Source organism: Tursiops truncatus, chromosome 18 (genome assembly GCF_011762595.2).
Source record: "Tursiops truncatus isolate mTurTru1 chromosome 18, mTurTru1.mat.Y, whole genome shotgun sequence".
Classification (NCBI taxonomy): Eukaryota; Metazoa; Chordata; class Mammalia; order Artiodactyla; family Delphinidae; genus Tursiops; species Tursiops truncatus.
Window position 1 is genome coordinate 75445777 of NC_047051.1, and position 549162 is coordinate 75994938.

General features: G+C 48.9%; 6 protein-coding genes and 3 long non-coding RNA genes across 27 annotated transcripts; 6 read left to right on the forward strand and 3 right to left on the reverse strand.

Annotated features, from left to right (window-relative positions):
- Positions 1-28589: 28589 nt before the first annotated feature.
- COL4A1 (collagen type IV alpha 1 chain) lies at positions 28590-175434 on the reverse strand. 2 transcript variants are annotated; one of them, XM_033843345.2, is made up of 52 exons: positions 175217-175434; positions 116866-116925; positions 85651-85740; positions 85502-85546; positions 84417-84461; positions 84247-84309; positions 83717-83770; positions 83540-83566; positions 82096-82179; positions 81947-82009; positions 80464-80499; positions 79876-79917; positions 78566-78652; positions 78025-78051; positions 77833-77883; positions 76684-76728; positions 76546-76599; positions 74341-74382; positions 72743-72827; positions 72364-72399; positions 70097-70261; positions 67040-67135; positions 64998-65081; positions 64386-64456; positions 60544-60735; positions 59812-59980; positions 57418-57510; positions 57223-57327; positions 55396-55493; positions 53229-53379; positions 52908-53021; positions 52078-52245; positions 51870-51959; positions 50891-51043; positions 50639-50737; positions 50438-50527; positions 48998-49137; positions 48433-48559; positions 48258-48338; positions 47700-47798; positions 46531-46581; positions 45191-45376; positions 44449-44582; positions 43322-43394; positions 42484-42555; positions 41311-41439; positions 40223-40321; positions 39127-39339; positions 38047-38224; positions 34090-34204; positions 31802-31974; positions 28590-29989 (listed from the first exon to the last, which is right to left on the reverse strand). In XM_033843345.2, the coding sequence occupies exons 1-52, from the start codon at positions 175295-175297 to the stop codon at positions 29908-29910; spliced, it is 5007 nt and encodes a 1668-aa protein (XP_033699236.1). In that variant the 5' UTR covers positions 175298-175434; the 3' UTR covers positions 28590-29907. The 2 variants fall into 2 exon arrangements, with proteins under 2 accessions (XP_033699236.1, XP_033699237.1); XM_033843346.2 differs by lacking the exons at positions 39127-39339; positions 40223-40321.
- Positions 175435-175632: 198 nt separating this feature from the next.
- COL4A2 (collagen type IV alpha 2 chain) lies at positions 175633-352224 on the forward strand. Of its 2 annotated transcripts, none has more exons than XM_033843344.2 (48): positions 175633-175804; positions 176116-176203; positions 176310-176364; positions 230330-230410; positions 289873-290007; positions 290096-290140; positions 293271-293387; positions 295229-295300; positions 295654-295689; positions 295798-295860; positions 297696-297731; positions 300184-300225; positions 302404-302499; positions 304199-304234; positions 304811-304861; positions 305992-306036; positions 308167-308220; positions 309128-309194; positions 313185-313295; positions 313774-313923; positions 317494-317586; positions 318762-318925; positions 321810-321882; positions 321969-322075; positions 323128-323329; positions 323732-323791; positions 325390-325446; positions 327146-327253; positions 328113-328334; positions 330130-330291; positions 332211-332381; positions 333113-333256; positions 334496-334618; positions 334845-335026; positions 336367-336430; positions 336624-336698; positions 338912-339019; positions 339694-339801; positions 340513-340584; positions 342115-342240; positions 344172-344288; positions 344815-344976; positions 345091-345189; positions 345433-345579; positions 345726-345842; positions 347094-347285; positions 348297-348583; positions 351087-352224. In XM_033843344.2, exons 2-48 carry the CDS (start codon positions 176160-176162, stop codon positions 351342-351344), a joined length of 5136 nt encoding a protein of 1711 aa, XP_033699235.1. In that variant the 5' UTR covers positions 175633-175804; positions 176116-176159; the 3' UTR covers positions 351345-352224. The 2 variants fall into 2 exon arrangements, with proteins under 2 accessions (XP_033699235.1, XP_073651507.1); XM_073795406.1 differs by lacking the exon at positions 175633-175804 and adding an exon at positions 175876-175896.
- On the forward strand, positions 269652-280917 carry LOC141277079 (uncharacterized). Its single transcript, XR_012327780.1, has 3 exons — positions 269652-276401; positions 276540-277368; positions 278240-280917. It is a non-coding gene; the product is annotated as an uncharacterized lncRNA (long non-coding RNA).
- A 7152-nt stretch (positions 352225-359376) lies between the features above and the next one.
- Positions 359377-386190, reverse strand: RAB20 (RAB20, member RAS oncogene family). Of its 2 annotated transcripts, none has more exons than XM_019921181.3 (2): positions 385763-386190; positions 359377-360383 (listed from the first exon to the last, which is right to left on the reverse strand). In XM_019921181.3, exons 1-2 carry the CDS (start codon positions 385932-385934, stop codon positions 359848-359850), a joined length of 708 nt encoding a protein of 235 aa, XP_019776740.1. In that variant the 5' UTR covers positions 385935-386190; the 3' UTR covers positions 359377-359847. The 2 variants fall into 2 exon arrangements, with proteins under 2 accessions (XP_019776740.1, XP_033699238.1); XM_033843347.2 differs by lacking the exon at positions 385763-386190 and adding an exon at positions 383747-385682.
- Positions 386191-386427: 237 nt separating this feature from the next.
- LOC141277081 (uncharacterized) lies at positions 386428-412319 on the forward strand. 2 transcript variants are annotated; one of them, XR_012327783.1, is made up of 3 exons: positions 386428-391298; positions 396726-396803; positions 398387-412319. It is a non-coding gene; the product is annotated as an uncharacterized lncRNA (long non-coding RNA). The 2 variants fall into 2 exon arrangements; XR_012327782.1 differs by having other exon boundaries at positions 396726-412319.
- A 2034-nt stretch (positions 412320-414353) lies between these two features.
- NAXD (NAD(P)HX dehydratase) lies at positions 414354-434029 on the forward strand. 7 transcript variants are annotated; one of them, XR_004523048.2, is made up of 11 exons: positions 414469-414602; positions 417850-418000; positions 419887-419932; positions 420828-420916; positions 423933-424041; positions 429443-429493; positions 429572-429676; positions 430476-430596; positions 431585-431705; positions 432209-432350; positions 432431-432559. XR_004523048.2 is itself a non-coding variant. In XM_073795407.1 (11 exons), exons 1-10 carry the CDS (start codon positions 414503-414505, stop codon positions 432630-432632), a joined length of 1095 nt encoding a protein of 364 aa, XP_073651508.1. In that variant the 5' UTR covers positions 414469-414502; the 3' UTR covers positions 432633-432669; positions 433891-434029. The 7 variants fall into 7 exon arrangements, 6 of the variants coding, with proteins under 6 accessions (XP_033699420.1, XP_033699423.1, XP_073651508.1 ...); XM_073795407.1 differs by lacking the exon at positions 432209-432350 and adding an exon at positions 433891-434029 and having other exon boundaries at positions 432431-432669; XM_033843532.2 differs by lacking the exon at positions 432209-432350 and having other exon boundaries at positions 414383-414475; positions 432431-433860.
- A 1261-nt stretch (positions 434030-435290) lies between these two features.
- Positions 435291-471500, reverse strand: CARS2 (cysteinyl-tRNA synthetase 2, mitochondrial). Of its 4 annotated transcripts, XM_033843526.2 has the most exons (16): positions 470842-470976; positions 470426-470476; positions 470249-470298; positions 466711-466828; positions 458147-458218; positions 457945-458050; positions 454303-454386; positions 452040-452169; positions 448004-448137; positions 445635-445702; positions 440897-440963; positions 439991-440129; positions 438458-438581; positions 437857-437955; positions 435509-435712; positions 435291-435438 (listed from the first exon to the last, which is right to left on the reverse strand). In XM_033843526.2, exons 3-16 carry the CDS (start codon positions 470278-470280, stop codon positions 435370-435372), a joined length of 1446 nt encoding a protein of 481 aa, XP_033699417.1. In that variant the 5' UTR covers positions 470281-470298; positions 470426-470476; positions 470842-470976; the 3' UTR covers positions 435291-435369. The 4 variants fall into 4 exon arrangements, with proteins under 4 accessions (XP_033699417.1, XP_033699416.1, XP_033699415.1 ...); XM_033843525.1 differs by lacking the exons at positions 470249-470298; positions 470842-470976 and adding an exon at positions 471406-471500; XM_033843524.2 differs by lacking the exon at positions 470249-470298 and having other exon boundaries at positions 470816-471051.
- Positions 435712-445357, forward strand: LOC141277080 (uncharacterized). The gene is made up of 3 exons (XR_012327781.1): positions 435712-437674; positions 437783-437989; positions 438451-445357. It is a non-coding gene; the product is annotated as an uncharacterized lncRNA (long non-coding RNA).
- Positions 471501-475525: 4025 nt separating the features above from the next.
- ING1 (inhibitor of growth family member 1) lies at positions 475526-481094 on the forward strand. Of its 6 annotated transcripts, none has more exons than XM_033843536.2 (4): positions 475858-475998; positions 477932-478073; positions 478488-478677; positions 480150-481094. In XM_033843536.2, the coding sequence occupies exons 3-4, from the start codon at positions 478668-478670 to the stop codon at positions 480848-480850; spliced, it is 711 nt and encodes a 236-aa protein (XP_033699427.1). In that variant the 5' UTR covers positions 475858-475998; positions 477932-478073; positions 478488-478667; the 3' UTR covers positions 480851-481094. The 6 variants fall into 6 exon arrangements, with proteins under 6 accessions (XP_019776490.1, XP_033699427.1, XP_073651509.1 ...); XM_073795408.1 differs by having other exon boundaries at positions 475892-475998; positions 477802-478073; XM_073795409.1 differs by lacking the exon at positions 475858-475998 and adding an exon at positions 477525-477624 and having other exon boundaries at positions 477802-478073.
- The last annotated feature ends 68068 nt before the right edge of the window (positions 481095-549162 follow it).

A 549162-nucleotide genomic window follows, 5' to 3' on the forward strand; every position in this document is an offset into this window, starting at 1 on the left:
TGTCCGCGTGGGGCAGGAGACTTACCCCCAGCGCCTGACGTCGGGAGGGAGCCGGGATCACGTGGCCTCAGCTTTGCCCGATGATGAGGCTCCATGGTGAGGGGACGGGGTGTCCCCAAGAGGCCTCGCTGACTCTGAGGACAGTCTTTGCATTTTGGGGTGCAGAGAGGCTAGGCGGGATTCCTGACCACACTCTTGGAGGGTAAGGTGCTGGGTGCCCTGAGACAAGGGGCTGCAGTGGGATCTGGGCCCTGGGTCAGCTCCCAGAGACAGGCAGCTGACCTCTACGGGGGAAGCAGAGTGACCCCACTTACACCCCTTCAAGCCCTCCTGATGGGATGTCAGACCTCGGAGGGTCTCTGATAAACTGGAGCTGAGTTGGACCCCAAATCAGACTCCATGCCTGGGCAGCAGGAGGGCAGCTGAGGGACGGGGGCAGCAGGAAGTCAGCTGAGGGACTGGGGCTGCTCCAAAGGGGTCTTCCAGCCAGCTCAGGAACGTCCTCGGGACCCCAGGGTGCAAGCTGCTGGGCAGCCCCCCAGATAGGATTTCTTTCATTTGTATCATTTATTGCATTATTATTGAACAAAAGCATTGTTCGATAACAGGCTGAATAATAATCTTCAGTGATGCATGGGAATCCCCTGGTAGTCCAGTGGTTAAGACTCCACGCTTTCTCTGCCGAGGGCATGGGTTCAATCCCTGGTCAGAGAACTAAGATCCCTCAAGCCACGAGGCTCGACCAAAAAAATAAAAATCAACCTATAAAAAATATAACAGTAATCTTCAGTAATGCGTAATCTCTAGGCCTCACAATCTGGCCAGCTTAAGTGTTATTGGTTAAAATGTATCCCCCAAAAAGCAGTGCTCAGAGCCCAAACCTGGTTCCGGTGACTGTGACCTTATATGGAAATAGGGTCTTTGCAGAGGTCATCAACCTCAGTGGAAGTCATACTGGATTAGAAAGGACTCTGATCCAGTGACTGGCGGCCTTATTAGGAGAGGGACGCGTGGACACAGACACTGAGACAAGGCCGAGTGATGACAGCAGCAGAGGCTGGAGCGACGCCACTGCTGGCTGAGGAACGCCGAGGTTGCCCGCGCCCGCAGCAGCTGAGAGAGGCGGGGAAGTCCTTCCCGGCACCTCCCGCGGTGCACGGGCCTGCAGACACCTCGATTTCAGGCTTCTCCCCTCCAGAACCGCAGGACAGTGAATGTCTCTGGTTTTAAGCTGCCGTGTTTCAGCGGCCCCAGGAAGCTGAGACAGTGCTATCAGCCTCGTTTTCCGAACAACGACAGTGAGGCCCAGAACGTTCGGTCACTCTGCACAGAGGTGGCCCTGCCAGTCTGGCCCCGAGGCCTTTGTCCCATGGCAGGGCCCTGACTCTCCCATCCACCCAAGAATGGCCCAGATCCACCAGCGTTTCCTATGCGTCTGTGCCCCCAGGCTGGCTCCCAGCCTGCGCCGAGGGGTCACTCTACCACAGGACCTCAGCCTTCCCAGAGGCAGCTGGCGGTGTCGGGGCCGGGCAGCTCCTGTGTCACTGGGCCCTGCGCACCCGCTGCGGGCGCTGCAGGGTCAAGGGTGTGCCACACGCCCTGAGTTGTCGGCATGTCTGGCACCGCAGTGACTCTCTGTGGATGCCGGTGAGTCACCAAGGAGGGTGCCCCGCTTCCCGTGAGTGTCAGGGTCACGGCCGGGGGCAGGGCAGTGGGTCTCAGTGACAGGGTCCCCTAATCCAGGGCTGGCGCGGGGCGCGGGGCAGGCACCCCGGTCAGCACCCCACGTGGCTCTGACAGGCTGGTGCCCTGCAGCCCGGGCAGGTCGGTCACGAGACGTGAAACCACAGTTGGCACTGACCCGGGGCCCGGGCAGCCCAGAGCTGCCACCCACTGACCTTCAGAGAGAGCGCGGGCCCCCTCAGGGACGGGCCGGACCTGGGGTGTGTGTGCGTGTGTGTGTGTGCGCACGTGAGAGAGCGTGTGTGCCTGCACGTGTGTGTGCCTCAGTCCACTGGGGCGTCTGGGGGCTCACAAGCCACAGGCCATCGCTCACAGCTTGGAGTCTGCAGGGGCGGGGAGCTCTCGGGAGTCGCTTTGGTAAGAACGTGAGTCCCAACACGGGGCAGGCGCTGGACCCTCACGGCCCGTCTCATTTTAATCTCCCCCCAAAGGCCCCGCCTCCAAATGCCGTCACGCGGGGTGAGGATTCCAACACGGGAATTTGTGGGCACACAAGCTTCCTTATCCCAATGGTGAGCATGTTTGTGTGTGCATGTGCACGTGTGTGTAGGTGTTTGTGTATGTGGGGGTGTGAGAGTGTGCACGTACACGTGTGTGTGTTGTGCGTATGTGACTGCGTATGTGTGAGGGTGTGTGGGTACATGTGTACAGGTGTGAGCGTTGTATGGTGTGTACTTGTGTGCATGTATGTGTGCGTGTGTACTTGTGTGCGTGTGTGTACGTGTGTACTTGTGTGTGTGCGTGCGTGTACATGTGTGCATGTGTGTATGTGTGCATGTGTGCGTGTGTGCATGTGTGTGTATGTGTGTACTTGTGTGTGTGCATGTGTGTGAGCGTGCGGCGGGGCGGGCCGTGGACGGCAGGGGGACAGGGCAGAAGGCCTGAGCTCCCAGGAGGGCAGTGACCTGCCCGCTGCTCTGCAGAGCCATCCTCCTGGGAAAGGGCCTGTGTTTGGCGGGGACGGTGCCCTGCTTGACTCGGAGTGTGCTGCCACCTAGTGCCTGTCTGGCAGAAGGACAGCCTCCTGAGAGCATCTCCCTCTGACCTGGTGGACGGCCAGCTGGCTCTGGTCCTGAGTGTTTGGTCTCTGGGCTCCGACAAGGAAGGACACATCGCAGCAGGCATGGGTCGGTGGGAGCTGAGAGCCCAAGCCCACCCTCGGAAGCCCCCTCTGTGACATTCATCCCCAAACCAGGGTCCTCAGCCCCCTGCTGTGAGCGGGGCCCTGATGGGTCCAGGCATCAGAGGGCGAGGACCGAGCCCATCCTGCTTTGCCGTGGGCGTCCCCACTGACCCTCCCGGGGATCAGTTCCCCTCCAGCAACGTCACTCGTCATCAAGATTCCAGCAAATTCTCTGAATGTCAGTGAAACGTCACTGTGCTGCTTTGTCTGGAGCTGCTGTGTGACATTCTCACTCTCCACAACTGCGCGTGGAAATTACTGGAGCCTTTTATGGGAACAAGGAAACGGACTAAGCGCCTTCCCCACAGGGGATCCCCTCGGGGTCCCAGGGCTCTGCCTGCAGACAAGTTCCCCAAGCTCTGGGGTCACTCATCCACTTTCTACTTTGCTCCAATTCCAAGCAAATTGCATTGTATCATTTTCAAATCTAATTAATTCCGAAAGCACACTTCTCCATGCCTCCTCAGGCAGTGCTTACAACGTCATTTCATGCCTTATTACTATTATTCTTTGTTTAAGAACAGTCTGTCGAGGTTTATTTTCTAGTACGCCACGGGACAGCATTTAGGACATCATTGACAGTATGCAGACTTACACCGTGATCCGAACACGTAGCAGGACTATAGCTGAGTGATTCAGATTCCCAGAGGGGGCTCCGTGGCCGCCATGAAAGCATCCTTGTTCCTCAGCTCAGTCCTGTGCTCAGGGCCAACCCCCCGCCCTTCCTTCTTTGGTGGAGACAACCGGTGGACCCCAGCCCTGTCCCGCATGACGGATGAAGCCTGTCAGACACATGAGGAAGGCTGCAAGGCCAGCCACCAGCCTGCACTTTCCAAGCACAACAAGCCCCAGTCCAGGGCCCCTGCCAGGCCTTGCTTCCCTAATTGCTACCTTTTCCACACACTGAGTGTCCCCAGCCCCGAGCTCTTAGCTCTGACGCTGGGGTCGGGGCGTCTGATGTCACTAAACTAAATAAGACAAAAACCACAGGGAAGCGAAAAGTCACCAGGTGTTTGGACTCTTCAAACAGATGGGAAAATACTGTGAGAAAGGGACCCTTGTCAATACGAGGTCTTCTTAGGATGACAGTGATGAAACAGAAAGCTTTGGAAAAGAGCAAATAAAATAAGTCAAACCCGCCTTATGTCCTTTTCAAAGTTACAGTCTAAGACTGCAGGGTCTGGGATGTCATGTTAACAGATGGAAGGGTCAGACCTGCCACAAGGACCAGAAGAGTGCAAGGTCCAGGCGGACGTCTCTCTGTCTACGGCCCCTCCCCTCCTGCCATCCCAAATCCTCCCAGACATGCCTTTGCTAGTCAAAATTGAACATGTTGCTTTCCATCTTAAAAAACTATGGTATCTCCCTAATTTCTGAATCTATAGGCCTTCGCAGGCTGTATTAGTTATCACCTGCTGTGTAACAAATCACAAAACTTAGTGCTTCAAACCACAAGCACTTGTTATCTCATGGTTTCCATGGGCCCAGGAATTCAATAAGATTTTAGCCAGGTGTGGTTTAGAAAGTAGGTGTGTTTTTATTCAGGTTTGGTGAGACCAACAGATCGGGAGGCAACCACCAATGAAAAGATAGTTTGTTACAGTCTCAGATCCCAAGAGGAGGGGTACCCCACACGCTGCCAGCAGTGCCACTCCACACGGGGCCATGCAGGGAAGCAGCAGGAGGCCCTCACCAGACACCGAATCTGCTGGCACCTTGATCTTGGACTTCCAGCCTCCAGAATTGTGAGACATAACATTTCTGTTGTCTATAAGCTGCCCAGTCTATATTACATTATAGTAGCCGAAATGGACTAAGACATTTGCTGTCTCTAGGAATCAGCCGGCCCTGGGAAGGGCAGCGTCTCCAGTATCAGCAAGACCCCAGATGTCAAAACATCAGGAAATACAGAACATAAACGGTAAGATTAATAGGGGTGTTTCTGGCTCACGGCTCAAGGGAGCTGGAGGGCCCTTTTTAATATCATTCCCACGGCTGTTGGCTGGAGGCCTCAGTTCCCGTCACGTGGGTGTCTCCACAGGGTTGTCTGAGCGTCTTCACAACATACGTCTGGCTTCCCCCAGAATGAGTGTCCCAGAGAAAGAGCAGAGAGGAACCATAGGGTCTTTTCATGACCTTGTCTCCCAAATCACACACCATCACTCCCGCCTGCTCCTGTATGTCAGAAACAAATCTCAGAGTCTAGCTCACACTCAAGGGGAGGGTAATTAAACTCCACCTCCTTAAGGGAAGTGCTTCAAAGAACCCGTGGATGTATTTTAAACCCGCCACACAGGCTATTTCTGTTCTGTCCCCCTTCCCGACCTTCGACCCCATCCCTTGCTTTTCCACCGAGGGCTCACATCAGAGGCACCTGGGGAGTTTTTCCAAATCCACGTGCCCAGGATGCTCCAGTGCGAACATCCAGAGGAGGGGTCCCGCCAGCCTCCTGGGGAAAGTGCCCACGTGACTCAGATGCACCCCTGACCGTGAAAACTGTCCTGCAGCCTCACGACGTGTCCGCCACTGCCCCACGTGCTGGGCACCCTGACACTTCCGTGCACTCCAGGGGCAGCTTTCTCGGCCAGCAGGCCCTTTGTCCTCGTCTCTCTGGGGAATACTGTCCTCGTCCTCACCCAGCTGCAGGGCCACGGGCTACCGGAACCCTTCTCAGAGCCCTCGTCTGGCACAAGGAATTGCTCCCTTATCAATTTTCCCAGATCTCTCTGGACACACCTCCAGTGCGGTCCAGAGCACCGGATGGTAGCATCAGAGTGTGTGTGCTTTTCTTTCCAGCCAGATGGGGGGCTCCTACAGGGACACACATGTATAATCCTGTCCCCAGCATCTGTCCCCTGGGGGTGGCGGAATTATGTTGGGGAAATGAATAATGAAAAGAATAAAGAACGGTCAGTCTCTGAAAGCCCCTCTGAGAGGTGTTTGGGGAGCGGCAGCTTCCCTTCCTCGTTGGTAGTTGAGTCCTCCAGACACTCAACTTCCTGCAATTACGAGCTTCTGTAAAGATCTGATATAAACTCTCTCAGCGATGGTTTGTTCTGATCCAGGGTGTTTGTTCCCTTGTCCTCAGATGTGCTCGTCTCAATTCTCCTGGCGACTTGCACCCTTTTTGTCTTCCAGCTCGGTCACCCCCTACTGACCCCACCAGGCTTACCTTCCCTTGGACATTCTCTGGTCCAGGCCCATGTCCTGAGTCTCTGAAGCCCCACCAGCCGTGGGATGATTTGTCCTTCCTTAGGGAGTGTCTCCTATTGCTATCTGGTTGCTTTATTTGCTTGTCTGATTTCCCACCTGTCCCATAAACCCTTGAGAGCAGGGCTGGGTCTTCTACCCATTTTGTCCTCCACGCATGCATGTCAGCTTATATTCAGTCTTCAGCAATTGCGTGTGGATTGACGGATGTTTCTAGCAGCTCCACCTCTTAGATAACATCTTCTTCCTGCTGTGTAAAGGGGTGATTCCAACTGCATAGAGTTCCTGCCATTTCTCAATAAAAACGTAGATACAGGTTGTCCTAGGTGTGGCATCCAGGTTGTAGGAAGTGACGGGCTCACTGTGTTCTGAACTGGCTGGACCGCATCCTGAGTCACACGTTTGGTTCTAGGTACCATCAGGGAAGGTTAAAGGACCCGAGATAGTTCAGGTAGTGGCTCCCATTTCTCTTTTAAAAAGGAGAACATGTTTTTATGTCCATTATTCCTTCAAGTGCATCCCACCATGGGGCAGGCAGGGCAGGACTATTTCTTCTTTAGCAAATAAAGAGACAGAGTAAGGGGCTTGCTCAGGTCATAACTGGACGCTCCCCTTTGCTTCACTCACAGCGGCCTCTATTTGACCTGAAGAAAAGCGATCAGAAGGAAGACATTTGCGCTGTCCACAGAGACTTGAACAGACTTGTGGAAGGGGGGTGGGGGAGGGATGGGTTGGGAGTTTGGGATCAGCAGATGCAAATTATTAGATGTAAGATGGATAAACAACAAAGACCTACTGTAGAGCACAGGGAACTCTATTCAACATCCTGTGATAAACCATAAGGGAAAAGAATATAAAAAAAGAATATATATGTATAACTGAGTCACTTTGCTGTACAGCAGAAATTAACGCAACATTGTAAATCAACTATACTTCAATTTTTAAAAAAAGATACTTGAAGGATGTCCAAGTAAACAGTGAGGAACGGTGTGTCCTGTGTTCCGTAGGGCATAACCAGTATCAGAAAGGTACATGGCCAAGGCTGACCAACAGAAGGAAAACAGTCTAAAACCTTGATTTGACTAACGATGAACTAGGCTGCTTCATACCCAAGGGAGTTGACTGATATTTTTAGCATTTAAGTAGATGTTACCTTCAGATCACCCATTAGAAGTCCTACAAATGCAATCGAAAAGCAACTGGGTCTCATCCAAATCTTCAATTTTGTGCAAACGGCAGAATGTTTGGAATTCAAGAAGCTTTCCTTCTTTACAGAATCCCATGGACAACTGAAACAGTTCCTTCCTTTATATGACGGTTAATTTGTATTAGCATAAAACATGCCTACATACATTTGCTGGTGTATACTGTACGTTGCATGAACACACACGTTTGTGACAATAAAGTTGACTGTTTTTCCTTTCATGTTTGTTTTCTATTCTGTTTTTTTATTTTGCGGTGTGTAATTGGAAAAGAGGGGGCAAGCACAAAAGATCTAAGAAAAACTAGGGCCATTTTTAATGAAAATTTTTTATCTGTTTCATTTTGTCTTTATGTATTTTTCTGACATCATCTGATGCTTTGTCAGCTGAAAACATGCTCTTTTGTGGACCACAGCTCAGAGCTCTTAAGGCAGGTAGGGTCTCATGTCTCACCCATCACCTAAAACCTGTAGTTTTACGGTTTGATCAACAAAGATTCCTTTCTAACTTATAAAGTGGTGATTCTCAAAATATGTCCACAGCCCACCTATAGGCAAAGAATGCCTTCCTGAGAAGCTGAGAACTAATCCTTTCTTTAGTCATTATGGGCAAATGATGCATATGTGTGTAGATACTCTCTTGCATTAAGACTGAGGAGAAATCACCAGTAATCTAATGAGAGGAAATGAAGAGTTACTTCAATGGAAATTCACTAATTAAAGTTCCCACATTTCTAGAGTGTCCTGAAGATGCTGCTTCAGCATTTAACTAAAATTTCTGGTGTCATGTCATGTTTGACTTGCTTTAGAGTTTAGGCAAATGATAAGGATTCCACCATTTTTCAAAAATGAGGCCCTAATATGAGTGGTTCAATTGTCGCTATTTTTGCTTTTAAATGATCGCATTTCACTTAATTATAAATTTATTTGTGGGGACTTTTTTAACTCTACAGTGGTTAGTGATTTGAAGTTGCATTAAAAATATTTTTAGCATATAATTTTCCAATCTGGATAGGATGAATTTAGTTCTTACAGGCTGTATCCACTGGCCTCACTGTGACAATAGTTGAATATTTCATCGCTCGCCCCACAGAAACAAAGACAAACACAACAACACTTTGTTATTATCAGTGAAATCCTTTTCTTCTGGAAAATGGAGATGTACGAATAGGCGAACTGTGTTGAACGTTTTGAGAACAGCTCTCTAGGCTACACCCAACTCTCCCAACCCGCCCCAGCCTGCCCCCAGGTTTACACTGAAACTTAGTGAAGACTCTCATATGTCCCTGTTCTCCGTGATTCTGTAGAAATGAGGGCAAAGTCATAGAACAGTGGAGGATGGTTTTACCATCCATTTCACATCACACACCGGTGCGTAAGCCTTGCCCGCTGCCGGGTCACCTACCTGCGATGCCCAGCAGTGCTGAAGGATGCTGTACGGAGACGTTGGCACATTGTGACACTGTGTTCCCTTGCTTTCCCAAAAGCAGCGAGCCAGGTCCATGGGCTCTGTGGTGGACAGGATGACAACGTCCACATCCTAGTCCCAGGAACCCATCAATGTGTTCCCTTCCCTACCAAAGGGCTATTAAGATTGAAAAATGCAATTAAGATGACTAATCAGTTGAACTTAAAATAGGGAGATTATTATAGGGTTACCTGGAGGGGCTCAATGTAATCATAAGGGTTTTTAAAAGTGGAGGAAGGAGACAAGAGGAGAGAGTAGGAAGGAGCTGTGACCACAGAGACAGAACCAGAGTGATGAGATGCAAAAAACAAAAACAGACGAACCCAATGGGCATTGCTGAGAAGTTGGAGGATGGGGTTACAAGCCAGGGAGCGTGGCGGCCTCTAGAGGCTGGAAAGAGCAAGGACACGTATTCCCCACCGGCGCCTCCAGGGAGGAACCAGCCCTGCCTGGACCCGGACCTCAGCCCGGGGAGACCCAGGTCTGACTTCTGACCTGCGGGGCTGTAAGATACTAACCTTTTGTTGCTCTCAGCCACTAAGTCTGTGGTGATTTGTTCCAGCAGCCGTGGGAAGCTAATACAGGCCCTGGCCGTGGGAAATATTGTTTTCTGAGATCCTTGGTAGACAAAGGGCTTGCAAAACAGGGACGAAAACACACGGAAAGATGCAGCAAATTTTATCAAGATTACCTTGATTTTTTAAATAAGGAAAGCTTGTGTGCACTGAATTAATCCCTTTGTACTCTACTCCCCTATTTCATCCCTGGCTAAGAAAACTCACCTCTGCGTGTGTGTGTGTGTGTGCACGTGTGTGTTCACTCATTCCCTCAACGAGCACACATGTATGTAGAGCAGTCTATGAACACGGAACTGGAGTCAAGGAATTTTTTTAAAACAAAAGATAAGACTGACGCCCTCCTCAAATAATTCATAGTTTAAAGAAGGAGGAAAAGTGATGTACATGAGAAGTACCACAGTGCGAAGGCAACTGGGGAGTATCACAGCATGACATGCCTGGGGAGTGTCTCAGTGTGATGTGGCTGTGAGTTTAATTTAATTTGAATTTACGTTAAAAATTCTACACACCAAGGTTAAATTAAAAAATTTTAAACCATAAGAAAAATCAAAGACAAAGCTAAACTAATAAAAATATTTGCAGTTTTTATCCCAGAACTTCTCAAAAATCACCTGAATAAAACAAAAACTAAGCACCCCATAGATAGTTACACAAATGACAAGAACCACTGTTTCAAGAAAAAAAAAAATCAAGGCATCCTTTAATGTATTAAAAGGTGCTCAACCTCACTCGTAACCTCATAATGAGAGAAACGAAAACAGGCACTCTTCACCCGTAGACATTTCTAGAAAGCTTAATCATACATTCGGTTGGCGGCTGAGACATCGTCGTGAGCATCGCTGGCGGGAACTTCAGTCTGGACCCTCGTGAAGGGACGATTCACACCATCGGGCGGAATTTCGAACACTGACGCTCTGTGACCCAGAAATCAATTTCTAGGAAGCTACTTTGCGGATACACTTGCCAGGGTTATTTATGGCAGGATTTTCGGTAACAGTAAAGTGTTAGAAAAACAACCCAAAAGTCCATAAATAGGGGACTAGCTAACATGAGTATGATGCATCGTATAACGATGTGTGCAGCTGTAAGGAAGAACGGATGATGCGTCCGTATAACGATGTGTGCAGCTGTAAGGAAGAACGGAGAGGTCTCCGTGGACCGGTGATTCGGGACCGCCAAGGGAACAAACTAATAGTAAAAGAAGCCACGCTCAGAAGTGCACATACTATGAACACTCTTGTTTTAAAAAAGAAAGAAAACTATACACATGGTTTTTGTTTTCTTTCCTATGCATTCACAAACGCTGGAAGCCTATAAGCAGTAATGATAGACTTTTCCTGGGGTGATGGCGAGACAGCAGGAGCAGGATGTGGGAAGATGGGTCAGGAGAGAGGCTCCTCAGTGATTCTCTTTTTATATACTTTTAAATCATGTGAATATGTTACTTATTCAAAAATTTACTGAATAGTTTTTTTTTTTTTTTTTTTTTTTTTCAGTATGCGGGCCTCTCACTGCTGTGGCCTCTCCCGCTGCGGAGCACAGGCTCCGGACGCGCAGGCGCAGCGGCCATGGCTCACGGGCCCAGCCGCTCCGCGGCATGTGGGATCTTCCCAGACCGGGGCACAAACCCGTGTCCCCTGCATCGGCAGGCGGACTCTCAACCACTGCGCCACCAGGGAAGCCCCTAAATAGTTTTTTTAATACAGGTGGAACAAGTTTCTCTAGCTCTCATCCGAGCCCGGCGACCTCTGTACAGATGGGGTACTCTGTGGCTCTGCTGTTTGCCTGGTGATCATGTTAGTAAGAGCAGTGTCCACGGAGCACGTGTTGTGTACCAGGCAGGGGGCCCAGAAGTCTGTGTTATGCCACTTCCTCCATGCTTATTAGATTAGATTAGATTAGATTAGATTAGATTAGATTAGAATGCCCATTTCACAGGGGAACCTACTGAGGCCTGGACAGGCTGAGAGATGGCCCCAAGCTCACAGCGAGTTAACACAGAGCAGGGGTTCAGACCCAGCTCCCCGTCACTCCAAGGCCTCATCCACAGGCTGCCGTGGTGCCCCACCTCCCCCCCGATCCCTGGCTCAGTGACCCTCTATCAAGGGGGTTTACTGTGCTTTGAGGACGAGTGATCCCCAGAGAAGGTGGCATTGAGGAGACACGGGGCGGTGAGGCGTCTGGGAGATCCACACTCAGTCAGCTCCTCTGGAACATTCTAGGTGACGTTTGAGGTTGTTTTTGTGAAAATCAGCAGAAATCCATCTCAGAAAGGCTCTTTCTCCCCGGCATGTTGCCGCCAGACTGGGCTCCTTGGAAACTGCTCTGCGTCCCCAAGCATTTGTGGATCACAGAGGACAACAGTCTTCCAGGCAGGGCGGGCGTGTTCAATAACCCACATGGGAGTGTCCCACGGCTGCCGGAGCAAAGTTGCACCAACGGGGGCTTCAAACCACAGAACTTGATTCCACCCTGGTTCTGGCGTCCAGGAGTCTGAAATCGAGGTGTCAGTGGGGCAGTGAGCCCTCCGAGGCTCTAGGTGGGAGCCTTCCTCCCTCTTCCAGCCTCTAGTGGTTGTGGTGCTCCTTATAGACGCATCTCGCCACCCTCCGCCTCATGGTCCTGTGGCGTTCTCCCCGCGTGACTCTGTCCTCACGTGGTGCTGCTTCTTCCAAGGACACCAGTCATATTAGGTTAGTACCCACCCTACTCTATTATGACCTCAGCTTATCTCATTACGCCTGCGATGACCCTATTCCAGATAAGGTCACAGTCACAGGTAACCAGATTTAGGATGTGAACATATCTTTATGGGGAGACACTATTCAAGCCATAATAATAGAACATAATCAGGGAGCGGGAAGTTCTGTCCAGCTGCTTTAGACAAGAGTCCGTGAAACTGAATCATTAAGTTACTGCTTCACTATCTGTAATGCTGATTTTCAAGAACATATAGATTGGGTGGGGTATTGGACAAGAAGCCTTCCAACATGCAACTGGCGGGCAAGGATTCAAATTTTCCCCACAAAAGTTGAAAAGAAACTGAACTACAGTTGTGCATCCAACGGCCAGTATACAGTAGAGACTCAGGGGAACCAGTAAGTCACGAGGGAGAGAGGCTCGGGCGCCCAGCTAGGGGCGGGAAGGCCACCAGGGCATGTGTCCCCCCCAGGCCACTGAGACTCCCGGGAGACCACATTTCCTAAGGAAACTGAAAGGCAAGGGTGGCCTTGACGGTCACAAGGACTCTGCAGGGAGTCTGGCCTTGGACACACACCCTGGCATAACCCACAGTCACACGGTTGGGTCTTAGAGAAAAAAATGCTTCAGTAGAAACTGCAAGAGCTCTGCCAGGAAAGGGTCTGTAAATGCAGGGGACAAACAGCCCAGCGTTGGAGGCCTTCTAAGGAGGCTTTGACTCCTGGAGGCCTCAGGACCTCGGGCTGGTGCCTGCTGGGAGACCTTTCATGGATACAGCCTATGCTGTTGCTATTTAGAATCTCTGACAAAGGGCAGCTGTTTTAAGGTCGACAGTGCCTCTTCAGCTTCACCAGATCCCTCCTCGACCAGAAGTTGCTGGTGGGACCCATGAATGCCCAGCTGAGACAGGGGACCCCCCTCTCACGCACAGCGGTCCGCCCGTCTGCCCTCTCTCCTCTCAGCAGACGTCGTACGGGGGGGCTCGTGCAGGAGCGGGCAGCCAGGAGGGACACGGAAACAAAGGAAGGGGGAGAATGCTCTCCCAGTGTCCCCAGTGGAAGCTGGTAGCTCTTCTCCTGTGGGTAGGACATTTATCAATGACGTGGTTTACTTCTGGTGTCATCAGGGTGATGCCTCACCCAGCCCGTCACGAGCCTTTCCTGACTCTGTCAGAGAGGGCGCTTTGCTTTGTGAGTTCCAAGAAAGGGACTTGCCAAAACTGTCTTGAAACACAACTCCTCTGTAAGTTTTCTTTGTGTGGTGTCTACGTATCAAACCCCCACGCGTGTTCTCCGGCCTCAGAATCAGGCTTAAAAGGATAGAAACCCATGTCCTCTGGGCAGCATCTCTTTGCTTAGAACGGTGGCCACAGCATGGTGGCCTTCCAAGGTGGTGACACCCACGACAGAGCATCAGGGAGACCCATCTGGGCCTGCCAGGACCTGCGATGGACAAAAATGTCCCAGGAAATTCAGAATTTGTCGCCTGGTTCCCGTGTGCAGGAGTTGGTGAGGTCGGTGGTCACCGGAACCTGGGAAAACCATCCTGCCTCACAGTTTTCCACGGAGCAGACGTCGCCTCCCACAATTCAGGAAAACGCCTTTTGTTGCAATGGACGAGGGTGATTGTGTGCAGACTGCGTGTCTGACAAAGACCTCACGTCTGAGCTGTGTGGGTCCCGGGCCACCCCCATTTGTGGAAGCGTCTCTGAGTACAGATGAATCACTGGGTGCCCAGGAGCAGGGCTGTCCACTTGCTTGGTCCAGGGGCCAAGCTGATCTGCTGAAACCTTTCACAATAGCTGGGCCAATTGCCCAAATGATGCTGTCAATGAGCTCTTAAGACCCCACTTCAAAGAGGGAGCTCTGAGGGGGATAATTGAAAGGGAGAGCCATGTGGGAACGGGGAGGGCTGCTGAGCTGCTGCCCAGATGAATATTAATAGAGCACCTACCACCCAGACGACAGTACGTGACGCTCGCACTGGCTCCTTCTGAAAGGAACAATGAGGCATGAGTGTGTGTGTGTGTGTGTGTGTGTGTGTGTGGTTATTTTCAGCAGCCTCGGAGAAGAAAATGATGAGCCGGGAGCTGAAGCCCCGGCTCCTCGCCTTCTCTGGGGAGCACTCGGACTTGAGGGCCAGTTTCTGCAGCCAGACCCCCTGTTCTAAGGGCCCCACCCCTGAGAACTGAATTCCCACCTTGCTGTCCTGACTCACCCACCCTTTACAGAACAGGCTCACCCAGAACTCCGCTCTGTGCACAGAAAACCCTGTATCAGTCAGTTTGTGCTGTGTAACAAAAGGATTCTAAAAATCTCAGAGGCTTCTACGACCTCTTTTTTCTTGCTCACGGCCCACAGGGGCCTGAGAGGTTCTACTCCATTGTGGATCAGCTGGGCCGAGTTCAGTCTGATCCACATGGTCAGCATCCCTGATGGGCGGCCCCCTGAGTCACCTCTCCTCCTGGCAAAGTCAGGAGAGCAGGAGGGGTGAGCAGAAGCATGAGGTGCCCCTTGAGTCCTTGCTGCAGAGCAGGACGAATACCACCACCAAGGAGGCCCACCCACTGAAGTGGGAGGGTCCTGCATGGTCCCCAGGGACGCGTTTAGTCCAGGGAGGGAGTGAGGACTTGGGGGTAGGATGGAATCAGCCTCATGACAGAGGGAATAAAGGGGAGGGTGCCCTGGATAACCGTGAGAGCTTGACCTCCTGCAGATGCCTTCCTCACTAAGGCAACGCAAGCCCGCCAGCTGAGCTTCCCTAGAACCTGGATTCTGCCCTTCAAACCACTTACAGAGCCACTGCTTTGGCCCTGAAACGCCTGTGTTGGTCCTATTACCTGAGTTCCTCACACCCTGAGATACAGGGCTGATGAACTCACTCACATGCAAGGTTCCTTGTGTGCACACGGGTGTGTCCCGGCTCCCTTGAGGGCGTACTTGACACCTGACGCTGCCCTGAGCAGTGCAGAGCCCATGCCGAAGTCCTCCTTACACCCGGACACCCGACCCCGACACCCTGGACTCCCAGACACAAAAAGACATCTCTTCTCCTTTGGAGATGCAAACAGGGACGTCGGAATTCAGCAGGAAGCCACAGCCACACCAGAAAATCTCGATTCTGTGTCCTTCTCAGTCATTTTGACAAGTAAGCACAGAAACCACCAAGAAAGTGGATAATGAGGTGCATTTTCTTTTTTCTTTTTTTCCCTTTCCTCACAAAAGCATCTACCTACTTGTTTGAACCAATAAGCCATAAGGACAGACAGCAATGGTCACATCTGACTTCATGAAAGTGATTAAGCCTTTAAAACTCTGCATAGAAAACCATCCAAGCCTTTCAGAATTGCCATCTCCCAGTGTCCACATTCCTGGAGGCCGCCAGCCCCTTGGTTTGAGGCCCCCTTGGGATTTTCTAGTGCCGTCAACAAGCGTCATGGCGGAGGGGCGGCAGGCCAGGCTGGTGGAAGGGCACATTCTCTGTTTAATTAGAACAAGTCAGGACCGTCTCACGGAGGGAACAAGGCTCAGGTTCCCTAAAGCCCCCTCCACATCAGCCTCCTTCTCCCCGAGCGTTCAGTTGCCATCAGCAGAGCCAGACGAGAATGGAAACCTCACAGAGACTCTGTCTTGTTTTGCTGGGACATTTCAGCATATTCTCATGGATCTTTCAAAGGAACACAATTATCTGATCCTTCTTAGGGGCAATTAAACTGTGGAAGGAAGGGCACCTCCTGCCTCAGCCCCCGGAGCCTGTCCTTCTGAATCACATGTTAATCACGTGTTATGGTTAAACCATAAACACACTCCAGGGAACCTTCCCAGGAGCAGCTGTGCCCCGTGCAGTGTGGAAGGGATGACATAGGCCCCCAGCTTCCCCAGCACCCCCTGTCCCTCTGGAGGGGTCTTCTCAATGTATTCCTAGTTGCAAATACAGGAGAAGGTGGGCCACCCCACTCAGGGTTATTTCCCAGTCCTGGAAATGGAAGGGAGCAGAGATGCTGAAACAGTAGCCAAGGACTTGTGGGTACCCTGAAGTGGCCACCAATCCTGGTGAGGGTTGACCCTCCCAAATATGGAGGGTGATCTCACTTTGAATGGCTCCTGGGGTCACAGGGGTCTTTCTTGGGTAGACAACCGGCTTCCTAAAAAAAGAAGGAGGATTGTTTGCACAGAGGAAAGTCATAGTCTTAATACTGTACTCTGTCTGTCTCCCTGGGAAGTCCAAGGAATCGGGCCAAGTCTTCACCTGAGCCAGAAAATGTCAGACCTAACACCAAGAGGTGGACGGTCGGCCCTCAGCACGCGGTTTGCTGGGCGCTCTCCGGACCATCTCTTTGCCTCTCTGTAAAGGTGACACAGAGGCCACCATCGACCTGGTTCAGTTGTTGTAAAGCTTAAATGAGATGGTGTAGACAAAACACATTACGTACCTGTCACGTAGTAGGAACTTGGTGATGCTAGCCATGGAGTATATTGTGAATCTGAGAGCTTCCCTTCCCAACACAAAGGCTGAGTTATCCACAATCATCACTCAAGACAGAGCAGAAAGAAATCTAGGCTACTTGTTGAGACTAACCAAGTCTGCTCACAAGGAAAATCACAACTTGCCCTCAGTCAACAACTCCGTAAATATTATTTCCACAGAGGGTTAAAGTTTGGGTTTGAGGAGTGAGTGGTAGCTTTGCTCATTCAGGTGGCTTTTAAAAGACAGGATGGGGAAGCAGGCTTCATTCAGCCAGATGCTTCTCGAGGACAAACATACCAAGAAGGGTCGAGGAGCCTCCCCTGACGTCCATTCTTCAGAGAACAGACAACCAGATAGCTCTCCTGGTAGCATTTTCCAGGCGAGAGTCCCAAGCTTTCCTGGACCTCATTCTCACCCTCCTCAAGGAATCAGGATGGAATTACCTCTTCTTTTCTGGACACTGGCCATCCCCAGCGCCAGCTATAGATAGAAGCAGCCTGTCTGAGGGAAGGGCCCTCTCCTTAAAAACTAAACCACCCCAAATCATAGACCTCTTTTCTAAAACAATAAAAAAATAGAGGCAAGGTCTCGATGGAATTATCCCCCCCACCGCCCACTGAAAAAATAGGATGGTTAACTTCAACGAACAAGAATAACTCTGGTCTCAAGCGGTCACAACATAGAACTTTTATATTTTTTATTTTCCAACGTTCAGTCTGGCCTCTGTGGGTGTGTTGCCTGCAATGCAACCCCGGGGTTAAATCAAAACTCTTGACCTTTCACGTAAAGGCAATTGTCATGCTGTCAAATTGTAAATAATAAATGGAACCATTATTTGGAGGGTTTCCAGTTCTGATGAGCAGCAAGATTGTCTCGGAAAATCTATAGCAGAGACCAGTACAACTGTAACTTAAACTTGTGTGGTGTTCAATACAAAGTCGTCTCCAAAACTAGTGTGGTTTTCCAGCAATAGCCTGCCTCCGATACAGGACTGCCCGCAAGTGAATGCACGTATCAGATCTGTCTCCTGTCCAGTGTATGTTTTAAAAATACACTTGCCAACATTTGAGAGCAGCATAAAGTCCTTCCCAACGGTAAAAACAAAATCATCCATGTGGTTGGGCCAAAGCTTTGACATTTTAAAAATCATTACAGCGAAAAATAAACTCAACCTATAACATGAGCTACTGTTAGAAATCTTGTGCGGAAGACGCGTCAAATAGAGAATGCTAAAGACCACTTGCTAAAATGAAATCGTCTTCCTTGGGCATCAGTATGGCTTGGATTGTATCCCCCCAAAATTATATGTTGAAGCCCTAACCCCCGGTACCTCAGAAGGCACCCTTATTTGGAAACGGGGCTGTCGCAGATGTAATTAGTTGACATGAGGTCACCCTGCAGTAGGGTGGCCCTAATCCAAGGGCTGGAACCTTTACAAGAACAGAAGAACATCCTGGGACAACAGAGGCAGGGATCTGAGTGAGGCACCTACAGGCGAAGGGCGGGCAGCCAGTCCCACAAGTGCGATGAGAGATCAAGAAGGATTCGTCCAGAACAGCCCCAGATGGAGCACAGCCCTACGGACGCCAACACCTCGATTTCAGACCTCTGGCCTCCAGAACGGTGAGAATGTAAATTCCTGCTGTTTTAAGGTGCCCAATTGCTGTGCTGTGTCCCAGAAGCCCCAGGAAACCAACACAGGCATATACATGGCATCAATATCATGGAAGGCTTGGGTCTCCAGGCTCTAGACGTGAACCGGCTCTTAAGTATACTTTTCTGGTGGCGCCCTGGGCGCTCTTGGGCTGGGGTGGTTGCAGGGGGGAGGTGCGTCTGCTTCTGCTGCCCCTTCAGCACTTCCTTCTACAACATCCTCCACCCTCTGAGCATCCTGGCTGCCTTCCCTCTGGACTTTGACAGAGCAGGCTGGAGCGGTTGACATTTCCGGCTCTGCAGATCTGCCCATCTTCTGAGCAGTCTGAGTCCCAGCAGGATCTGTATTTCCCTTGGCTGGCCCTGAACTACCCAGGGAGTGTGGTCTCTGCCATTCTCTTTTCCATGTCCCCAAACGGTCACCGTGATGCAGACTGTCCTCCTTCTGCCCTCCTCCCCCTCCCACCAACACACACGTGGGGCAACACGGCTGCATCCTACAGGTGTGCTTCTGCACCCCAGGAGCACCTCCATGAGAGTGAACAGCTCTGTCCCCCATCACCCCCTCCACTCCCCTTGGTGCTACTTCAAAAGGTGTATTGCATTTGCCTGTTTCTACTTGCACGTCATGTGTTCAGGCTGGACACGTTCATACGTGAGATACACTTCTACTCTACCATTTTCTCAACCAAACAGGACCAGGCTGAAGTCAACTTTGGCCCATCCATCTTAACCAAATCCCAGCCACGAAACAGGTGGTAAGTATATAAGCAAAAACAACTTGTTAAAGGATATTCCAAAAGTATAAAGTGTGCACACATGCGCGCGCGCACACACACACACACACACACACTCCGCTGAAGATGATTTAAAACTGGGGGTACAGAGAGACACTTAAAAATTCTTAGTACAAGGTGAACTTAGTGGAAAATCTGTAATAAATTCTATACTTAATTTCCTATAGAAACTCAGTATCAAATCTGTGCCCCCTTCCTTGTGCACCTGTACAGAATTGGAGGTGACTCAGCTCCAGCTGCTGTAACAAAGGACCACAGTCTCAGCAGCTTAAATGACAGACATTGATTTCTCAGGTTTGGAGGCTGGAAGTGCGAGGCCAGGGGCCGGCACAGTTGGGTTCTGGTGAGGGCTCTCCTCCCAGCCTGCAGACGGCCACCTTCTCCCTGTGCTCACAGGCCTCTCCCTGGGCTCAGCTGGCACACAGAGAGTGCTCTCTCTTCCTCCTATAAGGCACCAATCCCGTCGGATCAGGCCCCACCTTGACCTCATTTAATCCTAATACCTTCTTACAGGCCCATGTCCAGCACAATCACACTGGGGTAGGGGCTTTGGCCTAGGAATTTGAGCAAGGACACAGCTCAGCCCTCAGCAGGGGATGTCCAGTGTTTTGTGGCCTTTTAAAATTACCCAATTTTTGCTGTTTCTGATGCCCTCCAGCCTTTATTTCAGTCTTTGGTGGTCCCGGGAGATGCAGGCAGACTGATGACCTAAAGGAAGGTTTACCAAGGGACTGTTTGCCGGGGAGGGGGCAGGGTTTGGGGGACCAGTAGCATTTAGTGCAATAGATGGGGGTCACCGGCCTGAGCACTGGGAACACAGGGAAGGGGGCGGTGCCCACAGTCCTAGAGCAGCCCTAGGGTACGAGAAGGCTGTGGCAGCAGCGGCAACCTTTAGAGAGAAATGCAGCCCCCAGTGCTCCCTGTTGGGGCTGAGGAGATGCTGGCCCTCCTTCTCCCCCTGCCCTCCCATCTCCTGCCTGGCCTGCGCTGGCCCACCAACAGAAGGCAGGGCCCGGAGGGTGTGTGTCTGCCGCCTGGGGAACAGAGCAGGTGGGAGGCTGGAGGTGGGTCCACAGGGGCAAACAACGGAGTCCTGCAGGGAACACATTTCCAAAACTCCCCTTATCGTCTGTGGAACGAGGCGATGGCTCAGTAAGCTGAGGGCACTCCAGAAGCACAGTGGGGATTTTTCACTTACTTCTGGAATTTTGAGCATCTCAGGAAAAGTCCACAGTTCATCACCCTGCCTATTACTCAGTAACCGCAGGACTCCAGGAAACCACAAAAGAAGGTTAACCATGCATCTGCTGGAAGGAAGACATACAAGCAAGCTGCTCATCATCGATTCTCCAGATGCCAGCTCATGGGTCAGGTGGGGACCGGGGCCTGGAAGCAGCAAGGGAAGGAGCGGCCCCTTGGGCCTCGGCGGACAGCGAGCTCAGGAACCTGTCCCTCTCACAGGAGGCAGGCTGTCACCACACAAACAGGAGCAGAGGGAGTGGGGAGGAGGGACCCCCACTTACACCCCCATCCTGCCAATCCCTCAGGCCCCGCAGTGCGTCCTCTGTCCGCTGCGGTGGGGACCCCTTGAGCATCCTGACCCCTCACATCACCCACTCGGGCAGCCCGGAGCACAGGGAGTCTGCATCATCGAGACCCAGAGAGAGAACCCACACAGTGCAGGAGAGAAGGCCTGGGGGCTGAGACCCCTTGTGTGGGGCTCCTTCCAGCCTCATTGCGAAGCTCATACACAAGATCGCCATTTAAGCAAATACTGGTGTGAGGGACGCACACACCCCCTCACCCACAATGAAAAATACACCCATTTCACATTTACGGGATCCTCGACCAGGAGCCTTGAGAGATGAGAAGGCTACTTTCTCAGTGTTCCATGAGATGGCTTTGCTTCTCTTCTGGGTACTTCCAAAAGGTTCAACAACTTATCAGTGACGTAGAGGAATGACTGAGGAGAAAACAAGCCAAGGAAAAGAATTCTAAATATTGGGGGAAACTCTTGGGAATTACAATTTCACTCTTATGTCTAGAAATTTAAACAAGTATTTAAAGTGTCAGTAATAGTGTAAAGGATTAGGATTATATGGTCTTATTTCCCTGTTAGGATTACACGGTCAATCTTAAACAATGTATTACGTAAGGATATTACAGCAGTTAAGGAACAGGGCCACAAATTGTTTCACACCCTCTGCTCTGTGACTTTGCACTCCCTCCCAGGAGGAGGTGGAGTCCGTTGCCCAGACCATGAATCTGGGCTCGGCCCTGTGAATTCCTTTGGCCAAGGTAACACCAGGGTCTAAGTCTGTCTGGGCTGCTATCACAAAATACCAGAGACTGGCTTAAAAACAACGGACATTTATTTCTCTCAGTTCTGGAGGTGGAGGTCCAAGATCCAGGCGCTGACAGGTTTGGTGTCTGGTGAGGCCCTGCCTGGTCCACAGCGGCAGCCTTCTCACTGTGTCCTCCCAGGACGGAAGGGGTGAGGGAGCTGCTGCAGACTCTTCTATAAGGGCACTGATCCCATTTGTGGGGGCTCCACCCTCGTGTCCTAATCACCTTCCTAAGGCCCGCCTCCTGATATCATCACACTGGGGTTGAGGTTTCAGCACATGGATTTTGGGGAGACACAAACATTTCCCCATAACAATCAGAAAATGGGGCATCAGCAGAGGCTTGGGTACTGGGATTCTCTCTCTGGATGCTCTTGGGAGCTCTGATTCAACCACGTGAACGAGTCAAGGCCAGCCTTCAGGAAGGTGAGTAACACATACCTCCGTCCCCAGTCAGCACCACCAGCCAGAGGCCGGCTGCAGACGCCTGACTGAGCCCTTCACAGAGCCACCTGAGGAGCCTGGCCCAAACTGCCCACCACAGACTTGTCAGCCAACAAACTGGTCCAAGTCATGTTTGGGATGGCTTGTTACTCAGCCAACGCTAGCTGACACAGCAGCCATTCTCCTGTTTCCTTGGTGATGGAGCACAACCCAGAACCTGAGTAGGAGAACGAAACGCCAAGACTAGACTTCCGTTCTTGATTTTCCCTGGGAGGTGCGAGGTGTGGGAACGTTCTGGGAAATGTCAGAAGTTGTCATGGTGATTTGGGAGATCTGTCAGGATGGGCCTCACTGTGAAGATGAGTTCAAATAGGATTGAAAAATGGATTATTTGAAATTGCCTAGTTATCGGTTTGTTAGTAGCGATAAGATTCTTTCCCCATATAATTGTATTCAATTAAATAGAACTGTCCCATTTGGAAAGGACGAAAGTGGGATGAGAGGAGCTATCATTGAAATAAAGTAAAAGAGAACAAGATAAAGCCTGAGGTAAGGGTTCCGTCTTTGGCTTTGGCAACTTCTATGCTGCTGCATGAATGCCTTAGGAAGTGTGAACAGGCCAGCAGGTGGAGGGGGTCTTTGTGTTTTAAGAGAGACTTTCTTTAGTATAATTCAATCGAAGACAATTGGGAAAATGGAAAGGCCACGAAGGCTTATTGTTATTGTCCCATAAATCTTAAGTTATAAAGCTGGACTCTCAAGGGGTTTCAAATGGACAGTGGCTGTGTTGATTACGTTTGAATTATATCACCCCCAGCTCCCGGATACAGCCTGATTAAGGCATGACTTACTCTGCAGAACTTACTAGAGCACTAATAGCTGCTGGCCTATTTAGGAAATTATTCTGTCTTGACGAGGGCTGGCTGTCCTGGGACACCGTGTCATATGAGCCATCGGGGACCATGCGGCGCTGAGAGGATGCACTCACAGCCTTCTATTTATAGCCGGCTTGCTTGCAGACGCCAAGTGGTGAGAAGCGGATCGCCAAGCATGCTGGGAGGTTTGGGGGTCGTGTTGCTTCTTCTTTAAGCCGGCAGGTGGATGGGAGGTGAGCTCCACGTGCAGCCCCGGAGGGCATGGAGGAGGGACCAGGGGCTGTCACGCAGGTGCTCGAGCATCTAATGCAGGTCACGTGCTGTTCTAAGCACTTCACACAGGTCAGCCAACGTACCCACAACCCCAGGAAGTTCTCCAGAGGAGGAAACAGAGGGCAGAGTGAGTAAGTAGTTTTCCAAGGTCATTCAGAATTCAAACCCAGGCAGTCTCATTTCCAAGCCTGTACATTACTGCTGACCACAAACAAAAATGAACACAATGAAATATAAATCCGATATTTCAAAGTGAACTCAGTTGCAAATGTACATGAGACGTTTTCAGTTTCCCCCCATTGGTCCAAAGCGTGCTCAGGTGAGGTCACTTGTCCTACCCCTGATCGGTGACCTAGGCAGACGTGGACCTTCCGGGGTCCCTCAGTAACAAGGGGGGGTCCCATCCTTCGTGGAGAAAAGCTGTCCTGCAGCCCCTCGGCAGCCCACCTGCCCCGGGCCCACTGCCAGGCCGCCAAGCTTTCTTCCAACCATCCCGAGATGGGGCTCCATGGATCTGAGAACCCACGAACGCAGGTGGGAAAAAAGCACACGTTTATTTTCACCAGCCTCTGCTGAAGTGCAGCATTTCTTTCTGTTACAACTAAATCCACAAACCAGGGTCGTATAGTATGATCAGTATCTGCGATCTAGTCACCAATAGAAAAAACAGATATTATCCTCTTATATTACAACCATTTCAGATATTATGAAACATCATTCATGTTCATCAGTACTTTAAGATGTAATTACACCTGCCTCTACATCATCTATTTAATGTAATAATAAAGAAGTATGTGCATTACTATATCAATTTTCTTTTACTATTTTGATAACTGCATTCATTATAATCAGTTTCTTTATGCCAAGTATTATTTTACTGTATGCATTTCTAAATGAACATTCTTTTGCTGAGAAGTGTTCCAGCGGCCTCACTGGGCCCCCCAAAGGGTCCAGAGCACGCAAAACAGACAGACCAGCAAACCCGAACTGGCCAGGGGGCACTTGAACAGCAGCTGGGTCTTCCTTCTCCCCCTGAGCTTAGGGTCCTGGTCCCCCAGGGAGGGCACGGCAGCCTTCTGCTGAGTTGTGGCAGCATAGGCTGTGCCCGGCATCTGCTCTGAGCCTCCTGGGGCCCGTGGATGAGTTTCCGTAGCTCCCTCCGTCAGGCCCTCCGCCTTCCCTGGAGAGCCAGCTCTGGCCTGTCCTCTTCTACTCCGGCTGTTTCTTTCTCCCCACGGGTGTCTCACAGCTCCTCAGGGCTGGCGCCCCGTCCCAGAGGTGGCCCCCTTTGGAAAGGGTCAGAAGAGCTGCAGCCAGGTCCCTTCCCCAGGCCCCTCAGCAAAGCTCACAGCTCCAGGCACAGAAACCTGTGGGCGCAGGTGGTGTCCTGCTGCCGCACGTCACGCTCTGCTCCTCCCCTGGCTCCGAGGGCCCCGGTCCCAGGGTACTGGGATCGGGAGATGCCTGCTCGTCTCTGAGAGGGGTCCACCCCGTCGGAAAGCTCCCCGGTTTCCTGGCTCCAGGGCAGGGTCTTGGCAGGCACCTTCTCCTCTCCCAGGGGAGGGGAAAGCATGCCATCCAGGCTGATGGCCCACCCTCCCCCATCATTCTCCTTTTCCTTCTCCCTGGACGGGGTGCAGGTCCGGGGAGGGCGGGGGGAGAGCGGTAGTTGAGGGATCCAGGCTGTTTCAGCTGGATGGGATCTGCCCCCGGGGGTCGGCAGCTGTCTTCAGCATCTGTGACCCTGGCCGCCTCTCTTTTCTTCAGTTTGGGCCTCCAGTTCCTAGTGAGGGCAGGGGAAGACTCCCACCCACTGAGCTTCCCGCAAAGGCTCAGGAAGGATCTGGGTAGGCGCCCTCTGCCAGACTTCTCCTGGAAGCGATGCTTCTCTTCCTCACATCCCCAACTTCATTAAGGATTCCAGGAACCCTTGCCCGTTGCAGCGGGAGCCAGGCCCCATCATCCCTGTGCTGGCCAGGAGCAGAGAGACGGCCCTCGACCATGGAGGGGCGAAAGACACAGGCAACGTGGACAGGATTTCTTTAAGGACCAAGGACGGCTTCTTAAGAGGAAACCACCCAACAACAGTGCAATCAACATCCAGTCGTAATTCTTTGAACATGTGCGTTCTCGGTATATTTTTACCGTAACAATTCGTATTCACAGACGCTGGTGAAAGAGATCATTTTGTATATTTAGAATTATTCTCCATTCACTTTTCTCCGCACTCAAATTTTTAAAAAAGCATGAGCCTGGCCATGGATTCTAATTAGTACCTGGTGATTTGTTCCAGGGTAACCTCGTGAAACACTGAGTGAAAAGGGAGGGGGCTCCTGGAAATTTTAGCCCAGCACCCCGTGAGGTGGGGCACTGCAGTGAGAGGCAGGGTGCCCTCTGCCGTTTGTCCTGGGAATTTCTGCTCAGTTGCAAGAGGTCTGGCTGATAAATATACACTGTCACCCTGAATCGGCTAGCAAAGCCAGTTTCCAAAAATTCTGCAGAATTCTCTCATTTGTATCAGAGAAATAAATATCCCCAGGGCAGAGTGTGCAAAGCTTGTCCAAGCAGCGATTCAAGTAAATTGCGGTGGGAAATGGTTCTGCCCAAAGGAAGCGGGGGCCATCCACAGGGAAAGGATGATAAACTACGGAGCTGAGTTTCAGAAGTCACCTGCTCCGCTTAAAGCTGCAAGTCTAAAACAGGCACTTCCTGATCGTGGCCGAATGACTCAGTTTCACCATGACTCAGCCCAGCTCCCGGTTGCCCAGGGGGTGGAGAGGGAACAGCAGATGCTGTGCAGTCGGGATGCAGAGCCCCCAGAACGGGCACAGCTATTTCTGGAGGGTAAATGGGGACGGGGGAGCTCATGCAGGCACTTTGCTCAGGAAGTACAAGTGGGGCGTTAATGAGAGGAAACACTCCCCACTCAGAGGCTGGGGATGGTTCAGAGCCTCCAGAACCAACCTCTCTAGGCACCGCCACGCGAGGGGAGAGGCGCCCTCCTGCAGGTGTTGCAGGGGAGACGCAGGCTGCCAGCAAACCCAGGGCAGCCCTGCGTTGGGGTGACCCGTCCCCCTGCGCACAGGAGCTGGTCCCCTGCAGGGAAGCAGGTCTCTCCAGCGTTCACCAGCTGCTAAAGCAAACTTATCTCCAGACTGTGCTAGGAAATTGTTTCCCTGTCCCAGGGCTGCATTTTCAACGTGGGGAACAAACGTTAAGCTTTAAACAAATCAGTTACAAACAAACGTGAGATGCCCTGAGTACCAGGGAAACGGTGACCTTGAGATGGGTGGCCCAGAGGCTGCGGGTCGGTGTGGGGAGCTCGAGTGGCTGCCCCTCTCCATCCCACCTCACCAGGGCCGGCGTAGAGGCGTAAAGGCAGCCCAGCGGAAAAGGTCCTGGGGTCAGCATCACTCCGCGACCTGCTCTGGGAAGGGCCGGCTGGGAGGAGGGCGACCTGGTGGGTAATGCCGAGGCTGTAAATGGAACTAAGGCTGTTTCTGTATCATTTCAAAGCGGGGAGAAGCCTTCGCTAGTGGCAGGAGGAGAAAGCTCTTTCAAGCAGCATCGTGAACAGTGGGGCATAGACAGGAAAATTCATTTTCAGAAAAAATAGGCTGGTGAAGTATTTCTCTCCATGTCTTAAAGGGAACAGTCTCACGTCTCTGGTGCGATCAGGGTGTGGTTTGGAAGTGGGAGAAGAGCAGACTTGAAATCCTGAAGATCACTGCAAACTCGGTCTCCTTCAGAGCCCTAATTATTACGTATTTCCTGTGTATACATCTTACCTTGTAAGGAGACATGGGTTTCACTACGTCTCCTCCAGAGGGGTCAGAAGAGTGCCTGGAGAAGCAAGGGCATGCCGAGTAAATGCTTGATTATGACCTTCTCAGTGTGCGTCACTTCCTTCTATCAAACCCACAGGGAGACTGAGGGGAATCAGACAAATATAACTCAGATGATGCAAAGGGTAGGGAGCCTCTTATGACACGACTCGTAAGCATCTTAAATCTGGAAAGTTGAAGAGGATGAGAGCTCTGGAGTATGATTTTAACAAAATCCCATGTACTCAAAAGTGACCCTGGGGGACACCTTTTAATACTGCAGAGCAATCATCTCAGATCTAATCAAACTAAATGCTTTTTTTTTTTTTTTTGCATTATACAAATTAAGTTTAGGGTAACTTCTCATGCAAGTCAAAAGGAGGCCGAACACAGATGTATCCTCAGAATGACTGAGAGGAAGGTGTGACAGGAAGATGAGAGATGGGAAAGGACCCCCCTGCACCCTTCTGAGGAGGGTCTGCGTGCTGACGCCGCCCGCGGCCCGGATGGACGAGTGATTCCCGGGCCCGCAGCTCCTTGTGCACGTTTCTCACTTAATCTCTCTCTTAATCGTCTTCAAGGCAACTCTCATGACCCCCACTTGTAACCCAACCATCAACCCCACCCCTGCCTATCGTAAAACTATAGTTTTCAAATCTATAACCTCATTTGATTCAAGTGACACGTTTCTTCCGCAATAATTTTTTTAACAGAAAATTTCTTAAGGGCTTGATATTCATTTTCATTTATCCTGTACCTCACCTGGTATCTGGAAAATGGGAAGCACACAGTATATGAATGACGAAGAGGTGGATGGGTGGATGAATGGATGGGTGGATGGATGGAAGGATAGATGGATGGAAAGATGAATGGATGGATGGATAGATGGATGGATGGATGGATGGATGGATGGATGGGTGGATAGATGGAAGGATGGAAGGATGGATGGATGGATGGATGGATGGATGGAAAGATGAATGGATGGGTGGATGGATAGATGGAAAGATAGTTGGATGGATGAATGGATGGGTGGATGGAAGGATGGGTGGATGAATGGATGGCTGGATAGATGGATGGAAGGATGGATGGATGGATGGATGGATGGATGGATGGAAAGATGAATGGATGGAAGGATGGATGGATGAATGGATGGGTGGATGGATAGATGGAAGGATGGATGGATGGATGGATGAATGGATGGGTGGATGGATGGATGGAAGGATGGATGAAAGGATAGATGGATGGAAAGATGAATGGATGGAAGGATGGATGGATGGATGGGTGGATGGATGGATGGAAGGATGGATAGATGGAAGGATGGATGGATGGATGGATGGATGGATGAATGGATGGGTGGATGGATGGATGGAAGGATGGATGAAAGGATAGATGGATGGAAAGATGAATGGATGGAAGGATGGATGGATGGATGGGTGGATGGATGGATGGAAGGATGGATAGATGGATGGGTGGATAGATGGATGGAAGGACGGATAGATGGATGGATGGATGGATGGAAGGATGGATGGAAGGATGGATGGATGGATGGAAAGATGGATGGATGGATGGATGGACGGATGGATGGATGAGGCCTGCCTGGATGGACAGATGGGAGGGAAGGGGGGGAGGAATGAAGGAGAAGACCATATATTTTTTCTTTGTAGTAAATTTCTGTAAATTACACCCAGTCTGAGACTCTCATCTGGAAGAACTACAAAATAAATATGATCTAAATTTGCAAAGCTTACAAATTTATTAGTGGCTTGTGCAGTAACTTTTCCTTTGATGTTTCTGTGGCAAAACTAGCAACAAATTAATAAAAGCTTAATTTTTATACAAATAGTTTTATTACAAATATGAATTTTTAAGAAATACACATTTAAAGAAATTACACAAAAGGCCTTAGTAGTCTTAAAAACGTTTTGGAGACTTTTAGTAAAATGTCGTTTCAGGCATAGTGGTCCAATTCTGCTCTCCTGCAATGCATCCGCTCCCCTGCTGAAGTCTGAACACAACTCACGAAAAACCAAGGAAGCCGCCTGAATGTGCTTACAGGTAAAAATACTGATATTCTGATTCGACAGAGTTATTTCTCACACCAGGCTGCAGAATGAGGAATAGTCAGAAAATGAAGGCCTTTTAAGTTTGTTGCTTTTGAAGTCAAGTCATTCAGTTTGTGATTAGTGTTTAAAACCCTGAAGATATTTCATACAGAATAAAAACAAGAAGCTCAAAGTACATGTTTTCCTGTAATAGACACCACATCCGTGAAGCCGGGTTTGGTATTGGCAACACACAATTTTTGGTTTGGAGGTGAACAATGAAAACTGGTGTTTCACATTCAATACCCTAGTGTTTAAAAATCTCTGTTAAAGGACAACACAGGCTTTTAAAGGAAGAAACTATGTAAGCTTTATTTTAACAGTGGAAATGAAACTACAACTTGACCTGCCTAATTGCTGACATCTATATAAATTACTAAAATATATATATATTTCATTTCTGCCTACTTTGGGGACCATCTTTATTCCACAGGAAATCCGGGACTTTTGCAGAAGCAGCTGCAGAGTACCAAACAGAGCAGAAAGACCGAAATTTCTCTTTGGTGGGGCAGTCGGAGGACAGGGCTACTAGGCCCCCGTCCTTCCCTTTGGAGGTTCCAACCACCGGCTTAACACGACTATTATTTGTACAGACTGAGGGACCTGAATTCTGAAACAGTGAGACAGTGATATCAACAGACGTTTCACCTGGGGTGTGAAATGGATCTGTTATAATACAAAAATGCAAACGGGCTTCGCCCAGGTTGGAAGGTCCCACAGCCCTCCTAGCACCCTTTGGTTTTTCTGATGGGTCTCACTTCACACATCAGTGCACTGGACTGTAGAACAGACATATTTTTTATTTCATCAGGAGTGCCACTTGGGATTCACTACGGGCAGCTTATCGTGGTCTTGGATTCTCCTTCAGCAAGTAGAGGCCAACGAAGCAGGGTGTGTTAGTTATGCAGATTCCTATCAGGCACCTTACAGTTTTCACACTGGACAGTGAGGTACACAGGATATATTTCTAGAGTTCGTTGCTGTTAGAAGGAGGGAAGAGGGCGGAGTAGCACCATGTTGTGAAGTAGCTGAGGGCCGGCTTCGTTATGTTCTCCGCATGCACACTTGACAGCGACTGACATGCGTGCGCAGCTCTCCAGCCTTCAAGGTGGACGGCGTGGGCTTCCTGAAAGGCAGCACAGAAGTCAGTGTCACCGCGTGGCTCAGGCCAGCTCCTCGGCCCTCCCTCCCATCAGAGATCCCCGAGGAACCAGCCTTCACCCTGCCTCTGAGCGGGTACTGCGCTGGGGGCGTCCCATGGCCTCGGTAACGCCTGCGAGTTATCAACTGCAACCACCCTCGGGCCAAGGGTAAAGGCGAGTGAGGGCACAGCCAGAGTCACCCACGTCTGTCTGACCCCAAAGTCTCAGCCACTCCCCACCACAGACCCTGCCTCTTCAAACTATAGGTTAACCTTTTGTTTTCTCTTCTCAACTCGGTTATAAACACCCCCAGACTAGGAAGATGTTCTTCTCTGAGACACTTCACACACATCCTAAGTGCTCATTAAATCATTGCTGAATGACAGAATGAGCAACAGATCTGGAATAATCAACCAGACCTCAAAATACATTCGTAACTTTTGAAAGTTGTTCACGCAGGTGGTCGGATTAGAGGCCAAAGACAGGGGAAGACATTTAGTGTTCCAAATGCTTCCTTTATCCTAGGAATTCTGTTCTTTGACTGTTGGAGAAGTGAAGTCTGAACTAAAATGAGTACTAATCAAATCTCATTCAAATTAAAGTAGCCATGTAATAAGAGTACCTTGTCCTAAAATTGAGGTGGCTTACGTTAGCAACTTCGGTGAAAATCCTAGTGCCCCCAAGTTATTTAAATCAATGGGCTCTTACCTAGTTTTGTTTAAGAAGGCATTTCAGTTAATTGTACCAGGATGCTGGTTCAGAAAAAAACCCAAAAAACAGAAAGCCCATTGTTACCTGTTAACCCTATAATGGGCAGCCCCGGGGGCTGGCGCTCATTTCGGTAGCTAATGGTCAAATTCTACCTGGAGAGTTGACGTCAAGTTCCCAGTTGCCTAGAAAGTCTCGTGTGAGCTACTAGAAAGGCACCCGGTAGTTTTTTGAGGCTAGAAATTTACGAGTCGTGAGCGTGTTGCTTCACCTTTATGATCTAAATTGGAAAGAGACAGGGTCATAGCAGAGGTCCACAGAATTCTCTCTGAAAAGGCTTATCTCCAGGGCCGAGAAGCACTTATTTGGGGGACTGAACAGTAAGTAATTGTTCAGCCCCATCGGCGCCCGGCGTCCGCTCCAGCAGGGCTGCAGCTGGTACTAAGGACCGGACAGAGGCCTCATTATGTGTTCCCGTCCAGTACAGACTGGGCCCCGCTCCAAACTAACTTCAAGGTCAACGGCCACTTGGGACCATTGTTTTAAAGGTGAAATTTTGGTAATGGAAACGAAAGAAGAGGTTCTCCGTATCCATTTCCGTGGCATTTGTGCCGAAATTAATTTTCATGCGCAGGCCTGAGAAACGGTCACTGATAGCTCGCAGTATGTACATCCAATTCGGCATCATAAACCCCATGAAAACCAAGGCTATTCACTGTCTCTCTCCCTGCTGGTTAAAGGTGCAATGCTTTAAAATGCTCTGTTTGCAGATGTTAGTTGCCTTAATGACGTTGCCGTGGATTCATCTTGAAACACTGAAAACTGAACCTTTTTCTTTCAGGCTCTTCAGCAATGGACGAAGGAAGCCTGTCACCTAAGCTCTGCTTTGAACATGGTCTTCATTATCCGCCCACGTAGAACAGAACCAAATATCTGTTCCTATCCTATCCTATCCGTGGAAGGAGCCTTCCTAAGGATTGCTGTAGAACCGTCTTTGGGACTTGGCACCGGAGCACATGTATGGACCATGGATGACTGAAAATAAAAGCCACCGGGGGGGGGGGGAGGGGGCGGGGGGGGCACTTTACTTGAACATCTGGCCTCTTTCTATCGTGGCAAGCCAAAAGCTGTAAGCGTTTGCATAGTAATTGCAAGTCCCGCGGCCGTGGCACTCGATGAAGGGGGCGCTTCTGAACTCTTCCAGACAGGACCCAGGGGAGGCCAGGGCTTGGCCAGAACCTTCCGCTCCGGCGCTGGTGTGCTGCGGGGAAACAGGAGCTGTGAGCCAGAGGTGCCCGCCCACCCCGACGGGCTTCCCGGGCCCCAGGGAGAGCCGGGATGCTCCCTCCCGGAAAGCCGCCCTCTCTGTCTCCCGAGGCCACCGGGGAACACACTGGCAGCCACACCGCCCCATGGCCTCACGCCGGGCACACCCAGTGCCAGGAGTCAGCCGACCGCTCCTCCCGGGGGGGGGCGGGAGGTGACTGGTCCAGCTTCACCAGCATTTCAACAAATGCTGTCCTCACTGTTTTCTTCTTGGAACACTGAAACCTCTTCTAACTTGGGGCGTGAGATGACAGCCAAAATGTGTGGAGGATGCTGGGACCAACTGATGTGACATCAGACTTTCTAAACGAAATTATCCGGGTCATCAAAATCCTTTGTTTGCTATATTAGGTAGCAAAATTCTTTATTATTTGCTACATTAGGGAGCAAAATCCTTTATTATTTGCTACATTAGGTAGCAAAATCCTTTATTTGCTACATCCTTTATCCATTTTCTTTTCTTTAAGAAGAGAAAACTTAAACAAGAGAAAGAGGGAAAAGAAAGCTACTGTGCTAACTGTTTGTTCAGTTAGGTTGAAGTACACCTGTCCTCAGAAACCAAGACGTAAAATGAATGACGTACAAATGGAAGATGTGGCAAGACCTCTACAGGACGGCTATTACGGACCTAAGAGAAGTGAACTCTGGAATTTCAGAGCCATAAGGGACCTCTGAGGACAAAGCGAACGCCCTTGGTTCCCAGATGAGGACCCCAGGATCCCAGAACATTCCAGATCACACTTCCCAGGCAAAGCTGAGATGGGAACAGGCCTCTGGAGGCTGCCAGGTCTGAGCCCCTCAGCTTTACCACAAAGCCCCCAGGCTCAGCAGTGATGGGATGCCTGTTCTCCAGAACCTCGTCATTTTGATTTGCTCTTGGTTTTGAGAAATTAGGGGCAATCGTTGTTCAGATCTTTGTATGACACCAGGACAAGGGACGGGGAAGTGACAGGGTGCTTTCCTCCATTCTTTACTCCTTGGATCAAGGGCCTCTTCTGTCAAACTGAGACTTCATCTGGTATTTCTTATGATAATGGAGTCGAAAGTCCAATCTGTCTTTGAGTCAAAGCTGTATGCTTACATCATTGCGAGCATCTTGATTTCTCTACACCATAGTTCTAACCTTTCTGGCTTTCTTGATAAAGGAGTCGCCAGGCAGTATTTAGAATGATCGAAACGACTTGCTAAATTGTGTTGTTGCAATTTTCTGGGCCTGTTGAGTCTAAATGCGGGATCTTCAACCCAGGAAATCCCAGCATCCGACTGGTGAGAATCCAATACACAAGCATGTGAAGAACTGCTTTTCTGGAAACTTCTACACTTGGAATAACTTACAGCAGAAGAAAACAGTTAAGAGGCCACTTTCCCTGTCAATCAAATAACAAGGCTACTGTTGATTTGGGGGTCACAGGTACGTAGACCTGGCCGCACCTGGGCGTGTGAAGAGGGGGCTGGGCGTACAGCGGTGACGTGGGACATGTTTGTGGGGGTCGGTTACCGGGACTGATTCAGGTGTAGCCCGGTCGTCCAAGCTCAGAGCGTCTATGTTTTCAATCAGTACTTTAAACTGAGGCGATACAATAAGAAACTACAATGGGATCTCAAAAGGGTGCTGTGTTTCCCGTTCTAATTGGCTTTTGGGAGAAAGGGAGCCTGGGGGGTCTGGCATCCGGGGCAGCTGTGCGGTAGGAGAGCAGACTCACGCGGGAGGGGTGTGGACCCTCGGGCCCCTGGCACCGGCCAGTGCCCCCGCTCTCTTCCCGACTCTAGCTTCTGCTTTGGGGCTTGCAAGCGTTTTGGTAAACGTGTGCCCACCACGGGCGCGCCCTCCCCTTCCCCCCGGGAGGCGCTGACTCGGAATCTCATCGGGTCACCCAGCTACCTAGGCCCAGAACAGCCACTTCGTGGAAGAGGAGGGCTCTGAGCCTCCCAGGGGAGCAGGCCAGGCTCCTGGGGACGCTCTGCAGGGGGCCCCAGGAGCGAGGGAAAAGAGGTGGGGTGATTGCGGGCAGCTCTTTGGGGGAAATACGGAGTTTCCCCAAACACTCACCATCACAAAGGAGTAGCCAATCCAGAGCGAGGACCAGCCGCTGGGGCACTGCGGGATCTGGATCGTCTGGCTGTGCACAGCCATGACCATGGCCGGGGCCTCACACACAGCACACCTGGAAGGCACGGAGCGGAGACGCTCAGCACAGCCGAGCGGGGCCTCCACCGGCTCGCCCCGCTTCCCCGTGATCTGCGCTCCGTCTCGCCACTCCATCTTTCTGACCCAGTGATGTGTTTTACCAAACAGATCAGGTGTCCCCTGCTTGGACTCTGAGGCTTAGGGTCTTCTCACTGGTTTGATAAGCCTGCCTCAGTGTTAAAACATTAAGTTCAAAACCAGACCCAACCCTTGTCATTTAGCCATCTACTCTGTAGCAGGAAGGAAACTGGAAGGCCAGGTTGTAATAGGGACCATCTCCTGAGGCGCTGGGGCTGCAGGAGACTTTTGTGTTCTCCTTTGTGTATTTCAGAGTCTTCCAGTGTTTCAGCAATGAGTGTGGATTTCAGCAAACACGATGAATGCTCCAGAAAAAGAAGATGGTGCCATCCAAGGGCTACCGCTTGCGGAACACGGTGACTTGTTTTAAGCCCTGAATCATCTTCCATGTGAGAAGAACATTTAGTGGATTACAGTAACTAAGACAGATAACAAACCCAGGGCTGGCTGTCCATGTGAGCCTCTTCCGGAGACTCTCTCCAGACCTGGAACCAACAGACCAGTGAGAGGGCTCTGCCCCAGGCCGGACTGGACGTTCTCCAAGCCAGGCTGGCTCGTGCGCAGCCGCCGGGACTGCACCCAAGGATAAATGACAGCAACACACAATGTTCTGACTCAGACCTGCTCTACTAAGCGACCCTTTGATGGTGGGATAACGTTTTGTTGAAAAAAAAAAATTTCAACATCAACAGTAAAATAATTATATTCAAGTCACAAACTGAACAGAGTGCTAACAGTTTTGATAAATGACTATAAATGGTGTTAATAATTACACCTAGTTACGCTGGAACATTTGCATGAAAATGGATTAGGAGTGTGAAGGGGGCCGAAATGAGTCATTCGGTTTCCCGTGTGCGCGTGCGTGTGTGTGTGTGTGTGTGTGTGTGTGTGTGCGCGCTATTTTCTATTTTATTCACACAAATGCAGATGAATTAAGGGGCTCAGCTAAACAACAGTGACTGAAATTGGCCTTCTACATCTGCCGCCGTCTGCCTGCCAGACACAGGAGCAGACATACAGCACAGAGGAGAGTGCTTCATGTCAGGCTCTCTCTGGGCTGGCGGATTCCAGCCGCTGCAGAGACGTGGTCTGGACCCCGTCCGATGGGTGCCAGGGGACAGAAAATCACAGATCTAACGAGCCAGGAGGTCCCTTAAAATCCATACACTCTCATTCCCCATATTACCTATGAGAGTATGAGACCACAGTTAGTTGTGTCAAAGGGCAGAATGAGAACACAGTTCCTACTCTCATACCAGTGGTCTTCAATCTAGAACAATTAAACAGTCCGTAGTTTTTGATGATTCATGTCTGCAGAGAGTCGGAAAGTGCTTAGAAAATTTTGTCAGGATGACAGCAGAAAAGTTGGTACTTTTTCTGCTTAAGAGGAAGGATTTTGTTATTAACTCTTTCTAAAATTAAGCTTTAGGACATCCCCAAAAGGGAGACCTCAGAAGGAACCTGTGAGTCCTGAGAAGTCGTCAGAAACCACTAAGTTAAAGTAACCGTGGGACCTGGGCGCTCAGAGACCCAGAGGAATGGGCAGCATTATTACAAAAGGGGATGTGAGGTGTGTGTGCTTTCGGAGCAGTGACTTAAAGGATGTGACTTCTGAGGTCACATCAGACACCGTGCATCTGTGGGTTAACAGGGAGACGTGAAAACCCCGAAATGGGCAGCGCTGGGGCGTTTAAACAACTCATGGTAACGGGTCCACAGAGAAAAGCAAGTCTCAGACTTGAGGCTTCTCCTGGACCTGTTTCTGGAATGTCCTAAACACATCCCAGAGCCCTGTGTCCCAACCAAATCAAGGTCAATGTCAATTTTATCAAGATGGTAAATAGGAGACAAAAACGAATAATCATTTTCTACCTGTTGTCCAAGGAAAGCTAAACAGAAACACAAAGGTGATTAGTGGTTAGTTCCTGTTCTTGTGCACCCAGCATGGTTCTGAGTGAGAAAAGGCAGCACAGCTCAGCCCCCAGGGACCCCGACACATGGGAAGGACATCTGCGTTTTGAGAGGTGCCTCTCTGGAAGTTACCAATGACTCTTCCCATTTTAAGACCCATGAGATAAGTTTTCTTACAGCTCAAAAGAAAAATCTTAGAAAGCTGTCAGGAGATATTTTGAGGTAAAGCCATCAAAAACCTGATTTTTCGGGCTTCCCTGGTGGTGCAGTGGTTGAGAGTCCGCCTGCTGATGCAGGGGACACGGGTTCGTGCCCCGGTCTGGGAAGATCCCACATGCCGCGGAGCGGCTGGTCTCATGAGCCATGGCCACTGAGCCTGCGCGTCCGGAGCCTGTGCTCCGCAATGGGAGAGGCCGCAGCGGTGAGAGGCCCGCGTACTGCAAAAAATAAACCCCTGATTTTTCCAACAGGCATCTCCCAGCCTTTCTGGTCCAGGTCTATGCGGTACATTCTTTTAACAAGATTGTTCTGTGAGGACCAGCCTTCCACACTCTGGAGCTACGGACCCCATAAGTGACCAGTCCACCCCGAAGTAGGTGGTGACCATCCAGTGACGGGTGGTCACCACACGGGGTGCTGGGCTGCCCCAAGCACCCACCCTGTCCCGCCTCCCCTCTGACCCCAGACACCTCTGAGCCCAACATCACTAGTCTTTCTTCCTATTCAAAAGCTGCTATTTCTCTAAAGGAAACAGAAAAGCTTCCATTCCTCCTCACTCTCACTTTCCTAAGGAAAACTTGTCCTGCCTTGTCATTCTTTTCACCCTTTGCTATCTTCGCGTGTAAAAGTGAAATTAGAGACTAGCTTCTCAGTCAAACAAGTTCACACCTTTGCCACTGTTCTATTGCTTCTGAGTACAGTTAAGGAAGCAACTTTCAATTAGAAGGGAAGAGGCAAAAGTAGGAAAATCGTGTACTTTTCGGTCACAATCATTTCCATTTCCCATTTTATTTCCTACCAGGAAGACTCTTGGGGACCTGAAAACATACCCCAGACATTAATTAGTGTGGAAAGCACTTAATTTGGGAAGTCGCTCAAACACATGCAATCTCAGTGGGTACCATATCACCTCAAGAGTGCAAAGACTGGCGGGGTGGAAGAGAATGAGAAGAATCTTAGGATGTACACGTTAGTGTGCACGATACTTCAGTACCATCTTTCATATCTAAAGCACAGACATACAGTATGTCCGTGGTGTCATCATTTCCTGGGGACCGCGTTACGCCCCCAGTTAAGTGCCACTGAACTGTACACTTAAAAATGGTTAAGACGGTACATTTTACGCTACGTGTTATGTTACTTTATGTTACTGTTTTACTACAATTAAAAAATAAAAACTTTTTAAAAATTTCTTGGAGGTGATTCCAAAAAATATATCTTAAAAGACTCCTTAGGGAGATAATTATTTAAGAAAGAAAAAAGCTGCAAAGCTGTTCTAAAGTTTGCCGGGGACTCCAGCGACACGGCTGGTTCATGGCAGGGAAGGCAGCCACCCGCTGAGTCACACGAGATAACACGCCTTGTTCCAAAGCCGGGCCTTATCTCACCAAGGGTTTGCACTAAAACTTTTTAAGAAGATAAGCGACTTTTACGCCCAATTATTTGTATGGCTGGTTTCTGTTACAAAACTCAGGTATCACGATTAGTAAACGGGATGGCAATAGATCAAATGTTTGGGGGCAAATGGAAAAACACAGAAATAACCTCTGCCCTGGCTGTGAGCTGCTTTTCTCCGTCAGTTGTATGTGTGCTCCGACGGGCTGCACTCACCTGCTGATGAAGGGCCTGATGCCCTCCCCGGTGATGGGCGCCATGGACATGGGCATAGGCTCCGGGGTGGACAGCCAGTACGAGTAATCATTCCGGGAGGCGAAGTTGCAGACGTTGTTGATGTTACAGAAGAGGAAGGGCATCGTGCTGAACTTGCGCAGACAGCTGCCCGCCGTGCCTGGGGACGCAGGGAGAAGACATTGCTCATCACTCCCAGCCTGCCTCGACACAGAATGCAAGTGAGCTAGCTAATAAAGACATCTATCCCACCCATCCGCTAAGGTGGAAATAAAACTGTTTGCCAGTTACAGAAAGAAGGAAATAAATGTACCAAACAGACTAGTATGATTGGAAATGAACATTCAATTCAATGGGAAGTGATCCGGGCCAAAGGGAAACCATCGAGAATTAGCAGGATGAACAGAAACAAAGCCGTTCATCGGTAGAGAGAGACCTTTTCCTGCAACTGAATTCTAGAAGGAACTTAACGTGCAGCTCCTTGTACCACCGCTAGTAACTCACTGGACCGCGTCTTTCATGAAATGCAGAGCTGTCTTTATATATGTTTGCAACCTCAGGGAAAGTGAGAGGTGTATAACATTAAAACATGATTTGGTGGAGCAGATCCGGAGAGGATTAAGAGAACGATGACAAACACACAACCCTCTACTGATCTAAACTAATAGAAGGACAGAGGAACTTTGGACAGGATAACGTGGACATTTTTTAAAACAGCAACAGTAAAGCTGCTCTATTTTATGACTATAAATGCAAACTGTTAAGTGTGTACTCCAGATACCTTGATCCTACTTGATAATTGGAAGAAGACGTCAAAAGTTTTATTAATTTAAAATTTTCAAAGAGTCACAGCCTTTATGTCCGCCTGGCTTCCCATTAGTAATATGGTGGCTGTCGGTAAGGATGGCCCACTTGGTAAGGATGGAGGGAAACAGGACTCGTTTCCTTGACTAGGTCTCGGTGACACTCCGAAACGCAGGACCAGAGCGGGAACGCAGCCCAGCACCACCCAGCGCTGGACACGCGACGTGGAATGAACACACCCATCTGCAGATGCCTCACCCAAGTCCTGGCCGTGCGCCCGCTCATTGCCTTGTACGTAGAGCAGAGAGTACCCATGGTAGAGGATTTTGGTCCCAGGAGGACACTGGGGGTCATCTATTGTCTGACTGTGCCTGGTCACGAGGAAGCCGTGATCAACAGACGGGGTGCCCGGGGGACCCATGGATCCCGGCAACCCATCAGGGCCGGGTGGACCCGGGAAGCCTCTTGGACCTGAAAGACAGCAGAGAAATACGCTTCCTCAGTTACAAACAGGCGAGACTCAGTACAACCAGCACCTCCCTCGTGCCACCTCAGCTTCTCCCCTCTGCATCCCACCTGGAGATGTTTTATACGCATGGTGCTCGGTGCAAAGCAGAAGCTCATAAACTCAGTCCAATGAATAAATATGTGAAAATATAACTCTATGAATAAAGGAAGTAAATGACGACTCCACGCATGTATTCATGCAGCATTTGGGAGCTCCTCTGAGGGAGGATTATTATAGGATGATTAAAACAACCATCTTTGAAGGTAGCTTCCCAGCCTTAGTGGCCCAAAGCCAGCATATGGAATCAAGGGTGGAAGGAAGCTCCCGTGCAGGGTGTCCTCCTGTCCCCTGGGCGACCACGCTGCCTGCAGGATGTTCACAGGCCTCCTGCTGGCTGGGCGCTCTGTCTACTTAGTTGCACCCTCAGCCTTTGGCATCCCAGCCACGATGGGACCTCTGAGGTCCCGCTTCTTGGGAAGCAGATCAACTTTAGTCCGCGCCAGTCAGTGGCCTTCTGGCACCATCATCTGCTCCCCTTGCCCTTTGCTGAAATGGAGTGTCTGAGCTGCAGACTCTTAGAAAACCAGATAGGGCCGTCCCTACTGGCCTTCTTTCAATAACGTCTGGGAGGCACTGAGCTCTGATCAACATGTCTCCCTACACAGAAAAGAATGATGGCAACCTTTAGCTCCTCTGTAAGATCCTGTTTCTCCTAAGAAACAAACTTCTATGCAAATCTTTCAAGAAACACTTCCTTTTGCAGGTTTCCACGTGCCTGGGCCTAAGGCTTCTAACCCGAAGATGCAGATCGAGGGTAGTGAGGTTGGGACAGCACAGCAAACCTACCAGGAGGTCCAAAGGGTCCTGCCTCTCCTTTCTGGCCAGGGGCCCCATCAAACCCGGGAATACCTGGTGGCCCAGGTAAGCCCACAGATCCTGTCACACCTAAAGAGAGGAGAAAGAGTTCATGATCCGGTTGTGGAGAGCAATAAACAGGCCGTATCTGCTTCTTCCCTTTTGAAATGTCTTCTTCGGCCCCCTGAGAGGGACGCACAGGGCCTCGGACTACAGGTGGGAAAGCCTTCCCAGAAAGCCAGAAGGTTAACACACACTCTGCAGACTGACACCCACACGGGGTGCCTCATCTCGGAATTCGGGGTTCTCCCCGGCTTCTTCCTGTTGTTCTTGTTATCGTTTGGCACACAGTTTGGGGAAAGGCAGTCACATGGGGGTAGGGAGAGATCTGATGCATTTGCATTTTCTCAGGTGTTTCCCCCCTCTCGGCCACGTTCTGGTGTCTCAGATAATGTTTAGGCACTGGGTTTACTGACGTGGGTAGTTTTTTTGTTTTCATGTTTGTGGTTTATTCCTAGGTGGTTAAAACAAATTTTCATCGATGCTACCTTTCTACTCTAAACGTTCTCATTCTTTATCTTCCATCTCCACTCCTCAGCAATAGCTTTGGAAGTAAGGAGTGTTTAGCCCCAATAATCAGAAAGGTTCTAGCTTAAGGTGTCCGGGAACCACAGGGATTTGCACAGATCTTGGCCACTTGGCTAGAGCTTTTGGGCCGCTGTGGAGAACACCCATCCCTACAATTCTGGATTGCTGCTTCCTGCAGTCCCCTATCTCCTGGCCGGGAGAGATGCTTTTCCCATTCCTTTGCCCATGTTTTTCTAAGTGAACATAGACGTATTGAGTTGTGTGCTGCCCTAGCTTTTCTTGGATTTCTTTTTCTGACCTTGTTAGGCCTCTTCAGAAACTTCACGTGGTTTTGACATACACTGAAGGAAGGTAAGAAAGTCATCTTCAAATACGTGTTTACACAGTCACTGCCCAGAGGCTGTTGTGAGACATGCGGGTGAAGAGGAAACGCCGCCCGGGTCAGCTCCCTCCCGCCTCCACAGCCCTCTGCACAGCGCGGTTATTCCTACCTTGTTGTCCTTTGGGGCCTGGAGGTCCCTGAAGCCCTTTCAGACCTGCGGGGCCCTCAGGACCAGGGAGACCTGGCTCCCCTTTGATGATGTCGTATGGACCCGGGGGGCCCGGGGGACCAGGAAGACCTGTGGGAATCAGGGCAGCCACTGGTCAATTTCACAGTCCACATTCAGGGCAGAAACAGCTTCTGACATGAAACCCAATCAAACGCAGTGCTTCTCAAAAGGAGAATCACGATCAAAAACACGAGGGACCAGATCCTCACGACGAGACACACGGGCATCTGCGCGTCTCTATTATCTAACCTAGAATCCTGAATCCTCGGGACTGGAACAGACCTCGGGGTCACCGGTGTCAAATGTCCACTCAGATCTGGAGGCGCTGATGGACCCCTGACCCAAGGGGAAGCTCTTCCCCCTCAAGGAACCACCCCTCACGTGGGGAGCTCCACCAGGTGAAATTGGGACTTTTTTCTCGTACGTATCCGAGATCTGCCTTACTGCACGCCAGAACCACCGGTCTTAATCTTTCAGTGCCGAGTAAACGTAAACCTCCTCCTGCCTGACGGGCCCTGAAGTCCACAGAGCAGCCACGTGAAGCTGGGGGCCTCGGGTCTCCCGCAGCCGCCCTCTCCTCCGTTTCCTCGCTCCTCCCACGTTTCCCCATTTATTTTCTCCCCGAACAATCCACTTCTCAGTGCATTCTGGTTGCTCACTCCCTCTCTTGAAACACGGTCTTGAAAACTAAACGCAGCGCTCGAAATAAGCTCTGACCCGCAGAGACCAGGATGGGATGCAGACTCCCTCAGACCACCTCCTTCTGAGACCAGCTGTGTCTCTGGAGCCGCTCGGCACGGCTGGCTCCCCGTGGAGAAGCCAAGGCAGCCCCTTTCTTAGAAAGAACTCCATGCTGTCCGGCCGCAGTTTGTGCAGCCTGCAAGACGGACGTCGTTCCTGATTTTTACGGCTGCTTTCCGCCTGCCCTCAGAGCCTGTGAGCTTCTGTCTCTCACCCCTTCCCACTGGGTTTCTCTCAGGCACAGACTTAACAAACTTGACTTTCAGGACAAGTCATTGGTAAAAATGTCAACTAGATTAGCCAAATGTAGGAACCCTGCCAAGTGGCCAAAGAACTTTCAACTGCTGTTTTCTAATGACCAAATTCTCTTACCTTTAGTTCCAGGGAAACCTTGGTCTCCTTGGTCACCTTTAACTCCCTGAAGGCCAGGGAGGCCTTTCTGCCCTGGAGGAAAGTAAAACACTGTCTTTGCACAGAATTCCAACCAAAACCGTGTGTGTGTGAATACACACAGCATAGACATATATGCACATACAGGTACACATATGCTTATGTGTACATATACACACCTACATACATATACACGTATAATACACGCATACACACACACAGTGAACACATTTCCAATTTATGCACGTGGAAGAAAAGAACATTACTTGTAGTCAGCTGTGTCAAACTTTTGATGAAACTCTTCTTTCTAAAACCCAGAGGTCACATTTTTCCAAACATGCCGCAAACCATAAAATGGTCACAACCAGTGGAAGGGCACGTGATTCTATTTTGGTCACGATCTGGTTCACACGTGTCCCCAACTAGACCACAAGATGCCTGCAAGCTGAGAACTTGTTGTATTCACCTTTCATTCATATGTACCTGATGCTGCAGTAAAAAAAAATCAAAGTGCCTGGAAGCTGGTAGGCACCCAATAAATATTTGCTTCAAACATTAAAAAATTAATGAATGGCCCAAGTCCATGACTTCTCACTGAGATGCAAATGATCTACTGATTCTTAGTATGAAAATCAGAATGTCTTTATGCTGCTATGCGTGGGATTCTACACATGGGGCAGCCCCCTAGAAACGGCATTTTAATTTGAAGAGAACAGGATCTTGTACTGCAATGCTAGGTCTATCAACAGGAAAGCACCAGGGGCCGCAGCTCTGGTGGCAGGTAAATGTGTCTTCAAGCGGCATCTCCCTTATGTCTTACCTTGAAACCCTGGAACTCCTGGAGGTCCCATATCACCCTTAGCACCTGTAGCTCCTGGAGAGCCACCGATCCCCTAGACACACAAAGAGAACGTCAGTCGGGAACGGCTCGGGAGACGTAGGTCCCTCAAGCAACGGGTAGTCAGGAAGTTGGGAACAGCCCCTCCATGTTCTGAAGTAGCTCTGTGAACAAATGTTGCCTGTGGTTGCTAAAAGATGTAAAAAGAATGACAAAACCTGTGTGTGTGCCTAAATTAGGGAGCTGGAAATTGCAGCAACTTGCTTCAGTCACTCTGTCCCTTCTGCTTGTCCACCTGTGTGGTAAATTCCAGGAGCAGGTGTAAATCTTACAGCCCACTGCCCCCACCCCATAGCACGATGCCATGAACAGAGTCGAAACTCCCTAAACATTTGTCATGGCAACATCTCAATCTATTAACACCAAAGAATCTTTCTGGATGACTTTACTCCCAACACTCAACCAGAGTGATTTTTCTTTAAAATTAGCTTTGCATCTTTCCTTAAAAGTGCTTTTAAATATGGAAAAAAAAAACCATAAAAAACACTAAAGAAGGATTATTTTCCTTTATAATACAGTGATATTTTTGTATTTAAAAAATAGTATCTTAATTTCTAGATATTTCAACATAGTTGTTCCTTTCTCAGTATATAAAAAGTTGTAATGTTTCTTTGCTTTACCCTATTTTAAAAGGCGCCGTAAGCAAAATTACACGCACTAACATATATCTACATATGTGTACATATAATGCACATACTATACATAGAGATAGACAGACACTGAATGGCACTAGGAATAGGGATATATTTCTATGTTACTGAGGCTTTCTTTTTGCATCATTTGTATATAGATTTTTAAAGCCAGGCATTGAACTATAATCTCCAGTAGTATAACGTTTCACTTTTGATGGTTTGTGTAAAACTAGATTGTAAAAAGTTTTGTAATAGTTGCCTACCATGACGCCAGTAAAGATGGCTGATTACTTGCCAGAGAGAAGGGGCTGATTCAGGGAGGATCTGGGAGTGTAACACACATGAATACACACATACACACACAAGTATTATCTTATGATCCTTTTCAAAAACAAGACCTGCCAAGGGACAACTCACCGGCATGCCCTGGAATCCTGGGTCTCCCTTGGGCCCTGGAGCCCCAGGAGTGCCCGGCCAGCCTGGGTTTCCCTTGTCACCTTTCAGCCCATCAAGCCCAGGGAGCCCTGGAGGCCCCATGGGTCCCGGAAGCCCTAATGGGAGACACAGAAGTCCCACGTTTGAGGTCAGAGGGTGGTTTTATGTGTAAGTGTCACTGGGCTGTGGTCATCACCACTGCCACCCAACTGTCCCCAACTGTATACAACAACATCATATCATGCAGCATGGGCCCTGAAGACATCCAGGCAGGTCCTAGAAGGAAGAGTCTCCTCGACAGGCAGTAAACGTCGATATAAACACCACAGTCTCAGAGTCAAGTGCCCTGTGGTCTCTGTGCTCGGGGGTGGCCGCGCTGTAGGGCAGCCACCTGTTCATGGGGGAACAGGTGTGACAGAAGGTCGTGCTGGTTTTAAACAACCAGCCACACATGGCATTTGTGCTCCAGTCCTTTTCAGTAATGGCCTTCTCCCTCTCCCTAATTGCTTGTTCCTTGAAAGAAAGAGCACGAGAAAAGCACTGACCCAATGGAAGCCTAGGTAAAAGGGGCCCAATATCTTAAGCAGTTTCAATGGTAATAAATGTTGCAAACTTCTAAATAAAAAGCTCATTTGAGAATTCAATTATTCCAATTTCTTTGATACTTGTGTATGTTTGTGCCTCTGTTTCAGTCCCAGCTCTGAACCTAGTGATACACCCTTACCTGGCAGGCCAGGTTGGCCCTGTGGGCCCCGGTCTCCTTTGCGCCCCTCCACCGCGTGGCCCGGAGTGCCTGGCAATCCCGGCTGTCCCTGTGGCCCCGGAGGACCCATGAATCCTTGTTCTCCTTTGGATCCAGGAATTCCTGGGCTCCCAGCTAAGCCTGGGAAACCCACGTCGCCCTTTGAACCTAAACAGTAAAGACAGGTTGAGATCACAGTGAAATGCAGGGAAGAAGAGAAATCCAGTGCACCAAAGAGGAGGGAGGGGCTTCCAGAAGGATCCAGGAGGAAACCAGAGCTGGTGCCCTTCTCTCTCCTTTTTATTAAATAACGTGCCAGACACCTGCCACGGCCCACCTGAGGAAGAGAAAGCTTAGGCTACAAAGAAACTGCAACCATTCTTTACACTTTTTAAAGGTGGTGTTCTCTGGCAAAGGCATTTGAATATATGTGTAGATAAGCCTGCAAGGTATGGCATTGCTGAAATTAAGGGCTTGTTCTACCAACAGGTGAATGAATAAACCAACTGTGTTACAGCTACACCATGGAACACGACTCAGCAAGAAAAAGGAATAAACTATTGACACAACGAACAGCACAGGTGACTCAAATTCATTACGCTGCGCGAATGAAGTCAGGCGAAAACATACATGCTGTAGGATTCCGCGAATGTAAAATTCTAGAAAGTACAAGCTCATCTACAGTGCCAGAAAGCAGACCAATGGTTGCTTGGGGGGCAGGTCGGGGTGGGGACAGGAAGGAGCAGAGGGGGGGTGACAAGGCAGCCCAGGAAACTTTTGGGGTGACGATGCATTCACTGTCTTGAACGAGCTGCTATTTTCATGGGTGTGTCCATATATCAAGATTTGGCAAACTGTACACTTTAAATACATGCAGTTTATTAGATGTCAGTGATACCTCAATAAAGCTGTTTTAAACAAACTTTTTTAAGTGAGAGCTTGTAGAAAAAAACCCTGCATGTTGTTTTAAACATATTACCCCAAACTTGCCAACGAAATGACAAAATTCTAGGATTGCTTCAAGGTTATTAAGAAAAAGTAAGGGGAGGAAACAGGGTCACTACCTAGAAGGATGGTTGGGCCCACCCTGGGATTTCCCCCCACTTCCCCCCCACCCCACTTCACGAGGCTATGAATCCGAAACACACACGCCACACAGTGGTTTGCCACGAGCCGGTAGAAAGTGGCAATTCGACTGTCCCAGACCCATCATCTACCACCCACGTCCACGTGCTTCCTTGTATCTGCTCGCCCTGCTCGGCCAGTGCCACGTGTATCAGCAGTTAGTTGAAAAGGAAGAACACGTTTAGCAACTGTGTTACCTTTCTCTCCTTTGGCCCCTGGAAACCCTGGGAATCCTCTTCCGGGTAGACCTGCAAGATAAAGGTAAGAAGTCCCGTTTATCTCTCCTAAAACAGCCGAGCTGCAGGAACAGCACAAAGCGATATCCACTCTTTGCACCGATACCATATACTATTTGCGAAACACAGAGAAACGAGTCCGTTGCACTTTGCAAGTAAAATTCTATTACTACAGTTGTTCTAAGATACCCTTGACTGGATATATATACATAATTTAGTACATTTTCCCAAGTACCTTTGAGCCCAGAACCATTATAGCATTTAGGAGAAACGATCTGTACAGATGGGTACTTATTTCCCTTTACTGTCTGGAGACTCACCAATTGGCTTTTCTCAGATGACTATCCAACTAACAGCTATTCGCAAAGGCAGTGCACAGAGCCAGTGATATTTGGGGCAGCAGACACCAGGGAGTCCACAAATGTGAGTAAAGCACGTAAGGGAAGATTCAAAGGGGGGAAGTAGGTGTGGAGGCATTTCTTACGAACTATTTTTATAGGAAAATGAATGTACATAATATAAACATAAGGCTCATAGAATGAAAGAAATGAACTTTAGGAAGAGACCAACACTAACAGCCATGGATCCCCCTCCGTGCTCCTCTCCAGCACTATTTCCCTCCCTCCATCCCCCTGACTGAGGGCAACCTGTTTCAAACTGTCTGTGTGTCACCCTCTTGCTATATACGAATATTATTACGTGTGTGATTGTCATCATCGGAGCCCACAGCTCACACTTTTGCCCAAGTTGCTGTGCCCCCATCAGTAACAGGAGCAGATTCTGGGGACTGAGAATATTCCCAGGACCGTTCCTCTAAAGGGGGAAAGGCCAGGCAGAGAAGGCAGTGGTTTGGGCTTTCTACGGTGTCTCCTTCACTCACCACTGAGAGCTCAGGCCATTTTAAGGGTAGGTGCCCATAAGTATTTGTGGAATAAATGAACATCCTCTTTCCCCTTTTCTCATCCAATCCTGCCCCACTTGCCCACATTGTTGCTTAAATAGCTGTAAGGATGTAACTTACGTCCAGCTTACAGCCAGCTCCGGTCACTTAGCATGGAATGTAAGTCTCTGGGAGATGTTTACTCCAGAGCAGAGTCTCATTCTGAAAGGGAAATGAGAGCCCAACATACCTGGTTCACCCTTCTCTCCTGCCGACCCTGGGAATCCGTCACTGCCGGGCTCCCCTTTCTGGCCGGCCGGGCCCGTGAGACCAGGCGTCCCAGGAAGACCTCAAAGAGAAAGGTCAGATCGGTCAGGCATGGAACCTATCACGGCACCGTGATCTGCATGTAAAATGCACCACTCCTGACATTTTTCCAGGGAGCTGTACCTCCCACCCCCTAGCATGCCCAGCCTCCCCGAGGTTACTCCTGACACCCCTTCAGAAGGGACCCTCATGCGGCAACACCACCACTGCACTGTGACCCCCTAAAGCTGGTGAGAGTGGAGAGAAAGGACATCCATCTACCGTGCCGAACAGGAAAAGTTTCTAGACCCCATTGGAACCAGCTGTAAAAGCAGTTCTAGGTCTAACTGGTGGGAAGACCCTAGAAGTCCCCGTAGACTCAGTTTGTTCATCTGGAAGTGGAGGTGTGAGCCCAGCTGGTCATTCAGAGGTCCCCCAGCCTTGAGGCCCCTTGGCTTCTTCTCCACAGGCCCCCATCTGTGTCCTAAAAAGTGGTCTCTACCTGCTTCTCCTTTGATGCCAGGGATGCCATCCAATCCCGGGAGGCCTTTGTCACCTTTTTCTCCAGGCAACCCGGGGCTTCCTAAAGAAAAACCAAAACACCAGAATTCCCATGACTTTGAGTTTCTCTCTGCCATCCTTGAACCCCGAGATCAGGAGGAGGCCGGCTCACTTACCTGGATAGCCAGCACTCCCTGGTGAGCCTTTGGGGCCCGGAGGCCCGGGCATCCCTGGGATCCCACTGCTTCCTTTCTCTCCCTTCTCTCCAGGGCTTCCTGGAAAACCTGCTACCCCTTGGTCTCCCTGTGGGTGAAAATTGGGCCCATTAATGTCATGTGTGTCCTTGGACATGCGTCTGGAGGTGCTCTCTGTATACATGGGACTGCAATGACTATCGCGTGGCAGAATTCCACTTCCAGCTTTCTAAGGGGAGAATCAAAGCCCTCTGAAAATGGAGGAAAAACTAGAAACCCAGAGCAAAGAGCAGTTGCCTGTTCTGCTTCTCGTGTTCCTTCTCCATTTCTCCCCATGATAACTCGCTACCCAAGCTCTCAGCACGTCCCGGATCCTCCTTGGGGACACAGGCCATGGATAGAAGGGGGAGGCAGGGAGACGTAAAAATCAACTGGAGAAACCGTTCTGTGTTATGATTCATCGACTGTGTGGAGATGCTCAGTAAACGTTCCTCCAAAGCCTTTCTGCGGGGATGGGTGGGAGGGGCTTCCGCGGGGATGCTGTTACCTTTTCCCCGGGCCGTCCTGGAATCCCAATGCCAGGTAGACCCGCCTGCCCTTTCTCTCCTTTTGCTCCCTTTTCTCCAGGTGAGCCAGGGATGCCCTGCAGGCCAGGGAGGCCAGGCACACCTTTTTCTCCAGGTGTTCCTAGAAACACACACAATTGAAACAGAATGTGTGCTTAGCAGGTGCTAACGTTAAAAACAGGAAAGCGTCTCAACTACCGGCCAAGAATGAGACGGAAGAACAGGTATCCCCTCATTTCTCAAGTTGTAGTGATCCAGGCAGGCGCCAGCCCCCCAGACCACATTAGAACCACACAGGAAACGTTCCTCCTGTCTTTTAAAGACAATCACGTTACAAAGGGAGAAAAAAATACATTAACCGCTTAGCATGCTTCCTTTCCCAACAGCATTAAACACGGCTTCTGTGTCTTTCGTTCCGTAGTCAAACCTCATTATCTGAATGAATCAGAGGGGGCGAGAGGCAGGCCATGGAGAGTAAAAGTGTACCTGCTTCCAGGACGGATGTGGGCAGTCAAACTAATTTATTAATAGGTACCAGGGGAAGCTGGCTTATGCCCGCCCCTGTAACTGACCCTCTGCGGCTGCTGGCTTGGTTGTTAGGGGCAGCTGTGAGTCGGCTGGTGATGCTATTGTAAGGAGAACTTGGATATTAAATTGCAGCCAAGGCCTGGGAGATTACTGCAACAAAGGGAACCCTGGTTGTTTTATTGCAACCAGCATCTGCCTAGCGGACTGAATGACAGGCCCAAGAGATTCGTTGCAAAAAGAATTTAAGCAGCCTTACTGCAGCCGCTGGGTGTTTATAGCTCGAGCAAAGTGACAACACGCCTCGCAAAGCCTTGGGAGGAGTGAGGGAGACGGGCTGGCTGCCCTGACCTCCTGCTCCAGGCAAGTTCTAAGAAGCAGTAGCACCTGGACCATCGGGGCCTGAGCCTTCCATCTGCTGCCTCTGCTCTGGTCGCTGTCACCACCGCAAACGCTGATGGCAAAGCCTGGGAGGCCAGCTCGGGACCAGGGCAGAGGAGCCCAGGGGATTCTTCTGAGCTAATGTCAAAGGGCTTTACAGGCACGAGCTGCTTGCGCTGACACAACTGAATGGAGAATTAATCACCTCCTCGACGGATCCACGTAGACGGATCACTTGGAGGTAACTGAAAGGTCATAGTGCACAGCCCGTGTTTTATTTTATTAAACTGTGACGGGTTTTGTTTGTTTGCTAGTTTAAGCAATGGCTGGAAGGTCAACCAAATGCCACCATCCCTAGGCAAGAGACCACACAGGATTGAAGATGTGAGTCTGTGTCAAAGACACGTCTCCCTGGATTACGTCCTCCGTGAAGCGGGTCTCACCCGCAGACTCGTCCCACAAGCACCACATGTACAAGCACTGGGAAGGAAACTCCTTTCCTAAACCCCACATACCTGGCAGGCCCATTCCACCAACCGATCCTTTGGGTCCAGGAAGTCCCGGAGCACCTGGGGTCCCACTTATGCCCGGATCACCTTTAGGTCCTAGAATCATAAAGAGAAAAACCCAACAGGTCAACGCCCATGAAAACTGCCAGGTAACCTCTCCCCACACGAGCCCCTGCTGAGCTGGCGACCTTGAACTCCCTTCCATACCTGGCTGCCCAGGGTGTCCTGCCTGACCGTCCTTTCCGGGCACTCCTGGGGTTCCAGGATCTCCCCGGGATCCTTTATCACCAGTTGGGCCGATTTGTCCTGCACGACACACACACAAAAATAGTGACGACCACGTCTGCTTAAAATAAGACAAACTAGAAACACAGGTTGGTCTGACATCACGTGTGAAGAACTGAATAACTCGTTAGACACCCTCTCCCCCCTCCGAAGGTAAACTGTCCTCCGCGTTACCTTTTTCTCCTTGGTCTCCCTTCTGGCCCTTCATGCTGCCCATGTCCACTTTATCCATGGAGCCCGGCTTGCCAGGAAGACCCACATCTCCTTTATCACCCTTGAAGCCAGGGTCTCCCCTGGGTCCCGAGCTGCCCGGGAAGCCGTGGTCCCCTGTAGAAAGAAGAGGAGGCACCGAGTGACACCTGGCCAAGGGCCCCCAAGGCAGTGACAAGTGTGCTGTTCTTTCTGGTCAGTAGAAGCAACTGATAAACAACCTATAAAGAACTAATAGTCTGTCCAGTGGCGTTAAATGTGGCGTTAAATGGCGAGGGTCTGAGTTACCCAGAAGAATGTGACAGCAAGGAAATGAACAAAAAAGGCATTTTCTAGAATTCATTATTTGCGAGTAATTCCAGCATAGGAGACTTCACTTATTAGTTTAAATAATCTATATTTTCTCTCCTTCTCAAATACCTTCACGACATCTGCTCAGTGGCCCCTCAATTCTATACGAAAGAACAGAATTTTCCTGTTCAACTAAACAAATGACCATTTTTATGTCTCACATTTAAAGTCAATTTCTTTTTTAAAAACAGTATTTGAACCAATTTCAAATATTAAGATAAGAAATAAAAAGTAAGACTTGTAAACTTCCCCTGTTTGCTAATTTGATTCCAAAGACTCAGTTGCTGTGACTGAATCTTCGAATGACTAAAAATACCACCATTTCTCAAAACAAAACAAAAAAACCGAAAACTCTACCATGCCAACAAGGAAACCCAGAAACCTGTCTTCTCTCTGACTTTTCGGCAGGGCACAGCCCTTCATCCCCAGGACCCCTGAGCGCCTCCTGGAAGAGGGGGTCTTCCGGACCCTAGCTTGATCTTCTTTCCCAGGCCTCTTGAAATGAACAATGATCTATGACTCTTGGAGAATTTCCCACAAGGCATCGGGACACAGACACGTGATGGGCTTTTCCGGGGTCACGGCTGCCTACCTTTTTCACCCGGCAATCCTGGCACACCCGCTGGTCCTGGCGAGCCGGGCTGCCCGGGGGTCCCCATGACGCCCATCTCTCCCTTGGGACCTGTGGCCGGATGGAAGGACCGTGAACGCTGATGGCAGATGCCGAGCGAGGGTCATGAACAAGACCAGGTGAGGCGTCTCCCCAGCATCCACTTGGGTGGAGTTCACAGGTCATTTACCTGGGAACCCGGGCTGTCCAGGTGTGCCCTGCTGTCCAGGGATACCAGGCAGCCCCGACTGTCCCGTCAGGCCGGGGAGCCCCTGAGGCCCTTTGTCTCCTTTGGGGCCCGGCATGTCCAGGCCTGGGAATCCGGGGAAGCCCTTCTCTCCTTTCACTCCAGGAGGGCCTGAGGTGGGGAAGAGAAAGGGGGCGTCAGCAGGATCGACAGGGTGTCCTGCAGCATCCTGTACCCTGTTTAACTGTTACTTTCTGCAGAAGGTGTGTAGCCGTGCCCACGTCGGGGGTAGAGGGAAATGGCTTCCACCTTCTCAGATAGTGGTGTTTGGGGCCATCGGTGGGCAAACAACATCCCAAGACAAAGCCCCGCCTACCTGCCGTGAGCCGTCGGCAATTCCCACCCGGGCCCCTCCGCAGTATTCAGACCTAAGCCCAGCTTCTCTACGGTGTCTCTCCCTGGCTGTCCTGCCCTGGTCCACCCTCTCTGTCTCACTTCTAGAATGATTATTAAAGGCAAAGGTAGCTTCCAGACACGAACTCATTTTGTTTAAGTTACCTACAACTTACTAAACATCTTATGGAAAGGTAAGATAGAGATACCGAGATACCGATCCTTCTAAATTAAACGGAAAAGGTAAAGAATATACAATATAAAGGGGAGGTGTCTTTGGCACATAAACCAAGCTCGGAGGGAGGAGAAGAAAGGCGCCTGTGACCTTACGTGTAAGCAAACAACCAAACCTACAGCCACAGAATAGAACTGCCTTTTCCCCCTTTTAGTCACAGATTATGAGTTAGGGGAGGGAACATTCTGGAAGAACGTAGTATCACCTGATGACCCTGGGAGTCCCTGTCCTCCAGGGGGTCCCATAGCTCCAGGAGGGCCTATTCCGGGGGCTCCAGAAGCTCCTTTGGGACCTTGCAATCCAGGAGGTCCCGGGTCACCTGGATGGGGAAGAAATCGTGAAGGCATCACACGGGGACACAGCGGTGTCAGCGCCTACCACCCACTCACGCCGCTCGCCAGGAACCCGTCTAGAATTTTCATCATTCATTCAGCAAACGTTTACTGGGCCCTGATAGGTGCTCTGCGGACACACCATAAACAGACCCCGTCCCTACCACAAGCTGGATTTGCCCGTACGAAGTTACCTCTGATTCCCTGAAGGCCTGCAGGGCCAATGGCGCCGTGCTCCCCAGGAACGCCTGGTCCCCCGACGTTTCCCTTCTCTCCAGGGGTGCCGGGGATGCCAGGGAGTCCCGGCAGACCTTTGAGTCCCGGCAGACCAACTCCAGGCTCGCCCTGGAAACCATGAAGCACAGAGAAGCCAGTGACCCTCAGAGCCCGCGATTTTTTCAGGCCAAGGGCGTACGTGTTAACCGATGCTGCCGGTGCATTTATAAGAACGGTATTTGTCCCACCTTCCAGTTGGCAAAGCTTCTTCCCACCTATTGTTGCCTTTCAATCTCACTACAAGCCGAAAGGGAGGTAATTTTTATTATTTTCTTTCCACAGAGGAGGAAAGCCAAGGCTCCCCGGTTTGGACGGCTTGTCCACAGTCAGAGAAGCAGGAGCTCCTTCCGCTGGGTCTCGGCCCCTCGACTCTGCCGCCCTGAGTCTACACAGAGGGAACAACACCCAGCGTGCTGTGTGGCCAGCGAATGGGTATTAAGAGGTGGAAAGTTCCAGGACTGGAACAGAACTCCGTTTACTTCGTTTTTTTGATGAAATGAAAGCTCTCATGTCAAATTAAACGTTTAAAACCTTTTCATGAATCAAAGGGCTTTGACCCACACAGATGATTAAAAATAAAGGCAGTAGTTTGAGGGCCTGAAGGAGCACACCCCAGTTTAAGCACCGACGGGCCGTGTGAAGCAGAACGTGCGCATCATGTCACAGCGCCCCCCCCCCCCCCCCGGCATCCCTGAAGGCAACAACTTCCAGATGACGACCAGGTGGAGGTAAGCGGGCAGAAGTGGCGTATCCACACGGCCCTGCGGTGAAATTTGCAAACTGGAGGGAACTCAGTCCAAGGGATTTTGAAAAAGCTCAGTATTTTAAATCGTAAACCAAATCCTTAATTCCAGTTCCATTCGGCATCTACTAGCTCGTGAGCCGGTGTTTGAGGCGATCTACATACTGCGGTCACTGACTCACTTTCACACCCAGTGCGGGTCATCAGGGGAAGGCGGGGGTGTGTCACATAAAGAAGGCGTCCTTGGGCTTCCCTGGTGGCGCAGCGGTTGAGGGTCCGCCTGCCGATGTGGGGGACACGGGTTCGTGCCCCGGTCCGGGAAGATCCCACATGCCGCGGAGCGGCTGGGCCCGTGAGCCATGGCCACTGAGCCTGCGCGTCCGGAGCCTGTGCTCTGCAACGGGAGAGGCCACGACAGCGAGAGGCCCGCGTACCACAAAAAAAAAAAAAAAAAAAAAAAGAAGGCGTCCGAAGGCCACATGCTCCACGTCAGCCACACTGGGCAGGGACACCACCTCGGGTCAGGCGTTCCTCAGAAGGAACCTTCCCCGGCATCACCGAGGCACAGCTGCCAGCGCGCACCCCCGCCCACCCCCAAGGCGAGGGCAAGGGCTCTGTGCCGGCAAAGGCGCATCTCCTGGCCGTGGCCTTTTCCCAGGCAGGACAGACGCCTTCTGGCAATTTCAGTTCCTTTCCTTATGATCAGAACGGGAGAGGATCTAAGCAACAGTCACCTGTACTTGCTGAGTATCAGCAAGCAGCAGAGGGGTGTTCGAGGGCAAAGAGAAACCCGATGTCACACTCGTCCCGGGGTCCCCGACCAGGGCCCTTTGCCCCACGGTGACACTGGGTAACGTCCGGAGGTGTTTCTGGCGGTCACACTGGGCATGCACGTCGGGGTGCTCCTTTTGCATCTGTGGGTCGGGGCCACAGAGGCTGCGAAAGGCCCCACGGTACTCAGGGCAGCCCCACCACGAGGAATCATTGGACCCGAATGTCAGTATCACTGAGGCTGCAGCCCGCCCTGCTGGGGGCTGTTAGGTCACTCAGGACAGTGGCTTCCAAACAGCTTTGTCCTTCCACTCGTGATATGACACACACTGTACCTGAGATCCAGGACACACACAGAGCCCACTCACAAAGCAGGAACGAGTGATTCTCCCCAAAATAGGCGCGACCGCGTGCTACCCCGTGTACTTCGGTACTTTCCATCTGATGCTATTTCGTTCAAACACAAAACACGCTGACCCAACATACCATATGAGATTAACAGGCCACAATGTATGGGTCCAGTTCAGCACAAGGATGGGGAAACAGCAATCCAGAGAAGGCCCAGTACCCACCTTTTGGCCAGGCGGACCTGGGTTGCCAGGTAAGCCATTAAAACCTTGGCGACCGGGATTTCCAGGAGGTCCAGTGTCTCCAGGTAAACCGTCAACACCTGTTTGGAAGAGTCAAAAAAAATCATTCATGTAAAAATACCGTTCCCTACTTTCTCCACTTCTTTTACACCTGCTCAGATGAACCTGAACAGATGTGAGGGCGCCAACAAGGAAGAGGAGACCATCCTGGTCCAGGGAGCTCGCAGCGCCGGCCGCCCCTTCCTCTTTCTCCCTCACACCCGCCCCCTCCCTTCCTTTTCTTCTAAGCGCCTAGAACTTTTCTCTCCTATCCGCTCTTCACAAATGAACCAAACCCAACCCAACCCAACCAGCGTTTGCAGACTGGGAATGGCGATTTAAACTCTGCCAACTCCGAGTGTCGCCTGGTTAGAAATCCAGTCCGGATATCCCCACGCAGACCCGCATCTTAACAAGACCCTTCGTGATTCCTGGACACGTTCGAGTTTGAGAAGCACCACGTTAGACCACCTGTTCTCCAACTGCACCACACTGGAGGCACGTGGGGACATTTAGAGACTGGGTCCCGCCTCTGATGGGCTTTCTGACAGCTGCCCACGTGGCTATAAGCGGCAGCAAAGTGTGAGAGCCGTTGGGCTAGGCTCTCTCTCTGTGTGATGGAAGGTTGGGGACACGCAGTGATCTGCAAGCTTGCAGAAACACAAACCTGAATCGCCCGTGGTGTAGGGCTGCTGTTTCGAGGGGCCTGACAGACAGTGCACGTAACTCCAGGCAGCTTCGTGCGATGTGGGCAAAGGGTCTCTGGTTAAGGAGGCCTTCCTCAGCTAAATTCTACCTGCCGTGATGGCAGTGGCCTGGTTCTCCCATGGAACACGCGGGAGGCCTGAGCACTGCCCCTGTGATGCTGGAGGGTCACTGAGGGGCCTTCTGCCCCATGAGCCTGGCAGAAGTGGCCATGAGCGCGGCGGGCATCACGCGGCTCCCGGAGAAACAGGCCGCTGCCTCCAGTCCCCGAGCTCGAAGGCCTGCAGCCTTGAGAGTGGGCGCGATGCAGAGCCCTAGACAAGAAGCCCGGAGGCTAGACAAGTCTTTAAACTAAGTTTTGGTGAAACGGCGGTCAAACTGGGGTCGGGATGCCGGCCCAGAGGGAAAAGACGTGCCCCTCACTGCTCACAGCCCTTCTGGGCTCTGGACCAAAGTCCCTAATGGCCAGTCTGCATATCAGTCTCCCTGAAGGACTAAGAAAGCAGCCAAAAGGGTGAAGCTGTCCTCTTTACTTCCTTACAATTTTCAGAAAGAAGTACTGGTTCTGGAACATCCACGCGTGTGAGGGCCTCTTCCCCAAGAGCAAGGCCCCCCCTCATATTCACCACACCATCCCCCTGCCCTTCCCCCGCCTTCCAGACCAGCCTGGCCCAGGTCCCGGCGGGCTGTGTGCTCCCTTCACGGATGAGAGAGAGACCCCCCTGAGGGTAGGTTTAGGCAAACGTGGCATCTGCCAGCTCCCTGGGCAGCTTGGGGTCCTTAAGGTCCCAACCCCTTCCCCCCAAACCACTCAGCCGGGAGCACACGTCACCCATCACCTCGGTGACCGGAATCACCGGGCTGCACACCGCGCAGCTCTTTCGCTAACTCACACATGGTGTGTTTACGTTCACCGCCTCTTTTCTCCTAGAATTCACGTAGGATGAGCGGAGAGACCACAGCCCTTGCTGCTAACCAGCCGGGGACGGGCGCCACCACTGGGGCCCACGCGGGCAGTGGCCAGAGCAGCGGCCCCCCCAAAGCTGCCTCGTCCTGCGGGTTTACCTTTGGGGCCGGGAGGTCCTGGAAAGCCAATCCCGGGCTGGCCGACTGAACCCTTCTCTCCAGAGAGACCCGGCCTTCCCGGGGTTCCAGGAAAACCTCGGTCACCTGCGGTGAGAAAGACCAATGGTCAGCGTGAGAAAAACGTGAGCACATTTCCCCCACCCCAAGCCTCCAGGTGAACGAGACGCTGAGTACCTTGGGGCCCTTGGAACCCGGGAGACCCCGGAAGTCCTGTTGCTCCAGGGGGACCGGGTAAGGGCATGACCTTTCCTTCTTCACCCTTGGGACCTGGGGAAAAGAGCAAAGGACACAGCGTGAGGGCTGCCGCGTCCCGTCCTCGTCTGCTCGCCTCCATCTCCTCCTTCTCCTCTTCTAGAATCTCTCACAGAGAGCGCCTCTTCTCCCAAAACGTCCAAAATGACCTAGACGTTTGTTTGACACAAGAATCCTTTAAGCGTCCGAAACAAGGGTCACGAAAAGCTAAAAACTCTACAGCAACAAACAGCGAGATGACCCTGGTATCAATGAATCTGCCTCAAAAAGTCAAAGTCTTTTCACCGTTCTCAGTGGCTCCGACAGGACTGGTTCTAAGCTGCTGTGATGCCCACATCTGGTGGGAAGTTATCTTCACGACGTGCCCCGTGGGTGATATCGTTACCCTAACAGTGAGCTGCACGGTTCTGCGGTATCTCCAGCCCAGGTAAGCCACCTTTTCTATCTCCAAACTGGGAGGTGCAGGCGCAGCCCCGGGTGCCCGTGCCTACGAGATCCACTGGGTGTCAGGATTGAGCCGTTACGAAAGGACCTAAGGGCTCATCTCCACTGAACCTTCACGTACCTTAAAGAACTCAGGATCTGAAGGGCCTCCCAGGGACAGCCAACACTTGCTTTCGCTACAGACTGTGGGAAGCACCAGGGCCTGACCCCAACACATCTTTGCTATCAGCTCCAGCCCTGGGAACAAGGCTTTTATGACCATCAGACTAAACACAGCTCTGGCAGATCAAAGAAGTCGGGTTTCTAATCCCAAAGCTGCCGGGGTCTGGATGGCCAAGGAACCCTCCAGAATGTGGACAGCTGACCGACAGCACTGTCAGCATTGCCTCTTTCGGGAACCCTCTTCCCATGCCGTCAAGACGTATCTGTATGTGTCCCACTGGCTTTTCTGATGGTAGCTTCTGGCCGAGAAAAAGAAGCCTGATTCCTTTGTACACGCTGCAAGTGTTCAGATTCCGGAAGCACGAAGAACACTTGAGATGGTGATTTGGGAACGAGGAGTGTGGGGTTAGTGATCAGAGGCCCCTTTCCGAGACCTGGGGTGTTTCTAAGTCAAACCCAGCATGTTCCTGCCCCGAAAGGAGTCGTAAGAGAGACGTTCCCGGGTTCCTTGCTAATCAAAGAACACTCATCAGTGGAGTCCTCGCTTAGTGAGTAACCAACGGTCACCCGACAATACCAAGAACCCATCCAGTGAGGCACTGTACTTGGGCCTCCGTCAGGGGCTGCTGATGTGTTCTGTATTACGAACCTGACAAACCCTACACTGGGTCCTCATAAGGAAACAACAGTTCCCAGTGGGGACAGGAACTGGCGGAACTTGGGCTGGATACATGGCTCGGGACAGAATCGGCCAACGTGTGAGAACAAGAAGGCCAGACTGTCATCGCTGCTGAGTCTCTCCTGTTGGAAACCTCGATCTTCCAGCTCCTTAGTTACTATGCTTCTCCAGGCTTACCGGCCACACACCTTTAACCACCCCAAGTCACCTTGCATTCATTTCTACAACTCTTACTTAAGCCATCTTAGTCACAGCACACGTCCTTCTGTCCTCTGTGCCCAGGCCGTTCCTGGCCTCTTCTCCTCCAGGTTTCCTAGGCAATGATGTCAACGTTCCATTTCTTCCCGGAATCATCTTCAACTAATAAGTCACTGACGGTCTACTGTGCGCGGGGCCCGGGGACCCCCCCTTTCACTTCCGTCCCTGAAGATAAGCCCGTCGTGAGGACGCAGTGGAGCGCATCCGTGGGAAACCCTCACACAGCCCCCTCCCACGTTCTCCACCAAAGCCCGGGCGGTGGGCTCCAGGAGGGCGGGCGGCCTCTGAGTTGCTTCCTCTCTGGTCGCTTAGCTCAGCGCGTGGCACACAGAACCACGTGATAAAACAGTCAACAAACGGCTGGAACTACCCCGAAATTCAACAGCCAAGTCCAAGCAGCTGTGGATCAGTCAGTGTGTGCACATCAGCGGAAGGGTGAAGGTAAGTATGTGGCTTGGGATACACAGAAGCCAAAAGGGACCGCGCATCGGGGAGAAACAGAAAACAGGCTCAGGCTGGTGTCACTTCCACACGGAAGGCTGACCTTCTCTGCTGCACATGGCGTACTTATTTATAAGGAAATCACCTAGACCTTCAAGTTCCTGTCATCTAGATCCTACACGCCACTGGCCCATCTCATAAAGGAAGGAACGAGATACAGAAACGCTAAGGAAAGGTTGCTCAGGTCACATCCCCCCCTCCTGGCAGGACTGAAACCAGACCCACGTCCCCATGTCGCTGAGCCCAGGGCACTGGAGATCCTCAGGCCTCACCTGGCAGGCCTGGGGACCCGGGGTTTCCCGGAAAGCCCATCTGTCCTTTGTCACCAATGGGGCCAATAGGGCCAAACCCTGGAGGCCCAGGAGGGCCGACGTCACCACGGCTGCCGGGGAATCCAACTCCTCCCGGGGGGCCACGTTCTCCTTTTAATCCTACTGAACCCTGAAGCGAAAAGAGAAAAAGACAAGTTATCAGCAGACATACCAGCACTCCAATCCGCGTCGCATTTTTCCACCACCCGTGGTAAAAAGTGCCGGAGTTTAACTAGCTGTGCTACTTATTAACTTCAACCCGTCTGCAGAGGTCACCTTGTAGTTAATAAATGAAACCGGCATTCTCTCCTCTAGGCTGAGCAAGCGCCCTCCCCACCCACACATAAGGAGACACTCCAAAGAGGAAGGCACTTCTATCTGGAATCTTCTTGGAAAGGGTGACTTGAACGCCGCTAACTTTAAAATTCACCTCCCGGCCGACATATGGAGGTCTTTTCAGTTCCCCCAGCTGCATCAGAAGACACTGACCCCTTATCACCTAATCGTGCAAGTCAGGGTTATCACACCTAGGCTTACAGACTACAGCTTTCCAGTGAACGTGAGACAAGTTCGTTTACAAGGACCCCCTCCCCGAGTGAAAACAGGTCGACGGGAGACCAATTCCTCCTTCTTCCATTCTTTGCATATCCATCATCTGTCAAGCGCACGTTCAAAGTCTGGGAATCAACATACCGGGGAGCCTTTGGGGCCGGGCAGACCCGGATGGCCGTCTCTTCCGGGAGAGCCTGCTCTCCCTGGCATGCCGGGTTGGCCTGGGAAGCCTGGGTCTCCTTTGTCACCCTTGAGTCGAATATCGAAGTAAATCTCGCCAGGCTCGCCCTTGGCTCCTGGCTGGCCCATCAGCCCTGGCACACCTTGCGGTCCCTGCGAGAACAAAGCCTTGTGAGGCCGCCACCGAAGACGCCCAACCATAGAGCAAACCAGCAGCAGGGAAATCAGGACGCCACCTTGAAAAGCGGGGACGGGTTTAGAGCTCCCTGTTCCCTGTGTAGGAGCAAAAAAAGCCAGCAGCTCTGTGACAGAGCCCTGAGCCGACCTCACTGCTGTGCTGCCCTTAAAAAGCCTCTAGTAATGGAGACAGGGACAGGGCGGGGGAGTGACGGAGGAGCTCTGGGCTCAGCCCGGAGATCAGTCCTTAGGTAACTTTCTCGTCTCTTACAACTGCTGACATTCCCAAGAACAGGTCGGCTACGGTTGGAAGGGGCTGGATGTGCGATTCCCTGGGCCCAGGAACCAGAGATGGAGGCTGAGAACAGCCACGTTCCCTAAGTCTGGTCAGTGCTGAAATCACACAGCTTGCCTTTCACGCTCACAGCCCTGATTCCGGAAGAGATGAGGAGGCCCAGAGCACCCGCAAAGAGGAAAGTCGGGGAAGGGAGCCTCAGGCCAGCTCTGTAACTGGGATGTTGAGCCGTCAGCAGAATAGAATTAACTTTCCCGAGAGACACACGGGAACACGTCTCTGTTCCTGGAAAGGGGAATCTTCAAGGAATGCCCATCCCCTAGATGGTTCCCCCTCCAGGTCCCCTTGAGAGTGGGATTCACCAGAAAGAGGCCCAAGGCTTTAAACAACTGTCTCAGTTACCTGTTCTCTGAGAGAGGGATCTCTTCAACCTCCCCGCTCACCTGGCAGAATTTAAACCCTTGTGGAATTCATGTTGTTTGAATTCCTTTTTGTAAACTCCCTTTGAAACGGTTCTTGGATGTAGGTGAACCACAGTGCGTGCACGCACGTGCACGCGCACACACACACACACACACCTCTGTGTGTACCTATAATATGTACGCCTCAAAGTACTGGACACAGCTGGTCGGAGCTGGCCCTGAGCTGGAAGTGCCCCTTGTGACAGAGGACCCTTCACTCAGATCTACTCGGGGAAGGAAGGGGGAAGATACCCAATCTATCGTATTTACTCTAGTCCCACTATCTCCACCAGCCACCCGCCAGGAAGTCTAGCAGAGGACATGGGAAATTCATTATCTGGTTGAAAGCTGCTGTGGTATTTTGTAGCTTTTTCTCTCTAGTTAACATTAGCTCCCGTGCCTCCCTAAGGCCCAGCGAATCTTGGAAGCCCTTCCACACAGGCCCAGGTGGGCTTCTCCCGTGTTTCCTCGGTGTACTGTATGGTCCTCGTTGCTCTCTTAGGGACGTTTCCTTGCCTTCTGTCTCTCCACTAGCCTTTCAGGGCTGTGAGGGCAGGACCAAGGCTTCCTGTCTTTGTGCGCTTAATGTCTACAAGAGGGATGTACCGGAGGACGTGTATGTCGAACCAGCAATGTTCACCAGTAAAAAGTAAATGCCAAGGTAAGAAATGACAACCAGTGCACATTCTTCTCAAACCAGAAGCACCCCTTATGTTATTTCATGTGGATTCTTCACCGCTTAGAAGTATAGTATCTTCTGATACTATGAGCACAGGGTGAGAAAAACACAAGTTTTTATTTTCATACTGATGACCGTGTCAGTCATCGTTTTACTTAAGGGAGAAATCTAGGATTTCTTTGAAAATTGACCTTTACAACCCTAGGACATCTCATGTGGATTCTTTGCTGAGCCTAAGTGATCCAAGGGTCTTTTGAAGCACATGCCCTAGGATAAATGTCAGGGAATCAGACTCTGCCTTGGAAGTTTGCCCTTGGCTACATAAATTGGAGAAGATCTGACAACTCGTGCAGACTGCTTCTAGAGAGTGGTGCCCCTACGGGCAAAGTGGGGAGAAGTTCGTTTCAATTAACACAGGTCACTCCCAGGGACCCCAGACCTGCCCGGGGGCTGGGCTTCGTCATCTCAGCCTGGAACCCGCCTCTTGTGGTCTGTCCTCCTTTCCCCACATCGAACCCTCAGCTTTCAGAGGACGTGTCCCAGAAACGCTACCTAAACCAAAGGCAGCATCAGAGCTTTCTTCATTGGAATCTACTTTCCAGTTTGCTCCGCTGCTTTGTGGAGCCTCCTTTAGCGTCCAGCCAAAGTCGAAATAAGGGTACCACATTTCTGAGCTAGTTAAACCACGGAGCTATGATATAGCATCTAATAAAAGGAAAATTATGATCCTCTCTTAGGTTATTTACCCACAGAACAATTTTTAGACGTGTTCTCCCTCTACACCAAGAAGATGCTCCCTGGATGGACAAGGCACGGGAACTCGCATTTTTTGTTGTACATTTTCTTTGTTTTTTTCTTTATCATGACTTCTCCTCAACCATCCTCCTTCCTCTTTTCTCATTCATATTGGATTTGGGGCTGGGGAGGGGCGGGTGTCTGGACTGGGTTCCAGGCAGAGTTGAGGCAGGAAGTATTCCAGGAAGGCTGAGTAGATAAAGACCGTGCCCAGACTATGTCTGTTGCCTTCAAAGTTGTTCCCACTTTGATCCCCACCACAGTCAGAGTTCCCAGCTTTGTGAACTTCCAACTTATTTAGAAATATGTTAAACAATTGCGACTTCTAACTTAGCTCCCCAGGCACCGGGGAAGTTCTGGAAAGCAGAAGCCCATGACTTAACTTCAAAAGGAGAAAACTATTGCTGGATTCCAGCTGTTTCATTCCTATTTCAACTCACTTTTGCCCTGACCTGCTTTTACAGAACCTTCCAGAAATATCTTCTTAAATTACAAATGTTAAAGACCTACAAACAAAAAGAATAATGCTACAGATTTGACTTTCCATTTACGACAAAAGAAAAGGAAAAAAGGAATGAAAGAAATTGTAGAAACCGGTTAATGCTTAACAGAACTGAGAAGCACAAAGAAAATAGGAGAACAAAGCCCAAAGGCTTAAAAGCTTTAGAAATAGAGCTGATTACATGCACAAAAAGATAACGTCCTTCAATATTTAAGATTATTACTATAATCTGCTATTCAATGGCTTCTTTTAAAACAACATAGAAAGGTTAAGAAAATGGTGTTCTGTCTAACAGAAAGGTTTCATGGCCTTGTGATCGAGATATTTCATTTATAGATTTGAAAAAGTGTCTTTGCCCTAGATGTTGGTGATAGTTTTCAAATTCTGCACCTGTAAGAAGAAGAAGAAGAAAGGAATAGTTCAAGTTCGTAGAGGAAAGTCGGCCAGTTCTGCTTCGCTGCCACAGACACCATCAGCGCTGACCTTATTCACTGACAAGCTTTAGATTATCTGGTGTGAGAACGGATGACTGTGTAAAAAGACAACTCAACAGTGTGGCTGCGAGAGGTGACCCTTGGTGGTACCAGAGACCCTGCAGGAAAGTGACCACCAGCACTCTGTCGTGCCTGGAAACAGGCAAGTGGCGACTGGATTCTGACCAGGTGGGAAGAAAGGCAAGTTGGGGTGCAGGTTCTGGATACAATGGTCCTACTCATCCTCAGGTCAATCAGTCAGGAGAGACACGGGGAGTGATTCTAACTGCTCGACAAAGTCATCCTTTACCAGCTCCCAAATAAAGCAGGAGTCCACGTGCAAATGCAAAGATACATGCCTTTGCTGGTTTGCTCGGTGGCAACTTCGAATATGTCTAGGAACTCAGACAGGTTTACTTACAGGCAATCCTTCAAGACCATCCCTGCCGGGTAAACCTCTGTCGCCCTTGGCCCCTGGCTGTCCTGGGAAACCTTTCGCAAGAGACAGAGGAAAGATTCAGCACATTGTTGATGAGACACTTTCTAAGAGCTCAAAACATTTTTACCTTTTCAAGATTCAAAAGTCCAAAGATCTTTATACTAAGTGGATGACGTTTGAAGCAGCTCGAGACAGTAATAACAAAAATGCCCAGGATGGGCTCAGAAGGGGGACGAGTGAGCCCCAAATGCACACAAGTAACACTGACGCAGAATGGCTACAAACCCCTGCCCGCACGCCCAGGGGCCACTTGAACCAAGCAGGTAGCCCCCTCTGAGATAAGGAAATTTGCAGAGCTGTGTGAAACACATGCTGCTATCCTTTGACGAGGAAATCTTTCCGACACTGAATTTTTAAGTCATCTTGATAATTTTCAACAAAATGGACAAATCCTAGAAGTGTGGCTTCACGCTCTCATCTCGTGTTTTAGTTGACGGAGAAAATCAGGTCAGGGAGTAAGATATGCTTCTCTGTGAAGGTTCCAAGCCATCGAAGCAAATTCTGACCTGGTCCCTTTCACAATTGGGGCCTTACCTATTTCTCCGGGGGGTCCCTGTGGCCCTGGGGGCCCACGGAGTCCTGTTGAGTCACAGATGAGACAACTGTCTCCTTTTTGACCTAAAAAAGGAGACACGGGGTATTATATAGAACAGGGGAGCAGAATTATATAGAACAGTGACAGCACAGGAGAGGGAAGAGGAGGCCACCCTTTACCTAACACCCGCTCCAGACGCGTCCATCTGCCAGTGGCCGCGTGTCCCTGACACGGGGCCCACCCTCCGCCCTCAGCATTCATCACAGGTAACCACGGGTGCCCTTCTAAGGAATCCCATCCTTCCGCCCTGCCAAGGCACAGGCCCTGCCTCACTAAAAAGTGATCCAGAACTCCATCTGCCCATCAGCCTGAGATGACTCGATTCTATCATTTTGTCTCTAATTCTAAAACTTCCCATCATCTTTCTCTTTGCTTTTGTATTTTTTAGCCAACTGCACATGTAACTCCTGGACTTTAAACCTAAGTTCCAGGCTGACAAATGACAGATGGGAGTAAGAAGGTACAAAGTCCAGGGCAAAGACCTGACCTGACATGGAGGACCCAAGAGGAGAGGGACCCCGGCACATGAAAATGGGAGGAAATGCCTTTCTTTGGAAACTCTAACCTCTTACATCTTGATTTTCAAACTAAGCAAAAAGGCCTTCGAGTGTCTTAGATGTGCGTGTGTCCTGAACCTTGAATGTCAGGCTTCTAGGCACAGGTAAGGCAAACAGAGAGCAGAGCACACGTGCAGGAGCTGTCACTCAGGGGTCACGGAGGCTGGGTTGTGTGCCCCTCGTCCCCTCACCCTGACCGGCACCCCAGCCCCAGGCACACCCCACACCAGGCCCCAGTGTCGGGAACAAGGGCAGAACAGGAGCGCGTCAGTGGGAGGGATGCACTGTTAGTTGCCTAGTAACCCAGCCAAGCTGCAGGTGCTATGGGATCCGTGGCTGTCTGCTCCTGAGGCTGGAAGTGGATGGCGGGGAGACCTCACACTGCAGTCTGGGCAGGGGGACGGCTCCACTGCAGGAGCGTGACGGCACAGGAGGAAAGAGGCTCCTCTTAGGAGCCGGGGGATGGACGAACACACCTCTCAGTACAAAGAACCTTCTGGCCACCGGCTCCATCACAAAATGGAACGGCCCACCTCAGAAAGTGCTAAGCAACTGGTAACTAGGGAGATTCACGAAAAACAAGTGACACGCCAACCGGTGGCACGATCCTCCCCGCCTGAATTCTAAGATCACTTCCATCTAAGGTTCTGCAACTTCCATGGCTGTCAAAATTCTAAGACATCTTCCACGCATTTGAGCTTCAGACTTTGGAAGAGCAAAAATTCTTTGCGATCCAAAGCCAGAAATGGGACCCACAGGGATCAGTTTTGGGGGGCCTCCCTCTCTTTGTTCTACTCCCTGGGTATTAAGAGACATATACTGAATAACTATGGGAACATCCTTTGTTTACTCCACTCTAAGACGGGACTGTTTGTGCAGTGATACTCCATCGTTCCCAAGATAGTGAAGGATTAGGATGCGTCCCGCGTTGGCATGACAGACGACACTTGAAACGTTTAAGATAAAACTCAGAGCCAAGGGTGGAGGTGGCGGATTCGTCAGCGCAGATCTGCTCACACTGATTACGGAAACTGGGATTGAGGGGTGGTGAGCGTTCTGTACACACTTGGGATCCGGCTTCAAGGAAAGACGTGCATTCTTGGAGAATGCAATCTCTGACTTTGAACCAAACGATCGCAGGAAGGTATCAGTCTGAGAATTTAACCTGCTGACCCCACAGAGGGTAAAGAACAGGGTCTCTGACTTGAGGGCCCGTCTCCCCGTTGTCTCCCAGCTGACAACTGTCTCTTCAACGCCCAACAATCTCAGCAGAGCTGTAGGGAGACACATCTGAGGCATGGATTTTGAGGACAGCTTCAAATAATGGGAGAAGATACCCACGTCCACTCAAAGCCAGGAAGTATGTAGAAATGTATCCCACGCCCAAGCACAATCAGCATTTTTTAAAAAATTAAATCTCTTACCTTTTTCTCCAACTTCGCCTGTCAATCCCGGCTGCCCCGCACTTCCGGGAGGACCCTGGTCACCTGGCGGCCCGGGCTGGCATTCCACAATTCCATCTGCAATGGACGTTTAACGATTAGAGGGTCACTCCCACCCAACTGAAGCTAGAGGTGTTTTCACCCTCTCTTGATTCAATCTATTACAAAACCAAACTTTATTCAGGTTATTTGGCGAGTATTAGAAATCCAGCCGTGGCCGGCTTTGAAACAATCCTAGTACGTTAACTTGTAAAACGTGACCAGCGCACACAGCGTCCGTCCATGCCCCGTCACGAGCCGTCGATGCTAAAGTTTCTATTTTCCAGTTCTAATGCTTACTTCAGCTCATCAGCCCTGTCCTGAAACAGATTTCATGTTACCTTGCGAGGTACACACCATCGCCCTTACGTCACAGATGAAGAAACTGAGGCTCAAAGACTTAAATGATTTGTCCACAGAGGTAGGAACCTCTGTGAAGTCAACACAGAGACTTCAGCAACATTATGCCTTTTTTTCCTCCTGAGCAAACTTACAGCGAAGTACTCTTTATTTTAGAGACACAGACCGCCCGTGGGAAAACACCTCTAACTGTTTGTTCCTATTCAATTCTGAGCATCATTGATGTGCAGAAGCACGAAAATGAACTGCAGTGACGCAAACACCATCCGTTGTGGGTTCTAGTAAGAAAAAGGTATTGTTTTCGAATATACACAGTGATAAGAGTTTATATTTCCTCCTCCAATATGTTTGAAGGAAAATGGCAGAGTGCGTGCTTGAACGTGGCACCGGTCACAACCGTAGCCCGGACATTCACGGCGGCAGCTCCTGCAGCCCCCAGCTCACACATCAGCTCCACAGGGATGGACAGAGGGTGAGAAGAATCTGCAGCCTTTTGGGCTTTTCACAAGGGATGCTGGGGCAATGGTGGGTGTGCTCTCCCCAAACACAAAGGCCTAAAAAAGAGCCCAAACTTCTCCGTCTCGTCACTTTGTTTAGAGCTCAGAGGAAAAAGTTTCAAGTGTGTAAGAAATGAAGTCCAGGGGTTTTTTGTTTGCTTGTTGATGATGTTTTCCTGGGAGCTTCTCTGAATAAAGCACAGGTGAGGAGGAACCCTGGGGTGGCCGTATCTCTGCCCTGGGTCCTCTGGCTCCGGCCAGCTCCTTGGTGACCCCATCGGTCTTGAACAGAGTGGAGTCGTTTTTATGCTTCAGAAAGCTTCTCTAAATTCCGTGCCTGGGAAGAACTCATTCCCAGACCTGCAAGCTGAGGTGGCTGGACTCCCCGATTCTGGAAACAGGTGCGTGAACACTGACAGGTGTAAAATTATTACTTTTCCAGAACACACCTCCTGCCAGCCTCCTCTCCATCAGAATCCCTACACACCCCTGGTAGGAAGGCAAGTTACCATCCTCATCAAAATGAATTTTAAATAATTTTAAGTCTAAAGCAAGAATACAGGGACGTGTCTGAGGAGTTATGAAAGGCAAGTTCAGGTTCGACGTTTACACGGTCTGCTCAGGGAGGCTCGGCCGTCGAGGGTGGGGAGAGCTGCAGCCACACGGGACCAGAGCCCAGGAGCGGATAGGGCTGTAGGCGGCTCCACGCTCCCTGGGTAATGAGCAGTCGAAGGGTCCCAAGGTGGCGACTCGTTAAGATGCAGCCTCTTTAACGTGCACTGTAAACGTGTGTAAAAATCTCATCGATAAATGATCACTCAGCACGCTGTGAGTGTGAATCACCTAATTGGCACAGACTGGAAAGGGCAACCCGGAAACCTGGAGGGTACCTATCACAACGTATTCAGCCGACACATCCTACACAATTCACAGCAGGGAGAAGTTCAAGTCTTTCCATGAGATTTGTTCGCATTTCAGAACTGGCAAACTGCGAATATGAAAAAAAGGTTCTAGATCTCCCCAGGGTTGGCTCTCTCGCCAGGGTCTTTGCCGATCACTCTTATTAAAGCTAGAACCCATGCACGGCCCAGACCTCTGTCTTCCCTTCCCGGCTTCCTTTCCTCCTGGATTTGTCACCTCCTGCTACCACATAATCTACTGATACTTATTTACTCGATTTCTGTCTCAGAATGCACGCCCCAGGAGGACAGAGTTGTTTTGTGGGCTTTGTCACAGGTCTTAGGGCAGCACCTGGCGTATCGTAGGCACGCCAATGTTTGTTGAATGAGTAAGTGACCAAGGAATGAACAACAGGTCCGAGGAAATTCACGCTGATCTGTTCCCAGTGAAGATTCACACGTGGAATCGCTTGTTCCATCCAGTCCGTATCTGGCTCCCTACGTAGCTTCATCCGTGAGAAGTCCTTTCATGGAGATGGGTCTGCATTCCAGCAAATAAGCCACCCGGCACCTACAGCATGGAGACCCCCTTCCCATAACCCACACAGGACCCGTGCCTCAGACTCTCAGCTGAGCACACGCTGGAGGTCTGAACCTACGCCCACTGGAACGATTAGTTTAAATCCCCTCAAAGTTTCTTGTATTTTGCATTGCGATTACCTTGGAGTCACAGAGCCTCCTTCACGGAATCAAGAGGTTCCTGTTCTGTGCTCAGCTTTGATAGTGGGCAGACGAGAAAAATCCAGGTAAACTACCATTCAGATTTGAAATCACTTACAGACAAAGCAGCCCCTTCTGTGTGTGTGTGTGTGTGTGTGTGTGTGTGTGTGCGTGTGCGTGTGCGTGTGTGTGTGTGTGTGTGTGTGTGTGTCTTAGTACCAGCTTGTGTCTCTAGATGAACAGAATGCGTTCCTTTCCCAGTAAGAACCCTACAACTCAACTGGTTTGCTTTCTAACTTTAGATGCTGGTTAGGTTGGCCCCTATTCCTCTAAACCAGTTTCATTAGTTCACTCTTCCTTTCTGCAGTGACGAACTTTGCAAAGACAACTAAGTGAGATACGAACAATGCATAAGTTGCTGGACACCCAGCCTCTGGCACTACACCTTCCCCAGCCCAGCTTAGCCCTGCCCCCCATCTGTCCTGGACAGGACACCATGCGAAATGGACCCAGAGGGTACTCACTTGTGTGGCCTGGCTGCCCAGGGGGGCCGGGGGGCCCAGGGGGGCCCGGTAGCCCATCCCTTCCACCTGGTCCGGGCAAGGACACGCCTGGCAAGCCCTGGTCGCCTTTCTCTCCTCTTTCACCGGGGAAGCCGGGGGGACCACTCAGCCCTGGTACTGGGAAGCCTGAAACCAGAACAGAACTCATGGACACAGCACAACACCAAGTGTCACGCCGACAGCACACACTGGTTACGGTCAACTCTGTTCACGGGAAAATGACCATGGCTGAAAGGGGAACTGCTCTGGACAAGTGAGAAACTGCATTTGCTTCTCACCACGCAAATGCTGTTGGGCAAAGGCTCCCTACAAAGTAACTGCAAGGAAAAGGGGCTCATTGTGTCGACATTAACATCTGTGGATCTCCTTCAGTGCAAATGGTGTCCCCAGTAGGTTAGAGAGAGTACTTTCCATTTCTGCTTAGAGAATAAAGAAAGGCGTAAGAAATGTCCTTAAACGAAGCAGACGTGGACAGGAGGCAAAGTGGGTGGGAAGTGTGTTGGAATCAGCTGAACAGCAGAGTCAGGACAAGGGAGACAGCCCTGGGGAAGAGCGCAAAGTCAAGGGGGAGACCAGAGCTGCGCACCGGAAGTCGAGTTCAGCCGCTGTGAGTTTGGAGGGGACAAGATCAGAGGACCCTGTGACAGCCGAGAAGGGTTCTGACCTAGTGCTTGAGACACACCGGTCCAGTAGGCTGCAGGTGAAGTGACTCTGTGCTCCGGAGAGCAGAGAGCTGGCCTCTGGTCCCAGCATCCGGCCGACAGGTGCAGGGGCGTGAAAACACACGGATGAGGTGACACGGGAAGAGTCAGGGCAGAAGGAGCCCCGAGGAAGGACGGACAGACCCCCCAGACCCCAAAGGTGGACTTGAGTCCCAGGTGAGAGGCTGTTAAGTCGCTGAACCCGCAAGCACCGCACATAAAAGAACTGGAGGCCATCCGCGTGGGCTCCAGCCCCATCCCTACCCCAGAACTGGTGTGGGAGAAGCAAAGGAGGGAGGAAGGATGACCCTCAGAGAGGCAGGGAGGCGGGACCTGAGGCCGAGGGCCTCCGCAGTCAGCAGGGGGTGGGAGCTGGACTGGGGGCACACAAGGCCAGAGCAACTTCAAAGACAGTTTCTAAAAACAGCTTAAGACACTAACGGGGTCAGATAGGAGGTTTTAGAAAGTAGAACTGCAAATGCTGCTGGGAGACGTGAGGTAACATGTTCACGAGAACAGCTGGAAGGTCCGGCAAGCTTTACAACCAAGGAGAGGAAAGTGATGGAAAAGAGGGAAAAGGCAGGATTTTAAGGGCAGATGCCAAAATTTGAGCAGAAAGGAGGCACGCGGGGCAGCGAAGGCAGCCTTGAGCCACCGCTGCTGCGAATCTTAGACAGTGGGGCTGCGTCATCCGGGCGTTGTCTGTTCCAGCAAAAACAAAGGAAGGGGCTCTGGGGGGACTGAAAACTGAAGAACTGTCAGGAAGGGAAAAGAGAAACTGACAAAAAAGAATAAGAAATAAAAATTAAAAATAAAACCAGACAAAACCAAAACCTTCAGTAAGACCTGTGAACACTTCGTGTGGTGTCGATTCCAGGGCACCCGAGGGTTTCAAGCCGAGCGCTTGTTACCTCTGCTCTAGGACCTGGGATTACACGCCTGCGGTGCACACAGACAGGCATCTGTACATACAGAGAAGTGCAACTCCCAGCCTCCGATTACACAATCCGTTAGAAATGCAAAACTAGCACAAAACAGCTGCAGACTTAGTAGAAGGCCAGTGACGCAGGAGTCCTCCGAGAAGCAAGCTTAGAGGTGATTAGATTAGTCAGAAGAGGTTTCAGCCTTGAGTCTGGTCTCAAGCCGAGAAACAAAGGCAGTTCCAGACAGGGCAAGGGAGAGCAACGATGCTGGGGTGCGGGTGGAGGTCTTCCGAAAGGCCGACGGTGCCCCTGGGAGCAGCCGGAAGGAGGGTTAGATCAGAGGCAGGGAGACAGGGTAACTTGATGAGAGATGTAAGAAGTCCCACCTGTGAAATACATGTTTATAACTACATGTTAACCTGTCATTTACAAAATAAACACTGTCCTAGGAGCACAGGTTGTTTTCAGATCTAGAAAAATGTGTAACAAAATTGCTAGCTACTCTATGCAAGTATCTAACTAATGCAGGGGATAAACATGTTCAGAATAGAAACTGTGTAAAAGGTGTACAAATACTCTAAAAATATAATTTAAGAATGCTCACCTGGAGAGCCTGGCGGGCCTTGTATTCCTGGGAAACCTAAAAGGAGGAAGAGAGAGTGGGACAAAGTGAGCCTGTTTCACTTGTGGTTTATGTTGTGAACTTCTGTGCTCGTGGGTACCCACAGTCCCGGGACAGGGAGCTCTGAACTTGGGGAGATGCCGCGCCCCTGACACTGCAGAGATGCAGGGAGATGGCTCCTGGAAAGCCAGTGGGATTGCAAAAGATGAACTTGAATAGCACTCGGTCACCACATGGTCCTGCACGGCGCTCAGGTGTTATCAAAACGTGCATGAGTGCAGGACAAAAATGGACAAAAGAAAGGACGAGAGAAAAGAAGGGAGGAGGGAGAAGGAGGGAAAGAAAGAGGGAAGGATCTTACCTTTGGGGCCTGGCTCCCCTTTCAACCCTGGAGCCCCTGGGTACCCCCGCTCTCCTTTCTCTCCCAAGGGCCTTACGCCCAACACCTGAATTACAGAAGAAAAGATCATTGCAGGGCGTGGCAGGGGACTGTGCTGTGTATTACAGCACAGATGAGGAAACAAACACATTTTTTATTATTTCAAGATGTGTGAAAGTAAAGAAAGAATAGTGGTGGGAGAGGAAGGGGAGAGGAGAGGGAGGGGAAGAGAGTGGGGAAGGGGAGGGTACTGAAAACATAAAGTGGACATTCGGTATTGCCCTCCTTGCAGAGAACTTCGCCAGGCAGCTCTGCTTCCTTTTGTAATCATCTGCGTGGCAGGAGCTTTACCAACGAAGCCAAGTTAGAAACATATTAATTCTGAGGTTTGGGGTATGGAATTTCTCAAAGTCCATGCAAGCTGTAAGAAGAGCAGTCTTCTTTAAAGAGTATTGTCTGAAAAACTGCCTTAAATTTCCTCAGGCGATAGGTAACAGGAACACTCACATTTTTTTTTATTGGAAGAGGTTTTATGCTTCACTTTTTTAAATGGTCAAAAGTGGGGACTTCTTTAAGGTCCTCGTGATATGGGGCAAGAAGCAGGCACCGGGGCCCTCACTAAAAAGGGATGAACCAGTTCACCCCAATTCTGAGTTGCTGAAATTCGAAGACAAGGACCATGCCGAATATTGCCTATTACCCTTAAGATGCAATTCCTCTGCAGCAATTAAATGATGGGGATTATTAAGGTCTGCTGATGAGGTTAAGGTAAAAAAAGATTATTCAAAGGCAGCTGCTGGATTAGAAATATGGGAAATGGAATCATCTATCGTATGATGTGTTAAATGCATAAGGAGGTCCCGTAATACTTTGATCTGGTAATCCTACTTCTGGAAATGCAGGCTAAAGAAGGATTACTCAAATCCCTCACCTAACACACACAGACACACACAGGCACGTACAAACATTCACTACCACGTTGTACCCATGCAAGAGGGCAGCAAACAAGAGAACGGTCATATTTCACTGTTTCCAAAAAGAATTGGGGCAAAATGGTTACAACAATTATCGCACAACGCTCTGAAAATGACCATTTGAAGATAACTTGAAAACGTGAAGAATGTTCATTTTTAAAAAGAAAAAATGTTACGTACATTGGATTGCAAGTATATAAAAATATGTATACGGACAAGGAGTCAAAAGTTATTTGCAAAAAATAAAACTTGTTTTGCTAAGACAGTCAGATCATGGATGACCTGTTTCTCTGAGTAGCATTTTCCTTAACAGACAATTATTTTTTTACGTTTCAAAATGTGTTGCTAATATTCTCATCCATGGGCAACTCTTTTAATTTCAGTGGTCAAAGATATGCAGAAATTGTCCAAATACAATAACAAGTAAATACCAAATGCCACACGATACAAAATATAAACGATCGGTTCAAATGCTGTGTACCCCCTACATCAAAACGTAATTCTAGGAACACTGTGGAGCATGTGGCCTAGGTGACAGGCCAGCCCGTCTCTCTCTTGCCCTCTTTTCAAACGATCTCACAGACAGCAAATGTCACTGTTACTCACAATTCCAGGTGGGCCAGGAGGGCCGGCTTCACCTTTGTCTCCCTATAAAAGAAAAATAACTTTACTTGTATTTTTTAATTATACAGGTTGCCTTGCCAGCAGCAGGGTTGAACTCTTTTTTTCCTAGAAAAATAGATCGTGCCCACTGTACACTAACAAGATTGTCCTCTCCTTAGAATCTCTCACTGTGATTAGTCTAAAGTGCTCTGCAACTATTACAACCGAAATCCATACATCTCCCCTTGCTTTGCATAAGTGTGACATCCGAAAATTGAGATTTCTACAAAACATAAACGGAAGGCTAATTATCCACATTACAAAAGAGCTCGTGCTTCTCAGAGAACCTCAACAGAATCACTTGCAAGTTGAATTCGTATACGGTGGTCTTTCTTCTTTTCTTTTTCTTTTATTTTTGGCCACACTTTGCGGCATACAGGGTCTTAGTTCCCCAGGCAGGGATCAAACCCATGCCCCCTGCAGTGGAAGCGCGGAGTCTTAACCACTGGACTGCCCGGGAAATCCCGTACCGTGGTTTTTCAATACAATAAAAAAATAAATGAAATAAAATGACATGAAAGCTTAGGGTGGCTAAAAGTATTTTCTTAAAGAAATCATTTTATTTGAGGATTTTGGTGTAAGACTGTCTAACTCTGCATTGGAAGTCATGATAAAAGGATACTTAGGGTTTTTTCTTTCCCCTTAAAATCCAGCATGACTGGAAAACATTGGATGGATAAATTCTCATCACTTTGAGGCTTAACTTAACCCTATTAGATGAAAAACTCAAAGAAATCAATCCTCTTGTATCTAATGTTCTTATATAAGTATCATAACAACACTTTTAAACACTTTTTTTTTTTTTTTTTTTTTGCGGTACGTGGGCCTCTCACTGTTGTGGCCTCTCCCGTTGCGGAGCACAGGCTCCGGACGCGCAGGCCCAGCGGCCATGGCTCACGGGCCCAGCCGCTCCGCGGCATGTGGGATCCTCCCGGACCGGGGCACGAACCCGTGTCCCCTGCATCGGCAGGCAGACTCCCAACCACTGCGCCACCTGGGAAGCCCCCATAACGACACTTTTAAATGTCCTGATACATGCACATTATGTCACAAATGCACATTTTTCCCCTTTTTTTCCTTTTTTTTTTCCTTTTAAGCTAAGGCTTTAAAGTCAGGTGTTAAACCAGAATTAGATGTTTTGATTTTTCTAATTTGAATAAAAGAAGAGATTTTAGAAATATCTATGGGAGCTTAAAAAAATCTTAGCTAATATATTCTAAACATAGTTACCTTTTCCAATCTACAAGAATTGACTTTCTCATAAAGTTACAGTCTTAGAAAAGGATTTCTCCCTTGGTCACTGGCGTTGATAAACCAACCCTGAGGTCCTCTCCCTACTGTTAAAGATGAATGTTTCAAATCCATTTCTCATTTTAGTAGAGATCTACATTACCTAGTCTCATGATTAAAAGAGAAAAATAAACCAACAATGAGTTTTCTCTGAGTATCCGATTGGCAAATATTTATTAAAGTTTCATAACAAATAGTTATCAAATGAAAGAGTCCCAGGGTGATGGAAGTGCAATTCTGGGGGCAATTTTATTGCGTATGACAAAACCTTCCCCAAATTAACCCCAAAATTATACTTTGTAGGAATTTATGATGGGAGATGATCAGATAAGTGGATAAAGATACTTATAATGAGAAAAATGTGTTACTGATCTACATAACATGCAGTAAAAGGTATGGATATCATAAGTGTTGATGTATAACCACATGTATGGACGTTGAAATATATCCCCATTATGTCATTGAGGGGAAAAGCAAGATATATCATGCAATACCACTTTTTAAAAATCTCATGTATGTGTGTGTACATGGGACAATTATTAACTCTGACCATTTCTGAGTGGGTAATAGAAAAATTACACAGGCTTTCTTTTCTCCTCTATATGTTTCTGCATTTTTTTGCTTCATAATCAGGCAAAATTTATCTACTACAAAAAACACACAAAAACTTAAATGCGTGAAACGTTTTATATTTTTTTCTTTGAAAATTTATGCACAAAACAGAACCACTAGGTTGTGTTTTTCCTCACATGGAGCATACGTAAGCTGTATTCTTTGAGTGCCTGGTCCTTTTTTCTAGAAAAAACCTCTAGGTTGAACAAAATGAAGGCAAAAATTCAAAGTAGGGTCACCACTTACCTTTAAACCCTCTCGGCCTGGGAGTCCTGGGTACCCCGAATCCCCCGGAAACCCCTAAAATGGAACAGAAAGCAACAGCGATCATCAGTAAGTGAGGGTAACAACTTTGCTTTTACAAAACCACAGAGAAATACTTACTAGACTCCCTTTTTCTCCTTTTTCACCATCTTTTCCTGGTTTTCCCTGTACAATAAAGATTTAAATGTTAGTAGTGCATAGATAATAATAATAAGCGTGCTCTAACACCAAGGGTCTGAATCAAATACAAGTTACTATGCGGTATGACTCCTCTGGGTGAGTTGGCCATGCTGCAGTAGCAAATCATGGAAGATACATTGAATAACTATGAACTAAAAGAGTTACAACAATAGAAGAAGACTTTTCAATATTTAAAAAATTGGAGGTTGATTAGCTCCAACTCTTCTAAGACATCATTACATCTGGCAGCCGAGTCTACACCAGAGAAGTTTTCTTGTCGGCAAGTGAGTATTTGGCAGACGGTACAGCACTGATTCACTTTAACAGAAGTTTCCATGCATCGTTTCAGGGTAGAAACTGAACTGCCTCAGCTACTGGAGGTGGGTGGGTCTCCTGTCACTGCACTCAGGGCTCTAGAGGCACCTGAGCATCTGGGCTCTGGACAGAGCTCCCAGCGAGCTTGGGAGGCGGCCAGGAAGGGTGCCTGGTGCTCTGAGCAGGCAGACAGCTGGCTTTCAGTGAGGGGCCGGCAGGGGGCACTGTCTGGTGGGGGGGCGGAGGAATCATCTGATTCCTCCCTCAGCCATCCTGGGGGGCCTTTCTAACGGTGACCACCTCCTTATTCCTGCTCCCAGGGCTTCAGAAAGGCTCTTCAGCAGAGGAAAGACCCCTACAATCTCTTTCAGTCTATGCTCCTATGAACCTGTGATTCTAGGAATGCAGGAGAAATGATTTCACATCAGGAATAAGAGGACTTTGTTTTTTAAACATGTCTATTGGAGTATAATTGCTTTACAATGGTGCATTAGCTTCTGCTGTGTAACAAAGTGAATCAGCTATATGTATACATATATCCCCATATCCCCTTCCTCTTGCGTCTCCCTCCCACCCTCCCTATCCCACCCCTCTAGGTGGTCACAAAGCACCGAGCTGATCTCCCTGTGCTATGCGGCTGCTTCCCACTAGCTACCTATTTTACATTTGGTAGTGTATATATGTCCATGCCACTCTCTCACTTCGTCCCAGCTTACCCTTCCCCCTCCCCGTGTCCTCAAGTCCATTCTCTACAGGACTTTTGAAAGCACTTACTCGGGGTCCTGGTTTTCCGGGTTCACCTTTCTCTCCAATCCCTGGCATCCCCTAAAAGACAAAAAGAGCAAGAGTTAGAGTCATTCGTATATTTAAATAAACTATTAAATTAAGTAAGCATTCCACTGAAGGTGGAACACATTACAGTCTTTTCCACAAAATGATAATGATAAACAAGATTTCAGTCCTTACCTGAAATCCAGGTTCACCTTTTTGGCCCTAAAATAAGTTTCAAAAGAGAGAAAGATTAGCACTGTCTAGTGGCTATATCAGTTTTTATATGCTACGTGGAACAGGTAAAAGGGAAAAAAACACCTTTTCCTGATATAGTAACCAAGAAATTCACATTGGCCTGCAGCATCCACTTCCTGCCATCAACTGGATTATGGATGTAAGAAGGGCAGAGTTAATACGTCTGACCCACAGCAACTGCAGCCTCCTTCCACCCTCAGCTCTCTCCCTCCTGTGTCCCAGCCGTCCCCTCCCAACCTTGGTGCATTTAAGAAACCCTCACACAGAGGATCAGCCTCAAACTAGTCTCGCTCCAACCCAGGTCCAGCTGCCTCTGCCCTCAGGAAGCTCACTTTTTATGGGATGGGTGGTCTATAAAAACCCATTTTCAGGTCAGGGTGAATATAACCAGAGAAACTGAATTTTGACCCAGTCTCTCTTTATGCCTTGGAATCTGTCCACAGTTAGGAAGCCGGCATTCACTGGACAAAGTCTGTCCCACCTTCTCTCCTTTTGCAGCATACTCTCCTTTCTCTCGAACTTGAGCTTGTCCTGGGACTCCTGGGGGCCCACTGACCCCTTGATCACCCTGTTGATGCAAACATTTGGGATTAATTAGGCATAAAGGTAATTATACAGGGAAGAGAAATGCAGAGGAGGGAAAAGCCCAGAAGAGAACATCTGGTTTGAAAATGTGATTGTACTCTGTTCCAGCCTGTCCTTGCCTCAGCAGAAAATTAAGTTTCAGAAGGAAGATGGTCCACTAAGGATATAAAGCCAGGAGGAGGCTTTCCCGTTCAGGGGTCACCCCAAAACAACGGAACTTGAACATCTGTAGGACAGATGGACGTGTGCATATATGTACAGACCACGCCTGGAGACAGACAGCACATGTATACACGCCGGGACACATATGCTGGTCTGTCACATTTGATGGCATGGAGGAAAGGCACACCAGCCGCCTAGTAACGCCTGGGAAGAAAGGAGGTCTCTTTCCGTAAACCAAAAAGAAGCATCGGGGGTCTCTTCCTCAGAATCCTAACTGCTGGATACAACAGGAAATACAGGAACCCCAGCCATCACACGACGAAGGAGGTCCAAAAACTTCAACTGCATCAACTGCAGAATCACTTTACTGTGAGGTTTATGAAAAGACTGGGTGGAAATCTGGGGTGGGAAGAGGAAGCCAGCGCTCACCCACTCTGCCCGGACCTCCACTACACTTGGCAGTCGTCTACACCGGCTTGAGCGCCTGGGCCCTGGGCCAGGTGCAGCCGCAATTCCAAGGATGGCCACTTGGTGTCCGTTCCGTGGGTCGGGTCCAGGGAAAGGGGTGGAGAGATCCCCAGAGCATCAGGGACCCACTGCCGGCCTCTCATCCTTTCTCAGCAGGAGGGGGCTGCCTGCTCTGGCCTGTGCATTCCTGCCTCCAAGGTCCTTTCCCCCCATCTCTGGTACGATGGCTTTCGTCTTCACAGGGCTTGATATAATGGTTATGCTATGAACAGACAGGTCCTAAATTTGACCTTTTTATAATGAAGTCCAGGCCTGAGCACATTTTGATTGAATGTATGAACAGAGAAGTGGGATAAATGGCCTCACTGCACCGGCATCTGTGGGTCAGATCCCACGTAGAGTCACCTTAGGGAATTCTAGCCTTGCCTTCAGGGAAAACACTAACAAACTCAAGAACATTCCGAGAAGGGTATCCATGGTTATGAGCGTGCAAGAGGAGGTCCAGAGGCAGAAACCTGATCATGCTTAGAACTGGGATTTTAACCAAGAAAACTCCCCAAAGCAAACAGCGCTCACCTTGTCACCTTTTGGCCCTTGAAAACTCAAGCCCATTTGCCCCTGTTGATTAAGAAGTAGAATCCGTTATTAGCATGGTTTACTTTGTTCAAAATCATGTAACAAACATGACGTGAAATGCAACAAGATGGTACATTTAAGGCGATAACTTCGTCTCCCAATGACATAATCCTTTCAAGAAAGTTGTGGTCATGTTGTATTCAATGTCTATAAAAAGGTTTTTTTTAAGTATTATTGAAAAAGAATCCTATAAAAACCTTTTTTAAAAAGTTTAAGATTTTCAGACTCTGGCTTTAAAAAACTAAGGAGAAGATCAATGATTCCATAACTAATGGATGGATGGAAGGAAGGATCAATAGATCAACAGACTGACAGATCAACAGATCAGTAGATTAAGTGATAGGTTAGATAGATTGATGGATAGGTGAATAGACAGATGATAAATATATAGACAGATAAAGAAATTATAATTTCCCAAAACTTTTTTTTTTCCAAAACTTTTTAAAGAGATGTAAAAAATGAGTTACAGAAATTTCACGGTAGTCTTATACCAATGTCAAAGAAAGACAAATGAAAAATAATCTTTACCTTTTCACCTGGAGGGCCAGGAGGGCCTGGGGGACCCTGTAGGAAAGAGCATTTTAATTAAATATAGTTCACAACCCTGGTAAGTTTTAAATGCTTTTCTGTACTGACGTTATCTTCAGATATCATGGTTAAGGTGATAATTTATTTGTTAAATATTTAAATATTTTTCCTGTGCTATAGAACTGTTAAACTTTGAAAGTAACCAGAAATTAGTTCAGGACAATTATTAACAGGAATGGAAACCCTTCAGAATCTTAGGGGTTGGCCTGTGGAATGCACTGATCTGAGCATCTGCTGGGCTATCAGACGGTGGATGAAACCAGCTAAACCCTTGACAAGCCTTAGCGTTTCTAGTGTGGAAACGTTAGTCCACTTTGAAAACTGCTGCCGCTCTTTAAAAGTTGAATGAATTCTTTAAGCGGGTAGATGGTATGAAGTCCCCCAAATTCCTGTGTTTGCAACAAAATTTCAGAATGCATTCTATAATCGTTAAAAAGGAGAAACTAGTCATTCTTTCCTCATGAAAACGAGGCCGTTACAAGAATATAAAAGAGGTTACATCTTGCAGGAATGGATAGAAGAATTGCTGGATTTGAACCCTAAAAAAAGAGTAAATTTAAAAAGAAAGCCTGAAAATCTCTCAAGGGCTCTCAGGCAGGCTAGAGTGGGGATGGCAAACCCAGGCACATCATTCATTCCTAGTAAACGCGGCGCTCGACAAGTAAGTGCTGTTAATATTAAGTCTCTTGTGCCCCCAAAAATGTGCGAGTAGAAGGGGCTGATGCCACCCTCGTCCTCAGGGTTATCAGCTGCGAGGGACGGCTGATGTCAGAGCAGAGCTTCCTGGGAGGTTCTCTCTGATGCTCAGTTTCTAGTCTCTGTCCCAGAGACACTGCAGCTTCTTCACAGCCTGGTCTGGGGCCACAGCCCCCAACACAGCAGGCCCTCTGCTGTGACTGCATTACCACAAGGGAAGGTCCAGGGCAGGGCCTGCCTCGCCCATCTCTGAATCCCCTCCTCACAGGATGCGCTCACATCCACGCAGCCCCACGAAAAATCAACATGTTGTCCCTGTGGGATGTCTCGGCATGAGGTACCATTAGCATCCTTTTCCCACAGCTCTGGGGGTGTGTGGACCATAAGTGCCAATCAAACACCCCTTCAGATAGAAGCTCAAATAGACAACTAATAAGCACCTACTGTAGAGCACAGGGAACTCTACTCAATACTCTGTAATGGCCTATATGGGAAAAGAATCTAAAAAAAAGAGTGGCTATACTTGTATGTATAACTGATTCACTTTGCTGTACACCTGAAACTAACACAACACTGTAAATCAACCCTACTCCAATAAAAAATTTTTCAAAAAGATAGAAGCTCATTCTCATATCCAAATTAAGAGCGATCACCACTGTGTAAAGGTTTCACCCCTCACCACAGCTGTTCTCTGAATGCCTCCGAGGGGTATTCCCCCCAAACTTACTGGTGGTCCAGTGAATCCCGGGGGGCCAACAGGACCTTGCAGCCCTGGCAGTCCCGGCGAACCCTATAATTCATTGAGAAAGAAAAGAATTAAAATGCAAACCGGGAGCAGACTCGGCAGGTGCTCATAATTATTTAGCAAATGCTTACAGGTGTTCCTGGGGGTCCAGGAAATCCTCTTTCACCTTTCAACAGGGTCCCTGGTATATGGCCAAGTATTTCACCTGGATCCCCCTAAGGGATGAAAAATAAGATAAAGTCACAAATACTGATATTTATGTAAAGAGAATGTAAACCTACGGCGTAAGAGGCACGCACTGCTAGTGTGGAACCAGCCCAAGTGTGGGGTTTAGCCTCCGTCTAAGCTTGGAATAAACAGACCGGCCGTCTCCTGGGTTCACATGTCTTAACGATCAGCATTAGGGGGCTGCAACCAGGGCAGAATGTGGAGACCGCTGAACGGAAGGATGTGCGATGCTTCCACGGGACGGGCCCCCAGGCACGAGGAGTTCTAGACAGGGGCCCGGTCTCTGGTCCAAAGGCTATGTGACCACAGGCTGTCCTCACAGCAGAAGGATTATCTTTCAAGAAAAGACCCAGCACGATCATGTTCGGAAAAGCAGTGAGAATATGTTTTAGGTGTCAACGTGCCCGGGCCACAGTACCCAGATACTTGGTTACACACCAGTCTGAGGTTGACGTGAAAGTACTTTTAAATAAGATGGACATTTAAATCAGTAGCTTTGAAGTAAAGCAGATGACCTTCCACGGTGGGGGGCCCACCCCATGGGTTGAAGGCCTTAAGAGAAAAAAGACGGACTCCCGTGAGGAAGGCGGACTCTGCCTACAGACAGCCCTTGAACCCGACCATCGCTCTTCCCTGGGTCTCCAGCCTGCATCCTTGCCCCACGGATTGTGGACTTGCCAGCTCCCACAATCACGTAACTCCTTAAAATAAGGAATTTATTTTATCTCAATATATTTTAATTATATTATATATTGAAATATATCATTAAATTAGTATATAATATAACTAAATGTTATAATATATATTATGTATTATATATTATATCATATAAATCAACATATAATGCAATTGATATACAATAATATATTATATTATGTATTATATAATATGTAAAATATATTATATATTTTAATTATATCTCCCTCTCTCGCTCACTCTATCTATCCTTATATGTGCCTGTTGTATACGTACGGTACACACATAATACACAAGCATCTCCACGCACGTCCTACTGGTTCTGTTTCTCTGCAGAGTCCTGTCGACAGCCCCACCCATGGCTCTGGACGAGGAGTATCAGGGACTCACATCCCATCACTAATATTTCCCATCACACCCTGCTTCCCATCACTGCTTATTTCCTATGAAGAAACTGTGCCTAGTGTTGAAACTTTAGGTTCTAAAATTTAAGTCTGTGTATAGGACCTAAGTACTCTTTTAATGTAGCAGAGTTTAGACAAATAGGTTACTAGGCAATCAATCAACCAAAGTGATTTAAAGTAAAGTTACTTTTATGGCATCTGTTTTAAACAGAGCCTGGGATGAATCCAGTAAAATAAAATAACGTACCTTCATTCCCGGCAACCCTGGTGGCCCCTAGGAAAGAAAAAGTTGGTATCAGTTTTGTTATTCTCAAAACAACATTAGCATTATGATATGAGGGCAAAAAAAGGAAAAGAAAGGCAATGGAATGAGAAGAGAGAAATTAGCACCGAAGAAATTCTTACATAACAGCCCAATACTCACGGGATTTCCAGCGAATCCAGGCAAACCCGGAGGCCCCAGAGGCCCTCTCTCACCCTGGGGGGACAGCAGACAGTCACTCTCAAAGGCCGTGCCCCCATCCGTTCCCCCATCCTACTCTTCAGGCATGCTTCATTTGTTGGTGAAAATCATTTTCTAAAAATTGTTACAAGCTCTATTGCTCAGTGCTGCTTCATGATAGAAGAAATATAATATTTGAGAATTTAATAGAGACAAGAATTAATAATAGCATTTTCTTATTTGCTTTAGTAATAGATTATAGGTGAGAAATTTAGCGTTTAAGGCAATTTTAGAATAAAAGTCTACTAAATAGAAAGGCACAATGATGTCTTTCCTGAACATTAAACGTGGGAAAACTGTGTTTCCTCACCAAATAAAGAAAGGTGTAAGACGAGTAACTTTCCAACTGTGGCAATTAAAACTGTGTTCACGGGACAACTTTGCCTGACTTCTCCAGGTGCCAAGTTAGATGAACACACACCAAGCAGGGAGGCTCCCGGTTCTAAATTTACCTTCGTCCCGTTGCATCCTGGGATACCTGGGGGACCCGGAGGACCATCTTGGCCAGGAATACCCTGCAATTAACAAGGTGAACAAGTAGCCAAATCAGAAAAATCACTGATGTTGCCATAACTCACATCAAACATCTGATAAAGGAAGGAGGTGCCTTTTATATACATACAGGAAGTCCTGGGTTTCCAGGGTAACCAGATGCTCCTGGGGGCCCCTGTAAGGATGGAGATGAAAATGTTTTCATTGAGTGTGGGAGAACATCATTTCCCTCCACTTGCATCCACCTGGCTGAGGATGTCGGACCCTAACTATTGACATTTGGAACATCGGCCCTAAGCAGACAGGGAGGCATCTTAGGGTCTAGCCCAGGTAGCCAGATGGCCTGGCGTTTCAGTAGCAACTCTTCATCATCAAAAGCTGACGATTAAATACTTCTAAACTCAAGGCTGCACATCCACAAAATAACTCTGCCCTCATTTCATCCTTTGTAATTTCTAGGTGGTAGATAGATAGATAGATAGATACATTTACATTAAAATCTCAAACAGTTGGGAAGTAGAGTGTATGGCATAAATCAGTTCATTGAGGGAAGAAAATCCAAGTTATTTCTGGCTGAAATCCAGGTATTCTCCATCCCAGACAGTTACAGTGTTATCCCCTATCTTCTGCCCTAAAGACCCAGGAAGGCGGGTTACCGGGCACACTTCCCTTTCCACTAAGTAACAGAATTAAAATGTTTACATTTTACAGTGTCTTCCTATTTTTCTGCTTTCAAAGGTCTCCCTGCTTGCACGTCCCAGGAACGGGAGTAGCAAAGAAAGCAGACCGTGAAGACGGAAGAAGGAATGCAGCTCTGAACACGTTACCACTTTTCACATTAAATGAAGACATCTTTCTTCAAAGACCTGTAGGCGTGTCATCCCCCCTCCCCCAATTAAATACGCCTACAGGAATCCTTGAGGAAGGAGAGAGGAGAGAAAACACGTGTACAGAGGACAAGAAGTGAGCAGCTCCAGGGGCAGGACTGGAGGTCGAGGACGCGGGTTCCACCCATCCTGGGCCCTCATGCCCAGGACACACGCTGTCTGGGCTCCAAGCACAGAGGCAGAGGGAGGGGGGCACAGAGGAAGGAGGGGATAGGATGCCCCTGGGGACTGTCTGGGGGTGGGGAGGGTAAAGGGCCCTCCCTGCGGAAGCACCCCTGTATCAGATCCCGCCCACAGTCATTACCAACTTCATGACAATCGTACTCACTCTTGTCCCTTTAGTTCCTGGCAGTCCTGGTTCTCCGGTGTCACCCTGGAACAGACAGACATGCCACAATGACCACTCGTCGCAAAAGCAGCACAGATCATCTTAAGTCCACTCCCCCAAGCCCCTGCGCCCACGACAGCCAAGCTCACCTTCTGTCCTGGTGGTCCCTGCGGCCCCTCAGGTCCTTGCATTCCCGGGAACCCGATGACACCTTGTAACCCTGGGAGACCTCTTTCTCCCTGCAGAGGACGAAAGAGCAAGTCAGACCAAGGGCAGGTGGAAGGAGAAATCAGCCTCACTCAGCATCACCCAGCAACCAGCCTACGATGCGCATCTGAAAAGAGACGCTGCCACCTACGTCCCATCTCGGAGACTTCTCTCTGCTCTTTTTCAGCTCTTTTGCGGGCAGGGATGTTTCACGTGTGATCCCTGGTCCAATGCTTTCTATATACTGTATTCTAAAGGCTAAGTAGTTTGTTGGGGAAATAAAATCACAGATAGTTGGGGATTTTTTTTCACTGAATGGCTTATAACCTCATTTGATGAGTGGAATCTTCTTGTTCTTGGCAGACACAGCGCTGAGATTCTGTGAGCAGACATCAGTCAAGGCTCCCCTTTAGGAGGTGTGTAGGCAGAGCTCACGGTGGCAGTTTCAGGGCAAGATGCTGAGACTTTTCTGTGCAATGAACAGTCTGACGATGGGTTTGCATAAGCATCTCTTAAAAAACTGGTTTTTTTTTTTTTTGCAAAGGTAGACTCGAGGTTTAATTACGGTCTCTGCCCTCGAGGAGCAAAAAGAAACAAAACGTATTCTTAACATAATGAATATTATTTAGGGTCCACACACGTGGCTTGGATTCTGGCTTTGAGGTGGCCCTTGAAGGATGAAAGGAAAATGAATGTGTGAAGAGACAGGCAAAGACAATTCAGGCTGGATGTCAGAGAATGGAGATCTAGGCCATGTGAGCACAAGACACTAAGAAGAAGAAATACAACGGGGACAAGAACGTGGAGAGGTGAGGCGTTACCGTTTGATACTGGAAATAGTTTCCTCTGCAAGCATCGGTGACCCAGTGGCCTGATTAAGGACATTGAGGAAGACGGCCACACTTTTTGCCAGTATGAAATAGCCTAAAATCAGGACAGGAATTCAAGAAAATCTATTCCCTTCACAGTATGTGGACTTCGGTGCAAACTCACAAGGTAAATTGGGTAGATTAAGCATCTTTAGTCAATTTTCAAAAACAGAAGACATGTTGGAGATTACAGACAGGATTCCTTACTTTCCCTACAGTTATGTTAGTTCAAAGTAAAAAATAAACTGACAAGCTATACCTTACATCACATAAACACTTACCACCCAAAATAGCACATTACCAAAAGTGACTTAAAGTTGTTCAACATTGCATAAATGAAAGGACGCAGAACCCAAACTTCCAAAGTCATCCTTCTTTCCAAACCACTCAGCCAGTCCCAGAACTTGCTGGTGAACTGTGCGTCTGTTGCATTTTCTGAAATGCAGAAACGTGGTTCTGAACTTCGGTCTCCAATCACTGGACCTCCACGGATCGTGGGAGTCATTGGAAGTGTAAAAGGCAGGAAGCCAGAAACAGCGTGTGAATAAATGGGAAAGAGATTATTTCAAACTCTAGAGGAGACCAACAGATACTAAATGGAGTAAAGAAAGTTAAGCCCTGCAGTTTGGCCCAGCCCTCTGGACCAGCTGCATCGAGGGATCAACCAGGAAGAACAGATGCTAATATTCCCCAGAGCCCAGCATAGGACTTGACACAGAACACTGGCTCATCCTCCCTGAGGCCCGGGAAAGAAAAACATTCTCAGACCAAGGCTTGTTCAAATGTAAAGCTACTTAAATACATTCATTCTTAACCTAAAATAACAGCAGATACAAACGTACAAAATCCTGGCGCTGGAGACGGATTGTACGCTGACATCATATCAACCTCCTCCCTTGATTCAGATGTGGGAAAATTCTACCCAAAATAGAATTGAAACGCTGGCTAAAAACTGTGAACACTGAACTGAGTATCCTCAAATAACCTGGCATGAGATGCGAAGGAAATACGAAAGGCACATCGGCAGAAAAGCTTCCTAACGCGTTTGGCGTCGTATTTTAGTATTCAGTTAATATCGGCAGTATCACTAGGAGACCCAGTGCAGATAAGATTTTATAATTCTCAGTGTCATCGTTGACCGCATGGAGACCCAGAGCCAGATGAGCCGATTTCTACAAGTTTCTCATTGAGTCAGCGCTGAAGCCACAAATAGAAATGAGGTCAACCTCTACCTCCGTCTGTGTTTCTTCTAGGTCACTAGAGCAAGCTGGTTCCCAGCAAATATTAAATAGTTCGCCCACATCGACTTAGCCCCTTTTATGTCCATTTCACAGATAGGGAAATTGGGATTCTGATGTTTCACGGACGCGTCACATGTCACTGACCCCTGCGTGCTCCTGGGAACAGGATTCAGCAATCTGAATTCCCAGTCCCGGCTTTCACCACCGGCCCACATCCTTTCCCCAGTGTCACCGGAACACTTAAGGAAGCTCCATATCCCAAGAGATTTGAAATTAAGTAGCTGAAGAGGAAGCGACGCCCCCGTGAACACGGCTCTTGCCATCTCGCACATTTTTTTTTTTTTTAAGTTTCCTAATCTTTTGTTCGGACAAAAGTACACATGAATAATCTAATATCCCATACCCCGTCCAAGGCTATTCTGGGCACCAGAGCAGAGCAAACAGACAGGATAAGCATTCAATCAGCTATACAATTAGCTGGCAAACAGCACACACTGCACATGGGCCCAATTCTTCCTCCGAGCTTTCAGCAAATCTCCACGAGGGTTACGGAAAAAGCAAACAGCTGGGCACATCGTGCAAAGGCTTTTCATGCCGGTCCTTTCTAAGCCAGACTCCGCAGCTGTGGCCACTCGTGCGCTGGGGTTCAAGGCTGAATGTGCATAGTTAAAATCCCCTAGAAACAGGTCCCCTTATTCATCTCTTTCCCGTGATGTGCTGGAGGCAAGGTCCAAGACGATATGGCAGCCCAAGTGAGATCCACAACCACGGTTACCACAGCAGCAAGAACTTAAAGTGGAAGATGAGAAAAAGAAGCTTGTATAATACTACCCAAAATGCTTTGAGGCAACTGCATCTAATGGTTTTATTCTTGAACGTCAGTGCAGTGTACTGTACTAATTTTTAAAAAGTTTATATACCAACCATGGAAGTGACAATCACTATATCCTCAAATGATGAAATTCAGAATTTGAGGAGAAAAAAACACAACGCTATAGACGAACGAACACAGCCATGGAGAATAATCTTGGCATCAAAATCAGCCATTCTAAATTAGGCATGAAATAGAGTTTCGTGCATGAAGCAACTTACAAATTTTGCAACATCAATTATCCAGAGAAGGGCATAGCTTTTAAAAAAAAATTCATAAAATGTGGGAATAAAAGAGTTTTTTTTATAATACCCAATTATTTCCCTTCCTCTTAAAATACCTGTAGAAACAAGTTCATGATGGAAATCCAATGCTAGAATATAGTCCCCTTCACATCTTAGTCAAAAATCCAAATACCAATAAAGCCCTCAGGATGGTGAGGTCGAAATAGTGAGAAGGTTCTAAGGATAATATAGGATAACATCATTAACAACAACAAAAACTGAAATTAACACAAAATAGATCTAGAGTAAGCAGTCTTCAAAGATCTTACTGTCAGAGGCCTGTTATGCTTGTTTCAATAGCCAATATGGGATCACTATCTTTCAGTCAAATATTAAATTATTTTTTCAAATAATTTAAAAATAATTATTATTTTATTATTAATAATAATTATTTTTATATTATTTTAAAATAATATGATCGAGATAGCCTCATCCACCAGAGGGCAGACAGAAGAAGCTACAAGAACTACAATCCTGCAGCCTGTGGAACAAAAACCACATTCACGGAAAGATAGAGAAGATGAAAAGGCGGAGGGCTATGTACCAGATGAAGGAACAAGATAAAACCCCAGAAAAACAGCTAAATGAAGTGGAGATAGGCAACCTTCCCGAAAAAGAATTCAGAATAATGATAGTGAAGATGATCCAGGACCTCAGAAAAAGGATGGAGGCAAAGATCAAGAAGATGCAAGAAATGTTTAACAAAGACCTAGAAGAATTATAGAACAAACACCTAGAAGAATTAATCGACAAACAAACAGAGATGAATAATACAATAACTGAAATGAAAAATATACTAGAAGGACTCAATAACAGAATAACAGGCAGAAGAACAGATAAGTGACCTGGAAGACAGAATGGTGGAATTCACTGCCACAGAACAGATAAAAAAAAAAAAAAAGAATGAAAAGAAATGAAGAGAGCCTAAGAGACCTCTGGGACAACATTAAACACAACAACATTTGCATTATAAGGGTCCCAAAAGGAGAAGAGAGAGAGAAAGGACCCGAGAAAATATTTGAAGAGCTTATAGTTGAAAACTTCCCTAACATGGGAAAGGAAATGGCCACCCAAGTCCAGGAAGTGCAGAGACTCCCAGGAGGATAAACCCAAGGAGAAACATGCCAAGACACATAGTAATCAAACTGACAAAAATTAAAGACAAAGAAAAATTATTGAAAGCAGCAAGGGAAAAAACACAAATAACGTACAAGGGAATTCCCATAAGGTTAACAGCTGACTTCTCAGCAGAAACTCTACAAGCCAGAAGGGAGTGGCACGATATATTTAAAGTGACGAAAGGGAAGAACCTAAAACCAACATTATTCTACCCGGCAATTCAGATTCAACGGAGAAATCAAAAGCTTTACAGAGAAGCAAAATGTAAGGGAATTCTTAAAAGCACCACCAAACCAGCTCTACAATAAATGCTAAAGGAACTTCTCTAAGTGGGAAACACAAGAGAAGAAAAGGACCTACAAAAACAAACCCATAACAATTAAGAAAATGGTAATAGGAACATACATATCGATAATTACCTTAAACATGAATGGATTTAAATGCTCCAACCAAAAGACACAGGCTCGCTGCATGGATACAAAAACAAGGCCCATATATGTGCTGTCTACAAGAGACCCACTTCAGACCCAGGGACACGTACAGACTGAAAGTGAGGGGATGGAAAAAGATATTCCATGCAAATGGAAATCAAAAGAAAGCTGGAGTAGCAATACTCATATCAGATAAAATAGACTTTAAAATAAAGAATGTTACAAGAGACAAGGAAGGACACTACATAATGATCAAGGGATCAATCCAAGAAGAAGATATAACAATTATAAATATATATGCACCCAACATAGGAACACCTCAATACATAAGGCAAATGCTAACAGCTATAAAAGAGGAAATCGACAGTAACACAGTAATAGTGGGGGACTTAGACACCTCACTTACACCAGTGGACAGATCATACAAACAGAAAATTAATAAGGAAACACAAGCTTTAAATGACACAATGGACCAGACAGATTTAATTGATATTTATAGAACATTCCATCCAAAAACAGCAGATTACACTTTCTTCTCAAGTGCACATGGAACATTCTCCAGGATAGATCACATCTTGGGTCACAAATCAAGACTCAGTAAATTTAAGAAAATTGAAATCATATCAAGCATCTTTTCTGACCACAACGCTATGAGATTAGAAATCAATCACAAGGAATAAAAAATAAAAAACACAAACACATGCAGGCTAAACAATACGTTACTAAATAACCAAGAGATCACTGAAGAAATCAAAGAGGAAATCAAAAAATACCTAGAGACAAATTACAACAAAAACACGATGATCCAAAACCCATGGGATGCAGCAAAAGCAGTTCTAAGAGGGAAGCTTATAGCAATACAATCCTACCTCAAGAAACAAGAAAAATCTCAAATAAACAATCTAACCTTACACCTAAAGGAACCAGAGAAAGAAGAACAAGCAAAATCCAAAGTTAGTAGAAGGAAAGAAATCATAAACATCAGAGCACAAATATATGAAATAGAAACAAAGAAAACAATAGCAAAGATCAATAAAACTAAAAGCTGGTTCTTTGAGAAGATAAACAAAATTTATAAACCATTTGCCAGACTCATCAAGAAAATGAGGGAGAGGACTCAAATCAATAAAATTAGAAATGAAAAAGGAGAAGTTTACAACGGACACCGCAGAAATACAAAGCATCCTAAGAGACTACTACAAGCAATTCTATGCCAGTAAAATGGACAACCCGGAAGAAATGGACAAATTCTTAGAAAGGTATAACTGTCCAAGACTGAACCAAGAAGAAATAGAAAATATGAATCACAAGTAATGAAACTGAAACTGTGATTAAAAATCTTTCAACAAACAAAAGTCCAGGACCAGAAGGCTTCACAAGTGAATTCTAGCAAACATTTAGAGAAGAACTAACACTCATCCTTCTCAAACTCTTCCAAAAAATTGCAGAGGAAGGAACACTCCAAACCTCATTCTATGAGGCCACCATCATCCTGATACCAAAACCAGACAAAGATACTACCAAAAAAGAAAATTACAGACCAATACCACTGATGAATATAGATGCAAAAACCCCCACAAAATGCCAGCAAACAGAATCCAACAACACATTAAAAGGATAATACACCATGAACAAGTGGGATTTATGCCAGGAAGGCAAGGATTCTTCAATATATGCAAATCAATCAATGTGATACAGCATATTAACAAACTGAAGAAGAAAACCATATGATCATCTCATCATACATTGAGATGAATCATCTCAATACAAGCAGAAAAAGCTTTTAAAAAATTCAACACTCATTTATGATAAAAACTCTCCAGAAAGTGGGTACAGAGGGAACCTACCTCAACATAATAAAGGCCATATATGACAAACCCACAGCAAACATCATTCTCAATGGTGAAAAGCTAAAAACAATTCCTCTAAGATCAGGAACAAGACAAGGATGTCCACTCTCGCCACTATTATTCAACATAGTTTTGGAAGTCCTAGCCACGGCAATCAGAGAAGAAAAAGAAATAAAAGGAATATAAATTGGAAAAGAAGAAGGAAAACTGTCACTGTTTGCAGATGGCATGACACTACACACAGAGAATCCTAAAGATGCCACCAGAAAACTACTAGAGCTAATCAATGAATTTGGTAAAGTTGCAGGATACAAAATTAATGCACAGAAATCTCTTGCATTCCTATACACTAACAACAAAAGATCAGAAAGAGAAATTAAGGAAACAACCCCATTCACCATTGCAACAAAAAGAATAAAATACCTAGGAATAAACCTACCTAAGGAGGTAAAATTCCTGTACTAAGAAAACTATATGACACTGATGAAAGAAATCAAAGATGACACAAACAGATGGAGAGATATACCATGTTCCTGGATTGGAAGAATCAATACTGTGAAGATGACTATACTACCCAAGGCAATCTATAGATTCAATGCAATCCCTATCAAATTACCAGTGGCATTTTTTACAGAACTAGAACAAAAAAATCTTAAAATTTGTATGGAGACACAAAAGACCCCGAACAGCCAAAGCAGTCTTGAGGGAAAAAAACAGAGCTGGAGGAATCAGACTCCCTGACTTCAGACTATACTACAAAGCTACAGTAATCAAGACAATAATGGTACTGGCACAAAAACAGAAATATAGATCAATGGAACAGGAAAGAAAGCCCAGAGATAAACCTACACACCTATGGTCAACTAATCTATGACAAAGGAGGCAAGGATATACAATGGAGAAAAGACAGTCTCTTCAATAAGTGGTGCTGGGAAAACTGGACAGCTACATGTGAAAGAATGAAATTAGAGCACTCCCTAACACCATACACAAAACTAAACTCAAAATGGGTTAGAGACCTAAATGTAAGGCTGGAGATTATAAAACCCCTAGAGAAAAACATAGGAAGAACACTCTTTGACATAAATCACAGCAAGATCTTTTTTGATCCACCTCCTAGAGTAATGGAAATAAAAACAAAAATAAACAAATGGGACCTAATGAAACTTAAAAGCTTTTGCAAAGCAAAGGAAACTACAAACAAGACAAAAAGACAACCCTCAAATATATAAACAGCTCATGCAGCTCAATATTTAAAAAAAAAAAACCCAATTCAAAAATGGGCAGAGGACCTAAATAGACATTTCTCCAAAGAAGACATACAGATGGCCAAGAAGCACATGAAAAGCTGCTCAACATCACTAATTATTAGAGAAATGCAAATCAAAACTACAATGAGGTGTCACCTCACACCAGTCAGAATGGGCATCATCAGAAAATCTACAAACAACAAATGCTGGAGAGGGTGTGGAGAGAAGGGAACCCTTTTGCACTGTTGGTGGGAATGTAAATTGATACAGGCACTATGGAGAACAGTATGGAGGTTCCTTAAAAAACTAAAAATAGAACTACCATACGACCCAGCAATCCCACTACTGGGCATATACCCTGAGAAAACCATAATTTAAAAAGAGTCAGGCACCCCAATGTTCACTGCAGCACTATTTACAATAGCCAGGACATGGAAGCAACCTAAATGCCCATTGACAGACGAATGGATAGAGAAAATGTGGTACATGTATTCAATGGAATATTACTCAGCCATAAAAAAGAATGAAACTGGGTCATTTGTAGAGACGTGGATGGATCTAGAGACTGTCAATACAGTGTGAAGTTAGTCAGAAAGAGGAAAACAGATATCGTATGTTAACGCATGTATGTGGAAGCTAGAAAAATGGTACACATGAACCGGTTTGCAGGGCAGAAATAGAGACACAGATGTAGAGAACAAACATATGGACACCAAGGGGGGAAAGTGTTGGGGGGCAGGTAGTGGTGGATGAATTGGGAGATTGGGATTGACATGTATACACTAATATGTATAAAATAGATAACTAATAAGAACCTGCTGTATAAAAAATAAATAAAATTCAAAAAATTAATAATAATATGATCATTGGGACTTCCCTGGTGGTCCAGTGGTAAAGAATCCACCTTCCAATAAAGGGGACGTGGGTTCGATCCCTGGTCGGGGAACTAAGATCCCACATGCCGCGGGGCAACTAAGCCTGTGCGCCACAACTACTGAGCTCACGCACCTCAACTTCAAAGCTGCGTGCCACAAACTACAGCCCATGCACCCTGGAACCTGCGCACCACACTAGATAGAACCCTGCGCACCACAACTAGAGAGAAGCCCGTGCGCTGCAACAAAGATCCCGTGTGCTGCAACTAAGACCCGAGCAGCCAAAAAAATAAAAATAAAAAATATATGATCATGGATCTTCACAGCGTACTGACGCCCAAGGAAAGATGCTGCCCGAGACCTGGGCCCCCTCTCGACGGGGGACCATCTTGTTGGGCAGAGACATCTACATGTGCTTGTTCTTCCATCAGAAAGCAGAATGCACCCAACAAGGGACGTTGGTTGCAGAGATTCTGCAGTTGGGTGTCCATCTCTCCGGAGTAAGTACTTTAAAGGCAGGGATATTTTTTATTCATTCGGTGTTTGGCACGAACTCTGAACTCAGTAAAAGTTGGTAACTGGATGATGAAATAACCAGTAGCATCACATGAACTTAGGATGAGGTAGGATTCTATCTACGTAGCCTAAAAGCTTTAAAACGGAATAAAATACGGTTGCTGGGCAGGAGGGGATCCCAGGCCTCCCCTTCCCAATCCAAAGCCCTGTGGGCACCACGGAGACTGGCTAACATACCACAACTGGCCAGAGAAGCCACAGGGAGAGACAGTGTGGGCAGGACGTGATACTGAATCAGCTCTCCCTTTCCGTCATCGGGTGCCTTGAGATTTCCATTTCCAAGCAAAACTGCAAATAATTGATGGGACGAAAGTATTCACATTTGGAGCCAGAGCTCACCAAACATCCAGTGATGGGGAAACTATTTCAGATGACGGGTCACAGTCAATGGGTGACTTCAGGACTGAGCCAGAAATTCCACAAGTCCAATTCCTTGAGCCCAGCAACCATCAGACATCTGCAGGACCATTTCCTGAATACCAGTACTGCTGGGAAAGTGGTGGGAAGGCTCCGATCAGTGTCACAGGGTCATGGAAAAGCTCTGGGATGAGGCCCCATTGGGCTTCATCCACACCATGCAGCTTGACATTATGGCAGAAATATTGCCACCGTGCAAAGGAGAGGAGAGGCGGAGGACATACACAACCAGAGCCCTGAAAAAGCCTGGTTTTCCTAAGAAGAAGATGCGAACACTGACTCTCCTCTGCCCCACGAGACATATACCTGGAACGTTAAAAGAACGTATGTGTCAGTTGAAAGTAGGCTACATTTGGGGGAGGGATGGAGCGGGAGTGTGGGGTTAGCGGATGCAAACTCTTACATATAGAATGGATGAGCAACAAGGTCCTACTGTAGAGCACAGGGAACTCTATTCAAGATCCTGAGATAAACCATAATGGAAAAGAATATGAAAAAGAGTGTATACATATGGATAACTGAATCACTGTGCTGTACACGTGAAAGTAACACAACACTGAAAATCAACTATACTTCAGTAAAAAAATTAACTACATTTCTTTAAATATACTACTGAAGATCGCTTCACATAATCGCTCTATCATGACTACTGTTTCATGCATTTAACATTTCAACATTAAACTACGAAAGAGTAAACTGATCATGCCCCCAAAGCATGGCTTCTTCCCCAAAGTCTCATTTTCTCTCTCAAGATTTGGTGATATCTCTTCACTTGATATGGTCAGTATGAGGAATCTTTACATCGTGGTCTCCATTGGAAACGTGGGTGTATGCCAAGAGCTTTAGCAATTACACGTGAGGGTGGGGAGAGATGGGCAATTAAGAGGTTTTTGTCTTAGAAATGAGCTCATTCCCCATCTTTACACATTCAAAGGATGAGAAGAATCAGAAAAGCAGAAAAGTGTTAAAAAGGATAAAAAGGCTCCTTAATCCCTGACCTTCGTGTACTGTAAGATCCAGTCTCTTCTCCAGGAGCCTCCTGGACCCACTCTGCCTACACCACGGAGCTGGTTTGGGCAAGCGGACCCTACGCAGCCTCTCAACACTCCCCCCTTTGACCATCGTCAGGCTGTAGGGACTTGCTCCCAAGATTCGGAAGCTGCAGATAATCAGGTTTGGTCTGGGAAAGGGAGCTTGCTGGTTGTACAGGACGTAAATGGGAAAGCCTTTCTCTCTCTGCCCACATCTGGACTGCAGCTTTTACACCGGACTTTCCGCCTCAGGCAGTCCCTGTGGATAAGTCCATCTAATGGATAAGGTCCACCAAGGCCCGGCTGCTGGGTCATCAGCTTCACACTGCCCACTGATACAGCACTTAATGCAGAAACCTCTCCGAGAGGCCGTGTTCAAGGGTAGATTTCTGTTGGATAAATCCTGATATGGAAACATCATTTGAGCCCACGAGGAATTCTGGCACAATTCTAAGAATTTCAACATTGCCATGAAGGTTGGTTTTTAGAGCGAAGCTCAAATCATATGTAATATAAAACTAGCAGGCTGCCAGTTACGGAGGAGATACACAATACATATTTCTGATAAGTCAACATTTGCAAGAAATAAAACTGATACTTTCCGAGCTACAAAAATCCACTTTGCACATCACCTGGTGAGAAAAAAAATGAATCATAAAGAGTTTTTCACAAGACGCTTTCTAAAGAACCATTCTTCAACCCAAGAATAATTCGAAGGAGTCCTAAGTTCATTCTTACTATCAACAGTTTAAAACTCTTCCCCGAACGCCAGCTAAGAGCACACAAACGGTCCAGCTTCACTGATCCAGTAAAAAAAACTTACTAAAACAACAGGCAAACTTGAGTGCTGACAAATTGTTGGTGGCAAAAAAAACCTTAAAATTTTCCAAAGATTCTTAGGACTTATAAATAAATTCCAGACCTTTCTCCTTCATTAGAGCCAAGAATCACTTATGCAGGACACACTTTAAAGCTGTAAGCAGTGGCAAATGTTTTCTTCAATCATTTGTCTCTTGGGCTCTTTGTGAAAAATCAGTCTAAAATGCTTTCGTTGTCTTATTCCAAAGCAGTAATCTGTTTAAAATATTTTAAGTATAAATATTTAAAGTTATTCCCCCGAAGTAGTCAGCTTCCCAAATTAGCAAGAAGCAAAATATTTTGATAATGTTTTTCCAAAGTCTGGTGGGTGTATTCAGTCCAATTTTGTGTATACATTTCCTGATATAGTTAATCTTTAATCGATAGCTTTGTTCCACGTTAACAAGGGGAGCTTGCTCTCCGGAAAACGTGTGTGTTTCTGGGCCTCACTCTCTATTAATACATTCAGATCTCAATGTGAAGGTTCAAACGTCCTGATGGGTTTTCCTGGGGACCCCCGTCCAATAACCCTCCCCCGACATCCGTTATCCTCTGGGCTTCAGCCTAGGTCTTGGCTCCCAACCACCTCACGGGCCCAAACAGTGCCTCAAACGTGTGGGCATCAGTTACCCAACCCACTTCCAGATGGTCGCTGCTCCCTGAAATATCTGTACCCACACGCCACCCCCAAGGTCCCCTAGCACCCCAGCACGTCCATGGAATCTCAGCTAAACATCCCTTCCTAGGGGAAGGACTCCGAAACACAAAGTGATTCAAAGAGAACTTCTCCACTTAATTGATCCCATTAAATTAAGAGGCAATAAAGGAGGCATGAGCTTTTCAAACGGCCATGTCCGGAAAGCCCCCAAGGGCTCTGATTTTCCCGCCACTAGAGGGCGCAATGGGACCACGCCTTTTTTTTTTTTTTTTTTTCCCCCTCCAAAGCAAAATTCCTCCAGGGGACCCTGAAAGCGTTCAGACTTTTTTCTTATTCATTATCTTAATATATTAATATTAAATATTCAATGCCATTGAAGATATTAGTGCAGGCACAGCTAAGAGAAATCAGTTTTTTAAGGCTTACAATGCAGAACTCTAAGGGAAAGAATTTTAATGGGAATTAAAAATGTAATTTAAATTAAATATAAAACTAGTAACCTGAGCGCTGAGGCTATTAAGTGACAGGTAAATGCTGTGACCCTAGAAATAATGTGAATTGTGGATGCTTTTCAGATTGCTTTTTTCACCCATTTTTTTAAACTTAGAGTATTTGAATCTAACAATAATACAGGGGAAAAAGTAACTTCAGTTTTCTAAATGACTGGAAATAGTAAATGTTGAAAAAATTAAATCCTATAAAACGTGCATAAAATAGGTACAAATATGGTAGTAAGAAGGTCTCTAAAAACCAATTTCTAAATATCCAACTGCCAGTAAAATTTATATGAAGGATCTGCTTTGGTCCTTCTACTACAAGTTTATAGGAAACATATACTTAAGGTAATTTAATCCATTCTCCTGATTTCTGCCATTTACGAAGGAAAAAAGTCCATCCAGATTTTAACAGCTTCCCCGAAAGATGATAATAACGTTTTGACATAGGGAGCTCTTGAAAATCAAAATCATGAATGTTTTTGCCTAAACCTATTCCCTTACATAGTATAGTATAGACTTGGAAATTGTCTTTTAAAGCAGAAAAGCAGTACAGACATAAAAGGGGCCTGACTGCAGCTTGGAACCTCACTTGTGGTGGCCCTGGAAGGTTGGGTATGTTGCGCACTGCAGGAAGGAGGCTGGGCACTGGCCCAGCAGGGGGGCCTTATCTAAAGTGCCCAGAGCAGCACAAAACCACTCAGAGGCCTAGGAGCTGCTGAGAACCTTCCTGCAAAATTGCACCTTTACTCACCAGCACAAGTGCCTTTTCTGTGTTTTAAAGTTCCATGAGATTTATCAAAAACTTACCTCCTAACTTAAAGATTGTGGGGAAGGAGTGAGATTGCAGGAACATAAATAATTGAAAATGAAATAGCAACAGGAGGTTAGCTGCTTTTTGAGTCTAGACAAGAAAAAATACATTTTTCTCAAAAAGACACTTTGCTTTATGACCCTGAGGTTTAAAGAGACATATTCTATGTTATCAGCAAATTTTAGAAATACCTGTTAGTGCACAATGCCTAAATAGTCCTTGGAGGGTTTTGTTACCACAGCTAAGGATGTTATTAACTTGAACTTGAAAATGAATGTGGGTGTGTGACAGGGTCCTGGAAGTGCGTGCGTCCTGAACAAAATTAGGGCACATAAAAGTCAGGAAATGCCACAATCTAGGTCATGGCTTTTTTTTTTTTTTAAGTCTGTGCTAACAGTAAATATGAAAAAATGCAGAACTATCCTGACAATAATGATTATAATTACTAATATAAAAAGCATTCAAGATATTCTTTAGGTTTAACCTTGAGAGAAACTGCGAATCAGGAATTAAGGAAAACAATGTTTTCTTTAAAAATGTGTTAAATGCAAGTATCTATTGAAATTGGGTTTTACGGGTACCCTCCCTGCCAGGGGGCATTCCCTGGGCCCTCACACCTAGCACAAGCAGCACACAGTAGTTGCTCACTAAATACCTTCATGAGGAATAAGGAAACACAAAATGTTAAAGATTCCAAAGAAATAATATAAACCTACCAAGAGGGTGCAGGTCTAGGAATTCCATTTTCAAACTTGACTACAAAAATAGGCATCTCTGCTCTGGGTTAGTGACCGGAGCTTTTGGGAATCCTACTTTCCACGTTCTCACCGTAGACTGATAATGTCATGTGATGGGGAAAGAACTTTGACATAGGAACCGAAAGATGCCCATACTGGCTCCAGCACCAATCGCTTGGACTCTCTGAAAATCCGTTCTGCCCTATGTAAGACGGGACCCCCCCCCCACCTGCCCCTCTTCCCTATCGGATCTTTTAAGAGTCAGATTTGATGACGTTTTCAGAGCTACTCTGCACTGCACGAAACACCTGCCTACAAACTAAACCCTCCCGACTGTCGTCTATGTAAACACATCTCTTTTGCATTTATCGTTGTTTCTATGTCTATCAGGCCAACTTCATTTCCTAAAACGCCACAGAATATTTTAAAAGGGAATGAAAATGCCGTGTCGTCTCTTTTTTTTGTTCCTATCGGTCATGACCTGTGAATTATCTCATTCTTGTTTTTGTGGCTAAATTTAACATAGGAAAATAAGAATTTCTTGAGTATTTAAAAAATATGACATTTTTAAGAAATTCCTCCTTTATCTTATGCACCAGGTTTTTTATTTTTTTCCTTAATGGGTACGTTGGATATTAATTCTGTTCCAGCCCAGGACATTGTATTTACTCTCCCATGTCAGCCTGAGTCTTTTTGAGGCCAGCACATCACCAGTCGAGACAAAAGAGCTCCGGCACCCTTCTCTTCTTTTTACTCCGTGAAGATCTGAGAATACACATGTGTGTTAATGACCCCAAATGACTTCCTTTCCCTCCAACCAAGTTCCTTGACTGTATCACATGGCTAATAACATTTCCCCCAACATGCTGCAATAATGTCAAGACTTCATTAATCAAGCTCAGAACCTGAAAGATCCAAATAGTTCCAAGGAGGTTAAGACATGACAAATCGATTCTGTCCACACACTACAATACAACACGGGCCAACCCTGACGTTTCACAAAACACACTGTTAGCCTAACCTCATTCATTAGAAGGAGCCATGGTTGGATCAATCCTGATTAATAACCAAATTTGAACCTAATTTCAGTAAACACCATTAATTCTTTTAAAACATTAAGGAAAGAAAAGAAATTAAGCAAGGAAAGAAATTAAGCAAGATGTCGAAGGGGATTTTTTTGGTCAAGATTGATTTTAAAACTGAATCGATTAGAAAAGCATGTAATTGCACAGTCAGTGCAAAATAAGGGTGCATAATTAACACAATAAATAGCTCCTTCTTAAATACTTAAAAAGAAGCTTCCCCTCACCTGTTGTTTGGCAACCTGTTTTCAAAAGATAATGTGGACATATATTTTTACCGAGGGGTATGGCCAAATTATTAAAAAATTTAAATTAGTAGTATCTTATTTAATGCCATTTTACTATATTTATTATTCAGAGGTATTAAATGTTTGACTTATAAGATAGTTTCTTGCTTTTTTATTTTAAATTACATAATGCCGATAGGTTAAAACATTATGCTCTTTGGCTAGGAGCTCAGTTGCAGAAACAGGCATATCACACTACAGTTTGTAAATCAGGCGGTATTAATGTTCTCATAAAAAACAGATGACAGATTGTAGAGTTTTAAAATGTGTGACGTTTTCCCATGTATTCTGTATTTAAATTTAAAAAATCAATTTGAAGACAGAAGACCCAATGGGTAAGTGTGTCAGAGAGACCAGACAGACTGGGGGCGGAGAAGGGGGGATGCTTGAAGGTCAGGCCACACCCGTGGGCGATGCCCCCTCTCGCTCCCCACTCTGGGGGTCTGCGGCATCGAACAGAACAACAGGGCCAATTTCTCTTTGGCCAAAGGAGGCTGATCAGTCAAGTACCCTGAAGCGGCCTTCCCTGTCTCCTGCCCCAGATATAAAATTGCCAATTTTGTAAAATTCCTGAGCTCTCACGGGAATTCCAAGCCAATGGGAGCCCACGAGGCATCCCTGAAAGAATAAATAGGTTTCCAAACCCAGTGTTTCTCCACGGGGAGAATCAGCACCTTTTGTGAAGAAATCGATGAAAAGCCATCATCTAACAGTAGCTTGATGCTCCGTGTAAACACTGCCATTGATTACTCGGGTCCAGGATTTCAGAATAACAAATATGGTAGCGACCCGGAGCTGGCCCTACATCAGGGTTTATGAAGAGACACACAGAGTCCTGCTCTGTGGATGGAGCTGGAACTCGCCCTGCCCCTCCTGGTTCCCTAAATCTACTCCAGAAGGACAGTCATGCCTGGTGACCTCGGGCTCTGGAAGCCCCCTTCTAGGGTTACCCACCGGGTAAGGGGTCTGGGATTCCAGGAAGGCAGGATGGGGCACAACTATGGAAACAGACACCACTGCCTGCAGAGCTGCACAATCACAGCTGAACATGATCGCTTCTGAGTAGAGGACAAGAGATTTGCTTCTTTTAAAAATAAAATTATTTTATTGATGACTAGTTAGTTGATTTATGATGTTGTGTTAATTTCTACCATACAGCAAAGTGATTCGGTTATACACCTATATATACATTCTTTTTCATATTCTTTTCCATTATGGTTTAGGTTCCTCAAAAAACTAAAAATAGAGTTACCCTAGGATCCTGCAATCCCACTCCTGGGCATATAACCGGAGAAAACTCTAATTAGAAAAGATACATGCACCCCAGTGTTCACTGCACCACTATTTACAAGATCCAAGACACAGAAGTAATTTGCTTCTGAAATAAGATCACTTACTCTCTTCTAGAATGTCTCCTTAATTATGTGATTGCACACGAGAAACACCTCAAGAGAGGTGCCTGTGTCGGGAGCAGAATAGTTGACAGGATGGAAAACGACGCGTGCGTGTTCCAATCTGTCACGGAGGGAAGCAAATTCCTTTTTTAAAAAACAGAATTTTAAACTCTACTCACTGAGCAGATTACTTTGTTTGAAGCACCACTGGATGCATAAAATAGCTCTTACGTTCACACCACGGACACCCCTGTTTCTCTCCGTGTTACACCTCAAGTCCTTCCGTGAGGGGTGGGCCTTGGAGGGAACATTGCCCCAGAGGATGAACAGCCTCCAGGTTGGGGAACTTTCATTTTAAATTAAAGATGGACACTTTGGGCTAAGAATATAACGTCATATAAGTAAGTCAGAAAGGACAGGAATGGTTATTCCCACTAATACTGTCATAATTAAAATCTGCTTCTCCCTCCCTTTTAGCTCTCGGCACTTGCCCAGTAATAAGACCCAGAAGATGACCCCTGACCAACTGTCGCTGGGCTGGGGGTGACCATCAGAGCAGTTCTTTCAGAAAGTCAGGATGACTTCAGAAAAGTTATTTCATACCAGCACTGACCTCCCGGCCCCTGGGAAATTTTCACACATGAGATACAGAGAGCTGAATAGATTAGCAAGTGGAAAACACAAAAGAGTGAGGAAAGCAGAAGCCAATCCCCACCATGAACACTTCCCTGCAGGTATCGTGTGATTTTTCAAAACGGAAAACAGGGAGAAAAACCAGCTGGCCAAGGGGACTGAAGAAACGTTAACTTTCACAGCAGCCTCGAATAATGAATGAGGAGTTAAATGCTGCTGAATCACATTCCCCTCTTCTCTGCACACATCACTGAGAAAGTGTCCGACGCTGAGGAAATGTCTGCTTGTGAAGTAAGAGCCCGTTATGGCCTGACCTCCCATGCCTCAGATTAAGGGAGCGTTCCAACACTGACTGCCTACCAGTGGCGTCCTGACACTGACTGCGTACCAGAGGCGTCCTGACACAGACTGCATATCAAGGTTCCTTTTGGTAAAATTACATTTTACTCTAGAAAGGCCAGTAGCAGCAAAGCTCTAAAGAACCTTCTGGCATCTACAGAGAAGGCCTGAAATCCGAGCTAGCAGACATCCTGATTTGGAAGGTTTTAGAGCTCAGAGCCCATGTCCTCCCTATTGGAGGTTTTCAACTTTAAATCAAAATGCCTAGACTTTTTTTCAGGCGGAGAAACACACCTCAGTCACAAGGGCACAGATAAACACAGCTGCCCCGCACCACGTCCTCAGAGGGCGAGTACCTGTGAGGCGTGTCCTGCACCCTGAAAAGCAGCTCAAGATAAACCCCCATCCCCCCTAAAGGCTGGGCTCCCTGGGCCCCCCTCTGAGGCCCACAGTACCTGGGTGTCCCCCGAGACCACTGCTTCCGTGAAGAGCACAGCTGCTTCTCACCTTCACGTGGCCGTGGCCCACACCCTGCGGCTCTAACGTCACCCTCCTGACGTGGTCCCCCTGGTGTCCCCGCCCGCTTCCCACAGCACCACATCCCGGAGGAGTCCCAAGCGGCAACCTTCAACACTGCCGATGCAGAAAGAGGAAAAGACCCAGGCTGGAAGCCGGGGCAGGGAGGGTTCCAACGGGACAATAGGGGAGGGTGGGGGTGGGGGTGGGGGGGTGTCTAGGTAAAAAGTGTATGTGCACGTGTGTGCATATGCCTGTGTGTGAGTGCATGCCTGTGTGTGCGTGCATGCCCGTGTGTACATGCCTGTGTGTGCATGCCTGTGCGTGCATGCCTGTGTGCGCGTGCCTGTGTGTGCATATGCCTGTGTGTGTGCATCCTGTGTGCGTGCATATGCCTGTGTGTGCATATGCCCATGTGCATACGCCTGTGTGTGCGCATATGCCTGCGTGTGCATGCCTGTGTGCGTGCATGCCCGTGTGTGTGCATGCCTGTGCACGTGTGTGTGCATGCCCATGTGTGTTTGCACACGCATGCAGGGGGGAGGCTGGGGAGATACAGGAAGGAATGCAGGCCCCAGAGAACGCATCACCAGAGGCATGCCAGGGGGCACTGCATAAAGAAACAGGTGCACCTGTGCAGGTGAGCAGAGAAGGCAAACCCGATCACCATGGGGAAGGAGTAGGAAAGCCTGGTGGGAGGACCATGAAGGGCAGAACTGTTAAAAAGAAAGGAAGGAGGAGAGTGTGTCATGGCCCGCACAGTGAAGTGCGTGAACCCCACTGGGGAGCCAAGTCTAAGGGCACTGGAGTGTCTTCAGAGCCCTGGGGGCGGAAGAGATCTGCACCCCGAGATCTCAGCTTCAGCTCCCATCCTCAGGGCCCTGGACCCACAAGGGCCTGAAGGACCGAGTCCTCAGCAGAGACCAGCAATCTAATGTCCATAAAAAAGAGAATCGCTCTGCTTCAATAACCCCCAAACGGACTTCCGAATGTTATTGCTAGCTTTTCTGGAAGTTTCCCCGGCCGTAGATCACTCCTGCCCTGGCAGTCAGGGTGTTCAATTAGCTGTCAAGTCAGGGTCTCTTGCACGAACCGTGAGTCCCACATCCAGAGCGGGTGAGGAGCTCAGGAAGCCAGGACGCCCCCCGGGGGCCTCCTGCGGTGGGAGGTCATGGCCCTCTGGGTGCGCCCAGGGCTCAGCCTGTGTGGTCCCGAAGCGGAGGAGCCTGCGCTACCCTTTACCAAGTGCCACGGTATTTGGATTCAGACACCAAACCTCGGGGGCTCTGACTCCTTGTCGGGAGGGCCAGGACCCAATGCTCACCACCCGCATTAGTCGCGGCGGAAGGATTTGTGCAACACGCCTGTGAAACGCCGTGGGCCAGGAGCAAAGGTGGGACGTCCTGATGTAGAAGAGAAGACATCATTCCGCGGCCTCCTGCATCCGGAGACAGACGGCCTGGGAACAAGAGGCACCCGGGCACCCCCACCCTCGCCTCGGAAATACCCAGCAGCGAGGAGAGACCCCGCTTAAGAAAAGAGTAACCCCCGAGGGCTTCCGGAGAGACACCCATTCCGCCCTTTCATGATTTGGGGTCTCATATGAGGAAGTGAGACGATGCATGGGGGGAGGGGGACAGCTGTCCATGGTAGTTTCCCAAAGTGCCCAATTTTCCACCCCAAATCAGGGCACACGTGATGAACAACAGGGAATCAAAACTGGAGCCTAATTCACATGTCCTGAGCCTGGTACCTGAACTTCAGGTGTCTGCTCCTGGAAAGTTCAGTTTCCCTTCCCCTGACCCATGACCCCAGCTCAGCTCTGGACCCCGCGGGGCTCAATCTCACGGCACTGCTTTCTCTCTGCCCTTGGAGCTCACAGCAGAGTGTTCAGCTTGGGGGTTATTGGTGCTGTTACTTGTGTAATGCCTCCCTCTGCCTGGGACTGTCACATCCCCGAGGACAGGTGCCAACCATCCCCTAAAACTATCGGCTCGCGGCCACGACCAGGCAGAACCTCAACAAGACCCTCGAGATTGGAGAAGGGGGCACATGGATACAAGCAGCTGGATAGCCTGATAGCCTGGATACCCTGGATAGCAGCCTGATAGCAGCTGGATACCCTGGATAGCCTGAGCTCCTTTACCAATCTAGGGGAAACCATTGCACAACCAAGCATTTATCCAGACACTACAGAGTTCCCACCAACCAACTTAGAGCCAGGGATTCCTCACCTGCAATCAGTGAACCAACATATGGACGTCACCTGCCGCAATGAGACGCCCGCCCATCAAAAAATTCTTTGGACAAATCCTCAGGATCTAACAAGACACGTAGGAGAGCTTGCCATCTCTCATTCATGACCAAAAGCATCTTCCAGCTCTTTGCTGGTTGGTCTATAAGCTCGAGGGTCAGCCCAACCCCATACGGATGAAGGTGACCAGAGAGGGACCTTAAACCAGGAAGGATGTCCAGACAGCATTTCAGGGAGGAGTTGAGAATCATTAGCCCCCCAGGGTGGATTTCCAAGTGAAGAGATCTAGAGCCAGTTGGATCTGGGGCCAGAGATGCTGCTATAAAACCTCATGGCTATGGAGGTAGGCTAAGCCACACGTGGATACGGTGTGCAGGGGAACCTTTAACTTCTCCAAGGGGCTTGCCGAAGGGAAAATAAGACCCAGGGGCGCCCGTTCCCCACAGCCCCCTGGTTCCCTCGTTCCCTCGAAGTCTTCCTCTGTTTAATTACGCACGGTGCCGAGCCACCTTGCAAGGATGAGGGTTCTGCTGATGCCGTTTCTGGGGTTGCCGCTCTCCACACCCACACTACGGAACCATCTCGCGTCATTACGTGCCGTCTGGAAACACAGTTTGAAGGCTCGTGATCTTCTACCCACAAACAGGAGGAAAATCCAACTGCACGGCTCTCCTTTGTCAGGGTCGACGTTGAGTCTTTGATCTTGAATTAACACATGCAGCCTCATTTCGCTCCTCCTAAAAGAAAGCTACATTCCTGCCAGCCAATGTTCGATCAGGATCCTTTACAACAAAAATAATTGTTCCATTAAGAGTCAAGATGAGGACTGCCATGGGCCGGCATCTCCGATGACAGCGTCCACTCACACGAGGGGTTCTGTGCTTTCAAAGTCACAGGACACGACATTCCACTCAAGACGTTTAATTTCCTAGCGCTCCTTCTAAACGTGGAAATGAAATCAACGCCCTCTTTTTGGAGTTGAACTGGATGAGGTGCGTTCCAAATACAGGTACAGATCCAAACACGTAGACTTTTTTATGATTATAGCCTACCACAAGTTTAACAGGGTCTCAGAAGCACATGGCGAAGGGACAGATTTTTATGTCATGGAGAGAAATAGGAAGATGAGGTGGACCCCGGGGGAGGCCTGGCTCACGGTTCCCCCCATGGTACCCGAGAGGGCATATTCCAGTGACGTCCAAAGCACAGGGAGATGTCTGTGGTGGGCCTGATGTGAAGGATAAAATAAACCCACTTGGCGTGGAGCCCCTTTTAATGGCTTCCCTATGGTATACTGTTGATACTTCACTCTTGGATTCAAGCATATTTTAAAAAAAAAAACAAAAAACCTTGGTTTTCAAAGAACTACTAAAAAGACAAAAGTAGGTGGATGTGGGAACCCACACTGATTCTCACGATGATTCTGCCAGATGATGATTCATGTCCAATATGTGGAAATAGGAAATAGGAGACATCTGGAAAAAATCTTGGCATTGCAAGACACCAGAAAAAGCATGGAGAAGGAAAAGACTGTGCATTAACCCATATACCCAGCGCACGGGAAGAGGAATATATCATCAGGGTCCGCAGTGGACGCAAGACCCCAAAACGATTCAAGTAGACACTTAGGGTATTGGAATCCATTACATGGCAGAAATAAAATGACACTTCTCAGAGGTTCCCCTTTAAAATTACCTCAGAAAAGGAGAGTTAGCTGGGGGAGGAGAGGAGTTTGGACAATGCTTGTAATTATATGGATGTCAGGAAAAGCAGTTAACAACAAAAAGAGGTATTTGAAACATAAGGACAGGGAATAAAGGGAGAGTTGGTTCCCCTAATGATTCTGGAAATGGATGATAAAATCACAACGTTGACTAGAAATTGGACGATATTTCCAGACAGACCTCCCAAGTGAGTACCTCTCATTTTTCCTCCACCAAAAGCTACAAACAAGCTTCCTAACAATGGTGCTATCATTCTAAAAACATCCTGACATCTCTCTAATATTAGGTGCTGGGAGAACTTCTGTCTCGGTGGAACCAGTCCTCCTTTGTGAACTGAGAAGTTCTCAGCCGGGTAGCTCACCCCTATGTCTTTACACCTAAAATCTGTCCCCAACTGGACCATCAAGCAAACTCCATCGCCATATTTATCCCAACTTTAAAACTCACGCCAAAATGACATGTAACATAAATGACACTTTAAATGACCCAAGGGCTTTTTAGGTACCATACCTTTCACGTGACCCTTTTAGCAACACTGGGAAACTGTAGGTCAAACATCATTTCCCCTTTTCGTAGGAGAATGTGGTCAAATGACTTGGTGGGACACACTCAGCTTAGATGGTGGGACGCACGCTAGAAGCTGGGCTCTTATTCAACAGAACATCCTTTCCTAAAGGCTGTTCCTCACTTGAGAACTAAAAGGGGTCTGTGATCAGAGGAGTTTGGAAAGCCACATGGGAAAAGCCACCCTTGAAGGTTCTGAAGCTTCTATTAAAGGTTCTGAGGTGTCCCAGGGCGGGACTTTAACCACAGCTCATGTCCCCCAGACGTATCTGTCCTTGACACGCTGCTCCATATTCCATTCCAGAGGACACATCCAAGAACGTCCTCAAGGTGGTCTGAGGACCGCGCTTGGGGAAAGAATGAACTGGCCGCCCTCGCCCTTTGGGAGATGCTCAGAACAGAACACATAAAAATAAAGAACTCCAATCAGTCTCAAAAATAATACAAGTAGTTCCAAATACACTAAGCAAATCTTAATTTTATTAAATAAACCTCCTAATACGTGACATACAGTAGTAGCACTTTTTTCTGCGTTTTGACTTTATGTATTTCATATCCTAGAAGGAAGAAAATGGAATTTCTTTTTAAATCTACTAGATTTTGAAGTCCTCGCTAATACGAACGTGGTGTGGAGCCTCCCACAGAGTTAGTGCTTAATAAATAAATTATGGTTATTATTCATTCATTATTGTTAGTCCAAATCAGCTAATTTATCCAAAGTTTCAAAGAGTTTACACAAAAATATTCATTTTCATTTACTTAAGAAAAAAGTGAAATACCTAGGAAGAAACATGACACCTTCAATATTTAGAACAATGGTTAAATTTAATTTATGGGGAGGAAATTTTCAATGTTCTAATGAAAAATAATAAAGATAATCTCATTCCTCAGTAAGCCTTGAGGTCTCAAATCGATGCTACACAGATACTAAGAATAATAAGAAATGAAAAGAGAATAACCAGTTGATATATAAAGTATAATATACAAAAGCACCCTCTTTCTTCAATTTCCATGTGTAAATTAAAAGAAAAATCAATGAAATAAATATATGTATAAATTGAAGACTGTTGAATTCTCAAAAAATGGCAATAAAATATAGTCCCTGTCTCAAAAAGGAACTTTACTTGAGATTCAATGACAGCTAAGAAAGTCTCCTCTATTTACAATCTCGGAGGAAGTAAGATCCTTTATATTAAAAGTCATGTTAGCTCCGAAGGCATTTCTGGCGAGCACTGCGATATAGGCAAAAACAGCCACAGAACAGTAAGATAGGTGAGCAAATGCCTGAACTCCTCATCAAGGAGGGACTGCAGTGTCTCTGGCCAAGAGCAGCTAACAGAAAACAATGTAAACCGGCACACAATCAGGAAGACTGGAAAAGTCAACCTCTCCTCCTGTATTTACACACGATTAGACATACAGAACTCTCTGCACATACTTTTTTCTTATTTAGCATGTCCTTGAGGAAAAGATACTAAGGTTACTTGTTTTCTGTCTCTAAAAGTAACAACCGAGACAGGCCCGCCGATTGATCCATCCCTCGGCTACTCCAAGTGGGGAGGAAAGAGAAGACGCATCTTCCCAGGTGTGGACAAGGCTGACGACCAAGGTGGCGACCCTCGTCTTTGTGTCCAAAACGAGTGAGAAACAGGGCCAGATTCGCCTCCTGGGAAATCAAGGCGCCATGCCCAGCTTGTAACAAAGATGACTCCCTTGTAAGCAGAGTGACGAATTTCCTAGAGGGCAGAGAATACGCCAGGATTTCCTGAAGGAAGGGGCCGGGGAGGTCCTATCCTCACCACGTAGGTACAGTGGCATCTCTTGACATAGGCCTAAGAGGCTCACTTCACTACGCCCTCCCCTCAAGGTTTTACTCTAAACTTTGTATGGAATAAACACCCCCTGAAGGTGGTGCAATGCTGGCTGTTTGGGCTGGGGTCCCCCTAATCTGCCTCAGGTGGGGTGAGGCTCAGACTTGGGCAGATGACCTCTGACCTGCTCCACGTCACAGGCAAGGTAGCTCCCTGTGCTTATTTGTTTAACCTCATGGCGCTCCTCCAGGACAGGACCTGGGAGGTCTGCCCACAGCCCCAAAGGAGCAGGTTCATTTCTTTGGGGTCCTCAGCAATCCGTACCAGCACCACCCATTTAGAGAAAGGCTTCGGAAGGTCTGCTTTCCTTGGCGAGGTGGCCAGTGGAACAGCATACAGACCTTAGATTCAGTTTTAGAGCAACGGGAGTTGGGTCAAGACTCCAGAATATTCTGAACGACGAGTTCCTCTTGCTGGGCCCTCCCAGATCAGGATCTTCTTATCTTGAAGAATGGAAACTGATTCGTGCTCTGATTAGCACTTGGACCCTGTCACCTGCCTCTTTTTTTTTTTTTTTTTTTTTTTTTGCGGTACGTGGGCCTCTCACTGTTGTGGCCTCTCCCGTTGCGGAGCACAGGCTCCGGACGCGCAGGCTCAGCGGCCATGGCTCACGGGCCCAGCCGTTCCGCGGCATGTGGGATCTTCCCGGACCGGGGCACGAACCCGTGTCCCCTGCATCGGCAGGCGGACTCCCAACCACTGCACCACCAGGGAAGCCCCCGCCTGCCTCTTATTTCCTATAAGACAGTAGGCTAGTTCAGGGGCTCTCAATCCAGACTGCTCCCCCCGTTTCCCCAAACCCCAGGAGATATTTGGCCTTAACCTGGAGACATTTCAGTTGTCACAACTGGGGGAGGGAGGGAGCTACTGACATGTGGTGGGTGGAGGCCAGGGATACTGCTAAACATCCTACAGTGCACAGGGCACTCCCCACAGCAAAACATCATCCCACCCACAACGTCAATAGTGCCAAAGCTGAGAAGCCCTGGGCTAGTTGGTTTCTTCAACTGTAAAATGGGTAGAATAATAGTAAGCATAAAAAGATTCAGCACTGGGCTTCCCTGGTGGCGCAGTTGTTGAGAGTCCGCCTGTCGATGCAGGGGACGCGGGTTCGTGTCCCGGTCCGGGAGGATCCCACATGCCGCGGAGCGGCTGGGCCCGTGAGCCATGGCCGCTGAGCCTGCACATCCGGAGCCTGTGCTGCGCAACGGGAGAGGCCACAACATGAGAGGCCCACGTACCACAAAAAAAAAAAAAAAAAAGATTCAGCACTGTGCCTGGCCCAAGGGACACAGTCAGTACACATCAGCCCCTTTCTCTTTCTCACTCTGACCCTCCAAAGCCGGGATGTTTCTGCTCTGGCCGAGATCTGCCGTGTCTAAGCAGAGGTTATAATTCAACGTCAGATGCAGACAGACGGGTTTACATGGAGGGCTGACATGGGATGTCTGTCGACTGTGTCAAATATACACAGGAGGTAAAGGGCTGGGGAAGCCACAGACCATCCACCCTAACAAGAGAGAAGCACGCACCAGCGCAGGGCCTGAAGCAACACAAGCTTCTCCCCAGATTTCCAGGGCCGGAAATGGAATCACTTCAGGTTGGACAGACACCTCCAACTCTCCTACATCAGAGGGGCTGCGTGTTAGACAAGAAGACAGAAATTCCATTTTCAAAGCTCTCTGCTTTGAACGCAGCCTGGGCGTGCACTATCTGATGAGCCAGTGTGTAGAGAGGGGCTGTGATTCACAGTCTAATTAGTAAATAAAAGGAGAATGTGTTTCTTCCCCACGTTGTTGGCAAGGAGCTGGGTATCAGCAGGTTAAAGTGTTCTGAGAAGCTATGAGGCACCTACGCTGTTCCCATCATTCCTTAGAAATACTACAATTCTGCTTCATTAAGATTCTCTGGGCTCCCAAGACTGTGGTTTGGGAAAGTCCCTTTCAAGAGTCACTCTGTTAGGAACCATCAACCCCTTGCCATGGTAGCATTTATCAACAGGCCACAGGGGCTATTTTCTCTGATCAGTGTAGTTAATTTCAGCATCTATCTTTTTGCAGCTGTGTGACAGATGACCCTATTCTATATCCAAGTGAGTCCGAAGAATTAGTGAACACATGACCTAATTCACCCAGGAGACTGTCCCTTTATTTATGGTCCTAGGCCACTGGGATCACTCCCTTCTCAGGACAACTGTAGCACTTGTTTTCTCTGCTGTTTCTCCTGCAATTTGATCATTTACTCTTAACTTGTTATTTATTTCATGTGTATATCTCTTACCTCTCTTACTTCAAGGAAACTTGAAGCGTCCTTCTCTGGACACTGCAAGGGTCACAGAATAGAATGGAAGCTTTACATAAACGTGGGCTCCTGTGGTTAAAATATGTAAAAGACTTCTTGTGCAAACTCAATTTTTGCCAAGTATAAATGGTTAATTTCCTGGCCTATGGCAGTAACTCCTGGGAATAGGTTGCCTTTCCCACTGCCTCAAATAATTGAGAAAATCAGGTTACTGAGCAAAATAAGAGCTTAACTTTTGGCCCTTTCTGAGGAGGCATGAATTCAAAACCCTAATCAGTTTAAGGAGACACCATTCCCACACTGCTGAGGCCTCTGGAAAGACACGACGTCACTGTGTACAAGCCCAAATTAATTACCTAGAGAAAACATCTGAAGATCTGCGTGGCCAGCCAGGGAAGTGGGAAAATAAACAAGTCAGCAAAGACTGAAATCCAGTGAAAGGCTCAGTGAGTTTAACTGTTGAACTCAGAATAAGAGCCCTAGCACTATACTGATAACTACGAGATTGTAAAACAACCAATGATCTAATGCATTCATATTTGCTTATGATATCTGGAGAATATAAGACATCCTGTCAATTAATCATATCTCCGTGGAACGCAGGACTTCGCCAAAAGGGATTTGGCAATTTAAACTGGAGATATTCCGATTTCCATTGGTGGATTCTAAATAGCCAATATGTTGAAGGGATCCTCGAGGGGGCATTTCTCAGAAACCACGCTTTCCAAAGTTCTCAGGCAGTTGACACTCTGTCTCAGTTAGGTAATTTGAACTCTCCCTGAGTTATATGGCTTCTATCATCCTATTTTCAAAAGCACGTCAGAACTCATTTAACTGGTACACATTGGAGCACAGCAACGTAACTCCTATGAGCATCGAAAACAGGCATGAGTAGCTCACAAAGCAGGCCTGTGATCTGAACCACTCGATGTAAATTCTGTGACGCTCAAGCCTTTATTCATTTATGACATTTACACCCGATTAGCACGTGCAGGACCCACTTTGAGCACAGTGGTGGCAGACGAAGGAGACCAATTTCTCTTGCTGACGTGCCAACCGAGAATACGTTTCTTTGTTATCTGACCTTGGGATGAGAGAAAGGGAACCAGACCTGAAGTCCCAGCTCAGTCATGCTCTGGGTGTTTCCCATCGTTAAACTGATTATTTTAACATCACGTCCGAGACAATAAGTGGAAGTTTAAAATTTCCTCTTTCAGTGGGAGGAAGGCCCTCTTCCCGGCTCATGCTATGTGAACCACAGGACCTGAAATATTTACGCTCAAGGCAAGAAAAGACAGAGCTCCGATTTCTGTTTAAAGGTTGTAATACTAAATCATTTAGCTAGTCCCCTAAATTTTGAAAGGCCATCTGAATTCATTCAATAATTACAGCCTTGGGTTTCCCTGGTGGCACAGTGGTTGAGAGTCCGCCTGCCGACACAGGGGATGCAGGTTCGTGCCCCGGTCCGGGAAGATGCCACATGCCGCGGAGCGGCTGGGCTCGTGAGCCACTGCCGCTGAGCCTGCGCGTCCGGAGCCTGTGCTCCGCAACGGGAGAGGCCACAGCAGTGAGAGGCCCGCGTACCGCAAAAAAAAAAAAATTACAGCCTTTTAAAACACAAATTCAGAATGGTTTAACCCAAAGCTTGCCAGTATTTTATTTTAAATAGTCTTTAAAACCCAAAGTGGGCAATGGAGCAGACAGTTGAGGGAGCAAGGTCAGGCCAGGAAGGACCACAGAGGTCCTGTGACCTTCCCACCTTGACCTTCCCGTGCCAAAGTGGAAGGCAGGGCCTACGGTGTATGTTCCTGTGTCCCCGATAAGCACAGACCTAGCCTCTGCTGACACCCTGGCCACAGCAAGGGCTTCCTCAATGCTCGGATTTGAAAAGAAACACTTAAAGACCCTTTCCTTGTTGGGGTGGGTGTCAGATGCCCCCTGTGAGTGAGATGTGACCTGCCCTCTCCAACAATGCTTCGCCAGCTCTGAACTGACATGGGCCAGGTCCCTGTCAAGTCGAGACGTCAGCCAAAAATATTTGGAAAGCTACACCTGGATAAATCTACCTTGTTACATACAATGGGTAGATTTTTGGTTAAAATTCAAATGAATCAGGCTAGAAAACATAAGACCAGAACAGGAAGTCTGAAAAGCACCGGGGCCTGGGGAAGTACCACCAGGTCTGCAGCTGGTGGAGGGGAGAGGAGATCAAGAAAGCGGGTGGGATGGACACATTCTCTTTACGAGCGAGAAACACCGACTCTGCCTGACCCCTGATGCTTTAAGTTACAAGAAAAGCAGAGTAGTGTTGATACAGGTCTCCATTTCCTATCTGTTGAAAGTTCCACTTTTTGTAGTTTGAAGGATTTCTTTGTTAGTTCAGCGTGCTTATAATTCAAGTTAGACACACATACAGAAAAAGAATCTGTGGTATGAACAGACTTGCCTCTCCTCTCAAGGATGCAGCCTGGAACTAGCTAGAAAAACCTCCCAAGTAAGAGAAGGAACAGCACCTGAAGATGAATTATAGTTGATAAAGTTGATGATGAAAGATATAAAAATGTTTCCACATACTTCGTTTATTCAAAAACCTATCCAGGAACTACTAGTGCCACCAACTGTCAACATATTTTTTAAAAGAATAATGTTGGTTCTTCAGCAAATAGCTGAAAAGAAATGAAACAATTTTCCGTAAAGTAGAATTTGCTGAATTTCAAAAGTGTGACTCTGTGGCCCCACATGCCCTGTGCACAACAGAAGGGAGAGAAGAATTTGCACCCTGGCCCTGCTGAATGACACCTCCAGTCCCAGAAAGCAGGCAGAGGTCCACGGGGGCCCCTCCCTCCGTTCCAGGTGGCCCCAGCTGCTGTGGGTCCCACTGACCGGCCAACTGGCCATGCTGTCTCACGGCCCCACCCAGTTTCCATGGTGACCCCCAGACAGTTACAGGATGCGGCACTGTCCCCGGGTAAGGACCCTCTCTCAAAACAACTGCCTGGGGGCTTCCCTGGTGGCACAGTGGTTGAGAGTCCACCTGCCGATGCAGGGGACACGGGTTCGTGCCCCGGTCCGGGAGGATCCCACATGCCGCGGAGCGGCTGGGCCCGTGAGCCATGGCCGCTGAGCCTGCGCGTCCGGAGCCTGTGCTCCGCAACGGGAGAGGCCACAACAGTCAGAGGCCCGCCTACCAAAAGGAAAAGAAAAAAAAAAAAAAAAAAAAAAAAAAACTGCCTGCCTTCAAGAGAAAATAATCTTTATCCAGGTCTGTGATTCTTCAAGGAAGAGAGAGGCAGAGTACTTGCTTAGAAAAACATATTATAATTTTGCATTTGGGAAACGATAAATAGTTACTGTTTCTGTAAATAAATCGAGACAAGTATGTTATGAACTTACAATTGTTTAAAAATTCTAATTTGAAGAGAAGGCTCTAGAGTTCAATATAAATGTTCTCTTTTTTCAGAAAAAGGCTGAGTTTAGTTCTCATGCACTAATGCCAAAGGATGCTATTGACTCAACAGATTTTCTGCCAATATACTTGTTCCTTCTACAGTCAAAAAAGGAAATAAACCAAATCACTGTCTTGACGTTAATTGCCACCAATAATTACAATCTTCGGGGAAGAGCAGTTAAGATTCCTCAGAAATACTGTTGAGTTTGGTTTTGCTTCATTTGTATTGCTCTGGGGAAATTACTGAAACGGTCATCAGGCTTTAACACGACTTGCTGATTATTCGGTCGTTTTAATGCCATTTCTAATGACTTCCACAGCGATGGTGATTCAGGAGAAACTACTGTCATCGGAGCTCGGGCTACTCACCTTCTGTCCCTTTACGCCATGGCAGTCGCACTTCCCACAGCCAGAGCCAGCACACACACCCTGGAAATAAGAGAAAACATCTTTCAGTAGAAGAACACCTGCAAATTGCGGTCCGGAGCTGAACTGAAATGATTTTGGCATCTTCACCTATTTATGGGTTAGCCCCACGATTTCGTATGAGCACGACTCTCGGGAATTGTTCTAACAGGCTCTCCGTACTTGTTCAACGGTCCATCTCTTTTGCCCTAACAGACAAAACAGCAATCCAGGAGTGGGACACATCAAAGCATCGCTCAGTCCAAAGAGTGAAGGCTGTCACACGTTTAGAAATGGACTCTCCATTCCCCATAAAACAACAGGAACCCACTCCCATCTTCAAGGCTACGAAAGTATCGCACTTCTGATTCAGGAGTTTCAGACCTGAGACCACGGGAGATTGGAGTGGCAGGGGAGGAGTCCATGCTTCGTCCCTCACATCCCCAGAGACACAGATACAAGCAAAAAAAAAAAAAAAAAAAGTGTAGAAAGGACAAAAAAGAAGCAGCCCAAGCCTTAGAGAACTGATTTTTAATTCAATTAAAGCTGGAATGTTCAATCAAAGAACATTCCACAACAAGATCCTCCTTGTAGCCCATTTCTAACATTTAAATTAATGTTAAAACACAAGATAAAGAATCCAAGTATGTAATACGAGCTGGAGAAGAAGGAAACAGCATGTTCAGATGCCCACCGGGTGCGACAAACGATCAGCCACAATCTTATTTAACGAGATACGTGTTACCATCCCCAATTTACAGACGCGAAGACTGAGTTAGGAGGTTTTAAATAACGCGCCAGGACCAGGTTGAGACGAACTCAACTTCAACTCCCATCATGGAAAACTCCCAGTGCATTAAAAGACAAACGTATGATGGTGCTCAATACATTTGCAATTTCCTTAGAAGAATCCAAATTCTAAACCAAAAGAGACATAGATATTGTGGATAGAATGGAAGAGGGCGTGATAGGAATATTGATAATCTAGCTAATGAGGTTTATTAGTGGCTCGATACTAAGTGTGAGATAAAATGTATATCTAAGTCCTGCTTCCAGCAATACAGTTTCTGGAAAATAAAACCATACCATTAACAATACCGTGATCGTGTGAAGTCTGTTTTTTTAACAACGTACTCAAGTCTTAGTTCCCCTGCCTTGGAAATCTTCTGCATGAAACAGCTACATCTGGAGATATTTATTTCATAAAATAAATCCGAACAAGTGGCTCCAAGACAGTAAGCTGTTCTTAATTTTACATTCTGGAAACGGAGACAACTGACAACAGTCCAAACCGACCCCAGAGGTTACAGATCTGTTTCTTTCCCTGACTCATCTTTCAGGCAATTCTCAGCAGGCACGCTCATAAGCTCCTAACATTGCAGGTCAATCCATGTGCACAGTTTTGCTTCAGAATCTGGGTTTGGGTGACCACTCAGAGTTGTCTAAAGAGATGAGGCTAAAATCTCAAACCTGTGCTCCAGAAATTCATCCCAAATGCACAAATATAAAAGGACCAAGGGACTCCGGGGACGAGCCTTCCTCAACAATCCCCAGGAGAGGGCTATCTGCTCCCGACCCGGTGCGCATGAAATGCGGGTTATATGGCTCTGTTGTGACCCTTATCACATGTTTCTCAGAGTCCTTTGCATGTATGTGTCCCCGGACCCCGGAGGCCCAGAGCCTCTCACCCAGCCTGATACAGTCTGTATTTCACCTGTGACCACATCGGTTGTAAAACCCACCACAGGAAATAAAGAACATCACTGACTGAACCATGACACACCCCCTCAACTGTTCGATCTACCCCAATTCCTAGTTGTTAAAACATGAATAAAGGAGCACTGGAGACAACCCAGTGACACTGGTAGGTCAACTTACAACGTATAACTACATCACGGCACTGTGGGAAAATACTCCAAAAAGGAACTCGGCAATGAGTGTGGGACTGTTCCAGATCCCCAGACCAGCCAGGGAAAAGGGGAGGTTCTGGAATGCCTGGGCCCTCGGAGCCGCCCGAGGCTGCTAGGTTAGCCCCCAGGCCAGGGGAGCCCAACAGGTGCGGCAGCCTCGAGTCACCTGGGCTCCGGGTGGCCTCTTCCTTGCAACTGTCCCATCTCCACAACTTTCCTGCTTCTGAGCCGGGTCCAGAAACCCACCTCTGCTCTTTCAACTCTGCTGGTTATCCAGAAGGATACCAGAAGGAAAAGTCAATCAGGCCAAGACCCACTGACTTAGGAAATGTCCACCCATCACCCAGGCTTAGCTGGGGGAACCCAACAACAGCCCAGGGTGGTAACGGACTTTTCTAACTACAGTTCAACAACGGCGTCTTCAAAACTTCAGATTAGGTGGGAATCCAATGACTGAAGCTGAAAATGGCTGTTGGTGATTCTGAGGTTTCCTCTTCTGAAATGCTGCTAAAATCTCAGAAGTTCATCTTTATGCAGTTTGAGGGAGGTTATAAAAATGAATTTCCTGGAACTGTTCCCTGAAGCTATTGGTAAATGCCTTAATTCAGGGGTCCCCAACCGCCGAGCCGACGACCGGTACCTGGTGCCCGGCCTGTTAGGAACCGGGCCGCACAGCAGGCGGTGAGCAAAGCTTCATCTGCCGCCCCCCATCGCTCCCATGACCACCTGAGCCATCCCCCCTCCCCTCCCCCAAACCCAACTGTGGAAAAACTGTCTTCCACAAAACCGGTTCCTAGTGCCAAAAAGGGTGGGGACCGCTGCCTAAATTGCAGGGGACCCCAGAAAAGAGGTCACAGGGCCCCAACGATGGATGCTGAGGTCAAATTGTTTCTTGAGCTTTTGCTACAGAAACACACCCAGTGTGTGTGGGTAACAATCCAGCAGTTTTTCCCTGGACAACACTTCAGCTCATGACAACTACTGGGGGGAAATCGGAGACGAGAAAAAGGACTACAGTCTTATTATAGGCCCCATTAAAGGACCCTCCCCCCGCCCCTACCAGCTTACTTCAAGCAAAAAAATAAATTCTTAGTCCCAGACAAGACACTCATACCTCCTTATCTGCTTTATTCACATAGGCAATTTTATGACCCTTCTGGCCCTAGAAGACAATTCCAAAGAATTGATCATTCTAAGAAGATCTAAATGATGGTCAAGTTTTCAGAACAAAAGGCATTTTTAGACCATGATTTTTGTCTCACGTTCTGGGTGGCCTAGCATTTCATGTAAATGGCTCTGTTTAAAAAAAACCTAATTTTTAGAATAACAAACAAACATCATGAGAGGCACATTTACTTTGCTAAATGCAATCTACTTTGAAATATCACTCTTCTGGCCCTTTACAACTGCTGTCACAGGATGCCCCAGGAGGGATATCACCCTGGCATGTAGAGTCATTTTAGCTGTGACTCAGGGGTGCGCGGATAAAAAGGACAACAATGACGTCCCGAGTGTCCTTTTCAATCTGGTGTAATGTCTGATTTTGAAATAGCTCATTAAATAAAAGCCTTCAGTCATGCAAGTCTCAACGCTCCGTTATGAATTACTATTTGAAAGGGCGAATAAACTGTGTGAGTTACTCAGAGTCACGATTTTGCAGGTGACCTAACAGGCTAAAGGCCATGCCACAAATTTCATGATTTCCTGAGGAATTACATTCCACGTCCAGACCTCTCAGCAAAATCCAAAGAGAGAAGGCAGCCCCCCGGCCCCAGTGGCTCCCTCCTGGCTGCAAACCTGAGGGGGCGGACAAGTCTGAAGTCTGGAAGATATTGGGTTCCAGTCAGCTAGCTCCCATCCCATCTGTTTCTAGAACAGGAAGAACTTGTACATTCTGTGAAGTACTGACACTCCACTCTCCCCTCCCCGGAGTGCAAGGTCAAGTAAACCAGCTCAAAGTCCCCAGAGGCAGGCCTGTGCTTCTTCCCGGGAGACGCTCACTTAACCTACAGTCACGACTGACGAAGGTGGTCATGAAGACAGTCTCCACTTGGAAATGGGGGATGTGGCGAAAGACCCCAAAGGTCAAAGAGTTGTAGGTCTTTTGGTCCATCTTATAGTAGGTCTTTTGGTCCATCTTATAGAAGTAGACCATCCCTGGTCCACCGTGACGCGGGTCACTCAGACCAGTGAGGGTAAAAGAACCCTAGAAATTTCTCAGGGGGAAGAGCATCACCATGTGTACCCCTAAAACCATAGAAAAGCTTAATGAAAACCAAATCACACTTGACAGCCAATAATTTACCACGAGAGCATAACAAATTCCCTTCAAACGGAAGCAGACCTGAATTAATAGTATTTGAAACAGAAAAGAATACATCAGTTCTCAATGAAGTCTGTAGGACACACACAACTTCAATAGCAGAGGTCAACTTTAAATGCCCACAAATAGTACAACTGGAAAGGAATGCAAAATGTACAACAAAGTCATCCCTAAATCGAAAACCTTTTATATTCTGTACGAGTATTTTTATACTTTTCACGATAGGATAAAACAATGAATGTTATTCACATTTTCTTTCATGCCCCAATTAAAAATTTCCAGAGAGTCAAACCATCAGAATTAATGCTATAAAGTATGCTAAGTTCCAAAAATTCCCCAAGATTTATGATACACAGTACTAGTGCCAAAGAAGGAAGGGGAGGGACGAGGGTCAATGCCTTTCGTTTGAAATAAAGTCTATTTCCGGTCTTTCTCTGATCCACAGACTGACAGAAAGCTCTTCCCGACATTACAGTGAGTTCTAGGTGGGGAGGCTCGCTAATTCCATTTAGAGAGAGACTTTTTTAGTTAACCAAGGAAGCCAACTGCCACATTACTCTGTGTGTGTGTGTGTATGTGTGTGTATGTGTGTGTGTGCGTGTGTGTGTGTGTGTGTGTGAGAGAGAGAGAGAGAGAGAGAGAGAGTAAGAATGCCCACTCATGCTAATTTGTTAACTGTGACATACCTTCCGCAGGAAAGCATATTTGAAATGAGTTAAACAGAGTGAAGTCCTCAATTGTCTGAATTTTTTCCTGCTTCTGAAGGGAGATAGACCTTTACCATCCCCACTGTAACAATTTTTATGTGTTTCACATCCCGCCAAATAGGGACAAGTGGAGTTCGGCCAAGTCTAAACAGCTTATCTTTCAAATTCCTTTTCACATTCTCTGCGCTGTGCAAAATGTCAAAATAGTTTTGTGGTGATAGGACGATCCCCATTTTCTTCCTGGTCGTAGCCCTTCTTCGGGGAATCTTGTGAATAATTATCTACCCCACTAAAGAAATATGTAGAGACACAGGAATGTATTTTAGGACTACTAGGGCAGAAATTGGAAGCATGCAGAAACCAAAAGTGGAGCTTCCAGACTCCCCAGGGTCGGGGGTCAAGTGGGACAACCCTTCTGGAACACGGTGAGGCAGCGTCTCCTGAGCTGAGCGTCACACACTGTCTGGTCCCACTCTTGGCACCTGTCCCACAGGTATGCGGGCAGATGTCCATCAAAAGTCATGTCATACACTGTCATTACCAGAACCGCTCCCCAACGTTTGCCCTTATCACATCCCACTGAAGTGTGGTCTTTTCATTTCTATTATTTTTAATTCTGTATCATTACTCCCAAGATGGTAGTATGGCGAATAAAAGATGACCTCCTCCCCCCCAAAAAAGACTCAATGAGCTCACACTCTTTTTGGAAACTAAAACATCATAAAGAAATAGAGAGTATATATGGGAGATTTTAATATGTATGTCCTAATTCCCATCCTGTTTGTGATTTTTGACTAGGGTGTGCTGTTTTTGGTAATTCTTGTTTTAAAATGGCTGTCTATGCCTCCATGGACCCCCGCCCAGAGAGGACTGCCCTGAAAGAGAACCTTAAAACTTCTCCAACAGGAGGGGAGGGACGGATGGGAGCTTGGGATGAGCAGATGCAAACTATTCTGAATAGGATGGATAAACAACAAGGTCCTACTGTATAGCACAGGGAACTCTATTCAAAATCTAGTAATAACTTATAATGGAAAAGAATATGTATGTATACGTAGAACTGAAGCACTCTGCTATACAGCAGAAATTAACACAACATTGTAAACCAACTATTCTTCAATAAAATAACTTTTTTTTTAATTACGAAAAAAAAGAAACTTCAACAGGAGAGCACACACTGTATGACCCCATCCCATTAAGATCAAGAACAAATGAAACTATCAACGGTGAGAGTCAGGAGAGTGTTGGCCTCCGGTGGGGTTGCCTAAGAGGTTTCTGGGTGCTGGGACATTCTCTGCTTGATCAGGGTGAATGGTAACACGTGGAAAAATTCATTGAGCTGTGAATTTACAATGTTTGCACTTTGCTGTGCTTTAATAAGATTTTCCTTGAAGGCATGCTCAAGAATGTTTATTGCAACACTCTACGAAGTAGCCCGAACTAGAAACAGCAGAATAAAAACACAGTGGTCTGGATTCACGGAATGAGACCCCTACCCACGGAGGAAGGTCAGCTATGACACAGATGGGTCTCATAGACTTAGTACCGAGCAACCTGGAACCAGGCACAGAAGGACAAGCCAGGAGATTCCGATTATATAAAGTTCAAAACTAAATAAGATGCAGTTGCAGAGTGGTTACCCTAGGGGGCTACTGGTGACTAGAAGAGCACTCAAGGGGCTTCTAGGTTTCCTGAAATGTCCTGGCTCGTGACCTGGCTTCTGATCCACGCACATAAGGGACACTGTGTCTTTATGATTTCACACATTTCTTCAATAAAATCTACCTCTCCCCCAGAAAGTGTGCCTAGGATTTAACAATTAATAACAAGATAAGATAACGAACAAGAACCTACCGGATGGCATGGGGAACTCTACTCAGTGCTCTGTAATGACCTACATGGGAAAAGAATCTAAAAAAGAACGGATACATGTTTATGTATAACTGACTCACTTTGCTGTACACCTGAAACTAACACAACACTGTAAATCAACTATACTCCAATTAAAAAAAAACAAACAAAAATCAGGGCTTCCCTGGTGGCGCAGTGGTTGAGAGTGCGCCTGCCGATGCAGGGGACACGGGTTCGTGCCCCGGTCTGGGAAGATCCCACATGCCGCGGAGCGGCTGGGCCCGTGAGCCATGGCCGCTGAGCCTGCGCGTCCGGAGCCTGTGCTCCGCAACAGGAGAGGCCACAACGGTGAGAGGCCCGTGTACCGCAAACAAAACAAAAACAGAAACCAAAAAACCCCAAAACACTATGATGCAGAATTACATATAATACACATAAAAAATTAAATGAAATATTAACAAGTGTGAACGAATTCCACTAAAGACAAGAAAACCCCATTATTATAGCTACTATTATGTAATGTTTTCTAAAGTTTCTAATCAACAAAACTGTTCATGAAAACAAAAAAAAATTAATAACAAGATAGAGAGTAAATTATAGCTAAACGTTGCAGTATAATAATAATTTCTTAAAAGCCTACATTGGTACAGCATTTTTGAACTTCCAAAAATATGCTTGGAATTGTGGATTGAAGGGTGACTGATCTCCAAGGAGCTCACAGTCCACGTGCTTTCACCTGCATTTGCTTGATCGTTATTCTATCATCGTTTTTTGGTTTTTTTTTTTGATAAAGGTAAGATAGATGTGATTCCAAAGATGTGAAAATAATTTCTCATCCTTCATCCAATAGAAAAGAAGTTAGTTAAGTAAAACAACATTTCTGTTCCAGTCAATCATGGAAAACGTGGAAGCAGAATGTCCCCACTACTTTTTAGACTCACAAAACATTTCTGCTCAAATGTGAAAACAACTACCAGTGTTGATATATTCTTGGCAAAAAAAAAAAAAAAAATGAGCATGAAACATTTGAGAAACAAACTGATCTTGGAATACGCAGCATCTCTCGTAGTCTGACTAAGAAATGACTTTGCAGAGTCTGGTGGGCTCCCAGCAAACAACACAAGGATATGGGGATGTCTGCGTGACCATTGCCATGGGACGGCAGTTCTGTCCTCCTGTTTCCTGCATCGTACAATTCTGGTGACTCATTTTCATTTCTTTTCTTCCATTTCTCCCACTTGGCGGGGGTGAATGTGGAATGTCCTTGCCTGGGAGTGGGATAAACTAGAGGGGGTGATGGTGCAGCCCAGCACTTCTCCTCCAGGTCATTGGTGGTCCTGCTGCAAACAGATGTGACTATAATTAGCTGCCACATGACAGCGGCTCAGATGACTGTGTGTGAAACAAGTTGGTGGGCTGAGGACGTCCACTGGGACCCACGGGTGGAAACGCTGCCTGGAGACGGGAACTGGGCGGGGGCCCTGGGGGCTGCTGACTCACTGGTCTGAAGGACAAATGCGGAGGAGTCCATTGCGGCAAGTTTTTAGCCCAGGGGTCATCCGAATGAGCCAGAATGTTCTCCCAGAGCCACTGGCTGCCCTGTCCAAGGCAGGCGTGTGGTCCCAGAGGCTCCCGGCCCTTCATGAGACGCACATTTCCTACCTTCAGAGGGGAAACCTCCCAGCAGGAAGTTGCTGACTCTTAGCTACTCTCTCCAGGTTCCCTGAACGCTTTTCCCACCTGCCCATCCTCCCATCCAACTCCCCGCGTTCCACCTGGACTCGCCTCGTCCGTCCGAGACTCTTCCTCGAAAGCCACAAACTTGTACTTTCCAGCCACCCTTTGAAGAACAGCACATCTTACCCAGTCTGGCATGAAAAAAAAAAAGTTGGACTATTTCCTCCAACTGGAAACACATCAACTCCTCCATCGTGTTGAAGTACATGGAGCTCTCCCTGCTATCTTTGGTTTTCATCTTTCCTCACTCCCCACCCCAGTCTGGCTCTTTCACTCCGAATCCAGCCTCTCAGCCTGTCCTGGTCCAGCCACTGCCACTCAGTCACCCACCTTCGCTGAATTCCGCTTCCAGGTCTGGCCCACAGTGGGGGTGGGAGCCTCAGCAGGAAGGAAGCAGCCCAGGTGGCCTGTGCCCTTCATTCATTCACACGGAGTCTCAGCATTCCCTGGTACTCATCTTCCACCTGATCCATTATACGATCTTAGCATCTACTGCACACCTGGAATAGGGCAGGTATCCCCCTGCCCCACGATACTAAGAAGGCAGAGTTGGGTATCTTAGCGAGAGGGATGAGAAAGTGAGAAACTCCAGCATGAGGCGCCTCACCAGACAGTGAGAAGAGTCCCACAGACACACAGGGGAGAAGCCCTATGCCCCACCCGAGGGGCTCCGGGATCCCAGGGTGGGTCCCGCTGGAGTGAGAGGGGAGGGCGCTGGCCTGGCCAGAGAGGGCGGACGTGGGGAGGGGGCTTTGCTACAGGGCGCTGGGCGGGGCGGGGGGCACAGAGGGACATGCCAGTAGGCAGGACAGAGCCAAAGGGCATCTTAGAAAGGGAAGTGGCAGGGGAGCTGTGCCCTCCTAGGAAGAGGGAGGGCCGGCGGCGGCTACTGGCAGGTAGGCACGGGTACGGCAAAGGGAAGACGCCAGCTCCTGAAGCAGACGGGGAGTCGGATTTTGAGGCTTCATCACGGCACGTGCAACCTGCCGAGTTTACCACTCAATTTAAAAGCACGTTGTTAAGCAGAAGTACGGGGTGCTTTCTGCACATCCATCAGTCTCACTAAACGCACGTGGAGCAGGAAACACGCAACACAGCGCGTCGGTCAGAACTGCTTTCAAGGGTTGGAGAAGGAAGAGAGAGGAGAACAGGAAGGAGGGGGTGAGAGGAAGGGGCAGGAAGGGAGGAAAGGCAGGGGGCAGAGTGTGAAGGGAGAGACCAGGCACTCCAGCCCACCAGGTGCCCGAGGCCTCGTCCCACTTGGATTTGGGTGGGACTCTGATATCAGAGTCGCCCCCTTTGACCACCTGCACTGGGGTCTCCCGCTCTCACCCCTCATGTGAATCCCACATTCACACTGTTTCCTCTAACATCCCCCTTGCGCTCTTAGCAACATCATGTCGACACAGTATCTTAGAACTATTGTTGCCAAGATGCCGCACATCTACAGGAAAGTAGATCTGAGTAAGAGGTTAGACATGGCTCCCTGGCCTTGAGGAACAGCTAAGGTCCCACTCCAGGACCTTTTCTGCATTATAGCTTCAGAAAAATTCCTCATCAGGTCTAAAATTTTAATCCAAAGAACACAGTGAGCTTCTGATGCTTTTCCTTCTGGGACCCAGGAAATACACTGCAGATATACTACATACACTACATTAAGTAAGAAACTCCAAGCAGCCTAGTCTAGCAGGGCAGCAGCTCCATTTACTGGACAGCTATCGGCTGGGGGGTTTATGCAGAGTGGTTTTCCCTTCCATAGGACTATCTTTAACAAGATGCCTTGAGGATCCGCTTGCTCTAGGAAAGCACCGGGGAACTAGCACAGAGGCACGAAGATGGCTTTACACTGGGTATGAAAAAGTGGAGTCAATCTTCTGTTTAATCCCACGGTGTTCCAGCTCCAGACGCTTTAAGGACCCTATAGTCTGTTCACACACTTAACATGGAAACATGAAAAGCCTAAGTGACTAGGGAAAGATGACAAGTATGACTGACATACAACTCAAAAACAGAGTTTAACTAAACCAGGGGTAATGGGATTGCCAACTTTTTATTTTCCTGAAACCATTAAATATTATAAATCACTGCTGATCTCTCCCCAGATCAGAGACATCACCAACCCCCTCCAGTCTGGGTCTGGAAGGGGATCCAAGTTGTATGACACACCCTCCACCGCCATGCTCTCTCTGTTTCCATCTTAACAGGCTACACTCCTCTTCTAAAAAGCGAGCAGGAGGGCTTCCCTGGTGGCGCAGTGGTTGAGAGTCCACCTGCCGATGCAGGGGACGTGGGTTCGTGCCCCGGTCTGGAAAGATCCCACATGCCGCGGAGTGGCTGGGCCCATGAGCCATGGCCGCTGAGCCTGCGCGTCCGGAGCCTGTGCTCCGCAAAGGGAGAGGCCACGACAGTGAGAGGCCCGCGTACCCCCGCAAAAAAAGAGCGAGCAGGAAATGCTGCTTTTCTGTGGAACTGCAGAATGTGGGATGGCCCAGTTGAACAGGCTGTAACCTCACCCACCCCGTAAGGATTCAATGAGCACTTCCTCGGTGTGGGTACCGTCCCCGTACTTGGCAGGAGGAGAGGGGGAGGTGCCCTTGTGGAGCTGGCCATCTACCAGAAGAGCCCTGTGCCCTGCGGCAAGCACCCTAATGCAGGGAGGTGACCAAGCAAACCCCATGAGCCAGCTCTCCAGGGAGGAAAAGTCTGTGGATGCCCAGAGGAGCCCAAGACTGGAGACTCAAGTGAGGGTGTTGGAGAAAATCTCGCTGGAGAGGCTGGGAGAACGCAGGCCATGTGGACCTTGAAGGAAAGTCCAATGCCTTCTCTCCAATAGGCCATTGGGAGCACTGAAAACTTCTGAATGAGGGAGAATTCCTTTCTCTGCATTTTAGTAACATTCTTTTACGGCGTGAAGGAGATTGGAGTGAGGAGCGACTCGGGGGTCAGGAGACCTACCAGGGAGTCTGACAGGAGGGGGGGGGGGCGCTGAACCCAGGCAGCAGCCGGACGGGAAGGAGAGGAGGGACCCAAGGAATAGAGAAGGCAGACCAGTGAGGCCTCAGTGTTAAGTGCAGGAGACGGAGGGGTTTCCAATGGGCACGTGGACAAACCGTGCTGCCTGCCATTTCAGTAAGCAAAGGATGCTGAGGCCACAAAGCCAGCAGCCACTGTAGCCTCCGCACGCCAACCCCACACCAGTGCACCCTGAGGGGATGCAGGATGGAGAAAGACAGGATACTGGCCCCAGAGAGCTCAGGGGCGTATCAAAGGAGTGATTTCAGTAAGCCCAGACTCTTGCATCTTCCCATACACAGAAAAGCACTGAAATCATTAACAGGAGAGGTCTGTAATCTCTTGTAACATGTCTGTCTGCAGTTTTTACGATCAGCTGTAATCTCCTCATGTTCAACTGCATGGCTTTTTCCTTTTTTTTTTTCAGCAAAAACTCCTCTGTATCCAGGCTCCTCCCTGACCTCTTGGGAACAGTCCCTCGGGGCTCTGAGAGGCTGTCTCCCAGGCTATAGTCCTCGGTAAGGTCCCTGAACAAAACATAATTCTCCACTTTTATGCCGTGCATTTTTTTCAGTGGACAGATGTGATCGGAAGGACAGTGATTCCATCAGTAATAATGGGAAATGGGAGGAAGGAAGGAGAAGGGAAGGGAGAGAAGAAAAGAATGTCACACGTTTGATTTTACGATAGGAAAAGACAACAGAGTTTCATTTTCTTGGTTGGTAATTCTACAGATCTCATGGAAAGATCTTTAGTCTATTTGTCAAACTGCACATCTCATAATCTTCTTTAGTTAGCAAACCTTATTTAACTCATGATTATATTCATTGATGCAAGAGATAATGTAAATCCTTATGCAAGACATAGCACAGATCCAGCAGGAAGCCCGCAACTTCATTTCAGCCAATCATCCCAACCTCCGCACCACGGAACGTCCAAGCAGAGCTGCTGGCATGAAAGTAAGCTAGCCTGACGTGCGCGTACCGTTCTAGGTGACGTGAGAGATGGGAAACGAGGCCTGTTTTCCTTCCTTCATTCTAGTCCAGATGAGGAAAATGCATGTAAAACTAAATGACTTGGGAAGATAATTGTTACCGCGGCTCTGGAAACACAAAGTGCCTGAGAAGGAAAAATGCATTTGGATGGGATGCTACACGGACGGAAAAGGATGAGCGAGGAAGAAGCGCAGGGATGGGGGAGAGGAGGCCACCTTGCTGGGGACCCGCTGGACACCGCCTGTGCTTTCTGGTGGTGTGGCAGGTCAACAGCAGCCTGAACCTGGGTGAGATGCCCAAGCCTGGGATGCCCAACATGGGAAAGATGGGAAAGTGCAAAGGGAGGTGAGGAGCACTGAAGAAGCTATGGAGGCTTGGACCCCAGGAGCACAGGCTGGGGCAGTGGACCACACAGACCCTGGCCACACGGTGGAAGGTTTGCAGGCCACTCTAAGGCAACTAGACATCGCACTCCACGACAGGGAAGCCATACAGTATTTCCAGGAATGAGGACAGAAAAATGGATATTCTTTCTTGTAGGACAGAGACTAGCCACACTGTGCCTCAAACGAATGTACACAGTATCAGTTACTTCACGCCACTTCCATTTCACAGAGACTATAAAACACCCTGTTGTGAAATCAATCGCAGCTGTTCCGCTTTCTTGTCAGATACGGGACATGATGAGAAAAAGTGTGCATGTGTAGACTAATCCCCGGCAACCAGGATGAAGGCAAAATGTAATTTTCATAACCGCACTCAGCCTCAAGTACCAGACGCATCGTAAAGCCACTTTTCAGAAATACACGCCAGGATCCAGACTCTTTATACACGACAGATTCTAAAATGCTGCAGCGCAGCTCTGCAAACAGAGGACGCACACGTGGAAACATCACCCCCAAAGGATAACATGACCTGATGTGTTAGCTTTAAAATCAGGTCTGAAAACTCGCACAAAATGTGAACAGAAATTCCACAGAATAAACTCTGTGGAATAAAGAACACCTGACAAGTGTGGCGAGCCCTCTCGCCTCTGACAAAAGGTCAGAGATCCACGCAGAAGACCCTTTGCAACAGACTCCCAGGTCACGTGCACATCGGAGCAGGGGCTCAACTACAAACTTCAAGTTCGTTGGGCTTTTATGGAAGATAACGGACATGGTGGACCAAAAACACTGCTTTTCAAGAACGAAGTGGCACTTTGAAAGGACCCACCTAAAAACACAAGTGCAACACTTATGGTTAAAAGAAGGAAAATGGGGTAAACCACAGAAGGAAGTGGTGGTTTTCTCAATGACACACTCTGGTATTTACACTGTGGCCACGGAGATGCCAAGAGACATCTCTGAGGCTGCCTTGAGGCTCTGGGGCCAGCTGCCCGTGGTTAGTGTCTGCAGAGGTACCGTTCCCAAACCACTCGTCCCCACGCCACCCCTGAGCAGTCCTACGCCGAACACTTCAGAGACCAATCCTTAAGTTTATCAGCTCCCACTGAAACCAAATGTCAAACTGTTGACAAACAGCTGTCGAACTGTGTGAGGATCCAGAAAACCTTATGTTTTCCAAGAGTGTTTAAGAAAAATATTTAGTAGCCTTAAGCCATGCGTCATTTATTATGAATATAAATATGAAATAAATAAAATACGAAAACTATCACTCACTCCATTTCCTTGTGGCTTCAATTTGAATGATACACAAACAGTCCTAGTTTCTTCATGTTTTCGCTGGGACTTCAGTAAATATTTATTCCCCCATTTGCTATCATGGAGAGTTTTAGGAGATCTGCGAGCATCAAAATATGGTTTCTAATGGCAAAGCACTTGTATAAGCGTGTTAACATCCAGAAATATCTAGAAAACGTTTTGCTACCAGTTACAGTGAAGTTTAAATCAAACAAGGAGAATTGGACAGTGAACACGATTCAGAACAAATATTTTCTGGTGAGGTTTATCGCGTTGGAAACCAAAACCACACCTGTGCTTTTAATAACTATATTTTCACTATATATTTCATGTTGATGAAATTATAGAACAGCCCATTATTATTCCCGCACTTGAGGAAACCTGGCATTATTCAAAAGGAAAAGCTAAGGAGAACAGAAAGAGACGACATAGTGCGCATAGGATACAGGGAAGATGTCCTGAATGCAGTGAGCTGGGCCAGCTCTGGAAAGAAACTACACTAAATATGAATGAGCCAAAAGCCAATAAAACTATTGAAAAGGAGAACCTGGCCAAACAATACATGAAACATGGAATCCTTAAGGGATTAATATCACGATGATGGAATCAGCCAACTCAGGACAACTTGCAATTCAGTCATTTTTACCCTATACACAGTATAACTGACAGTTTAGGACATCAGTGTGGGTTTTTCTGTGTTAAGATGCGTGATTTGGGCTTCCCTGGTGGCACAGTGGTTGAGAGTCCGCCTGCCGATGCAGGGGACACGGGTTCGTGCCCCGGTCCGGGAGGATCCCACATGCCGCGGAGCGGCTGGGCCCGTGAGCCATGGCCACTGAGCCTGCGCGTCCGGAGCCTGTGCTCCGCAACGGGAGAGGCCACAACACTGAGAGGCTCGCGTACCACAAAAAAAAAAAAATGTGTGATTTGACAGGGTAGCCAAATGACCTCCACCTCCAGTTCATTTTATGACTTGCAGATACAATGCCAGGCAATAACTCAATTCTTTTTCTTTACTTATTCCTTGTTGCCAGATTCCAGCACTAACCCCTGTGTCTGTCCAGTCACTGCTCTCTTGAATTAGCAAAGGGACTTTGAGTTGTAAATTAATCTCATGTTAAGAATCAATAACATCCCAATTAAGATATGAATCACAAGGTCTCCAAGCTAATCACACAGTTTTCAGTGTGTTGTTTCTAATATAAACTTTGTGGTTGCTGATCTTATTTTCACACACACACACACACACACACACACACACAGAGCCATTATATGTCTCTGTGTCTGTGTGCATAGACATGAAAATATTCCTTTCTGATGATTAAATTATTTAAAATTCTTATTCACTTTTTAAAAAATTAAGTCACAATGTACTTCTACAGAACCCTCAACTTGGAAATACACTTCTTCTGAAATCAGGCAAACCCCGTTGTTCTGGCCATTAAAAGAAACTGAGATATTGTTTGGATTAGGCTACTCAGAGAATAAATATAAAGGTTTTCACCTACTTAATTATGAATGATTGACGGCCTATGATGTGTTAGGTCCTGTGACACAGCAACTAAAAGGATGAAGGAGGTCTTAGCTCACAGAAAAGCCTTTACAGCTGGGCAGTAACAGAGGCACATCCCTTGCCATATATGGGAACATAAACTAAAGGGGTGTGATTAGAATGTACTAGATGTAGTACATCTAAAGCTAAAACAATTCAATCCATAAACATCTGGATGAAATGTACTTTGAAGAGGAGAGTACTGCAACTTAAAAATTCCTTTTGCCATCTTGCATCACATATCTTGAAACAGACCGAAAACAATGGGCTACGTTTTTCAAAGGTGAATTTTATTCAGTCTGCATAACTACTCGTCCACACCATGAATTCGCCACTGAGCACGTGAAACACGAGACTGGATATTTTAATATGAGTGCATGTGGCTGAACACTTTTTCACTAGTATCCCAAAATACCCAAACTCCACAGATCAATTTCGACAGTGATATATACTTTGAATCTTTATACCTCAGTCTGTTTATTCCAGCCACGTGCCTTTCCTCTATTAAAAATACAGTCTGGAATTACCAGTTGATGTGAATGATAAATTAATACATAAGTTAATAAATACTACTAGCTTTCCAGTCAGAGATGTCAATTTTAGATCAACCAGAGCTTTTGATTATCTTACCATACAAAGAAAACTAGTACACTGTGGTTACCAAGCTACATATTTTTTAAATTCTTAAATCATTAAATATCTTGGAGAAAGTAAAGATTACGTTATGTTTAATATGGTTTGAGTGGTAGATGCATTTAATTGCATTTCATAGCATTAAAAATGGAAAGGGACTTCCCTGGTGGCACAGTGGTTAAGAATCCGCCTGCCGATGCAGGGGACACAGGTTCAAGCCCTGGTCCGGGAAGATCCCACATGCCGCGGAGCAACTAAGCCCGTGCACCACCACTACTGAGCCTGCGCTCTAGAGCCCACGAGACACAACTACTGAGCCTGCATGCCACAACTACTAAAGCCCGTGCGCCTAGAGCCCCTGCTCTGCAACAAGAGAAGGCACTGCAATGAGAAGCTCGCGCACCGCAACTAGAGAAAGCCCGCACACAGCAACAAAGACCCAACGCAGCCATAAATAAATAAATAATGGAAAATACACGTAAGATATACGCAGCCTTGATCTATCAACTAAAATATTGGTTCACGGTCACTGGCAACCCTGAGCCCCCAGAGCCCGGAGCAATAATACATCGAAATGCTCCACCTAACATCTGGCGCTGGGCCTCCATCCAGCCCTGGCGGTTCCCTCAGCCCCTGGGGTGAGCCATCACAGACCCGGAGTCTGTTCTGAGGGGTACAGACCTCACCCCACTTTCAGAACCACACACAATTGGATTTTTTCCGTCCTGTTAATTTGTGTATTTGTATACTCTCCAGATCTTGTTTTCCTTTGGACAAACCATTATTTCCTTTTCCTCGTCCCCCCTCTGCCCAGCCTTCATTATTTCGTATCGGTTTCAGCTTACTGACCCTAACTAGGTGCTTCCATCAGTGACTGTCCCAGTCACTCCTTAGGCTGACACGACCTGTCTCCTTTAGGCTTCGTGCAAATCTAAACAAACTACTTGAAAGTATTTCACCAACAATACTGCTTTTTAAAAAAGGCTTGTCTACAAAATCTAGGCGGGGTAAAGCACTGGATGGGAAATCTCATTTTAGCTCGAGCAGCTGAAGATCAAAACTGTCCATCTTGGGCTTCCCTGGGGGCGCAGTGGTTGGGAGTCCGCCTGCCGATGCAGGGGATGCGGGTTTGTGCCCCGGCCCAGGAGGATCCCACATGCCGCGGAGCGGCTGGGCCCGTGAGCCATGGCCGCTGAGCCTGCGCGTCCGGAGCCTGTGCTCCGCAACGGGAGAGGCCACAGCAGTGAGAGGCCCGCGTACCGCAAAAAAAAACAAAACACAAAAAGTGTCCACCTTTCCTCTCTGTTAGCCTCTGTGGACTAGACAGGAAACTGGCACCATGCGAACTTTTGCCCTTTGAAAATCAGACCCTGTCTTTACTGCAACAGTTCACTATGCAGTCAAGCAGAGGAAAAACTCATGGCCCAGTCACGTGTGAACCGTTTTCATATTTTAGGGTTCATTAAAAAAGTGAAAGCAAAAGTTGACTGTGAAGAATGTGTACAGAACGTGATAAAATAGTACACTTTTAAATCAAAACAAGTCAGCCGTTCTGCTAATTTAACGGCCACAGAAACCAGAGGCCAATTACTGCCAATGTACAAGCCCCTCACAGGTAGGGACACAGACCCAAGTGTCACGTTCCCAGGTGGGTCCTTTTTCTCTGTGTGTGATGCGCAGCTGCGTCCAGTCACTCTGAATGCTGCTGCCCGTGTCAGCGGGTCACCAGGCCACCCAATCTTAAATCTCGGTCCTACACGCTGAAGCCAGGAGTCTCTCTCTCCTCCGTGCCTGCATCCCACGTTACTAGGGGTTACCTCTCCATAGAGGATGGGCCATAACTCACCAAACTCCTATACCCTTAGTCTTCATGTTTAATACAAACCAAGCTTCAGCACAGAGAATACAAGACATTCCCAGATGAGCGCAGACTGCGTGCGTCTCACACTGACACAGAGTATTAAGTTTTTCCTGTTTAATGCTTACAGAGTTCCAGTTTTAAATGATGATGCTGGTTGCAGAACTCTGTGCATGTACTTAAGGCCATTGAATTGGACACTCCCTAGCGGTCAAAATGGTAAATTTTATGTTAGGTCTATTTTAACCACCATAAGAAAAACTGTGGGGGAAAAAAAAGTTTTTTCACAAATTCCAGTCTCTCTACTGAAGGCCTCAGTGTTCTACCAGCCATGCTTCCTGCTGAGAACCAGGCCCATCACAGGAGATGAACTGCACCCCACGAATCTCCCTGGTTCCCTGAGCCCCCTTCACGTAACCCACAGAGGCCATGGCCTCGACTAGACACTGACAGTCAAGTTCTTGGCTGTTGGGGTCTAATTTCGGATTTTCTGAAAAAATGTTTGGTGTTTACCCTCTTTCCACCCACCAGATCTGGGGACCTGCTTGCTTCCTTTCTTATCATTTGGCTACATTCTCTGAAGCACTACCCTTTCTTATGTTCAGGGAAAGAAAGCCCCAGGACTTCTTTGACTGTCCAGCAGCCCAAGAACTCCTTAGCCTTGAAATCAAGTGTCTCCTCAAATTCCTCAAAATTTACTTAAGCCTCAACTTGCTGAAGCCGAGCGGGAAGACACAAAGTGTAGGTAGATCGCTCCTCTTAGACACTCCTAGAAAGCACTGATGCTCTGCTCTGCCGAAGGGCCCAGCATCACACGGGCAGGGCATGGGGCCTGAGATCCACACCACGGCCCAATCCCAGGGCCCCCATTCTTCCTACAACAAGCCGCCGCCGTCCCGATGGATGACATCAAGAAGGCAGACTTCAAAACAGGCTTGCTTGCCTCCCAAGTAGGTAACTAGGCTACCCCACGGGCAAGTCAATTTATTTATAGTGAATCACAGAAGTCACTTTCAGAAGCTCCCTGTGTGCGCAGAACGTAAGTACAGGATTCTAAGATCTAACCCATCTCCACTCCTCAGTCTGAATTCTAGTCTTTATTTGGACAAAATTACGCAGAGATCAACAACCTCTGAGATGCTTTTCAGTCCACAGTCATGCTACTGTACAAAGAAGAGGAAATTCCACATACTTGACCCAAGGGTCCGAGTTCATACAATGGGGAGGAAAGCATAAACAATACGTTTTCAGGGGAAACACGTGTCTCCTGATTCAGCTGCACTAATTAACATCACCTACCTGGAATTTCCAGGTGAAGGGTCTCTGTTTCCAGCTGCCTTTCTAAATATTCCACTCAATCCTAATGACTTCTCCCCGATGAGTCTGTCTCCCGCATGATGCCTTTCTGTCAAGGACTGGGTTCTAAAATCAGTGTCTCATTTCAAGGGTTGCCAAGAGTCCACAACAGTCCTGCCCAACCCTGGTGCAGACCCCACAAACCCCACCCCCAGACCCCGAGCCTCAGGGAGCTCCCACCACAGAGTGGGCCAGAGGTTTACACTCAAAATTGTGAATCTGAACTTGAACCAAATGACTCAAACTTCTCCCCAGCAGGTAGCTCTCTCTGGCTGAACCCTGTGTGCTCTGCAAACCTGCCTGGAAAGCGTTCATGCAGGAGAGAGCACTTGAGGCCATGCAGCCAAAGACCACGCCACGCATCCTTCTCTGCTCCAAGCCAGCGAGCGAACCACCTGGGCAAAGGAAGTGGAAGGTCTCCAGGGAATCTGGGATGACCTTTGACCTCCCGGAATGATACCATACGTGATCCAGCACTTCAAGGTCTGGACTTGAAGTTCAGAGGGCAGAACAGACAGCTCTGTGTGATGAGTATGTGCAGTGAAAGCCGCCCAACCACTTTCTGCGTCAAGTGCAAAGCACGTCATCAGGAGAAGCTGGGGCAACTCACCACCTCGCAACCCACTTTGAAACCTACATTAAAATAAGCAGCATTGCAGTGCTTCATCATCAAAATGGAACCGATGTTATCTCCGAAAGGAATGAAAAAGTAAATATTGCCCCCTGTGTGGGATCATGAAAGCTTTACCAATGGCATATTTAATGAAAATGTAAAGTTAATAGTTGAAACGGTCTATTATTTTGCAGATCATTTCTTATAAATACTTATTAAGGTTATTTTATAAACTGTAAAGAAATGTAAGCATGGGCTATCTGTGTCATGACCACTTAAAAATAAATTCCTAACAATGGATCTAGGAAAACCCAACATTAAGCGGTTAAGTGTTTACTAGTCTCAAAAAAAAAAAAAAGTAAGGCAGAGTTTTTTCAGTGCCAGCACATCTGTAGAAGCCACACCAAAAGACAAAGCTCAGAACATCTCATCCCCAGTGTTGCTGGCAGCAAGGTTGGTGCAGCAGCTGTGCACTCGCTAAGTAGAGGACTTCCCCCACAGAAAGCTCTCGAATGTGGCCTCCGCCCTCTCCCAGTCAGGAATTCAGCCTGAGCTCAGAGCTGGCACTCAACCTGCACTTCTCACAAGTCTGAGGTCACAGATCCACAGACTCTGGTCCTTCTTCAGGGGAGGAACTGACATAAACTAGAATTTGAAGGAGTCGCAAACCATAGCTCTGAGTTCTCAGTGCTCAGTAACATGCCTGAGGTTCCCGGAGGATCACTCCTTCCATCCCCTGGAAGAACTGAGTCAAATCCCCAGGCTGCGAGGCCTCTGCCTAGAACGGAGGACACAGGGGGGCTAACCCCCCACTACCCTGCAGCCCACCTCCAAGTCCACGTGCCTCCAGGTCAGAGGTGGGGTCATGGGGCGAGCAAGAGGGAGGGGGGAGGAGAAAGTAGAAGGTTAAAGCATTTCAGTGGATGCACAGTCACGCCTCACTTTTCTAAACAGATCGAGGAATGGCAACGCTACTCCCATAAATTAATTCTTTCAATCCAAATTATTCATTTTTTATAAAGGAAACTGTCTTTACACACTACTTTTGTCCACTGATTCAAATGTGTAATTCTCTCCCTCTCTCTTTGCCTGCCTCTCTCCTCCCTCCCTCCCCCCCCTTTCTCTCCCCCCTCCCCACCCCCATGACTCAGGCATTGACAGGGGTCAAGGTCCTCCAGAGCTACAGCTAAGGGGCTGCTGAATCCTGGACCAGAAGAGCCTGGGGGCAGGTGTGGGGTTGTGGGTAAGGTCTCTTGAGTTCTGGGATATCCCTTCTGCACTTTTCCCGTTGTCCCTCCTCTGCCTTCATAGACTTTTCTTCTTCCCCTCCTAGTCAGTGGCTAAACGACCAGCGTGTGCAAGACGCTGGCCCCGCCAAGCACAGCTAGCACTCCAGAAGCAAGGAGGCAACGGGCTTCGTGCCCAAGTCCACCGACATTGACGTTGAGGGCTCAGGGAGCTTGGCGTCTCCTTCTGGGTTCTCAGCTCCATTCCAGATGCTTCAAGTTCACACTGAAGTCACCTGGGAGCGAGTGAGGTGTGACCTGATTTCCGTTCAGCGAGGTGAAAGTTAGGAAGGTAGAAAATCCCAGGAAGATGAGAGGGAGGAGCCAACGGTGATAAAGCGGGGTTTACTTTCCACGTGGGGATTTCATCCTTCTCCTGCCCAGGCAACTGGAGGCTACCAGCAGAGCCACAAAAGGCTGGAGGAGTCCTAAATAGCTAAGAGGGTCAAAGTTGCCCCAGACAGAAGGCCTGGTGAGCTAAGCCAGTGCCAGATGGTGAGACGGTGACATCCTTCACCAAAGTTGTGCAGTTACGGTCCCCGCTGTCAACTCAGATTCTGAGCTCAGAAGTGAGGCACGTCTGTGGCTTCACCAAAGATCACGGTGACCAACACGTGAGCAGCACACGCCCAGGTAAGAAAGAGTGAGGTTGGGAGCCAGCGGAACCGATTTTGAAAACATGGGCACAGCTCAACCACCGATCCTGACGAAGGTGACCACAGGCGACACGGCCCCATCGCCAGCTTTCAGGAAACGCGAATCAGGGAGAGACCGCGTGCAGCCTCTCCCTTCCTGCACATCCTATAAGGAAATAAGGTGAACCGAAAGGCTTATTTTCTGAATTCCTGTGTGCATTTCTGCAGCACTTTATCCTGCCAGCAATCTTGGGTTCTGAGAGCTAAACCAGTTATTTTATTTTTTTAATTTAATGTAATTTTTATTTTGTACTGGAGTAGAGTTGATTAACAATGTTGTGTTAGTTTCAGGTGTACTGCAACGTGATTCAGTTATACACATACATATATCCATTCTTTTTCAGATTCTTTTCCCATATAGGTTATTACAGAGTGGTGAGCAGAGTTCCCTGTGCTGTACAGTAGGTCCCTGTTGGTTATCTATTTTATATATAGATGTATGTGTGTCTGTTAACGAACCGGTTCATTTTAAATCAATTTCAGCCAGAGCCACTCTTTATCCCCAGGGAGATTTGGGCTGAACACCAGGGTCAGAAGATGTCACAGGGATTCCTGAGGGTCAACCCAGAAACTGACATGCCTGTCGGGACTGCGCTGGGGGTGCAAGAAGTGTGCCCACCCATCGGCCGGCCTTGGCGCTGAGATAGTCCCGGACCTCCACCTCCGAGGGGTGAGGGAGGCACGCCGAGGGTAATGTTCCTGGCAGTGCACCCAGCAAGCACGGGACTGAGCCGGCAGCCAAGCAGGGACTGCTGCATACCCTAAAGAATGAAGTCATGCACCGGCCTGCAGCGGGGAAATCCTACACAGCAAAAGATCGCCACCCAGATAAAGGGCTGAAAGCTATTTCCCGGTTCAGCTCTTTTGCAGCGGGGTCTGGGGATAGCCTGACAGGCTGCGGCATCCACACCGCATCAAGCTCCAGGCAGTGCTCAAGGACTTAGGTGTTGAGTCGACTTTCTCTGCGCTGCACGGTGGACACATCAGGGCCAGCTTCCTGCGCACACCCGTCCCTGTCACCTTGAATCCCGTTGCATGAAAAGCAAGACAAAGCCATCAACCTCAGGACCCCCCCAAGCCAGCCTGGGGGTCGTGCTAATGGGACCGTGGTCCCTGAGTGGGATGTGGATCAGAAACCATTTAACCGACACTGAATGCATGTGTCACCCTGAACGGGACACTGGCCGTGGGAAATAGCGACAAAGGACAGTATTGGTCAATCGACAAAATTTGAAGATGGACAGGATATTGGTTACAGAATTGTAACACTGTTAAATTTCCTGAATTTAATAAATAGACTACATTTAAGTGGAAGAATATCCTTTTTCTTGGATATAAGCCTGATGTGATCAGGGGCTAAGGGGGTGACTTCTACAACTTGCACTCAAAGGGCTCAGCAAAAAGTAACAGTCATAACAATTTGGAGAAAGACAGAGAAAACACGCACGTGGTAAGACGGAAACAATGGATGAATCTAGTTGCAAAGTATTCAGGAGTTAATTTAGACAATCCTTGCAATTTTCTCTGTTTAAATTTTTTAATTAAAAAGTCTTTTTTAAGTAGGATAAAGACATATTAGAAAATTGGAAAGGAAACCCAAATTTTGAAAAGGGTGCAAGGCAGCAGGGCTGCATTCCACCGGGGAACAGCGCACCAAATGGGAAGCACGCCGCTGTGAGCAGCTCGGGATTAGCCACAAAGAAAACCTCGCAGCGAGGGCAGTGGCTGCTGACGAGGGCACAAATGACACAATGTGTCCACGGGAGAAAGGATTTCCGGTCACCCAGCGGGCGAGGCGGCTTCCCTACCATCCACTGCGGTGCCGAGGACCTCGTCTATCTGATGTCCAGTGAGCCCTCCCGGCGGGGAGGGGTGGACGTGCATGCGGGGGATGAGGGGAAAGGATGACTCGTGTCCCAGCTCACAGGTTTAGGTTTGCAGAGAGACGGGGGATGGAGCCACGCCACTTCAGCATCTCAAGGGGGGACAGAGGGAGGACTTTGGAAAGAGGGTCACTCAGGTCGTTAGGGATTCCCAGCGTAAAAGGATCATCCTTACTACAAGCTCTGGCAACACCTGCAGCATAAAGATGGATGTGTTTTTTCTTTCTTAAATGCTTCCTGAATTACACGGCTGTAATCTGACTGCTCCCGTGCTGTCTTGTGCATCTTCCGTTAGGAAAACAGAAGCACTTCAGGAATTCTTCCAAAGCATCTCTGCGCCTGCAGCCAGCTTTCTCTGGAGTGGTCCTTATAGGTCCCTAGGCTCTCTCCCTGGCATCAGCAGAAGAAGCCAGCTCCTTGCTCTCCAGGTTTGCAGTGACACACGTTTAAGCAGCACTTAGACAAAGAAAACCGATCTACAGCTAAAGCATGAAAGCAATGGAGCTCAATTAGCAAGGAGTAGATAATGTTTATCATAAAGTTTGCAGTATTTCACATTTTCAGATTTCAATGGTTCCCCAAGTCATAGCACTGGAATTGGTTCAAAATAAGACAGATAACAGTCATTGGATGAAAACATAAATCGCCCTATAAAACACTTAGGGCAGTATGTATTAGGTCAGGATCTTAAGCTGCTTAAAGATCTTCCATAGAAAAAAGTATCCATTATCGCTGGGTTAGGCTTGACACATGCTCAGCACCTGGGCCACAGATGCCAAAAACAAAACAACGAAACACCTAAATGCCCTGAAAAGTGCCTGTCACGAAGTTCAGACATCTGATGCCAGGAGAAAAGTTCAAAAGACTGCTTCCAAATGCTGACCATATAAGTCACAGTAGCTGGCCCTGGTGACCATACAGAGACACCTGCACGGCAGGGCAGAGGGCAGGTGCTGACTGTGACCTCATCCCAGGTATAGGCACCGCCACCCTACACAGGACAGAGCGGGTGAATTACAAATGGCTCTCCAGTGCCTGTGATGACCTTGAAGCCTGAAGGTCCAGGCTTAAGAGCTTGAACTTGACACAGCATGCAGAAGATGACAGGGACGGTTCGGGCAGGGAGGGGGGCAGAGTGGGATGAGCAGGGGAAGAATTGACGTGACAAGATCTCCTCAGGAAGGAGGCGGGCATCCTCGCCAAGTCAAGTGAGCACTTAACGAAGACGTGTTGAATTAAAGAATGATTGACGTTGGACCTCCCCTAAAGAGTTCAGTGCGGTGTGGCCAGGGAAAAATGATTTTGAGTCTCACAGACTCAGTTAAATATAGGCTGTGCATAACTGGCCAAGTTACTTAACCCCTCTGAACTCCAGCACTCTTGGAGTGAAAATGGGAAGAATCCCTACCTCTTAAGAGAATTGTGACAAATAAGATGACTTACTGAAAACACACCTGGCATGTGGGAGGCTCAACAAATCTTCCTTTTGCTTGTCCTCCAGTGGAGCGTGGGTTAAAGTCAAAGAGGAGGGAACTTGTTTGAAGCAGTGGGAAATGGAAAGTTATCTCAAGGGAGAGGAAAGCAGAATTGGCGCCTCTGACAGCCCAGCAGTGTGTGGTCACTTAGCACAGAAGCCACACCTTCGCACACCCAGTGACCCACCTCAGGGAGCACAGCAGCTGTGAGGCTGGCTCAGAAGACCTGAGTCACTCAGAAAAGGTTCAGTGATATGCAGAGTGTGCTCGATTAAGAAAGGATTGTGTGTAAGTTATTTCAGTAAAGGCACTGGTGGCTAACATTTTTTTAATTATTGTAGCACTTTAAGAAAAGCTTCAGAAAATTAGCTCATATCCAGAAAAAGAACTCGTTCCCGGATGTCAGAAAAATAGGACTTTTCTGTCCTCCAGCGCTGAAATCATAAGCAAAAAAAAAAAAAAAAAAATCCTTATTTATGAGACAATTTAGTAATATGGGAAACTAGAATAACCAGACTAAAAACCTTAACAAGATCAGCAGAGCCTATATATTTTTCCTGTAGTATAGGGGGGAAACTGTCATAAAAGGACTTTGAATAATGCTGATAGGTTGGGCCTATAGTTGCCAGGTATTAAGTCAATACAGAATCTAGAAAATGAAGTGCATTTGGAGTTATGAAAATAGCAGTTAGTTCCCTTATTTTACATTTAGTTTATGAATTTATGATGACCAGTGTCAGAAACAATTCAGAAATCATACAGGTAAAGGTAGCTTCTGGAACACACTAGACATTCAGCTGTGCCTATCCACAAGGACTGGCCACAACTCCCAGGCACATGCCATCGTATCACGACATCTGATGGGACATACAGACCAAGGGCAGCCCCAAGCCCTGCAGGGTGAGCGCCAGCTAGCTGCAGGTCCCAGCACGTCCCAATCAGCTTTACTGGATGACACCAACTCCAGGGGCCTTTGGGGGAGTTTCTGAATTAGATCATAAAGATCATATTTCAGGGTCCAAAACAGAAAGAAAAGAACCACCTTAAATTCCTAGGCTGGGTGGAAGGGTCCTAGCATCTCACATACACAGTAAAATACCTAAAATTTCAGTGGGAAACTGGCATTGTAAAGCCAGAAATGCGTAAGTGCTCCAACAGCCGGAAAGCTGTGACCTGATTCTGGGAGACGCCAGAATGAAACCCGACCTGCTAAAGGACAACAGTGTTCCTCTTCCCGCCTCCCACACAGCTGCTTGTTGGTTTGGGGTTAAAATACTTGACCCGAATGGGCCAGATGTGGCTGCAATTCACCTGGCTTGTGGGAGCGATTGTGAAGCTGCTATAAAGGTGGATGAGATCAGCTTAGGAGCTGAAAATGGTCCCTCTTCTCTACAGAGATAGCAGAGATGGAGAACCAACAGAAAGACACACCTGCCGGAAACAGGTCTGTGGTCATCCCGCACTACTCACTAAGAGTACATTAAGTTTTTCCCCCTTAAAATCATTTTTAACTAATAGCAATGCAATTCTCCTCTCAAAATGTCTTAGATTATGAGGAAGAATAACATGAAAAAATCCGGAATAATTAAGAAGATAACATCAGAACTGGCAAAACAATGGCAGAAGCATCAACTTTGCCACAAATCCCCTGAGGCTATGATGCAAATAAGTTAGAAAGTGAGAGCTGTATTATCTCACCCAGCGTCCACTACAGCCACGGAATGGTCACTTAACGGCCCCACTTGACACAGGAAGAAACTGAGGCTCCAGGCAGGTAAGAGGTGAAACATCCACGCCCAGTTGTTTCCACATGGCCTCCCGGGGAGACACATATATGACACGGCAGGTGACACTGGCAGAAACTGTGCCCTTATTGGAGATGTCCATTTCTGGAACAGTGGCCACTGACTGCAGCACTGGGAAGTCTAGAAGCGATGACAGCACAGTAGCAATGGGCACACCGAGCTCCACATCTTGGCTTCTAAACACCGCTCCTCAAGGAAAGGAGCCAGAGCTCTTAGGAGGAAAGCTGACTCAGGGCTGGGGGGAGGGGAGAACGAGAGCCTGGAACACATGTCCTGCATTAAACACAAGACGAACGTGGAATGCTAACTGCCTTTTCTGAAAAGGCTTCTTTCTCACAGTACATTTTGGACTTCAAGTTTTGAAACAAATACACTCTCCGAACTCAGAGCAATCTCTGGACACGCCAAGCACGTGTGGGTGCTCAGATCCGCCACGGGTGTGGTATCTGACCTCAAACATCATCTCTCTGTGCTGACAACGCATAAAGGGAAACTTAAAGCAAAGTGAAACCTCTCTTTACTTTTCTCCTTCCTTCAAGAAAAATGTGTGTGTGTTGACAAAATTTCAGATAAGCATAGTTAAGATTTTCAAAATCTTAAGCATGAAGGTAGTAAACGGCTGCCTGAACTAGACCCAGAGAACAAGCATTTTAAGATCCTAACTTTCAGGTCTTTGGGGTGTTATAGGTTCAGTTCATCACTCATTTATGATCTCAACAGATGTCCGCTTAACCCCTACTCCCGCTGCCATTGTTGTTTAAGTACTAGAATGGAGGATTGAGGTTGACGAGGTCCCAGCTACCAGGGGATGTATATTTAGAAGGACCTAGAAGTCTACTGTGGGTTTGCCTTGACAATCAGCGAAATGACACGATGTGTCCCAAAACACCTTGTTAACTGCTGAGTACGTTCTGCAGCTCCATCCACAGCACTTCGAAGATAACAAGCTTTCTCACCAACTTGAAATCCCTGCTAGGTGCTCAATAAATAGCTATTGAATAATTAATAGAATCAGCAAGCAAAAGTTGTTTTAAACCCACCTCTGCTCCCTTGCCTCGAGGCCTCAGTTTAAAGACCAGCCCACAAGAACTCTGAAATCTTCAAAAGATCATTTCTTTAAGGCGAGGCATATAAACCAAACTTCTGTTCGATTATAAACTCAGACCCCAGAGTTAACGGCTTCATTGGAAAAATGGTTTTAAATTGTCACATGCAACTGAGTTACACAGAAAACGCTAAAGACATACAATGTTTCTTCTCCTTTTTTTTTTTTTTCTAAAATAACAGACACCAGGGATTGAAAGTTGAGTGTGAGGTCTGTCAAACCGCACCTTCTGGGCTCGAAGTTGGGAATGAGCAAAATCAAACTGACCCCAGCGTCCATCAGTACCGCATAGATGTGGATCCGCTTTTTAAAGAGTCGAGTGAGGCTGAAACGTATCAGGCTACAGAAACTCATCGGCCATTTCAGAGAGACAAAATCTGGACATTCAATTATAGTTTAATGCACTAAATGATCCCATTTCCCTTAACTTTTCAATAAGCTTAAAAATTATTATATTGGAAGGCAGAAAGACCAATAAGCGTTGAGCCAGGCCACATTAAAAATTAATTTTTATTGAAAAATTCACTGTTACAACTGTTTTAATTATGCATTTGCTTATTTGTTCAGTGAATACTGAACAAAATATTGCACTAAGTGCTAGGGATAAACAGGAAAATACTAAGCCCTGTCATCAGTGAACATAAAACGGAATGGGGAGAATAAGAAAAGTGGTAATAAAAAATTACAGGGCTTCCCTGGTAGCGCAGTGGTTGAGAGTCCGCCTGCCGATGCAGGGGACACGGGTTCGTGCCCCGGTCCGGGAGGATCCCACACGCCGCAGAGCGGCTGGGCCCGTGAGCCATGGCCGCTGGGCCTGCGCGTCCGGAGCCTGTGCTCCGCAATGGGAGAGGCCACAACAGTGAGAGGCCCGTGTACCACACACACACAAAAAAAATTACATTATCATCAGCTAATTGCTACAGTGAAGCATGAACATGTGGGAAAGGTTTATACTTTTCTTCTCTCATGCATGCAGCTCAAATTTCAATTGAAGCAGGACTGCAAACCATGGCAACAGATGGAAGCATGGGGGGATCTTTCCTTCCAAATGTTTCCCGAACCTCAACAGCAGGGATGAAATGCCCATTGTGTTCCAGAAACCCTTGCTAGCAGCCGTAATTGCCACGCATCCTCTGAGAAAGATGACCAAATATTTCAGAGTCAAGCTGACTGTGAACACCCAGCTTTTCTGAGAAAGCTTTCAGCCACTTCCTAGGCCATGAACACCAGGTAGAATCCTGCCATTCCCACTTCTTATTCCAGAACTTCCCGCTGGTCCCTGAGAAAAGTGGTCTAGGTCAGACCCAGCCAGCATGGGCCCCCATCACTTTGAAACTTTCATTTTGCCAAGGATTTGCGATGGGACCTTCTTGTCTATTGATGTTGATAGGAAAAGACACAGACTGGGGTCTGCTGCCTTTCTCTCAATAACGTAGAAAGAGCCAGAACAGATGCGGGCTTATCTCTGTGCTCCAGACATGAATCGACCCAATTATGATCTAAAATTACATTAAAAACACTGTGATGGGTAAATTCTATGTATCAGTTTGAAGGGGTACCCAGACAGCTGGTGAAAGATTATTGCTGGGTAAGTCTGTGAGGGAGTCTCTGGAAGAGATTAGCATTTGAATCCGTAAACTGAGGAAAGCAGACCACCTCCCCGTGCAGGTGGGCATCACCCAATCAGTTGAGGGTCTGAACTGAACAAAAAGGCAGAGGAAGGGCAAACTGGCCCTGTCTGCCTGAGCAAAGAGGTCTGTCTTCTCCCGCCCGATGACATCCTCTGGCGCTCCCGGTCCTTGGGCTTCTGGACTCAGACTAGAACCTACAGCCCCGCCGGATGTCAGGCCTTCCAGCTCCATCTGAATTACACACAGCCTTCCTGTGCTCCAGCCTGCAGATGGCAAATCATGGGACTTCTTGGCCTTGGCAACTGTGTGAGCCAGTTCCTAGAGTATCCATCTATCTGTATTTATCTAATATACATCTCTCTGTGTATCCTTTTAGTTCTGTTCTATGGAGAACCCTGACTAATACAAATACTGGGAAAATAGGAAATACTGAATCCTTCAGAGCAGAAATATACATACCTATGTAAGATTTAGATGTACATGTATAGATGTGTGTGTGTGTGTGTGTGTGTGTGTGTGTGTAGATGGGGAACAAGAACAAAAATGATTCCAAGATAATTTTTAGTCGTTGTTTTAATTCCGAAACATCTTCAAGTAGATGTGGACCCTTCTTCTCTCGGGATGAACTGCATTTTCTAGTTTACCCTTCAAACGTTTCCCTCTACACCAGAGCTACATAAAAGCACACGGCATGTGTTTGACTCTAAATTGTGAAACAGTTGAAGAGAGTTTAGTAAAACAGCTGCATGGTTGTTTTTTGTTGACCCAAGAATTCTGTCGTTTTCTTCCAGAGCCCTAATTCAGTAAATTACCACAGATGCTGGCCAGCCTCCTCTCGGCCCCCTGGGGAGCACATCCTGGCCTTCGAGAGGGGTCCTCCTTGTACTGCCAAGGGCCCCCTCTCTGCTGAGGCACTGACACACCCCGAGCACGTTTATCCAGGTTGTTTGGGAGGTTTTGAAATGTTCGCATGATGTTTAACGCAAGATAACCCCAAAGAGCACAGATAGTAACTAATTAATACAGTAATGTATATGTTCTATTATATTATAATATGTATTGTGTTAATAATTGATTCTCAGCTTTAATTAGTATTCACCATACTACATGTGTCATATGTGTAATCCATACCACCTACTGTGGAAAGATACCCAGGGCTTTCATTTGGGATCAGAGATGGCAGACTAGTGGCCCACGGGCCGGACAAACCAGTACATGTCTTGTTTGGCCTGCACCATATTCTAGAATGTTTCGAATGGATATTTTCACATTGAGACTGTAGGATTCCACCTCCTCTCTAGACTCTTAAAAGCAGGACCATATTGGGCTCCTTTTGCTGGGGTGTGGTGGGCTCCATCCCAATGCCGGCTGTTTACTTAATGACCTCCAGGCTAGGGTATCAATTAACAGGGTTCTAATTGAGCTTAAATGAGAGAAATTTTCATTCCAATAAATCCGAACATGTGTTTATGGGAAGGTTCTCCTGGAGCCACATTCCAAGGCAATAAGGCATCTTTAAGGAACTGCCGTGCTAGCCTCCCCATATGATCGATGCCAACACATTTCACTTTTGGCTAATTAGCCATTTCTCTGAAACATCACATAACGAACGTATCATTTAAGAGCTAGCCACTGACATACACCATTCTTTCTTCTACATTACTTTTTATTTTCTCCAATCTGTCTTTGCCTGAAATTTCTGATATGATGACTCATCTTTCCTGAACAGCTTTTTATCAGGAACTTCCAGGTCATTTGTATAATAATCCCTCCTGCGAAGTTACCATGGTAACTTGGGGACCAGGGTACCGGAACCACACGCACAAACGTCTTTTTTCCTCAATTGTGCAGGGTACCACGCCCCACATGCCAGAGTCTGTGCTCTGTTCTCAAACAACTGGAGCCTTTTAGCTCCTTTTTGCTCTGGGTGATTCACGCCATCCTTGCACATTTGGCCCTTTGATAGGCTTTGTCCTGTCCTCCTTCATCACTTCCTTGACCTAAGTCTTCCATGTGGAACTTTAACTAAGTTCCCCCTAACTTCAACCTAGCAATTTCATTTTCTTAAGATTTCTCAGTATCCATTTGGTTTCATTTCCCCTTAATTCCCACATCGTCTTTTAAAATTGTTAGCACTCACTCTCTCTGCATGACAATCTTCTTTTTCAAACTTTAAACACTATTACTATTTCTCTTTATCAGTATGGTAACTCATCCTAGCATGAGTGCCTTTGATGGCAATTTTTTTTTTAATTCCTCCATGCTTACCCTGCCTTCGTTTTCCTTTTACAACTATCAAGTGGAATTCTAGTTTTCTTATTTCCATCCCCCTCCACAGAGTACATACGTTAACTAATTCAAATACTATTTTTCTCCCAATAATTTAGAAGATCTTAAGAATACGTTTCAAGAGCCACTTACTGTCACGGTAGCTAGATATAAATGATGGTGCAATGAAGAACAGGCATTAAACTTTATGAAAAGGTAAAGGGCCTACATGTCAGGGCTTTTAGATTCTCCCCACCTTCTTTCAGATCCTGTTTTCCACTTAGCTTTTTCCAGACTTTATTCACAGAATTTTTAGGAGCCCATCTGAGATCTGCCTTCCCTTTACTTTCTTATTCCCTCTCCCTTCCTGTCCTTATCAATTTGATTTTATTTTTATAATCTGGAATCTGAACAGATCTGCACATGTGTCCACAATTTGAAAGCCTTATGCTTCATATAAGATGCTGGACTCACTAGAAGGGCTTTATGAAATTGCTCTGCAGATGTTTCCTCTCCCATCCGTTCACCCACTTGTTTTGCATTTTATCCACCCAATGTGTACCCACAAAGTACTGTGTATGGACTTCAAAGTCTTTTTTTTTTTTTTTTTTTTTGTGGTACGCGGGCCTCTCACTGTCGTGGCCTCTCCCGTTGCGGAGCACAGGCTCCGGACGCGCAGGCTCAGTGGTCATGGCTCACGGGCCCAGCCGCTCCGCGGCATGTGGGATCTTCCCGGACCCGGGCACGAACCTGCGTCCCCTGCATCGGCAGGCGGACTCTCAACCACTGCGCCACCAGGGAAGCCCCCGAAGTCTTCTTAAAAAGGTTTTCCTCCTAAAGGATATCCATTTTCTGCACATAGTAAATGTTCAACAAGTTGGTATCATAACTGATTTCTTCGTGGTCATTTCCTCTCTTATTTCCTATGTATTCTTTGGATTTTAAGTGGGAGGAAGGTTGTCAGGGCATCAGATAGGGTTGCAGCTGACGGAAATTCTTTTTCCAACCACCACCCTTGACACTATCCCTTTCTCAATCTGCAGGTCCATTTGGGAATGTTGGCTACACGTTTGCTGTGTGTTATATGTTCCAGAAGCTCTGAGGCATCCTGCTTTTTTTTTTTTCTTTTTTCAACCCCAAATTATGTCTTGTCCTATAAAAGGGTTTCCTTTAATCCAGGACTGCTCGGAAAACCAGATCCCTCCCCCCCAAACCCCACCACGCATGACTACCATCCAATAGCCTTCAGCTCTTCTTTTCTAAGCAACAGGATTTGAACCCACGTGTTCCTCTATGACTTTTTGTAATTACATTCTCACAAGTACCTTGTTATCTGGCTTCAATAATGATACGATTCCAATAAAATTTGTTTTTAAGAATAAAACCATAAATTATTTTATAAAATTGCTGTAGACAATGTTTATGTCCATGCTCCTCCAAATTCATATGTTGGCATCCTAACCCCCCATGCAATGGTACTGGGGAGGGGGGCACTTGGGAGGTGATTAGGTCATGAGGGTGGAGCCCCCATGAATGGGACTACTGCCCTTATGAAAGGGACCCCAGAGAGCTCCCTCACCCCTTCTGCCATGTGAGGACACAGCCAGAAGACGGCTGTCTATGGACCAGAAAGCCAGCCTTCAACAGACATGGAATCTGCAGGTACTTGGATTGTGGACTTGCCAGCTTCTGGGACTACGAGAAATAAATTCTGTTTATAAGTCACATGGTCTGTTGTCTCTTGATACAGCTGCCCAAACTAATACAAAGATCAAGCAGCCGACCCTTTTTGTACCAAGAAAAGAAAATTTTCTTTCGCCAAAGATACAAGTTACACTTTCTACCTCTCAGATGGTTACTTGGGTTTCCAAATTCCATTTCTCTTTATTTTCCTCTTGTGCAGAAGTTATTTCATTCTCCTCCCTTTCCACTTGCTTCCTTTTCCTTTTACTCCCATCCAACCTAGTCCTTTAAAAATCTCCTTTCTGCTAGCATATTATCTGTACTCGTTACTCTTGTGTCTGATTTCTTCTTCCTTTTGCAACATTTTGTTGCGTTTTTTTTTAAGATTTTTTTTTTGATGTGGACCATTTTTTAAAGTCTTTATTGAATTTGTTACAATATTGCTTCTGTTTTATGTTTTGGTTTTTTGGCTGCAAGGAATGTTGGATCTTAGCTCCCCAACCAGGGATCGAACCCACACCTCTGCATTGGAAAGCGAAGTCTTAACCCCTGGACCGCCAGGGAAGTCCCCTTTTCTGCACCATTTTGGACCAACTAGCACACTGGTTTCTGCCAGCGGCATGATCAACATGTGGCTTTTCCTCCTTCCATACTTTTTCCGAGTCACGTGCAGTGAACCACGCACGTTACCTGCGATGCTCCAGTCCTCTATACAGAGTATTTCAAATGGGGCAACAGGTACTGTCAATCTTCCTACTGCTTTCATGTTTTGAAATGTTTCACTTCATTTGCATTTCTTGCCATTTTCCTAACCAACACTTTCTCAGATACAAGGAAACACCCTTTCCTTACGAAACTATGTCTCCCTGTATATTTGATATATTTTTCCTTTTTCAATCATCTTTCACCACAGAAGGTGAGGCTTTCCTGAGTTCACTCCCACACTGTACACTCCACCTCTAGGCTTCAACCCCACACTTCTCACCCTTCGCCGGGATGCCTTCTGCTCCGCCCCCCAAAATGGGCTCATTCACTGAACTCCTACCATCCTCACGTTGAGATGTTTTGACATCATTGAAACAACTCACGTTTCCAGATAGATCATCAGTTCCTTGAGTGTGCAAACCATGTAACTCAGTTCCTCATCTCTTGAATTTATGCAGGACACATTCAACTGATTCTCTTGGGGGCTCCAAGGGCCACATACACACCTACAGGTCACAGAAGGAAACCAAAACACGCCAATCTCTTACTACATGGGCCTCGTCTTGCAGGTACTTCCTAGCGCCCGGCACCAGCCACCTTAGAGTGTTCAGCGTGATTCCTTCGGGGAGTGTCCCCCCAAGACTTCATACATGTAATTTTGCTATTGTCGTTCAACTTTCTAGCCAGTGCCATTTCAGACTACTCTTTCGTTCTCAGCCACTAACTCTCTTTGCATTATTGTTCAACCAATCTCCCGTTTGCATATCTCGCCTGGGCTGTCACCGAGAAGGCTATACCACCCTTGCCGGCTGGGCCCACTGTCTTTGCCCGAGTCCTGCCCCCAGCTGCCAGGTTCCCCCAAAGAACTTCCATCATGCTCCTGCTGTGGCGTCTGCCAATTCTAGTTTCTGCATGTTACATAATTGTCTTTGGATCTCCCTTTCTGCTATCCCTTCCCTGTCTTTCTCTTCTGTATTATTTTCTCTTCCTATTGGCAATTTTCCCTTGTAATTTGGAGCTCATTTTTATTTATGAATCCATTACTAAATGATCAACTTTCCCGGGTATAAATAACTCTGTTTTTTAAAGCTCGATTTTAAAAGAACTGAACATGTGAATATGTTCAACAAACAAACAGCCGGCAAACTTGCTACACGTTCATTCCATGCCTTGCTGTGCGACAGAGCCAAACTTTCAGACACAACAAAAATGCACACTTGGTGCCCCTTACCCAGCAATGGTCAACCACAAATTTCACGTAAAGGTCAAAAGTGAAATGCCTTTAGGAGTTCCCTCAAAATCTTAAAATAAAAGTCACATTCCAAACTTCATAATTCTCATGAATGCGTCACAAAGTCACCATTATGCTATTGAAAAGGAAGACAATTACATGCTTGTGTTACGAGGGAAAATATTCTAAAAATGAATTATACAGTAAAGCCAAGAATCTTCAATTTCTTGCTCACAAATAATGAGTTTGCTTTGGCTTATTATGTCCCATGGCATGGTCTTGACATATCACACCTCTGTAGACAGAGACCCATCCCACCTCTACATCTGCAGAACTAAATTTGGGGTGTTGACTTTAAAAAAAAAGTTACCTCTCAAAATGCACTTTCCAGGGCTTCTCTGGTGGCGCAGTGGTTGAGAGCCCGCCTGCCGATGCAGGGGACGCGGGTTCGTGCCCTGGTCCGGGAAGATCCCACATGCCGCGGAGTGGCTGGGCCCGTGAGCCATGGCCACTGAGCCTGCGCGTCTGGAGCCTGTGCTCCGCAATGCGAGAGGCCACAACAGTGAGAGGCCCGCGTACCACAAAAAAAAAAACACTTTCCAGTTAGCCTAATGCGCCTGTCTCATCCCTGTCCTATCCTGAGAACTTGGAATCATGTCGATAATACTTAAACATAAACCTATAGGTGAATTCCCTTCCTTTTTAAGATATAGTTTTCTTCATATTCTTTTCTTTAATAGATATACTCTATAAAATATGGCCGAAATGTCCAGCTGAAGGTTTTTGCTCTCTTCTATTCTCTCTCTGCCCAATATAATTATCTATTTAGATCGCTATATTAAACATTGTTTGCTTTAGGAATGACCCAGTTCTTTTGGATCAGTAAAAAAGAAGGGCTTTCTCTCCCTCCCTAGCTAAGCGTCCCATTTTTTTTAACCACTTGGATGTAAAAGCCACTCTCCAGCATTGAACTTTTCCAGTAAACAGAATATCCTTCAGCCAGGGACCTCGCCAATGCCTCTGACAGCATCAAGTGGTCTGTGTGGCCACCAAACATGTAAGATACTCTCCCTGGAGTCCTTCTCCTGGGATAACAGCTGTGAAAGGCAATATTGTCATGTGATGACAAGGCTCTAGGAAGGGTTACCCTGTCTCCTACAGCTGGAATTACTATCTTTCCAAACAAGACGTGAGAAACAGGAACGTGGCGCATTTTTCAACTTTCCAAAAAGTACTCTGTGCTCCTTGAAGCTCCGTTTACGACACTGTTTCAAAATGTTCTATTAACATTAGTTAATCCTTTAGCCCCTTGAGAACGACCAAAGGAAACAGCAGATCAGCAGTAGACTGAAAACAAGCAGATTACTCAGAAATGCGATGAAGCAGAAGCGGCAGCGCTTATCTGCTGTGATACTGAGAGTGAGGTTTCAAAAAAAAAGTAGGAGGCCTCTATTTCCAACGCGTGGGTTCATACGGAAACTCAATTTCATCAAAGATCTGTACGTTAGTAAAGAAGACTAGGAAATCAAGATTTGGGTAAACCCAAATCACGGTGTTCTCAGCAGAGAGTGAAGTGCAACATACAAACCTCTACTGTCTGGAACATTTAGTTACCTTCAGCCAAAAAACTTCTGTAAAATAAGGGACTCTTCTTATTGTCTTGTGTCACGGCAGTTTACCAATCCACCAGTTGTGTCATTTCCCATCATGCGCTGGTAAAAATCCCTCCATTCCCTCCATCTGTCTCACAGGCTACAAATGAGTCCCGCCGATGCTTCTTTCCTCTTTGAGTATTACCGCTCTCCAACTCACGCCGCGCATCCTAAGCTGTGCACCCGAGCCTCCTAAACGCCATCTTCCCCCCATCCCAGTCCAAGTCCACATGCCCTGTGCTCTTTTCCAATGCAGATCCACTAGATAAGCAAGTAGGTTTCATCTCAAATGTCAATTCCTGCCAGTCAAAGGCAGCTGCTGGGGGCTTTGAATTGGGAAGAATTCCGAGGCCTTGCCCAAGATCACCTAGGAGGACTGTGCTTCTCCTAGCAGTGCAGACCGCCCCAGGGTGCGCACCTGACCTCACGGGTCACGCGTGGTGCACCTGCCAAAGTAGGACCCCTGGGTAGGCAGACGCAGGTGCGTCTGTGCTGGCTTCTGGGCGCCATGAGCAGCTCTCACGAGCTTCCTGCTGAAAACTCCCTCTGGGGACGTGAGCACCCACGTGAAGTTCCCTGGTGTGTGATTTCTGCAGTTCCGTCCTGTACTCTCTTTTGAAGACAAGAGCATTCTCCACCTCCAGCCTCCCTACCCCTCTCCACATTTCAAACACCAAAGGTCATCCTGATCAGTTCCAGGTGCCCTCCAGGGTCCTGAGGCGTCACTCACCTCCAGGCAAAAAGACATGAACTGACTTAAAGTCTTAAATAGCACCGTGTGCATGTGTTTGCCTTGTGAGTGTGTCCTGGCACACCTGCTGCTGCTAACAGTACATCTACAGATACTACTGCTGCTGCTACTACCACGGCTGCTAATACTACTAATGCTACCTCTAATAATAATAGCATATCTGCTGCTACTGCTGCTGCTACCGCTACATCTGCTGAGACTACTACCACTATTAGGACTACCAATACACCTGCTAATCCTCTCGCTGCTACAGCTGCTACTAAAAGAGCAGTTGATTGAAGCTACCATTCGTTGGCCGCCTCCTCTATCCAGGTGTGGTGCTAGGTGCTCTGTGTGTGAACGGGACCCCAGCCTCTAACTGCACAGACGGCAAAGGTGCCAACACTGATCCCCAGCGTGTGTGAGAGTGAGTCTGGAGAGGCCATGGGAGGAGGGAAGGGCCCGGATACAGGAATGACTGAACGAGAGATGCTCAGGGGGCAGGAAGGTTAACAAAGCAAGGGTGGAGGTGACTCCGAGGCAGTGTCTGCACTCGCAGGGTAAGGGGACCTAATGCTGCAGGAGAGACTGGGGCAGATCACCGTCTACTTTATTCACAGGAGGCGTTTACAACTGACAGGTGCGGGGAGGGGCCATAAGGCAGACTAGGGGATCTCGGAGGGTAAAGAAGAAATGATGGCACCTGAAGTGCTGGAACCAGCCATCGGGCCCAGACAGCAAGGGGCCTGCCCTGGGGGTGACGGTGGTGAGACACAGGGAGTTTGGGGCGAAGCGGCAGGGAACGGGAGCGACATCAAGGGGTCATCCCAGGACATCCATCCTGAGTGAGGCTGGAGGCGGAAACAGTCCCCAGAGAAACAGGGTGTCACAGTAACACAGACAAGGGGTCGTAGCCAGCTGCCTGGGATACACGGCAGATGTCCAGGACAGGCTCATCCCAGTACCCTGAGGGCCAGGTCGGCAGCCTGGTGACCCCCACTAGGGCCCTGAAGCTGGCTGACACTCTGCTCCCAGACCCCGAACATTAAGTGGCCACAGCCTCAGCTCTCGGGACCTGCGGCCCCTCTGTGTTGCAGGGGACAGACACACAGGCACAGAAAACTAGGTACCGAGTTGGGACAGCTGGAGTCTGGCCTGGCCTGGGGCCAGCCCAACAGTAATCTCTCAAATGTTCCCTCTTTCCAGGTGCCCACGGTGGACCCTGAGTGCACCCCATCGTGACCGAGTCCCACAGGCTTTGTTTCTGGGAAGAACCCCACTTTATATTTTACATTAGTTCAAAGCTCTCCTTCGAAACAAGTCTGGAAACAACTCAAAACTCCAGAAAATTCAGGAGTGGCATTTGGAAAACTCCAGGCTGAGGGTGGGGAAAGGCGTGCTGAAGGGCTGTTGATCTTCCATCTTCCCTCACCCCAAAGGCCACCCACCTAGGAAGAGGCGAACAGGCTGTCTGCCCCTCCACCCCACACCGGATGTAAACGTGTGCTTTCAAGGCCGAGGAAGGGGCAATGGTGCAGAGGTGTCCTTTTCGACAACAGTAACGGAATTCCTCCAGGCTCGGGGACGTCTCAGCCGCAAGCCAGACAACACGGGGGCCCCTCCCAGAGGCAAGGCCGGCACGTTGGAGATCTAGTCCAAACCGAGGTGCAGCTGCAGATCTGCATAACCTCCAGCCCTGTGTCTACACAGGAGTCAGTCCTATTAACACCTTACCTGCCTGGAGGTCCCCGCGTCCTCTCCAAACGAGAAAGCACCCTGGAGCGGAGGCTCTCTTGTTCCCATGGAACACAGAACAAATGGAGTTTACATCTGGGTTCGTACTGCACTCGTGGAACTTTTCTCCGGAGGCCAGGTGGCTGGCCACCGTGACCTGCCACTTGGGTGGAAACCTGACGCTGCCACTGTGTCCAGAATGAAGTCAGGATGTCCTTGGGGGCTGGCACGAAGGTGCCCTCGCACGGAGCGCCTGGCTCGAGTTCAAGGACGCGACCTTGGAAATCAAACGCACCCCCTATGGGGCGGCGGGGTGTGGGGGGCGCTTACGAGCTGCTCACAGGGAGGAAGTGCAGAAAAGCTCCACGCAGCTGCGCCCAGAGAAAAGCTTCCTTTCGGGCACTGCACCTGCGATCCAGGAGTGCCAACTATTTCCAGACTCAGAAGAGCTGCTAAGGACTCAAGGAAGCCCGCTTGTAGCCCTGGACCGCTACACCTGCACCCCACGTTTGACGATGCTGGTGACATAGGAAGTTGTGCCTAACAGACAGACCTGTTAGCCCTTAGGAAAGAATGCCCGGTTTAAGAGATTTGCAGATTTTTATCTCTTGCAACCAAAATCTGTTTAAAGATGACCTAACCACAAGGTACAGAGTGTGACAGACAGAACCGTTCCCACTTCACTGTGTCAATTTTTATTGTGGAGTGTGTGTGTTTTCTTTGCACAAAAATAAAACATCGCAAAAACGTGAGCTCATTTGATGTATTTGAAGGAAAATAACGATGGATCTAAATGCAGAATTGCATGGAGAATACACACAGCCACCCATCAGGGGCTCAATACTAACATCACAGCTCCTTCTAGGTGGATAATTTAAGAAGCAAAGCAGCAGGAGATGCACAGAACGTCACAGGCTGCCTGCCCCTCACGGGGTGGACTCACCATAGACCACCTCTTCCTTCCGAATCTTCCAACAACTGGTTCTGCCAATTTTATCCTCCGCGATGCAGTGCGTGTGGATATTCCTCCCCACACGTGCACAGGCGGGCACATCACAAGCTCACACACAGGGACTGACCAACTGTGTCCAGGCTCCCCAGAGGGAACCCGATCCGTGCAGCTAAAGTTTTAACATGAAAATGTCACTGCACTGTTTAACTTTTATGTCCAAGACATAATTACTTTTCTGCTTTAACCTCTTAATCAGAACATCTAATGACCCACGAGATGTTTATATTATACTGGAGTTTTCCTTAAAAGGCAACACAGCCCATAACATTCTTCACAGGCTCCCCAGGCCGCCTGGTTCCTTCTGCTCCCTGGACTCCGGCTTTACCCTCAAACTGCACACCCTGACCCCCCGCGTGGTCACTTCCTGAAAGCGCCTGCGGCTGCTGCCCTGCGTGTGGTTCCCTCTCTCTGGCGTCCTCTCCCGGAATCACCTCCATCCCACTCAAGCCCCATCCACACCTCAGAACCCTAGCACCCTGATGGGTGGCACCCAGTCCCCCCTGCACCCCACATTTCTTTTAATTTAATTAATTAATTAATTTATTTATTTTTGGCTGTGTTGGGTCTTCGTTTCTGTGCGAGGGCTTTCTCTAGTTGCGGCGAGCGGGGGCCGCTCTTCATCGCGGTGCGCGGGCCTCTCACTGTCGCGGCCTCTCTTGTTGCGGAGCACAGGCTCCAGACGTGCAGGCTCAGTAGTGTGGCACACGGGCCCAGTTGCTCCGCGGCATGTGGGATCTTCCCAGATCAGGGCTCGAACCCGTGTCCCCTGCATTAGCAGGCAGATTCTCAACCACTGCGCCACCGGGGAAGCCCCACCCCCTTTTTTTTACATCACCTTCCCGTGACCTTGGACACTTTTCTGATCTCTATCAGGGCTGGTCAGTGGACAACGGAAGGGGTCACCGTGCAGTGGCGGGAACTCATGGTAATCAGGCTTCCCCAGGTTCAGGTCTCTGGGCTCTTGGACAAGCACCGAAGTGGGTGAATCAGTCCACCTGGAGCTCGTACACAGAGAAGCAAATGGCTCCAAGGACAATGGCCACCCCCGCCTGTCCAAGAATCTTGGTGGCATCCCCCTCCTGATATCAAATAGCAAATACTGTATGGTATCACTTACATGTGGAGTCTAACACGGAACGCGAATGAACCTATCTGTGAAACAGAAACAGACTCACAGACATAGAAAACAAACCTACGATTACCAAAGGGGAAAGGGGGAGGGAGGGATAAATGAAGAGTCTGGGATTAGCGGGTACAAACTACTACATATATAACAGGTAAACGACAAGGACCTACTGTAGAGCACAGGGAACTATATGCAATATCCTGTAATAAACCCTAATGGAAAAGAACATGGAAAAGAATATATGTACGTATATGTCTATATATATAACTGAATCACTGTGCAGTGCACCAGAAACTAACACAACGTTGTAAATCAACTATACTCCAAATAAAAAATATTATGTCTCTGAACCCTGCCTTCATGCTTTTTCTCCTAGGAAAAGCCTCACTGATGCTTATTAGGTCCAGCAGTTAAAATCTGCTTGTCTCTTCGACTATCTCCACATTTTACATCCAATTCTTCCCAATTTTTGATTTTATCTCTTAAATCCTTCAGCGTCTCTCAGCACTGAAGAATTTGCTTTGTTCCTCAAGATTAGGTGGAAAGCTTTAACCGTATAATCTCCTCAGAACCCGGCTGCCCACACAACTTATCTTCCAGATCAGGACGCTGCCGGGACTGAATGATTACGATGAGGTAATCATTAATGATTACGCTGAGGTCACAGGCACGGCTCGGTGGCCCCCTGCACACCCGATTCTCTGCCCCACGTGGCTGATGGGAAAAGCTACACCTCGTGGGTCTCCGTATCCCGCATGCCCCAAGCAGGTGCCGGGAGTTAGGAGGACTTTCAGTTAAGTGTGCAGTACTTCCTGGGTCACTAGGTCCTCCGCACACCTCACGAGCATGCATGCCGCCGTGTTTGCTCCGAAAGGTCTCTCGCTCTTGTCTCCACTTCCAGAGCTCTGAACTGGGCTCTTGCAGTTACCCCAGCCTCTGCAGATGAACAAATTCTAGATTCATCTCCAAATTTCAACGGCTCCAGCATGGCCGTGGCAATCAACTAGCCAATCAGCCGACACTGGCTGGGCACCTGATCCACGTGATGCTGCTGCCACTGTCCTGGATGCTGAGAAGCACAGAGAAACTGAAATGCAGCTGAGAAGGTGGGATCTGCACACACGCGAAGGCAGCTAGTGGGTCCAGGAAATGAGAGATAAATGCCAAGCATCCCATCTAGACAGTAAGATGAATGTTCACTAAAGTGGTCCTCCTGCATCAACCTTCCCATCACCCTTAGAAGTGTCTGCATCCTGCCTGCTGCTAAGAGCCACATCTTTGGAGACATTGCCGAACTCAGTGCTATTCTTATCCACTGCCAGGTTCAAGGCCTTTTTCTTTGATCGATCTTTTTCAACAGGTCTTACTATAAAAATCCACTAGCAAATCCCTCTAGAGCAATAGTCTGTGGGATATATCTCTGTGATAGTCTGAAATACGCTTCAGGCATTCCCTCCTTAAAAATGCCCTGTGCACAGACATAGAAAACAAACCTACGGCTACCGAAGGGCAAAGGGATAAATTAGGAGCTTGGGGTTAACAGATAAACACTACTTGACATAAAATAAACAACAAGGTTCTACTGTATAACACAGGTAACTATATTCAATATCTTGTAATAACCTATAACGGAAGAGAATCTGAAAAAGAATACATAGATAGATAGAGAGATGATAGATAGATAGCTGCATCACTTTGCCCTACATCAGAAACTAACACAACATTGTAAATTAGCTGTACCTCAATTTTTAAAATGCACTGCGCAGGCTCATTTAATATGCACGTGATTTCAAGAGTCATCCCCCTCCTTCACCCAGTACAGAGGCCATTCTGTGGCCTGGAGTAGACGACAGTTTCCTTTTTTTTAACTTGTACGCTGAATTTATGTTTTTAAGTTTGATTATATTTTTTCCACCTTTCTTGAGATATAGTTGGCAGACAGCATTGTAGAAATTTAAAGTATACAGTGTGCTGACTTGATACTAGGATATATCACAAAATGATTAGTGGACTATAGTTTCTTGAATCTAGTCTAATCTGGGGATGGGCGTTGCAAACCCCTCCATGCAGTTTTCTCACGCAGGGCCTGACACGGCGGGTACCACCTGCGTGGCCCCAGGTATGGGAGACAGGTACTCAGAGGTGTTTCTGGCAGGTAGGCGGGCAGGACCAGCGGGCCATCAGAGACAGTCTCCCCACGGAGAGGGTCAGGAGAAACACAACTGTGCATCGATGTGCCCGGCATGTGAGATAACCACTGGGTAACCTCACTTAGTAGCTAAAGATGACACACCTCCTACTCACGGGTAGACTCTGCGATTGTGGGAGAAGAAGTTATTGAATTATTGCTATAAAAAAATCTCAGTTCTTCCCACCTCGACCCCTTCCCCAGAGCTTCTCCTCCTCCAAGTATCTGTGGTCACTCTCCTTCCACTGCTGATAAATGCTGGACTCCACTGAGGTTATCTCCATCATAGGACACACCAGGGCCAACAAGATGGGTGCAGAGCCCAAGTCCTGCCTTTTCTGTCACACTCGCCACCCAGGCCCACAGCGGGGGCTGGCCCACTTGTGAAAGCTAGCCAAGGCCCAAACTCTAAAGAAATAAGACCAAAAGAGTATAAAACTGTGCATGTAAAGAAACATCTGCATGCAGGGGACACGGGTTCGAGCCCTGGTCCAGGAAGATCCCACATGCCGCAGAGCAACTAAGCCCACGCGCCACAACTACTGAGCCTGCGCTCTAGAGCCCGTGAGCCACAACTACTGAGCCCACGTGCCGCAACTACTGAAGCCCACGCGCCTAGAGCCTGTGATCCGCAACAAGAGAAGCCACTGCAATGAGAAGCCGACACACCGCAACGAAGAGTAGCCCCCGCTTGCCGCAACTAGGGAAAGCCCGCGCGCAGCAACGAAGACCCAACACAGTCAAAAATAAATAAATAAAAGAAAAAATAGATTAAAAAAAAAAAGGAAACATCCGCTTTGTACATCCTCGGGCTGCAAGCTGATGGCTCTCATGTGTCATGGCTCTGACTCTGGGCAAAATGGATAAAACAACATACAAGGTCGTGGCTGGCGCATCTACCTGCTGAGCTGTTGATAATGAGAACATCAACCTAATAGTTTTGCTTTGCCACGAACAGCTTTCAAGTTAATAATACTGCGTTCTCTCAAATTACACAGCTGCGTACCATCCAGGACTAGAACAAGCTGCTTTAAAGTCTGGAGTTGTTTCTAGTAGTTACTGCTGTCCACCATCTGTCATCCTGACTTGAGGTCATCAGTGATTCTGCTCCAATATGGCAGATACGGCTCCGATCTGGCCGGCCGTATGTTAACACGATGCTTGGTCCTACGGGAAACCTCGGCGGACCTTACCTCCTCTTTGCTGGCTGACACTTTATTTATGAAGAGCACGGCCAATTAAAGAATTAAGCGTAGTCTGGATCATTTCTATCATTATTTCCTACCAAAAAGGCTCGGTAACATCAGACGTTTCATCAGAGATTTTTACACATCTTTCCCCCACATTAATAGCTTTTCACGGTTGCAAGATAATATGGGACATGTCCTGCCAATCGCCTAGGACAGCTGGCCAACACATTTTACCCAGAACTTTGACCTACGTTTTCTTTTTAAAGCCACTCAATATTTTCCCAGAAACAGTCTCCATGTTTCTGATTCATTTGTCCCTAACTCACAAATTAGATAGGTTTTGCCCAGGAAACCTGGAAAACCTCGGTCCCTGCAACAAGACTGGAATTATGCCCAACAGCATGACTGAGAGAAGAGGGCTCAAGGGCTAACTGTGACCAGAAGTCCTCCAGATTCGAGCAGGCGCTGAGCCAAAGGACACCCACTCTGCCTTTGTCGGTGCTATTACACAGTCTGTCCCACCGGGGTGGCCATACACAGTGGGGTGGCGTGACTACCGTCCCCTTAGGGCCTGGAGGTCCTCGGGGTGAGGCCCTGCTCAAAGCACCCCCCTTTCTGACTGCTTGCCTCAAGCCTCTTCAGCCAGGGTCTTGCTGACTTGGCCACACAGCAATGCAACTGTAAGGCAAAGGACAATGGTCTTGCATCATCACCGTTGTGACACATGCCATTCTCATCAAAATGCCTGGAAGTCAAGAACACTGTAGAAACACACTTGCTTTTTGAAGTCTCCATCGTTACATCTGGTATTTCCACATCTGATGCCTTTGTCTACCCTAAATCCAAGTTGTTTTCCCATGGCCAGCCTTGCATAATTCCCAGGGCAGAGAGGAGAACCCAGCTAATTCATTTCCCACCCGAGAGAGATTTCAAAATTCCTAATTTCTAAATAAATGGAACAACCCTGAATGTCTGCTAGCCTCATGAATTTACTATAGAGACACAAAGTAAGTAATAGTTCCTACAAGAAGATTCAGTTCTCTTCCTTAGATTTATAACTCTTTTAACCAAGTTGAATTTCTGAGGCTGAGCCATTCCTAAAACTGCCAAGAGGAACATCTTTTAAAATAATTTCCAGTTCAGCATGATCTAAGGCCAAAATTATGTGTATTAATTCCATACACAACCTTTGAGGGCAGCAATACTTGTCTGTTTTGTTCCACAACCTGGGTGTGCAATAAATATTAATTACATGAGTGAATGTGCCAGTGAAGGGATGAATACCTGTAATTACACTGATATACACACTCTAGGTATGTTATGCATATAGCTAATATATGTGTATATTTATATATAGATACATGGATGTATACTTGCATGTGACTGTTAACTGAAGGTACTTAATATACAAAAGCCCTACATCCTATAAATGATCATTTGTAAAAATGTACAAATAAGACTCATTTCTTTAAGACATGTAAAAAGACTGCAAAAAGACTCTTTTAATCAAGATGTAAGGGCGATACCATTCTTAGGCTTCCCGATGGATAAACAGCCTCAATCTGCCACATGTTGGGATTTTCCTCTTGCCCTGTCCCACTCTATGGCTTTCTGGCCTCCACCTAAGGTGAATTCGAAATGGATCTCACAGCCAATGTTTATATGGCTGGCAGCCCCATCTCTGGTGCCCCTTAGACATTTTCTATCACGGAAAACGTCAGTCCAAGGCAAACAGAGACGCAGCCCCTCCAGCAGAGAATCAAACTCAATGCCACGTGTGCTTTCCAGCCCTGGACGGAGCCTCCCCTGGAATCTGTCCTCACATCTGCGCTCATACCCAAACCGCTCTCTGACATCCAGGACCGGCAGACTCAGGAGGGACTGATTAGAAGTGATAAATCGATCACTAAAAGGTGAGCTTGTGGCCTTGAGTCAGACCCATTAAGTGGGTGCCTTGGTGGAAAATTACCGGAATCAATGATCAGACTGCAAGAAACCACATGCATCTGAAAAGTTGAGGAAAGAGAGCCCTGGGAACCCTCCATTTCCTGTGCTAAGGAAGAGATGCTTTTCCCATTTTACCAAGGTCAGGGAGAAAGGTCTCCAGGGTGATTGCAGTCATATGAAATTATGCTCTTTCCACATTAGTCACTAAGAGGAAGAAATCGATGGACGACAGTACTCTTCCAAGTGGCTATAAATTACCAACGGTCAGAATATCTCACAAGGACTGAAACAGTGGTAACACTGCCACTTCCTACACGAAATCGCTACCTGAAGTTTTCAAAATGATAGATGATGTGGATTTAAGTGGAAGAGACATTTCTTCTGCCTTTAATAAATACATAATGTATACTTTAAAAGAAAAAAAAAGTTTTAAAAGCCTGAATTCCAGAATCAAGAAGTACAATTTTTATTATTTTCTGGTATTTAGGAAAACAAATTTTAATTATTACTAAGATGTCCAATAGCTATTTGTTCAGAGTTACTTTAACAAACTGATAAGAAGCATCTGTTGTTAGCATAATGTTTACATGCACAAATGTTTGTTAAAGATAAGGTGTGAATGAGGGATGAATCGAGAAGATTGCTGCTCACCCCATGTGGTAAAGAGTGCGTCACCCCCAGCCTATCAGCGACTGGGGCTGATTCTGGACCAGGTCTGCGTACTTATCTGAAATACACGGTCCCAGGGGCTGCACTACCCATATTGCAGTATTTTTTCCCATCACTAACCCATCTTCCTGCTTTGGCAAGTTCATCTTAATTTTACAGGCCATTTCCTGACCAAAAATCACGAGTCATCTTAAACCGCTAACCCCAAGTGGTCTATAATCTCCAGGAAATGGATGTGGCCATAAGAAGACACAAAATAGGAATCCTTCATTCAGGGGCCCAGGAGGCCAAGGCTCAGAGGAGGTGGGCGAGGGTGGGCACTGCAAGAAGGTGAAGGCACACCCTGGGGGTCCTGTTCACAAACCTGAGTGGGTTCTGGCTCGACCAGCCTCTACACAGACACCGAGCCCGCCCTCAGCAGAGGCCACGGTGAGGATGGAGAGGCTTAAAGATGGAAAAACTCTGACATACAGTGGATCATCCTGAGGACACCCATGTCCCATGGCTTGATGGGGACGGGAGGACCACAGAGGACAAGCTCCAGCTGTCCCCATTTCGATCGGCCACGCCCTCTCCTCCAGCATCCTGGCGCCCCACATGCCTGCATCAGGACCTTCCCACTCCTAACCCCCCAGATAGCACCCCAGGGCTGGAAGTGCTGCAGTAACAACAGCCAACAAGAAAAAGCGAACATCAGACTCAGGAGAGCCATTTTAAATACAAAGGCTCGGCTTCTGCTTGAGTGCAGACCGCTCTCCCAGAGCAGCGTGTCTGGACCTCACATCTATCAAGCGGCTGCCCCTGTGAGTGAAGAGAATGCACGAGATCTGTGGTCCCCGGACCTCCACCACCAGCATCGCCTGTTGGAAATGCGATTCTCAGGTGCACCCGCACCCCTCATCAGAGAGGCCGGGAGGGGGGCCGGGCGTCTGTGTCCCACCCAGCGTTCCAGGGGATTCTGCTGTGAGCTCCAGTTCCAGACCCACTGCTCTGGTGGCCTTCTGTGTTTCTCCAGCCTCAAGATGCCCTGATGATATAATTACTTTGCTATTTATTCCTCAGAATTTGCTCATTTAACGAGCATGCAGCCAGCACGGTATAAACGCTTTACGAACATTAGCCCGTTTAATCCTCATGCCTGTCCTGGAATCGAGGCACTACTGCTGTCCCCATTTTACAGATGACAAAAGGTGGACAGAGAGAGAAGTAAGTTGCACACGTCCACACAGCTGTAAGAGGCGGAGCTGGGACTCAAAGCAGCGCCCATGTGCTCCCATGAAGTGTCTGCCACCCCATGCGGGCAGAGCGTGTTGCTGCGCTATGTTCCTCTCTGGATCCCCATGCGGGCAGAGCGTGTCGCTGGGCTATGTTCCTGTCTGGATGTACTTGAAACACTGCAATTGTCTTTCCAGGAGTTTAATGCAAACTTCGTAGAGAAACAGGCATTTCTTTTGCCTGGTTCATTTTAGAGTTCTTGGAGTTAGGCTGAATTCTCCCACAGTATACAATGGCTTCTATTTGAGACACATAGTTAGATCAAGTATTTTCCAAATGGACACTGCCAAAAAAATGGACCAAACTATAATTATGCAGCCTTTTTCCCTAATAAAACTTTGCACATTATAGGCAATAATGATAATAATATCACCTTAACTCAAGCTTTAATGCAAGAACAGTCTGGACCTGGCGAATAAGTCTCATGCAACTCTGTAATAACTCCGTGACGGGCTTCCCTGGTGGTGCAGTGGTTGGGAATCCGCCTGCCAATGCGGCGGACATGGGTTCGAGCCCTGGTCTGGGAAGATCCCACATGCCATGGAGCGGCTAGGCCCGTGCGCCACAACTACTGAGCCTGCGTGCCGCAACTACTGAAGCCCACGCGCCTAGAGCCCATGCTCCGTGATAAGAGAAGCCACCGCGATGAGAAGCACATGCAGCACAACGAAGATTAGCCCAGCTCGCCGCAACTAGAGAAGGCCCGCGCGCAGCAGCGAGGACCAAACACAGCCAAATAAATAAATAAATAAATAAATAAATAAATAAATAAATAACTCCGTGACATTAAAGTTTTATTCTTTAAAAAATGCCAAAACGCAACTCGAAAATCAAAGCTAATGAGGAAAAGGAGTTGCTTGTATTTAAAAATGACATTTTCAAGCTGATGCTCTTGGACGATATGGAAATTATGGAAATTAAAACTCTCATGCTCAAGAGAAAGTCATTACTCACATAAAAGGATAACTGGATTTTAGAATAAATTTTGATTGCTTTTTCTTATTACAAAAATAATATGCTTACTCTTTTAAAATAAAGTATTGTTAGAGATGTAGCAGTCAAATCTGCCACTGATTAAAATATGCATAAATGTTATTTCTTTAACAGAAATGAAGGAAAAACACCACAATAGTTATCATTGGGCCCATCTGTAACATTCTGAAACAGGAAACCAATGCTGACTTAGCACCCTCAAAGATGCCCCATATGCTAACGGGGGGGCTGTTAGGAGTGTCTATCTCTCTGAAGTGAAGACACAGGCTGCCATGCACCTCGATCCTCTGAGCCTTCTTCAGCTCTAGGTGTGTGAGTGGCAGCTGGGAAAAGCTTGTGCAAACAGCGTTGGAAACACTGAGTTCCAACTATAAAACCCTGAGTTTTGTTCTTCATAAAGGAATATGCTGATTTTCTAAAGGAATATGCTGATTTTCTAAAGCAAAACTCAATAAAATTTTTTAACAATTTCAATTAAATGTCAAATACAGGAATATTGTCTCCACATATTCCGTTGAGTTGGACAAGGTTTATTGAATCAGCTCAACTCTGTGTGAGTGACTCTACCATGGGTCTCCAACTGTCAGAAAATTTGGTGAAATGGCAACAGGGCAGCTGACATCACATTGGCCTCTCCCAGGTCACAGCCAGCATCTCTTGATGTTATCTGAATTAGAAAGAAATGCACACAGCACACAAAGACCTGTATCCAGTAATAAACAACAGTTAATTCCAAAACTCCTAACAAAGTCTTGATGAGCAGGAAAAGATGAGGACGCTGGGTCATTCTCCTCTACCAGCGAGAGAACCAACACATATGCATGTAACATATTGCCTTAATATCTGATTCAGACGCTTGGCATTTGTCTTCTACTTGACCACAAATCAAGCAAGCTTTAAAACTCCGATGACTTTAAATGTTCTTCTAGTGTGCAGACTACAAACCAAACCCAGCAAAGCAGGAATATTACTAAGCCACGGAATAAACTATTTACACAAAGAGCTCAGCCTTGTGTATATTTCCAAGTCGTGTTTAGTCTATGGCGGAATATCTGCTCCAAATTCCAAATTAAGAGGAAACACCTTCGTTTGGCATTACTTTCCTTTGTGTTGCCTAAAACTGCTACGGGGTCAGCAATGCAACATAGTTTCCGGGAGCAGGTACTCAGCTCCCGCCAGGCCTCCCCAGGGTCCAGAGAGAAAGCCAGGCAGGATCACTGAACCCACTACAAGTAATTCACGACTTCCCTCCATGCATCAGGTACTCCCCCAGACAGTGGGGGCATTTTTCAAAGAAGCTCTGTCCTCCAGCATCTCAAAATCATCAAGGGTGTTGAACCAACATACACGAGACAATGAGATCTCAGCCACGTAGCAGTGATAACAGCTATCGTCTTCTCAGGGTTTACTTGCTTCACACGTACAACCTCTCTGAACATCTTAAAGGTGTCTGCAGATGCTGTGTCGTCCTCATTTGATGGATCAGGGACCCGAGGCTCAAAGAGATGACACTGCTCCACGGAACACAGAGGTAAGTCCTTCGTGACAACTACCCACCCTGCACGCTGGGGAGTATGAAGACGAAGACCAGATAAGTCCATGAACCCACGTGGCGAAGGGTATGTAAAGCCAGGCCAAATTAAAACAACAGGAAGGTACCACTACACATCCATCAGAGTGGCCGAAATCCAAAGCACTGACAACACCAAATGCTGACACGGACGTGGAGCAACAGGAACTCTCATTCACGCTGACGGGAATGCAGAATGGCTCAGCCACTTTGGAAGAGAGTTTGCTGGTTTCTTACAAAGCCAAACATACTCTTACCGTATGATCCAGCAGTTGTGCACTTTGGTATCTACCCAAAGGAGTTGAAAACTTAGGTCCACACAAAAAGCTGCACACAGATGTTTATAGAAGCTTTATTCAAAATCAGCCAAAGCTTGGAAGCAACCAAGGTGTGTTTCAGTAGATGAGTGGATAGACTGTGGTCCACGCAGACCACGGAGTATTATGCAGTGCTAAAAAGAAATGGGCTATCAAGCCATGCAAAGACACGGAAGAAATTTAAATGCATGAATAAGTGAAAGAAGCCAATGGATACGGGGAGGGGGAAGGTCAGCTGTGACAAAGCGAGAGAGAGGCATGGACACATATACACTCCCAAACGTAAGGTAGATGGCTAGTGGGAAGCAGCCGCGTAGCACAGGGAGATCAGCTCGGTGCTCTGTGACCACCTAGAGGGGTGGGATAGGGAGGGGGGAGGGAGGGAGACGCAAGAGGGAAGAGATATGGGAACATATGTATATGTATAGCTGATTCACTTTGTTGTAAAGCAGAAACTAACACACCATTGTAAAGCAATTATACTCCAATAAAGATGTTAAAAAAAAAAAAGAAGCCAATGGGAAAAATCTACATAATGTATGATTCCAGCTACAAGAAAAGGCAAAACTATGGAGACAGTAATGCCAGGGTCTGGGGAGAGATGGGGATGAAGAGGCAGGACCACAGAGGACTTTGGGGGCAGTGAAAATACTCTGTGTGATACTATAATGATGGCTACACGCCATCACACATTTATCCAGACCCAATGATATACAACCCTCAGAGTGAACCCTAAGGTAAACTACAGACAGTGGGTCAGTGTAGGTTCATCAGTTGTGACACACGCACCAACTGGTGGGGGATGCTGATAGTGGGCAAGGCCGTTCTTGTGGGGACACAGGGGGTAGATGGAAAATCTCTGTACCTTCCTCTCAATTTCGCCTTGACCCTGAAACTGCCCTAAACAATAAAGTCTTTATTAAAAATGAACAAATGAAGACCACCCAGCCAAAGAGCTGGAGACTTTTGGTCAGACAGGAGGTAGCCACTGTCAGATGCTGAGCAGAGGAATCACGTGGTCACAGCGGGATCGCTGAAGACAGACTCAGCACAACGTGAGGAATGGGCTGGGGAGAAGACAGGCTGAAACGGGGGCAGGAGCGGGAGGGATTTGTGGCGATCCTGGCACAGGGCAAGTAGACCTGGAATGGTGTCGCAGCCATGGGAAGAGACGGCCAAGGGGGCTCCGAGGCACAGGTAGAAGGAGGAAGGGTGGAATGAGTGCCTGGGTGACGTGAAGGTTAAAAAGGAGGGGAGGGTGAGGCCTCCACATGAAGCCACGGTCTCTGGGTTGAGCGTCAGGTAATATTGGGGCATCAACGACAAAAACGGGCCACTTGGGAAGAAGGGGAGTCGGTTGGTGAAAGGTGGCAAGCTCGGTTCTGGACATATTTGCTAAGTCTGCAATCAAAGCAGGACAGCGGAGGCAAGATGTTCCATGCGAACGTGAGGAGACCAGACTGGGGTTCAAGGGAAAGGTTTGGAGTCCCCTTCACGAAATGCTGACAAATCATGGGGGTGGGGAGGGTGGAGAAAAAGAGAAGCCTGCTGGAGCCCAGCCCCAGGGCCCACCCACCCTGAGGGCTCTGGAAGAGGAAGAACAGAGAAGCAGGGAAACAGAAAGGACCCCAAGAAAGACTGATGTCACAGGACTAAGACCAGGAAAACAATGGAGGGAAATACAGGACGGAACCGGTCCCCGTGTGCCGGACTATAAAATGCTAACCCCAGAGTCATTCTTCAGGCGGTAAACTCCTCAAAAGAAACTGACGATTGAACCATTTTCTGGTTCACATCTTTTCATTGTGCGCACAAGAATGGGAGGAATATGTCTTTTGTATTGTTCCACAGATGACATTTCTTAGTGGTTGTTTAATAACAGAAGAACAATGCTCTGATGATATTATTTTAGGCATTCTATTGTTGCTTTTGCTTATTTGAGCTCAAGAACTCAAAATACCCAGTCCGCCTGAGAGACATTTTAACGAGGCTCATGCTTGTCCAGTTTCTGGAACCGCTGCTAGAACAAACATCGTATGCCTCATCAAGACAGGTGCTGTAAATTATTCACTGATTGACGCCCCCTCCACCTCTAAAAGGATTTGTTTCAGCGGGTCACCTGTGGGTTCAGTTTGTCTGCAAAATCTCTACCAATTCTAAACTAGATAACCGAACTTGTTCAGTGATGGCCATCCTCCCCAGTTCCCAGAAATCTGAAGACAGTCCTGTTAATGGATAATGCAGGGTTTTGTGAATTCCCCCATGCCCTTGCCCCCGTGAGGGGAAGTGTTCTCGGTCAGCTCCGAAAGGCACTCCCGCCTACAATCAGTCATCCGTGCTGTAACTCTGCAGACATCCCAATCCACCTGCCACCTCCGGAGGGGGCCTTTGGTTGAGCTGGCATCTTATCGCCGCTCTCCTAGACCTCCTTGGGTCTCCACCCCTCCCAGGGGAAAGTTCAGATATCACGGCTGTTAGTCATACAAGCAATGGCATCTTGCTACCTCGAAGGAGGGAACCTTAAGGTCTTCTTTACATGCAAAGACAGCCTGGTGTGTGAAAGGGCAAAGGAAGAGTTATCCAACCTTCTGAGTATGATGCACATGACAATTCATATGAAAACAAGACGCCAGGTCTATGGTTCCCATTCCTTCCTCAGAGTCAGAGGTGGGATATCCTCCTGGAAGCTTCCTCTGCGCTCCCCAAAGCTAGGTTAGCTGCTCCTATGGCCCTAGGTTTACCCTGACTGTAGTGTTTACCAGCCTGAATTGTATCTGCCTGTTTCCTTCTCAGTACTTCTCAGGAGCCCACAGCCTTCCTGGGGGAGGAGGGTGGGCCCCACTCACTGATGCACGGCCTGGCGGGGGGTGTGGCCTGAAGATGTGCTCAAGGCCCACGTGTGGGATGAAAGCAGGAAGGATGGATGAGGGTAGGGGAGCAGATCTGCCAGGGAAACTGAGGCAGGGGGTTACCAAGTCCTCTGAAATCACATGCTTAATCAGAGCAGACACAACATTTAGGATCCTCCGGTCTCTAAACTACAGTTGTTCTGTGTCTGTGTGTGTGTGTGTGTGTGTGTGTGTGTGTGTGTGTGTGTGACTACACCATTAACACACACACTAATAATTCTCTAAGTGTGCACTCGCACACTACAGGCTAGGCACACTGTTTCTCCCGGGTGGTATCAGAGGTGCTCTCCCCTTCATCCCCACCCAGCTCCACGCACAAAGAACACAATGATTGAGGTTGTATCTTCACCAAGCTCACTCCTGAACACTGAGCTCATGTCGCTGCCACTGGTACGAAGTCAAAAATCAGCCTTCTCTCTGAAATTACATTCCCAGCAGAATGTGGTCCACATTCAGATCAGAATTAAGTATCCGTTTGAGTTCCAGGTCATTCAGTCTCAGAATGGTGACTAATGGTCTGGAGATGCCAACACCCTACTCGGGCATCACCACACTTTGGCGAAAGTTCACATTTCTGATCCTGAAAAATAATTTGTGAAGGAGCATCAAACAGACCAGCTGGAGGGGGGAGTTTGGAGGCTGCAGAAGGAAGAATTCATTCAGCTCATGACTGCGTGAGTCGGAACCGAGGACCCTCGATCATAACACTATGGGCACGTTTTTGTCTTGGGTCTGCACCCTATTCCTCCGTCCTTGCCAAAGAAAGCAAAGTTGGGGAAGGGAGTGGGGGGTAGGAAAAAAAATCACTGGCTTAGAAAATCCACCCACCGGTAAGTGAACAGTATGGCCATAGCAGATATGATCAAATATAAAATCAAACAGCCTTTCCTGTGAATAATAATAATAGTAAGTACAATCTCTACCTGGCACCTAGTAGGTGACCTTTGGGTGTACCAGTGCAGGTAACACAGATTCAGATACTCCACAAAAGCACGTAATCCGAGAATCATTTTTATTGGCTTCTGAATTAGGGTTTGACTGGCAGCATCTTATCATTCAAAATGCATTTTTAAATGATATTCTGCTTGGATCAATATGGAAATTATTTCAACTTTTTTGTATCCCTAACAGCTGATTTTGGAAGGAGGTAAGCAAAAAAAAAAAAAAAAAAATGTTACTGATGGTGTGAGACAAATTTTTAAATTAGCCAGATATTATTTTAAATGGATTTTCTTATACAGCCATAAGTCATGTTCATATTAATACATTTTCTCTCTCTGAATAAACCAGGGAAAGTATGGCAAAATGATAATACCCATTAAGTCAACTGGTGATCAGAGGGTGTCCACGTGCCAGGTCTCTTAAAACATGACATGAGATTTGAAGGATACAGCAGAGCCAGGACAGGGACGTACAAGGAAAGTAAAATAAGCCCAAACTCAACAGTAATGAGTTTGATTTCCCACTCACTGAGGGGCTCATTCTTCAAAGCCCTGGCTATTTGAAAAGCCAGCTCTCATAATTGGCTTTGCTTTGCTAATATCATCGATCAGAAAATCCAAGTCCAAACAGAGCTTCGTATTTCCAAACAGAGACCCTTCTCTCATTTCCTTGCCGTCTCTCCTTGGAAATGTTAAATCTCTGGGTCAATAGTTCTAGACCCAAATAAAGTGCTCTAGAGCTGCCTCTTTTGGAAGTATTTTGTCATCGTGACCACAGGGTGTTTAAATAACCGACTAGGGTGCCTGGCTAGACTCTGGGCTGGGAGGAACAATCTGAAGCTAGCTGCTTGTGTCATCATCAGGCCTTTCCATACCTAGTGACCCAGCTGCCAGCAAAGAGCCTGACTCTCTATGGCAAGACATGTGTGCATATCACCAGCTTATTCTGGCAAGGAATAGTTAACAATTTATATACAATGAACTGAAGTCAGGGAGCATCATTCTTCCTGAAGAGAAGAAAAGAACAAAAAACAAACAAACTAACTAAGCAAAATCAGGATGTGAAACAAGAGTAAGTGGGAAATGCCGAAAGTAGTAACATCATTTTTAAATATTTGGGGAGGGGGGATGCAAAATGTGTGAGAAGGCACACCTTCCCAGGGTTTTGTCTACAAGGCTGTGACACTGGGAAACCGCTGAGGTTTCTACTCCGTCTGAGGGGAAGGAAAAAAGCAAAGAGCACCAGTACATCAGGGACCGTCGAGAGCTGGACGCCTTTACTTGTGCAAACCGAACTCCCAGATCCTTTCCGGGCAAGCGCACAGCCGGAGGAAATGAAAACTAGGAAAACAATCTGTGCACAGAACAATGAGATGGAGTTTCATTTTGGTTTCACACTCAAATATAATGTGGTTATAATTTTTTTACTATATTAGTCAAAGTCATCGCGTCGAGTATGGAAACGTTTGAAAGCTGCAGGACAGAAAAGCTCCTCTGCTGTCCCTTAGCGTGCTGCAGCGACAGCAAAGTCGTGGGAAAGCAAAGATACAGCTGTTTCCAGGCAAACGGCCCAGGACTGTTCAGCATCAACCACCAGAGTCCCCAAAGCTCCAGAGAAACACGCCCAAAGCGACTCCCGGGCACATGTGTGGGGCTCCGAACAGCACGGGGCGCGCGTGTCCGGCCCTCCGGCCCCCGGCCCACTCGGGCGCCCGGGGCAGGTGAAGGCGCCCGACGGCCAGGCGCCCCCGAGGTGCGAGTTCAAATCCCCCTGACTCCCGGGCCACCCTCACCCCGCGCGGGGCGCACCAAGTTCTGCTCGCCCGCCCCCGGCCCCGAGGAGTCCCCTGACTCGCCCCTACCCAGCCCACAACAAAGGAGGCTCCCTAATGGATGCGCGATCGCACCCCAGGGGGTCACCGGCGGGGACCGGCCGCGAGGGTGCGCCCGGTTGTGCCGTGCGCGACCCCCGGGCCCGGAGGGCGGCTCCGGCTGGGGACAAAGGGGCCGCGCGGGGCGACGGGGCGCAGGGCGGGACGCCGGGAGCCGAGCCGGCCGGGACTCACCTTCGCGGCGGCCCGGCTGCTCTCCTCGTGGAGCAGGAGGGCGGCGGGCAGCAGGAGCCAGACGCCGAGCCGGGGCCCCATGGTGGCGCGCCCGGGGCGGCGTGGACCGGCGGCGGACGGCGGAGGCCGGCGCCCGGGCTCTTGGGGGCGGCGGCGGGCGGCTCACTCTCGCAGGGCCGGGACTCGAGCGCGGCGCACCGTCCCGGGCGCGGCAGCTCGCGGCGGAGACCTGAGCGCGACCAGGCGAGCTCCCCAATTTGTTGGCGCTGCCCCTCCCCTCAGCGGCGCGGGGCGGGCGGCGCCTCAAAGGGGGAGGACCCTTCGGCGCGGGTAAGAGGCGGCAGGAGCGCGCGGCCGGGGGATTGGGGCCGCCGCGCGCCGGGACGCAGGGCTCCGCGCTCTGTACCCACCGCCGCCGCTGCCCGCCCCGCGCCCCGCGCTCGCCGACCCGGCGGAGCTCCGAGGGCGGACGCGCGGGCCCGAGGTCGGCCCGGGGAGGCCGAGAGGGCGGCTGCGCTGCTCGTGCCGCAGGCGGCGCTTCTGGAGGGCGGAGACGCGCGGGCGGCAGCCACTGAAGCCGGGCCTGAGGTAAGAGCGGCCCTGGGACGCCGAGCCCCGGGCAGAGGGCAGAGACTCGCGCGCCCCGTGCAGCTCGGGCTGCGCGCCCGGCTCTCGGAGTGGTAAGGGGGAGAGGATGGAGCGGCGGCTGCTGAGCGGCCCCATCCGGGCCTAGGTGGGCAGCCGGCTGCCCTCTCCCCTGCCTCGTCGCGGGGCGGCTCCCGGTCACCCCCGGCAAGAGGCGGGGACGCGCCCCGCTTTCCCTTGTCCCGCAGACGGAGGCGGGCGGCGACGAGGCTCCCTCCCCAGCCGGGCTAAGCCCTCTTTGTCTCGTCTTCCAGGCTAGGAGGGACGGATCGGAGCCCCGAGGGGCCGAACTGGGAGCATGGACCGAGACCAGCGCGCGGCGTCGCGCCCTGCCCTGCGGCGGTAAGCGACTTGCTGCCTATCCCCTGGGTCCCGCGCGCGTGTGCTTTTTGGAATTTCCAAGCCGGGGCCGCACACTCATGGCGCTCTTCCCCCCTCTCCCATCCAGGTGGCTACTGCTGGGAGCTGTGACAGTGGGGCTCCTGGCCCAGGGCGTCCTGGCGGTAAGTCCTGGCTCCCGTTCCGGGCCGATTCGCGTGCCGGAGAGAGCGGTGGGGACACCGAGTGGCCTTGCCAGAAGGCCACTCGCGCGTGCGCACCTGAGCGTGTGTCCGTGTGTGTGTGCCTGGGTGTCCCCTGCGCCCCCTACCCAGCCCAGGCTCTGAGAAAGCACGCCTTCCCCGCCCCTCACCCCCGAGAACTCCGGTTTGCCGTTCCTTGGGTCCCCCTTCAATCCTGTGCGTTACTGGCGTCGGCTCTTCCTTGGGAACCAATAATTTAAAACATGGCTCGCGGCATCCTTTCCCCTCGTTTGAGCAAAACCCGTCGTTAGAAGCAAAGCTCAACCTTAGAATCGAGGCGGTCAGACACGTGGCCCTGGGGCGCCAGGCTTCGGGGGAGAATAGCTTGCGTGGCATCAGAAGCTGGTGTCGGAGGTCCTGCCCTTGGCAGAGTTTTCCGTTCTTCTGAATGAGAGGCTCTGGGGGAATGGGCGGGGCGAGGAGGACCGGGCGACTTTGTACTCTTGGTGTCGCTGAGAGGGAACAATGGCAGAAAACACCGTTTTCTTGCAAGACGCGCTGTGGCCCCGGAAAAGCCAGGATGGGGCTTCTAAGTCTCCCACGGCGACCCTGTTTACCAGGTCCCCCTCCACCCCAGCCCCGCCATTCAAGGTCAGCATTGCCAGGCATTCCCCGCCTGCTGACTGCATTATGGGATTTTGTACTTGGCAGCAGGAGCCGCTCTGGTTGAACTTCGTGTGGCGTGGCTGAGCTGCCACAGCTTTGTTGGGTCCCTTGAGTTGAGGACCCAGATGTTTAAACTGCAGCTGAAGATCCAGGGGACTTACCAGGTGTCCTGGACCCCACCCTCCCTTCCTCTGACTGATGGAATATGGTGGCACCTGATGTCCCAGGTGGCTCAGTCAAGAGGACCCCCCCCCCCATCCGCACTCTGGGCAGAGTGTACACAGGCACAGCGGGGAGCTGTGTTCACGGTTTGCTTTGAATTCTGTTATTTTCACATTGTTCCATCCTCACATAAAACAAATGAGGATTTTCAAGGCTGTGAGTGAGGAAGTGCTATCCTAGCTTGGGAAAGAACCTCTAGCCTCACTTTTCTGCTGCAATTCAGGGCCCAGATTGGGAGTCAGAAGAGGAGTCCATGGACTTTGACCGGAACATTCCAGGCCAAAGTTTTCTTAAAGCTCGGGTCTGTCTCCCTTTCCTTTCCACATGTCCTGGTTTAAGAAGATCAGAGCCTAGAAATTTAAACCAGCCCATTGGCCTTTATGGGTCCTTATGCACACAAGACATACAGGACTTGGCCCAGAGCTGGGAGCCAGGGCAATGCATGCGCGCGCGCACACGCACGCACACATGTGCGTGCGCGCACACAGACGCGCGCGCACGCTCAGAGAAGGAGGAGGAGGTCCCTGCAAAGGAAAGTGCCCAACCCTGTTGAGATTGTGCATTCGTTGTGCTCACTCTCCCACACCCCTTCGTCCCCTAGAACCACTTTTGAGTGTGTGTGTGTGTGTGTGTGTGGTATGTGGGCCTCTCACTGTTGCGGCCTCTCCCGTTGCGGAGCACAGGCTCCGAACGCGCAGGCTCAGCGGCCATGGCTCACGGGCCCAGCCGCTCCGCGGCATGTGGGATCCTCCCGGACCGGAGCACGAACCCGTGTCCCCTGCATCGGCAGGCGGACTCTCAACCACCGCGCCACCAGGGAAGCCCCTAGAACCACTTTTATAACATCAGTGTTTTCCTTCTGGCATTGATCCTAAAAGTGGTGGTGTTCATGTCAGAAGACCTGGGTACTAAAGGCAGCTCTGCCCCGGTCTCATAAATCCTGAGCGTGCGTTTCCATACACTGAACAGAAAAGAATATCCCCCAGCCTGTTACATGTAATATACCCCTGTGCCTTCCTCCAAAGCCTCTTAGATGCCGCATACTCATCTGAGTCTCTGCTTCCTGATCCTCGGGTGGGACCCAGAGCATTTATTGCCTAGCAGTGCTTCTCAGAGGACAGTCCTTGGACCCCTACACTCACCTGGAAAGCAGACCTCTGATCCACATCTCAAATCTTCTGATTAGACTTTCGGGGGTGGAGCCTGGGAGTCTGCATTCCCACTTGATGCTAAAGTTTGGGAACCACTGAGTTAAGAGTATTAGGTTGGAAGGCATTGGAGTCACTTGCCAGTTTATGGCATTTCTAAATCTGCACATACAAACATACTTGAGTCATTTTACTAGAGACACATCGATACGTGTTATTCAACAGTAGTGGAATTTATGATGTTCGACGATGGATGTTCCACTTGCTAACTTCTTATTGACCACTGGCTTTAAGAGCTGTTACTCAAGAAATAATGCCTTAACCTTTAACTATATTTACTAAAACATCTTTCCCATCGTGGCAAGTCCAGCTCCTGCCCTATTTGTCTGCCACACTCAAGAATCCTGTGTCTTTGCCCGTTTGTGCCAAAGAGTCTTCCCAGGGGTAGGTCAATTCGGTGAAGAGGGCTGCTCGTTGTAGCTTGAAGAGTTTTGTAGCAGAAGCAACGGAAAATGGGTAGCAGAGATGGTAAATAATTATTTAATGAATACTTGCTATGTGCCAATTTTTGCGTCTTAATCCATCTACGCTTCATAGGAAAACACAGCTACCTGAGTAGGTAACATTTATTACCCCCATTTTACAGACAAGAAAACAGGCACAAAGAGTTTAAACACCTTGCCCAAGGTGTCTCTCTTTGTAAGCAGCAGATCTGAACCCAGGCAACTCCCCACTGCTTGGTTTCCCAGGGTCAGAACTGGTATGGTAAGTCAACTACTGATTTTCAGTAGTTGAGTCTCCTAACTGTGCTTTCCTTGCTCTGGACAGAGAAGGGCAGAACAAAGCCCACCCACTGGTTTCTGGGAAGAGGAGTCCCCCTCCACCTCCTCTACTGCTTTGCTCTATAGAGCAGGAGCCCGGAGCAAGGGAGACCCAGCACGATCTGGTGGCCAGAGGGAGAGAGGACGGCAGCAGTCCCCTGGCAGCCTAGGTCGGGACCCAGCGTGGGTACACGCACCCTGGATGTGTGGCACCCTGTCGTCAGGCTGCTGCCTGGCCTGAGGGCACGTGAGACAGCTCGTCCTAAACGGCCACCATCCCAGGCTTTGAAGGCAGGTTGCCCCGACCGCACTATTGCTTCTTATCTCAAGACGTGGGGCAGCAGCCTTGAAGATCTAAGAGGGCAGCCCTGTGCGATTCTGGGGGGAAGAGAATTCCAGAAAACAGAGACCTTCCTGGAGATCAGACGTGCTATAGGCTGGGCTGACCTCCTGACCTCAGCCGGGGAGAACTTAGATTCTCCAGGTTATGAAGAGGCAGCCAGGAGAGCTGGACACACAGGCCCCGTATGCTCCGGGAGATGGTGGGCTCCAGACTGCCTTCCCACCAGCTCAGATTTCCAGGGCTCCAGGCTCTGGAAGATTCTCTTGCCATTCCTGCATGCTGCCACACCTTTCCCTGCCCCCAAGGAAAGAAAAGAGAAAGAAGGAATAGGCTCTTTTTTTTTTTTTGAATTTTATTTAATTTATTTTTTTATACAGCAGGTTCTTATTAGTCATTTATTTCATACACATCAGTGCATACATGTCAATCCCAGTCTCCCAGTTCATCACACCACCACCACCACCACCCCCGCCACTTTCCCCCCTTGGTGTCCATACGTCTGTTCTTTACATCTGTGTCTCTATTTCTGCCCTGCAAACTGGTTCATCTGCACCATTTTACTAGGTTCCATATATATGCGTTAATATATGATATTTGTTTTTCTCTTTCTGACTTACTTCACTGTGTATGACAGTCTCTAGATCATCCATGTCTCTACAGATGACCCAATTTCGTTCCTTTTTATGGTTAAGTGATATTCCATTGTATACACGTACCACATCTTCTTTATCCCTTCGTCTGTCGATGGACATTTAGGTTGCTTCCATGTCCTGGCTATTGTAAATAGTGCTGCAGTGAACATTGGGATGCATGTGTCTTTTTGAATTATGGTTTTCTCTGGGTATATGCCCAGTAATGGGATTGCTGAGTCGTATGGCAGTTCTATTTTTAGTTTTTTAAGGAAACTCCATACTGTTCTCCATAGTGGCTGTACCAATTTACATTCCCACCAACAGTGCAAAAGCGTTCCCATTTCTCCACACCCTCTCCAGCATTTGTTGTTTGTAGATTTTCTGATGATGCCCATTCTCACTGGTGTGAGGTGATACCTCATTGTAGTTTTGATTTGCATTTCTCTAATAATTAGTGATGTTGAGCAGCTTTTCATATGCTTCTTGGCCATCTGTATGTCTTCTTTGGAGGAATGTCTGTTTAGGTCTTCTGCCCGTTTTTGGATTGGGTTGTTGTTTTTTTTTAATATTGAGCTGCATGAACTGTTTATATATTTTGGAGATTAATCCTTTGTCCGTTGATTTGTTTGCAAATATTTTCTCCCATTCTGAGGGTTGTCTTTTCGTCTTGTTTGTAGTTTCCTTTGCTTTGCAAAAGCTTTTAAGTTTCATTAGGTCCCATTTGTTTATTTTTGTTTTTATTTCCATTACTCTAGGAGGTGGATAAAAAAAGATCTTGCTGTGATTCATGTCAAAGAGTGTTCTTCCTATGTTTTTCTCTAAGAGTTTCATAGTGGCCGGTCTTACATTTAGGTCTCTAATCCATTGTGAGTTTATTTTTGTGTATGGTGTTAGGGAGTGCTCTAATTTCATTCTTTCACATGTAGCTATCCAGTTTCCCCAATGCAAAAGAGACTGTCTTTTCTCCATTTTATATCCTTGCCTCCTTTGTCATAGATTAGTTGACCATAGGTGCATGGATTTATCTCTGGGCTTTCCATCCTGTTCCATTGATCTATATTTCTGTTTTTGTGCCAGTACCATATTGTCTTGATTACTGTAGCTTTGTAGTATAGTCTGAAGTCAGGGAGTCTGATTCCTCCAGCTCCGTTTTTTTCCCTTAAGACTGCTTTGGCTATTCGGGGTCTTTTGTGTCTCCATACAAATTTTAAGATTTTTTTGTTCTAGTTCTGTAAAAAATGCCACTGGTAATTTGATAGGGATTACATTCAGTCTGTAGATTGCTTTGGGTAGTATAGTCATCTTCACAATATTGATTCTTCCAATCCAAGAACATGATATATCTCTCCTTCTGTTTGTGTCATCTTTGATTCCTTTCATCAGTGTCTTATAGTTTTCTGAGTACAGGTCTTTAACCTCCTTAGGTAAGTTTATTCCTAGGTATTTTATTCTTTTTGTTGCTATGGTAAATGGGAGTGTTTCTTTAATTTCTCTTTCAGATTTTTCATCATTAGTGTATAGGAATGCAAGAGATTTCTGTGCATTAATTTTGTATCCTGCAACTTTACCAAATTCATTAATTACCTCTGGTAGTTTTCTGGTGGCATCTTTAAGATTCTCTGTGTATAGTATCATGTCATCTGCAAATAGTGACAGTTTTAGTTCTTCTTTTCCAATTTGTATTCCTTTTATTTCATTTTTTTCTCTGATTGCTGAGGCTAAGACTTCCAAAACTATGTTGAATAATAGTGGTGAGAGTGGACATCCTTGTCTTGTTCCTGATCTTAGAGGAAATGCTTTCAGTTTTTCACCATTGAGAATGATGTTTGCTGTGGGTTTGTCGTATATGGCCTTTATTATGTTGAGGTAGGTTCCCTCTATGCACACTTTCTAGAGAGTGTTTATCATAAATGGGTGTTGAATTTTGTCAAAAGCTTTTTCTGCATCTATTGAGATGATGATATGGTTTTTCTCCTTCAGTTTGTTAATATGGTGTATCACATTGATTGATTTGCATATATTGAAGAATCCTTGCATCCCTGGGATAAATCCCACTTGATCATGGTGTATGATCCTTTTAATGTGTTGTTGGATTCTGTTTGCTAGTATTTTGTTGAGGATTTTTGCATCTATATTCATCAGTGATATTGGTCTGTAATTTCCTTTTTTTGTAGTATCTTTGTCTGGTTTTGGTTTCAGAGTGATGGTGGCCTCACAGAATGAGGTTGGGAGTGTTCCTTCCTCTGCAATTTATTGGAAGAGTTTGAGAAGGATGGGTGTTAACTCTTCTCTAAATGTTTGATAGAATTCACCTGTGAAGCCATCTGGTCCTGGACTCTTGTTTGCTGGAAGATTTTTAATCACAGTTTCAATTTCATTACTTGTGATTGGTCTGTTCATATTTTCTATTTCTTCCTGGTTCAGTCTTGGAAGGTTATACCTTTCTAAGAATTTGTCCATTTCTTCCAGGTTGTCCATTTTATTGGCATAGAGTTGCTTGTAGTAGTCTCTTAGGATGCTTTGTATTTCTGCAGTGTCCATTGTAACTTCTCCTTTTTCATTTCTAATATTATTGATATGAGTCCTCTCCCTCTCAAAAAGAAGGAATACGTCCTTAAGGTTTTCTCTTCTCCTTCCAATCAGCTTAATGCTAAGTTACGGAAAATGTATGGTGCTCACATGCTTTCCATGCTCAAGTCAAGACTCCTAGAGATCAGGTCTTTTGCAGAATTCCCTGGGGCTCTAGTTCCGTTGTTCACAATCTGGGCCCCCAAGAAGCAGGGACGTTTCACAACGTTCCTCCTCTGTTAATGGAAAAACAAGGAAATCTCCAGCTCTCTGGAGGCCCTTAAAGTAAGCCTCCCTGCATGGCTTATACGGCTTGGCCACAGTCAATAACACCAGGGATTTGTCATAGCGTCACAGAACAGATGCAGGTATAAGGGGGGCATAGGGACCACAGCTCTCCCACTGCCCGTGGGTATATTTAGAACCAGAGAGAGAGGGGGGAAAAAGTGCAATTCAAGTAAAAAGTTCTAGAACAGAAAACAAAGATTTTGATAAAATAATAAAAATCAAAGGATTGTCTGTCTTCCTTTGGTGACAGACCAATGGGTGACTCGCTTCAATTAAGTAAGAGAGAAAATGCGAGAGAAAAACAAAAGTGCAATGGAGATAAACCTGATCGATGACGATGGCGTAAGGAAGATGTCAGTGCTTAGAAGGTGGTGGTTTTGGAATGTCTTGTACTTTTAATCTGGAAAGGAGTTGTCAGATTAGGAACCTCTGATTAGAGGACTTGAGAGGAAAATGTGAGGTCAGCCTCCCGCTGTAGCTGGTGGTGTCCTCACCGGCGTGGAAGGTGGTAGGTAAGGTTGGGAACCCCGGCCCTGGCTGATTCGGCTTGTAAGCTGGGCGTTCTGCGGGGAGCTGGTGGCCCCCAGGACCGGGGACCGCACAGCAGTGGTGGAGGCAACCAAATGCCACCCCAGCGTGGCTCCTAACTGGCTGGGTGACCCCAGAGCAAGTCACTTAACATTTTGAGGGAGGGTTGGCGTCCGTCCGTGCTGGGATGCTCCGGGCATTCAGTCACCCCGGTGAGTTGGAGAGTCAGAGCTGAGGACGGGGCCCGCCCCCTCAACCTGCCCCAGGCCCGTCCCTGGGCTAGGCCCTCACCACTCCCAGCTGTAAAGCTGGAAGCGGGATGCTGTTCCAGGCTGGCATTTGGGCTGCTCCAGAGAGAGCACTTAAAAATAAGTATAGGGCTTCCCTGGTGGCGCAGTGGCTGAGAGTCCGCCTGCCGATGCAAGGGACACGGGTTCGTGCCGCGGCCGGGAGGATCCCACGCGCCGCGGAGCGGCTGGGCCCGTGAGCCATGGCCGCTGAGCCTGCGCGTCCGGAGCCTGTGCGTCCGGAGCCTGTGCTCCGTGGCGGGAGGGGCCACAGCGGTGAGAGGCCCGCGTACCGCAAAAAAAAAAAAAAAAAAAGTATGCTGCTTGAGGCTTCTTATCTTTGGGGGTGGGGAGCTTCTGTAACCCAGTGAATGATACCTGATCAGCTGGGGCAAGAGGCCAGGCAGGTTATCTGGTGGTCACCTCCTGCCACCACCCTGCTGGCTGCTTCCACCGCCAAGGAGACTCTCCTGGGACAGGCCTGAATGACTCACTAACCTTGATTTCATCGCCCCCCTGGGGCTGTGTGATTTTTTTTTTTTTTAACCATGAAAGAAGATTAGAAGGTGTCTAATCTTAGGGAGACTGCGTGGGTTTCTCCAGCCCCCTCCATGCGGTCAGGGAGTGACTTTCAAGGGACATGCGAGCAGCTCCTCCCCACCCACTAGATTCCGAGCCCGCGGGCGCCTGGACCTGGTCTCTGTGTCGGGGTCTCCCATCTCCTGCCGCTCCTGTTGTGCACTGGGTGTTCTGTTCCGACGGGATTCTGCCACCCTGAACGAGGCTGCCTTCTGAAGCAACAAGTTCTTTTGTAAAGAAAGTGCTCCTCTAAGTGCCGTGCGGTATCCTGAATCGGATCCTGGAAGGGAGAGAGAATATTGGTGGAAAAACTGGTGCAATTCTGATAGAGTCTGTGGTTTAGTGCATGTGCTCATGTTCATTTCTAGTTTTGACAGAATGGGCTGAGGTTGTGTAAGATGTTGACATCACATCATCCTGTCTGCCTGAAGGGTTGTATGGGGACTCTCCGAATTCTCTTTGCAGCTTTTCAGCAAATATAACTCATTTCAGAATAAAAACCTGCCCTTAGAAGCCATGCATCTGTCCCATCTGGCATGCTTGGTCCGGACAGGTGCAGAGCGAGCAGAGAAGCAACAGGCTACACACTGGGGATCCGGAAAAGGGAGACAGTGCCCCCATGCTTTGCGCTGATAGAAAAAAGCAAACAAAAGGCACTTCTGTGTCCTTGGAAGTCTAGCAGAAGTGGTCCCTGCTTGGGGAAAGGGCTTTTGTTCCCCTAACTTGGGTGGGGTTCTTTATGGGGAGAGGGGAGGGAAGGCGCCCCAATGGAGATTCCACCGCTGGGCGTCTCCGAGGGCCTCCAGGGCTGAGCTACAATGGCCTCCCTCTTCTTGACCGACTGACCAGGGCAGGAACACGGTTGCACAGTTGTTTCCTGAGCTCGAGATGGCACAGCAGGTTCGCAGGACGGTGTCATTTCCAGGAGGCTTTTACATGCTCACACCTCTGGCCAGTGTCCCATCCATAGGGGCTGGCTGTGCGGGAAAGGAAAGCCCACCCCCAGCTTCTTGCACGCCTAGGACCCCCAGGGGACAGCAAGGATGAGAAAGTGGCACGTCCAGGGTCCCCGAGCCCCCCTCCACACGCACTCCCTGCATTGCTGCAGGCCGCTGCAGAATTTGGAGTGAGCACTCTCCAAGTGGCCATAACTTCTACTGGCTGGGGACAAGGACCAGGAACAAGGATGGCCAACGGCCAGCGGCTGTCACCTGGCGCTCTTGCCTGTGTCACCACCCTGCAGGAACAGAGCAGCCATTGCCAGCTCTCTCTCCTCGAAGTAGCCTGAAGCCCCGTGACCTAAAGGACACCCTGCCCCTGGCCTGTCAGAGGCCTCCCGTAGCCAGTGTCAGAATCCCGCGCCCAGCTGGAGCCCCTGTCCCTCGGAAATGAGCCATTGCAGAGTCTAATTAAAGTGCCCTCCCAACATTACCATTAGAGAGCCGGGATTTTAAGTCATCATCCTTAAGCCTTATAGACATTAAGCGTTTGTCTTTTCTCACGTAATTTTATCCCCACTGGAATCTCTGCCACCACAGACCAAGGCTTAGGGCACATGACGTCTTTCCTCCTGTCTCATTCACGGCTACATCGTAGGATCCAGGGCCTGAAACACAGCAGGCACCCAGTAAAGCATCTGTGCCGTAAATGAGTGAAGGTGTATAGCAGCTGAAAGTGCTGAAACAAACCTTCTGGATGAGAAGGACAGTCACGGAACAGCTAGGAAAGATTAGATTAAAATGTAGTTTTTCCCGGTGTGGTTGTTTTTCCCCAATTAAATGCTACCCCCCGCTGGCTACAGCTGTCTGTACCTGGTGATAAAGGAAGTGCTGATTTGTCTGTGAAAGATTTGCCTTTTTTCCGAGGGATTGTTTCAGGCCCTAAAATTCCTATTTTGCTGTTTTTGCCCCCTTCAGTGATCTCCCATGTGGGAATTACAGAAGAATTACAGACTGATTTTCTGGTACCTGGTGGGAATTACGTAACAGTGTGTTTTTCTGCGTGTTGAGCACTTTTGGGTGTGTGTCTGACTCTGTGGAGTGGTGTGGGCCCCATGAGAGCAGAGGAAAGGGCTTCTGCTTGTGGACACGGTCAAAGACACGGGCTCCCTGGGATGCCTCCCAGGCTGTGGTTTGTCCATTAGAAAAAAGAGAGGCTATTATCAACAGCTGGGCAATAATTTCAAACTAATGTCAGGAAGGAGTGACACAGGGAATGGGGAGCCCTCTCGCCTCCTCTGCCCTCACCCCTGCCCCTGGCTCCAGGTTGGAGAAAAGGAGGGATCCCCTGGGAGGGTCCTTGTGGGCTCCCCTGGGATCAACATAAGAAAGAGGAACCCCTAAGGAAGTTTCTAGCATTTCAGAACCCCAGGAACAGCTAAAATCTCCCACAGGGGAAACACAGCAGTTCGGTGCCAGGAACTGACCCTAGCCACTGACACACATTAGCCGCTAAACACCCACAGTTCTGTGATTATCCCACTTTACAGATGTGCAGACTGAGGCACACAGGTTAGGGCACTTGTTAAGGTCAATAAGGAATAAAATTGGGAGTGAAGCCCAGGACTGGCTGATTCTATAACCTCGGCTCTTAACCATGGTGCTAGGCCAACAAATCCCTAGCCATAGAGTATGTGTGCATACTCAAAATACGCAAAATGTTGGCTATGTAAAATATACGTATGTATATTATATGTAAATATATGCATATATTATTTATCTACATGGAATATAGAAGGATGATAGACGGTAGATGATTGACAGAGAAAGATATAGATGATAGATAAATTGATAGATGATAGATGGATAGATAGATGGTAGATGGATGGGGAGATAGATAGACATGGAGATGAGAGAGAGAAATAGAGAACATAGAACACACAAGCGCACACACACGCGCCCTTTGGAGGACCCTAGCTCCTTTCTCCCTAAGCTGCCCAGGCAGGAGGAGGAGGACGGTCTCGAGGACGCATCAGGCAGACCTGTTCATTCTGGAGTCCCTCTGCAGAGAGGCTGACCTACAAGTGTGGATGACCAGCAGCTCCCAAACTCTGAGAAACAAAGACTAGAATGGCTGCATGAGGAAAGACCCCTGGAGGATGACCAAGGGGGACACACAAGCTGGCCGGGGGGTCCGATCAGCAGGGCAGAGTCCCCAAACCCTTCTCCTTCTCCGGGTCCTCTTCGAACTCCCAGGTGAATGTTCCACAGGCACGTGGGGGGCAGAGGCGTGCAAACACAGCATTGTCTCGGCGCAGATAGACAGGCTGTTGGAAAATAGTCCTGACCTGGAGAAAGAGTTACTTAACCCCCCTGGGGAGTAAGAGCCCTTCCTAAAATTACTTCAGCTGTGCAGGGGACCCCCGTGGACAGCAGTGTTACGATGACGGGCCCCACTTTTCCTGGACCAGCGCCAGCGTCCCTACCTCGGGGTCTGCTTTCCCTGCTTTGTTTTTTTTTTCTGTTCTGATGTTTTCCACTGGAGTTCCCACATGCCAGCAGGTAGACAGGCGTGGCCTGTTAAAAAGCGTTGGCGCATCTGGGATGGAGTCCAGTGACCAGGAAAAGCCACTTTTCCTTCTCTGTCTCCTTTTCTTCATGTGTCAAACAGGAATGTTAGTATCTGTGTCACAAGTTCACAAGTTCACTGATGTGAAATCCGTTTGCCGAACAACATGTCTCGATTCTGCTAGGACCAGTGTTCACTCACAAGTCATGTACGTCAATCCTCTCGTGGGCTCGGGGCTGTGTCCCAGAGGAGGACAGGCCAGGGGCAGCAAGTGGAATGTTCTGAGCACGTGCACGTGTGTGTGTATGCGTGTGTTTGTGTGTTCGGGGTAGGAGTATCCAACTGTCTGATGGAATTTTGAAGTTCAACGTGCTGTCCGTGGGGAGCGGGCAGCCCACAGAGGCCCTACTTTAGAGAGAAGAGCCATTGCGGGCTCTTTGCCGTGACACACATGCCGTGCGTGTGGCCCTGGGGACAGAGGAGAGGAGGGTCCCTGCTCAGACAGGCCCTCGGGCGGAGGCGGACGTGGCGTGGGCACAGCAGGCCAGCGGGACGGAGGGATGTGGGAGGGGACCATGGGGAAGAAGGTTCTGGTCCTAACACTTCTGGGTGCCACGGGCACTGGACCCTGCCTGGTAGGGAGGAGCTGTAATGCCAGGAGCCTGAGCTGGGGACACGCTCGCTGACGCTCCCGTGTCCACTTGGTGAGATGGGCGCAGGGGAGTCTTCCCAAAGCCTTTGGACAGTTGTTTGTATTTTCTTAAGTTTGAAAAACGCCCGCCAAGGGAAGAATGTTAATTTTAATTAACTTTAATTAACTTTATTAGGTCCAGGTGTAACTAAATTATTTCCAGAACAAATGGAAAGACTTACAAACAAAGAACATTTTGTTCGAAGGATTCCGAGACCCAAGTATCATTTAACAAAGCAAGAAAACTCTAGAGGCTTTTGTTTGGCGGTGTGGCACAGAAAACACACCACAGATCCTTAGGAGAGGGTGTCTTTCTCGAAGGAGCGGAGAGAACCCCCAGCCTTTGCCTAACAGGGCCTCAGCAGTGCTCACTCGCTGCTGTGGTTCCACAGCCAGGATGAACAGGACACACACCCACCCGTTTCCTCCTGAGCGCCCAGGTGAGCGAGGCCAGTGGGTGACCTCAAACAAGAAGAGTGCGGCTGGAAATTCCAGGGGGAAAATCACCCCCTTCCCTTTCTTCCTTACTTGGTCACGGTCCGAATTGTAACAACCTTCCAAGTTGCAATGAAGGACCAAATACGGGCCTGAGAGACTCTCCTTTCCTATCTGAAAAGCACCTTCCTCTCCTACAGCTCCCACCAGGTCTGGCAGCTTCCCTCCCTGCCCCGCCCCTCCCCTCGAAGACAATCTTAGCTCAGACAGGATTTCCTTCGTCTTAGTCATCAGCTTTCATGGCCCAGCCTCCCCCTTCCCGTTGCAAAACAAGGAATATTAGCAGCGAACAGTCTGAAATGATTTGTAAACCTTACCAGTGCGTGTAGACATCAGGTTTTGTGTCTGCTTATCAATTTCAAGATGACAGAGGCTGGAAAAATCAATACGTTTCTTGTTGTGAAGTCGCATGGTGCGGCAGTGATGTTTCAGCTGTCTGCCTTGGCTTTTGTGAAAGTGCAGAAGAGCAGACACGTTCATTTTCATTGCAGTCCTAAAAAGCTGCAAAGTTAAAAACAAAATGACAATTTGGGCAGAGATCATTCCTGTTTTAAAAGAAGGCTCGTCAAAGGAGGGGTCAGTTCAGCAACCTTTCTGGCTGGTAACGGGTCCGTTTCCCAGCATCACAGAAGAATAGGCCTTCGAGGCGTGGTGTGAGGCATTCCTTCAAAGCCTTGACAGATTTCCTGGGGTTTCGGAGGAGAATGCCGTCTTCATATTCTCCCAAGTGATTCTCTGAGGAACCAGAGCAACTCAATTACAGGAAGAGTATGTACGGTTGCCAGGTCTGCTCTTGATTAAAAAGGAAACCCAGCCAGGTCGCTCAGCTGTGGCTGCCTGTGCAGGGAGGAAAGTGTACCCCGACCAGGGAAGGGACCCCTCCATCCAGTTATAAGTGGACACACACACACACACACACCCGTCTCCCCTCCCTCTCTCCCCTCCCAGCAGGAGTACTTGTATCAGCACATCACTCTCCTTTTCCCCTAAGGGACCCCTCCATCCAGTTATAAGTGGATACACACACACACACACACACACACACACACACACACACACCCGTCTCCCCTCCCTCTCTCCCCTCCCAGCAGGAGTACTTGTATCAGCACATCACTCTCCTTTTCCCCTTGAACTGTTCTTGCCAGGAGATAGAAGACAAAAGCCAGCCTCTCCCAATTCAAGTCAGTGGAGTCCCATCAAAGGAGCTGGGGAGAAAAGAGATACAGATATCTCTTTACAGGTTCTATTATCTCTTTTTCACTCCCATTCCAAAATTTCTTCACTGACACCCTGTGCCCTTCTAGATGTAAAACTCTGCTCAAAAGTGGATCTGACAGCAGTTACTTACATGCAGAATGTGCCCCTAGTTTCCTATGAAACCAGTGGACCTCGCCCGTCAGGAGGTGAGAATGACCCGGGGAGCTTTGTGAAATTGTGAGTGAGCTGCCGCTGGGTTGGGGGTGGGGTGGGGGGCAGGCATCTGGGTTAAGCAGTGTCTGTCAACCTGGCTGCCATGGCCGTCGCCTGGGGGACGCTCCCGAATGCTGGTGGGGGGCCCAGCCCCGGGGACACCCTCAGGTGACTTAAGGGAATTTCAAACAGTGCTAGCACCTAAAACTAATACTTTAAGCAGTTACTAAACATACAGTGACTTGAGGTTCGATGTTTACATTCAGCAAATTTAATTCCATTCTTATTTACTGAAAATATTGCTGGCTGACAAAACTGAATCTAAAAGTCACTGATTATGGCCATACACAAAGATAACCACATGCTTGAGAACCACAATATGCCAGACACTGAAAACCAAACCAAACAAAATATGTACTAAATAAAATTCCGAGAACTTTGAAAATGTGGACACTTCACAGCAGTGTTTAGAAGTGTTTCGTTAATATTTTAAGACAAATGTATCAAAACCTTGGCATGTTATAATTTCAAGTTGCCAATTTTGCCTTAAATTTTGTCAGAAAGTTACAGCTACCTATATTGCCAATGCTGGGTCAGCTTAATTTGACTCACGTTTAATAGGACTTAACATTAAAAGCTCACACTACCCTGAAATATTTTGTTTCACATTCGGTGACCTTCAGTATTCAAGTGCCGGTGTTTTCGTACTGTCTTTTGGTCAAGTTTCTTTAAACTTTCAAATAATCCCTTTTAGGCTTACAAAAATAAATATTTGTCAAAATGTTCAATAAATATTACACAAACTAGCAGCAAAAAGTATCTAAAATCTGTCATGTGCAAATAGTTTTCTTCTCAACTATCATTCCATGGTCCCCAATAAAATTTTAGAATCTAGTTCCTAACACGCTACGTTCAGCAATTTCCAAGAGACAAAATAAGATTGGAAGTTTAAGGACACACACACACAGGACATATATCTAAAATTCTCTGAATGTACAATAAAATAAGTATTTTGTAAAAATTTATGGGCAAAATGTACAAGAGTCTAAATCTATACTAATTGAAATAGCACCATAACAAATGACCTCAATACCGTCAAGTGCACCTACTTAATAAAGTTTTAGAACAAGGCACAGTACACTTGAAAATCTCTTGCACTTTAAGAAATTTTTGCCGCCTTATGCCATTGTAAATATTAGTCTATAAAGATCACTATATTCCAACCACAAAATGAGCACAGAGTTCCAAGTGGCAGAGGCATTTTTAGTTGGTGAACAATCATCTTTGGTCAGATTTAGCAGAAAGCGACTATAAATACAATGGAAACCTATGCAACTAAAATACATTAAAACTGCACTATATAGAAATAACACCTTGTGCAGTTCAGTACATATTGCCAACCTGTGTGATCTCAAGAATTTCAGAGTTTGTAGCTACTCTGATTTACAAATTCTACAAGTGTAAAAGCCATTTTAACATTTCGGCGCAGCTTAAACAGAAAAAAGAGAATCTGCATTAAAATAAAAGCCTGCTGCACAACCCCTCCTGCTCATATCCTCTTGACCACAAAACATCAACACTAGCATGCATTAAACACCAAAATCCAAGCGGGTCCTTAAAAGGACGGGTCACTGGCATGGTCAGCCATTCTACCACTTCAATTTTATTTACGGCAGGTGTTCAAAACATCTAGTTAGATGAAATTTCCCCTAAACACTTCTGTTATCAAAACTTTTAAACTTTTCCTATAATAATATGCCCACATCTGCCTAGCTTAGAATTAGTAACCTAAACATTAAAAGAGGAATTGCTGTATTTACTTGCCTTAACTTCGAAGAGCGCTTTGAAAAATGTATGGGTGTGTTCCTACATGCCACCTCATCATGACCGGAACGCCTTATTTAAAGACTACAAGTGCCCATCCAGGATAGAGTGAGCAACTCAGAACTTCAACTTAGTACAGGCTGCCACATTAGAAACTAATTCTACCGTAAGGTGTTCTCCTACCCTCTCTGCAAGTACCAAAAAGTCCTAACGCAGGAGACAGCCCAAGATTTTTTCGTTTATAATATTTACAGATGAATTGATGATTCCTGTTAAGTTGTATCACACCTGTGTGCCAAGGTTTGATTTTAGCCCAAGTTCGGTGAATTTATTTTGTCAAAACAATTGAAAACTTGAGCATTACTGAGCCAACAGGACATCATAATAATAAGTTGCCCGGAGTTAAAGTCACAGTACATTAACGAACAAACGATCCTTAGTCACAAAATTATAAATGCAATTGGGGATGGGATTAAGCAGAAGGGAAGTTAAACCAAACTACAGCAGTTAAGTCTTCACCCCAACTTCTTAATAGGGTTGTTCCTTTCTTTTCTTCCTTTGGCTTTGAGCTCCCTTGAATTTTCAGGAGAATCACAGCTGGTAATGCAGTGCTAGTTTTTTGTGTGTTTTTTTCTTAACATCTTTATTGGAGTATAATTGCTTTACAATGGTGTGTTAGCTTCTGCTGTATAACAAAGTGAATCAGCTATACATATACATATATCCCCGTATCGCCTCCCTCTTGCGTCTCCCTCCCACCCTCCCTATCCCACCCCTCTAGGTGGTCACAGAGCACCGAGCTGATCTCCCTGTGCTATGCGGCTGCTTCCCACTAGCTATCTGTTTTACGTAGTACCAGTTCTTGAAGCTACACGATATAGTCTCAGTTACATGTGGTTTCCATATTAGCTTTTCGGAAATGGTGATTCTGCTGCGAAGCGCATTCAGCTGCGCCACCAGTCAACCCCCGGAGAGCTGTAGTTTCCTCCGCATCCATCACTATTGTAGAAGCTTCCATGGCCACGTCCACCACATCCTCTGCTGCTGCTATGACCACCTCGCCCCCCGCGGCTGCTGCTTGCACGGCTACTACTAAAGCTAGGACCGCCAGAACTGCTACTCTGTCTCGGGCACCAAGTCATCCACTCAATCTCTTAGAACGCCCACGACTGCTACCCTTGTCGTCGTGCTCAGAAGCCATACTTTCCGACCAAGATGGTGCTTCTTGTTCAGCTTCAACAACAAGCGCCAACGAATCCTTTGTGATATTTACATGACTTTCATTGGAAAATGAGGTGGCAAGACCAAGGTTTCCTACATGTCCTGTACGGCCAATCCGACATACATATTCCTCAGTAGCACTTGGCAAATCAGAATTGATAACATGTTTGACATTTGAAATGTCTAGTCCTCTTGCTGCCACAGCAGTAGCCACTAGAATTGGGCTTTCTCCTGAGCGGAACTGGTGAAGGGCTTCCTCTCTGTCTCTCTGTGATCCGTCTCCATGGATGCTGGTACAGGCGTATCCTTCATGGTATAAGAAATCCTCCAGAGAATCAGCACCCTTTTTGGTCTCCACAGAAACTAAAGTCAGTGAATCCTTCCCTGTGCATTTAAGAGGTCAAGCAGAAACGACCGTGTATCTGACTGTTCCACCCAAACTGCTTTCTGCTTCTCGCCTGATTGGAATTTCATGTTCTAGAAATAAATGACTTACTTTACTCCAGAGGGGGAAGGAAGGAAGATTAGTCATGCTCGCTCTGGATTTTTTTTTTTTTTTTAAGTCCCAAAATTCCTTAATTAGGAAGTAAATGCAGTTGAAAAGAGTGTTGACTCCTGCCTAGAAATTCCAGAACAGGGAATGTCTGTCTGCACCACGCTGATGCTTCAGATGGTTAGAAAGGCCTGCTCCCAGAGCAAAGTCAAACCTGGACCATCACTTCTGTTTTGTATTAAAAGCCATTTTAACATTGTGAGAGAGCAAAGCCAGAGCAGTATCTCAGAAGAAAGTAAACTTACTCAGAAGGGGGTGTACATATAAACGTACGTTTCCTCCATTTTCAGAATTGTCTATCTCTAGTTACAGTACCTTTAGCAAAATCCTGATCCTTCTAGTTGTTGAGTGAGGACAAAAGGCAGGCTGTTTATTCTGCCAACATTTTTGCCTTCGTGTTGCTTTTTCTTCCTGGTTGGGTTTAATTAACTAGAGTCTCTAAGGATAAACAGAGAAAAAAAGGCAGCCTTCATGAGGTTTTTCTTAACTCCTCACATTAAAAAGTTGTCTTAGCTCTCTATACTTGCTAAGCATTTCATGTGTTAAAAATTAGATCAGGGCTTCCCTGGTGGCGCAGTGGTTGAGAGTCCACCTGCCGATGCAGGGGACACGGGTTCGTGCCCCGGTCCGGGAAGATCCCACATGCCGCGGAGCGGCTGGGTCTGTGAGCCATGGCCGCTGAGCCTGTGCGTCTGGAGCCTGTGCTCTGCAACGGGAGAGGCCACAACAGTGAGAGGCCCGCGTACTGCAAAAAAAAAAAAAAAAAAAAAATTAGATCAATTTCCTGAAATTAAAAAATAAAACTTTGACACGTGATTCATACATCACATACACTACAGACATACAGTGTTTGTAAACTAATCGCTTGAAAGTGATCTTATTAATGTTACCTCAGGTCTCTTGTATATCTGTCTTGTGCAAACCTCTGTTGATTCTTTTATCCTTTTTTTAAACGGTGATAAAACACACACAACCTGAAATTTACCATCTTAGGCATTTTTAAGTGTACAAGTCAGTAGCATCGAGAGCGTTCACATTGATATGCAGTCTCCATCCATCTCTAGAACTTTCTTCTTCATCCCGAAGTGAAGCTCTGTCCCATTAAACAGTAACTCGCTCCTCCCCCCTCCCAGCTCCTGGGAACCTCTAGTCTCTGTGTCTATGAGTTCGCTTGTTTTAGGGACCTCATGTAAGTGGAGTCATACAGTATTTGTCCTTTTGTGACTGCCTGATCTCACTTAGCGTAACGTCTGGAAGGTTCAGACATGCTGAAGCATGTGTCAGAATTCCCTTCCTTTTTGAGGCTGAATAATATTCCTGTGCTTTTCTAAGGTATTGTTTTCAAGTTCAGCTTTGTTTTCTTGGCTGGTAGGTTTCGATGGTTAGAGTCAAGTTTAGAGGAAGCACGTGGGCCCCTTGGCCACGGGGCTTCTGTGCTTGGGTCTCTAAGATCGGTCCTCCCGCTTCTGCGTGGCTCGCTGGTGGCCCCTCTCCTCTTGACGTGGGTCTCGCTTTCCGGCCGATGTTGACCGCTCCCTGATAGAGTGGGTCCTTCGGTGCACTGTTTCTGACACACTGAGCCCAAGGTCTCATCCTGCCCCAGTCCCCCTCTGCTGAACCTCTCAATCTGAGAGGAGCCAATGGACAAAGGTATCGATCCAGTAAAAACCTGTAGCCAGTCCCCTGGAATCCTGTGGCGGGAGTTTGAGGGCCTTTAGCCACGTCAGTAGTTTGGATCCCAAAGACGGGCTCGCTCGAGGCTCACTAGCTACTCTGAGCTTCTCTTCTGCACGGTCTGGGTGGGAGCTGTCAGGATGCTGTAACCTGACACCCAGGAGGAGGAGGGGGTCCCAGAAGCAGCCACCTGCCAGGGATGGCATCAGGTGTTGGCATAAAGAGCCTCCGGGATGCCTGCACCCATCTTGCTGTGGGTTTTTTTTTTTCTTTTTTAAGTTAGTGGTGCTAAATACGTCTCTTTAACTCATACTCATTCCTCAGCAATTGTGAATCGCAGGGTTGAAACGAGGGAGCAGCAGGGAAGCCGAGGGGCCAGCCAGAGGGTCAGAGTCCCAGACAGAAAGTCAGCAGAGGTGGCTCTTGCCGCCTCTGCTGTGCTCGTGATGGGAGGGCGGGCACAGGCGCCGTGGAAGACTCCTAAGGAAGGAACGCTTGCTCTTCTGCGAGCCAGAGCCCTGTGAGCTCCAGGGTTACGGTCCTGGGAGCCCAGTATCCAGTGCAGGTCCAGCGTGGGAGCTGGGATCTGACTCACAGCCCAGACAGACGCCAGCAGGAGGGAAGCAAGCTGGGAAGACGGGAGTCCTGGGCAGAACTGGCACGCAGTGTTTGGGGACTTTCTGTTCAGAATCCCAGCACGAATCATGCTGCTCAGGGGCCAGAGGCACAGCCCACAGAAACGCGCACCTGCAGCTACTGACGCAGGCTGCTCTCTCACTCTCCACTCGATTTGAACTGCTGCATGAAAACTACTGGGGTAGATAGACGATGACGGCTCGTCTGCAAAGTCAAACTAATGCAAAATATGCTTCCTCTGCAAGACAGAGTGCCAGCTGTCTCCTGGCGGCATTCGGCCAGTGAGGTCTGCAGGCTGAGCTGGACTTTTTCTTCAGGGCAGAGGAGGTTGGCCAGTGGCCTCCTTTGTACTTCTGGAAACTCTGTCGAGGGTAAGAATGTGGAAAGTGGACCAGTGACCAAACCGATGGAACGGGGGGAGGTCATTCAAACCCCTGCTTATCGGGCAAGGTGATAACTGAACTTGGCCCCGTGATGCCCTCCCTACTGGGCCCGGGATCGCGAGGCTTCTGGGGGAAGGGGGCTTCACTGGGAAGTCACCCTCCCCTGGAAGCGCCGATCGCTGACACAGAGTCCACAGAAAGCACATCAGATGCTGCTCTGAGATCCTGGCTAGAGTCGGAAGAGCTGAGCCAGAGCGGCGCTGGGCAGACTGCGTTTGATTCCACAGATTCAGCCTCTACAGGCCTGGCAGGGCCTGGGACTCTGCATTTCTAACCCACTCCCAGGTGACGAGCTACTGCTGGTCCAGAGACCACAGTTTGGGTAGCAAGTCTTAGACAGTTGTCTCTAGGGCCTTGTGATTCTGTTTGCCCTTTGAACAGTCACCTCCTCACCATCAAAAGAACGTACACCCAGGCTTGTTTCCCCGAAAATGTCCCGCCAGTCTTCTAAAATGCTGCAAAAAAACACGCTCCTCTCACTTGCTTGAACAGGCAATTTTTGGAAAGCTAGAGATAAGAGAAAGATCGTTTTCACCTGCTGTTCTCTGGAAGGGTTAAGGAATTTCTCTCTTTGCAAAGCACTTTATCTTTTGACATGTTGGGCTGCCTGAGGCCTCCCGGGGTCGTGTCCTGCCTGAGAGCAAGTTTGACCCTGAGCGTTGCAAAAACAGCCTGTTTGGGGAGGGAAGGGGCCGGGAGAAGGGGCGTCGTGGCCTAGTTCACGGAAACACATTTATCCCCATAAAAAAAAACGGGTCTCCTTAACACCATCAACTTTAGGTCGTCACTATTGGAACAGTTTAACCCAAAGGGTGTACGTAGTGATCAGAAATCAACACATTTCAGAGTAACTGTTTAGAGCGAAGTGTTAGAAACAGAAAACAGCGCTCCTGCGTCATGGAGAGTTTGCTTGAAGCCTGTTTCCTGTTGCAACGAAATTGGAAGCACACTGCCTCCACCCACTTCTCTCTCTGAGTTGTTCAAGGAGCTCTGTTCCTCGTGGAATGACACTTGATTTTCCCCAGTGATGGTCCGTCGTGCGTTCGACCGTCTCTGGTTAAAGCATCTACCAAACGGAGTCCTTTGGAAAATTCCATGTAGGACAAGCATATATTGGAGATAAGAGCAAAGATTAAGTAGGCAGACCTGTTAGGCAAATGTCTACAAAGGAAATCATTTCGGAAGATTAGTGAAGGGAGGTAGTGAACCCTTGATTTGCACAATGACCGAGGTCCCTCCTGTAGACTTTAATCACGTGGTCCCTTTTTGCATCTTTATTTCCCCTTGAGGCACTGTATTCCTGAAGGTTTCCTGTCTCCTTCAAGGTACAGAATTTGTACTTTGCACGTGGTGGTTGAGGGGCAGGTGTCCCCTCCCAGAACTTCATTCTGACTGTGACCTTGGGTGAGATCTTCAGGTCCTCCTCTGCAGAAGGAGTTTATAATCCTCCCTCAGCTAGATGCTAAAAGGCCCAAATTCCATAAGGTGCGTAAAGCCCCGCATGCAGTGCCTGGTGCAGAATAAACACCCCTACAGGTGCCGTGATTGCTGTTCTCTCCCCTGAACTCAATGATCCCTTGAACTTGACCAGGTCCCTCCTTGCCGCTCTCCCTCGTGCAGCCCCCCTGCGTCCCTGAGTCGTGGAGCCTTGGCACGTAACTCCAAAGGCTTTTCGGTGGAGAGATGCGCCTTCAGTGTCTCTCTCCATCCACCTGTGGCAGGCCCCAGGTGTGTCTTAGGTAGGCTGTTCGTGGACATGAGTTACTGGGGTTTTCACTGACCCCGGTTTGCATGGGCCCCTTCTCGGGTTCCTGTGGCCTCCACGACGGGGGTTCCACAGAGACTCGGGCTCTTCCTCAGGCCCGGCTTCTCCCACTCTGCCCCAAACTGCGTCCAGCTGCCTCCTTAGCGATCCTGATTCTTTTGGGTCATGTCCAGGGGGCTCCATCTACATCCAGCGTCTTGATTCCTAATCTGTTCATCAACGTGGCAACAAGAGGATAACACGGTCTTAGCTTGACTGTTGGGTTATTGCTGAAAAATCAGTGAAAGTCACAGCCTCCGATGGCAGCTCGTAAGCCAGCTGTGCCCAAAAGAGCCTGACCATGGGTAGATAACAAGCTTGGGTTGAAGGTAAAGCCCTGTTCAGTGTAGACCCCTTTTGTGCCCAGAAGCTTAAAGCAACATTCACTTAGTCACTTGTAGAGACTCAGCTTCAGACACCTGTGCCCTTTCCAACACGTGCGTTCACCCCCGCCTACATCTGCTGCCTCCCAACCTGGGTGGCCCTCTCCCCAGGGACCCCTGTTTCAGCCACTTGGATGGGTTGTCACCTGGAGGGTTCCTGGCATCCACATCTCGGCTTCACCAGCCACTCTACATGGGTCAGTTCCCTGCCCCCCACTGGCTGGCTTCCGTCCACATGTTCAGGTCCTCACCCCACCTCCCACCCAGGGCTCAGCACACACAGTCACCTTCTCTGCGTAGTGAAGACAGCTTCTCCCCACATCGCTGACCACACTGGATCCCATCCAGAAAACAACTGTTACGTCACCACTGCCACCCAGCCAGCCATCCTGGCCCGTCCATCTCAGGGTCAGAAGGGCCCTACGTTTTACATTCGATTCTTGCCATTAAGAGAGAAAGAACTGAGAGTGCCTTAGAGCGGCCCCTCTCAAATGGCGCCAGGTGTTTGTTTTTATTTTTTATTGAACCTCATAGTTGATTTTTTTACACACATACATATACCTATTCTTTTTCAGATTCTTTTCCCATATAGGTTATTACAGAATATTGAGTAGAGTTCCCTGTGCTATACAGCTGGTCCTTGTCAATTATCTAATTTTTAAGCTCATGTCTTTTTATCATGTTGAGCTAGAGATGGGGTGTTGGAACGAAAAACAAAGAAATCCAGCTTGAAGTAGTTTGCTTTTGTTGTTTCAAGAGAGGAATTCATTCTGTGGGTGTCACTGAAGCGTTAAAGTCCCCCAGCAGCCCTAGAGAAATAGTTCCCCTGCTGTGACCCACACCCAGCTAATTTTGTTTTTATCAGTAGTTAAGGCACTGGTTCCGAGGGAACTTTTAGCCCTTGGACGTCATCTTTTAAATATTTATCCTTTAAAACAAAATTGTGAACATAAACAGCTTTTCGTGGTCACATACACAAAATTATTATTTTCCCATAGACTTAGTAAAGTCTAAATAGATTTTTATAACATTTTCCTAAAATTTTACTTATGAAACAGCGTCAGTATTTTAGTTTTCTTTTGTTTGTTTGTTTGTTTTTTGCGGTACGCGGGCCTCTCACTGTTGTGGCCTCTCCCGTTACGGAGCACAGGCTCTGGACGCGCAGGCTCAGTGGCCATGGCTCACGGGCCCAGCCGCTCCGCGGCATGTGGGGTCCTCCCGGACGGGGGCACGAGCCCGTGCCCCCTGCATCGCCAGGCGGACTCTCAACCACTGCGCCACCAGGGAAACCCAGCGTCAGTATTTTAAATGATTGTTAGGTGATGGTAGAATTCTAAACTATAGATCATGTTCCGTAAACCGCCTTAATCTAGACTAATAATTGTGACTTTGTCTTCAGTAAACTATAGGTAAGAAGTGTTCAGTTAATATGGATAGTCTGAAAAAGTTAATCAGAAGATACTTCATCTGCTTAAGAAAACAAATCTCCTTCAGACGCTTCTGAAGCACTCATTTACCTGCACAAAATAATTTGTTCCTGATGAGTGTTATCGGTTTGTTTAAACCACCCTGAAGCACCTCTGAGGGCCATGACTTCTTAGCTGGATTGTTGACTTGTTTCTTTTAAAAAAAAAAAAAAGTAAAATTTTGTTTCTCTTTTCAAAATTCCTCAAATCAGATATTTTTTCCTGTTCAATCTAATCCTTCCACGTTAAATAAAACTAGTCCAAATTTTCACTCTGCTTTGACATTGAGGAAGAGCCAAACTAGGCTGATCAAGTTCAGTGGAACAAATGAGGTATAAGCGGAGACTTGCCTGTTTAGCATTTTATTATCTTTCTCTATTTCATTCCTTTCTTTCATGAAATATGAAAATAAAACACTGGGCTTTCAGAAGGAATTGAAGCTGCAGATATATAGTTCAACATGCTAACAGCATGTTTAATTCAATGATTGTACCATATGAAAGATGATATATAAGGAAATTTTCCTTGTGAAGGGGTCATCCTTAGGTGTCAAAGCTCAGAGGCAGGTAAGACCTTAGGGGTCAACTAGTCCGGACTCTTCCTCAAGGTAAATTTGGGTCCCAGAGAGGTACAGACACCAGTCTGTAACCACACAGCCAGCTCCTGGTAGAATTGTGAACCCAAGCCCTAGTCAGGTGCCAGCCTTGAGAAAGTAATGCTGTCATCTAATTTCACTGATTAAGTCATTTTATATGTTAGATCATTTTTTTGAGTAAATTACATGATTCACTATTTTTAAAGGCTTGTTTTGGAAATGGTGAACAAAACATTCCACCAAGTCAAACCCATTGATCATCATAGAACTATATCATGCAACAAAGCTCCTACTTCATTGAGATCCCATACTATGGCAAAGATAAATTCTTCCATTTTAGCGCAGTATGTTTAAAGTCCATAACCAGGTAAAGAGATTAAAAAAACATGCTCATCTGAACAAGATGCGTAAGTAAATTAAATGGAGGAAGTCTAGACCTTTGAACAAGTCGATTGTAACATTACTTCAATCCCTGGGGTATTTGATCTTTTAAACGCTAGTGGTTTGAAAGCCACACTAAATTTCAAGGAGTGTAAGGCCCCGCATTAACTCTTTCATCACTCTGTACACCTCCAAGAACAATCCCCCATCACTAACATCACCTGGAGTTCACCTGAGTTTTGATTTCTTAAAGTTAGGAAGACTAAATTCTTAAGAATACCTAACTTAGAGAATCCAGAAAGCTGAGATGAGACTCCTGACATACTGAAGGCTTTCTTTCTTTTTTTTTTTATGCTTTTTTGGGTTTTGGCTGCGAGGCTTGTGGGATCTTAGCTCCCCGACCAGGGATCAAACCCACACCCCCTGCATTGGAAGGCAAAGTCCCAACCACTGGACTGCCAGGGGAGTCCCCCGAAGGCTTTCTTAAAAGTCCTAGACAATAATGGAACCACTAGGAAGGGGCACGGTGGGAATTCATGGTTCTGAAGAAAGAATACACAGAAAATAATCAACAAGGGGCAGAAGATGTGGTATTTGGAGGGTAGGCGACCTCAGTGTCCCTGGATGCTGCAAAAAAAAACCTGCCCTCTTGTCCGTATGCCTGATTATCTTATATATTTCTTATAGTTCTTTTGTAGCCATCGTCTCCTTTAATCCTCACAGCAGCCTTGGAAATAGACGGAACAGGTGCAGTCATCTTACTTACCGCTGAAGCGAAGGGGAGCCAGAGGGATTCAGTAACATGCTAATAACGTCACTAGGTTGTGACAGAGCTGGTGTTGGATCCCTCTTTTTTCCTGAAGGGTTTGTCCCGAGCAGATTATTCCAGATTCATGCAGCTCCGTGGACATATCCATGTGCTATTCCCAATCACCCACTAAAGAAAGAAAGGACTGTTATAACCCCCATGATGTTGGTAGGAAAAGAGAGCAAAGTGCATAATTCCATCGCGGCTAGAGGAGGAATCTTTAAAACGCACCAAACTATATCTTATGAAGCCGGCTGTTCATCTCTTACTGGCAAAGCCAAGGGTGGCAGATGCACTAAGTATATGGCTTCAACACGGTATGCATTTTATTTTTCTTTAAATACGAATTGCTCCTTTTTCAAATCTGAGGAGCCCTGTAAGAATTTTCTTATGAAACGGGATGGATGCTGTGTTTTACCATGAAGGATTTCAAGGCTCTCCACGGCCCCTTTAACTGCGGATGACACTTGATTTTGTTTTGCAAAAGCCCCTCTTACGGCTGCTTGACTTCATCTCAAGCAGGCTAAATAAAGGAATTTTCATTATTATAACGGTCACTAAGCAGACAACTGGCGTGTCAGCGTTTAGAAGGGGATGCGGTGTTAGGGCAAGGGTGGAAAGATACTGCTGTAACTCGATGTTTTACTTGAGTGGCTTCATTGTGGACGTGGGTGGCAAGTTGGAATGAAGCTGGGGGGTGGGGGGAGGAACGGTACAACACAGAGCCCTTCGTAGCCACAGTGCCAGCTTGATTGGGCCAAATCCCCTGAAATCTATTGAGACTCCCCATCTGTTTGTTCACAATTCGTCTGAGCAACTCTGAAAACTGCCTGAAACCTCCTCGGGCCAGTATTTCTGGGATTCTCTTATGGTTCAAAGCAAAGTGCATCTCTTTGTTTGCCCAGGTTTCCAGTACTAGCTGTCCACCTCCCTCCTGAAACGCTGCTCTGAGCCGCGTGCTCCTGTTTGATCCATTGTAGATGCTGTACCATCTAGGTACCATAGAGCTGGGTGACTTGGCCGTGTTCCTTTGAGTTGAAGACCTCCTGTTCGGTGCAATTAGTTTCCAGAACAGCAATTAAGAAGAGTTTTCTCCCAGGAACTGGCAGCAAGGGTTCCTGTCTTGACCTATTTCGGCTGACTGATTCCTCCCTACATAGTCTGGGAATCAGGCTGTTAGGCGTTTTGGAGTCTTCGCCGCCTGCATTCCTCTACCTTGTGTCTTACACCTTCTGCACTTCTACATAAAATAGCTACTCACCAAAATGCTATTTCAGTAGTCTGTGGGCGTTCAGGTTCTCTTGGGGTCAGTGATAATTTTTTCTTTCCATATAGCTTTTTAGAAAAGGAAATGTACTGCTACTCTTTTCTTCTAGAAAGTTCCCAAAGCTCTTAAATCATCCTCCAAAGATCCACTTGAACATTGTATATTGGACCTAAAATACACCTATAAAACCGTGTGATAATACACCTATAAAGCCGTGAAGCCAGGCAGTAACAAAGTTAAAATTGCTGGCATAAGACAGTTGACCTATCAATCAGTATATAGTTCCCAGTTCCTTTGAGACTCATTGTCAAAGTGATGACAAGAACAAGATAACTTGAGAGATAGCAGACCTACCCAGAATCTCCATAATTTCGGCAGCAAGTTTCCATCTTACTCATTTCAGAGATTTCTATGTTGTTGAAAAGAAGGGCAAGTCATAATTTTCCCTGCTTGTCAATAGTGGGCAAGGCCACCACAGAATTGGAGCTATCGGGCAATCTGCTGGGGTCGGCTGCCTTGAGCCACGAAAACTCAGGCCCGATCCTCATTCATCAGCCCTGACTGGGGTGGTGATGAGAGGGTGGGCGGGGTGTTCCGGCAGACCCCGACAGCTCTCAGATGCAGATCATTTACAACCACAGAGCCCTGTTTCTAAGACTAAGGGCGTAAGAGGAATGAGGCAATACTCCAAAAGTGAATTCAGGACAACCAGCAGAAGAATTTGATGTCTTACATTTACCCTTTGCAATATTTGTATTTCCCTGATTACTGGTGAGGTCAAGCACGTTTGTGTGTATTTATTGGCCATTTGGATGTCATCTCCTGTGATCACAGGTTTAGAATTGTGCCTCATTTTCTCCTGAATGTCTATATTGGTACTGACTTGGAGCCCTTTGTTCTAAATACAAGCCCCTGTTTGGTTGGAAATACTTTGTTTCACTCTGTGGCGTACTTATTCTCGCTCTTAATGAAGTCCTTTGATGAGCTGGCACCTCAGATTTTAATGTAGTCCAGTTTCTCCATCTTTTTATGGTTAGTGCTTTCCCAAACTCGTTAACTCTAAAAGTTTACTAGAGATGCAATCATGTTATCTGCCAATGATGGCTTCACAACTTCCTTTTTAGTCCTTATATCTTTTCTTTCTTTTTTTTTTTTCTTGCTTTATTGTACTGTCTAGAATATATTAGCAAGATCAAGCCAGGAAGTGCTTTTTAACCCCCAGCGTATTATGTATACTTCACCAGTAGGCTTTGAGATGGATGTTAGAACCTACACAAAATGTTTTCAGAACCCAAGCTCACCTTTAAAATTATATGATCCCTTTTTCTTGTCTTATTGCCATGGCTAGGACTTCCAAAACTATGTTGAATAAAAGTGGCAAGAGTGGGCATCCTTGTCTTGTTCCTGATCATAGAGGAAATGCTTTCAGCTTTTCACCATTGAGAATGATGTTAGCTGTGGGTTTGTCATATATGGCCATTATTATGTTGAGGTAGGTTCCTTCTAGACCTACTTTCTGGAGAGTTTTTATCATAAATTGTTGTTGAATTTTATCAAAAGCTTTTTCTGCAACTATTGAGATGATCATATGGTTTTTATTCTTCAATTTGTTAATGTGGTGTATCACATTGATTGATTTGCAGATATTGGAAAGTCCTTGCATCCCTGGGATAAATCCCACTTGCTCCTGGTGTATGATCCTTTCACTGTATTGCTGGAGTTGGTTTGCTAGTATTTTGTTGAGGATTTTTGCATCTATGTTCACTGGTGATATTGGCCTGTGGTTTTCTTTTTTTGCTATATCTTTGTCTGGTTTTGGTATCAGGGGTGATGGTAGCCTCATAGAATGAGTTCAGAAGTAGTCCTTCCTCTGCAACTTTTTGGAATAGTTTCGGAAGGATAGGTTCTAAATGCTTGTTAGAATTCACCTGTAAAGCCATCCGATCCTGGACTTTTGTTTGCTGGGAGTTTTTAAATTACTGATTCAATTTCAGTACTGGTAATTGGTCTGTCCATACTTTCTATTTCTTCCTGCCTCAGTCTTAGGAGATTGTACCTTTCTAAGAATTTGTCCATTTCTTCTAGGTTGTCCATTTTGTTGGCCTATGTATAACTGAATCACTTTGCTGTATACCTGAAACTAACACAACATTATAAATCAACTGCATTTCAATAAAAAAAGTTTTTTAATAAGATAAAAAATAAAATTGTATGATACCCAGAATAGCTTACTGGACTATCATATGATAGAAAATACCATAGGAAACAACTTTCCAAGCCCACCTCGCCTTTAATCAGGTTTAGATCAGAGATTCAAATACAGAGAGAGGTAACCTAGGGACAGGGTGATCGTGACAACACCACAAACCAATGCTGTCACTACTGTTGTGAAATAAGCATGACAACTCCCTCTGCATGGCGCTTCCTCATGTAGCACTGTTTCCTCTCCTCTCCTCTGTCCTCCTGAGTCTGAATGTTGACTGTGGAATGTTGAATGTTGATGATGTCCCTAAGAAGGCAAGCACTGGCAGACAGAAGGAGAAGGCAAGAAAAGTTGGGCTCACAGAGATATGTGTCTATCCAGTCTTCTGATCTGTTCACTTTTAATAGAAGAATCCGTTTTTATGTTTGGACCATGTCCTGCCATCCTTAGGAGTGACGTTCTGAAAGGTGAGCAGTGACTCCCCCAGCATCACCTGGTTTCCTGTGTGGCTGGCCTGGAGCGTGTTTGTCACATCAGCAGTGTTCTCAAATGTGTACTTACTTCCAGCAACGGTAAAGTCTAACACGGTGATACTTCCAGAAGCCCAGATTCCATTGGTAGTTATGTGAGTCCTATCTCTGAGCCAGCAAGAAAGTGTGTGTGAGAGGTTCCAGTGTCCTCGCAGGGGCCAACAGGGCTTGCTTCTGGAAAGGATGTGTTCCACCAACTGAAAGAGGTAGAAGGTAGAGGAGACTGTAGTTATGCCAAAGGTCTACCCATCACCCTAAGAAATTGTTTTGAGGGTCCAAGAAAACCCCCCGCTCTGCACCAGCCGTGCCCACTTTCCACCTCTGATTTATGACCACTCCAGGGCTGTGGCTGCCGTTTGATGGTTCCTACTTCTGTAACTTGGAACTGTGTCTCTATGGCAACCCTCCATGTCCTTCTTCTTTGGCCCCATCTGTGGGCAGAAATGTCCTTCACGTCCTCCAGAAAGATAACTATTTTTTGTTAATAAGATCCTCTCTGCACTTAGAAGACATGATGACTCTCCACACCCTGTTGCAGCCCTGATCCCCATCCCACGTCCAGCCTGCATGGCTGAGCCCGGGTCCTCCTGATGGGCTTGCAGTGAAACTGGGAACAGCTGAGCCTCTTCCCTTCCTGAGAGGGTGCGTGTTCTTGAACCTGCACACATGTTGGGTCCTCTGTCTCCGCACCTGTCTCTTTTCTAACTCTCCGTGTAGGGAGCAGTGTTTGGAAGCACTTTTCTTCCTCTCCAAACATTTCCTAACTTCTCTAGGATGGGTTGTGACTGAAGTGTCCCAGACAGAACACGCCCCGCTGGTGACAGCATGGCTCCCCTGAGTGGAGGGAAGGATGCCCGCGTCTGAGCAGTGCCTGCCTTTTCCTGGAGAACCTCATCCCCTGCTCCCGTGCTGCATTGGCACAGCCCTCTGCACTCTTCTACTCGTGCTCCTCTAAGGGAGACTTGTCATGATGATTCTGAGGCCAGAAGGCTCAGCAAATGAATTTCAACTTCTTTTCGTTTTTTCACTCCTCTGTGTTTTTTTTCCTTTTTTTTTAACTGTTTATTTTATATTGGAGTATAGTTGATTAACCACGTTGTGTTAGTTTCAGGTGTACAGCAAAGTGATTCAGTTATACATACACATGTGTCTATTCTTTTTCAAATTCTTTTCCCATTTAGGTTATTACAGAATATTGAGCAGAGTTCCCTGCACTGTACAGTAGGTCCTTGTTGGTTATTATCCCTTTCAAATATAGCAGTGTGTACATGTCAGTTCCAAACTCCCAGTCTGTCCCTCCCCCCACCCCACCCTTCCCTCCTGGTAACCGTAAATTCTTTTTCTAAGTCTGTGAGTCTGTTTCTGTTTTACAAACAAATTCATTTGTATCATTTTTTTTAGATTCCACATATAAGTGGTCTCATAGGATATTTCTCTTTCTCTGTCTGACTTACTTCATTCAGTATGACAGTCTCTAGGTCCATCCATGTTGCTGCAAATGGCATTATTTCCTTCTTTTTAACGGCTGCGTAATATTCCGTTGTATACACGTACCACATCTTCTTTATCCATTCATCTGTCGATGGACACTTAGGTTGCTTCCACGTCCTGGCTACTGTAAATAGTGCTGCAGTGAACGTTGGGGTGCATGAATTTTGACTTCTTGGTTCGTTTGTCTCAACCCTCCCCCCAACCCTCTGGGCAAACCTGCTCCGTGATAGCCATGGACACTCCAGTAAACGGGGGTGAGCTTCTCCCCAGTCCCTGGCACCTTCCCAGCTCCTGCCAACTGTGGATGACCCCTTCTGGGTCTGAATGTCACCCTCCCCTGCCTGGAGGATTCTCCCTGCCCACGGAAGCCTCTGGCATCCAGGAAGGTGAGACCTCCCACTGGGACATGATCGCTCCCGTGTCTGAATTCCCTTGCCAGTTTTCTGTACTTTTATTAAGGCCCTTAGACAGTCACACCTGCTTTGCTGTATAGTTGTGGTTGCAAATAGTTAATGAGACTTACTGCCGTCCAGGTCGTCTCCAGACTTAGACCCTGGGCCAAGTGCCTTACATACCTTAGCTCACGTTACCTCCAGGGTCACTCGGTGAGGTATGAACTAATATATCCTCGTGTTACAGGCGAGGAAGCTGAGGCCTGGTAAGTTAGGGAGTGGTGGGGCCTGACTCCCACGCTCACTCCGTCTCACTGCCCCCCTGGTCTGAACCTGCCGTGAGTTCAGAGTATGCGGAACTTGGCACGTTGAGTGTGTGTCCCCCAAGTGCCAAGTCCTGCCCGTAGGGGAGGTTAATAAATGCTTATGACACAAATACAGACCTCGTTTCTGTTTGGGGAGCTGAGTAGCATTTGCCATTAGGTTAAGCTGTGGGGTAGATCTTCCTGGGAGCCGGGCAGGGGCCATCACTGCAGACTTTGACTTTCAAAGAGAGACCTAGCTTGTGAGGCAGTCGTTCATTTGTGGTGTGTTTTTTTGTGTGTCAGGCACCCAGGCGTGGCCTGCGTCTAAGCCATTATGAGCATTATTGCCACATGCATGTCGGAATGTACTTGCGTCGTGTACCCCTGGTTCTGTTCCGAAGACTTCCTTTAGACCACAGAGTCATGACCTGCGTGAGCAGGGAGGCCCATGGCCGCGTTCTGTTCACGCACGTTCTCGGTGTGAGTGGCATCCAGGTTTCACACTTGGGACCCAGTTCCCAAGCTGAGGAGCTTGTACCGTTTCCTTGTCCCCACGGCCACGGCTCCCTCCTTCGAGATGTTCATTAGCTAAACAGATTCGTCCCTTGCAGCGTAGATTTATAACCTGGGAAACTTGGGGAAATTTCCATGCAGAATATTGTGGTGACGGTTAAGAAGATTTGGGTGCATCGCTTAAGAACAAATATTATGCAGCCAACATATTATGAATGTTTTGTTTATGAAGAGCTTCTAGTACCATGAGGAAATGCTTAACGTTAAGAAAACTGAGAGTGCAAGAGTTTACATAAAGCACAATCTCAAAGATGTAGGAAGAGGTGCAAGGGAAAGGACCACAGGAAAGATGCTGAAATGTCCTCTGCCCAGAACTGGGCCTCTCCAGCCTCCACAGGCCGACCCTGCGTGAGCCCATCCCTAAGACCTGTACTCATTTGAGGGAGGAGAAAGGTAACCAGCCTGGAACCGAGGGACGTGGACCGTCCATCTGTCTGTCCCCTGCCTTGTGCTCACTTATATCATGCCCTGCAAAAGTAAGACCGTTATTAACTCCTGTTAGCAATGCAATCTGACTTTACCTGTACTCAGTTCCTTTTAAACTATCTTTCCACCTAGAGCTGATATAAGTGAAAATAAAAACTAGGAAAGTTCACATCTGTGCCTATTCCCAGAGTTTAAAAACAAAAATAAAACAAAAAATCTTTTTCTTTATTTTGGTCTCTTTGCTATTTCAAATGATTTCCTCCTCTACTCTGGGACATTGATATAGAGAATTAAAAGTTGACCGTTTCCTCTTTTCCTGGAAAATATTCGAATGACTCTTTTTGATAACATGTCTGATTGTGTGTCTCAAGCACAGCCCGTTTTTTATGAGCATGCAGGGAATTATAACAGCGCTGCACTTGTGAAGTGGAATATAATGGCACTATTCATGAAAAGGGAGGAATTCCGAGGAAATGGGGAGTGAATATCAAAATGAAGTTGAACAGTAGGTTTTTATAGGCTCCTTAAAAAACACGATGCATTTTGGAGGACGGCAGAGGAAGCTGGGCTGCCCAGAGTCGCCCTTGGTCGAGGCCCGTCCTGCATCTTATTCCTGAGCCCTGCAGTGAGCCAGCCCAGGGCTGGAGGGGAGTAAAGGGCTAAACACGCAACGGTTCCCTTTACTGGGGAAAATGGGTCCCACTTAATCCACATCGGGCTGTGCTGGAGGAACACAGGCGAGGGGCCTGGATGTCACCCGGCAGCGTCACATCTGCAAACAGCTTGTTGGGAGCTTCCTTCCTGAGGATGTTTGAACATTTTATACACAGAGCCTCGACCCCCAGGACCATCTGAAACGTCAGTGTCTCGACACACAAAGCCGCCGGAAGCCTCCCGAGAGGGCAGTTCATCTCCTGCTTCTTCTGAGCGTCTCCGGGGACGCGCCGGCTCCCAGGTGGCACAGAGATGCCTCGTGTGCTCCAGGGCACACTCACGCTGGTGCCCTTGTGGGTTCCAGCACGAGTTCCCAGATGCTGCTCTGAAGACCGGTGCTGGGCAGCGATGAAGTTTCAATGGGCCAAGGAGAGAGGAGGGGGAAGAATGAGAAAAGAAATTCTATTTGTACGTGTATGTATGTGACACGCACTCCATGGTTATAATATTTTGCGTACATAGACGCATAACATTTGCTCACTACTCCTACGTACGTAAGTTTCTGATGCGGTGGGGATGCGGCCCTATGGTAATGAGCCCGTAGTTCTGGAGTGGAGCGTGGGCACTGGAACTTTTAAAAGCACCCACGATGATGCAAGTAATCAGAAACCACAGGTCTGGTGAAGAAGATGCTGTGCTCTGCTATTTGGAATCATAAAAATGAGATTTAAAATAGATTGTCCCAACCAAAAATACCCAGTGATGGCCCACAGCTAATGGGCAGCAGAGAGACAGGCCTAAACAGTGGTCCAGCTGCACCTGCCCTGGCCACGAGGGAGCTGGTCCCAGGCCCAGGACGACAGGCCAGCGGGCGGGGCTCCAGGCCAGGGATCGGAAGTGGAATTGGATCAGGGGTCAGAAGGGAAACCGCTCGTGGCGGGTCACAGCGGGTTGCCTTGGAACTCCCTTGGCCAGGTCCTGAGTCACAGCCTGTGCTTTTGAAGGCCTGGGCATGGACGTCCGGCACTGGGCCTCACCCTAGTGATCGTAAAGCTCCGCCTCTGTGTGGCCGACCACAGTGGCCCTCCAGGACCGACACTGGTGCTGGTGAGAACTGGAAACGCGTGTGCTCCAGAAGGTACCGTGCTGTGTGTGCTGCGTTCCCAGGACGTTTTTCCGAACAGCTTAGGGTAGAGCAAACACTTCAGCTGTTAAAAGTACAGCACTGTCACGGAGCGGCTGGGCCCATGGGCCGTGGCCGCTGAGCCTGCGCGTCCGGAGCCTGTGCTCCGCGACGGGAGAGGCCACAGCAGTGAGAGGCCCGCGTACCGCAAAAACTAATAATAATAATACAGCCCTGCTACTTGTGAAGATTAAATGTAGCCCACTCGATGAAAATGCTTTGAAAGTAAAGAGCATGATACCAACAGCTTGAAGTTACCATTCTTGTTGTCGCCTTGCTGTTTAATGAGGCTGGTGGCATAATTTTACAGAACTCTAGAACCGCAAGCAAAATTTTTCCAAGTGGGCCATCTATCACTCTAGGGACTGTTTATTGCTAAATTATATCCTAAGCCGATTTTTTTAATTTATTTTTATTGAAGTATAGTTAATTTACAATGTTGTGTTAGTTTCAAGTGTACAGCAAAGTAATTCAGTTATACATATATATATATATATATATATATATATATATATATATGTTCTTTTTCAGATTCTTTTCCGTTATAGGTTATGACAAGGTGTTGAGTATAGTTCCCTGTGCTAAGCTGATTTTTAAGTTAGATTTTTTTCAGGAATGCTTACTGAGTCCATTTTATGGGCATTTTATAGTCTATAAGCTTTTCATTAGTTGATTTTAATAATTAGAGAACAAGAATCTTCCATAACGTAAGGGAGGAAAGAATACTCAGGCAGTGAAGGCTGGACAGTTAGTCCACAGGAAAACCTCAAGCTGAGGCTCTCGGGAAGGCACCGATGGGAATCTGTTACCGTGAGCTAGTCAAGGGGGCGAAAATGAAATGGAAAACAGATGGGAGGGGTGTGTGTGTGTGTACGAGAGAGAGAAAGGGTACATTACTAAGGGCACAGTGACTGAGACAGGATACTGATATTCTAAAACTAAGAGGAAAGACATAGTAAAGGTATGTGAGTTGGTAGATCTTTCGCTGAAGAGGATGAAAGCCCGGCCCCGTGAGTCCTGCCAGAGCAGGGGGGGAGCTGCCCGGCCTCCCAGCGGATGGAAACAATGAGTCTCTGCTGAGAAGCTAAAAGTGGGATCCAGGGGATCGTTCATCTGAAAGATGAGGAGAAAATGCAGAGTAGCCGAGGAAATCCACACACGTTACGAGCCTGGAAGGGTGCTTTGCTTTCCTGAGCTGTTAGCCTGAGCTTTGCAAGAGGAAGAAAGCCTTGAGTTTGCTGTCCCCTAAAGACGGGCACTAAGAAAACGTCGGGGGCCACCCCTCCTCCCCAGGGCTGGCCCAACCAGCCCCGAACTCCTGGCTGCAGCTCTAGCTGGGAGATCACGTCGTGTGTTGAATAAGAAGCTGGGTTTTCTGTTTGGGGCTTTGTTGTGTTTTTTTAAATATCTGCAGGACGGTTTTTGGAAGAGCGTATGCCCCATAAAAGGAAGCAAATGGTGCTCTTTCATCCTCATCTGTGAGTCGTGGTTGGCAGGCATGCATCTGCCCACAGCACTGCCGGCCAGCCCTGCACCGCTCCTTCCCCGAGATCGTGGGCGGGGTGGGGGGGCGATGGGGCACTAATGTCACATGTTTTTCCTGTTACTGTCTTGTAAGAGCACAGAGGGAGCTCAGAGAGACTTCAGTTACTTGTTTTTAAATGAGTCGGAGAGTTGGGATTGCTTTTCTACTTTTAGGCAGAAAATCATTGTCTATGGAAAAGAGGACCAAATTCAATCACTGAAGGAGGCTGGGGGAGACCCGGCCTGTTATCACGACGATGAGCAGATGAGAGTTCCAGATGCGGGGGGAATCAGAATGCATCCTGTTGCCTATTGCTATTTAATCTTGGGCAAGTCACCTAGAATCTCTGGAGCACCCAGTTTGCTCGTGAGAAATGGGGTTAGAGCTGGAGTTCCCCTGCATGTGAAGTCTGGCCAGGTCAGTCTTAAACCCGTTAGCGGCTTCCAGCCCCGCCTCTGGGGATGGCTCATCAACCCGCAGTCTTTACCAACGCCACATCCTCTTCCTCTGTTAGACTAAGACATAACAAAAGAGCAGCCCAAAGTAGGTCTTCACTAAGCAAAAGCTGGGACTCCCTAGAATTAATTATCTTGTCGGTCATTTCCAGTTACAAAAATCTGACGTTTGAGCTTGGCATGCCCAGTGCCTGGCATAGTCCTGGTACCGTACCAGGCGATCCGTGGACTTGGTGGGAGGAAAAAAATCACTGAAGGAACCGGGGTGTAGGTGCCTCGATGCTGCTTTGCCGCACACTCAAAGCAGTGACAGTCTGGAGCATTTCAGAAGCATTGCACACCTGGAACGTGGACACAGCATGAAGCTGCCTGAGCTCATAACACATCAGATTTCGTTGCTTTTGTGGACACTCTCCTGACCCGGTATAGAACAGCAGTGCTCTTTACCCTGATTGGACAGAGGTCCATATTGGCTGTTTATGGGACCATAGGCATGGCTTGAGTCCTTGAGGGTGGGTGAAAGGGGGAGCGGGTGGTAAATGGCTCCCTGGTTTAAAGCCTGAGAACCTTGGGTCCAGTGGTCACCCAGAGCCAGAGGCAGCCTCACCTAAGGACATAATTCCGTAGGGCCACAAATCAACCAGCAATTCTCCTGTAAAGTGACTTCTTAATCTAGCAAATCAACCTCTCCAAAGACTCTTCATCCTAAGAAAGTAAAAGGAAGAAGGAGGACAAAGGGGAAGGACCAAAAGACTCCAGGATGGTGGTGATGTAAGAAAAAAATGCCGGGGCTCCTCTCGCGAGATTCAGGTTTGGCACCTCCCACCGACCGTGATCTTGGCGTCTTGTCTCAGTTCCCGGGGCGGCGTCTTCTGAAGAGGGCTCCTCCCAGCCCAGGGCCCCAGAAGTCCAGTCCTCCAGGCCGATTCCAGGAGAAAGCAGAGCACTCCTGTAATTCATGAAGACGTTTTGAGGTACGAAGAATTATAAATGGACAGGGAATATTTAAAACGTTTCAAGGCCACTCTGTCCTTGACTGTTCCCTGTTCTCAAAGCAAACTCCAGCTTCTGCTGCTCCGGTCTGGTGGGTGTGCACACAAGCCCTGATGGTCTTCAGGCCTTTCTCCTGCTGTTTTTGCTATGTGACCCCAGGGACACCACTGGCTGGGATTTCAAAGAACTGCCTGCCGTCCCGAATCTATTAGTGTGTTTATGGGTTGCAACCAGGGAGAGGAGAAGTATGGTCTATTAAGGACAAAGACTCCAGGGAACTGGGAGGAAAAGTGCTGGCCTTGGCATTGCTGCCTGACTGTATGGTACGTACAGGAGCTGGCGCTCCTGGCAGGAGTTTCCTCCCAAGGGTGATGCTTTGGGCAAAAGGGAGCTCTGAATCGTGACGCGGTCGGGAAAGGAGCACAGCTGTTCCGCTTCACATGTCTTCGCGCAGGGGAAACATGGCCAGCGTTGCCTTGGAGCCAGACTCCTAGGTACCAAGGTGTCTAAGCCACCCATTCACGGAGTGACCACAGTGACCAGCACTGTTGCCCGCTCGCCCCCTAAAGCTCTGTCCTGCTTTCCATCTATAAGCCTGCTCCATCTTTAAATCCATCGGGAAATCTATCAGCTGGGTAGCCAATCCTTAGAGATGTGAGAGTGGGACTGACTCCAAAGAACCCCAGGTTCTTAGATGGACGGCTCACCCTGGCATTTGGAAAGGACTAGAGACATGCTTTAAATCAGTCAGGCAGGTGCATTTAAAGAGTGCAGATAGGCAAGCAAATTTCAAGGCCAGACATAGTAATTCGGGAAGAATTACTTGCCCATTTGTGCCCACGTACTTCCATGCGATATAATAATCAAGTTATAGCAGGTGTTGTGTGATTAAGTGTTTATTGGTAAGAACTGGTGAGCTCCCAGTCTCCCAAGGGCAGGGGGCCTACCTGTTCCCCTCCGGACCCCTGGTACTCAGCAAGCATGACAGTACTCAGCGCGCACGACCGGCTGTAGGCTCTCAAAGGTGTTTCCAGAAGACGTTTAGTGGTGTCTGTCTGTTGATGAGAACAACTCGGTATTCTCCTGTCCGAGGAGCAGAGCGAGAGTTGTAGGTCTGTGTAGTGGCAGACGGGTTCTAGGTCACCAGACCCGATGGCCGTGTCAGTGTGGACGCCCTTCTTCCCCGTCGGGGGGTGTTTGGTCTTGCCCAGCCTCTCCTCATCTCCAGGTCCGTCCTATTGCCACAGTACCGACTCTTCCTGGCTTTTGTTGTGCCGTGGCCCACAGTCTGTTTTGAAAGGACAGGAGCATAATAAAAACGGATACGAAAGAAGGGCCAGATGACATCACTGAAAATATTTGAGGAAGTCCACTCTTCTGGATGTTTATAATCTCAGCATGTTAGTTGTTTGTAATATGATAAGAGCACTTTTGATACATGGGGGGGAATTACAGGCCTTGTGGCTCGGACAATATTCATGAATTTTTATCTTGGGCTCATAGTGATGGAAAGAGAATAGGAGGTGTTGGCTTGGGTCCCAGATGACCTTGACTCGCTGGTTGACCTTGGGTACAACTTTCAGCGTCATTGAGCGGCTTAAATTGTGCCTATGCCAGCTATTCATTGAATTAAAAAAAGAAGAAGAATTCCATTATTAAAGATGAGTTGGTGCAGTAAATTCTCCCTCTCAAAAATCTTAACTCGGAAATTGATAGTACATGGAAATTAAAATTAAAATATCTCCTATCCAAGGTTAATCCCATGAGCTCTGTGTAGACTCAGCCTTCTGTGCTTGCTTTTAGAACGAAAATCTTAAAGCCTTCAAATGTCCCCGCGAACAACCATCTCCCTAAGCGGTGAAAATGTTGCCACTTACAGTATCCCTGGATCTGAACTGTGAGTGTGGAGATGGGCTGGTATCTTCCCTCCGTGGGTGAAACAAAGCAAAGGTTAAAGACGTGAAGAGTACAGCCTTCCTGCCACATGCCAGGCACTGTGCTAAGCTCATCCCGTTTGCCCCCGACAGCAACCCCACGAGGTAGGGGTGGTAGATTCTACCCATTTTGCAGATGAGGAGACCGTGAGACGCATGGGATAGGATGATTCTCAAGGCCACAAGACCTCCCTCCAGACAGGGCACCCCTGAGAGTACGTACGTACGTACGATCCGTGTACCTACGTTACAGTGGACATTGCATACTTGCCCGGAGTCAGGGCACTTTGGAGGCCTGGGAAGACCCCATCCTCTTGCAGACACCCCAAGTTCAGGATAAGAAGCCTAGATTAACTGTTTCATGCATCAGTATGACAGAACTGGCCTCCCGTCCTTCAAACGTGTGCATGCTAATTGTGAATTAGCCTTGCCTCATTTGGAGGGCAGCTCCAAAACCTGGTCTGAACCGAGTCCAGGGAGATTTACTGTTTGGTGGGTCGATATTGCAGTTACTGTCATATGTGGTCCCTGATCGCAGCACAGAACCATGAGAATAAAAAGCCCGACAGCCTGCTGGGGAGCAAAGAGAAGCATGGGGCTGAAAATTCCCTCTTGGAATATCCAAGTGGATAATCTGTACACAAATAACAGCGCTGCCTGCGCCAAGCAGGACTCTTGGCCCCAGGAATGTGGTTCTGCTGTGACTTAGAGATTTTATTCACAGACCTGCCGATGCAAAGAGAAACCTAAGCTCACAGCGAAGGAATCCTGTCTCGCTGCTGACATGCAAAGGCGTGTCACATGGCTTCTGGAAGCTGCCAGGTGTGATTACCTTGGCTGGGTACATCTAGGAGAATGAGGGAGGCAGAAATTCAGAAATTCTACCCCAGAAGCCAGGCCAGCAGGTACGTAGAGTGGCAGTGATTTTAGAGTGGGCTGTCCACTGGCTCGGAGCCCCGTGACTTTGATCCAGTTTGCGAAGATGAAGCCGCTCAGATGTAGATGGGAGCCTGCCCAGGCAGACTGCTGGTACGCCTCGCAGAACAGCGCGAACCCACACCTGCCTTGCCTGGACCGGTCCCAGCCAACCAGGACGGAAATCTGATTGTGTTCTGAAAAAGCATGGCTAAGTCTCTTTCCTTCCGTTCTTCTCAGGCTTCCCCCCCCCCAAATTGGTCATGGAGGGAGGGGTTTGGACAGAGCTCTTCGACTGGGCGTAAATAGCTTCAAGAGACGTAGCCACTTCATTTCTTCAGAACAATGTTAGATATTCGTTTCAGACTCATAGCCAGCTCTCACAGCATAGACATTTTTATTCATTGCCAGAGACACCAAGAACTGACGGGCTGGGTAAGTAAAGGTCGGAGCAGGTAGTGTGTGATGTGACGCCTGCAGTAAATGAGGTTTTGCTAGACCGTCTCTAGCGGGGGAGGGCGCAAAAAGAATTGTTCATAAATACTGAGCGCATTTACTCTAAATATAACATATGAGACTCTTTACTGTGTGTGCACAGAGTTCTCACCTCCAGCCGTAATTACATGGGTGGCCTCTTAAAAGCTCCTGATGTTTTCCTCACCTGTGAGACAGAACTCTATCCCTAAGGCTATAAAAACGACTGAATGGCGTTAGCCTTCGTCAAAAATAGTCTTTTTTTTCTTTCCGGTCGCGCTGTGCGGCAGGCAGGATCTCAGTTCCCCGACCAGGGATGGAACCCAAGCCCCCTGCCGCGGAAGCGCGGAGTCTTAACCGCTGGAGTGCGGTTTGGAAGTCCCCAAAATTGTCTTCAGCGTGGCCGATTCTCCTCTTATTGATCGGCTGAGAACATTGACACCTGGATGAGCAGCGAGAAAGAGAATTTTGCAGTCGGGTCTGTTTAGTTACCTGCATTTTCTCTAACTCACATCTGCGGGTGGACAGTTGCTGATAAACAGGAGGATGATGTCCGGGGAGTCAGGTCGGTTGGGACAGGTTGTGTGCACAGTGGGTTGGTTATGTGCATACCGGGTAACAGAGTAGCTGGAGACGCCCGGATGAGCCCAGATGCACAGCCAGCTGCCGGAGAATTCAGCTCCCGCCACGATGCCCGGGTGCCCCACCTCCTCTCTCTCCTGACTCAGCACCCCCCCACCCCGTCCCTAGACCAGCCCGTTGCCTGGTCCTTCCCAATCTGTGCCCACGTGGCCCCTGTTCTCTCTACTGAGCAGTCTCACCACTTCCTGACACCCCGTTCCATCAATCACTGCCCTCACTGCTCTGTAAGATAAAGCGCTGCGTTTACTGTAGTACTTCTTTGCTGATCGTGAACGTGACGCGTTTATTCAACCGTGCTCTGCCTTTTACTGCGGTTATGGCTGACGGTATTAGTACGCTGGTCCCGAGCTGCCAGGTCTGCCTTTGACGCTGGCTTTCTCGTACTCCCTGTTGGCTTCGGGTGGCATTTGGTAGGATGTGAGCATTTTTCAGACGCAGTCACCTATTACGTTGCGGCAGAGAACGCTGGTACTTACAAAGAATGAGCAGGGCTGAGATGTGAGATCAACACAAGCTTGACTTCCTGCGCCCAAGGGCAAGTGGCAGGTGTGTCTCAGTGTTTGAGGGCGCGGGTCTCAGCTCTGCAGATGGGGAGACGAAGGCAGGAGGGAGAACATTCCGGGCCAGAGGCATGGCTTGCACAAAGGCATGTTCTCGAGGAGGATGGAGACCCAGAGGTGTTCACGCTCACACGTTTAAAATCCTCAACATTCCACCACTGCGTGAAAATGTTTTATTAAGCACTCGGCTGGAGTTGAAAGTGGAAGGAACGGTGGATGGAAAGGAACAGAACTCCCCTTGGCAGGTCTCAGGAGAAGCAAAGCTGGTCCAGGGAAGAGTGGGCGTGTAGGGACCAGAGGATGTGTAGACACAGAGTGGGCTGTATCTTGTGAACGGAGCATGAGGTGGGCTCTAAACTAAAGGGTAACGGCAGAAGGACACAAGTCCCCAGCCTGCCCGGTGCTATGGTCTGAATGTTTGTGCCCCCCCTGCCAAATCCTAACCCCAAGGTGATGGTTTTAAGAGGTGGGGCCTTTGGGAGGTGATGAGGGCGTGAGGGTGGAGCCCCCATGATGGAGATGGGCATCCTTGCAGTCGGGGCCCACGGAGCTGTCTGCCACATGAGGACGTAGCAGGAAGATGCTCTTGGTACAAAAGCAGGAAGCAGGCCCTCACCGGACCCCGAATCTTGCCTTGACCTTGGACTTCCAGCCTCCAGAACTGTGAGAAATACGTTCCTGCTGTTTAGAAGCCATCCAGCCTGGTGTTTGATTATAGCTTCCTGGATGGACTGAGACGCTGGGCATTAGTGATTCACAAAAACAGGAATGGTGACCGTCTCTATTAAGGATGGAGAAGTCAAGGACGGAGGGAGGGTGACTTCCAGAAACTGGTCTACTGACAGACCCACCAGAGAAGCCCAAACAGCAGTCGGACGATTTCAGATAGAAGCATCGTTCCCACTGGGCTGCGCGTGTGCACGCGTGTGTGTGTGCACGCTCAGGTGCACCAGCTACTGCGAGGTGGCCGGTGTGCACACTGGCTCTCAAACTATGCACACCTGTGGCAGCTTCACGGAGGCATCAGGAAGAGGGACTTTGGCGATGTGCGACCAGACGCCTGAGGCACACCCAGCCTGCCTGGGTCATTGGTCATTGGTAAGACCGGCAGCGCCCCGGCCATCGTGCCCGCGGTGCCAGTGACACAGTGCCAGAGGGCAGTTAAAGGAAACCAAGAGCGGGATGGGTGGTGAGGGGCTTTCGTGGAGGCCTGAATGAGCTGTTTCAAGTGCTGGACGAGAAACAGAACTGCTTCTCACGTGAGACTTTGAGACTGTTTCGTTCGTAAGTCAACATCCAGGGAAGCCCGGACACGAAGAGGTTCAAGATCAACTTTTGGAATCAAGGGACTAAGCCCTGGTTCAAACTAGGTGTCAGCCATAGATTCATAAACATCTCTCAATTTCAAGGAAAATAAATCAGACGTCTTAGGAGCTGAGACCGTGGCTGCCTTGAATATTATGAGAGGCAGCAGATAATGTGCTGGTGACAAATTCTAGAACGTACTCAACAGATGGGAATTAGGAGTGAAAGGGGACGGGAATGCAGATCATCTGGCTGTCAGGTGATGGGAAGAAATACCTTAAAGTGGAGGCGATCTGTGCTTCACATGGGACGCCCTTCGTGCTTCGCGACAGAATTACCTGTGTTTCCAGGCGTCCTCCCTTGGCCCTGTACGTACTCGTAAGGTCGCCTGTCGAGTCCACTGCCCAGCTGGCCCCCACCCATATGGTCCCTGGTTCCTGACAACAGCTGCACGCCCGTGTCCCTGGCTCTTTGCTGTGTACGTTTCAAGTTTCTGGACCAGATGAGGCATCTGCAGATCTCCACCAGCCCCTGCTGGAGGAACGGCAGTGATGCCTGGAATCACGTCAGGTGAAGGCCCTGCGGCTCCAAGGAAGGATGCTGTGAAGGAAGAGGGAGGGGTGCCTCTGGGTGGAGTGTGCGTCACCTGCGCTCAGAGCACGCGGGACCAGTGTCAGCACCTGCACTGGCTCCCACCCGGCCCGGCAGGCCTCCCTCCCTTCCTCGCTAGGGGACACACTGGCGTCCTGCATTCCGTCTCAGGACAGGAGGAGAGGGCCCAGGCGGAGGGTGTGTGACAGGAGACGCCACCCTTCCCTGACTCAGCCAGGTGGCCCCCTTGCCTTCATCTGCAGGTGGGCCCACCCACACGCTGAGATCATTCTAGCCCTGGGCAGGGTATTTCTAAGGAAGCGCTGGCTGATGCAGCCTGGCTGGGCTTCCACTCCCATTCCTGTGTCTGAGGCTCTGCGCCAGCAGCCAAGCCAGACCTCATCCTCGTGACCCTCAGATGTAACTGGTGCCGGAGGCTTCACGACAGACGCCGCTGAATTCTCGCCCCAGGCCTGGGCAGGGTCACAGTTGTCCTCATTTTGTGCAAAGGGCAGTGCGCTTCAGAAGTTAGGCCATCTCTCTGCCTAGACTCTGCCTTTTGCCGTCTTCTGACGCTCCTGGTCTGTCCATCCCTACTTCCCACCTTTACACACACCCAGCAGCCCTGCCCGGGCGCATCCTCACCATTGAGTGTAGCAGCTCGAATGCGGGCTGTCATTAGCCTGCTGTCAGTGTCATGAGCATAACTGGTTTAAATGGGGAGCGTGTTCTGACCTTCGATCTGCCAGCAGCCCTCTCCGTCCTGCCCGGCTCCTGAGATATTGGGGTTCCTTTCCGTTATCCCCGCCGGTCAGCACCCAAGCCCCAGCGTTAAAGTACGGCTGCCTCTGCTGTCTTGTCAACCGCAAGCTCTATTTGGAGAACACGCCTTGCCTTTGAGCAGCCTGGGAAGAAAGAGGAGGTGAAGAAGTTGGCCACAGGCTCATAAAAACGTGTAAGTGCGCAAGTATGGGTAGGAGAGCGTGGGGCTCATTTCTGTGTCTCAGCTGAGGGCCCCGAACGCAACGTCTCCCGGTCCTGTCTGCCGGGAGGAGCGGTGCCGTCACAGGTGCTCACTCACCTGGGTGAGAGTCCGTGAGCACCTGTGGGACCTGACGACTCCATCCTAAAAGACCTGTGGCCCTTCATCTCCCCTTGCACGACTCATCCTGTCAGGTTTCTGGTTCCCATCCTGCCCTCCTTTCTTCCCCCAACTCCCAGCCCCAGGAGGACAGCTCTCACTGCAGCTCTGTCAGAGATCAGAGTACTTGGTCAGAGTCCACTGGGGTTGTTCATCTAAATGGGCGACCGTTTTGTCCATCAGTTATTCCACTGCCTTTAGCTAGGGACAGTTTGAGGACCATTCCAGAATCAACGCATCTATTTTGAGTGCCCTTGAAATGTTAAACAAAGGCAACCAAATGGGCTGGATTTCCCACCCAGTTTATTGGGGAGAAGGGTTTTGTTCTGTGTGGAGTGGCTGTGATCTGCACTTCCTCTGCCATATACCCTGTCTTGCTCATACTATGTTGGAATGATTTCCTTAATTTCTAAAGCTGCATGTACGGAAATGGCTTATATTTCCTGTTTTGATAAACTAATAGAACTTTACTGGGAACCTTGTTCCCAAGTTGGCTTTCTCTTTGTTGGCTTCTTTTTAGATTAAAAGGATAATTTTAGAAAGTCCCGCCTGCCCGGAGTTGTGACAAACGCTTGTATAAATTTTTTTTACCTAAAATAAGAAAGATGATTACTTTTTTACAAAAAGGAATGTCTGTCTTTTATGTTAGTCGGAATGGGTTATTCAATAGCCCTCCATACAGGAAGCTTCGGTTGGATGCTGGGGACAATCCAATGGTAAACTCTCTGTAAATTCCCTCCAGATTTGCTCTTTTTGGCTGGAGGTATGTTGGCTTAAAAGGCTTTCTTGGACAAGACGTTTCTTGGAACATGTGGAGGACAAAATATTCTTTCTTTGGGGACAAATGAGTTTTGTTCTTGCATCTTCATGTAAATTTGATTAACACTCGTTTCTTCTGTGCAAGTTGAGAACAATGGTGAGCATTTTTTCTTTCATTTATGTGTATTGTATCAACTTTAAAGAGATTCACATCTGCAGAAAGCTGGGCGCACGTCTGTGGATTTGTCCTCTGAATATACAGGGATGGTTCACACTGGTAGTTAAGAAAGAGCTAGTCTTAAAGAGCTTAAGTCATTTGTGTGTATTATTTTCTGGCATCCAAGTGGTTCTTTAAACCTATTTTTAAATGTCCTACGTATCTGACATGGGGAGAAGTGGCAGTGAGCAGTTCTCTCTGTGTTTGGAAGCGGGGCTGCTCCCCGGACACCTGCACAGGGTACCCACTTTTCACCGGGCTGCCGAGGAAATGCTTTTCCTCTGTGCCCGCCGCTGCGCCATCCCTGATGAAGGCCATGTGACAGCGGCTCCTCCTGATGCCAGCGGATTGCTCAAAGAGGATGCAGGACAGCAGTAAGTGGGACCGGGCGCTCTCTGAATCCTGCAGCCGCTACCCTTGATCCCTACTGCGACTCTTCCCTGAATTCCAGTGAGAAATGGCAGAGCGGTCTCTGCAGGCAGCCAGAGAGCCGGTGGCCCAAGGCGGAAAGTCTCTCCTTGAATCCGATAGATGCCTGGTTCAGGAAGCTAGAACCTGGCTTTGCGTAGAACATTCCATGACTTTTGTTCTCCCAGAGAAGAAAGACTCCCCGGGGAGTCTAGACCATGCATCTAGGGTGATTTGTATGCCTGTAGGATGAACTAAAGCCTGTGCAAATAGATGTATTTTAAAATCATTCTATGAGGTAGCGCCTCACACCAGTCAGAATGGCCATCATCAAAAAATCTAGAAACAGTAAATGCTGGAGAGGGTGTGGAGAAAAGGGAACCGTCTTGCACTGTTGGTGGGAATGTAAATTGGTACAGCCACTATGGAGAACAGTATGGAGTTCCTTAAAAAACTACAAATAGAATTACCATGTGACCCAGCAATCCCACTACTGGGCATATACCCTGAGAAAACCGTAATTCAAAAGGGTCATGTACCACAGTGTTCACTGCAGCACTATTTACAATAGCCAGGACATGGAAGCAACCTAAGTGTCCATCATCAGATGAATGGATAAAAAAGATGTGGCACATATATACAAAGGAATATTACTCAGCCATAAAAAGAAATGAAATTGAGTTATTTGCAGTGAGGTGGATGGACCTGGCGTCTGTCATACAGAGTGAAGTAAGTCAGAAAGAAAAGCAAATACCGTATGCCAACGCATATACATGGAATCCCAAAAAAACGGTCCTGATGAACCTAGTGGCAGGGCAGGAATAAAGACGCAGACGTAGAGAATGGACTTGAGGACACAGGGGCTTGGGAGGGGGAAGCTGGGGCGAAGTGAGAGAAGCATCAACATATATACACTACCACATGTAAAATAGTTGGCTGGTGGGAAGCAGCCGCATAGCACAGGGAGAACAGCTCGGTGCTTTGTGATGACCTAGAGGGGTGGGATAGGGAGGGTGGGAGGGAGGCTTAAGAGGGAGGGGATATGGGGATATATGTGCGCATATGGCTGATTCACTTTGTTGTAAAGCAGAAACTAACACAGCATTGTGAAGCAATTATACCCCAATAAAGATGTATAAAAATTTTTTTTAAAAAGTGTACTGATGCCAAGATTCAGACAAGGCTCCTAAGAAAAGAATTCCCATATAGAAAGCTAACCCAAAAATCTCTTGTTCAGACCTCTCCATGTTGCCCCGGGAAACCATCTGTTGCATTCCATTTGAGTAGAATATGATCCAGGCTTTCTAGAAAATGTATCCTATGGCCTTACATTGCCAGTTGGCTCCTAAGCGTTCCAGGCCGTTTCCAATTCCTAGAATTTCTAATCAGCGCAGCAATGCTGGCTACTAATTCGGGACAGGATAAAATTCAGCAAAAAAAAAAAAAAAAAGTCTTAAAAGGATGCTTTGAGTAAAGAAAAGAGAACTCACATTTTTTGGCACTGCGATTGATTAGAAGCTCAAACTGTGTCCTGGGTGCTCAGAGCCACCCTACTCGTGCCCCAGGGGGCAGGGGGCAAAGGATGTCGAGGGCTGGCCCTTGTCTAGGATGGACATGCCTGGGTCCACATTAGGCAGGGACACAGTGACCCTGCAGGAAGTAGTACTTTTCTTCCACTGAAGAGATGGCTCAGTGGTTTGCAGTTGCCTCATTGTCTAGAAGCAAATTCCCCTTTCTCCATGCCAGCCTGTTAGCCTAGCGCAGTGCTCCAGACTTCATGTGCTTACCTGGAAATCCTGCTAGAAAGCAGGTTCTGACCCGGGAAACCTGGGGCGGGGTCTGCAATCCTAACTAGCACCGAGGCGATGCTGATGCTGCGTCCACACAGCAGGCTGGGGGTAGCGAGGGTGTAGACGGAGCAGCGGCGTGTCAAGCGCGATGGATCGCCTCTTTGACGCTGTGTCTGAGCCCCCGCCTCTAATCAATCAGCCTCCGTCCTCTCCCCATTCCCCTCCCACTCCACTCCTTCGCCAGTATGGGTTTTCTTCCTATTAATTGTTGCAAGGATTACTTCCCCTTCATCTCTTCCAGGTGCAGCTCAGAGACGTTCCTGGTCTGCTGGGCTTCTTACGTTTATGCTGCTTCTCTCTTACTTCCCAAAGCTTCTATTTCACATTGAGTTTTCAAAACTACTCCTATCAGCTCTGCAACACTTTCTGAGATGTCAAGAGCTTACCGTGATGTCAGAATTCATTGTCCCTTATCTCCACTCAATATTCTGTAATGACCTACATGGGAAAAGAATCTAAAGGAAAGTGGATATATGTATAACTGATTCACTGGGCTGTACACCTGAAACTAACACAACATTGTAAATCACCCCTACTCCAATAAAAGTTAATTTTTAAAGAATGGAAAATTTTTGTAAAAAAAGAAATTCACGTTCTTCCCCCGTGTCCCAGCAGGCTAAATTCCTCTGCCTTCCCTGGAAGGAGCGGATGAGGCCAGTGGGGCTGGTCTCTAGTCTGGTGGCGGAAGAGGTGGCTGCCAGGATGGGAGTGTCCTCAGTGATGCTCGTTCATCTGCTGACGGAAGTAACGATTCATCCCCCTGGTGCCCCTCCTTCCACAGTTTGGAAGTTAGATCCATGGTCTGAAATGATCACGCATCTTGGTAGCAGCGGAGATGGTTCTTGGTTGAGAAGTAGGATTCAGGATGTCCCAGGCTATGGGCTGTCTGTCTTGGACGATAAATCAGCAATGAGTTGAAATGGAGTCCTGGCCCGGAAGCAACGTGGGTGCATCCTAAGGGTCATGAGAAGGGTGGGTTCCAATTCGCTGCAATCCTAGCTGCTCCGAGTCCTGGTGATAACGATGCTGGGCTTGAGGGCTGGCGGCTCCCCGTCTGTCCCCACGGTTCCAGCAGCAGAGGCCTTGGGTTACCCGGCAGAAGGTCAGCCTCTCAGGGTGGGCGCGCACGGAGGAACGGGGCGCAGCGCAGCGCAGGAGAAAGGCCGGCACTCAGTCCTCTCTGTCACCAGGCGTGATTTAACATGTGGGGCTTCCTTCTCTCGTATTCACTCCGAACTACCCCCTTCTTCATGGCACTTGCCATAATTGAAATGATGTAGGTTTCGTTCTCGTCTGCTTGTTTACATGGTCTCTTCCCCACTGTGTACCCGCGGCCAGCACCGTGCATCACCCAGAGTAAACACTGGAGAAGGAAGGAAGGGAGGGACGGAGGGACGGAGGGAGGGAGGGAGGAGTGAACTTGCAAAGTGAAAAGGTGGATAAATGATCTCCTTCCAGCTGCCATATGTGTTTGGAACTGCGAGTTAGGCTTCCTTGGCTGACGCAGTTGAAGGAAAGTGTTTCCCTGAACGCTCCGGGCTGGGAAGTGTGTGCTGAAGGTTCCTCCGGGGCCCGGAGGCTGGGTGGGTTTCTGTGTGACGGTGGGGCAGGAGGAGCCCGTGCGTGTTGGATTCGAGCATTCTCCAGGGATGGGAGTCCTTGCAGTCTTCACGAATCTTCAGCAGCATTGGTCCTACGGGGCCGTGAGCGCTCGTCTGCGCTGGGATGAAGGGTGTCCAGACCAGGGCGAGCGTTTGGCCTGCTCGGTGAATAGATGGAGCTGGTCCGTGACAGTGAGTCTCCAGGAGCCTCCTGGCCCTGGGAGCTGCATCTCCCACTGAGATGCTGGACACTGACCTCGGTGACCTGCAGGGGAGCTCAGGGAGAGCTGCTCCCGGAGTATTGCTCCACACCGTGTGACCGACGGGGATTCGGACTTGAAGTGAGGAACTAATGGAGGATTGAATTGATGTTTCTGAGAGAGCTTGGACCTTTCGGTGAAATCATGCCCTCCTGGAAACTCTGAAGTTAAGGTGTGAGCCAGGGCCAGCTTGTCATCTTGGAGGGTGGGGGGCGGACTCTTGAGGTGGGTGTGAGGTGGGGAGGAAGCTTGTCACCTTCATTAGGAGCCGACAAGAGGACCACGGTCGGTCTTTGAGTCGTGCTGAGCCGTAAACTCGGGCGTGGACTCAAGGGCTTGGGTTGGGCACTGGTTGGACTGTGCTTTTTTTTGGGGGGTGGGGCTGGAACACAGACGCAGGACCCCACGTAGCACTTCAGACACTCCTCATCCGAGGCCCTCAGGAGGGTATATGTACCTTGAGAATGTTCCAGAGCCCAGGTCCTGTCGGAGGAATGCCAAGGCTCAGCCTGCGACTTGTTCAGCCTCTGAGAGATGTCTGGAGCACTTGCCCCGCCCTAGTGAAGTAAATACTTCTGTTCATCCTGGAGACCTGACATTCCAGAGGGAGGTACTTAGGGCTCTTGTCGCTGTTGGAATTCTTCCGAGCCCCTCTGTGGGCTATGTAAGATGCCGATGGGAAACACGCACGGGAGGGCTGGAGTTTCCATGATGGAGATTGGCTTGTTGGGTGGAGGGCTGCTTCTCAACAATGTCTCCCTCACCTCCTGTGTCGGGCCATGGGCACATGGTTGAAAAGCATCGAGGCCAGGAGTTTTCAAGCCTGTAAGTCTTAGTTCCAAAAGCGGAAAAGTGCTATTGAATTTTGAGCGGGTTGTGAAGAACTCATTGCTATAACTAAATCCAGTGCATGTCCTAAACCTAGAACAGAAAGTCTGTTAGATCGATTTGAAACGATTAAAGTCATTTCAACCATTGATTTATATACAGGGATTTGGCAAGTGGCTTTAAAATCGAAATTAAAAATAGTGTGTGAAACACCAGATGGGGAACAGGGGCTTACGCTTCACCCTTCAGCCTGAGGAGTCCCCCTACCCTTTCCAAACAGCTGGTAAATGAATTATGATTGTGTGAGCCAGGGACACCTTGCCAGGGCACCTATTCGCGTCACGGTCGTACATGGTGCAAAGGACAAATGCGGCGGCCCATCCAGGCTCCTCTCACTTTGGTGCTCATCGTCACCCACACGCCGATGGCTTGGCACGGAGCTGGTTGTAAAAAAAGCAAATATGCCAAATTGTGGGATTTAGACATGAGCCCCACTGAAGTTAAACACTGAAGCCATAAAAAAAAATTGGCAAATACCTTGTATCGTATTTGAAGGGCATGAAAGGATTTTATCCACGTTTGCTCTCACGTTGTGGAGCTTGGGCGTTCCCATTGCCTTAGGACAGAAGGATAACCAAGAGGTTCAAAAGGCTTTAGAGGTGCTGGTTTCTTTAAAGGGTTTGAGATTTTCAGATTTTTTTGAATTCTTCAAAGTAGTGACTGATGCCACCGGTTTTAGATGAGGTAAAGAATGATAATAAGAACAAAACCTGTGAAACTCTCAAATGAGACCTCTCGGTAGAAAGTAGTTAGCAAAGGAAAGGGATGTATCACCTCTACAGAAAGGACAGTGCATTGCTGATGAGGTCTAAGGTCAGCTCTGGCCAGATGGTGTTGAGTCAGGGTTTACTCGTGTGCCCGCTAAGGTTGACCGTCCAGGAAGCCTCGTGCCGGTAGGAGCTGCCGAGGTGGCCAGGCGGCCCCATCTGCACCTCGACGTGAACCTTCGGGAACGGGGAAGATGCCGGCAGACGTGCTAACACAAACAACAGGCAGAAAACTTCAGAGGGAGTCCCCAAGTGACCCCCTGTTTAGTCACTGAGACAACTCAGGCGAGGATGGAGTCGCTATGGTGAAACGCGGTTTTGTTTAAAGCTGGGATGGGTTCTGTTGTCGGGAAGTGTTGTCTGCTCCGTAAGGTTTGGCCGAGTGCTCCCCAGAGCTCACCGCACCCAGGGTCCCCACCGGATGGGCTGCATGGGGGATCCGAACGGTCTGGCCAAGAGTGACGAGCCAGACGGAGGTTCCCCAGTGACCAGCTGTGCTTACTCGCCTGTCGGGGGTGACGGGGGTGGGAGTGGGCAGGGCCGACACTTGGCCGAGCAGAGAGTGGGGAGAAGGCGGCCAATCTGATTGTCATTTCCTACTCAAAATATTTAGTGCTGTGGACACTGTCTGAAAGGAAAAGCTCAGACACGGTCCAATCTCCAAGCCCATCTTTTGCCTGAAATTCTGAGATAGAGGGCAAGAAATAAGTGCATTTTTCCTCGCTGGAGTCGTCCAGCCAGAGAGCTCGCCCAGTCATCCACTAAAGTCATCAAGGAGTTCTATCTCGGTGTCTGATGAAAAGTTCACGGAGGTCACCCCAACCCGACTGAATAAATACTTAAGAGAAGCCTCTTCCCCAACCCCTCCTCTTCGGCACCCTATATGAGCACGTCTCAGGGAAAGGGAAGGGGCGCGGGGCTTCTCCGTGGATGGCGGGTACCCTGTGATGGAGGTGAGGGTTTGTCATCCTACCAGGTGTATTTGCAAATTCTGCCTCCGGATCAGAAGCCCCTTCTCCCTGTAATTCACCGGGACCCGTGCTGTGTAATGGGGCCTGGAGCGCCCTGCACGTTTATCTTAAACCCCATCCTACTCAGCCTTGGACGCCTCCTCCCAGAATCCATCCCCCACCTTGCCAGGCAGAATGAAGGGCTGCTTCCTACGTGCCTGGACTCCTCCTCCAAGCCAAAGGGCTTAACACAGTATCCAAGGCTCACTTCACGTGGGATCCCTGGATCCAGGCAAAGTTCTCCTTGACTTTCGAGCCCCAGGATCTAGCTTGGTGTCTGGCATTTAATAGACACTGAAAAAAGGCTTATTGACCGTAGAAGGTACAGCAGCAAGAGCGACCTTGATGTAAACTGTGGACTTTGGGTGGTGATGGTGTCAGTGGAGGTTCACGGATGGTAACGAATGTCCCGTCTGGTGAGGGATGTTTTCGGTTGAGAGGTTGGGGCCCGGGGGAGCTGTGCATGAAGTCTCTGTACCTTTTGCTATGGACCTAAAACTGCTCTGAAAATTAAATTCTATTTTTTTAAAGACTCACTGAAAGTTTTGAATGAGTAGTTGTTAGAATTGGAAGGGCTCTTAGCACCTGGCACAATGACGCATAGTGTAGCTGCAGTGTTGCGGTAACTTCTCTGCTTTGTGTTTCATTTTTGCAGGGCATGAAGAAGTTCGATGTGCCCTGTGGAGGGAGAGACTGCAGTGGGGGCTGCCAGTGCTATCCCGAGAAAGGAGGATGGGTAAGTCGCAGCACTGCAGTATTATCTTCCTTACACATCCATTTTGAACGAAGTGCCGCATCCTGCCTGGTTAAGTCCTTTGCGTACATTCCTAAGAAATTTAATACAGGCGCGTTCTTTCCCACAAAGCAAACGATAATATAATGCAAAATTGGGTCGATTTATACCACTTTCTTAATACATTGAGAACAGCGTTAACTTTCTCAAGCCTCTTTTCTCTTGTTTGTTGTCACAAATACACGTGTATGCATATAGGTACCCATCATGCAACTGCGTTTTGTATTTCTATCATATATAAGCATACATTTTGTAAAAACACTGCCTCAAGAAAGCATAGTCGCATTTATACCGCAATAGCCACTTAAACTGGAGGGCGCTGCCATTATACCGCTGAGAATCGCTTTGGCTTTTAAAATGATCCCACTCCTTCCCTGAATGCCCTTTATGTAAAGCCCACTTCATAGGTAAGTCAGAGAAAAACGGTCCCCCCAAATGATCACCGTAACACCTGGCAGAGTTTGAAATACGGACCTGATTTTGGGTGTCATACGTTCAATCAAAGTGTAGCCTTTAAAGCTGATGTTTGAGTCTTGGTGTTGCTGATTTTAAAAAGGAATTGTTTACAAGTCTAAGCCCATTTTGGTGTGTTGCACTGTGGGAAGCAGTATTTCGTTTTACATCACAAAGTCTTCTGAGTCCTTACGCTTTGGAATCACGCAGTTCCCTCTAGGACTCATGCTTGTCCAATGCCAGGTAGTAAGAGGCCACTGGGGCTTCTCGCCTGCATTGCCCTGTCCTTGTTGGAACCAGGAATTACAGCCATCCTCGGGGGCTCCAAATGAGTTTCACCAAGTTGAATTCTAAAGTCAGTTTTCAAAGTAGCCGTGCTCCATCCCTACCCACCAGGAGGAAGAGACGTCTGGTTGGAGACCTGCCTCTGAGGTTGGGTGTCATACCCTACATCCTTCCCTACCTGAGTCGCCCCCAAAAGTCAAATACGTAAAAGGCGTGGCAGGGAACCCCTTTATAAATGTGGTGGGCTTATGTACTAACATGCGACTCCCCATTATTTTAGTGGCATAGCTCACAGTTGAGGAGTGATCTTCTGCCAGGAGATCAAAGCTTCCGTCTCCACGGGCTGTGTTCATCGTGACAGTTTCTGCTGTTGTTGCTTTAATAAAGGGTTCCTCTGCTTGGAGTGGGGACTTTATGCTTAAGCAGTTGCTAGTTGAAGATGCTTTATCAGCATTTAACAAGGAGAAGTATTTTTAAATATATGGAAACCGTTCCATGAGACTTAAATTCCCCTGGGGTCCCTTGCTATAGATTTTCCCAGCGATGGTTCTGGGGCAGTGGTGAAAAGCCTGACTGCGGGGCTCTCCCCTCCCCAGCGCTTGGCTAGCTTAGCCTTCTGCGGTCACAAAGAAGGCAAATGAGTGTTGTACAAGCAACTGTGAGACATGCCCGAGTTGGAGGGACCCCAGCTCTGATAGGACCTGCATTCTCCCTGGGATCTGCCAAACAGAGCCCAGACTGAGTAGAAGGGGGCTGGGTCTGTTCTTTTTCAATCTTTATGATTAGTTAACGTAGAACCAGTACGTGAACATAACTCCCATAATGCTTTTGCAAGAACACTGTTCTTCCATAAAGGTAGTTCATTCTGATTGTTTCTGTATGCGATGCCGTCTGCACAGCAGTGGATTCTTAAATGACGCTGAGGGTCTTCTCAAAGAGGTCATCAGAAGAGAATTTCTGCAGGTCCCCTAGTCTTTCTAGTTTAGTTAAGTTTACAGCACAGGTGTTATTTCCTGTCCTCCCTGATTAAGAAAATACCTTGTCTCCGTTTCTACGTATTGCCAAAAAGTAGAAAATGACACCTTCTGGTTAATTTCATTAACATGAGTGACCTAGCATGGGCTTGACTTTCCTTCAGACACATTATCAATCTTGGTCAAACTAAGTTGAGACTTGGCAGTTGTCCGGGTAGTTTGTTCAAGAGCCAGGGCCAGCGGTACCCCACCAGGGGACTGGCCTGCAGGTGCCACTCTCTGGAGCGTTTGGAGTCATGAAGAGAGACGTAGACCCCGTTCCTGGACCCCACAGATCCAACCCCAGTGGTTCTAACTGTCAGCACCCGGGGCTGCCCGACTGATTCAGGTGTGCTATTGAATACTGATCAGTAAGGTGATAGGAATGGCTGATGGTAAGAGATAAGAAGAAAACCCAGTGAGGAGAAATAACTAACCCCATTTATCATTGTCTACAGGGTGAGCCCAGTGTATTACTGAAGATATTTATTGTTAGGACAGTCGCATGTACTTTACACAGTCATTTATGAAAATAGAATGTCCGTGTCCATTCTACGAACCTGGTGTATGTATATTAAATATTTGTTCATTAACAAGTCTGCCCGAATGGGATCCTATCGAAAGCAGAGCTATTTCTGCCCTGCTTTGGGATGGGTAGTATTTTTCAGAAGTCATGTAATACACAAAAATAGCCGTGGGGTGGATTTTGCCACTCCGAGAGCTGTGTGCATAGTTTGTTCTTTCCCACAGCTTCCCCTGGGGTCCCTCGCTGTCTGTTTTCCCCTCGGTGCCACCGTAGCAGCTGTGACGGGGCCTGGCTGCAGAGCCGCGCTCCCCGAGCTCCAGGCTCACTCTGCCTTATATGGGCACGGGGTCCAGTTAATGTTTTCCTCGCCATGGTGACAGCCAACACCGGAAACTGTATGTCACTGGGGAACTTGTAGACTCTACGCAGAAATCACAAAGGTACTGTGGATTCTGGTTCCAAAGGACTTCTCGTCCTAACCGAGAGAGCAAGCTCTGTATCGAGCCAGCCTCCCCGCCCTGGAGTGGCGGGAGGCGCGTTGTCACAGGAAGAGAATTGCGTCTCGCAGACAGAGCCAGCCGCCCCGTGGACCATTCCAGCAAATCGGTAGAGGGGGCAGGAAGGGGGGGAGCTGAGGCCCAGCGGTCTGCGCACCCTTCGCTCCCGGGCCAGCGCTGGGAGGTGCAGAGGGTGCCCTAGCCACACCTGCCAGTTCTCATGGGAGGACAGTGACATCTGGGGCTAAGTGACTTGCTCCAGTCTCAGTCCAGAACCGAACTCGAGCTCTCCGACTTTCAGATGAGTTTGTGTTCCAGTCCAGTAATCTTTTGTGTCTGCACACCTCTGGCCAGATGTTAACCTATATGGAGGAGATTCCAGGGGATGGGGGGAAGCACACAGTCAGAGAAAAGAGGTTTTGCTGTCTTGACTCAAGAGTTGTGATTCTCTAGCCAGTTTTCCAGCCATCTCTTCAGTTGCTTAGTGAATCCAAAAGGTAAATAACTTGAAGAAGTGAGTTAACGTGGTTAGATCTAGAGACTGTCATGCAGAGTGAAATACGTCAGAAAGAGAAAAACAAATATCGTATATTAAGAAATGAGTTAAGACTTTGTTGTTGTTAGAGGGTTTCTACTTCAAATAATCCCTATTAAGTGTACTGGAGTAATTAGAAAGTGTAAGTCCTAATCCAGCAGTACTCCACAGGGTGCTGTCCACAACGAAAGGCAACTAACTAAATTCTCGGACTTTCTCCACCGCTAATGGTCACATACTCGTCACGCCAGACAAAGATGTCCAGCCCCCATATCTTTTTCTATTCTTTTTGCTTTTTTACTGAAGTATAGTCGATTTACAACAATTCAGGCGTACAGCCAAGTGATTCAGGTTTAAATATATGTATGTAAATCTGTATTCTTTTCCAGATTCTTTTCTGTCATAGGTTATTACAAGATATTGAATAGAGTTCCGTGTGCTATGCAGTAGGTCCTTGTTGTCTATTTTAGACATAGTAGTGTGTATCTGTTAATCCCAAACTCCTACTAATTTATCCCTCCCTCCCCTTCCCCTTTCCCCTTTGGTAACCGTAAGTTTGTTTTCAATGTCTGTGAGTCTATTTCGGTTTTGTAAATAAGTTCATTTGTATCATTTTTTTAGATTCTACATATAAATGATACCATATGATACCTGTCTTTCTCTGACTTACTTCACTTAGTAGGATAATCTCTAGGTCGATCCACATCTCTGCAAATGGCACAATTTCATTCCTTTTTATGGCTGAGTGATATTTCATTGTATATATGTACCACATCTTCTTTATCCATCCCTCTGTTGACGGACATTTAGGTTGCTGCCATGTCTTGGCTATTGTAAATAGTGCTGCTATCAACACTGGGGGGCATGTATCTTTTCAAAGCATGGTTTTCTTCGGATATATGCCCAGTAGTGGGATTGCTGGGCCGTATGGTAGCTCTATTTTCAGTTTTTTTAAGGAACCTCCACACTGTTCTCCATAGCGGCTGCACCAATTTACATTCCCACCAACACTGTAGGAGTGTAGGAGGGCTCCCTTTTGTCCTCTTCTTCTTCTTTTTAAAGAATGGTAACATTTTTATTTATTTATTTTTTTAATTTTTGGCTGTGTTGGGTCTTCGTTTCTGTGTGTGGGCTTTCTCTAGTTGTGGCAAGCGGGGGCCACTCTTCATTGCAGTGCACGGGCCTCTCACTATCACGGCCTCTTTTGTTGCAGAGCACAGACTCCAGACACGCAGGCTCAGTAGTTGTGGCTCACGGGCCTAGTTGCTCCGCAGCATGTGGGATCTTCCCAGACCAGGGCTCGAACCCGTGTCCCCTGCATCGGCAGGCAGATTCTCAACCACTGCGCCACCAGGGAAGCCCTGTCCTCTTTTTCTATTCTTTTTCTTCTTTCTTTCTCTACGCACGGTGGAGAGGGAAGGTAGTTGAGCTGCAAGCATCAGAGAGAATTTCTGTTACAGAATTTCTGTCACAGCAGAGTGATGCCTCCATGTGATACAAAGCTTCATAGCATAGAAAACAGGAGAGAGAACAGGGGAGGCATCTGATTCAACAGATAGAGATGCCTTTGCCTTTGTGCATTACCTCACCAAAAAGGTTGTGAAGTTCTCAGATTTTTCCAACCGAGGTCAATTTTAATTCATTATCTCAGTTACTCAGTCAGGTTCCTGTTCCCACACTTTTTTGACCATAAACGCAGATCAGATAGGCGATTTCAACCTTTTAATGGCATTAACCTTCGCAAGACGCCTGTTTTCCTAGGCAATCAGGTATTCAGAAATTGGTTCATACAAAGACCGAGTAAGGCCCAAACATTGAGAATTACTGAGGTGGTTAGACGGCCTGTCGGGCTGCGGTGGGAAAAGGAGAAACCACCACTGTGACTGGTCCCAGAGGTGAACCACCAACCCGGAGGGAGGGACCCGGCATCTCCCCATCACTGTGCAGTCATCCCCCCCATGTTCGCCCTCCACGGGCCTGGCAGCAGGAGCCCCAAGACTGGAGCCTCAGCTCCTGGAAGGGTGCAGTTGACAAGCTCACTCACTTAAGCAAAGGCTGAGAACCGGCGCAAGTTGTGCTTGGCCGTTGCATTTTTTTCATGTAGCTAAGAGTTTCCCACAGTCTGTGGGTCCCTGGACTTGGATCAAAGTATGAGCAAATAATTCTCGACCTCACAAGATTCCTTAAATTCAACAATATAAATCAAAGTGAGAGAAACCGGAGAGAAACGGAGTGAGAGAGGAAGCAAAGTGTGAACACAAAGCTCTCGGAGATGGGTGGTGACGGATGGATGGGGTGCAGGAGACTCAGGCTTTGGCCCTCGCCTGTCAGCCCAGGTAGGCAGCAACCAAGAGATGCAGGAAGCAGACGCGTAGCATCAGGGAAGGGAGCAGAGGGGCCCTGAGCAGCTCTGAACCACAGTCACTGTGGCAATAAGGTCTCTTCCAAGGAGAGCTGTAGTCTCGCTGATGGCGGTATCTTCTGTCGTGCGTCGCTAATCGTAAACCTTACCCTCAGATGTGTATAACTGGGCTGTGGCAATAAAACTGAATTGTTTTCTTTGAAATGCTCAGTATACATCTAAAGGCCGGTTGACCACCGTGGAGCAAAGGGAGATGCTCAGAACATAGATCTTCCAGATGTGTGTGCTGTGTGTGATCTGCCACTCCGGTGGGTTCCCCTAAGCCACATGGCCATCTGTCTCAGCTCTGGGGAGACACGTGCGAGCGCGAAATGAAAACATCAGTGCTGCTGTAGCAGACCTCTTTCCAAACCAGCTGCTGCCTTTCCAGGCAGATGCCTGGTACTGGTCTGCTCGGCAGACCTGACGGAATTCATCGTGCGCATTTTCTGCCCTGTCACAGCCCAGAAAGGGCGAAGAATGATTCAGAAATAGCAAAAACCGCTCCTGGCTTCTGGGCTTGTATAACCTTTGTCGACACATAGCTCTCACCTACTTTCAACATCGTGTGCTTATTTTTAGTGCGTCTCTGGGACGGCAGTGGTTCTGGCTAGCCCGATGCTGCTGTGGCTACAGCCAGCTCCATTACTTGGTTACTTTCTGTGAGGAAAACAGTACTTCAGCAGATGTAGACGATGCCCGCCTAGTTTGTACATCGCACATAAGTGATGTGTTTTGTTTTTTGTTTTTTGTTTTTTGCGGTATGCGGGCCTCTCACCGTTGTGGCCTCTCCTGTTGCGGAGCACAGGCTCCGGACGCGCAGGCTCAGCGGCCACGGCTCACGGGCCCAGCCGCTCCGCGGCATGTGGGATCTTCCCGGACCGGGGCACAAACCCGTGTCCCCTGCGTCGGCAGGCGGACTCTCGACCACTGCGCCACCAGGGAAGCCCTGGGACTTTCAATCAGGTGTTGTAGAAATGATTTAATTGTGCAGCTGGAGCAGAGAGAAGCAACTGTGGCATCTCTGGCTGTACTCCCCTGCTCCCAACCCCACCCCAGTAAGGGAAATGTTTAGTTTCAAAGCACCATTCTAACACTAGTCACAGTTTGATAGAAAACGGGCCAGTTTGGAGCCCATCCGAAAGGAAGAATACGTTATTAAATCCTGAAAAGACGAAATGTTAATACCACCTCACTACGTGGACTCAAAGAACATCATTATAGACAGAATCTGATGATTGAAAGTCAGCACTTAGAGAAAAAAATGTATTTCCATGCCATTGAAACCATCATGTCCCTTATCTGAAGCATGACAAACTTTGTCCTGGACTCCCATGTTTCCTCCAGCAAAATACCTCATTAAATAATACGAATCATGAAAATCATGGGTGAAAATGAATCATAGTGGCTGTGGCCTAGCATTTATCAACCACAACAGGAATTGCCCACGACGCTGCTGCTGTGGTAACAGCAGAGCAGATAATTGATTAAAAAAATGTAGTTAGCACTTACAGTAGGCACACGATCAGTGATGAATAAGGAAGCACTGACACGTGGGCAGCTTAGTACCTGAGTGCAGAGGAAGAATTCTAAATGTTTACGTATTTTATTTATCCATTTGTCCCACTTCTGGTGAAACTACACACACACACACACACACACACACACACACACACACACACGTCGCTCTGGCAGCCTAGACCACATTCCTTCGTAATGAAAAAATCATACTGCGCTCTTGTCTCCAGGTGTTGCTAATGAAAGATGCTTACCTACTGTCTACAAACACTCAATCTTGCCTGAGGTGTCTACCGCCCTAGAAATACCGGGGGAAGCCCACTCTTTCTTTCTGAGAGAACCACACCCCTCTGTTCCCTTCTGAATTTCCATCCAAACAAAAGGAGCATAGAGTAGACATTCTCAGAGCTCAGGCAGAAGAGAGAATGAACTTGAGAGAAAAAAAATAACTTTTTTTTACCTAGGCAGGTCCCTGTTCTCCCAACCCTTTGACCATAGACTGATATTAGATGTTTTTATGGAAAACTGGGACATTGGTGAAAGTATGGTATATGCAGAAGCGCAAAAATGATGCCTTGAGGCTGGCCGGCTGGTCGATGCATGTGGGCAAGGGGCACCGTGGATTCTGGGCAGTGGCCTCAGCGATCAAAACCTCAGGGAGGCTGGCCATCCACACCCGCCATCAGCACCAAGGATGGTGAGAAAATAATTAACTGTGTTCCAGTCCAAAGTTGACAGTTCTGGGGAAATGGCCTTCCTTTCATGGCCTCGAGGAAAACATATCTGTGGGTCAGAGCCAGGATAATGATAATAATACTGTTTTGAGTTTTGACTGAAAACCTCACACCGACTCCAAGAGACCACTGATAAACCGGGGTGAGAGAAAGGAACATTCTACTCTTCTTTGAAGCCAGACTTAAGCTCTGCCTTTGGAAATCCATCGTCTTCCTTCCTCCGATGGAATGTTTTGACAGGTACAGCACTGAAGCGTATCCTTTTCTCTTAGAGAAGGAATGCCAGTCTTCAAAGACCTTTGTGTTGTTTTATTCACCTCCAGTCCATCCTTAGTAAACAATTGCAGGATTTCTAAAATGACCAGAGGAAAATTCTTACCAAACATGACGTGCTTTCTAAACGCCATCTGAAAATGGAAACATCTTCTCTGAATTTGTCTTCCCTCACTCAGTAGGAAGAGAGGTCGAGTCTTCATATGCAAAAGGCATCCGTGTCCAGTTCACTGGGGCAGCCTATACAAGAGGCTAAATGCTCCTGCGTCTAAGCACTCTTAAACTGGACTGCTCCTGTAATAAAGAGAAAACTAGCAGATTGCATGTTTTTGAAATTACTCTTCCTATTTTCTTCCAGAGATAGTAAATAATAACCAGAGAAAATGGCAGAAATGACCAAACCAAGTGGCACAGGCACAATTTCCTCACTCTAGAGTGGGAGGGGGTCGTCTTTTCTCTGCCTTATTTTCTCCTTTTTGAATTAGAAGAAGCTACCCGTGTCCTTAATAGTCAAAGGCAAAGATGCTACATACATCACTGGCATTCGGGTGAATTTGAATTTATTTTTAAATGCTTTAGGCATGTCAGAATTTTCTTAAGAAACTGCTCAACCTGAGAGCCTGAACAGCCTGTGATTCTGAGCCCTCTGGCATCCCACCCAAACTAGCCCATTGTGGTGTAGACAACCAGGTCATTCAAGTCGTCAGATGTCTGACTCACATGGGAAGTAGAAAGCAAGCCTTCAAAAGGGCGTATTTCCCCACTGATTAGAAAGATCAGAATATCCCTGTCCCCTTCCTCTCTGTGTCCAGTCTAGAAGGCTGAATTCTAGAAGAATCAAAGCCGGACTAGACCTTCCTGTAACCCAGTACAAGCCCTGTATTGACGGCAGTTCCCTCCTAAGCCCCTGCGAGGCCCTAAAACCCCACCGTGGGAACAAAAGCTTTTGTATTCAAAACACCATTAGGATGGATAATTCCTAAAGATCTGGAACCAGAAAGGTTCCAGCGAAAGAAAGCAAAACGAAATGAAATGGAAGTCATTCATTCTGGGTAAATAATATCTTTGGCCTAATAAGTTCTTAGCTGCATTTTCACCATTGATGTTTTTCATTAAAATGTCTTTGTAAAGCACTTAACTGTTCTTCAGACTTAAAGTCTGTTTTAAATAAAGAAACAGAGGACAGCTGAATTGTATGGAGAAGTTGGTCTCTCCGTAATAAGAATTAAAGTGCTGGCATGTATGTACCTCTGCATGATTTTCTGAGAAAATACACTCCAAATGGTGCTAATGGCATTTTTCACACCTCGTGAAGATATATTTCGAAAGAACCCTGATGTCAAGGTCATTTGTATGCCCTGCACCCGCATTTAGTATCTGCCAGCAAGACTAGCCTTTCTTAATTCAGTAAAAGACATACTGCCGTGGCTTTGAGGACGAATGAGTGTGCAATGATTGGATACAAAATGAACAGAACCCTGTGACTGACTAGGAAGCGGTTTTCTTTTGTGGATGTTGCTTTTAACACTTCTACTCTTTTCAACTCAACTCAGAGAAGTAGCCCATTGTCTTATACCTGGGCAGCCCGGATACGCCTGCCGCTGAGGGCGAGATGCACAAATCTTTAACAGAGTTTACTATGTGCCCACAGCCCTAAAGCGCACCATTACAGCCCAAAAGACAGAGGGGGGTGAATAGGAGGCCAGATAATCCAAGCAAAATGCTGCAACAGGAAGACGGCTTCCTCACTCGAAGGCCTTGGGGGTAATTCCTCATCATTTAACACCTGCTGTTTTACAAATATTTGTATTTCTCATCGTAGAATGATAGAATTGTTGGTGCAGTACCTTGGCAAATCTCCCCAACGTCTTACCCAGGAAGAACGGAAGAATACATCTGAGATTGATGAATAGTCATTCTGTTCTTAGAGGACTCCAGAAAAGAAAGGCTTTCCTGGTTACTTAATGAAAACACACACACACACAACACACACACACACGACACACACACACATGACACACACACACAACTCAGAATAGATTCATATATATCTAGAGTCAAATTCACTAAAAAATACCCAATTAATGAAAAGTATGATATGTTATTGCAAAAGAAAATAATCCACCTCCTAAAAGTTGAACTTAAAAAGTTCAACTCTTCCTCAACAACAGAATTTTTCTTGGGGACTCTCGCTTAACACTGAATCCCACTGAAAATTTCCAGACAATAAGGTTGATTCCACAGCTTCACTTAAAAGAAACTCGGTGTAAGACATGCCACAGACAAGAAATAAAGCGAAAGCGTATCTGAGCCCCTAGGAGATTTCTTTCTGTTCCCTGGTCAGCTTCACATCTTTGTTTGAAATCGTTTCTCCTCTGGCCAGTGTTTTTCTTGCCTTTAAAGAGTATATTTTGAAATCAAGAGATGCCAGGGGCATGACGTCAGCCTGCTTCTCCTCAAGCGTTGTATAGAAAAGAACTGAAGAACGTCCTGAAGACATAGACTTAACCTCTACGGGTTATACAGTAAAGTGATATTAGTGCTGTAATTGTATTATATTTAAATCGTTGTTTTTTTAAACTCCCGGTCAACTAGAGACAAGGATAAAGAGGTTGAACTAAATAATAGCATTAGGATGTTTCATTTGAAATCCAAGAAGGCTGAAGTTATGCATTTGGTTACAGTGTAGCTATATCAATAGCTTCAGGTGAGCTTCGATCATTATTATGTCGCCGAACGCAAGTTCGTGGGCCCTACGCACCGTGAGGCCAAAGAAACCGAAACGTCAGAGTTTGGAGCAGAGAAAGGTTTATTGCAGGGCCGAGCAAGGAAAATGGGTGACTCGTGCTCAGAAAACCCCGAACTCCCCGAGGGTTTCGGCAAAGCATTTTTAAAGGCCAGGTGACGGAAGGGGGTCACAGGTGTGTGATCAGCTCATGCACAGTTCTCTGATTGGTCGATGGTGAGGTAACCAGGTGGTGTCACGGGTTAAAGTTATCAATCCTTAGGCGCCAGGAGGTCTGGGGGCTCTTGATCATCAAGTACTTAATTTCCTCCATTTGGTGGGGCTTTTAGCATCTGTAAAACAACTCAGGAAATGTGCATCAGATACTATTATCTGGGTACTTAAGAGAGGAGCTACAGCCGAGGGTGTAGGGGAAGGGTCTGTCCTGGGAAGACCGCATAGGGTCCTGCTCGGTTACAGTTAGACCACTAAAACGTAATACCATTAATAAGAGCACAGTTCAGCACTATTGACAAATGGTTCATGGGACCAGCATGACCATCACGGCGTACGGGAGGTGACACCCCCCACAAGAGCTTTGCTGTCACCAAAGCTCTTGAGAAAATTGCGACGTAGGAAGGCTTTAGCTCTGACACCTGCTTGCTTCCTGAACAGGAATCCCACCTTCCCCATCCCATCCCACAACTACACACAAACTCCGACGCCCCGGTGATGGCCATCCTCTAGCATCTCGCTTCAACCGCAAAGCTCCCGGAACCCCAGTGAGCTTTCTCTTCCATTGTCCCTCTACAGGCCCCATCACAACTCCATTCCTTCCAAATCTACTGATCTCAGCAGAACTTAGGGAAGAACATGGTCTCCTAACCTTTTTTCATATTAAAGTATAAACTGTTGCATTACCGGTGCCCCTGACTTCCCGACCAGTTGCTCATGTGAAAGTTGTACCCTCGTTCTAATCTCCTTCTTCTGAGTTTCTCACTTCCCTTCTGGAGTCCTGGCCTGCGGATTTGAACTTGGCGTTCCAGCAGCGGCCAGACCAGCGTGAAGTGAAGGGAGACTATTTCCTCCCTGGTCTGGATGCTGTGCTTCTAGGACTGTGTCGTAAAATCCCATCACCCTTGGGCTTCCCTGGTGGCGCAGTGGTTGGGAGTCCACCTGCCGATGCAGGGGACACGGGTTCGTGCCCCGGTCCGGGAGGATCCCACGTGCCGCGGAGCGGCTGCGCCCGTGAGCCATGGCCGCTGAGCCTGCGCGTCCGGAGCCTGTGCTGCGCAACGGGAGAGGCCACAACAGTGAGGGGCCCACATCCCGCAAAAAAAAAAAAAAAAAAAAAAAAATCCCATCACCCATTTTCACCAAACACACCATTGCGCTGGCTCACGAGTGATGTGTGTCTACCCAAAACTCCGTTTTTTTCTTGCAGTAAGTTTCTTGTTGTGTTCCTTTTGGGTTTTGCTTTTTGATTCTTGGTCTTCCATTTGTGCGGTTAATTTTTCAGCCTTGACCCAGATTTTACTTTGATTACTGTGAAATTGCTGAAAGGTGGAGCTAAAGTTTCTGATTTGGAGATGGTGGAAATGAGGGTAGTCTTCTGCCCTTTATCTTTTTTTATGCATCTTTGCTTGTGTAATACTGATCTATTTCAAACACAGACATTCCATGAAACGGCTACTAACCAAAAAGGAGATGTCTAAATGTTCATTGCCACGGGTATTTTTAGGACTTTATTTTGAGGATAGCATTGATGAAAAAGGATGTGTAACCATCTGCATACCCTCAAGTAGAATAATCAGACCAAGGAAGTAAACAAAAAGAACTTTGTGGGTGAAAATGAACTCCTCAATTCCAGAAGATTAAAAAGCCTTCTTTAGTAGAAAAAAAATAAAATTTAACCAAAAGGGTGCCCTTCAAAAATGTCAGTTATCTTGGAAGGAAAGATGAGTCATGGAAATAGCATGTTGATCAGAAAGATGAATAGATTAGGCCTTTGAAACTGACATTTATGGAGGATGAGGGATGCTGAATTGTCATCCTGTATCCTTTCCTAACAGTCACTGAAGTAGCAAAAGTGCCTGGAATAAGATGATTCTTCTTAGAATTAAGATATACATATGACAACAAATAACCTCGGATTTTTGAAATGGGTACATCATATACGTGTGCGTACATACACACATGTATATTTATGTATTTTAATTGTATATATTTTATATTTATTAAATATTATACCTTTTCTGTGTATGTTTCCAGGAGACAAGCAGTTTACTATCATAGAAAACCCTTTATTCATGTGTTCAACATGGGATTTAGTTATTTATAGCATCTAATCTTATCTTAGAACTTAAAATAAAGCCCCGGGTGGGTGCGTTGTTAATGCCCTGAAACTTTGTTAGAATACATTAGTGCCTTTCTACATTTATCAAGTTTTTATATCAAACCTAGTCCAGATGTTCCTAAGCACTTTGAACAAGCAGGAATAAATATTTTCAAAGACATCAAGCGTCCTTCTACTTTTGGCATTGACGTTTCCCGTTCTTTGGGAAGTTCCATCGGGCAGTGTCACTGCCGTAGGAGATAACTCTAGAATTGAATTCTTCTGCCTCGGGTCTGACGTTGGCCATTCCAGGAATTCACTGTCATTCCCATTTCCACCATTTATTGCCCCACGGATCTCTATATTCTGTTGGCTTTGCGTCAACAGGAATTCCTGGAATAAACCGACAGGGAGTTGGCTCATAGATGGGAGAGGCGCCTGCAGGGGCAGCCAAGATCCCATATCCCATTCCCACCCCGAGTAGCTGGGGAAGCCCCTCACCTTTTCCTTTTTTTTTTTAATAAAAATGCTACATCCGCCCCCCACCCCCTGGAGTTTCCAAGTGTCCTTACTGTATTTCACAGAAACTTAAAGCATAAAAGAAATGTGTGCCATTGGATATTTCAAGGAGGTGTTGACAAAAGTGCCATTGATTTCAGACGCCCTGGGGCCTCATGGACCACCTAGGATGTGGATCTCTGAAAGGACCTTTCATGGTGGGGGGGCGTGGGGGGGGTCAGTCACAAAGAGAAGAACTTTCCCCAAACTTTTCAATAGTCTTTTTTGTTAAATAAAAAAAGTTCCTGTCTCTGAAGACCAGTCCAGATTGACCCATTTTTCCTTCATGTGATTTGTGAACTATTTCAGCAGCACTTAAGTCTCCTTCTGACAAATCAGGAATGTAGACGTGAGAAGTAGCCTCCGTATGGTTTCACTTTTCTGGCATCTGTCTCATGCTATTTTTTAATCGAAATAATCAGCGTTATGCTGTTGTTTCCAATTTAGAGGCATTTTACTGTTGTCTGTGGTATCTATGCATAGATTGCCATCCTTTTTTACATGTTGTTTCTGAAAGACGAGTAACCTTTTTTTTGTCTATAAACGTGTTTTCTCCTATTGCCAATAGAGGTAACCTGAAAAGACACAAAATTCCCCACTAACTGTAGATATTGCTGGACTGATAATTTTCGACAGCTTTAAATCTCATTTTGTGGTCACTACGGTGAAGCATATATTATTGTAAAGGCTGCGTATGAAATAGTCATTAGTGTCTTCTTCCATTTAAAAAGTAGCAGGTGTTTCCTTTGCCTTTTTGGAAGCTTCTGTTGTTTGTCTTTTGTTTGTGTGTCTAAGTTACCCATTGTCTGGGGCGAGCACAGTGGCTGTTATGGAAAGCCATTGTTCTGGTTCACAAGACTTTATTTCCAAAGTGTTGTATGGAATCTCCTGTACATTCCCCACTATGGCACTACCTACCCCATTCTTTAATAACCATATGGGTTAGTGACTAAACAGTTTATTTTTAGACACACAGTATTTCTCAGAGTGGGGATGTCCGCTGCCTGTTTTTACAGTTGATAAAGAATCATGAAGATTTCATTGTAAGTTCTTCCGCCCAGCACTCTTACTCACTTGGGGTATCTGTTCCGCTCTGGGGCTCTGAATAACCGTATCGATTTAGAATCCCAAACTTCAGGATTTCCCTCACCCATACCACCCAGGCGATGCCAGCTGGGCAGCCTTCCGCACCTCCACAGCGTTGATATTTAATTGGACCTTCAGTAGCTAGTACATGTCAAGGACGTATTTTATCTTACCTTCAGAGAATGCCCATTGTAAAAGGGTTTTGGTGGTGAAATATTTGACTTCTCTTATTTAAAAAGTAAAAATCAAATACCTCAGTGGACAGGCTTCCCAATGGGATCGGCTGTTAACAAAATTGAAGCAGTCATTATGCTTCAGTTGTCAACTGAACTGCAGTTTTATTCCTAAGACAGTGGTAATTCATCCTGTTCGGTTTTAGCCCTTGATACGAATGATAGAATCAAACAGGAAACAGGGTCCATCTGGGTCACTCTGAGTTGTGATGACACCCGTACTTATTGGTGGCTCATGGTGGGTGAGGTGTGGGAAGCCTTTGCATCCCTTGACTCCCGGTCCTTAGAAGGGCTCTGTGATGTGGTCCCTCTTTTACACTGAGGAAATTAAATCAAGAACGACACAGTGAGTAGTCCAAAGTCACATCGTTGGAGAGTTGAGGAAGCAAACTCTGAACCCAGACCTACAGCCCACACTTTTGTCTTTTCTTGAAGGACACCCTTTGAAATCTGGGTATGATATTGCACATTTGAGACTCAGTTGTTCCTAATTATTCTTTCTTTCTCAACCTATCATTTCCATAACGACTGTTTCTTTTCCTAAACAAAACCATCAAGCCAGAGAAGGAAAAAAATAAGATAGGTAGAGGTATATGCACACATACATATGTATATAAAGCCACAGCTTGGTAAATTAAAAATCCACCCTTTCCCCATCTGCCTGCAGTCACCCTCCTCTCTGTCCCCTCCTAGAGGCAGTTCTGGGCCATGAACTGGCAGATCAGCCTGGCTCGTCTTGCTGCCCCCTTTGCTCCCAGGGAAACTCCTGTTTGTCAACCAGAAGCCTCTGCAAATATGGCAAATGCTCCAATTCCCTCAGCACCGATTCCTCTCCTCCCACTGGCTCTGGCTTCGCACTCATCTCTGCCCTCAGCCACCCCACCCTCACTCCTGTGTTGTTGCCCTGATTATCCTGCCAGGGTTCATGAAATAAGCACTTTTCTGCCCTCTTGAGAAGCATCCCCGAGGTTACAGAACGCCCTGAAGGGACGGGAAGCTTTTCACGCCTGATCCTCAGTGAGCCCAGGGGTGGCGCCCCGTAGATACTGCTGTTGCCAGCCCAGGACCCCCATCAGGAGGCGTTCCTGCGTGCGCTGCGCAGAGGTGCTCTCCTGACACCCACATCAAGCATTATTGAGCAGATATTCACTGTGCACTTAGAAAACATGCTCCACAAGGGTTCTTCCCCAATCAGCGATCACCGATCTTTAGAGTGACCAGCGTAGCTTGTCCCGTGAAGGGAAACTTTCCTTTTATTTATCGGGTTCAATGCCGAGGTTCGTCATTGCTGCTGCTTCTCACCAGCCAAGGCTTCGGGAGGGTCACCTGCCGACCCCCAACAGAGCTCCTGGTGTGGGGGGTTGGAGAGCACAGGTGCACGGCACCCTTGGTGGTTCTGACTACATTCGCCAAAGTGGATCGTCGCTGAGGTGGGACTTGCTGTTCTGCCTGCAGTGAGTGCCATCTGCCCCCTGCTTGGCATCACACGCTCTTGTTCAGGTAGAGCATTGGTTACACCTGTTCTCTGTCCCCCCCCCCAGCTGTTCTGTCCTTTTCCTCCACAAGCTCCTGCCCCCCTAAAATTCACGGACACCCCTTCCCCTCCAGCTTGCTTTCGTGCCCGGAGGTGTGCCAGTCGAGGCCACATGTTAGTAGGTGCCCAGAGCCCCTCGCCATCCCAGGACCCTGGACCTTAATCCCCAGTAGCGGTGGGAACGCAGACCCACTGAGGTTGTTTGACCGAAGGGAAAGCTCTTCAAAGTAACCCCCAAGAGCCAGCTGTTCAGAGAATCGCCTCCCGCAGCCCACCAACCTCCTTTTGTTCTTTGACTCGGGAAAGGTTCATGAGGTTGAACTAAACTTGGTGAAACAGTATTCAGAACTGAGGTGATAGGAGATCATGTTAAATAAGGTAAAATCAATTGAACACATACTTTATAAGAATGAGCCTGATTTATATTTAGCAGTTTTATTCAGACACAATTTAAACATATTGCAAGTGTATTTCAACGAAGCTTTTCTTCTCTGCAGAACTTTTATGGTTGGAAAAAAATGCATATTTTCAAAATGTCTCTCTTGTTAGCCATGAAAACCCAGTTGGGAAGAGAGTGGTTTGCTCTAAAAAAGAACCAGCAGGGCGGGCTTCCCTGGTGGCGCAGTGGTTGAGAGTCTGCCTGCCGATGCAGGGGACGCGGGTTCGTGCCCCGGTCCGGGAAGATCCCACGTGCCGCGGAGCGGCTGGGCCCGTGAGCCATGGCCGCTGAGCCTGCGCGTCCGGAGCCTGTGCTCCGCAACGGGAGAGGCCACAACAGTGAGAGGCCCGCCTACCGCAAAAAAAAAAAAAGAACCAACAGGGCATCTGGGAACTTAACAAGGTCAAAAGCACATCATTTAAGAATTTTGAAACCACCTCCAGTTTCCATGACTTTGACAAAGGAAGTAATCCAGGTGTCTTGAATCAAACTATAATGTGAAATGAAGAGTTTCGCCCAGCTTCACTAGGCCCTTGTTCTTTTTGAGCAGTATTTTCTGTTTTCTCTGCTGAAAATGAGATGTATGCATCTTCAGTTACATCTTCATTTATACAAGACCTTTATTTTTGTAAGGTTGAATAGCAGGGATTTGCTTATCAAATTATTTGTAAATAAAACACAGATTAAGGAAATATAGACAAGGGGGGGAAGTTCTGTCCAAAAAATAGAGAGATATGGAACAAATCCAGAAAAGTTTAGATCTAAGAAGGACATATTACCACTTACAAATCACTTTTTGCAAACAAGGAGACTGAGGCCCATCCTGGTCTAAGGGATTCATCCACAGCCTCATGTACAGAAGAGCCTCCCTTCTTCTGGGTCCCCCAGACCCCAGCAGATTGCCCAGCAGAAAACAAGATTATAGAATTACAACAAGCCTTTGAAAGTCGACTTAAAGAGCTAAAAGGAAATAATAAGAACCGAAGCAACTGGATTCCACGAAACAAAAATAATCCGTGAAATCTATTTTACAAGGAAGTAACTGAAGGGCATTCTGCTATCAAAATTCATATTAAAATTTTCCCCAGCGGGAACTTCCTGTGTGCAGCATTCTCTACGGACAGCACTTGAATGATATGCAGGAGGTGGAAGCACTTTGAAAGGCTAGGAAGAGTATTTCCAGTCTGATCTAGAGTGTCCTTAGGCAAGAAATTCGATCCCTCGGTGAGTTTCCTTCCGCACAGCTGATGAGACTACCTGTCTCCCGGGATCAGGATCGAGGTGGAAAGCCCTGCGTTGCTATCAATCGACAAAATCGTGAAGGGACACTGCTCCAGGAGAGACAGCACATCAAAGTCCAGGGAGGACTTTCCTCCTTCACTCTCCAGAGCTTGTGAATGGGAGGTAGTGGACTTGGCAGTGTCTGAGCCCGTTTATAGCGGTTTCTGGTGTGATTCATCCACGAGTACCTGTCCCATAGGTACAGCGCGGACTTCAGTTTGCAGTCTTGTGTGGCTCCGGCGGGGCTTCTCCCCAGGGGCGGGGCTTCCCCCCCCCAAGGACATGGAGACCTTTTTGGTTGTCACAACTCGGGAAGGCTGTTCCTGGCCTCTAGCGGGTGGAGACGAAGGTTGCTGCTAAATGCCTCGGCGGGCACAGGGCGGCCTCCACAGCAGAGAATGACCCGGCCCCAGCTGTTAGGGCTGCAGCCCTCGAGGAGAGCACACGTGTGCGCACAGGAAGCGCCGCACTCGGGGAAGCGCTAGAGAATGCCTCTTCCCCTCCCCCCGACACGCCGTCAAATCCAAATCTAGAGGTGCCGGCGCACCAGAGCCAGGGCACTTGGCCCAGACACTGTTCTGGTTTCACCTCTTTGCACCAGTTTTCTCATCTCCATGGTGGTGTTGCCGGGGGCACGTCAGGTGCAGAAGGATGCCATGGGAGGATGCTGTGCGTAGGCAACAGCTGGTGCGTGTGGGCGCGGATGATGCGCGTGGGCGTGGGTGGTACGAGTGAGGGTCTGGCGCGCCTTCCGGAGCCGTGGCTGAGCTCAGCGTTTGCAGGAGGGAGGGCGCTGCATAGTGACCTCACCTGCCCGCAGGAGCCTGCGTCCACCTGTGCGCTCTGCCCCTTTCTCCAGCCCCTGGCATCTTCCTCCTTTGTCTCCACGGCTTTCCCTTGCTGGCCGGCCCTCCCTTCTCAGGGGCCTGCCCAGCGCTCCTGTCTTCCCAGCCCATCCAGCTCCACTTACGCCTGCTTCACGCCTGTGTTTGCGCAACGTGAAGATGGCGGGTGAAGCTAAATCTCACTGAAGAGAAAATTATTCATGTCTTAACCTTGCTTGGAGAGACTCATTGGAAAAGAGCTTATTAACCCAAAGGAACCTCTTTAAAGGTGGCTTTTAAAAGAAATCTTTTGGGGTGATTTGGCTCTGAGGGTTGGGTGGAACAGATAATTTTTATTATTTAGGTCTTTTGTTTTCCCAACAGCATGGGCATCGTGATTAGTATTGATTATGATTTTGTAGAGGAAGATCCTTTCTAAAGGGATGTGTCTTCACCTATCCACAGACATTAGACTCCTTTACCTATACAGTTTTTTTTTTATTTTTTTGCGGTACGCGGGCCTCTAACTGTCGTGGCCTCTCCCATTGCGGAGCACAGGTTCCGGACGCGCAGGCTCAGCGGCCATGGCTCACGGGCCCAGCCGCTCCGCGGCACGTGGGATCTTCCCGGACCGGGGCACGAACCCGCGTCCCCTGCCTTGGCAGGCGGACTCTCAACCACTGTGCCACCAGGGAAGCCCCTCCTATACAGTTTTAATATTTTAATTAAATATTAAAAGTTTAATGTTAATATTTTAAGTATGTGTCTATTTGTACATGTGCTAATTCATTGGATTCTCATATTACCTTAGAAGTAAGATAGTTACCTACACACACGCGTACATACACACTATTAATTTTTAAATGTAGGGATTTTTACCACCAATATTCAGACGAGAAAAGAGAGGCCACGAGACTTGCCTCTGAGCACCGTGTTTTGTCTCAAACCTGGAGCGTCTAACATCCCCTTTTCCTGAAGCCTCCACCCCACAAGAAGGAAGCTGACCGACCCCAGCCTTGCTCATGTAAACATCTGGATAACCGTGAATCCTCTGGGGAAAAATGAGTGCTTTTTAAAATTAAAACACTGGCATTTCTATGGGGAAATGAGCAATTGTTAAGCCAGTTCATCAGGAGCCACGAGCTATCAACTCCTGCGTCGTCTTCCTGCCAAGCAAGTCCCACCCACGGGTGAACCCCTGATAGGAGTCAGCTTCAAGGGCAGCTCAGAAAATGAGTCTCAGATCATCAGCTGCTTCCTCATCCACTTGGGATTTGCATCCGGGAATCCTCCTGTTTGTCCGACGGTCAGTCCCTGGACTCAGCCTGGGTTGGAATCTGCCTCACCCCGCATCGGCTGTGTGATGTAGGCAGGCGTACCTCTCCGAGCCTCTGCGTGCTCATTTGTGAAGCAGAGATGATAAGCAGCTTGAAGAGGTGTGAGAGATAGAGGAGATGAGGTGTGTGACACCCGTAGCCCAGGGCCTGGCACAGCACCATCATCAACATTGCTCTTGTTGTCATCTTTCCATACTAAGATACTATATTATCACTTCTTCTGCTGGATTGTTTTTTTCTCTAGGAGGCTGATGCCATTCCTTGATTGTTAGCTGTTATAATAATAATTATTAGAGGGAAATAAGTGTTTCTTATTGATTATTAGCTGTTATAATAATAATATAATTATTAGAGGGAAACAAGTATTTCTTATTGCTGAATTTTTCACGGCTTCCTGAGGTAATGCCCGCCTCATTTGTGTCCCGCTCTTGGACAACTATGTTATGAAGCTCAGGAGGTAGAAGCTGCTCGGCTGGTCTCAAAGGACTTGGCATACATCAAATCACATGTAGGGGGAGAGGACCCATCACTAAACCTTCTCTCTCGTCCAGATGTCTTTAAACAAAGCAGTTACGGTGCTGTAGCGTATTTGAGGACCGCTGTTCTCAAAAACAGCTGCATGGTGCCAAAGCACCCTTGTTGATTAGCCAAATGGAATCAGTTCTTTCCACAACACATTTTTTAAAGACTTAAGGGGAAAAAACGAGAGTTCGAGTTTTCATAGAACAATGTGCACCCGTTTTCCGCCCACATCCCCAGAGAGAAATATATGACTCACACCACTGCAAACGAACCAAGTATCAAAACAGGTGCTGCAGAGTGAAGAGCATGAATCTTCTTTTTCCTTAGATACCGCACAAATAAAGCAGCGTGTATTTATGGTAACCCTGTGCATAGACCCCATCTACAGTGACACACAAAGTGAATACAGCGTTATACAAAGTACATAAAACTGAAGACTCTACCACACGTCACTTTAACAAGTTAATATTTTAACATTAAACTTTAACAGTATCACAATTCAAATAGCACTTTAAAAAATAAATGATTTCCTTAAATTGATACAATTATAAGAGAAGGAATATTAATAGAAGAAATCAACAATAAATCATCCCCCTGCAGCCCCACCTTCAGGAACCCCAGCTGCCTGTTTTAATGGGTGAGCAATTTATTATGTTTCCCAAGAAATTTCTTTTCAAGGAGGTCAAAAATAGTTGCACCTTTTCCCTATTTAAAATGTATACTTCGGGGCTTCCCTGGTGGCTCAGTGGTCGAGAATCTGCCTGCCAATGCAGGGGACACGGGTTCGAGCCCTGGTCCGAGAAGATCCCACATGCCGTGGAGCAACTGGGCCCGTGAGCCACAACTACCGAGCCTGCGCGTTTGGAGCCTGTGCTCCGCAACGGGAGAGGCCACGATAGTGAGAGGCCCGCGTACCGCGATGAGGACTGGCCCCCGCTTGCCACAACTAGAGAAAGCCCTCGCACAGAAACGAAGACCCAGCACAGCCAAAAATTAATTAATTAATTTTAAAAAATAAAAATAAAATGTATACTTTGAATAACAGAAAAATGAGCGGTAAGTTTCTTAAAGATTCGTAGCCAGTTCGGTGGTAGTAGATTTCTGTTTATATGAACCTCAAAAACCAGGGTTCAGAATGGGGGTTGAGTGGCTGTTTCATTGTGAGTTATGGATATCATTGTTAAAATGCATACTCAGAATTCCACCAAAGATTTTATCTGATACGGCCCATAAGATTCTGGCAGAGAATCAACTCAAATAGGTCTTTTTTTGTTTTAAGATTTTTTTTTTTTGGATGTGGACCATTTTTCAGGGCTTAATTGAGTTTGTTACAATATTGCTTCTGTTTTATGTTTTGATTGTTTTGTTTGTTTGTTTTTGGCCCTGAGGCATGTGGGATCTTAGCTCCCCTACCAGGGATTGAAGCCGCATCCCCTGCATTGGAAGGGGAAGTCTTAACCTAACTGGACCACCAGGGAAGTCCCTCAACTAGGTCTTCTAAACATCACTCTTGATGCCTCACATTTTTTTAAAAAAAAGACCCTTGTTTATCTTTTTTAAATGCTTACTCAGACTTGGGAGGATAATGCTGTGCTCCCAGCATCCCTGCTAGCATGCTGGCCTTTTCCCGCCATAGAAGGTGGTGTCAGAACAAGATCCAGAAAAAACAAATGGGAAACTCACTGTTTTCTTGTTGCTTGGTGTTATTAGCAATACATACTATTTACAGTACTCAAGGGGACGACAGGAAGAGAGCGGGAACAGAACTGTTGTATGTGAGTTTCGGAAGCTAATATTGCACCATGCTTACCCTGTGAGAGCGTGTGGGTTCAGAGTCAACTTACTCTTCAGTAAACTGGGCCTGGGTGTTAGAAGGTGGATCAGTCTCTGTCCCAGGCACCAAACGAAGGTCCAGTCGTGTTTGCTCCCAAGCTGAGTCCAGGTAGCATTTGCTTTTGGTCATCTAATGGTCCCAATCTTGTTTTAACTTTACAGAACTAAACCAATTCCGCATAATCATACACACACACACACACACACACACACACACACACAAAATCAGGGTGCATCTGAAGCATTTGGGGGAAGAAAGAAGTCAATTATATTTTCATTTGATAAATGCTAATATGCTGCGTGCAATTGTGGTTTTTGAGGACTGCACTTATAGGTTTATACCAGGTCAAGAATAGATACTTTTCCTTTTGGCTTTTTAGATTGTATGAGGTTTTAGGCATCGTCAACCAGGAAGTTCATAGGGGAAAACAATCGGGGATTATTTATTTCAGCACTTTTCAAACCACATCACGCTCAAACTGGTGCATGTGGTCCCCGAGAAAGGGGTGCCAATGGGAAGGGAAGGGACCACTGGAGGGACCGCTGGGGTGGGCTCTTTGCTCCAAACTCCAAAGACAAGGAATCCATCCCTTTCATTGTGATCCCAAGAATGGCAGTGTGTTTGCACCGGTGGCCCACTCTGTGTGAGAAGGAAGCCACGTACAAAGGGGCAGTGTTGCCCTGCGTGCTTACGGAAGGGAACACCCTCACCTGGTGGCATAGGCGCACCGAGGAGAGAGGCCCCAGGAAGGTCTCTGCAGATGCTGGACCTTGGCAGTTCATCTGTGCTTAATGACTTCAGGGGATTTCGACACCTTATTAAGACAGGGAAGAGGCCAGGGTGAGCTCTAAAACCCTCTTCGGGTACCTGATTCCATGATTCTGTGCATCTCTGCTGTCCTGGGGAATTTAACCACAACTCCAGCTCTGGGGAGCATCGCCCTTGCTGTCCGGTGGGTGACTCAGGTGGCACTCACTTGTCCAGCGAGGTCGCCACCCAGCTGTGAAAAGTCACTTCTAACTCCCTGAACCTGCTCTGCCCTCCAGACTCTTCCCAGAGTGGCTCCCCCCACCTACCTCGCACGCGAGCTTGAGGACCACGCCTAGTTTCACCTGCCCGACCATGGGCCTGCCCAGCCCAGCTGGGCGCCCACCTCTGGGCCCCTAGTGGCCTTTGCAGCTGGTGACCGACTTCCCCATGCCCCGCTGGACCTGGGCTCCTGGAGAAAGCCCCCCCGCATCCAGTGGGTGCTGAGCAGTGAGGTCTGTGAGGAAGGAAAGGAGCCAGACTGGCCAAGCCCGGCGAGGTTGTCCAGCTTCCCACAAACAAGGGATTAGAAGGAATTAAGACAAAAGAAAGAGAAGGACTGTTGGAGACCAACAAGAAGCGATGCTTGCGACTTAACAGCCAAGGGCAAAAAGGATAAATATTTTGTTTTAATGAAGAGTCAGAAGGGCTTAGAAATCTGGGACCATATTATGCTGTGAGTAGAGCACAGCAGTGCTAACCATTGACGGTCGTGATAAGCAGAGTGTTGAGAAGATGTTGAGTTACGTTCAGTATCGCAAGGGTTCCCAAAGTGAGGTCCCTGGAATGGGGTATCCACATCTCCTGGGACCTACTGATCTGAAAGTCTGGGGACAGGGCCCTGCAGTCTAGGGAGGCATTTGAGATGCATGTGCAAGTGAGAACAGGATGCAGTATTCACTTTGTAAGAAGAAAGATGCGGGTGTGTTTCCTCATCTGAAACATGGCGCCCTGGAAATAGAGGGGTTCTAGAGAGAAACTGCACTCAGATGTCAGCTTTGTCATTTCTAGCCTGTGATTTGGGCACATTCCTTAATATTTTTGAGCCTCTCTCTTCATCTGTAAAAATGGAAATTAAAATACGTACTTCAGGGCTTCCCTGGTGGCGCAGTGGTTGAGAGTCCGCCTGCCGGTGCGGGGGACGCGGGTTCGTGCCCCGGTCTGGGAAGATCCCGCATGCCGCGGAGCGGCTGGGCTCGTGAGCCGTGGCCGCTGAGCCTGCGCGTCCGGAGCCTGTGCTCCGCAACGGGAGAGGCCACAACGGCGAGAGGCCCGCGTACCGCAAAAAATTAAAAAAAAAAAAAAAACATACGTCACAGGTTTGATGTGGAAGTTGGAGATGAAATTCACGAGGCAACTGGCAGCCACGTGGGACGGCTGTGTTGTTACAGTGTCCCCTCCGCTTCTTTATCTGGCCCACAAACCTACATGGAGCACCGTCTGTGCAAAGAGTACTCCAGTAAAAACGGTAAGATGCTTACTCTCTAGAAGATCATGCTCTGGGGCAGAGATGGAGGAGAGAACAGACAGCACACGCACCTAAATAATCACAAATGGGTGTGATAAATGCCACCCATGTTGGCCTTCTGAACCAAGAGCTTTTAGAAAGGTGTGTACTGAAAGTGGCCCAAAGTTGAATGTTAAATGGATAAATCTTTATCCCGAAAACTCACTTAAATGGACCATCTCAATACCCACGCAGAGCAAGCGCATTACCATAAACAGTATTCTTTTAATTTTTTAATTGAAATATAGTTGATTTACAATATCGTGTAAGTTTCAGGTGTACAGCACAGCAATTCAGTTACATATATATATATACTATTTTTCAGATTCTTTTCGCTTATAAGGTATTACATAATAATGAGTATAGTTCCCTGTGCTATACAGTAGGTCCTTGTTGTTTATTTTATACATAGTAGTGTGTGTATGTTAATGCCAGCCTCCTAATTTATCCCTCCCCCCACCAGCCCTTTCTCCTTTGGTTACCATAAGTTTGTTTTCTGTGTCTGTGAGTCTCTTTCTGTTTTGGAAATAAGTTCATTTGTGTCTTTTTTTTTAGATTCCACATATAAGCGATATCATGATATTTGCCTTTTTGTGTAGCTTACTTCCCTTAGTATGATAATCTCTAGGTCCATCCATGTTGCTGCAAATGACATTATTTCATTCTTTTTTGTGGCTGAGTAATATTCCCTTGTATGTATGTACCACATCTTATTGAGTAATATTTCATTGTATATATATATATAAAACACATCTTTATCCATTCACCTGTTGATGGACATCTAGGTTGCTTCCATGTCTTGGCTACAGTAAATAGGGCTGCAGTGAACATTGGGGTGCATGTATCTTTTCAATTTATGGTTTTCCCCAGACATATGCCTAGGAGTGGGATTGCAGGATCTCATATACCATAAACAGTATTTTTAAAACCTCGGAAGTTAACCTCCTTAATGGTCAAAAACTGAACCACTCTAGGTCTTGAGAACCGTAGCTCAAGTCCATCGATCAGGAGAAATTGCGATGCTTTGGCAGGCTTTGTGCTCTCCGTACGGCTGTTCCTCGATACCGGGATGGCTCCTGAAATGGGTGGGCAAACAGTGCCCTTCTAGGGAAGCCAGTTATTGACCAAAGTTGCCACCTGTCCACCGGCAGTCCCACACTGGGCTCAGGGGTGACACTGAGCTGGAAAGGACCTTGGGGCCGACTGTGGCCCCCAGCAAGCCCTGCACCTGTTTCTAAGTATAGATGGCTTCTGGGATTTCAAGTCTGTTTTTCCTAAACACCTCAGCCCATGAGACTCAGAGGCAGGTAATGGGGCCAAATAAGTAGCCTCGCGGCTGTGACGGCACGGTGTCCTTTTTTAGGGCTTCAGAGGTCGCAGCTGTGCACGCGGGGCCCCCGAGTGGGTCTCCGCAGCCCCTGGACCTGCTCCTTGCTTTGCCCTGGGTTTTATTTTTGCCCTGGGTGTCCTCGGTTCAGGACACGCTGACGTTTATTAAAGAAGCGATGTTTCTTTAATAAAGTATGTTGTCCCCTCTTCTGGCTCCCACCTGCGTTAAAATATGTACGCCTCGGGATGTTTTTAAAGCTTCCGTGTTGACGGCCTGACCAAAAGTAGACTTTTGGGGCATCCCTAAATGATTCTTATGTTAGGAAACCCTGACAGAGAAACAGGAAAACACCAAAAATGGTCAAGGGGAAAACTCAGAGGCAGGTCCAATTTAAGCTTGATTTGAATAGAATTCCTCAGATGTACCCTAGTAGGCCAAACATACACTGTAAGGGAAGATTGATGTGCAACGTGAAACCTCAGAGCAGGACTTAACAACAGGTGGGCGCCCAGAGCCCCCCTTAACCAGCGAGCGAGCGAGCGAGCAGGGTGGGAGCTGAGCCTGGAAACGGGAGGCAGCCGGGGCGGCACTGTTGAACTTTCCCCGCGTCCTGAGCGCCGGGCGGGGCTGGCGCTCCAGACACTACTTGAAAAGGGAAGGTTCTGGGACTCCTGGCACCGTGGCCTTTCCTCTTCCCAAAATTCAGAGTTTATTTTTACTTGTTGAATGAGAAAAAGAAGGAGCGCTGTGCTCTGTCCTCCGCACCGCTGCCACATTTTTAGACCACGGAGCAAGATGAATGCTGTCGGAAGGAATGTGTTTATGGAAGAGGCAGCTTTTGCCCATCAGAGAACCATGCTTTTTGACTTTAAACATGGCATAAAGCTTAAGTGTGGTGAGTGAGCAAAAACAAAATTTTGCCCCTCTCATGAATGAGGGTTTGATAGGTTCATTGGTCGTAGCTTTACTGGGGAGAGGCACAGCCTGCTCTGACATCAGAATGTGTGTACTAAACTGTGCGATCAGTTGTCCTGCTGCCACTGCAAAGGGCTGGGCTCCACGGGCCCTGGGGCCTCCCTGCAGGGTCCCTGTGCGTCTGTCGGGACAGCTGCTCCGAAGCATCCCTCCCCCTTGACCCCTGTGTCCGGCCTGCTCTCGGCCTCACCTTCACAGGGGCTCCCCTCCCCCACCTGGTGAATGAGGTTCCGGCCCAGAACCCGGAGCTCCCTCCGGCCCCTTCCTGCCCAGACCTCTCATGTCACCCCCTCTTTGAGCAGCAGACCCCCCCAGCTCCCCCCTCCCGTGTCTGCCATCCCCAGCTGAGCCGACACAGGCGGGATGCTTTTCCCAGCATCCCTGGAAATCAGCCTCTTCACGAGGCCTGGTCCAGGCCAGGCGTGAGAAGGGAGGCCACTGGCCACTGGGGGAGCCAGAAGGGACGCTGGCTTTAGACGGGAATAGCAGAGCTGACCGCCATCACCTCTTAAGGTTCAAGTTAGATCGTATCACTTCTGCTTTCTGTGCAGCAGTGCATCCCTTGGGGGACATGTAACATCCTTGAAGCACTTCCTGTCTTTAGCCCGCGTCCTGCTGTATCCCTTGTACACACATACACACTCTCACACTCATACAGTTTCTTACATACACGGTTGGGAGTGAATACACCCTGCGTGACTTAATTGGAATCTCAGAGCAATAGGCAGTGGCCATCAGACCCGTGTCCTGGGCCACTGATGTGAGCGTCATCTGCCTGAGAAAGGGCCCCCTCGGCGTGTTTGTCCTCATGACCCCCGTCTAAGGGAAGGGAAGATGATAGAAGTAGTATGGGCGACAGACTGTTCTCTGTAGCACGGACATCTCACAGGATGTCGCGGGTGAGTCTCTGAGATTTCAGTTCCCAGAGTGAAGCCCGACCTGGGCAAAGGCCCCTGCCCTGGGTTCTCCTTCGTGGTCCAGAAGCTTCCATCCGGCTGACAGAGGGGGTGGGGTCAGCCACATTAATTTACGCAGCTGCCCCTGTTCTGTGTGGTGCTTTCCCCAGACATTTGTAATGCAAAAAACTTGTAAATGCCTCGCTTCTTGTTTGACTCTTAGACCCTTCTCAAAAAAATCAATGTTTAATAAATACACGTTAGTCAACTATGCCATGTACTTGGTCACACCAACTCAGTTTTATTAAATGCCCGTTTAACCTGGCCTGGGGTAATCTGAAAAACAAGAACGGAAGACGTTACGTTACAATCTCATTCATTTACTCACAGAGACTGTAGTGAATGTGTACTGGAAATCAGGTGGTTACTAGGTGCAAGGCTGTCGATTTTCCTAAGCCACCACCTCCCCACTGGACATCCACAGTCTGCTTGCGCTTGGTGGGGATCCCAGAAAGACCGCCACGACGATGGGTGGCATCCCTGTATCCACAGGTTCCCCGAGGTCCCCTGATGACCTGGCACAGGAAGTCTTTGCCGTTGAAGCCAGAAGGGACCCTGGGCCCGTCTAAGCTGGGTTCCATGAGTGAGACCACCAAGGGGACCTGTTATACTCAACCTCACGCCACAGGTGACAGGCAGAACCCGGTCCAGACTCACGTCCACAAACTGACACCCCGTTAAATCACATTTCAGTACTTTTGTATCCGGGTTTCCAGCTTTACACGTATTAAGTTCATGTTTAAAGTCAGCAGCATGTATTCCATAGGGCAGTTGGGAACCATTCTTTAGGGACTGGAAAGTCCATTCTCATGCCCTTTGACTCCATTGATGTTAATTCCCAATGACACACTCTCAGGATGCTTTCGCCAGAGGAATCCTATATGGCAGGGCTGAGCCGTGTGAGGTCTGAGAACCAGCAGGGCAGCCCGTCGTTAACCTTGACTGAGCAAATCCCCCTCGTAGAATGACTGTGGTCCAAGATACCCCGTTCCCATGTGATCCTGAACGGTTGGACTTGTTACCAAATTTGAATTAAACTCTCTTTTTTAATACTGAAATCTGTTTTCTAAACAGACATATATCAAGTGGAAGCTACTTCTTTTGTATCTGACAGTATCTTTTTAAACTGTTTATTCAGTTATTTGGGTCACCAGTGACTTATGAATTCTCCAGTTTAAGTAAGAAACTTCGGGGTCAAGACTTCTTTTTCTGGTACTTCCTCATTCACACAAAAATGTTCTTTTTTTTATTAGTGCTTTGGGGGTTTTGTTGTTGCTTTCAGGAGCCTTGAAGCCTTGCTTCCGGAATGCTGGCGTGGATGCACTGAGCTCCATAACATGTCAAACTTGTGCATTAAGAAAAGAGTTGTAATATCTACAGGTTCTCCCATAGCCCCTGACTTTGGGTAGCAAAAGAACCAGAAGAAGTTTCCAAATTAGCAAAATGGGGACAATCAGAAAACCTGATGTCACCAGCCCTGTTCACTCTTGAGATGTCCCTCAGCTGCTGCCTTGCTGTCACGAGCACGGTGTGGTGATGCCAAGATGTCATTGGGTTAAAATAATTTCCAGAGAACTGAAATGCTTGTGGGGAAGGAATTGGCTCTGTCACTTACCAGCTTGCTGGCCTTGAGGAAATCCCTCACCTCTGCAAGCCTCGGGCTTTAGTTCTGCCAACGGAACGGTGATATTGGCATAGGTGTCCGAGGGAGATGCAGTAACCTCAGCTGTGGCCAGCGCTCGTGCAGGTGGGCAGTCTCCCCCATCCTGTTCCACTCCAGCCACTGCGTTTGCAGGCGTGGTTTGGTGGTTCTCCTTGGCTAGCTGTGGGAGTCTCCTTTGCTCTCCTCAATATTTACCTTGAATGTCTTAGTCCCCCTTATACCTCTTATCTTGTGAGCTTCCTTCTATGCATGTCTTCTGGAACCTTCTCTCTTCTTGCCCCGACACGTTCCATCCCCTCCCAGGGTGATTTTGGAGGGAGTGAAAACAAACATCTGAGTTTTCAACAGCCCGTGGCAGGAGTCAAAGAACTCCAGATTTGAGGATCTAGGAAAAAGAAGAGGTTAAAATCAATACTGAAAGTCAAGGCTGAACATTGTGAGCATTTAAGAGTAAAAAAAAATAAGCAAGAAAACAAGGCAACAGCAACTCATCATAGAAGGAGCACTGAGAGTTGAAAGAGTCCAAATAATTATTTATACTATTTATTTCTCCCACCCCATATTCCAAAGGAATTTGAGTAAACTCAAAGACTGAAACTATAGTTGAAAGATAAATGTGTCTGGGCTGTGACTGACCTCCCAGATATAGGGGGAAGGTAGGTTTCTTTCAGGGGGAAGAGTTAGGATTAAATCGACAAAGGGGAGAGGTGAGGTCACAGCGGAGCCGTGGGTCCGCAGGGTTCTCTGAGACCTCCTCTGCGTGCATGTGCTTAGGATGCAAAAATGCTTGTGACTTTCCAGCCAGACGTGGACTGAGCAGCAGATGGCCCCTGCCCTGTGCAGAAAAAGACCATATTAGCACATGGCCATCTCATTCCTGTTTCCTCATGGGATGCCTGAGAATCTCCCGCTAGAGTCTGTTCCTCTCCTTTCCCCTCTTATCTAATTGTGGTCAAGAATAATCATTGGAGACTTCCTGGCCTGGAAACCATCTGGCCTTCTGTGGCATCCCCCATCCTTCCTCTTTCTTTAGCTATAAATTAAGTCCTGGAATAAAGAAGGAGAGGGAGACAGTTTAGTACCAAGAGAGTGATGCAGGGGAAGAACTGTGTAGTCTAGGCGTCCAGGAGGAGGATAAACAAGGAACTCGTCGTTGATTTTCACCCTCCCATCCGCCCCCTCATGTACAAGGAGAGGGGAAAGACTTACAGTGAAGGCACGGAGGATTTCTTTTAGCCGGGAGGAAGAATTCCACAGTCATGGCAAACTGGGAGATGTTGGGGGTGCCCACCCTGATCTTACCCACCTGGGAAGATGTACTCTTGGTGAAGCTACAGAGAGTTTCAAGAATCCCTCCTAGCAGCACAAGTTCATGAAAAACGGTGAATAAAGTTAATCTTGTGTGATTCTCTTTTGTGACGTAAAATTGAGCTTTTTTATTTCTCTAACAAGCTCTTTTTAAAGACTATTCAAGAGGAAACTAAAATTAAAATAGCAAACTGCACTTTCACCAGCTTAGTCGATTAATGCTACGTGACTGTCCCATCCAAGAATAATTTCAAAAGCATAGAATTTTTAAATGGCAATCCTTGGATGTGGAAATGATGTCAGGATTACTGTTATACAGTATGATGTAAGCCTTATGTAAGAATGAAGTGATCTTCCTGTTGAAATGCATTTCAGGTCTCTTGGCAGCAAGGTTTTGAATATTGGGTTTTAATTACTCAGTTTTCAACTATAATACTTCGTGCTGTAATTCTAGACACTTTCAAGAGAATCTCCCCATAAAAAAATGTTTAAAGTAAACCTCAGTTGCATGACTCATATACAATGAGAGTCAGAATATCTTTTCCCAAAACACAACGGATGCACATTACACAGCGGGCAACCCCTAACCTCCCTCTGCGGCCACAGCCTACCGACCCGGATTTGGTTTCCAATTCATAACGGATCCCAAAACAAGTAAGAGAGCGCTCACGGAATTACCTCACAGAAATTGCCGTGTTGTATGGAAGAGAGAAGTCTTAAAGAGCGTGGTTTCTCCTTCACTGTGGAGAGATGCTCCCTGAATGCAAGGCATGTGCCGTGCTTGGGTGTTGATGGGATGGCAGGGGACAGAGCCACACTGTGGCGCTAGGTGATCCCCGCCTCCTTATCCCCCACCCGTGTGTGTGTCTGTGTGTCTCCTTCCATGTCTCTCTGTCTCTCTCTGCAACCCCTACCCTCGCTTTGCAAAGTTAATAAGAATGTGGGGAGCTTCCCTGGTGACACAGTGGTTAAGAATCCGCCTGCCAATGCAGGGGACACAGGTTCAAGCCCTGGTCCGGGAAGACCCCACATGCCGTGGAGCAACTAAGCCCGTGCGCCGCAACTACTGAGCCTGCGCTCTAGAGCCCGCGAGCCACAACTACCGAGCCCACGTGCCGCAACTACTGAAGCCCACGTGCCTAGAGCCCGTTCTCCGCAACAAGAGAAGCCACCGCAATGAGAAGCTTGCGCACCGCAACGAAGAGTAGCCCCCCTCACCGCAAGTAGAGAAAGCCCGTGCACAGCAATGAAGACCCAATGCAGCCAAAAATAAATGAATAAAATAAATTTTTTAAAATATTTTAAAAAAAAAGAAGAAAGTGGGACATTTCTCCCATCGTGTTTTACTTTACCTTTTTAGACGTGGTGGTTATGTCGACTGAATATAACACTCACTTTATAATTAAAGGATGTTTCCCCAAGAAAATCTGTCACTATTGATGCTTTTGATCCAAATCTTGAATTCCGCTGGAGGGGGAGGGAATAAAAGAGATAATAAGTAAGGACCCCAAGCAAGTAAAAGGTCCTAATGAAAATGAGGCTAAGATAAGTGAAATGTACTCTTCTCTCCCTTCTATTATTTTAAATAGACCTTGTGTTTTAGAGTTTTAGATTTACAGAAGACTTACGCACAGCATACAGAGAGTTCCCATACACCCTCCCCCTCCTCCCACCCCAGCTGTCCCTCTCATTAACATCTTTCATTAAGGTGGTACATTTGTTACAACTGATGAACCAAGATTGGCCTTCCATTATTTTTTTAAATGGGAGTCTGTCTTCGGGGATTTTTGTAATTGAAGAGAGGGATTTTTCTCAAACAACCAGGTGCTGGTGAAAACGCAGCGGTTTCCTTCGCTCTGTAACTAGAGGGTCATGGTGGTTCCCACACAAGCACGTGGTCCCAGAGTCCAGATGGACTTGCCCTCAGCTTCAAGGGGGGGGTCCTGCACTTGGACAAGAACCTCCACAAGAAGGTCTGTGGAATCGAATCGTTTCATTCTCTGGAGAACATGCCTCTAGGAGTCCTTGGTTCCCTTTTAGCAAAATGTCAGACACACTCCTTACCCTTTTTCTTTTTAAATTACTAATGATCTCCAAAAGATAAGGACTGAACATCTTGTAGTTAAATTCCATGATAGTCTAAAATGAAACCATCCAGAATTTTCATAGATATTCAATAGACTATTTAATAGACTAAGTTGACCCTATTATCTTGTGATGATAAAAACTAAAGGTGGTTTCCAATTCCTAGGAATAAAATGGGGTCCATGTCAATAATTAAAGATTTGCAAATATTTGTCTTCCATCATATTTTTAATCTGCTGACCGTGTCGACTGGTAACACAGAGAGGATTTAGAAAAAGGTCCAGTAAGTGTCCACATGTTCTGTGATTTTATTCTGTGTTTCAAGCCAGAGCATCAGATCCCACAGAGCCTGAGCCTGCACTCCTTTCCGCGAGCCCAGGTTCCGGGGGTGTGACTAATACGGGGTTATTCACAGCCTTACCATCCTTGGTCATAATGCTGCTCAGGGCCCCAGCAGGACTGCCAAGACCACAGTGTAGCCCTGGTAATGTTACATGACGGTCAGAGACTTTTTGGAAAACCTCCTCTCGCCCACTGCTTTTACGCCCCCATTGATATTTGTCTGCAGATAATTTTACAGTCAGTTTACTTGCAAATGCGTCACAAGCATCTTGGGCTCCTACTTACAGAGCTTTTGCCAAAGGCAGCTGGAACAGGTACAGTGGCCTGTGCAGCCCCAGAACCGAGGAACCCCTCCTGGCGTCACAAGCCACCAGTCCATCCCAGTTCTGTGTCCCCATCTCTGAATGGGGTGGCAGGTCACCAATATTTATGGGCTTGATGAGGGGGGAAAAAAGCATGAAAGAAAAACTTTTAAAAATGAGTTTCTGGTTTCTCATTCCCACTTAGTGATGGATACATATTTTTTATATTACTGATAGTAAATTGTCAAATTTTTTTTTAAGAACATCGTAGGTGGCGTATTTCACAAGCTTGGAAAAGCAGACATTTGGGGAATCAAAACTGGAGGCCAGAAGTATTGGCCCTGAATGGGACTGCCACTTACGGAGTAATGTGGCCGCAGGAATGATGATTGCCTGAACTGCACAGACAGCGATAGAAATCATTATATCAACTGCAAGAGGATGAATGGCCCTTTGTGGCCATAAAGGAGAGTGAGTGGGTGGGTGTGGGGTGAAGAAAGAAGCAGCTCTGTGCTGGGTCTGCAAGAGAGCACTCAGAACGCGGCTTTCACGCTGTGTGTTTGTATCTGCAAACTTATTTCTGTTATTTGGAATCCCGGGAAGAGATTCTCTAAAGTTACCTTGTAACAGCCCTCTAATTTGAAAAGATGGGCTAATATTTGCTGAAAGCAGCCGTGTCAGACCCAAGAAAGAAGCTGTCCACCTGGGAAAATTCACAAGTCACCCCGGCCTCCCTCGAAGATAACCTTGACGTGCCATTAAGTATTTTGAAGGCTTTGATGTTATTTTTAGAGAAGCACAAAAATCTGAATTAAAAAATCAGATTCCTTTTTTTTGCCTCTGCTGTCCTCTTCCTTTTCTCGACCCCTCTCCTTCTTGGTTGTTTCCATGGCTATTTTTTGCTATTTTTACATGCTGCTGGGGGGTGAGGATGCCCACGGTGTAAAATATGTTTATTTACATGCAACTAAAAAGAATGAAACACATATCTGTTCTGAGGGATACTCATCCAGCCCCTTGACATAGCAGCAGGAAATTTAGTCCGTGAAAGATCAGAGATACAAGTTTAGAGCCATCCTTGCCTTTGAAATTAAAAAATGAAAAGCACCATGAACTTGATAGGGTACCAAAGGTGTCCAGCCCAGAGGCAGGTCGGAGTTAGCAATCATCTAGTGAGCGGTTACAGGACCACTAACCAAATGAATTTAGGTTGATTTTTTTTTTTAACTTCTCTTTTGGGGCCAAATCCATTTTTTTAAATTTATTTATTTATTTATTTTTGGTTGCATTGGGTCTCCGTTGCTGTGCGTGGGCTTTCTCTAGTTGCGGTGAGCGGGGGCCACTCCTCGTTGCCGTGCTTGGGCTTCTCATTGTGGTGGCTTCTCTTGTGGAGCATGGGCTCTAGGCACACGGGCTTCAGTAGTTGTGGCACGCGGGATCAGTAGTTGCGGCTTGTGGGCTCTAGAGCGCAGGCTCAGCAGCTGTGGCACACGGGCTTAGCTGCTCCATGGCATCCTCCCGGACCAGGGCTCAAACCCATGTCCCCTACCTTGGCAGGCGGGTTCTTAACCACTGCGCCCCCAGGGAAGCCCCTATAACAGGTTTTTAAGTGGCTCTCTGAGGTTGGTTGGCCCGAGACCTCAAGTCTTGCATGTCAGACCCATTTTACCTTCCCATTTTCCTTCCCGCAGATTGACAAATACCAAGTGTGGGAGTCCGCCTAGGTCTTGTGAAACCTCTCATTCTCCAAATGAGTATCATTCCCCGGGTGACGCAATCCACTTTTGTGAAAGAGATGAAAATATTGGAACTTTTCAAAACTGGTTAAAAGTTGGGAAGATTTGCCGTGAAAAATGTTTTAAAATGCAAATTCCCACACAGCTCTTCTCATTTATTTTAGTCTGGTTATATTTGCAATCCGTGGTCTTCCTGGCAGGAATCTGAGAGGCCACCTGCTCCTCTCAGAGGAAAAAACATTCTGTTTCAAGGCCGAGAGAAGGAGGGATGTGAGTGAGGTTTGCTCTGGTCACAGCTTCTGTAGCTCGATGATTGCACAAGGTCCTCCTGTACGACGCTCGATTAAAATTCTTGATGGCTTTGGTAATCGCCACAAGGCTAAGAGAATCGAATGTTCTTGAACTTGTTCCCTACTCATAATATACCCAGTAACCATGTGTAGTAATCAGACAGATTCTCCAAACACGCAGCCAGCTGCATTTCTAAACTTTAACAAGGTTTGTGTGCTGCCTGGTCCTGCAGCCTTGGTCCCCAGCCAGCCAGGAGAGTACTTTCCATTTTCGTTCATTCCTATAGGGCACGTTGGTTATATAAACCTAATCTTCTATAAATCCTTTGGAGACCAATTTGTATAAGTAATCAGAGTGGGAAAGTGCCTCAGCAGATGAGAAACAAATAAGATTTTAGATGTTTTCTGAACATTAATTCACTTCTTGGATCTCGAAACTTTGGTCAAGTGGAAAATTTTGTCCCTCCCTCAGCCCCCAATGTCACGTAAGCCAGAATGAGGAGTCAAAGATCAACTTCGATTAACTCCAAAGGCGGTTAAAACAACAACTATAGTAAGACAAGTACCATTCCCTAGGTATTCAAACATGTATTCAGAATTTCAGTTAGAGAGCAGAAAGTCCCAGTGTTTTACCTAAGCTCCACTAACTTGATGTCTGGGTCCTGGAGTGTGTTCCTCCTTTGTCCTTATTTTTATAAAAAACACAGACACAAAAAACAGGTTGATTATCATTATGATTATCGTGTCATCTTCCAAAGGGGGAGAAGATCGTAACTATTGCAACCTTCATTTTACTCTTTATCATCGGTTAGATTAAAGAAAAATCCCAATTCCGTTTCCATAAATAGGAGAAGAGAGTTATTCAGAAAATGAAGTGTTTATAATGATTGAGCTCGATTCTGCTCCCTATAGGGAATTACCTGTTCACGTGCACGTATTCTGAGTTAGTCATTTTTTTTTTTTACATCTTTATTGGAGTATAATTGCTTTACAACGGTGTGTTAGTTTCTGCTTTACAACAAAGTGAATCAGTCATACATATACCTATGTTCCCATATCTCTTCCCTCTTGTGTCTCCCTCCCTCCCACCCTCCCTATCCCACCCCTCCAGGCGGTCACAAAGCCCCGAGCTGATCTCCCTGTGCTATGCGGCTGCTTCCCACTTGAGTTTGTCATTGAGGCTTCATGAGTTGAACACTTTGGCCAGCATTCTGTTTTGTAAGTTTTAGCAGAGAACTGTTTAAGAGGGAAAGAAAGTCTCACAAGTAAACTTATATTAGAGAAAAAAAAGGCAGATGTAGCTCTTGGGGCTTCCAGTGCCTCTTAACAGAAAACATCTGCTGGACTTCCTGAATTTTTCTAAGACCTTGGGAAACACACCCACGCGTTTCCAACTTTTTTCCTAACCATCAAGTTGGCTTAGCAGGACTCAGTTTTGGACCTGACTGATCCGCTTTTTATAAATTTCTCATCCATTTGTGTATTCCATAGATAGGTGCTGATTGCCTGCTGTCAGTCTGGGGGTTGGGGGCGAAGCAGAGAAGAGATTTATGGGTCGGAGCGTTGTCAGAACTAACACCTAATCTGTAGATGAGGGTTGGTTTGGGGCTTTTGCCTAAGGGAATCAAACAAGCTCACTTTAGTATAATCCATGTCTTTTTTTTTTTTTTTTTTTTTTTTTTTTTGCGGTACGCGGGCCTCTCACCGCTGTGGCCTCTCCCGTTGCGGAGCACAGGCTCCGGACGCGCAGGCTCAGCGGCCATGGCTCACGGGCGCAGCCGCTCCGCGGCATGTGTGATCTTCCCAGACCGGGGCACGAACCCGCGTCCCCTGCATCGGCAGGCGGACTCTCAACCACTGCGCCACCAGGGAAGCCCCCGTGTCTTTTTAAATGAATAATATAGTAATTACAGTCGCATGAAGTACAACATATGTCATACAAGTTTCACGAAGGTGTTTGCCATTTAAATTCAAGGGAACCTAATTTGATGTGTTTAGAAAGAGACAATAGAGTTTTGTTTGTGTGTTTGCCTGCCCATGGGAACGAAAACAAACAAGACTTATTTTTAAAAAGCTTCTACAAAGTTCGCATTCTGTTTTGGGAAAACGTTCGGCTCTGTTACTTTCTAAAACCGGACTTTGTCATGCTCATCTCAGACACCCCGAGGTAATTCACCCAGTTCCTACCAGCATATATTTTGAAGGATTCTCTTGGTCTAAACGGTCTTCTGCTGTATCTCTGAATCAGTTACTGTTCAAGGCAAAAAAAAAAAAAAGTATAAGGTAGCAAAACATATAATCATGGCGTGTTTCGATTTCCCTTATTTAAGCTAATTACCCTTTTAAGGTAAACTTTCTGGGTCAATGCAGCTCTTCAGATCCGGACACATATGTGAAGGCTCTGCCCTTCCTGTAAAATGCAAGACTTATGAAAGTCATTATATTTTGAATATTCCTTGATTCAACGAACACGCTGCCACCCACTAGGTGTAAGAGACCCTGGTATGGGCTGGAGATGCAGGTTTGAATAAGGCATGGCGGCCACCTGGACAGCAGGTATCACCTGGCAGAGAGCGGAATTCTCCTTCCAGAGGTGCAGGGTGTGGCGTGTGCAGGCTTCACGTACCTGCCCTGGCGTGAGGGCTCGAGGAGGGGCAGCTGTGCCACCAGGGCAGGCCCTGGGACGGACTCACCTTGGCGAGCGTGTGTGATGGGAAGACCAGGGCCGAGAGGTGGGCGTCTAAGGCAGCACCATTTAAGGAGCCGAGAAAGAAACCCCCGAAAGGAAAACAGAACAAGGGGCAGAAAGACGGGGACCGGAAACACAGTTGTCCCCAGGAGGAGAGTGCAGCATCTTCACCCCAGGGAGGGAAGGATGGAGTGGAGACCGCTGTTAAAGCAGTGGGTTTAAAGAGAAAGGAGAGGGGTTTCCCTGATGGCGCAGTGGTTGAGAGTCCGCCTGCCGATGCAGGGGACGCGGGTTCGTGCCCCGGTCCGGGAAGATCCCACATGCCGCGGAGCGGCTGCGCCCGTGAGCCATGGCCGCTGAGCCTGCGCGTCCGGAGCCTGTGCTCCGCAACGGGAGAGGCCACAACAGTGAGAGGCCCGCGTACCGCAAAAAAAAATAAAAGAGAGAGAGAAAGGGGAGTTGGCTGGTAGCTAGCGGGAGGTGTGGGCTGTAGGAATTAGAAAATTCCTGTAAAATCCAAACACAGCAGATTAGTTCAGAGATCAAAGCGGTGAATTGTGGCTGGGAAATGGCCTTTGTTCAGAGGAGCAGCAGGGAGTGAGTGCTGGCCAGTGCCCCAGGGGTGCAGAGGGAGGGCGGGCCTGGTGATGTGGGCTCTTTCAAGGACCGGGCACTGCGGAAGCCTGGGGCCTCAGGTCTGTGTCTCGGAAATGCACGCTGGACGGTGCCAGGTGGGACTCCCAGCGAGGAGGGCTTGGGACGGCCGCCTTCCTTGGAGGGCCCAGCACTTTTCCAGGGGGACGAAAAGACAAGCTAGGGGCCCTGAAGCGGGGCTGGAGCTCACGGCTGGGGGGACGGGGTGCTGTCGAGGCTCACACACCTGCTTCTCTGCCCTCGTGGGCAACCGTGGGCACCTCTTGTGTTCAGACATGGCACCTGAGACTGAGGGGTGTAACAAGTCCCAGTGGAATAATTTGTCTCATTTTTTCCCCTGTTTTTTTTCTTCTGGAGTTTTTTAAGAGGGGAGCAAGCTAGTGGCCTCTGGTGTCCATGCCCAAAGTGTGCTCCCAGAGAACTTCCCAGAAGCGAGCTGGGGTTGCCTGTCCCTCTTGTGGTCTCTGGCCAGGAGCTTGGGAGGGTGAGCTGAAAGGAGCTGAAGGAGTGGCAGTCTGTTCGTCACTGGGAATCATTTTCTGGTGAATCATTCTGCGAGGGAACACCATGCCAGCCTCTCAGTGGTCAAGTCTATGCCCCTGAATCTTTCCTGCACGTCAGAGCTCAGCTTCCAAGAAAGTGCTACTGTTTTCATGACCAAGAGGAATATTTGGCTGAAAGAAATCACTACCGTACTGAGCAGCTAGTAAATCGATGACAGCATTAACCATAAACCCCAGATGTAAACCAGATAGTAAGTTGTCATCTGTAGGCAGCAATGTATCTGAAATCAGAGAGACACGTAAAGGGCCTGCAGAAGCGGATGCATCATCACTGTAGACATTTACGGCTTCCTTGATCTACCCGGAAATGGGGGCAGTGGTGTATTCACCGAGCATTCATTGGGTGCAGGACCCTGCACGGCGCTGGATGTACATTCAAAGATGTACGTGTGGTCTGGTCTTAAAGAAGTTACAGCGGATCCAGGAACATACCAGGAAACTAGCAGAAATGTACCGCAGAAAATCCAGCCTGCATATGGACGCAAGCTACTCTAATGTAAAACCAGGTCCCTCCTGGGGCACATTCCAGAGAGCGTTAAATCCCTGGGGATGAGCTTGTAAGGCCACTGTGATCCACTTGGAAATTAGAAGTGGATGCTTGGTGGTTCCGATTTTTTTGTCATTTATAAATAAGCCAAGATGCTTTCCCTACTACACTGCTACAAGCTAACTTCCGGTCGAGTCCATATTTTGTTTATCTCATATATTTTTCTCCTTTCTGTATTCTTCACACCTTCTAAATGTATATATATACACACATATCATATGTGTGTGTGTGTGTGTATATATATAATGTGTGTGTATATATATAATACCCACATAGGCCCCTCAGCCGTCATTCTAACTTCATGTCTGGTCAGGACACACTTGAGGGCATGTGGACCGCTTGGTTCGATCTTGCTGAAGGTGAAGGGCTGAGTCTTCGCCGGCTCTCGTTAAGCCTTCAGGAGCTCCTTAGAGACGGCCGATGCCCTAAGAGGCGACTGCTGTCCACACAGGCACCCACACCACCTCCCTCTCCCTCTGATCGGGGAAGGTTGGGAAGAGAGCAGAGCCATCACGAGCCGGTGCTTCTCCTTGATACAGGGCACCTCTGTCAACTCACCAGGAGAAAGGGAGCAAAGGCCAGTCTGGGGAGAGGCTGGGCGCCAGCCAGCTCTGGAGATGGGGGGCACAGGGCAGACCTAGGATGCAGTTGGGGGAATCCAGCGACCCAGACGGAGGGCTGGGAGGAGATGAGACCAGGAGCCCCCGAGGCCAGTGCCAGGAGGCCCGGGCGCCACGCCCGTTGTGAGCGGAGGGTGCCGTGTGAGCAGAGGACTGCAGCGTCCCCACTGTGTGGGCTGGGGTCTAGGTGGACGTACTGCAGGGAGCGGGGTGAGGGGCAGAGGCGGGGACGGGGCAGGGCTGGAAGAAATGCATTAACAAGCTCCTGTGAGGTGCCGAGTCCACAGTGACCGTGGGGTGTCAGGCACACAGACGGATGGAGGGAGGGTAGGGTGCCTGCTGGGAAGCATCCCTGACGCAGCTTGCAGGGAACGAGAGGCCTCACCCCAGAGCTCCTGGGAAAGAGGAGCAAATGTAAACCCATGAGGAAACCAGATTTTACAGCTCGGAAACCAGGGAAGGAGGCCGAGTAAGACGCCAGGGTGTGCAGAGAAGCCCCACAGGGCCCGGTCCAGGACAGGAGCCCGTCTGCAGAAGGCAGGGGCCAGGACGTAGACTGCGAGGGTCCTGCCCGTCGAGGGGAGAGATTGTCCATGCAGAAGCAGCTGACGTGGGCTCGGGCCAGTGGGAGATAGGAGGTGACTTCGGAATGTGTTCAGGTTCTACTGGGGAGCAGAGAAAATGCTTCCTCGAGTCACGGAACCGTACTCTGAGACTCAGGGTCAGAGCAGCTGGGGGGCTCCCTCCCGCCATCTCTCTCCCCGAGTTCCGCCGTCTCCCTCTCCCTGACTGAGGCGACGGGCATCACCACCGGTGCATACGGCACCAGCACGCTAAGTGCCCATCTAGGCCGTGGTCGGATCACGGCCCTGTAGGAGAGAGGAAGAGGACTGTTTGGGTGTCGAAGGCCTTCCACGTGGCCACACACAGGCGCAGAGAGAAATCCGCAGAATCCCTCCCTGCGTCGCTGCTGCACAGCTGCACAACGTGGGCACCTAGCACGGCCCCAGGAGGCCACGGCGTGGTGGAGAGCAGGATAGCCACCCACACGACACACGCAAAGGGGAACGTCTTGCAGAGACATCCAGGGTAAGGCTTTCTGGGGCTTAATCCCACCCAGAAGCTGAGCGCCTAGCTTGTGATGGGTAAACCACACTGTGGACGTTCTAAGCCCCGAAGGCCGTGAGCATTTACCCGGCTAATCACAGCTCCAGGTCTGTATCTTCACTCTCTCCGCATTTGCCCCGTTGATGAAATGAGCCGTGAGCATCTTCACTTTTGCCAGAGGTGGTGCTTTAAGGTCTTTGTAGGAGCGCAGATGCACAGGAGGCGTGTCAGGGGGGAGCGTGACACCTGGAAACACAGCTGTCTTCAGTCGCCGCCTTCCATTTTGTAGATGAAACTGCTATTTATTTTTCCTTCCACAAATGCAGTGGAGAAGAACCCATGTTCTGGAGGTTGTTTTCGCCCCGTGTCATTAGAACAGGACGCAGCTGAGTCACTGCTCTGGAATGGATGTTAATGTCATTTGGTTTCCTCTCGCCCAGGACCCCAGGTCTCATGTCTGGACAAATGAGCCATCCATTATCTTTCCACCAGACTGAAAAAAGATCAATTTCTCGTGGTTTGTTGTTCTTTTTTTTTTAATTGCGGATGTGTGTTCTTTGTCCGTCCAAATAATCACTCTGACCGGGCGGGGAGTCGTAGGAGGGAAGTTCGGGATGTCCAGATAGCCATCTGCTGGGGCAGACGCACCAGGAAGCACCGGCCCTTTGTGGACGGCGTTTAACCCTGACGGTGGGCTGGAACCTTCAGCCCTCGCCTCCCCGGCAGCCCAGGGATGCAGGGATGCTGCCATCACGGGGCTCTGACCGGTCCGTATCTCCAGAGCTTTCACCTGTGCACTGGGTATCATTATTGATCACGTCTTGCAACAATTTGCAAAACATTAGATACTTGTAAGCTGTGAGTAAAGAAGGCTGCATTTTGATCTGGCTTTACTGTCTGCCGTTTAACCTTTCCCAACATCAGACTTCACAGGCGACATGGGTTGTGAGGAATTAACGACCTTGAACACCAGGCTGCTCTGCCACTGACTGGTCATGTTACCCTGTCCAGGCTCCTTCGGGCTTGGAGACATCGTATTCAAAGCTGGGCTAGAGCTTTCTCCAGGAGCTGTTCCCAACATTATAATTTCATGTGTCCACAATCACATACATGTTTAGGTACCTTCGGGTGGTCTGACATCTTGAGGGGATCTTCCAGCTCTGCACCAGTATAGTCCCTGCCATTTGGAGACTGCCGGGATCCAACAGCCCCATACAGTGAAGGGGCAAAGAGGCCCCCATCGCCACCTGATCTAAGGGCTTCTGCCTGCAGTGCTAACATTGCCGCCACTTCTCTGAGACCCTTATGTGCATGCTTCCCACTGCCATCTTCTCATCTCTTTCCTTCAGCCACTCCCAACATCAAACTAAAAGTCACTTCTAGGGGCTTCCCTGGTGGCGCAGTGGTTAAGTGTCCCCGCCTGCCACTGCAGGGGACACAGGTGTGAGCCCTGGTCCGGGAAGATCCCACATGCCACAGAGCAACTAAGCCCATGCGCCACAACTACTAAGGCCTGCACTCTAGAGCCCATGAGCCACAACTACTGAGCCCACGAGCCACAACTACTGAGCCCGCGAGCCACAACTACTGAGCCCGTGAGCCACAACTACTAAGCCTGCGAGCCACAACTACTGAGCCCATGAGTCACAGCTACTGAAGCCCGTGCACCTAGAGCCCGTGCTCCTCAACAAGAGAAGCCACCGCAATGAGAAGCCCGCGCACCACAACGAAGAGTAGCCCCCGCTCACCGCAGCTAGAGAAAGCCCACGCGCAGCAACAGAGACCTAACTCAGCCAAAAATTAATTAATTAATTTTTTTTAAAGTTACTTCTAGACCCTTTTATTTTGTTCACAACCAAATAGCCACCAGTTCTGACACTTCCCTGCCCATCAGGAGTAGCCAGGGGCTGCGCACCACCTTCTGTTCCTTAGCTCATCTCCTTCTGAGGTTGCTGCACAAGCCCTCTTAGCCACAATGGCCTTCTCCCACCATAAACTTGTTCTCCCGGGAGGTGTATGCTTAAGTTTTCAATAGCTTCCCCATATCTGAAAGCTTATTCTCTCAAACATCCAGAGAAACCCTTTGTTCAGGAAATGTGTAACGATTCCGTCTTTTTACCATAAAACACCGCCACCAGCATTCAGAAACGATCAGATCTTTCTACTGTAATCCTTCTTCAACAACATATTGTTCATGGGAGCGGGAGGGAACGCAGGTCAGAGACCCGTCTCATTGTCCCGAGAGTGCGCTGATAGCTCCGAGTTTCAGCCTGCAGCCCCAGGGCCGTCCTTACATACCTTTTGACCAGAGTTACAGAACTGCCTTGTTTGAGTTTCACCTTCTCTTTCTGGCTCTAGTCACTTTCGAGCAGAAGGGGGATTAATGAGCCGTGAAGTGGTCCCAAACTGAGCAGCATCGGGTTAAAGCAGAGACACGGGGTTTTTAGAGAATCACTGAAGGATTGCGGTTGGCTCAGTTTTGTCTAGACTTTCCATGAACCCAAGCCTACATCTGTTTGTTTTTGCAGTTTGTCCATCTCTTTTGGGCTTGATTAGAGCTTCATGAAGAACCGTAAAAAGATATATTCAGGGTCCACGGTCATACCCATGACTTAGGGGAGGTTCAAGTGGGTGGTGACAACAGCCTTTGGAATGTTCTAGAAAGCTGGGTATGAATCCCCTCCTGGACAGGCTGGCTGAGGGACCTCCACCACCTGGTATCTCTGTTCCCCTACTTATAAAATAGACCTAAGAACAGACCTACCTCACAGAGGTGTTGCAGGGATTACGTCATTTTACTGTTGGAAAGTGCTACAAACAGTAAATGCTCTGGTCTGGAAATGTTAGTTGCTCTTATAACCTCGTCCCACACAGGGGTCAAATCCAATAACTTGATCGCTATTTCTTGGACCTCTGCACTGGGTTTGGGTTTAAAAGGCCCTCAAATATCTATCTATCTGTGTCTATATCTGTATCTGTATTTAGAACACATTCCTTTGAGCAAGGCAAAAGGGAAGGGAATTATCAAATAATTAATTACTGAGTTCACTCAACCACCCTGCGAAGAGAAAAATGAGCTTTGATAAGCTCTTTAGACAACATTGGAATTCCGCAGTCAAAATTTTCGTCAGAATTTTCCCCATGGGAGGCTAGCTCCCCATGACAAATGTGGAGCCTGCCCTCTGATCCACCGAGGGGGGTCATTCTAACCCCAAACGATTGCAAAATCTTGGACTTTGCAAAGCTGTCTGAACCGAGGGTGGGGTGGGCCCTTGTCCCAAAGAGCGCGACTGACTGCCACCTAGTGTTGGCCACCAGAACTGCAAGGTGTTCCTCAGACCGGGAGAATCAAAGTAATAAGAAGGCGTCTTTTGTTGATATAAAGTTAAAATTTATTTTAAAACCGAGACCTTCGGCAAGCGTGGAAAATCTTCCTTTTATAGGTTTGCACAGACCCACTTTGGCAAACTCGCTCCTTTTCTCCGTAACCTTTAACCCTCCTGAGTCACGGTAGGTGCGCTAAACAGCTTATCTCTGACAATCGTGCTCAGAACAGCCTGGTTGAAATATTACCAGGACTGAGCCTCCTGGAGATGGGAGCCCTGCATTCCAAAGCCCTTGCCTCATTTCCTATCTTGATTTTGGCAGACGGTGGATGTGTTATTTATCTTCCTGGTCGTGAGCATCCTAGAGGCCTGGAAAGCCATCTGTCTGACAACACAGATAAAACCAGACCATCCGCTAGAACCGACACTCAGAAACCCCGCAGATCTGGCGCAAAGAGTCGACAAGACCTGGGGGGGGGATGTATTCAGGTGGCTCAAGGAATTGAAGGGAGAGAACAAGAAGGCCACAGTTGCACCCACTGAAGCCCCGCCTTGGAAGTGCTTCAGAAATCATGAGCTCACAATGGTCTAAGAACAGAAGACTCTGGTCTTCTGCTTCCATGTGGGAGGAACCTGCATGTTGTCATGGGGCGGAGCTGGATGACCTCAGAGCCATAATTCATTCATCTAACGGTCCTGAGCACATTCCAGGCATCAGATGCTGTAGCAGAGGCTGGGATGGGGGCTTGGATGAGGCCTGGTCCCCGCGGGCTGCACACTGAGTACTGTGTTTGGAGCAAGCTTTTCAAGCCCCTGGTCTAGGTTCAGGGTCAGGAAAACGTCCCCAGAGACTTGAGCCACAGCCTCTAGAGCCCCCAAGAGCCCAGGCCAGGACGGCAGGCATGTGCAAAGGCCCTGAGGTGCAGGGGCCCTGACCCAGTGCCAGGAGCTCAGTCCGCCTGGGGCAGAGACACGGCAAGCCAGGCTTCCCCGACGCGGGCTGGACAGGCGGGACACCTGCAGACAAGGTATGCAGACGAGATGGATCCCTGAAACCTGACGACAGATCCGATGTGGAAGGTGAGGGCGAGGGAGAAGAGGAACCGCGAATGGTTGCAGAACCTGCAGTTGCTGGGAAAGACCCCTCACAGGTGGGCCACCTGCACCTGCAGGAAGAGACCACTCAGGTGGGCTTCAGATGGTTCTCTCCTTGGAGAGAAAAAAAAATACTATAAGGCATTCACATAGACTCAGGCGGTTTTAGAATCACCGGAATAATGTCACTGAGCTTTAGAAAGAAAAAGTATTGTAAATGCTGAAGATACAGGAAGATTCCGTCCTGAAGCATGTGGCTGGGCTGCGGTGCCTGTCCACATGGGGAGACTCAGGCAGCGCTCTGCTGAGGGGCCAGGGAGGGACCCCTGGAGGGGGTCTTGGTGGCATCTCTGCACATTTCCCACACCCGAGAGTAAACCCTCAGAGGGTCAGCAGTGTGCAGGCGGAGGGGATGCTGGGAGGGGTTCCCCGCAGAAGGATGGGCAGAGTGACAAGGGGGCTGCACCTCCCCGAGCTGTTCCCTTATCTGTCCCATGTGAGAAGCCTGACTGTGCATCGAAATTGCTTGGGGAGCTGCTTAAAAACAGAGATTCCCAGGCTCCACCCCTTTCCACTCGCAAGCTGGTAGACCAGAAATTCTTCAGGCGCCAGACTCTCCCCAGCTGATGCTGTGCCGGCCAGCCAGGACCGGTCCTGGGACAGGAGCCATTCCTGAGTGATCTTCTCAAGCTCTGAGGAGCCTCCGTTACCTGGGATCTTATTAAGATGCAGACGGGATTCAGTGGGTGGTCCCAGGAGCTCCCAGGGAAGCTCATGGCCCAGAGGCTCCCTGAAGTCCCTTCCAAACCTGATATTTTATGAAGCCTCTGGGAAAGTACTAGGCTATCAATGGTGAAAAGCAGAGAGGTAAATTTGAAAAGCGGCGTAATGTTGGTCTAATTTAACGTGACTTTTATTCCCTATAAGAATCTTGCTCAAGCAGAAGCTGGTGTTTCTGTACCAGAAAGACAGGCATGCATCCTGTACAACAATGTAGGGTATTGCTGAAGAATATTGTAGAAGAGAATGTTCTTTTACAAAAATAAAATGAAGTCCATACAATAGGTAAAAACTTTGGGGCTGATTTTCTCTTTAGTTTCTGTACAGTAGAAATTCGTTAACTATCTTGTTTCCTGCCTCAGTGTGGTTCAAGGTAACGTGCTTGCCCCACAGAGATCATCCCTTCTCATCCCTGCCTTTGAGGCCCTTTGCTCTGAGATCACGTTTCAGACCTGATATCATGTTCGTACTGGCCCCCGCCCCCCCAGCCCCAGGCCCTCCTGCCCTCGGACCTCACATTCGTAAAGAAGTTGACTGTGGGTGGTTTGTCTTCGTGGAGAAGAGCAAAGGCACCAAAGTTGTGGTCGCAATCCCGGTTGACTCTGAGCAAACCGTATGACGGGGGCTCACAGGGGGCTGGACCGCCAGTTTTCATTGCAGAGGGATGTCCCAGAACCAGTAAGGATGGTGCTACAAGTGGAAGCTCTGAGCCCTGCACTGGATCCAGCAACAGCAGTAACGTGGAAGGAGCGAGATTAAAACCATAACGTGTCAGCTCTGCAGAGCTCTTAGGACAGCTAAGGGAACAAGCTGACGATACCAAGTGCTGACAAGGACCTGGAACTCTGGTGCGTTGCTGGTGGGAACACAAAATGAAACAGCCAGTCTGGAAAACAGTTCTGCAGCTTTATTTTTTATTTACTTATTTATTATTTATTTTAATTGTGCGGGTGTCCTCCTATGACTGGGTCCCCCTGGAGTTTTTTTTTCTTTGACTGCGTTGGGTTTTCATTGCTGCACGCAGGCTTTCTCTAGTTGCGGCGAGCGGGGGCTACTCTTCATTACGGTGCGTGGGCTTCTCATTGCGGTGGTTTCTCTTGTTGTAGAGCACAGGCTCTAGGCGTGTGGGCTTCAGTAGTTGCGGCGCTCAGGCTTCAGCAGTTGTGGCTTGCGGGCTCTAGGGCGCAGGCTCAATAGTTGTGGCTTCGTTGCTCCAAGGCATGTGGGACCTTCCTGGACCAGGGCCCGAACCGTGTCCCCTGCATTGGCAGGCGGATTCTTAACCACTGCGCCCCCAGGGAAGCCCCCTGCAGCTTTATTAAAGTTAAATGTGCTCTGACCGTAAGACCCAGCACTCTCATTCTTGAGTGTTTACAAAAGCATGTCCACACATACCAAAACACCACGCATGAACGATTTTAGCAGCCCAGTTCACATTGACCAAAAACTGGAAACGATTCAGATGTCCTTCAGGGAGTGAATGCATGAACATCGTGGTGATGGGATGCAACAGAGCACTCCTCCGCGATGAAAGGGATCACCCTGTTGATACAGCAAAGGCGGTGGATCTCAAACGCTGAGTGAGAGAAGCCGACGCCAGAGTTGTGACACCGAGTGATTCCATGTGTGTGACCATCTGGGAGAGGCATGACCATGAGACTAGAGGAGGACCAGTGATGGACAGAGGTTGGGGAGGGGGCTTGACCACAAGGGGTGGCGGGCAGCCCAGTGACTTGAGCTGATGCTACTCGGACCATCTGTGTGTCCAGACTCACAGAACTACATGCCAAAAAAGTGGATTTCGTTTCATGTAAATGTAAAAATAAGTTTTGAAATCCGGAAGAGGAAATGAAAAAGCTATGTAACTTTCATGAACGTACAAGAACAGAAAAGTAGGTTAAAGCCAAGGAAGGAGGAGGAGAAGTAGTCACCCCTTTTTTCAGGATGGAGAAGGTGGAGCTCGAGTTAGAACTTGACGTTTTCAGGAATATTTCAAATGCAGAGGACCAGGAAAAGAGCCCTGCGCCCAGCGAAGTCGGAACCCTCCCTAGCTCTTAATCTTTTTTCCTTTGTTGGCCGATTTTTTTTTCCATAACAGACCAACTTAATATGATACCAGCCTCGGGCATATTCTTCTTTCGCGTGACCGTGTTTAGTCTAAATGGAAAGGAGATAGAACTGTTGGTTCCGTTCCTGGTCTGTGCCACGATGCTAAGAGGTCCCTCTCCAAGGCCGCCCGCCCGGTGGGTCATCTCGACGGGGAGGCCGATGTTTGGAAGGCCACACGGTGTTTCTGCTCACTCTTCCCTCCAGGAGCTGTGTTTCCCGGGCTGCTGGCTATCCCTGGACGCAGGGCAGTGACAGAGACAGGGTGTCACGACACGGTCTCCACTGCGCACGTGAGATGACCTAAGAATACAACCTAAAAGAACTAGTGAGAGGTTGGCATGTGCAACTCACACATGAAAATTGATAGTCTACAATTGAGCCCATGAATATTGGCCGCAAACCGTTTTCATTACCAATCGTCTTTTTTTTTAATTAATTTTTATGGGAGTAGAGTTGATGTACAATGCTGTGTTAGTTTCAGGTGTACAGCAAAGTGACTCAGTTATACATATAGATATATCCACTCTTTTTTTTTTTCCACTCTTTTTTAGAGTCTTTTCCCATCTAGGCCATTACAGAGTATCTAGTAGAGTTCCCTACAGAGTGTCCTTCGTATCTATTTTATGTATAGTAGTGTGTGTATGTCGATCCCAATCTCCCAGTTTATCCCACCCACCCCCCCTTTCCCCTTGGTAACCATAAACTTATTTTCTACATCTGGGACTCTTTCCGTTTTGTAGATAAGTTCATCTGTACCCTTTTTTTAGATTCCACACACACGCGATATCATATGATATTGTCTCTGTCTGACTTCCTACACTCAGTAGACAGTCTCTAGATCCATCCACGTTGCTGCAAATGGCGTTATTTCGTTCTTTTTTATGGCCGCGTCAGCTTCTTATAATCCCAGGGACTCCAGAGCTGTCTCCTGTTGTCGCTGTCACTTTCTAGTCACGTCAGCACAGCCTGGGGCCGCCCTGTGTGATAACTCATGATGACGTCAAGGCGACACTCTGGTTGTTGATACTGTCTCCGTGCTGTCAGCTGCTCAGTTAGAAAGAGCGTTTCATTGTTTCCCACATATGGGAGCTTGACCACCAGAGCCCCAGAATCGGCTTCTTCCAGCCCATTCCTTGGCCACCGTTTCTGCTCCCTGCAGCCCTCAGCCCATCCACACCACCTACCTCCGCGCCTTCCTGGAGAACAAGAGGCTTAGGAAGTCCAGTCTGTCTGTTAGGCAAGGCTTCGTCTTTAGGCAAATGAAATGTACTTACTGCCACAAAGCACAGAGGCAATGGAAGGCCTTTCCAGAAAACCAGCTTTTCTGAACTGTGCCAAGGCAGATCACATCCAGACTCTAAAAAGCTCAGCCTCGTGTTGGGCTGAAGCCATTGTGTTCGACTGCCCATGTGCTGCCTATTTTTAGAATAAGGAACAGTTTGCAGACTTCTTGGTCCTAGGGATGGAGAACAAGAGAGAATCTGTCTTTCCTTTGCTTTAAAATGTGAATCTTTCCAAGTCAAATCATTTCAGATAAACTCCCCAATAGCATCTTATTACAGGTGACACCCTCTGTTTTTGTTTGTTATGACAGCCACATATAAGGGAAGGCTTGACATCCTAGGTGTATCTTTTGCTTCTGAACCTGGTTTGGTCCTGACCCACTCCCACCCCTGCCGTCCTGTGGGCTGTGGGGAGGACGGTCCTAATTCCTGCCAGGGTCCCACAGGATCCAGCTTCCACACAAGGAAAGGTCCGTCTTGGTTTCTTCCGGTTTCTTCATTTCACAGGCAGACATTTTTCAGAAGCACCTTGCTAGATGTTTTTAATACGTCATTTTACAAGCATCCTCTCTTCTTCCACTTCTAAATAATACCTAGTTTATAAATTCACTTGTAAGAATGTACTAGAAGGAAGGACTTGGTCCTATGCAACCTGCCTGTGAACTGCAGAGGTGATCTTCTTAATCTTGGCCTCCATAAGACCCCTTTTCTGTTGTTTGTTTGTTTTTAAGTCAAGTTTCTTGAGGTATAATTTACGTACAATTCCGTGAATATTGGCAAATGTGTCTGGCCATGTAACGACCACCAACGTCATGATATAAAACAGGTCCACGACCCCAGAGTTTCCTTGTGCCCTCTGTAGTCTGTCCTCTCCCTCCGCCCCCAGGCCTGGCACTCAATTCTCTGCTCTCTGTCTCTAGAGTGTCCCCTAGGTGGGATCATAGCACAGTATCGCATAAACAGGGCGAACAGAACACGGCCTTTGTGTCTGGATCCTCCACTGAGTGCAGTGCCTTGGAGATCCATCCTCACCGTCATGCACAGAGGATGGCTGTGGTGCTAAGTAGTATTCCATTTCCTGAATGGACCGTGGTTTGTTTATCCACTGATGGAGACTCAGGTTGTTTCCACTTTTCAGCTGAAATAAGTTGAACCACTAGGAACCGTTGCCTAAAGTTCTTCTAGTAAGTGTGTGTTTGGCTTTAGCCGCTCGGGTCTGCGTCCCCAGCAGTGATGAGACTTCGGCTTCTCCGCATCCTTCGCAGCACTGGGCGTTGCCAGTTTTCTCTGGGTGGGTGTGTCAGCCCTTCCAGCAGCCGCGGCTACACCTTCTTCTGGATTTAATTTGCCTTTCCCTAATGACCGATGGTGTTTAACCCCGTTCAGGTGCCTGTTTTCCATCTGTATCTCTTCTGTGTTGAAGGGTCTGTTCAGATCTTTTACGCATTTTTTCAGTCAGGTTGTTCTTTTCTTTATTATTGATTTCTGGGCACTCTTTCTATATTCTGTGTATGTGTCTTGTGACTGTTTCCCTCTCAGCGTGTGGCCTGCTTTCTATTTTAAACGGTATCTTTTGAGGATCAAATGTTTCAATCTTATCAACTTTTTGTCTCTTATGGCTTGCGATTTTCACGTCTTATCAAAGCAACCTTCGCCTGATCCAGTCGCAAAAATTCTTCCCTGTGCTTTTCTTCTAGAAGTATTACAGTCTTCGCGCTTACATTTAGGTCTGCATTCCATTTTGACTGATAAATGTTTGTCTCTGGAGCCAGGTGAGGGTCAAGGATTGTTTCTTTACATATGGATGTTGTTTCCCTTATATCAACACTCGCCCTACAATCTGTGTCAGATAATTTCGGAGAGCAGGACAGCAGGATTCCCAGGAGGCCATATAATTCTTATTGAGGAATAAGTGAACTCTTTTATCTGGAGTAGCACCCAGGGCAGAGTCCTGATGTTTTGTTATATATTAGTAAGAAGCGAAGGGAAAAGGTGGCAGAGTTAGCGTCAGCTCTGTCTGTTTTCCCTGGAGTAGGCAGTTGGCCCTATTTACTGATAGTTATTATATGTGTAATATACAGTTCAATACTAACCTTCACATTATCTTTAGCTTGGAAGAGGGCGTAACTTCACTCTGCCAGGCGATCAGAAATTGCTCACAAATGCTAACGATTATCCCTAAGAAAGATGACTAATTCTAAAATTTAGACGAACAAATTATTTTCCTGAATCCTAAAAAAAAGGTCCTTTCAGCCCTTTGGGCCATTTGATAAGTTCTCAGATGTGTGTGCACAGCTCACGGAATGAGCTGGGACTTGGTCTGGAATCCCCTGAAGGTCACAGAGAGCCACAGCATTGGAAGGAAGGGCCGGGAGGGGAGGGGCCGCCAGGGGATGGAGAGGATGTGGGTGTCTGGAGGAGCGCCCAGAGCCCATAAAAGGCGAGACAGGAAGAGTACACTTAGGAAGGAGAAGGGATTTCCTACTATTCAGATGTTGGCCAGGAAGGCATGAAAAGCTTATTCTTATTCTACCAGGAAAATACTGTACCGTAGATTAAAAGTCCTGATGTGCAGTGAAGCAGGATTGATCCTTGGAAACGTTTCTCTTTGTCGTTCCCTTTTTTACTCCCTTTCCCAGTGCGGGTGTTAAGGCTAGTAAGCTGGATGGCAGCGGGTACCTCCTTGGGGTTTTCTGCACGTGAGGTGTGATTTCTCGGGGCCTTGATTGGTGATATCCATCTTCTGCCTTTATTTTTGACGCTGAAGCTGCAGAGGTCTTCAGCCTGTGCACAGATCTATTTTGCCCCTTTTCTCAGAAGTGAAAATTCCAAGTTCATGAAAGCTTAGTGTCTCGGGACTTGAAGTGCATTCCCTCCACAGTAGCGGTATTTAAGCAATGTGCGCTCAAGCCCGGACTCATACTCTCAGCCCGTCCAGCCTCCAGCTTCCAAAACGAACCCTGGACGTCCCACGCATCCTCCAGGAGTGATGTCCAAAAGGGAGAGGCGCGTGTGCACCCCTCCATCCTAACAGTGACCAAAGTTGGTTCCTTCTTGCCATTGCACTGAAGCATGAGACCAAAAAAACTTTGTTAGAAATAGTCTTCAACAAACATAACTATTAGATTTTTCTCTGCCCAGCTCAGGAAGCCCGACCTCTCTTCTGAGATGCAACCTCACGCTTAAGAGAGTTTTCTTATGAAGACATACCTGCCTCCTTCCATGAAAACTTCAGGAGGGGAAGGAGGGTGGGGGCGTGCAGGGATTTTCAGACTTCACTGTGCAAAGAATCCGCCTGGTATCGTGGTCAGTGCTGCCCCGGGAGGGCTGGGTGGCCCTGAGAATCTACATCTCCCGCAAGTTTCCAGGTGGCGCTGATGCAGCTCATGGACCTCGACTCGAGCAGCAAGGGTGGCGTGGAAGGTGGACTCCACCCCTGCCGAGACCTAAATGCATCAGTCATCCCTGACCCTAACCCTCCAGACCCCGCTTGTCTCCCCTCTCAAGCGAGGGCGATACCTACCTGATACACTTGTCCTGGGGGTAAAAATGAGAGAAACCATTTTTTGAACCCTTTCGTAGCGCTTCATCCCAGAAGATACAGGAGTACAGGATCCTCCCATTATCCCGTTTCCTAGGAAGTGACACATCTATATGAATCAAGTTCTCTGTGAGCGGGGGGCAGAGCCCATGGGCTTACAGCTCCTTTCCAAATGTCTGCTGGCTTTTGAGAAGTATTTTGTGGAAATACTTTTGTCAAGTATATTGCAGGAATTTTAGGAGCTTTAGAAATTTATGCAAAGACAGTTAAGCTACAGTCCTATTCCTTCTGGGGTTAATTTTTATTTTTAACATCACTTATTACAAAAAGAAAGGAAGAGATGGAAATAACTTTTCCGATCAGGACTTTTCGTCTGAGGCTGGAAGTTGATAAGGGTGATGATTAGTACAGAGGAAAATCCCTTTTGTTACTCATCATTCCAGCTGCTCTTTGCAAACACCCTAGATGCCCTGGTGGGCAGGATATCCTAGGGGAAATCTCATCCCTGATGACCAAAGCATGCATACCAGGGTCCTCAGACCTTGACAGAAGGGCCCTTTTAGTCCCAGCAACGCAGGATTTGCACTGAGAGCAAGACTGAGGGACCAGTCCTGGAAGATGAGGGAATAATTCAGATTCCCTCCAGGCTCTTCCCGGCTTTTCCCTAGAGCCGCAGCTAGAGGGGATTTTGTGAAATAGTTCATCTGTCAGAAGCTCAAGATGAGCTCTTCAGAATGAGGCCATTTTCACACCCTCTAGGCTATATATATTTTTAATGGAAAATAACAAGTGTTGGTGGGAATGTAGGGAAATTTAGGACCCTCACACATTGCAGGTGGGAATGTACAACGGGGCAGCCGCTGTAGAAAACAGCCTGGCACTCTCTCCCTCAGACAGTTAAACAAAGTTACCGTGTGATCCAGCCATTCCACTCCTAAGTATAGACCCAAAAGAGCTGAAAGCAGGTGTGAGTATAGAAAGCAGATAGTGGTGTGTGCACGTTCATAGCAGCACCGTCCGCAACTAACGAACTGGTTTCTCCACACGGTGGAATCTTATTCTGCCATAAACGTGGATAAAGTACCGACACATGCTACGACATGGATAAACCTCAAAAACATAATGTTAAGAAGCCAGACACAGAAGGTCATATATCACACATATGATTCCATTCATATGCAATATCCGGAATGGGTAAATCCCATAGAAACCGAAAGCAGATGGTGGTTACCAGAGGCTGGAGGTTAGGGGGATGAGAAGGATGGTAGTGGGTATGGGATTTCCTTTGGGGTGATGAAAGTATTTTGGAGCTAGATAGAGGTGACAGAGAGAGGACATTGTGAATATACCTGAAGCCACTTTAAAATGGGTAGTTTTGTGGTATGGGAATTTCACCTCCATAAAAAGAAAAAAGTGAGAGCGTGTTCCAGAAAAGGAAAGGCTAGAGTTTTATTCCCAAAGTCAGACTTCCCATCCGAGAAACAAAAGTTAAAGAGAAGTTTACTGACAATGGGAGGAAAATGAGACCATGATGTCATTAGTCACTCTCCCCATCAAAGGGAATCAGGAAAGGTTAATGAACTCGAGACAAGGTGAGGCTTTTCCTCACTAAGACGCACGTATCCCATTTGGGTTAATGGGAGACGGTCCCTCTAGTTGGCGCTAGACAGTCACCCCCTGGAAGAGATGTAGATTATGGGCAATAAAAATGACGGTACTAATGAGGAACATTTTATCCCCCAAAGGTTGCTCCCTGTAAGCACGAACCAGCTAGGGGCCTCCGATGGTTAGGGGAATTCTGAGGCGTAGAGGCCTGGTCTGCAGTCACAGACAAAACAGAAATGAGCACAGCTGAGGAAGAGCCATAAAATCTGAATCAGGGCTTCCCTGGTGGCGCAGTGGTTGAGAGTCCGCCTGCCGATGCGGGGGACGCGGGTTCGTGTCCCGGCCCGGGAAGATCCCACATGCTGCGGAGCGGCTGGGCCCGTGAGCCATGGCCGCTGGGCCTGCGCATCCGGAGCCTGTGCTCCGCGACAGGAGAGGCCACAACAGCGAGAGGCCCGCGTACCGCAAAAAAAAAAAAGCATGTTTGTCCCCAAACTTCCAACAAATGTATCATGCCAAGACCTTAGAAAAGGATGAGCCTGGGATGTCATGTGTCCGAGGTCAGGGCTACCCGTCTTGTACCACAATCCTCCTAACCACTTTTTTCACATTCTCCAAAGATTCAAATACGCTGGCTTTGCCGTGACACACGATGCGTGTGGTCAGGCTACCCCAGGGGAGCATCTGCTGGTTTCTGCACAGACTGGCCTCTCTGGAACTCGTGCGGGGAGAGCAGAGAATCTACCATCCCTAAAACGCTGACCTGGCCCTGAGGGAGCCCCGATCTCCCCTTTGAGGAGGCCGGGGGCCCAAGCTTCAGGGCAGGTCTAAGCCATCTAGCGGGATCTTAACCTCCATCTGTATCCTCCACCCCGAAGACACCTCTTTACTGCTCCCTTCATGCCTGGGGTCCAACATCTAAAGGGAGGGGCAGCAGGGTCTCCCCACGCGCTTCCCTCCGATTCTGTCTGTGACATGAAGGCCGCACCTCGTGCCGCATCTGACGTTACTCCCTGTCAGTGGTGTGTGATGTTAAGCACAGATTATAAACATTCTGCAAAGACAGACAAACGTCTTAGCTGCACAGTTTATATAAGAAAGGTTCTTTACAGGCAATGAAAGAGAAGACTAGAAATACCGACTCAGAAGCCCCTTAATCTAAAGGCAAGACCAGAATTTGAAGTGTGAGAGCAGATGGGCCTGGCAGAGAAGGGCTCTGTGATGAATAAACAGCGCCCACGCGTTTAAGGAGGAGTCAAGCCGGAGTCAGTTGGTTGGGGATTTTTTTTAAATTGGGGCTAACCTGGGAGGTTCATTAAAATATAACAGTATTGCGTTAGCACAGGAGATTTTTATGGTCGTGAAACTGTTCTTTATGATACTGTTATGTTGGATACACACCATTCTACTGTCATCAAAACCCATGAAATGTACAATACAGAAGTTGTACCCGATTACAATCTTGGACTTCAGTGAATAACATATTGGTTCATCAGTTGTGATCAATTTACCACACGAATGCAAGTTGTCAATAATAGAGGAAACTGTGAGGGAGTGGGGGGCAGTTGGAGGAGCAGAGGGGTATTTGGGAACTCTGCAGTGTCTGCTTAATTTTTCTGTAAACCTAAAACTGCTCTAAAAAAATAAAGTCAATTAACAAAAAATATTCATATAGAACTAATGCATAAATTAGTTCCAATAATAAGTGAGCTAGATCCCCCTTTTTAATCTTTGTATTTTGATTGTGGCAAAACACGCGTCACATAAAATTTACCATCTTAATCATTTTTGTACAGTTTGATGGCATTAAGCGTGTTCACATTTTGTGCAAACATTATCACCATCGTCTCCAGAACTTTTCATCTTTCAAAACTGAAACTCTGTCCCGATAAAACTCTAACTGCCCTTTCCCCTCCCCCAGCCCCTAGTCGCCTGTACTGTACTTTCTTCTCTATGAATGTGACTCCTCTAGGGACCTCATGTTGGTGGAATCAGACAGGATTTGTCCCTTTGTGGCTCATTTCACTCGGTGTAATGTCCTCAGGGTTCATCCGTGTTGTAGCCTGTGTCAGAATTTCCCTCCTTTTTTTTTTGTTTTTTTTTTTTTTGCGATACGCGGGCCTCTCACTGTTGTGGCCTCTCCCGTTGCGGAGCACAGGCTCCGGACACGCAGGCTCAGCGGCCATGGCTCATGGGCCCAGCCGCTCTGCGGCATGTGGGATCCTCCTAGACCGGGGCACGAACCCACATCCCCTGTATCGGCAGGCGGACTCCCAACCACTGCGCCTCCAGGGAAGCCCTCCCTCCTTTTTAAAGGGAATGATGGTCCATTGTGTGGATAGAGCACATTGTGTTTGTCCATCATCCGTCAGTGGATACTGTGCTTCCACCTTTTGGCAATTGTGGGAAATGCTGCAGTGAACATGGGTGTAGAGAGATCTGTTCAAGTCTTTGCTGTCGATTCTTTTGAGTGTTATCCCAGAAGCGGAATTGCTGGGTCACAAGGTAATCCTGTTTAATTTTTTGAGGAACCACCCTGCTCTTTTCCACAATGACCACACCACTTACATTCCCGCCAACAGAGCACAAGGGTTCCAATTTCTCCATATCCTGGCCAACATGTAATTTTGTCTTTTCTTTTTTTAGAATAATAGCCACCCTGATGGATACGGACGTACATTTTATATATTTCAGAAACCTTTTCTTTTTCTCTCTGTGCGTGCATGCACGCACACTGTGTGTGTGTGTGTGTGTGTGTGTGTGTGTGTGTGTGTGTGAACAGAAGGAGAGATTCTCTAATCACATAAACATTCAGGGACCACTTTGATAGCTGGATGCCAGCTCCATGTCCGTACCTATTGGATGCATTATACTGAGATGGAGAGAAAATCTTAGAAATTTGATTGGCACTCTCTTTCATACTGAAAGGACTTTTTTTTTAAAGCCAAGTAAGTTTATTCTTTCATCCCAACCCAGTATTAGCATTTCACCATAACATCGCTGTAGTAATTTAGGATCATTTTTCCCTCACACTTAATGTTTTTCCCTTTGAACTCTATGGTTTCTCTGTTAGCCAGGAATCGCTTTGTGGTTCTTGTGGCAGAAGGTGGTGGTTTACATGTAATGTTCTCTGAAGATTATAGCTCTTCAAGAATGAAGAGCATAGCTTTGAAAGCAACATGGTTGAAAATGCTCGTGCACGGTTATGAATTGTGGAAACTGAACGTGTGTTGTTTCTACAGGGCCAGCCAGGGCCAGTGGGCCCACAGGGATACACCGGGCCCCCCGGCTTACAAGGGTTCCCAGGACTGCAAGGCCGCAAAGGTGACAAGGGTGATAGGGGGGCTCCCGGCATCACAGGACCGAAGGGAGACGTGGTACGTACAGTAACTGTTGGTATTTCTCTCGCTGTTTGAAGGGTGGAGGCGTCTTGGCCATCGTTAAGTCTGTTTGCCTTCTTTACAGGGAGCCAGAGGCGTTTCTGGATTTCCTGGTGCCGACGGAATTCCCGTAAGTTTTTCATAAGATTAGAATTTTAAAACACTGTACACGTGCAAAACAATACGTTTATGACTTACAGACACATGTCTCGCTGGTCCCCCTTTCTTGTTTATAACAAAAAACTTATGGGGCTACATGTGCGTATTTTTTTCTCGTGGAATCCAGTCAAATATTGGACAGATTGTTTGCTTTGTAAACGTCCTTCTGGACTTGGCTTCAGAATTGAGGCTACTTTGCTAAAACTGGACACTGTCTTGTAGTAAAAAGCTGCAGTGTTGCACAGACGTGCTTTAAAAAGCCAGTCTGAACATTTTGTTTGAACTCCAGAACCACCTGAATAGAAAGCAGTCCAGCCAAGAGCGGGGCTGTCCTGAAGCTCGTGCTTGGTAGTTACCGCACATAAATGAGAAGACGGAAGGCATGCTTTGTCCATGAGAAAATCTCAAAACGCAATCAAATGTGTTTTTCTAACCTAGTTTACTTTACTTCTTGTGGCATAAGAAAATAAACAAAGCAGCCTGACTCACAGCCTTCTTCACGGGACCCAGGAGCAGATTTCCCAGGGCCGGCTTCCTGCAGATCCCAGCCTCCGGGATAAATGTGTTTATCGCACTTTTAGACCTGCCCCATCCCTCTAACCGCTGAAGTTTAAGGACATCTGCCGCTGGAACTTCACACACACGCAGATGTCTGCGCCCTTACCCTACACACATGTTGTCTATCACCGTGCCTGTACACTTATGTGTGCGCTCACACACACACACACACACACACACACAGAGGGAGAGAATCCTCAACCCCCCAGGCTACACAAGTGGGCCTGCTCCATCGCAGGAGAAAAGGGAGAGGGCACGAGCGGACAGCAGTCACAGGGGATTCCTGCTTTTCCTTCAGATCTTTAGCTCCACCTTCAAGGAGGCTTTTGCAGCAGAAGGCAGAGCGAAGGAAAGGAAGCCACACTTGCCAAGACGTGAGACCTACATGGCTGGTGATCCTCTGTGTCACCTCAGTGAGGCCTCGAACAGACACATCAGTGACAACACACAGCTGTGAGCAAATCAGGAAATAACTCTCACATGAGTCAGAATCTTGAGAAATTGACAGAGTTGAAGAATCCGCAGATTTCAAGGGTTAAACAAATAACAAAAGTATTTCCCTACCAACTGCCTCAAAGGAAATCGCCCGTTTTTAACCTACTCTTTTGGACTCTTTGGATCATTCCTCAGTGTGGTCTCTTCTGGAAGTAGAAGTCCGAGCTTAGATGGAGTGACATTATGGGAAAATAGTGTAACTGATCTGTATCATGTTTTCATTCGTTTTTCCACTTCATACTCATTTAATATCAGAAGCAAATATTTCGCAAATTAGGGAGGAAATAGTCATCATACGGAGGGGTGATCATGGTGTACAGATAACGGGTCATTTTTACAGAATGTCAGCGCTGCTAAAAACAGTCTCTTTAACTGCCGAAGTCTGATAGATGCTCCACAGTAAGTTAATGTAAATGCCACTTTCGGTACGTAAGCACCTAATGGACGCAGAGTTTGAAAGACCTGACAGTTTTAGCTGTTTAGAAGTCGAATATAGAAAGTGATGTGCAGTAAATCTAAGAATTGTATCATAAATTCTTAGGTCCAGAAATGGACCTAATTAGATGTTGAACACAAGAGGGACATTTAGCTCAACAGAATTGAAATTTTTCTTTGAAGGACAATTTCAAACTAAGACCAGGTTGGCATGCAATTTCAAATGACTTAGATCGATTCTAAGCATGTCAGAAAGACCAACAGCAGACGGATCATTCAGGAGGAGAGTAAGGGACTCAGTGGTACGTTTTAATGAAGGCATCACGGAATCCTAACCATCATGAGGAGAACACCTGCAGAGCTTGATTTCTGAATTTGAAGGTCAGCTTCTAGAGGTCCCTAAAAACGAGGCCTTTATGTCGAAGACCAAAATGCTGCTGGCTCTCCAATACCAGAGAGATTGTATCTCGTGATGTACAGGGACAATCAGGGTTTCTCTGACCCACCAGAGGGTTGACTGAAAAGCCTACTGGATCTCTTATCTGACGGCACCAGTGAAAGCAATGGCTCTGAACATCGGAAGCAAAGAAATGTGCAAACAAAAGAAAAATTCTGTTTCTCTTATTGTATTTCTTAATATCATTCAGGGTACAGGCACTCTGTGTAGGGCTTGTTCGTTTCCTTTGAAACCTTCCAGATTTCTCAAGGTAAACCTAAAAGACAGCCCACTGGCCTCAAAAATCACTCTGGAATATATATTTGGTCTATTGTCAAGAAAACCAAAATTTTAAAGAAATTGTACAATAAGAAATCATATATCTAAACATCTGTCGTGTAAAGAAACAGCAAAACAGGCTCTGGTCTCGTAGTCCATAAACTGTAGATTATTAACCTGACCCCTCCATGTCTCCAGAACCAGATTCACGCGGTTGAGACGCCCAGAGACCTAGCCTGACCCCGAGTTACACGAAAGACACATGTGATCGCATTGCCTTCCTTCCCCCACCCGGCATCCCAGAACACCTGACTTGCTTTCTATTCGTGTTTAAAATTGAAAAAGTCCTGTTCCTGAAGACGACAATAAGTCAATTGACTTATTGAAGAAAGTCAGTAAGGAAATCAGCTCTTCTACCTGCCGCTAAGTCACTGATGAGATCCCTCGGCAGGTGTGACTCTCACCCGTTTAGGACGTGGGTCTGTACAGCTCCATCTAGAATTCGGTTGGGCACAGCTGACCCTTGCTATCCCCGAGCAGCATCTGCTTCTAGAGTGTTTTCTAGAATTTTTCAACCTACCCTTTTCTGTTCCTGCTAAAACAGCCCTCCCTGTCGCCCAAGGAAGCAAAGCAGCAGAAACCCCAAGACGGTTGACATCTTACCAAACCCCGTGGGAAACAGAACTGTGTTGTGCAGGCGCCTCTGCCACTTAGAAGGACACCTGAGTGCCCTTGATGACTTCGTTTTTCATTCATTCATTGGTTCATTTTGAGTCGTCTTGGCGCTTGGATTCATGCCAGGGACATCTCTTCTGAAAAGATTTTAAGCTGTTTCGTCACAGTTACATGAAAACTAGACCCCTGCGGGCTGAGGACTCACTCGCTTCTCTGTTTCCAGGGACATCCTGGCCAGGGCGGGCCCAGAGGACCGCCTGGCTACGACGGCTGCAACGGGACAGTGGGTGACGCAGGCTACCCGGGACCCAGCGGCCCTGGCGGCTTCCTCGGCCCCCGTGTGAGTATGGGAACCGCTTGGGCTATTCCACGGGTTGGCTCTGGAATCTGTGTGGTGGAAATGCGTGAAAGGTCTTGCTTTCAGGAGGCCCTGCAGAGGATGCCTTTGAGAAGTTGTCTTAGCAAAGCTCTCTGAAGAGGGTGAGCTGCCTTCTGCTCCCAGGACAGTGATGGGAGGCGGGAGCACATGCCAGGCCTGCCTTTACACCCCAGGAAGCCGTGGCTCCCCACTCTTGGTTAGCAGTCAGGGTAAAGCACGCCTCCCCTGCTGAGGTTGGCTTGAGGATACCTAGGCGTGCTGTTCCTGCCTTCACATAACTCCGTGTTCCCATTCATTCTTTTTTTTTTTTTTTTTGCGGTACGCGGGCCTCTCACTGCTACGGCCTCTCCCGTTGCGGAGCGCAGGCTCCGGACGCGCAGGCTCAGCGGCCATGGCTCACGGGCCCAGCCGCTCCGCGGCATGTGGGATCTTCCCGGACCGGGGCACGAACCCGTGTCCCCTGCATCGGCAGGCAGACTCCCAACCACTGCGCCACCAGGGAAGCCCACGATTCATTCTTTAAGCATTAGGTAGAAAGTAATGGGTTTGGCTCATGTGGTTCACTCCTGCAGCCTCCTAAGTGTTTCTTCCTTTCCTCCCATGCTCCGATTCAAATAACAGTGAATAACAGTGGAATCGTGGAACTAAAATTTTAAAAAGCTTAAATCTTGACCAAATTCTCTATTAGTCATCATCTTTATTAGATTCTAACATCCTTTGTGACGTGAAAGAACAATGATGTTCTCCGGGATGTACAAGATAGACTTTATTTTTCGTAATGGAAGAACTTCCATATAATGATCTATTTCGTGGCTTCATTTAATTTCTGGGGTCTTTGCAAAGAATCTTGAAATATTTTTCGGCATTCTATTGCTACCTCTTTACCACCAGTATATTGCAAATTCAGGGTTAAACTAACATTTTTTGGCAAAACTTTTTATTTAAAAACAACATTTTTAGGTGAGGGCAGGGCAGCCATAACACCCTTCGTTGCGTTTCGCCGAGGCTGCTGGATTTCTGGTCCCGCTCACACCGCCGCCTTCCACTTCCTCCACTGGCTGCTGGTTTTTCATGTGATTCAACTTTTCCATAAGCTACATTGCATTCTATTCTATTCTACTATCATAGCTTTCATTACCAATAAACATAGCCATCACTTTGAAATATTGATTTTATATGTAGGTGTTAAAACACGTGTATATGTGTATGTGCGTACTCACGCATCATGTATATTTGACACAATTCCATTTTTAAAGGATGACCCAGTATCTCTCCCACAAATGGTGCTTCAGCATGAATGTGTTGATATTTTAGTACATAAATGCCAACGAAGACACAGAATAGTATTTTTACAAAGAAAAGGAACAGGGTGGTAGAGGAAAGGATTTGTTTACTGAAACGTCACGTGAGTTTCTGAAAATAATTTAAATCCTATAAAGTATTTCCATTTTAACTGTAAGAAAGATGCTGTTGGGTAAGAATGAAAGTAAAACTCTCACCCTTGTGGTTAAGGTAGAGATTGGTGTTCAGAATAACCGGAATTGGCCGTGAGAAGAGCTAGACATTGCCTATAAAAGGCAACATGTAGGGGCTTCCCAGGTGGCGCAGTGGTTGAGAGTCCGCCTGCCGATGCAGGGGACATGGGTTCGTGCCCCGGTCTGGGAGGATCCCACGTGCCGCGGAGCGGCGTATCGCCAAAAAAAAAAAAGGCAACACATGATCATCCAAATAACAGTTGTTGCACTGAATGCTAATGGACTGTTTTCTTCGTTTTTCTTCCTATGATCTATGTGCTAATTTAGGGGCCCCAAGGACCCAAAGGGCAGAAAGGCGAGCCCTACGCTCTGTCTAGTGAGGACCGCGACAGATACAGGGTAAGTCGGTAGAGGTGGGGCGTGAGCAAGCACCGCAGCTTAAATTCGCGATTAACAAAGTTCATTTCCAAGTGAACTCTGGAGTGGAGGGATGCAGAGAGGGATGGAATAGCCCAGAATCACAACTGATTTGAAATTCTCTTACTGCCCTCCAGGCTGTTTTCAACCTTACACTAACTGTGGGCACACTCGTCCCCCATTCACAACACCCCAGATATCTGGGTGATTAACATCACCAAGTCCTGAGACGGCAGATACACTTTATATACTTATTTTCAACATTGCAATAAAATGTCTCTAAACCTACAGATGCCTAAAAGCTAAAATTCTAAAAACTATTTCTTCTCATTTAGGGGGAAGCTGGAGTGCCCGGGCTGGTCGGTTTCCAGGTAAGCGTTCTTTTTATTAGAGAAGAGACGAAGCGAAAGTTGAAGAACTCCGGACTCCGTGCCCCAGTCGGCCTCTGCTAACAGCCTTCTCTGGTTGCCTGTCCTTAGGGGCCTCCCGGCCGCCCTGGGCCTGTGGGACAGATGGGTCCGGTTGGAGCTCCAGGAAGAGCAGTAAGTACCAGGCTCGTGTGCTCGCCCTTGAGGTTGTCAAGCATCCTCTAGAGATGCGGCTCCTTCAACTGCAGACGCTGGTGAAAGCCTCACGATACAACCTGATGCTTGTGGTCGCCAAGACCAGACAGGTCGTCCTTTGTACACGTTGCTGACATCAAGGTTGAAGAATGAGAACTGAAAATATGTGGTCATCAGATCACTGCCAACTAGGTCAAATTTTGACCCGGTGCTGGCTGGGCGCCCTTGCAGTCACGCACGAGCTCTCCCAGCACCACACCTGACCAGCTGACGGGGGCCTGTCATCCCTGGTAAAGCAGACCAGAGTCCAATAGGTCGATAAGGAAGAAATGGGCTCTGCTGGACATGGCCATTAGAAGCAGGGCCATCACACCTGGCATGGCCATTAGAGCAGGTGCGCTGCACCCGGGCAGAGCCATCATAATAGGTGAGACATTGGACACCAATTAACAAAGTGGCCCCTGTGCCCCACCTGAGTGGTGGTCTACAGGTGTCCCCTCCTCCTGCAAATCAAATAATAGAGTAAAGTGCGACAGGACACATCCCTGGGTGAAGGAGGGCCTGCTTCGAGGAGGGGAGGGGAGGGAGAAGGAGAGTCCCAGGGCCTGGCCGCCTCAGGCCCTTCCCGCTGCACAAAGGACCAGAAGATGAACTGGTTCCCGCAAGGTGTCTGACTCTCTCCTTCCCCTCACTTTTTGTTAATAAACAAACAGGCCTTAAATTACTCAAAGAGCGCTTTTGACTGCAGGGGAGAGAGCCCTTCTCAGAGGAAACCACTGCTCAAGATCGAGGCAGCTGCGGTGTCAGCTTCTCGACACACACTGAGAAACAGTGGACACGCATGTGTCTGGGAAGATGCGGTCACACCAACAGTCGGGGGTGGGAGCGCTCATTCATTCCCTTCTAATTGTCGATAATAAGATGATAATAATAATTGATCATGTTTCTACAAAGCACAGTTCCCTGGTGTCATGACAGTCATTTTTCCAAGCAGCGCTGTGGCTGTGAGAGATCTGGCCGAAGGGGATGAGATGAGGCTTATGTGACAAGATGCTCTTTGCTCTCCGGCACGCCCAGCTGTCGGCTTACAGCACATGTGCCACAGGGTTTGGGGGTGTCGTGCTTTACGCACACAGTTCAGGGAAGTGTGAAACAGCAGATTGTACCCACTGGGTCCCTAGCCAAGGTGACAGCCTCAGGGTCTTTGTATGAACCATTAAAATCTCCCACAGCCCCCTGCCCTGTCCACTTATTTGTACTTCAACACAAATTGCTCTTCTAAAGCATTTTTAAAACTTGTATCCTAAGTGTGGTATTGACGCTGAATGCTTTGCAGAAAGACATATGGTGATGTTGGCAGGCGGATTCTCAACCCTGCAGAGTGACCTGGATGTCAATTAATTCTGTCTGTGCACGTTTGCTGGCCCACCAGCCGAAAGTGCAGGATGGTGCCCTGTGGGGGACCGCAGAGGAAGCCGGGAGAAGCCGTCTCTGGAGTGACAGGGCCTGAGACCTTGCAAAGGGATCAGAGCAAACATGAGTAGGACAGGGGTCACGTCAAAAGCCTGAACTCAGAAAAGCAAACCAGAAACAGCTGCGTGTGGACAGCCAGCAAATCCTGAGAACTGGGCCTGACCCCCACCCTCTCCCCTCCAGCCCTGCCTCCCCGCCGAGACAAATGTGTTAGAAACCTCTCTATATACTACCCGGTGTTCTAAACATACAGAGAGTGGCTTTCCCAGAGCTTTCCAGCAGATGTTATCTGGGTCCTGGGATAAAGAAAACAGTTTCCAAATTTCTTTGTATTTGTGCAGGGACCCCCTGGACCCCCTGGACCAAAAGGACAGCCAGTAAGTTGGTGGGGGGCGGGATGGTGAGGGAAAGGGGAGGGGGGCCTTACGTGTTTGTGTATGTCCTTCTTGACCACGGAACTACTTGGTTGATAGCTGTACTGTTTATCTCATGATGCGGACCGTCTTGTAGGGTTTTAAGACAATGTTATAAACTCCAGGGTTAAATCCCATGATGCACCTGGATGGTCACATGAAGTCATTAAGTGGATGTATTGAACGGCTTGTTGCTTGCAACTCACATAGCATTCCCGTGGCTACATGAAAGTCCAACTGGTGGTGCATGTTTGATTAGAAACGTAGACTAGAACCAATGAGGGACAGCTCGTGCTTATCCGTGTGGGTTCATTTACAAGAAGGGACGAGATGCCACCAAAGTTGTGTAGGGAGCTGATGGCGCTCTTCTTACCTGGATACAGGTAGGTTGTACCACAGTGTGATGTCCGCTTCTAGGGTTGTGTTTGGTGAGTTTCAAGCCAGGCTCAGGCCCAACGCTATCCTGTTTTCATCAGAGAAAGATGAGTCAGCTGTCTGGAGCACAGCAAAGTAGGTGGCTTGTTGGAACCTGGTGACAGAATTAGGGTTTAGCGTGACCTGGGAAAGGTAGATAAATGCCCAAGACAAACAGTAGGAGGTTGGCGAGGGGAGTATTTGGTCTAAACTCGACGTGAGTCAGAAATACTGGGCTACCATTACGAACTTTTCAGGACCATTCTGTGGCCTGCATGTGGCCAAGGACATCTCCCAGCCTGCCCATTCCCAGGCCTGCCCCACGGAAACCCCATCTCTGTGACCGCCTGGGGACCTTGGCTGTCCCCACCTCACCCCCAGCTCCCATCACCTCTGACACAGCTTCCAGCTGCGGCTGGAGCTCATTAGGGCTGCTGTCCCCACCACCGGGCTCCCCACTGTCCGGCAGCCTGGAGCAGGCTGGGAACGGCCCAGCGCCAAGAGAAGCGGATGTAGGACGCGGCAGCTGAGCCCCAAGGTCGCCTCAGATCCCCACTTGGCTGCAGCACAAACAGCCCTCACCCTCCGCCCGGTCACTTCCTGGTGACTTGGACTCCGGCTCGTGAGGCAGGGGACCTCGGGGTCCCGAGCAAATCGTGTTCTCATCTAGCCTGGCTGCGTTTCTGTGCTTTGATTTCAGCTCCCAGCCAGGTGGGAAAGAAGCAAAGGAAAAGCAAAGATTAATTAAAGGCTTTGTTTTTATTTGCAGAAACTCTCTGGGCATCGGAGGGGGGTGGACAGTGTGGTGCAGAGACAGATCAGATAGCCCCCCCCCACAGAATCCTCTGTCTCAATGGGTAGGGGCCCTGAGAAGGAAGCAGAGCTGCTGGGAATCAGAGAACAGAGGACTGACTTACGGCATCGTGTCCGGTCAGCCCTCCCACGCACGGCAGCTCCATGAATCTGTCAAATACTTACTAGGTCGCCAGCCTAGCTTTGCTTCTTAAGCAAAAAGGAAGATGAAAAGTTTGGCTAAACCCCAAGAACACCATCCCCTAAGATCAGTAAAAGGGTAGGAAATCTTTCTGTGAAATTAGGATTATTTAACCAAAATGAGAAAGTCTGAGGCAGAGGAGAGCATGAATCATCATCTTCAAATGTGGGATCCAAGGCAGGAAATGGCTGCTCTCTGAGTCCAGAGGGGCCAGAACCCAAGGAAACGCTCTGCGACCCTAACCTGTAGAGTCGGTATACGCGGGATTAAGAGTCGGGAGGACCTGGGATCAGATCTGAGCTCCACCATTTGTTCGCTGTGAGGCTTTGGTCCAAGGGTATGACACCTTCCCCATCTGTGATGCCCCAGCTCATCGTGTGGTGCAGAGGATTAAAGGAGAGAGAAGCAGTTAGCAGGGGCCCTGGACTGTCAAAGCCCAGGACCGCAAGTAGGGAATCAATACTAGGCAACTTCCCGGTCTGCAGGATTTGAACAATAAAATATATTTCAAAAAGCAAATGGCACAGTGTTCCCAAGGGTGACAGAATAACTGTTCTTACTCCACTATTTTTCAGGTTTTGCTTAAAGTACAAAATACAAATTTCTTAAAAGCACGGCTGTATTAAAACTATCATTTTTATGAACCGCGGAGTTTTTGTCTCTTAAGTTTAATGTTAGTGAATGCTCAGAAGCCACTGTCTGTAACTGATGCCACTTTCTGTAGCTCCTACAGCATCCCGATTTGCTCCTGTTCACTTTATGTGATATCTGGAATGGACTCAAATGTTTATTACGCAGTTTATATGTGGAAATAGCAAAAGAAAAGACGTTACTTCTCCTTTTGTATCAGTTAGTTCCTGGGAGCTGAAGCCAGACTGTTACGCAAGGATAGTTATCCAGTAATGTTGCAGATACATAGATAATAGGTTTCTTTTTCTAAAAAAAAAAAGTAATTTTATTTCACCGTGATTATTGACTTTAAACTTACAGAAGCCATTTATCTTTCAGGGCAACAGAGGACTTGGTTTTTACGGAGAAAAAGGAGAAAAGGTAAAGGAAACGTAATAGATTGAATTAGGAAATATTGACAGATCATTTTAATGTCTTCGTTTTATGCTCTTATCTTGAGGTGCTCTGCAAGCAGACCGTTTGCAAGGGAAACAATCACTGTAAAGTGTCAGGTTACGAAACAGGCGCCAGTGGTGGTTATGGATCAGTAAGACTGTAGAAGTCCCGGACCTCTGACGCACACGTAACTTCAGCCGTCTTCAGCAGCTAGAAAGTAAAGGCATTTCCCTGTGGTGTCCTCTGACATGGGGCATGCAGAGGAGATTGAGGAAGACAGCAGCAGACAACGTGGGGCCAGCTCAGGCTGGGGGCGTGGCCGGCTCGATGACCAGGGGGCGTGGCCGGCTCGGGCTGGGGGCGTGGCCGGCTCAGGGACCAGGGAGCGTGGCCGGCTCGGGCTGGGCTCAAAGGCAGGAAAGAGGCCACGTGGACTCTTGCAGTTCCCCACGGTGCCAAGGTTCAGAGGCGTCGTGGCCTTTGAGAGGAGCCCCTGAGATCAAGTGTGTGAGAAGCTCAGCTGGGTACCCACAGCCACAAGCAGAGCCTCGCCGCACGCAACCCACTGCATTCACTGCAGAACCTGAGTGCCCACCGCCAAGCGGATTTGTTCCCTTGGCCTCGTTTTTCACTCATTTTCACTTTGCTTCCCATTTTGCTTTTTGACTGAACAGCAGACTCAGTGCAGTCCCGTACTGCTCAGGTGTGACAAGGAAAGACTTTCTTCTTTGTGTGAATTCCATAGGAAAAAATCACAAGAGAAAAACATTGGAAGATCCAAATTCATAAAAATTGAAACTCCTGTATGATGGAATATAAGACAATAGTAAGATAACGAAGAAAGAAGAAAAGTCTGGGAAGAAATCATCGGGCGGAAAGGAGAATAGTCACATTAGATAGAATGAGAATGAAGTTAATGTCTATAATCCACAAATAATAAAATAGTAATAATAACATCAAGGCCCCCATAGGTAAAGGGGAGATGAACAGTGTTAGGTATTTTTTAGCTGTAATATTAGCAGACGTTCAGAATATACTGTGAAGGGCCACTTTCTGCAGCCAATAACATCATCTCAGTTTGCTCCTGTTCACGTTATGTGATATCTAAGCTCAAATCTGTATTATATAGTTTATATGTGAAAATAGCAAAAGAAAAGGCAGTAACTTCCTTTTTGTGTTAATTCCTGGAGGTGAAATCAGCATATTACACAAGGATAGTGGTCCAGTAATGTTACAGATCGAAGGTTTCACCGCCTGTGCATCACATGCAAAAGCGTTTCTTGATAATGATAAAAAAGCTAGTTAAAGCTGTCCTGAGATATTATGTTTATTAAAGATGCTGCTCTTTATTATATAAAAAACCCCTTAACTGGTGAAGTAGTGGTGAAACTGGACTGGTCCTTCATTTCTTAGGCATTTCTTATGTCTTGGTACCAATCTTAGAAAGCAGTAGCATAACACATGGCAAGAAACACCAAGATACTGAGCCTCCAGACCTAGTAATTTCCTTGTATAGAAATTCATCGTAAGTAGATAATTCCACAGAAGCAAATGCAGCCCCAAGTTGTGACCAGCTTGTATGCATAAATTCTAAGTGATTCTTTTTTTTTTCTTTCTTTCTTTCTTTCTTTATTTTTGGCTGTGTTGGGTCTTCGTTGCTGTCCACGGGCTTTCTCTAGTCTCAGCGAGCGGGGGCTACTCTTTGTTGCGGTGTGTGGGTTTCTCATTGCAGTGGCTTCTCTTGTTGCAGTGCACGGGCTCTAGGCATGCGGGCTTCAGTAGTTGTGGCTCGTGGGCTCTAGAGCACAGGCTCAGTAGTTGTGGCGCACGGGCTTAGTTGCTCCGCGGCGTGTGGGATCTTCCCGGACCAGGGCTTGAACCCGTGTCCCCTGCATCGGCAGGAGGATTCTTAACCACTGCGCCACCAGGGAAGTCCCCTCTAAGTGATTCTTCATGCAAGTAGCAATCAAATAATTTTACCTTACGATTATTTTATTCTATATATGATTTTTATCTTATGATTATAACAGTATAAAATTGTTGTACATGTGGTAAGTAATACGCAAAGATAAAAACAGCAGTTTGCGGTGGGATTGTGCTTTTATTCAACCTTGGTCGTGTCTTTTCAATGTAAAGACAGCTGCTTTGCTAAACCATTCACAGGGCGACATGGGACAGCAGGGACCCGGTGGGATTCCACCAGACAACAGTTACGTCGAGAGGCCCAAAAATGACGTGATCCTCCCAGAGCAGTATAAGGTAAAGGGACTTCAGCAAAATTGATGTATTTTCCCAGTTGAACGAAAAACAGGAGGAGAAAAAAAGGTAACTTTCTTTGCTCTCATTCAAACAGTCACATTCAAAGTGGGAAAGCCCTCACCGCCAAATTGGCAAACTATGCATGAAAGCACTGATCACAGTCACACAAGTGTATCAGTACATCACTGTAGATAATAAGGGTGAATTTGAAACAACACGAGAATCCATTTAAAAATCTCAGGTCTGTCCTAAGTCCCTAGTATAGACGTAGTTAGTGGTCGGAGCGCAGCTCAATGCCAGGATGTGGAGCTATCTGAGCAAATGCTGTATTCGGCAAAATAAAACCTACTTTTAGGTAGGTTTTGCCGACGTGGAGCATCACCGTGGGCTTTTTGGATCAAAGTCGGTTTTCTGACTCATAATTTCTGTTCATGTTCTGTTTGATTAAAAGCATACTCTCAGAGTCTAAATAAAAATCAACACCCTTCTCTACCACTCACTCACGCAGACAGACCACTTACCCTTCCTAAGCCTTCAGGTTCCCTTGTGCCTGATAAAGACCGAAGCACTGACCTGCTAGAACACTGACCTCACAGGGCTGCAGAGCGGAGCCCCGGGGGAGACGCACCATAACAGGTCACGGGAACCAAAGTAAAGATCCCCAATGTAGAACATGATTCCTGTCTCTCAAGTATCTGTCAAGGTGGGGCGTGGGTGCTGAGTCACGGGTAGGAGAGTGCAGGCTGGACCCCGGCCATGGTTGAAATCAGTCTGGGCAGCTGCGGCTGTTATGAGCGACGTGACCGTTGACGAAAGTGGCCTGGAGGTGGCTGATGTGAGGCCAGACGGGGCGGTTATGGACCAGTTGAGTTCAGAGCAGGACGTCCCTGGACAACCAGGCAGGAGGGGGGCCTCCACAGAGCCATCAGGGTGGATCCAGGAGGGACTTTGGCTCCTGGGGCTGACCTGACCATCAGCAAGGTAGAGCCTCTGTCCAGTTCCAGGACAGGAGCCCAGGGTGGAGTGAGGCCAGAGCAGATTTGATCCCTCCTGAGATGCTCAAGCGTCTGAATCAGATTTCCTTCATTTTCCACAGCCAGGAGGGGGTAGGTTCTGGGGCTGGGCCCAGCCAGCCTGCAGGGGGTAGGCTTGACCTGCAGGAATCCTGGGTGCTGGCCTAGGACTGATGGGGGAAAGGACCCAACTGGTCACTACATTTCTTTCCCCATTTTAGGCTAAGAGAAGTGGGAAAACTACATCACGTAAAGCTGACATTGCTTTCCAAAGCTTCTCTCGCTCGGGGTTTCAACACATTCCCAATGAGCCTTGTCGTCAGAGGACCCGCCTAATAATCTTTCACTCAAATGAATGTTATGATTAGGAGCTGTCCCCTGGGCGTGCACCCCCTGCCACTGAGGCCACTAAAGGCAAGTCACGGGCAGAAGAGAGACAGCCTTGCAGTCATACCAAAATAACACACAATTTCATCTGTATTGTGAAAATCCAGGAGAAATAGCACGTTTTTCCCCTTGAATGTTGAAAAGCTGCAAAAGTTAGGGGTCATTTGTTGCAATTCATTTATATTCATTATTTACAGTTTTATAAAATACTTTTCACCTCATATCATAAATCCTGATCAATTTTAAATACTACTGTTCTCGAATTAATGAGCATTTCTTGTCTTTCATGTTCTGCGCAGGGTGAAAAAGGAAGTGAGGGGGAACCAGGAAGAAAAGTAAGTCGAGGAATAAAGATGCTTCTTCTCACTTGGTGGTTCCCAAATTCTCGGTGTTCCCATCATAATGATACACTGTGTCTGGGTTGTAACAACCTGCAACTTCTGCTTTCCAATCCATTTGTCTACAGCAAGAAAGTAGGATCATTTTTTATGCTGTTTTCCAGAAAACAGTTTCAGAATGTCTTCATTCCCCGGTCAACGCCAGCTAATCAACGCTTTAACTTTAAATGAATCTAAACCCTTTAAAAGAGAAGAAGCCCCGTGGAGGGGCTGGGTGGGTTTGGTGGTGGCTTCCCTGCTGGGGTCCAGCCGTGTCATCGCCCTGCCCTCCCTGATCTGGGTCATGCCTGCCCCGTATGCCCAGTCCTGCCGGTTGTCACTAGGTGACGATGACAGGTGACATCCTGGGTTGATGGCCATCCAGGCCGACTGCAGACATCCTAGGGCTCCACCGTGTGCGGAGCTGGAGTACACACAAGGGCAGGACGGCCAGTGTCGGGGCACTAAGAATGGACCCCTGAGCAGGCAGAGCGTGAAGTGTGGGCGCCCTCAGGTCTCTCTGTTCTCTCCTAGGGCATTTCCATGAAGGGAGAAGAAGGAATCATGGGCTTTTCAGGAGTGCGGGTAAACCATGCCTTCTACGCCAGCCGTTTGCTTTGTATTGTCTGGTTTTTTAAAAGACTTTATTTTTCTTTAATTTTTTATTGAAGTGTAGTTGAGGTACTGATACAGTGTCATATGTTATAGATCTACAGTATAGTGATGCCCAATTTTCAAAGGTTCCACTCCACTTCGAGTTATTATAAGATATTGGCTAGATTCCCTGTGTTGTACAATGTATCCTTATAGCTTATTTTATACACAGTAGTTCCTACCTCTTAATCCCGTATGCTTAGGACCACAGCAAAGTTGACCCAAAAGTACAGAGACTTTCCATGCACATCCTTTTGCTCTCCGACACAAAGCTTCCCCTGCTGTCAGCGTCCTGCCCCTCGGTGATCTGTCGGCTACGATCATGAGTCCGCATTGACTGACACACCATCGTCACCCACTAACTGCGGTTTTTAATACTGTGCACCTCCGCCTGGGCCGGGGGCAGGAGCAGAACTCAAACACATTTCTTCTCGTAGTAGGCTGAATTGCTCAGTGGTAACAAAAATGTCGGCTGGTTCCAACAAAGAAGTTGACTTCTTGTGGCCCTAAGAGTCCAACAGAAATGTCCCTGGTGGGGTGGAAGGGGTGGGAGTGGGGTGTCTTCTCCCGAGGAAGCTCGGCCACCTGTCGCTCCTGGGCCCGCGGGCAGACGTCCCTCCGTCGGCCAGAGCTCAGTCAGCTGGCCACACCCAGCCCCAGGTGAGCTGGAAACGTGGCAGAGCCAGGAAGAGAGAAAGTGGCCTTGTGGTGACCACTTGGGGGCCACAGCTACTCAGAGGATATGTGTTACAATGTCCAAAAGTAAGAACGAAGGCTCCTGAGAGCAGTGGAGCGCAGGCCTCTTTCCGGCTTTCCTGTTTTTACTGTACCGTTGATGGATTTCTCCAAATTTCTTTACGTGGTGGACAGGATGCGTTCCATGAAAGTGTCCCTAAAATGACCCGTCTCCTCTAGGAGAGAAAAGGGGGCTTCAGATGGTTTTGATACTGGCTTAGCCAAGTAGTTGACTTTAGTCCACGGCGGGCGCCACAACTGTGCCCTCCGGGAAACGTCACTGCATATTCTGAGCTGTTACCACTTCTGTTTTCTGTTCAACCCAGGGTGCCCCTGGCTTCGATGGTGAGAAAGGTTCACCGGGACAGAAGGTAAGTTTGAGACATGAAATGCAATCTGCTCCAGGCCTGAAGCACCTCGCAAAGGTCACATACAAAGACTGGGGCATCCCAGAAGAAAATGTCCCCAGAGAAAACATTTAAAACTTGCCCACGTTTACAGTAGCAGAAATAATGCTTCCTCCCAGATCATTCTCAAAGCGTAAGCGAGCTCATTTACGTTTTCTCTCGTTTGGCAAAAGCCAGCCCTGGGGTCCTCTCCCTCCGAGCCTCCCGTCACCCGGCCCGCACCGGCCACGGCTCCCATGGTTTCCAGCCTGCCCCCTCCTCGGTGTCACCACCAGTGTGTCCTGTAGGAAGGTTGCCAACATGGCGGCCACAGGTCCGCCCACATTTTTTATGTATTGATCTCTCACATTTTGGCCCTTCGCTTACCTTCCGTGGTGACCCAAGTTGTTTTTATCCTGTGTTCTATGGACAGATTTTTGGCCATTTTTGTAGGAAGAAAATGGTAGCTGAGCAATGTCTTATAAATTTGCATCAGGCTTAGAAATTGTCTGAATGCCAGCTCAGATGTGCGGGAAAACATAGGCATCAAGTTTTTTTAAGTAATGATTTCTTTATTTTCACTATTTGCTGTCTTCACTAACTCAGGCAGGGAGTGCGCGGGCCAGCCCTGCCCACCGCAGACCCCCAGCACGCTCCCCAGAGGCGACCCCCGTGCACGTGGGGTGGGTGTTCAGATCAGGGCTCGCACAGGCAGGGCGTGTATTTTTACATGCATGTAACTTAACCAGGAAAAATGAACATTTCTTCCCGTTCCGCTGTCCTCCGTTCATGTTTTTCACCCAACGCTTCTCGGGGGCTGTCCCACGTCAGCACAGGTAGCGTTTGAACGGGGCGGTTATGTTGCACTGGACACGGCTCAGTCGGGATGCCTGCTCACCGACTCTGCATTCGCTCCAAGCTCCGTCAGGGCTCCCAGACTGTCTCGTGGGATGGCGTCTAAGCAGGAGGTCACTTTTACTGTCAGAGAAATTTGCCTTCACTTTCGAATCTTCAGCTCCACCTAGGAGGAAAGGAAGTCCATCTAAACCAGAGGCCCAACGCGAAAGCACCAAATTAATCTTAGTTCATCCTAAATAATGTAACTTTCAGCATACGTGCTCCTGGATTTCAAACTATGCAGTAAAATAATCAGATGACGTACATACTTTATCCCATCGGCATTCCGAATTTGGTGGGGGCTTACTGTATATATTCTTTAGCAAGAGGGAATAAATTTCTAGATTTTTTAAAAGCTTTTCATATCCATCCAGATACGATGTGGCTCATAAGGGTAAACTTTGTCTCTCAATCCATATTCAAGAGAATTAGAATGCAGTCATTATTAGCATTAGATATTTTTTTTAAGTGAAGAGCAAAAACTTCTAAATGAAAAGGTTTAAGGATTCCAGTTGGTGTTAACTAAAATTGTTCAAAACCCATCTTGGGAGAAGGTTTTAATAGATGGATCAGGCGGCCAACGCCCGACCCCACTGGTCAATCGTGAAATCACAACAGTGGGGGCAGTCGGCACGTGTGACTCAGTGGGAAGGACTCGGGACCCGCCAGGAACAAATCTTGTTCAAAAAAGATGAACCTGAGACTAAGGAGGCCCAAGATCTAACAACTAGTTTAGAGAAAATCTGGGGGATAAAGGAGCACGTGGCACAACTCCACAAGGATGGAGTGGACCAGATCCACCACAGGGCGTTCACAGTACAAATGACCCAGTTTCCTCAACAGCAGTGACAAAAGGTTCCAAAGTAGAAAGGAAGAGAAAACCGTTACGAATTACAGGCACATTAAGAGACATATCAACCAAATGTCAGATTTTGCCTTTTTTGGAATCCTGATTGAGACAAAGCAACTTTAAAAAGACATGTTTGAGGTTAAAATCGGGGGGAATTGAACACAACGTGGGTAGTAGGTGATCTTAACAGACTATTGTTGATTTTATTAGACACAATGGATTGTGGTTACACCTTTAAATTCTATTATTATATAATTATTGTATTAATTAAAGTATTGATTAAAGTATTAATTTAATATATTTAAATTATTAATTTAATTATGTAATTAAATTAAATGATTATAGAGCACTAAACATCTTTCCTGCAGGGAAGCAGAGGACCGGATGGTTACCAAGGCCCTGATGGATACCCAGGACCCAAGGTGGGCTCAGTTTTCATTTGAATTGGGATGACTTCCCCTTATTTCCCTTGGGTGGTGCTCTGATCACCTACCTCCTAAACACCCTGTTGGAGAAGGAGGCCTCCTCCGTCCCGTATCATGTAACTGATCACACGACGCCTGGCACTGAGAGAGGAGGTGGACGTTCACCTATGAGTCACCTGTGTCTCGGCCTCAGGATGCTGCGTGCCACACGGGGCCACGTGGAGGTGGCAGTGGGGACCTGCACCCGGAGCAGAGTGAACCAGGGGGCTGAGAGACGCAGGCACCGTAGTAACAACTGGTTCCCGCGGGGGACACGACTGACTTGTTTGACTAATCCCACGGGCGGGCAGGGAGGTTGAGGACCGGGGGGTGCAGCTGCTCCAGCTGGTGGGGGAACTAGCTGGGTTGGGGGGCATCTAGCACCAGGTGGGCCAAAGCTGGTGAGGATGGAGGGGACTCACAGTCAGGCCTTCCGGGCCCCATGAGGCTCACGGACGTCAAGGCAGCTCATGGAATTTTAGGTCTCACCGTCCAGACGGTGCCGTCACACCACCCCAGCTCAGCCCCATGGGCAGCTCAGGTGCAGTCATCAACACAGAGGAGTCTGCCCTGAGGAAGGCGGTCACCTGGCCACTTCCAGAGTTTGACAAGGGTCTCAGAGTGAGGTGGGCACCGGCCCACCTGTTCTCTCCTGGTGTGTCCAGCTGGTGGCTGGGATGCCCGGACTTATCAGCGCAGCATCGTGGACGTGGAGCCCAGACACCGTCCATGGTTCTGTGACTCAGAACAGCCTCCGCTGGGCTCATGGTTGCTTTCAGTTCTGTTCTTTGGAAACAGGTATAGTGTCCAAAACTCCAAAAGGCCAGCCTCAACGTTCTTTTGTTTTCCTCTTTTCTCTCTCCAGGGAGAAATGGGTGAACCAGGCCCCCCCGGCCCCCCAGCCTACTCCCCGCATCCTTCCCTGGACAAAGGTCTGTATGCCACTTGTCCTGCTTTCTCGTCTGTTGTGGACACAGAGCCATGACCTTGTGAGATTTTCTGAGCAAAACAAAACAAAGCAAAAAAGAAAAGTGTTTACGCGTTCATGTTTAGCCCTTAAACGTTGGGGGTCTCAGTCTTGTGGACCCTCCCTCCCTCGTGGCTTAAGCGGGGTGTCCCGGAGAGACCCCCAGTTTGCCTCTGGCTGAGAGAGTGCTCACCACTTTCCTCCGCTGGGAAAGGCTTTCATTTCCACATACCTTGTGCAGGTTCTGGTTCTGCCACCTGCAGCATCGCTATAGAAACCCAGCCCTCGTGCCTGCCAGGCCTCCATGGGCACCGTCCCAGCCACTTCGCTGGTTTCTGGTCCAAACGCGCCAAGATGCTTACGCCCCCCGCTCAGCGGTCCGGAGCCTGGGATTGATCACGGTCCATAGTTTGGAAACAGTCACAGCCTTTTAAACTTCAAAGAACTAAACCTCCAGGCATTTGCACCTGAGCTCGTACAGGAAAATGATCCCATGGTCACAGTTGACCCCTGAGTGTCAGTGAGGGATTCTGCACGTGTTGTGGCTTGTGCTGTCCTTGTTAGTTTAGCTCAGCCTCCCATCGGCACGATCTATTAAAATATAATTCTAGTTCTGCGCTTAGAGCAATGGTCTGTGAACCTTTTTGAATGTGCGTCCTTCTAGGTTTAAAAAAAAGTGTTTTCAGCACCCCTCCAAGTAATAGGATGAATATTTATTTATGGATAATTTATCCATGATACAGCATGTTCCCTGAGGTCAGAGATTTTAGCCTGTGTGGTCACTAATGTATCCTCAGTTCTAGAACAGTCCAGGCACATGGTAGTTGCTCAGTAAATGTTTACCTGAATGACTGAATACTGCATTGCTAAAACATGTACATCAGATAGGGATTTTAAAGGGTGAGATTTTTTTTAAATGAAGATGCTCAAATGTTTCCTTCCTGTACCCAGTAGGTCATCTGTCTCACCCTATTATCTATGTCCAGGGGTCAGGGACTAACCTTCCTGCTTAGGTGTGAACCATCTGCTGGTTTAATACCTTTGCATGTCTTCATCCAACGATGGGGAAACTCTAGACAGAGCGAGGACAAGGACAAGGCCAGGTGGGGTCCACTAGAGGTCTCTCTCCAGGGTGACATCAAACCATCGATGAGTATATTTCAAATAAACTGAAACGTGGCAGTCCACACCACTGTGGAGCCAGCTTCCCGTCCTTCTCTGGGGAGCCCAACACGTCTGCCAAGCCGGAAACCCCAGGGACCCGACATGAGGTTGACTTACTGTTGGTGATTTTGGTGAAATGGAAATCATGTCTTTGAGACTTTGGGAACTTAATTTTTTTTTATTTTGCAACCCACTTTTTTAAAATTCATTTTTTTTCTTGAATGAAAGATTCTTTAAATTCTATAATGCTTTACAATTTTCAAAAGTTTCACACACATGATTTCATATACTCCCTCAATAACCCTTTTGTCCCCCTATCCCTATATGGCCCCTCCTCCCTTCCCTCGCCCCACTAGTAACCACTGGTTTGTTCTCTAGATCTGTGTCTCTGCTTCTTTTTTGTTATATTCACTAGTCGGTCGTATATTTTAGATTCCATATATAAGTGATATCATACAGTATTTGTCTTTCTCGGTCTGACTTATTTCACATAGCATAATGCCCTCCAAGTCCATCCATGTTGCTGCAAATGGCATTATTTCATTCTTTTTACGGCTGAGTAGTGTTCCATTGTATATATGTACCACATCTTCTTTATCCATAAATCTGCTGATGGGCACTTGGGTTGCTTCCGTACCTTGACTATTGTAAATAGCGCCACAGTGAACACTGGGGTACACGTGTCTTTTTGAATTAGTGTGCTTTGTTTTTTTGAATATATACCCAGGAGTGGAATTGCTAGGTCATATGGTATTTCTATTTTTAGTTTTTTGAGAAACCGCCATGCTGTTCTCCATAGTGGTTGCATCAGTTTACATTCCCACCAACAATGTAGGAGGGTTCCCTTTTCTCCACATCTTTGCCCACATTTGTTATTTGTAGACTTTTTGATGATGGCCATTCTGACATGTGTGAGGTGATACTGGGAACACAGTTTTTAAAATTAACATTGGTGATGTCTCGTCTCCTTTGCACTCATCAGAAAGCTCCCTGACTGAGAGCCCAGAATGCATTCAGCTCCCCTCACCACCCTGCATTCCTGGAAGCCACACCGGGACAGTGGGTGGTCAAATTTCCTTTTCCCCAAGTGCAGGGTGAGAAAGTCAGCAGCCAGCCTCCTTGCCTCTTACAGCGGAGTTCCTGCGTCTTAGGTGAGCTGGAAGGCTGACCAAGCTCCAGGGCTCCTTGGAGTGAGAGGTTGACTCACGAGCAGATTCTGTCATGGAAGAGAGGAAAATACACGTACCTCTCACCAGGCAGCACTGTGGGAGCTTTGTCAAAACGCAAAGGAGTCGAAGAGCTTTGCATTGAAAAAAATGATTGCAAAATGTAACTCAAAAGTGACCTTGCTCTTTTCCCAAACACTTGAGAAGATCTGTGGTTTTCAATTTTATTTGGTCTCTTTTTATTGTCATGGTAATGGCTAACATTTGTGTGGTGCTTACTGAGCACACGCCAGGCAATGAAGCAAGTTGTTCTAATTTGCACCGGTCCATTGATTTACTCCTTGTAAAGACCCTTTGAGATGGGGGCTGGCATGGGCCGCACTGTACTGGTGGAGAAATTGAGGCACGGAGAAGTTGGGTAACTCGCCCCAGATCATGTACGTAGCAAGCAAAGGAGCAGGACTCAGACCCGGGCCACCCCTGTTCAGAGCCCAGCCCTCCGTCCCCTCTGCAGGCAGCCGAGCCCAGCACAGGGACGCAGACTCACATGTCCCACCCCTTAAAAACACGTCTAGCATGAGGCCCAGCGAATCCCTTCTTATCTTAAGGACTTTCTCTTAAGATTAAAACATTAAAGATCACATAGTGATGTGATCTCTCCTAACAATTACTAATCGCTGTACCATGAAACATCATACTCCCTCCACTTTCCCAATTGTAGACCAGAAAAGCACGCTCTGCAGTAAAGCGTTGCTATTTACACAGCCAGGGAGCATAGCAAAGCCCCTTGGCATTTGTTTATTTAGGGAAAAGGTCTGTAAGAATCTTCACGTCTACCATTCATCCAGCAAACAGCAGTGATAAGCTGATCCGGGCAAGAGCTGGGGCTCAGGGGAAGAGGGGTTCAGAGAGAGCTGGCCCCCGTCGCCCCCCAGCTCCCCCCGTGGTGCCTGGTGCAGGAGGCTCCAAACTGTCTCATTCGTTCTTCATTCCCACTGACTCAGCTGTTATGCAACCTGATTTTCCACGACCCTCTTCACCCGTACCCCGCCCCCCCCCCCAGGTGTCCTGCTCCGTGCTCACGTGCTTCACTTGGGCTGATGTCCTCTGTGGACGTCCTTCCCCTGACCGTCCTCTGCCCTCCCCTCCCCTGTCATCTGTCTCCATCAGCTGTCAGCTTACCTTCTCATGAAGCCTCGCCCCTCTGTGACATTGGGGCTGTAATACCATCTGTACACGCGCTGTTACGGGAATCAAATGTCAGCCAAGTGTGTAACGCTGAGTCTGCACGCTCAAGAGCTCAAAAATACTGTCCACTTCTATTATTCTCATTCTCTGTGGTCCCTCCATGTCAGATGTCCCCCCAAATAATCCTCCCCTCCTTTGAAACCTCTCTGTATCTCTTTGGCGTTCTGTTCCTCTCTTGTTTTATAACATTTATAGGGATCTTTTATCAGTCCTCTTTGGTTGAAAATGAGCTCCTTGAAAGCAGGGGCCACCATAGATGAAACATTTAGACACCGCCGGCCTCGTGCGATGGACAGAATATCAGTAAATATACGTTCAACGAAAAAGTGAACATCTGCCTTGAGTCCTGGACAACAGTCTTGCTGTCTCGGTTCCAGGTGCCAGAGGGGACCCAGGATTCCACGGAGCCCCCGGGGACCCAGGAGCCCGGGGGGAGCCTGGAGACCGCGGCTTGCCAGGCCTGCCTGGTACATCCATCGGAGATGAAGGTAATGTGCTTCCGCGGCATCGAAACTGAGACGTCCCCGCGGGTCTCACACAAACCCCCGCCCCTCGCTGGCTGCACGGCCCCCCAGTCGGCGCTCTGTCTCATAGGCTGGCCCAGCAGCTCTAATGCATCTCGAATACGTGTTGGGATGTCGTCACAGAACCACGCACCCGTGACAGTGACTCCCTCACTAGGTCGGAGGTGTGCTGACGATACCTCACGTGATTCTGTCACTTGGCCAGGAAGAGCACGGGCGTCGTCCAGTGTTATAACAACTCTCGGTCCGTCGTCTGGGGGCCAGGAGAGGGGCTTCTTCAAGTGGAAAGATAGTGATGAAATATACCAGCGGCGTTGCCCTTTAAGTCACTGACGGGACTGTAAACCACTGGCCCAGCTGGGGGCCTCCCGGGGCGGGAACGCTGGCGCAGCAGATGAATCTCAGAGGTCTCACGCTGCTGTGATTGCTGTTGGATTTTCAGATGAGAAGAGAGGCTTACCAGGCGAGATGGGACCCAAAGGCTTCACAGGAGAGCAGGGCATCCCCGCCCTGTACCCCGGCCTGCCGGGAGCTGACGGAAGGCCAGGGCTCCGAGGTCCCCCAGGGTTCCCGGGACCACCTGGCCCAGACGGTAAGTGGAGGGAAACTCAAGAGAGGTCGTGCCAGTGTCCAGACAAAGCCTGGCCCCGGTTGGATTTTCACTTGGGATTTTCTTGTAAATAATTCCGTGAACTAGGCAGTGGGCAGTGAGAGAGTGTGGCGGGCGCTCTGGGGTGCAGGCAGGAGAGGCCCACCCTGACAAACAGCCTCTCCCCTGGGTTAACCAACGCGATAGGCAGCCTTGGTGACCTGGGCCCCCGAGGAGCCAGAGCTACAGCTAAACAGGTGACGATGCTTCGCACCAGGAGTGGCTGCACCACCTGTAACGGGACGTGGCAGCCCTTGGCGGGGCCCAGACGGAAGACGCTGAGAGTCTACAGACTGGACAGGCACGGCGTCTGGACCCTCATGCCGTCGGGCACAAAACTGAGTTTCCAGGTTCTGATGCAACCGTGGCTCATCTTTCAGCTGAGCTCCAAGGAGGCTTGCCCTCCAAAACAGTTATTCTCTCAGCTTCCAGCTTCAGGGTTATGCTTTGAACATCGTAAAATTGAACTAAGAAAGAGGTCACTATTTCTGTCTCTGCGACATGGACACAATTCAGTATCTTCTTTTCAAAATATTTGACTTTTAATTCCTGACATCACCCCCGCTCATCTCTAACAGATTCCTCTCTTCACATGTGCTAATGGATAGTGTGTGAGTTCAGTGAAAGGTAGATCGCCCAGGCTTTCCTTGCTTTCAGAAGCCAGCTTCTTATTGCTGTCTCTTTAGAAGGAAAACTGTTGGAGGCATGAGAAGCACATCAGTACGTGCTCCTTCCACTAAAAATTCAGCAGTCACTTCTCTGTCGTCTTCCGCGTTAAATTTTAAGCTACTAAGGCTCTACGTTCCCAATTTTCCTTCTACTGCAAAAAGCAGATTCTCACATTCTTTTGAAAAATTCGGGGTGCAGATATTTCCCTGGAATTTGCCAAATACTTTGAGCACTGTTATCACTAATCTTTTTTATTATCCTGGCAGTAATATTTATTACTGCGGCATCTGTGATGATGGCTAAGTTTCTGTGAACATTACATATCCTGAGTAAACGGTATCTGTTGAGTTTTCCTTTTTTGGCAACAGAACATGATGTGTTAAAAATAAAAACATAAAAATACAGCCTCTTCAAAAGACTGTGATTGAAGGCTAACCTTGCCATCATTCCTGTAACTAAATTCCATTTTGATAGACACAAACGCATACCATCTGGCTTTGTAAGTCTTGCTTAGTAAATCTATGATTTACCAATGTAAGTCATCTGTAAACAAATTAACTAATTTCCGGTCCATGTGGTTAACTAAAGGGAGAATTTATAAAACAGATGGAATGGTGTCTGATACATTTTATCAACTTCAGTTCTCCTTGAAATGTTTATTTTACCTTATGAGACACATTGCTCCCAAATCACTTTTTTAAAAGCAATCTCTTGTACAAAAAGTAGCCAACCTTAACGGCCTTTTAAATATTTTTGTGTAGAGTCATAATTTAACATCAATGACCTTGAGTCCCAAAGAGTTCTTCAGCGCTTTCCCTGGAATGAAACCGTTGGATTCTTTTCTTGTTAACTGCATTTCACTCAGTTTTATGTGTTGCTACTGATGGAAACCAGAATTTTTACTCTTTTTCCGCTCCAGCAAAATCAAACCGTGAAGCCAGTTTTCTTTCTGAGCTAAACGTTTTGCTTACGTCCAGTTCAGCTCAGGTAACTGAGTCGACTGCCAGGGCTCTAGAATAAGTCAAACTACTGCCAGGTTTATTACGGCCACCGACCTCCTCAGGAAAATCATGTTGGAAACATCACAGAGGTGCACTGCTATTCTTTTTTTGTTTTTTTTTTTTTTCATCAGGAGATCGCTTTATTTTTTTAATTAATTTTTATTGGACTATGGTTGCTTTATAGCATTGTGTCAGCCTCCACTGCACAACAAAATGAAGCAGCCGTACACATACAGAGATCCCCTCCCTTTTGGACTGCCCTCCCATTTAGGTTACCACAGTGCATTAGGAAGAGTTCCCTGGCACAGTGCTATTCTTTAGGACTTGCTTGAAATTATGAATTTACCAGATGAAGAAAAAAGCAGTGTAGGAAGGAGAGAGGATGGAACCTTAAGATGGCCCAAAACTGCCTTTTCTGTCTGGATTTGCAAACGCTGTGAAGCATACCCACAATGTCTTCGTCTCAGATTTTAAAAGCCAACATCCCTGGAGTATCTGTGATTAAATAACTACCTGTAATACTAGCTTCTCCTAACATATCAGGAGACCATGGAAACATAGCATAAAGCCCTCAGTCCACCGCTAGGCTGACATGCTGGTGACCTGGTCACCAGTGACCTATGCAGCCACATCCTGGGCACCATTTGCTCTGTCAGCAGCCTCCCAGCGGTACAGGGGGCAGCCAGCACCCCACACACACACTCTCTTCTCCAGCTCCCCCCCACCCACCGCGCCTTGTCATCTCTCCCCTTCTTTTTGCGGCTTCTTTGCTAGGTCTTCCTTCTTCCCCCTCCACCATCCCATGGGCAATGGAGCTCCTGTCTGTGTCTCTCTATCTAGCACGCTCCTGCATTCACAGGAATTTGAACACCAGTTAGGTGCCAGCTCTCCCTAACTGTGTCCCTAGCCCAGTTCAGTATGCTGAGCTGCAAACTCATCCCAACTGTTAACTGGACACCTCGTCACCACTGTGTGTCTCACGGGCATGTCCAAATTTGCATGCCCCAAACCGAACTCTGGGTCTCCCCTCCCCAGCTCCCCACCCAGCATGGTCCCCTCCTGGGCCTCAACCCATCTCCACATACCCCGGAGCTCGGGCCAGAGCCCTGGGAGTCAATACCCAGCAGTGGTGCTTCCCAGGAATGTGCAGCCCAGTTCCCACCACGAGATGGCGCTCTGCTCAAGTGGGACACGGAGCGTTTTGTGGGCTTTTAGAGTCTGTTTCTTACACCCTCACCCGGATGTCCCTGCTTGGAATTATCAGAGCCCTGCACGTGGTGAAAGGATGCCTGAAGTACCGTGATCCTAGTGATGGGGGTGGGAGAATCACAAGTTATCTACATGGTTACGTGTGTGCACCCGAAGGAGTGAAAGAGGAAAGATGGTGGGGTCTGGGGGCAGGGCCGTGCACAGGTGCTCGCGTGTTCCAGAGGAGAGGACAGAACTGGGGAAGCCGGTTCATTTTAACATCTTTTACTGTTTGGGTTTTCTGTCATTCTGGGAACCAGAAGTTGCAGTGGTCTTAGGACCCAAGTCGAAGTAAAACACGTGGTTAAAAAAACCTGAAGTCTTCTTTGGACTCAGTGTTTCTGAAAAGTAAAGATTTCTATTTCTAGACTTTAATGGAAAAACTAAAATCACAGGCGTTCACATGTGTTTCCAATCCCAGAAGCAATGGCCACGAAAAATAAAGGCTCCGTGTCTTTCTGCGAGTAGTTGGGATGGAGTTGGAATGGGGGCCATTTTCTGTTGGGAGACTCGGCTGTAACCCTTCCCACACGGGGTCGGGGCATACGGGGTCCTGGGCTGTGCTAACGTGCCGTCCTGTGGGTTTTCTCCTCAGGTTTCCTTTTCGGCCTTAAAGGAGCAGAGGGCAGGGTGGGCTACCCTGGACCTTCTGGTTTCCCCGGGGCTCGCGGACAGAAAGGATGGAAAGGTGAGGAGTCCGGGAACAGCAGGGGGCGGGGCGCTGCTTGGCCCTCCTGACTCCAGCTCACCCTTCACTGGTTCCAAGAAGAGGATGAGCCCCTGCTTCCCCCCGGCCCCCTCCCTGCCAGGGCCCTCACACTGGGGGGCGGCGTCTCCTCGTTTTCCGCACACCCAGCTCTCAGCTGGCTCTCCCGTCTCTGTTCTGTCTGCCACGTTCATCACTGAACTTTCAGGCAACACGGGGCCCAACATGGGACAGAAAAGATGCGCGGTGGCTTCTTAGACTGAATTCAGATGACTCATCCGAGCCCTCGGCTCCAAGAAAATGTCACAAGTGTTTGCAGAGGGCTGTAGGGTCGTCATCTGGTTTGGTCCTAACCCGACTCCCCGAGTTAGGGTTGCGTCAGCAGCAAGGCGGTGGCAAAGCAGGAGAGACGTGACCTGCCCAGGTGGGGCGGACGCTGGTGGGAACGAGCTGTGCTCGCTTTCCTCTCCCTGCTTCGCCTGGGGGACCCCACCTCTCCAGGCAAGGGCCGCCTGTGGGGACCTCGGGGGGGGGCCTGTTCGGCTCGCCCATCCCTGGGCATCCCGGGTTTTAACCGCCGGACCTCTGCGGCACGCGTGGAGCTGTGGGCGGTGCCGGGGTCCGGCGTCGCGGATGAGCTGGGCAGCTCGGCACCCCCGGGCCGTCACGTGTCCCCCTTTGCGCCCTGGGAGCCAAGCCGATCACCAGCCTCCAGCTCGGCCCTCCCCTGCCCCCGCGCTCCCTGGGTCCAGCCCGCAAGGCAGAAAAAGGGAGGGCACGTATTTCTTCCCTCCGCACCAGGACCTTGGGCTCCAAGCCCGCAGCTGCTGCCAGGCCGCCCTCTCTCCGGCTCCCCTTCACCCTGGACCTTCCTGCCCTCCCCCCGAGGCCCCTGCGGTGGCTTCTCAGAACTCCTGTCGCTGAGTCCCAACTCCGCCCACACCTCCGTCAACGTCCTGTTCTTTACGTATCTGCATCTCACGCTCCTTGTCTAAGAATGAGGGAGTGAGGACCAGAGTAGGCGTGTCCTGCGGTGGCCACGCCCCCAGCCAAGCCCTCAGCCCCTTGCCCTCCTGTCCCCTGCAGAGCCAACGGGAGGGTCGTACACGTGCTTCACGAGCAAATAACAAGTCCCTCTCTCTCCACCCACGTTGCAGGCGATGCCGGCGACTGTCAGTGTGCAGAGGGTGACCAGTTCATTGGGGGTCTTCCGGGGCCACCAGGACCCAAGGGCTTTCCCGGCACCAATGGGGAACCAGGGAGGAAAGGCAGCCCGGGAGACCCCGGCCAGCACGGCATCCCCGGGTTCCCAGGATTCAAGGTGAGAGACCAGTTGTACCACGAAGCCGATAAGACAACCTTGACGCCCGGCCCCATTTCCGGCTTTTATTTATTGAATTAATACAGCTTTAAACCAGCAACACTTACGCACACAGTGTGACATTCAGAAAAGCCACGTATTCCAAGAGGAGCTTTAAAGCTTTTCCTGGTGGGAATGTGAAATGGGGCAGGCACTGTGGAAAAGTGATTCTTCCTCAAAAAAGTCAAACATAGGGAATTCCCTGGCAGTCCGCTGGTTAGGACTCTGTGCTCTCACTGCCTAGGGCCCGGGTTCAATCCCTAGTTGAGGAACTAAAATCCCACAAGCCATACAGCGCAGCCAACAAAGTTTTAAAAAGTCAAACATAGAGGTGTCGTGTGACCCAGAGAGTCCCCTCCCAGTACAGACCCAGGAGCACTGGAAACACGTGTCCACACCAAAACTTAAGCTCACAGCAGCATTAAGCTGTGAGCATTAAGCTCACAGCAGCATTCACGACACCAGCCGGAAAGTAGAAGAAACCCAAATGCCCATAAATGGATCAATGAAACGTAGCATACCCACCCGATGGGACGTTATTCAGCCGTCAAAGGGGATGAAGTGCTGACACGTGCTGCAGTGCGGTGCCCTCAGAAACGTTATGCTAAGTGACACAACACACAAAGGAACAGACGCCATACGATGCTATTTGTATGAAGTGTCCAGAAGAGGCATCTTGAGACCAAGTAGCTTGGTGGTTGCCAAGGGCTGGGGGTGGGGGGGAAATGCGAGTGACTGTTTCTTTCTGGGGTGATGAAAATGGTCTGGATTTAGGTAATAGTGATGGTTGCAGAACCTCGTGAAAATACAAAAAAAAAACAAACACTGAATTGTATGCTTTAAAATGGTTAATCTTACAGCATGTGAATTATATCTCAAAAAAAGCGACCCTTCTAGCATTTTGGATGCAAAGCTACACACCCCATTCTGTGTATTCACCCCTTCAGATTTAGTATAGGACGATTTAGCATTTCAATAAAGGCTCCCTTAACTTGATAAAAAGTGAGACTTCCAAGTATATCGTGAATTTAGTTTGGATGAATGTATGACATTTTCTGGATTCCAGCTAAGTGGGCTTTACTTCACACCTGAGGAAAAGATCATCTTGAGTAGATCTTTCATCGTGGCAGGTTTTAACTGACCAAGGCTCTCAAAGCAAATTTCAGATGAAGGCAAAGAAACTATATTTTTTATTTATTTTTACTTAAAAAGAGAGCTGCAAGAGATTTATAAAATGAAAAGTCTATCATTTTATATATTCAGCAATAGAAGAAAGTTTGCTCAGGACACTTGGCCAGGGACGGTTAGAACAATCTGGCTTCATGTCCAGATGCAGGGGAGTTGCAGCCGCTCAGAGCTGTCGGTGCAGAGGCTCGTGACTCATAACTGCTTCGTGTCGCGGGAGCTTTGCAGGTGAAAATGAGGTCCACAGCACCTCTCCATTCTCTGGGACTTCTCAGAAAAATAGTTTTATCCAACTGAACATAATAGATGCTACATTTCCTCCTACTTTAAAAATGACACCGTCTCCAAATCATGGCTGAGCATGTAGAAGTGGCTCAGGTATTCAGAAAAAGTGTACGTAGTGAGAATCCAAACTGAACAAATGGCAGAACTGGTAAGACCTTCAGTTATTTATAAAATGATGGAGTATTTCTGAGAAGTCAGATGGATCCCATTTTGTGCACACGGAATCTCTAAAGTCTTCCAGGAGCATGTGCTCTCCCCAGCTGTATCGCGTGCACACCCACAGCACTTGCGTTCAAACATCTCAGGGACCGTGTTTATCTTGCATTTAATTATATGTTTATGCATCTGCAGCAGGAATGCCTGAGACCGTTTTTGGTGGTTTAATACCTGTACTAATAGAACCTGGCAGAGTGCTTGAAGTATGGGGGCCGATTAGCATGCATCCGTCCATCGGCCCAGCACCTCCTGGTTGAGCACTGCCTGTGTGTGAGTTGCTGTTCTAGGTACTGAGAGAATGTCACCCTTTTCTGCAAAGAACGAAATCAATAAATCAAGTATCTGTGGAATTTTGTAGGAGAAAAGAACTTATAATCACTTGAAACATTCCATTTAATTAAACCAACACTAAAAGTTCCCGTATTCTTGCAAATACCAGTAACCGAGAGTTGCCCCACACTGGCATATCGCACACATTAAAAAGCCTCCTGAAACGTTCATCTGCTCGTTTCTGCTCATCGAAAGACCTAAACTAGATTTTACACCTTAAAACGCGAGTGTCCCTGCAATGACTTGTCTGTGAAGTATGATTTTTTTCCAACCTTGATTTCAGTTAGGAAGACAAGCTGTCGATCAGATACTCTTGCTGTTCTCAGTATGATCACAAATGTCCATCCTTCGTACTTGGAGGCACATTATTTGCCCGGATTCAACAAAATGGCGGTTAAGGGTTAGCAGCCTTAGCTTCTCCAAAGCTAATGGGTTTACGAATCCCTGGGACTTTGTTGACTGCACATTGCGGTTCGGTTGCCCCGGGTGGGCCTGAGCGTCTGCATTCCTGACACGTCCCCAGGGAGGCTGGTGCTACCCATCTGGGGACCACACTTTGAGCAGCAAGGTTCTTGTTTTCACCGTCCAGCCATGTGTGGCTACTTCCCTTAAGTTTTAACTATTTAAAATTAAACATTCAGTGTCTCAGTCCCGCTGGCCACGTTCAGGTGCCCCATGGCCATCTGTGATTGGTGGCCAGGGACAGAGATGTGTGGCTCTGGGCTTGATGACAGGTAAGGGCCCTCAGGTTGTATAAACGAAAATCATTGTCTTCTCGGCTGCCCTTAACGGTGTGAAGGAGGAAGAAACCTTGTGTTTGTTTCTACAGGGAGCCCCTGGTGGTGTTGGCCTTCCCGGGCCCAAAGGAATGAAGGGAGATTCTCGAACCATCACCACCAAAGGTCAGTCTTGTGGCCAGCAAAGTTTAGACCACGCACCCTTCTGTGGCTGCCCTGGGTGAGCAACTCACGCGGCACTCCTCCCCCAGGTGAGCGGGGCCAGCCAGGTGTCCCAGGTGTGCCTGGACTGAAAGGGGACAGCGGCATCCCAGGGCGCGACGGGCTGGATGGATTCCCAGGCCTCCCAGGCTCTCCCGTGAGTACCGCTGGCGGGGCGGAGGGGTGGCGGCTCTGCCCTCATCCCCATCAGTCACATGCTTAAACATGTGAGCATCAGAGGTGCTGACACAGCAGGAAATCCTCCCAGTGCAACCTGTTCTCTTTTCGTGGGCAGCAATCATATTTTTTAGGAAACAGTGAGTGAGGCTGGAAGCCAAGCCCTGAGTGAGTATTTAAGAGAAAAAGAGGAAATAAATATTCCTCTTGCCATCACGTAGAACGAGAGCCCCCCAGGTCGAATATTCCTAGATGGAAGGTGGAACGCTTCTTCTAGGGTCACCTGTAAAATACACAGCTGCATTTTTGCAGCAAACACACACCGGCATTGAAAGAGGCTGTGTGTGATAAGATGCAGAGCCCCCAGCCTCCTTTCTGCGGGGAAAGGTGGGGGTCAGACGGGGAAGGGCGGTTGGCCGTGGAGACTAGACCCCTTCTCCTCCCTCCCTGCCCTCACCCTGCTCTGAGGAGTTCCATGAATAGGACACGGCTGTGCCCAGTGCCTCCCAGCTTCCTGCTCTCCTGGTCCCATCGTCTCTCCTTATTTCTGATGCACTTTCTTGTCCAAACCAAAGACTTCCTTCCCTTCACCACTGCGTTGTCCCTTCTGACTAGGAGATGGGTCACAAACGCTGAAGCCTAACAATGAAATAACGTGTTCCTGCCCCCATTTCGCCAAATCTGTGCCTAACCGTTCTCTTGAAGAATTCCCCCGGAGAATGAAGGTCCAAGCAGGGCGCTGGTAGCTTGGAAAGAGAAGAATACTCAGATTCCTATGCCTTCCAGAACTATCTTCGAGGGTGTTGTCCATGGTCAGATTCCTATGCCTTCCAGAACTATCTTCGAGGGTGTTATCCATGGTTGTTAGAAAGTCTGTCCTTTACTTCTGTGGCTTGGTGAGACCACGACTGTCAGTTCCTACTCATCTCTGTATCCAGAGCGCAGAATTCAGGGAACGGGGAAAAGTAGCTGGGAACATGGCTGTCTTTGAGGTTTACGTGTATTGTAAGAGATGAACCAAATTTCTCACAGGGTGATGGCATCAAAGGCCCCTCAGGGGACGCAGGTCACCCAGGACCCCCCGGTACTAAGGGCATTCCAGGAGAAAGGGGCCCCCCAGGATTGGGGCTGCCAGGCCCCAAAGGCGAGCGTGGCTTCCCCGGCGATGCTGGATTACCTGGACCTCCAGGCTTCCCCGGGCCTCCCGGCACCCCCGGCGCTCCAGGACAAATAGGTACGGTGGGCGGGGGGGGGTGTCCAGGCTTGCGTCTTTCAAAGTCATGAGACACTGTGCTGCTACACCCGCTGTTCTTAGGCAGTGTGCGAATTCCCCGGGGGCGAGTCACGTGAGATGGTGTCACACCATCAGTTCTCATCACACACGAGCGACACCCGGCCACGGGGTTTTCTGAACCCACTGCAGCTTCCTCTCGCCAGCTGGAATGTGGGGCCTCTCCCTCTAGTGCTGGAGTTACAGAGGCTCAGCACAGAAGTCCAGAAATGGGCCTCTGATGCCCTGCCCGTCCCAGCCTTCCCACCACACACACACACACGCACACACACACGCACACACGGAAAAGCCAGGCACTTTCCGTTATTGCAAAATTGCCTCACTCTGTCACTGTCTCACCCCTAGATTGCGATACGGGTGTGAAAAGGCCCATCGGAGCAGACAGACAGGAGACCGTCCAGCCAGGTACCGTCATGACCGTCGGGCAGCTTTAGAATTCTTGAAAACTCTCAGTTTGTAGAATATATGCTAGAACTGGCGTGATCCCTGCCGTGGGCACAGAGCTGCCCTCAGAAATAGAAACCCTTGTGGACTTGGAGCTGCGCTCCGTCTGCCTCAGCTTAGAGCCCAGGGAAGGGCAAGTGTGATGACCTCGTGTCACCAAGTTGTCCCTGCAGTACAAAGCATCTGTTTACAGTATTGGTAAGAACTCAACAGATAAGTCCTTTCACACCTAAAATATATGTCTCTGTGTGTGTAAAGGGCAGCTGAATTATTTGCTCATTATGCAGGGTGAGGAGTGAGTCCAGATGGGAGAAGAATTTGGTCCAGTGATGAATGGATGCTGACGGATAAGGAGAGGGTGCCCAGATGATGCGAGCTCAGGGGAGGGCAGAGGGGAGGGGACGGTCCAGAAGTTGACCCGGCTGCCATCGGACAGGCCAAGTCTCCAGCCAGGGGGGCCTAGAAACCGAGGTGGGAAGCCAGGCAGAGGGATGAGTCCAGGACACAAGGGGATGGGTGCCAGGCCTCGGGCAGGATTTGAAGAGCAGAGCAGAGAGGATGAGTTTTTTTGGAGTCAAAGGTGCCAGCAGAACATCTGGACGGTGGCAGCTCACCAGTGGCAGCTGAGTCTGGAGTAAGGCGTTTGGGATGAAGGCCAGGGCTTGGAGAAGCAGCATCAGGACCCGTGGGTCCCCCGCACGAGGTGTGGGGGTAGATCAGGAGCTCAGGGTGAGGGTGCAGGGCAGGAACGGCAACCCCAGAGCTTCCAGAGAGCTGGCCAGTCTCGAAGGTGCGGGAAGGCCCCTGGGGGTGAGGCTCTGCCAGCTAGAGACCAGGCCCCCTGAAGACGGCCGGGGTCCGTCCTTTTCATGGCCTCGGCTGTCCGCCTTTGCACCTCGGACCCCTCGTGTGGCAGAGGGGACCACAGCCCCTCTTTGGCCGCTAAGTCGAGCCAAGATAGGAGCCCTGCCGTACCACAGGCAGACACACAAAGGGCATCTCGGAGGACTGCTGTGCCTGCAAGCGTGCTCTGTCCGACAGAATACCCCGCGCGGCGTCACCAGCCAGAGGTGGCTGCCACCGGCTTTCGTTTTGCATGACTCACAGCGAAACGAGTTGCCTCTGCTAATTCTGAAAGTAATGGAAGTCCCAAAGGAGAAGTCACAGCATTGCTTTTGAAATTGAAAGCTTCCTCCCTCCCCGGTGGGAATTGCCTTGGGGTCGGGGTGGGGGTGGGGGGGTGAGGGGGGGGGCGTTGAGGACACCTGGATGAACTCGGCTGTGTGAGGTATTGCCCTCCAAGAGGGTGGAGCCCTCACTGCCAGCACGGCACCTGTTTTCATCTGACTGGACTTATGTGCCTCCTATATTAATATTCTGATTTCATTATCAAATGAAATTACAGTTACATCAGCATCAAGATTAACGGAATCATTAAATTACTCTGATGGTAAAAAGGCAGCCGGTTTTCACAGCCGGTGCTCTCGACCTTAGCCACGTCCAGAGCTGTGACGATGGGTGTGGACCGTGGCTACAGCTCCCCTGTCCTCTCTTCCCAGGTTGTGTTGGAGGGCCTAAGGGATTGCCGGGCCAGCCGGGCCCCCCCGGCCCCCCAGGTAATGGGAGAGCGCTTCCAGCCTTCCTCCGTGCGTCCATGTCTTCCTTTCCCCTCTCCGGCTATCTTCCTCTGCCCCCGACCCCGCGTTTCCCTCCCCGCCCCCGCCTGGACATCACAGGATTCTTGGTACCGTACCGCACACTGGCAGCTTCTATAGGAAGCCGACTTCCGCGCATCGGTGTAGGAAAGTGAGCGGTGATTGACACCTAGTGAACCCTAGGGTAAGAGAGAGGCTTCCTGCCACGTGGAAGTCAGCCTCAGCTGCAACACAGACAGGCACCCGAGCCTGGCAGAGATGGCAGCGCCCCAAGCCCAGAGAGGAGGCTCAGCTCTGTGCGTTCCTTGTATCCCCATGTGTCCCAGGGTGTAGAAGAGGATCATGCGGGAGAGGAGTGTTTCTTTCGGTTTTTGACTGAGAGGAAGGCAGACCCACAGGGCTAGGAATGTGTCTGTAGGATCTGGGAGCTGGGCTTTGTCGCCACAGACCATCACCCAGCTGAAGATCCATGTGGACTCAGGAGGGGTTCTGGGTCACAGAGCCCGGTCTGGGGCCGTCCAGGCTCCCCCTCCGTGGGGTGGCCTTTCAGAGATGCCAGACGGGCTGAGTGACCACAGCTGCCGACGCCCCGACGCCGTGTCAGTCAGCCTAGGATGGCGAGCTCTCAGGCTGCACCGCTGGGCAGAGCTCGGCCCGGGGGGTCTGCCTTCCGATTCGCCCCTCCTCTGACTGGGACGGGGTGGAGAAGACGCCTCCACCACCCACGGAGGGGTCACTCAGACGATCCGGCGTGGACGCCAGAAGCCCGTGTGCGAGTCTAGGTCCACCGCTCATCAGCTGTGGGCTTTGGGCATCTCACCTGTTCCTTCTGGAACTTAGGCTCCTCGCCTGTATGAGAAGAACAGTGCAGGTGTTCCAGACGGTTCCTAGTTTGCAGATGGTGCCCTGAATACTGCACACGTAACCCTGGAGCTGGGGTCCTGTGTAAACTGTAAAGTACTGCAGTGCAAGGCAGCCCCCAAACTGGAAACGCGCGTTGGCTGACCGTAGGCACCCCGGATCTTGAGAGTGTCGTCCAGGTGCACAGGGGTGACAGGATCTGGGGACAGTGAGGCAAAAGGCACAAGTGTCATCTGCACCAAGAAGCAGAGTTAAGGGCCCTGTATTGTCTTCCGAGAGCGAGCGCATTATCCACGTGGCATTTCGTGACCCTCCCTGCCCGAGCCACGGAGGGGTCTGTCCATCGTGGATCCCGGCACAGGCACGAACGCTGCTGTCCCCAAAGTGGTGGCGACTCTTAGGGGGAGGGGCTCAGACTGCAGTGGGACAGTTTTCAGCAGGTGCTGGGGGAGCAGAGCCCGGAATGTACATGCACTGCATGTGAGGGGAGAGGACTTTCGACGTGTTTTGACAACATGAAGTTAGTGAGATCATCAGGTTAATGAGATCACGAGGTCGTGATGAGAGCCGAGGTTCGTCGTTTCTGGCGTAGACTGACAGGTGCCCATGTAGACTGACACTCGGTTGCCAGCTGTCAGAGGTGCTGTTTCGGGGCTGACATCCCCCAGCCTCGTCACTTCCCCGTTTCCTAAGAGGCCACGTTAAGTCGGGTGCCGACCTTGACCCTCTCCTGTTCGTCTCCTGCTGGGGTCGGCCTATGCGGCTCTGACCTGTGTCGTGGTTTCTTTGGGTTGTTTAGGTGCCAAAGGCCTCAGAGGGCTTCCGGGATTATCGGGAACTGACGGAGCACAAGGGCTCAAGGGTCTCCCGGGAGATCCAGGTCCAGAGGGATTCCCAGGACCCCCAGGTGAGTCAGGGTGGGACTCCCGCTCGGCCACGTAGATTCAGGGAAGGACTGTGTGTACCATCAGGCTGCCCCGCCTCGATCATCTTTTAACATTTAGAAACTGTTTCGACAAATGCTTGATGACGACTTTTGCTCTTGTCTTTGGGAAATTAAAAAATGTCGCCGTTTTCCTCACTGAAGTTGTGCTGCAATTTTGCAGAAGAAACTTACAGATCTTGCAGGAAAAAAGAGATAGGTGCACAGAGAGATCTCTCTAGTGGGTGTGAACCCTTCTAAGGGCGCATAAGGTCATCCTCTTCTGAGCCCTCGGCACTAGTTCCCGATCTGCGGATCGCTCACCAGATACAACGCAGAGAGCACCTGTGTTTGGCTGCTCACGGCGTTGCCTGCCCACTCTGCAGCTCGCAGCTTGTCCGAGTCAGCAGTTCGAACCATTTCCTCCACAGTTGCCACAGCAAAGCATCATGGAAGCCACTTAGTGGCTAAAAGAGCTTAAACGTTTGAGCTGTACATGGAGGGAAATGAACATGTTTCTGGTAATGAATTGTGAGCAGAAGTTGGGAGTACCTGCGTGGGTGTCCGTGTGCCCCAGCCCACGACTCAGTGGCCCCAAACACAGGTGTCCCTTTGTGGTCACGGCTCAGACGGTGTGCGGGAGCATGGCTGTGTTACTTGGTGTGCAGAGGCCCAGGCACTGGGGAATCGTATCATCTAAACAAAACCGTAGACGGTTTCACTAAGTCCACACAAGCCAAACATCCTCCTGCAGGATCCCGGCCACGTGTTCTCTTTCTGGTGCCTCGCTTAGATGTCAGGATGCAGACCTCTCGTTATAGGGACGCCCTGTGTTTCCTTTCAGGCTTCGTGGGGCCTCGAGGAGTCAAAGGTGCAGTAGGCCGCCCTGGCCTGGATGGACTCCCGGGTCCCTCCGGCCTGCCGGGGCCAGTCGGGCCTCCGGGAGACAGGGGCCTCCCTGGAGAAGTCTTGGGGGCCCAGCCCGGGCCTCGGGGAGACACCGGACTGCCTGGACACTCTGGGCTGAAGGGCCCCCCCGGAGAGAGAGGCCCTCCTGGATTCCGGGGTAAGTCACAGGGGCAGGGGGGCAGGGTCAGAAATCTCTGCTGGGGTTGGGTGAGAAGCCCAGGGCTGCATGCAGGACGCTGTGAGTCCTGCCGCTTCCTCTCCCCCTTAGTTCCAACGTTTCTTTAGAAGGTTTCAGAACAGGGTCGTCATGCTGTGTACAGGCCATCTTAGCTCTTCTGCGAGTACAGATTAGCTGACGTGCTCTCTTCCCAAGTTGGGTGGGGCTCAACTTAGGGTCCTCGCTGCTGCTTTCAGCAGAATGTGTGCGGTTCTGCGAAGAAGACAGGAGCTGGCCATGCCCGGTGAGGGGTTGGGAGGGAGACAGAGATGAACTGGAACGCAGCTCAATCTGTGGGTGTAAACCTGATGGGTTTAACAAAATGTAACGTTCACAACGTCATCGAAGCATGTTTAGCAAAGCGGGAAGAGGCCTCTTGTCTGGTGAGTGAACAAGGCATCCAAGGCTGTGCGTGCCCGGTTCATGCAGAACAGGCCCTGAGAACCCAGAATGCCTGGCTTGAATGCGATTGTGTTGCTGGAATGGGTGGGGTGACCACCAGGCCATTTGGGGTCCCCGTCAGAGAAGCATCAGCTGTTATGTATTGACTGTGCTGTCATCAGCCCAGCGCCCAAGCCCAGGCAGACAGGGGCTCCCTGTGTGGTGCAAGAGGTGACACTCCCCAACACCAGCCGTCAAACCAGTAGGCGTCCTTCACGTGAGACACTGAGGGGTGAGCCCAGTTCTCGACGGGCAGCTGGACGCCCCACCCTCAGGAGCACGTGCCCGCCAGTCTCTCCTGCGATCCGACTGTAGAAACTGCCCGAGCTCTTTTACAGAAGGCTGCTTGTGGTAGATGTTTGAAGTGTAGCTGTTTCCCACAGACTTCAAAGAGTCTGAGCATAACGACACCAAACGGCAGCAGAGGAACTTCCGAGCCTGCGCGGCTTTCCCATGTTCAGCGTCACCTTGATGACCTGCCCTTTGGGAGAACATTGTGTCTGGCAAAAGCTCTGACTTCCAAAGCATCAGTTTCGGGAAACTGTATCCATGTCTATTCGGCCGCCCCTGTCAGGAGCAGTGGGCAGACCTGGATGTTACTTACATAGCCATTTAACGTGCTTGTAATGGGCATTTTATTTGTTTGTATAAAATTTATTTATTCATTTATTTTTATTTTTGGCTGCATTGGGTCTTCATTGCTGCGCGCGGGCTTTCTCTAGTTGCGGCGAGCGGGGGCTACTCTTCGTTGCAGTGCGCGGGCTTCTCATTGCGGTGGCTTCTCTTGTTGCGGAGCATGGGCTCTAGGCATGTGGGCTTCAGGAGTTGTGGCTCGCAGGCTCAGTAGTTGTGGCACACGGCCTGAGTTGCTCCACAGCATGTAGGATCTTCCCAGACCAGGGCTCGAACCTGTATCCCCTGCATTGGCAGGCGGATCCTTAACCACTGCACCACCAGGGAAGCCCCAAGAGTATTTTAACACGTGGCGAAATGCTCAAAATGTAACGTCAAGTGAAAAACCCTAGATTAAAACTGCACTTAAAACGAGGTGTCAGTTCTGCAAATATCTGCTTCTAGGTATAGTTACGGGAACAGAAAAGAGGCCAGCAGGACATATAACAAGATGTTAGTCACTGTCTCGGGGTGAGAGCATGAGTTACTTGGATCTTGTCATTTATACAGACTTCCTACCACCTGGAAAACCTGTTTTTATAGAACAGGTCTGAGGAGACAGATGTTGTTTGCAATGAACTGCATGGGGTTGACCTCACGGCTCTTGTCTCCATTCCTGCAGGAAGCCAGGGGATGCCAGGAATGCCGGGCCCGAAGGGTCAGCAGGGCTTCCCAGGACCTTCGGGCCAGCCGGGACTGCCCGGGCCACCAGGACAGCATGGCTACCCTGGAGCTCCCGGCCGGGAAGGGCCCTTGGGGCCGCCGGGCACCCCAGGTTTTGGAGGTAAGGATCCACCCTCCCATCAAGGAGTCAGGGCCTCACTGACAACGGAACCAGCGCTGACCCCTTGGGGAATTCTCAGCTGTGCTCCAAGGAACCCCCCTCTCAAGAGCTGCAGGGGTTCAGAAAGTACCGCGCATGGCATGGCTTAAAAGACAGGAATTTATTCTCTCACGGTCTGGAGGCTGGAAGTCCAAGATCAGGGTGTCCATAGGGCTGGTTTCTCCTGAGGCCTCTCTCCTTGGCGTGTAGACGGCCGTCTTCTCCCTGTGTCCTCACAGGGTCACCCCTCTGTGCGTGTCTGCATCCTAGTCTCTCTTTTGATAAGGACAACTGTCACAGTGGGGTGGGACCCACTCCCATGACCTCATTTAACTAACTTCAATCACCTCTTTAAAGGCCCAACTTTAGACACAGTCACGTTCCAAGGTACTGGGGTTAGGATGTCAACGTTTGCATTCTGCAGGGACACAGTTCAGCCCCAGACAGGTTCAGGACATGTATTTCATCAAACAGCCTGAGAAGTCTGCCCTTCCTTTGCACCTGTTGTGTATATTAGGGTTCTAGGTAAGATTTCATTAGGAAAACAGACTTCCCGCTGCAAAAGTTCAAACTCTGATCTGCTTTGAAGAGGCAACGTGATTTGTTTCCTGAATGTGAAAAATTTGGAGAAGAAAGGAAAAACCCTCCTTCAGGAAAACCATGGGGCGAGGTGGGCGGGAGCAGGAAAGCACAGACACGAAGCTGTAGACGTTTGCTCAGTGGAGCCCTTGCAGGGGGACCGAGCGCATCACAGAGCGGCTGGGAGGGGCCCAGACGTCCATGAGGCAACGTCCAGGGTGACCCTAGTCTGTCATTTGCCATAATCAGGTGACGGCTCTGTCCAGGACCGTAGCCGGTCCACACAAGGCACTGCCGTGCCCCACACAGGTCAGACATAAGCCAGATGCGTCCCCCAGGAGTGGCCTCGACCGCGTCCAGAACCTGGGGGCTCCACTCAGGGGGAGTGACGCTGCCGCCCACTGGTTTCACCGTAACGGGAACCCTGGGCAGCGGGTTTGGGCCATCTGTACCAGTGTTCGCAAGGCCTTGCCTGTTCTCAAGCGTGGAGCACAGCATGGTGTGTACAGAATCCATGCCAGAGCCCTCCCTGATGGAGCCCACGGTTTGGGAGGGGATGGAATTACCCACGGGAAAGCTTGTGTTTGGCCGGGGCGAGCAGCAGGGTGACCAGACCGCGGGGCCCCGCGTTTGAGACCGCAGGGGAGCTGGTGGGCTAGAACAGCCTTGGGAGGAGGGGACGGGAGGGGCCGGGCGTGGAGGACGGGCCCTTCCTAGGAGGGACAGCCCCAGGAGACCGGCCGGGGGAGAGCGCATCATCTGAGGAGGGGGTGGGAGCCTAGACAGGGACATGGGGCCGGCGTTCAGAAGGCGTTGAATGCCAGCTAAGGGTGAGGGAGCCGTTGGGGGGTTTTAACAGAAGGGCTGAGCTTTGTCGGGGAGGCTGGGGAAGGGCAGGCCGGCAGCTGCTGACACCCTAAGGAGATGAGGACGGCAGGTGTCGCAGGACCTCCCCTGGAACCTAACCCCAGCGGTGTCAGGAGGGCCGCCAGCCACGAGTAACTCCAGCCATTCCAGCTCCGTGGCTTTGCGCCCGAGCGGAGAAAGTCTCATGTGACTCGTGTCCCGCGGGCTGGCCGCCGGCTGCCGGAGAAGGACCTCTTTAGAAAGGCCAGCCTGCGGCGTGCTGCACGCTCGAGTCACACCTTCAGACGCCCCTCTGTGGTTACACTTTCCCATTGTCCTTCCAAGACGTTTTTCTTGCCAAAAGTTATTGTTATCGATGTCTCAAAAGTACCGTAGAGGTGTTTTCTCTGTGCGGTGTGTTCATCTTGTTTTATCTTCCTTCCCCTTCCTGACAGGTCTGCCTGGAGACAGAGGGGAGCCAGGTGACACAGGCGTCCCTGGCCCCGTGGGCATGAAGGGCGTCTCCGGGGATAGAGGTGACCCTGGCTGGCAGGGTGAGAGAGGTCATCCCGGAAGCCCTGGATTCAAAGGAGTGGCCGGGATGCCTGGTGCCCCGGGCCCCAAAGGTGACTGCAGAACACGACCAGGGACCTAACCTGTGGGGCGCGGGTGGGACAGCTCTGCGGGAGGGCGCAGCCTCGCAGCCCCAGGCTGCATCGGGCCCTGGGGACCAGGCGATGCTGCCCAGGCTGGCTGTGACCGCTGTGCCCCCAAATGCCAGTTTATTAACTTCCCACGAGAGAGGGACTGTCTGAAGAGCGGGACTTGCTCTCTGCCAGGGGGCTGGTCTGTGGACAGGCCCCCGGGAGTCGGGATTCAGATCCGGAGGCCAGGTGGTGAACGGAAACCGAAGCAAAGGGAAATGCCTGGTCCCCAGCGTAGGGTTCCCTGCTCGCGGGGGAGCCTAGTCCCCCCGAGGTGGGGCTCTCTGGCCCTTGACTGCAGCTGGAGACACCGTGCTGCCTTCTCCAGGGCCCTTTGCCAGGTTTCCACGCTGGGTGCAGTGTCAACATCACACCAAGTCCCAGGGCCCCTTTCCAACTGGTGGAAAGACCACGGACCCCGTGACTTCCAGTTTCCCCCTGTCTGTCCGCCTGCATTGGCCTTACGTCTTGTCCCCGGTGGCAGACGGGCTGACTCTGCCCCTCAGGCAGCAGACCAGTCCCTTAGCAAGTGCTGTCCCGAAAATCCTACTGACGTTAAGAATCTTAGCACCTCCTCACACACGTTGCAAGTGGGGCTGTCACCGTGGCAATGAGCCACGCCTAACCCCACGCTTTTCTCATTCCCTCTGCAGGAGTTAAGGGTTCTCCCGGGATGGATGGCTTCCAAGGCTTGCTCGGGCTCAAGGGGAGATCCGGGCTTCCGGGAAACAAAGGAGAGACTGGATTTGTTGGAGTTCCCGGGCTGAAGGGCCTGGCTGGCGAGCCCGGTGTGAAAGGTACGTCACCTCTCGGCCAGGTTGAGACTCACTTTCACGGCGGCCTGACACTGCCTAGAACAATGTTCCGGCAACCCAAACACTAGACACTATTAAAAGAGAAGCCAACTCAGGAACTGGAGGGCTTCCTCCTTGCTTCAATACGCTGGCCGTGTATAAGGAGGGAGTGATGCTAACCGAAGGGAACTTGAGAACGGAAATGACGCAGCATTAAGAACCAAAAACATCCTAAGAAACCTATCCCACCATGAGTATTCCATGGTGCACACGAGGAAGTGAGGCCAGGGGAGAAGCGGAAGGTGAAGTCTGAAGGACAGAGCACCTTTGGCAACAGAGGGACACGGTAGTCCAGGTAGACGGCTACACCCCGTGCAAAGAGACGGTGACCCCCAGAAGCGAGCCTGGTCCAAGCCCTGGCCTGGGTGGGCAACCCAAGACCCCAGGTGGGAGATTCAGGAAGGGTGTTCCCAACGACCCACATTTTTTCATGACATTTGTTCAGACACCCTTATTCTCAAAGTATCACCATGGTCTCTAAAACAACTGAATTAGTAATAACGAACGTTGATGGGGATGTAAAGACATGGGAACCCTCAGACCCTGCTGGAGGGAACATCCAGTGGTACAGCCAGGGTGGAAAATGTCGGCGGTTTCTTAGAAAGAAAAGCACAGAATGACCCGGAAAATCCACTCCTGGGTGTGCGCCCAGGAGAACTGAAAACACACATCCACACAGAAACTCATACACAGATTTCGTAGCAGCATGGTTCATTATAGCCCCGAATAGAAACAACGCAGATATCCATCACGGATAAACAAGATGGGGCATAGCCACGTAAAGGAGTACTAGGCAGCAGTGAAAAAGAATTAGGCTCTGACACGTGCTACGACACGGATGAAACTTGAAAACACTGTGCCCCATGCTGTCTGCTTCCGTGTGTATGAAATGTCCAGAACAGACCTGTCTGCAGAGACAGAAAGTGGGTTAGTGGTTTCTATTGCTGGGGAAGGGGAGACAGAGGGGGTGACTGCTGTTGGGCACAGGGTTCTTTGGGGTGATGCACATGTTCTGAAGTCAGTAGTGGTCCCTCCGGCCAAGACATTCTGTGCCCCCCTCCCTCGAGGAGAGAAGGGTGGAGGAAGACGGGTGTTCCCATCACCTGGGCTCCCAGCTCGCAGCCTTGGGGGAGCTGTACCACCCACAGGTCAAGGGAATGACTGCATTCTGTTTCCTTCTAGGCAGCCGAGGGGACCCTGGCCCCCCCGGACCACCTCCCATCATCCTGCCGGGAATGAAAGACATCAAAGGAGAGAAAGGAGATGAAGGCCCCATGGGACTGAAAGGATACCTGGGCTTGAAAGGTGAGGCCCCGCCTGACCTCAGAGCCGGTGGCCTGGGGTCCCCTGCCTACCCCAGCCCCTCGCAGTGTGCGAGAGTAGCAGAGACGCCCCAGCGCCCAGGCCACCTCCTGTGCTGCAGCCCTCCTGACACCCTGACGTCCGCGCCAGGGGCTGGCGGGTGGTTTTCGGGGGCCCGGGGGGGGTGGAGCAGGGTCCCCCCAGAACTTCACACTCAGTCTCCCTGCAGGCCTTCCCGGAATGCCAGGGATCCCCGGGCTGTCAGGAGTCCCTGGGCTGCCGGGGAAACCAGGCTACGTCAAAGGAGTCAAAGGAGATACCGGATTCCCCGGCGTGCCCGGGTCACCAGGATTCCCCGGCGTGCCCGGCTCCCCCGGAATCTCAGGGTTTCCGGGCTTCACAGGCAGTAGGGTAAGTGGGCATCTTCTGTGAGTTCCTCTCCCCGTGGCCTGCTGGCCGAGCACTGCGGTCCACGGTCCCTGGGGGACAAGACTCAGTTCTGCCACTTACGGGCTGAACGCCCCTGGGCAAGTCACTGAACCTCTCTGTGCCTCAACGTCCTCGTCTCTCTAATGGGCAGTAACAGTACCCACCTCACAGGCTGCCATGAGGCTTGAACGGGCTCTTGAGATGGTACCCAACACGTTTGCCCGGGTAAGCCTGGCAGAGGGTAGGGCATAGTCAGCCATGATTATTACTACCACTGTCACGACCATGGTCTGTGTCATTGATGTTATTTATTTCAATGAAACTGCCGTCATTACTGCTTTACAGTTTAATAAGAACAGGTGTGCGAACCAGCTTCCGCACTGAAAAACTGCAGGACTTTTTTACAAAATGATGACATCGCAAACCTTGAGAGTTGGTTTTAGCAGAACAGCTGGATACGCTGACCCTTCAAAATTGCAAACTTCACCAAGTCAGACAGAGAAAGAGAAATATCGTATGATATCCATTATATGCGGAATCTAAAAAGAAATGATGAACTTACTTACAAAACAGAAGCAGACTCACAGACTTAGAGAACGGACTTATGGTTCCCGGGGGGAGGGGTTGGGGGGAGGGATAGTCAGGGAGTTTGGGATTGACATGTCCACACTGCTATATTTAAAATGGATAACCAGCAAGGACCTACTGTATAGCACAGGGAACTCTGCTCAACGTTATGTGGCAGCCTGGATGGGAGGGGAGTTTGGGGGAGAAAGGATACGTGTACACGTATGGCTGAGTCACTTCGCTGTGCTCCTGAATCTGTCACAGCATCAGGGTTTTTTAATAAATTTATTTATTTGTTTGTTTATTTTTGGCTGCATTGGGTCTTCGTTGCTGCGCGCGGGCTTTCTCTAGTTGCGGTGAGCAGGGGCTACTCTTCATTGCGGTGCGCGGGCTTTTCATTGCGGTGGCTTCTCTTGTTGAGGAGCACGGGCTCTAGGCGCACGGGCTCAGTAGTTGTGGCACGTGGGCTCAGTAGTTGTAGCACGCGGGCTCAGTAGTTGTGGCTCACGGGCTCTAGAGCGCAGGCTCAGTAGTTGTGGCGCACGGGCTTAGTTGCTCTGTGGCACGCGGGATCTTCCGAGACCAGGGATCGAACCCGTGTCCCCTGCATTCTTAACCACTGCGCCACCGGGGAAACCCCTGTCACAGCATTGTTCATTGGCTATACTCCAATATAAAACAAAAAGTTTTTATAAAAAAATTACAAACTTCACGAACGGCCATGTAAGATGGTTTCATGTTTGGCTTTGCTCCAGGGCGACAAGGGAGCTCCGGGGAGAGTAGGCCTTCACGGCGAGATCGGCCCCATCGGTGACTTTGGTGAGTGTTGGTGGGAAGGTGAAAACAGGGCATCCCCGATCCAGGGCATCCCGGGCAGTGTGGGGACGTCAGGCCTGTGGGTGCTGTTAGTTACTTTGAAGCAAATTATTCTTATTAGGAAGGTAGCGTCATAGAAGTTGCTAAACTAACCACAGGAAGACCTGACTTCAGCCATCTTTTTTGCACCTAACAGGTGATATTGGAAACACTATAGACCTTCCAGGAAGTCCAGGCCTGAAGGGGGAAGGAGGCACCGCTGGAGCACCAGGTACCCGAGCGATTCTCCACCCCTTCATCTTCCGCAGCCTTGCCCCCTGGTCTGTCGTCACTCATGCTTGCCGACCGTAGCATTACTTAGTGAGCCCACGGTCACGATGTAGGGATGGTTTGAGGCCCTTAAGCCCGACGTGTAAGGAAGACTGGAATTTGTAATTAAATTGAGCCTGAAGACGACGTCAGGAAACCTTTCTCTCCCTGAGAGGGAAGATGGAGAGAATCAACATTCAGTGGGTGGGAGGAGCTGCAGCCTCTAAAATGTACCACACGTGCCTGTTCTGTTGGGACACATCCTAGGGCGCGAAGCAAGTGACACAGTGACCAGAGCCCTTGCAAACTGTGAAAGGGGAGTGGAAGTCAGACCTCTCTACTGTGTAAGACAAGGGGCGGCCCCCCAGCCCTATGTACGTCAGGGGGTGTCACGTGGCATGGCAGCTCACGCCCCCTTCTCTGAGCATCACTGAAGTTCAAGGTCAAAATTCCTGCTTGTGTCATATCCCATGGGACTTGGAATAGATGCCTCCTTCCTGGGATTTTAGCTTGGGAGACCCCACAGGTCTGCCTAGGGATGGCTCGGGTTGGGGGAAAGAGTCTGTCCGTGTGTTCGGCCAACAAGGAGGGCGCTGAGCTTTACTGAGAGAATGCGCCAGAATGGAAAGGGGCATTCAGTCTAGCTTGGGAGTGGAGGGCCGTCACTTAGGAACAGGTAACCTCACCTATGAACTCCTCTGCGCTCCCTGTAGATCTACAGTTTGGTCTCCCGACGGCTTTATTCCCAGACACAAGGCTGCCCCAGCCCAGGAAATATGGTTGCTCCCCCTTGAACGTTTAGCTTTTAGTTAAACTGAAGCCCAGGAAGTGGAGCCTCCCACTGTGTCCGTCCCCAGGGGACTGTATCCTAGGCGCAGAGGGGCGGTGTCAGTTGTCAGCATCCTCGGGGGTGTTCCGTTCGCCCGAAGACAAGTGCAGTGTAAGAAGTGGGCTCGGCCACAGCGCTTGCCCCTGCAGCGTGGGCGGGAGGGGCCCAGGGGCCCCGGGCAGGTGGCCTGCCAGTGGGAGGGCCCCGGGGACTGGGGGCTCTGGCCTGGTCCCTCCTCGGAGGATGAGAGACAGGCTGCACTGGACTCTGGGTCCAGGTGGAGGTGGTGGAGACCGTTTATGGAAGAAATAGGTAAATAGGGGTTTGGAGCAGATTTTAAAACACTAACGTAATCCATAGAAAACAAGCAGAACGTCTTAGGTGGTTTTCTTCAAGACCACGAGCACGTCGACAGTAGCTGTTCTGAGAAGAGCCTCAGAGATTTCAGGAGACACTGGCGAAAGTGACTGTGTAGAATCGGGGTGGTCTGAAGTTTCCAGAATCTTCCAGCGTCCCAGAAACACCAAAACCTGTGGCACAGAACAGTGTCACTGACGGGAAGGCCGCGCTTCTCTAAGTCCACCAATGAGCAGGGAAGCACCTGAGGGGCTCGTCTAAAAGGCAGATTCCGGGCCTGACACAGACCTGAGAGGCTCAGACATCTCATGTTTTGACTAACCCCCCGGATTCCCCGGCACAGCGCCCGTTAGAAACCACTCAGATAAGGGCTCAGGTGAGGGGTCTGTTGCCGCTTAACAAGATGCCCAGAATGTGGCGGCTTAGAGCACCCACCGCTGCTGTTACCTGACAGTTCCTGAGGCCAGGAATTCGGAAACGGTGGTTCTCGTGAGATTCCGGTCATGAGGTCGGGCGGGCTGCCTCATCTGAAGGCTAGACTGGGCCGGACCATCCACGTCCAAGGCGGCTCTCGGCGGGCGGCCTCAATTCTTCCCCGCGAGCTTGAGTGTCCTCACGACGTGGCAGCTGGCTTCCTCCAGAGCGGGGACAGAGTGAAAGCAGTGATGATCTGTAGGAGCTGGGCTCGAGGTGGCACCGTGGCACGTCCACGGTGTCCTGGTGTTCACGCAGTTCAGCCCTACTCGGTGTGGGTGGAGCTCACAAGGGTGCGAATGCCAGGACGCAGACCACTGGGTGCCAGCCTGGAGGCTGCGGACCACAGGCTCAGAGCAGGGAATTAGGTAGAAATTTAGTTGAGGAAGGCGCCGTCTAGATTTCCACCCCCACCCCCAATTGGAAGCACCAGTGCGAAGGCAGCATCCTTTACCTGGTGCCCCCTTGAACCCGACGAGCCTTAAGCCCCAGTGACACGACGGCTGTGGTTACAGGTCTAAAGGGATTCTTCGGAGAGAAAGGATCAGAGGGTGATGTCGGCTTCCCTGGGATCACCGGCCTGGCAGGAGTCCAGGGCCCTCCTGGACTTAAAGGGCAAACAGGTAAAATCCCAGACCACACCCACCTTCCCCCAGCCTGCCCTCCCTGGGCCCGGCTGGACGGTGCGGTGGCCAGTGAGGCCGAGTGCGGCCGACCCCCGAAATCTCCAAGGGCCCAAAACAAGGGCAGCCAGTTCTGCCCGTCTGCTTTCCCCCCGCGGTCGCAGGCGAGGCAGCTCCCTCCCGCCTGTCCCTCCCTAGGTCCAGCCCAGCCCAGCTGTGGCGGAGGCACGGGGCCGACGGCCGTGTCTGTGCGGCCACCGTCTGTCTCTCTACATGTTTAGACAGTTCCTGTGACGGCTGCCTTTCGTGCGTTTCAATTGCAGAATTCACGGGGGATCCCGCGTTACACGAGTGAATTCGTTTTGTGCTTTTTTCTTGCTGCCGTTTTGCTCGCTGTTGCCCGGGATCTGTGAACACAGACAGGCTGATCCTCAAGGGGTCTCTGGGTTCTCCCCAGGCCTCTATGTGCACGATGGAATGAGATTACGAATACACAAGCTGTTCTGTTTGGCCAGGCTGCGCTAACCTTGCTGAACTTGAATGCGGGGTCCAAGGCCACGTGGAAGGGAAGCTGGTTCTTTCCCGCAAAGTCCCTCCCCGAGGCAGGACCCGAGCTGGAGGCCACGAGGCCTCGGGGTTCCTGTGTCCCCCTGAAGGATGTGTCTGTCCCCCAGGCTTTCCAGGACTGACAGGGCTGCAGGGGCCTCAGGGAGAGCCGGGACGGGCGGGAGTGCCCGGCACCAAAGGAGACTACGGCTGGCCGGGGAGCCCAGGCCTACCAGGTAAGACCCCTCCCCTCTCTGCAGACACGAAGCAATGGCAACCTGCAAAGAGGCGTTTACTCCCCAGAACGATGAACAGAAACCTGCCGGGAGACCTCAGGGTGACTCTCAGTCAGCACCTGGGCGGTGCAGAGGCGGGACAGAGGGACAGATGCAAGGGTCCCCACTGAGCGAGGTCTGGTGCAGCCCTTGGGGGGCTTGGGGAGTTACTCGGCCCGGCCTTGACAGGCCTGGGTCAGGAGACAGGCCCTTGGACACTCTCCTGTCCAGAGTTCAGGGGGGCGCACCCCGACTCCACATTCACTGCCCGCATCACAGGAAGAACCGTCGCCTGCTTCCCAAGTCCCACTTTAGGCTGGTCCTCGGAAATCCAGAAGGGATGGAAATGATACCAGGCTGTTGGTTCCAAGCACCGTTTTTATACGTACGGTGACTCACGGATCAGGAAAAGAAACACACGGCACTGCCCAGTCCCCTTCTGGCTGTTACGAGTCTGTAAAAAGTTTCCATGAAACCAATTTTTAGGTTAATGGTTCTCCTGGGTGACACAGAAGTGACTGATGTACATGTCACAGTATTTGCTGTACTTCCGGTTTGCCCGGCTTTCGAACACACTGGATGGGCGACCGTATCACAGCAGAAAAAAGCATCTGGTTATGTTAAGGGTCTCCCTCTGCTCCGCCATGGAATAACCACGAGCGTCCTCCACAGGTCTGCCCGGCCTGCGCGGCATCGGCGGATTACACGGCTTGCCAGGCACCAAAGGCTTCCCAGGATCCCCAGGTACCAGATGGCAGTGGGGCAAGGGACCGGGTGGGCCATCAGGGACTTGGACGGGGGTCGGGGAGCTCAGGGAGCAGGGCGGGCTCCGTCCCTGAGGCCACGGGGACTCAGTCCCGTCTGGCTCCTCCCCCCAAACGCTGCAGACCGGGGGCCCAACCAACAGGGAGTTAGGTACTCCTCGCAGGTCTGGAGGCGGGAAGCTTGGGGTGGGTGCCGTGTGGCAGAGTCCGGGTGAGGACCCTCTTCCCGGCTTCTCGCTGTGTCCGCACGCGGTGGAGAAGGAGAGCGAGCTCTCTGGTATCTCTTCTTATAAGGACGCCAATCCTATCAGGGGCCCTTTCACCCCAAACGCCTCCCAAAGGGCCCCCTCCAGACCCCATCACACGGCAGGTTAGGGCTTTGACAGATGGGTTTAGAAAAGACAGTTCCCTTCACAGCAGTGGCGTATGGGGGGTTTGGCGGGGCAGGGTGTTCCGTAAGGAGAAGAAAGTGAGACCTTTAAGAAATTGCGAGAAGCTGCTCTTGGAAGTTATCGTGACCCTTTTTTTCCTGAAGGAGATACAAAGCCCGTCCTTGCCAAAAGCCAGTGACAGAATGAGGTCTGCGTGATTAGCCCCTTCTGGGATCTCAATGCCATCTGCGTGTCCATCGATTCCTCAAGGGGGATGAGATCCCCTTTGTGCAGAAAGCTTCCTTTTTACCCTTGTCCCCCTCTGGGAAGATGCCATCACATGTGCGAAACTCTCAGTGGCTTCCCTGAAATTTCTTTATTTTAAATTTAGTTCCTTTCATCTTAAATCTTAATGCCCTGTCTTTGCATTTAATTTTTAAAATGTATTAACTGGACTAATAATATTTGCAGGGCATATTATTAATATATGTTTTTTAAGGACAATTGTTTTCAGATTATAAAAGTTCATGCTGAGTAGACAAAAGCTTAAAAAAATACACTTAAGCAAAACAAAAAAAATACCCATAGTTCTACCACTGCTTTTAGAATATTCTCTTTATAGATGTTTTACATAATCAAACGTTCATCTGTCTACAGGTAAATTTGGATGTGTGGAATCATATGTAAATTCACACACTCATGCTTCAATTAACATTTCAATTCGAGTTTAGATGGTCAAGTTATGTCACTGACACCAACGACTTTGAGCCCCTGATGTGGGAACAGGGAAGGTTTTCAATAGCATTTCCCTTTTCAGCCTAACTCAGGCTTAGCACCAGGAGCCCGGGGCCCTCGGCAGGTCTCAGCTGCAGGACCATCTGCGTCCTGGAATCTGGGATTTTTCCGGGGGTCCTCGGTGGTCTCCCCTATAAAGCAAAGGGGTTCAGTTACAATCCCCAGGATTCCTTCCAAGTGGCAGGGTCTGGGGCACCAAGGCCACCTCGGAAGCTGACGTCTCCACAGCTGCCATTGGGTTCTCTGTTTCTGGGTCTGACTGAGAGCGTTACTATCCCTCCACTCATGAAAATGGACTCTGCCCGGTCAAAGACACTGACATCTGCTTGTCAACCCGGCCACAGGTGCGGACATCCACGGGGACGCCGGCTTACCAGGTCCTGCCGGGGCCAGGGGTGACCCAGGAGAGGCCAACACCCTTCCAGGCCCCGCAGGACCCCCGGGACGGAAAGGGGAGCGTGGAGTCCCAGGTGAGGCCAACACCCCAGTATCACCCCCAGAACCACAGTGTCCGTGAGTCTGAGAGATGAGAGGCCGGGGGCAGGGCAGGTGCCGGCTCCTCTAGGGAGAATTTCTTGTGGCAAACCTCCCACTAGCGTTCCATCGTTTACACTCCGTCATAATCGTACTCCGCTGGGGTTAGCTATTGACCACACTCCCTTGTAGGACAGATAAGATCACACTCCATCCCCTCGGTGCCCCCACCCGGCACAGGGCCCTGGCTGTGACACGCGCACGGGAGTGTTGGATAGATGAGCGGATGAACGCACCACAGCCCCTGAGCTGTGCCTGCGCGCCAGGCCTGGGCCGTGGTGGGAGCAGCCAGGTGGTCTCAGCCGCTAAGCACGAGCCCCAGCCCCACCCCCTGCCCATCCACCAGCAAACCAGGCTCGACCAAAACTGAGAGGGAAGCGCCCCAGCAGGTGCTTTCGGCCCAGCACCTGTCTCCTGACGGCCGGGGCCCGCACCCACCCCCAGCTCAGCCCAGCATGCTGTCCACGGGCGCCGTCTGGGCAGCCGGCAGGCCAGACAGGCCCGTCACACCTGGGCTTCCGAGACCAGGGCCTGAGCGCCCGTGCTCTGGGCAGAATTACCCCCGAAGCTAGACCCATCGACACCCAAAGGAGAAGCCAGGCCCTGAGGAGGCCGGAGACCCTGATCTCCTATGGGGGGCGGGTATTTCAAGGCCCACGGACCGCATCATCTGATTCTCCAGGGTCTGTCACCTTCCTCTCCCCTTTCATTAAGTGCAAAGTCCAGAATTCCCTGATATCCCAGCCCCACAGCACTGATCTGAAGGCAGGAGGAGGAGGAAGGCCGGCCAGCTGGGGCCTTTGTGAGTCCTGGGGGGCGGCGTGCGGTTCACACAGCCCACCCAGGGCTGAGGACCCAGGCTTAGGCCACCAGCACAGCCCAGCCAGGGGTGAGGACCCAGGCTCAGGCCACCCACACAGCCCACCCAGGGCTGAGGATCCAGGCTCAGACCACCCGCACAGCCCAGCCAGGGCTGAGGACCCAGCACAGCCCACCCAGGGCCGAGGACCCAGCCTCAGGCCAGCAGCACAGCCCACCCAGGGCTGAGGATCCAGGCTCAGGCCACCCGCACAGGACCACCAGCACTGTAGCTGAGGCCTGAGGCAAGCGCGTGTAACACAGTTTTCTCTGTGAAGCACATCCCAGCCTTCCTGAAACTGGACAGCACTTCAGCGTGACACTTGGGGGCCATTCTAAACAGTGAAATCACCCACAAAAAGCACAGAAGTGCAGAAAACGTGGCACGAAATAGACAGTAGGAGGATCCTTGCTGACACTCTGAGCTGGGACTCACTCTCTCCCTCCCGCGTGTCCAAGAGCGCTGCGGGTATTGACTGGGGGTCACCAGTAAATCTCAGTTGGGGAAGCAGGATGGCAAGTACAGAATCTGTGGGCAGTGAGGACGGACTCTGCCCGGGACGCTGGACATCGTCGGGATCCAGGATCCTGAACGACGGCACGGGGAGGACTGAAATACCAGCGCCGGGCACCCTGAGCCTTCCCACGACGGGTGCTCTCTGGGCCAACAGGGCTGCCCTGTCAGTGATGCCCTCCCCTCAGGGTAGGGCCAGGTGTCACCCACAGGTAGCCCCATCAGCTGTCCCTTGAGCAGGTAGCATGCCGGTGAGGACAATATCCCAGCAGAGGCAGGTCCACGGGACCCTCTAGGCAGCGAGAGGGGGCTGGTGGGAGTGGGGACAGGCAGTGCGGCCGCCGTCTCCCCAGACCCGCCCTGAGAGCCTGCGCTGGGCGCCTTCCATCACTGCCTCTCCTTGTTGGCCCTGCTCCTGGACAGGTGAGGGCACAGGGAGGGAACAAGATGAAACGCTGGGTGCTGGTACTAACCAATTTCTATTTCCCTCCTAAGGGGAACGAGGCCCGGTTGGGAGCCCAGGACTTCAGGGGTTTCCAGGCATCACCCCCCCTTCCAACATCTCTGGGTTACCAGGTGACGTAGGCGCGCCTGGGATATTTGGCCTGGAAGGTAAGCAGGGCTCACACTGGGATACACTGGAATCTCTGGGGACAGGAGCTGGCCACGACCTGATTGCTTGAGGGATAGAACGCTTTCGTTGTCCCCTTGAGGGCATGACGCTGAGTGAAATAAGCCAGACAGAAAAGGACACATACCGTCTGATAGGAGCTCCCTAAGTGACCACATTCATCGAGACAGAAAGCAGAGAGTGGGGGCCAGGAGCCGGGGGAGGGGCAGTTGGTGTTCAGTGGGGACAGAGTTTCCGCTGGGAAGATGAACAAGTTCAGAGAAGGATGGTGGTGACGGCTGCACAGCAGCGTGAATACACCTCAGGCCACGGAACTGTACACTTAAAAATGGTTAAAATGGTAACGTTTACGTTACGTGTATTCTACCACAATACTAAGCAAAGCTGCCCAGCGTAACACACTCGCCAAAGCCGGTCCCCTGAACGGGTGACTTGCATCCGGCCTCCCGGCCGTGACTGTGCCTTCCTGCTGTGTACACTCACCTTTCTTGGGACTGATGCCAACAGGTTATAGAGGTCCCCCGGGGCCACCTGGGCCCGTGGCTCTTCCTGGAATCAAAGGAGATGAGGGGAGTCCAGGAGCCCCCGGAAACCCGGGGACCAAAGGATGGGTCGGGGACTCCGGGCCCCAGGGCCGGCCTGGCGTGTTCGGGCTCCTGGGAGAAAAAGGTAAGGGTCGGTGCCTGTGGGGGGCTCCTCTCGGGGAGGCTGGCGGCGCTGGTCAGAGATGGCCAGAGCCCCCGCCCAGCCTCACGTGTCCTCAACGTCCTGCTTGTCCGGAAGGGCCCAGAGGGGAGCAAGGATTCATGGGCAACACAGGCGCCGCCGGGAGTGTGGGAGACCGAGGCCCCAAAGGACCCAAAGGAGATCGAGGACTCCCGGGTAAGTGAGTCTCAGAGGGGGCGCCCCTGAGGTCATTCTGTCACAGGGACGTGGTGGTGACGGGTTGTCGGAAGGGCTCTGAGCGCCTTGCAGGTGGGCTATCACCCACCCCCCCCTCTAGAGAGCGCGGTGGCTCAAAGGAAGCTCCGGAATTGGTTCAGTGGGTCAAAAATGGAATAGAGACCAGAGCAAGAGAGCAAAGTGGTCCTCGCGCATCATCTGGTCTTTCTTTCCCCTTTCCAGGTGCCCCGGGTGCTGTGGGCGCCCCGGGGATTGCAGGAATCCCCCAGAGGGTTGCCATCCAGCGGGGGCCAGTGGGTCCGCAGGGAAGGAGAGGCCCTCCGGGGCCTCAGGGGGAGATGGGACCCCAGGGCCGCCCGGGAGAACCAGGTAGGAGCACTGCTGCGGGGCCACCCCTCGCTTCCTGTTGCTTTGCTTTCACTTCTGTTCTCCTGCTGGAAGGCACTGGCTGAGCACCAGTGACGGAGCGTCGCATTCTTCCCGGGGCACTGACGCGTGTCTCGGTGGCTGTGCAGGTTTCCGCGGGACTCCAGGGAAGGCAGGGCCCCAGGGAAGAGGCGGCGTGTCAGCTGTTCCCGGGTTCCGAGGAGACCAGGGGCCCGTGGGGCTGCAGGGGCCCGTTGGCTACGAAGGTGAGTGATGGTGACAGAGGGGGCAGAGGGCAGGGAGCTTCCTCCAGGTCCCGCTGTGAGTCTGCTGAATGGACTGTGGTGTACGGGGAGGGGTCAGATGAGCCCCGAGGTGAGCAGAGATGAGGGGCTGCACCCCCTAGCCCAGAGCCTGGGGCCCCCGCTGCAGCCTGGGTCCTGGGCAAGGCCCATATACCTGCGCCCACCCGGTGTCCCCCGCACCTGCCAGAACACCTGGCACAGAGTCCCCAGGACAGGCCGGCCTCCTTCCTTCCTCTGAGACATCTGCAGGTGCCTCAGAGAAGGAAGCAGCGGACATATTTCGAGAGACAAGATTCCTAAAGTTCTTGAAGGCCGGAAACTATGAACTGAAAGTCACCGATTACATTACAGGAGCCGCTGTGAAGTCTTATGTCATCGACTTCTTAAAATTATTTGCACGTGTGCAGGGTGGGATAGGCCAGAAATAATAGCAATTCATGCCAAAAAAAAAAAAAAGTCTTGCGAGTTGGTGTGATCCACCTGCGCTCGGTTTGAGCCCGAGGTGTGAGCACCGTGCTGACAGTAAAGGCGGGCTGCACGGTCAGCGCCCAGATCGCAGGAGGCACACGGCGACCCACGGCCAGGAGTGTAAAATGCGGGGGATGCAACCCGAGACACGCATGGCGGGGCGGGGGCGGCGCATCCAGGCCAGGGGCCAAGACAGTGCAGGGTGGACGGCACGTCCTCAGAAAGGCAGGGGCACCCAGGACGGCTGATTCCAGAGGTCTGAAGGGGTGTCCTGTTGGGGGCAGATCAGCCGTTCTGCAGCGTCAGGGCCAGAATCGGGCCCCCGGGTGGACATCTGGGGAGGTGGGCTTCCAGCCTTGGGAATGGCCGCTCCCCGAAGCATCAGCAGGGGGCCTGCCGCCTGGGGTAGAGGAGGTGGGCGGGGCTGGACACGGTGCTTCCGTGACCCTTCTGACTTCCTGATGCTCATTCCTGCTCAGAACGGGGCGCCCTGGGGGGACGGCTCGCGGGGGAGGCTGAGTCCCTGCCCCTTGTTCACTCCCATCATTGTGGTCCCATGTTAGGGCACGGGGATGGGGTGCGGGCCTCCCCAGGAGGCTCCTGGTCCCAAAGGGCAGAGCCACCGAGACCCCGGCCCTTGGGGAAAGGCAGAGCAGGGCTGTGAATGTCGCCACGCGCGCAGCGAGCACGTGGGCCGCGGTCCGCACAGCAGCTGCAAGGCGGCCTCTTTGTCTCGGGTCCCAGGGGAGCCAGGCCGCCCCGGGAGCCCCGGCCTGCCCGGCATGCCCGGCCGCAGCGTCAGCATCGGACACCTCCTGGTGAAGCACAGCCAGACGGAGCAGGACCCCATGTGCCCCGTGGGCATGAACAAGCTCTGGAGCGGATACAGCCTGCTGTACTTCGAGGGCCAGGAGAAGGCCCACAACCAGGATCTGGGTAGGTACCGCCCGCCAAGCTCGGCCAGCCCCGCTGGCCACAGTGAGGTCGCTGAGTCCTCGGGAGGCACCGAGATGCCCCCAACCTGGGATCGGGAAGCAGACTCTGCCTCGTAGCCCTCAGCGGCCTCCGCGGGCTCACGCGGCCCAGCCTCTCGCTGCCCCGCCCTCTGGAGGCCGCCGGCGGTTCCCCGTCATTCTTGCTTCTTCTCCACGGTGTATAAGCCGTCAGGCCGGGGCCGTGAGGGGCTGGGAGGCACTCAGAACCCCGCAGCGTGGATATGGGGGCGTGTGTGCTGGTATCTTTCCAAGGAAGCCTGGTTGCCAAAAGGAATTTAAAAGACCTAGCAGCCCACAGAAAACACGGCCAACACATACTAAAATTGGGGGCTTGGAGGGAGGGTGGCCACGGGTGTGGTGGGAGATCTGTTGGGCTGAACCCGATCATTTGTGCCCCTTCCCGTCTAGATAAGTTGTTTTTTTTTTTTTTTTAAGTGAGACATAGCAAACAAGAGTAAAGGCCTAAAACAGCAGAGACAGGGCAAGGCCAGCACAGGGCCCGGCAGGCCTCAGGGCAGAGCAGACGCCCGGCTCAGCTGGAAAGCAGTCAGTGTGAAAGGGGAAATAACTCACTCTGGCCCTAAGATGAAGTTGGTGGAGTTATTTGGGGGGCACGGTAATCAGAGTCCATCTGGGAGGCACCTGAGTGCCATGAGCCAGGCCCCCATCTGGGATGCCATCGGTGGGTGCTGGGGGCTGGTGCTTTAAGACCCCCCCGACACGGGCCTCACCGGGGTGCTGTTCGCCAAGTCGCCCCTCCCTCTGACCCAGCCTGGTCCCGAGGTGTGCGGGAACCTTGGAAGGGCACAGTGCCGGTGGAGTCAGCCCCTGAGGGATTGGAAAGCCCGAGCCCGCCCTCCACCCCGCCCCGCACACGGCTGACCCCCACGGGGGGCCTGGAGGGGCATCTTCCCGGCATGCTCAGCCGTGACGGTCCCTCCCTGCACCGCAGGGCTGGCGGGCTCCTGCCTGGCCCGGTTCAGCACGATGCCCTTCCTGTACTGCAACCCTGGTGACATCTGCTACTACGCCAGCCGCAACGACAAGTCCTACTGGCTCTCCACCACCGCCCCGCTGCCCATGATGCCTGTGGCCGAGGAGGACATCAGGCCCTACATCAGCCGCTGCTCCGTGTGCGAGGCCCCGGCCGTTGCCATTGCCGTCCACAGCCAGGACGTCTCCATCCCCCACTGCCCGGCTGGATGGCGGAGCCTGTGGATCGGATATTCCTTCCTCATGGTACGTGGTGCTTGCCTGCCGTCTCTCAGCCTGCGGGCCCAGGTGCACACGGAGTTCCTCTCCCCAGCCACATCCTGGCCTTTGTAAGACTAATCAGGGCAGTTGTTCAGGTGGTGCACTGCACAAGGGCACCTGGCCCGGGGGAGGAGTGAGAGCTGGAATACAGCCTGTGTTTTGCTCATTGAGCCGTGTTAGGGCTGGAGCCGCCTCCACCCAGAAGGGACCCATGAATTTGCCACCAGGCCTTTGTACAGCCTTAATTAGGATAAATTTGGCTGTCATGATAGCATCTGTTACAATTTTCCTGTTTACCATCAGAGGGAGAAAGGAAAGTCCAGTGGGGAGGGTGGGTCTTGTATTGAATTTATATTTATTATGACTGTCGTAATTCCACTATATTGACCGGATGCCCAACGTGTTAAATATTTCATAAATTATATTAATAACATTTTATATATATATACATATATATGTATATATTATACCAAGTTTGCTAATCTTATCAAAACAACAGAAAAAAACCTGGATTCTGGAAAAGGAAGGAGAAGACAAACAAGTGTTGCTTTTTAACATTTTTAAGGTATTGCTGCTGCAATAACTTAAGGCAACAGGATACTAAGTTCTGTGCTGGGACAGGCAACGGTCTGCTTTTCAGGAGCTAATCATGTCAGGGGGCTTTGGTGGATGGACAGAGCTCTGCTCCCATCGAGAAATTCAAAAATGAAAAACAAGCCTCTTCCTTGTGAAGGGAGTGATTACACTGTATCCAGAAAGGTCAGACAGCCCTTCTTTTATCAGCAATTACATCTTGAGCTGTGTCACGGGATAAGGGATAAGCCCACATGATCCTCAGTAAGTGCCTCCTTCCAGCCTGGCCCTTGACACCCCCAAGGCGGGTGACAGAGGACCATGGTCCGCTCACCCCGCTGTACAGCCACGGCAGCACTGAGGCTGCCCACACCTTCCCTTCCAAGAACACCTGCTGGCACAGACGCCGGAGAGCCAGCACACGGCTTAGTGTCCCCCTGCCTGTCTGGAGGACGGTCCCTGTCTTGTCTGCACACAAGACGCGCTTTCCTCCACCGCTGCCACAGCAGCAAAGACGTCAGCCCCCCCCTCGCCTCAGTGATCCCTCTCGAAGCTGGTCTGGTGGCGACTGTAAGTCTCCAGCCGGCCATCGGTTTACTTTTTCCTTTCGATTCTAATGAGGTCCTCACGGGCCGAGTGTCCAATGAGTGATTCTCTTAAGAGACATCAGCTGCTTGAGTCCCAAAGCCAGAGGCTTGTCCACTGAGGCGAGCACATTGGAAAAGGGGTGTGTGTGTGTGTGTGTGTGTGTCTGCACGCGTGTGTGTGTGTGTGTGCATATGCGTGGGGGGACCAGCAGGGCCTCGGCTCTTTCAGGCCAAAGCGGGGCTCGAGATGCCCCATGAAGACGTGCCTGCTTGTCTGTCGACAACACACAGCAGCTCTGCCTGGGAAGGCTTCCGCATTCTGTGAGCAGAAAACTATTCAGAGGTTTTTGTTCTTTGCTGCTTCATTTGAAGAAAAGGTTAAACTGGGCTTCTGCCCAGATATCTCACAGGACAGGTGAAACTGTGCCCTGCCCACCGTGGCTGAGGTGTTCCTGTTCTGAATTCGCGGGTTCTGACACCACACTTACCACTGGGCTGGCTGGACCGAGCCAGATGACACGTTTTAGAGAGAAGCTTTGAGATCCGGGGCCCCGCCATGCCCCTTCGTCAAAGCTAAACATGTTTATGAAACCAAGAGAAAGTAGACCTTGAAAGTGGCAAAGAAAATCCCCTCCAACCCTTGGCCAGGTCTCCCAGGCAGAATCATCTCAAGCAACCAATTGCTAATTTAACAACCCTCTGACTGAAAAAGAACTAATTACACTAGTATTACGTGTTCACTGTAGAAAAATCAGCAAGTAGCGCTTTTCTTAAAAAAATAATAAAATTCAAAGCACCCGTACTCCCCCTTCATAAACGTTGGCAAAGGAGGAGAGCAGGAAGCACTTTGGTGCTTAATTTTTTTGTGTTTTCTTTTGTGTTTTTTTTTTTTTTTTTTTTGGCTGCGCCGCACGGCTTGCGGAACCTTAGTTCCCTGACCAGGAATCGAACCTGGGCCTTCGGCAGTGAGAGCTCGGAGTCCTAACCACTGGACGGCCAGGGAATTCCCTGGTGCTTAATTTTAATAGACCCTCTGGTTCTGACCCACATGTTGATTTTATTTTTTTTAATTGACTTTATTGAAGCATAGTTGACTTACAGTGTTGTGTTAATTTCCACTGTGCGGCACAGTGACTCGGTTATACACGTACTGACTCGGTTATACACACACATACATTCTCTTTCATATTCTTTCCCCTGATGGTTTATCCAGGGTATTGCACAGAGCCCCCTGTGCTCTACAGCAGGACCTTGCTGTTTTATTTTTCCTTTAAAAGAAAACGTTAACGTGTCCGCATCTCTTCCGCCCCGTCCCCTACCCTGCACAGCACACGGCCGCGGGCGACGAAGGGGGCGGCCAGTCGCTGGTGTCACCGGGCAGCTGCCTGGAGGACTTCCGAGCCACGCCGTTCATCGAGTGCAACGGCGCCCGAGGCACCTGCCACTACTATGCCAACAAGTACAGCTTCTGGCTCACCACCATCCCTGAGCAGAGCTTCCAGGGCTCACCGTCGGCCGACACACTCAAGGCCGGCCTCATTCGCACGCACATCAGCCGCTGCCAGGTGTGCATGAAGAACGTGTGATGTCGGGGCCACCCCGCCGGACACGCTTCTCCAGGGGACATGCAGCTGGGGGCCACTTTGGTGCTTATCCTTAACTTATTACCTCAGATGCCGACCCAAAAATTGACTTCATTTTGTTTCTTTAAAAAACAAACCAAAAGAATAATAAAATAAGGGCTACCAAAGGAATTCGGCACCAGCACTTCGACCAAATAACCCCGTGGCATCCAAGGCGCTGCCCACTCTCCCCACATCTGTAGCATCTGTAGGACACCCTGACCCCCCCCAAAATGGAAAACCGTGAACCCTCCCTCTCAGGCCATCCGTACCAGATGGTTCCACGCTCAGTGTAGCTAACTTCTTCCTGTGTATCTATGTAGTCACTGCAGTCCCAGCCGCCACTGATAACCCACTTACTGAACTCCACGGGGAGGTATAGACAGAGGAGGCCGTGCAGCCTGCGGGCTCCTGAGCTCACCCCCGCTGTTCCCACTCGGGGGGCTCCTGGGGGTGGATGCAGCCCTGCTCTCCGAGCCCCCATGGTGACGGCGCCCTCTTCTCCCAAACGCCGGCAACGCGAAGGCTCCTGGTCCCCTCGGGAAGGCCGACTGTGCCTTATGTTTTAAAAGCCACTGATGTCCGCACACCAGCTATCACTCTTCCCACCACCCTTACAGACCGTTGGGTTCGGCAAAACTCACATAGAAGCGAAGACCTTCTCACCGTCTGTTGTCAGCCAGGCTGCGTGGCAGCAAACTTTGTAGGGTCGGAAGTGATGCTTCCACTGCCCCCAGGCCGTCCCTGGACATTTACCCTCCGTACTTTGTGCAGAATTGTATTCCTCTGACTACTCCATCCTCTGTAACGACCCCCAAATAAAAGTTCGTTTTGAACATTTTTATATCCCGAGTCACTGCCTGCCTCATTTTCTCGAGTCCATAGAGCACAGACTTTGCCGCGAACCCCAAAACACTGCATCCGGGCCCAAGTGCGAGCCCTGCACCCAGCTCGGCACCGCGCAGCTGTTTTTTTCCAAGTTTCAGCAGATTGAACACAAGCCTGTGTTGGTGTCATTCATTTCCCAGGGAACTGTGTTTGTGTTTATAATGCGTTAGTGGTTACACAAGACACCCGCACCATCACTCATGGGGATTAGCAAGATGGGTACCAGTCACTCCCCAGCCCCAGCACAACATCCCAACAAAATCCCAGTGTTTCCAAGATATAGCCTCCAAGACACATTTCCGGGTTCAGTTTCTCTGGAACCTGGCTGACCTTCAGGTACCCAGCTCACAGAATTTATTTTGACCCTTTAAAATTCAATCACATATTAAACTTTTTCTAAGTACAATTTCTACAGTTAAGGTGACAATGTTACAATAATAATTCCACATGATAATGTTACTCGAAGGAGATCAGCACCTCCCTGGCCTGCATACCCCCAGCGGCCGCCCAGGACGAGGACTCTGCTCCGGAGGGTTAAGTGGGGACGTGACTCCAGGCAGTGGAATGGGACCTGGGCAGAGCGACCCAGGAAGCAGGGCACCTCACTAAGGGGGCTGCCACCGTGGAGGGCTCAGGGTTCAATCCTGCGGGGACCCACCGAGGGAGGCCACAGAAGGACACTCAGATGGTCCCCCCCAAGCGTGGGAAAGGCACATTTTCAGCCTCCAGCTCTTGCCCCCAAGGGTCAGGCTGCCTCACATGTCCGGGGCTAAGTGGGCTCCTAGCACCCCAGGTGGAGGCATCAGAGAACCAGGGGAAGCCGATGGTAGGCTACACCTGTGGATATCTGGTTTCTGTAGCAACAGCTGCAGCGGAAGAGGTGAGCCTAGAGGCTGAGGCCGGGGCCTGAAAGATGCCCAGCACGGGGAGGTGAGGGCGCGGCTGTTTTAAAGATTCTTTAAATTGTATAGTGTCTTGTAATTTTCAAAAGTTTCCTATGCACGATTTCATATGGTTTAGCTGTGATGCCTCTGTGAGGTTCGCACATCAGAGGTAGGTGCCCGGCATTAAACACTGAACCTCACACCTAAAACACATACGGCGAGAAGACCAAGATCTCGATACATAATTGGATTCCAAAATGTCGACCATCAAATATAAACCAAACACAAATACTCCATAACGCCAACATCTGTTTGTACAGCGAAGCTCATGACCCTGTGCAAGGACAGCAGGTGAAGGTTCCTAGTCTGGGGCAAACAGCCAACCTTCTGAACCTTGAAAATTCAAGCTCTGCCCTTCACAGACCCTCGCATGTTGCGTGAGATTTTTCTGGTCTAGTTTCTCAGGGCCGAGAGGAACCGCCACCCCGGAAGCTAAGGGTACGTGAGTGGCTGACGCTGCCCCCCCACCATTTTCCAGAGCGTGGGTGCCCTGAGGTTAGAATCACTGTCTCGCGACTGCTTCATAAGGTGGCTTTCCTCACCCCTCGCACAGACGATGCCAGGACCCACGTTAAACCAGAGGAGATGCTTCTGGAAGCATGCTGGCTGGTCGGAGGGGCACCAGGAAAGACGGAGAAAGTCCTGGAATATCGCTCCAGCTTCCCGCTGCCTAAGAGCGAGTCCGGAGGACCCCGGGGCAGCTCTCCACTTGGGGGTCAGCAGGGGAGCTGAACCGAAGACCCTGCTCGCCACGGGGGCGTCCTGAGAATTAAATCCGTTCCTACGTGTGGAAGGGCCCCAAGAGAGCTGGCGTGTAAGTTTGGTGTCGTGTCCCAGCCTCAAGAAGAAGGGGTTGGAGACTCCCTGCCATTGGAGGGTTTTAAAGATGTTCCCACGGACAAGAGGCTGTGCAGGGGTGAGGTAGAAGCCTTCTGAAGGTAAATTCCTGACACGCACGGAAGGGGTGATATTGAGCTGCGGGAGGACCGTGAAGCGGCAGGACAAACCCAAGTGAACGGTTTGCAGGGTATACATACCAGTACCCGTGAGCCACTGGGGAGGGTGACGTGAGCGCAGAGGCGCCCATCTCGTCCATCTGCCCGAGCGACACCAGGGCTCCGATCACACCTGGACGTGGCCCTACCTACAGGCTGCCGTTCCCAGAAAGAGGCCATCGCTCTTTTCTTCATATTTATAAATGCAGCATATTTATTTATTTATTCCTTTGACAAGTATTTTTTCAAGAACATATTTGTTGAAGGCACACATCACTTGTCCTGAGTGGTAAGAATACCACACTGAACAAGACACGCTTAGCGCCTGCCCGTAGAAATTTTAGTGTACTGGGGGATACAGGCAATAAAAAAAAGTAATTAAAATAAAGCGCCATGAATGATATTAAAGGAGAAATTAGGGGAGAGGAGGAATACAGAGCAGAGATATTTGAACCAAAGAATTCCTCTCGGAGGAAGTGATTTTTCTTTTAACTTTTTATTTTATATTGGAGTATAGTTGATTAACCATGGTGTACAGCAAAGTGATCCAGTTTTACATATACATGTATCTATACATGTTTCTATTCTTTTTCAAATTCTTTTCCCATTTAGGTTGTGAGAGACTATTGAGCATAGCTCCCTGCGTGATACAGTAGGTCCTTGCTGGTTGTCTATTTTATATATAGCAGTGTGTGCATGTCAGTCCCAAACTCCCTATCCCTGCCCCCCACCCTTAAGTTCGTTCTCTAACTCTGTATGTTTCTGTTTTGTAAATACGTTCATTTGTGTCATTTCTTTTTCGATTCCGCAAATAAGCGATATCATACATCACTTATTTTTTAAAAAAGAGAAACAGCAGGTGTTAGGAACTAATTGGAGGGGGAGGGGAGAATGCTAACATGGGTAACTTTGGAAACGAGGGAGGCCTGAAGCCAAAGGCCAAGGGCCCGCCCCCCCATGGCTGTGCTCCCCCTATTGCAGCCTTGACCCACATTGTCTGCTGCAACTGAACAATTGGGGAATGGATGGGGGCGCAGGGAGCGCGTTTCCCACTGCCTGAGATGGGGTTTACAGCTGAGAAGCGGGGAGATGATGCATCAGAGTGAGAGAGGTCGGCCAGACCAGGTTCGGCTGAGCACAGACCCCTGGACATGGGCGTCAGTATCTACATGTGTACTTCCTTGCTCTCAGCTGGAGGGCTCTAAAGAAACACCCCCAGCCCCGCTGGCAACAAGCACACGCAGCCCAGATCTGGGCTTCGGACACTTTCCCCAGTGAAAGGTCCCAGGGCTCCTTGGAGCAATGGCTGATTCTAGGACGAGTGCAGGAAACACACAAGATGAGCCTGGAACACAGGTGGTGCCAGAAAGTAAGAAAGAACTCAGAAATAAACCCCAGGGGCCTCCCTGGTGGCGCGGTGGTTAAGAACCCGCCTGCCAATGCAGGGGACACGGGTTCATGCCCCGGTCCGGGAAGATCCCACATGCCGCGGAGCAGCTAAGCCCGTGCGCCACAACTACTGAGCCTGCGACCTAGAGTCCACAAGCCACAACTACTGAAGCCCGCATGCCTAGAGTCCGTGCTCCACAACAAGAGAAGCCACCGCAATGAGAAGCCCGCGCACCGCAAAGGAGAGTAGCCCCCGCTTGCGGCAACTAGAGAAAGCCCGCGCGCAGCAACGAAGACCCAATGCAACCAAAAATAAATAGTAAATAAATAAATAAATTTTAAAAAATAAATAAACCCCAGAGATGGGAACGGGTCAAAGGGACACAGCAGCCAGCAGACACAGCTTCCCGTTCACGAAAGCTGGGATAACGTGATCAAGAAGGAAGCCATCCGGGGCTTCCATGGTGGCGCAGTGGTTGAGAGTCCGCCTGCTGATGCAGGGGACACGGGTTCGTGCCCCGGTCCGGGAAGATCCCACATGCCGCGGAGCGGCTGGGCCCGTGAGCCGTGGCCGCTGAGCCTGCGCGTCCAGAGCCTGTGCTCCGCAACGGGAGAGGCCACGACAGTGAGAGGCCCGCGTACCGCAAAAAAAAAAAAAAAAAGGACGCCATCCTGAATTGTAACCCAAAGAATCAAATAAATGTCCGTGAGTCCATACCGATATAACGATGGAATCAATAAATGAATGGGGAGAAGAGACAAATCCTTGTAAAAACACCCAAAGTGGGTAGTTATTCTACCATAAAGGAGGGGCGTGTGCGCTGTGCCTGGCGACGTCCTTCCAGAGAGCAGAGTGTGGAAGGAGCGGAGAGGGCACCTGTGCCGCGGGGACCGTGAGCCACACACCTGGGCCATGCGATCAGGGATGAGTCACGGTAACGGCGGGCGCCCCGTGAGCGTGACCTGAGGAGCGCGCTTACCTCTGTGCTCTTCCTCCCAAACCTCCACCCCAGCCTCATCAGGAGAAACACGTCAGACAAATCCCGGTCAAGGGGTGTCCTACAGAACACCTGTCCGTACCCCTCAAGGTCACCAAAACAAGGTGGTCTGAGAGGCTATTAGAGCCATGCGGACCCTAAGGAGATGTGACTAAATGTCATGTGGTGTCCAGATGGGACCCTGAACAGAGACAAGACATTAGGTGAAATTAAGGGCATCTAAATAAAGCATGGACCTCAGTTAATAATAATGTAAAGCAGGAAGAAAAGAAAGGACAGTGGACTTTTTAGGAGCTGGTGGAAATGGGTGTATCTGAGAGCAGTGCAGGCCAAAGGGTCCCGCTTCGAGAAGCGGAAAAGATCGGGCCAAGTGCTAAGGGAACGGGGAGGGGGTGTGACATGATGAGGGCAGGCGGGGCGGGGTGCGGAGGGGGGCTGGCCCTGCCTCGTTACACAAAGGCAAGAACAACCCCGGTTCCATCAGCCACAGTGGGAGCAGATTCTGCCTCCAAACATTCCAAACTCCTGCAGGGACCACCCCACCTCTTGCTCTTGGACACAAGAGCAAGAGCCCAGGGCTCGCCCCCCTCAGGCGGGCTGCGGTCATCGGCGCAGGTGCTCCTCGCGTGCAGGGCCGGCGCAGAGCTCGGAGGTGGAACACGAGTCAGCCCCATCCCCCTTCTCTCGGGAGGACAAAACCATCTCCAATCCACTGCCCACAGCAACCGGGCTCTGAGCACCGGCTCACCTCGGCCAGAGGGAGGCCTCGCAGGAGATGAAGCTGCCGGACGTCAGTGGGAGAGGGCTGCGGGCACAGCAGGCAGTGCTGATTCAACCAGGAGGTCGGGTTCAGAAATGACAAAGCGCTTCTCTTAAGACACCGGCCTAGCGGCCTGTGAAAAGGGGGAACCATGGTTTCCAACACCCAGATTCCAACATAACCCCCCTCAAAACTTCCCACGCAGGACACCTCGAGGCCATCAGGAAATGCCCGGCCAGGAGCTGCTGTCGAGAAGAAGGTTTCTGAGGACACTCGGGTGAAAGTCTGCAGCGATGGCTCCTGGGCCTGGGCCAGGCTCAGCAGGTTAACCCACGGCTGTCCGTGGCCTCCCAGCCACAGAGCAGCTGCATTTGAACAAAGGGAAAGAAGGAATGTTTGAGGTCCCAGCTCGAACCCACATCCAGCAGAGGATCCCCTCCTTCTCCACTGGCTAGCTCACTAGAGCAGCTGAAGCTTCCTCAGAACTGACCTGGTTCCCTGGTCGGGAACTGGGCCCACGAGCGACCACGGCTGGAAACCCGTGAGCAGTCTCAGACCCCAGGACCAGCCTCCCTGGCGAGAGCCCAGGCTGGCACCCAAAGTCCACTTGGGACAGAGCCCAGAGTGAAGCCTGCATTTTAGGGCAGCAGTGAGGGTGCAACGCCTACATGCTGTTGATGGAGAAGGTGCCGTCCTGGGCCAGCCTCCAGAACGCGGGGTCATCCAAGGGCACGAGCTGGGGGTGCTCAGAGCAGAGGGGCAAGAGAATCAGACTGTTCAGGCGGAAAGGGCTGTGGGAACTCAGCCACCCCTGCCTTCAAGTACAAAGACAGAAATAATTTCCTGGGATGCTTTTTCCCCTCCACAGGCTTCAAAGACAAGTTCCTAGGTCTCCCAGATGTCTCACCAGCAAAGACACACTTTGTGGAAAAATAAATACAACTGCCACCCACTAAATGGGAAACTAAGCCACGTCAATGAAAAGTAATCAGACTGACTCGTTTTCACTTTTGAATGGGCTACAGTTGCAAAATGGAAGTTTTAGACTTCGAGATCTGCTTCAGTGACAGGACATCTCAATTGAGGCCTCCCCAGTCACACACAGGGGGCTCTGATGGTGTTTCCATCACACAGATGGGGCTCGTTTGCTTACCCACCCGGGAGCAGAGGCAGGGCTAGAGGCCACAGCATCAGAGATCATGGGCTCTCTGCAGAAACACTGAACACCTCCCCCCAAAAACTACTGCTCATGAAACATTGTTCACCAGCCTCTGCCCCACTTTGCTTCCTGTCAAGGACTGAATGCTTGTGTCTCCCAACATCCATATGTTGAAGTCCTAACCCCCAGATGGGATGGTGTCTGGAGGTGGGGCCTTTGGGAGGTAATCAGGTTTGGATGAAGCCTTGAGGGTGGGGCCTCCATGATGGGATTAGTGCCCTTGTAAGGAAAGAGTCACAAGAGCTCTCTCTCCCTCCAGTACGTGAGGACACATGCAGAAAGGTGGCCATCTACAAGCCAGGAGAGTGCCCTCACCAGAAACTGAGTCGGCTGGCACCTCAGTCTAGCCTCCAGCCCCCAGGACTGAGAAATAAAGGTCTGCGGTGTTTCATTACAGCTGCCAAGCTGGCTGAGACACCCCTTTCCCAACAGAGAGCCCCAAGCCTGACCTACTTGTTTTCCATTAAATTTCTAAGAAAACAAAACTGTTGTCTCACGGCTCCCCTGTCTTGGCATCTCTTAAGAACAAAGCCACACCCTACCCCCGGAAAAGAGGTTTCTTATTTAGCAACTGCCCGGGTGACCCACACAGAGGTCAGCAGAGACAGAGCTTTTAGTTTTGCTTCTATTATCGGAACTCGTGTCTTCAAGACAACTAGGTAGATGGGCCAACCTAAATACCTGGAATTTGTAGGATTCGACGCAGCTTTTAAAGATAGAGAGACGTGCCTTAAGCTCACAGCCATCACTCGAGCACCCCCAGCAAGGAGCCCATGGGAGCACAAATAAAGTCTAAATCAAAGTTCTTCTCAAAATCCTTTTTAATAATACGTGTGGCTCACAATGCTGCAACCGACATAAAAAACATTGATTCCTGATTTTGTACAAATTAACATTTATCGAGAATCATTATGATGCATCAGGGTACAAGTACCGAATGGTAGGACCGAAGATAAATCACAGTGAGCAGAAACGTTTGAAAGTCACACAGGTGCCGAGACAGCCGAAAACCTTCTGTCAGAGGCCAGGTGTGAAGCCAGGGCAGCCAGGGGACGGCGGTCTCCAGGAGCCCGGCTCTGCAGGGGGCTCCCCTGGACGGTTCGTCCACTCCCCACCTCCCAGGGCAGCGATGTACGTGGGGGACCAGTCACGGGGACCTTCGCTACTGGCTGGCATTTCCACCCGGTCTCCTCCTCCGAGTGCAGTTCTACAAAGTGAGCCCCGATCTTCTCCTCTGACCGTCCGTGCACCCTGGGGGGCCGGGCCTGGGCACGTCAGGCGCAGCACCCAGATCTGGTCCGTGCGGGCGGCCTGGAGCTGGTGATGTCCACGGTCTGCGGCGGCCCCTGGGCCCTCTGCTGCAGGATCACGGGCACCACCATGTCGAACAGGGTTTCGAACAGCAGATCCACGTTGTGCCCGGTCTTGGCGCTGGTCTCGAAGCACATCTGCTCCGCGGCCGGCACGTCCTTTTCATCCAGCATCTTGTACTTGAGGATCTTTTTGTAAAAGGCCATCGCGTCCTCCGGCTGCACCTGCTTCGGCAGCCTGGGGGCTGCACAGCCGTCGCCGCCAGCCAGCCCAGGGCCCTGCCCTCCTTCCTGGCCGCCCTCCCCGGGCCCCTCCTCACTCAGGTCCACCTTGTTTCCCACGATGGCGAAGAGGCAGTCGGCGCTGGCCGTGTCCGTCAGGCCCAAGAACCTGTCCTCCAGCTCCAGGAGGCTCTGGGCATGGTTCACGTCGTAGGTGAGGATGACGGCGGCCGCCCCCCGGCAGTACATGGAGCCCAGGCCATGGAACTGCTCGCGCCCTGGGGGCGAGGGGGGAGAAAGATACAGTTACCTCTCCTCTCTGGCAGTGCCCCCCGACCATGCCACCAGGGACCCCTGGGAGGGACCATGGAATCGTGACCCCAAACGTAGGTGTGGCTGGAGCTGAATGGGATGGAGACCCTGCTGTGCAGAAAGACGGGGTGATGGTCAGTCCCCACGGCCAGCAGGTCCTGCACAGCCCCGTCCACCCACCGCAGTGAACCCACGAGACGGAGGAAGACAGCCGGGCCCTGCTTTCCCCCAATGGGCGGTGGTGTGGCTTTTGCTCCTATCTCTGCGTCTTACACGGGGATGTTTACCCGTGACGCTCCCGCCAAGGGTCCTGCTCCTCTCGATGACACACTCTGTGCCACCTCCCAGCGTGGCAGTCGTGCTGACGTGGCACCAGGCAAGTCTGCGTTCCCGGGGAGAGCAGAGCTCCCCGGGCCCAAGGCCCTGCCCCACCTCCAAGGCCACCTCCCCACCCGTAGGCTGCGGACCTCCTGGAGAAGGCCTCAGAAGTGAGTGTGTCGGAACAGAGAACACGCACAGTAAGGAAATGCCCTCTCTTTGAGGGAAGACAGACAGAGCAACTTCACTTTCAAGCCAAGCTGGGCGCCGCTGTGCACGCCACACGGCGAAGCAGGTATGGACATCCCGCCACCGACGGCTGGCCCCACCCCTGAAGCCTGGGCCCCGGCCTTCCCAGAGTGGGGAAGTGACAGCGGATGCAGACGGCCCCGGGCCCCCCAGACCTGCTCCCACCTCTTCCTCCCTCCCTCCCCTGCCCGTGGGCACCAATCAGGGCTGCACAGGCCCCAGGTGACAGCCCCTGTGCAGGGGCTGAGGCCTTCCTTGCCTTTTCAGTTTTAAGGGGAAATGGGTGTTTTCTAAGTTGGACACGTCACAGCGAGAACACAGCATAAATCTCCCTTGGGCCGACCTCCTTCTCTCTGGTCCTTTGGGGAGAGGGTGGGTACTTCCCGGGGCTTCTGCTGACTGTGACTCCCCAGGGGGCCCTGGCCCCCTTCCAGGTCCCCCTTCCGTCCCGGCCTGTCCCTCGTCCCTCTGAGCCCCGACGCAGACGCTCAGCACAGCCCCAAGTGGAGGTCTCGGTCATGCAGCTAACAGACACCTGCCTCCGCCAGGGAGGACAGGACCTGTGGCTTTACTCGCCCCCCACCCCCCGGCCCCGCGCTCGGTGCCACTAATGTGCTGTGTAAGTGAAGCCACAAATCATCCCCTCCATGTGTTTTTTTTTTTTTTAAAAAAAGGACAACACAGTTTTTCTCTCATGTAAGATTTCTTGGTTTGTTTCGTAACAATTTGCTCTCATTTGCTAGGTGGTAGGAGCCTCAACCATGTCAGAGGCCGAATTCACACCCTGCACCCATCTCAACTCCCACCTTTACTCTGAACTGCAGACCCAGGGGAAGACACTGGGGGAGGGGAAGAGGGTAAGGAGAGGGGCAAGGGAGAGGGAGGGGGACAGAGGGAGGGAGGGAAAACCTTGATGGGTTAAACCCCCAAAGAACTGAAATTTAGTCACACTTGAATACCTTTATTCCTTCATATCAAATCATCGGAAGCCCTGTATGTAAAAGGCCCAGATCACAGTAAGCGGCAAGGCCAGTGCCCCTCACCTTGGGGTCTCCGGAGGCCAAGTGTGACCACGTTTGTTCCCAGGTTTTCACCAATGGCCCCCTTGGTTTCCCTTCTTCCTCATTCACGATGGAAAGACGGTTCACTGACTCCATGGAGGGAAGTTCATAAATGCAAAACGGGGCCCCTCCTGAAGCCGTCCCAGGCCCCGGGACCAATCACACCTCCTACGGCTGCCATCTGAGTTCACACCCTCCATGGGCGGAGGGAAAACCCCCCGGACCTGGGTGTGTAACAGAGAAGAGAAAACCTGACTCCATACTGGATCTATTCCTTTGGCACTAACCCTGGGCTCTGACGCCTGTGCTGAGTCATGCTGGCTCTGCCCCTTTGTAAAAGAATGTTGCCTAGAGCCTGAAATATGCAGGAGAGCCCATTCTCCAGGCTCTGACCTTTAAAGGTATAACTCTTTTCCATTCATATAGAGATAAAGTTGCAGAACAGAAAAATAACAACTGTCTTGTTGGAGATTTATAGGAACGTTGTGCCCTGACCTCTGGACAGCTGCGAGAACCAAGGATACAGGCACCAAGGACGTGCAACAACCAGCCACACCCCCTGCCGTTTCAGTAGAAAAGAGGCCTGGATTCTGTTAATAATTGGGAAAGGTGGGTCTTTGGGACCGCCAGTGCACCGTCTTCTCGGTCCACTGGAATTGCAAATAAAGTGGTTTTTCTTTGCCCCAAAAACTTGTCTCTCAATTTACTGGCATGGTGTGCAGTGAGCAGTACGAGGTTGGACTCCATAACAGGTAGGCCTCCCTGGGAGGGCCCCCACCCCACCCTGCTCCACGGAGGAGCCCAGGATTGATGTCACCTGAAGCGCACTTGCCCACACTCACTGGTCCTTGCAGACCTAATCAATCACCCTGGACATGCCTCTCCCTGACTGGAATCCGGACTCCCGAAGAACCGGGCCCGGAGTTTGCTTTCATTCCTCTGTGGGGTGCATGTGAGGCAGCAGCCCCCAGACAATCATTGCGCCTTGAGCCTCTGTGCTCCGTGCCACCCACCCTCCAAAGCACCCCACCCTCTCGGTGCCCGCGGGACCACATTTCCTCCCTGAAGGACGAGGCGGGTGGGGCAGGTGGGTGGGCAGACAAGGCACCAGGGAGGACAGGGTCAGGGTGGGATCGTCTGCCCCTGTCCTGGATGCAGATGCAAAGACCCCCGTGTCAGTGACGGCAGTGGACTGAAAGTTGCCCAGCTCCTACGTGCTTGCACAATGCGACCATCTGAGTCCACACTCCCCAGGTAACACCAACACTTCATCCCTGACATCCTGCACCTGACCCCCCCGCCCAGGGCTCCTTCTCCATCAGGCAAAGCACCAAACCCCCAGCTCATCCCAGCAGCAGCCCCCAGCCAAGCCACCTCAAGATTCCCCCCGACTGCCTCTGATGAAAGGCTGTTCCTCTGCTGCAGTCTCTAGTTTGGGCTACAGAGCCCCCCGTTGACTACAGTGGGGACAGAGCCCAGGAGTCCATGACCTTGAACGGGGAAAGGTGTAATCTCTATCCTCACCATCCTCTAACTGAAAGTTAGCATTTCCTTCCATAGACACATTGCAACAAACCAGAAATGGCTACAGGAAGCAAACCCTGTGCTGTGTCGCCGACAGAAATAACAGAGGCTTTCAAGCCACACTGCAGTTGTGTATGTCTATCGTCAGCTCAAAATCTCAACGGCTATTAGACCTGCCAGTAAAGAAAACCTGGTTTCCTGGGAAAACTTGGTGTTTTATGGCATGCGTTGAAGTTCAGAAAAAGGGTCACAGGCTGGTGCCACTCGGATACAAGGGGATCCGTGGCACAAAAGAAATGGAGAAGCCCTGGTCCAGGGGTCTTCGCAGCTCGTATGGAAGGCGTGACACCTCCACACAGCTACTTATACAAAATATAGCGATCTTTGCCATTAAACCAGGTTTCAGCCAAACGGCCAAGAAATACAGAGGAGTTCCACCCCAATCATTCTGAAACGGCGACATGCTGGCCTCAGCCGGCTGCCAACGTGCCAGCCCTGGAGACAGCGGCCTGCAGAGAAGGACGCCGCGCCCAGAAGGGCCACACGGGCTACATCTGACAGTCGTCATCTCCCTCGCTCGGAGCAGGACCCCAAGCCAGGGACCTGCTTCTCCAGCGAGGCCCCAAGTGGCCCCCAAGTGATCGGATGGGGAGGCAAACTGGAGAGGGTGACGCCCCGGCCAGGACCGGCAGGAGTTGGAGGTACGCGTCCTGTGATCCCGCAGTGGTCCCGAGGACTAGAGCCACTTCCTGGAAAGCAAGTTCACAGCTGCTGGGCTCCTGCCCCGCTCTGCTGGGAAAGGCAGCCTGCCTACCCTCGGGGTGCTCCGGAATTTGGCACCCGAAGAGCACATTCCCTCCTTCTGCATACCAACAGCAGGTCAGCCCTCTGACTAATAATTTAATTATGAAAGTCTCGTGTCAAATTACACTGTGAGCTTAAGGGCAGAAACTAACCAGCATTCTCCCATCCCTTCGTGGACCCCCATGGGAGATGAAGAGCAACGCGTCTTCCAAAACTGGCAATAGGAAACTTTAGCCAAGAAGCAAAGAAAACCAAGAAATGCTTCCCCATCATTACCACTGAGCTGGGACCCTTCCTTTCACACAGGCTCATCTCATAGACGGTGAGCCTGGCAGCAAGAGGTTTTTCCAACAGCTAAAAATGCCATCAGCTCCCACCCGCCAGACTTCACAGGAGGGTGACAGAGTGGCGTGCCGGCCATCCCGGGAGAATCGCTTCCAGCTCTGTTACATAGTTCTCTGAGGACAGCGGGCACCTGTTCATGCCTAGGCCCAAAATAGTTTTCCTTTCCAGATAAAAATGTCTGGTTCGCCTTTAAAAAACCAAAAAAGTAAATAATAATAATACCCAAAGAGAAAGCAGAATAACTAAAGGAAGTAGGAACTAAAGCATCCCAAAGCCAGCCTGAAAAGAGGTGGACAAGAGCTGCTGATCAAGCCCCACGGTCTGCCAGCTCCCCATCAACCAGCGCAAACAAGCCAAATGCCGTTACCCCAGCTAAAGAATTTACAATTATGCAGTTTCATGCTTCAAATTCTTTATATATATATATATATATATATATATATATATATATACACACACCACATCTACTTATTTTATTATTTTATTTTGGCTGCATTGGGCTCCACTGCTGTGCGCGGGCTTCCTCTAGTTGTGGCGAGCGGGGGCTACTCCTCGTTGCGGTGCGCGGGCTTCTCATTGCAGTGGCTTCTCTTGTTGCGGAGCACGGGCTCTAGGCATGCGGGCGTCAGTAGTTGTGGCACGTGGGCTCAATAGTTGTGGCTCGCGGGCTCTAGAGCGCAGACTCAGTAGTTGTGGTGCACGGGCTCGTGGGATCTTCCCGGACCAGGGCTCGAACCCGTGTCCCCTGCATTGGCAGGCGGATTCCTAACCACTGCGCCACCAGGGAAGCCCCCCATGCTTGAAATTCTTAAATATCATTTTGGATGTAATCTGGAGCTTTAAGGCTGCTTTCAAAGGAGCGTCGTGCCCATAATCAGACAGGCTAGTCCGACAGGGAACAAAGGTTCTGAATTTAGTCCTAATTGCATTTAAGTGGGAGCCTGGTATTTCTGGCATCACAGAGGCGGTGAAGACTAAGTGGGGAGGTGGTGAGACAAGGCCGCTTGCGGTTGGCTCTGGGCGTATTGGAACCCAAGGCTGCCGAGTAAGTTTTCCAGTAGTCTGTGAATGTGCGCTGAGCCGGAAGCCAGGCCCCTGGTGCTAGCCCATTGTAATGGCAGCTCCTGGACCCCTCAGAGCGATGACTTCCTCATCGGTGATGGGCTTGAACTGGGATGCTCACAGGTTCCCTTCCCACGTACTCAAATCGGGTATTTCTCTCTCTCTGTCTCTCTCTCTCTCCCCCTCTCTCTCTGTCTCTCTCTCCACCTCTCTCTCTCTCTCTCTCTCTCCCCCTCTCTCTGTCTCTCTGTCTCTCTCTCTCTCCACCTCTCTCTCTCTCTCTCTCTCTCTCCCTCTGTCCCTCTCTCTCTCTCCACCTCTCTCTCTCTCCCTCTCTCTCTCTCTCTCTCTCCCCTTCTCTCCTCAACCCAGGTCCCTTAGCACCAATTCCAAAGCTGCAGCTCTAGGAGTTTTGGCAGTCTCCTTTACCTCGTGGTCCAATTCTGGGGATGCCAGGGCACTGGGCTAACCCTGCACCAGCCCTGAGGCGGCAATAAGAAAAATCACAAGTTGTTTCCAGTTTAACCAGCACAGCTGAGGGTCAGGCTGCCAGGCTTGGCGTACGTGGCCCCTGCCGTACAGTCTGCCATGGCATTGGAGACAGGGGTCGGAGAGAGGGGCCCAGCCTCCTTCACCTCCAGGAAGCGGCCTGGGCTCCCTGGCCGTGGGTGGACCGCAGGGCTTCAGGACGGGTGGACGTGGGACTGCCCAGGAGCTCTGGCCTGTCTGTGACGCAAATCAAGGAGTGACTGTCTCACTTAGGTGTATCCTCGTTGTTGCATATTACAGAATTTCCTTCTATTTTTCAAGCTGCATAATAGTCCATTGTATGCATAGACCACATTTTCTTATCTATTCTTCTGTCAAAGGACATGTAAGTTGCTTCCATTCGTGGCGAGGTGCTAACAAGTCAGTCGCAGGACAAACACTGCGCGACTCCACTTCTAGGAAGCATTTAAAATAGTCAGATTCATAGAACCGAACAGCAGAATGGTGGCTGCCAGGGTCTGTGGGGAGGGGACATGGGGAGTCACTTAGCCACGGGCATAAAGTTTCACCAGCACGATGCAAAACTTATGGAGACGAGCTGTGCAAACGCAACCCGGTAGCTGAGGTCAGCCACAGTGTAACGTGCGCTTAACAACATGTAAGAGGGTAGCTTAAGGGTTCTTACCACAATAAAATAAAATTAACAAACAAGAAATGACACGTTAAGCTTGGTGTCGCCAACACAGTTCAGGGGTGGGCGTGAGTTATCCTGATGGTTAAGGAGAAACACAGAATCTGTTAACAATACCACCAGCATCCGATCAGACACATCCTAGAACGAACTCCTGATATGCAACAAAACTGACTGGACGTGGATGGGCGAGTCCAGGGCAGCTGGAGAGGGAGGCCAGCTGGCCACAGCGGACGGGGTCCCGGGGGAGGACCTAACAGGTTTGCCGGAGCCCCAAGTCAGGTCTTCAGAATCACAGATCAAGAAAGGCACTGTCCATTCCCCCAGAGAGCCGATCCCATTCTCTACATGTGGAGTGGGAACCCAGGATACCAATGGGGTGGTCTGCTACAGGGGATGAGAGATTAATCTCCATCATCCCTTCCCGGCCCAGGTACAGGAAACACTGGACTCATGGCCGGAAGGAAGCTGGCTCGACGTGACAACCGTCAACAAGTCCTCGGCGTTCAGCAAACTCACGCCGTCTCCCCAGTAACCACACCAAGTGGGCCTTCCCCTGCCCACATTTCACAGAGGGAGAAACCAAGGCACAGAAAGCACAGGATGTGGCCCACAGAAGCAGGAAGGTGGAGCCCAGAGCCAGGACACGGTACCGGAGACCAGGCCGTCTGAGGTCTAACCGCCTACAAAGAGCCCAACTCCCAGACAGACTGTCTGCATTAACCCTCACCGTGTGCCCTGGGGGCAGGTCCTTACTCCGTAGGCCTCTGTTTCCCATCACCCAAATGTGGACAGTACCCACCCAAAGGGGCCTGTGAAAACGGAAGTAACTTACTCCATGGGCTGGAGCTGTGCCTGGCGCGTGTGAAGCCCTCCGTGAGTGCTGGTTAATTAAACCGTGACTCAGATTCCTCCCAAACTTCAGGGTCGGCTCCACCATCCCAGGGCCGCCCCCGTCTGAGCTCTTCATCAGCACATGTACTGTCCCCCGGGGCCCGCTGGTCACCTTTGCTGCTGACCGATCTCCTACACCTTCCGTATGTGTATGAGGCTTGCCTTCCGAGGACGACCTTCTCCCCATTTCTCGGGGACACTCTGTCATGTGGCTGCTACCCACTGCGTAACTGGAACTGAAAACCAGCCCAGGGCAGGAGGACAGAGGTCAGTGGCCACAATCACCCCAACCTGCTGCTAGACAATGAAGATCCAACGCCTGATTGCTTTCTCTTCGATGCTCCAGCGTCCTCTGGCCAGATGACCACCCCGAGCGTCGCGTCCTTTTGGCTTAAGTAGTTTTAAATAACCCAATGGGTGGTACGGCCGCCAGAAACCATGTTACAACACTGGCTGCACATTTTAAACAGGGGAGGGGGCAGCTTTTAAAAACTAGGGACGCTCGGACCCCCTACCCCAGAGCACAGGAGCTAGGATCCGGCAGGGCAGGGGTGTGGGTATCCAATCCCTTTAAAAGTACCCCCGGAGAATGTGACGTGCAGCCGCTAAGCAGAAGTGGGAGGTAAGAGGCAGTCATTCAGGGTGAGAATCAAAACGACCCTTATTCCTTATTCCTCGTCAAGCAGACAGAACAGAACCGGGAGCGGATCCCGATTTCCTGGTAGAGTGAGGTCTACCAGGAAATCTAAGTGCAGACAGTGAAAGAAAGAGGAACTTTAAAAACGCCCACAGAAATATCGATGTGGCAACATGAAGATAAAAAAACCCAGATCCACAGAACCAGAGAGGGGAGCAATTAAAACTCCAGGGCGACCTCAGAGATGGGCCCCAGCACAGCCCGGAGAAACTCAGCCCAGAATGAGCAGTGACGCCCTTCCCTTCTGAGAGATGCTTAAAACATGAAACAAAATCCTTTTCTAAAGCTTCCAAGTTCCACCCGCAGCATTATAAATAATACTACCTGAAGGATGACTTTAGTTCCATTGTGTTCAGTGTGACGCAATTTGACTACAGGTTACAGTCACAGGGAAGATCTGGAACATTCCCTCTGCGTGTATGTGTCTCTACACTGATAGCGAATCTGGTGAGAGAACAGCCGTGGAAACAGCTGCCCCCCAGGAACGTTCGCAAAGAACAGATGCTTAGAGCTCTTTTCATGCAGTCAGAAGATGGGTCCACGTGTCTTCCCAGGGTGATAAAAGGGGTCGGCTGTGTGGAGCCACCGCTGGGCACAGCTGCCTCCACCTGTGTGTGCAAACTGAGGGGGCAACAGGGCACGGACACTTCATCTGAGAACCCACCCCCCACGCAGAGGCTCCGGGAAACGAGGGGGTGATCCACCACCGACCGTCGTGCCGTGCGTGACGCTTAATTTTACGTGTCAGCGTGGCCAGGCCGTGGTGCCCGGCTCTGTGGTCCGATGCAAGTCTAAATGTTGCCAGGAAGGTATTTTTTTTTAAGTGTGATTAACATCGGCAATCACTGACTTCGCAAAGCAGATCACCTACCATAATGTCGGTGGGCCTCGTCCAATCAGTTGAAGGGCTTTAAGAGCAAAGACTGAGACTTCCTGGAGAAGAAGGAACAATGTCCACATGGAGGGACCTCGTCAAGCAGACAGAACAGAACCGGGAGCTATTCTGGCTCTCAGAGCGAGTGCACTGCATGTGCTTAACTTTCCCAAGAGCTAACCCATCTACAGCACTCACTACGTCCGAGCCCTTTACACGCATGGCCGTTTACTCCCTCCCATCCCCTGGCGGGGACTGTGGCCTCATTTGCACCCCCAGGCCTGAAGCAAACGCTGACAGAGGAGCACAAAGGCCAGGGGCACACAGGCAGCGAATGGCAGAGGCGGGTCCTGATCCCCGGCCACCGGGTCCAGGGTCCAGGGGCTGCACTGTCAGATCAAGTCCTGCTCCGAGAAGGGTTAGCGGGACAAAACTGGGCTCGAAAAAGAATGGCAGTATTTCAAAGTCTAGAATAAGTAACAATGGGATGCTTTCTGCAATAGCTCTCTCATCAGAAATTGAGCAAATCCCAAAAGGCAAGAGAAGCACCAACAGCGAAAGCAGGAGTCCTCTGGTAGAAGCACGACCCACAGGGTGTGGACGCCCTGCAGGGATTCTTCTCGGATGGTGATAGTAACGCTGAGACACGGCTGGAGGCTGCCCCGCACTTTCCCATCTACGCAGGCTTAAAGCTTGGCCTCAGCGACCGGGCGGAATCACCCAGGGAGCAGACCCTTCCCACTGCCCTGCCTGAGGGTCACCTACAGGAACCTCACGAAAATTCCACGCAGGCAGAGACTGATCCAACAGCCACCAGCTGGAGATGAAAGTCGAGAAGTTGAAAAGGAAAAAAAATCCTACCCCACCATATTACTGGGGTATCTTTTCTGCCAGAAGGAAGACCTAAAACCTCAACACAGATTAATGAATGACACCGTCAAAGGCGGTGATGAGATAACACTTTAAAGATAAACTATTATTTTAAATCCAATAATCCAACTTAGTTGCTTGCATTTATAGGTCCTTTAGTTTTGTTCTTAATCGTCTGTGACCATTAAAAGGCATTCTAAACATAGCCGTGCTTCCTGACACAAAGGCCAATGATTATTCTTTGAGTCTAGGAAGCCCACGGGCTTACACTAGTAATGAAATGAAAAACAGCTTTTCCATTTCATCTGACTACCAGATCAATCAGCAACTATTTAACGAAGGTCATCCTGACCCACGCCTGTAAAATGAGACTTTCTTCCTTCTATAAGTAAAGGAACCCAAACCCCAAATGATTTCCAACTAAAGAAATGGCAACATACGGGGAAGAGGAAAAGTGTTTCAGAAAAACGGATTTCTTTTCGCATTTCAATACATATACAATGACATTTACCCAAATCAGCATACGTGTCACCTCTGCTGTTTCTGTTTCACAATTTGAAGGCTGAACAAAAACCAAGAATACATCATATGCCGTACGAACCCCCCAAATACTTACCTGCACATGAGTTAATCCCTTGCCTGTGACTCACTGACGGGGCTTCATGAAATAATTCTCAAGGTCATATAATTATAACTGGAATTTAATTCTCAAATTGCTTCACTCTTTTCAGACATGGATTTACTAAAAATAATTCAATAACAAGACCAAATAATTCAAATAAAGGGACCTTCTTTAACACTCTAGTATTAAGAAAAAAGGCAAATCCAAAGAAAATACACTTACGTAACAGATTTAACTTTAAAAAACAAAAACTCTCACGTACCAGGATATTAAATCCAATATCCTTTACCTTCAACAGATACTCTGCTGTCCTGTGAGAATTACTTTTTAAAATGAGATTATCAGGGGCTTCCCTGGTGGCGCAGTGGTTGAGAATCTGCCTGCTAATGCAGGGGACATGGGTTCGAGCACTGATCTGGGAGGATCCCACATGCCGCGGAGCAACTAGGCCCGTGAGCCACAGCTACTGAGCCTGCGCGTCTGGAGCCTGTGCTCCGCAACAAGAGAGGCCGCGATAGTGAGAGGCCCGCGCACCGCGATGAAGAGTGGCCCCCGCTCGCCGCAACTGGAGAAAGCCCTCGCACAGAAACGAAGACCCAACACAGCCAAAAATAAATAAATAAACAAATGTGGGGTTAAAAAAAAAAGAGACTATCAAAGAAAAAGTCAATTATTTGCGAAATTCTCTACTTATTAAAGCAGGAAATTAAAACCATTTCAGATCTTTTGAAGCAAGTTTTAACTTGTTTCAAAGACAAGACTGAACTGCAAATACCATGTTAAGAAAACTCTTTAACTCTATAAAGGGTTTTCTCAAGATATTAAGTTATCTAGAATGGCTTCTTATCTGGAGTACCCCACTCAGTCAATACCCCAGTTATTTCTAACAGAATGTGTCTGTCTTCTTCTCCATAATATAAAGTCTTCTGAGAAATACACAGCAGAGAACAAATGTTTTCCTGTTACAATCACCTCCCTTATCCGAGGTTTCACTTTCCGAGGTTTCACTTTCCGAGGTTTCAGATGACACTTGGTTAACCACAGTCCAAACATATTAAATGGAAAATTTCAGAAATAAGCAAGTCATGTTTTGAATTGTGTGCTGTTTCACTACAGGGTATTGTTATAATTGTTCTACTTTATTTTTAGTTATTGTTGTTCATCTCTTACTGTGCCTAATTTATAAGTTAAACTTTATCATATGTATGTACGTATAAGAAAAATATAACATGTATAGGGCTTGATACCATCCACAGTTTCAGGCATCCACTGGGGGTCTTGGAACGCGTCCCCCAAGGATAAGCGGGGAGCGCTGTAATTCTAACCCAAGGGAAGTATATGAAACCTTTTCTGAACAGTCCTACGGAAACAAAGGATCTTACGTATGTTTACAATGTCTAGGTACCTCTTGCTTAACAGATTGGGTGTGTTCTAATAAAATTCCCTAGAAAGTACATTTTCCATAGACACACATTGTAAAATCAGAAACACCTTCTGGGGATGATTGGGTACCTAGATATAACTGTATCAATTTAACAGTGCAAAAACCCTTTCAAATCAATCATATCAAAGTATTCTGTTTGAACTTAGTTTACCATATTTAAATATAATGATATTATGCTATACATAAAAGTAAACATTTTAAATAATTCCCTAGAATAGACAAATTCACAGAGATAGAAAGCAAAAAAGGGGTTACCAGGGGCTGGAGAGAGGGGGATGGGTTTTGTGTTTAATGGGGTTGGAGCTTCAGTTGGAAGATGAAAACGTTCTGGAGATGATGGTGGTGACAGTTGAACATGCTTAATACCAGCAAGCTGTACACTTAAAAATGAGTAAAACGCTGTGTTATGTGTATTTTACCACAAAAAAATCCCCTATGGTTAAAAATAGACAGACGATAGAGAGGTAGAAGGAAGATGATGGACAGATGAGTGACAGGTAGAAAGATGATGGACAGATATGGTAGAACTGCATGTAAAGACAGCGCCAGCGAGCGCCAGTGGCCTGACCCTCGCCCTTCTGGAAACTCACAGCTCATCTGCCCGCGGCTGCAGCAAGCCCAGGCTCATGACCTGGACCTTGAATCACCTAGCGATGCGGTTAAAATGCAGGTTCTCATTGGGAAGGTCTGGGCGGGGCCTGGATTCTGCGGCTGCCGCCCTGGGGCTCCCACGAGGAGCAGTGGCAGGGGGACGGTGACCATGGAGCAGTCCCGGGAGGCTCTCATCACCCCAAGACGCGTGCAGCAGTAACACGGCCAACCCTGCAGCCCAGCCCTGCGTGTGCCGCGTCTGCACGTCCCCCTCTGCCGCCCCCTCCCTGGTCCTCGGCGCCCGGGGAACAGCTACAGACAGAGCAGCTGCTCAACTGGGGAAGCTGAAAGGCGACACTGCCGGGGCCCGCGGTCACACAGTAACTAACCAGAGTTAATCAGACTGGAAATCACTTAGGTTCGGAATGTGCTTTTGCAATTGCTATAGAAAAGGGGCCCGGCTAAGAGAACAGTAGGTCAACAGGCTTTGAAAAGTGGGAGCAACGTATCCTCACACAGCCCAGGGGTTGTTGAAAACAAGCCACACACGGCACCGTGATGTGAGGCCACACCACTCACGGCCACCCCGGAAGCAAGAGCCTCACAGGAGGGCTCCCGTCACGACAGAAACTCAGAAAGTGTTAAAAACGTCCTCCATTCACATGGACTTGTCCTTTTTCGGGACAAGCGGCCAGGCAGAAAGGAAGAACTGCTGTCCCCTGGCTCCCTGGGATGGCATCCTCACCAGTTTCCTTCAATCAGCTGAATCCCGTTCCTCTAACCGAGTCAGCTCGTGCTCCCTTCAGGTCGGCACAGAGCCCACCCTGGCTGCAGTGTCACTCCGAGCGCCACGCAGAGTGTCAAGCTAGATGGGTTTGCACACACACGCACACACAGACATGTACAACACATACACACATGCACGTGTATACCTACATGCAAGTGCATGCACATGTACAACACATGCAGACACACACATGCATACATATACCTACATGCACACACGCGCACACACAGACATGTACAACACACATGCACGTGTATACCTACATGCACACACATGCACATGTACAACACATTCAGACACACACACGTATACCTACGTGCACACACGCACACACATATACCTACAGTACACACATGCACACAAGCACATGTATACCTACATGCATACACATGTATAACACACACATGCACACACGCACGTGCACACCTAATGCACCTCGTCCTCCCCACCATTAGTGGCACAACTGTACGGATCTCGAAGCAGAGGCCCAGAGCAGCCACACAGCTGCTCAAGGACCCGCAGGACGTAAGCAGCTCATAACCCCGACAGCGGCAGGAATACCTTGGGTAAGGCAACGCCAGACGATGAGCTTTAATGGCGGTGGAGGGCCTCTGAATTCTGTTAGGACAAGAACGAGATCTGGGCAAGCATTGTTTAAGCAATTCCACCCTGACACGTGTTAAAAGATGATTTTCAAGAAAGGGCAAAATCATAACTCTCCCGCAGATGCAAAAAATAAACACATGTTAAAGATCTTGGTGATCTCATTTAACGAGGGAGCCCGACCGATGTCACGAGCAGCTCAGAGACGTCAAGAGGGCACAGGTGTCCACGGGCCACAGATGCAGGAGCCCTGGGTTCACGGAGGAAAACAGGAACACGCAGAGAGCAGCCCAGGAATGATCAAGTCTTGTGCAAATGGAGGTGAACTGCTTTCTCCACAAAGAAGAGTGACCACCACACCCCCTCAACACTAACCCAGTCCCTAATAATGCCCTCCAGTCACCCACACACAGCAGGGGCACCTACACACCCCAGGCCTGAGGCCGCCTTCCTCCGCCAGGCCTGTTCTCCAAGACAGAAGGGCTTTTTTTTTTTTAATTTATTAGTTTTGGCTGCGTTGGGTCTTCATTGCTGCACGCAGGCTTTCTCTAGTTGTGGCGAGCGGGGGCTACTCTTCGTTGCGGTGCACGGGCTTCTCATCGCCGTGGCTTCTCTTGTTGTGTAGCACGGGCTTTAGGCGTGTGGGCTTCAGTAGTTGTGATGCGTGGGCTCAGCAGTTGTGACGCACGGCCTTAGCTGCTCCACTGCATGTGGGATCTTCCCGGACCAGGGCTTGAACCCGTGTCCCCTGCATTGGCAGGTGGATTCTTAACCCACTGTGCCACCAGGAAGCCCCCAGAAATGCTTCTGATGCCTGGGTTCAGGCATTTGTGGAAATACAAGTGGCCTTTCAACAATGGGGAACCAAATAAATATCATGAACCCAGGAAAAAAGCGAGGTCCCGGCCCTGCACCCTCTTTCAAATAGCAGATGAGAAATCACATACAAACCGGAAATCAAAATTTCTAACATAGGCCACTGAAATCAAAAGTTTTAAATGTAAATGCTAGTCACTGGCCGTCTAATAATATCCATCCTCCGTCACGGGTCCAGCGCGCGCTCACGAGGTCATGCGGGGGGCGAGGGCAGTAGGCCTCCTTCTCTTCTTGTCAGTGCCCGCTGCGCTGCTTCACTTGTTCTGCTCTGTCTGGGTGCTACCCAGGCGTGAGGGAGCCAGTCTGCATCTCACCCTGGTCTCCGTGGATGGCGTTCCAGGGCAGCGTGTCGGGGGAGCATTCTGCCCGCGGAGGGCACTGAAGTTAAGTGCCTGGGCACCCACGCAGTGGTGGGAAGAGTGGAAAGGAACCCACTAACTGCGATGAGAAGCCGACCTCAATCCGGGCTCCCCAGCATTCAGCATGACCTGAGCCTTAGCTTCCTGGCTTGCGAAAGGGAGGTGATAAAAATACCAAGCCCACAGGGCTTCCCTGGTGGCGCAGCGGTAGAGGCGCAGCCTGCCGACGCAGGGGATGCCGGTTCGTGCCCTGGTCCGGGAAGATCCCACATGCCGCGGAGCAGCTGGGCCCGTGAGCCATGGCCGCTGCGCCTGCGCGTCCGGAGCTTGTGCTCCACAACGGTGAGAGGCCCGCGTACCGAAAAAAAAAAAAAAAAAAAAAAAAAAAAAACCAACCCCACAAAGTAGTTGTAGGAAATAAGAGATACGGTCCCCAAAGCACTCAGCATGGTGTCTGGCACCGCTGAAGCCAAGGTAATCCCTGCTATTCACACAGGCAGGAGCCCCAGGAAGGAAGGGCCGTGAGTCAGCAACCTGGACGGCCTCGGAAAACACTTCGCAAGCCAGCTTTCCTCAGGACACCACCCTGATTTCTGAGAAGACTGTAGCAGGGGAGGATTTTAAAGCACAGGGGCCCCTAAAATGAAAAGAAGCGTCCACGATAGAGGGAAAGGCGGCATGAAATAAGGTGTAAACAGTGTGAAGACTTTGGTCAAGGAGTCACAGGTCCCTAGCTCCAGCCCCTTTTCTGCACCAACTGGTCCTCGGACGTTGGACAAATAACTTCCCGCGGCTGTCTCTTCATCTGAAAGAGGAAGAGGCTGAAAAAGTGGATCTTTAAATCCTGTTCTAGTTTTACAGGATTACACCGGACTCTGCGTGCCCCTGCGACGTGGGTACCTGCAATGGATATGCCAAGTTTACTGACACCTGCTGTGCTCGGAAATGAAGACCCTCCAGAGCTGAAGGATGCTCCTGCAATGGTCCGACTGGTCTCATCTTTGCTGCAAGCAAACCCAGAGAGGTCCACGCTGAGTTCCACTTTGCTCATAGGTCCAAGGCTATTTGAGCCAAAAGAATGGGAAACTGAGCAGTGGGCAGCTAAGCTATTTCAGAGACCTGAGGCCAGCCCACAGAGGCCAGGCCAGCGTGAGGGAAGCCACCAGTTCACACCCACTTCCTCCTGGTCCAAAGAACAGATCAACCAGTGTTTATGAAACACTTTGCAGGAGATACACGCTCAGCTTGGCCTTCTCTTGGAAGAGAAATACTAGTGTGAGGTTGGGTTCGCTTGGGCTGGGCAGGAAGGCAGATCTCAGAGAAGAGCTGGTTTTGAAGGCTGGGTGAAAACACGGGGATAAGTGGCCGAGGCAGCTGTCACCAGCCTCCACGCGTGAGTCTCTTTCCAAAGGACTCTGCTGATGAGACAGAGGGAGCCATTAAACTTGTCTGTTTTATGGCCAAGGCTGAAAGCTTATAATCTGGGTCTTTTCTTCCCTGTGCCTCTCTCCAAGCGCCCTGCCTTTCCAGCAACACTTCTGTGACGCTGGCAGAGAAATCAACGAAATTTTCATTGCCTAATTGCCCACATGTGGGTGCGTAAAGTCAGCTAAGAAAAACAAGAAACAGACTGTTCTCTTCATAAGTGTTTAAGAGCTAACTAACTAGTTCACTACACAGAATATCTCCCAAGTCGGTACATGGAAATGTAAGTATCTCAACAAATGGAAGCTAAAACAAACACTGCCTTTTTAACCAGTGGTGTTGGGTCAGCTTGGTGTTCAACATACACTGACTATAAAACCCAGACGTCTAACTCCTAGGTGGTTGACCCGAGAGGTGAAAACTGACGTTCATACAAAAACCTCTATGTGAATGCCTACAGTGACTACTTGTAATCACTCAAAACTGAAACAACCCAAATATCCTTCAATTGGTGGATGGATAACTGGCGATGGTATGTCCATACAGCGGAACGTTACTAACAATTAACAGGACTGAACAGCACAGGTGGATCTCAAATGCATTAAGCCAAAGAAGTTAGACTCAAGATGCTCCATCCTGTATGCTCCTAGAAAAGACAACTATAGGGGCTTCCCCGGTGGTCCGGCAGGTAAGACTCGGCGCTCCCAACGCAGGGGGCCTGCGTTCGATCCCTGGTCAGGGAACAGGACCCCACATGCATGCCGCAACGAAGAAGCCCGAATGCTGCAACTAAGACCCGGAGCAGCCAAAATAAATCAAATAAATCATAAATAAATAAATATTTTAAAAAGAAAAGAAAAGACAACTATAGGGACAGGAAACAGATCCATGTTACCAGGGGCTGGGGTAAGTAGAGAAGGTGACTCAGAGAGACCAGGGATTTGTTTTAAATGATGGAAATAGTTTGTATTTGGGTTGTGCTTGTGTTACACAACTGTATATGTTTGTCAAAACTCCTATAACTAAAAAATCGGGGTGAACTTTACTGCTTATATGCAAACATTCAATAAACCTTACTTAAAACAAACCAAGATAATCTACCAACACCCAAAAACTATTATATAGGCAAAACTTGTGGATTTTTAAGCTACAAAGCCAAAAGCTTTTAAAATTCATGTGGGAAGGAAAACTCCAAGGTGTACCTCGATAGCACATTAAACGATAGCACATTAAATTGCACGTTAAATTGCCTTATACTGTCATTTAAAGAAGAGAACAGGTGAGAAGTTCTGAGTCAAGGTTGTGGCATATATAACAGAAGCACGTCTTTCCAGAATCATCTTTTGGAACTGAAGATGAACAAGAATTATAAATCAATAGTCCTTATACCCAGACATAACTATAATTCAAAACATACATGCACACCCTATGTTCATAGCAGCACTATTCACAATAGTCAAGACATGGAAACAACCTAAATGTCCATCAACAGATGAATGGATGAAGAAGATGTGGTACATATATACAATGGAATATGACTCAACCATCAAAAAGAATGAAATAACGCCATTTGCAGCAGTATGGATGGATCTAGAGATCATCCTACGAAGCAAAGTCAGTCAGAAAGAGAAAGACAAATACCATATGATATCACTTATATGTGAAATCTAAAATATGATACAAATCAACATATCTACAAAACAGAAACAGACTCACAGACGTAGAGAACAGACTTGTGGTTGCCAAGGGGGAGGAGGGGTGGGGAGGGAAGGATTGGGAGTTTGGGATTAGCAGAGGCAAAACTATTATAAGTAGGATGGATAAGCAACAAGGTCTCTATAGCGCATGGAACTATATTCAGTATTCTGTGACAAACCATAATGGAAAAGAATATGAAAAATGTATATATGTGTGTGTAACTGAGTCACTTTGCTATACAGAAGAAACTAACACAACTCTGTAAATCAATTATACTTCTACAAAAAATTTTTTTAAATAAATCAATAGTCTTCATCTGTTTTCAGCACTTGGAAAGTACTGTGCCACTTCCTTCTGGCCGCCATGGTTTCTGATGAGTTATCTGCCATCATTATAATCTTTTTTCCTCCTTTGACCGCTTTCAAGATGTTTTCCTTGTCTTTAGTTTTTGGAGTTTGGGTTTCTTTGGGTTTATCCTGTTTGTGATGCTCTCGGATTCGGGAATCCTCAGGTTCATGTGTGTTGCCAGATTTGGACAGTTTTCAGGCATTATTCCTGCTATTCCTTTTCAGCCCCACCCTCTCTCCTCTCCTTCCAAGACCCCAATGACACGATGTTAGATCTTTTATCCACAGGTCCCTGCGGCTCTGTTCATTTTCATTCTGTTTTCTCTCCGTATTTCAGATCGGGTGAGCTGATGGTTCTATCTTCCAGTTCCTGGCTTCCTTCCTCTCTCTCCTCCATTCCCTCACTGAGTCCATCCACCAAGTCTTTTATTTGGGTTGTATTATTTCAGCTCAGAAATTTCCACGAGGTCTTCTTTTGATCTATTTTTCTGAGCCTCTCTATTTTTTCTCATTGGTTTAGTGCGACGGTTACTGCTCACGGAAGCTTTCTTGCGGTGGTGGCTTTGAAGCCTTGGTCGGATAACGCTGCCATCTCTGCCATCTTGGTGCTGGTATCTATTCATTGCCTTTTTGGATTCAGTTTGAGATCTTCCTGGTTCTTGTACGATGAGTGATTTCTGATTGAAACCTGGACATTTTCATACTGCGTTATGAGACTCTGGGTCTTACTTAAACCTTGCATTTTGGCTGGTTCCCTCTGACATCAACTCGGCATGAGCTGAGGGGCCGGGCACGCACTGCCTCTCTTCTGGAAAACGCCCAAGTTTCCCACATAGCCTCCCGTGGCCCCATGAAGTGGGCAGGGTGGGGGCAGCTTGTTACCACCTGCCGGACATGAGAGCCCACCACCCTAGCAGGCCTTCTCCAACACCCCCTAGTGGGGGAGTTGGGGTGCCTCATTACCACCAGGCAGGGGGGTAGCCCTCGTTCCTGCAAGGCCTTCTGGGTGGGTGTGGGTCCAGTGTTTCCTGTGTGTTGGCTAGAGTACGGCAGTTAGTGTCTAAAAGGCTTCTGTCTTACTGTGCTACCTCTCTCCTGGTCCTCGGGTGAGAGAGTAGCCTTTTTTGTCTTGTTTTGTCCGTAGCCTTTGGCATTTCTAAATTTCTGGTTTCTTGAGCTCCAAGTCTGGGATACATGAGGCAAAAGGGAAACCCAGGGAGCTCACCATTGGGTCACCCTTTGGATCCCGAGGTCCCTGGGCAGTCTGCCCTCTTCTCTCCATCTTTCAGAGTCTTCTTATGCTCGTTTTATATATAATACCCCAAAGTTTTTAGCTGTAATTAGTGGGAAGAGGAGGGGAAAGTACTTCTGCTCCAGCCGCCCAGAAACAGGAGTCCCAGTGTGTTATTCTCCGTCTCTAAGTAGACTCGTAATGTCTCAAAGTCAAAAGAGACAGGAGTCTCTGAAGAGTTGTTTCAAGAGCACATATAATTGACGTCAGGAACCAGTGTTTCCTCACCAGGCATACACCGGCCTATTTTTGGCTGCATTATAGGCCCATGACAATGACATTTTTACACTGATTTTATCATTCAGAGTCAATACATCATTAAGACCATAAAACTGCAAACTTCGGCCGCTCCAAATTGTTCCCATTGCTTTCAACGACTTCATCCAGCAAAACTTAAGCTTAAAAAGAAAATACTGCAGAGTAAAATGCTCGTCTGTGGAGAACGTAAAAATGAATACAACCCAAATGCTTCCCTCCAAGAGCTTGTAAGTCAGAGGAAAGACAAACCGGTAACAAAACAGATAAAAGGCAGAACGCAGTAAGGCACACCAGGTCACGTGGTGGTACAGTCCGGAGCAAGCAGGAATCTGGCGCTACCGTGACTGCTTCACAAAGTATGTGACCTTGGAAGATGGGACAAAATTCAAGTTGGGGATCGCCAGGAGAGGGGACGTCCCGGAGAGAGAGATGCCACAAGCAAAGGTGAAAACAGAGGCGGACAGGGCACGTGTGACAGATTCCAAATAGCACCTCTGGCTCAGCCCTGAGGCACCTGACTCCATAACAGGAGGACAAGAGGAAAGGGGCCGCGAGAGTCTGTCGTCACAGTGACGAAGCCCTCATTCTAAGAATAAAAACTCCTTTAAACTCATGTATGTACACACATGTACATGTGTGTAAATTTCTTTTTCACAAAGAGGGAAGTTCTGCGAAGTCTCAGCCAGGTGAGAGGGGTTCAATTAGGAATCACAAAGGTTCTATGTCTCCTGCGAACTTAAAGACGACGAAGCGTGGAATTATCGCCCAGAGACATTAACATGATCCAGCTATTAGTTCACAGATGTGGTGGACCTCAATTAGTTAAAGTCTCCCGAATCGCACCACACTAGTGAGCCTTAAATACCTCCCCCCACCCACCCCCAGAATTCCCAGCACCTCCTCCAGGGAGACTCCGGGCGGACCTCCCAGCACGTGCAGCTGCGCCCTGGCAGCCTTCGTCCTCTGAGATCTCTCCGTACAATGGCTCTCTGTCCACCCTGCTGAGCCCAGACAGTAGATTTTCTTCCACCTATCCTAATACCCACATTCATATTCAGGTCACTGTTTCTGCTCAAGAAAGCAAAAGAATTCTACAAATGACGCCTTGACCCCAGAGGACGCCCATTCAGAATCTTCAGTAGTGCTAAAGATGTGACCCACCCACAAAGAGGTGGGCCTCCCACAAAGACATGGACCACCCACAAAGATGTGGACCACCACAGAGACACTGACCCACCTACCAAGACATGGACCACCCACAAAGATGTGGACCACCCACAAAGATACTGACCCACCTACCAAGACATGGACCACCCACAAAGACATGGACCACCTACAAAGATGTGGACCACCTACAAAGACATGGACCACCTACAAAGACACTGACCCACCTACCAAGACATGGACCACCCACAAAGATATGGACCACCCACAAAGACGTGGACCACCTACAACACAGGCTTTGCGGGCTTAGCTTCCAGATCCCGAACCTAATCTAAGATTTATTTCCAAGAACAGTTTTTCAGTAGGAGCCCAGGCTAATCTTAATCCAGGCCCCACCCTCCCCCAATCTAGCTCTGAGTGGACACCCAGGAGAAATCTGAGAGCTGTGTGTCAGAGCTTAACTGAACCAGGGGTCTCCTCAATCCCTAAATGCTAAACTCTTCGGGGAGTTTCTAAAACTACAGAAAGACTTTTAGAAAAGTACTTTCCTTTTTATGTGACCTAAACCAGGAGTCAGCAAACTATTTCTGCAAAGGGCCAGGGTGAATGTTTTTGTCTTTCTGTGCTCTATGGTCTCTGCTGCAGCCACTCAGCTCTGCTGCTGTAAAACACTGGGTGGGCGGGGCGCCAATAACACTACGTAGGGCAACGGTGAGGCCCAGGTCAGCCCCCAGAGCTGCAGAAAGGGGAGGTCATCCGCTAGATGCCCCGTGTCACACCAATCCTGCTTGTCGGGATTAGGACCTCAAAACCCACTCAGCAGCTGCACTAATAAATTAAGAGAGCTAAAAGCCGAGTCCTCCACCACTGGCTCCGTGCACACGTTGCACGGGCTGTCCACCCACTTCTGTGCCAGTCTCGCAAGGCTAAACACGCAGCCCTCGCAGGCCGGTCCAAAGCGTCAAGGATCAGCAACTCTGCGTCCCCTGGCAAAGACGGCTCTTCTCCAGGCGGGTCCACAACGCTGCCGCCTCTTCCAACCTGAACGAACCCCACTTCCGACACAGCATCCCCACCATCCCCCGGATCTAGAAGCGGGGCAGGGGGCTGCGGCTTCCACGCAGAGCAGAAGGAGCGTGACCAGGGCTCGTGGTCCTCAGATGGACAGTCCATGTCTTCTGGCATCTTCACTCACGCCCCACCCCACGCCCCACAGATGCTCCCCCAGGACAGCACAGCCGTTCACAGGATGCAGGCTCTCGGTCCTGCACAGGAGGCCCAGACCTCCTAGCTAACTTCACGGCGTGAGCAATTACATTCCCCTCCCACAGAAACCGCGATTTCATGACCCGGAACTGCAGCATCCTCTCCTGAGCTGCACTAAAGTTGTTCAAGGGAAAGATCTTCAATCAAGTGCTCTGAATCTCACCTCTCTTGGAGCCACTAAGTTTGTGGTCATTGGTTACGACAGCAGTAGGAAACTAAAACTGATACAGGGAGTGGGATGCTGCTGTAATGAATGCAGAAGTGGCTTTGGAATTGGGCAACGCGCAGAGCCTGGGAGAATTCGAGAAACTTGGTGGAACCAGCTCCAGCCCCATCTACTGGCGCACTCCCTTGGAAGCAGTCCTGTGCCAGCTGACTAAGAGAATTACCTAACAGCCCAGAAAATCTCCTCTCCGCGCTCTGGCTCACGCACCGCTCCGCCGGCAGGCTTCGGGCAGCAGCTGTCATTTTTCTTATTCAACACCCTCCCACCCCACCCACGCCACGTGACCAAGAGTGGCGATCAAAACCGTGCACCCTCTAGCTGGTCCCCGTCCTTCTGCCTCAGCTACAAAAATTAAAACGAACGCAACTTAGAAGACAATGTGGAATATAAAGAAAGTTTAAGGGCAAGGCAAAAGGAGGAAAAAAGAGAGAATCGCCTAAAAGTTAAACTTTTGCATTTCCAACAAGGATTACCTAAGAGGCAAAGATTCATACCTGCCTTTTCCCTCCAAGCTGCACATAACCCCACCGTCCTTGGGGAGCCAGGCACAGAGGTGGCCTGTGTCACTGCTGCCTCTGAGCCTCGGTCACCCTGAATGTGTGTACACAGGACGTGAGCAATGTGGAGAAGGGGCCTGGGGCCCCCAGTGCCCACACTCAGGGTTCCGGGAAGAAGGCGGCAGCCCGGGCAGCCAGGAAGTGAGTCGCTGCCCCCGGGAGCCCAACAAGATACCGAGGACATCTCATCAGCCTTATTACAAAATTCTCTGGCAGTCGAGAATCCAGCTGCACCACGTCCTTGGCACCGAAGAAGAAAGTGGTTGATCGAAATTACACTGCTCCTTCATACCTTGGATGCCAAGACGCCTGCTGACACCAACGGTCAGCTCCTGTTCCAGAAACACCACACCACGTGGTAAAGGTCAGCTTCCAACAGCAGCCACCAGAGGCCTCTGGGTTTGGGTCTCCCAGCTCCAACCCTGCATCACCCTCTTATAAACCAAGGACAGCAGTGAGGCCCAACCAGTCAACCAAAGGAGCCTCAGGACCACCCTTGTACCAAACAGGCAGACGCATCGTGTTAACGTGGTCTGATTTCTACAGCCCTCGTTCCACCGCTACCAAATGCTTAGTGCCAGAGAGTCCGCTTAGGTAACGGATCTTAGAGGAACTTCACTCACTCTGAAGCCTGGAGGTGGAGAACAGAGCAGGGAAGGTACACTTGTACCTCGGAGAGGCTGTTTTCAGAGCATGTTTTAAAATAAATTAGTCAAGATGTTAACAGCCATAACAACAAAAAAAGACAGCAGCAGAGAAAGCAGGAGGGAGAGAGGAGGGGTAGACGTCCGAGAGCGGCCTTCATGAATTCAGTTTTAAAAACAAGGTGAGTTATAATCCTGTTTATTCAGCTGACTGGTGCACCCAAGTTGGCAATTTTAAAATTCTGGACCAGACCTTCCAGAATACATATCACTTCTTAAAGTGCAGACATTTAGGGAATTCCCTGGCAGTCCTAGGACTCTGTGCTTTCACCACCATGGGCCCAGGTTCGATCCCTGGCCAGGGAACTAAGATCCTGCAAGCCGCACGGCACAAGGTAAAATCAAACAAAACAAAACAAATAAAAAACTTACGTGCAGACATTTAAAAAGTCAGACCTTAAAGTTTCAGGCTTTCAAAAAGTCATGCCCATTGCAAACGGGCCATACTATTTACAGTTTATTTACTTGCGGTACCTTATTCGTTTTCACGGGGAAGGAAATATATTCTATTGTAACACTCTAACGTCAGTGTAATTATTGAGTTAACAAACTGAAAGCTTGAATCAAGACCCTCTGATATACTGTACTTTTGAAAAAACACAAATATACTACACGCACCAAAAATAATTATTACCTATCTTAAAAATGCTTCTACAGACAATCACTTCAAAACCCCATAACACACGAGCCTAGATCACGCGGCTGATAAGTGGAAAACGCAGACATGCCTGGCACTGAGGGAGGAGAACTGAGTTCTGCTTCCTACTTTCCTGCCTAAACCCTCAGGGAGTTCAGAGCCTCTGTTTTCTCTTTTGTAAGGACAGGTAATTTATACTAGCTCTGCTCACCCCTCAGCAAGGCTGTGGTGGATAGCAGCTGAGATCCTGTCGGTGGGAGCACTTAAATGCCTCTGGTTGCCACTAGCTGGCTGGGCTGGGTGCTCTGGTACGCAAGTCACCAGCACACTCTCTGGAGCCCAGGGTGTTCTCCGGGACTGTCGCTAAGATGCACCCAGTGGCTGAACAGTTTCCCAACCAGCAAAGGAGTCAAGTAAGAGGGGCCAAGGGTGGTCCCACACTGTGACTAGGGGCCTGATCCCGGAGACGCAGACACCTGCGGAGCAAGGGCCGGATCCTGTGTGGGGCAGGACGTGCCTACCCTGGGGGACCCTGCCCTGGGGGACCCCGGCCCTGAGGGACCCCTGCCCTGGGGGACGCTTCTCTCCAGCTGGAAGCCCCTCACCCCTCACCTGCAGTGTCCCAGATGGAGATGTGGTAGGAGCGCCACTGCTTCAGGTAGAAGGCACCGCCCACCGTGCTGACCGTGTCCGGGAAGCGCCGCTCCATGTACCTCTGCAGCAGCGACGTCTTGCCCACGTTCATGTCCCCCAAAAGTACGATCTTCCCGTCGGGCTTCCTCATCTTCCGGCAGGAGGCACCCCTCCCTTTTTCCCGCGCCCTCTGGCCCGTGCGCCCGGAGTGCGGCTAGAGCAGCCGGACGCGCCGAGGCTGCTCAGACCCGGGACTCGTGGAGACTCGGACTCGCGGGGACCCCGAACTTGTACCCTCTCCTCCGGACGCCTGGGAATGCGGAAGAGGAAGCGCGTCTCCACGCTGGGCTGGAGCCTGGGACCCAGACCGACGGCCACCTCGGGCGCCCAGACCGCGGCGGTCGGCACCAGGTCCAGGGCGCCCCGGCCCCGCCCCCAGCCCCGCCCCCAGACGCCCGGCGCCCCGGGCCTCGCCTCAGGCCCCGCCCCCCACGTCCCGCCCGCGCCGCGCGCCGCGCGCCGCGCGCCGCACCTGGACCCCGCCCGCCCAGGTGGACCTGGCTCCTGGGCGGACCCGCGACCTTTCCCCGGGGCGGGCGGTGCTTTCCGCCGCGAAGCGATCGGAAGACTCAGGCAGGTAGGAGCGCCAAGTCGGGCACCAGGTCGGGGCGGCTGGCGGATGGAGAGCGGCGTCCGAGGAGGCGGGTCGGGGGTGGACGCAGCGCAGGGACGCGGCCCGGGCCTGCTGACCTCAGAGTCCCGCGGGGGATACGCTCCAGCCCGGCCCCCCAGGCTCTCCTCCTCCGTGGGTGCAAGTGTGGCCCCGGGGCCGGGCGCAATGAGTTTTTCTGGAGTGAGGGTCTGCGAGGACCCGTCCTCCGACTGTTAGTGATTAGAACGGAGGGGCGCTTGCTAGTGTCGTTTTTGTTTTGTTTCGTTCACTTTGGCAAGAAGACGATTATGCTCTTTTCTATTTGAGAAGTGGACAGCCAACGCCACTTAAAACTTGGGAGTGAAAATTTGACTTTGGCAGTTGCGATGACGACTAATGAAATCTTTCCATCTTCCTTCTTTCATGGAGTGAACCTCGAAATGCTTCTAACACACTCGGCCTGTGGGACTCGGTACTTATTTGAGACGATGGTGATGCTCTAGTGTGAACACCGGGGGGCGCTGTTTGCCGAGGCCGCGCCGAGTCCTCGGGTTCCCTGCAGAAGTCGGGGGCGGCGCGCTGAGACTCAGATGCGCGCGGGTGGGGGGAGGGCGTCTCAGCCGAGGAGGACCGGCCTTGCGCAACTCCTGCCTTGCTCCGTGTTTCCTGCCCCGCAAATCGGAGCTCTGCCCACCGTTACTGCCCACCCCCTCCCAAGCTTTTTACAGTACCTCTCCCGCCCCCTTTCCCTCCAAGTCCTTACCCAGCTTTATTTTCTCACCACTCTATTATAGAGTTACGCTGCTTATTCTCCGTGCAGTATCCCTCTCTGGAAAGTAAGGGGCATGAGGAAGGGACTGTTTCTGTTTTGCTCCTCCCTCGGCCTGGTGAAGTCTCCAGCACATAATAGTTGCTCAAGAAAGCTTTGAGTCAGGACACAGTGGATGAATTCACCATCCTGGTGAGGCCAGAAGGGATTTCGGGCAAACGTCACCACCAACCCTGCTCCACACCTCGCTCCTCTGGTAGTTTAAATTTCCCTAGGGAGGGGGACCGTCTTTTAAGCTAATTCTGTATCCCCCAGCTCACCAGACCTTTCTGGCCGGCTCCCTCATTCAGTAAACCTGTGGACGTAAGCCCATGAGGGCGCGGCTTTTTGTGCCTTTCTCTGGTGTCTCCCAAGTGCCTAGAACTGGAACGCAGTCCCCGCTCGATCAGTGTGTGTTTGAATAAACGTGTTGGTTTGCTGAAAGCTGTCCCCACTTGAAACACCGGTGTTTTCTGAGCAGGATTTGAGGGGCAGTGCTGATCGCAGCACCTAGCCTGCCGCCTGGCACGTGACGGAATTCACTCAGCAAGTTTGTTTAAAAAAAAATTTTTTTTAATTGTCCAGCACTTTGAAAAACTAAATTTAACCAGGAGAATGTCTCCATATCAAATTTCAACCACTCCTATAAAACGCCTTGAAGACTGATTCCTTTTCAGGAAGTAGGACTGAGGAAGAAGTTAAAAGGTTAAAAGTCTGTTTAAACTAGCCACTCTCATCCCGAGTGCAGTGTTTTTTCTGCCTGCATTTAAACCACTGACCTAACAGGGTAACCCTTTTACCGATTGCTTAGATGAAAGGTGCCCAAGGCCAAGAAAATTATGTAGTTCCTTTTTTTTTTAATTAATTTATTTATTTTTGGTTGCTTTGGGTCTTCATTGCTTCATATCTCTAGTTGTGGCAAGCAGGGCCTACTCTTCGTTGCGGTGCGGTGCGCGGGCTTCTCATTGCAGTGGCTTCTAATGTTGCGGAGCATGGGCTCTAAGGCACGTGGGCTTCAGTAGTTGTGGCTCGTGGGCTCAGTAGTTGTGGCGCGCGGATTGGCAGGCGGATTCTTAACCACTGCACCACCAGGGAAGTCCCTGTAGTTCCTTTTTAAATAGATGCAAACTGAACAATTCTGGGACTGTCCACAGTTACAATAAAGGAAATAAGCAAATGTGGTCGCTTCTGTTGGATTTTGCAAAGTGGTTTGGGAGTTTTTAGGTACTTTGTTGTGGAACAATTCTATCTTTTAAAGTACTTTCCTCTTAAACAAACAAACAAGCAAACTCTGGCTATGTACATGTCTTTGTTCAGCAGATAGGAGTTGAGAAGCTAAGCTCTAAGCCCTGACCTAGGGCTAGAGCAGTAAGAAAGACAGCCAACAAAATAAACAAGCAAAATATATAGTGTCCTAGACAGTTATTAAATGTTTGATGGAGAAAAACTGAGCAGGGAAGGTGGATAGAGAGCGAGGCCTGGGGATGGATGCAGGGGTTCAGTTTTGAACAGGATGTCTGCAAAGGTGAAGTTTCTGGAGCATTAGAATGAGTTTAGGAGTTAAACATGCAGTTATCTGGAAGAGGAAGGGTTCAGGTACAGAGAGCAGTGAGTGCAAAGGCCCTGAGACAGAAGCCTTCCTGGTGGGCTCCATGGGAGTACAGAGCAGGGAACAGAGCAGGTGAGCTGGACACCAGGCCCATGAGGAAGGGGGGCGAGTGGCCAGAGAAGGTCATCGGGACCTGTGGTCGTGATGAGGGCTGTGGCTTGTACTCTGAACCAGGTGGAAGGGTGCCCGAGGGCTCTGAGCAGAGAAGAGACATGATGTGTCCTAACACCTTCCTGCCGTGTTGAGGTGGCCATGGCAGGTGCAGGGACATCAGGGAGAGACAATGGTGGCTGGGATCAGCGTGGCGGCAGAGGAGTGATCAGCGTTGTTTACATTCTGGATGTATTTTGCAGGTGGAACGTACAGTATTTGGTGTGGATTAGACGTGGAATAAAAAGGGTAGGAGGGGGTGGGAAGGGAGAGGGAAAAGAAGGAGGAGACGGAGGGAGGGAAAGAGAGAGGAGCCAGGAGCTAGCATCTGGACAGGTGGGTACCACATCCATCTTACTCAGGTCTAGAGGAGCAGCCGTCCATCACTAGAGCGAGGCTTCCCGACCTCAGCACACTGACGTGTTGGACCTGATAATTCAGTGGTGGCAGGTGTCCAATGGATGTTCAGCATTGCCCCCTGGCCTCTACCTACTAGACAGGAGGAGTGACACCATCACGTCCCCCATTGTGACAACCAATCAATATCTCCAGGCATTGCCGAGTGTTCCCTGGGCCAAAATTGCCTTCAATTTAGAACTGCTGCTCTAGAATAATACCGATGCACTTTAGGATTCATCATTAAATGTCTTAGAGGGCTTCCCTGGTGGCGTCGTGGTTAAGAATCCGCCTGCCAATGCAGGGGACATGGGTTCGAGCCCTGGTCCTGGAAGATCCCACATGCCGCGGAGCAACTAAGCCCGTGCGCCACAACTACTGAGCCTGCGCTCTAGAGCCCGTGAGCCACAGCTACTGAAGCCTGCGCGCCACAACTACTGAAGCCCATGCGCCTAGAGCCCGTGTTCCACAACAAGAGAAGCCCCTGCTCGCCGCAACTAGAGAAAGCCTGCGCGCAGCAACAAAAGCCCAATACAGCCAAAAATAATAAATTAACTAAATAAATTAATTAATTTTTTAAAAAATAAATGAAATAGATGTCTTAGAAGTGAACGTCACTCACTAATTATTTTGAAACATATCTAATGAGATTTTATAAATATTGTGGAAATCTCCTCTTCGTCCCACATAAAATAGTGACTACTATTTATTAGTCACCTACTATGTATTGGGTTCATTACCTATAAATCTCTCAGAGTGTTAGGAACTTTCTCAGAGTCACACAGCTGGCTCTTGGCAAAGGGCATGTGTCTAATCTTGAGGTTTTACCCTGTGCCGTGCCATCTGGCCCATGTCCCAAACATTTACATCCGTAAAATACTGATTCCCCTCCCTTTAGTTCACATCTGCAGAACCCACATCTGCTTAAGAACAAAAGTGATTCATATAGAAGCTGTTGTCCTCGAAATGGTCCACCAGCGGCTGAAGATACCCCCCTCAGGGTGGATAGAGCAGGTTGGGCTGTTATGTCCTAACAGTATGTATCCTAATATATATATATATATATATATATATATATATATATATATATATACACTCTTTTTCAGATTTTTTTCCATTATAGGTTATTACAAGATATTGGAAAAAAAAAAAAAAAAAGGATTTCCCTGGCTGTCCAGTGGTTAGGACTTGGTGCTTTCACTGCCGTGGCCCGGGTTCAATCCCTGGTCGGGGAACTAAGACCCCACAAGCCTCGAAGCAAGGCCAGAAGAAAGAATTAAGATATTGAATATAGTTTCCTGTGCTTCAATAAATTTAAAAAATTATATTTTGTTTATATATATAATTGAAACACTTTGCTGTACACCTGAATCTAACACAATGTTGTAAATCAACTGTATACTTCAATTAAAAAAAAGAGAAATTAGGCAAAAAAAATCTATTGGTCATTAGTGGTTTTTCTTTGGTTACTTGCCTATTTATAACTCGGGTCCATTTTTCAGTTAGGGCGCTACTATAGTTTTGACAGTCTTCAAAATTAAAAATTGGGGGTCATATGTGTATTATATGTAAATAAATTTCAAATATATATAAATACAAAACATGCATAAATTATAAACATATGTAAATAAGTTTCTATGATATATACATATACAAAGCTTATATGTATATATTTGTTTACATAACTATGTCAACCTTGCTTATGGTGATTTTTTTTAACATGCAAATATTATTTTTTATTTGTAAGTAACCAAATCTACCAACTTCTCTTGCATAGTTTCTGGCCATTTCAATAACCATCTGATCCACTAGATTTCCTGCTAAAGGCCTGGTGTCAGCTGAGTGAAAGGAAAGAGCATGAGAAGAGCTAGATCTGAAATCCAGATTGGCCACTTTTTAAGTAAGCGACTCTGGGCAAATATTTCCTAATCGTCATGCACTTTGGTTTCCTCATCTATCAAATGTGGACGATACTGTCCCTCTCGGTGTTGTTATGACATGTGATCTTCTACAGAGCGGGTGCACAGTAAATGTCAGGTCCCTCAACCCCTCCTCTGTGGGACCCCCCTCAATTCAACTAGCACCCCGTTGGCCAGCACCACCACAGTCTACAGGATGAATCAGGCCCTTGGGGACTCCAACCTTACCCCAGCTTGGGCGGGAAATAGTGGGTGTTTATCGAGTCTGTTTCACTTTTCATTTTCCAACACCCGCCCCACTCCAGAGTTTCTGCTCTTCTTTCTCTTAGAATTCCCTTCATCCTCTTCCCTTCCCAGAAGTCAAGTTGATGATCTGAGGGCCGGATCCCCAGCTGTGCTCCCAGAGCTGCACCTGCTGGAAGGCTCACACCCCAACATTCCAGGCTTCAGAATCTGGACCCTTGGCAGGGCTGCTGGGGGAACCAAACTTACAGAAAGACTGTTAGGCTGAAACATCTACACCCAGATTGCGGGGAGAGGGGTACCTAATGGGGAACATTGAAAAATTTCTTCAAACGCTTGAAAAGAGTAAAACAAGATACCCAAAGCTGTCATGATCAAATAACTGCTATACCGGCTGGTAGTTTATATCAACAATCTGCCGAGACCACTTCTTAGATTTCAGAAAATATTTCCATCTAATTCAACACTGTCGCTTTCTAACAGCTCATTTTCCACTTACCGTAAAGATTATCCTAAAACTGCAAAGCAAATTGAATGGAATTTTATAGAAATGGGAGTCAAATCAAGACAGACTCCCCAAATGGTAGATTTCTGACAAAAAGAGAATCTTGTTAAATATAAAGCGTGTGGTGGCAGCCAGTACAGAGGGGTGATCACAGATCCTGTCTTCCGCACCATCTGCCCGGCTTCCGCCCTCTGCATAGACACTGCTATCCCTGCCCTCGATCACACACACTTCAGGGAAATGTCAGGATGATTCCTGCCCACAAATCACGTGACTGGTCCAGGATCAGCACTACAGCATCTTCCTTCATGGTTTCTTCCAAGTCATTCCATTCTTTCTACCTCTAGTCTGCTTGATCCAAATCTGGGTGATCCCATAGGTAGACCCCCAGACTGTGGCTCATCTGTTCTGTCCCAACGCTGGTTGCAGGATCTCTCAGTCTGGGATGCTGGTCTTTATGTTTCTTTTCCCAAACAGACCGCAGTTCCCTTGGGGACAAGAGGCTGACTTCCTTTCCCTGGTGTATAGGTTTGCCCGGGCTGCTGTAACAAGTACCACAGGCTGGGCGGCTTAAACGGCAAACGTTCATCTCGCGATTCTGGAGGCTGGACGTGCGAGATCAAGGTGGGCCTGGCTCTGCGGGGCATCCTGGTGCTGCTGGCAGAAGCCCTGTGCCCGCTGCCCTGTCACTGCCACAGCGCTCCCTGTGGGCCGAAGTCTGGACACAGGGCTGTGCGTCTTCCTCCCTCGTTTCTGTAACAGATCAGCTTGGTCTATGCTTGCCTCCTGACTGATCTCCAAGTCGGGACCTGGTCCTGGAGGACATGTGCCCCCAGAAGGACTTTGAAGGGGCTTCAGGACAAAGAAAGAAGGGTTGGAGGGCAGCACTGCTGCCGGGCTCCATCTTCCTCCATCAGGCCTCAGCCTCTCCTTCCCTGGGGCCATGGGCCTGGCTGCAGGTGTGGGTGTGAGTGCAGGTGTGGTGCAGGTGTGGTGCAGGTGTGAGTGCAGGTGTGGGTGCAGGTGTGGTGCAGGTGTGGATGTGGGTGTGTTAGTGTGAATTCAGCTGTGGGTGTGGGTGTGGGTGCAGGTGTGGCTGCAGGTGTGGCTGCAGGTGTGGGTATGAGTGCAGGTGTGGTGCAGGTGTGAGTGCAGGTGTGGTGCAGGTGTGGATGTGGGTGTGTTAGTGTGAATTCAGCTGTGGGTGTGGGTGCAGGTGTGGCTGAAGGTGCAGGTGTGGGTGCAGGTGTGGGTGCAGGTGTGGTGCAGGTGTGGATGTGGGTGTGTTAGTGTGAATTCAGCTGTGGGTGTGGGTGTGGGTGCAGGTGTGGCTGAAGGTGTGGGTGTAGGTGCAGGTGTGGGTGCAGGTGTGGTTGCGGGTGTGGTACAGGTGTGGGTGCGGGTGTGGTGCAGGTGTGCGTGCGGGTGTGGTGCAGGTGTGGTGCAGGTGTGGGTGCAGGTATGGGTGCGGGTGTGAGCTGAGCAACCCCTCTGGTTTCCACCACACCTCCATCTCTGCTCACAGGCGGAGAAGCCCCTTTTCTCTCCGAATGGATGGTTTCACCTGGGCGCTCCTGGACACGGGACGCCTCTTCTGCTTTCCTCTAAGCCTGGGGTCCTTGGTGTCTGGCTGTTCCCTGCGGTCCTAGTCGGGTCTTAGAACCTGGTTACAGGGAGGGTATCCCTTGGGCCAGGCCCCAGGTCTCAAAGCACCAGGCATCTAGACACAGGAACTCTCTGACCCCACCACACACCCACTGACTCAGAAACTCTGGGTGGGCCCAGGTCTGGGGTTTTCTCAAGCCCCCCAGGTGTGTCTGAGCAGCTCAAGCCTGACACCCCTGCTAACACCTGGACTGATCTCACCAGCGACTCCGGCCATGGTCTCTCATCAGCAGACGGGCCACTCCTGCTCTGTTCACAGGCAGGGCAGCGTTTGCTCAGCAGGTCAACATCCCTGCTGACGTTGCCCCAGACCTGGCGATCATCTGCGTTCAGACATTCCTCAGTCCTTTCCTGTAATCTAATATTCGGGTTTAACAGCTCAACTTCCTCTTGCGAAACAACGTGAATTTTTCCAACCAGACAGAACAGGAACTGAAATTAGTTGCTTTTGATTTTTCAGTAACTGATCCGCCTTTTGAACTTTTTTAAACTTTGTACTTGAACGTCTTCCAAACTGTGCTCATCCGTCCATTGTCACCTCTTCAAGCTCACCGTTTGTCGGCATCTCGGAGGACAGGAGCAGAGAGGGCTTTTCATCCTCTGGGAAAGCATCGCTTTTCCTGGTCTCGTGTGGATACGCCCACTTGGGGATATTTCACTTCCCACCGTGGACGTGACTCATTTTCTCATCCCGGTTGGACGCTCAGCTCCATCTTCGGGGATGCCGTGCAGGCTGCTTCCCTCCCGCTCCGTCCTCTCCACGGTCACAGAGCTCCGTAGCGCTGAGTCGTGCTGCCTCCTAAAAGGAGCCGGCTCCCCCATGCTCTTCATCACCAGTGACCCATCTAACGGTCACTCAGTCTTCCAACCCATCTTTGGCCTTTGACCCTGTTTCCCACTTCCTTCTTTGTGAAAATCCATCCCGTGGCCTTCTCACCTTCCTGCCTACACAGCCTCCCCAGGACCTACCCTTGATCATGGGGGTCTGCTTTTTTAAAAAAATTTTGATTGGAGTATAGTTGCTTTACAATGTTGTGTTAGTTTCTGCCGTACAGCAAAGTGGCTCAGTTATACAGGTACATATATCCACTCTTTTTTAGGTTTCCTTCCCATTTAGGTCACCACAGAGCATTAAGTACAGTTCCCTGTGCTGTATAGTCGGTTCTCATTAGTTATATTTTATACATAGTGTCAATAGTGTATATATGTCCATCCCAATCTCACAATCATCCCACATCCCCCTTTCCCCACTTGGTGTCCATAAGTTTGTTCTTTATATCTGTGTCTCTATTTCTGCTTTGCAAATAAGTTCATCTGTACCATTTTTATAGATTCCACATGTAAGTGATATTATACGATATTTGTTTTTCTCTTTCTGACTGACTTCACTCTGTATGACAGTCTAGGTCTATCCACATCTCTGCAAATGGCACTATTTCGTTCCTTTTCATGGATGAGTAATATTCCATTGTATGGGGGTTTGCTTTTTAAATAAATTGGCCATACATTTAAGTATCCTATAAGTCTTCGTGCCCTGAAACTTCTGTTGCATATAAAGTTACCTAGCTTTCCTTGGAATAGAACTTGGGCTGCACTGTAATCAAACCTAAATCCTGACAAGAGTAGGCATGTAAAAACAGACCTTCTTAAAGACTCTAGAATTTCTGATGGTCTGAAAAATAAAGAAGAAACAATGACGGTATTGGGGCTACAGGAGGATGGCGACGCCCATCTCAGGATTTTAAACCACTGCTGTAGCTGGACCCTTAGGCAACCATTCAGTCTAATCTCAAGATTTCATGGTTCCTGTAAATTTCTTAGATTGCATCACCATGAGATTTGGAGGCCTTACAGGGAAGAGACAATCAGACAGTCCCACACGTGGACAGAGATGGGGCAGCACACAGCCATCTTCAGGGTCCAACGTGGGGCATGTTGCCAGCCCCAGGACACCCCCTTGAAATCTGGACCGCTGAGTCAGTGGTGGGGGCCTGAAAAGTTAACAAGAGGCAGATTAACAGGAGGAAAGAAAGCAAGTTTTACTCACACACATGTGCGTCTGTTCAGATGAAGGGGCTCCCTGAGCCGCTGGCTATAGGGGTTTATATACCAACTTAGTAGGGGAAAGGGAGGGGCAGAAAGGGCTGCTATTGGGAGACACATGAGCCTTTACGGGGACACCTGGGAGGTGTGGCAACTGTGATAATGTTTCTTTGTGCAATTTCTCATCCCTGTGTGAGGGGTCAGTCTCCTTCCCCCAAGAGGGAATAAAGTGCTGTCTTTAGCCAGATAAAGGAAGCTCCAAAAAGGCTTCTTTCTGCATCAGCTGTCTCCGGTTAAAATACTCTTCATACCCACTCCGTGAGGCTGAGTGGGTCCCTCCAGGACTAACAGAGACCTTGCTTAGGGTTTGACCAGAAGGACCACTCCTCAGGGGCATCTGGTCCAGGCTCAATGAGTTGTCTAAATGAGATCTCGATGCCTCCAGAAGGCCAGAGTTTCAGCGTTTCCCCGTAGAAACAGGCAAAGATTCCTGAGCTCTGTTCTGTAATTTACTTTTCATTTTCAAGGCTTAACGATACATACTTGCTGTGGACTGAATATTTGTGTCCCCACCCCCAAATTCATACTGTGAAATCCTAACCCCATGCATGGTGTTGCTATTAGGAGTTGGGACATTGGGGGGAAGATTGGGTCGTGAGGGTGGAGCCCTCATGAATGAGATTAGTGCCCTTATAAAAGGGACCCCAGAGAACTCCCGTCCCTCTTCCCCATGTGAGGACACAGTCTGGCAAATGCGGAATTGGGCCTCACCAGACACTGAATCTGCCAGCACCTTGATCTTGGACTCCAGCCTCCAGAACTGTGAGACATACATTTCTGTTGTTTATAAGACATCCAGCCTGTAGCATTCTGTTATAGCTCCCTGAACGGACTAAGATAATATGTTTTTTAGACTACCCATGGGAAATAAATGTGTTTTCATTTCCCAAAGGCTTACTAGAGTTTTGGACTGCAATTGGAACAGATGGGAATCTGAAAACAGTGCTCTCCTCCTGTGAACCCACCAGAGGTAGGAGGGCTGCCCCTACCCCGTTGGCTGTCACCCATCTTTAAAGAAAGGCACTGTGCCGCTAAAACTCCGGTTTGAGACTCTCATCATTTATATTCAGTAATTCATCCACAGTGTGGCTCTCAACTATTTTCATATGTTAGCTTATCGGATTTTCGGTCCATCCCCGGGCTGCCGTATTTATCTTGTCTTCTACCCCTCTTATTTGATTTAATTCTCTATTTGTCTGGCTCTAACTGACCATCGGTAACTGTATATTAGAAGACAGAACGAGAAAATCTTTTTCCAGGCACTAATCTTTTAGAACCATATCTGAGAGTCAGCGAGGAGAGAGGCTCAGATCTGCATTCCAATTGCTTTTTATTCTTTCCATGAGCAAGTTCTTTTTATTGCACCACTGGACAAACATTTCCATAAGAGATCGAGTTATAATGATTAAGGAACTAATTCTAACTTCAAGCTACTTGAATAAATATTAACATGGGTCTCAAATAATTTAGGGAAACTGTAAAGAACTATTTATAACCTGAAGCTAATTTTTAAAAATAACTTACCACCCGACTGAGTCTTAGGTTTTAAGAAGTGGGCAAACATAGTGGGGTTCTACTTAATTTTTATTGTCTTGTTTGTGTTTTCCTGTATTTTTCATATTTTCTATAATGAATACACATTACTTTTGAGAAGAGAAAAAGCAGATCTAAACTTAAACTTAAATTTGAACCTGGGAAAATGGGATGGACGTTTATGGGAAGGACCAAACGAACAACTTAAAATTCATTGCTTACTTTTAACTGCGGTTATATTTCCTTGCACCATTCAGAGTATTTACTGGCTTTGGGAGTGGGGGTGGAGGAAAAGTATGGTTAGTGAAGTGTGTTTACAGTGCCACATTGCAGTGCTGATATTCTGAAGTGTCACTGTTCTTAGGACTTTGCTCAGCACTTCTACAACAATTCTTAACAACTACTGCTCGATGAGGGTGAAAATATTAAAAATGTAGGTTGAAGCATATGAAATCGCTGGTGTTTGAGCTTTTGTGAGCTACTTTGGTAAATTCACGGTACATTTCTTGAGTGCACAATTGGAGAAGTTTGACAAATGTGTTCAGCGGTGGGACCGTCACCACAATCCAGATAATGAACATGTCCGTCACCCCAAACCCTCCTTGTGTCCTTGTCACCCTCCTGCCCCGCCCTCCACTGCATAGATAGCCCACCATTTGTTCTCCATTCACCTGTCGGGTATTTGGGTAGTTTCCACTCTGCTGCTACAATAGAGCTGCTGTGACCGTCCATACAAGTCTTGGTGTGGACATGTGCTTTCATTTATCTTGGGTAAAAGCCTGGAAATTGAATGGATCATACGGTAGGTACATGTTTAACTTTTTTAAAAAATGCCAAACTGCTTTCCCAAGTGCTTCTTGCAATTATGTTCCCACTGGCAGTGGTTGAGAGCTCTAAGTTCTTCGGTCTTTTAAATTGTGCCCATTCTCGTGGGTACACAGGGGAACCGCACTCTGGTTTCGGTTCGTATTTCCCTGCGGATGTTGAGCATATTTTCGTGGGTGTTATTGCTGTCTGTAGATCTTCCTTGATGAAATGACTATTCAGGACTTCCCTGGTGGCTCAGTGGTTGAGAATCCGCCTGCCAATACAGGGGACATGGGTTCGATACCTGGCCCGGGAAGATCCCACATGCCACAGAGCAACTCAGCCCATGAGCCACAACTACTGAGCCCGCGTGCCTAGAGCCCCTGCTCCGCAACAAGAGAAGCCACCGCAGTGAGAAGCCCGCGCACCGCAACGAAGAGTAGCCCCTGCTCGCCACAACTAGAGAAAGCCCACGCACAGCAACGAAGACCCAGCGCAGCCAAAAATAAATAAATAAACGCATTAAAAAAGAAATAAGAAAAAAAAGAAATGACTATTCAGATTTTTGCACAGGTAGTACTATTTTTTAAAAGCCCCGCAGATGATTGTAACGTGGGGAGACAGTTGAGAGTCACCGAGAGCAGCCCAAGCTCCCCAAACACTAATCCCCGTGGCAGCTTCTTGCGCCCTCTACTGGCGATGGGGGGTAGTACCCTCCCTTACCCAGGTTCAAGGAGAGGGTGAATCCTTCCAGAGCCCTGAGGACCCTTCTGGAGCCAACCTCAGCACGAATCTTGTAGGGGATGTCGAAGTGGAGAAGGATGGCCGTCTCCTCCCTTCCTCACACACACCTCCATCGGTTACGAAGGAAACTATAGGCCTAAAAAGGAATCAATCGTGTTAGGCCCCAAGGCAGTAGATCAAGACTTAATACCTAACCCAAATAGTTTCAGCTTTTCCTGGAATGTGATGTTTAACCGACCAACCTGGCATTTCCTGGTCAGCACTAGGGGGTAATCTGACTGACAGACCCACTCCAATCCCCCCCCACCCCGCCCCAGAAGGGTGACCTCACCTCCAACAATGCATTCTTTGTTAATAATCCTCCCTCCCCCACTCCCTGCCACCTTTAAAACCCTTTCCTTTCCTGCAGCTCAATGAAGCTACTTTCTGCTTGCTAGATGGGCTGCTGCTGGGTTCATGAATCGTTCAATAAAGCCAGTTCGATCTTTTAAATTACTCATTAACTTTTTGTCGTCTAACACGATAAAGTTACAAAAGTGATACATGTGGTTTTTTGTTTGGTTGGTTTTGGGTTTTGGCCACACCCTGTGGCATGTGGGATATTAGTTCCCCCACCAGGGATCGAACCCGTGTCCCCTGCAGCAAAAGCTTGGAGTCTTAACCACTGGACCATCAGGGAAGTCCTTAGATGCAGTGTTGTGTTTTGTTTTGTTTTGCTTTTTACATCAAATGCAAAGTGTAAATGTAACACTACCTTGATACTTGCCCTGTCCATGCTCATCCGGAAGGGGTATTGCTGTAAACAGTTGAGGGAAATTTTTTTTTTAATTAAAAGAAAATCAGTTGAGAGAAATTTTAATGAAGAAAGTATGGACTTCCATCTTTATTCTCTCTTTCAATTAATATGTGACCATGGGCAAGGCTCTGGGTATACTTAATGCATAATTTCCTCATCTGGAAATGAAGTCATTGCCTACTCTCCTTTTCTCATGGGGTTTTATGACAATTAAATGATGTGTGTGAAATGGAACATTTACAAAAATGTATCTGTACTAAGTCTTGATGGAAATATCAACAATTGTCAAAGAATTTAAATTATTCTTACCACAGCCTTCAAATAAAACACAATTAAGTTGAAAACAAACAATAAAAAGAGAGTTTGAAAACCTAAATGTTTGTAGCTTAGAATGAAACACTCATGAATTATGGAAGAAAGTATAGTGGAGAATCACAAAATATTTAGAACTGAACGTCAATGGGCAGTTTATTAAAGCTTGTGTGATGCAGCAAAGGCCATACTTAGAGGCAAATTTATATCCTTCAATGCATTTATTAAAAAGAAGAAACATTTAAGAGAACTAACTTAAGAGTTTGTTTTGGGACTTCCCTGCTGGTCCAGCAGTTAAGACTCTGGGCTTCCAATGCAGTGGGCGCAGGTTCAATCCCGGGGAACTAAGATCCCATATGCTTCATGGCATGGCCAAAGAGGGGGAAAAAAAAAGAGGTTTCTTTTTAAAAGTTGAAAAAGGAACAGAAAGTAATTTTTTTTAATCACAAGATAATTAAAAATAGCAAAAATTAATAAAAGTATAATCAAAGAAGCAATAGAAAGGGTGAATAAAACTGAAATCCAGTTTAAAAAAAAGATTATTAATACTTCAAACTCTAGTAAGACTGACAAAGAAGAAAGAATCACAAATAAACTAGATATAGGATGAAAGGGTGATATGCCTACAGACTAAATTTAAAATAATAAGAATACTATACATGTTTTATACTAATATTTTGGAAGCTTGGATGAATAAATGATTTTCTGTAAAAACTGCTAAAGTTGACTGAATAAAAAATGGAAACTATAAATAAACTAATAATTAAAAAAATTAAGCCAGTAGTCAAAAGTCACCCTCAATCAAAAGATACCAAGCTTGGCCTCGGAAAGACAGCTAACTCATATTTCATATAGACTATATGAAAAAGTAGAAAAAGAGGGGAAATTACCCAAATCAGTTTGTGAGGCTGGTATAGGCTTGAATACAGAGTACAAGGAATGTGAACTATTGACCAATATCACTTGTGACTATAGGTGTAAACTCATAAATAAAGTATCAGCAAAGGAAATTCAGCAATGTATAAAAACACTAATGCACCATGACAAGGTAGTTTAGCCCAGGATTACAATATGTTGTGAATCAGAAGATGTATTGTAATCCCCTGCAATAATAGAATAAAGGACAAAAAACATATGATCACTTTAACAGTTACAGAAATATTGTCTGATAAAACTCAATAATCATTTGTGATTTTTTTTTAAAAAAGTCTTAACAAACATGGAATCAAAGGGATTTTCCTTACCCTGAAGAAAAAGGTATTTTTCAGAAGCAAACATCACACTTCCTATTTTAACTTTAAAAGCATTTCCATTCAAGTAAAAGTAAGGCAAGGTCATTTGTTATAACCCCTATGATTCTTTAAGGGCATCCTGGCAAATACAGCAAGAAAAAAGGAAAACTAAGAGTTAACAGAAACTGGAAAGGAAGATACAAATCTTGTTATTATCTGGAGATGATATAATTGCATATATAGAAAATCTGAGATAATTGACAGAGAAATAATGGTTTTGTTGGAAGTAATATCTATGCTACAAAAAACTCAATAGCATGTTATCATCAACCATAAATATTTATAAAATGGAATAGAAAAAGATGCCATTATTCATACATCAAAAGTTACCAAAAATAAATATAATACAGGATATATGAGACTTTTATGGAGAAAAGTATAATCATTGTTGAAAGACATTTTCAAAGATACAAATAAATGGAGAGTCATGTTATGACTTACGCATGAAATAAAGCTGAAAATGATGAAGGTGTCTACTCTCCTCAAATTAATTTTTTTTTGAATTTTATTTTTTATGCAGCAGGTTCTTATTAGTTATCTATTTCATACATATTAGTGTATACATGTCAATCCCAATCTCCCAATTCATCCCACCACCACCACCACCACTTTCCCCCCTTGGTGTCCATACGTTTGTTCTCTACATCTGTGTCTCTATTTCTGCCCTGCAAACCGGTTCATCTGTACCATTTTTCTAGGTTCCACATATATGCGTTAATATACGATATTTGTTTTTCTCTTTCTGACTTACTTCACTCTGTATGACAGTTTCTAGATCCATCCACGTCTCTACAAATAATCCAGTTTCATTCCTTTTTATGACTGAGTAATATTCCACTGGATACATGTACCACATCTTCTTTATCCTTTCTTCTGTCAATGGGTATTTAGGTTGCTTCCATGACCTGGTTATTGTAAACAGTGTTGCATTGAACTTTGGGGTGCATGTGTCTTTTTGAATTATGGTTTTCTCTGGGTATATGCCCAGTAGTGAGATTGCTGGGTCATATGGTAATTCTATTTTTAGTTTTTTAAGGAACCTCCATACTGTTCTCCATAGTGGCTGTATCAATTTACATTCCCACCAACAGTGCAAGAGGATTCCCTTTTCTCCACACCCTCCCCTCTCCAGCATTTGTTTTTTGTAGATTTTCTGATGATGCCCATTTGAACTGGTGTGAGGTGATACCTCATTGTAGTTTTGATTTGCATTTCTCTAATAATTAGTGATGTTGAGAAGCTTTTCATGTGCTTCTTGGCCATCTGTATGTCTTCTTTGGAGAAATGTCTATTTAGGTCTTCTGCCCATTTTTGGATTGGGTTGTTTCTTTTTTTTAATATAGAGCTGCATAAGCTGTTTATATATTTTGGAGATTAATCCTTTGTCCATTGATTCGTTTGCAAATATTTTCTCCCATTCTGAGGGTTGTCTTTTCATCTTGTTTATGGTCTCCTTTGTGGTACAAAAGCTTTGAAGTTTCATTAGGTCCCATTTGTTTATTTTTGTTTTTATTTCCATTACTCTAGGAGGTGGATCAAAAAAAATCTTGCTGTAATTTACGTCAAAGACTGTTCTTCCTATGTTTTCCTCTAAGAGTTTCATAGTGTCTGGTCTTACATTTAGGTCTCTAATCCATTGTGAGTTTATTTTTGTGTATGGTGTTAGGAAGTGTTCTAATGTCATTCTTTTACATATAGCTGTCCAGTTGTCCCAGCAACACTCATTGAAGAGACTGTCTTTTCTCTATTGGATATCACTGCCTCCTCTGCAATAGATTACTTGACCATAGGTGCATGGGTTTTTCTCTCGGCTTTCTATTCTGTTCCACTGCTCTATATTTCTGTTTTTGTGCCAGTACCATATTGTCTTAATTACTGTAGCTTTGTAGTATAGTCTGAAGTCAGGGAGTCTGATTCCTCCAGCTCCGTTTTTTTCCCTCAAGACTGTTTTGGCTATTCCGGGTCTTTTGTGTCTCCGTACAAATTTTAAGATTTTTTGTTCTAGTTCTGTAAAAAATGCCACTGGTAATTTTATAGGGATTGCATTGAATCTGTAGATTGCTTTGGGTAGTATAGTCATTTTCACAATATTGATTCTTCCAATCCAAGAACATGGTATATCCCTCCATCTGTTTGTGTCATCTTTGATTTCTTTCATCAGTGTCTTATAGTTTTCTGAGTACAGGTCTTTTACCTCCTTAGGTAGGTTTATTCCTAAGTATTTTATTCTTTTTGTTGCAATGGTGAATGGGATTGTTCTCTTAATTTCTCTTTCTGATCCTTCGTTGTTAGTGTATAGGAATGCAAGAGATTTCTGTGCATTAATTTTGTATTCTGCAACTTTACCAAATTCATTGATTAGCTCTAGTAGTTTTCTGGTGGCATCTTTAGGATTCTCTGTGTATAGTATCATGCCATCTGCAAACAGTGACAGTTTTACTTCTTCTTTTCCAATTTGTATTCCTTTTATTTTTTTTCTTCTCTATTGCTGTGGCTACGACTTCCAAAACTATGTTGAATAATAGTGGCAAGAGTGGACATCCTTGTCTTGTTCCTGATCTTAGAGGAAGTGCTTTCAGTTTTTCACCATTGAGAATGATGTTTGCTGTGGGTTTGTCATATATGGCCTTTATTATGTTGAGGTAGGTTTCCTCTATGCCTGCTGTCTGGAGAGTTTTTATCATAAATGGGTGTTGAATTTTGTCAAAAGCTTTTTCTGCATCTATTGAGATGATCATATGGTTTTTATTCTTCAGTTTGTTAATATGGTGTATCACATTGATTGATTTGCATATATTGAAGAATCCTTGCATCCCTGGGATAAATCCCAATTGGTCACGGTGTACGATCCTTTTAATGTGTTGTTGGATTCTGTTTGCTAGTGTTTTGTTGAGGATTTTTGCATCTATATTCATCAGTGATATTGGTCTGTAATTTTCTTTTTTTGTAGTATCTTTGTCTGATTTTGGTATCAGGGTGATGGTGGCCTCATAGAATGAGGTTGGGAGTGTTAATTCCTCTGAAATTTTTTGGAAGAGTTTGAAAAGGATGGGTGTTAGCTCTTCTCTAAATGTTTGCTAGAATTCACCTGTGAAGCCGTCTGGTCCTGGACTTTTGTTTGTTGGAAGATTTTTAATCACAGTTTCAGTTTCATTACTTGTGATTGATCTGTTCATATTTTCTATTTCTTCTTGGTTCAGTCTTGGACAGTTATACCTTTCTAAGAATTTGTTCATTTCTTCCAGGTTGTCCATTTTATTGGCATAGAGTTGCTTGTAGTAGTCTATTAGGATGCTTTGTATTTCTGTGGTGTCCGTTGTAACTTCTCCTGTTTCATTTCTAATTTTATTGATTTGAGTCCTCTCCCTCTTTTCTTGATGAGTCTGGCTAAAGGTTTATCAATTTTGTTTATCTTCCCAAAGAACCAGCTTTTAGTTTTATCGACCTTTGCTATCATTTTCTTTGTTTCTATTTCATTTATTTCTGCTCTGATCTTTATGATTTCTTTCCTTCCACTAACTTTGGGTTTTGTTTGTTCTTCTTTCTCTATCTCCTTTAGGTGTAAGGTTAGATTGTTCATTTGAGATTTTTCTTTTTTCTTGAGGTAGGCTTGTATTGCTATAAACTTCCCTCTTAGAACTGCTTTTGCTGCATCCCATAGGTTTTGGATCGTCGTGTTTTCATTGTAATTTGTCTCTAGATATTTTTTGATTTCCTCTTTGATTTCTTCAGTGATCTCTTGGTTATTTAGTAACATATTGTTTAGCTTCCACGTCTTTGTGATTTTTACGTTTTTTTTCCTTGTAATTGATTTCTAAACTCATAGCATTGTGGTTGGAAAAGATGCTTGATATGATTTCAATTTTCTTAAATTTACCGAGGCTTGATTTGCGACCCAAGATGTGTTCTGTCCTGGAGAATGTTCCATGTGCACTTGAGAAGAAAGTGTAATCTGCTGTTTTTGGATGGAATGTCCTGTAAATATCAATTAAATCTGTCTGGTCTATTGTGTCATTTAAAGCTTGTGTTTCCTTATTAATTTTCTGTCTGGATGATCTGTCCATTCGTGTATGTGAGGTGTTAAAATCCCCCACTATTACTGTGTTACTGTCGATTTCCTCTTTTATGGCTGTTAGCATTTGCCTTATGTATTGAGGTGCTCCTATGTTGGGTGCATATATATTTATAATTGTTATATCTTCTTCTTGGATTGATCCCTTGATCGTTATGTAGTGTCCTTCCTAGTCTCTTGTAACATTCTTTATTTTAAAGTCTATTTTATCTGATATGAGTATTGCTACTCCAGCTTTCTTTTGATTTCCATTTGCATGGAATATCTTTCTCCATCCCCTCACTTTCAGTCTGTACGTGTCCCTGGGTCTGAAGTCGGTGTCTTGTAGACAGCATATATATGGGTCTTGTTTTTGTATCCATGCAACGAGCCTGTGTCTTTTGGTTGGAGCATTTAACCCATCCCTGTTTAAGGTAATTATCGATATGTATGTTCCTATTGCCATTTTCTTAATTGTCATGGGTTTGTTCTTGTATGTCCTTTTCTTCTCTTGTGTTTCCCACTTAGAGAAGTTCCTTTAGCATTTGTTGTAGAGCTGGTTTGGTGGTGCTGAATTCTCTTAGCTTTTGCTTGTCTGTAAAGCTTTTGATTTCTTCATCGAATCTGGATAAGATCCTTGCTGGGTAGAGTAATCTTGGTTGTAGGTTCTTCCCTTTCATCACCTTAAATATATCGTGCCACTCTCTTCTGGCTTGTAGAGTTTCTGCTGAAAAATCAGCTGTTAACCTTATAGGAGTTCCCTCGTATATTATTTGTCATTTTTCCCTTGTTGCTTTCAATAATTTTTCTTTGTCTTTAATTTTTGTCAATTTGATTACTATGTGTCTTGGCATGTTTCTTCTTGGGTTTATCCTGCCTCAGACTCTCTGCACTTCCTGGACTTGGGTGGCTATTTCCTTTCCCATGTTAGGTAAGTTTTTGACTATAACCTCTTCAAATATTTTCTCAGGTCCTTTCTCTCTCTGTTCTCCTTCTGGGACCCGTATAATGTGAATGTTGCTGTGTTTAATGTTGTCCCAGATGTGTCTTAGGCTGTCTTCATTACTATTCATTCTTTTTTCTTTATTCTGATCTGTGGCAGTGAATTCCACCATTCTGTCTTCTAGGTCACTTATCCGTTCTTCTGCTTCAGTTATTCTGCTATTGATTCCTTCTAGTGTATTTTCTTTTCAGTTATTGTAGCTCTGTCTGTTTGTTCTTTAATTCTTCTAGGTGTTTGTTCTTTAATTCTTCTAGGTCTTTGTTAAACATTTGTTGCATCTTCTCGATCTTTGCCTCCATTCTTTTTCCAAGATCCTGGATCATCTTCACTATCATTTTTCTGAATTCTTTTTCGGGAAGGTTGCCTATCTCTGCTTCATTTAGTTGTTTTTCTGGGGTTTTATCTTGTTCCTTCATCTGGTGCAAAGTCCTCTGCCTTTTCATTTTGTCTGTGTTTCTGTGAATGTGGTTTTCCTTCCACAGGCTGCAGAATTGTAGTTCTTCTTGCTTCTGCTGTCTGCCCTCTGGTCTCCTCAAATTCATTTTTAAAGTCAATGCAATTCTAATCAAAATAGCAACATATATTTTATGGAAGTTGACAAGCATACCCAAAATTCTCCTAAAAGGGCACAGAACCACCATTTGACTTAGCAATTCTACTCCAAGGTACTTCCCCGAGAGAACTGAAGACATATGTACAAGCACAAAATCTTGTACATGAATATTCACACAGCATTATTCATAGTAGCCAAAAAATGAAACAAACCACATGTCCACCAATGGATGAATGGATAAATAAAACGTGGTCTATCCACAAGATGGAGTGCTTTTCAGTCATAAAAGGGAATGAAGCAGTGACACATGCTACACCCTGGATGAACCTTGAAAACGTGCAGCTGCGTGAAAGAAATCAGGCCACATATTCATTCCATTTTTATGAAATATCCAGAACAGGCACATCTATAGAGACAGACAGTCCATTAGTGGTGACCAGGGGCTCGGGGAGGGGTCGTGGAATATGGAGTGACTGCTGATGGGCACGGATTTCTTTTCGGAGTAATGAAAATATTCTAAAATTCGGAAAGCATTATAAGTGGACTTGCCCTACTCCCTGCTAAGATTGTTAGCAACGGAGACCAAGTGTCATTATTGCCCGGGAGCTAAGCACACAAGTGCCCATCAGTAGAGGAGAAAAGAGAGTGCATAACCGTCCAAGGGAATACTGCTCAGCCTTCAAAGGAAGGAGACTCTGCCCCACGCCACAGCATGGATGAACCAAGGACATTATGTTCCAGGGTCTGTCACAGGCTGTAATCAGGCCAGGACTGGGGTCCCACCTGAGCTGGACAGGGAGGGACCAACGTCCCAGCTCAGATGGCTGTTGCAGGATTTGGTTCCTTGTGGCCCATTAGACCGAGGGCCTCCGTTTCTTTCTGTCCGTTACCTGAGACCATCGTCAGCTACTTGCCCTGTGGGACTATCCGTAATGCAGCTCTGTCATCGGTTGGTAAGGGAGAGGGACATTGGGGTCTGCTGGGGGATGAAGACACATCTATGTTACGTGGTCATGGAAGAGGGCTCCCATCCCTCTGCCACATTCTACTGGTTAGAAGCAAGTCACAGTTCCGCCCACACTCAAGGGGTCGGGATCCCACAGGGGGTGACCCCGGTGGCGGGATCATGGGCCCAAGTCAATCTGCCCGCCACACCTGGGCTGTTGGTAAAATGGTCCCAAGGGCAAACACACCCTTGTAAGCCCCACGCTGACTCTACCCTGTGCTTTCACAGGGCAGGGTATTCCTTCTAACATCAGTCCCGTGAGGCCCCAGAGAAGAGCAATTCAACTCTGGAAACATCACTGTTTACTTTCTAACACCTGGACACAGAATCTGGCTCCTAACGCTTCTTTTGGAGGCTAGACTCATCCTTACCTGTGTACTAAGTTATAAACACCCAATGGGTGTGGTTCTGCATTTAGTTAAGCGACAAGTGCAGCCTTCTCACCCAAAAAGATGGTTACTTCTAAATATTACTAGAAATGAGATTTAAAGGAAGAAAATCTCAACATTGGGAAAAGACAGCATTTTTCCAAGGAGTCCCAGTTGAACCTGTTAATAGAGCTTTTAACTGCAGGGAGATGTGTCACAGACCACAGAAAGCAGTATTTTGTAGAAAATCCAAAGACAGGTTGTCCGGAACAGGAAAGACAGCAACAGGACAAGAAGCCAACAGCACGTTTCTGGGCTTGGACAGAGTTCTTCTCAAAGGCCCAAGCGTCTAACGTGAGGAGTAGCAAAGGGAAACTACAATACGTACTCGGAGGTGTTCTGGAAGCCTGAAGATGGACATTGAGGTAAAATCAGAGGAGTGTGTGCTGTCCCAGGGGCCTGGTGTCCAGGAGGGTGTACAGTAAGTCCCCTACATACAAACGAGTTCTATTCTGAGAGTGCGTTCGTAAGTCCAATTTGTTCATAAGTCCAACACAGTTAGCCTAGGTACCCAACTAACACAATCTGCTATATAGTACTGTACTGTAATAGGTTTGTAATTCTTTTCACACAAATAATACATAAAAAACAAACACAAAAAATAAAGAAAACATTTTTAATCTTACAGTACAGTACCTTGAAAAGTACAACAGTTGGCATACGGGGGCTGGCCTGGAGAGAACAGGCAAGAAGAGTTACTGACTGGAGGAGGGAGAGGAGGTGGGAGAGGGTAGAGCTGAAGGATCCTCAGCAACAGGAGACGGAGGGCGAGCTGCAGTTTCCCTCACGCCTGAGGTTGCTGGAGCGCACGGTCGCATCTTTGAAAGCTCGCACCTTGAGGGTTCGTATGTAGGGGACTTGCCGTATCAGGGCAGAGCTGTCTTTATATGGGTGTGTCAGACCTGTCTCCCCCTTGTTGGGTAGGAGCAGAAGCCTGTTTGCAAATACCAGCGTCATTAGTAGCCGGGCAGCATTGATCGCACTGTCCTTGAGATCAGTGGTAAAAATGTCCACATATTGAGATGCAGGGAAGTCATTCTGGCTTATGCACGAGTTAACTTGAATCTTATGCTAACTAAACCAGCCTGACTGTGGCCTATCAGACACACATTGTACATCTGCTTTAATTGGTAAAGAAAAGGGCACATTGACCGGAAGTAAAAAATGTCCATGTTAAAAAAAGCTTGGGCTTCCCTGGTGGCGCAGCGGTTGAGAGCCCGCCTGCCGATGCAGGGGACGCGGGTTCGTGCCCCGGTCCGGGAGGATCCCACATGCCGCGGGGCAGCTGGGCCCGTGAGCCATGGCCGCTGAGCCTGCGCGTCCGGAGCCTGGGCTCCGCAATGGGAGAGGCCACAACAGTGAGAGGCCCGCGTACCACAAAAAAAAAAAAAGAAAAAGAAAAAGGAAGCTTAATTGCCTCCCATCCTGCGATGTCAGTGCTGGTCATGCTCTGATGATAAGACTCCCTTCCCAGGTCTAGGGCCACGCTGACTCGCTGTGTACATGCTGATCTCTGTGTGTTTTTCCTTGAAATGTATCCTGGACTTGTTTAAGGTGCTTTGCTCTGACAAGATATAAAACTGTGCTGGCAACCGTGCTTCCCTGGAGCAGTTTCTCAGAGTTATCTGGGAAGAGGGCTTCTGGGCTAGTTCTCAGTTTGGCTTAAATAAAACTCTTCTATTCTTCTTGTAGATTGTTTACTGATTATTTGCGTCGACACCAGCAGGCCTGTGGTTGATGGTAGCGCTCTGCCCCTCACCTCTGCCAGCCTGACTATCTCCGGGCCTCTTCTCAGTGTCCCTCCAACACTGGAGAACAGGCTGCTTAGAGATCAAACAAAGTACTTGCCCTTTGAATCTTGTCTGTTGGCTGTTTGACACAGTACAAAAGTGAAGTCAACCCAAAGAAAGAAAAATCTACCTGTGATACTGACCCCCTGGTGCAGCATCTAAGACCTACTTTTTCCCACGAATTAATATATATTTTATTATTTGGCTGAGAAAGGTGAGCCTCAGAAGGGCTAGAGGTATAAATTAACCGGTGTGGGGTAGGGTAGATCACACCCAGACGCCAGCTCTGCTGCTTTTTAGTGTCTGGGTCTCATCTTCTTCAGCAGCAACACAGTGTTAGGTTCCCTACCCCCTCAAAAAAAAAACAGATAAAAGCCCTAGTACCTCAGATGTTGGGGAGCCCAGTGTTGCCCAACTCAGCATCGCTGGGACCCGGGCTCTCCATCGCTCTCCCCGCCTCTGCCGAATATTGGCTCAGGTTCAGGCAAGATGACCTCAGGGCCCCGAGACGGCTTCCCCAGGTCCAGGTACGTGTACAGACTGGACTACCCGCTTTGCCTCTTTAAGAGCATAGAACCCACTCCTCGAAACCTGCCTCACAGCCTAGTGGCCAGGATGGCATTGCTCATGCATAAACCCTACCAAGGGAAGTGGGGTCACAGTGCCAGGTTAGATCAGTCCGGATCAACCTTCAGACCTGGGGAGAGAGCCGCCATTCCAAGTAAAGTGACAGCATCACACCTGTGCCAAGCAGGAAGAAGGTGGCTCTTGGGCAGGTCCCCCCCACTGCCTCTTCTTCCTCGTTTCCCAGCAGTGCCCAGCCTCCCAGCTGTGGCACTGGGCACCCTGTTTGTATTTTGTGGGTCCACCTGATCTACACTGGCCCCAGCACCTTGCAGGTGCCCTGTGCACGTAAAGAATTAGTACCTGTTTGTTGAAGTGAATTAAGTAGCCTCCGACATATTTGTTCTGCCTTACAAACCTCTAATTAAAACAACACCATAACCATATCATGATGGCCCAGGTTAGAAACTTGCTCAGGCACTAAGCCTGTGACCTGGAATGTCTCTTAATCTCCACAGAAGCAAAGCTGCTACTTCCTCTTGCTCTAATAAAGCACGCCTACGTTGAATTCATTCCTCTGGCCTTTTGAGTTGAAGGCAAACAGTGTGGTCTGTGCTTTTCTCTAAAGTATTTATGGGCGATCTAAGCCCACGTGAATTGCTTCATCCTTATTATTCACATTTTCTAATTGTTCCCCACGTCTCCTAGATGGAGGGTAACAAAACTTTGATGCTCAGATTTTTACTTAGTGACGCATGTGGCTTACAGAATAAGCAAATGATTTTCCTCCACAAACTTGGACTGCATCGTTGTTTTTTTTCTACCCAATAAATTTGTTAACTATGCCAAATGTTTTTTAAATTTAATAGGACCGTATTCCCTAAGGATGATAAATACTGCCTGGCTTCTCTCTCTCACTTTTTGTTAACTTGCCCCTGAATCAACTATGAGAAATGATTCTGACCCAAAACATCGTTATGCCCACCAACCAAACAGAGGTTCTAATCCTCTTCTTAAGAAGAGGATTAGGTTTCCCTGCTTCCTGGATTGGACTTGAATTCCTGGAACCCATGTTAAAGGCCACCTGCCATTTTGCCCACATCTGCCTCAGACCCGTGCAAATCTAGTCCTGGTTTTCCCAGCTATTTTTCCTCTAAGACAGAATATAAGTGTTAATGTCAGACACCAGCTCTTAGCAAGGCCTAAAGGTATAATCTCTACCAAGAAGAGGTTTAGCAGAAACAATGGCGAATCGAGAGTCCAGAAAGGTCTGTGTTCCTTTCACTACCATGATAAAATTTCATAATTGTCTCCTGAGTTAATTTCTAACTTACCTCCAGCAGAATTTCTGCTTGAATAACCTCTAAAGGATCAGACGTAAATACAGCACTGTCTGATAACGATGGTTAAGTCTGGGCTAGTTTTCAGAGTTTATAGAACTGATGTTCATCCGAAATTGCTCACATTGACCACGTTTCAAAACACAGTCATCCTAGAGACAGCAGAGGGCACTCCAGGTGAATATTAAGTAACTGCAAAGCAAACATCCCAGGAGGAAATGTGACCTGGAGTGTTGGGTGTAGTGCACGATACAGCACACGCTGAAATTTCTCCTGCTCAAAGCTAACCTAATATTTTCCATTTGTTTAGCTTCTTAATGTCCTAGGTCTGTACTGTCCCACATGGGAGACCACATGTGCCTATTTAAATGTAAGTTAATTAAAATGTAAAATTCAGTTCCTCTGTTGCACTGGCCACATTTCATGGACTCAGAAGATACAGGGGGGGCTTCCCTGGTGATGCAGTGGTTAAGAATCCGCCTGCCAATCCAGGGGACACGGGTTCGAGCCCTGGTCCAGGAAGGTCCCACATGCCGTGGAGCAACTAAGCCTGTGCGCCACAACTACTGAGCCTGCGCTCTAGAGCCCGCGAGCCACAGCTACTGAAGCCCGCGTGCCTAGAGCCCGTGCTCCGCAACAAGAGAAGCCACCGCAATGAGAAGCCCACGCACCGCAACGAGGAGTAGCCCCCGCTCGCCCGTGTGCAGCAACGAAGACCTGACGCAAGCCAAAAAAAAACTTACGAATTGTTCATTTCTGGAATTTTCCGTTTTAATATTTTCGGATCTTTGTTGACTGAGGGTAACTGAAAGCAAGGCATGCAAAACCTCGAATGAGGGGGGACGACTGTATGTTATTCGGAGGTGATGTTGGGAAGGGTGAGGGACAAGCGGTGGGCGCCCACGTTGCGGGCTGGTCACCTTTCACTCCCGGTCCTTCAGGCTTTATAAGACAAATCATGATGGCATCGGTGAACCTGGACACCGAGACGAGCCCCACCCACCCTCTTATTTCTTATCCCCACAAATCCACCAGGGGGCAGCACCACCTCTCAGACTTCACAGCCTCATAGAGGAGCAAGGAAGACGCGGAGTGTAACTGATTTGTACTCATTTCCTAAGTTTACACAGATCTTTTCCCCCAAATCTAAGGGGAGGTGCCATGAGAAGGAACTCACGTTCTGTGAGAAGCAAGAATCGCTACATCACAAGGTTAGAGGTGGCTCCTAGGTGACCCATTGAAATGTACAGTTACATTTATAAATGTATGTTTATATGTTTCCGTTGGAAATAGAAAAAAGGGTAATGTAATAAAATTATTACATAAAATAAAATATAAATAAAATAAATGAATAAAATAAAAATTCGTGAATTCACACTGGTAATAAATAACCTACTGGTTAATAAAAAATAAAAATTCTGAATAAAATAAAATAAAAATTCAGTAGTTCATGCTGATAATAAATAATCTGGCAAACACCACCTTAACCAAGCGATCAAAATTAACGAAGTTAATGTCACCTCAAAAAGGGGCACACTGACATTGCTTGTGTAGAAGATCCCGAATAATCTCAGAAGTATCTGCTGGAACTAATAGGAAAATTTAGCATGGTCAAAGGATACAATGACAGTATATAAAAATCAACTGTATTTCCATATATAAGCAATGAACAATTGAAAATTAAAAAATAATAATAGCATCAGAAGCATGATTTGGGTGTGTTGATAGAAATGTCCTAAATCATGCGGTGGTGATTACCTGATTATATACATTTGTTAAAACTCATAAAACTGTACACTTAAAATTAGTGAATTTAATTGTCATGTAAATTATACCTCAATGGAGAGAGAAAAAGCACCTACTGTGTGCCCAGTTCCAGGTGCTGAGCACACAGCACAGAACAAATAAAGTTTTTCCATTGGAGCTAACTTTCTAGTCAGGGTTAGACCTTTGAAAATGAATGAATGAATGAATGCACATGTCAAGTAGTGAAAAGTGCTATGAATTAAAATAAAGCAGGGCAAGGGTGCAGGATGGCGGGAGAGGGGGTGTGAATTCTCTTATACAGAATGGGCAAGAAAGGATTCGCACGGATAAGACGACAGTTGAGCCGAGACCTAAATTAGATGAAACCGACCGTCTCCGGCCACCTTTGACCGGCAGAGGCCAGTCCGAGGGCGGGGCGACTCCGGACCTCGGACCACTGGGAGTCGGCTGCCCGCTTCCGGCGGCGGCGCGGGGGCGGCCGGGAGCCCGGAAGTCCGTCGAGGGAGGGGAGTCCCGCGGCCGCGCGGGGGCCGCCGGGATACCGGAAGTCCGCCGAGGGCGGTGAGTCTCGCGGCCGCGCGGGGGCGGCCGGGATACCGGAAGTCCGCGGATGGCTGTGAGTTCCGGCTGCGGGGCCGTCAGGAGCTGCCTGGGAGGTAAGCGCGATACCGGCCTTCCCGGCCATGGCCACCCGGGTGGGGGCCGGGGCTGCGGTTGCCGGCGCCGCCGTTGTCGCGGTGCTCTCGGCCGCGCTCGTGCTCTACGGGCCGCCGCTGGACGCAGGTACTCGGCCGCGGGCTACTCGTCCGGGCGGGAGGCGCCGCCGTGGGGCCGGGGTCGCGCGGAGCCGCGGGTCCTGAGTCCACCTGGGGAGGGGTTAACCGAGGGACCCCGAGGACCCCGGCCAGGCCTTGGCTGCTGAATAGAGCGCACTGTGTAGAAAGAATGAGGCGTAAACGGGACAAGTGCGTCCGACTTGGAGCACCATTCCCTCCTGTATGGTTTTCTCCTCTTGCCCTGCGGATATTATTGTACCTAAGAGTTTTCAAACCGCTGGACAGCGTGTTGTATTATCTCACTTCTCCCAACAACGTGGAGAGGCTGCTGTTTGGTAAAGGAGGAGGTCCTGAGACAAGGTTCCCAGCCAGAAAGTAGCTGAAATGGTAAAACGCGCTTTGGCTGTAGTCCTCAGCAGCAGGCAGGACGGAGAGTAACTGTTAGGGGGGTTTGGCTGTTTGGTTTTGGGCACCGTAGTTTCAGGAGATTTGAGGAGCATTGAGGGGCCCCTCAACTTCTGCACTTCACTCAGTCACACCAGCCCAGGCGCTTCTGGGCACCAGTTTGTTCGGAGATACTTTATCTGTCGCAGTTGGTCTTAAATTCGTACACTCCGTGATTGGTTAGCAAGATTTCTCTCTGAGTCGCCTTGAGATTTCATTATTAGGCCGAACTGCGGAGCGTTTACCAAAAACTGGCTTCCCATCCCAGCTTTAGGGCATCTCAGTTAATTTAAAGATTGCTGTCACATGTTCCAAATTAGCTACGGTTCACGTTAAATTAAAGCAAGAAACATTGGTATTGCAAAGTTGTGAGTGGCAAGTAATTCTAGAAAACAGCCCAGAATAAAGAAATCTATTTAACTCTCTTCAGCCACACTTCTTTAAAGCAAACAAAACCAGACAGATATGACCTGTTGTAGATTCAGAATTGTATGAAGACAAATTACTTACTAGGATAAATTTCAAGTTGCCTCTTGCCAAGGCCTTTTTATCCTTAAGAACTTTGATGTTTGTATTTCAATATTTCTGTGGATAAGTCCAAATGGTGCATGTCAGTAAGCCAGCTGAAACTTGATTCTCTGTGGAGTATAGGGAAGTTGAACTGACCTTCCTTTGGCCCTCTCACTAACAGGTGTTGATCTCAGGTGAGTGTTACAAAACCCTAATGAGCAGGGGGGATTGTGCTTTGCAGTCATATAATTGCAGTTAAAAAGTGAAAACGCTGTACTTCTCAACAGTGATGTTTTTTACCCATCCCAGATTGGTTTCAGAAGGCATTTGAGAAGGATTTGACTTGTCTTTTGGTTGGTGGCGTGATTATTTGATTAAAAAAAAAATTCTTCTGCCTGAAAATGGCAGCATTTTGGTAAAATGGTGTCTTCTGCCCTGGCTTATCCGTTCGTAACCATAGCATCTTCACAGGTCTGTCTCTGAGCCTCAGTTTCCTTGTCTGTAAAAGAAGGATAAACTGGCTCCCAATGAGGAGAGTGAGGCAAGATGCCGTTAATTCATCAGGCATTTATTGAGTGGCTTATTCTGTGCCAGACTCTGTTCCAGGTGGTTGAGGGTGGGAGGCCAGCCCTTAAGTCACAGGTGGGGGCTATGCCTCCTTCTGTGGAGGCAGAAGGTGCAGGGGTGGTCTTGGGATGCTCCGTGTGTGGCCGGCTGCTTAAAGTGATGGCAGCTAATAAACCCAAAACATTGTAAGGGACTCAGAACGATCCGTGAGTGACTGGTGAGTTTGGATTCTGTCTTTACAATTTCCAGACTTTAAAAAGCGCCTGTATTTATTGTTCTGGGGCATTTGGAGGAGAGACCATTCTCCGATATCCTCACATTGACCAGTCACCTTATGCCAGGTGTGTTCAAGTTTGACACAGATGCATGGCAAGCACCACGGTAAGCGCACAGACAGCTCGTCAGTGGTCAGCAGGGCCGTCCTGAAATCCGCCTGTAACAGCTGCGGTTCCTGTCCTGCAGCTGGCCAGGGAGCCTAGGCAAGAGTGTCTCAGGGCCGCTGTGCACGGTGGCGAAGAGAGTGCGTGGCTGGGAGTCTGGGGTGCGGGAGGTTGGGGCCGGGGGCGGGGAGTGAGAGCTGATTGCTCTGTTAGGTCAGCGCCTCTGTGGCCCGGCACTGCGTCAGGTTGGCCCGGGGCAGAGGTGTCGGGGGCTGGGCTGATGGTTGAGCAAGCCTTGTGCCTTTTCACGGCCAAAGGGTTAGGGTTACGGCGATTCTGTTTGGAGTTTTAATCCTGTGTTGATTTGGAAGAAGGTAGGACATCTTGGGTCTAAGCATCCATCTGATATATTGGCTAAGGAGGCGTTTACATCTGCTTATTAAGGAAAATTACGTGAGTAACGTCGTTGAGTGAAAAGTAAAATTGTAAGAGTGATAGACGATAAAGCTGTTTTACCGTATGTGTGGAGCTGAGCCAGCCTCTGTCCTTCACTTGGACTTGGGAGCCACGTCTGGTTTTCCTCTGCTGCTGAGATAATGGGAAGATAAAAATATCGGATGCCTTTTTTGTGAAAATGTTGTTCGTATCAGCAAAGATCCTTTAATTCTAGAGAAAATGCATGCTTTATTATCTATTCATACGTTGGGCTCTATAGAACACAGGATTTCTCTCACAGCTGAGCTGTTTTTAATAATATGGGAAAACATGCAACACAGGAAGTTTTTCAAGAAAGGCCAATTAAAATTAGCTATTTATAGACAATTCAATGATCAAACTATTTTAAAATGCCACTTTGAACCCAGTGTAAGATGTGTTCCTTATTTAGAATGCCATTTCCAGGTTATTTGATTATCTAATTGAGTGTTGGAACCACGACTGGAAAATGAATTGGGAATAACATGAACCACCTGTCTGGCTTGAATAGACCGTGGAAAGTAGCAAAGGGGAGAAGAGACCTAATAAACTTGAAGGAAGATTACGATGAAATATGTGTAGTTCATTAAGTAACAGTGCGTTAAAAAAAACTTTCTGAAAGCTTAAGTAGACTTCCAAGACATCTGATGCATTCGAAGTAAATCTGGTCCATGCGACGGTATTAGTAGTGTTGTGTTGTTACTTCTGAACAGCATTTGCTTATAGAAATGAAATGATGAAACCATTGGATAAAAATCTACAGCATTCATAGTAAGCCAGCTTTAGGAAGTGTTTTGATTAATGGGGTATTTTGTTCAAGTCTGTTTTTGATGTATGCTGGTAGACACTTACCTTTCTGAACATTTTCCTGTTTTTCAGTTTTAAATCGAGCATTTCCACTGCATACAGCACGCTCAGTGACGGACATGGAGGCTGCTTTGCAGCTGGTGAGGAATGTGGTACCTCCTCTGGCCGCCTGGAAGCACAAAGGGCAAGCTGGGAGGATAGGCGTGGTGGGAGGCTGCCCAGAGTAAGTTGCGCGGACGCAGCGTCCTTCTCTGGCTGTCGCCTACCTGTCGTCCCTCCGTCCGTCCATTTGGACCCCAGGGGTCATTTCCGAGTTTCTTCTGATATTCCGGCAGTAGTTTTCAGTGATGAACGTTTGATTGAGTAGCAGAGAAAGCATGGGGCGCCGATTGGGTGAGGCTGCTGCTTCTTACTTTGTGCTCTGTACTGACGGTGTTCGTTACTGTGAGCCTTGGTTACTTTGTAGTCAAGGTAGAGACACTCAGCATCTGCTTGCTTTCCTTTCTCAATTTAAAGATATTCCTGCAAGTTCCTTATGAAATTTGACAGATCCTAGCTTTTTTCCGAGGCCTTTTTTCTCTTCTAGTTTTATATATTATGCTGCTGTGTCGACACGTAAAGATTTGTAATTTGTCCTTGCTTGTGATACCTGCTGCCTTTGACTTAAATTAGACCTTGGTTACCATTCAGTTTCTGCTTCCTTTCTGTTTGCACTGATATGCTCTTTGCCTAGCCTTGTATTTTCAACAGTTTAGCATGTAGTTGGCTGTACTTATTAAAATAACGTGTAGCTAGATTGTGTTTCTTTACCCAACGTGACAGTGACTGCTCTAAGTGAGGGGGATGTATTTCTTTTGTTAGCGAGGCTTGTATTCACACTGTGGGGTGAGTGTGTATGTCCGCTGTCCTGTCCTTTGGCATTTCGGGCGAATTCGTGGCTCTGCCTGGGGAGACTGTCACACGTGCAGCGTGCCCTGAGCGCGTTTCCCTGTTCGGGTTAGCAAAGCTCTTCACCCCTGGGATTGACGTAACAGTTACCGTCACTCATCTGATGTCAGGTTCACGGATTTTCCTCACTGTGCTTGAAGTGCCCTTAAGCACAGTTACAGGCGATTCCGAGCAAGCGGATGGAAGCAGGAGAGAGGCGTGCGAGTCTCTTCTCGTTTGTCCCCATGTCCGAGGTGACCGCTGCCTCTGCTCACCGTTGCTCTTGGCGGTGGGTCCTGCTCCTTGGGGCGCCAGCCAGTCCAGGGGCTCCGGCCTGTGGTCACCTCGAGCACACTGTCTTTCTCTGCAGTGCCTTTGGGAAACTCTCCCTGTCTTCTCAGACCTCCAGGTTTTGTTTTGTTTTGCTTTGTTTTTTCCCCTAACAAACATCCCTACCATCCTTGCTAATAGAACCCCAGTCTTGTTCGGTTGGTGTTGCATTTTCTCTTACTTGTGTCTGTGTGCATTCCTGATAAATGAAGTGCTTTCTGTGTCTATATTAGTCTAGAGAGGTGTTGTCTTTATAATATTAAGTCCTCTCATCAAGTGTACATCTCTTCTGTTCTTTAATAGGTTTTTAAAATGTCCCCACAGAGTTATCATGTGTTTTATAAGGTTAATTCCTAGATGCTTTATGATTTTTGCTGGCATGGTAGATGCTATCATATATTCTAATCAGTTATTCCTGGTGTAGAAAATAACCATTTTATTCCGGTTGATGTAAATCTTGCCGAACCATTGTACACTAGGAGATTCATTTTTTAACAGCTTTATTGAGGTCTGGTTGGTATACGGCAAGCTGCAAATGTTATAAATGTACAATTCGATAAGTTTGACCTCTGTACAGCCCCCTGAAGCCATCTGTCAAGGCTTCAGTTTGCACATAAGCATTTCAGAGAGACCTTGGAGCACCTGGCCAGGACCTGCCTCTCCTGACATGGTTCAGAGCCTCATAGGAAAGATTGGCTTTCCTGGGACTGATCCGTGTTAATAAGCCTTTTCCCGAGCTTCTACAGGGGGTTGGGCCGTGCCCGGGTGCTGCGTGTCTGTGTAATTTACTGATAAGCCTGGTGTGCTTGCCTCATTCTCAGAAGTTTTTGACTGTAAATGTCTTCTTTTTAGGTACACTGGAGCCCCCTATTTTGCAGCAATCTCAGCTCTCAAAGTGGTATGTTTGTTCATAGCTTCTTTTTCAGGATTTTTCTAGTAAAGAGTTGGATTATTTAAATATGACTGAAGCAAATGTTTTCTGAATATTCTCTCCATATTCAGAGAAATCTGAATAGCATTTTGGGTAATCGTGGTAAGAGACGTACCTTTTTTTTTTTTTTTTTTTTTTTTTTTTTTTTTTTTTGCGGTACGCAGGCCTCTCACCGCTGCGGCCTCTCCTGTTGCGGAGCACAGGCTCCGGATGTGCAGGCTCAGCGGCCATGGCTCACGGGCCCAGCCGCTCCACGGCATGTGGGATCTTCCCGGATCGGGGCACGAACCCGTGTCCCCTGCATCGGCAGGTGGACTCCCAACCACTGCGCCACCAGGGAAGCCCAAGAGAGACGTACCTTTAAATCTACCCTGACCTCTTGTGCAGCCACAAAGTAACTTGGATTGGGACTCATTTTCTTTTAAACTAAACTTTTTTTAGAACTGTACTTCACCACAGTGATCCAGGCTGCCTTTTCAGTCCTAGCATAAGCAGTGGACCTCTTTTAACCTTGGCAGTTGTCACGGCAGCGTTTTGATCAAGTCCTGGAGGCCCAGTGGCATAGGGACTGTGACATGGGCTGTGCTTCTGCGGACCTCATCGTGATGCCACCTGAGCCGGCGGGGCCACCTGCCTCTTTGGCGGCAGCAGAAGTCCGCCTCTCTTTCCAGGCCTTTCTTAGGTTTTGCCGCCAGCCGGAGGCCTCTCAGCCGCCTCCTGGCTGTGGGTTACCTGCGGCAGTGGGTGCTTTTCTTTTGGGACAGTGCTGCGGAATTCGCACGGTTGTACCAGAGCCACCAGTGCTCTTGAGTGTCTGTCGGGCGAATCCCGCGTTAAGCCGGCCTCCTGTGCCCCTCCTCAGGGCGCGGACTTGTCCCACGTGTTCACCACCCAGGATGCCGCGCCTGTGATCAAGTCGTACAGCCCGGAGCTGATCGTTCACCCGGTTCTGTGAGTAGTGGGGCCCCGGCGGGCGCGGGGCTTGTAGCCACTCTCCCGGGTCACAGGGTCTCTGCGCCTTCGTGGAGCCGCTGTGCAGTAGCCGCGGTGCAGGGAGGGGGCAGGTGGGAGGGTGCTGTCAGAAGAAGCGAGGGAACGATAATGAACCCGCGTCTGTAGTCAGAATAAGACAGTGTGCAGGAGACCTGGGCACCAGGGCTGCCCGGGCTGGCCCCTGTGGCCCGTCGGCAATGGCCGGAGGGTCCTAGGCCCAGGAGGGGCCGTGGGCCTGCCTGTGACAGAGTCTCACGTGGCAGCAGTAATGACCGTTCGATCGTTCAGCAAGCGCTTACTGGACTCTGTCCTGGGTTCCGCGGGGACAGCATCTGACTGGGCAGCCCAAGACCTGCTCCCGTGCAGCTTCCTCTCCAGGGCAGCCTGTGCCCTGGAACTTTCTGCAACGGGGAAGCTTTTCTCTCGGTGCTGTGCGAGACTGTGGCTGCTGAGAGCTTGAAACGCAGCCAGTGGGACTCGGGAGCTGAGTTTTTACTTTGATTTTAATTACATGTAAAAGCCCGCGTGGTCAGCGTCTACTGGGCCATGTACACAGCTTTGGAGGACAAGTGAGGTAACAGCTTGTCAGGCGGTGCTGAGGACCGCAGGGAGGACGGGGCGGGGAGTGCTGGGCGCGCGCGTGTGTGTGTGTGTGTGGCGGGTGCTCCTAGGGTCGCTGTGGGCAGTGGCGCAGGGCGTGGCATCCGGTGAAGGCGCAGACACGGGGGCTGGTGGGGAGCGGGCGTGGGAGCTCATGCTGCAGGCCTGCTGGGGACACTTAGTCTGGGGTGCTTGGGAGGGGCTGGGTGACCAGAGAGGTTCAGGGCCACGCTTTGCTGGTTGTGGGGGTCATAGTAAGGGTTCTGGCCCTTGGGGCCCAGGGCGGAAGCAGGGGTCCCACTGGGAGACTGTGATAAGCCCCTGGGGTTACTTGCATGCTGGGCTAGAGACAGGAGCAGGTCAGAGCCTGGCCACAGCAGGGGAGTGCAGCCCCGCCCTCCCGCAGGTGGGCCGTGAGACCGGCAGGAGCGTGGGGAAGCCACCAGGGTGTGGGCTGAGCAGGTTGTCATCTCCATGGCCTGCTGATGTGCCGGCAGCCGTGGGGTGGGCAGGGGAGCCTAGATCTGGGAGTTGTCAGCGCGTGGGCTGGTTTAAACCAGGAGGCGAAGCTGTGTGTGGGTCGGGAGGGCCCGGCGCGCTGGCGGCTGGGAGCAGACTGGAGGGGCCTGGAGGGCGTCCTGGGGCCGAGTGGAGAGCTTTGCGGATGGTCCTGGAAGAGCCCGTGCCTGGAGCCAGACACGAGGCCTCGGCTCCCAGTGTGGGGTCCCCAGTGCGGGGTCGCCAGCAGCCCGAGCGGGGCTGCTGGGGGGCGCGGCAGGCTGTCTGGTAGCCTGAGAGTGGCGGCCGGGCCTCAGAGTAGCGCGCAGGCATCAGGTCTGGGCCTAAGGAGGGCTCCTGATATTGCGGGGGGTCGGGGCGCCGCCGGGCACACGCCTCCCTGCAGGCCTGAGGTGGGGACGTCTGCACCACAGGTAGGAGTGCACGTGCACTGCATCTGTGCGCCTGTGTGATGGAACCAGACTGGCACAGGTCATTTTGAAATGAGTCATCGTGTCTTATTTTAACGTGTTTTACGTACTTTTTCCCCCGTGAGTCTTAATTTTAAAAAAAGAAAAAGAAAAAAAGTGCAGTATGATCATGACTATATACCCTGCATTATTGACTCTCTTTCTGATGGGAAGGAAGTTCCATTTGCCTCAGCTTTGGTGAGACCCAGATCCTCTGCCTACATTTGCGGAGTTCACAGAAACATGTGGACCACTCGAGTAAACTGCTGGGGTCCCTCCCGGGGCCTGGGAAGGGGCCCAGCAAGTGAGAGGCTCCGTGCTTGAGTTTCATCCCCAAGAGTATGCTGCCCTCACATCACGCCATACATCATGCTCTTTGTCGTTTCCTGTAAAACAGCACTTTCTCACCGTGTTTCCTGCCCCTGCTGCTCCCTCCTTCTCTTGTCTGCTTGTCCCCAGAGTGGGTGGCTTCCCCTGCGAGCCTCCTAAGTGGAGGTGGCTTTTCCTTTGTTCCCCCAGCCATTGGGTCTGGAGGTGGGACGTGCGTCCTCCCGGACCATCACCTCTCGTTCCAAAACCTCCAGCTCCTTTGAAACTCCACCCACTGACCCAGTGCCCCTCCTCCCTGCAGCCGCCTCCGATCCCCATCAGTCCTTGGGTATTAGTGTCTCTCTCACCATTGCTCCCGGGACTGTTGCTAATGTGTGTGTAGGGAACGGCTTTACTGGGATAGGATTCACTGTAAAATCCACTGACTTTAATTGTACAGTGGTTTGTGGTATGCTTGCCAGGTTGTTACGTCACAGATAATCTTAGGACGCTCCCACCACTCCAGGACGGAAGCCCCTCCCCATCGCCACCCCAGCCTGAGGCGACCTCTCATCTGCTTGGTTTCCGAACATTTGCCTTTTCTGAACATTTCTTAGGCGTGGAATCAGACATTTGTGAGGTCTTGTGTCTGCCGCCTTTTACTTAGCATCCTGTTTTCGAGAGGTGTCCACATTGTAGCACGTGTCAGTGCTCTGTTGCTCTTTAACAAACAAAAACAAAACCCAGAAGTCCCCCCCGCCCAACCCCGCCAGCTGCTGGCAACCGGCAGTCTCTTCTCTATGGGTGAGTTTGGTGTTGTGTTTTTGCGGTGTTTTTGTTTTGTTTGTTTGCTTTAAAGGTCCCACATATAAGAGAGAGCATACGCTATTTGTGTTTCTTGGGCTCATTTCACTTAGCAGAATGCTTTCAGGGGCATCTGAATGTTGAAAGCTAGACAACTATGGTGGGGTCCTGGCTGGGGTCCTGGAACAAGAAAAGGACATTGGGGGAAAATCTGGAAAAATCTGTAGTTTCATTAATAAAGTAAACAAAAGATGAAAATTTCAAGCTCTTTTGCCCTTCTTTTCCTTTGTTAGTGACAGCCCCAGTGCCGTCCAAGATGTGGAAAAGTGGTTGCCCCGACTGCACGCCCTGGTCGTAGGGCCTGGCTTAGGCAGAGACGACGTTCTTCTGGAAAACGTCAAGGTAACGTGTAGAATTATTAACCACGCCTATTCCCACAGGCTCGGCCCTTAGATCGGGGGAGTCTGACGGAATTGCATTTTCCGTTGTTTGTTGCTCTGTGTGCGTCTTGGAGGAGGAGTTGAGACCGATAGAACGTGGTCTGGGGAATAGAGGAGACACTAGGCATAAAGGTAGGGATGTGCTTAAACCAGAGCAGGGCACCGCTGAACGGCGCCCTCTTTCGCTCCCGGGGCTCTGGTCTCAGGCTGTGGCCGAGGAAGTCTCCATGGGGCCCGACGTGACCAGCCCAGCATCCGGGCTGAGCGGGGTTAGCAGTGGCCGGGCGTGCGCTCAGGCTCGCGGTCACCTCCCCGCGACCCCTTCCTGCTGGGGACCCCTGGCAGCCTGCTCCTGGTGCCCGCTGTAAGGGCGCAGTGCCCCCCGGGGCCGGCCGAGGGCCACGCTTTGTGCAGCGCTCTGCGCGGTGCCCGGCTGGGCCCAGTGGGAGTCTGTCACAGCGAGCCAGTGGGAGAGGGTGCTGCTGGTGACCTCACCGTTGCTGTAAGCTGTGCACTTAGAGAGAAACGTGAAAGGTGTTCTGGTGCTTCTAGCTTTGTGTCGTCAGCGGGTCCTCTTGAAAGCCCTTGTTAGTTTAATTTCTTAACCTGGTGCTCCTCTGACCACCTGAGGTCCTCATTGGTCTAGAAATCCCTGGGCCTTGGACCCCACGGGCCAGTTGTTCTGCTGCCTTTGCACTCTCTTCTGTCCCCTGCCGTCCTTTTCAGCTAAAGCCAGCGTAGCCGGCGCTGGGTGATGGGGGAGTGGGCAGGAGACCCTAGTTCACCCTCGTGGGTACACGTGCATTCGTTTACTTTTTCGTTGATCATTTATGCTCTTCCTTACTACTGAAACTTTATGCCTGCTTTAATCTAAGAAGATGAAACTAATTTTTTAGCCTCAAAAAGTTGAAATAGAAATAAATGCTATCCTGGATCAGGGGAAATAGCTCGGTTGGCACACCAACCCCACATTCTGTGTGTTCCCGCTGCCCAGGTCCTCCGACACTGCCCTGGTGTCACTCTCCGAGGGGACACATCTCAGGGACCTGCTGAGCTCTCCCTGCCCTCGTTGGGGCCCTTCTCAGTGCCCCCAGACCACCTGCCCCAGCTCCAGCCCTGGGAGGTGTCGGCCACATGCCTCGAGGGGGTAGTGGTCATGGTGGCCCTGATTGCCACTTGCTTCAGCAGCTGGAGGGGCTCCTGGCTCAGCTTCTGCTTTTTGAGTTAAGCTGCACAGAAGCTCAAGGGAAAGAAGGTGTAGGGCGCTGTGATGTTGGTTGGACTTTCAGCAATCTGTGGGTAAAGAACATTTTAAAAGGCAGATGTGTGTTTGCTTTACCAGAATTGAGTGAGAACGTGAATTTTAAGGGTCCCTTCCACGGAAAATCTTTCCAGCCTTTGGGGTTAAAGTTGGGGCTGGAAATTTCACTTTCTTCAAGCCCATGAATGATCACTGAGGAGAAACAGTGGCCATGACATGTGACTGGGGATGGAGTGGAGCAGGAATGTGTTTTCAACTTTAGTGTCGATAGTTGGTCCGTTTATTATTGCCTGTTTCAAACGGTTTGGTTAAAACATATGTACCCTCTGTAGGACGAGGTGCTAAGTGAAGTGGGCAGCAGCACAAACGCTGCGCGATCTCACTTCTGTGTCGAGTCAGAATAGGTGAGCTCGGAGAAGCAGAGAGGAGAAGGGTGGCTGCCGGGCGCGGGGCGTCAGGGCAGTGGGGAGAGGTTACGTTCTCCCCCGGGGAGGTGATGGCTGTGTGGGTTAGCTGGACTGGTGATTATTTCACTATACTTCTGCACAGGCTCACCTTGGAGGTACTGGGGGTTCGGTTCCGGACCACTGCAATAAAGCGAGTTCTCGTCATAAGGCCGGTCACGTGAATTTTTTGGTTTCCCAGTGGAGATAAAGTTACGTTTGTGTTATACTGTAGTCTATTACGTGTGCAATAGCATTATGTCTAAAAAACAGTGTAGGTGCTTTAATTTACAAGTACTTTGTCACTGCAAAGCGCTGACCGCCATCTGCGCCTCCAGTGAGACATCGCTGTATTGCTGGTGGAGGCCCTGGCCTCCACGCTGGCGTCTGCTGAAGGCTGGGGTGGCTGTGGCAGTAACCTTTGCCGCACTCATGGACGAATTTAAAGTGTACAATTCAGTGGCTTCTGGTATATTTACGGAGTTTGCAGCCATCACCACAGTCCGCTTGAGGACGTTTTCCTCCCCACACCCGTCAGCACTTGCCCCCCGTTCCTCCCAGCCTCCACCCCGGTGAGCACTAACCTACTCTCTGTCTCCGTGGACTGGCCTGTTCTGGACCTTCGTAGGAACAGCATCCTACGCTGTGTGGTGTCTGTCATTTCAGGGCTCACCCTGCTGTGGCAGGTTGTTGGCGCTTCACGCCTTCCGTTGCCGTGTGATGGGCCGTGGTATGGAGAGACCGCGTTCTTAAACTCCATTCGTCAGCTGATGGACATTTGGGTTGTTTACGCTTCCTGGCTGTTACACATAGTGCTGCTGTGAGCACTCATTTCCAAGGTCTTTTGTGGATTTATGGTTTTATTTCTGTGGGGTATATACCTAGACTGGAGAAGCTGGATCATACGACACCTCCGTTTGGTGTCTTATCTAAGAGTTTTTGCCTGATGCAATATTTACTCCTATGTTTTCTCTTAAGAGCTTTATTCTTTTAGCTCTGTGGTCCCTTTTGAGTTAAGTTTTGTGTATGGTGTTAAGGAAGGGGTTCAGTCCAGTTTTATATCCAGTTGTCCCAGTACTTCTTCGGGCGAGTGAATTCTCTGGGCATCCTTGTTGGAAGTCAGTTGACATCAGTGTGAGGGTTGATTTCTGGGCTCTCCTTTCTGTGCCATCGATTGTACAGCTGTCCTCGTGCCAGTAACCACATTACCTTGAGTATTGTATCTGTGCAGTAAGTTCTGAAATCGCGAAGTGTGGGTCCTCCAAGTTTCTTCTTTCCAGCGCTGTTTTGGCTATTCTGGGTCCCGTGAGTTTGCATGAGTTTTAGGCTCAGCTTGTCAGTTGCAGAATGGACAGCTGGGATTTGGGTAGGGGTCACCTTGAATCTCTAGGTCAATTTGGGGATCACTGCTGTCTTAACAATATTGAGTCTTCCAGTTCATAAGCTGGTTTTGAGCCAGAGTTTGTGGCTGTAGGATCTGGACGGACCCGCCTAGTGTCTGGGCTCTTTGTCAGCGTGTTGTTTTCCTGGATGGATGGATGTGTCTTGGAGGCTTTTCCTGGCAGGATATGCAGATGTTCATTATTTTTTATAGCCTCATCATAATATGCTGTAATGTATTTAACTAGTTCATTTCAGCTGTTTACAGCATTTTTTTCTATTAGTGATGCCTTGAACATTTCTGTATATCTATTTGTTTCTTTTGGGTGTTTTCTTTAGGATAAATTTGTAGAAGTTCCATTGCTGAATCAAAGAGTATCTGTGGAAGGTGGAGATACTGAATAACATCCTCTGAACTGAGAAGGAACTTTTAAGACTGAAAAACGAAGCAGGCACCTGAGTGAAGTGCAGTTCTGAAGTTTACGTGGGGACTGACATACAGGCAGGATCAGGTGGAAGATGACCCAGGTGTCCCTAGCTGCACGGAAGGGGTCCAAGGGGATTTCTGAAGAAAGAATCTGACCCCCAAGTGAGACGCATGTCTACACTGATGGGAACTGGACTTTATTTCTCCGCCCCCGCCCCGGGGGGGGGTCTCTGCAGAGGCACTCCTCCAGTTTTCATATCAGAGAAAGATGGTCAAGTCGATAGGGAACTTGTCCGGCTTGGGCGCATTCCTGGCGAGTGGGCTACAGCTCAGTCACTCACGCGGGAGGGGAAGGGGCAGGGCTGCGGGCCTGAGATGGAGCACACTGAGTGGGGTCAGTGTGGTCCAGCCACACAGTGCGAAACTGAAACGTTTTTGAGAGATGCTCCCGGATTTCTCCAGAAGCTTGTAGCAGTTTGCTCTCCAGCAAGGGCTGCCCTTCCCAGGATGTGCTCTGGGGAGCTGCCACTCCTCACTCCCCCTCCTCGTGTGTAGAAAGCTCCCTGTTCCACGTTAGCCCTCCTGACCTGTGTGTGGCTGGCTCCTGCGTTTGCCCGTTCTTCCTTTAGGGCAGGTTGCTGTCCGGATGTGTGTGTGTGCGCAGGGCTTGCTGCCTCGGCACGGCACGTGCTGGTGGCGCTGACCCTCCAGATGCCGTGACCGTGACAGCGTCAAGTGCACAGGCCCTCTGAGCCATGGAAGCAAGACCAGCCCTCCGTTCTCTGCGTCAGGAGGCCGAGTGTCACACTGTGCGATGTTACTAATGTGCTCTCCGTGGTGTCGGCTCACGTTTCCCGGGTCTGAACGTTCACTGGGCCGCTGTCTTTGTAAGAGCTCTGGGAGGAAAGTACAGAGACTCAGAAAATCTGAATTGGTTCTAACAGTAATGCCCGACTCGGGGCAAGCAGACAGAGCATTTCCACTGTTTAAGGAGGGAGCCCTCCGTGGGCCCTGTACCCTGACCCTCCACCGAAGGGGCTTTTGGGCACACTCCCAGCACTCAGACCGGCATCGGCAGGTGCGACAGGCCGTCGGGCAGGGCAGCCGTGCTGGGTGAGGTTGCACTCCTCACTGCTACTTCACGGACGTGGGCTTATCTCCCAGTGTTTTAAATTATCCCTGCTTGTCATGTATCTCATTCGTTCTCTTCTAATAGAGTTTTCTGTTACGTAGTATCTATCGGGTAGGAGTCCTCTTCTCGTGCTGTGGCCGTAAATGCCCTTGTCATGAGATACTGGTGCATGATAATCAGCAGTCATGTTGATCAGACACACGTATAATTTTCAAGCAAAAAACCTCAAACTTGTAGTATAGCATTCTCAGAGAGAAGTGATGCGCTGTTCATTACTACGGTCATTCATTTGAAAGCACGTGAAGTGTTACTTATGAGAAATAGATAAAAACTAAGGAGTTGGGGAATTCCCGAGACTTCAGGCCTCTCGGCTCCAAATCCTGAGGGCTAGTATCTGTTGGAAATTTGGAGGTGCCGGCCCAGGGTTGTCCGTCGTGGGCTGGCCTGGGACCCAGCACTGCGTGGCGGTTCCCGTGGGCTCCTGTCTTCAGAGCTCCCGGGGCCCGGCCTTACAGAGTCTCTCTTCTACAGCTCCTGTGTTCAGAGCTCCCGGGGCCCAGCCTTACAGAGTCTCTTCTGCTTATTTATGCATTTGCTTTCTTGTTTCCTGCCTGTTGGTTGATGGCCTGAGGTTGAAGTCCGTCAGGAACTGCTCGGCTTCTTGTACCCTCTCTGAGAGGTGACGGGCTTGTTGCTCAGCCTGGCTTCCTTTCCTCGCAGGGCATTTTAGAAGCGTCCAGGACCAGGGGCATCCCCATCGTCATTGACGCGGTGAGTGTGGCCTCCTCTCCCGTCCCCTCCTCCCAGGGGACCCCTCGGCCTCGCGGTGACGTGAGTCCTCGTCTGCAGGACGGGCTGTGGCTGGTCGCTCAGCAGCCGGCCCTCATCCAAGGCTACCAGAAGGTGGTTCTCACCCCCAACCACGTGGAGTTCAGCAGACTCGCCGAGGCTGTGGTGAGTCAGCCGACGTCCCGGGCAGGGGTGAGGGGCTCATCCTGCGGTGCACCTGAGGGGACAGACGTGCAGAGGTGGGTGGACACGTGCGCTCCTGGGTGCGTGCTATGATGGGGCATCTTCCAGTTAGCGTGTCTTCGGATGAAAGGTGGCCTCTGGGGTCAGCCCGCCCTCCTGCCACCATGCACCCTGGGCGGATCGTTCCATCCCTGCCCCTGCCTCTGTAAAGTGTGGAGCATGATGGAATCTGCGTCATAGGGTTTGTGAGGACGAAATAAAATAATACAGCTGACCCTTGAACAGCGGGGGTTAGGGGCGCTGAAGGCTGCGCGCTGTCAAAATTCCGAGTGTGATTCACGGTCGGCCCTCCGGGTACGCAGTTCCCCGTGTCCTTGGTCCCACGTCCGTGGATTCAGCCAGCCTCGGATTGTGTAGGGCTGTGGTATGTACTATGGGAAACATCCACATGTAAGTGGGACCTCGTGGTTCACACCAGTGTTGTTCGAGGGTCAGCTGTGTATGTAAGCCCAGCGTCCTCACGTATTAGTGCCGTAAATGTTTGCTCGTTATTACTCGAAGTCGCATCCCTCGCAAACCTTTACAATCCGGGCCATGGGCCAGTAGTCCTGACTCTGGGTCTCCCTCCCGCTGGTGGACGGAAACGTCTCTGCACGTGGGGCCCGAGCTTGGCCGTCGGCAGGTGCCCGGCGGGCCCTTCCCCGCATGAGGCGGGGTCAGGGTGGATGGGCTCTTCCCGTGTCTGATGACAGCTGTGTCTGTGTGTTGTCCTCCGTCGTAGCTGGGAGACCCCCTGGATGGCAGGGACCGCTACAGATCTGTGCAGAGACTCAGCCAGGCCCTGGGCAACGTCACCGTGGTCCAGAAAGGGGAGCAGGACGTGATCTCTGATGGCGGGCAGGGTGAGTGGCTGAGGGCTTCACGCTGCGTGTCGGCCGGCCACGCTGGGCACCAGCCCCAGGAGGACCTCCTGTTCACACACGGTCACACACGGGCACACGTGCACACTTACCCCCCAGAGAAGGGACTCCCTGGTGAGCGTGTCAACCACAGCTTCTGGAAAGGCCATTTTTGTCTTGTTTCTCGCTGTTTTGCAAAGGGACGTGGCAGTGATGCATGCTGGTCCTGGTCGACACCAAGTACAGGGTGCAGTTCTGTCCGTGCTGTGCAAGGAGAGCCCCGAGCAGAGGCTCTGGGCAGCGGGCGACCCTGCAGGCCCGTTGCCACCTCACCTGAGGCACAGATGCAGTTGCTTGAGTCTTTCACTGCTTCCTGTTGTTTTATAAAAACGCCCGGAAAACGAGACACCCGAGGAGCTGCCGGTGGGGCGGGAGCCCCTGGGCCCCGAGCGTGGCTGCAGAGCCCAGCAGGCCTGCCCGCGTCCGCACCAGGGTTCGGTGTGTGACGCCTCTGCTCCCTGCAGACGAGTCCTCCTGTTGCTGAAGTCTGCCCCGGGGGCAGGAGCCCACCAGGCGTTGATGAGGGAGCTGTACACACGGAACCGGTGCCCAGGAAGCAGTGTGCATGCTCACACACCGTCACACACACACGCTCGCTGTCACGCGCTGGACAGGAGACGCAGAGAGCCTCCTCTGCGTGGCCCTGAAGCCCGCGAGTCAGACGCTGGAAGGTGCTCTAGACTCTAACAGAGAGAGCGTAGCAGCTGGTTAAGACGTTTCCCCAAGAGATAGAAACTTCCCGGCACGGCACAGACGAAGTCCCGGCAGGGCCGCTGCGGGCGCCCTGGGCCGGGGGCACCGTCCCCACCCTGTCCCCACAGACCCCTCGGTGCTGGTTGGGGGAGCTGGGCCTCCGCCTGCCGTGTCAGGACGGGGGTGGGGGCAAGGTGACGGAGCACGGCCCCTCTCACACGGCCCCCTCACCCCGCAGCGCTCACGTGCAGCCGGGAGGGCAGCGGCCGCAGGTGTGGCGGGCAGGGGGACCTCCTGTCGGGCTCCCTGGGCGTCCTGGCGCACTGGGCCCTCCTGGCTGGCCCCGAGAAGACCAATGGGTGAGTCAAGTCTTTGTTCCTCCCGTGCTGTTTCAGCATGTTTAATAAGTGGCTGCTTGGAACATACCGCTGAGGGGCCGGTGTCTCATGGAAGAAGAGCTCCCAGGGCAGGGGTTGGTCCCAGGACGCTCGCCCGGGGGCTCTGGTGTCCCTGCTGGGGTCGGGGGTGCTGCTCGGGGGTCTGCGGCGCATGCTCTGCGGGACCGGGGCCTCGGGGGACACGCAGGCAGGGGCAGAGCGTGTGCCGGGAGATGACTGTCCACGGGGTACAGCGCCCTGAGCGGTGGGGTCTGCCGTCGCCGGCAGAGGGTGGGCCCGGGCAGCCCACCCCTCAGGGCCCTCGGCCTCTCGCTGTGCCCATCCTGGCGACCCTGACGGTGCCGGGCTGCGGGGTCCCAGCACACCTGGCCCGGGGGGCCTGCGGGGTGTGTGCGCGCAGGCGGGTGTGTAACGGGTCCAGGAACATAGCAAGCAGCTCGTCCCCAGGCTCCGGTGTCTTCCAGGGCCTAGAACAGCACCGAGCACTTACCCTGTGACTGAGTGCCGGTCTGGCTTGCAGCCGGGACGTGGATGCATCCTAACCTTTCTCCAGGCGGACGGGCATTTCTAATAGGCCCAGCGGCACGTTAGACTGAACTTGCCAGAGTGGGTCCCCGGGCGACCACAGGAGGGACAGGGAGGGCCTTCGGTGGCCACGACGCCCCACTAACGCCGCTGCCCCGCAGGTCCAGCCCGCTCCTCGTGGCTGCCTTTGGTGCCTGCGCGCTCACCAGGCAGTGTGCCCGCCAAGCCTTCCAGAAGCACGGCCGCGCCACCACCACCACGGACATGATCAGGGAGCTCGGGCCTGCGTTCAGCAGACTCTTCGAAACCTCAGCTGGTGCAGACGGAGGAGGGGTGGCCCCGACAGGGGAGCTGCATTTGTGACGGGACCCGCCTCCGGTCCATCCGAGTCCGCTGGGAGGTGTGTGAGTCTGTGCCGTGCGGGTTGACGTAGACAGTGTCAGGGCTTGGAACGTAGCACTTTCTGGCTCAGCTGCTGTGTGCTTGGAGGTGTTATGATAGGAAACAGTATTCCTGAACTTTTTTCAGCTTCTGGGCAATATCAGAAAAGAATGAAGAGAATCATATGACGGTGAGACCGTCCGTCACCAGCTCAGCTGAGGTCGTGGGCTTTTGCTGTGCGATTCTTCTGTTTGCAGGAAGTTCCCCTCCTCCGGCAGTCCTCTCGGGGGGATCCCATCGCTCGTTTTCAAATGTCTACATGAGTGATGTTTTCTTTTTTAAACTGAGGTCCTCGAAGGGATGTGGCATTCATTTTTTAGCTCATTTTTGCTTCTTTTTGAACCGTGATTCGGTTGGACACATCTGGGCAGAAATATTAAGCATTGCTTGTTTTCGTCAGTTGGTTGAAATATTTCAGAATAATGAGAAATCTGAAACCCTTTTGGAGGCAGCTGGGAAGATCACAGAAGGGAAGCGAATGGGACCCTGACCCCCGAGTGCACAGGTAGGGCCTCTGGGCCCCTGGCCTGTGCACCAGTCGGGTGCTGGCTGACAGGCCCCAGCGCGGCACATGGGAGTGGGAGGGACGCCTGGGGCTCCGGGGTCGGGCGGGAGATGGCACGCAGGTGGGGGGCACCAACACTGCCTTCATGCCTGCTCACGGAGCAGGACGGCGGGTCCCTCTGCTTCGAGAGTGGGTGTGGCTTCAGGAACGTTCTGAAGAAGTTCTCTCTGAAACTGTAGTGAGTTGTCCCATCTGCATCAGGTCAGCTTGGGCGCGGCTGTCTGTGTGGGCAGTTCTCTTCGTGGCCCGAGAGCTGGCTGTCTCCCGTCACATCTCTGCTGGGCTGGTTACAGCACGTGTGCTTGAGTGTACTCTCAGGCGTCGGTGCCGCCTTCTGTGGGGCGGGGCCTGGCCTGTCCGTCTGTCCTTCCCCAGGGACTCCTGCTCTGCGGTCAGAAACCTCCCCGCAGAAAGGTCCCACTTCCTCTAAATAGTCGTGGACTTTCAAGATTTCCTTTAAAATGTTTACCATTGTTATTTCATATCTAACTGTAGAAGAGTTTAAGTGTCACGGACATTTTTTCCTTTGGGGAATTACGCCTAAATCATGGTCTCTTATTAAAAAGCAGATCTGGTTTACTTCAAGGGAGAGTTTTGTATTTTTTTCTTAAACAGCCAGAATCCACCTCTCAACTTAATCCTGAGGACATTCTCAGATACTAGGAAGATGAAAACACGTAAGCCCGTCTGTCTAATGGTGTGGTTTTCACCACTGCCTACCAGTACCGTTAAAACGAAGTACTAAGCCCGCAACGTAGCTGTTTCTTTCCATAGAAGACAAGATTAGCCGACACGGGAACTGCTGTGTTTCTGCCTTGAATCCCTTTGCTTGAGAAAGCACCATTCAGGGCCCGTGCTTCTGAACGAGGTGAGCAGTTGCTCCTTGTCCTTTGCAAACCCAGGCGCTCTCTAGCTCCAGCTGAGGACACTGCGCCAGGACACCAGCACCGAAGCACATCTGGCGGCCAGCTCAGCCTCCGGCCGGACAGCCTGCCCCCAGTACTGAGCGGCCCTGCTTGCCTGTCCCATGTCAGGGGCCTGCCCGCCCTCTGGGATCCTGACTCCACTGCTCACGGGTTGGGTCCCTTGTAGCAGGTCAGCTTCTGAACGGGCTTCCTCATCTGTAGAACAGGAACCCCCTGCCTTTCAGGGTCATGAAGGTCAGGGACGAAGTTAAGGCGGCTGCCGGACCAGCCAGGCCGTCCGCGCGGCGCCTGACGGGTGCTGGCCTGCTGCCCGGGGCCGCGCCCACAGGATCAGTGCCAGCCCCACAGCAGTGGACATGGGGCAGCCTGGCTGAGAGCTGGGGGAAGCGGCGAGAGGGTCACCCCGCTTCCTGCTGGCTGGCTGAACAGCTGTAGCTCCCTGCCTGCGACAGAAAGGAGATGGAGCGTGAGGCTGCCGGCAAGCTCGGTCCCAGGTCGCCCGCCTCGTGCCTGCCTGTCACACCTGTGCCCTCACCCGTGTCACCCAGACTCAAGCACAGCCCTGGCCCCGTGGTGTCTGCTCAGAGGCAGCAGAGGACGGTACCCCAAGAACCAACTGTTTAAGGAAGAGGTCAAACAGAACAGAGGAGAAACAGAGCCTATCACTCAGAGGAAACGGGCTGGACGCTTGCAGGGGTTTCCTCTGTTGGCGCTTTCTGTGGTTAACACGTTACTTTGTAACCAGGAAAATAAATGTAAAACCGTATGTGCACGCCCAGCCCAGCACTGCCCAGCACGTGGGGCACAGGCCGCTTCTGCTTGAGACCAGGTGACCCCGGGGAAGGGGTCCCTCCTGCCCTTCCCATGACGTCTTCCGGGACCCCGTGTAGGGCCGACATTCTGGTCTCGCAGTTTCAGGGCCGTCCCACGATGTCAGGCCCCGGGCTCAGGAGCCAGAGACCACGGTGTGGGCTGATGTGACTTTACTGAACTGCGTCTGTGGCCGTCGCAACCCATTCTCCAGCACATCTACGAGCACCCGTGGGGCGGTGACAGTTTGGTTTAAGGTTAACTGAGCAGCCACACAGAAACTTTAACATCAAGCTTTTATCATGATTTGAAGCAGCACAGAACCGCCCGAGAGCCGTGGCCTCCGCATCCCGTGGCCTCAGCTCCCTGGTTTGGGGTCTTCTGTCCTCGGGTCCAGCAGCTCCCACGTGGACACACCGCCCCGGTCCTGGAGAAGGAGACGGGCCAGGTGAGAGGGCGCGGGGCAGGGGCAGAGCCGGGGGCGGGGCGGCGCTCACCTTGATGCTGACGCCGTGGGCGGCCAGGTCCCGGCGCAGCGCGTCGCAGGCCTCCAGCAGGGGCTGCCTCTCCAGGAGCTGCCGCTGCGCCTCCCCAGGGGCCTCCCTCGCGGCCAGAGCGAACTGCCGGACCTTCTGCCGGAAGCGGACCAGCTCCTCAACCACGCTGTGCAGGGCGGCCGGGCCGCCGGCCCCTGAAACACACTGCCCGGGCGCCGGGTGAGTGGACGGGCCCCGGGCCGGGGAGGGGCAGGGGGCGCGGCTCATCTCCCTCCCCTCGCCTCGCCCAAAGGGCCCAGTCTCCCGATTGCCCAGGCTGGTGAGCGGGAGCTGCCACTGCAGACGGGCAGCATCGGAGGGTCATTGGGCAGAGCCGGCAGGCCTGGGCCTCGTCGACCAAGGAAACCAAACTTGCTCGCTCCAGCCGCCGTTCAAGGCCCTGGACGTCCTGCGCACAGGTGGGCGCGCACACAGGCGCAGCCCCGCAGCGCTCTCCCCCGGGGCCGGGGACCAGCAGTGTGGGTGCCGGCCGGGGGAGCTCCAGGGCTGGCGTGGGCCCGGAGCCCTTCCAGGTTGCCAGGCGTCCAACCCCACCCCCACCCCCTGCCCCACGGAGGAAGGGCCGGCAGTCCAACTCCTTCAACCTCAACGTGATCCCCAGCCACTGCTCCCACGGTAGAAGATGGCTCGTTACAGAGACATGAGCCCCCAGCGGGCTCCGGGGGCGCCCCAGCTCGGGGAGGAGGTGGGCTTCTGGTGACCCAGCATAGACCTGGCCCCCTCAGCCTAGTGTGAGCTGCCAACAGGCCCTGGACCACCCAGGGAAGGCCGCAGTCCACTAGGGAATCAGTGTCTCTCAATCAAACAAACCATTGCAAAGATACGGGAGTCTTTCTGTTGAGGCCAGAGAAGCTCACAGCCTGACAAACAGTCCTAGGAGACATCCTCGCTCACGGCCAGGGCAGCCGGCGCCAGGTCTCAGCTGGCAGGTCCCCGGCCCGGCAGTGTGGGCTGTGCCCAGGCCTCACAGCAGCAGGTGGCCCGGCGGGGCCCGCAGGGAGATCCGGGGTGGCGTCCCCCCGTGTGCAGTCCAGGCTCCCCTATTAACAGCCTGTTCACATTTTTTAGAAAGTGGCAGCTATGGCCCTTTCCTTTTCGGTCCTGAGCAACAGTCCTAAGGCTGTTTGTTAGGTGAGGCAGAGGGAGGTGGGCCCCCTGGAGGAGGAGGGACCCTGGCCTGGGGCGTCAGGCAAGGACGCTTCTGTGCAGAGGACAGCCTGCTGGGGGTGAGGGGAGAGGCGGTGGCCGTGGGGAGACAGGTATACATGGGGAGGGCAGCGGGGGAGTGATGTTGGGAGGTGGGAGCCCAGAGGAGGGAGGTGGCCCGGGACTGTTGGGAACCGGAGTCGAGGTGTCGGGGTAACAGTCGATACGGAGAGGGGACCCAGGATCCTGGGGGCTGGCTCTGCCCGCCTACGGCCAGAGCAGCTGTGGCCAAGCGCAGCGAGCACCCAGTGCCCAGACCCTCCCCGCCGAGAGCAGCCAGGCTCCTGGGAGAAAGGCCGACTCCTGCCTGCGACACAAGGTACCGGATGGGCTGGGAACGTCAGTGCAGGAAGCAAGAACGTGCCAAAGGGATGGGGCCGTGTGTGGCACCGCGGCCAGCTCCACGCTCTGCCCCCCAGCTGCGAGCGGGAGGAGGACCCGAGTCCACACTGGCGCCAGGAAGGGTCTCTGCGGCGTGGTCACGGTGCGCATTCTGGGCGCGGGACAGACGGGGATCACGGCCCAGAGGATGGCGTCATATGTGCTGAGTCCCTGAGGGGCCGGGGTGTCAGGGCAGGAAAAGGCCACGGAAGGACAAGGGACGTTCCACACACACGGGACCAGAGACCCGGTGGCCGAACAGCCCACGGGCCTGGACTGGGCCTCTGCTGAGGAGTGTGTGACAGGGACGTGGGCAGCCAGGGGGGCCAGGCCCGGGGATCCCTGACAGCTGGGGCCCGGCCGGCAGCTCAAACGGCGCTAGAGAAGCGTGTCCCCTGCAGCCTGACTGCCGTGTACACTTTGAGGTTCTTTCCCGGACACAAGTGCACACGGAATCCGTGGCTCACCACTCACGGTGCAGCTGAGGTGCACGCTCGTCGTGCTGAGAACCCTCTTTCGGTTAGTAAATCCCAGCTCTGCGTGTGTTCCCCTTTTAAGGAACATAACACATCTTAAGCACGTGGTAAGTCTGGCCTTTAATTACCGTTAAAATCTGCGTTTCTGAAGGGAAGAAACGGCTGTTACAGTGTTAGCGTGTAGATTAAGTCCCACGATCAAGGACTGAAGAGAGAAGGGCATACCTGTCGCTCAGCCAGAGAAATCCCCACCGTCTCAAAGAACTGCTCCACGTAGGACACGACGGCACCGAACACAGCAGGGCTCCTGGGACCACCGGCCGCCTGCAACAAGTCACCCAGAGAAGGCTCTTGAAAGGCAAGAGCACCGACCCCGGGCAGGTCAGCCCCCGGTGGGCGCGGACGCAGCCCTGCGAAGCCGGTGCTCCCGCCCGCCGCCGGGGCCTGTGCTCTGAGCGCCTGTGCTGGCAAGGAGCCCCTGGGCGGCGGCGGCAGCAGGTGGCCTTCGGGGCGTCCCAGGGTCCTGGGCATCCGAGAGGAGCCTGGCGCCAGGGCCCAGGGACGGGCAGGGCTGGGGGGCAGTCGGGGTCCCCACCCGGCTTCCTTCCCCGTCTCACATCTGTGTGACAAACTCAGACTCCCCTGAGCTCCTGTGTCCACGTGCCGGGCCTCCCCACGGCCCCCAGCTCTACTGACCCTGGCTCAGGACGGGGCCACACGCAGGGGTGGCTCAGAGGCCACAGGCTCTGGGAGCTGGGTGGCCCCAGGGGCTGGCGAGGTGGCATCTGCTGTGTCCTCAGAACTGTCGCCACGTCCCAGGAGTTACCTCGGCAGCCGCCTTCAGCTGTCTGTTCCCGTGGTGAGCCAGGTCCATGACGGCGTCCACCGCCCCCGGCGTGTTGAAGTCGTCCGCCAGCGCCGCCTGCACGGCCCCCTTGGTGTGGCCCAGCCTTTGGGGAGGTGAGCAGACGGGGCCGCTCCAGGGACCCGGCTGGATGGCAGGAGCTGCAGCGCTGGCTGGGCCCCCAGGACGGACGCCCCCCGGGGGCTCCACCCTCAGCTCCCGCCCCTGGGGCAGCCCTTCCAGCTCCTTCCCTCTGCTGTCAGACCCCCTCAGGAGCCGGCTGCCATGACGCTCGAGCCCCTCAGCCCCTGGCAAGGAAACTGAGGTCACCGTCACCTCCTCCTCGCCTGCCCCCTTACCCGTCCCCAGCAGCACCATCAGGTCCCCTTTGAGCCACCCCTCACTCACATGCTGTCCTGCACGCCTGCCGGTCAGTCACCGGCCCCTCCGAGGCTCTGCCACCGTATTGATTCCCTGCTGCCCCTCGTCCCAGACTTTCCCCACCTCCTCCGGGTGCCCTGCTCCCCAGGCACAGGAAAGGGTTGGGCAGAGCCGCCGAGCCTGGGCCCGAGTGACCACAGGGAGAGACAGACCTTTGCTGCCTGGGCTTCTGCAACCCGGCGCTGTCAGCCGGCATAACCTGACCTCTCCTGACTGAGGCGCAGACTCTCCCCTGCACGCCTGCCGGTGAGCGGCACTGCCGGCCCTTCCCTGGCACCCGCCGTCGGGAGGGTGGCCCAGCCCCACAAGGCCCAGCTGCCCGTCCCCAGGGCTTGGGCTTCATCCTGGGCGCCACTGCTGTGACCAACAGGCAGCTCCTGCCTCTCTCCTGCAGATGCCCTCTTCCCGGCCGGCCCCGAAGGAGCCCCGGGCCCTCTACTCCTCCAGGGGCTCCCTGGGTGGCAGGGCACACAGACCCCGCCCACCATCAGCCTCCGGGGACCCCCGATGACCCTGCCCCCCTCATCTCCCTCTGGTATCCCCCGAGGCTCTGTCTTCCCACTTTCTCACCGTCTCTGAAGCCAATCTCAAACCTTCCTCGCCTTTTTTTGGACGAGTGAAACACAGATGACCACGTCGAGCCATTTACCAAGCAACAGAACTGGAAACACCGTCTCCATGTCCGGGGTGGGCTCCATCCTCCCGCCCGCGCCACCACTCAGTTCACTTCCCGGGGCCCCTTGCTGTGCTCCCACCTCTGCAGGCACGACCGGCCTGTGGTCACGACCCCCAGGGGGCGGGGGGCACACGCTGGGCTTCCGGACGCGCCCGTCAACCCCTGTCCCGCGACCCAGGTCCCCCCTCCTTCCTTCAACAGCTCGCTCGTCCGCCCACCTGCCCCACTTCCCGTCGACCACGCCATCCACGAGGTTCCTGACGCTCCCACGCGACCGTGGGCCGTCCAGGCCTCCCTGAAGGCAGGGTGCCTGCCCCTCCCCTGGCGGGCCTGGGGCTCCCACCAGCCCCACCCCCGTGTCCACAGCGCTGCCTCGGGTGGTCCTGAGCAGCACCCACCTCTCCCACAGCACGTCCTCCTGGACGGGGCCGCCCGCCAGCTGCCCCCTCATGTAGGCCCGAGCGTCCTCCACAAAGGCGGCCACGGCACGGAGCAGACGCCTGGCCTCGAGCATGGCGCCGTCACTGTAGTCCATGGCTGCGGGGAGGGAGCTCGGTCACCCGGGAGCCGCGAGCGCCTGCAGACCGCCAGGCTCTGTCCTGACCCCGGGCAGGAAACGTGGACACCCCTCCCCACGTGAGTGGCCGAGGGCTCATTCCTGCTGACAGGTGTACAAACAGATGGCTCTGGAAAGCAGGGGCCCTGCCGGGCACCTGAAGCGCCTCTCGGGAGGCCAGCTGACCGGTGCCACGAGGACTCTGGCCCTGTGTTCCCGGAGGGGCAGGGAAACTCGGCCATCACCCCGCCCACGAGTGTGCGGGGACAGATTAGGGACACTCGCCGCACCCGGGCGGCCCCAGGTCTCTGGACAGGGGTCCGGCCAGCGGGGAGTGCCGGGGTCCCCAGACTCGCCTTCAGGACTGGAAGGGAACACGCCCTCTGGCCCAGGGGAGGGGCAGTGCCATGCTGACGGCTCCTGGCTCGGGCCCTGTGCCAGGACAGCTCATGAAGCCAGGGGGCAGGTGCCGCGGGCTCAGGCTCTCCGGGCCCCATGGAGCGCTGGGCACCGGAGTCCCACTGCAAAGCCGCGGCCTTGGGACAGGCTCCGGGGTCCCCTGGCCGGGCGCTGGGACCGTGCTCCCTGGAGCATCCTCGGGCTTCTGTTCAGAACCCAACCTCAGGGCACGAGGGCAACACCCCAACAGGACGGGGCGCACCCCACCCGGATTTCGGGGTTCCCAGAGGCCCTCAGAGGCTCCCCGGGGCCACACGTGAGGAGCACCCAGGCCTCCCTGCCAGCTCACCTGACCTGTAGCTGCTCCGCAGGCAGAAGAGGCGGAAGACGTCTGGGGAGGCCGTGCTGAGGAAGTCCTGCAGGGGCCCGGGAGAGACAGGAGCCACTAACCCCCAGGCACACGCAGCGCTCCTCCAACCACCAGTGTAGACACCTGGACCGCCCCCCGAGCAGTCGCGGGGTGTTCGCCCCACGAGCCTGCGGCCACGTCACCTCCACACAGCCTGTGCTGTCACTCATCTGACGTGAGCTGCGGGGCTCAGACCCACGGCTGGATTCTGTTAGAGTGTTCACTCAAGTGAGCGAGGGCATGGATTCCTGTATCTCGATATAATCAACACCTGTCAGACTCCTACAGATTTCATTCTGTGTGTTTAAAAAAGTTACATTCTAAGGAAGCGGCCACAGATTTCGCCAGGCCAACAACAGGATCGACAGGGGAAAAGGTGAAGAGCCCTGTCCAACCCGACTTTCTTCAGTAAGACACCGGGTATTTCAACGTCTGTGTCCGTCCCCCGGTGCTCCTTTCCAGGGTGTGAAAAAGGAGTATTTCTTCGTCCCCTTAATTCCCCAAACTAGCCAACTAACTTGAGACCCCGTCCGGTGGACAGCACACAGTGTGCGTGTTAATTCTCGCATTTGCGCAGTCACGTGCCCTCGCGTTCTCACCTGTCACTTCCCCTTTAAATCTGCAAAAGCAGCAGCACGGAGACCGAGCCCCTGCACTGTGATGTTACTACACCACGGACGGCACAGGCAGATAAATAACTAGCGCTGTCGCATACAGAGCATCACTTACAGAATGCTAAGATGCGCGTGTGTCGTAACTGCAGTGTGTCTATAATGGTGACAAAAAGACAAGACTTAGTGAACCAAACGCCAAACCCCCAAGGCCCGGGCTGCCCTGCAGCCTCGCATCCTGTGCCTTCTCTGCAAGTCCTTCTGTGTCCCGTCGGTCGTCGCTCCAGCCACTCTGACAGCACTTCCCTGACCTGCCAGGGTCTCGTGATAACCAGCTGTGCTCGGCGGGACCCCAGTAAACACGCAGCTCAGCTGGCGTGGGGTTACACCAGGGACAGAGAGTGAACGCCGGGTACTCGGAAGGCCTTTAGCCACCCTCTGACTTTTCCCTCTCCTTTTTGAATTATTTCTTTAGGTTTCCTTCCCCACCAAAGCACGGACTCAGCTGCTTCATAACTTGTTACAAGTCCTCTCCTGTCTCTGACAGTGTAGCAGGAGGCCTGTTCCCAGTGGACACGCTTGCCCTAGATGAGGATTTGTTTTTGTAAATTGTTGTGTGTTTAGATTTTTATAAATCACTGCCAGACGCTTGGTATGTACGGCTGTGGAGCTGTGTGGGCAGGAGCAAAGCTGTGCATCTCCGCGGCGTGGCCACGGTCAGCAAGCCCTCCCCGCAGCCCCGGGGCCCTGACCGCTGACAGACGCACGACGCGCTGCCCCCAGCCCCACGCACTTCTCTCTGCGAGTCGGTGCCTCTCCTGCACTCCTGACTTTCTGCTCATAATCGTGCATCTAGTGACAGAATTTAAAAACTAACATTATGGATATTTTATGTCTGTCTAGGTCTTCGGTTTTTCCGAAAGAGATCTCTTTTTCATTTTAGCACTTTATGTTTTCGGGGTAGCCATGTTCTCTATTTCATCCAAAAAGGATTTTAGGTGGTTTTATTTTAAAGGGTTTTTCCTGGACTTCCCTGGTGGTCCAGTGGTTAAGACTCCGCACTTCCACCGCCGGGGGCACGGGTTCAATCCCTGGTCGGGGAATTAAGATCCTGCACACCACCTGGGCATGCCCCACCCCCGCAAGAAAGGGGGGTAGTTTCCTGCCACTCAGAATGTGGACTCATTCAGATAAACCTCAATGTGTGTTCAGAAATCTAAGTTAATAGTTCTCCAAACGCCAGCAACACTAAAGGGTATTTATTTTCACCACTGTGGGGTGCCCCTATGGAGTCAGAGCGTTCAACAGAAATCTGGAATCTGACCTTTCTATGGCATTCTGTGTCTGTGGACCGTTTCCTGATAATGACACAGAAAGACAGTAGGACTACATCAAACTAAAAAGCTTCTGCACAGCAAAGGAAGCAGTCAACAAAATGAAAAGACAGCCAACAGGATGGGAGAGAACATTTGCAGACCATCTATCTGGTAAGGGATAAATACCCAAAATGTATAAAGAACTCACACAACTCAACAGAAAAAAAAAAAAAGATTCAAAAATGGGCAAAAGACTTGAATAAACGTTTTTCCAAAGAAGACCTACAAATGGCCACAGGTAGGTGCCTGAAAAGATGCTCAACATCACTAATCATCAGGGAAACGCAAATCAAAACCACAATGAGACGCCACACCTGTCAGAATGGCTGCCATTAAAGGAAATAAGTGTTGATGAGAATATTGAGAAAAGGGAATCCTTGTGCGTGGTTGGTGGGAACGTACACTGGTACAACCACCGTGGAAAACAGTATGAAGATTCCTCAAAAAATCAAAAATAGATTTACCATACAGTCCAGCAATTCCACTTCTAGGTACACATCTGAAGGAAACAAAATCACTATCTCGTAGATATATCTGCACTCCTATGTTCAATGCAGCATTACTGACAATAGTCAAGATATGGAAACAACCTAAGTGTCCACAGATAGATGAATGGATAAAGAAGATGTGACACACGCTGACACACACACATACACGTGCATATACACACTACGGACTATTAATCATCAAAAGAAGGAAATCCTGCCGTTTGTGACAACATGGATGAACCTAGAGGACCCTGGGCTCAGTGAAAGAAAGCCGAGAAAGACAAATACTGTATGATCTCACCCACGTGTGGAATCTAAAGGAAAAACTCACAGAAACTGCAGGGAATTAATTCCCTGGCGGTCCAGTGGTTAGGACTCTGTGCTCACTGCCGGGGCCCTGGGTTTGATCCCTGGTCAGGGAACTAAGATCCTGCAAGCCATGCGGCGTGGGAAAGAAAGAGAAAGAGAGGAAGGGAGGGATGGAGGGAGGGAAGGATGAAGGGAGGGAGGGAGGGAGGAAGGAAGAAAGAAAAAGAAATGGAGAGCAGACCAGTAGTTGCCAGGGGCTGGAATGTGAGGCTGGGGAAGACTTTGGTCTCTGTAAAATCCAACAGCAGGGAAGTAACTCAGTCCTGTAGTAGCGCCCCCCAAGGGCCACTCACTAAGTGGTCAGGAAAGTAATGCAGACTTTGTAATATCTATGAAAATTTTAAATGCATGTACCCAAACAGATGTAGTTTAATACGGCCATGAAAAATATAATTTAAATGGCCATCAATAGGGGATGGTTTAAACTAATTAAGGTGGGCCCTTACAACAGATGATTATTCAAATGAGTTAAGTCCATATGGAAGAAAGCTAATGCAAAAGACTCAGTAGTTTAAGAGACACCTGGGACAACACCGAGCGCACCAACGTTCGCATTGTAGCGGCCCCAGGAGAGAGAGAGAAAGCGGCAGAGAGCTTATATTTCCAGCTAAGCTGTAAATTTGCCTAGCCTGCGAAAGGGAGATAGACATCCAAGCCCAGGAAGCACAGAGAGGCCCAAACGAGATGAGCCCAAAGAGACCCACAGCAGGACACACTGTAAAGAAAATGGGAAAACTAAAACCAAAGAAAATCTTAAAAGCAGCAAGGGAAAAGCAACTAGTTTCTCACAGGGGAACTCTCGCAAGACTGTCAGCTGACTTTCCTGCACGCCAGAAAGGAGCAACATGATATACTCGAAGTGATGAAAAAACCTACAACCAAGAACACTCTGCCCAGCAAGCTATCATTCAGATCTGAAGGACAGAGAAAGAATTTCTTAATTCTTTAAACCAGCATTACACGACATGTTAAAGGGACTTCTCTAAGAGGAAAAGAAAAGTCCACGACTAGAAATAGGAAAATTCTGAAAGGAAAAATCTCATCGGTAAAGGCAAACATTCAGTAAAGATAGAGTAACCACTTATAAAGCTAGTAGGAAGGTTAAAAGACAAAAATACTATAAATCATCTATATCCACAATAAGTAGTTAAGTGATGCACAAAACCAAAAGATGTAAAACATGATGTAAAAAACATGAAACATGGGAGGTGGGTAAAAATGCAAGCTTGTTCGCATGTGCTCAAACTGGGATCATCCACTAAAATAACCGCATATACGTGGGCTGCAGCAAAAGCACTCCTAAAAGGGAAGTAGTTAGTAATATAAGAAAAACCTCAGAAAAATCTCAAATAAACAACCTAACTTCACACCTTAAGGCACTAGAAGAAGAACAAACAAAACCCAAAGTTAACAGAAGGAAAGAAATCATAAAGGTAAGAGCAGAAATAAATGAAATAAAGACTGAAAAAAAATACGAAAGATCAGTGAAACTAAGAACTAGTTCTTTGAAAAGATAAAATCAATAAACATTTAGCTAGACTCATCAAAAAAAAAAAAGAGAGAAAGGGCCCAAATCAATAAAATCGGAGTCCTGGAACAGGGAGGGGGAAGAGGCTGAGGCCCCCGACACAGGAGCCGACACAGGAGGCGACAGGACAGGAAACACCGCCTCGCACTTTTAGACAAGAGAAAGCCGTTTAAGCCAGAAGCAGGAGAAGCCCGTCAGGGCCCCGGGGACACAGGGAACCGGAGATGGGGGTCTCCTGAAGCATATCTGCCTCCGTGACACGTCGGCAGACTGATGGGCACACAGGAAACACGACAAGTGCGTTACCTTAATTGTGATGTAGTTCTTCAGTGATTTGGACATCTTCTCTTCTTTGCCCTTCACGTGCAAATGCCCTGAAACAAAAACAGAGTCACTCATTCTGTACCCCCAGAGGCAGGGTGAAGGAGGGCGCGTCTCCAAAGGCGCCTGGACTCCGGGAGCCCTGACCCGTCACACAGCCCTGCGTGGATGCCCACACAGGCCCCCCAGATCGGCCCTGCGCTCAGCCCGCCAGCAAGGGGGGCCCACGTCCACCCCAGGCCAGGGCATCACACTGCGGGGACGGCCCCTCCCTCTCCTGTGACTCACCAACACAGGGGACCTGACTCAGCGCCCAAGGAGAGGACACATCTTTGCTTCCACAAAGCGTGCGGGTCTCCGAGCAACACTGCGAGCGTGTCTGTAGCTCGTTTTCAGACATATCCCAGCCTCAGCGTCGTTTCACGCCCGTGTGTGAAAGACGGCGGGACCTGAACCCTCAGGACTCCTCCATCTGAGCCTGGACCTCCTCCTGGACCACATCTGTACCAGGTTCACTTCCAAGGGAGCTGTGATTTCCCAACAGAAGATTCTTCCACTTTTTCTGACATAACTTCAAGCATCACCTTTTTTCAAGCCAGCTTTCCAAGAACTGGTTACAATGTGGCTTCCAAAAAGCTACGTAACCTTGAATATGTCAACCTATGCAGCCTGCCATATACACAAGTGAAGTTTTAAGAAACTGACAACATCTGGAAAACGAAACATCTGACTGCCGAACTCTACTTCCATCCATTTACTTCAGGAAAAGGCATCGATTCTCCAGGGTGTCAGGAGACGCAGCTGTTCCTCCGGGACCGGGTGAAAGTGGGACAAAGATTCCAACGTCCTAACAGATCGTGGGTCTTAACAGCAAAACCCTTTCCCACGCCTCATCCAAAGCAGCAGGACCTGCCGTGTGCAGACACAGAGCCCCGTGAGCGCTGGCACTATCGCGGGTCCCGTCTGATGGCAGACCCAGTCACCGAGGGGCACCGGTGCTGGCGGCAAACCCCAACTCCTCACGAGCGCCACCGACGAAGGGCCTGTGGGGACCAGCCCTCGCGTCCCGACGGGTAACACGGGATCACCTGTCCCCGAGCCTGCCACCGGGCACGGGAACACCTCCATCCCTGGGACCTGTGATTCCCTCCCCGGACGGGCTCGGAGCATTCTGCTCTCACAAGTCCTCCCGCTGAAGGGGGAGACCTGGCTCCACGCGGTTTCTGAGAAGAGGCGTGAGCCCCGACCGGAAACGGGTCCGGGGTCCCTGCCGAAGTGCGGGAGGAACGGAGCCGGGGCCATCGAGCTCCTGGCCCGGCACAAAAGACGCGGGTTCTGGCTCCTGTCGGGCGCCAAGCAGGGACACGAGGTGGAAACCGGACCTCGGGCCCCCGCGCTGGGAACGGCAACTCAGCCCGTCCCTTTCAGACGACCTCAGGGCAGCACCGAGATGCGGGGTCGCACAGAGAGCCGCGAGGCTGGCCCGCGGGCTCCGGGCGGGGCACACGGGGTGGCAGAGGCGCTGCAGGGCGGGCCTGCGCGGAAGGCAGCCCCGCTGGCCACTGTCACCCACGTGGACCCTCGCCGCAGACTTGAAGCAGCTACTGCCTATTACAAACCTGGAGTGTGTCTGCGTTTAATACCACCTCGCTGGCAAAACCTGGTTTCCTTAAACTAAGGACTTAAAGAAATGGTTCTTGTTGGTTTCCTAAGCTTTAGATGTTGACCGTTTGCATCTCCCAACCCCATCACTACCAAAGCCTTTCCTCTTTCTTCCCCTCAAACACCACTGCCCACTCCAGAAAGGTAACAAAACCAGTTCACGGTGGCTCCGCGACCTTTATCACAATCTTGGACACGTGAATCTCCCCATGCGTCACAGGAAATGCCAAAATTGCTTCGCTCAAGACGCCGCTGGTCTCACAACTTCGTATCCACTTCTGAGAGCAGACGGCCACGAGGTTTTTTGAACAGTGAAACGGAAGGCAGTGCTTTCAGAGAATGACAGGTATTGACGGTGACAATGTCACAGCTCAAGAATGGCGTATTCATAATCATTACGACATCATACTATTCGAAATTCCCTCTTCGTAGTTTCCTTTCAAACAGACTTCTGCAGAACCGCGCTGCATAACATGTGCCGAACTCTCGTCAGCTCACGTTTCAGTTCCAAAAGGCACATTCGGTATTCCGATCCAAGGAAGTTCACGTCCAACCAACAAGTCAAAGCCCATTTAAGGGACAACTCTGTTTCTTGACCTATTAGCTGATGCAGGTGTTTCCAAATGTAGCTATTTCACGAACAGAGTCGAGAGAATTGAAATGGAACAAATTAACCTGAAGTCCTCGCTCACCAGAATGTAGGAAGTAATTCCCCCACTGCTGGCACTGGTGAAAGACCTCGCACTGTGCGATTTCGTTCTCGTGGTGAGGAAACGCTAAATCTATACCACCCGAGTGGATGTCCAGCCGACTTCCAAACACCAAACTGCAAGACACAGGGCAGAGCAGGGAGTTAACTCAATCCAATGACACGGTCTCCAAACCGCATCCCGTATTTACTCCTTCCAGCCCTGGGCCACGCACACACCGAACGGAGCCCAATTCCAAATGCATAATTCAGCTGATGCAAACGGAACCTGACATTTGTTTTTACTTCATAAAACCTCTAATTCATAGCTTTTCCGCCTGGGAAAGAGACTTCATTTTCTTTGCTCTGGATACAATATGTGGTTTTTAAAAACTTCAAAATTACTTTTTCTTACTTTCAGTAGGCAGACCTTAGTGGGTGTTCAACTATAACAAAAAAAGAACTATAAAATCAAGAGATTTTTAATTTGGCTTTTGAAAAATGAGCCATTCAGCAGCCATACGTGAATAACAAAGTAACAGAAGTCAAAGTGACACATTTCAGCTGGCGGCATTTCAGCTATAAGGCTGCTCGGTCCACAGACCTGCACGCCGCACCTCTCAGGCCTGCCGGGGACACTCAGTGTGTGCAGCTCTGTCACCAGAGCACCTGCAAAGCAACCGGTACCAGCACCAGTGGTCCAGGCTGACCAGCAGCTGCTTCAGAGGACGTGAAAAATGCAGAGATCAGTGAAAAATGCGAAAGCTCGCACAACGGAAAGGGGGCACAAGGCAGGCGGCTGTGGAGCTCTGGAGGCCGCCGGCCCCCCGGGGGTGCAGACACCAGTGAGTTTTTCTGAAAATGGTTACAAACAGATGTTTTCAAAGATGCCACAGCCTCACTGAGGTCCTTCCTGCTGAAGGCCGACTCTCCTCCCACTGGCCCAGCTCTGGAAAAACCACGCATGCACCGGTCACACCTGAGCTGAGTGGACGAGCAGGTCGTCCAGGAGCGCACATCCTTGGCAGCGGTTTCTAGAGGATCTCTAATACGAGTCCTCGAAATTCAAACGCTACAGGGCGAGCGTGAGGTGGGAGGGACCAGGACTGGGGAGGAGCGTACGAGGGGCCACACTCGCATTTGTAACGAGTGACCCCATTTTTACAAAGATCTGAAGCAAATATGACGAAGTTAAGACTTAACAGCTAAACTGTGGGTCTGCAGTGTTTGTTAGATTAGTCTCTAGTCTTGTCTGTATGTCACACCTATTTTAAAATAAGAGAAAGCTGAAAAGGAATAGAAGTCCATTTTCATTATTTAGATTTCAACAAAAATAAAACATTTAACGGTAACATTACATTTGAAATTTACTAAATGCTTCCTGCTTTAGAGAAATTATTTGAATCTAAAAGATGAAGATCTTTTTTTTTAATAAATTAACTTATTCATTTATTTTTGGCTGCGTTGCTGCGCGTGGGCTTTCTCTAGTTGCGAAGAGCGGGGGCTGCTCTTTGTTGCTGTGGGCATGCTTCTCATTGCGGTGGTTTCTCTTGTTGCAGAGCACGGACTCTAGGCGTGCGGGCTTTAGTAGTTGTGGCACGAGGGCTCAGTAGTCGTGGCTCACAGGCTCTAGAGCGCAGGCTCAGTAGTTGTGGTGCACGGGCTTAGTTGCTCTGCGGCATGTGGGGTCTTCCCGGACCAGGGTTTGAACCCATGTCCCCTGCATTGGCAGGCAGATCCTTAACCACTGTGCCACCAGGGAAGTCCCGATAAAGATCTTTTTACAACACAACGTATATCCCACACTGCTGTTAAATCAACAAGTATTTGTAAATACTTTTAAGTGTTTACAGTAGGGCTGAGAGCTGGACATGTCTGTTTGTTTTTAATATTTATTTATTTACTTTGGCTATGCTGGATCTTAGTTGTGGCGTACCGACTTCTTAGTTGCAGCATTCTGACTCTTAGTTGCGACACGTGAACTCTTAGTCGCAGCACGTGAACTCTTGGTTGTGGCATGCCGACTTCTTAGTTGCGGCATGCATGCGGGATCTAGCTCCCCGACCAGGGATGGAACCCGTGCCCCCTGCATTGGCAGCGCGAAGTCTTACCCACTGGAACAACAGGGAAGTCCCTAGTTGACTGGGTTTTTTTTTGTTTTGGGGTTGTTTTTTTTTTTTCAGTATGCGGGCCTCTCACTGCCGTGGCCTCTCCAGTTGCGGAGCACAGGCTCCGGACGCACAGGCTCAGCGGCCATGGTTCACGGGCCCAGCCGCTCCGCTGCATGTGGGATCTTCCCGGACCGGGGCACGAACCCGTGTCCCCTGCATCAGCAGGCAGACTCTCAACCACTGCGCCACCAGGGAAGTCCCTAGTTGATTGTTTTTTAACGAAAAGTTGGACCCTGTTTCATACTAACAACAGGGTGTGACATCTCAGGAGTTTCAGATGTGTTTCCTAGTAAGTCTCATACAGACACCACCACGGACGAGGGCGGCAGGGGAGGAGCACGCGGCGAGGGGCGGGGGAGGTAGGACCCCTTCTAGGTCTTCGCTGGGATGGACATGCTGGCACAGGCAGGTGGCGGAGGGTGAGGCTTCCCCCCGTAGGGTGGGGGGAGCCTACACCAGAGACGAAACCCGCGTGAGGTCGAGGCACAGGGCAGCCTGCTCTTAGCTAACGTTCACGCCCAGCCAGGAAGCTGCTACGTGCAGCAGCCGACAGGAGGGCGACTGGGTTTGCTGACCTTAAAATCTGGGGTGCGGGCAGTAGTTTGAAATGTTCACCTTAATCATACTTTGTTTCTAATTTTAAAAACCGATTACAGGGGCTTCCCAGTGGTTAAGAATCTGCCTGCCAATGCAGGGGACACGGGTTTGAGCCCTGGTCCGGGAAGATCCCACATGCCGCGGAGCAACTCAGCCCGTGTGCCGCAACTACTGAGCCTGCGCTCTAGAGCCCGTCTTCCGCAACAAGAGAAGCCACCGCAATGAGTAGCCCCCACTCGCTGCAACTAGAGAAAGCCCACATGCAGCAAGAAAGGCCCAATGCAGCCAAAAATAAATAATTTTTAAAAAACTGATTATAATAAATATCTGCAACACATCAAATGTATCAAAATCCATGAGTTAACGTGCAGGGCTCAGGGAACCATGGTGGGAACCCCCGGGACAGGCTGGAAGTGGAGAGCCCAGCCGGGATGCGCCCTTCAGTACCCGCAAGCACACACGCAGACACACGCACACACAACTGCACACACACACACACACACACACACACACACACAAACACACACAGGCAGAGGCAAGGGAGCGCAGATGCCGGAGGGACGGTCTACAGGGCAGGTCCACAAAAGGAAGGTGGATGAGGCCCCAGCAGAGACGACAAAACCAGAAGAACGTTCCACAGAAGCCAGGGAGCGAGCAGGGGTGTCAGCGGCCCGTCACAGACCGGGCTGACGATCACCGTGACCTCCGGAGACCAGAGTAGGTGGGGACGCCCGTCAGACAACAGCGGGGATGCGTGGACAGTGAGAGAAGAGACAAAAAAGAGGGTCCCTGGAGGAGAATGGGGACCAGAGAAGCGCTGTGTTTACAGGGGTTCCCAAGACAGAAACGTCCCGGGCATGGTGCCGCCCGAGACAGAGCCGGCAGAAAGGGCAGACGGAAGGGGACGCTGGGGGTCACGCTCGAGGCGCCTGGTCCAGGACCAGCTCTGGGGCCAAGGATGGGGGTCCAGCCCCTGGCCCAGGTCCCTGGCCGCCTCCCTGAACCTACCGCGGAAGGGATGCTGCCACCCCCGGAGCTGGCCTGCGTGTGACGGGCAGTCAAGAACTAACTGCAAAGCGAGCTCTTCTACTAAAGAGAACAAGCGCTGATGTTGGGGAGATAAACGTGTTCTGGTTTTGCTGTTTCCCTTCCCACGGCCGGTCCCACCCGGCGCTAAGCTTCCTTTCCAAACCACCTGCGTTGCCGGCACTAGGACCAAGCCTGCCCCACCTGCACCCTCTGCACCCACAGACGACTCCGGGAAAACCTTACCTGGCGATGGTGGAACACTCGATATGCCAGCCAGGCCTCCCGTCTCCCCAGGGCGAGGCCCAGGACGGCTCCCGGGGCTTCGCCGCCTTCCACAGGGCAAAGTCGCTGGCATGCCGCTTGTCAGAGTGATCTGCCAGTGACAGACGGTTAATCAGCGGGAGGGAACCCAGAACGAACCAACACAGTCACCCCCACACAGGCAGGACGCACGTCCCCGACTCCGTTCCTCTGAGGAGTAACCTCACGTTTCTCGTGCACGTGTTTTTCTCTTTGCCACGTGAAAGCTAGACAGCTACCAGGTACTTTTATCTATAACACGAGAGAAGCACGCGGTCCCCCAGCAGCGTGGCCCGTTTCAGTCATCTGAGTACTGCGTGCGGGGCTTCAAGTACGTGCAGTGATGCTGCTGAGGGGCCTACTCTACACGTGCTCTCATGCTCCCTCATTCCGTCTCTGTCAGTAGCTGAGTTTCAGAGTAACTGTTTTCAAAGAGAGATGACAATCAGAGCAAAAAGGAAAATACCAGAGTATTTGTATCAATCACATTCAGAAAGCAAGAAAATTCAGAAGAGGGGGGTTCAGGGTTCTAGGACAAGCCGGTACGGGGCTCTCTTTATGTTCCAAAACGGGGAGGCCACCAAGATGCCCTTCAGTGGGTGATGGATAAACAAACTGTGGTCCATCCGGACAATGGAGTGTTACTCAATGCTGATAAGAAGTGAGCTTTCGAGCCATGGAAAAACATGGAGGGGGACTTCCCTGGCGGTCCAGTGGTTAAGACTTCGCCTTCCAGTGCAGGGGGTGCAGGTTCGATCCCTGGTTGGGGAGCTAAGATCCCACCTGCCTCGCAGCCAAAAAGCAAAACATAAAACGGAAGCAATATTGTAACAAATTCATTGAAGAGTTTAAAAGTGGTCCACATCAAAAAAAAATCTTTTAAAAAAACAAAAAAAAGGAGGAATCTTACATGCGTATTACTAAATGAAAGAAGCCAGTCTGAAAAGGCTAGACTGTATGATTCCCACTCTATGACATTCTGGAAAAGGCAAAACAATGGGGACAGTAAAGACATCAGTGGCTGACAGAGGCTGGGGCGGGAAGGGGATGAACAGGCAGAGCACAGAGGATCTTTAGGGCTGAGAAACTCTCTGCGTGATACTATAATGACGGGTACCCATCATTACACATCCGTCTAAACCCAGAGAGACACCAAGAGTAACCCTGATGTAGACTATGGACTCGGGGTGAGGCTGGCGTGTCAGTGCAGGTCCACCAGTTCTAACACGTCCCACTCTGGTGGGGATGCTGATGACGAGGGGGCTGTGTACAGCGGGGCAGCGGGCATACGGAACTCTCTGGACCTGCCACGCAATTCTGCTGTGAACCTAAAACTGCTCGAAAAAACAAAGTCTGTTTTTTTTAAAGTGTTGCTGATGCTAGAATGTGTAGGTATCAGAAGTTCCTCCTCTGCTTCCCTAAGGCCAGGGCCACACCTCGCAGGCGTGGATGGTCCAGGACGGAAGCAGGACAACAGCGACTGCGCACAAGTTAGAAGAACTCTTGTGGGGAGTCAACTCCACACACCCGCTGTAATTAGACTGAAACGACACGGGTCATAGGGCAGGAGGGTTACGCCTAAAAGCAGAGACGACTCAGACGACGTGTCTTTTGGGGTTTTGCTCATTTTTTGTTTGGTTTTGTTAAATCTCAGGAGTATCCTTTAAAGTTGTGTTTGCGTCGATCCCAATCTCCCAATTATTTTTCATGTAGTTCTATATACTTATTATTTCTTCTCCACAAAAATGACTTTGCAGAAGAGGGTATAGGAATAGATTCGAATACAGTGGGAATGTCATACATGCTAAAATACGCATGGGAACTTAACTAGAAGTTTTCAAGAGGTAGATTGGAGTCGCCTTTAAAGCACATGAAAAGCGGCAGAATCATGGGGAAGTTTATGTGGGAATTTACGTATGATAAAATACCTACGGGGATTTAACACGTGACAGCAGCCAGTTGGACAAGAGCGTTAAGACGTGACAGCACAGACTGCACGTGCAGAGCGCCCCAGGGAGGAACAGGAGGCCGCGTGTCACGTGCTGCAGCAACTTCCTACTCTGCGTGGTCTCTCTATTCCAAAAAACCCAACTAAATCCAAAACTCGGGTGTGATCGACGTCCGGCAACATCACCACGTCTGAGAGAGCAGGGGAGGGTCTGGGCTTTGTCCCCAGAACCCCACGGGAGGGAGAGGCTGGACCCACCTGTCTCTCCCACGGGGGCAGGGGCCACGCCGACCAGCTTGCCGTATCTGTCTCCTCTTGACTGCAGGTCGAAGTAGACATTGCCTGTTTCATAAAGGTGACCGTGAAGCTCGTTTCTGTCGTCAGCACCCGCATCTACACACGCCTCACAGCTAATGACAATTAGACCCTGAACCCAGGATACGGCACCAGCCTTCAGGTGGCGCCTTTCACCGTATGTTTAAACCAGAATTAACAACAACACTGTATCGTAAAAACATGCGTTTGCTGGGGATTCCCTGGTGGCGCAGTGGTTGAGGGTCCGCCTGCCGATGCGGGTTCGTGCCCCGGTCTGGGAAGATCCCACAAGCCGCGGAGCGGCTGGGCCCGTAAGCCATGGCCACTGAGCCTGCGCGTCCAGAGCCTGTGCTCCGCAACGGGAGAGGCCACAATAGTGAGAGGCCCGCGTACCGCAAAAAAAAAAAAACAAAACATGCGTTTGCACACATCATGAACGTCCGGTTGTGAAAAGGAAAACACAAATGTAAGTTCTCTGTAAAATGTTGAGCCAGTTCTTTCTAACAAGAAAAAAGGGAAGTGAGTTTATCACGGGCCTGCCTTCAGCTCTGGGCCCTGGGTTACAGACCCATCGATAAAGCCGTTTTTAGCCCAGATGCCCTAAGACCACCCTGCCGCTCAGAACAGGCATCTCACGCGAAAGCATCCCCCCCGCCGTGGGGTCCTTTCACCAAGGTGCACACGTGCTGCGGGTGCCAGACGACCCTCCCACGGGGACCCTGCAGAGCCCGGGAGCCCTGCTCGTCCCCACTGAGGAAGAGGCAGAGCAGGGAAGGCGGTGGCAGAGCCGCAGCCCTGGTGGGAAGAGTCCTACCCCGAAGGAGCCGGCGCTCAGGAAGGCCGACGCCGCGGCCACTGGGTCGCACTTCTGACCGGCCACCTGCACGCCGCGATCAGCGCGAGGGCCCAAGGTCGGGTGCGATTTTTAACCTTTGCAAACTTCTGGTTTTTAATCTTCACATTCTTTGTACTGACACAGTTACTAATCTGTATCTGCACTATCCTTCTTAGGGACAGTGGCCTTGAAGACAGGTTGCTTTAAGATCCAGGAAGCCTTTATGGGACTTCCCTGGCGGTCCAGTGGTTAAGACTCTGCACTTCCACCGCAGGGGGCCCAGGTTCGATCCCTGGTCGGGGAACTAAGATCCCAGCTGCATCACGGAGCGGCCAAGACAAACACAAGATCCAGGGAGCTTGGACTGTCAGAGGCTCATGCCTCCGGTCACTCTCCAGCCCGGCTGGCGGGGACAGGGCAGGCGCCAGCGCCGCAGGGGGGCAATCGGCAGAACAGAAGGGAAACGGCCCCCGGTGACTGGGCTCTGCCAGTCCCCCACGGGGTCCTTCCTCCGCACGCAGTTTATTACTGAGCCCGACCTACACGCCGGGGTACAGCAGCGAAACAAATACTGTGGGAACTGCTTTCTACTAAGTCAGAATACAGATAGCACTTTGAAAATGCTTTGACAGAGGGAGAAACTGCTCCCTTGATAGAGGACACATTTTCCCGAACCTGGGCTTACTTCACCCATTTGCTGAACAAATTTTTTCTTCACAAATAGTTCAAAGCTCACATTAGAGTCAAGCTTTTGTGGAACTGCCACAAAGTCCAAATTACTGGAGTTCAAGTTAATACATTTATTTTAAATGAATTATGTTTGTGTCACCATTATTAAAAATGTACAACCAGGGCTTCCCTGGCGGCGCAGCGGTTAAGAGTCCGCCTGCCAATGCAGGGGACACGGGTTCGAGCCCTAGTCCGGGAAGATCCCACATGCCGTGGAGCAACTAAGCCCGTGTGCCACAACTACTGAGCCTGCACTCTAGAGCCCTCAAGCCACAACTACTGAACCCGTGTGCCACAACTACTGAGCCCGCGAGCCACAACTACTGAAGCCCGTGCGCCTAGAGCCCGTGCTCTGCAACAAGAGAAGCCACCGCGATGAGAAGCCCGTGCACTGGAACGAAGACCCAACGCAGCCAAAAATAAAAATAAATAAATTAAAAAACCGAACAGGACGACACACAGCATTTATCCTGTGCCGCGCCTGGGTGAACCCCTGGTGCCTCAGGACCCAGGTCTCAGGTCTGGTCACTCCTCCCCCTCCGGTATCTTCTGGAGCAGACATGTAGCTGTGCATAAAGGGCCCACCCTGCGTAACCCCAGCATCATCACCAGCTCCAGGCTGCACCGAGCCCTCCCGCATCCCGTGGCCTCTGCGCAGGGCTGTGTCCCCTCTTCTAAGACACACCCACTGTGTTCCCTCACAGCTGAAGACGCCGACCGGGTCCCCTGTCGTACAGAATGCCCATCTTGGGGTGCTTTGTCTGGCCCTTCCTCTGGGTCCAGTTTAACTGGTTTAGGAGCTGCTGCTTTTGTCTGGGGCCCCAGGGCAAGGCCGCACCCTGGCGTTTGGCTGCCTCTGGGATCCTGCCTTTCTTCAGCTGCACCCCCTTCTCCCCAGCCACGCCTTCCAAATCCTGCCCATCCCCAAAGTCCTGGCCCAAGCCTCCTCTCTCCCAGGAAGCTTCTTCCACCCCCGGGGCTGACGGTGAACTTCCTCAGCTCTGATATCGGCACCGTCCCCCTGGGCAGCCCGTCCCGTGCTGCCTTATTTGCACAGCTTGTCGGTTCTTGGACCAGAAAAGCCTCTGACCTTGTGAATGATGCCCAGAGTGCGCAGCCCGGGTCGGGCTCTGCAGGTGCCGCCATGCTCGTGGAGAGTAAAGGACAAAGGAAGACGTGTGACCCGAGATGCGGTTTACGGGGGTGACTGCACAGGGAGCACCTTTCCTTCGTGGTCCTGCCCGAGAGCCCGAGAGGCGCGGGGACCCTGCCTGGAACCGCGTGCAGCCTGTGCACACGAGGACTTGCGGTTCTCCCTTCACGTATTTGCTATGTTCAGGTTTTGTCTCCAAGAGGATCAGGCAAAGCACCCGAAGACGGGGTGTTCTGTACAAGGGACCCAGTCAGTGTCTTCAGCTTCGTGGAGGGAACACTGTGGGTGTGTCTTAGACGGAAGAGGGGACACAGGCCCGTGCAGAGGCCACGGGATGCGGGAGGGCTCGGTCCAGCGCCTGGGGGGTGACGTAGGGCGAGGCCCTTTATGCACAGGTGCGAGTGGCAGTGTCGGGAGATCTGCCATTTCTGCCACTGGCCCATCGAAAACAACCCTCCCCTACGCAGAGAGGGGTAAGAGTCCTTAACAAGGGAGTGGGTCTTCAGAGCGACCACTGTCCCCAGTTGTGTTGTGAAAACTTATAAACAAAGTTGAAAAAAGGCTCCAGTGAAGACTGTACTCCCACCCGGACCCCATGGCCGTTAGCACCTGGCCACGTTTGCCTCGTCGAGATCGACTCTCGGATGCCCACCTCGCCTCTGACAGTGCAAGGTATTTTGAAAGAGAACTGATTCAGCAGTTTTACAAAGAGACACAATCGTAGAAAATCTCTCAACATTTTTGCCGTAAGAATCCTACCAAGAAAGACAGTAAGACGTTCGGCCCATCCGAGCCACCCAAATGCAGCCCGCCCGTCCAAATCCTACAGGGTCTCACCCAGCGACCAGGTTAATAACAGAACCGCTACCTTTCGGGGTGGAGTAAGCGTGCCCGTTAGCAATTATTCTCTCGATAAAAGCAATTATCTGAGGAATGTTTTCAGTCACCCTCAGGTACACGGTGGGTGGGAGAACCTGTAAGAAAACAGAGGAGAGACGCGGTTTCCCCAGCTCCACGCGGAGGGGGTCAGCCCCAGAGTCCACCGTCCACGCTGCTCATCACACACCTACCTTCAAGGCCGCCATGTCTTGTTTAAAGTCTTCTTCATAAAGATTGGCCAGGGAAGCGGGAGACATGTTCATCTGTAAGAAGATGAGGAGAGCATGAGAGTCTGGGGGGCTCACGACGCAACCCCAGAGGCACGGCCACTCCTCCCGGGCCGCACGGTGCGGCCTCCACGCGGTCCTGCTCACAAAGGGGCATTTAATCGTCCTGGCCCCTTAGCTGGTCAAAAAGGCTTACTGACCTGCTTTCTGGTCAGAGAGAAAAAGGAATAAACAGTGTCATGATTTCCGTTATATAATTCAAAACAAAACCCAAAGACCTACCAAGTAGCCTCTGCTCTTCTAGGACCAGGGCAAGCCAGCTCACCCCGTGCGACACACAACCACTTGAGTTCCCGATTTTTACCCCTTTATCTCTCAGGGGGCAAGAGAAAACAAGTCACAAGTACATGTATGAGGAAATGTCTCAGAAACATCTGAAAGCAATGCAGCCCCGTCAATGGGGGCTGTGGCGGGTGTTTAATCTGGAGGGGCCAGGGCTGGGCGTCTGGGGGCAAGCAGAACCCCCAGAGAAGTACGCTGCATTCTGAACGCAGGGGCTCTGGATTCAGGCGGGGAGGGGGGCCGGCACACACGACAATCCTCCCTAGAGCGCTTCTTACTTTTCAGCAGAAAAACACTCCCAGCACAGAGCCCGACCCTGACGTCCTGAAACCCTACGCGGGTCCACGACTGTGAGCTCTCAGCTCCGCCGGCACCTGCGTCTGCTCCCCTCACCCCACCCCGCGAAACAGCGTCAGGGTGTAGACACTCCCGCTCCGGAGGACAAGGAAACTTCCTCAAGTGGAAGGCCACCCCGAGCCCCGTCACCCTGAGGCCACCTTCCTCCCAGCCCAGGGCCCGAAAAAGGAATCGTCCTGGAAACCGAGGCCAGGAACGTTTACTGAAGAAATAAACCCGGTGAACAAAGCGTCTTTTTCGCTGCATGGTCTGGGGCGAGACAACAAACGTCTCTGCCTCAGCTTTCTTTGCAAGGTGGAGAGTCCCACCGAGTCACCCCTTAGATGGCTCCGGGGATTCCCGTGCACGCGGGTGAGACAGCTCTGCGGACACAAGACCCTTGTTCCTATCACTCTCGCGCAGACAGGGCACCCAGACCCACTGGGCCTTCTCCCGAGCGTGGCCTTGTGGCAGAGCAGACCTCCTAAACAAGAAATCTGCTACCGTACATCCATCCAGAGGACAAAAGGCCAACCGAACAATAACGCCGAAAAACTCGGTGTCATTGTGACGTTTGAGAAGTTTCAAATGAAACGCAATGTGGGACCCAAAGATCAGCATCTAACTGATCAGTATTTGCCTGATTTGTCTCCTGCACGGTAATTCTCTCTTGGAGAACACGAGCAACGTCAATGTGCCCAAGCCCGGCCCCCCTCCCACAAGGCAAACACCAGCAGAGTCGTCCCAGGAGCACAAGTGCGGTCAGCTGCATGCTTGTACCTCCTCTCAAAAGCCCCACACGCGCCTGCGCCTGGTCTCCTCGGCTGACGCCACACGGTATCCGGGACCCGGGCACGCGGTGCGCCGAGCGCCACCTTCCCACGCAGGCCTGCGTCCGCGCCCGTCTCCCAGCCGGGCGTGAACCTCGCACCACCCGGTCCGCGCTCTCGCCGTCTCCGGCCGTGACACCCACGCGAGTGCGCAGCCTGAGCTACAGACCCGCACGTGACGCCCTGGCTGAGGACACACGCACACCCTTGGCAGGCTGCCGGCAGCGCCTCCGGAGGAGCTTGAAGCTGACCCGCCAGGCTCGGGCACAGTGCTGGCGGATGGCTAGACCTCGTCGACGCGATACTAAAGAGCGTTCTCGTTGCATCTTTAAGCTGCATTTCTCATAGTTTGAGGGAGCCTGAACATCTCATGTGTTTAGGGACCATCTGCACTAAATCATCTGAAATTAACCTTTTTTCTACAGAGCTGTAGGTCTTTTAGGTCTTTTCTTATTGATATGTAGGAAGTATTTTTTTAAAGAAATCAACCTTTTATCCGCAATGTGAATTTCAATTTTTTTCAGTCTTTCAACCTTACGGCTATTTTATGGCAGGCAGAAAATTTCATTTTTATATTTAGCAATCTTTTACATTTCTCCATCTTTTCTGGGTTTGGAAACAAACTTAGGAAAGCCTTCCCCAACACGAGGCTATAAAAAGTGCCCCAGGGTTTATTCCAGCAATTTGTGGTTCCACTTCTCTTATGTGAAATCCGATCTGCTTCAGATTTGGTTGTGAGGCATATATCCAACTTTAGTTTATTTTTTTCCCCAGATGGTTACCCAACTGTCAACACTTTTTACTGAGTAAATCATCTGTTCCCCAATGATCTGAAATGCCATCTTTATCATAAAATAAATTTCCATGATTTACTGTGTCTATTTCTGGCCTTTCTAGTGTGTTCCATCGTCTGTCTCTTCATGTAACGGTAAATTAATGTTTAATCTCTACAGCCCCCAGAGATGCAGAAAGTGGACGGGGTGCTTCGGGGTAGGGCGCAGGGAGGCTGGAGGATGGGGGTTCTGGGGGGCAGGGTGGTAACGGTCACCATCTCGACACCGGTGATGGTCACAGGTGTGGAGGGTTTATCCGGCTGCACACGCTGTGTGCACTACGTACAGCTTCCCCCAGGTCTGTTCCACCTCAGTAAAGTTGTGCTAAGAAAAGGGAAGGAATATATTAAAAACAACAACTTTCTATAGCTTTTTAACTTTTAACATCGGGTAGGGCTACTCCCTCCCTTGTCCTGGCTACTCTTGCTTTCTGCTCTTCCGTGTGAGCTCTAGGATCAGCGTGTCCAGCTCCGATAATACGGACACACAGCGCATCGGGGACACCTCTGCACAAACAGGCGTGTCCTGCTCCACGCGTGGTGAGGACGGCTGCGAGCGCTCACAGGCGACAGTGCACTGGAAGTGGGCACGAGCTGTTGCTGGCTTGGGGGGGAGGGAATCATATTCCAAAACTAACATTTTAGTTCTAGGCAGCTGGGCCCACCCCACGGGGGGCTCGCGCTGCTCTCTACACAGAACAACCTACAGGAGGCGCTGCTGACACGGGGTCCTGGTCCCTGTTATTTCAGACCCCCGCCGGATCACCTCAGCTGAGCTCTCCCTGGCAGGGGACCCCGCCGGTCCAGCCCTCGCCCTCAGCTGCGCATCCAGCCTTCTTCCCGGAGGGAAGGGCACGCGGGCCAGGGTTCCAAAGCACAGAGAGAGTAACTCAGCTTGAATCGCTGAGACGTTTATCATCGTTTTTCTTAACACAGAATGCGACCATGCGAATATACCTCTTTTCATCCTTACCCCAGAAATCCTCCTGCGGTTTTTATCCCTGACGAACTATAAAACTGTGCCAAAAATTAAAGTCAAGGAAGTGATTCAGAAAAGTGAAATATTATAATTTAAAGTATTTTAAGAGCAAGTGCTGGAGCAGATGGCATGAAGGGTGTGGCCGTCGTCAACAAAGTTTGCCTTCAGTAAAAAGAACAGCCTCTCTGCTGGATCCTAAGAAACAAATCGGTATCTTCGTACCTCTGTGTGTCAGATGAATGGTTTATCATCTTGAAGTAAGACTCTATTTTGAGGACAGAAGAGACCCTTTGATGCCAGGTTAGCATCCTGCTGTGTAATAAGTACTGAAACGCTCAGGTGTCAAAACTTAAAACACTCTCTACGCTTAGGATCTTTAACCAATCCTACCGACTCACGTTCTAAGTAGCGCAAGTTCTTTATAAAGTAGCAAGCGACGACTCCCCGCGGGGGCCCTCTGTAGCCCCACTCCTCCTGCGCTCCCGGACGCCCAGCCCCTCCCTCCCCAGGCGCCCGGCCTTCACCCCGCGGCTGACACTCCCCTAACCCCCCGCGCACCCCATCTTTCCCCTCCGGCGCCCACCCGCCAAGCCCCCGCCACGGCTGGACAGCTCCACCTCCGACTCCGAAGACTCACAGCCAGCCCCAAAGCGCCCAGTGCGGGGACACGGCTGCGCGGCCTCTCGTCCCGGCTGGGCGTGAGGACAGGTGAAAGGCCGACCTGGGCGCCCTCCTTGAGCAGCCTGCACCTCCAGACGCCGGCGCCGCGCTGCCGCGGGCTTCCTGCAGGCTACTCACCCAGCTGCCACGCCAGGTCACAGGCTTCTGTCCTTTCCGTCCTACCCCCGGCCAGCGAGGCGGGGCTCCAGCGTCCACCCTGCTCTGCGTCGCGGGACCGACCTTCCCACCAAGCGTCCCGGACCCTGTTCGGCTCCCGCCCGGATCCCAGCAAATTCCAGAAGGACGTCGCACGCCTGCCCCCCGCCTTCCCCTTGGTCTGTCCTCATCGTGGACGATAGGACACTCCTTCCTGCATCGTGTTCGCTCAAAAACTCCACTCTAGGACCCTAGGGCTGCCACCCCAGCAGGTGGCTGCACACAAACTGAAGTCAGACGGTCCTGGGCAAACGGCTCCGGTGGCAGGGCAGAGGGACAGCGACAGCAGCAGCGCACGGCGCGCCTGGCGGTCGGGGCTGGGGCCCCGCCCCTGCGGCCCCAAGCCGCCCGCCCCCTTCCCGCCCCCGTCTCCCCCTCCCTCACAGGTCCCCACGAAGGGGCAGCTCCCACGTCGGCACCTCGTGACCTCGCCTCTAGGCTCCGGTGGTGGACCAGGGTGGACACCTGACCGCAGGGACACCGGACACAGGCGGGGGATTTGGAGACCAGGCAGACGGAATCAGGCCAGGGCTCGAACTAAACCGTCAGAGAGAACCAGGGATGGGATGATGAACCACCAGCGCTAGCACCTCCTGATCTTCACCTCCAGCCCTGCAGTGGCTCCTTTCTGGTACCAAACGTGGTGTGTCTTTTCCAATGCCAACCACTTCTCCGATCCTCTGACTCCAGCTGAAAGTCAATCCTATTCGTTTTGTTTGTTTTTTTTAATAAATTTACTTTATTTTATTGTTATTGATCTTTGGCTGCATTGGGTCTTTTTTGCTGCGCACAGGCTTTCTCTAGTTGCAGCGAGCGGAGGCTACTCTTCGCTGTGGTGCGCGGGCTTCTCATCACGGTGGCTTCTCTTGATGCAGAGCACAGGTTCTAGGCGCGCGGGCTTCAGTAGTTGTGGCTCACAGTCTCAGTAGTTGTGGCTCGCAGGCTCTAGAGCACAGACTCAGTAGTTGTGGCGCACGGGCTTAGCTGCTCCGCGGCATGTGGGATCTTCCCGGACCAGGGCTCGAACCCGTGTCCCCTGCATTGGCAGGCGGATTCTTAACCACCGCGCCACCAGGGAAGCCCCGTCAATCCTATTCTGACACCAGCTCCTGGGGTCAGCATAGACCCTGCAAGTTAAGGGCTCAGTCCCACAGGACTGGCCCACTCAGACACCTGCAGCAGTGGGGTCCCCAGGCCACCAGCACTTTTGTCCACCAACTAGAAATTTGGGGGTTTGATGAAACAAGTCACAGAACTCAGGAGAGCGCTCCACTTCCCATTATCAGTTTATATAAAGGACACAACTCAGCAGCAGCCCCGTGGACAAGACACGCGGGACGAGGTTGCTCGGGGGGGCGTACATGCCCTCGGGGGGCCAGGCGGGCACCACCTCGCGGCGCCTCCATGTCCAGCAACCGGGAAGCTCCAGAGCCCATCGTCGGGGGGTTGTATGGAGGCTCTATCCTTGGGAAGGTTGATTAAATCCCTGGCCATCGGCGATCAGCGCAATCTCCAGCCCCTCTCCCCCGCCAGGAGGTAGGCAGGGGTGGAGGGATGCAGGTGGGAGTGAAAGTGCCAGCTCAACTCATGGCTGGTCTTTCTGGCACCAGCCCCCATGCCAACACCATCTAGAGGCCCCAGCCACTGGTCATCCCATTAGCTCACAGAAGACACTATCACTCCAGCTGTGGACCAGGAACCACGACAAAGACCGCATGCGTATTTTTATTTCAACACAGCCCTGAGCTGAGCTTCAGACTGGTTTGGGTTTACTCCAATACCTCAAACTCCCTCTCTCTCCACTCACGAAGCGCGCACCCTCCCCCAGTGCAGGGCGCCCACCGAGCCCTCCCGAGGCCCTTGTCCCTGGTCGCATCCCCCCGGCCCAGAGCGGGCCGTTCCCACTGCACTGAGCTGGTCCCGTGCTGGCAGGTCCCACGGTCTACGGAACAAAGCCCAACTCCCAGGGCATCGTCCAGGCCGGGACGCCCCTCCCCCCCCAGCTTCGCCAGCTGGCACCGCCCACCCCACGTGCCAGGGATCCTGCAGGATTGGCTTCCACGCAGGATACGCTCTCCCCTCCACCCAGAATGTCTCGCTCTTCACGTGCCAGTCCCTTCCTAACGCTTAACATCCCGCGGAGGAGAACCTCCTCCGGTAAGTCATTTCTGAATTCCGGGAAGGCGCAGTGATCCTCTTTGCGCCCCACCCCCAATCTGGGCTTACAAAATAAACTAAGACACACACGGAGCATCCGTCTGAGGGTCCGTCTGCCTCGCCGGACACAAGGTCCGGAGGCCAGGAACTGTCTGTCTGACCTCTGTCCACACAAAGCCTCTGTCCCAGGCCTGAGCCTGGACCTGGATGGTCAATGAAGTTCAGGGACAGTCCTGGAAACGGAAGTCGAGTCCACTGTAAGGGAACACGACACACTGACGGAACTATCCAGACTAAGTAAAACTGGGGAACGCTGCTGTGCTGAGGACGTGAGGAAATACGTCTAAAGTTGGAACCCATTTTCGGCGCTGCTGGTAACCTCTCTCTGAAATGGTCCAACTCCAAGAAGGGTGACAAATCGTATCAGATAAACTGCTCATCATTTGACCTAGTAATTCCACCTTGGGAAAAATATTTAAGCAACCAAAACAGAGGGGGAGAAAAAGAAATTCACTGCAGCACGATTTTTAACACCTAGAAACAATAAAAACAGTCAAGGATGGGGAGGTCCAGAGGAATCTCTGAGTAGCCCCCAACGGCGGAATGCTGTCTAGTTATTAAAAAGGCAAATCGGTAGGAAATAGGAAGATGGGGTTTCTAGGAAATAAATCTGAGAGAAAATAACAGAATATGGGAGGAATGCAAGAGTCCAAAAATAAGGATGGTAGTAAGTACAATGTCTGTGTGACGGAAGGTTGTAAGACTATTTAAAAATGTTTAAGAATATTTAACGTGAAAAAACGCTCAAAATGCAATAAGTGGAAAAAGCAGGTTACGAACAATATAAAGTATAAACTTGTTTTCTAAAAAAACACTATATAAATATATATTCATATATTTTTAAAATTACAGGATGTAAGGCACTCCATGTAGGTTTTCTGTAAATTAGATAATTTAACAATTTTTTACAGATCGTTAAACTGTTATAGATATACATAATTGTTATAGAGAGTTGCTAATCATAAAAAGCAGAAGAGGTGAACCTTTGAAAGTAGACTTTTAAAAATATAACTATAGGGGGTTTCCCTGGGGGCACAGTGGTTAAGAATCCGCCTGCCAATGCAGGGGACACGGGTTTAAGCCCTGGTCCAGGAAGATCCCACATGCCGCGGAGCAACTAAGCCCGTGCGCCACAATTACTGAGCCCACACGTCTAGAGCCCGTGCTCCACAACAGGAGAAGCCACCGCGATGAGAAACCCACGCACCGCAACAAAGAGTAGCCCCCCACTCGCCGCAACTAAAGAAAGCCTGCGTGCAGCAACGAAGACCCAACACAGCCAAGAATAAATAAAATAATAAATAAATTTATTTTTAAAAAAAAAAAAAATATATATATATATATATATATACACATACACATATATAAAACTATAGGGAATTCCCTGGCAGTCCCATGGTTAGGACTCCGTGCTCCCAATGCCGGGGGCCCAGGTTCGATCCCCGGTCAGGGAATTAGATCCCGCATGCGTGCCGCAACTAAGAGTCTGCATGCCGCAACTGAGACCCAGTGCAGCCAAAATAAATAAATAAATAATAAATAAAAATAGAACTACAGGGACTTCCCTGGCGGTCCAGTGGTTAGGACTCTGTGTTCTCCCCGCCGAGGGCCCAGGCTCAATCCCTGGTCGGGGAACTAAGATCCCAGAAGCCACGTAGCATGGCCAAAAAACTAAATAAAATTTTTAAAAATAAAAAATATTTTTATTTAATCCCTGTGTTAGAATTTGCCCCCAAGACTTCCTCTAAATGCTGAAAGAGATATAAGAGAAGCACCCTGTTCACTTAACAAATGAGAAAATTAAACCTCCTGTGAGCTAAATTTCCCTAGCCCCAAAATGGCCTTTTGACTTTCCTCTGTAAACCGGGAGTGAGGTATTTACCCTGGAGGCTGAGGGGGCAGGGAAGGGCCTGCATTCAGGCTGGGAAGCCTGCATTCAGGCTGGGAAGCCTCCAAGGAACAAGACGATTCAGGAAGATAACCTGTCAGAGTATCCTCGCAGGGCCACGTGTGGACAGTAAGGCCTGAAGAGTCTTGTGAAGTGCGCATAAGAAGTATCAAATGGGGGTTAGAAGACTCATCAGTCAAAGCACTAATCAAGGGAATCCACACTTACCTCCTTGGCTCTTTTGATTATTTTATCATCCACGTCCGTAATTCCCATCACCATGATGATGTTGCACCCAAAAACCCGGGTCAGGATCCTTCGAATTATATCAAATCTAACGTATGAGCTGAAAGAAAAAAATGTTAGGGCATCTTTAAAACCGAAAGTCGACACTGTGACCTTCAAAAGCGTGCCGTACATTTAACGTGATGCCCCACGTTGAGTGGGAGTGTGTGATATCAAGGACCGTTCCAAGGACAGCTGAGAAAAGGAAAAGCCTTTTGCTGACTGGCCCATGTGGGTCTGCATGAGAAACTGACAAAGGTGCTGCCTCAGTTTCAGGACACCACATTAGCATTTTTAACTTTACAGACGTTGGGTTTATATCTATTCAACTGTATAAAAAAGTCACTTGTGATGCAAGTTCAGGAGGTGGTCAAGATACTGAGAGCTTTCACCATCCTTGTTCGTGTTCTAGAATAACTAATGTTTCACCGTGACAAGAGACAGAAGCAAATAATGACAAATCAGGACAGGGACAATCCCATCAAAGCTGGATAAGATCATTCCTAAGAAACGTGCACACAACTGTGGAATACAGGAACACCAGCTTATGGACAGACTGCACAGGGGTAATTCAGACTTGTGAAAGCAAAAGGGTTTAACATCTAATATCCATTTAAAATCTCAAGAAACTAGTTTCCCATGAAAACAACCTTAAAACTCAGGGTCAGCTAATCTCATGCTCATCTCTGTCATCCACACGGCCTAAAGTTGAGCTCATAAAATCATTTTCCCGCGAAAATGAGCCTCATTACTGTATCCCTTGAACTCCCAACACCCACCCGCCCCGAAGAGAGCTGAGGCCAAATTCCAGGGACAAGCATCTCCAAAGCTCCTTCTCAAGGAGCTAAAAGGTTAAATATCCTTTGAAGCCTCAGACTGCTTATTTATGAACTGGGCAAAATTCCACTATGTCATAGGGCTGCTGTACATAATCTTGGTGCCTGTGCAGCAGGAATTCCAACTAATTCTTACTATAATTATCATCAGCGTATCCCTCTTTGTCGAGTCAGGAAAACTCTACAAGAAATGAGATTTAAGAGAAAAAGCTAACAGGAACCTAAAACAGAGTGAAAAAAGAGTCAAATCACATGCGCAGCCCAGAGGACCTTGGGGGCTGCGGGTCCCTGACACCTGCATGGGGCTGCTCCCCAGCGCCTCCACAAGCACCGTGGGTACCCTGAAAGCCCAGGTGCAGGGCCAGCTCCCCTGGCTGAGGCCGCACGCCCGGCGGGGAACCTGGACTCGGCAGACACCCGCCTCCCCCTCAGCTCAGCACTTCCCAGCCAGGGGACCTGTCCCCATTTACACTCTGGGGATGAGAGCACCACCACCTGGTGTGGTCAGAGGATATCACTGGCTGGGGTTTGCACAGTGTTTAGAATGGCACGTAGCAAGAGCTGTGTCTGTTAAGTGTCTGTCTCTTTTTTTTTTTTTTTTTTGCTGTACGTGGGCCTCTCACTGTCGTGGCCTCTCCCGTTGCGGTGCACAGGCTCCGGACGCACAGGCTCAGCGGCCATGGCTCACGGGCCCAGCCGCTCTGCGGCATATGGGATCTTCCCGGACCGGGGCACGAACCCGCGTCCCCTGCATCGGCAGGCGGACTCTCAACCACTGCACCACCAGGGAAGCCCAAGTGTCTGTCTCTTTAACACAAAGGCTGGCAGGGCGAGCCGGGAGGAGAGTGTGGAAACAGGAACCTGGAGAGTGAGTAGGGACAGACCCACGGAAGGACACGGTCCTGGGCTTTGGGATTTTAAACTTAAGAGCAGTGGACCGTGCCTGATGGTGCCTGACCATCCCTGACCATCCCTGCCCCCAAGATTACAACCTCTTGAGAAATCTTGTAGCACTTAGGGTTCTACCTCGCAGGGACACCCCAGATTGAGGACTCTCCCTGATGACGCGCCGCTGAGATGCCCAGAGTGGTATCCTCAAGGGGGGCCTGGGCGAGGGAGTCGGACAGGAGGCTTCTGGGATGTTGATGACGTTCTGTTTCTCAGTCTAAGAGCCATGAACATGGTCTTGGCCGTACACTGAAGATCTGTACTCTTTTCCGCATTTGTAAGGACAGATACAAATTACAAATGAAAGGCCTGATTCTGCTAGTTGGAAATAAGGGAGAGGCTCTGCCCTACTCCCCCTTTCTTTCAGGATTTCTTCCTCAGCCCTTTTAAAATGTACCTAAGTGCTTCTAATGGCTAAACAAGCCTCTGTCAGTCTCATAACTCAGGAAAGTTTCCAGGACCTGGGAGCCTTCACTTTGAAATGAAGTTACCAAGAATGTTCACCACCCAATGGGAGGGGCCTAACCTGTGCCCGAATCCACACTACAGACCTGCCTGAACCAGAGAGCTGGGCCCACTCAGCTCACACAAGACTGCAAGTCCCTTCTGTCTCTGCAATCCTTTCAGCGAGCTGCCTGTGCGTCCCATTCTGGTTTAATTCTTATTCGATAGTAACATTGTTTTCTTTCTCTTTTGCCTTTGTGGAGAGGTTTTCCAGGGTGGGAGATACAATAACCTGTACTGTTTTCAATATTTCCCCCAACATATTTAATACTTCAATAAAGAGATCAAAATATGCTTTTTATAATTAACAGTTAAGTTAGCCCAAAGTGAAGGAAAAAATGACTCCTAGACTATTTACTTTGTTAAAACACACACAAAATGTTCAGATCTTGCTGGGTGATATATAAAGTTCTGAAAAACGTACTGAATAAAGGTGACTTTTAATCTAGATCTGAACAATAACAAGTTTAAAAGATGCACAAGAGAAAACATGAGGAAAAGCAGCAACTTCAACAAATGCAGAAGGCAGCACATTACCAGGTGGAGACAAGGGGCACATGGAGGTCAGAGCCCCAGGGTCCACCCCTGCTCTCACACTTCCTAACATGTGACCTCCCTCAAGAACTAACGTGTTACCTATCCTCAAGAACTGGGGAGCCTTCACCACACTTTCCACCTCAGGGACTGGGGTAAGCAGCACTTTATGGGAGTTATTTCATAAAATTGTGAAGATTCAAAAAGATGGATACTATTATCCCCACCTCAAAGATGAAGAAACCAGGACTCAAAGTAATAAAGTGGGGGACTTCCCTGGTGGTCCAGTGAGTAAGACTCCGCACTCCCAATGCAGGGGGCCCGGCTTCGATCCCTGGTCCGGGAACTAGATCCCACATGCATGCCGCAACGAAGAAGTCCGCATGTTGCAACTAAAAAAGATCTCACGTGCCGCAACAAAGACCCGGCGCAGCCAAAATAAATAAATGAATAATAAATACATATTTTTTAAAAAACAAAGTAATAAAGTGGCCTGTCCAAAGCTGGGAAGTAAATAAGCGATGGGGGCCAGAGATAACTCCTGACCAGCTGATTCAAGGGCCCTTGGAAAGGCTTCATCTCACTACCCAACAAGAAGCATCTCATTCCAAAACAGGTCCTTCTTCACTGCTCCTCACTGCCTCCCTGACCTTCCTCACCTGTGAAATGGGACCAAGCGAGACTGTGACATGTATGCTTCCCACGATACCTGCAATACAGTAATTATTCAGCATTCTCAAGTTGCCACTTGAGGGATGGCAAAAACATGCAAAGGCTTTTTCTTTCCAAAATAAATGGTCCCTAAAAGTGTGAAAATTCAACCTCAGGACACTCACCAAGCATGACCCAGGTGTGCGTGATCGTAGACAGTTGGTCCACAGCTATACCTAGGAACAGAGTTAAAATCCACCATGTGAAACATATTTGCAAGAAAAGGCACCCCACTCTCATTTATGATCATCATATAATCATGCCTTTTTTGAAAAGTAACCACTTTGGGAGAATGCATAGCCGGGGCTGTATTACACTTGAATCGCTAAACGCACAGCCGAAACTGTGAATCACTATGACTTTAAACATGCTTTTATCACTTATTAAATGCTTCCACCTGAGAACCCAATCCCGCTTTCCATGCAGAGGCCCCGCCTCCGAATACGCTGGGTCCACAGCCCTTCCCGCCCTACCTCCCGCAGCACCCCACCCCACCCCCAATCCCCGAGGGCTACCAGGAGGCGGTGTCCGCGCTGCTCACGATCAAGGGGTCTTTCCTCCTCGTGAGGCTGTTGTACACCGTAACGCCCGTGTCGTAGCCCGCAGGCTGCAGCCAGCCCTGCCCGCGCGCCCCCGACGCCGCCCGCCCCGGCCGCGGCCCCGGCCCCGGCCCCAGGCCCAGCGCGGCCCGGAAGAGCGAAGAACCCACGGGAACCCCGCTCGTCCGCAGCATGGCCGCCCCGCGAGCCGGGCGCAGATACTCGCCAGCCTCACCCACTCCGGGAGGGGCCACCACGCCCCGCCCACACGGAAGGGGCCCGGTCACGCCCCGCCTACCCCGGAAGAGGCGGTCGGAAGGAGGCCGCCCCGCCTCCCTCGGGCAGTCCGGAGCCCGCTGCGGCGCAGGGGGAGGGGCAGTGCCTCAGGGTGGGGGAGGGGAGCGGCAGGCTAGGGTGGTGTCCCCGCTCTTGGCCGCGCGCGGGCCGAGGCGTTCCGCCCTTCTCAGCGCGGGACTGAGCAGAGCCGGTGCAACTCGGGCCTGGGGACGGGCCCACGCGCGGTCGGGCCCGGTTCACGGGGCGGGCACCAGCTGCCGGCTCCTCACCTGCTGGCGAAGCACGTCTGCACCCCAGCGCAGCACACAGAGCACGTCTGCACCCCAGCGCACACACTCTGTCTCCGCATGAAAGAGCGAAGCTAGGACACCACCCATTCATCAAGTACGCGTAGTAGGAAATGTCTGCCTGAGATTCATTTTAAGATTAAAAGTTATGTCATCTCGTCTCTTGAGAACAAAAACATTCTGAATTGCGGTTTCAACGGGACTTTTTAAAGGTGGATTCTCTTTAAGTTACTTTCAAATTATCTCGACAAATGTGTCCCTATTGATATCTTCCAAAACCGTGTCAAAAAAGGAAAGAACGAAAGGATGAAAGAATGAAAGAGAGAGAAAGGAAGGAAGAAAGAAAAAGAAAGAAGAAAAGAAAAAGAAAAAGAAAGGAAAGGAAAAAAGAAAAAAAATCCCCTTTGCTTTTGCAGTCCTCAAAACAGCACATAAGTTCCCCAGTTCTTTCTTGGGCTTGTTTTGGTCGTTCTATAGAAAGGCAAGTGCTTAACTAGAGACAAACAATTATCTTCCTAGAGCACTTAAACTTTTCCCCAAGATCCCTGGAGTCCAGCTCTGCAGCTAAACGGTAGTCTAACGTGAATTGTGTTCTAAGGCATGCATGACGCTAAAATGTTAGAATCTGTCGTTCAGAATTAGGAGACCTCCACATCAGTGCTAAGCACACACTCCCCAAATACTCACAGTTCTGCTGGTGCATTACCCAATCCCTGAGTACTTTAGATTGCAAGTTCTTTTGAACACTCTCACTGTACCCACCAACAAATTCAGAAAAGGATTGCAGAATCAATCTCTGATGAAATCCACCTGTTGTGCAGGTGTGAGAACATCTGAGCAGTAAAACATCTGATAGAGAAAGCTCTGACCCAGATATTAGATATGCCAGTAAAATAAGAAAATGAACAAAAGGCTTGACTGCAATCTGTGAGAATATGCGGAATTCAAGGAAAAAGCTAGAAGTTTTGAAAACAGATTTAGTAAGACAACACCAAACCCCGCACATGAATCTGGATAGCTGGCATGTTTTAATTGGCCATAGGACATCATGATTTTAAACTAACAGTGGTATCTTGTCCTCTGGAAATTGGTCCCGTAAGGTGCTCAGCCCTTGGCAGGCAGCAATGCTACCTTAAGTCTTCTGGGAATCTTCAAACAGTGATAAACATACCCATTATTTAATGATGCTTAAAAGCATGACTCCTCTTGCAGGTTCAATATTAAAGTGACTGGGAAGATATATTAGCACATACACCAAAAGAGTGCGTGAGCGTTGAGGTGACCCCGCCCAGTCTAGGTCAGAGCAAAGTATATTAAAATTAATGATTCCAAAATATCACGAATGCCATTTCTTAGTCCTTCATGACAACAGCAAAAAAAAAATGTAGTTCTCAGCATTACATTTTCTTTCAAAGCAAAATTTGTAAATCGAGAGTAGATAAGATAGCACATATTGTTTAGGGCAATTCAAGTTTGAGATGAATGTGTTAGGATTTATATTTTAAGCACCTCAAAACATAAAGAATTGTATGTTCATCTCTTTTACTCCCATAGGTTTCAGCATCTCCAGTTAAACTAGAAATATAACCTTAGAAAAGAGAATTTAATAACTATTTATGAAACACACTCCAAAGAACAAAATTGAAACAACCAAAATTCTTCAATCTATCCTCAAAATTAAACACTTTTCTTTAGTGGCATATCTAAAATGCGTGGTCACAGTCATGCCTTAGCTATTGGTCGTCTAACCTTATCCAGAAAACGGTAAAGTCATTGGCATGCACTTTAAGAACTTTGTAAAGCTAATCAAATATTTTCGGACTTTTTAGCCCAAGGGATAAATTAAATGTCTTATAGACATTTTTCACCACTGCATTCCTACTGCATAGAACAGCAGCTAGCACATGCTAGGTGCTTATTAAAGATTTCTTGTTGAATGAATAAGTTTTTTTGTTTAACGTGTCTGTGAAGTCCATGAAAACATGAAGAATCATTATTGGGATGACATCGTGATTAAAAAACAAACAAGAAAACTCCGGCTTGCTTATCACTGGAAGGGGTAAATTGTTTCTCACCTTTATTCTTAAATCAAGATAAACACTACTCATTTTAGAGCCGATGAAGGCAAGGATTAAAAGAACCTATCTCTTTCTTGCAACTGTACTTTAAAATTACTTATATGTTTTTTTTCTTATTCAACGTTTACTCTCTATCCCATATAATGTCTCCGTTTCCACATAACGTCATAGTATTAAAGTCTTTTGTGCAGGCTAGTGGCCAGTAAATGAAACTTAACTCATCATTTGCTTTAAACTGGGCCAAAACTGGGAAAATGCGAATCGCTAAGTAAAATAACCATTTTCCTGAATATCGAAGTGAACGTTCTCCTGATGTGAGGGTGGGTTTAGGGGGCTGAGAGTAAAGATCAAACCCGTTTACTTCAAAGTATAAGTATTATTCGTCGTTTATCACCGCATCAACGATCCAATGTGAACAACTCATTTCGAAAGACAAACAGCTCCATTTAGTCTCGTCTGCGCCCCGCAAGTCGCTGGAATGAGCACCGCTGCAGATAGTTACCTATTTTATAAACACTGGATTGGTCTGCAATGCTACTGGGTTACAAAGAGTAACTTAAAACTTCCCGGCGGTCGTGGTTGTCACAACACTGCTCCGGAGACTCGGAGCTCCAACCAGAACGTGCCGAACCTCAGAGCATCGCTCCCCGACCAAATGGAGCGTCCGCGGGGCAGCAGGGCACCCGGGAGCGAGGCCGAAACGCCCCATCCACGAGCCGAAGGGCGCGGCGCCGCCCAGGCGCGGAGCTGGTAGGGACGTCCGGAGGCTGCGGCCGAGCTACCTGACAGGGTTAGAGACCGCGACAGGACACCCGCCCCTCGGAAGAGGAGACGGCCAAACAGCTGAGCACAGCCGAAGCGGCCGAGCGCGCCAAGCCGGGAACACCAGCCGTGTCGCAGGCCTGGGCCCAGAGGACAAAAGCCGGAGCCGTGGCCACGCCCGTGGGCGGGGCCTCTGCCGGAAGGGGCGGGTCTGAGCGCGGGCCCGTCGTCTAGGCAACGGGGCTCTTCCGAAAGTCCTAATCGAGGAGTTTAGGGCGGGGAGAGGAGCCGTGGGGGGAGGGGAGGGGCCGAGCCAGCACAGGGAGAGACCCCCCCCAGGAGCCCGGCAAGTGGAAGCCTGCCCCGCCCCGCTTTGGGTGGTCTTTCGAAATGGGGGCGCGGACTTAAAGAACGGATTCCAGGACACAGGCGGGAAGGAGTCGGGGTGGCGCGCCCTCTGCGGGGGCCCGGCGTGGGGAACGACTCCCCTCTCGAGCCCCTTTGTCACCAAGCCGCCCAACACTGGGCTCCGGCCGGCAACACAAAGGGAGGGCGGTGAGGACTGCGCAAGCGCGGGAGCCGCCGAGGCTGCTGGGAGTGGTGGTCCGACTGCCGAATGGTAGGTCTCCCGCGCGGGCAGGCTGCTGCCTGGGCCGCACCATTGCGCATGCGCCATCGCTTCCGGCCTGCTCGGCCAGCCCTCTCCCTCCGCCCCCTGGAGGACGCGGGTTTCTAGTAGTAAGAGCCCGGGAGGAGGTATCCGTGCTCGCCCCGCCTTCTCTTCGTCCTGATTGGACTACTGAGGGAGAGCGGCAATTCGATTGGCTGTCGAGTTTGCCAGTCTGTTCCGAGCCTTACTTATTTCCCGCTGCGAGGCGGGTTTCAGAGAGTGAGGGGCTGAGCGTGGGGTGGGAGGTGGCAACCTGGGCTTGCGATGGTGCCACTGCCGGGTCGGTTCCGGCCAGGTCTTGGGCGGGGCTACCTGCTGCCCCACGTCCCCCCGTGGGCGTGCAGTGGCGCCCGACGCGCTCCGCCTGCAAGTGCGAAACTCCTAGTAAAGTTTGCGCCTCGCCCGCTGCCCCTTGCCCTCGCGACCCCCGCCCGGGCAAAAGTGACAGACAAACCCATATCCCCGGGCGGCGGGGCTGGTGAGGGGCATGAATGCGGTGGGGGCGGGGCCCACGGGAGAGGGGGGGGGGCGGAGGGGCCGGGGCGCATGCGCGGTGCTGGGGGCCGAATGTTTCCCAAGTGTTTGAAACTGGTATTTGGGTTTTCCACGTTGGACAAGTGCGGCGCGGCGGGCGGCGCGCGCCCCTTCCCGCGCTCGCTCGGCCCCGGCCCCGGCCCCTGCGCCGGGGTGCGCGCCCGCACGCCCGCCTGCGCCCGCCCCGCGCCTGAGGCCGCCGAGCGCCGGTCCGGCCCGCCAGGCGCCGGTCCCCGGGCCCAGGCAGCGCGGCTCGCAGATGTAGCGGCGCGGGGCCGGCCGGAGGGGGGGCGACGGCGGGCGGGAGCCTTGCATTTTGCAGCGCTGGGCTCCGAGGGGGCGGGGGCCGGAGGAAGCGGAAAGCCGCGCGGAGTCGCCGGGGACCTCGGTGAACCATGTTGAGCCCTGCCAACGGGGAGCAGATCCACCTGGTGAACTATGTGGAGGACTACCTGGACTCCATCGAGTCTCTGCCTTTCGATCTGCAGAGAAACGTCTCTCTGATGCGGGAGATCGACGCGAAATACCAAGGTACGGCGGGATGGATGGGCGGGGGCGGCTGCTCCATCCCCACCGGTCGCGGCGCGCCGCGGGGCTGCGGGCCGTCCTGCTCCCCTCCTGGAGAGCCGCGAGCCCGCGGCGGGGCCCTTGCTGGCAGAAACAAAAGGTCTGGAGCGTCTTTGATTTGCCAAGGTCCTTGTGCGCGAAGCCCGGACACGGAGGAGGAAGGAGGAACGAGAGGTCTCAACGCCAGGCTGCGCGAGCAAAGCGCTCTTTGTAGTGAAGTGACGAGGCGGGGTGCTGCGGGGGAGGGGGCGCAGGGGGCGCAGGCTACAGCGCCGAGGGAGGGATGTGCCGCGGTCGCTAGGCTGAGGGGCGCAGGGACGGGGCTGCGCGCAGGGCTGCTAGGAGGGCGCTGCGGACGAGGGGTCCCCCGGCCCTGCTCGCTATCCCCGGAACCACCTTCACCCAGTCCCGAATCTGAGTGTTACATAAAGTCCGGGGTCCGTACCTCGCGTGGTGTAGCCCCAGTCGCCCCCGCCCAGCCCCCGGTCCTGGACACCGAGTGAGGGCCGACTTGAGAGGGGCGACGCGGCCGGGTGTAGTTCGCGGAGGGCCAGGGCTTTATTCCGTGTGTGCAGTGGGGAAGGGGAGGGCAGGGAAGGGAGGATGGGGCGAAGAAGTCGCCCATCTGTGCTGCGCTCGGGGGGCGCAGGCAAGTATTGTCGGCTTGGAGAGGAACATGGCAGGGGAGAGGACCTGTGGGTCGTTCTCTGCAGCCCCGGCTGCCCAGACTGCCGGAGAGAGACGGAGGGTTCGGGTCCGCTGGGAATTGCTGGCTGTTGGGGAAACTTTCCTGCCTGGTCAGGCACGGCATTGGGGTCTGTATTTGGAACGTGGATAGTCACTCGGAGTTTACCCATGTTTACAGGACTGCGCAGCAGGCAAACGGAAGAGTGGGGGGAGGTGGGAAGCCAGGAAGCGCCCCACAGCGCCCCAAAAACTCCTGAGGGGAAGGCGCCCCTGCGCGCTCTGGGGAAGGCTCGGCTTCGCAGCGACTTTTATAGGAGCCTTATTAGCATATTGCGAACGTTCCGCCTCGGCCTCCTGTAATTGGCCGTGGCATCTCCCATGGAATGTCCTTATCAGTCCGCTGCTGAACCATTGGTTGCTGGGCCGGATGAGGGCGGGCCTTGCGCAGTGACTGGCACGGGTCTCTGTTTCCGCTGCTTTCTTTTTTCTCTTTGGTAGAGGGGCGGGGAGGAGGGAGGAGGTCGAGTTGATTTGAATGTCTTCGGGTCTCTTGGCCTCCGCCGTCGCATTGGCCATTGGTGTAGCTAGGGCGGGCTGTGTTCTCTGGTCCTGCGTTGTGATTGGTGCCTCGCCTGGCCTCCGCCCTCCGGCCCGGCGATCCCCATAGGCAGTGGTTCCAGGGGCGGGGCGCGCCGCCGGCTGATCACCTCCCCATTGGCGGGGATCGGCTTGGCCCCGCCCCCACGGACGTGATGCTGGTCACTTCAGTCGCGGAGCAATGGCGGCGCCCGGGGGACAGGGCGAGGCCGGCAATCCTTGCTGCCGGGGCTGCCGAGGGCGCAGTCGGGCCTCCAGCCCGGGCCCCGAAGACCCGCGGGTGCGGCTGCGTGGAGCGGGGGCAGCGTGAGTGTCCCGGGCCTGGTGGGTCGGTGACCCAGGACAGGGAGAGCCGGGCGGCCCCCGAGGGGGTCCCGTGTGCGCTGAGCTCGGAGGCGGCTCGGGTGGTGGAATGACTAAAGCGGAGAGTTAACGGGTTTCCCAGTCTTTGAGGAATTCGTCGTGACCGGCACTGTTCCTTAGCATTTCTAGGAAATCGCAAGGAGACGAAGAAGTTCATACTGAAAATTTTCAAGCGTCCACGTCAGTGTACCGTTGAGGTTGCTTTCTTACAGCTTTCCTTACTGTCTGACACCCTGTTTTACCGATTCAGAGCCGGAGTGTCTTCCGTCGAGTTAATACACGCTCAGTGCGTACTTGGCTCCTTCGGAGAAAATCGGTCCCACCCGCACGCTACCCGGCTCACGTGGAAGCCAGTGCCCTGAGTGAGCTGCAGAGCCTTAACATCCGTCATGGTAATAGTCGTAACTCATTTGGTTGGGACTTAGTACTGAGTGTTGAGATACGCAGCACAGTCTAATCTAAAAATTAAGGCTTTATTTTTAAAAGAACTCCTAGGTTGCAAGTCAAACTTTGGTTAACAGTATTTGCATAGTAAACATCAACTGGACATTAATTCATAAGGATGGATCGTAATTAGTTTACCAATGATATTTGAGGTTATTTTGAATTTAAAATATTTTTCAGCTACTTTTAAAGTATTATTTTTTAAATGCCCACGCACCAAGGAAGGCTTCATAAAGAACTTCAGCGCAATCCCTGTGTAAAACAAAAAAAACATTTCTAATAATTGGACAGATCAGTTTAAATTTGGCTGCAGTCTCACTTAATCCTTAGATTCTTTCCATGGTACCATTGCTTTCCTATAGTGACAGTATGGAGCATTTTTAGAAAAAAGGGTCAGCAGCGGTTGGAGCTGATGAAGCTGAAGAAGCCAGGTGTGCTGACAGGATGCCGCCCTAGTTAGCACAGGGGTTCCTGTTTACAGATGTTTGCACTTCAGTGGCTTTGTTGATAAGAATGCTTCGCTTGGGGCATCGAAGAAATGTATGCTGTTGGGTAGGTAAAAGAATTATTTCTTGGTAATTTTGTAATGGGGTGTTTGTTTTTTCCCCACAGCGGGACTTCACGTGTCTGTAAGCTTGCTTGTGATGTAAAAGAAGCTGTGTGCTATGAAATTTTAAATTAGCAATATGATGGAATTGTTCTCTTTTCTATGAAATGGTAATTGTCTTTAGAAACTTGGTTACTAATTAAACCAAGTGATATAGTTTTGTAATGTGTAATCACTTAAAAAATAAATGGCAGAAACTCATATTTTAGCACCTGTGAAATAGAACTTGGATAAGTTGAGTAGAGCTGTTTATTTTCAGGAATAATTACTCCAAGAGCCCATGAGACTATGGCATTCCTCCTTTCTGGTTGCAGACAGTCTGCATTGTTCCTCTAAGAAATGTCTTCAGCGCTATCTTCAGTTGAAGAATGTATCCTGGAAAATAATATGTGCTTAAATAGTGTTCACCTAAGTTCATATGTTTGCTCTAGTGTGAGGTTTATGCTCTATAACTAATTGGATATAAGATCTGGAAGGGGTTATGTCACATTTTATACTCGTCCCACCCATATCCTCCCACAGCTTCCGAGTTGGGAGAGTTGAATTGCCTTATTTTAAGAGACTACAAAAGGTTTTCAGGAGAAAAATCTGATACTATTTAATTTAATGGTTACTGTTTAGGGAAAATAACTCTGGGAATTTCTATCTGTGTATTTAAGTAGATTCTTGGGAAGAATATTTACTTTCCTTATTTCAATCAGATTATCTAAAATCTGTTGTCTTTTATAGATATAGATGTTATTGTTTTAAGTAGTAAGTAAAATCTGCAACATTTGTTTTAAAGCAAGGCTGGGTCGCCTGGCTTATTGTGACAAACCATTCTTGTTTTCAGTAATACACGGTAATGCAGAGATATTCCTGTATGTGCTGGGATGGAATGATGTGACCAATAAACTGAGGCCCTGGGTCACTATGTAGTATTTATGTACGTTCTCTAATTTAATCCGGTATTCTAGATGTCGGTGCATTAAAATAGCTAAAATAACAACCTTTCAATTATTACAAAAATATTTGAATAAAAACAATGGAAATTTAGGACATAATCATTAATTTTATAGAAAATAAAGGTTTGGACCTCAGCACTTCACCTAAACTTGAACTTTCCCTGTAGCTGCCTGTCCAAGGAGTTTTCATTACCCAGTCTCTGAATGCACACAGAGTCCCTTGGGGAGCTTTGAGGGGCACTTTGATAAATAGGAACTGTGTTGATGTTTGTATTTAGTTCTAGAGATTTTTTTCACCAGGAAAAAAAAAAAAAAAGCCTGCCAGAGAGGCCTACAGGTTACAAGTTTTCGTGCTAGGAAGCCTTGCATTGATCCTTTTTGTCCCTTAACAGTTACTTTTTTTGTAGATTAGAGAACCGAAAGCCTTGGTAGGGTTTACAGTGAGGGTGTAACGCTAATTTTTTCCTTTGCAGAAATCCTGAAGGAACTGGATGAGTATTACGAGAAGTTCAAGCGGGAGACGGACGGCACCCAGAGGAGGAGAGTGCTGCACTGCATTCAGAGGGCCCTGATTCGGAGCCAGGAGCTGGGCGACGAGAAGATCCAGATCGTGAGTCAGATGGTGGAGCTGGTGGAGAACCGGGCCAGGCAGGTGGACAGTCACGTGGAACTCTTTGAGGCACATCAAGAGGTCAGTGACACCACTGGCCACAGCAAAGCTGGCCAGGATAAGTCAAAAACTGAGACAGTCGCGCAGGCAGAAAAGCCTAACAGCAAGCGGTCCCGGCGGCAGCGCAACAACGAGAATCGGGAAAACGCAGCTAATAATCACGACCATGATGACATCACCTCCGGAACGCCTAAGGAGAAGAAGGCGAAGGCCTCCAAGAAGAAGAAACGCTCCAAGGCCAAAGCCGAGAGGGAAGCATCCCCTGCAGACCTTCCCATTGACCCGAACGAGCCCACGTACTGTCTGTGCAATCAGGTCTCCTATGGAGAGATGATCGGCTGTGACAATGACGAGTGCCCCATCGAGTGGTTCCACTTCTCCTGCGTGGGGCTGAACCATAAACCCAAGGGCAAGTGGTACTGCCCCAAATGTCGAGGGGAGAACGAGAAGACCATGGACAAGGCCCTGGAGAAGTCCAAAAAGGAGCGGGCCTACAACAGGTAGTGGCGGGCCTGGCTGGACCGAGGCGAGCAGGGCGAGCCGTGTATTTATTGCATCGCCATCTGGACGGGCGCAGGGACTGCACGTGTAGCCTTCTGAAGACTGTTGGAAGAGGAGCTGTTCCTCTCGTGGGATGACCGGGGTTCTCTTTGCTTTTCCGTTGGTGCACATGTGTAACGAGAGAGTGGTCTGTGGATCAGCATTTTAGAAACTGCAAATATAGGTTTGAATTAAACACTCGAGTGGGTCTCTGGTTTCTGTTGTTTTTGTTGGCAGTCGGGGATGACTTGGAAGCAACCGAACACATTAAATGTGGAAAGAAGAGATTTCATTTAGCTACTATTTTATTTTTTAAAAAATGTTATTACTTCACAAACAGATTTTTAAAAAGTTAGCCGAGTTGCTGAAAATATAGCCCATAGCAAATTTGTTTTGTGCTCTAATAGTGTATATCCATGTAACAGTTCAATAGAAAGGTTTAAAGTTTGAAAATCATTTTTTTAAAAAGCTAAATGGTTACATTTTACCTGACAAACGTTTTATATACTGGCCTGTTCCCCAAATGGCCATTTTTAATGGTTGGGTACATTTTTTTATTAAACCAAACAGGAGTGGTCCAGTCCTGGAGCTTCAGATCACGCTTTTGCTATCAACAAATACTAGTGTGGCTGTCTTTAACTTACATAAGGTGTGCAACTGTGCATTTTCAAGTGAACTTGCACTCGCTGCATTATAGTCAGAAGTGCAGCCAGATGCCATGGTGTGCATGAGAGCCGTACAGACTTGACATCAAGAAATAAATGCAACTTGGCCAGTTTGTTCGTCTACCAGTATATTTAATCTTGACATAAGTAAGTGTTAAATTTTTGTCTTAAACGTGTCACCAGCAGCTTAGACAAAGCCTTAAGCAGATTTTGTATTATTGTTCTCGCTTAATAATGAAGTAGAAGTTATCTAATTGCCGGCAAAAAATAAGTGTTAAAACAGAGCGTATGTTTAGAGCAGGGGTGGGGGTTACTGCCCACAGACCAAATACAGCCCACCACCTGCTTTTGTATGGTGTGTGAGCCAGGAAGGATCTTAACATTGTTAAATGGTTAAAAAAAAAAAATCAACATGAGAATCCAATTTCGTGACATATGAAAATTATATGAAATTCAAGTTTTAGTGTCCGTAAATAAAGTTTATTGACACAGCCAGGCTCATTCACTAGCGCATTGTGTGTGGCCGCTTTGGTACAGCGTCAGAGTTGAGTGGTTGGGACACAAGCCCATACAACCCACAAAGCTGAAATTATCTACTTTCTGGCCCAGTCAAAGAACTGTGCTGACCTCTGATTGAGACTGACTTGTTGCATGGTAATCGGTGCCCTCCACCGCCCACATATTGAAAGGGTCAATGGAATTTTTCTTTCTAAGCGATATATGGTTCACTTTAACCCTGTATTGGAGAGAACAGTTTCTCTCCGTAGTCTGCTGAGTCCCTGAAGCTACCACAAGGAAGAATCGAGGAACCACTGTAGCATCTGAGCACGTGTATGGCATGTGTTTATTACACGTAAAGCCATAAGTTGTTTTCTGATTGTTGACTTCGTTTGGTAAGCAATTAATGAGAACTTTTTTTATGCCAGACATAACTCCCTAACTTTTACATTGAATTTCCAGTACAGAGGGCTGTTTGGTAGAGAAATGCACGTTGTAGTTGATCACACGTTAAAATGTGAACTGTTTGCCTATCAATACCTACAAATGGGCATTTGCTTTCCAGCAAAACTCCCAAACGTTTAAGAATCTTAAGTGTTTAAATTTGATACGCTTTACCTAGACAAATAAAAATTAGGAAGTTTACTAGATGAAAATAACTAAAATAGTCAATGACAGTCCAATGGCGAGAAGAGCAGTTTAAACGAATCTTTGTTTGTATAAATCGACTATATTGAAAACAATTCTATTTGCTAGTTTTCCACTTCTATTTTAATTAGAGCTAATGATGACAGTTAAGTTATGGAAGTGAAAATTGAAGAGAACATATTTACTAATATGGGTTTCTTCACGTTTATTCAGTTTCAGTGTAGACAGCTCTACTGGAGAGAGACAGGCACAGGGGCCAAACCTTGCTATGTCCGACCTCCATCTTTGTCCCTTAGGGCTTAGGTCTTGAATAAATTGCCTAACTCGTGATCATGGTTCTTCACTTTTAAAATACAGTTCACCCTTGATCAGCATAGGTTTGAAGTGCATGGGCCTACTTACACGCGGGCGGGTTCTTTTCAAAAGTAAACACCACAGTACTGCACGATCTGCATTTGGTTGAATCCGTGGACTCTGAACCCCAGATACAGAGGAACTGCAGGGACGGAGGGCCAACTCTAATTTATACTCGGATTTTCCACTGCCCTGGGGTCAGCACTCAACCTCCATGGTGTTCAAGAATCAGCTATATGTTTCATTTAGGGTGGTTCCGAGAACTAAATGAGGTGAAGTGAGACACTGGCATAGCGTTAATCTAAAGCTGGGTCTTTTTTCCCTACCTTTGATGAAGTTTCCAGTAAGGACAAGTGGCTAGCCATGTTTTCTTTTTAAAATGTGTAGTGTTACAGAGGCAGAGTTTGTTAGATTTAGCTGTCTTTCAAATCACTTTGATTAATTCCAGTGGACACTGGATAAAAAGTCACAGATAAGTGCTTAGAACCTTATCACCAGGTAAGTGATAAGATAAAGCAGAAAGATCCAGGTAACCCTCGGGGAGTGCCGAAAATGGGATTGAATTCTTTTTGTATTTATTTAGGTTAGTGAAAAGCTATCTAATGTAGAACAGTTGCTTTTGTTTATTTGCTTTTTGTACTTTTTGATTTCAACATTTTTATGGAGGTATAATCGACATAACATTAAATGTTATGTTTCAGGTGTGCAACATAGTGATTGGATATTTGTATATATTGCAAAATGATCACCACTAAGTCTAGTTGACATCTGTCACCACACAGTTATAATTTTTTTAATCTTGTGATAAGGACTTTTTAAGATTTACTTTCTTAACTTTCAAATATGCAATACAGTATTATTAACTATAGTCACCATGCTGTACATTAGATCCCATGAGTTATTTGTAACTGGAAGTGTGTACTTTTTGACCCTCTTCACCCATTTCATGCACCCACCACCTCTGCTAACCACCAGTTGCTTATGTTTAATAACCAAGTTATTACAGTCCAGATAAAGGGTCTAAAATGTTTCCATTAGAGCATACTTTATTTTAAACTGGGACAAGGCAACTCGGTTCACTCAACCACTGCATATCAGGCAGCCATGGCATGGTGTACCTGGGGCACGGGGTGCTCAGAGGAGGGTACCTTCAGGGTCCTGAGAAGGAATACCACAGTGACAGGACCCACGGGCCGCCCACAGAGACGTGCCCTCCAGCGACTTGGACGTTGTGGTGTGGTCTCGGTACCCAATACCATCTGTGGGTGCAATTGCTGAAGTAATAAAGCATTTACCAAAACAAAATCCATTGTGTTATTACTATATACTTCTTTTTTCTTTTTTTTACTTTTTACTTATTTAGAAAGAATAGGTATTTACTTGAAATATCTTTCTGTACCTCATGCTCATATAGTGTTCCAGGTCACATGTATTAAGGTATTAAACCTTTCACTGAGCAAATTATGAACTTTCTGTCTGTGCACTTTTAAAGACGTAATGTGCTTCTGCAGGAGGGTCTGGCCCTTCGCCATCGTTCTGTCTAAAGTAATTTATGACTCTTAGCAATCGCTGGCATGTATAGAACAAGATTTTATGGAAATTGTCTCCCTCTCTGTTGTAGCCTGTGACCCATTCCTCTTTCGTCTTGGTTCCGGTGCTTTTAGGCAGTCTGGGAGGTAGACTTCTGGATTCGTTTAATCTGGAGAAATTGCTCCTCAACTGCAGCTCTTCTTGACGCACGTGTGTCCTCATCACCCTCATTCTACGCGAGTGTGGAGGCTCCGGAAGGTAACTGTGGTAAATGGTGTGTCGTGACTCAAAATAACCTCGGGAGGTTTTTATGAGGGGGTTTGTTTCAGAATATTTAACATGCAGTTGCTTTCCTCACAAACCAGACAGGAGCGTGCTGTGTCCCCTGGCCCCCGAAAAAGGAAGACAACGTGTTTTGACTGAAATAAAACAAAGCATTAGGTCACTTTTCTTTCCCTGCCTCAAATTCTTTGTATTATCTGATTTTGTTCCAAAAAACGGGGTTGATACTTTCTCAGTTTAAAACCCTTACTTGAGAAGAAGTCACTGCAAACTGAGTAACAGGTTAAATCTTGATTTGAACCATTTAATACTTCGTTAAACCTGAGTGTTCCTATTAACCAATAAAACGCTTTTGTTTGAGCAGGTCCACTTTAAATAAAGTGAGTCAGCACTGCTGACAAATTAACAGCCACCAGTCCCCGCCTGCCACGTGCTAGCACTGTGGTAGGTATTTGTGTACTTAGGTTCAACCTTTATAACAACCCTGCCTCGAAAGTAAGGATGCTAAGACTCAGGTGAGGGGACCTGATTCTCACAGGCCTCTTGTCCCTCACTGGGCTGCAAAGCCTCTGTCCTCTTACCACCATCCTGCACCAGAAGGCCCGCCTGCAGTCAGGACCTGGCACCGTTGGCCCATGCTAACTGATGCCGCAGTGATCTTGCCTCTGTCCTCGCTGCCCTGGGCTATAGAGAATTACCTTCCACCTATGACTGAGAAAACTGAAGAAGACGGGAGAAACTTGCCGGGCTCGGGATTAGAGCTGAAATAGGAGCCCAGGGTGCAGGGTAGAAAGCCTGGGGTCTGCACTGCTGGGCTTTTACCTGAATTAGCAAGCGTAGCATCGGCACCTGCCTTTCCTCCAGTGAAGCAGTGCGCTGTCCTACCGCATTTCCTATCTGGCCCCATAGTAAATTTCAAGCAATTTTCCAGAGGCAGAGTGCTATCCAGGCCTCAGCATGAGATGTGACGTCGGACGGTTTAATCGGGACTAGTTGACCTCATACAGTCGGACCTCGGAGTCCTTGCTTTCTCAGCCCTGTGTCCTCGTAGACAAAATAAGGCCAGCGACAATGCACGTCTATCCCACGGCAGGAGGATCGGCCTAGCCAAGGTGTGCAAGTAACTTACAAATGCTAAACCCCACGCCAATAAGGACTGGAGTAATACTTTTGGTCAATTGTTGATTATTCTAGTTAACAGATGTATTCTGAGAAATGAAACTGAGATTCCTTACAGCTGGAGAGAAACAGTCAAGTCCAGCCTTAGAATAAGGCGTGCACTTCCTCTTTGCTCCTGCCTGAGTAAGTCTGCAGCTGCTTTTCTATAAATGATTGTTTCTCTTTGTAGAACACAGAAGTAAGGAGAGAAATAGAGTTTTTATTTTCAGCAGCTATGAAAGCCCAGTCAACTTCTTGCTGACTCACCTCTTGGTTGAATTTGAGTGTAGAGAGAAGAGTAGTCCTTTCTGTGTGTAGGTGAGGAAACTGAGGCCCAGAATGATAAAGTCACTCAGCAAGTCAGCGGCGGGGCTTTTGGACCAGATCTGAGTGTTGTGACTCCAGGGCGGCCCATCGCACTGAACCACGCCGTTGCACGTGTGGCCTGGTCTCAGACACTCTTCATGGGAAGCCATCAGCCTTCAATGAACACGTGTTGAGTAAATAACGAATCTAAGAACTGACATAGAAAAACAAGACTTTTTCTTCTCTAAGTTCTAAATGTTCTATAATCACACCTAAAATGGAATTTCAGTTGGTTTGTGTGAAGGAAAGACTTTTAGGACAAATGTATAAGCCATTAGAAATGCAATGTTTCTAAGTGATTGATATTTGAGAAATTGAATTTGGTTAGATTTTGATTACCCAATGCACTGAATACTTTCTATTATAAAATTTCATAAAAACAAATGTCAATAATTGTTCCTAGGGTTTATTAGCAATTTATCCATTTACAAAGATGCTTAGAAATGGTTTGCTGTCTCCCAAATTTTATTTTGCACAACAAATTGCTTGATAAATACTTAAATTTCCTCTGTGTTTGTATTTAAGCATCTTTTGGTTGCCAGTAGCAGTAATTGACTATGCCTTAAGCAAAGACGGAAGAGAGAAGGGATGGCTCAGAAAATCCAGGAGTCAGAGCAGCAATGAGGGCAGGCAGCATGGCTTTCTCTCTGCAACACACATGTGACTTGAGAAACAGTTTGGCCCAGGTAGAGACAGATCCACTTGGCATCAACTATGGCCAACGGGGCAGATGGTGTGCTAGACTGGGAGCTACTGCAAGTCTGGCTCTGACATTCAGGTACTATGTTTAGAGTAAACCTTCCCTTTTTAAAATTCTTCTTGCCCTGATGGATGCCATGTTTAAAATGGATAATTATACTGCCACCATGGCAACCAGAGTGGATCTGGTTTCATTCTTTCCCCAAGAGTTGGGACGTGCTCAGCAAATGGAAATTATCATTTTTATCTTAAGGTAAGTAAAAATTAGGTGGTGCTGAGGGTTATAATTATTCCATGGTCAATATACACGATTTTCAAAATATTTTTGGTTCCTTGAATCATAGATCTACTCCATAAACATGAAAAATCTAAAGTTGACTAACAGTGAAATACTTTCAGGGCACAAAGAGCTGCCCTAAAATATCGCTCAGTTGAAGGTAGGGATACGCCAGGATGAACTTCACAGCTCATCATTCAATGAGAAAGGCTATAGTAGTGAGCATTTCACTTTGCAAATTTTGAGGCCTTATTTCTAGACTCAAGAACATTAACAAAAGTGAAAACTAGATTGAGCTGCACAAGGGAAGATTAAGAAAAGAATGTGTGAGGACAACTGTGAAATAGTTGGAGGGTTATTCCATATTATACTATAGTTCAAAAATGATCTTTCAGGTCAATGTAAAGAAAGGACACACTATTACCATTTTTATTAAGCCCTGACAGGACATATTGGTGTGATGCAAATCTTAGGTGAAGTTATAATTCCTGCCACTGAGTTTGCGGTGCAACCTAATTTTTGGAAAATATGACAACTGAATAGACCACAGAAGAACAAATCTGATAATACTAGCAAAAACCTGAAGTGACAGCGTCACTGTAGTTACTGGGGCTACTGCCTTGAGGAAGCAAAATATACGGACAGATTTACTCACCTTATTGCCTCTTTTATTCCTATGAGGTTCCTTTGTAGTCTGACTCTTAATGTCAATTTTATTTATATTTTCTAATATCCCACACAGGAAAGCAGCTAGTGAGGGATACTTCTGGCCTTACTGGTAAAGTCACAGCACTGAAGCGTGCATGGGATAGAAGACTGTTGCATCACCAAGGGCGGACGTTCCCCTCGTTGGTGGGGCGACTTGGAATTTTTGACAATGGAAGGTGTCAGGCCAACATTCCTTAAGTGCAGAAAAAGCAGAAGGTCAGCCCGAGAAATAAAAATGTGGACGATAAAAATCAAATATCTATGAGAGCCACGAAGAGCTTCTGATCAATATGATCAAACACTAAAAAACTGCAGGAAATGTGCAGGACGGAAAAAGGTTTATTACATCCTTAAGAGCAAACACAAGAAAGGAAATTCCCCACGTGCCAAAGCAAAGGAAGTCAGAGTCAGGACAGTAAGCAGCTGCTGAATAGATGGGCAGGTGACAGAGGCCTGGCCAGGTGAAATGCCCTACCTGCTGGCCGTAGTGATGAAGGTAAGAAAGGGCAGGTACCCCAAGCCTATCACTCGCATCTTTCCTGGAACTTTCTTCTGGAGCTACCAGCACAATTACTTTTTCTCCTTCCATTGGAGCAGCTAACCTGTGAGGATTTAGGTCTGGGGCTTCCGAGGTGGCCTTGCCCATCACATGGAGAAAGTCTGCCTGGAAAATGAGAGAAATATAGTGCCCCCATGGCAGCATTTCAACCTCCGAAGCCACACGAACCCCTGGGACGGCCAGTTACGTGAGTCAATAAAATCCTTTTCTTCTTAAGCCGGTTCAAGATGGGTTTGTATACTAACCAAATCTACTACGACCTCCACTTCCCAGTCTACTGACCTCCCCAGGGTAACAGCTGTCAACTGTTGGGGTATCTGTCTTTACAGATCTTTTTCTTAGAAATTATACACACTCCTCTACAGTGGTTTTAACACCACAGATTTCACACTCCTCCCATCAAAGATGCGGTCTGGTTTCCCTTCCCCGGTCTCGGGATGAGCCTTCCCATCTGCCCTCACGAGGAGAGTGAAGCAGACATGGTGCCGTGAGATTTCAAGGCTGGGATGGGCTACCAGGCGTGTGAGCGAGAACCTGCAGACAATTCCAGCCCAGCCCCCCACCCCATGCCGAGTGAGCAGAGATGAGCTCTCCCCACCAGCCCTGCCCAAGTCACAGATTCCTGAGCAAGTACACTTGGGGGTGGATTGTTACACGGCAGCAGGTAGGCAGAACAATGCCTAGGCAAAGATACAGTTTTGCTTTGCTTTGTTTTTTACATAAATGGGATCATATCCTATGTTTTGATCTCCAAATAGCTCATTTTCTTCCTATGTAACACTTTGCCCTGGAGCTCTTTCCCGGTCAACACATGGATATTAACTGAGTATAATTAACTATTGCAAATAATGATGTCCTATGGATATGCCATAATTTATTTAAACACTCCTCTAACGACCAGCATTTAGATTGTTTCAACTTTTCCTTTTGAAAATCACGCTAAGATGAATGTTTGTGTTGATCTTGTCATCACGTACATGTGTATTTCTCTGTGAGAGATACATAGAAATGAGATTTTTAGCAGAGAAGATTTTACACTTTATCTTTCTACTGAATTGTAAAAAAAAAAAAAAAATGCTGTGCCCTTTTATATCTCCGGCAGCAGTATAAGAGAATACTTACTTCCTCTTGCCTTTAGTGCCGTTGGATAGTAAACAAATAAAGGTTTTCCCATTTTGAGAAAAAAATATAATTACACATGGTTATATCTGAAATACTTAGAATATTACATATTTTATACCTATTATATAATACATACATTTTATATATGTGTATTTAAATATAATTTGCACTTTCTTTGTTTCTAGTAATTTCCTGCAACTCTTCAGGTGTATATTGGCCATTTGTATTTATTTGAAGATTATTCATTTTCCTATTGCTTCCTTGTGTACAGATATTTTTCTCCCATTCTGTTACCGTTATTTTATATTTGTTTATGTCATCTTCTGTCATAGGAACCTTCACATTTTGAGATCACCTCTGAACTATACGGTACATTTTGCTTAAGAAAGTCTTTTCCACCCTAAGATTATATAAAATATTCTCCTATATTCTTTACATTTAAAACAATGTCTGCTTTATCCATCTGGAATTTATTGTGGTGTTTAGGGTAGGGAGTTAATTGAAATTCCATGTGGTGTGGGAGAATACAGGCCCTGAGGCAGAAGGACCTGGCCTCGGGCTCTGGTACTTAAGAGCTGTGTGACCTGCGAGCACTTTCTTCATCTCTCTGAGGCTCAATTTCTTTCATTTGTAAAATGAGTAATAATACGCGTCCCTCAAAGTGTTAATGTGAAGTTCAAATGAGATAATATATAAAAGTGCCTAGAACTTAAACTTAATGTGTATATTAACTCTCACCAAATATTTCCCCAAAGGGATGGTCAATTGTCCCAACCCAATACTGGATAATCCGTTACCTTCTCACTCATATGGAAAGTCAACTCTATTATATACTCATTTCTATATATACATGGATGTCTCCATTACTTTCCACTGATTCATTTATTTATTCCTGCAAAAACAGACAAACAAAAACTTCACTTTGTGGTATTTTTTTTACATTTAATAGGACAAACGTTCTATTTGCTTCCATTAACTATTATAGATTAATTTGGAGAATACCTATGTATTTGCTATTTGAATCTTCTTGTGCAGGTATATGGTATATTTCTATTTACTCATGAGATCTATCTTAGCCTTCTGTGCAGTTTTACCATTTTCTTCATAGTGCTTATTGGTATTTTGTATTTTAGTTTCTACCTTACATGGACCAATTTTTCATGACTTTGCCGTATTGGCCATTATTTGCAGTTAATTTCTGTATGTCGATCCTTCATCTGGCCACCTCGCCCGCTGACATTTCTCTTTCAGTGAAAGAGAAATTCATTTCTCAGGTGTCAGTTGGCTGGGATTTTCTAGCGGTGCCTGGAGCACCTCCGTGCTGGCGGCTGCATTCCTGCTCAGAGCCTGCTTTTCTTTCCTTCACCAGAGTCCTGTTCTGGTTCTCGTGGAAATGCTTGGAGCGTTTCACCATTATTCTGATGTTGACAGAGATTCCTAGTGAATACCGTTTGTCAGATATTCTGACAAGTTACTCCCATGATTTCTATTTCCAGAAATTAGTGTTGAATTTTGTTCGATGTTTTTTTCAGTGAGGTTGGGGGTGGGAGCAGCTACATGTGGATCTTCTCCTTTTTTAAAAATTTAGTGAATTTTCTAATTTTGAAAAATCTTGGCATTGTTGGAGTAAACGCTTCATAGACACGATAGATTGATCCTTTTAATGCACTTCTGTGTTTGATTTGATAATATTTTAGTATTTTTATGTCTCTGAGATGAAACTTTTTATTTAAGCTGTCCCATTTTGTTTTGATGTTAGGATTACATTAGCCCTATAGAATGAGTTTAGAAGGTTTGCCTCTTTTTTTATGCTCTGGAAACATTTATATATCACAGGAATTATTTGTTCCTTAAAGGTTTGTTGGGAATAACTAGGCAAACCATCATCTTAGCAGGTCCTTTCCAATCCCTTCTAATCAGGGTCTCTGCTTCTTCTTGACAACATTTTACCATTTCATATTTTCTATATTTTATATTGCCTTTTTCATTAAAATAATTGTTTCATCTAGGTTTTCAAGTTTATGACATACGGTTGAAGATATTACTTGTTATCTCCTTGATGACTACGGTTATGGGACCCTCTCCTTTCTAGTGTTATTTATTGTATATTGTCTCTTGTTTCTTAAATTGGGTTGTCAAATATTAGTCTATTTAACTGGTCTTTTCAAAATGCATGTGTCTTGTTTTATTGATCAAATCTGTTATTATTTTCATTTTATTGATTTCTTCCATTATCAATATAACTTTCTTCTTTCTTTGAGTTCATTGTATTGTTTTTTCACATTATTTATTTATTTGTTCATTTTCCCTCCTGCCTTATGGAGGCTTATAACTGACAAATAAAATTGTATGTGTTTTAAAGTGTACAACCTGACAGTTTGGCATATTCATACTTTGTGACGTGAGTACCCACGATCAGGCTAATTAACAACTCCATCACCTCACATTGTTTCCTTTGTGTGTGGTAAGAATGCTTAATACCTACTCTCTAAGCAAACTAACACAACACTGTTTAATCAACTGTACTCCAACATAAAATAAAAATTTAAAAATCTGCTAAGCAATTTCAAGGATACAATACAGTATGAACTATAATCACTGTGTTGTCATTAGATCCCCAGAACTTATTCATCTTATAACTGAAGGCTTGTGCCCTTTGACCAGCATCTGCCCACCTCCCCAACTCCGAACCCCTGGTAGCCATCATTCTACGCTCTGTTTCTATGAGTTCAACTTTTCTTTTCAATTTTAGATTCCACATATGAGTAAGATCATACAGTATTTGTCTTTGTCTGTCTTCTTTCACTCAGCACGATGTTCTCTAGGGTCATCCCTGTTGTTGCTAATGGCAGGGCCTGCTTTTTTGTCGTGGCTGAATACTATTTCATTACATTATATCTGACACCTTCTTTATCCATTCGTATGATGACAGGCACTTAGGCTGTTTCCATATCTTCACTACTGTGAATAAAGCTGCAATGAACATGGAGGTGCAGATATCTTTTTGAGATACTGGCTTCATTTCCTTCACATATATGCCCAGGAGTGGAATTGCTGGATCATATGGTAGTTCCATTTTTTAATTTTTTGAGGAAACTCCATATTGTTTTCCATAAGGGCTGTACCAGTTTACATTCCCACCAACAGTACACAAGGATTCCCTTTACTCCACACCCAAGCTACCATTTATCATTTGTATTTTTGAGAATAGCCATCCTAACAGGTGTGAGGTTGTATCTCATTGTGGTTTTAATTTGCATTTCCTGGATGATTAGTGATGTCGAGTACCTTTTCCCGGATGATTTCCCAGATGATTAATGACGTCAATGTACCTGTTGGACATTTCTGTGTCTTCATTGGGAAAATGCCCAATTGAGGTCCTTTGCCCATTTTAAAATTAGGTTATTTGTCTTTTGCTATTGAGTTGTAGGATTTCCTTATATATTTCCTTATCATATATAGGGTTTGCAAATATTTTCTCCCATTCTTTAGATTGCCTTTTCATTTTGTTGTTTATTTCCTTTGCTGTGCAAAAACTTTTTAGTTTGGTGTAGTCCCATTTGTTTATTTTTACTTTTGTTTCCTGTGATTTTGGTGTCATATCTAAAAAATTATTACCAAGACCAATGTCAAGGAGTTATACACTCTCTGTGTTCTTTTAGTAGTTACTCTAGACTTTTCACCTACATACGTAGCAAGTCCTGAAATTAACTTTTTTGCCCTCCTCCCCAACAATATAAAGATCAATTTATATACATTGTGGTCCAGTATTTCAGTATTATTTTTCCTCACAAATCAGACATTACCATTATTGTTTTATAGAGCCAGTATTTGTTTACTGTCTTTGCTTATCACACTCCTGCATCTCAGACGTTCTCTTTGGGATTTTTTTTTCCTTCCTTAAATTCTGACTTTAGGGGTTTCCTTTAGTGAGAATATGTAAGTGGTTTGCTCTTTCCAGTTGAGTCTAAGAATACTGAAAGTACATTTGACTCTCAATTTCATAAGGCAGTTACTCAGGGCAAAGAATTCTAGAGTGGCAGATTTTGCTCTCAACTCCTGGAGACAGGCTTCCTGACTTTTGTTTTTCTTTTTTTTTTTTTTTTTGCGATACGCGGGCCTCTCACTGTTGTGGCCTCTCCTGCCGCGGAGCACAGGCTCCGGACGCGCAGGCTCAGCGGTCATGGCTCACGGGCCCAGCCGCTCCGCGGCATGTGGGATCCTCCCGGACCAGGGCACGAACCCGCGTCCCCTGCATCGGCAGGCGGACTCTCAACCACTGCGCCACCAGGGACAGGCTTCCTGACTTTTGGCTTCTCTTGCTGCTGCACAGACATCAATCCTGTGTCTAACTGCCCTTCCTCTGTGGTGATCTATCTTTCCCTTCTGGCAGCTTTTAAGGTCTTTTTTTCTTTTGAATTCTGCAAGTTTACTTTTGTCTGTCCAGTTTTGTTTTCTAATTTTTCTTAGGATCCACCTAGCTTCATTGATCTGAATATTGGTAGCTTTGAACAGAATTAAAAATAGTTAATATCTATTATCTTTTCTAATTTATCTCATCCCTGTTCTCCTTGTTATAGCCATCTGGACCTCCAGTTACATACGCATCATAATTCTCATTCTATTCTTCATTCTCTTCATCTCACTACGAAGTATATTTTCTTTCTTTGTCTCTACACATTACACTCTTTGGCTCTATCTTCCAAGTAATGAATTCTCTCTACAGTAATATCTAATCTATTTATTCTGTACATTAATTTCTAATTTCAATAACATTTTTCATTTCTAAAACTTTTACTTGGTTATTTAAAATTTTTCCTTGTTCTTTGATCCTCTTATTGAGATTCTTCTATTTTCAAATCATTTTAAACAGTTATTTTATAATGTTTGTGTGATATTGCTAATCTCTGAAGTCTTTGAGGATTTTATTTTGCTGTCTGTAATTCTCAGTTCTGGTACCTTGTTTCCTTGTCATTTTATTTATTTACTTACTTACTTACTTACTTCTTTTTACTGTGGGACAGCTAATCTGTTTGGAATTTTACCTGTAGAAATTCTTGAGGCCTCAGTTGAAGGTGAGCTCCTCCATTGAGGAGTTCCTTTTTCTTCTGCCAACACGCTAACAACCTGGAAACCAAGTAAAATTAACATCCCAGCTTGTGGGTTTTCAAACCATGCAACCAGGAGAAATTCACACCACAAACACACATGAAAGCTGGCTTGTGTTTTCAAATCTCCCCCCTTCACACAGCACCAAGGTGGAGAAAGACAACTTTCCCTGTTGTCCTGTTCTGCAGGGCAAATTTATTTCTCATTCTAGCTTTTTGAGAACGGACTACGCTGGCTTTCCCACTGGGCTGGGTTCTGGGCCACAGCGAGACCTGAGAAAGGTCGGGGAGTTCTGCCCCAGAATGTGTTCCCCCTGCACCTTGGGTCCCACACAGCCCTCTGGGAAGAAGCCAGGACTCCAGGGTTTGGCCTAAGGGGAAAGACGTTTCTCTCACTGACAAGGATTTCTGCTTTCTTTTAGGTTTTGGCCTCTGTGGATTTTTTTTTTCAATCTCATGCCATCTCAGCAATGCATTTAATAAATATTTTTTTAACATATTAATCACTTCAATCTGAGGGTGTTCAGGATATCTAGCCTGCCGTATTGCTGGTGATAGAAGTCTTTTATCAAATCCCTCTGCCCAGTAAACATTGAGTTACTGGAGACCAGGAACCATGACTGACACATTTTTCTATCCTGGGACCTGCCACCATTGCTGTATGCACAGAAGTGTTATTTGAATGAATGCCAAAGCCAGTCATTTCAAGTTCAAGTAATTGGCTTGAAATTCTAAGTACCATCAAGGCAGTTTTTCTCCTTAAAACTTTTTTTTTTTTTTTCCGGCCGTGCCTCGTGGCTTATGGGATCTTAGTTCCCTGACCAGGGATCAAACCTGGGCCCCCCGCAGTGAAAGCGCTGAGTCCCACTGGACCGCCAGGGAACTCCCCCTGAAAACTCTTAAGGTTGTAACTAAACACCACAATATGGATTAGAGAATTCCTTGGGAAGTTGGCTATCCACACGAATGTTCTCTTTTAATCAAATTAACTGGGAAGTTGCCCAATTGTATTTTAATTTGGGTCACATGAGTTCGATACAATAGGCCAGCAGAGGGGTCTGTGTTGCAGACAAATTGCACAATTATGGGGATCAGGTTGCAAAGGTTTAGAAAAATATTTTCAGCATAAAATTTTGCAGCTTCTGCTGCTTTCCAATGACGTTTCACATTCCCTCGCTGGTATCGATGTTTGCCAAGATCACTGGATTATCTCACTGCCCCCTTCTTCCTCACTCAGGATGCATCTCCTCAGTCAGCTTCTTGGGGTGCATGGCCCAGGCACTGTGGTGAACACAGGCTGCAAAGAAGGGGTGTTCCTGCCTCTGTGTCCTCCCAGTCAGAGACTCACGCTAATCAATGCAATGGAGTAAGAGATAAACCACAGTAGCAGCAGCATCGGGCAGGCAGCAGCACAGAGGGTGAGGCACTGTTTTGGAGCAGCTGGGACCGTTTTCCTGGAGAGGAGGCTGCTGGGTGGAGAACAGAATGGAGGAGAAGGTAAGGGGTGTGGGTCAGGGGCAGGAAGCAGTATGTGACCCTGTCGCCTGGGGTGGGGTCGGAGTCCCAGGCTGCCCTCCTGTTATGGGCAAAGCTTCATAAAGCCCCTGCGGGCTCAGATTTTAAGGCCTCCACCCACCCCGCCCAAGACTCTCAATGTTTATTGCTCCCGGCACTGTGCTCACCGGCCCTTCCAAGGTGACCCCTGACCAGATGGCCTTGCTCCCCGTCCCCACTCTTCCGAGGTGACGCCCCCAATGCCTTTGCCTCACCTCTCCCTCCCTCCCTCTCTTTCTTAATGTTCTACAGGATTTTCATTCGTTCTTTACCATAGTTCTCTTCCTATAGGAACTAAGTTGAAGTTTAACTTTTTTTTTTTTTTTTTTTTTTGCCGTGCTGCATAGCACGCAGGATCTTAGTTCCCTGACCTGGGATAGAACCTGTGCCCCCTGCAGTGGACGCGCGGAGTCCTAACCACTGGACCGCCAGGGAAGTCCCTGAAATTTAACATTTTAACTAAATGCAAACTTGAAGCGCCATGGTCTCCATTTAGAGATGTGAGTGATAACATCGAATACAAACCAAGAGAAAACACAGCCGGAATAGCCAGAACACAACGCCTGTCCCTCAGGAGCACCTTCTCATGTGGTTATTTATTCTTCCTCTTTCTTCAACGGGCATTTCTTGCATTCTGAATTGAAATACAGGCTGAATATATTTTTTATTAATTCCTTTACTAGTTCAGTCAACTCCAAAGTGCATTGTGACCCCCAGGAGCTGCCCAAAATTGTAGCATACTTATAATTTATTTTATGTTATCCTTTAAAATTTTCTAGTTTTAGGGAATTCCCTGGCGGTCCAGTGGTTAGGACTCTGCGCTTTCACTGCTGAGGGCCCGGATTCAGTCCCTGGTTGGGGAACTAAGATCCCGCAAGCCACATGGCTCGGCCACAAAAAAAAAAAAAAAAAAAAAAAATTATCTTTTTTGGGGCTTCCCTGGTGGCGCAGTGGTTGAGAGCCCGCCTGCCGATGCAGGGGATGCGGGTTCGTGCCCCGGTCCGGGAAGATCCCACATGCCGCGGAGCGGCTGGGCCCGTGAGCCGTGGCCGCTGAGCCTGCGCGTCCGGAGCCTGTGCTCCGCAACGGGAGAGGCCACAACACTGAGAGGCCCGCGTACCGCAAAAAAAAAAAAATTCTATTTTTATGTTTTATAATATATATTAGCACGTAACTTATAGATATGCATAGACTGGGGTGCATGCTCCAGCATCATTTGTTAATGGGGTGAACAATGAAGACAATTTGGAGAACAGTGGTTTAATGCTTTTCTCAAGCAAAATGCTTCTGGTTTTAAAGCATATTCTCCCAGCCTTCCTCATCTACTGCGAGTTCTGCTAACATGAGATTTAAAGAACATCTAAGTGTTCTTAGATGTTAGAACATCTTAGAACATCTTAGAACATCTTAGAACATCTAAGTGATAAGAGTCTTGCTGTCTTTCTGAATTTGTTTTCCACCGCCAAGAACTTCTGAGCTGCTCTGTAAAGATGGAGGTTCCTGGCAGGTGGCGAGGGAGATGCCCCAAGAAAAGTATGAATTGGCAGCTCCTCCGTCAAATCACATTAGAGAAGCTCAGACTGGGGTGGGCTCCAAGTGGCTTTCCTGCCCCCCAGACCTTAGGGCTGAAGCTTCTCTGTTTTGCTGCTTCGTTCTGCCTCATTTGAAAACCTCATAAATGCCTATACTATCGGTTCATAGACTCAGAGGTTTTAAAATCTCACCTCTACTTAAAAAAAAAAAAAATGAAACTCTGTTCTTCTTTGCCAGTTCAGTGAGAAATACACGACCACATTTGACACGTTTGATTTCAAGCTTGATTTCTTCTTTTGTTGTTTTTTTAAAATTTAAATTAACTGTTTTCTTTTTAAAAACCTTTGTGTCTTTTAAGCCTGATTTCTGTATTTTTGCATACTTGCTTCATGATTCAAAATTAATATCATGGCCCCTGCTGTTATATTCTAGTGTTGATAATCTAGGTTTTTCATTCTATTTAAAGAGTAATGTGATTGTGTGTGATAAAGTATCTTCTCAAGTTCCAGAAAGGGTTAATGAGATTCTCTTCATCATTTTAAAATGTACTTAAAACAGAGATGTCTGCTTAAGGCCATCTCCCTGCTGTTCCATGGAAAAGACATTTTGGAATCTAGACCCTTTGATAATTTATGGTTTAAGATTTGTATCAAATGAGGAAAATGTAGCTCCTTAGTCCAGGTGCCTTTCGAACACAGGTCATTCCTAAGTAAGTTTTTTGGTCTTTCAAACATAGCTTGAATGTTGCCAGGTTTTATCTGACGAGTAATCAAGTGTGGCTCTGAAGGCCCTAGGCATAGACCTTAAGGCATGTGTGACCCCTCGGTGCCCCTGCCCCCTTGCCCCGCCTCCCTGGTCCCCACCCACCCCCTTGCAGACATCTAGGGGGACCAGCACACCTCTGGGAATCTCTTCTCCTACCGTCTTGCTGGGTCCTTCTTCAGTGAAGTTGGTGCAGTTTTCAGTCAACCAACAGATGCTCACCAGACCCAGACATAGGGACCCAACCCTTGGGTAAGAGTGAGTTCTCCGACAGTGGGCCTCCAGCCACGGAAAAGCTGACTCAGCAGCAGCATAACTGGCCAGACTGCGAGTCCTCCAGCAGACCCACCAGGAGGTGGGCTTCCGGGCAGTCGCCTTTCTGCAAAGAATCGCAGCATGGTGTCTGAGACAGCCCGGCGGGGTTCCTCACCAGAGACTTGGTGTTTTCATCTGAAAATGGGGAGAGTGGATACTATCACCTGCCCCGCTTAATCTAATGGGGTTATTGTGAAAACCAAATAAAGAAATGGGAGCGAATACCTGCTCTTTGTAAGTTACAAAGCTTATCCGCTCAAGTTATTGCTCCGCGTCTAGGTGGACTCCTCTCCCAGCCCTTCCCTGTCAACCCAATGCTGGCTGGCTTGGGTGGAGCCTCATCTTGGGTGTTTATGAAGCCGACCTACCCAGGGCTCTCACCTCCTTACTCTGTCCTAGTTTTTCCCGGCGCCCCGAGCAGGGACCTCCAGGTTCCTGGTCACCATGGTGGCTTCCACCCACACCTCCCACCAGTGCACTCCCTCGTCCCTCGCAGCCCTCCCCTTTCTCCCCCATGAAAAAACTCATGATTCTCAATATCTTTTCCTTATGGTCTTACTTTCAGATTTTTCATCCAAAGAGCTCATTTAGATGCAATGGATTTCTAGATCAGTGAGGAGACACCTTTGAACTTGGGGGAGAGGATCTGACCTTTCACTGACCTCCAGATGACCCTGCATCAGCTGCATTAGCCCTTGGATTTCAAGTGTCCCCTGGATCCACAGTTAGCAGAATCCTATTTAGGATTTAGTTTGCTAAATCCTTCGCTAGAATTCTATTTTTTTTTTTTTTTTTTTTTTTTTGCGGTACGCGGGCCTCTCAGTGTTGTGGCCTCTCCCGTTGCGGAGCACAGGCTCCGGACGCGCAGGCTCAGCTGCCATGGCTCACGGGCCCAGCCGCTCCGCAGCAGGTGGGATCTTCCCGGACCGGGGCACGAACCCGCGTCCCCTGCATCGGCAGGCGGACTCTCAACCACTGTGCCACCAGGGAAGCCCTAGAATTCTATTTTAACAAGCTCCGAGAAACTTCCCAGGTACTTCTCTGAAGGCACCCTCCTCTGAGGGGGGCGGGAGGTGGTAAGGGGGTGTAATCGGCAGACAGGGCGAGTGCCTTGTGTGCGAGACCTGTAGGGTGCGCTTCCTGACTGTCCCACAGCATCACTTCCAAACACAGTCTCAAGGAAATAATCAGACGTGTCTGGAAAAATTGACATAGGAAGATATACATGGCAGTTTTAGTTGTAATTTATGTTACTATTTATAATTATTTTAGATAAAAGTTATAAACAACCGAATTATTTAGTAATAGGAAAATGATGTAAATGTGTATGCTTGGCTGGATCGTGGGAACACAGTGCAGCCATTGAGAATTTCTGTTTGGAGAACACTTAAAGGATGAAAAAAATGACAAAACATTATATAAACATTTTTGTTCCAAGATGAAACTTTGTTTGTGTGTCTATCTCTCCTTTCTCCTGAAGACCAGTTTAAATGACCAAAGAAACATGAAAATGAAATTTTAACTATCGTACGTACAAGTGACCCTAAAGCAAAAAAACGTGTGAGGGCTTAACCTCCCCCCTCCCACCTTGAGGGTGGACAGGACTTAGCCACTTGCTTCCACACAACAGAGTCTGGAAACGGGACAAAGGTAACTTCACAGTGAAGACGTCCTATACCCCAGTATGACATGGGGAGAAAGAAGACGCCTTCCATATTCTTCCAGAAAACCCACAACCCTCGTCTAAACACAATGAAAACAGAGAAACCCACGCTAAGGGACACTCTACAAATTCCTGAGCATTGCTCACCAAACTGTCAAGATCACAAGAGACAAAGGAAGACTGCAGACCTGCACAGACCAGAGGACACCTAGGGGCTATGGTGACCAGATGGCAGTGTGGGGTCCTGGACCGGATCCTGACACAGAAAAAGGATGTTCACAGAAAAACTGGTGAGATCCAAATGAAACCTAGAACTTAGTTAACAGTAAGGTACCAACGTTAAGCTCCTAATTTTGACAAATGTACCATAGTTATGTTAGAGAAACTGGGGGAGGGGTATATGGGACTCGCCTATCTTTACAACTCTTTCTGCGAATCTAGAATTATTCCAGGAGTTCCCTGGTGGTGCAGTGGTTAAGAATCCGTCTGCCAATGCAGGGGTCACCGGTTCGAGCCCTGGTCCGGGAAGATCCCACATACCGTGGAGCAACTAAGCCTGTGCACCACAGCTACTGAGCCTGCGCTCTAGAGCCCGTGAGTCACAACCACTGAGCCCGTGTGCCACAACTACCGAAGCCCGTGTGTCTAGAGCTTGTGCTCCACAACAAGGAAGCCATCGCAGTGAGAAGCCCACGCACCGCAATGAAGAGTAGCCCCCACTCTCCGCAACTAGAAAAAGCCTGCATGCAGCAGTGAAGGCCCAATGCAGCCAAAATAATTAATTAATTAATTAATTAAAGTAAATAAAAATGTTTTCCAAAATAATAAATTGCTTAAAAATGTAAATCTTAATTTAAGACAACATTGAATTCATTTTATTTATTTATTTATTGTTTTAAAAATTTTTTTGGCCATGCTGTGGCTTGTGGGATCTTAGTTCCCCAACCAGGGATTGAACCTGGGTCGCCTGCAGTGAAAGTGCTGAGTCCTAACCTCTGGACCACCAGGGCATTCCCAAACATTGAATTCAAAATAAAAAGAATTACACAAGTTAAAGTGTGGTGCTTTATAATTATAATGGGAGCAATATCTGATGAAGATATAACAGTTGTCAATAAAGCAAAAACACAGCATCTCCCTTGCCCTTCTCCTGGGTCAGTGGCAAGGATCGGCTGGTGTGACTAGTGCATTTGGTGGCGCTGGGGGCTGAGAAGTCAGTGGCTCAAGCAGCAAGTTTGGCAGAGCTGGGCTGGGGAGGGCGTCTGTGTGGTTGGCCCAGCAGTCTTGATGCCAAATACGTGGTCTGAATGGCCAGGAGGTTTGCCTTATAGGCAACTGAGCAAATAGGTAAATGCATTGTGGATAAGCAGGGCCGTGTTTCAAACACTTGGAAGATTACGAATATGGAAAGGGGGAAGCTTAAATGATCTCTGTTGTATTGAATTAGAATTAGTCATGTCCATAGGAACTCACGGCCTTTAATATGTATCGATAGGGAAATCGATACAGATGTACGTGTTCATGCATATATGTTTCCTAGTTCTGCCCACTAAAGGGCTTAGAAGCAATGGCAGTCCAGTGGCAATGAGCACACACAGCACCCAGATCTTGGTTTCTAATACCATTGTCCACTGAAAGGAACTGGGGCTTCCAGAAAAATGGCTGATTCCAGGCTGCACAGGGAAAATACAGCGGAGCCTGGAATGCCTTGGGTCAGAAAGTAAGAAAGATTTTGGGAACGTGTCAAAACAACACAGGAGCCATCTTGAAGGAGCTTCTGTGGGCCAAGTCCGAGCATCAAAATAAATAAGGATCATAAGAGATTATGACCCACTGAATAGTAAGAATCCATGGATCTCTTCTGACATAAATAAATAAATAAGTATATAAATAAATGTCAACCAGTAGAAGTAGAATGAGTGATGGAATTAGAAAATCAACATTTGGCATTCATCGTGGTAATACTTCAGGCAAGATTCATCACTGACGTGGAAGAGGATAGATACATCATTTCAGAGTATCTACCCCCAAGCTGTTACCTTCACAGCAGAGCAGCCTGGCAACCTCTTAACCAAGGGATGGAAGTTAATTTCACTAGCAATGAGACAAATTGACACAGGCAACCCTGAAGAGCAGCATTAGTGAAGTAGGTCTAATTGCTATATAGCAAACTTTGCATCTTGAAACGAAATACACCTTCCTTTTTAGTGTTTAGTGCTTGTGTTATATATTAGTTATATATTAGTCCACAAAGAAAACGCCAGTAGAATAAGTATAGTTGATGGTTGTTTATTTCTGTGAACAGATGCACTTTTGAATAAATGGGTTTTAATATCAGTGCTATCAACCAATTTGGGCCCCTTAAGCTGGTGGGCTACAAGCATTTTTTAGCTTCAGATTATTTTGTCTCTGAAATAATGCAGAGATGGGCAGCCCTGTGTTTATCCAAAAGCCACTTTCTTTCAAGTGCTGTTCAGATGTCCAGGGGCGCACAGTGTCAGATTGCTCGCAGAAGATGCCTCATTACAGTCTATGCCCTTGTGCTGGCTAAGTGGAGGGTCATTAGCTTTCATTTTCACTTGTGTGTTGGTGTTTCTTTTGTGAATGTCGTGAGTGTTTTAAAAGTGTATTTGCTGGTTCTTCTTAACATTTAAAAAATACAGTATCTATAATATTTTTATAAAAGGTAAACGTCTACTTTGTCATTTTCTATTTTTAGTTGCCTACAAAATATTACTAATTAATATATATGTTACTTTTATAATGAGAAACAATAATTATATTTTTAAGTCATTTTCTTAACCTTCTGTAAGTTCGTCCATTACAAGGTGAGGCTGCAGGAACCTTGAGGGGTGGGGGTTGGGATGATTTGAACAGTAAGTTCAGTGAGTGAGAAGGTTATTCTTGTCGATGGTAGAGGGAGGGGCCGTCTTTTCGACCCTTAGAGGCCAGACTCCTCCACAGCCGTGGTCCTCGCAGCTTCTGAAGGACGTGTTGCTTGCTCTCCACCGGGAGGGATGCTCTCAGGTGAGTCTGAGAGCCGGCGGGAGGCCTCAGATCTGTGATCGAATATTGCCTGTTCCAGGCTTTCAAAATGGGTTAAGAATCAATTGAGAGTTACTCTTATGGGAAAAGGTTAATAGAAATTTTAATGAAAAATTTGACTTTGACGGGATTGGAACTCAGTGGCTTTGAAGTTTGAAACAAAGCCTTTTCCCGTAAGACTGTGGAGTCTCAGCTCAGTTGCTGTCCAAACTGTCACGTGAGAAAGCGCCCCAGGAGGCACCAGGTTGGTCCCTGGACGCCGGCAATCATACTGAGCACGACGGGGTTGGGGGCAGGGGTTTAAGGGCTGTGTGCCCTGGAAACCAGAGGACACTTCATACACGGTCATATCCGGAGACTTCCCAAAGGTCGGCTCCATAGAATTTCCCAAACGCTGGACTCAGCATCACAGCCCAGCCGGGCTCCATGCCGCCGCATCAATGCCCTTCCTTCCGGAAGTGCTCTTTTCTGCTCACATCTCCCTGCCTGGGGGCCTGGACAGCAGCCCACAGCCCTGTGGGGACAGCACAGCCTCCTCCGGCCGCTGGAGCCTCGTCAGCCCCATGCGCCCGCCTGCAGAGCCAGGGCTCTGCCACACCCTGTTGGGCCTCCCATTGCTGGAGAGAAACACACAGCTGATTCCTTTTTTGCATGACCCCAATTTCAGCATCGCCCTGCCACTTTGCAGTTGCCTCCCTCTAGGATGTCCTGGGAGAAAGGAGGGCTCTCACTCCACCTGAGTCAGCAGTGTCAGCCACAGCTGCCTCTGCTGTGCCGTGCACACGCCGTGCCCTCACCCGACAGGCCTTCACACCCCTGCGCATCTCACCCTGCCTTAGGATCTGGTCTCACCCCCACCTGCGTGGGCCCTCTCCCCCACACCTTGCTGACGAGTCCTGAATTACAGGCTGCAGAACTTGGGGGCTTCTTGCTTTAGAGAACCAGGCGGTGATGCTGGCGGCGGCACAGGAGGGTCCACGTATGCTCTGGGCGGGTCAGCCTCCCGGGCTTGGCCTGTGTCCGGGAGGCAAGCTGCCTGGAGGGAACCAGGAGTCTTGGTTGACCTGAGGGCTCAGAGGGGTTCAGGGGCTTAGAACAGGAGCAAGGAAATGTGAGAGGCACTAAGCACAAAGGTACAGGGGCCCAGCGGGGCCTTCGGTGGTGGGGCCTCAGCAGAGCACAGAACACTGACGTCTGCTTGGAAGCTAACTCCCCGGGGGTGCACAGGGAATGAGGTGCTGCTGAGACAGAGAGGCTCGGGGAAAGGCCGCTTGTGGAAGCCTCCTGAGCCTGGTCTGCCCACACCAAGGTGGTGGGGAAATGAGAGGTGTGGACGATGCTGTGTTGCCCCTGGACCTGCAGGCGGTGGTGGGCAGCCACTGCTGGGGACGGTCCTTTTCCCTGGGCACTGGGTTAGTTGCGGACACTTGGGGAGGAGCCAAGGAGGGGATTCAGGGGGAGAGGGACTTTTTTAAAAAATTTATTTAAATTTAGTTTTGGCTGTGTTGGGTCTTCGTTGCTGTGTGCGGGTTTTCTCTAGTTGCAGCGAGCAGGGGCTACTCTTCATTGCGGTGCGCAGGCTTCTCATTGTGGTGACTTCTCTTGTTGCAGAGCACAGGCTCTAGGCGCGCGGGCTTCAGTAGTTGTGGCTCGCGGGCTTAGTTGCTCCATGGCATGTGGGATCTTCCTGGACCAGGGATTGAACTCGTGTCCCCTGCATTGGCAGGCGGATTCCTAACCACTGCGCCACCAGGAAAGTCCGTACTATTTGATTTCAAACACTAAAATATTTTATAGGCAAGTCTATTCTTTTCACTTTTACCCCAACATTTCTTTATTTATTTCATACAAGTCTTTGATTTTTAACTCTTTATTAAAAAGTGCCTCTTTTCTATTTCTGCGTATGTCAAAATATACTTTTCCTTCCTTTGACCTGGACTTACTTTCTCCATTTATATTTAACTAAATTTGATCTCTTTCTCTCCTCTAATAAGATACATTTGTCTCAGTTTAAAATTGCCAATTCAATTTTTTTTTTTCTGATATTTTTTCTTTCACATCTTCCTCTGTAGGAAGTTTTTGTTTTTTACCTGTGTCTTCTTAGGATTCTATCTCTTTGGAGAAAGAGCCCTTTTGGGGTGCTTGTTTCAGTCCCCCCTTCACAGTTGAGGGGTTCTTTCATGGTGGTTAAGAGGGTGGGATTTAGAATTCTTCAGCCCTGCTCCCAAAGCACATGAGGGGATGGGGGCAGAGGGGCCGTGTGCTGGGCGTGGTGGTGAGATGTGCAGTCTCTGAGTGGAAATCGGGGTTATGAGTCCCCAGGGTCCCCCAGACCAAGACAGCCCTGCAGTCATGAAGAGGACATGCTCTTAGAATAGACGGAACTGTGAGATTCAGAAATCAGGTTTGGAGTTATTGTAGAAAATGCTTCAGAATACTTCTTAACATCAAAAAGCGGTAGACACCCAAATTACATCTGGAACTGGAGGTGGGTACAGCAGAAGATAGTGGTCCACAGCTCCAATCGGCAAGTTTTTGAAGATTGAAATATCCAGCACTCAGATAAAGAGGCCCTTCCCAAAAAAGGTAAGTTGGTTTAAAATTTTCCCTAGAAAAACTTAGGTATACATTTCAAAAGCCAAAAACTACTCTCATCACTTCACTCAGCAGCTCCGTATCAGACATTTATCTCAATAATAATAACAGCCAGTGTTTATGGAGGCCTGTGAGCGCTGTTGGGATTGCTTTACGTGTATTTGTTAATTTAATTGAAAAGAAACACCATGAGGTAGAAATTTTTATTACCCCCATTTCCTGGTGAGGAAACAGAAGCCCAGAGCAGCCGGGCACTGGAAAGAAGTAATGGGTCAGGGTGCCCGAACATGATGGAGTGTGGAAAGTGGGAAACTTCTGAGGCTCCAGCGACGCGTGTCTGTGGGTGGGACCGCAGTGAGTGGGAGTCACTTCCTCCTGGCTGTGCCCCAGCGCCTGACCGGTGGGCACATGAGCAGAAGCTGTGGCCGGCCTAGCCGTGTGCCCTTGGCCTGTAATGAAATGCAGACTCCCTGTCAGACGTGGTCCATGAAGTGCTTTCTGATCCTCGTGGTTGAATCAGAGACAACATTTATACACTGAAGATTTTCCCTAGGGGATTCGTCAATTCAGTTGTCACCGAATGGGGATGTTCTTTTGTTTTTGTTTGCTTTTCATTTAAAACCTTGCTCCGAAGTGTTAGTTTTCTGCCGCCAGCTCTAATTTTGCAAAAATGATGTACTGGTTTGCAGCAAAAGGGATCTTCTGTTAACTGACTGGCCCAAGGCCGCCAGTTCCTAGCAGAGGCTGAGGAATAGACATCCGGGATCTGATTCTGAGTGTCATGCTTTATTCACTGAGGAGTGAGCTCTATTTTAAAAAGGTGTTTTTCTTTAATAACACTTTAAAGTGCATATTTGCCCTGAGGACAGCAGAGAGCTAAAGCTTAACGAGCCGTTCGGCTCCCGCAAAATAACAGGGAGAATTTCAGAAAGAAACCAGCCATCATGCATGTTCTGGGTTTGCTTCCGCCTCCGTTGTTAGTCTGAGGACAGTGTCTGCCTTCTGCTCCCAGACTCCCCAGCTCAGGGCACCTGTCAGTGTCAAGCGGTGACTCTTCAAGGTGCCCCTTGGCCCAGAGAAATACCTGGCAACCCTGTTTATTAAGTGGTAGCGTCCAAACAAGTATTTGTATCCTCACAAGCAGGTAATTGTTTGAAAAAATAGTACACATGCATCAAAATTAAAAACAATATTTCAGTCATCCTTCCATAAGAACAATTCCCAGCTAATGGGCGAGCACACCTAGTCGTTACCCCTCAGCTTCTCTGTCGTTGGGGAACCACCACCCTCATTATCGTGGGGCGCTGCCACCCCCATTTCCTGGTCCACGTTGATTTTTGCCTGGTCCTTGCTTCTTAGCACAGCAGCTGAAGGAAACCCAGCTCCACAAAGACATGGAGCTGCTATCTGATGTGAAGTTGTGGACTCCTGCAAGCTCGTCGTTCCCCGGAACATTACTGAGTATCCTTGGAGGTATAAAGCATCCCGTGGCACACTGGGGGTTGTGGCGCCCCCCAGGGTTCCTTGGCACACAGCCTGGGAACCACTGGCATAAGCTCAGCTTCAAATTTGCAGCCACTGATTCAGGAAATGTACAGGCGTGAAATCGGCCCCAGGAAGTCTCCTTGTCCGATATTCTGTGACTGTAAAAAATTTGTGTATTTGTGAAAAACACTTCTCAGTGGCAACAGAGGTCAGTCAAAATTCTTCACTCCTTCCTTTGTATGAGCGCACATAATGTGAGTTACTCTTCCAGGCCTTCCTTTTGGGTGAAGAAGGCCAAGTAAGAATGAAAACAATATTCTGAGCGTCTTCTTCCTTTTTCTTCTTTTTTTGGCTGCGCTGCACGGCTTGTGGGATCTTAGTTCCCCAACCAGGGGTTGAACCTGGGCCACAGCAGTGAAAGAGCAGAGTCCTAACCACTGGACGGCCAGGGAATTCCCTATTCTGAGCTTCTTAGCTGCATTTTCCTGTGTCTGGCTGGTCCTGAAAATCATGCTCCAGTTTTCTTCCTTTTCTGAAGACGGCTCAGGCCCAGCAACTGGACCTGACAACTAAACCCCGACAGTGAGAACTGGACAAGACAGGAGGAGTCTAGGACCCCAGGCTGGGCAGTGAGCATGAGAGTGTCCCCTACACTAATGACAGGTCAGTCTTCACCGAGTTCTCGAGAGCACCGTGACCAGCTTCCTATGCCTGTTGATATGGTGGGAAGTTATCAAGCGGTAAAGGAAATGGACTCTATAGAAAGCCCTATTCATATTTTTTTTTTGACTGTTTCTTGACTGAAAACGCAAATGGGCCCCTGAGGGACTAAAGTTCCCGGAGCTGCAAAGATTTGATCATGTGTAGAAGACGGTCTATGTGAAAAAAAATACCTGAATTCCTCGCCTGGGTTTTATAAAAGGAGATTCAGACAGACAGGGCTCCCTCTCTCATATTCTCACTTGGGGAAAGAATTGATATTATTTAAATGAATGAAGCCTCAACTGGTTATAAATCTCTCTTCATCCATGTCCTTAATTTGAACTTTGTATTATTCACCAGATTTTTTAGCCTTTTCAATTTTAGAAACCCTTCCTCTAATGCCCCAATGCTCCGTGATCTTGTATAAGTGTTTCTGCCCCCTTCCCCCAAGCTGGGAATTCAGAGCTCACCAGTGTGAGCGAGAAGGAGATGAATCTACGTACACGTGTGGCACATCCCTTCTGCAAGGCACATATTCACGGTGGTGCCCAAATGCGAGATGACGAATGCATTTCCATGAAACCCCATTTAGTACGTGACCCATGATGTTGGCAAAGATGGAGAGAGAAGAAAACATCTCAAGTTAAACCCAAAGGAAATGGCCAATTATATACAAAGGGATTCTCTTTAAACTGTTCTTAAAATGAACTTTTTTTTTTTTGGTTTGCGGGCCTCTCACTGTTGTGGCCTCTCCCATTGCTCTGGACGCACAGGCTCAGCGGCCATGGCTCACGGGCCCAGCCGCTCCGCGGCATGTGGGATCCTCCCGGACCGGGGCGCGAACCCATGTCCCCTGCATCGGCAGGTGGACTCTCAACCACTGCGCCACCAGGGAAGCCCAGAAGCGACCCTCTTTCTGGCTTTCTACATCCCCAAGCAGAAACCAGAATAACGTTATAGTTTTGGAATCTGTTCCTGCTTTTGAGTGGATCGTGTAGACCGAACATGAGATCTAGTCATATTTACATGGACGTCGAGTTTATTTATTTTAATGACTGTACAGCATTCCATGTTATGGTCATGCGACCATTTATCTTTTTTTCTATTACAACTGCGCTTGTATGCATTTCTTTGTGTAAACTCTGAGTGTTGGTTGGAGTAGATCTCAGTGGACTGATTGCTCGGTTTTAGGACAAAAGCATTTTTATTTCACTACCATCTGCAACTCCCTGCCCAAAGCGGTTCCTCACGTTTATACTCCCACCAGCGGCGTGAAAGTTCTTTCGAACCATGTTCTTGCTAACAGTTAATATGGTCAGGCCCCAAATCGTTTGCTAAAATCTGATGGAATGATATCCTGTCATTTTACTTTTCCATCCCTGATTACTAGTGAGATTAGGCATCTGTTCAGATTTTTATTGGCCTTTCAGAATTTTTCTTTCTACCAGCCTGGGTGCTAAAAAGGTGCCTTTTATACACAGAATATCCCTAGAAAGACATACAAAACATTAATATGGGTGCTGCCTCTGGAGGAGGGGGCTAGGGGCTGGAGTCAGACAGGAGACTCTTTAATGCACCCCTTTCTGATTTTCTTAAAACATCATGTGTATGAACTGCTATTTCAGTGAGTCCATTAGCATTTTAAAACAGTGATAAGTGAGAATCAGACATTCGCACACAGTCCCCTCAGTAAGAAGACGCAGGCTCGGGGAGAGGGTCCTGTCCTTCCCTACAGGAGGAGCGTGTGACCAGCAGAGAACAGAGTCTGTGGAAGCAGATGTAGCAAGAGCCAAGGGCCAGCGTTCAGTGCCTGGGGTGGCGCCCCTCCACCTTCCTCTGAGGCCAGTCCCCTTCCTTTTTCTTCTCATTCCCTCCTTTCTTTCCTTTTCCCTTCTGTTTAGATCTTTTTAGCTTCAAAATAAATCCCAGTCTTTTTTTTTTTTAATAACAACAAACATTTATTGAGCACTTATGTGCCAGGGAGGTTTTTTTTTTTTTTGACCTCGTACCTTGCGGGATCTCAGATCCCTGACCAGGGATCGAACTCAGGGCATGGCAATGGAAGCCCAGAATCCCAACCACTAGGCCGCCGGGGAACTCCCAACACATCCCACTGTGATTTAAGCTGGCCTGAGTTCCTGTTGCTCATGGTAAAAGTACTGGACTGTTACATCACACTGGGAGACAGGAGAGTGAGGCCTGGCACCACCAGGCCTGGGTCCCAGCCCCGGCTGTCCACTTCCTAGAGGTGTCACTGTCACCTTCTGCCTCACTGATGGATAGTATTTCACTGTATGCATCCATCCTCCCATAGATGGGCCTTTGGATAACTTCCAGGTTTACTATTACAAACAAAGCTATTGTGAACATTTCAGCCCACGTCTTTGCTGGGCACGTGTCTATCTGTTGGCTATAAATCAGAAATAGATTCGCTTGTTTTAGGGGAGGCGTTTGTTTAGCTTTGTAGAGACCGCAGTGCACATTCTGAGAGTCGTTTCACCAACCTGGGCTCCACCAGCAGCGCGGGAGTTCCAGCGATCCGTGTTCTCAACAACACTTGGTGTTGTCCCTCTTTTCATGTTGGTGTCGGGCTTACTGCATTTTTAAAGAGTTGCTGGCCTGGACGTTTACAGCAAGAAAATGTGAGCGATGCTCACCCAGCTCTTGCCCCGGGGATGAGGGTGTCAGGAAAGTGACCGGCAAGAGAGGGGCTTTGCCGGCAGGAATGAGCCTCTGGGAAAAAGGCATTTCTAGCCACAAATTAGCAAATTGGCATCACTGTTTTATGGTCTTGGTTAACGTGAGCTTCTCCTGAGGGCTCAGCTGCCCACAGTGAGCGCCTGGCTCATGGGAAGAATCAGTGTTTCCAGAAATCAGAACAGAGGTTGCCTCTGGGGGTGGGATGCATGATGGACCAGGAGGGTGTGTGACGGAAATTTTCTGGTGCTGAGAATGTTGTAGATCTTGTCCTGGTGAGTCTACATGGAAAAAAATCATCGAGCTGTACCCGTAAGATTAGTACACTCTGCGGATTATACTGTGTGTATGTAGACCCTGTTAAAAAAAAAAAAGTAACTAAATTCCTTCTCTTCCTCTATTGGACAAAGGAAGACCTCTGTCAGCCTGGCCCCTGTGATTTTGACCAAGGAAAGGCAACGTGGCATCAGGACAGAGAGGAGACGGCCTGCCAGCTCTGTCTGGGAGAGGGGACAGGTCTGCATGGAAGGTTCTTCCTCTGAGCCGGTGGGAATCCCAGCTAATGCTAAGCGCCGTCAGAGGACCAGGCGTGGAGGGGAAAATACAAATCTGTTTTCCCACATGTCAGTACAAGGAAAAAGTTAAGGGAAAGGTGTTACCTTCAGATTTACAATGCTGGGTTTGCCAGTAGAAGAAAACCTAGTTGCTCAGCCAGACTTAGAAAAATATTATTTAGTCCCTGAGTGAAAACAGATGCTGTTTCCCATTACGCCCTCGGGCATCCACCAGCAGCAAGGCTACGTGCCTGATCAGATGCACGCGGCTAGCGAAAACGAAAGGAATTCCCACTTCATCATCTCCACCTTCTTCATCACTTGTCGCATCTGCCTGGTGACAAGTGGGCAGGGAGACTGTTCTCCCACTGAAGTGTATCTCCTTGTGCGGTTTCTCTCGTCCTCCCATCACGGCTGGACACGCAGGGACTGTGCATCCTCACTCACCTCTCCTGGCCCCTCGGAGCGGGATTCCAGGGAAGGACTTTCTTTTTCATCGGGTCTAGGGTTTGGGCTGCTGGTTGACTGATTGCTTCCTCGGCCTCCACTGATTGAATTTTTCCAGCTTTAGAAAGTGGCGTTTGCCTCCTGGCCCAGGCAAACAATAATTTAGGCTGCTAACACAGGTCAGCATATGACAATTGAATCCTTTCAGGCACCTGTGGGGCTTCCTGTGTAGCCAGCCCTTGGCTAAGCTGCAAGTGGGCTGAGTATCTGGCCTCAGCCCGCCCATCGCCCTCGGTTCTCTGTACCTGCCCCCCTTCTTCCTTCCAGGATCCCCTACCTGCAGCCGTGCCAGCTCACGCTGTCATTCGCCATCATGTGGACTCGGTCACACCTTCTAAAGGATCTTCAGCCAGGACTGGATTTCTCTGACACCTTAAGCAGCTGCCCCATGGTAAGCCACAGGGCAAATAGCACTCGCTCTGTTTTCACAGCCTGAGATATTATTTTGCTTGATTTATGGGGAATGAGACTCAAGGAAGATGTTGGTCTTTTCAGATGTTGCTAAGTGCACGCTGATGCCCTTGGGGTCAGGAGGGAGCTCGGGCCCTGCTCGGCTCTCACAGCCCAGCAGGGTTCACAGGGCCTGGGCCTAGCAGAACTGGCCACATTCTCTACCTGCTCTTTGCAGTGTGGTCACCTTTGCCCACTGAGCGCTTGAGATATGGCTCGTGAAATACATTTTAATTTCATTTACCTTCCATTAATTTGCTGTTTTATTTAAATAACCACGTGTGGTTCTGGCTACTACATTGGACAGCATGGCTTTGGCAAGTGAGGAGAAAATCATCTGGACATCTACTGATATTTATTTTCATCTAACACAGAAACTAACTTCGCCAGCACCTAATATTCAGAGCGGCCCTGGGGCTCTCGCTTAGTCGGCCTCTGGGGGGGTCACTGCCGCAAGCTGTGCGGGGACCTGGCTGGGAGGTCCCAGTCAGAGGGTGACCGTGGCGCCTTAGTGGCTTGTTCAGAATCTCATAAGTAGCCTAGGTGTGTGCCTCTTTTACTGGATTTGCAAATTATCTGGTTTTAAGAAAAACTAATCATTACAAAGTGGAACCTTGATTTAGAAAGGGTCCTGTGCAGAATCACAGGTTGACGGTCACATTGATGAAACAGATAGGACAGAGGGGACACTTTTTTTTAAAAATTATTTATTTATTTAGCTTGACTGTGCTGGGTCTTAGTTGCAGCACACAGGCTTCTCAGTTGCGGCATGCATGCAGGATCTAGTTCCCCGACCAGGGATCGAACCCGGGCCCCCTGCATTGGGAGCACAGAGTCTTACGCACTGGACCACCAGGGAAGTCCCCAGAGGGGACACATCTGCTCCAGCACGGCATGGTGTGTGGAGGTCTCTGCAGGTCTAACTGGATCCCTGCTCCTGTCTGACAAGGCCACAGGATTCAGAGCGACCAAGACTGTGAGTCACAGATTTACCTTCCCCATCATCCAGGATAACCCTCCCCGAACTGTAAGTCGTGTCTTAAAATATTGGCTAATAATAGTATAAAGTCACCGAGATGAGAGAGACACTAGGGAATCAAACACATGAAAATGAAGACAATTTCTTTTTTTTTTCTTTACCGTTTTAAAGATCCTAAATATAATATATTATAAAATTTCACTAAATGTTTGAAAAATTTCCAGAAGCCTCTTTGGAGCTTTCAAATTTAGCAGCAATTTTAGTCAAACACCATGGAGGAAGTACTTCCATCTGTGGTTCAAAGAGCCGAAATACAAAGAAAGTAATGGAGCAGCAGTGCAGAAACGCATGCCTTTGCCCCGGGCGCTGTGGGAGCGAGTGGGAAGCATCCCGAGACTGAAAGGAAGTGGGTTAGAGCGCGGTACACAGCGAGGGGGGATCTCCTATCCAGGCAGATAAAAGCATAAGGCTCCTTTTCAGCGTCTTATTTTAAAATGATTTCAGATTTACAGAAAATTTGTAAAACTAGTACAGAGAGCTCCCCCGTACCCTTCACCTAGTTCCCCTGATGTTAACGGTACAGTGACGGACACCAGGACAGCGACCCTGACACGTGCTGTTCACCAGTCAGTAGATCTTCTCTGCGTTTCTCCTGTTTTCCAGCCGATGGCCTTTTCCCAGCAGGATCCCATCCGGACCCCACATGGTGTGAGTGTGAGGTCTCCCTGCCAACTCCCATTTGGGAGTGTTCCTCGGTCTTTCATGACCTGGACACTTTGGAAGAGTCCTGGACAGGTATTTTTTAGGCTGTGTCTCCCTTTGGGTTTGTCTGATACTTTCTCAGGTGTTAGGAGTGCCTCGGAGGGCACGTTGGGGTGTCTGTCTGCCACTCACCCAGGGTCCGCAAGGTCCAAACATCTCGCTACTGCAGATGTTAACCACCACCTCCTCACTAAGGTCTGTTTGCCAGGTGTCCCCTGAAAAGTGCTGTTGCTTCTTTTGTAACTAACAGGTATCTGGGAGACACTTGGAGGCTGCACATGTCTTTGGTGTCTATGTATCCAGTACTCATGACATCTGCTGTATTCTTCTCCAAAACTAAACTGAAAAGAGATCTATTTTCCACTGTGTATCTATAGAAAGATGTGTCATAGAACATATATTCTTTTTTAATTTTTTTTAGTTTAGTTTATTTATTTATTTTTGGCTGTGTTGGGTCTTTGTTGCTGTGCACGGGCTTTTCGCTAGTTGCGGCGAGTGGGGGCTACTCTTTGTTGTGGTGCACGGGCTTCTCTTGTTACGGAGCATGGGCTCTAGACACGTGGGTTTCCGTAGTTGTGGCACGTGGGCTCAGTAGTTGTGGCTCGCGGGATGTAGAGCACAGGCTCAGTAGTTGTGGCACACAGGCTTAGCTGCTCTGCTGCATGTGGGATCTTCCCGGACCAGGGATCGAACCCATGTCCCCTGCATTGGCAGGCGGATTCTTAACCACTGCACAACCAGGGAAGCCTGGAACATATATTGTTAATAGTAACTGGCTATTTTATTAAGGTAAAAAAAGTTTAGTGGAAAAACTGTAACCAATCTCATTGACTGAAGCAGAAAAGGAAAGGATCTGGATAATAGTTATTACAACACATGTGAGACTCATTCACTGTATCTGCATAAGTGAGTTACAACAATCAGACTCTTGTAGCCAGAGGCCTCCAAGTGCTGCAGATGCCACCAACACACTTATGCTGATTTAGAAATGAAAACATAAAAGAATGTTTATACTGCTTTGTAATGAGGTGGGGAATGAATACTTTTTTGTACCAGAATTATTCTGGTTCAATTGTAGCAGGATAATTAAAAGTGTTGAACTTAAAGATGAATTATACAGTTTTCTGTTACAAAACCACAACATAGCTGTTCAAACTTTGTGACCTGCCATTGGGAAAAAATAATGGCTGTCAGAAGGATGATTCTTAGCAGATATTTTAAAAATAATAACCATCACTGTTAAGTTGTACCTTAAAAAAAAAGGTGATTTTTAAAAAAAATGACTAAGAAAATTACAGCTTTTTGAAAGAAACTTGAGAGAAGCTTTTGAAAACAGATGGACTAAAATTTTTATTGTTGCCCAAAATGCTGAGTGTCATCTATTAAAATGCTGCTGTCTGCATACTTAAAAAAATAGACTTTATTTTCTATCTTATTTGACAATCTTCCCCAAAATGGTGGGTTGTAATTCCATATGCTATAAAATGTTAATATGCAGTGACTTACGATTAATTTGGGAGAACAACTAATTGACATCATGGAAGATGGAAATTTACTAGCTGAATTTCAAACAAAAATGTTTGCATAATTGGTGGATAAGATTGAAAAATGAGTAACATGATTTAGTAAGTCAATTATTCATTACTGTTTGGGTTTGTGCTTCGTTGAGGAGTATGTTTTACAAGTTTGAGAGCCATTAAAATCAAGTATCAAAGTAAACGACTTAGACCTTCAAATGCTGTATCAGAAAATGTTAAACTAAGAGTCTCAAAAAGAGTGAAGTGTGTTCAATCACAACACTCTCCACTAAAAATACTATTATGTATTACAACACAATACAAAAAAAATTTTATTATGTATTATATATGTATTATTTTATTACAATTTTTTTTGTCGCTTTGTCACAGCTTACCCTTCACCCTCCCCATATCCTCAAGTCCATTCTCTAGTAGGTCTGTGTCTTTATTCCTGTCTTACCCCTAGGTTCTTCATGACATTTTTTTTTCTTAAATTCCATATATATGTGTTAGCATACGGTATTTGTCTCTCTTTTTCTGACTTACTTCACTCTGTATGACAGACTCTAGGTCTATCCACCTCATTACAAATAGCTCAATTTCGTTTCTTTTTATGGCTGAGTAATATTCCATTGTATATATGTGCCACATCTTCTTTATCCATTCATCCGATGATGGACATTTAGGTTGTTTCCATCTCTGGGCTATTGTAAATAGAGCTGCAATGAACATTTTGATACATGACTCTTCTTGAATTATGGTTTTCTCAGGGTATATGCCCAGTAGTGGGATTGCTGGGTCATATGATAGTTCTATTTGTAGTTTTTTAAGGAACCTCCATACTGTTCTCCATAGTGGCTGTACCAATTCACATTCCCACCAGCAGTGCAAGAGTGTTTCCTTTTCTCCACACCCTCTCCAGCATTTATTGTTTCTAGATTTTTTGATGATGGCCATTCTGACTGGTGTGAGATGATATCTCATTGTAGTTTTGATTTGTATTTCTCTAATGATTAGTGATGTTGAGCATTCTTTCACATGTTTGTTGGCAGTCTGTATATCTTCTTTGGAGAAATGTCCATTTAGGTCTTCTGCCCATTTTTGGATTGGGTTGTTAGTTTTTTTGTTATTAAGCTGCATGAGCTGCTTATAAATTTTGGAGATTAATCCTTTGTCAGTTGCTTCATTTGCAAATATTTTCTCCCATTCTAGGGTTGTCTTTTGGTCTTGTTTATGGTTTCCTTTGCTGTGCAAAAGCTTTGAAGTTTCATTAGGTCCCATTTGTTTATTTTTGTTTTTATATCCATTTCTCTAGGAGGTGGGTCAAAAAGGATCTTGCTGTGATTTATGTCATAGAGTGTTCTGCCTATGTTTTCCTCTAAGAGTTTTATGGTGTCTGGCCTTACATTTAGGTCTTTAATCCATTTTGAGCTTATTTTTGTGTATGGTGTTAGGGAGTGATCTAATCTCATACTTTTACATGTACCTATCCAGTTTTCCCAGCACCACTTATTGAAGAGGCTGTCCTTTCTCCACTGTACATTCCTGCCTCCCTTATCAAAGATAAGGTGACCATATGTGCGTGGGTTTATCTCTGGGCTTTCTATCCTGTTCCATTGATCTATATTTCTGTTTTTGTGCCAGTACCATACTGTCTTGATTACTGTAGCTTTGTAGTATAGTCTGAAGTCAGGGAGTCTGATTCCTCCAGCTCCGTTTTTCATTCTCAAGATTGCTTTGGCTATTCGGGGTCTTTTGTGTTTCCGTACAAATTGTGAAATTTTTTGTTCTAGTTCTGTGAAAAATGTCAGTGGTAGTTTGATAGGGATTGCATTGAATCTGTAGATTGCTTTGGGTAGTAGAGTCATTTTCACAACATTGATTCTTCCAATCCAAGAACATGGTATATCTCTCCATCTATTTGTATCATCTTTAATTTCTTTCATCAGTGTCTTATAATTTTCTGCATACAGGTCTTTTGTCTCCTTAGGTAGGTTTATTCCTAGATATTTTATTCTTTATGTTGCAATGGTAAATGGGAGTGTTTTCTTGATTTCACTTTCAGATTTTTCATCATTAGTGTATAGGAATGCCAGAGATTTCTGTGCATTAATTTTGTATCCTGCTACTTTTCCAAATTCATTGATTAGATCTAGTAGTTTTCTGGTAGCATCTTTAGGATTCTCTATGTATAGTATCATGTCATCTGCAAACAGTGACAGCTTTACTTCTTCTTTTCAGATTTGGATTCCTTTTATTTCCTTTTCTTCTCTGATTGCTGTGACTAAAACTTCCAAAACTATGTTGAATAAGAGTGGTGAGAGTGGGCAACCTTGTCTTGTTCTTGATCTTAGTGGAAATGGTTTCAGTTTTTCACCATTGAGGATGATGTTGGCTGTGGGTTTGTCATATATGGCCTTTATTATGTTGAGGAAAGTTCCCTCTACGCCTACTTTCTGCAGGGTTTTTATCATAAATGGGTGTTGAATTTTGCCGAAAGCTTTCTCTGCATCTATTGAGATGATCATATGGTCTTTCTCCTTCAATTTGTTAATATGGTGTATCACGTTGATTGATTTGCATATATTGAAGAATCCTTGCATTCCTGGAATAAACCCCACTTGATCATGGTGTATGATCCGTTTAATGTGCTGTTGGATTCTGTTTGCTAGTATTTTGTTGAAGATTTTTGCGTCTATGTTCATCAGTGATATTGGCCTGTAGTTTTCTTTCCTTGTGACATCCTTGTCTAGTTTCGGTATCAGGATGATGCTGGCCTCGTAGAATGAGTTTGAGAGTGTTCCTCCCACTGCTATATTTTGGAAGAGTTTGAGAAGGATAGGTGTTAGCTCTTCTCTAAATGTTTGATAGAATTCGCCTGTGAAGCCATCTGGTCCAGGGCTTTTGTTTGTTGGAAGATTTTTAATCACAGTTTCAATTTCAGTGCTTGTGATTGGTCTGTTCATATTTTCTATTTCTTCCTGATTCAGTCTTGGCAGGTTGTGCATTTCTAAGAATTTGTCCATTTCTTCCAGGTTGTCCATTTTATTGGCATAGAGTTGCTTGTGGTAATCTCTCATGATCTTTTGTATTTTGGCAGTGTCACTTGTTACTTCTCCTTTTTCATTTCTAATTCTATTGATTTGAGTCTTCTCCCTTTTTTTCTTGTTGAGTCTGGCTAATGGTTTATCAATTTTATCTTCTCAAAGAACCAGCTTTTAGTTTTATTGATCTTTGCTACAGTTTCCTTCATTTCTTTTTCATTTATTTCTGATCTGATTTTTATGATTTCTTTCCTTCTGCTAACTTTGGGGGTTTTTTGTTCTTCTTTCTCTAATTGCTTTAGGTGCAAGGTTAGGTTGTTTATTCGAGATGTTTCCTGTTTCTTAAGGTAGGATTGTATTGCTATAAACTCCCCTCTTAGAACTGCTTTTGCTGCATCCCATAGATTTTGGGTCGTCGTGTCTCCATTGTCATTTGTTTCTAGGTATTTTTTAATTTCCTCTTTGATTTCTTCAGTGATCACTTCGTTATTAAGTAGTGTATTGTTTAGCCTCCATGTGTTTGTATTTTTTACAGATCTTTTCCTGTAATTGATATCTAGTCTCATAGCGTTGTGGTCGGAAACGATACTTGATATGATTTCAATTTTCTTAAATTTACCAAGGCTTGATTTGTGACCCAAGATATGATCTATCCTGGAGAATGTTCCATGAGCACTTGAGAAAAATGTGTATTCTGTTGTTTTTGGATGGAATGTCCTATAAATATCAATTAAGTCCATGTTGTTTAATGTATCATTTAAAGCTTATGTTTTCTTATTTATTTTCATTTTGGATGATCTGTCCATTGGTGAAAGTGGGGTGTTAAAGTCCCCTACTATGAATGTGTTACTGTCGATTTCCCCTTTTATGGCTGTTAGTATTTGCCTTATGTATTGAGGTGCTCCTATGTTGGGTGCATAAATATTTACAATTGTTATATCTTCTTCTTGGATCGATCCCTTGATTGTTATGTAGTGTCCTTCTTTGTCTCTTCTAATAGTCTTTATTTTAAAGTCTATTTTGTCTGATATGAGAATTGCTACTTCAGCTTTCTTTTGGTTTCCATTTGCATGAAATATCTTTTTCCATCCCCTTACTTTCAGTCTGTATGTTTCTCTAGGTCTGAAGTGGGTCTCTTGTAGACAGCAAATATATGGGTCTTGTTTTTGTATCCATTCAGCCAATCTGTGTCTCGTGGTGGGAGCATTTAATCCATTGACATTTAAGGTAATTGTCGATATGTATGTTCCTATTCCCATTTTCTTAGTTGTTTTGGGTTCGTTATTGTAGGTCTTTTCCTTCTCTTGTGTTTCTTGCCTAGAGAAGTTCCTTTAGTAGTTGTTGTAGAGCGGGTTTGGTGGTGCTGAACTCTCTCAGCTTTTGCTTGTCTGTAAAGATTTTAATTTCTCCATCAAATCTGAATGAGATCCTTGCTGGGTAGAGTAATCTTGTTTGCAGGTTTTCCTCCTTCATCACTTTAAATATGTCCTGCCAGTCCCTTCTGGCTTGCAGAGTTTCTGCTGAAAGATCAGCTGTTAACCTTATGGGGATTCCCTTGTGTGTTATCTGTTGTTTTTCCCTTGCTGCTTTTAATATGTTTTTTTTGTACTTAATTTTTGACAGTTTGATTAATATGTGTCTTGGCGTATTTCTCCTTGGATTTATCCTGTATGGGACTCTCTGTGCTTCCTGGACTTGCTTAACTATTTCCTTTCCCATATTCAGGAAGTTTTCAACTATAATCTCTTCAAATATTTTCTCAGTCCCTTTCTTTTTCTCTTTTTCTTCTGGAACCCCTATAATTCGAATGTTGGTGCGTTTAATGTTGTCCCAGAGGTCTCTGAGACTGTCCTCAGTTCTTTTCATTCTTTTTTCTTTATTCTGCTCTGCAGTAGTTATTTCCACTATTTTATCTTCCAGGTCACTTATCCGTTCTTCTGCCTCAGGTATTCTGCTATTGATCCCATCTAGAGTATTTTTAATTTCATTTATTGTGTTGTTCATCGTTGTTTGTTTCATCTTTAGTTCTTCTAGGTCCTTGTTAAATGTTTTTTGCATTTTGTCTATTCTGTTTCCAAGATTTTGGATCATCTTTACTATCATTATTCTGAATTCTTTTTCAGGTAGACTGCCTATTTCCTCTTCATTTGTTAGGTCTGGTGGGTTTTTATCTTGCTCCTTCATCTGCCGTGTGTTTTTCTGTCTTCTCATTTTGCTTATCTTACTGTGTTTGGGGTCTCCTTTTTGCAGGCTGCAGGTTCGTAGTTCCCGTTGTTTTGGGTGTCTGTCCCTAAGGTTGGTTCAGTGGGTTGTGTAAGCTTCCTGGTGGAGGGGACTAGTGCCTGTGTTCTGGTGGATGAGGCTGGATCTTGTCTTTCTGGTGGGCAGGTCCACGTCTGGTGGTGTGTTTTGGGGTGTCTGTGGACTTATTATGATTTTAGGCAGCCTCTCTGCTAATGGGTGGGGTTGTGTTCCTGTCTTGCTAGTTGTTTGGCATAGGGTGTCCAGCACTGTCGCTTGCTGGTCGTTGAGTGGAGCTGGGTCTTGGCGTTGAGACGGAGATCTCTGTGAGATTTTCGCCGTTTGATATTACGTGGAGCTGGGAGGTCTCTGGTGGACCAATGTCCTGAAGTTGTCTCTCCCAGCTCAGAGGCACAGCACTGACTCCTGGCTGGAGCACGAAGAGCCTTTCATCCACACGGCTCAGAATAAAAGGGAGAAAAAGTAGAAAGAAAGAATTATTAGAAGTAGAAAGAAAGAAAGGACGAAGGGAGGGAGGGAGGGAGGGAGGAAGGAAGGAGGGAAGGAAGGAAAAAGAAAGAAGATAACGTAAAATAAAATAAGATAAAATATAATAAAGTTATTAAAATAAAAAATAATTATTAAGAGAAAACAAACAAAAAAAAATGGATGGATAGAACCCTAGGACAAATGGTGGAAGTAAAGCTTTACAGACAAAATCTCACACAGAAGCATACACATACACACTCACAAAAAGAGGAAAAGGGGAAAAAATCATAAATCTTGCTCTCAAAGTCCACCTCCTCAATTTGGGAATGATTTGTTGTCTATTCATGTATTCCAGAGATGCAGGTACATCAAGTTGATTGTGGAGCTTTAATCCGCTGCTTCTGAGGCTGCTGGGAGAGATTTCCCTTTCTCTTCTTTGTTCTCACAGTTCCCGGGGCTCAGCTTTGGATTTGGCCCTGCCTCTGCGTGTAGGTTGCTGGAGGGCGTCTGTTCTTTGCTCAGACGGGACGGGGTTAAAGGAGCCGCTGACTCGGGGGCTCTGGCTCTCTCAGGCCGTGGGGAGGGAGGGGCATGGAGGGCGGGGCGGGCCTGCGGCGGCAGAGGCCGCCGTGACGTCGCGCCGCCGTGACGTCGCGCCGCCGTGACGTCGCGCCGCCGTGACGTCGCACCGCCGTGACGTCGCACCAGCCTGAGGCGTGCCGTGTGTTCTCCCGGGGAATTTGTCTCTGGATCCCGTGACCCTGACAGTGGCGGGCTGCACAGGCTCCCGGAAGGGGGTGTGGAGAGTGACCTGTGCTCGCACACAGGCTTCCTGGTGGCGGCAGCAGCAGCCTTAGCGTCTCATGCCCATCTCTGGGGTCCGTGCTGTTAGCCGCGGCCTGCGCCCGTCTCTGGAGCTCCTTTAAGCAGCGCTCTCAATCCCCTCTCCTCGTGCACCAGGAAACAAAGAGGTAAGAAAAAGTCTCTTGCCTCTTCCGGCTAGCCGTGGCGCACTAACGCCCTGCAGGCTGTGTTCACGCCGCCAACCCCAGTCCTCTCCCTGCGCTCCGACCGAAGCCCGAGCCTCAGCTCCCAGCCCCGCCCGCCCCGGTGGGTGAGCAGACAAGCCTCTCGGGCGGTGAGTGCCGGTCGGCACCGATCCTCTGTGCGGGAATCTCTCCGCTTTGCCCTCTGCACCCGTTGCTGTGCTCTCCTCCGCGGCTCCGAAGCTTCCCCCCTCCGCCACCCGCAGTCTCCGCCCGCGAAGGGGCTCCTAGTGTGTGGAAATCTCTCCTCCTTCACAGCTCCCTCCCACTGGTGTAGGTACCGTCCCTATCCTTTTGTCTCTGTTTTTTCTTTTTTCTTTTGTCCTACCCAGGTACGTGGGGGGGTTTCTTGCCTGTTGGGAGGTCTGCGGTCTTCTGCCAGCCTTCAGTAGGTGTTCAGTAGGAACTGTTCCACGTGTAGATGTATTTCTGGTGTATCTGTGGGGAGGAGGGTGATCTCCGCGTTTTACTCTCCCACCGTCTTACCGGCTTTTTTTTTTTTTTTTGCGATACGCAGATCTCTCACCGTTGTGGCCTCTCCCGCTGCGGAGCACAGGCTCCGGACACGCAGGCTCAGTGGCCATGGCTCACGGGCCCAGCCGCTCCGCGGCATGTGGGATCTTGCCGGACCAGGGCACGAACCCGTGTCCCCTGCATCGGCAGGCGGACTCTCAACCACTGTGCCACCAGGGAAGCCCAATGTATTATTTTAGGGAGGATAAAAAGGTTTGCCATACCATAAATAAATAACCCACAATTATTTTAGAGCATTATTCGTTTAATCTTTAACTCAGCCTTTAAGCATGTTTATTGTTGTGTAGGTTTTAAAATATAGGTAATATGTTAGCACGGCCATGCTTATATATGGTTTAAAAATACATAATTATGTAAGGAGAGTTTGCTTAGCTATTTTCACTTTTGGGGATGTGAGATCAAAAGTATTCTTAGACCACGGCTCTGAATCCAGGATGGCTTGAACCTCAGAGCAAATGTTTTATATGTGTTACTTCATTCAGTTCTCACAACAAGAAGAGGTGAGTCTTCTTTGTGAAGTGATAGTTGTCCCCAGGTTTTAGTTTTGGGAGGCTGAGAGAATGTAGGAAGTAAACGTGTGGTTTAAAGTCAGGAAGGGATTTGCCAGAACTGAGAACCAGCCTCGTGTGTCTTCCCCCCCGCGCTCTCCCTCGGCATGAGTCTGTCCACAGGCGCCACGGAGTTTCTAAAATGGGCTTCCCCTCAGTGTGGAGGCTGAAACCGTGAAATCATCTTTCATCCTCACGGGCACCTTTGTTGATGCCCTGTGTGCTGTGTCCAATAGATGTGGAACTGGGGATGTGAATATCAGGACTTGTAAATGTTCCCCAAGGACAGTGGTGAAATTAACTGTCTGCCTGCGCCCCGAGAGAATCAGCGCTGTGCTAACCTGTGTATGAGGTCGTTCGGTGCCCATGTGCGACGACACTATTATGCTTACCTTCCGCTTTCATTTGGGGAGCCCCTGCACACACGCTGGCTCATCGCATTATCACAAGAGCGCTTTAGACAGGTATTATTTACCCCACTTTTCCTTGTGTGCAGGTGGGAGCGGGCAGCGCGCTGGGGACTGAGCGAGGACCAGCCTCGTGGGGCGCCGTGGCCACTCCAGGAGCATGAGAGCGCCGGCGTTTACACCAATGAAGTTGGGGGGGGGGGCGGAAAGAGGTGATTCTGAGTCCCCAGTTTGCAGAGAATTGACTGAGGCTCCGCAGGGGAAGTTAAATGACTTTCTCAGGGTCACACAACTTGTAAGTGTGCCCCAAAATCCGTTCTGAATCTACTGTATCTTTCTGTCTGTTACTAAACGCTTCGTTCAGTGGTTCTTACCAGGGGAGGTTCTGCCTCCGAGGGGATCTGTGGGGGCGTTTTTGGTTGTCGCAGTGATTGCTGGTATTTAGTGGGCAAGGGCCAGGGATGGTGAAGGTTCTGTAAAGTGCAGGGGGTCCCACACAGTAAGAAGTGTCTTATGGCTGCCCAACTTTGGTTTTACAATGTGTTTGTCGTTATCTGGACGCAGAATGTAGCACCACATTGAGGTGCAGAGCTGGACAGCCATGGAGGGGTGCCCATCCTTCTCCCGTGGTTCATGGTCAGGTACCAGGACTTCCCAGGGAAGGGATGCCGGGGCCCAAACTGCTGGGGAAGTGGGTGGAAAGCTCTGTGTATATTTCCTCTTCCACATTCTCCTTGGAGAATTTGTTCTTCGGAAGTATTTGTTCATTACCTCTTCGTCCACATGCAAAACACTTTTAAAAAGCCATCATGGTGTCTCGGGATGTTTTGTAATCAGACGCCTCTGGTTCTAATGCTGGTCTTCCCCCTTGGGGGCAAGTTCCTAAACCTCTCTGGGCCTCGGTTTCTTTGTAAAATTGAGTAGAATCGCAGCCTCACTTGGTTGTCCAGGAAACCAAACGAGGCAGAGCCTGTGCCTAAAGCACGCGGACCACTCGTGCCCCGTCCGCTCCCTTCCTTCCTTTTTCTGCTACACGAGGAGTTCAGTTTGCCTCCTGTAACGTATCCCTCATTTAAACAGAAGAAGTGTTTTCATCATCGAGAATGTCTTTCTTTCTGCAGTTGTTCTTGTTCAAAACAAACAAAAATAAGTAAATGCATGGCTGCTATTCTGAGCATCGCAAGGACTGTGGCCTACTTTGAGATTCTAACACACATCTCCGCGCAGGTGCACAGACACACCTGCCCATGCACTTTTACAGGTAAGCCTGGCTCCACCTAGAGAGGCAGGGTGGGCGTGGCTCCAGAGGACGCCTGAAGGCTGCCCTGAGTGGTGCTGAGCTGGGGCTGCACCGAGACCTGGCGTGGAACCGGGCCCCAGGGCACAGGCAGGACGGCCTTTGGGCCGACCGGCTGCGGGCCCGCGGCGTGGAGAGACAGGCCGCTCACAGACGGACAAAGCTTTCAACTGCACACGCAAGCACCCGCAAGTGCCCACACTGCCACCTTGATTGCCAGGGCCGACCCCCGTCGTCCTGTCCTCCCCGTTACTGAAGCATCTTGTGGGGCAAAGAGGAAGCTGCTGTGGTCAGGGTGTGCGAGAAGCTAGCACCTTCGTTGTCAGTTTCACCACTAAAAGACCTCATTAAGTCAAGCATTTGAGAGTGGCCAAGTGGAATTATTAACTTTGGGGATTTCCAGTTTGGTCTGCATTAGACCATGACCAGAGACATTCACGCCAATGACAAGCCAAGAGCTTGAGTTTTCCCTCTTAAACGTTACTTTTAGGCAGAAGCCATGATGCTCTTTCCACGGAACTGTTACACGATACTGTGCAAACTGCAGGAGTTTTCCAAGTGAACACTTGAAAGCAGTGGTGCCTGGTGGGTTGGGATTGCTTGGACAGAGAAACAAAAGAAAATGTGTCCTAAAAATAAAGCCCGGATAGGGAACCTGATTTTCCACCTGGAGGTCACCAAAAAGCATGGTTACGAATCTGTATTGGTTTTTCAAGGTCTTTCCAGGGAAAGAAATGGAGGAGGGAGGTGAGCTTTTGCTTCAAGCGGCATCAGAGTCCTTGCTTCTCTTTTGTCCCGGGTCTTGCTATGATCCCTGCAAGTTTTCACTGGTGGTTTACAGCCCAGACTGCCTGGCCCTCGGGGGGACGCTGAGCTGATGGGATCTGCAGGCAGGACCCGCGCATGGACGGCGCTATCTTGCCCTGGTCACACTCACACACAAGGTGAGCCTGAGAAAACAGCCAGGAGAGAGAAGGGTGTGCTTCCTCATGCAGCGTGACCCCCGGAGAGGCAGCGAAGGGTCCTGGGTGAACAGACGTCACCTGCAGGGCTGGGATGAAAACTCCTGGCTTTTAGTCCCAGTGGGGAACTGGGGGTAATCAAACCAAATCCTGTTCTGCCCTTTTCCGATGTTGCAGAGTTGTGGCAGGTCATATGACCCAGCAATGGCCCTTCGGCGATGACCGTGGCCAGAGGGATGGCTGAGCAATGGCTTGGAGGGAACCCGGGCTCCCCCTGCCCAAGCGCAGGGAGCACAGTGTTGTTTATAAAAGCAAAAATGACGGCAATAATCTAATACCTGTCAGTGGACTGCTTCAAGAAACGTTGCTGCAACCGAACAATAGAATATATAAAACCATTTCATAGAATGAGGATGCTCTATATGTACTGAAATGAAACCACTTCCAATATATAAAGTAACGAAACAAAAGTACCATGAGGAAGTTTGATTCCTATGCTCTCGTTTGTGTAAAATAGGTTGCACTCGTGTATATTGGGTATGGAGTTGAAAATACTTTTACGCAGATGATGCAGTACGTAATACTTGAGATGTCAAAAAACCAGTAACAGAGCTTGTCTCTGGATAAAAGAAACACGAGCCTGAGGAACAGAGGTGATATCAGTGCTCTTACTACATATGCAAAGAATGTCACAAAAATAAAAGAGTAAAACAATGGAAAACTTCTCATTTTTCCTTTCGACCATGTTTACTAACTACCCCACAGCTTACCCTGCGTTAGCTGATGGGATGGGACAGAGAGTAAGACACCAGGTTTAGAGCAAGCATCGGGCCAGGAGGCGAGGTTGAGGCCTGGGTGGAAGGGCTTCCCCGTGCAGCCGGGAACCCAGTGCGGTGCAGCATCGGCCCTGGGACGCGGCTCCAGGGGGAGGCCGTGCAGGTCCCTGCTCCCGTGGGCTGTTGGGAAGCCCTGGGCTGGCTGGCTGGCTCTGCGTCCATGGGGTCCTCACCTCGGGGTCCTGGCGTCCATCGGGTCGCCTTAGGGATCAGCTGGCTGGCAGGTGAGGAAACAGGCTCAGAGACATTGAGTGATGTGCCCAAGGTCACACAGCCGGCTGATCAGAGACTGGGATACGGGCCCCCGTCGCCGTGTCCGCGGCTGAAACAGCACACGCACGCTTCTCTGATTCTGTGGTCGGGAGGCTGGGCACGGCTTTGCGGGGCCTGACCATGCTGGCCTCTGCCTGCAGTTTCTGTCTCCTTTCCCAGCCTCAAACCTCCTACCACCCTGATCCTTCTTCTTTCATGCCCCTCGAGTTGCTCCTGTAGTGCTGCTGGGTCCTTTGTGTAGTAACAACGTGATTCTTTCACAAGCAGACGTGTTTTTACAGTGCTGCTCAATAGCCCACCTCCTGCATGGGACTTTCCATCGATTCCTGTTGGGAAGTCTTCAGGGTGCCTTACAGATAAGTGGCCTTTTCAAAAACATCACAAAAGACAGAAGGACTAGTGAACGTATTGCTTTGGGGCCCTTCTGTGCCCTTGTTAAAAAGAGAGGAAAGAGCTTCATTTCTGAGCATCCCAGGTCCTTTTCCTGTGGCCACAAGGGTGCAAATCTATCCGTTTTGATTTACTTAAGGAACGGTGTTGCTCTAGGAAATGACACAATAGCATTCCAGAAACAACCGGTCACAGATCCTTCGGGAAAGCGACGTCCTTCCATCCATCTAAGCTACACTTGAGGTTCTCAAGGCAGGGGAGGGAATGAAACAAAAACAAGAAACCCCATCTACACTGGAGCATTTCCATAGTCAAGCTACACCAAAGATGCGTGGCATTCTCACTCCCCAAGCGACAAAGCTTGGACACACAGACAGCAGACATACAGATAGCAGGGCCCACCAAGCTCCCGTTCTCTCGAGGTGGCCTTTACATCAGCCTGGCTCCCGAACGACCTTCACCGATTTACCTAATCCCTCTGCAGCTTCATCCCGGCGGCACACTGGGAACAAGGACCCGTTGGAAAGGTGGAGGGCAGGCTGCTGTCCCCTGGGACACGCCTGTGTTGTGTGTGACCTTGCTCTGATGGGACCTCCACGTTTCAGGGTCTCCCCAGTGTCGTAGGCTCAGAACATCAGTAGTTATTACAGGAGACAAGGAACTGATGTCAAATGAGCTCCGCCAAATCTGAGGTCACGGTATTAGTCTACAGCAAAACTAAATCCAGTGGGCAAAATGCAAGTGTTTGCGGATCCTATGTTCTCTCCTGTCTCCATGCCAGACGGGGTGGCTTTTGACAACAGGAGTCTGTTTCTCGCAGTTCTGGAGGCTAGAAGTCCAAGACGAGGTGCCGGCCGATTCCATGTCTGGTGAAGGCCGGCTTCCCGGTCCATAGACGGCTGTCTCTGGCAGTGACCTCACATGGCAGAAGAGGGGAGGGGCTGTCTGGGGTCTCTTTTAAAAGGGCACAAGTCCCATTCATGGGGGCTCCACCCTCATGACCTCATCACCTCCCAAGGGCCCACGTCCTGACACCTTCGCATTGGGGATTAGGTTTCAACATATGCATTTGAGGGGACACATGTTCAGTCTACGGCAGCTCCTTAAAGGCAAGTCTATGCGTGGAGACCAGGCACAATCCGCGGGCTGCCTGGAGCATTGGACGGAGCCGGGCGGGGCTGGGCGGTGGACGGCGGTAGTGGTTGTGGTCCAGCAATAAGAACGGGGCCCCCACTGGCCTGGCAGGGAGGTACCACCGCGCACTTCGCACGTTGTGGTGCCCCCAGGGCGGCCCCTGACTGCTGGCCTGTGACTCTCCCGCAGGGCAGGATGCGTCCAGCTGACTCCTGCGAGCTTCCACACGTTTGTGTGCTTGTCCTCCAGGCAGGGTGATCTCCGTGACTTTTCCTTAGAGGTTCACCAGCTACGTATGTATCACCATAGACACACAGCGTTTGGTTTTGTCGTTTTGGACCCCTGTACAAATGGAACTGCACGTTATGTATTCTCCCACGATGCCTCTTGCTCAGGACACAGCATGTTAAATTTGCACAGCTTTGTCTCATTCTTTACGACAACTGCATAGTATTTTTTTATGTGACGCACCACAACTTACTTATCCGTTTACTCCTGATGGATCGATGCCCAGCCCTTCCCTCCCACCAGCGGCTGGTGTTGCCTGCCTTCTGATGGTGAAGTGGTAGCTCAGCTGGTTTTAAATTCTCTCCATTGCTAGTGAGGTGGAGACCTCCACGTACGTTTATGGGCCATTTGTGATTCCTTCTCTGCACACTGTCCGATAGTGTTTTCTGAATATTTTTCTATGAGGTTATTTGTGCTTTTCTTGTCTGTGTGTGTGAATTCTCTGCATATTCTGAATAGTAACTGTTTGTGAGGTGCATGTGTTGCCAGCATCTTTTCCTAATCCGGGCTTGTCTTTTTATCTTTTTTTTTGGTTCAAACAAAATTTTTTTTTTTTATGGTGGTAAGAACTACCCTCTTAACAAATTTGAAGTGTACAATACAGTATTGGCAACTATGGGCATCATTTTGTAGAGCAGATGTCTAGCGCTTACTCATCTTGATGGTAGCTTTTGATGAGTAGAAGTTTTTAATTTTAACATAGTTCAGCTTATCAGTTTTGTTCATGATTGTGTGTGTCTTCAGATGCAAATGCACCCCATGGTTGTAGAGTCTTTTTATTATCTTGTAAAAGTTTTACAGTTCTTTTTCGTATTTCAGTCTTTAATCCACGTGGAATTGATTTTTTAATATGGTGTGAAATAGGGATATGACATCATTTTCCTCTGTGTTTAATGTATTGCCAGGGTTCTACTCATTAAATGGTACTTACTATTATCAAATAGGGCACACCTGCGCCAACACAACTCTGGGCTCAGGTATGAAGGGGCTTGGTTCTTGGCTCCCTTTGCTGTCCTGCTGTCTCTGTGTGTCCTCTTGCCCACCCCACGCTGTACTAGCCACTCAGCTCCCTGAGTTGACCTCCTCCTGGGAGGGTACCTGCCCCAACCTTGCTTTTCTTCCACACAGTCTCAGCTACACTGGGTCCTTCATTTTTCCATATAAATTTGAGAATCAGCTTTTCAAGTTCCATAAGAAATAAAGCTCGTTGTGATTTAAGTGAAATTCTATTGAATCTACAAGTCTGTTTTTACTTTTTTATTGTTATTTTCTAAACATTTCCCCTCAAAAACAGTATTCCAGTTCCATGTAGAAAACTGGAAAACGCAGTAAAACAAAAACAAAGAAAATCACTAAAGCAAATCTCAGCACTAGAGATAAGCACTGCTACCATTTTAATATGCCATTTTATCATCTTTTTACATACAGTCTATTATATACAAAATACCTATTGAATACATGTATACATATACAGAACATATATAAATATAACACTTATCTATATAAACAGAATATTTATATATGCTGCAGACCACATATTATCAACCCCCAGTGCCCACTTTTTTCTCTTCTCTGGACACAGGACGCTCTGTCTAGTCGCCCTGGGCCAAGCAGACGTCTTGCCGTGTCCTCTCCTGCGTAGGACCTTGCAGGCAGAAACACTGCAGAGGCAGGGCTGGAATGCCCTTCATTCCATAGACGCTGCTTCCCTGCATTGCTGCCCTTGTGGAAGTGTCCTGAGGAGCCTGACGTGTGCACCCCGGGGTGGGATGCGGTTTGGAAGACAGACTCTGAACTTGACAAATGGCAAAGGAATCTTAACCACTTGGTTTTGCCTTATTTCCCTACTTAGGTATCCAAAGAAGTGATATTTGATAAAAACCCATGTCTAAATAAGACAAAAATAGCTCTTTTGACAAGTACAAAATGAAAATTCTAAATGTTGATACAGCATGCTTTTTCACTGAGTTGTGAACACTTTTTTCCCTCTTAATTGGCCGTAGAATGATGGGATGTACCATGTGGACCGTGGATGGGCTGGTGCAGTCCACCGGCATTAGCACTAGGGTCAGTTCCTATGGGGCGTGATCCATCCGCCTAGTCGCCTGGTTCACAGCAGGTGAACAAATGGAAACCCTTTCCTCCCTCCCATAACTGGGAATCGGCTGTGGTTCTGTTTTGACTCTGACATGAGTTATCAGCGACTCCCCCGAATTATCACGTCCAGATTGAGGTTTGGTGTTGTGTTTTAAGTACCATGTGTGTCATCAAAGATGCACCCTGAACTCCCCTTGCCTTCTTTGGGATGGGAGTTCAGTGGACATCACCAGGTGGCCAGGAAGGTGATCTAGAGGGTGCTGCTGCCCTCTGCTGGTGGAGATGGACATTGCCAACCATCAAAGCAAAGGCAACCAGAGTTTCCCGTCCCAGGGTTATCTTTTTCCCACAAGCCACACAGCTAATTTGATGCAGAATCTGGGATTTTCCTGTAACATTGAAGTAAAAACCACCTGGGTACACAACTCCAAAGCAATGGTGGCATTGCTACTAGAGTTAAGCTATTCTCAAGCAGAATTTATTTTTTTCCTACTGCTCACCAGGTATTAAATATTTTTGGTGAAATTTTGCTTTTCCTGGACACTGGACAGTGTAACTATTTCAAATGTATTATTTTGTTATATACTGTGTATTCACTTTTATTAGAGTATTTTTTAAACGTGTACTATGGCTACCTTTTAAAAGAATCATTTAAGTTTTTTTTTAGTCTGCCTTATATTTTGTACCAATTTTTAGTAGTACATTTGCTCTGTCGATAGGAATTTTATATACATTTATTCTAATTTGTTTCACGTTGTGGCTTGCTTTTTATTTATTGGTATTTCCTGAAATACAATTCCCAGGTTGGCTTTTAATGGTACGTGAAGCATTTGTAAATTTACTAGTAAATTTGTTGTGTTTACTTGTGCCCTATTTAACAAGACTTCAAACACAATATATTTATGTTTGGCTCTATGGCTTTCCATTTTTCTTCTTCAGGTTTAAATCACTGTGATTTAAACAGTATCATCCCGACTGGACTCTAATGCCCAGTATAGCTTTATGTAGGTTTGCTCCTGTCATAACCCTTGAAAATAGCGTTCCAGACATAAATGATAAAAAAACGCTTAAGATTTTGTTTTTCAAAAATGTCCTTGTTGGGTTAGGAGCCCATATTCTGGGTATGGGTGGACGGGCCTGCCTCTCCGCCTGCTGCCCTGTGGGGTTACGATGGGGAGGTGATGTGTCGCCTGAGTATGGCGCTGTAAATGACCTTTGCGGATCAAGGGCTTTGGGGGCTGCCTCTCTGCAGCAGATGGCCACTTCCTGCCACTTTCCCTAGGGAAATCTTCGGAAATAAGGAATTATTGTCTCCAAGAGATTGTTCAATTCAGAGATAAATACATACTGGACTGGGAACACAGGCGTGCAAAGGGCCTCCACATCCCAGGGACCTGCTCTGGTTTCTCTGAAGTGTGAGGTGTGCAGACCCGTGGGAGGGCCTTCTGGCTCAGAGTTCCCGCTACTGAATGTTCTAGCCACTTCCCACCCGCAGGGGACGGCACGGGTGGACCCTGCTGGGGACTGGAACAGGGCTTCCCCTTCTGCCAGTTGGTCTCTGCATATGGTTGAACCGGTTCGTGTAAATCAGAGACCAGCGAAAGCCAGTTTGGGGAGAGATGGAGGATCCAGCAAATGGGGAGAGAGGCGGAGACTGAACCCCGAGCGCTGTGTTCTCAGCAGCGTCTGGTTGCAGGGGCTTCCCGAGGCTCCGGTGCGCCCCAGCGTTTGTGTCACCAGCCAGCCCTGTACGAAACGTCATTGCTGCCTCGTCTTGCCTCCGGGGGCCTGAGCTTGCCTCCAGTTCTGACAACCCCAGTACACGAATGGATACAGTGACTGAGGCTTGTCTGACGCTAAAGAAACGTGCTTGTGCAAGAAATCAGGTCGTTTAAACATCGTCAGCTCCCACTATTAGATATCACAGGTTATTTTCATAATGGGTGATCATTTATTATAATTTGAAAAACTAAACATCAAACCCCCAATGAATTGACTCTGATATTAATGCAGTAGCATCATTGGGTGGGGAATATTCTGGAACCTTGGGCTGTTTGCTTTTTGTTTAACACAAGAAAGCAGCTGAAGGAGTACGGTCTTATTCGGAAGATGGGCCGGCCAGCAAAGGGAGCAGAAACAAGGAGGTTCAGGGTCCAGCCAGTGTGTCCTGCCCAGGTTCCCTGGGCGTGATCCCCCTCCTCTGGACAATCTCCCCTGACAACCCCACCACCCGTCCTGGGGGAGCTCATCCCCCGTGGACCCTGTACTCCCCCCTCGTGGCACAGAATCATAATTCCCTGTTTACTCGTATGTCCCAGAAGCAGGGTGAGCTGCTGGAGGTTAGGGGACTCTGTGCGCCCTTCGCCCTGCCAGCCCGCACCCGTGGGGGCTGAGAGCAGAAGGAAGCCTGGCTTTGTGCAGCCCTCCGTCCTGGCCGTCTCCGTTCTCTGTTAAATATATCCACATCCTCAACACAACCGTGTGGGTCACTCACACACCCACTGGGTAGTCGGGCCGTGCGTGGCTCGGGGCCAGACCCTGCAGCAGGCGCCTGGCCCCAGTTCACACATCTGGGGCGGCCCGAGGCGCCCAGGCCACAGGCCTCTTTGTCACGTCCAGACCTCCCTAGGAGCTTTTCATTTGAACTTCCACCAGCTTCCAGGGTTTCTTTACGAGCAGCTCGGGTTTCTGACAATGCTTTTAGAAATGTGATGAATAATTATCACGCTACCATACATTCTGCTCTGTTCTGAGAGGAGAAACCTCAGAACAGCCTGAATGATTTATTCAAGACCCCGTCCAGCCCCAGGCTGAGGCCAGGATGGTGCCCAGGAGTCTGAACTGTACAAATCAGGGTTCTCTGGGAAGCAGAACCAGCAGGATTTACACACATACAGAGACTTGTTACCAGGAGTTGGAGAGGGAAGCAGGGCACCAGGGCAGATCCTCCGCAGCCCTCATGGTCACGACCAACCGTTGATTTGCATGTTCGGTCTGGGGGTTTGATTTGTTGGTGGTGAATTCCACAATGTGGTGTTTATTGGTTAATCCATTTAAAGGGGGATGACCCCCAAATCCTGAGACTAGGTTAGGACCACCACCTGCGACAGGCTGATTATGACTAGTGGGGACGGAGGCTAGCGTCGCTGGAACGGTGTAACCCACCAGAACTTGCGGTGGGGGGTGGCCGCCCTTCCGCCCGGCACCCCGCTGCACACCCACATGCCGGAAAGGGGCACCCAGGCCCCGCTCCCCCGGCCCCGCACGTCCGCAAGTCCTCACGTCCCCGCCTCCTGGGCCCCCTGGGGAGAAGCCGTCCTTCCTCCTGGGGCCCCCAACAGCCTGGCCTGAGGACAGCCGAACCGGAGCCGTGGGCGTCGTCCCGGGAGGAAGACCCAGGGCAACGGGCTGCGGTGCGTCCCTCTGTCCCCCAACCCAGGGGCATCTGGGGCCGGAGGGGAGGGCGGGCGTCAAGGGCAGAAACTCAGACCAGCACAGGGGCCAGGACGCCGGGCCGGAGCAGCCAGCAGGCCTGACTGGAGGAAACCGAGTTCACACAACAGCATTCGCTCGGAGGGTCCTGGTCCTGGCCCAGATGCTCACAGCAGGGGAACGGGGAGGGGCTGGTGACCTGACCTCCTCCTCACATCACATCTGGGACTCTCCCGAGGGACGGCGACACGGACAGCCTCAGCACACAGATTTTGTAAACTCGTGACCTGAATTGGATTGACTGTGACCAAAGGTCTAAGTGTCTCAAATGTAAACGGTAATGGATGGGCTGCTGTCTGAGGTACAGGAATTTGAGGGCTTCTTTCTCACGGCATCTCCATAACTGCCTGGTCCCAAATCTCTCTTGGCTCTATTTCTTTTTCTTTTGTTTTTGTTTTTGTTTTTGCGGTACGCGGGGCTCTCACTGTTGTGGCCTCTCCCGTTGCGGAGCACAGGCTCTGGACGCGCAGGCTCAGCGGCCATGGCTCACGGGCCCAGCCGCTCCGCGGCATGTGGGATCTTCCCGGACCGGGGCACGAACCCGTGTCCCCTGCATCGGCAGGCGGACTCTCAACCACTGCGCCACCAGGGAAGCCCTTCTTTTTCTTTTTCTTTATGGCCGTGCGGTGTGTGGGATCGTAGTTCCCGGACCAGGGATCAAACCCGTGCCCCTGCATTGGAACGCGGCTTCTTAACCACTGGACTGCCAGGGAAGTCCCTTAGCTCTGTTTATTTACATCAGGGCATTGGGTCCCTCATTAAAACACGGTGATTATTGGACTTAGGTTGCGTTTTCCTAACTTATAAGACCTGGATCCATCAGCTGTCCAGTCTGTCTCCTGTGGCTTGGAGTCCCCCCTCCCTACCTCCTGGTTCCCCCCAGGCAGAAGCCGGCCAAGCCCTCCAGTCCTGAAGGCCAACTCCTCCCGGCCCCCTGCCCGTCTGCACTCGCACCACGTGGCCCTTTCTGTCTAAGGTCCCCCACGTCCCTGGGGAGTTAGTGTGAGTGACAGCTGCCCTCCCCTCCACGTGCTCTGCAACCGTGCTGCCTGACTTTGGTCCCTTCCTTCCACAAACGCAGCCTTGCACGCGCATGACCCCTCTGCCCCCGGTTTGATGGGGCACTCCTCCCGTCTGGCCCTCCTGGACCTTTCGGCAGCTCTGGGCCCCGCCGGGCGCGCCTTGCCTCCTGAAAGCTCACTCCCCGTGTCCACAGCCAGCGCATGGTGCTCCTCTGACGTGCCTGCCCAGTCTTAGCGCCTTCTGCCCAGGCGCCTCTTCCTCTGGCCTCCTTTACATTCTCCTTCCTTTCCTAGCCTCGCTAGGTGAACTCACCCATTCCCATTGTCACCTAGAATCTGACCACGTCTCAATCCATATACCTTCTTAGGTCTTCTTGAGTCTCAGACTGAAACGCCCATTTACTCCCCGTCAACGAGATACATATTTTTCTATTTTATTGGAGTGGAGTTGATTTACAATGCTGTGTTAGTTTCAGGTGTACAGCAGAGTGAATCTGTTACACATATACATGTAGCCACTCTTTTTCTAGATTCTCTTCCCATATAGATCATTACAGGGTACTGAGTAGAGTTCCCCGTGCTCTACAGGGAGGTCCTTATTAGTTACCTCTTTTACATATAGCAGTGTTCAACTAGGTATTTCCACACGGCTGTGTTATGGGTTCAATTGTGTTCCCCCTGAAAGAGGCTGCAGCCCTAACCCCTGCTACTTGTGCATGTGACCTTATTTGGAAATAGAGTCTTTGAAGATGACCCAGTTAGGATGAGATCATTAAGGTGGGCCATGGTCCCACATTTCTGTGTTCCTATAAAAAGGGGAAATTTGGACCCAGAGACAGGTACACACACCCAGGGAGAACACCATGTGAAGATGAGACAGAGATTTCTGAGCCGAGGAGAGGGGCCTGGAACAGACCCTTCCCTCACAGTCTGCACAGAGTACCAGCCCTCTGGCACCTTTGTTTCAGACTTCCGGCCTCCAGAAATGGGAGACGATCTTTCTGTTTTCTAAGCCTCCAGGTTTGTGGTATTTTGTTCTGTTGGCCCCAGGAAACAGGCAGTAATAACTAATGCTCACATGGTGCTTTCCAGGAGCCAAGCACCTTTTAAGGATGTTCCAAGCATTAACTAGTTTAATTCTACACCAGTCCGTGAAGCAGATACTGATTCCCCCGTTTCACAGCTGGGAAGATTGAGGCGCGAGCCCCGGCTGTGTGGGTCCCCAGAGCCTGTGCCGTAGCCCTTCCGCTCTCCCTCTGAGGCTCCAGACCACCCTGTCCGGGTGGCTCTGAGCTCCCGCCTTCTCATGCCCCCTCCCCACCATTGCCTGGGAGATGAGTCGGGTGACATAGCCCTCAGTTTCACAGGAAGGGCATCTGCACTCAGCTCTTCACTAAAAGGCCCGAATCCACCACTATCACAGCTGGACTTGGATGTTAGAACTCTCAGTGGTGTGGAAGTTAGGTCGACGGCTCAGGTGAGAGAGAGACGCAGTCCGAGAAGAGGCCATAAAATCCTGAACGAAGGCGGCCTCGTGGGATGGAGGGGAGGGGGGTTCCGGAATCATGCAGGATTATCATCGCTGTGACACGGCGAGTGGCTTGAGGGAGGGGGTCAAGGGCACGCACGTCCCCCAGCTTCAGGAGCTGGTCCGTGGGGTCCCCATTGCCAGGACAGGGGACAGGAGGTTGACTGGGTTTGAGAACCTTCTAGAAGACTGATGAATATTTGGAGCTGAAGCTCAGGAAGGGGTTTGGGCTGGTAACCAGAATTCAGAATCCTAAGCAGTGTTCGCAGACGCAGGGTAAAGTGTCCAGGGAAGACGCTGCCTGACTTGTTACCCCTCCTCTTAGCTTCTCCGCCAGCATGCAGAGGGGCAGGCAGCTCGTAGGGACGGCGATACTGGCCACTGCCTCCGTCGAGCAGCCCCACCAGCACCGAGAGCCTGTGGAGGGGCTCCTGGCACACGGTGGCGTGGGCGCCCCACTTTTCCATCTAGAGAAGGGGCGGGGGCTTACAGGCCAGGGGTGGTGAAGTTGGCTGTTGCCCAGCTACTTAAGAAGAAAGGAGATTTCTCCTCCGTGCTGGGCGGGTGATGCCCCTCCAGATGGGACTGGGGATGCTCCCTCTACCCCTGGCCGCCCTTCTGCCCTTGGATTCATGCGAATGCCCCGCAGGGGCCCCTGTTATGAGTCTCTGAGGCCAGCAAGTCCATCCCGCTTTCAGGACACTTCCACGGAGGCACTGCCCCTTCTCCGGACCCTCCCTGCCTTGGGCCGCTTCCTGGAGCCTCCAGGCTTCCGCTGGACAGACTCTGATGGTCGGAAGAGGCTCCCTGGGTGCACCTGGGCACTCTGCTCTGCCCAGCCTCCCAGATGGGGCAGGTAGAGGCTGCGCCCGGTCCTGGGTCCCCCGGCTCCGCTCCAGTCTTCACTCCAGCCGAGTGTAAGGTCCTGCTCGCTCCTTGACTGTGTGACTAAGTCAAACATTTCTCAGATGCTGCTTGTGACTTTACTGAGGAAAGAATATTCCTTCTATGAGCAGCTTCCTGACCTCGCGCTGAGGCAACAACGGGACCTATTGGGACCCTGAGGAGGACGGCGCTTTTTGCTGCTCTGTCTGGGGATCCGTCAACATCGCACAAGAACTGCACCACCTTGGTTCTGTTTTCACATTTTCATCGAATCGCAGCATGTGTGAAAGGCGCAGACCACCGTTGTATGGCTTGAGAACAGCAGCCAGGGGACTCGCCTGTGAAGCCATCATCCTGGTATAGATGTAGAACGTGTCCCCAGGAGCCCCCTGTGCATCCTCCCCGTCACTCAGATTAGATTAAAAAGAAAACAAAATGAACCTGAACTATATTATTTTTATGAGACAGTCAAAAGAGTAGTCAAGAAAGAAAGGAACAGGCAAACGCTAAACAAAGAGGAGAGGCCAAGTGGAATTCAAGGTCCTGTTAGGGTGACAGGACACGCACGGATGGCAGCCTCGGGTGTGGATCGCTGGAGGAGGGCTTAGGGACAGGACTGTGCACCAAGATGGGACAGTGTCTTGGGCACCACGGGGGACTCTCGGTGGCTGCCGACCGCAGGACTGTGCTTTCTCCAAGTTTTGAAAGGGTGGGGGAGGGCGGGTTATGGGGCCCAGGGGGACAGAGTCAGTGGGAGGGGTCACCGAGAGGGGGCAACCCGAGGCAGACCCACAGGCAGGGGCTGCGGGATCAAGGCGGGGTCACCCCCCGAGGCCCACCCAGGCTGGGCGCAGAGCCTGGAGGCCGTCCATGGTGGGTCACTTCCAGGGAAGGGAGCGGGGCTGGGGGGCTGGACGGATGCTGCATCCACCCATCCGCTGGGCTAAGGGGTATGTCGCGAAGTTAAAAAGAATGGTCCACTTAAGAAAGGAAACAGTCAGTGCGCCAAGCCAGACACATCAGGCAAACCCCCCACAAATCCAGGGAGAATCTGTAAAATCCCAATCCCAGTGGGAAGCTGTTACCCCTCTCTCAGAACCTGACCAGTCAAGAAGGAAATAAACAGACATTCAGGATTCAAATAAGAATCAACGAGCCAGGGTCTGTGTGAGCGCACATGTGTGTGTATGTGTGTGAGATATTCTCTTCTTGTGAAAATAGAAATTTCCCAATTTCTTTGATATCAAAGGAGTTTTTCATAAATTGTGAAAAGTAGAGTTCTTACAGACCACACTAATCTGGAAATGAATAATAAGAGGCCAAACTATTTATCCACTTGGAAATTTGAAACACACTTTAGGAAATGATTCCCAGATCAAAAGGCAAATAACTTCTAAGTGACTAGTTATGTAGAAACCTGTAAAGGGAGTATATTTCATCTTAAAACCTTTAAGATGAACTTAAAGTCATAATTAGAAGAAATTTTGTAGCTTTACCCATAATTACTTTTATTGTTGATCAGGAAACGTTTGAAATGAACAAGTTAAGCATTCACTATTAGAAACCAGAAAAAGAATGAATAAAAGAGAATAGGAAGGATAAAATTGAGAGTGACTAAATTAATAGAGTACAAAAAAAACCCTGGACTAATAAAAAATACCAAAAGCTGGTTATTTAAAAAAATATATATTTGGGAAAGACAAGTTCCTGGCAAGCCTGACTTTTAGGAAAACCGAGAGGGAATATACACAATCGAATTTAGGAGTCAGAACAGGGGTGCAACGGCGAGAGATGCAAGAGACGAAAAGAACTGTAAAAGCTACCTGTCCAATTTTTTTTGTCAATAAATTTGAAAATATGGATGAAATTAATGACTTTGTGGAAAAATTCACCCGCGGAGTGGGAGTGAGCCCAGGTAGATAGCCTGATAACCACATAATCCCGCGAAAAGCATAGCAAAGACTCACCACCAAAAGAAGGTGAAAAGCTGCCCAAGTCGTGTTTCAGTTTTGTGTCTTTTGTGGTGATGACATTTAACAGGGGAGCTACCCTCCTCGCAGATTTTTAAGTGCACGATACCTTTTTTTTTTTAAGATGGAAGTGCTGAATTTTATTTTATTTTATTATTGTTTTAATAAATTAATTTATTTATTTTTGGCTGCGTTGAGTCTTCGTTGCTGCGCGTGGGCTTTCTCTAGTTGCGGTGAGCGGGGGCTACTCCTTGTTGCGGTGCGCGGGCTTCTCATTGTGGTGTCTTCTCTTGTTGCAGAGCATGGGCTCTAGGCATGTGGGCTTCAGTAGTTGTGGCACGTGGGCTCAGTAGTTGTGGCACATGGGCTTAGTTGCTCCGTGGCACGAGGGATCTTCTCGGACCAGGGCTCAAACCCGTGTCCCCTGCATTGGCAGGTGGATTCTTAACCACTGAGCCACCAGGGAAGCCCCACAATACCTTCTTGTTACCTTTTGGCACAAACTGTACAACAGATCTCTGGAACTACTCATCTGGTGTAACTGTAACTTTACACCCATGGCGGCCCCGCCCCCTCCCCCATAACCGCTGTTCTGTTGTCTGTGTCTATTTCAGATGCATCTCAGCAGAGGAACATGCGGCTCTTATCTGGTGGCGGGTTTATCTCACTCAGCATAACATCCTCCAGGTCCGTCCACATTTCTGCCAATGGTAGGAGTTCCTTCTTTTGCAAGGCTGAATAATATTCCATTGCATATATATGCCAGATTTTCTTTTTCCATTCACTTGTCAATGGACACTTGGTTGTCTCCATACCTTGGCTCTTGTAAATAGTGCTGCAATGCACATTGGAATGCAGACAGCTCTTCGAGATACTCATTTCAATTTTTTTGAATATATACCCAGAAGTGAGATTGCTGGATCGTACTGTAGCTCTATTTTTAAGTTTCTGAGGAATCCCTACATTGTTTTCCATAGTGGCTGCACCATTTTACATTCCCACCAACAGAGTACAAGGGTTCCAATTTCTCCACAACCTTGCCAACACTTAAAAAAAATACTAACAAAAATACTCATCTTAACAATGTGAGGTGGTGTCTTATTAAAGTTTTGAATTGCATTTCCCTGATGATTAGCAAAAAAAAAAAAAAAAAAAAAAAAAAAAACACCTTTTCACATACCTGTTGGCCATTAGTATATTTCCCTTGGAGAAAAGTCTATTCAGATCCTTTGCCCATTTTATTTTTTATTCACTTAAAATTTATTTACAACTTAATTTGAAAACAACTTTTCAAGCATGGTAAGTTCTGGGGATGCAAAGTCAAGGAGTTTTTAGACTCACAGTGGATACAAGTAAGTAAACAGTGTGACAGTGCTGTTGTATCTACAAGAGCAACCCAAGTAAAATGGAGAGATGCAAATAAAATTTACCTAAAATATTTGTACATTTTTTCCTGTGATTAGATTCCCTACCTCTACCTTCTACGTGTACACAGAGTATAATGTATATTATCAACAACAAAATTATGGGCTCACTCACAAAGTCCCATTTTTAGAATGCATCTATATATGTAATACAAAATTAGAAAAACCAATTCTCTTTTGTATAATGTGAGACAAGCAGAAAGCAGTTCTGATAGGTTATTTTTATGTGTTGCTACTTTCATTTCACTCTTTTTTTTTTTTTTTTTGTGGTACACGGGCCTCTCACTGTCGTGGCCTCTCCCATTGCGGAGCACAGGCTCTGGACGCACAGGTTCAGCAACCGTGGCTCACGGGCCCAGCTGCTCCGCGGCATGTGGATCCTCCCGGACCGGGGCATGAACCCATGTCCCCTGCTTCAGGAGGCGGACTCTCAACCACTGCACCACCAGGGAAGCCCCCTTTTATTTCTTTTTCTTATCTGATTGCTGTGGCTAAATCTTCTGAAACTATGTTGAATAACAGTGGTGATAGTGGGCAACCTTGTCTTGTTCCTGATCTTAGTGGAAATAGTTTCAGTTTTTCACCATTGAAAATGATGTTGGCTGTGGGTTTGTCATATATGGCCTTTATTATGTTGAGGTAAGTTCCCTCTATGCCTACTTTCTGGAAGGTTTTTTTTTTTATCATAAATGGGTGTTGAATTTTGTCAGAAGCTTTCTCTGCATCTATTGAAATGATCATATGGTCTTTCTCCTTCAATTGGTTAATTTGGTGTATCACATTGATTGATTTGCGTATATTGAAGAATCCTTGCTTTCCTGGGATAAACCCCGCTTGATCATGGTGTATGATCCTTTTAATGTGCTGTTGGATTCTGTTTGCTAGTATTTTGTTGAAGATTTTTGCATCTATGTTCATCAGTGATATTGGTCTATAGTTTTCTTTCTTTGTGACATCTTTGTCTGGTTTTGGTATCAGGGTGATGGTGGCCTTGTAGAATGAGTTTGGGAGTGTTCCTCCTTCTGCTATATTTTGGAAGAGTTTGAGAAGAATAGGTGTTAACTCTTCTCTAAATGTTTGATAGAATTTGCCTGTGTAGCCATCTGGTCCTGGGCTTTTGTTTGTTGGAAGATTTTTAATCACAGTTTCAATTTCAGTGCTTGTGATTGGTCTGTTCATGTTTTCTATTTCTTCCTGGTTCAGTCTTGGAATGTTGTGCATTTCTAAGAATTTGTCCATTTCTTCCAGGTTGTCCATTTTATTGGCATAGAGTTGCCTGTAGTAATCTCTCATGATCCTTTGTATTTCTGCAGTGTCACTTGTTAACTTCTCCGTTTTCATTTCTAATTCTATGATTTGAGTCTTCTCCATTTTTTTCTTGATGAGTCTGGCTAATAGTTAATCAACTTTGTTTATCTTCTCAAAGAACCAGCTTTTAGTTTTAATGATCTTTGCTACAGTTTCCTTCATTTCTTTTTCATTTATTTCTGATCTGATCTTTATGATTTCTTTCCTTCTGCTAACTTTTGGGGGTTTTTTGTTCTTCTTTCTCTAATTGTTTTAGGTGTAAGCTTAGGTTGTTTATTTGAGATGCTTCTTGTTTCTTAAGATAGGATTGTATTGCTATAAATTTCCCTCTTAGAACTTCTTTTGCTGCATCCCATAGGTTTTGGGTCATCATGTTTTCATTGTCATTTGTTTCTAGGTATTTTTTGATTTTCTCTCTGATTTATTCAGTGATCTCTTGGTTATTAAGTAGTGTATTGTTTAGCGTCCATGTGTTTGTACTTTTTACAGATTTTTTCCTGTAATTGATATCTAGTCTCATAGCGTTGTGGTCAGAAAAAATACTTGATACGATTTCAATTTTCTTAAATTTACCAAGGCTTGATTTGTGACCCAAGATATGATCTATCCTGGAGAATGTTCCATGAGCGCTTGAGAAGAAAGTGTATTCTGTTGTTTTTGGATAGAATGTCCTATCAATATCAATTAAGTCCATTTTGTTTAATGTGTCATTTAAAGCTTTTGTTTCCTTATTTATTTTCATTTTGGATGATCTGTCCATTGGTGAAAGTGGGGTGTTAAAGTCCCCTACTATGAATGTGTTATTGTCGATTTCCCCTTTTATGGCTGTTAGTATTTGCCTTATGTATTGAGGTGCTCCTATGTTGGGTGCATAAATATTTACAATTGTTATATCTTCTTCTTGGATTGATAATTATGTAGTGTCCTTTGTCTCTTGTAATAGTCTTTGTTTTAAAGTCTATTTTGTCTGATATGAGAATTGCTAGTCCAGCTTTCTTTTGATTTCCATTTGCATGGAGTATCTTTTTCCATCCCCTCACTTTCAGTCTGTATGTGTCCCTAGATCTGAAGTGGGTCTCTTGTAGACAGCATATATATATGGGTCTTGTTTTTGTATCCATTCAGCCAGTCTATGTCTTTTGTTTGGAGCTTTTAATATATTTACATTTAAGGTAATTATCAATATGTATGTTCCTATTCCCATTTTCTTAATTGTTTTGGGTTTGTTATTGTAGGTCTTTTCCTTTTTTTGTGTTTCCTGCTTAGAGAAGTTTCTTTAGCATTTGTTATAAAGCTGGTTTGGTTGTGCTGAATTCTCTTAGCTTTTGCTTGTCTGTAAAGGTTTTAATTTCTCCGTTGAATGTGAATGAGATCCTTGCTGTGTAGGGTAATCTTGGTTGTAGGTTCTTCCCTTTCACCACTTTAAATATGTCCTGCCACTCCCTTCTGGCTTGCAGAGTTTCTGCTGAAAGATCAGCTGTTAACCTTATAGGGATTCCCTTGTATGTTATTTGTTGTTTTTCCCTTGCTGCTTTTAATATTTTTTCTTTGTATTTAATTTTTGATAGTGTCTTGGTGTGCTTCTCCTTGGATTTATCTTGTATGGGACTCTCTGCACTTCCTGGACTTGACTAACTATTTCCTTTCCCATATTAGGGAAGTTTTCAACTATAATCTCTTCAAATATTTTCTCAGTCCCTTTCTTTTTCTCTTTTTTCTCGGGGACCCCTATAATTCAAATGTTGGTGCGTTTAATGTTGTCCCAGGGGTCTCTGAGACGGTCCTCAATTCTTTTCATTCTTTTTTCTTTACTCTGCTCTGCAGTAGTTATTTCCACTATTTTATCTTCCAGGTCACTTATCTGTTCTTCTGCCTCAGTTATTTTGCTATTGATCCCTTCTAGAGAATTTTTAATTTCATTTGTTGTGTTGTTCATTATTATTTGTTTGCTTTTTAGTTCTTCTAGGTCCTTTTTAAATTTTTCTTGTATTTTCTCCATTCTATTTCCAAGATTTTGGATCATCTTTACTATCATTATTCTGAATTCTTTTTCAGGTAGACTGCCTATTTCCTATTCATTTGTTCGGTCTGGTGGGTTTTTATCTTGCTCCTTCATCTGCCGTGTGTTTTTCTGTCTTCTCATTTTGCTTATCTTACTGTGTTTGGGGTCTCCTTTTTGCAGGCTGCAGGTTCATAGTTCCCGTTGTTTTGGGTGTCTGTCCCTAAGGTTGGTTCAGTGGGTTGTGTAGGCTTCCTGGTAGAGGGGACTAGTGCCTGTGTTCTGGTGGATGAGGCTGGATCTTGTCTTTCTGGTGGGCAGGTCCACGTCTGGTGGTGTGTTTTGGGGTGTCTGTGGACTTATTATGATTTTAGGCAGCCTCTCTGCTAATGGGTGGGGTTGTGTTCCTGTCTTGCTAGTTGTTTGGCATAGGGTGTCCAGCACTGTAGCTTGCTGGTCGTTGAGTGGAGCTGGGTCTTGGCATTGAGACGGAGATCTCTGTGAGATTTTCGCCGTTTGATATTACGTGGAGCTGGGAGGTCTCTGGTGGACCAATGTCCTGAACTTGGCTCTCCCACCTCAGAGGCACAGCCCTGATGCCTGGCCGGAGCACCAAGAGCCTGTTATCCACATGGCTCAGAATAAAAGGGAGAAAGAAAAAGAAAGAAAGAAAGAGAGAGAGAGAGAGAGAGAGACAGAGAGAGAGAGACAGAGAGAGAGAGAGAGAGAGCGAGCAGGAGGGAGGGAGGGAGGAAGGGAGGGAGGGAAGGAAGGAAGGAAGAGAAAGAAAGAAAGCGATAAAATAAAATAAAATAGTTATTAAAATAAACAATTATTTAAAAATATTAAAAATAAAAAAAAGAAGAGAGCAACCAAACTACAAAACAAATCCACCAATGATAACAAGCACTAAAAACTATACTAAAAAAAGAAAAAAGACAGACAGAACACTAGGACAAATGGTAAAAGGAAAGCTATGTAGACAAAATCACACACAGAAGCATACACATACACACTCAGAAAAAGGGAAAAAAAAATATGTCTTTGCTCCCAAAGTCCACCTCCTCAATTTGGGGTGATTCGTTTTCTATTCAGGTATTCCCCAGATGCAGGTACATCAGGTTGATTGTGGAGCTTTAATCCGCTGCTCCTGAGGCTGCTGGGAGAGGTTTCCCTTTCTCTTCTTTGTTCGCACAGCTCCCGGGGCTCAGCTTTGGATTTGGCCCCGCCTCTGCGTGTAGGTCGCTGAGGGCATCTGTTCTTCGCTCAGACAGGACGCGGTTAAAGGAGCCGCTGATTCGGGGGCTCTGGCTCACTCAAGCCGCGGGGAGGGAGGGGCACGGAGTGCGGGGCGGGCCTGTGGCGGCAGAGGCCGACGTGACGTTGCACCAGCCTGAGGCGCGCCCTGCGTTCTCCCGGGGGAGGTGACCCTGCATCCTGGGACCCTGGCAGTGGCGGGCTGCACAGGCTCCCCGGAAGGGGGTGTGGAGAGTGACCTGTGCTCGCACACAGGCTTCCTGGTGGCGGCAGCAGCAGCCTTAGCGTCTCATGCCCGTCTCTGGGGTCCGCGCTGTTAGCTGCGGCTCGCGCCCGTCTCTGGAGCTCCTTTAGGCGGCGCTCTGAATCCCCTCTCCTCGCGCACCCCAAAACAATGATCTCTTGCCTCTTCGGCAGGTCCAGACTTCTCCCTGGACTCCCTCCCGGCCAGCCGTGGCGCACTAACCCCCTGCAGGCTGTGTTCACGCCGCCAACCCCAGTCCTCTCCCTGCGCTCCGACCGAAGCCCGAGCCTCAGCTCCCAGTCCCGCCCGCCCCCGCAGGTGAGCAGACAAGCCTCTCGGCCTGGTGAGTGCTGGTCGGCACCGATCCCCTGGGTGGGAATCTCTCTGCTTTGCCCCCCGCACCCCTGTTGCTGTGCTCTCCTCCGGGTCTCCGAAACTCCCCCCCTCTGCCACCTGCAGTCTCGCCCGCGAAGGGGCTTCCTAGTGTGTAGAAACCTTTCCTCCTTCACGGCTCCCTCCCACTGGTGCACGTCCCGGCCCTATTCTTGTCTCTGTTTATTCTTTTTTCTTTTGCCCTACCCAGGTAGGTGGGGGGTTTCTTGCCTTTTGGGAGGTCTGAGGTCTTCTGCCAGCGTTCAGTAGGTGTTCTGTAGGGGTTGTTCCACGTGTAGATGTATTTCTGATGTACTTGGGGGGGGGGAAGGTGATCTCCGCGTCTTACTCTTCTGCCATCTTGAATCCCCTTCCTTTGCCCATTTTAAAATCAGGTTATTTGTTTTTTTGCTATTGAGTTGAAGGAGTTCCTGACATATTTTGGGAATTATCCCCATATCGGATACGTGGTTTGCCAATATATTCTCCCATTCCATAGGCTGTCTTTTCACTTGGTTGGTTGTTTGAGTAGATGTGTAGATTTTTAGTGACATGCAGTGACCCTTGTCTGTTTTTGCTTTTGTGCCTGCGCCTTTCGTGTCATATCCGAGAAATCACTGCTGAGACCAATGTCAAGAAGTTTTTCTCCATGTTTCCTTCTAGTTTTATGGTTTCAGATCTTACATTTAAGTCTCTAATCCATTTTGAGTTAATTTTTATGTATGGTATAAAATATGACTACAAAATTTAAAAGCCTTAACCAGGACTTCCCTGGTGGCGCGGTGGTTGAGAGTCCGCCTGCCGATGCAGGGGACACAGGTTCGTGCCCTGGTCCGGGAGGATCCCACGTGCTGCGGAGCGGCTGGGCCTGTGGGCCATGGCCGCTGGGCCTGTGCGTCCGGAGCCTGTGCTCTGCAATGGGAGAGACCGCGGCAGTGGGAGGCCCGCGTACCGCAAAAAAAAAAAAAAAAAAAAAAAAAAGCCTTAACCAAAGAAGTATTCGACTAGGAACCTTCAGCAAGATAACTGGGTATGAGACAAATTTATGCAAAAAATTCTTTCATATTTACAGTATTGTTAGGAAATGAAAGGCCCCACCCGGCCTGGGGGGGTGGCCTGGCCCAGTTTCACCCCCTCATCAGCCAGCACCGGCAATCGCCCCACCACTGGCTGCACTTATGCCCCCATCCGGAGCCTGTCCCTCCTCCCCTGAGGGTTTGCTGCCTGGATCACCCTGGCCCTTCACTCTGCTCGGGCTGTTTCACTGTTCACGGTGACTATACCGTCTTGTCCCCGCAGTGCCTGACTAGCCAACGCCATCACCTCCATCAGAACTGCCCCCCGCCCCCACCACCCCCCTCCTCAGCTTAAATCCCAGCCACTCCAACCGCTGCTTTGTCCAGCTGGCTCAGCTGAACTGTAACGCGGTTCAGCTCAAAGTCAACTCGGCCCTTCTGCCCAGGATCACCTATGGCTGCAGCCACAGGTTGGGATGCCAGTGTCTCTTGGAAACCACCTGCCCAAGCTGGGGGCTCACAGTTCACCAGAAACGAGCACCATCAGGGGACCCACCCCTTCTCACGTGCTCACCTGGGCCTCCAGCCTTCCCTCCTGTATCTTCCTTCTTCAAACTCTCTCTTGATGTCACGTCTGCTTCTCCCTACAGCCTACTTCCTGGCTCCTCTTTTCAGGAAAACTCTTCAGAAAGGTTTCTACGTTTCTGTCTCCAATTAGTCTTCCTCCATTCTCTGTTGCTCTGTTTAAAAAATTCAATCTACAGAAAGGCCTAAAGAGCAATTCAAAGAACCCTGTCTAGATCCCAGCATTTATCCCTCAGTTGCTGAGGTCTCATCGGCCCAAACGCTAACGGCACAGTTGATCCAGCAGTTCTCAAACTGGGATGAGCAGACTCCCTGGGACCCGGGGACCATTTCAGGGACCCAAGAGGTCACAGCTATGTTATCAAGATGTGAGTTGCTTTCTCCTGTGTTGACATTTGCAGTGTGGCTCAGAAGCAACGGTGAAGCCTCAGCAACGACTGTCCTGACTACCACTATGTTCTTCACTGCTGTGCAGTTAAAAAAGGCCAATTTCA

Coding starts and splice junctions, on each gene's coding strand:
- COL4A1 (XM_033843345.2), bottom strand. CDS start 175,297: ATGGGGCCCCGGCTCGGCGTCTGGCTCCTGCTGCCCGCCGCCCTCCTG. Junction 47,799..48,257: donor TGGCATCAAAGGAGAAGCAG/GTAGAGACCACT, acceptor TTTCTCTTTGAG/GTCTTCCTGGGACGCCTGGT. Junction 38,225..39,126: donor GGCGCACGGCCAGGACTTGG/GTGAGGCATCTG, acceptor CTGCGTCCCCAG/GCACGGCGGGCAGCTGTCTG.
- COL4A2 (XM_033843344.2), top strand. CDS start 176,160: ATGGACCGAGACCAGCGCGCGGCGTCGCGCCCTGCCCTGCGGCG. Junction 309,195..313,184: donor GCATCCTTCCCTGGACAAAG/GTCTGTATGCCA, acceptor TCTCGGTTCCAG/GTGCCAGAGGGGACCCAGGA. Junction 325,447..327,145: donor GGGCCCCCCCGGCCCCCCAG/GTAATGGGAGAG, acceptor TGGGTTGTTTAG/GTGCCAAAGGCCTCAGAGGG.
- RAB20 (XM_033843347.2), bottom strand. CDS start 383,993: ATGTCCTCGGTATCTTGTTGGGCTCCCGGGGGCAGCGACTCACTTCCT. Junction 360,384..383,746: donor AGCTTGGAGGGAAAAGGCAG/GTATGAATCTTT, acceptor CCTCGCCCCCAG/GGCGCGAGCAGTTCCATGGC.
- NAXD (XM_033843528.2), top strand. CDS start 414,503: ATGGCCACCCGGGTGGGGGCCGGGGCTGCGGTTGCCGGCGCCGCCGTT. Junction 414,603..417,849: donor CGGGCCGCCGCTGGACGCAG/GTACTCGGCCGC, acceptor CCTGTTTTTCAG/TTTTAAATCGAGCATTTCCA. Junction 417,918..419,886: donor TGGAGGCTGCTTTGCAGCTG/GTGAGGAATGTG, acceptor TCTTCTTTTTAG/GTACACTGGAGCCCCCTATT.
- CARS2 (XM_033843524.2), bottom strand. CDS start 471,033: ATGCTGCGGACGAGCGGGGTTCCCGTGGGTTCTTCGCTCTTCCGGGCC. Junction 445,703..448,003: donor GAATTACTTCCTACATTCTG/GTGAGCGAGGAC, acceptor TTTTTGTTTCAG/GGCATTTGCACGTGAAGGGC. Junction 437,956..438,457: donor AGCTGAAGGCGGCTGCCGAG/GTAACTCCTGGG, acceptor GACTTGTTGCAG/GCGGCCGGTGGTCCCAGGAG.
- ING1 (XM_019920930.3), top strand. CDS start 477,474: ATGCTGGTCACTTCAGTCGCGGAGCAATGGCGGCGCCCGGGGGACAGG. Junction 477,625..480,149: donor CTGCGTGGAGCGGGGGCAGC/GTGAGTGTCCCG, acceptor TTTCCTTTGCAG/AAATCCTGAAGGAACTGGAT.